The sequence below is a fragment of the Salmo salar genome, chromosome ssa15, assembly GCF_905237065.1.
Source record: "Salmo salar chromosome ssa15, Ssal_v3.1, whole genome shotgun sequence".
Taxonomy (NCBI): Eukaryota; Metazoa; Chordata; class Actinopteri; order Salmoniformes; family Salmonidae; genus Salmo; species Salmo salar.
The window spans coordinates 95,089,484-95,666,199 of record NC_059456.1 but is presented as its reverse complement, the minus strand read 5'-3'; the positions used below and the strand labels follow the sequence as shown (position 1 = coordinate 95,666,199).

Sequence of the window (576,716 nt, the reverse complement as noted above, 5' to 3'; positions counted from 1 at the left end):
GGAGGAGGCGCTAAAAGAGGTAGATGAGCAGGCGCTAAGGAGAGGTGGATGAGCAGGCGCTAAGGAGATGTGGGTGAGGAGGCGGTAAGGAGAGGGAGGAGGCGCTAAGGAGAGGTAGATGAGCAGCCTCTAAGAAGAGGTAGATGAGCAGGCGCTAAGGAGAGGTGAATGAGCAGGCGCTAAGAAGAGGTGAATGAGCAGGCGCTAAGGAGAGGTGAATGAGCAGGCGCTAAGTAGAGGTGAATGAGCAGGCACTAAGGAGAGATGGATGAGCAGGCGCGTAAGGAAAGGAGGAGGCGCAAGAAGAGCGAACGAGCAGGCGCTAAGGAGAGGTGAATGAGCAGGCGCTAAGAAGAGGTAGATGAGCAGGCGCTAAGGAGAGGTGGATGAGGAGGCGGTAAGGAAAGGGAGGAGGCGCTATGAAGAGGTGAATGAGCAGGCGCTAAGGAGAGGTGAATGAGCAGGTGCTAAGGAGAGGTGAATGAGCAGTCGATAAGGAGAGGGAGGAGGCGCTAAGGAGAGGTGGATGAGCAGGCGCTAAGGAGAGAGAGGAGGCGCCAAGGAGATGTGGATGAGCGGCGTTAAGGAGAGGTGACGATGAGCAGGCGCAAGGAGATGTGGGAGAGGAGGCGGATAGAGAGGAGGCGCCCAAGGAGAGGTGAAAGAGCAGGCGCTAAGAAGAGGTGAACGAGCAGGGCCAAGGAGAAGCGGATGAGCAGGCGCTAAGGAGAGGTGGATGAGGAGGCGGTAAGGAGAGGGAGGAGGCGCTAAGGAGAGGTGGATGAGCAGGCGCTAAGGAGAGGTGGATGAGCAGAAGGAGGAGGCGCTAAGGAGAGGTGGATGAGCAGGCGTTAAGGAGAGGTGCATGAGCAGGCGCTAAGGAGAGGTGGATGAGCAGGCGCTAAGGAGAGGTGGATGAGGAGCCGCTAAGGAGTGTTTGGATGAGCAGGCGCAAAGGAGATGTGGATGAGGAGGCGGTATGGAGAGGTCGATGAGCAGGCGCTAAGGAGAGGTGGATGAGGAGGCGCACACGAGAGTTTGACGATGAGCAGGCGCAAGGAGATGTGGATGAGGAGGCGGTATGGAGAGGTGGATGAGGAGGCGCTAAGGAGAGATGGAGGAGAAACGGAAGGAGAGTTGGATGAAGAGGCGCAAAGGAGAGGTGGATGAGCAGGCGCTAAGGAGAGGTGGATGAGGAGGTGCCAAGGAGAGGTGGATGAGGAGGCGCTAAAGAGAGGTGGATGAGCAGGCACTATGGAGGGGTGGGTGAGGAGGTGCAAAAGAGACGTGGATGAGGAGATGCTAAGGAGACGTGGATGAGCAGACACTAAGGAATGGTGGATGAGCAGGCGCTAAGGAGAGGTGGATGAGCAGGCGCTAAGGAGAGGTGAATGAGCAGGCGCTAAGAAGAGGTGAATGAGCAGGCGCTAAGAAGAGGTGAATGAGCAGGCGCTAAGGAGAGGTGAAGGAGCAGGCACTAAGGAGAGGTAGATGAGCAGGCGCTAAGGAGAGGTGGATGAGCAGGCGCTAAGGAGACGTGGGTGAGGAGGCAGTAAGGGGAGGGAGGAGGCGCTAAGGAGAGGTGAATGAGCAGGCGCTAAGGAGAGGGAGGAGGCGCTAAGGAGAGGTGAATGAACAGGCGCTAAGGAGAGGGAGGAGGCGCTAAAGAGAGGTAGATGAGCAGGCGCTAAGGAGAGGTGGATGAGCAGGCGCTAAGGAGATGTGGGTGAGGAGGCGGTAAGGAGAGGGAGGAGGCGCTAAGGAGAGGTAGATGAGCAGCCTCTAAGAAGAGGTAGATGAGCCAGGCGCTAAGGAGAGGTGAATGAGCAGGCGCTAAGAAGAGGTGAATGAGCAGGCGCTAAGGAGAGGTGAATGAGCAGGCGCTAAGTAGAGGTGAATGAGCAGGCACTAAGGAGAGATGGATGAGCAGGCGGTAAGGAAAGGGAGGAGGCGCTAAGAAGAGATGAATGAGCAGGCGCTAAGGAGAGGTGAATGAGCAGGCGCTAAGAAGAGGTAGATGAGCAGGCGCTAAGGAGAGGTGGATGAGGAGGCGGTAAGGAAAGGGAGGAGGCGCTAAGAAGAGGTGAATGAGCAGGCGCTAAGGAGAGGTGAATGAGCAGGTGCTAAGGAGAGGGAGGAGGCGCTAAGGAGAGGTGGATGAGCAGGCGCTAAGGAGAGAGAGGAGGCGCTAAGGAGATGTGGATGAGCAGGCGTTAAGGAGAGATGGGTGAGCAAGCGTTAAGGAGAGGTGGATGAGCAGGCGCTAAGGAGATGTGGGTGAGGAGGCGGTAAGGAGAGGGAGGAGGCGCTAAGGAGAGGTGAAAGAGCAGGCGCTAAGAAGAGGTGAATGAGCAGGCACTAAGGAGAAATGGATGAGCAGGCGCTAAGGAGAGGTGGATGAGGAGGCGGTAAGGAGAGGGAGGAGGCGCTAAGGAGAGGTGGATGAGCAGGCGTTAAGGAGAGGTGGATGAGCAGACGGTAAGGAGAGGGAGGAGGCGCTAAGGAGAGGTGGATGAGCAGGCGTTAAGGAGAGGTGCATGAGCAGGCGCTAAGGAGAGGTGGATGAGCAGGCGCTAAGGAGAGGTGGATGAGGAGGCGGTATGGAGAGGTGGATGAGCAGGCGCAAAGGAGATGTGGATGAGGAGGCGGTATGGAGAGGTGGATGAGCAGGCGCTAAGGAGAGGTGGATGAGGAGGCGCTAAGGAGTGTTTGGATGAGCAGGCAAAGGAGATGTGGATGAGGAGGCGGTATGGAGAGGTGGATGAGGAGGCGCTAAGGAGAGATGGGAGGAGATGGCGAAGGAGAGTTGGATGAAGAGGCGCAAAGGAGAGGTGGATGAGCAGGCGCTAAGGAGAGGTGGATGAGGAGGCGCCAAGGAGAGGTGGATGAGGAGGCGCTAAAGAGAGGTGGATGAGCAGGCACTATGGAGGGGTGGGTGAGGAGGCGCAAAAGAGACGTGGATGAGGAGATGCTAAGGAGACGTGGATGAGCAGACACTAAGGAATGGTGGATGAGCAGGCGCTAAGGAGAGGTGGATGAGCAGGCGCTAAGGAGAGGTGAATGAGCAGGCGCTAAGAAGAGGTGAATGAGCAGGCGCTAAGAAGAGGTGAATGAGCAGGCGCTAAGGAGAGGTGAAGGAGCAGGCACTAAGGAGAGGTAGATGAGCAGGCGCTAAGGAGAGGTGGATGAGCAGGCGCTAAGGAGACGTGGGTGAGGAGGCAGTAAGGAGGAGGAGGCGCTAAGGAGAGGTGAATGAGCAGGCGCTAAGGAGAGGGAGGAGGTGCTAAGGAGAGGTGAATGAACAGGCGCTAAGGAGAGGGAGGAGGCGCTAAAGAGAGGTAGATGAGCAGGCGCTAAGGAGAGGTGGATGAGCAGGCGCTAAGGAGATGTGGGTGAGGAGGCGGTAGGAGAGGAGGAGGCGCAAGGAGAGGTAGATGAGCAGGCCTAAGAAGAGGTGGATGAGCAGGCGCTAAGGAGAGGTGAATGAGCAGGCGCTAAGAAGAGGTGAATGAGCAGGCGCTAAGGAGAGGTGAATGAGCAGGCGCTAAGTAGAGGTGAATGAGCAGGCGCTAAGGAGAGGTGGATGAGCAGGCGGTAAGGAAAGGAGGAGGCGCTAAGAAGAGATAAATGAGCAGGCGCTAAGGAGAGGTGAATGAGCAGGCGCTAAGAAGAGGTAGATGAGCAGGCGCTAAGGAGAGGTGGATGAGGAGGCGGAAGAAAGGGAGGAGGCGCGATGAAGAGGTGAATGAGCAGGCGAAGGAGAGGTGAATGAGCAGGCGCTAAGGAGAGGTGAATGAGCAGGCGAGAAGGAAGGAGGAGGCGCTAAGGGAGGTGGATGAGCAGGCGCCTAAGGAGAGAGGAGGCGCTAAGGAGAGGTGGATGAGCAGGCGCTAAGGAGAGATGAGGGAGCGGCTAAAGAGGTGGATGAACAGGGCAAGGAGAGGTGGGTGAGGAGGCGGTAAGGAGAGGGAGGAGGCGTAAGAGAGGTGAAAGAGCAGGCGCTAAGAAGAGGTGAATGAGCAGGCGCTAAGGAGAAATGGATGAGTAGGCGCCAGGAGAGGTGGATGAGGAGGCGGTAAGAGAGAGGGAGGAGGCGCTAAAGAGAGGTGGATGAGTAGGCGCTAAGGAGAGGTGGATGAGCAGGCAAGGAGAGGGAGGAGGGCTAAGGAGAGTGGATGAGCAGGCGTAGGAGAGGGATGAGCAGGCGCTAAGGAGAGGTGGATGAGCAGGCGCTAAGGAGAGGTGGATGAGGAGCCGCGAGGAGGAGTGTTACGAGAGCGCAAAGGAGATGTGGATGAGGAGCGATGGAGAGTCGATGAGCAGGCGCTAAGGAGAGGTGGATGAGGAGGCGCTAAGGACTGTTTGATGAGCAGGCGCAAAGGAGATGTGGATGAGGAGGCGGTATGGGAGGTGGATGAGGAGGCGCTAAGGAGAGATGTAGGAGGAGATGCGAAGGAGAGTTGGATGAGGAAGCGCTAAAGAGAGGTGGAAGAGCAGGCACTATGGAGGGGTGGGTGAGGAGGGCAAAGAGAGGATGAGGAGATGCCAAGGAGAGGTGGATGAGCAGACGCTAAGGAAGGTGGATGAGCAGGCGCTAAGGAGAGGTGGATGAGGAGGCGCTAAGGAGAGGTGAATGAGCAGGCGCTAAGAAGAGGTGAATGAGCAGGCGCTAAGAAGAGGTGAATGAGCAGGCGCTAAGGAGAGGTGAAGGAGCAGGCACTAAGGAGAGGTAGATGAGCAGGCGCTAAGGAGAGGTGGATGAGCAGGCGCTAAGGAGACGGGGGAGAGGAGGACGGTAGAGGGAGGAGGCGCTAGAGAGGTGGAATGAGCAGGCGCTAAGGAGAGGGAGGAGGCGCTAAGGAGAGGTGAATGAACAGGCGCTAAGGAGAGGGAGGAGACGCTAAAGAGAGGTAGATGAGCAGGCGCTAAGGAGAGGTGGATGAGCAGGAGCTAAGGAGATGGGGTGAGGAGGCGCGAAGGAGAGGTGGATGAGGAGGCGCTAAGGAGAGGTGGATGAGCAGGCGCAAAGGAGAGTGGATGACGAGGCGGTATGGAGAGGTGGATGAGAGGCGGTAAGGAGAGATGAGGAGGAGAGCGAAGGAGAGTTGGATGAAGAGGCGCTAAGGAGAGGTGGATGAGCAGGCGCTAAGGAGAGGGAGGAGGCGCTAAGGAGAGGTGAATGAACAGGCGCTAAGGAGAGTGAGAGGGAAAGAGAGGGAGGAGAGGCGCTAAGGAGAGGTGGATGAGCAGGCGCTAAGGAGAGGGGATGAGGAGGCGAGGAGGAAGCAGGCGAAAGGAGATGGGATGAGGAGGCGGATGGAGAGGTGGATGAGAGGCGCAAGGAGAGATGTAGGATGAGATGGGAGAGGGAGAGAGGCGCAAGGAGAGGTGGATGAGCAGGCGCTAAGGAGAGGTGGATGAGGAGGGCCAAGGAGAGGTGGATGAGGAGGCGCTAAAGAGAGGTGGATGAGCAGGTACTATGGAGGGGAGAGGAGGCGCAAAAGAGACGTGGATGAGGAGACGCCAAGGAGACGTGAGAGCAGACACTAAGGAAGGTGGATGAGCAGGCGCTAAGGAGAGGTGGATGAGCAGGGTAGGAGAGGGAAGAAGGCGCTAAGAAGAGGTGAATGAGCAGGCGCTAAGGAGAGGTGAATGAGCAGGCGCTCAGGAGAGGTGAAGGAGCAGGCGCAAGGAGAGGTAGATGAGCAGGCGCCAAGGAGACGGGGTGAGCAGGCGGTAAGGGAGGTGGATGAGGACGCCAGAGGTTTGGATACGCAAGGAGAGCGGAGAGGAGGGAGAGAGGTGAGGAGACGCTAAGGAGAGTGAGGATGAGGAGAGGGACGAAGGCCAAGGAGAGGTGGACGAGCAGGCGCCACGAGAGATGGGATGAGAGGCGTTAAGGAGAAGTGGATGAGGAGGCGCCAAAGAGAGGTGGATGAGTAGGCGCTAAGGAGAGGGGAGAGTTAGGCGCATGGAGGGGTGGGTGAGGATGCAAAAGAGACGCGATGAGGAGACGCTAAGGAGAGGTGGATGAGCAGACACTAAGGAGAGGTGGATGAACAGGCGCTAAGGAGAGATGAATGAGCAGGCGCTAAGAAGAGGTGAATGAGCAGGCGCTAAGAAGAGGTGAATGAGCAGGCGCTAAGGAGAGGTGAAGTAGAGGCGCCAAGGAGAGGTAGATGAGCAGGCGTTAAGAGAGGTGGATGAGCAGAGAGAAGGGTAAGGAGGGAGGACGCTAGGAGAGGTGAATGAGCAGGACCAAGGAGAGGAGGAGGCGCTAAGGTGAGGTGAATGAACAGGCGCCAAGGAGAGGTGGATGAGCAGGCGCTAAGGAGAGTGGATGAGTAGACGCTAAGGAGAGGTGTAGGAGGAGACGCTGGAGAGGTGGATGAAGAGGCTAAGGAGAGGTGGATGAGCAGGCGCAGGAGGTGGATGAGGAGGCGCCAAGGAGAGGTGGATGAGGAGGCGCAAAGAGAGGTGGATGAGCAGGCACTATGGAGGGGTGGGTGAGGAGGCGCAAAAGAGACGTGGATGAGGAGACGCCAAGGAGACGTGGATGAGCAGACACTAAGGAATGGTGGATGAGAAGGCGAAGGAGAGGTGGATGAGGAGGCGCTAAGGAGAGGTGAATGAGCAGGCGCTAGAAGAGGTGAATGAGCAGGGAAGAAGAGGGAAATAGAGCAAGGAGAGGTGAAGGAAGCCAAGGAGAGGTGCGATGAGCAGGCGAGAGACGTGGAGAGGAGGAATGGAGAGGAGAGAGACGTAGAGGAGAGGCGAAGGAGAGGACGAAAAGAAAAGAGGTGGATAGAGAAGGAGAGGTGGATGAGAGGCGCCAAGAGAAGTGGATGAGGAGGGCGAAGAGAGGGAGATGAGCAGGCGCTAAGGAGAGGTGGATGACAGGCACCAGAGAGGAGAGGAGGAGGGCAAAAGAGACGTGGATGAGGAGACGCTAAGGAGACGTGGACGAGAAGACACCAAGGAGAGGTGGATGAACAGGCGCCAAGGAGAGATGAATGAGCAGGTAAGAAGAGGGAAGAGCAGGGCAAGAAGTGGTGAATGAGTAGACGCTATGAGAGGTAAAGAAGCAGGAACTAAGAGAGGAGATGAGCAGGCCTAAGAGAGGTGGATGAGCAGGGCTAAGGAGACGTGGTGAGGAGGAGTAGGAGGAGGACGCTAAGGAGGGAATGAGAGGAACCAGGAGAGGTAGGAGGCGCAAGGAGAGGTGGAATGAACAACGCAAGAGAGGTGGATGAGCAGGCGCTAAGAGAGGTGAATGAGCAGAGCTAAGAAGAGGTGAACGAGGAGGCGCTAAGGAAGGTAGATGAGAGGCGCTAAGGAGAGGTGAAGAGCAGGCACCAAGGAGAGTAGATGAGCAGGGCAAGGAGAGGTGGATGACATAAGCGAGGTGGATGGGATACGCTATGACGATGGCGCAACGGAGACGTGACGATGAAGCGGCATGAGAGGGAGAGGAGCAAGGAGAGATGGAGGAGACGAAGGAGAGTGGATGAAGAGGCTAAAGGAGAGGTGGATGAGCAGGCACTAAGGAGAGGTGGATGAGGAGGGCAAAAGAGACGGATGAGGAGATGTAAGGAGACGTGGATGAGACACCAAGGAAGGTGGATGAAGCGCAGGAGAGGTGGATGAGCAGCGAAACAAGAGACGTGGATGCAGGGCTAAGAGAGACGGAGAAGCGTTACGAGAGGTGGACGAGGAGGCTAGGAGATGTGGGTGAGGAGGCGGAAGGAGAGGAGGATGCGCCAAGGAGGTGAAAGAGCAGGCGCAAGAAGAGGGAACGACAGGCAACAAGGAGAAATGGGACGAGAAGCGAGGAGAGGTGGACGAGGAGGCGGAGAAGGAGAGGAGGGCAGAGAGGTGGAGAGCAGAAGGAGAGGTGGATGAGCAGCCAAGGAGAGGAGAGGCGCAGGAGAGGTGGATGAGCAGGGCTAAGAGAGGTGAATGAGCAGGGCTAGGAGAGGTGGATGAGCAGTAAGGAGAGGTGGATGAGGAGCGTTGAGAGTTGGACGAAAGCAAAGGAGATGTGGATGAGGAGGCGGAAGGAGAGTCGATGAGCAGGCACAGGAGAGGTGGATGAGGAGGGTAAGGAGTGTTTGGATGAGCAGGCGCAAAGGAGATGTGGATGAGGAGGCGGCATGGAGAGGTGGATGAGGAGGCGTAAGGGAGATGAGGAGAGATGCGAGGAGAGGGAGAGAAGCAAAGAGAGGTGGAAGAGAGGCACTATGGAGGGGGGGTGAGGAGGTGCAAAAGAGACGGATGAGGAGACGCTAAGGAGATGTGGATGAGCAGACACCAAGGAATGGTGGAAGTAGGCCAGAGAGGTGATGAGAGCGTATGAGGAGGTGAAGAGAGGGTAAGAAGAGGTGAAAGTAGGGGTAAGAAGAGGTGAATGAGAACGAAGGAGAGTGAAGCAGACCAAGGAGAGCAGATGAGAGCAGAGAGGTGGATGAGAGCCGAAGGAGACGGGAAGAGTGGCAAGGAGAGGAGGAGAGAAGGCAAAAGAGGGGAAGAGCAGACTGAGGGTGGGAGGAGGGCAAAAGAGAGGATGAGGAGATGCCAAGGAGACGTGGAGAGCAACACCATGAACGTGGGACAGAGAGATGAGAGTAAAAGGGGAAGAGCAGGCGCTAAGAAGAGGTGAATGAGCAGGGCTAAGAAGAGGTGAATGAGCAGGCGCTAAGGAGAGGTGAAGGAGCAGGCACTAAGGAGAGGTAGATGAGCAGGCACTAAGGAGAGGTGGATGAATAGGCGCAAAGATGGGTGAGGAGGAGTAGGAGGGAGGAGGCGCAAGGAGAGGTGAATGACAGGGAAGAGGGAGGAGGCGCCAAGGAGAGTGAAAACAGGCGCTAAGAGGAGGAGAGGCTAAAGAGAGGTAGATGAGGAGGCGCAAAGGAGAGGTGGATGAGCAGAGCAAGGAGATGTGGGTGAGGAGGCGAAGGAGAGGTGGATGAGGAGGGATGAGTGTTGACGATACAGAAAGGAGACGTGGACGACGAGGAAGAGAGGTGGATGAGAGGCTAAAGAGGGATGAGGAGGGCTAAAGAGAGGTGGATGAGGAGAGGGAGGAGCAAAAGAGACCGGATGAGAAAAGGAGAGGATGAGAAGAATGAGAGGGTAAGAAGAGGTGAATGAGCAGGCGCCAAGGAGAGGTGAATGAGCAGGACTAAGGAGAGGTAGATGAGCAGCGAGCTAAGGAGAGGTGGATGAGCAGACGCTAAGGAGACGGGTGAGGAGGCAGAAGGGAGTGGAGGAGGCGCAGGAGAGGTGAATGAGAGACCAAGGAGAGAGGAGGCGCCAAGGAGAGGGAATGAACAGGGCTAAGGAGAGGGAGGAGACGCCAAAGAGAGATAGATGAGCAGGCGCCAAGGAGAGGTGGATGAAGACGCTAAGGAGACGTGAGAGAGGAGGATGAGAGGAGGAGCGCCAAGAGGGAGATGAGCGTCCAAGAAGAGGAATGAGAGAAGGGAAGAGCAGGCGCAAGAAGAGGAGAACGAGACGCAAGGAGAGTGAATGAGCAAAAGGAAAGCACAAAGGATGAGCAGGGAAAAGGAGGAGGGCAAGAAGAGGAATGAGAGGCGAGGAGGGGAATGAGAGGTGCCAAGGAGAGGTGAATGAGCAGCGAAAGAGAGGAGGCAATGAGATGGATGAGCAAAGAGAAGCAAGGAGAGTGACGAGGAAGAGAGAGACGAGCAAGCGTAGAGAGGTGGACGACGAGAGGAGGAAGGAGAGGAGGCGACGAGAGGAAAAGAAGGCGCTAAAAGAAGAACGAGCAGGACCAAGGAGAAAGGGAGAGCAGGCGAAGGAGAGGTGGATGAGGAGGCATGAAAGAAAGAGAGGAGGATGAGTAGACGCAAGAGAGGTGGATGAAACCCAAAAAACGCAAGTGGAAAGCAGAGGAAAAGTGACGAAGACAAGAGGAGAACAAGACGAAAAAGATGAGAGCAGAGAGTAGAAGAGGGAGAAGGGACGAAGGACGTGGATGAGAACGACGATGAAACCTAAGAGGAAAGGGAGAAGAAGAGGTGGACGAGCAGACGTAAGGAGAGGTGGATGAGGAGGGGCAAGGAGAGGTGGATGAGAAGGCTAAAGAGAGGAGGAAGAGCAGGCACTATGGAGGGGGGTGAGGATGAAAAGAGACATGAGGAGATGTAAGGAGACGGATGAGCAGACACATGAAGAAATAAGAGAGGGGATGAAAGAAAGAGCAGGCCTAAGAAGAGAATGAGAGAAGAAGAGGTGAATGAGACCAGAAGTGAAGGAAGGCACAAGAAGGTAGATGAGAGGCACAAGGAGGGTGGATGAGCAGGCGCTAAGGAGACGTAGGTGAGGAGGAGAAGGGAGTGGAGGAGGCGCAAGGAGAGGTGAATGAGCAGGCGCCAAGGAGAGGGAGGAGGGAGGAAGTGAACGAATCAGGCAGGAGAGGAGGAGACGCCAAAGAAGGTGAGATGAGCACGAAGAGGTGAGAGCGCAAGGAGACGTGGGTGAGGAGGGAAGAGAGGTGGACGAGGAGGGCAAGGAGCGTTTGAGATGAGCAGCAAGGAGAGTGGATGACGAGCGGCAGGAGAGGTGGATGAAGGCAAAGAGAAAAGGAGAGAGACGAAGAAAAGAGAGGTGGATGAGAACGTAAGGAGAGGTGGAGGAGGAGGCGTAAGGAGAGGGGATGAGGAGGGCAAGAGAGGTGGATGAGCAGGCACAGAGGGTGGGGTGAGGAGGAAAAGAAAGAGGAAGAGAGAGAGAAACTAGGATGAGCAGGAGAAAAGAGCAGCAAGGAAGTGGATGAGAGAGGGATATAGGCGCAAGGAGAGATGAATGAGATGCGCTAAGAAGAGGGAATGAGCAGGCTAAGAAGAGGTGAATGAGAGGCAAGGAGAGGAAAGGAAGGAATGGAAATGAGCACAAGGAGAGATGCGGAAGAGTAAGGAGAGGAGGCGCCAGGAGAGAATAGCGCAGGAGGGAGGAGGGCAAGGAGAGGTGAATGAACAGGGCCTAAGGAGAGGAGGAGGCGCCAAAGAGATGATGAGCAGACGCAAGGAGAGGTGGATGAAGAAGAGACGTGGGGGAGAAGAGAGAGGAGAGAGAGAGATGAGCAAAAGAGGGACGAGGAAAGAGGAGGAGCACCAAGAAGAGGTGGACGAAAAGGCGCAGGAGATGAGAGAAAAAGGGAAGTAACGCCGAAGAAGAAGGCAAGAAGGTGGACGAGAAGGGAAGGAAAGGAGGAGACGCCTAAGAAGAAAAAAAAGGGAGAGGAAAAAGAAAAAAGAAGAACAAGGAGAGTGAATGAAGGTGCCAAGAAATGAGGTGAATGAGCAACGATAGGAGGAGGCAAGGAGAGGTGGATGAAGAGAGAAAGAAGAAACGAGGGAAAGAGTAAGCGAGGAAAAAGAGGAGGAACGCAAGGAGAGGTGGATGAGCATAGACGCCAAGAGAGGGGAAGAGATTGAAGAGAGGGAGAACAGAGACGATGAAACGCAGAGGGAAAAGAGGATGAAAAGAGGGAAGAGACAGGCAAGAGAAGTGGACGAGGATAGAAATGAGCAAGCGATGAGGGGACGAAACCGGAGAGAGGAGAGAGTGGATGAGAGCGCATGGAGAGGGGATGAGGAGGAGAATGAGGAAAGCGAAGGAGAGTGACGAAGCAAAGGAATGGAGAAGGAAGAGAGGTGGATGAGGAGGGGAAGAAGAGGGGATGAGAAGGTAAAGAGAGGTGGAAGAGCAGGCACTATGGAGGGTGGGTGAGGAGGGGAAAAGAGAGATGAGGAGATGTAAGGAGAGGATGAGAGAACAAGGAATGGTGGATGAGAGGGAAGAAGGGGGATGAGCAGGGCTAAGAAGAGGGAAGAGAGCAAGAAGAGGTGAAAAAGCTAAGAAATGAACGAGAGAGGTGAAGGAGAGGCAAGGAGAGAGATGAGCAAGTGGAGAGAGAGAGAGGTGAGGAGGTAAGGAGAGGAGCAAGGAGAGGTGAATGAGCAGCGCAAGAAGGGAGGAGCTAAGGAGAGAAGAAAAAGCAAGAGAAAAAGAGGAGAGCACCAAGGAGACGGGAAGGTAGGGGGGAGAGGAGAAGAGTGGACGAAAAAGGAGAGGTGGATGACGAGGGGTATGGAGAGGTGGATGAGGAGGCGCGAAGGAGAGGTGGATGAGGAGGCGCGAAAGAGAGGTGGATGAGAGACATGAGAGGGGTGGGTGAGGAGGAAAAGAGACGAGAACCTAAGAGAGGGATGAGAGACTAAGAAGAGGTGAATGAGCAGGCAAAAAAAGAGACAAGAGGTGAAGGAGAGGAAAGAAGGTAGATGAGCAGGAGCCAAGGAGAGGTGGATGAGCAGGAGCAAGGAGAGAGAGACAAAAAGAGAGGGAAGAGAGGAGCGCCAAGGAGAGGTGAATGAAGGATGAAGAAAAGAGGTAGAAACGCTAAGGAGAGGGGATGAGCAGGCGCAAGATGTGGGTAGAGGGTAAGGGAGGAAGAGGACGCCAAGAAGAGGTAGAGAGAGGAGGAAGAAGAGAGGCTAAGAAGAGAAGAACGCAAGAGGGGAACGAAGCGCAAAAGAGAGAATGAAGCAAGGAGAGAAAAAGAGAACGAAGGAAAGAAAGAAGCCTAAGAAGAGTAGAAGAGACTAAGGAGAGTGGATGAGGAGGGGTAAGGAAAAGGAGGAGGGAAGAAGAGGTGAATGAGCAGGGGAGAAGAGGTGAATGAGTAGAAAGAGATGAGCAGCCGAAGAAGAGAGGAGAGGTGAATAGAGCAGAAAAAAGAGTGGAGAGACTAAGAATGGGTGAGCAATGTAAAGTGGAAATCGCTAAGGAGAGGGAGGAGCAAGGAGAAGGGCACGGAAAGAGAAGAAAAGAGGAAATAGCAGGACCAAAGAAAGGATGAGAGGAAGAGAGGTGGATGAAAGGAGGATAGGGATGAGAGATGAGAGGTGGAAAGACCGGAGGAAGAGGAGGCGAAGAGGTGGAGAGAAGAAACGAGAGAGGTGGATGAGAGGAAAGAGGTGGACGAGGAAATGAAAACAAGGAGACGGGATGAGAGAGGAAGAACAGAAATGAAAAATGGGCAAAGAGAGGGAAAGGAGAGGAGAAAAGATGAAGAGACGCAGGAAAAGAAGAGAAGACGAGAGGTGGATGAGGAGGTTAAGGAGAGGTGGATGAGGAGGCGAAGGAGGTGGATGAGGAGGTAAAGAGAGGTGGAAGAGCAGGACTATGGAGGGGGGGTGAGGAAGTGCAAAAGAGACGGATGAGGAGATGCTAAGGAGACGTGGATGAGTAGAGACGAGGTGGATGGCAGGGGAAGGAGAGGTGGATGAGAAGGCTAGAGAGGGAATGAGAGCGCCAAGAAGAGGGAATGAGTTAGAGCTAAGAAGAGGGAAGAGGGGATAGAGAGGTGAAGGAAAGAGGTAGAGAAGACAAGGAGAGGTGGATGAGCAAGTGGAGATGAGGAGGCAGAAGGAGGAGGAGCAGAAGGAAGAAGAAGGGAAAAGAAAAAGATGAGAGGTCAAGAGAGGTGGATGAGCACCAAGGAGACGTGGGGGAGGAGCGGTAGGAGAAGGGGCCAAGGAGAGGTAGATGAAGAGGTGAGGAAAAACAGGTGGATGAGATTGAGCGATAGAGGGATATGAGTTGTACGCTAAGAAGAGGTGAATGAGTAGGCCGCATAAGAGGTGAATGAGCATAGAAAGGAGGTGGATGAGAGGTGGGACAAAGGAAAGCGAGGCCTTGTAAGAAGAGGAATGTTTAATGCATGAGGTGGATGAGGAGGCCGGTATGAGGCGAGTGATATTATGAAGAGGAAAATGGAGACGAAAGCAATGGAGAGGTGAATGAGCAGACGTACATGCGAGGATGAGGAGGCGCTACACGAGAGCGATGATGTAGCCGAGAGAGGAGGAAAGAGTGGAGAAGATGAGAGACAGAAAAGAGGTGGATGAGAATAAGAGAAGTGGGAATGAGAAGAGGAGAAGAGAAGAAAGAGAGGCAAAAGAGAATGATAGACTAGGAGAAATGGAGAGAAAGAAGAGGGGAAAAAAGAAAAAAAGAGAACAGTGAAAAAGAGAAGAGCATGAGAGCGATAAGTGGCGCTAGAGGTGGATGAGGAAGAAAGAAATAAAGAAAAGGGGATGAGGAGGATGAGAGATGGAGACGAGATGGGAAGGAGAGTGAGAGAGGGAGAGAGGTGGAAGACAAAGAGGGGAAAGGGAGAGAGTAAAGAGAGGAAGAAGAAGGGTGGGAGAGGCGGTAAGAAGAGGGATGAGGAGATGTAAGGAGAGGAGAAGAAAGAAGGTGGATGAGCAGGGAAAAGATGAAAAGAGAGGGAATGAGAGAAGAAGAGGTGAATGAAGGGTAAGAAGAGGTGAAGTGAGCAGGCGCTAGGAGAGGGAAGGAGAGGAAAGAAGGAGATGAGAACAAGGAGAGGTGGATGAGTAGAAGGAGAGAGATAGGAGGAAAGAGAAAGAGAGAGAGAGGGAGGAGGCGCTAAGGAGAGGTGAATGAACAGGGCTAAGGAGAGAGAGGAGAGCAAAGAGAAGATGAGAGGGCTAGGAGAGGTGGATGAGCAGGAGCAAGGAGATGTGGGTGAGGGGTAGGGTAGAGGTGGATGAGGAGGCGTAGAGGTTTGAGGAAGTTAAAGGAGACGTGGATGATCCCTAGGTGGATGGAGAGGTGGATGAGGAAAAAGAGAGGAGAGATAAGATGAAGAGGAGGTGGAGAGAGGACCAAGAGAGGGACGAGGAGGCGGTAAGGAGAGGGGATGAGGAGGCGCTAAAGAGAGGTGGATGAGCAGGCACTATGGAGGGGTGGGTGAGGAGGTGCAAAAAGAGACGGGGATGAGGAGATGCTAAGGAGACGGATGAGCAGACACTAAGAATGGTGGATGAGCAGGCGCTAAGGAGAGGTGGATGAAGGCGGAAGGAGAGGAAAGAGAAGAAGGAGAGAAAAGGAAAAGCAAGAAAGAGAGCAGACTAAGAGAGGGGGATGAGTGCATAAGGAGAGGGTGAGATGAGGAGAAGGAGAGGAGGAGGCTAAGGAGAGGTGAATGAGAGTAAGCAGGAGATGGATGGAGGTGCAAGGAGAGAAAAAACCATGAGGAAGAAAGAGGAGAAAAGAATGGGAAATGAGAAGATATAACATGAGAAGATATAGAGAGGTGGATGAGAGGATGGGAGAAAAGAAGAGAATAAGAGAAAGAGGGCTAGAGGATGAGGATAGTGAAGAAAGGAAGAAAAGGAAATAAGAAGAGTGAATGAGATAAAGAAGGATTGAAGGAGGAGAGAGGAAGAAGAGAACAGCAAGCTAAGGATGAGGTGAACGAATAGCAAGGAGAGGTGGATGAGGAGGTGTGAAAGAGGGGAGGAAGAAGAGAGGAGATGAGAAGAAAAGAGCAGCTAAGGTGATAGAGCAGGGCAAGAAGAGGTAGACGAGAGGAGAGGGAAGAGATAGAAGAAGAGGTGAACGATATACGCATACGAGGTGAATGATATACGCCAATAGAGGTGACCCGTATATAGTCACCATGAGGGTGATTTATTATGGCAGGCGAAATGATATACGCCAAGAAGATGTGAAGAAAAAGAGGAAAGATATGATAAAGAGAGGAGGTGGATGAGGATACGGAAGGGAAACGAGAGCGCAAGAAGAGGAGAATTGTAGCAGGGAAAGGGAGAGGTGAATGAGAGGCTGGTTAGTTAAGAGGTAGATTGAGAGTGTAAGAGAGAGGTGAAGTAAGCGCTAGAGAGGTGAGAGAGGAAGGTGAATGAGAGGAAAGACAGAGGTAAAAGGCTAAGGAGAGAGAGGATAGCAGGAGAGTGGAGAAGAAGGAGAGATGAGAGGTAGAGAGTGGATGAGAGGAAGGGTGAGGAGAAAGAGAGGAGGAAAGGCAGGGGAGGAATGAGACACAAGGAAGATAAAAGGAGTGAATAAAAGAAGGAGAGAGGAGGCGCTATAGAGAGGGGATGATAAGAAGGGGATGAGTAGGTAAAGAAGGGGATGAGAGTATGAGGAGGGGATGACAAGAGGATGAGAGAGATTGGGAGGAGGCGCAGGTGAGTGGAGGATACAATGAGAGTGAGATTGGAGGTTATATAGGCAAGGAGTGTGACGAGTTATACGCTTGAGATGAAGATATAGAGAGTAGAAACAGAAGGTAGATGATAGCTCTCAGGAGAGGTGCTGATGGTAGGGTAAAGTAGGAGATGATGTTAATAACTAAGAAGAGGTGGATGAGCTAGACGCCAGATTTAGAAAAGAAACGAACGATGTATTTATTTGGGAAGGATATACAAGAAGATGTGGAACGATATAATAGCATGATGTGAACGATTATAGACGAGAAAAGTAAAATGAGAATGAGAGGCAAGAGGGATGAGGAGGGTAAGGTGAGGGAGGAAGAAGACTAAGAAGAGGTGGATGAGCAGGCTACTAAGGAGAGGTGAATGAGCAGGCGCTAAGAAGAGGAGATGAGTTAAGAATGACATTATGTCTGAAGAAGAGGTGAAAAGTAGTAGCATGAGGTGAACGAAACGCCGAGGAAGAAATATGAGAGGGGATGAGGAGGCAAAAGAGAAAAAGGAAAAACAGGAAAGAGAGAGAAAGGAGGAGACGCTTAAGAGAGATGGTGAATGAGCAGGGAGAGGGAACGAAAGGCGCCAAGAAGAGGTAGATGAAGAAAGAAAGTGAAAGAGAGAGGAGAATGAGAAGGAGAGAGAAGGAAAAAAGGAAAGGAAGGCTTGGAGACGTGGATGAAAGCCAGGAGAGACGGTGAAAGAGAGAGGGGACGATAGGTAAGGAGAGGTGGGTGAGGAGCGGTAAGAGAGGGGGAGGGAAGGAAGGGAATGAGGAGGCGTAAGAAGAGGTGAATGAGGAGGACCATGAGAGGTGGATGAGGAGGTAAAGAGGTGGATGAGGAGGGGTAAGGAGGGGAGGAGGCGCTAAGGAGAGGTGGATGAAAAGAAAAGAAAGAGGTGGATGATAGAGGAGACAGGAAAGAGGAGAAAAGGAGGGAGAGAGGAGCCAAGAGAGGAATGAACAGGCGCAGAGGAGAGGAAAAAAGGAGTGAAAGAAAGCAAAATGATAATGCAGGAGAGAGAGATGGACGATACAGGCGCTAGGAGAGTGGTGAGGAGAGGAGAAAGGAGGAGATGACAGGCGCTAAGGAGAGGTGGATGAGGAGGGGAGAGGAGGGGATAAAAGAGGTGGACGAGAAAGGAGAGTGAACAGTATGTAAGAAGAGTTGAAGAAAAGAGAAGAAAAGATGATACGCCTAAGAAGAGCAGAAAAACAAGAGAAAGAAGACTAGAGAGGGAGAGGAGCAAGAAAGGAGGAGGCGGAGAGAGAGAGCACCAAGAGAGGTGGAGAGACGAGGTGAGGGAGGAGGACTAAGAAGAGGTGGATTGAGCAGGACCTAGGAGAGGGGAATGAGTAAGAAGTAGATGAGAGAAGAGAGAGCAGGCGAAAAGAGGAAAAAGAATAACGGAGAAAAAAAGAGAGAATAAAGAAGACTAAAAGGGGAATGAGAACGAAGGAGAGGTGAAGAGAGGGCTAAGGAGAGGTCGATGAGGAGGGTTAAAGAGCGCTAAGAAGAGGGAAGATAGATGGAGAGTAAATGAGCAGGAGCTAAGAAGAGGAATAAGAAAGAAAAGGAGGGTGAAAAAGGCGAGGTGAATGAGAGGAAGAGAGGGAGGAGACGCCAAGGAGAGGTGGATGAGAAGAGAGAGGAATAAAGAAGAAAGATGAGAGAGGGACGAAGGAAGGAGAGGGTGAGGAGGAAGGAGAAGGGAGGGAAAACAGAGGCCAAAAGAGGTGAAGAGAGAAAAAGAGGGAGAAGGCAGAAGGAAGAAAAGAGGAGATAGCTAGGAAGGTGGATGAGGAGCGAGGAAGACGAGGAAAAAAAAGGAGAGACGCTAAGAGGGAGAAGGCAAAGGAGGAGAAAACGAGGATGAGTGAGAGGGAACGACATAGCAGAGAGAGGAGGAGAAGAACAGAAAGGCGCAAAGAAGAGATGAGTAGAAGGGGGCAGGAGACGGGTGAGAAGCTAAGAGAGGAAGAGGAGATGAGCAGGCGCTAGGAGAGGTGGATGAAGCGTAAGGAGAGGAGAGATAAGAAAGGATGAGAGGCGCTAAGGAGAGTGAACGAACACAAAAAGAGAAGGAGGTGAATGAGCAGGGCTAAGAAGAGGGAATGAGCAGGCGCCAAGGAGAGGTGAAGAGCAGCGCTAAGGAGAGGTGAATAGCAGCGTAAGGAGAGGGGATGAGGAGGGGTAAGGAGGAGGGCAAGAAGAGGAAATAGCAGCGTAAGAGAGGGAAGAACAGAAGGGTGGATGAAGGAGAAAGAGGAGAAAAAGAAGAGAGAATGAGCAGACGCCAGAAGTGAAAGACAGAAGAAGAGTAGATGAGCAGGCGCAAGAAGAGGGAATGAGAGGGCTTAAGGAGAGGTGAAGGAGGAGGCGCTAAGAAGAGGTAGATGAGCAGGGTAAGGAGAGGTGAACGAGAGCGCTAAAAGAGGTGAATGAGAGGGCTAAGAGAGGTGAATGAAGCAAAGAGGTGAAACAAAAATGGATGAAGGCCAAGGTGAGGATGAGACGAAGAAGAGGGGAGAGAGAGAGAGAACGAGAGCAAAAGAGTAGATAACGAAAGGTAGAGAGAGACGACAAGAAGAGGTGAACGAGCAAGAGAGAGAAGAGAGGAAGAAAAGAAGGATGAAAAAAAGAGAAAAAAAAAAAAAAAGAGGGAAAAAGGGAGGAGAGATAGGAAACGAAGAAGAGGTGAACGAATAGGCGCTAGGAGAGGTGAAGAGAGGTCGAAGAAGAGGAGATGAGTAACGCTAAGAAGAGGTGAATGAGTCAGACTAAGGAGAGGTGAAGAGAACGCCATGGAGAGGGGAAGACAGGCGCTAAGGAGAGGGAGGAGCGCGAGAGGTGAGATGAGAGCGCCAAAGGAGAGAGGGACACAAGAGAGGAAGAGAAAGATGGGTGAAAGTCCAGGAGAGGTGGATGAGTAGGCGCTAAGAGATGTGGGTGAGGAGTAGAGAGGGAGGAGCGCAAGGAGAGTAATGAGCAGGGCTAAGAAGAGTGAATGAGCAGGACAAGGAGAGGAGATGAGAGGGCAAGGAGAGGTGGATGAGAGGGCTAAGAAGAGGGATGAGGAGGTGCTAAGGAGAGGAATGAAGGGCTAAAAGAGGAATGAGAGAGAGGTGAATGAGAGGCGTAAGAGAAGAAGGGGATGAGGAGGCGGTAAGGAGGAGAGACAAGAAGAGGGGAGAGCAGAAAGGAGAGGTGAATGAGCAGACGCTAAGAAGAGGTAGAGAGAGGCGCTTAAGGAGAGAGATAAGAAAAGTGAAAGAGCATAAAGAGTGAAGAAGGAGAGGGAAGAAACGCAAGGAAGGTGGACGAGCAGGGAAAGAGAGAAAAAAGGGAAAGGAGGGAAAAACAAAGGATGAGGAGGGGAGAAAGGAGGAGGGCCAAGAAGAGGTGAATGAGCACGAAGAAAGAAGAGAGGTCTAAGAAGAGCAGATGAGCAGGCGCCAAGAAGAGGTGAATGAGAAAAAAGAAAAAAGAAAAGGGAGAACACAAGAGAAGAGTAAGGAGAAGTGGATGAGCAGATAAAAAGGGCGAGATGTCATGATGGATGAAGAGAGAGTGGGGAGGAGGCGAGGAGAAAAAGGTGAATGAGCGCGCCAAGAAAGAAGAGAACAAGGAGAGGTGGATGAGAAGCCAAAGAGGTGGATGAGAGAGGAGAGGGAGAGGAAAAGTGGATGGTACTAAGGATTGAGCAGGGCAAGAAGAGAGGACAAGGGATGAAGAGAGGGGATAGGGGCTCAAGGAGAGGGTGAGGAGGAGAAGGAGGGAAGGGAAGGAGGTGAATGAAAAGCCAAGAGAAAACAGGGAGAGAGAAAAGAGGCAGATGAGAGGCAGGAAGGGAGAGAGGCAAAGAGTGGGGAGGAGCGAAGGAGGGAGAGAAAGGAAGGAGATGAGCAGGCGCAAGGAGAGGGGGATGAGGAGAAGAGAGGAGGAGGATAAGAAGAGGGGAAAGAGGAGAGGGAATGAGGCAAGAAGAGTAGAGTAAGGCGAGGGGAAAGTAAGCCAAGAAGAGGTGAAAGAGATAAGTAAGAGAGGAATAGAGGGCAAAGAGGTGGATAGGATGGAAGGAAAGAGAGAAGAAAGGAATGAGCAGGGTAAGGAGAGGTGAATGAGGAGGCGCTAAGAAGAGGTAGACGAGAGACGTAAGAAGAGGTGAAGAGCAGACGCCAAGGAAGAACAAAAAGAGGCAGAGAAATGAGAGGTGAATGAGCAACGCTAAAAGAGGTGAATGAGCAGGCGGTAAGGAGAGGGGAAGAGTTATGAGCTAACAGAGGTGAAGAGCAGAGCAAGAGAGGTGGATGAGCAGGGAAGAAGGAAAGAGAGGGAAGAGAGGAGAGGGATGAGGAGAGAAAAGAGGAAGAGAAAAGGAGAGGGAAAAAGGCGCCAAGAAGAGAGAGAGCAGACGAGGGAATGAGAGGCAAGGAGAGGTGAACGAATAAGAGGTGAGAGGGGAGAAAAAAGAGAGGACAAGGAGGGACGAACGAGGAGAGATGGGGAGCGAAAGGTGGATGAGCAGACGCCTAAGGAGACGTGGGTGAGGAGGCGGAAGGAGAGGAGGACGCCAGGAGAGGTGAAGAGAAAGAAAGGAAAGATAGGAGGGGAGAGGAGAGAAAGAGAGGAGAGGTGAATGAACAAGGAGAGGAAGGAGGAGAGAGGGAATAAGAGGAGGGCGCTAAAGAAGTAGAGAAGAGGTATGAACAAGAGAGTGGATGAGAGGCGGTAGAGAGAGGAGGCGCTAAGAAGAGGAGAATACAGAAGGAGAGAAGAACAAGAAGATGGAAGAATACGCCAGAGAGGTGAAACAGAAGAAGTAATGAGCAGGCGCAAGGAGAGGTGGATGAGCAGGGAAGGAAAGGGAGGAGGGCAAGAAGAGGTGAATGAGCAGGCGCTAAGGAGAGGTGGAATGATCGCAGGGTAGGAGAGGTCGATGAGGAGGTAGAAAGGAGGAGGGAGAGAGGTAGATGACAGCAAGGAGAGGTGGACGAGGAGGGTAGGAGGAACCAAGAAGAGGTGGATGAGTACGCAAAGGAGAAGAAGGAAGAAGCGAAGCAGGAGGCAGATGAAACGCCAAGAAGAGAAAGAAGGAGGAGGAAAGAATGAAACGAGCAGGCGCAGGAAGGTGAATGAGAGGCTAAGAGAGGTGGATGAGAGAGGCAGAGAGAACGCCAAAGAGGCGAAGATAAGAGAGAACGAGCAGCGCTAGAAAGTAGATGAGAAGAAGAAAGAATGAGAGACGCTAAGGAGAGGTGAATGAGTTAGACGTAAGGAGAGGTGAATGAGCAGGCGCTAAGAAGGGAGGAGGGCAAGGAGAGGGGATGAGAGGGAGCTAAGGAGATGTGGATGAGCAGTAGGAAGACGGGCCTAAGGAGAGGTGGACGATAGGCGAAGGAGACGGGGAGGAGGGTATGGAGGAGGCCAAGGAGTGAATGAGGAAGAAGAGGAATATAGCACAGAGAGAAGCGAGAGAGGAATGAGAAGGGACGCTAAGGAGAGGGGAATAGAGGGGAGAGCAGAAGAGAGGGAGGGAGAGGCCAAGAGAGGTGATGAGAAGAGGAGAGGAGGAGAGGTGAATGAAGGCGCCAAGAAGAGGTGAATGAGTAGGACCAAGGAGACGTGGGGTAGGAGGCGTAAAAAAGAGACTAGGAGGGAAGCAAAAGAGGAAAGAGACTAAGGAGAGGTGGATGAGCAGGCCTAAGGAGAGGTGGATTAAGTATGAGGAGGAGGCAGGAGGGGATGAGCAGGAAAAAGAAGAAAGAGGTGGATGAGTTACGCTGGGAGGGACGAGAGGGCCAGGGAGGGAGGAGGAAGGAGGAGCATGAGAGGTGAATGAATAGGCTAGGAGAGGAAGGAGGTGCAAGAGAGGGAATGAAACAAGAGAGGAGGAGCAAAGAGAGATGAAGCAAGAGAGAAAAAAGAGAGAGACGACGAAGGAGGAACAGCAAGGAGGGAGAAAAGAGAGGAGGAGACACTAAAAAGGGACGAGCAGAAGGAATGAAAAAAAAGAGAGGAGGTGGAAGAGGAAGAAAGGAGGATACAAGAAGAGGTGAATGAGAGGTAGGAGAGGTGAAGAGAGGCCAAGAGAGGGATGAGGAGGCGGTAAGGAAAGGAGAGGTAAGAAGGTAGATGAGAGGCCAAGGAGAGGTGGAGAGGAAAGGCGAGGAGGAGAACTAAGAAGAGGTGGATGAGAGGGAAGGAGAGGTGAATGAGCAGACGCTAAGAAGAGGTAGAAACAGTAAAGAGAGATGAACAGACGCTAAGAAGAGGTGAAGAGAAAGAGGTGAAGAGCTAAAGGAGAGAAGAAAGGAGACGTGGATGAGAGGTAGGAGATGGTAGAAGTAGAGAGGTGGACGATTAGGCAGAGACGTGGAGAGAGGAGAGGAGAGAACCGGAAAGAGCAGGGCAAGAAGAGGTGAATGATAAGCCCAAGGAGAGGTGGATGAGAGGCTAAGGAGAGGGGATGAGTAGGGGTAAGAAGAGGGAGGAGGCGCTAAGGAGAGGTGGATGACAGAAGCGAGAGGTGGACGAGCAGCGCTAAGAGACGGTGAGGAGGCAGAGACAAGAGAGGGGGGAGAGAGAGGCAAGAGGTGAACGAGTTAGACGCTAAGAAGAGGAATGAGTAGGCACCAAGGAGATGTGGGTGAGGAGAGGAGGAGGAGGCGAGAGAGGGAATGAGCAGGCGACTAAGAAGAGGGAATGAGCAGGCACCAAGGAGAGGTGGATGAAGGAAGAGAGGGGAAGGAGAGGAGGAGGAGCGAAAGAGGGAGAAGGCGCTAGGAGGGAGGAGGAAAACAGAGAGGGAAGAAGAAAACGATGAGAGGAAGGAGGAGAAGAAAGAAGAGAGGAAGAAAGACGCCCAAGGAGAGGGAGGACGCAAAAGGTAGATGAGTAGGCACATGAGAGGTGGATGAAGGAGAGGAAGGAGGCAAGGAAGAAAGGTGGATGAGAAAACAAAAAGTGGAGGAGGTAAGGAGAGGGAATGATAGCTAAGAAGAGTGGAATGAGCAGGCGCTTAAGAGAGGTGGATGAGAGGCGGGAAGGAAAGGATGAGGCGCAAGAAGAGTGAACGAGCAGGGCTAAGGAGAGGGGAATGAGTAGCGCTAAGGAGAGGTCGATGAAGGAAAGGAGGAGGGCAAGGAAGTAAGCTAGAGAGGTGGATGAGGAAAGAGAGGAGGAGACTAAGAAAGGTGGAGAGAGCAGAGAGGTGAAGAAGGCCTAAAAGAGGTAGAGAGTAGGAAGGATAGATAGATAAGAAGAGGTGAAGAGCAGGGCCAGGAGAGGTGAACGAGAAGGCTAAGAATGAAGGGAGGGCATAGAGAGTGGATGAGAGGACGGAGAAGAGAGACGAAGAAGAGGTGAACGAGAGACGCTAAGGAGAGGGGAATGAGAGGCAGGAGGCCGATGAGAGGAGGAAGGAGGAGGGCAAGAAAGGACGAGAGCAGGAGAGGTGAATGAGAGGCGCAAAAGACAGATAGCAGAGAAAGAAGAGGAACGAGCAGAAGGAGAGGTGAACGAGAGACGCCAGAGAGATGAACGAGCGGAAGGAGGAGAGGGCCAGAGAGGTGGACGAGGCAGGCAAAAAAGAATGGAGAGAGACGCTAAGGAGAGACGGGATTGGGCCGAGAGGGGAGAAGGGCTAAGGAGATGTGGGCGAGGAGACTAAGAGAGGAGAGGGAAGAGCAAGAAGAAGGAAATGAGAAAGCAATGAGAGGTGGATGAGTAAGCCAACGAGAGGTGGATTAGAGGAGGTAGGAGAGGAGAGGCGCAGAGAGGGATGAGGAAGAGGGAGAGTAGCAAAAAAACAAAGATCAGAGATAAGAGGTGGAGGAGGGAAGGAGACGGGAGGAGAAGGGAGGAGGGCAAGGAGAGGGAATGAGAGGAGAGGAGGAGGGCAGGAGAGGTGAAACAGCCTAAGAGAGGAACAAAAGAGAGATGAGAGAGTGGATGAGTAACGAGGGGGAGGAGGAGAGGAGAGCGCAAGAGGAGATGAGCAGGCGCAGGAGAGGTGGATGAGGAGAGTAAAGGAGAGGAGGAGACAAGAAGAGGGGAAGCAGACGCAAAGAGGAGGAGAGGCAAGAAGAGGTAGATGAGCAGGGCTAAGAGAGGTGAACGAGTAGGCGCGAAGAAGAGGAAGACAGGCGCAACGAGAGGTGAACGAGCACGGCTAGGAGAGGTGAACGAGCAACGCTAAGGGAGGTGGATGAGCAGGGAGAAAAGGACTAAGAAGAGGAAGAGCAGGCAAGGAGAGGTGAATGAGCAGGTAAAGAGAGGTGGATGAGGAGGCGGTAAGGAGGAGGAGGCACCAAGAAGAGATGAATGAGTAGCCTAAGGAGAGGTGAACGAGCAGGCCGCTAAGAAGAGGGAGATGAGTAGGCGCTAAGAAGAGGGGAACGAGCAGGCGCGGAGAGGGGAATGAGCAGGCGCTAAGGAGAGGTGAAGAGCAGGCGTAAGGAGAGGGAGGAGACGCAAGAGAGGTGGATGAGCAGGCGCAAGAGAGGAGGAGGCGCTAAGGAGATGTGGATGAGCAGACGAAGGAGAGATGGGAGAAGAGGTGGATGAGAGGGCCCGAGAGGGAGGAGGCGAGAGAGGGAGGAGGCAAGGAGAGGAACGAGCAGGCGCCAAGAAGAGGTAGATGAGTAGGCGCAAGGAGGAGACGAGCAGGCGCCAAGAAGAGGAACGAGCAGCAGCCAAGAGAGAACGAGCAGCAGAGCTGAACGATATAGCAGAGGATGAGCAGGCGGAGAAAGAGAGACGCCTAAGAAGAGGTGAACGAGCAGGCGCTAAGGAGAGGTGAACGAGCAGGCGCCAAGGAGAGGTCGATGAGGAGGGCAGAAAGGAGGAGACGCCAAGAAGAGTGAATGAGCAGGCGCAAGAGAGGTGAATGAGCAGGCGCCAAGAAGAGGTAGATGAGTAGACGAAGAAGAGGGGAAGACAGAGCAAGAGAGGAAGAATACGAGAGGGGAACGAAGCGCGGAGAGAGGAGCAAGAGGTGGATGAGTATGCAGAGAGAGAAGCGCCGAGGAGATGTGGAGAGCAGCGTAGGAGAGACGGGTGAGCAAGCACTGGAGAGGTGGATGATTAGGCGCTAAGGAGACGTGGGTGAGGAGGGTAGAGAGGAGGAGGGCAAGGAGAGGAAGAGTATACGCCAAGAAGAGGTGAATGAGCAGACACCAAGAGAGGTGGAGAGCAGGCGCAAGGAGAGGTGGATTAGGAGGGTAAGGAGAGGAGGAGACGCCAAGGAGAGGTGGATGAGCAGGCGCAAGGAGAGGTGGATGAGCAGGCGGCAAGAAGAGAGGAGGGGCGCAAGGAGAGGTGGACGAGCAGGCGCAAGAGGTGGATGAGCAGGCGCTAAGGAGACGGGTGAGGAGGCAAGAGGGAGGAGGCACAAGGAGAGGTGAACGAGCAGACGCCAAGGAGAGAGGAGAGGCCAAGAGAGGTGAATGAACAGGGCCAGGAGAGGGAGAGGCCAAAGAGAGGTAGATGAGTAGACCAAGAGGTGGAGAGCAGACGAAGGAGATGTGGGTGAGGAGGGGAGGAGAGGGAGGAGGCGCCAAGGAGAGGAGATAGCAGGCCCAGAGAGGTGGATGAGGAGGCGGCAAGGTGAGGGAGGAGGCACCAAGAAGAGGTGGACGAGCAGACGCAAGGAGAGGTGAAAATGATAGCGCCAAGAAGAGTAGACGAGCATACGCTAAGGAGAGGGAATGAGCAGACGCTAAGAAGAGGTGAACGAGCAGGCGCCAAGGAGAGACGAACGAGTAGGCGCTAAGTAGAGGTGAATGAGAAAGCCAAGGAGAGGTGGATGAGCAGGCGGAACGAAAGGAGGAGCGCCAAGAAGAGGTGAACGAGCAGGCGCTAAGGAGAGGTGAATGAGCAGGCGAGGAGAGGTGGATGAGGAGGCGGTAAGGAAAGGAGGAGACGCCAAGAAGAGGAATGAGCAGGCGCGAGAGGTGAATGAGCAGGCGCTAAGAAGAGGTAGACGAGCAGCGCTAAGAAAGGTGAAAACGAGCAGGCGCCAGGAGAGGTGAACGAGACGAAGGGTGAATGAGCAAGCCAAGGAGGAGGAGACGCCAAGGAGAGGTGGATGACAGGACCAAGAGAGAGGAGGACGTGGACGAGTTAACGAGAGATGGGTGAGCGTCGCAAGGAGAGGTGGACGAGCAGACGCAAGAGACGTGGGTGAGGAGGCGGGATGAGGAGGGACGCAGAGAGGTGAACGAGTAGACGCCTAAGAAGAGGTGAACGAGCAGGCACCAAGAGAGGACGATGAGCAGGCGCTAAGGAGAGGTGGATGAGGAGGCGGTAGGAGAGGAGGAGACGCCAAGGAGGTGGATGAGAGACGCACGGAGGTGGACGAGCAGCTGCAAGGCGAGGGAGGAGACGGAGGTGGATGATAGGCGCTAAGGGAGGTGGACGATATACGCAAGAGGTGGACGAGCAGGCGCCAAGAGAGGTGGACGAGGAGACGCAAAGAGGTTAGGACGAGCAGGTCCAAAGGAGATGTGGATGAGAGGATGAGAGGTGGACGAGCACAGGAGAGTCGACGAGCAGGCCTAAGGAGAGGTGGACGAGGAGGGCTAAGGAGTGTTTGACGAGCAGGCAAAGGAGATGTGGATGAGGAGGCGGTATGGAGAGGTGGATGTGGAGGCGCTAAAGAGAGATGAAGAGGAGACGAGGAGAGGTGGATGAGGAGGTGCCAAGGAGAGGTGGATGAGGAGCGCTAAAAAGAGGTGGATGAGCAGGACCATGGAGGGGTGGGTGAGGAGGCGCAAAAGAGAGGATGAGGAGATGCTAAGGAGAGGTGGATGAGCAGACACCAAAGAATGGTGGATGAGCAGACGCTAAGGAGAGGTGGATGAGCAGACGCCAAGGAGAGGTGAATGAGCAGGCGCTAAGAAGAGGTGAATGAGCAGGCGCTAAGAAGAGGTGAATGAGATGGCGCTAAGAGAGGTGAAGGAGCAGGCACTAAGGAGAGGTAGATGAGCAGGCGCCTAAGGAGAGGTGGATGAGCAGGCGCTAAGGATAGGAGGAAGAGAGGAACGAACAGGGCAAGAGAGGAGGAGGCGCCAAAGAGAGGTAGATGAGCAGGGCCAAGGAGATTTGGATGAGCAGGCACTAAGGAGATGTGGGTGATGAGGCGGTAAGGAGAGGGATTAGGCGCAAGAGAGGTGAACGAGCAGCGCAGGAGAGGGAGAGACGAAGGAGGGAATGAACAGGCGCTAAGAGAGGAAGGAGAGCCAAAGAGAGGGGACGAGAAGAGAGTGGTGAGGAGGCGAAGGTAACGAGAACGCAACGATAGGTGGACGAGGAGACGGCAGGAGAGGAGGATACGCCAAGAAGAGGAGGATGACACGCTAAGGGTAACGAGAAGGCGCAGAGAGGTGAACGAGAAGCGCTAAGAAGAGGTAGACGAGCAGACGCCAGGAGGGGAACGAGCGGCTAAGAAGGTGAAACGAGCAGGCGCTAAGGAGAGGTGAACGAGCAGGCGCTAAGCAGAGGTGAATGAGACAGGCACCAAGGAGAGGTGGATGAGTAGGCGGTAGGAAAGGAGGAGACGCAAGAAGAGATGAACGAGCAGGCGCTAAGGAGAGGTGAACGAGCAGACGCCTAAGAAGAGGTAGACGAAACGCAAGAAGAGGTGAGACGAAGGAGCGAAAAGAAACGATAGCAGGAGGAGCGCCAAGAAGAGGTAGACGAGCACGCCAAGAAGAGGTGAACGAGCAGGCGCCAAGGAGAGGGAACGAGGAGAGGGAGGATACGCCACAGAGGTGGACGAGTAGGCGCTAAGGGAGAGAGGCGCCAAGGAGACGTGGACGAGCGCCGGAAGGAGAGATGGGCGAGTAGTCGCTAAGGAGAGGTGGATGAGCAGGCGCAGGAGACGTGGGGTGAGGAGGCGGAAGGAGAGGGAGGAGGCACTAAGGAGAGGTGAACGAGCAGCGAAGAAGAGGTGAACGAGCAGGACCAAGGAGAGACGGACGAGCAGCGAGAGGTGGACGAGGATACCGTAGGAGAGGAGGATACGCAGAGTGGACGATAACCCACGAGGCGGACGAGTTACGCCATGACCGGACGAGGAGAGCCGACGAGAGTTGACGGCAAGCAAAGAGATGGACTGGATGAGCGAGGAGGGGACGAGGATACGCCAAAGAGAGTGGGATGAGCATACGCCAAGAAGAGGTGAACGAGTATGCGCCAAGAAGAGGGGAACGAGAGACGCGAGGAGAAGGACAAGAGAGGCAGACGAAGGCGCAGAGAGTGATGAGCGGCAGAGAGGTGGACGAGAGTCGCCAAGGAGAGACGGAGGAGGACAGCGAAGGAGAGCTGGACGAAGAGGCCAAAGGAGAGGTGGACGAGCATACGCCAAGGAGAGGTGGACGAGGAGGTGCCAAGGAGAAGTGGATGAGGAGCGCTAAGAGAGGTGGATGAGCAGGCGCTAAGGAGAGGTGGATGAGCAGGCACTATGGAGGGGTGGGTGAGGAGGTGCAAAAGGACGGATGAGGAGACGCCAGGAGACGGGATGAGCAGACACCAAGGAGAGGTGGACGAGCAGGCGCTAAGGAGAGGTGAATGAGCAGGCGCTAAGAAGAGGTGAATGAGCAGGCGCTAAGAAGAGCTGAATGAGCAGGCGCTAAGGAGAGGTGAAGGAGTAGGCACTAAGGAGAGGTAGATGAGCAGGCGCTAAGGAGAGGTGGATGAGCAGACGCTAAGGAGAGGGGTGAGGAAGCAGTAAGGAGGGAGGAGGCGCCCATGAGAGGTGAATGAGCAGGAACAAGGAGGGAGGAGGCGCCAAGGAGACGTGAAACGAACAGGCGCCAAGGAGAGGTGGATGAGCAGGCGCTAATGAGAGATGGATGAGCAGGCGCTAAGGAGAGGTGGATGAGCAGGCGGTATGGAGAGGTGGATGAGGAGGCGCTAAGGAGAGATGTAGGAGGAGATGCGAAGGAGAGTTGGACGAAGAGGCGCAAAGGAGAGGTGGACGAGCAGGCGCAAGGAGAGGTGGATGAGGAGGTGCCAAGGAGAGGGGGATGAGGAGGCGCTAAAGAGAGGTGGATGAGCAGGCACTATGGAGGGGTGGGTGAGGAGAGGCAAAAGAGACGTGGATGAGGAGATGCTAAGGAGACTTGGATGAGCAGACACTAAGGAATGGTGGATGAGCAGGCGCTAAGGAGAGGTGGATGAGCAGGCGCTAAGGAGAGGTGAATGAGCAGGCGCTAAGGAGAGGTAGATGAGCAGGCGCTAAGGAGAGGTGGATGAGCAGGCGCTAAGGAGACGGGGTGAGGAGGCATAAGGAGGGAGGAGGCGCCCAGGAGAGGTGAATGAGCAGGCGCCCAAGGAGAGGGAGGAGGCGCCAAGGAGAGGTGAATGAACAGGCGCCAAGGAGAGGGAGGAGGCGCCAAAGAGAGGTAGATGAGCAGGCGCTAAGGAGAGGTGGATGAGCAGGCGCTAAGGAGATGTGGGTGAGGAGGCGGTAAGGAGAGGGAGGAGGCACTAAGGAGAGGTAGATGAGCAGGCGCCAAGAAGAGGTAGATGAGCAGGCGCCAGGAGAGGTGAACGAGCAGGCGCCAAGAAGAGGTGAATGAGCAGGCGCCAATGAGAGGTGAATGAGCAGACGCTAAGTAGAGGTGAATGAGCAGGCACCAAGGAGAGACGGACGAGTAGGCGTAAGAGGAGGAGACGCCAAGAAGAGCTGAATGAGCAGGCGCCAAGGAGAGGTGAACGAGTAGACGCCTAAGAAGAGGTAGACGAGCAGGCGCCAACGAGAGGTGGATGAGGAGGCGGTAGGAAAGGAGGAGGCGCCTAAGAAGAGAAGAACGAGAGGCGCCAGGGAGGGGAATGAGCAGGCGCCAAGGAGAGGTGAATGAGCAGCCCGACATGAGAGGGAGGAGACGCCGGAGAGGTGGATGATAGCGCCAAGAGAGAGAGCGCCAGGAGACGTGGATGATACGCAGGAGAGATGGGTGAGCAGTCGCAACGAGAGGCGGACGAGATACGCCTAGGAGACGTGGGCGAGGATACGAAAGGAGAGGGAGGAGGCGCCTAAAGAGAGGCGAAAGAGCAGGCGCCAAGAAGAGGTGAACGAGTTAGGCACAAGAGAGGTGGACGAGGACCGGAGGAGCAGGAGGAGGCGCTAAGAGAGGTGGACGAGCAGGCACTAACGAGAGGTGGATGAGCAGAAGACAGGAGGGAGGAGACGCCAGAGAGGTGGATGAGCAGACGCTAGGAGGCGGACGAGCAGGCGCAAGGAGAGGTGGACGAGTTTACGCAACGAGAGGTGGACGATGAGGGCCACGAGCGCCTGACGAGAACGCAAAGGAGAGCGTGGATGAGGAGACGGCACGGAGGGTGACGAGCAGACGCCGGAAGAGGTGGATGAGGAGACGCCCACGAGAGTCTGACGAGTATGCAACAAAGAAGACGTGGACGAGGAGACGGCAGGAGAGGTGGATGAGGAGGCCACGGAGACGGAGGAGGAGAGCGAAGGAGAGCGGACGAAGAGGCGCAAAGGAGAGGTGGATGAGGAGGCGCTAAAGAGAGGTGGATGAGCAGGACCATGGAGGGGTGGGAGAGGAGGGCAAAAGAGACGTGGATGAGGAGACGCTAAGGAGACGTGGATGAGCAGACACTAAGGAACGGTGGATGAGCAGGCGCTAAGGAGAGGTGGATGAGCAGGCGCTAAGGAGAGGTGAACGAGCGGCGCTAAGAAGAGGTGAATGAGCAGGCGCTAAGAAGAGGTGAATGAGCAGGCGCTAAGGAGAGGTGAAGGAGCAGGCACCAAGGAGAGGTAGATGAGCAGGCGCCAAGGAGAGGTGGATGAGCAGACGCTAAGGAGACGGGGTGAGGAGGCAGTAAGGGAGGGGAGGAGGCGCAAGGAGAGGTGAACGAGCAGCGCCAAGGAGAGGGTGGATGAGGAGGCGCTAAGGAGAGGTGAATGAACAGGCGCCAAGGAGAGGAGGAGGCGCCCAAAGAGAGGTAGATGAGCAGGTGCTAAGGAGACGTGGATGAGCAGGTGGTAAGGAAAGGGAGAAGGCGCTAAGAAGAGGTGAATGAGCAGGCGCTAAGGAGAGGTGGATGAGCAGGCGCTAAGAAGAGGGAGAATGAGCAGGCGCTAAGGAGAGGTGAATGAGCAGGCGCTAAGGAGAGGTGAATGAGCAGGCGCTAAGGAGAGGGAGGATGCGCCAAGGAGAGGTGAGATGAGCAGGCGCTAAGAAGAGGTGAACGAGCAGGCGCCAGGAGAGGTGAAATGAGCAGGCGCAAGGAGAGGTGAACGAGCAGACGCCTAAGGAGAGGTGAATGAGCAGGCGCCAAGGAGAGGGAGGAGGCGCTAAGGAGAGGTGGATGAGCAGGCGCCAAGAGAGAGAGGAGGCGCTAAGGAGACGTGGATGAGCGGCGAAGGAGAGGTGGGAGAGGAGGCGGTAAGGAGAGGGAGGAGGCGCTATGAGAGGTGAATGAGCAGGCGCAAAGAAGAGGTGAATGAGCAGGAACCAAGAGAGGTGGATGAGCAGGCGCTAAGGAGAGGTGGATTAGGAGGCGGTAAGGAGAGGGAGCGCCAGGAGAGGTGACGATAGAAGCGACGAGAGGTGGATGAGAGCAGGGAGGAGACGCACGAGGCGGACGATATACGCACGAGGGGACGATATACGGCCAGAGGTGGATGATACGCCACGAGAGGTGGACGAGGAGACGCAGAGAGCCGACGAGCAGGAGGTGGACGATGAGTAGGCGGAAGAGACGGAGAGGCGCAAGAAGAGGTGAACGACACGCCAAGAAGAGGTGAACGAGACGCCAAGAAGAGTGGAACGAGCAGGCGCAGGAGAGGATGAGCGGAGAAGAGGGAGGAGGCGAAGAAGAGGTGAATGAGCAGACGCTAAGGAGAGGTGAATGAGCAGGGCTAAGGAGAGGTGGATGAGGAGAGGCAAGAGAGGAGGAGGAGGCGCTAAGGAGAGGGGATGAGCAGGCGCCAAGGAGAGGTGGATGAGGAGGCGGTAAGGAGAGGGAGGAGGCGCCAAGAAGAGGTGGATGAGCACAGAGGGAATGAGCAGGCGCAAGAAGAGGTAGACGAGCACGCGAAGAGAGGTAGACGAGCAGGCGCCGAAGGAGACGGGTGAGGAGGCGGTAAGGAGAGGGAGGAGGCAAGGAGGAAGAGGAGGCGGAGGGAGGAGGAGGCGCCAAGGAGAGGTGAATGAGCAGGCGCTAAGAAGAGGTGAATGAGCAGGCGCTAAGGAGACGTGGGTGAGGAGGCGGCAAGGAGAGGGAGGAGGCGCCATGAGAGGTGAATGAGCAGGCGCCAAGAAGAGGTGAATGAGCAGGCACTAAGGAGAGGTGGATGAGCAGGCGCTAAGGAGAGGTGGATGGAGGAGGAGAGAGGCGCAAGAGAGGTGGATGAGCAGGCGCTAAGGAGAGGTGGATGAGCAGGCGGAAGGAGAGGGAGGAGGCGCAAGAGAGGTGGATGAGCAGGCGCTATGAGAGGTGGATGAGCAGGCGCTAAGGAGACGGGGTGAGGAGGCGCTAAGGGAGGGAGGAGGCGCTAAGGAGAGGTGAATGAGCAGGCGCTAAGGAGAGGAAGGAGGCGCTAAGGAGAGGTGGAATGAACAGGGCCAAGAGGAGGAGGCGCCAGAGGGAGATGAGCAGGCGCTAAGGAGAGGTGGATGAGCAGGCGCCAGGAGAGGTGGATGAGGAGGCGGCTGAAGGAGAGAGGTGGATGAGGAGGGGAGGCCTAGGAGAGGTGGATGAGGAGGCAGGTGAGGGAGGAGGCGCTAAGAAGAGGTGGATGAGCAGGCGCAAGGAGAGGTGAATGAGCAGGCGCTAAGAAGAGGTGGAATGAGCAGGCGCCCAAGGAGAGGTGGATGAGCAGGCGTAAGGAGAGGAGGAGACGCTAAGAAGATGTGAATGAGCAAGGCGGTATGAGAGGTGAATGAGCAGGCGCTAAGGAGAGGTCGATGAGGAGGCGGTAAGGAGAGGAGGAGGCGCAAGGAGAGGTAGATGAGCAGGCGCTAAGGAGAGGTGGATGAGGAGGCGGTCAGGTGAGGGAGGAGGCGCTAAGAAGAGGTGGATGAGCAGGCGCTAAGGAGAGGTGAATGAGCAGGCGCTAAGAAGAGGTAGATGAGCAGGCGCTAAGGAGAGGTAGATGAGCAGGCGCTAAGAAGAGGTGAATGAGCAGGGGCTAAGGAAAGGGAACGAGCAGGCGCTAAGAAGAGGTGAATGAGCAGGCGCTAAGGAGAGGTGGATGAGCAGGCGGCAAGGAAAGGAGGAGACGCTAAGAAGAGGTGAATGAGCAGGCGCCAAGGAGAGGTGAATGAGGAGAGGAAGAGGCGCTAAGAAGAGGTGAATGAGCAGGCGCGGAGAAAGACAAGAAGGGCAGATGCGCTAAGAAGAGGTGAATGAGCAGGCGCTAAGGAGAGGTGAATGAGCAGGCGCTAAGGAGAGGTGAATGAGCAGGCGCTAAGGAGAGGGAGGAGGCGCTAAGGAGAGGTGGATGAGCAGGCGCTAAGGAGAGAGAGGAGGCGCTAAGGAGATGTGGATGAGCAGGCGTTAAGGAGAGATGGGTGAGCAAGCGTTAAGGAGAGGTGGATGAGCAGGCGCAAAGGAGATGTTGGTGAGGAGGCGGTAAGGAGAGGGAGGAGGCGCTAAGGAGAGGTGAATGAGCAGGCGCTAAGAAGAGGTGAATGAGCAGGCACTAAGGAGAGGTGGATGAGCAGGCGCTAAGGAGAGGTGGATGAGGAGGCGGTAAGGAGAGGGAGGAGGCGCTAAGGAGAGGTGGATGAGCAGGCGTTAAGGAGAGGTGGATGAGCAGGCGGTAAGAAGAGGGAGGAGGCGCTAAGGAGAGGTGGATGAGCAGGCGTTAAGGAGAGGTGGATGAGCAGGCGCTAAGGAGTGTTTGGATGAGCAGGTTCAAAGGAGATGTGGATGAGGAGGCGTATGGAGAGGTGGATGAGGAGGCGCTAAGGAGGGAGGAGGCGCCAAGGAGAGGTGGATGAAGGAGGCGCTAAGGAGTGGAGAAGAGGCACAAAGGAGATGTGGATGAGGAGGCGCTAAGGAGAGGTGGATGAGCAGGCGCAGGAGAGGTGGGTGAGGAGGCGTAAGGAGAGGGAGGAGGCGCCAAGGAGAGGTGGATGAGCAGGCGCCAAGGAGAGGTGGATGAGGAGGCGGTAAGGAGAGGGAGGAGGCGCTAAGAAGAGGTGGACGAGGAGGCGCTAAGGAGAGGTGAATGAGCAGGCGCTAAGAAGAGGTAGATGAGCAGGCGCAAGGGAGATGAACGAGGAGGCGCTAAGAAGAGGTGAATGAGCAGGCACTAAGAAGAGGTGAATGAGCAGGCGCTAAGGAGAGGTGAATGAGCAGGCGCTAAGGAGAGGTGGATGAGCAGGCGCTAAGGAAAGGAGGAGGCGCTAAGAAGAGGTGAATGAGCAGGCGCTAAGGAGAGGTGAATGAAGACGCTAAGAAGAGGTGGATGAGCAGGCGTTAAGAAGCGCTAAGAAGAGGTGAATGAGCAGGCGCTAAGGAGATGTGGAATGAGCAGGTGCTAAGAAGAGGTAGATGAGCAGGCGCCAAGAAGAGGTGAATGAGCAGGCGCTAAGGAGAGGTGAATGAGCAGGCGCTAAGGAGAGGTGAATGAGCAGGCGCTAAAGAGAGGGATGAGCAGGCGCGAAGGAGAGGAGGAGGCGCCGAAGGAGATGTGGATGAGCAGATATGACAAGGAGAGGTGGATGAGCAGGCGGTAAGGAGATGTGGAGGAGGCAGGAGAGGGAGGAGGCAAGAGAGGGATGAGCAGGCGCAAGAAGAGGTGAATGAGCAGGCACCAAGGAGAGGTGGATGAGCAGGCGCTAAGGAGAGGTGGATGAGCAGGCGCTAAGGAGAGGGATGAGGCACGCAAGAGGTGGGATGAGGAGCGAAAGGAGAGGAGGCAGAGGCGCCAGAGAGGTGGATGAGCAGGGCGCAAGGGAGGTGGACGAGGAAACGCAAAGAGTGTTTGGATGAGCAGGTCACAAAGGAGATGTGGATGAGGAGGCGGTATGGAGAGGTGGATGAGCAGGCGCTAAGGAGAGGGGATGAGGAGGCGCTAAGGAGGTGGATGAGGAGACGAGAAGGCGACGAAGGAGAGGTGGATGAGGAGGCGGTAAGGAGAGGTGGATGGCCAAAGAGAGGTGGATGAGGAGGCGCTAAGAGAGGTGGATGAGGCGCCAAGGAGAGGTGGATGAGGAGGCGCTAAGGAGAGGTGGATGAGCAGGCGCCATGGAGGGGTGGGTGAGGAGGCGCAAAAGAGAGTGGATGAGGAGATGCTAAGGAGAGGTGGATGAGCAGGCACTAAGAAGAGGTGGATGAGCAGGCGCTAAGGAGAGGTGGATGAGCAGGCGCTAAGAAGAGGTGGATGAGCAGGCGCTAAGGAGAGGGAATGAGCAGGCGCTAAGAAGAGGTGAATGAGCAGGCGCTAAGGAGAGGTGAAGGAGCAGGCGCTAAGGAGAGGTGGATGAGCAGGCGCTAAGGAGAGGTGGATGAGCAGGCGGTAAGGAGAGGAGGAGGCGCTAAGGAGAGGTGAATGAGCAGCGCTAAGGAGAGGTGAGAGCAGGCGCTAAGGAGAGGTGGATGAGCAGGCGCTAAGGAGAGGTGGATGAGCAGGCGTTAAGGAGAGGTGAGGAGGCGCTAAGGAGAGAAGGCGCTAAGGAGAGGTGAATGAGCAGGCGCTAAGGAGAGGTGGAGGAGGCGCTAAGAGGTGGATGAGCAGGCGCTAAGGAGAGGTGGACGAGGAGGCGCTAAAGGAGAGGTGGATGAGCAGGCGCAAAGGAGATGTGGGTGAGGAGGCGCTAAGGAGAGGTGGATGAGCAGGCGCTAATGAGAGGTGGAGGAGGGACGGTAAGGAGAGGAGGAGGCGCTAAGGAGAGGTGGATGAGCAGGCGCTAAGGAGAGGTGAATGAGAAGGCGCCTAAGGAGAGGTGAATGAGCAGGCGCTAAGAAGAGGTGGATGAGCAGGCGCTAAGGAGAGGTGAATGAGCAGGCGCTAAGGAGAGGTGAATGAGCAGGCGCTAAGGAGAGGTGGATGAGCAGGCGCTAAGTAGAGGTGAATGAGCAGGCGCTAAGGAGAGGTGGATGAGCAGGCGGTAAGAAAGGAGGAGAGGAGGCGCTAAGAAGAGGTGAATGAGCAGGCGCTAAGGAGAGGTGAATGAGCAGGCGCTAAGAAGAGGTGGATGAGCAGGCGCTAAGGAGAGGTGAATGAGCAGGCGCTAAGGAGAGAGGATGAGCGAAGGAGGAGGCGCTAAGAGAGGTGGATGAGCAGGCGCTAAGGAGAGGAGATGAGAGGCGCTAAGAAGAGGGAATGAGAGGCGCTAAGGAGAGGTGGATGAGCAGGCGCTAAGGAGAGGGGAGAGGAGGCGCTAAGGAGAGGTGGATGAGCAGGCGCTAAGGAGAGGTGAGTGAGCAGGCGCTAAGAAGAGGTGGATGAGCAGGCGCTAAGGAGATGTGGATGAGCGGAGAGGAGGAGGCGCTAAGGAGAGGTGAATGAGCAGGCGCTAAGAGAGAGGTGAATGAGCAGGCGCTAAGGAGAGGTGAATGAGCAGGCGCTAAGGAGAGGTGGATGAGCAGGTCGAAGGAGAGGGAGGAGGCGCTAAGGAGAGTGTGGATGAGCAGGCGCTAAGGAGAGGTGAATGAGCAGGCGCTAAGGAGAGGTGGATGAGGAGGCGCTAAGGAGAGGTGGATGAGCAGGCGCTAAAGGAGAGGTGGATGAGGAGGCGCTAAGGAGAGGTGGATGAGGAGGCGCTAAGGAGAGGTGGATGAGCAGGCGCTAAGAAGAGGTGAATGAGCAGGCGCTAAGAAGAGGTGAATGAGCAGGCGCTAAGGAGAGGTGAATGAGCAGGCGCTAAGGAGAGGTAGATGAGCAGGCGCTAAGGAGAGGTGAATGAGCAGGCGCTAAGGAGAGGTGGATGAGCAGGCGCTAAGGAGAGGTGAAGAGGCGCAAGGAGAGTGAGAAGGCGCTAAGGAGAGGTGGATGACAGGCGGGGGAAGGGATGATGAGGAGGCGCTAAGAAGAGGTGGATGAGCAGGCGCTAAGAGAGGTGGATGAGCAGGCGCTAAGGAGAGAGGTGCAGGATGAGGAGGCGCTAAGGAGAGGTAGATGAGCAGGCGCTAAGGAGAGGTGAATGAGCAGGCGCTAAGGAGAGGTGAATGAGCAGGCGCTAAGAAGAGGTGAATGAGCAGGCGCTAAGGAGAGGTGAATGAGCAGGCGCTAAGGAGAGGTGGATGAGCAGGCGCTAGAGAGGAGAGGAGCAGGCGCTAAGGAGAGGTGGATGAGCAGGCGCTAAGGAGAGGTGGATGAGGAGGCGCTAAGAGAGGGAGGAGGCGCTAAGGAGAGGTGAATGAGCAGGCGCTAAGGAGAGGTGAGAGCAGGCGCTAAGAAGAGGTGAATGAGCAGGCGCTAAGAGGTGGATGAGGAGGCGAATGAGGAGGGCGCTAAGGAGAGGTGGATGAGCAGGCGCTAAGGAGATGAAAGGAGGAGCGAAGCGCTAAGGAGAGGTGAATGAGCAGGCGCTAAGGAGAGGTGGATGAGCAGGCGCTAAGGAGAGGGGGATGAGGAGGCGCTAAAGAGAGGTGGATGAGCAGGCGCTAAGGAGGGGGAGGAGGCGCAAAGGAGATGTGGATGAGGAGGCGTTAAGGAGATGGATGAGCAGGCGCTAAGGAGAAGGTGGATGAGCAGGCGCTAAGGAGAGGTGGATGAGGAGGCGCTAAGGAGAGGTGAATGAGCAGGCGCTAAGAAGAGGTGGATGAGCAGGCGCTAAGGAGAGGTGGATGAGCAGGCGCTAAGGAGAGGTGGATGAGGAGGCTGTAAGGAGAGGAGGAGACGCGCTAAGGAGAGGTGGATGAGCAGGCGCTAAGGAGAGGTGGATGAGCAGGCGGTAAGGAGAGGTGGAGAGGAGGCGCAAAAGAGAGGTGGATGAGCAGGCGCTAAGGAGAGGTGGATGAGCAGGCGCTAAGGAGAGGATGAGGAGCGCTAAGGAGAGGTGGATGAGGAGGCGCTAAGGAGTGGTGGATGAGCAGGCGCTAAGGAGAGGTGGATGAGCAGGCGCTAAGGAGAGGTGAGATGAGCGAGGCGCTAAGAAGAGGTGAATGAGCAGGCGCTAAGGAGAGGTGGATGAGCAGGCGCTAAGGAGAGGTGAATGAGCAGGCACTAAGGAGAGGTGGATGAGGAGGCGGTATGAGAGGAGGAGGTGAATGAGGCGCTAAGGAGGAGCGCTAAGAAGAGGGAGAAGATAAGAGGCGCTAAGGAGAGGTGGATGAGCAGGCGCTAAGGAGAGGTTGGATGAGGAGGCGCTAAGGAGAGGTGGATGAGCAGGCGCTATGGAGGTGGGTGAGGAGCAAGGTGGATGAGAGAGCTAAGCGAGACGGGATGAGCAGACCTAAGGAGAGGTGGATGAGCAGGCGCTAAGGAGAGGTGGATGAGCAGGCGCTAAGGAGAGGTGAAGGAGGCGCTAAGAAGAGGGAGTGAGCAGGCGCTAAGGAGAGGTGAATGAGCAGGCGCTAAGGAGAGGTGAATGAGCAGGCGCTAAGGAGAGTGGATGAGACGAATGAGCAGGCGCTAAGGAGAGGTGGATGAGCAGGCGCTAAGGAGAGGTGGATGAGGAGGTGCCAAGGAGAGGTGAGGAGGCGCTAAGAAGAGGTGAATGAGCAGGCGCTAAAGAGATGTGAATGAGCAGGCGCTAAGAAGAGGTGAGATGAGCAGGCGCTAAGGAGAGGTGGATGAGGAGGCGCTAAGGAGTGTTTGATGAGCAGGCGCAAAGGAGAGGTGGATGAGCAGGCGGCTATGGAGAGGTGGATGAGGAGGCGCTAGGAGAGGTGGATGAGCAGCGCTAAGGAGAGGTGGATGAGGAGGCGCTAAGGAGAGGTGGATGAGGAGGCGCTAAAGAGAGGTGGATGAGCAGGCACTATGGAGAGGGGTGAGGAGGTGCAAAAGAGAGGTGATGAGCAGGCGCTAAGAAGAGGTGAATGAGCAGGTGCTAAGAAGAGGTGAATGAGCAGGCGCTAAGGAGAGGTGAAGGAGCAGGCGCTAAGGAGAGGTAGATGAGCAGGCGCTAAGGAGAGGTGGATGAGCAGGCGCTAAGGAGAGGTGAATGTGCAGGCGCTAAGGAGATGGGGAGGAGGGTAGGAGAGGGAGAAGGCGCTAAGGAGAGGTGGATGAGCAGGCGCTAAGGAGAGGTGAGAGGCGGTAAGGAGGAGGAGGCGCTAAGAAGAGGTGAATGAGCAGGCGCTAAGGAGAGGTGAATGAGCAGGCGCTAAGAAGAGGTAGATGAGCAGGCGCTAAGGAGAGGTGAATGAGCAGGCGCTAAGAAGAGGTGAATGAGCAGGCGCTAAGGAGAGGTGAATGAGCAGGCGCTAAGGAGAGGTGAATGAGCAGGCGCTAAGGAGAGGTGGATGAGCAGGCGCTAAGAAGAGGTGAATGAGCAGGCGCTAAGGAGAGGTGAATGAGCAGGTGCTAAGAAGAGGTAGATGAGCATGCGCTAAGAAGAGGTGAATGAGCACGCGCTAGGGAGAGGTGAATGAGCAGGCGCTAAGGAGAGGTGAATGAGCAGGCGCTAAGGAGAGGGAGGAGGCGCTAATGAGAGGTGGATGAGCAGGCGCTAAGGAGAGAGAGGAGGCGCTAAGGAGATGTGGATGAGCAGGCGTTAAGGAGAGATGGGTGAGCAAGCGTTAAGGAGAGGTGGATGAGCAGGCGCTAAGGAGATGTTGGTGAGGAGGCGGTAAGGAGAGGGAGGAGGCGCTAAGGAGAGGTGAATGAGCAGGCGCTAAGAAGAGGTGAATGAGCAGGCACTAAGGAGAGGTGGATGAGCAGGCGCTAAGGAGAGCTGGATGAGGAGGCTGTAAGGAGAGGGAGGAGGCGCTAAGGAGAGGTGGATGAGCAGGCGTTAAGGAGAAGTGGATGAGCAGGCGGTAAGGAGAGGGAGGAGGCGCTAAGGAGAGGTGGATGAGCAGGCGTTAAGGAGAGGTGGATGAGCAGGCGCTAAGGAGAGGGGGATGAGCAGGCGCTAAGGAGAGGTGGATGAGGAGGCGCTAAGGAGTGTTTGGATGAGCAGGTTCAAAGGAGATGTGGATGAGGAGGCGGTATGGAGAGGTGGATGAGGAGGCGCTAAGGAGAGGTGGATGAGCAGGCGCTAAGGAGAGGTGGATGAGGAGGCGCTAAGGAGTGTTTGGATGAGCAGGCACAAAGGAGATGTGGATGAGGAGGCGGTATGGAGAGGTGGATGAGGAGGCGCTAAGGAGAGATGTAGGAAGAGATGCGAAGAAGAGGTGGATGAAGAGGCGCAAAGGAGAGGTGGATGAGCAGGCGCTAAGGAGAGGTGGATGAGGAGGCGCTAAAGAGAGGTGGATGAGCAGGCACTATGGAGGGGTGGGTGAGGAGGTGCAAAAGAGACGTGGATGAGGAGATGCTAAGGAGACGTGGATGAGCAGACACTAAGGAATGGTGGATGAGCAGGCGCTAAGGAGAGGTGGATGAGCAGGCGCTAAGGAGAGGTGAATGAGCAGGCGCTAAGAAGAGGTGAATGAGCAGGTGCTAAGAAGAGGTGAATGAGCAGGCGCTAAGGAGAGGTGAAGGAGCAGGCACTAAGGAGAGGTAGATGAGCAGGCGCTAAGGAGAGGTGGATGAGCAGGCGCTAAGGAGAGGTGGATGAGCAGGCGCTAAGGAGATGTGGGTGAGGAGGCGGTAAGGAGAGGGAGGAGGCGCTAAGGAGAGGTAGATGAGCAGGCGCTAAGGAGAGATGGATGAGGAGGCGTTAAGGAGAGGGAGGAGGCGCTAAGAAGAGGACGGATGAGCAGGCTCTAAGTAGAGGTGAATGAACAGGCGCTAAGAAGAGGTAGATGAGCAGGCGCTAAGGAGAGATGAATGAGCAGGCGCTAAGAAGAGGTGAATGAGCAGGCGCTAAGGAGAGGTGAATGAGCAGGCGCTAAGTAGAGGTGAATGAGCAGGCGCTAAGGAGAGGTGGATGAGCAGGTGGTAAGGAAAGGGAGGAGGCGCTAAGAAGAGGTGAATGAGCAGGCGCTAAGGAGTTGTGAATGAGCAGGCGCTAAGAAGAGGTAGATGAGCAGGCGCTAAGGAGAGGTGGATGAGGAGGCGCTAAGGAGTGTTTGGATGAGCAGGCGCAAAGGAGATGTGGATGAGGAGGCGGTATGGAGAGGTGGATGAGGAGGCGCTAAGGAGAGATGTAGGAGGAGATGCGAAGGAGAGTTGGATGAAGAGGCGCAAAGGAGAGGTGGATGATCAGGCGCTAAGGAGAGGTGGATGAGGAGGTGCCAAGGAGAGGTGGATGAGGAGGCGCTAAAGAGAGGTGGATGAGCAGGCACTATGGAGAGGTGGGTGAGGAGGTGCAAAAGAGAGGTGAATGAGCAGGCGCTAAGAAGAGGTGAATGAGCAGGTGCTAAGAAGAGGTGAATGAGCAGGCGCTAAGGAGAGGTGAAGGAGCAGGCACTAAGGAGAGGTAGATGAGCAGGCGCTAAGGAGAGGTGGATGAGCAGGCGCTAAGGAGAGGTGGATGTACAGGCGCTAAGGAGATGTGGGTGAGGAGGCGGTAAGGAGAGGGAGGAGGCGCTAAGGAGAGGTAGATGAGCAGGCGCTAAGGAGAGATGGATGAGGAGGCGGTAAGGAGAGGGAGGAGGCGCTAAGAAGAGGTGGATGAGCAGGCGCTAAGTAGAGGTGAATGAACAGGCGCTAAGAAGAGGTAGATGAGCAGGCGCTAAGGAGAGATGAATGAGCAGGCGCTAAGAAGAGGTGAATGAGCAGGCGCTAAGGAGAGGTGAATGAGCAGGCGCTAAGTAGAGGTGAATGAGCAGGCGCTAAGGAGAGGTGGATGAGCAGGTGGTAAGGAAAGGGAGGAGGCGCTAAGAAGAGGTGAATGAGCAGGCGCTAAGGAGATGTGAATGAGCAGGTGCTAAGAAGAGGTAGATGAGCAGGCGCTAAGAAGAGGTGAATGAGCAGGCGCTAGGGAGAGGTGAATGAGCAGGCGCTAAGGAGAGGTGAATGAGCAGGCGCTAAGGAGAGGGAGGAGGCGCTAATGAGAGGTGGATGAGCAGGCGCTAAGGAGAGAGAGGAGGCGCTAAGGAGATGTGGATGAGCAGGCGTTAAGGAGAGATGGGTGAGCAAGCGTTAAGGAGAGTTGGATGAGCAGGCGCTAAGGAGATGTTGGTGAGGAGGCGGTAAGGAGAGGGAGGAGGCGCTAAGGAGAGGTGAATGAGCAGGCGCTAAGAAGAGGTGAATGAGCAGGCACTAAGGAGAGATGGATGAGCAGGCGCTAAGGAGAGGTGGATGAGGAGGCGGTAAGGAGAGGGAGGAGGCGCTAAGGAGAGGTGGATGAGCAGGCGTTAAGGAGAGGTGGATGAGCAGGCGCTAAGGAGAGATGGATGAGGAGGCGGTAAGGAGAGGGAGGAGGCGCTAAGAAGAGGTGGATGAGCAGGCGCTAAGTAGAGGTGAATGAACAGGCGCTAAGAAGAGGTAGATGAGCAGGCGCTAAGGAGAGATGAATGAGCAGGCGCTAAGAAGAGGTGAATGAGCAGGCGCTAGGGAGAGGTGAATGAGCAGGCGCTAAGGAGAGGTGGATGAGCAGGCGCTAAGGAGAGGTGGATGTACAGGCGCTAAGGAGATGTGAGTGAGGAGGCGGTAAGGAGAGGGAGGAGGCGCTAAGGAGAGGTAGATGAGCAGGCGCTAAGGAGAGATGGATGAGGAGGCGGTAAGGAGAGGGAGGAGGCGCTAAGAAGAGGTGGATGAGCAGGCGCTAAGTAGAGGTGAATGAACAGGCGCTAAGAAGAGGTAGATGAGCAGGCGCTAAGGAGAGATGAATGAGCAGGCGCTAAGAAGAGGTGAATGAGCAGGCGCTAAGGAGAGGTGAATGAGCAGGCGCTAAGTAGAGGTGAATGAGCAGGCGCTAAGGAGAGGTGGATGAGCAGGTGGTAAGGAAAGGAGGAGGCGCTAAGAAGAGGTGGATGAGCAGGCGCTAAGGAGAGATGAATGAGCAGGCGCTAAGAAGAGGTGAATGAGCATTCGCTAAGGAGAGGTGAATGAGCAGGCGCTAAGTAGAGGTGAATGAGCAGGCGCTAAGGAGAGGTGGATGAGCAGGTGGTAAGGAAAGGGAGGAGGCGCTAAGAAGAGGTGAATGAGCAGGCGCTAAGAAGAGGTAGATGAGCAGGCGCTAAGAAGAGGAGAGAGCGCTAGGAGAGGTGAATGAGCAGGCGCTAAGGAAGGTGAATGAGCAGGCGCTAAGGAGAGGGAGGAGGCGCTAATGAGAGGTGGATGAGCAGGCGCTAAGGAGAGAGAGGAGGCGCTAAGGAGATGTGGATGAGCAGGCGTTAAGGAGAGATGGGTGAGCAAGCGTTAAGGAGAGTTGGATGAGCAGGCGCTAAGGAGATGTTGGTGAGGAGGCGGTAAGGAGAGGGAGGAGGCGCTAAGGAGAGGTGAATGAGCAGGCGCTAAGAAGAGGTGAATGAGCAGGCACTAAGGAGAGATGGATGAGCAGGCGCTAAGGAGAGGTGGATGAGGAGGCGGTAAGGAGAGGGAGGAGGCGCTAAGGAGAGGGGGATGAGCAGGCGTTAAGGAGAGGTGGATGAGCAGGCGTTAAGGAGAGGGAGGAGGCGCTAAGGAGAGGTGGATGAGCAGGCGTTAAGGAGAGGTGGATGAGCAGGCGCTAAGGAGAGGTGGATGAGCAGGCGCTAAGGAGAGGTGGATGAGGAGGCGCTAAGGAGTGTTTGGATGAGCAGGTTCAAAGGAGATGTGGATGAGGAGGCGGTATGGAGAGGTGGATGAGGAGGCGCTAAGGAGAGATGGAGGAGGAGATGCGAAGGAGAGGTGGATGAAGAGGCGCAAAGGAGAGGTGGATGAGCAGGCGCTAAGGAGAGGTGGATGAGGAGGTGCCAAGGAGAGGTGGATGAGAAGGCGTTAAAGAGAGGTGGATGAACAGGCACTATGGAGGGGTGGGTGAGGAGTCGCAAAAGAGACGTGGATGAGGAGATGCTAAGGAGAGGTGGATGAGCAGACAATAAGGAATGGTGGATGAGCAGGCGCTAAGGAGAGGTGGATGAGCAGGCGCTAAGGAGAGGTGGATGAGCAGGCGCTAAGAAGAGGTGGATGAGGAGGCGCTAAGGAGTGTTTGGATGAGCAGGTTCAAAGGAGATGTGGATGAGGAGGCGGTATGGAGAGGTGGATGAGGAGGCGCTAAGGAGAGATGTAGGAGGAGATGCGAAGGAGAGGTGGATGAAGAGGCGCAAAGGAGAGGTGGATGAGCAGGCGCTAAGGAGAGGTGGATGAGGAGGTGCCAAGGAGAGGTGGATGAGGAGGCGCTAAAGAGAGGTGGATGAGCAGGCACTATGGAGGGGTGGGTGAGGAGGTGCAAAAGAGACGTGGATGAGGAGATGCTAAGGAGACGTGGATGAGCAGACACTAAGGAATGGTGGATGAGCAGGCGCTAAGGAGAGGTGGATGAGCAGGCGCTAAGGAGAGGTGAATGAGCAGGCGCTAAGAAGAGGTGAATGAGCAGGTGCTAAGAAGAGGTGAATGAGCAGGCGCTAAGGAGAGGTGAAGGAGCAGGCACTAAGGAGAGGTAGATGAGCATGCGCTAAGGAGAGGTGGATGAGCAGGCGCTAAGGAGAGGTGGATGAGCAGGCGCTAAGGAGATGTGGGTGAGGAGGCGGTAAGGAGAGGGAGGAGGCGCTAAGGAGAGGTAGATGAGCAGGCGCTAAGGAGAGATGGATGAGGAGGCGGTAAGGAGAGGGAGGAGGCGCTAAGAAGAGGTGGATGAGCAGGCGCTAAGTAGAGGTGAATGAACAGGCGCTAAGAAGAGGTAGATGAGCAGGCGCTAAGGAGAGATGAATGAGCAGGCGCTAAGAAGAGATGAATGAGCAGGCGCTAAGGAGAGGTGAATGAGCAGGCGCTAAGTAGAGGTGAATGAGCAGGCGCTAAGGAGAGGTGGATGAGCAGGTGGTAAGGAAAGGGAGGAGGCGCTAAGAAGAGGTGAATGAGCAGGCACTCAGGAGAGGTGAATGAGCAGGCGCTAAGAAGAGGTAGATGAGCAGGCGCTAAGGAGAGGTGAATGAGCAGGCGCTAAGGAGAGGGAGGAGGCGCTAATGAGAGGTGGATGAGCAGGCGCTAAGGAGAGAGAGGAGGCGCTAAGGAGATGTGGATGAGCAGGCGTTAAGGAGAGATGGGTGAGCAAGCGTTAAGGAGAGGTGGATGAGCATGCGCTAAGGAGATGTTGGTGAGGAGGCGGTAAGGAGAGGGAGGAGGCGCTAAGGAGAGGTGAATGAGCAGGCGCTAAGAAGAGGTGAATGAGCAGGCACTAAGGAGAGGTGAATGAGCAGGCGCTAAGGAGAGGTGGATGAGCAGGCGGTAAGGAAAGGGAGGAGGCGCTAAGAAGAGGTGAATGAGCAGGCGCTAAGGAGAGGTGAATGAGCAGGCGCTAAGAAGAGGTAGATGAGCAGGCGCTAAGGAGAGGTGGATGAGGAGGCGGTAAGGAAAGGAGGAGGCGCTAAGAAGAGGTGAATGAGCAGGCGCTAAGGAGATGTGAATGAGCAGGTGCTAAGAAGAGGTAGATGAGCAGGCGCTAAGAAGAGGTGAATGAGCAGGCGCTAAGGAGAGGTGAATGAGCAGGCGCTAAGGAGAGGGAGGAGGCGCTAAGGAGAGGTGGATGAGCAGGCGCTAAGGAGAGAGAGGAGGCGCTAAGGAGATGTGGATGAGCAGGCGTTAAGGAGAGATGGGTGAGCAAGCGTTAAGGAGAGGTGGATGAGCAGGCGCTAAGGAGATGTTGGTGAGGAGGCGGTAAGGAGAGGGAGGAGGCGCTAAGGAGAGGTGAATGAGCAGGCGCTAAGAAGAGGTGAATGAGCAGGCACTAAGGAGAGGTGGATGAGCAGGCGCTAAGGAGAGGTGGATGAGGAGGCGGTAAGGAGAGGGAGGAGGCGCTAAGGAGAGGTGGATGAGCAGGCGTTAAGGAGAGGTGGATGAGCAGGCGGTAAGGAGAGGGAGGAGGCGCTAAGGAGAGGTGGATGAGCAGGCGTTAAGGAGAGGTGGATGAGCAGGCGCTAAGGAGAGGTGGATGAGCAGGCGCTAAGGAGAGGTGGATGAGGAGGCGCTAAGGAGTGTTTGGATGAGCAGGTTCAAAGGAGATGTGGATGAGGAGGCGGTATGGAGAGGTGGATGAGGAGGTGCCAAGGAGAGGTGGATGAGGAGGCGTTAAAGAGAGGTGGATGAACAGGCACTATGGAGGGGTGGGTGAGGAGTCGCAAAAGAGACGTGGATGAGGAGATGCTAAGGAGAGGTGGATGAGCAGACACTAAGGAATGGTGGATGAGCAGGCGCAAAGGAGATGTGGATGAGGAGGCGCTAAGGAGTGATTGGATGAGCAGGCGCTAAGGAGAGGTGGATGAGCAGGCACTAAGGAGAGGTGGATGAGGAGGCGCTAAGGAGTGTTTGAATGAGCAGGCGAAAAGGAGATGTGGATGAGGAGGCGGTATGGAGAGGTGGATGAGGAGGCGCTAAGGAGAGGTGGATGAGCAGGCGCTAAGGAGAGGTGGATGAGGAGGTGCTAGGAGAGGTGGATGAGGAGGCGCTAAGGAGTGTTTGGATGAGCAGGCGAAAAGGAGATGTGGATGAGGAGGCGGTATGGAGAGGTGGATGAGGAGGCGCTAAGGAGAGGTGGATGAGCAGGCGCTAAGGAGAGGTGGATGAGGAGTTGCCAAGGAGAGATGGATGAGGAGGCGCTAAAGAGAGGTGGATGAGCAGGCGCTAAAGAGAGGTGGATGAGCAGGCACTATGGAGAGGTGGATGAGCAGGCGCTAAGGAGATGTGGGTGAGGAGGCGGTAAGGAGAGGGAGGAGGCGCTAAGGAGAGGTAGATGAGCAGGCGCTAAGGAGAGGTGAATGAACAGGCGCTAAGAAGAGGTAGATGAGCAGGTGCTAAGAAGAGGTGAATGAGCAGGCGCTAAGGAGAGGTGAATGAGCAGGCGCAAAGGAGATGTGGATGAGGAGGCGCAAAGGAGATGTGGATGAGGAGGCGCTAAGGAGTGATTGGATGAGCAGGCGCTAAGTGGAGGTGAATGAGCAGGCGCTAAGTGGAGGTGAATGAGCAGGCGCTAAGTAGAGGTGGATGAGCAGGCTGTAAGGAAAGGGAGGAGGCGCTAAGAAGTGAATGAGCAGGCGCTAAGGAGAGGTGAATGAGCAGGCGCTAAGAAGAGGTAGATGAGCAGGCGCTAAGGAGAGGTGGATGAGGAGGCAGTAAGGAAAGGGAGGAGGCGCTAAGAAGAGGTGAATGAGCAGGCGCTAAGGAGATGTGGATGAGCAGGCATTAAGGAGAGATGGGTGAGCAAGCGTTAAGGAGAGGTGGATGAGTAGGCGCTAAGGAGATGTGGGTGAGGAGGCGGTAAGGAGAGGGAGGAGGCGCTAAGGAGAGGTGAATGAGCAGGCGCTAAGAAGAGGTGAATGAGCAGGCACTAAGGAGAGGTGGATGAGCAGGCGCTAAGGAGAGGTGGATGAGCAGGCGCTAAGGAGAGGTGGATGAGCAGGCGCTAAGGAGAGGTGGATGAGCAGGCGCTACGGAGTGATTGGATGAGCAGGCGCAAAGGAGATGTAGATGAGGAGGCGCTAAGGAGTGATTGGATGAGCAGGCGCTAAGGAGAGGTGGATGAGCAGGCACTAAGGAGAGGTGGATGAGGAGGCGCTAAGGAGTGTTTGGATGAGCAGGCGAAAAGGAGATGTGGATGAGGAGGCGGTATGGAGAGGTGGATGAGGAGGCGCTAAGGAGAGGTGGATGAGCAGGCGCTAAGGAGAGGTGGATGAGGAGGTGCCAAGGAGAGGTGGATGAGGAGGCGCTAAAGAGAGGTGGATGAGGAGGCGATAAAGAGAGGTGGATGAGCAGGCACTATGGAGAGGTGGGTGAGGAGGCGCAAAAGAGACGTGGATGAGGAGATGCTAAGGAGAGGTGGATGAGCAGGCGCTAAGGAGAGGGAGGAGGAGGCACTAAGGAGAGGGAGGAGGAGGCACTAAGGAGATGTGAAGGAGGAGGCACTAAGGAGAGGTGGATGAGCAGACACTAAGGAATAGTGGATGAGCAGGAGCTAAGGAGAGGCGGATGAGGAGGCACTAAGGAGAGGGAGGAGGCGCTAAGGAGATGTGAAGGAGGAGGCGCTAAGAAGATGTGGATGAGCAGGCGCTAAGGAGAAGGAGGAGTAGGCGCTAAGGAGAGATAGATGAGGAGGCGCTAAGGAGAGGGAGGAGGAGGTGCTAAGGAGAGGTGGATGAGGAGGCGCTAAGGAGCGGGAAGAGGAGGCGCTAAGGAGATGTGAATGAGCAGGCGCTAAGTAGAGGTGGGTGAGGAGGCGCTAAGGAGACATGAAGGAGGAGGCGCTAAGGAGAGATGGATGAGGAGGCGCTAAGGAGAGGTTGATGAGGAGGCGTTAAGGAGAGGTGGATGAAGAGGCGCTAAGGAGAGTTGGATGAGCAGGCACTTATGAGAGGTAGATAAGGAGGCGCTAAGGAGAGATGGATGAGGAGGTGCCAAGGAGAGGTGGATGAGGAGGCGCAAAGGAGAGATGGATGAGGAGGTGCTACGGAGAAGTGGATGAGGAGACTCTAAGGAGACATGGATGAGGAGGTGCTAAGGAGAGGTGGAAGAGCAGGTGCCAGGTAGAGGTGGATGAGCAGACACTAAGGAGAGGTGGATGAGCAGGCGCTAAGGAGAGGGAAGAGGGAAGAGGGAAGAGGGAAGAGGAGGCGCTAAGGAGAGGAAGGAGGTGCTATGGAGAGGGAGGAGGAGGCGCTAAGGAGAGGTGGATGAGCAGGCGCTAAGGAGCAGGAGGAGGAGGCGCTAAGGAGAGGAAGGAGGAGGGCTTGTGCTATTGGAGAACTGTCACAGAGGCACCTTCCTCTTTGTTTTCCTTACCTGAAGGACCACAATGGTAAACACACTCACACTCTCTCTCAGCACTACATCTTTTCAGTTGAGCTTCAGTTAACTTTTTTTTATGTTGTATTTAAGTTTTACCACAATATTACCCAGTAGTTCCAGGAGTGGTTAATAAGTTGTTTATTTGTAAAATGTTTTGATTAAGACATTTACTAATCTTGGTGTTGGTCCAAATGTTTTGGCATGAGATGTATAGGACAATGTGTCATGGGGAGAAAGAGAGAAAGAAAGGCCTGTTTTTTCCCATGGCCCAGTGGCACGCTGCGCCCCTTCCTGACCTGGAAGAAGCAGGGAAACCCTGTAGCACAGCCAAGGAATGACATCACACACCTCAACATTAACCACTGGACTCCGTTATTAAAACAAGCGTTTGTCTTTTAGGTTACGTAATGTAAATTATCTGTAATTTTACCGTCAGCCAAAATAGTCCCTTTTCAGGCAGCTCTGGGATCCATAACAGTCAGTTTTCAGGTAGCCCTGGGATCCATAACAGTCCCTTTTCAGGTAGCTCTGGGATCCATAACAGTCCCTTTTCAGGTAGCTCTGGGATCCATAACAGTCCCTTTTCAGGCAGCCCTGGGATCCATAACAGTCCCTTTTCAGGTAGCCCTGGGATCCATAACAGTCCCTTTTCAGGTAGCCCTGGGATCCATAACAGTCCCTTTTTAGGTAGCCCTGGGATCCATAACAGTCCCTTTTCAGGTAGCCCTGGGATCCATAACAGTCCGTTTTCAGGTAGCCCTGGGATCCATAACAGTCCCTTTTCAGGTAGCTCTGGGATCCATAACAGTCAGTTTCAGGTAGCTCTGGGATCCATAACAGTCCCTTTTCAGGTAGCTCTGGGATCCATAACAGTCCCTTTTCAGGTAGCTCTGGGATCCATAACAGTCAGTTTTCAGGTAGCCCTGGGATCCATAACAGTCCCTTTTCAGGTAGCTCTGGGATCCATAACAGTCCCTTTTCAGGTAGCCCTGGGATCCATAACAGTCCGTTTTCAGGTAGCCCTGGGATCCATAACAGTCCGTTTTCAGGTAGCCCTGGGATCCATAACAGTCAGTTTTCAGGTAGCCCTGGGATCCATAACAGTCAGTTTTCAGGTAGCCCTGGGATCCATAACAGTCCCTTTTCAGGTAGCTCTGGGAGCCATAACAGTCCGTTTTCAGGTAGCCCTGGGATCCATAACAGTCAGTTTTCAGGTAGCTCTGGGATCCATAACAGTCCCTTTTCAGGTAGCCCTGGGATCCATAACAGTCAGTTTTCAGGTAGCCCTGGGATCCATAACAGTCCCTTTTCAGGTAGCCCTGGGATCCATAACAGTCAGTTTTCAGGTAGCCCTGGGATCCATAACAGTCAGTTTTCAGGTAGCCCTGGGATCCATAACAGTCAGTTTTCAGGTAGCCCTGGGATCCATAACAGTCCCTTTTCAGGTAGCCCTGGGAGCCATAACAGTCAGTTTTCAGGTAGCTCTGGGATCCATAACAGTCAGTTTTCAGGTAGCCCTGGGATCCATAATAGTCCCTTTTCAGGTAGCCCTGGGATCCATAACAGTCCCTTTTCAGGTAGCCCTGGGATCCATAACAGATGCCCCTATTTGTATATTTTATTATGGGATTGTTAAACCAACAGAGGAACAAAGACATATTCTGTCCTAATATGGAACCTTGACTGTTTTTTAAAAGTCCACTGGTGATATATCTATCCATATCTAATAGCACTATGAAGTAAATGATGTGTGGCTGAAACTGATATACTGTATCTGGTAGCCTATATCTGACCGATCCTAATTTCCTTCGTGTGAAAAGATTTCAAACCATGGCACAATGTGTTGCAATGGAAATAGTATATAATCCGAATATTTATTCAATTAAGTGCGAAACAGCAAAATATTTACAAAAATAGTATGACAAAGTAGTGATCGACACCAAAACTGAGAAATACCTGAAAGATACTTCAAATAAATAATTGTAATACTTCATCAGTAAAGCTGCCATTGACTGACAATGCACTGCACGAAGAAGACAGTAAAACAAAAAACAGTGCTGAGAAAATGCAAAAAGGAACAGACAATAGTTATAAAAAATAAATATTAAATACAGATATAAATTAAATTCATTTCTGTTCATACGGCTAATAGGATACTGGCTACAGTATTGGCCTAAGTGCAGAAGTTATAGTAAATGAGGGTAGAACAACATTGTGTCACTTCCTCCCCATCTTCAGGCACACTGAGGACTTCCTACCCAAGTACTCCTAGGTTTTCAGGGGTCTACACAGTCTTGCTCTCTACCTAGTTCTACGTATATTTATTTGGCAGAATTTTTGGAATGCGATGCAAACGGACCTCAGTAGGCTCTGTTTGCGTAGACTGTGTAGAGCCATTTAGTGGAGATCCCTGGTCATGGATATCTGAGACAGTGTGCAGCCAGTGCGTATACCTGGATATCTGATTTGGTAAACAATAACAAGTAATATAGCTACATAGCCTATAATAGGAACTGGGGGAGGACTTATCCAGACAGAAAGAAATGACAATACAAACAATAAACAATGAGAATAAATTAATAATACTATTAAGGGTGTATCTTTATCTTTTCAGTAGTTCTTTATGATCAGGTAGGTTGAGTTGAGTCTCTCTCTGAGCATTCTACAGTCTCCCAGAGTTAGATAGCGACAGTGTAAATGTCATATCATTGTCTCTCTACACAGTAATTCATAGAGTCACGGGCCTATACGTATGGGCAGCAGGATGGCAGGACCAGAGGCAGGGCTATGGATCTCTCCCCTGGCTACGCAGCTTCACTTTCCCCTTCACTCGCTGTAGATGGTGCCCATCTGTGAGGTGATCATGTGTGGTGGAGGGAAGGAGTCGAAGGCCTGGATGTCTAGGGGCAGTTCGTAGCGTGAGGCCTGGAAGAGGTAGCCTTGAGGCCCTGGCAGCCCGCCCAGGGAGGACGGGGGGTAATGGGGAAGGGACGAGAGGTAGTGGGAGGGGTAGTTCCTCTCAGCCTCATGGGGGGAGGGCTCTTGCTTCAGGGTGAAGTTGCTGCTGATGCTGAGGGGAGGAGTGAGGGGCCCGTCGTAAGGGGGGGTGCCGTTGCTACTACAATCTTTAGGGGAGGGGTGCTGCTCGTAGGGCACTCCCTTGAAGCTTTTCATGTGGAGTAGGTGAGAGGCCTCCAGTGAACCATAGGGAGGGCTAGGCAGGCCCGTAGAGGGGTAGTGACCACTCAGTGGTTGATGACCACAAAGCTGGCCCCCTACACCACCCCCAACTCCCAGAGCGCCACAGGGCTTCTCATCCAGCTTGTTGAGCATCAAGGGGGCTGAAGGCCCCAGCTGGAGACACCCAGCCACCAGGTTGCTAGTGGGTTGGGACAGGCCTTTACACAGCATCTCTATGAAGCCGTGGCTCTCTGGGGACTGACCGCTCTCCAGCACCTCAGACAGGGCCCAGATGTAGTTGTGGGCCAGCCGCAGGGTCTCGATCTTGGACAGTTTCTGGGTCTTGGAGTAGCAGGGCATGACCTTGCGTAACACTTCTAGCGCATCGTTTAGCCCGTGCATGCGGGAGCGTTCGCGGGCATTGGCTTTGCTGCGTCTCGCCTTGAACCTCTCCTGTCTGGCTCTGGTCATCTTCTTCTTCTTGGGGCCCCTCCGTTTTGGAGCCTCGTTCTCTCCGTCCATTCCAGCCTCCTCATCACCATCATTATAATTGTCTTCTTCCTCCTGATCCTCAATGCCTTCGCTGCCCTGCCCAATGCTTCCGAGGCCCTCAGGGCCCAGGCTATAGCGGCCCCCCATCTCTAGACCTCCCTCTTCATCCAGGCTATAGCGGCCCCCCATCTCTAGACCTCCCTCTTCATCCTGGGAGCTCATGTCCTCCTCTAGCCAGCCCAGGGAACTGACCAGGTCAGACACCTCTCCACGTTTAGACATTGTGATCTGAAGAAATAAAAACACATATTTGATCAAGCACATTGTTTCCTGTTTGCCATAGAAATCAGGACAGAGCTCAAATGAGCAGACATGCATTTTGAGATGGATAATTAGGGATGGCACCACCATCCCTAATGTAGTCGGCTAAGTATTATTGAAATTAGTCTATTTACTGTTCCCATTATATTGGTTGCCAAGACATGAGATAATCCTTTCAGAACTGCTGTGTGGACAGCGCATACTAGCCCAGGAAGCTCATTTTCCATCCCACTGAATGGATGAACATTTGAGCAGATACAGAACATCTCTCAACTCTGACAGAAAACTAACTGAGGAAAATGTGTTCAATTTACAGTAAGCAGTATCATTATGTCGTTGGTAGTCGGCCTAATGTGAGACACTTTGGGGCTAAACTCGGTGGTTCCCTGCTGTTGATGTCGTGATTTTGGAGACACTGTAAATCTGGGACACGAGGGGATTTGTCCAGCATATAAAACCCTCAGATTAAATTGAGTGTATATAGACGAGTGAACAAACACGGGAACAAATATATTCTGCATTAACAGCTAGATTTGATTCGCTGAGCGGAATCAATACCTTTTAAATCCAATTTTGTTAGAAATTGTTATAAAAAATGCCACTACACGAGATTGATTTCTGAGTCCAAATGATATAAAACGTTAATTGTGGACTCAGGTGAACTTTCTCTAACACACCAGAAACCAAATAGCCTAAATCTCTGCCTAAGAGCAGACATGATTGTTCTAAAACTACGTTTTCCTAGTTACTGATTGAGAAGCCGTGGGTAAAACTAGGACAGTTTCCTACAATTGGAGGCTAACTGTATTTGACACTGACAATAGTAGCCTATTGCATATGGTAAAATAGAAACCAGAACATGCTGTCTATATTCCGCCAATACAGTTAGTGGTCTCACTTTCTTGTTGATATGATCCGATAATGCATTATAGTTTCGTTTTTTGGTGGCATTGGTATAGGACGATTATGAAGAATGCCATCTTCATGAATTGCTTTTCCTGTTATAGAAAACAGTAAAAAATCGAATATAAATGCAGCTTACAGTTATTTGCATCTGTTAGCACCCATTGCAGAAATCCTCTGTGATCAATACTAAATTATTTGGAACAGGACCACATGAAAGTAATTTATTTAATAACATAAAAACTCACCTGTTTACAACTCGCACTTCCAAATTTTGTCAGACGTCTGGCTAACTTCCAAAGTCCCACTACCAACCAAAATGATTTAACTCAACCGTTTCTTTCTGTTGCGCACAGTCCTTTCCAAGTTCCCTTTCGTTCCCTCAATTATCCATCAGTGCGCCTGAGACTTTCATCTCAGACTGGCACGAATATGTCGGAGTTTAGCCTTTAGGAGATGGACTGGCCCCTCCCAATGTGTGTGTGTGTGTGTGTGTGTGTGTGTGAGAGAGAGAGAGAGAGAGAGTTTGAGAAAATGTCCACAATTCCATAATTATTTTACACAATACTATTTGTCCAAAATTGTCACATTATTATTTTTCCCCATTTCAAAATATTATCATAGATTGAAATAGGAAATCATGAGATTTATTATGCAATTCAATGCATTGTAAATGGAGGATTTGAGGCTCAATGTGAGAAGTCTATAGCTACGGTTGTGCTATCACCCAATTTGTAATTACGTTTCCTAAACAATTGGTGGAGTTCATTCTGCACAATACTTTAAATATTAATTAAATTAGAACGCTTGGATGACCGAATCGTGTGTTGGAATCATGTTACACAGCGTTTTGGATATTTTAATTACGCACAGTCGGAGGAAGGGACGCTCATCCATCGCGGTATGTGTAAGTGATTCTGACAGCTTGGTGTGGTAAGAGCAGGTGTGTGCGTTGTTCACCCGTCCATTCATTTGCTTCTTCCACTTATTAGCCCCATATACCCTACTCCCCCGTCTCTGTGCACAGGAACATTTGGATGAGTCAAGCAGCAAATAAGTTATCTGATTTCAACCGGTTGGTGCGCCAGATCGCTCTGGCAATATACTTTTTACAAATTATTATTATATATAGATATTTAAATAAAAGTTGTAAAACGAAAACAAAGTAGATTTGATATACAACTCAGGACTTAATCATATCTGACGGAAAATAATATACTTTTATTTACATATATACGTATACATACACACATATACATACACACACACACACTTTTATATATATATATATATATATATATATATATATATATATATATATATATATATATAACAAAAAAAGTATTCTGGCGCACCAAATGGTTGAAATCAGATAACTTATTTGCTGCTTGACTCATCCAACTGTTCCTGGGCACAGAGACCGGGAGTAGGGTATATGGGGCTAATAAGTGGAAGAAGCAAATTACTGTTTAAATTGCGCATGCTTTGAGATGGGGTAAAACGCTTTTTCAAAGTTCATTGCTTTAACTGGTAGTTTAAAGGGTATTTTAAAAGTTTAATGAAACGTTTTAAAAGTCCTTTAAACACTTAAACCTGTTTGCACACATAATTCCTGCCTGCCCCTAGCATCATTTAGTCTGAGATCCGTTTCTTTTTGCAATTTCACAACATCCGAGGCATAACAAACGCAGCATCATGTGATGTACCCGTGCGTGGCGAGCCGCGACGCAGTAGGGGCTCTATTGTGGTCGGATGGTATTGACAGACCAGGCTCGCGGGTCGCACGTGCCCCGCATTGATCCCATTGTGCTGCACGAGGATCACATCTGTGCTTGTGAGTCGACTGTCGGGTTTTCTTGCACTCTCTCTCTCTCTCAACGAAAAAACTAACTTTACATCTCAGTTACATCTCCGTTTCATCTTTAGCTTATGTTCTCCGTGCCATAGGTAACAGTAAGCTATGCATTTGCCACTTTTCATAGACAGACAAGTTATGCTTACCATGTCCTCATGCAGACAGTCCACACTGTAGGCCTAAAGATTTAAAACATTGCTTGATCTTTTAGATGTCGTAAAGATTACATATTGCAGCATGATTGAGTAAAATTAGAATTTTAAAATCCCATGACACTAAGTTGCCGGCTAGGCTATAGGACTCTAGATCATTGGATGGACAGATGGTCAGATATAGGAAGGGGGGGGTACGCCTGCCTCACTTGATATCTCTTGCTGAAACAGCACTAAGATAATGGAATAATGTCCATACCCACATGGCCTTTTCATTCCTCATCAGTGCATTGCGCATGGGCGCGAATGGATAGAGTGGGGATGGAACAGTTTGGTTTCTGGGTGTTCGCACGTGCTTGGGTGCACCGCATCGTCCTATCGAGAGCGTGGGGCTATAATGTTCCATCTGCAAAAAGATGATTCTGAGATAATTGGCTTTAAAGTTCAAAACCTTCATTGGTTTGAATGATGTGAGCAATTTTTCTTCTTGTAATATTTTGAACTTAACATGAATTGGGTTATTTAGAGTACCATATAGGTAGAGAACGTTGAACAGAGCAAAGCTATGTCAATGACTACATGTTGACAGAAATGCAGACAGAACCCTATAGTCCCAAGCTCTCCCCATGTGGAAACCAGAAGTTACATGTGTGTGTGTCAACCTATGTGTAACCAGACTCAGTGTCGGCCATGTGCACCTCTCTGCTCCCACTAAATATCACAGCCCACATGTAACCCCTGTCCAGGTAACCCCTGTCTCCCAGGTAACCACGTTCCCCCAGGTAACCCCTGTCCAGGTAACCCCTGTCTCCCAGGTAACCACGTTCCCCCAGGTAACCCCTACCTCCATGCCAGTCATCACACTTGCAGCCTGCTCCGGGATCAGTAGCTCTGGGAAAGATGAATAGTAGTGTTGCTTAACTTCCTACAGTCCTCACTGGGGGGGGGGCTTGGGGATTCTGTCCCTCCTGCCTGCTCCAATGCTGTGATTAAAATATCCAGTTGGACAAATATCATGAGAAGATAAAAATATTAGGTGAATCTGCCAATAACAAAATGGCATACTCAAGTGGGCAAGGAAAGGAGCTTTGATGGTTTGAGTTTATATTAGGTTTTTAAATGCTGCTTTTGTTGTTATGATTGTCGTCATCGGGCCCCCATCCTCACAACAACAAAAAACTACCACAAGTGAGTTGTTTCTCCTCTTCCCCCTTGGGATGGATTTAGGCGGGGGGGGGGGGCAGTTCCACGCCACTCTGACAGATGGGTCCTTGTTCCTGTCTCTCTCTCCCTCCCTCTCCATCGCTCGCTAAAACACAAACACACACTGGCACACAGACTGCACGAATACAATAGGAATGAAAGCCGTGCACACATGCTCGCTCCGCAGGGCTGAAAGCTGAGCCCCTTGTAGTAATCAGAAAAGGATAGAGGGAACGTGGATGTGTGTTATGGGAGTTTGTGTGATTATTTTGAACTGAAAAGTAAGCCTTATTTGCATGTTTTGAATGCATTTTCTTTGAAGACAACCATTACATTTTCCTTGAAAAAGTTTGTCAGACCGTTTTGTTGTCGGTCTATCCGTCTCTGTACAGGAACTGGGTGTTATGAAAACCAGGGCTCAGCTTTCTCTATTAGCTATTGACTGAGGCTGAATATAGTAGCATACAGGCTATCCCGGGGGAAAGACTAAGTCCCACGGAATCTGCCTTACACAGGGGGAGACACACTGTACTCCGTGGACTTTTGACCTCTGCACGCTCGTTATCATTGCAATCTCAGTGTCCCCTTAGTGGCGTCTAAAAAGGTAAAAATGGGAAGGGAGCTCCTGCCTCCTGCTCTCCATGTGTAAATCAAACCTTCATGATCAAATCCTCCCCGAACGACGCTGAGCCAATTGTGAGCCACCCTATGGGACTCCTGGTGACAGCCGGTTGTGACACAGCCTGGCATCGAACCTGGGTCTGTAGTGATGCAGTGCTTTAGACCGCTGCGATGCAGTGCTTTAGACCGCTGCGCCACTCAGGAGGCCTGTGTACAATGATTTTAAATGACTACCTCATCGCAGTACCCCACACATACAGATAATTGTAAAGGTCCCTCAGTCGAGCAGTGGATTTTAAACACAGATTCAACCACAAAGACCAGGGAGGTTTTCCAATGCCTCTCAAAGAAGGGCATCTATTGGTAGATGGGTAAAAAAAAACACAAAGAAAAACAGACATTGAATATCCCATAGAGCATGATGAAGTTACTAATTATACTTTGGATGGTGTATTAAAACACCCAGTCACTACAAAGATGCAGGCATCCTTCTTAACTCACTTGCCAGAGAGGAAGGAAACCGCACAGAGATTTCACCATGAGGCCAATGGTGACTTTAAAACAGTTACAGAGTTTAAAGGCTGTGATAGAAAAAACTGAGGATGGATCAACAACATTGTAGTTACTCCACAATACTAAACTAATTGACAGAGTGAAAAGAAGGAAGCCTGTACAGAATAAAAATATTCCAAAACATGCATCCTGTTTGCATCAAGGCACTAAAGTAATAATGGAAAAATATGTGGCAATGCAATTAACACTTTGTATTCAGGACAAAAAAGTTATGGTTGGGGCAAATCCAATACAACACATTACTATGAGTACCAGTCTCCATATTTTAAAGCATAGTGGTGGCTGCATCATGTTATGGTTATGCTTGTCATCGTTAAGGACTGGGGAGTTTTTCAGGCAAAAAAAGAAAGAAAACGGAATGGAGTTTAGCAAAGGCAAAATCCTAGAGGAAACCTGGTTCGGTCTGCTTTCCACTAGACACTGGGAGATGAATTCACCGTTCGGCAGGACAATAACCTAAAAACAAGGCCACATCTACACTGGAGTTACAGGAAAGCTATAGAAACGTACCCAGAAAGACCCACAGCTGTAATCGCTGCCAAAGGCGTTTCTAACATTTATTGACTCAAGGGGTTGAATACTTATCTAATCAAGATATATTAGCGTTTTATTTTTTATTTTTTTTACTTTATTTCACCTTTATTTAACCAGGTCAGCTAGTTGAGAACAAGTTCTCATTTACAACTGCGACTTGGCCAAGATAAAGCAAAGCAGTGTGACACAAACAACACAGTTACACATGGAATAAACAAATATACAGTCAATAATACAATAGAAAAGGTCTATATAGAGTGTGTGCAAATGAGGTAGGATAAGGGAGGTAAGGCAATAAATAGGCCATAGTGGCAAAATAATTGCAATATAGCAATTAAAACACTGGAGTGATAGATGTGCAGAAGATGAGGGTGCAAGTAGAGATATTGGGGTGCAAAGGAGCAAAATAAAATAAATAAATAACTGTATGTGGATGAGGTAGTTGGATGGGCTATTTACAGATGAGCTATGTACAGGTGCAGTGATCTGTGAGCTGCTCTGACAGCTGGTGCTTAAAGCTACTGAGGGAGATATGAGTCTCCAGCTTCAGAGATTTTTGCAGTTCGTTCCAGTCATTGGCAGCAGAGAACTGGAAGGAAAGGCGGCCGAAAGAGGAATTAGTTTTCGGGGTGACCAGTGAAATATACCTGCTGGAGCGCGTGCTGCGGGTGGGTGCTGCTATGGTAACCAATGAGCTGAGATAAGGCAGGGCTTTACCTAGCAAAGACTTGTAGATGACCTGGAGCCAGTGGGTTTGGCGACGAATATGAAGCGTGGGCCAGCCAACGAGAGCATACAGGTCGCAGTGATGGGTAGTATATGGGGCTTTGGTGACAAAACGGATGGCACTGTGATCGACTGCATCCAATTTGCTGAGTAGAGTGTTGGAGGCTATTTTGTAAATGACATCGCCGAAGTCAAGGATCGGCAGTATAGTCAGTTTTACGATGGTATGTTTGGCGGCATGAGTGAAGGAGGCTTTGTTGCGAAATAGGAAGCCGATTCTAGATTTAATTTTGGATTGGAGATGCTTAATGTGAGTCTGGAAGGAGAGTTTACAGTATAACCAGACACCTAGGTATTTGTAGTTGTCCACATATTCTAAGTCAGAACCGTGCAGAGTAGTGATGCTGGACGGGCGGGCAGGTGTGGGCAGCGATCGGTTGAAGAGCATGCATTTCGTTTTACTTGCATTTAAGAGCAGTTGGAGACCACGGAAGGAGAGTTGTATGGCATTGAAACTCGTCTGGAGGTTAGTTAACACAGTGTCCAAAGAAGGACCAGAAGTATGCAGAATGGTGTTGTCTGTGTAGAGGTGGATCAGAGATTCAACAGCAGCAAGAGCGACATCATTGATGAATACAGAGAAAAGAGTCGGCCCGAGGATTGAACCCTGTCCCACCCACATAGAGACTGCCAGAGGTCCGGACAACAGGCCATCATGAACATTTTACAAATGTTAAATTCCTTACATTTACATTTTAGTTTAGCAGACTCTCTTATCCAGAGTGACTTACAGGAGCAATTAGGGTTAAGTTCCTTGATCTACGACACATCAATAGATTTTTCACTTTATTGGCTCAGGGATTCCAACCAGTGACGTTTCGGTTACAGGCCCAGCGCCCTTGGATAAATGTGGAAAAAGTCCAGGTGCGTGAATACTTTCTGAAGGCACTGTATATGGAGATATACCGCATATTTGGAGGCGTAAAATTGTCAATTTCCACGCTATACCATCTGCAGCTCCTCCAAATACATACTGCAGCACCTTGGCAGAAGAGACTTGTGTGATAGACATCAAATTAACATGCATGTAGGCCTACTGTGCTGTAAAAAGAGACGTCTCAAACAAAGAGTTAGATTGACTGCTGGCCCGAAATCAAACTGTTAGACCACAGGTTTGCAAGGAGTTATTGGGAAAGTGCAGTCAAGATATTTTTCCATATGCATTTCCTTATAGAAAGTCGGCTGGATAAGATATTTTGGGCAAGTAGGGCACAGACTGAGACTTTATACACTGAATAAAAATATAAACACAATATGTAAAGTTGTTTCCCATGTTTCATGAGCTGAAATAAACGATCCCGGAAATGTTCCATACACGCAAAAATCTTAATTATATCATTTTGGGCACACATTTGTTTACATCCCTGTGAGCATTTTTCCTTTGCCAAGATAATCCATCCACATGACAGGTGTGGCATATCAAGAAGCTGATTAAACGGCATGATCATTACACAGGTGCACCTTGTACTGGGGACAATAAAAGGCCACTAAACTGTGCAGTTTTGTCACATAACACAACGCCATGGATGTCTCAAGTTTTGAAGGAGCATGCAATTGGCATGCTGACTGCAGGAATGTCCACCAGAGCCTCCAACATCTTTTTAGAGAATTTGGCAGTACGTCCAACCGGCTTCACAACCGCAGACCACGTGTATGGCGTCATGGGGGCGAGCAGTTTTCTGATGTCAACGTTGTGAACAGAGTGCCCCATGGTGGCGATGGGGTTATGGTGTGGGCAGGCCTAAGCTATGGACAACGAACACAATTGCATTTTATCAATGGTGTTAGTGTGGACACTATATAAATAATGTACATTGAATATGTATTGTACTTACCTGCAGTATAGTATGATTGCTATTAATGTGTGCATGGTTATTATTGGCATTGACCATGACCTTTCCCTTTGATGAGGTCATCACCCAGAGTCAGATCTGTACAACACTACTATCACATGTTGATTGGGCTGTATTGGTACTGTTTCTAGATGGCTGTATACCTTTAATTTCTTAGGTTGAAAATAAAGTAATATAGAAATGCTTGTGGGCATTCTTTGTCAAGTTACTACAAATGGCAATTTGAATGCACAGAGATACCGCGACGAGATCCTGAGGCCCATTGTCATCTACCACCATTACCTCATGTTTCAGCATGATGCCATGTCGCAAGGATCTGTACACAATTCCTGAAAGCTGAAAATGTCACTGATTGAGCATGTTTGGGATGCTCTAGACCAATGGGTACGACAGCGTGTTCCAGTAACTTCACACAGCCATTGAAGAGTTGGAAAACATTCCACAGGCCCAATCAACAGGCTGATCAACTATATGCGAAGGAGATGTGTCATGCTGCATGAGGCAAATATCTGTGACCAATATATGTATATCTGTATTCCCAGTCATGTGGAATCTGTAGATTAGGGCATAATAAATGTATTTCAATTGACTGAATTACTTAAATGAACTGTAACTTAGTAAAATATTTAAAATTGTTGCATGTTGCGTTTATATTTTTGTTCAGTATATTTACATACCTTTTGCAATTCCTCTGGGGCAGTTCATGGATTTATATCACAGTAAAGTGGCCAAAAGTATACAGAAGGGAGATTCAGCCTCGAGGCTTCTACATCTTACAGTAGAGGTAGAGCGCTTTCAAACAAAGGTGGCAGGAGTATTTTAGTATTCAGTTCTCTAAAGACACCACAACCTCTATCCCATCTCCCATCTGAGTGTCAGCACTGTTTCTGGGAGTCCTGAGAGAGGGAGGTGGGTGAGCGGTGGGAGGAGGTTCCATCTGCCATACTAGCAGTCCTAGGGGAGACGGGCATATCCCAAGGCGTTTTGGGAGAAAGGGAACAGGGAGTGAGAGAGAGAGAAGGGCCTGAATAGATTACACCCATCCACTAATCAAGGGCTGTAATCTGTGTGTTGCTCAAACAAAAACAGTGGTCTTTGGTGGAAAAAGTGCTCAATTGTCATACTTGAGTAAAAGTAAAGATGACTCAATTGAAAATGACTCAAGTAAAAGTCACCCAGTAAAATCTTGAGTAAAAGTCTAAAAGTATTTGGTTTTAATTATACTTAAGTATCAAAAGTAAATGTAATTGCTAAAATATACTTAATTATCAAAAGGATAAGTATAAAGCATTTCAAATTCCTTATATTAAGCAAACCAGAAAGCACAATTTTCTTGTTTAAAAAAAAAGTATTTATTGATAGCCAGGGCCACGTTCCAACAGTCCGCCAGATCAGAGGCAGTAGGGATGACCAGGGATGTTCTCTTGATAAGTGTGTGAATTAGACACTTTTCCTGTCCTGCTATGCATATTAAATGTAATGAGTACTTTTGGGTGTGCAGGAAAATATATGGAGAAAAAAGTACTTTTCTTTAGGAATGTAGTGAAGTAAAAGTTGTAAAATATATAAGTAGTCAAGTAAAGTACAGATACCCCCCAAAAACAACTTAAGTAGTACTTTAAAGTATTCACCCCCCTTGGCATTTTTCCTATTTTGTTGCATTATAACCAGTAATTTAAATTGATTTTTAATTTGGATTTCATGTAATGGACATACACAAAATAGTCCAAATTGGTGAAGTGAAAAAAATAACTTGTTTCAAAAAATGATATATATATAAAAAAAATATGGAAAGTGGTGCGTGTATATGTATTCACCCCCTATATGTATTCACCCCCTTTGCTATGAAGCCCCTAAATAAGATCTGGTGCTGCCAATTACCTTCAGAAGTCACATAATTTGTTAAATAAAGTCCACCTGTGTGCAATCTAAGTGTCACATTATCTGTCACATGATCTCAGTATATATATATATATATACACACACACACACACACACACACACACACACACACACACACACACACACACACACACACACACACACACACACACACACCTGTTCTGAAAGGCTCCAGAGTCTGCAACAACACCAAGCAAGGGGCGCCACCAAGTAAGCGGCACTATGAAGACCAAGGAGCTCTCCAAACAGGTCAGGGACATAGTTGTGGAAAAGTACAGATCAGGGTTGGGTTATAAAAAAATATCAGAAACTTTGAACATTCCACGGAGCACCATTAAATCCATTATTTAAAAAAAAGTAAAGAATATGGCACCACAACAAACCTGCTAAGAGAGGGCTGCCCACCAAAACTCACAGACCAGGCAAGGAGGGCATTAATCAGAGAGGCAACAAAGAGACCAAAGCTGCAAAGCTCCACAACAGAGATTGGAGTATCTGTCCATAGGACCACTTTAAGCCGTTCAATCCACAGAGCTGGGCTTTACGGAAGAGTGGCCAGAAAAAAAGCCATTGCTTTAAGAAAAAAAAGCCATTGCTTTAAGAAAAAAAATAAGCAAACATGTTTGCCAAAAGGCATGTGGGAGACTCCCCAATCATTTGGAAGAAGGTACTCTGGTCAGATGAGACTAAAATTGAGCTTTTTGGCCATCAAGGGAAACGCTATGTCTGGCGCAAACCCAACACCTTTCATCACCCCGGAAGACCAACCCTACAGTGAAGGATTTTTTATTTTTTAAATCTTTATTTAACTCAGTTAAGAACAAATTCTTATTTTCAATGACAGCCTAGGAACAGTGGGTTAACTGCCTTGTTCAAGGGCAGAACGACAGATTTGTACCTTGTCAGCTCGGGGATTTGAACTTGCAACCTTTCGGTTACTAGTCCAATGCTCTAACCACTAGGCTACGCTGCCGCCGCATGGTGGTGACAGCATCATGCTGTGGGGATGTTTTTCCATCGGCAAGGACTGGGAAACTGGTCAGAATTGATGGATGGCACTAAATACAGGGAAATTCTTGAGGGAAACCTGTTTCAGTCTTCCAGAGATTTGAGACTGGGACGGAGGTTTACCTTCCAGCAGGACAATGACCCTAAGCATACTGCTCAAGCAACACATGGGTGGTTTAAGGGGAAACAGTTAAATGTCTTGGAATGGCCTAGTCAAAGCCCAGACCTCAATCCAATTGAGAATCTGTGGTTTGACTTAAAGATTGCTGTACACCAGCGGAACCCATCCAACTTGAAAGAGCTGGAGCAGGTTTGCCTTGAGGAATGGGCAAAAATCCCAGTGGCTAAATGTGCCAATCTTATAGAGACATACCCCAAGAGACTTGCAGCTGTAACTGCTGGAAAAGGTGGCTCTGCAAACTATTGACTTTTTGGGGGGGGGGGCTGAATAGCTATGCACGCTCAAGTTCATTTTTTTTGTCTTGTTTGTTTCACCAAAAATATTTAGCATCTTCAAAGTGTTGTGTAAATCAAATGATATAAACCCCCCAAAAATCTATTTTTTTCCAGGTTGTAAGGCAACAAAATAGGAAAAATGCCAAGGGTGGGTGAATACTTTCGCAAGCCACTGTACTTTACACCACTGACAGTGGTTAGGATTTGATCATTTTGTTGTGTAAAAACAGATGAAATTGATACTTATGTATAACAAAATTGTGAATTTATCAATGTGAAAAGAGGACCTATAGCTAGGTTTCCTTCCAATTGGTGACAAATTTCCATGTGAACATTAAAAGAAAATCTGCATAAAGAAAACATATTTCAACTCTACCGATAGTTGTCACAACTGTTGCTTTAAATATGTGAATATGCGAATGTGCTTATTCCGCTTTCACATGCTAGTCGGAACTAGGACATTTCCTACTTGCTGATTCATTGAACGTGGCACGTATATAACTAGAACCAGTTAGCAAGTCGGAAATGTCTGAGTTTCCTAGTTCCTACTAGCACCTGAATGCGGCATTATTCTGGTCTTGGCACACGCGCTCAAACCAATAGCTCGCAGATACAGATCGGGTAGGCTCGTCCGGTGGTTCCCAACGTTTTTCGGTTACTGTACCACCAACTGAATTTTGCTCTGCTCAGAGTACCCCCACATGTGCATTTTATCATTAAGCCTCATGAGTCTTCTCAAGTGCCCCGTGTGGCTAGGCCAAGTACCCCCAGGGGTCCTAGTACCCCTGGTCGGGAACCACTGGGAGATTATTATATGTACAAGAGCCAGAATATTTGTATTAGTCAAAAGGCAGCCAAGCATCGATCATCTTGTCACCAGAATAAGACCCTCGATATTTATTGGAAAGGAGCATCAAGATCACTTTCACCACCCTGTGAAGTTCATAATTCATGTAATCTATAGCCTAAAACCAGTGGTGTTAAGTAGTACTTTAAAGAATTTTTACTTAAGTAGTTTGAGGTATCTGTACTTGACTATTTATGTTTTCGACTACTTTTACTTCACTATATTCCTAAAGAAAATATTGTACTTTTTACTTCATACATCTTCCCTGACAGCCAAAAGTACTTGCTACATTTTGAATGCTTAGCAGGACAGGAATATTGTAAAATTCATGCACTCATCAAGAGAACACGTGGTCATCCCTTTTGCCTCTGGCGGACTAAACACAAATGCATCTTTTGTAATGTCTGAGCATTGTGCCCCTTACCACCTCATGCCATTTGCACACACTGTATGTAGACAATCTTTTTTTTCTACAAGCTCTCAAAGTCTCACTGAAGAATTAGACGTTCATCTACAGTTGAAGTCGGAAGTTTACATACAACTTAACCAAAACATTTTTTGGATTTTATTTCACCTTTATTTAACCAGGTAAGCTAGTTGAGAACAAGTTCTCATTTACAACTGTGACCTGGCCAAGATAAAGCAAAGCAGTGCGACAAAAACAACAACAGAGAGTCCGGGGTTAGGGTAGCAAGGAGGAAAGCATGGCCAGCCGTAGAGAAATGCTTATTGAAATGTTTGATTATCATGGATTTATCGGTGGTGACCGTGTTGTCTAGCCTCAGTGCAGTGGGCAGCTGGGAGGAGGTGCTCTTGTTCTCCATGGACTTTAGTGTCCCAAAACTTGAGTTAGAGCTACAGGATGCAAATTTCTGTTTGAAAAAGCTAGCCTTTGCTTTCCTGAACAGTTGCATATCGCAGGGACTGTTTGATGCTATTTCAGTCCACCACAGGATATTGTTTTTGTGCTGGTCAAGGGCAGTCATGTCTGGAGTGAACCAAGGGCTATATCTGTTCTTAGTTCTACATTTTTTTGAACGGGGCATGCTTATTTAAGATGGTGAGGAAATTACTTTTAAAGAATGACCAGGCATCCTCGACTGACGGGATGAGGTCAATATCCTTCTAGGATACCCGGGCCAGGTCGATTAAAAAGGCCTGCTCGCAGAAGTGTTTTAGGGAGCGTTTGACAGTGATGAGGGGTGGTCGTTTGACCGCGGACCCATAGCGGATGCAGGCAATGAGGCAGTGATCGCTGAGATCCTGATGGAAAACAGCAGAGGTATTTGGAGGGCAAGTTGGTCAGGATAATATCTATCAGGGTGCCCATGTTTACGGATTTAGGGTTGTACATGGTGGTTTCCTTGATAATTTGTGTGAGATTGAGGGCATCTAGCTTAGATTGTAGGACTGCTGGTGTGTTAAGCATATCCCAGTTTAGGTCACCTAACAAATACATTTAAACTCAGTTTCACAATTCCTGACATTTAATCCAAGTAAAAATCTTAGGTCAGTTAGGATCACCACTTTGTTTTAAGAATGTGAAATGTCAGAATAATAGTAGAGAGAATTATTTATTTCAGCTTTTATTTCTTTCATCACATTCCCAGTGGGTCAGAAGTTTACATACACTCAATTAGTATTTGGTAGCATTGACTTTAAATGGTTTAACTTGGGTCAAATGTTTCAGGTAGCCTTCCACAAGCTTCCCACAATAAGTTGGGTGAATTCTGACCCATTCCTCCTGACAGAGCTGGTGTAACTGAGTCAGGTTTGTAGACCTCCTTGCTTGCACACGCTTTTCAGTTCTGCCCACAAATGTTCTATAGGATTGAGGTCAGGGCTTTGTGATAGCCACTCCAATACCTTGACTTTGTTGTTTTTAAGCCATTTAGCCAGAACTTTGGAAGTGTGCTTGTGGTCATTGTCCATTTGCAAGACCCATTTGCGACCAAGTTTTAACTTCCTGACTGATGTCTTGAGATGTTGCTTCAATATATCCACATAATTTTCCTCCCTCATGATACCATCTATTTTGTGAAGAACACCAGTCCCTCCTGCAGCAAAGCACCCCCACAACATGATGCTGCCACCCCCGTGCTTCACGGTTGGGATGGTGTTCTTCGGCTTGCAAGCCTCCCCCTTTTTCCTCCAAACATAACAATGGTCATTATGGCCAAACAGTTCCATTTTTGTTTCATCAGACCAGAGGATATTTCTCCAAAAAGTACGATCTTTGTCCCCATGTGCAGTTTATGGCGGTTTTGGAGCAGTGGCTTCTTCTTCCTGAGCGGCCTTTCAGGTTGTGTCGATACAGGACTCGTTTTACTGTGGATATAGATACTTTTGTACCCGTTTCCTCCAGCATCTTCACAAGGTCATTTGCTGGTCTGGGATTGATTTTCACACCAAAGTACGTTAATCTCTAGGAGACAGAACGCGTCTCCTTCCTGACGGGTATGACGGCTGTGTGGTCCCATGGTATTTATACTTGCATACTATAGTTTGTACAGATGAACGTGGTACCTGGAAATTGCTCCAAAGGATGAACCAGACTTGTGGTCTACAATCTTTTTCTGAGGTCTTGGCTGATTTATTTTGATTTTCCCATGATGTCAAGCAATGAGGCACTGAGTTTGAAGGTAGGCCTTGAAATACATACACAGGTACACCTCCAATAGACTGACTGACATCATTTGAGTCAATCAAAAGCTTCTAAAGCCATGACATAATTTTCTAGAATGTTCCAAGCTGTTTAAAGGCACAGTCAACTTAGTGCATGTAAACATCTGACTCACTGCAATTGTGATACAGTGAATTATAAGTGAAATTATATGCCTGTAAACAATTGTTGGAAAAATGACTTGTGTCATGCACAAAGTAGATGTCGTAACCGACTTGACAAAACTGTAGTTTGTTAACAAGAAATTTGTGGAGTGGTTTTAATGACTCCACTTACGTTGTATGTAAACTTCCAACTTCAACTGTATGTTCTCCAAACATCACATTTCGGAGTGTTTTTGTTGCTCTTGCTGTTCTGTATCATTCCAGTTACCCAAACATCAAGTTAAAGGTTAAGTGTAGGCACTTATTCCAAATGTTTAAGGTAAGGGTTAAGGTTTGGGATAGGGTTAAAAAAATTTGTTTTTAAGTGTCCAAGTCTAGGATCAAGCACAACTTTATGATCCAGTCAAAGGGTTTCCACCCCTCCACAACACCTACTTGATGGGAATCGCACTCACTGTTGGCCCTGATAGCTGGTTTTGAAGGCATTCCCAGTAGTCTTCAGGAAGTGAATAGACATCCAATTTGGATGTCAATCTTAAATGACCTGGCTGGGTTTTGATGTTGGGGAGCCTGACTAAAGTCTGGAGGGAAGCCTTGTGAGTTGGTAAAGATGTACAGGCCCAGGAATGAGGTGCTTAACCACTGGGCAAAAACTTGATGAATCAACATTTATTTTTTTACTTGGAAACAATGTGATTACATTGAATCAACATGGAACACGAATTAGATTTGCAAAAATTAATCAATGTGGTATTTCTTTCACCCAACTAACCTAATTCCAATGACATAAAATTCACATTGAATATATGTTAGTTGACACCTCAAATCAAAACTAGACATTGAACCGACTTCTGTGCCCAGTGGGTAATGGAGGACTAATCCTCCTGATAAGGAACTTCAGCATAGTGGATTAAACACCTCTAGTCTAACTATTGTTTGGGCCTGTGCTTCCAGAGCCCCTCATTTCATTGTTCAGTTCGCCTCATCACCTTCGCATACACAGTCAATATTAAACTTGGCTAATGTGCTCTAGAGGCAGCTGCATGGAGAGGTCTGGGGCAGCATCCCAAATTGTACCCTACTCCCTATGTAGGGCACTACTTTTGAACAGGGCTCTGGTAAAAACTAGTGCACTATATAGGGATTAGAGTGCCATTTGGGATACAGCCCTGATGATTAACATGATACAGCCGACAGAGGGTATAATAACATTACAAATAAATCAGGTGGTTGGGAGATTCAGTGCGACCTGGAGGGCAGAAAGGGATTTTGTAAGAGAGTTTGGGAAAAGGGGTATAATTTCATTATTTATAGGAGACCCCCAAAGGAACCATTGAAAGTGTCCATCAATTTAGAATGATTTATTCTCACAAAAGTTTGTTTTTACAATTGAATGATCTGAAATACAAATTTTAGGGTCTTCGAATAAGGATATAGCAGTAGGCCTACAGCCCTGGACACAGAAGGGTGCTGAGGAGAGGACAGCTTCTAAAATTGCCTGGAGTGTAGTGAATTAAAAGCATGTTAATCTTTTATTTGAGGAGTTCGATTGCATGCAATTATTCCCTTTCCAGCCATTACTATGAGCCCGTTCTGCCCAATTAACGTTCCATCAACGTCCTGTGCGACAGGTTTTACGTTTTGCTTCCCCAGTGCCAACTAATCCCTGTAAACGGTTTGAGACAAGTGTGTCGTCTGCTGGCCAGACTCGGCTTTATCTGCGCTATCATCTCGTCGACCGCAGTTGGCCCTGTGCAAGGCTCACACATAAAAAACGGAACACAGAAATTGATTTCAGAATTAAGTAAAATACGTTTTTAATGCTGAATTACAACTTTGTTAACGGTATAACACACCTACAGTTAAGCACGCCCCTAGGTGGTCGATTTTCTTAATTCTGCACATTCAGCTCGTGCATATTCAATCTGCTAAAAGCGCCAGAAGTGCCGTTGGTCTCGCAGCAAGGGTCGTATGTCGTCATTGTTCTTGCACTCGAAGCACATAAACGGTGATTTCAAGGCCTATTGAGCACGCGATGGATTGTTCCTAAAATCCATTGAGGTGGAGGGCATCGATTATTCGGAGAGGGTGCGGTGCAACAGTAGTACATCTCTGGATGAGTCGGCGGTTCTCTGTGGTGCAAAAAGTACTGTAGTAATACAGCCGAGAATTAATTAGAAAGGCTATATTTTGCCAACACAAACATACCTGTATTATTAGAGAATGTGGCTGCAGCAGTTAACTTTAGGGTACGCGTCATTTTATTAGGCTAGTAGTCTTACAGGTTATCGCATTGTAAAACACAAAATGCATAGAAGCTGCAGATAATACTAGGCCATTGCTGACGAAGTCTTGTTCTGTTAGGATTTAGGACTTCAAAAGTGTTTCAAGATGTAGGCTAATACAGAGACACGTTCCACTATATTGTGAGATCACATGGAGAGAAAAACAGTCTGTAGCAACTGGATAAAGTGATATTAAGGAGCTCAGTGGCTGTGTGTTGCATTAGACATTACTCCACTACAGAAAGGCAGTGGGACAGCATTAATACCCTCCTCCCCTTACACATACTACAGTCACACCTACAGCATCCCCTGCTGCCGTGACAACCAACTGCCAATTCAGCTACAACCGTTTCCTCTCCAGGAACACTTAAGCTCCCTGTGCACACTTCGTGTCCTGCATCTCAGCACACCCCTATCCAAGTGACATGGACACCCCTCACCCTGCTGAACACACCCCGATAAGTGACAGATGTTACTAGAGCAACAGTTGGTGTTGAGGGAGGGGCTTGGGCCATCTGTCCAGGGTCAAGGTTTGAAAATAAACTATGGTTGTCTCACATTCAGGAAAACTCAACAGCAAGTACTTTGGGGGAGGAAAGTAGGAAAAATAATCCACATTGTTATTCTGTTGGCTGCGCAATCTGTGCCTTTAAAATAAAAAAATAAATAAAAAAAAGATATTGCCCCTGGGGCGTTAGGGTCCAGAAAGTGTCTCAGTAGCTGTGTGGATCTAGGATCAGATCAAAGCTGTCTACAATCTTCCCATTATAATCAAAAAGGCAAAATGTCTAAATGCAACACACAGCAAACGAGATGCTTTTATGAATGTGGGCTAGAGAACAGTTTAGTCATTTAGCAGACGCTCTTATCCAGAGCGACTTACAGTAGTGAATGCATACATTTCATGCCTTTATTTATTTTTTGTACTGGCCCCCCGTGGGAATCGAACCCACAACCCTGGCGTTGCACACACACCATGCTGGCATTGCAAACACCATGCTCTACCAACTGAGCCTACATGTCTAACAATGTTGGAAAACAGCAATGGTGTAAAGTAAAAGTACTTTCATCATTTTCCATAAAAAAAAAAAAGGTATGTTTACTTTTACTCAAGTATGACAAATCGGGTACTTTTCCCCCGTCACTGGAAAACAGGGCTACATACAACCAGTGTGAAGGCACCACCTTGTGGTAAAATGCAATTCTGCATTCAAATAGTTCTAAAACACAGTAGAAAATAGAAGAGCTTTATTCACTAAAATATTTACAGATAAAACAAAGGCTAAAATATACAACTACATTACAGATTCCGAATCAAACAGCATCCTCATGTAATTAACTGTTTTCTCCACCTCATCTCGAAAATTGGCGATCTTCAAATGGATAGTCTTCCTCTACAATAGTAGAAATGACAATAGCTTAGGCCTACATTAGTAAACTGAAAACAACCCTACAGCAAGTATCAACTATAGCTCGTAAACCTAAAGAATATCAGAACATTCAGTAAAAGCCTGAGTCTACATAGAACTTCCAAGGGCAATGTACTCTACATCATGCATTTGCCTTGAATGAGATACAGGTAACTGCCAAAATAAAAAGGAAACACCAAAAAAGTGTTTTAAAATTGGGGGTTTGGCCAGCACGAGCAAGAACAGCTTCAACGCACCTTGGCATAGATCTTACAAGTGTCTGGAACTTTATTGGAGGGATGCGACACCATTCTTCCATGATAAATTACATAATTTGGTGTTTTGTTGGTGGAAAACGCGATCTCAGGGGCAGCTCCAGAATCTCCCATACGCATTCAATTAGAGTTGAGATCTGGTGACAGACAGCCATGGCATATGGTTTACATCGTTTTAATGCACATCAAACCGTTCAGTGACCACTCGTGCCTTGTATTGTCATCCTACGGGGGCTTAGCCATGGAAGCCAAGATAATGGCCTGCCCAGCATTTTTATGTGACCCTAAGCATGATGGGATGTTACTTGCCTAATTAAGTCAGGAACCACAACTGTATCCCTCATTTCCTGCAGTTTCTATTATTTTGGCAGTTACCTGTATATGATGTTTATTCTTAATACAGAAGTATGGTGTGTCCAAGACAAATGTTCTCATTGGAACAATAAAAAAGGTCACAAACTCAGCAAAAAAAGAAACGTCCATTTCAGTACCCTGTCTTTCAAAGATGATTTTTACGAACTCAAATAACTTCATTGTAAAGGGTTTAAACACGGTTTCCTATGCTTGTTCAATGAACCAAACAATGAATGAACATGCAGTCGTTAAGAGACTAACAGCTTATAGACAGGCAATTACGGTCACAGTTAAGAAAAACTAAAGAGGCCTTTCGACTGACTCTGAAAAACACCAAAAGACAGATGCCCAGGGTCCCTGCTCATCTGCGTGAATGTGCCTTAGGCATGCTGCAAGGAGGCATGAGGACTGCAGATGTGGCCAGCGCAATAAGTTGCAATGTCTGTACTGCAAGATGACTAAGATGGCGCGACAGGGAGACAGGATGGACATGTGATAGTCCTCACAGTAGCAGACCACGTGTAACACCTGCACAGGATCGGTACATCCGATCATCACACCTGCGGGACAGGTACAGGATGGCAACAAACTGTCCGAGTTACACCAGGAACACACAATCCCTCCATCAGTGCTCAGGCTGTCCGCAATTGGCTGAGGTGAGGCTGGACTGAGGCAGGTCCTCACCGGCAACAACGTCGCCTATGGGCACAAACCCACTGTCGCTGGACCAGACAGGACTGGCAAAAAGTGCACTTCACTGATGAGTCGCGGTTTTGTCTCACCAGGGGTGATGGTCGGATTCAAGTTTATCGTTGAAGGGATGAGCGTTACGCCGAGGCCTGTACTCTGGAGCAGGATCGATTTGGAGGTGGAGGGTCCGTCATGGTCTGGGGCGGTGTGTCACAGCATCATCGGACTAAGCTTGTTGTCATTGCAGGCAATCTCAACGCTGTGCGTTAGAGGGAAGACATCCTCCCTCATGTGGTACCCTTTCCGCAGGCTCATCCTGACATGACCCTTTAGCATGACAATGCCACCAGCCATAGTGCTTGTTCTGCCATGGCCAGCGAAGAGCCCGGATCTCAATCCCATTGAGCATGTCTGGGACCTGTTGGATCGGAGGGTGAGGGATAGGGCCATTCCCACCAAGAAATGTCTGGGACCTTGCAGGTGCCTTGGTGGAAGTGTAACATCCCATAGCAAGAACTGGCAAATCTGGTGCAGTCCATGAAGAGGAGATGCACTGCAGTACTTAATGCAGCTGGTGGCCACACCAGATACTGACTTTTGAAATATTTACACATGTGAAGTTTGCTGAAAATAAACGCAGTTGACAGTGAGAGGACGTTTCTTTTTTTGCTGAGTTTATATACATATATAGGGTTGGTGACATACAATGTAGATACGCAGTCTCTCCTGCTCCAGGTGATAAAACTCAGCCACAGTCAGCTCCCCAAAGTCTTTCTTCATGGCCAGGAAGCCACAGTTAGGAGACCGTTTGATATGCTCAGACCTACAGACAACAGAGGACAGACAAGACAGAGACATGTAGGTCATTAAGACTTATGACAACTGAAAGGCTTTGCTGATAATACAAAATGTCAAATGGTACAGCGTTTCTACTGAACGATAATGGTATTGAATCCAATGTGAATGGTGAGGAGGACTTGGTTTCTTAAACAATTCAGGCAGAGCTTTCTGACCAGTAATAACTAGTGTAAGGGCCAAATTCACCAGGGGTTGTCCTCAGGCTCCCAGCCCTCCAGCTCTCTGAGACAGAAGAAGCAGCAGGCCACATCAGGCTCGTTGACACTGGGGCAGTGGACAAACCCTGCCGTCGCCATCTGCAAATACAGCTAACATGTTCAGAAGGAGCATCAACCTTTAACACACTGTTAAGTCACAATGGGGCAGTGGACAAACCATGCCTTTTTCCATCTGTAAATAGACACTGTCAAGTCACAAATAAATGAATAAATAAATAACATAGGCCTATAGTCTGATGTCCATCAGGTGTGTATCAATGACGGGTAGGAGGCAAAAATTTGAGCCCGATTTGTCCTGGTCAGGGAAAATTCCTGGAGATAAGGACATAAGCATCAGGCTGCGTGATGGAGTTGTCTGGCTGTTTGAGGGTTCGCTGTAGGTACCTTAACTGGCAACATGGTGCAGCCAGTGAATGTGTACCAGATGAAATCAGCCAATGCACCATTCTACTAGTAGACATTGATGTGGTCAGGGTTAAGCGTAGGTGACGTCACATGGTAGGCCAATCTCAATACAGACAACTTTAGCATTTAAACTACTTCTTAGCTAAACCTACCCCTAGGCTAACTAACATTAGCCACCTAGCAGTGCTCAATTCACATTTTTCATTGATGCTCTCAATTTAAGTATAGGAGAATCCATTTTTTATATTAAAGATATGGAGACTTAGGCCCAGTAATAGGGTACTTCTGAAGCACATGCTGTGCCCTAGAAACTCCTATGGAAACATTTTAAATACATTCATTATGAGTGTTGATACAAATACCTGTCATTGAAATTAGTCATTTGTGAAATATTATGTTCCTACATTGTGTAAAAGCATTATTTTCCTATTGAGTGTAATGCATAAATGGTACACCGTCTATAAATACATCAGGTTTGTGATGACTTAAAAAAATCCAGATAGTTGTAATATAGTCACAGTGCTCACAAAACATTCCTGTATGCACAGCAGACACTGGGCCAGTTGTGCACCGCCCTACGGGACTCCCAATCACTGCCAGTTGTGATACAACCTGGAATCGAACCATGGTCTGTATTGACATCTCTAGCAATGAGAAGCAGTGCCTTAGACCACCTAGCTAACTTAAGCAACAAATTGGAATTCGTAACATATTATGAATTACAATTCGTAACACACGAAATGGATGACAGCGGCAACAAATGAATACATATCAAATTGAAACGCATCATACTAAATGAGGGAGACAGATTTAAGTTTACCATGTTACGTCTACCCGAGTCTAGGTTGGATGTGTGGCTGTTTGAGAGCTAAGCAACGTGGTAGCATTGTAGGGGCCTGACTATGTGGTGTGGCTGTGTCAGGGTGAAGTAACATGGCAGGGAGCTGTCACCACACAGTTTATCACCAGAAGCAGAGGGAGGGGTAAGGGTCAAGGGAGGACTGAAGAAAATGCACCAGACAAAACAAAATCTAGCACCTGCTTAACAGTAAATCTCCACGTCACATTGGACACATACATCCCCTGGACGGCCAGGAAGGGCTCAAATGCAATCACAGCAGTTTACGCAAAAGCCTTAATGTGTAACCGCTTTAATAAAAGTCCAACATATATCATCCAATGGAAAAGTCCAAAGTGTAACTAGGATCTGTCTTGGGCAATTCTGTGTGTGACAGAATTGCCCAAGACTGGTCCAGTTATGATTCAAAGCTAGGGGCATCATGAGTAGGTTGTTGGATCATAATCAACCTGCACAATCAGGGACTTATTGAAGAGGGTCAGGGTGTTATCTATGTAGCTGTCAGAAGGCCGATTCGTGTCTACGTAAAAAAAAAAATATACAGGATTATTTCTCTCCTGTAGAAAATAAGTGCTTGCCCTATATTATATGACCTCTCTCCCTGCCCGTCATTTCCCAGTTAGGTCTGGTCAGAATGACATTCATTGAAATGTAAGGTATCAGGTGACCCTACTCCAGTCAGACGCTAACGGCTTTAGCGCCTATTGGCGAGGGTGTTTTGGTAAGCGCCCTGACGCTTGCTCTAAAATTAACACTGCAGTACGGTTTTGGAAACAGTGAGAAATATATATTTAAAAAAATAGAAATACTACACACCTTTATAGGGTTAGTGTTCCCACAAGGCCACATCTCCATGTTATATTGCTTATTTACAGAAGACATAGGTGGCTACCTGTGCTAACGAGCCATCTAGCATGCTCCGAACACCTGTTTGTAATCTTAACTAGGGAGGAAGTTCAGTTTCGCAACTGGAGGCACACAGCTTGTGGAGTTGTGCAAAATTGCTGCAAGAAGTGGGTCTTTATTTGAAAGATATGAAATGGGCATATCAGCATATGTTTCAAAAACCAGTTTGAAATCAATGATTGACATTTCTAAACATTAAAACACGGCGTTGGAATTGTAGTTCACATGGAGGCAACAGCGAGGAAATGTAACTACTGAACACCCCACATACAGAGAAAGGTTTGAGAGCTACAGGTGACTCCAGCATCCTCACTGACAGGAAACATTGTGCGATACTGAATGGTGGTTTCTTCATCTTACCATTTCAGGTGTGCATTGACATTCCTCACGAAAAGGCCAATCGGCAAAGCTCTGGAGTCGCATATCATAACTGTACATCTTGTTGTAGGAGTAAAACCGCGCACTCAACTCGTTTAGACTGGTCATAGCCTCGAGGAAGGGAAGCAACCTTTTCGGCTTGAGAATGATGTTGGATATATACAGGTGTGGCCCACAAGACACTGATTGTGGGCAACAGGGGATTCCAAATGTTGAAGGTCAGGGTGTTTTGTAGGTTTTAGTTACGGACGCTACTTTTCACTCATTAGCTGAGACTATTCCTTGTACTCCTAGGTTAAAACTGCAAAAATATTGAGGCCAAAAAATACACAGGTGAAAGCCTAGAAGTAGTGAATTACTTCAATCATGTGACTTGGAACTGTGAGCTTATTGGTCCGTTTGAAATAATTGTTTGTGTACTCTGATTGATTTCAGGTAGGACACTGAATGCTGTGCACCTCCACCTGGGTCTTTACTAGTTAAAGAGAAAATCCACTCAAAATACTGTCTTTTGTTATGTTTTTCATTAGTCCACTGTTGATGCATGTCAGCAGTCAATTTTTTAAGATATTGTACTTCATAAAGCAAAGTGTCACCGGCCACATCATGATGATGATGCACAGCCACAAAGTCATAATAATGGCTAAACCCCACCCATTTCTACAATTTATCTTCCTAAAATTAGATTTAAACCTAACCAAACTATTAAACTTATGCCTAACCCAAACCATAAATTAAGACCAAAAAGCATTTTTTGGGGGCCATTATTGACTTTGTACTGTGGAATCTAACTTTGTGGCTGTGTTATCTAGTCGAAACACCCCCACCTGTTTCCTACAAAATTGTGGCGCATTCCCTGTTCTACACACTCATAAACTGAAAACATAACTTGTATACAATTAATTGGTTAGAGAGAGGTCTCAAATATCTCTTTCATTTTTTAGAATCGTGGCAAAGTTGGTTCCTGTGTCAGTCACATCTTTAGCCACCTTCCTGTGAGTCAAACAAAAACACCCTAATAAATGGTTAACAAATATTGCCTCCCACAATGCAGGTGATGGCTGAATGGTGCAGGTGATGGCTGAATGGTGCAGGTGATGGCTGAATGGTGCAGGTGATGGCTGAATGGTGCAGGTGATGGCTGAATGGTGCAGTTGGTGAGAAGCAACTGCAGTGACTTGAAGGCGACTTCATAAAAACCTGCATGTCCTTTGATCACATGATGTTTGTAAAGTTCATGCAGTCGACATGTTGGGCCATTTCTTTAACCATAATACAACAAACTTTGAAAGACGGTGACCAACGATGGACTTGACAAAAGTGATCCACTCGAACGTACTTATTGTGGCCAAATTAGGTCTATAGAGCTAGGGAGGAGTCTGGCTAACAGTCGTATATAATGAGGAGATGGTTTTGTATCCACCATAGCAAAGGGAGTTTTTGTCCCAAATGCGGGAAGGCAGGCAGTCTGCTTATCGGTCTGCTCATTAAAGAGCGACTGCCCCTAAAAAGCAACTTCTCGTTTTGAAAACGGCCTATGTAGCATCGATTCTAGTGTCAAAATTGACTACAAAGTTTAAATAGGATAATTTTGGTCATAAAGTCAGTCTCGCCCAAAACAGAGATTTGTGAGATGATAGGAAAAAATGGTATGTAACAGAATAAAGGTTACCCTAATGGTTTTAATGATAGGAAAAAATGGTAACAGTTTTCCTTGGGTTGGGTGTATTTCACACCTGCCCACAGCTCCAAAATAATCATCAATTCGGAGCGCAGCTACACACTACCCAATCATAATGCCATTGGTCAATTTGTTTTTAACATTCGATATCCATATGGGGCTAGTTAGAGACCATCAGTAAATTACACAATGTACGTGGGACAATATCATTTATTTTCAATAGTTTTAAATTTAAATGACATAATAAAAAAGTCAAACTATATTGAAATTGCAGAAATCCATATACATATTTTTTTTATAATTTATTGAGACAACTAAAAGATGTGCAACATGAAAGTATTGTCCCATAGATTTTTTATTTATCTAGGCAAGTCAGTTGAGAACAAATTATTATTTTACAATGATGGCCTACCCTGGCCACACCCTCCCCTAACCCGGACAACCCTATAGGACTCCTGATCACGGCCGGTTGTGATACAGCCCATGATCGAACCAGGGTCTGTAGTGACACCCCTAGCACAGAGATGCAGTGCCTTAGACTGCTGCGCCACTCAGGAGCCTTATTGACAGTCCCTAACTAGCCCCAGAGATAGACTATCCAATGTCAAACCAACCACAGTCACACACCAGCCTGCTGAAGCTAATTATTGAATGAAGTTGGCTAGCACCAGAGAGGAAGAGGAAGAGAGAGGCCAAACTCGGCAGAAAATCTGTCTCCCTCCAGCAGATGGTGTTTTTTCATTGTTTCACCCACCAAGCAAGGAGTTTTGTATGGAGGTCAAAGAAAGAATGTCAAATTTTGTCAATAAATTTGTGTTATGGCTTATTTGCTACGTGAGGTTTATTTGGTTGAATATACATTTCATATTGCTTAAGTTGTTAGGAGTGTACTGATATAAGTAGGACACGTGACATCCCGGCAACTTTGAGAAAAAAACCTTTATATCGGAGTTGTCTCAAGATGGCTCTGCATATTCATGGCATGAGGTTAGTAGCATAGCATCTCTCTCCATTGAATACAGGCGGTTGACGTCAACAACCCTCAACAAATATTTTAAAAAGGGTTACAATAATGAGATGTATCCACCAATTCAAAGAAAGGATAGGCGGGAGCTAGACAGCCCGCTGTGCTGCTTTGTGGACAACGACTCCCATTGTTAGGGTGGGGGAAAAAAGTACAGTGGGGGAAAAAAGTATTTGATCCCCTGCTGATTTTGTACGTTTGCCCACTTAAAGAAATGATCAGTCTATAATTTTAATAGTAGGTTTATTTGAACAGTGAGAGACAGAATAACAACAAAAAAATCCAGAAAAACGCATGTCAAAAATGTTATAAAATGATTTGCATTTTAATGGGGGAAATAAGCATTACCGCTGCATATATTAATGAACAAAACAAAAAACAAGGAAGTTCAGTCCCCCTTTAAGCAGACCGATAAGCAGAATCTGTGTATTCCTGAGTGGACAGATTTTGAGAGAATGAACGCTCTCGCTTCGCCTCTTCCTCTCTGCTGACATCGAACTCAAAGTCACGTGAGTCGAGTCAGCCAGGGGATAGCCTAACGCTTCGATCACACCGACAGCGTCATTTCATTTTGGTACACCAGAATTACATTAATTTCCAATGAAAGCCTGCGTTTGCCTTTCAGAATTGCATTGCAGAGGCAGTTGCAGTGCGTTCTGTTTGGTGTATATGTTGGATTTATCGAACGTATGGGTCAAACTGTATGCGTCGACGGCTTGACAGAAATGGTAGCGGAAGGTGAATGTTGAACTTTTGGTGCATACATATCCAGATGATGCTGCGGACCATTTAGCGCAAATCACTATTGGTGTGATCAAGGCTTAAATGTAGTCAAGCTCTGTAGCACCCTCGACCAGCAGAGCTAGCCTAAACGTTGAGGTGCAATGGAGGTATGTAGGCTAAAGGTTGTTTCATACACATTTTCATAATGATCATCACTGATAACGCCACATATGGACTATTCAATATTCTAATGCTAAATTGGCTAAAAACACATGATCCTCTCGTTCCATGCAGTAGGCCTAGGCTCTGAATGGGTAAATTCAGCTAATAAGGTACATGCTTATTTTTGGAACAATGGTCATATGGGGCTCCAAGCAATGCAATGGCTCTGAATAGGAAAATGAAAGATGCTGCTCCCTCTTTTGGACAGCACAGGTAAGTACTAGTGAGCCTGTACCAATACTGTAGCAGCCAACTGACTTGAATCTTGAATAAGGCATTTGTCCCCATTCATAAACACATGAAACCACATTTCCACATGTCCATAGGACATCCATTGCTAAGAAGGGATACATGATAGCCACCTTTTTGGAACAATGTATTTTCCTCACAGCCTGGTGCACTATTCAAAAAGGAATACGGACTGATGAAATAAAGGCAGGCGTTCTCCAATAGTAGCCTACATCATAGAAACTCAACCCCAGTTGAGTGATTTTATTATACTATATTTATCATAGTCTGCCCTATAAACACACACATAAACAGATGACATTGAGGGGTTGATGAAACAGATGAATCCTATTCCCGACTTTCACATGATCACAATAGTTATTGTGAAAACCTGCATTTTCAGAGATTCACAGAATTGTGTTATGGTATGTACTTCAGTCAGAATCAACATTTGAAACAAGAGCTCAGAAACGTCACGAGACAGGTTACCCGCCCACCGTCTTAAGATGTATCCTATCTTCCTAGTCAGTTTAACTGGGGGTGCACATAAAACGTAACGTTATAGGGATAGGGTTAAAGGTCAGAGAAATGGCACTCAGCTTTAACGGTTTGTGGTATGAACGGTTTATTACTGAGAGGTAAGGACAGTTGTAGCCCCTGTGTCTCTACTGTAACACTATCCCCCGACTCTCGGCTGGTGAAAAGTGCTTACTGCTTCAAATGGTCTGCCCCTCTGCCCCTCTGCTGGACGGAGACAACCTGGGCCCTTCCCCCTCTGAATCTCTGCTGGACAGAGACAACCTGGGCCCTTCCCCCTCATCCCCTCTGCTGGATGGAGACAACCTGGGCCCTTCCCCCTCATCCCCTCTGCTGGACGGAGACAACCTGGGCCCTTCCCCCTCTGAATCTCTGCTGGACAGAGACAACCTGGGCCCTTCCCCCTCATCCCCTCTGCTGGATGGAGACAACCTGGGCCCTTCCCCCTCATCCCCTCTGCTGGATGGAGACAACCTGGGCCCTTCCCCTCATCCCCTCTGCTGGATGGAGACAACCTGGGCCCTTCCCCCTCTGAATCTCTGCTGGACAGAGACAACCTGGGCCCTTCCCCCTCCTCCCCTCTGCTGGATGGAGACAACCTGGGCCCTCCTCCCCTCTGCTGGATGGAGACAACCTGGGCCCTTCCCCTCTGAATCTCTGCTGGACAGAGACAACCTGGGCCCTTCCCCCTCTGAATCTCTGCTGGATGGAGACAACCTGGGCCCTTCCCCCTCCTCCCCTCTGCTGGATGGAGACAACATGGGCCCTTCCCCCTCTGAATCTCTGCTGGACAGAGACAACTTGGGCCCTTCCCCCTCCTCCCCTCTGCTGGGGGGAGACAACCTGGGCCCTTCCCCCTCCTCCCCTCTGCTGGACAGAGACAACCTGGGCCCTCCCCCCTTTGCCCCTCTGCTGGACGGAGACAACCTGGGCCCCTCCCCCTTTGCTGGACGGAGACAACCTGGTCCCTTCCCCCTCTGCCCCACTGCTGGCCGGATGCAACCTGGGCCCCTTGGATAGAGCAGTGTTTTCCAATCCTGGTCCTGGGGACCCAAAGAGGTGGTCATTTTTGTTTTTGCCCTTGCACTCACACACCTGGGGTGTATCACTAGAGAACCAAACAGAACCAAACGGAAGCAACTGAAGCAAATGGAATGAAACGGGGAGGGACCTACCTGATTTTGTCCAACGGTTTCCGTTGCGAAAATGTTTTGTAACTGTTTGGTACAGTCTTCTTCTAATGAATACATTAGAGTTTTGATGATGAGTTGATTAGTTTAATCAAGTGTGTGAGTGCTAGAGAAAAAACTAAAAAGCGCACCCCTTTGGCTCCCCAGGAACAGGAAAACACTGGGGTAGAGGACTGGTGTGAGAATGCACCACTAAAAGCCTGATAAAATCCGCCCCAAAATAATTTGTGACATGCGCCCAATACAAAAGGTGTAGACTACTGTGAAATGCTTACTTCCGAGCCCTTTCCCAACAATGTAGAGTTAAAAAGTAAGAACATTTGCTGAATAAAAAAAGGAAATAATAACACAATAAAATAACATTAACAAAGCTACATACAAGAAGTACTGAGTCAATGTGCATGGGTACGAGATTGTTGAGGTAATTGAGGTAATATGTACATGTCTTTACGGGTAAAAGTGACTAGGCAATCAAGATAGATAATAAACAGAGTAGCAGTAGTGTGTGTGTGTGTGTGTGTGTGTATGTGTGTGGGTAAAGTCCAGTGAGTGTTCATTGAGCCAGTGCAAGAGAGTCAGTGCAACAAAAAATGGGGACAATCAAAATAGTCCGGGTAGCCATTTGATTAACTGTTCAGCAGACTTATGGTTTGGGGGTAGAAACTGTTCAGGAGTCTGTTGGTCCTATACTTGGCGCTCCGGTACCGCTTGCCATGCGGTAGCAGAGAGAACAGTCTATGACTTGGGTGGCTGGAGTCTTCGGCAATTTTTAGGGCCTTCCTCTGACACCACCTGGTATAAAGGTCCTGGATGGCAGGGAACTCGGCCATACGCACTACCCTCTGTAAAGCCTTAAGGTCGGATGCCAAGCAGTTGCTATACCAAGCGGTGATGCAGCCAGTCAAGATTCTCTCAATGGTGCAGCTGTAGAACGTTTTGAGGATCTGAGGGCCCATGCCAAATCTTTTCAGCTTCCCGAGGGGGAAGAGGCATTGTCGTGCCCTCTTCACGACTGTGTTGGTGTGTTTGGATGATGATAGATCCTTAGTGATGTGGACACCGAGGAACTTTAAGCTCTCGATCCCCTCTACTACAGCTCCGGTCAATGTGAATGGGGGCATGCTCGGCCCTCTGTTTCCTGTAGTTCACGATAAGCTCCTTTATCTTGCTGACGTTGAGGGAGAGGTTGTTGGCCTGGCACCACCCTGCCAGGTATCTGACGCGTCCTGGTAATCCGTCTGGCCCTGCGGCCTTGTAAATGTTAACCTGTTTATAGGTCTTACTCACATCGGCTATGGGAGCATGGTCACACAGTTGTCTGGAACAGCTGGTGCTCTCATGCTTGGTTCAGTGTTGCTTGCTTCAAAGCATAAAAGGCACTTAGCTCATCTGGTAGGCTCGCATCACTGAGCAGCTCGCGGCTGGGTTTCCCTTTGTAATCCGTGATAGTTTGCAAGCCCTGCCACATCCGACGAGTGTCTGAGCTGGTGTAATAAGATTCTATCTTAGTCCTGTATTGACGCTTGTCCTGTTTCATGGTTCGTTGGAGGGCGTAGCAGGATTTCTTGTAAGCGTCTGGATTACTGTCCCGCTCCTTGAAAGCGGCAGCTCTAGCTTTTAGCTCAATGTGGATGTTGCCTGTAATCCATGGCTTCTGGTTGATAATGTGTGATGCAACTGATGGTGATGTCTAAGGCTTCGTAAATCACAGAGTAAGCTGTTGTCATAGGAGGGTTATGGATTACTATTTGTGAGGAGTTAACAGTAAATCACTGTGACAAACATAGTAGTCGGCAAGACAGCACAAAACAATTCTGGAATCAGGCTATCCTAGTCTGCTCCTTCTGGCTGACTTGTCTGCAACTCTGTCGATAATCAGATTATTCATAGATTCCTTTAACATACCACAGACCTTCTGCTTTCGATAGATTGAAATTTCAATATTTCTCTCCGGTCCCATACGGTTCCTCTCTTTTCCACCTCATGCCTTCATTGACACTTGACTCTCCACCTTCCCTCCCACCCACCCCTTCTTGACAGTTGTCCTCACATATTAAGGTCCTGGTGTGATTAGCTCTGTGTGTGTGTGTGTGTGTGTGAATGAGTGAGTGAGTGAGTGAGTGAGTGAGTGAGTGAGTGAGTGAGAGAGAGAGAGAGAGAGGAAGGGAAAGAGAGGGAGAGGGTGAAAGAGAAGATGTGTTTGTGGTCTCTTTTTCACGTTCCACATTGCTTAATGTCTGTAATGTAAAGTACTGTAGTATTTCTTTGCATACGTCCCTCTTCTTTGACTCTCAGAATTTACTGTGGGGTTATTTTTTGTCCCTATCATCCTATTTTTGTCATCATGTCCATCCAGCGACCACCAGTGTCTTGAACATAAAACCCCTGAATAGTTTCTATGTCTGAAGGGATTTCACACAGGGAATAGTGCTGTTCTGGTGAAGTTGCGGTTCGACTGGGACTGATCGGAGGGAAAGAGGAGTGACTAAGCAAAAGAGGAGGGAAGAGAAAGAGAGAAAGAAAGCTGTCAATGTGGGGATCTGGTAAGGCTATTTTAACTGTTTGGCTCTGGTTTGTGGTGTGACAATAACTGGTGTGCCAGACAGTAACTGGTTTTGGTATGACAGTACTGATCTGTCTGTTTTGGTATGACAGTACTGAAAGTACTTAAGTAAAAATACTTTTAAAAAAAGACTTTAAAGTATTACTTGAGTCGTTTTTTGTGGTATTTGTACTTTACTTTACTATTTATATTTTTTACAACTTCTACTTTTTATTCTAAGTATGAATATAAATAGCAAAGTAACAGATACCACAAAAAATGACTTAAGTAGTACCTTAAAGTATTTTTACTTAAGTACTTTCCACCACTGCCAACAGTTGCAAACAAGAGTTTCTATTCGACAAATTCAGGTATGTCTATCCTCGGTTCATTCCGTTTGCTTCCGTTTAAGAAACGTTTTTCAACAGAATCGGCGGAGTGCATACACCCCTGATCACACACAAACACAGTTCACTTTCATAGCAACCACATACAAACAGCATGATCCCTTCTCGCATCTGCGCACTGTCCTCCTCTCACCTTTTTTCCTTCACTTTTGGACTTTGGTGCATAACACTAAAGTGTTAGTAAACCCGCTACAACCATGCAGCACAGTGTTCAGTCAGCAAGCAGTTTAGCAATTACACCGGCGGGCTCCGGAGACAATAAATTAATAACACCAAAAGCTTACCTTGACTTGGAAGAGTTCCAGTGTTGGATAGCCATAGCCAGCTAGCTAACATTGCATCCCTCTCTGTTTGAGCCGGGTGTTTGAGTAGGCTAAACTAACTAGATGCATTCGCTAGCTAAGCAAGTGAAAGTAAAAACAAAAAATGTAATATAATCTCTCTCTCTGTCTTGCTTCTCCTTATTTTTTGAAGAAATGAATTTGTCCAAAACTGTTCAACTTTTGTCTTTCTCTCTCGTTGAGTCAACAACTCACCACATTTTATGCACTGCAGTGGTAGATAGCTGTAGCTTATGCTTTCAGTACTAGATTCATTTTCTGATCCTTTGATTGGGTGGACAACATGTCAGTTCATACTGCAAGAGCTCTGACGGGTTGGAGGATGTTGGAGGAAGTTGTCATAATTACTGTGTAATTCTACGGAATGGGATGAGGACCACGAGCCTCCTAGGTTTGGTATTAAATTCAATGTACCCAGAGGAGGACAGAAACTAGCTGTCCTCCGGCTACACAATGGTGCTACCCTACAGAGAGCTGTTGAGGCTACTGTAGACTTTCATTACAAATCAGTGTGCTTTTATAAATTATTTGGTGATGTATTACAGAAAATGACTGTTATTCTAAAATGCAATATACTTAGAATAGTTTATATATGATTTTTTTTTGTTTGTTAATGTTTTACTATTTAAAAAAAATTTAAATTCACTGAGGAGGATGGTCCTCCACTTCCTCCTCTGAGGAGCCTCCACTAGTGAGTACATAGGGCTGGCACCATGTCACATCCTGTCCACATTGTGCTGTGTGTGTGTGCGGGTGTCCACAGTGTGCTGTGTGTGTCCACAGTGTGTGTGTCCACAGTGAGCTGTGTGTGTGTTTCCACAGTGTTCCCTGTTTGTGCGTGTGCATGCACGTTTGCACGCACGCTTGTCCATCATGTTCACAGTGTGCTCTGACATATGTGTCCCTCCTTGATCAATAATATATATTTAGTGGGATCAGTGTAAAGTGCAAACTGATATGCTTATCCTGTCATACTCCCAGGGTCTATGTTTCAAGGGGAACTCAGGGGGCACCAAAGGTCCTTTCCTTCCTGCAAACACCCACCAACCCAATATCAGTCAGTGATGTAATCACTGTTATGCAAACCTCACCACAAAACAGTATACAACAGTGGTGTGGGCAGAAATCTGTTGATGGCAGGGCCGGCAAAATGTAGGTGGGTCAAAATGTAGGCACTCAAATCATCATTCAATTATCAGAAAAGCATAGTCTACCCTATACCCTATTGTAATCGAGCGCACACAACAAACCATCGAACATTTGATTTTGCATTACAGACCAAATAGTCTTGTAGGCCTTCGTAAATCCATGACTCTGGCATAAACATGGGCCTCACATAGACCTACACATAATAAACCATAGGCCTATACCTTAATTAATAGACTATGAGATGTGATAATCAACGAGCGGTTATGTGTTCTATGGAAAATAATGAACAGCGTGGAAGGTATGTGTTGAGTGGAACTGTGTTGAGTGGAACACGGAGTTGCATTATTTTCCAGAGAACGCATGGAGCCCTGAGTTTATTATCCCTTTTATTCCAAGGCTATAATTGAACACATTTGCCGCTAGAAATGTGTTCATTTGTCACAAAAAATGTGTTCAACATCCACCGAAGTAGCTAGCAAGTTTACTAGATAGCTAGCTGTAGTTGCCTTGTTAACCAAACAAACAGGCTTGCTGGCTTAGCTAACCAAACCATCAGTCCTAGCTTGCTATTATGAAAATGTAATTCAACAATTCCAATAATGTTTTCAATTCAACTTTTGCTTTCAAAAGCAGCTCAAACATAGAGCATGCAAGAATGAACTTCATAGCCATTGAATTATACTGTGCATTACAGGTAAATAATGCATGCTCTAGAATACCCTTCAAGCTAATTAGAAACGAGTATTCAACAATGCCATGGTATAATTAAGCAATAAGGCCCAAGGGTGTGTGGTATATGGCCAATATACCACGGCTAAGGGATGTTCTTACGCACGATCCAATGCGGAGTGCCTGGATACAGACCTTAGCCGTGGTATATTGGCCATATACCACAAACCCCCAAGGTGCCTTACTGCTATTATAAACAGTTTACCAACGTAATTAGAACAGTAGACAAGTCATTTGTAGTCATACCTGTGGTATATTGTCTGATATAACACGGCTTTCAGCAAATCAGCACCCGGGGCTCGAACGTCCCGGTTTATAATAGAACTTATTAAACGTGTTGTTTGGATCCTGGATGCAGATTTTTGCGATCTCCACCGTGTCATGCATATAAACATGACGAGACTGACAGCTTCTCAGATCCAGGTGAATTCATTTATCAGGATCATTATAAATGGATATATCCAAAGAATTGCCAATAGAAACGAAGGTAAAACAAACGAAAAAATGCACATAGTTTGCTGTCATTTCAGCTGCTGTCAGCTGCTTATCTTTAGTTGGTGTAACGGTTGTCGTCTGGAATGGAGGACCAAGGCGCAGCGGGTTGAGTGCTCATAATTAACTTTAATGAGAAAAACACTAAACAAAACAAACCGATGGACGACGAATACAGACTTGAAGGCACAGACAGCAATTCAAGAAACAACCTCCCACAATTTACAAACACAAACACACCCTAATATATAGGACTCTCAATCAAAGGCCACTAGACAACACCTGCCTTCAATTGAGAGTCCACACCCCAATTAACTAAACATAGAAACAGACTAACTAGAAAGAACATAGAAATAGACTAACATAGAGCAGTGACCAAAAACCCCCGGAATACATAAATCAACTACCCTCTACATAATACACACACCCCGAACCACATAAACCAAATACCCTCTGCCACGTCCTGACCAGCCTACACTAACAAAATAACCCTCATACTGGTCAGAACGTGACATTACCCCCCCCCCCCCAAAGGTGCAGACCCCGGGTGCACCTCACACACAAAAAAAACAACAACAACAAATAACCCCCAAAACACTAACAAATTCCCAAAAGTACATGGGAGGGAAGGGAGGGTGGCCACCGTCACCGACGGTGCTCCTGCAACACCCCCCCTAAACTAAAGGGAGGGAAGGGTGGGTGGCTGCCGTCACCGACGGCACTTGTGCTACACCCCCCTCCCCAACCCACTTATACAGGAGGTGGTTCTGGCTCCGGCCTACTGTCCTCCAGAATGCAGACAGACTTGGTCAGTTTCGGGCCGTAGGCAGACTCCCCTCGTTCCGGATCGTAGGCAGACCTCTTCTGTTCCACTCTGCAGGCAGACTCATTTGAAACACAGTTACTAATAGACTTACTCAGTTCCGGGTCGCAGGCAGACTCCCTCGGTTCCGGGTCGCAGGCAGACTCCCTCGGTTCTGGATCGCAGGCAGTCTCCCTCGGTTCCGGATCGCAGGCAGTCTCCCTCGGTTCCGGACTGCACACTGTTGCCGGATACTCTGGACTGCACACTGTTGCCGGATACTCTGGACTGCACACTGTTGCCGGATACTCTGGACTGCACACTGTTGCCGGATACTCTGGACTGCACACTGTTGCCGGATACTCTGGACTGCACACCGTTGCCGGATACTCTGGACTGCACACCGTTGCCAGATACTCTGGACTGCACACCGTTGCCGGATACTCTGGACTGCACACCGTTGCCGGATACTCTGGACTGCACACCGTTGCCGGATACTCTGGACTGCACACCGTTGCCGGATACTCTGGACTGCACACCGTTGCCGGATACTCTGGACTGCACACTATTGCCGAACTCTCAAGGCTGGGTTGACGCACTGGAAGCCTGATGCGTGGTACTGGTACTGGATGTGCCAGTCTGGGGACACGCACCTCAGAGCTAGTGCGGGGAGCGGGAACAGGCCGAGTCGGACTGGGTTGACGCACTGGAAGCCTGATGCGTGGTGCTGGTACTGGAGGTATCAGCCTGGGAACACGCATCTCAGGGCTAGTGCGGGGAGCGGGAACAGGACGAGTCGGACTGGGCTGACGCACTGGAAGCCTGGTGCGTGGTGCTGGTACTGGATATGCCAGACTGGAAACACACACCTTAGGGCTAGTGCGTGGAGCGGGAACAGGACGGGTTGGACTGGGCTGACGCACTGGAAGCCTGGTGCGTGGTGCTGGATATGCTAGCCTGGAAACACACACCTCACGGCTAGTGCGAGGAGCGGGAACAGGATATATTGGACCGTGAAGGCGCACTGGCGGTCTCGAGCGCATTACTGGCTCCACTCTTCCTGGCTGGATGCCCGCTTTCCCATGATAAATGCGGGGCGCAGGTACTGCGCACACCGGCCTGTGAATACTAGGCCTTGACGCCGTGCACATCACTCCAACGCACGGGACCTGACTAATAATAGGCTGCCCCCAATAAGCACAGGGATTTGGCTTGCGGCTCAATCCTGGCCCTGCCAAACTACCCGTGTGCCCCCCCCAAAAAAATTATTGGGGCTGCCTCTCCGGCTTAAACGCCAGTCGTGTTCCCCTGTAGCATTCCCGGTCTTCGCTCCATTTTCTCCATGGGCCCTCTCCGGCCATAATCTGTTCCCATGTCCATTTCTCCCGTTGGTCCAACTCAAATTCCCTTTGCTCCTCAAAGTCCACCTGTTGCTCCTTCCTCCGCTGCTTGGTCCGGATTTGGTGGGAGGTTCTGTAACGGTTGTCATCTGGAATGGAGGACCAAGGCGCAGCGGGTTGAGTGCTCATAATTAACTTTAATGAGAAAACACTAAACAAAACAAACCGATGGACGACGAATACAGACTTGCAGGCACAGACAGCAATTCAAGAAACAACCTCCCACAATTTACAAACACACCCTAATATATAGGACTCTCAATCAAAGGCCACTAGACAACACCTGCCTTCAATTGAGAGTCCACACCCCAATTAACTAAACATAGAAACAGACTAACTAGAAAGAACATAGAAATAGACTAAAAAAGAGCAGTGACCAAAAAACCCTGGAATACATAAATCAACTACCCTCTACATAATACACACACCCCGAACCACATAAACCAAATACCCTTTGCCACGTCCTGACCAGCCTACACTAACAAAATAACCCTCATACTGGTCAGAACGTGACAGTTGGCTAGCTAGCTAGCAAAGGAGAAGTAACTTTAACCTAGCTATCCCATAACTATCTTATTGACTTGACAATCAGCTAGTTGTTGCCTATTTATGAATTATTTATTGAATAATTATTTATTGAAGTTCTTGTCTCTCGTCATCATTGAACCTCTGCTAGCTAGCTAGCTACATGCCAACAATTTGTTTCGCAGAGCAACGTGGAATGAATAGAATGAACGACTGGGTCAAAACATGAGAATGTAATTAACAACCAGGCTGTTTGGTAAGCACCTTCAGAACCTCAGAACTAACAATTGGCTTTTGCCCGGACTATAACTGTCTGGTGGAAGGATTAAATAAAATAAATGTACTCATTAAAACAATGTTTTTAATGAATAGTAATGGTGTGTCGGTAAAATCATTGGAGAAGCCAAACCAGGAAAAAAAGTTATATTACAACAACCTCTGTGTTGTGATAATTTCATTGTTTTCTCTATAATCGAGTTAGTTCATATGCCTTGCCACTGTGACATATAGAAGACAGTGTCAGAATGAATTCAACCACACCTTTGTTTCATCACAAAACCGGAGAGCAACATCTATCCGATGGAGTCCGAAAAGCATATTGCATGTAACAAATACTTGCATGACCTACAACATGGTCAATCAAGTTAATTTCTCGGACATTTTCGTCCTATCCAACAACTATTGATTTTAGATCACTGAAGAGTTACCGCAAGTCGCAAAGAAAACAGGAGCTGCCTCCACTATTCCAGCACTAATCCAGCACCATTTCAACTTCAACACTTCAACATCATTAAATCACATATGCTTAGTCTAATACAGTGACAGCTAAAAGATTTCAAAAACAATTTAGTCCAATCAACATAAGCTAAATATCATGTGGCTGTCTATGGTACTGATTTATGTGTGTGTGTGTGCGTGTATAAGTAAAAAAACATGTCTCTAATGTTGCTGAAATGGACTATGACTGTCATACAGTAGATACTTCTAGTTTTTGTTGTCCTAGGGTACATGGCTAAAATGCTTGCTCGATAGCCTAACTTCCTTTCATAGGCAACAATTAGCCAGCTAGTTAACATTAGCGTACCACATCTAGCTACAGTTGAAGTCGGAAGTTTACATAAACTTACAGTGTGGGAAAAAAGTATTTGATCCCCTGCTGATTTTGTACGTTTTCCCACTTACAAAGAAATGATCAGTCTATAATTTTAATAGTAGGTTTATTTGAACAATGAGAGACAGAATAACAACAACAAAAATCCAGAAAAACGCATGTCAAAAATGTTATAAAATGATTTGCATTTTAATGGGGGAAAAAAGTATTTGACCCCTCTGCAAAACATGACTTAGTACTTGGTGGCAAAACCCTTGTTGGCAATCACAGGGGTCAGACGTTTCTTGTAGTTGGCCACCAGGTTTGCACACATCTCAGGAGGGATTTTGTCCCACTCCTCTTTGCAGATCTTCTCCAAGTCATTAAGGTTTCGAGGCTGACATTTGGCAACTCGAACCTTCAGCTCCCTCCACATATTTTCTATGGGATTAAGGTCTGGAGACTGGCTAGGCCACTCCAGGACCTTAATGTGCTTCTGCTTGAGCCACTCCTTTGTTGCCTTGGCCGTGTGTTTTGGATCATTGTCATGCTGGAATACCCATCCACGACCCATTTTCAATGCCCTGGCTGAGGGAAGGAGGTTCTCACCCAAGATTTGACGGTACATGGCCCCGTCCATCGTCCCATCGTCCCTTTGATGCGGTGAAGTTGTCCTGTCCCCTTAGCAGAAAAACACCCCCAAAGCATAATGTTTCCACCTCCATGTTTGACGGTGGAGATGGTGTTCTTGGGGTCATAGGCAGCATTCCTCCTCCTCCAAACACAGTGAGTTGAGTTGATGTCAAAGAGCTCCATTTTGGTCTCATCTGACCACAACACTTTCACCAGTTGTCCTCTGAGTCATTCAGATGTTCATTGGCAAACTTCAGACGGGCGCTGCAGGATTTCAGTCCTTCACGGCGTAGTGTGTTACCAATTGTTTTCTTGGTGACTATGGTCCCAGCTGCCTTGAGATCATTGACAAGATCCTCCCGTGTAGTTCTGGGCTGATTCCTCACCTTTCTCATGATCATTGCAACTCCACGAGGTGAGATCTTGCATGGAGCCCCAGGCCGAGGGATATTGACAGTTCTTTTGTGTTTCTTCCATTTGCGAATAATCACACCAAATGTTGTCACCTTCTCACCAAGCTGCTTGGCCTTGTGTAGGTCTACAATCTTGTCCCTGACATCCTTGGAGAGCTCTTTGGTCTTGGCCATGGTGGAGAGTTTGGAATCTGATTGATTGATTGCTTCTGTGGACAGGTGTCTTTTTTACAGGTAACAAGCTGCGGTTAGGAGCACTCCCTTTAAGAGTGTGCTCCTAATCTCAGCTCGTTACCTGTATAAAAGACACCTGGGAGCCAGAAATCTTTCTGATTGAGAGGGGGTCAAATACTTAGAGAGAGAGAGAGAAAGAAAGAGAAAGAGAGAATTAGAGGAGCATATTTAAATTCACACAGGACACCGGAAAAGACAAGAGAAATACTCCAGATGTGACAGACTGACCCTAGCCCCCCGACACATAAACTACTGCAGCATAAATACTGGAGGCTGAGACAGGAGCGGTCAGGAGACACTGTGGCCCCATGCGATGAAACCCCCGGACAGGGCCAAACAGGTAGGATATAACCCCACCCACTTTGCCAAAGCACAGCCTCCACACCACTGGAGGGATATCTCCAACCACCAACATACCATCCCGGGACAAGGCCGAGTATAGCCCACAAAGATCTCCGCCACGGCACAGCCCAAGGGGGGGCGCCAACCCAGACAGGAAGACCACGTCAGTGACTCAACCCACTCAAGTGATGCACCCCTCCCAGGGACGGCATGGAAGAACACCAGAAGCCAGTGACTCAGCCCCCACAATAGGGGTAGAGGCAGAGAATCCCAGTGGAAAGAGGGGAAACCAGCCAGGCAGAGACAGCAAGGGCGGTTCGTTGCTCCAGCCTTTCCGTTCACCTTCACAACCCTGGGCCAGACTACACTTAATCAACCTACTGAAGAGATGTGTCTTCAGTAAAGACTTAAAGGTTGAGACTGAGTCTGCGTCTCTCACATGGGTAGGCAGACTATTCCATAAAAATGGAGCTCTATAGGAGAAAGCCCTGCCTCCAGCTGTTTGCTTAGAAATTCTAGGAACAATTAGGAGGCCTGCGTCTTGTGACCGTAGCGTACGTGTAGGTATGTACGGCAGGACCAAATTGGAAAGATAGGTAGGAGCAAGCCCATGTAATGCTTTGTAGGTTAGCAGTAAAACCTTAAAATCAGCCCTTGCCTTAACAGGAAGCCAGTGTAGGGAGGCTAGCACTGGAGTAATATGATCACATTTTTTGGTTCTAGTCAGGATTCTAGCAGCCGTATTTAGCACTAACTGAAGTTTATTTAGTGCTTTATCCGGGTAGCCGGAAAGTAGAGCATTGCAGTAGTCCAACCTAGAAGTAACAAAGGCATGGATTAATTGTTCTGCGTCCCACCTAGCCCATAGAGGTTAACTGACTTGCCTAGTCAAATAAAGATAAAATAAACATTGTGTCACATCTGCTCCTGCCATGCCCTCTAGTGCTCATCTGGTGCTCTCTCCCTGTGTGTGTGTGTGTGTGTGTGTGTGTGTGTGTGTGTGTGTGTGTGTGTGTGTGTGTGTGTGTGTGTGTGTGTGTGCTGGAGTAAGAGCAGATCCCCACCAGCTGCAACCTGTTCTTGTAACCAAGACCTCTACAAATACTCATTGATGAGCCCGATGGACTCGAGGAGCTCATCTCTCTCACCATCTGCATCGACAACTGTCTCTGTGAGTGTTGACTGGGCCAGTCTCTCTCCTGAGGAGAGGCAGCGGCGAGTCAGCATTAGGAGCTGCCTATACTGTGGCCAGGTTGGTCACTTTGTCTCCACTAGTTCACTGTGGCCAGCTAAAGGGGGTTGCTGGGCTGTTGTGGAGGATATACTGTTGAGTCAAGCTGCCGGTCCATCTTCCCCCGACCCTTGCTAGATGGCACTCTTGTATGGCAAAGCCAGACTTTTTCCCTACCTGCCCTCATCGACTCGGGTGCCGACGAGAGTTTCCTGGACCCGAGGGATTGTTACCCAGTTCGGTCTGAACACTGTTCCACTCGATTCACCCCTCTCAATGGACAGCTCCTCGCCCGTGTCAGTGAGAGAACTGTGCCGGTCATCCTGCGTCTCGCTGGGAATCACCAGGAAAGGATCAATCTACACATAATCGACTGCCCTCGCTCTCCCCTGGTTCTTGGCCATCTTTGGTTAAAGCTGCACAATCCACAGATCGACTGGACCGCTGGAAGGGTCACCACTTGGAGTACATTTTGTCACTCTAATTGTCTACATTCTGCCCTTCCCCCTGCCTTGTCTTTGCCCCAGTCCATTCCAGAACCCCCGGACCTGTCATCAGTTCCTCCAGAGTATCACCATCTAGCTCCTGTGTTCAGCAAGCACCACACCCTGTCTAGGCCACCTCATCGGCCGTACGACTGAGCTATTGGCCTCCAGCCTGGAGCTCCTCTCCCCTGTAGCCAGTTGTATAACCTCTCTCGCCTGAGCAAGAGGCTATGGAGGGGTACATCCAGAATTCCATGGCTGCAGGACATGTCAGGTCTTCCTCTCCGGTAGGGGCTGTTTTTTTTCTTCAAGAAAAACAATGGCTCACTGAGGCTGTGCATAGACTTTCGTGGGCTGAACAGTATCACTGTTAGGAACAAATATCCCTTGCCACTCATCAGTTCTGCTTTTGCCCCCCTCCATCGTGCCACGGTGTTCACTAAACTCGACCTCCAGAATGCCTACCACCTTGTCAGCATCAGAGGGGGATGAGTGGAAAACGACATTCAACACACCACTTGGACACTGAGTATTTGGTCATGCCATTTTTGTCTGTGTTTGACATTCAATTTTTTTTCTAAGGACCCTGAGGCTCACCAGCAACACGTTCGCCAAGTTCTCCAACGGCTGTTGGAGAATAAGCTTTTTGTTAAGGCTGAGAAGTGTGAATTTCATGCTTCCTCTGTGCCCTTCCTGGGTTACATAATTGCACAAGGACAGTTACGGATGGACCCTGCCAAGGTCAGGGCAGTCAGAGTGGCCTGTGCCCTCGACTCTGAAGCAGCTACAGCGTTTCCTGGGGTTTGCCAATTTTTACAGATGTTTCATCTGTGACTACAGTCTTTTGGCAGCCCCTCTCACCACCACCTCCACTTTGTCCCACTGGTCCCCTGAGGCAGAGGCAGCGTTCCGGGAACTCAAGCGTTGCTTCACTTCCACTCCGATCTTCATCCAGCCAGACCCAGAACTCCACTTTGTCGTTGAGGTGGACGCCTCCAACACCGGGGTAGGTGCTGTTCTGTTTCAACATTCTCCCTCTGATCAGAAGCTCTACCCATGTGCTTTCTTGTCCCGCAAGCTCTCACCTGCAGAAAGACGTTTTGACATAGGTAACCCGGGAACTTCTGGCTGTGAAGCTGGCTCTTGAGTGGCGTCACTGGTTGGAGGGCTCGGTTCTCCCCTTCATCGTGTGGACGGACCACAAAAACCTGTCCTACATCCAAACCGCCAAACATCTGAACTCCAGGCCAGGTGGGCATTGTTCTTTGGAAGATTCAACTTCACACTCACTTATTGCCCCGGATCTAAGAATACCAAGCCTGATGCCAGCTCCAACAACACAGGTTCCGAGCCAGAGACCATTATGCCATTATGCCTGCATCGTTGCCGCTGTCTCCTGGGAGATTGAGTCCCGTATGCGCCAGGCTCAGCAGAACCAGCCTGACCCAGGTAACAGTCCTAGAAAGGCTCTGTTTGTTCCAGATTCAGGTCACTCTGAATAATACCAAGAGACTGCAGCGGATTAGCTGGTTCACCCACCACCACATTACTTTCTCACTCTCAGGGCATCAGCCTCAGATTACTGAGCTGTCCATAACTGACAACCACACAATCAGACCTGGATTGAAATAGGATTGGTTTTCTTTCATATAATCTGTGAGCATTTGATTGTGCATGCCTTGGAGTGCATGAGTGGGTGGAGGTTTGCACTTTTGGGACTATTCTATTGGTTCCAGTATTTGAAAGAAAAATAACTTTTGGACCAAGGCCTGACACGCTAATAACACCCCCAAAATGAAAATAGTTTATGTAATCACAGTACAAAAATGTAATTTTGTAATGCTTGCTAATGATGCGTGTCTCATTAGCAATAAGGTCATTTTTTTGAATGGCAATTTTCAGTGGACCAAACATATTGCTTTTTGTAGTGGTACTGGTCCAAAACTCAGCCGAAGTTTAAAGTTAAAAGCCATTAGCTATGGTAGGGGCCAGTGGATAGCTTCTGCACTGAGGGCAGTATTAGCCAGTGGATAGCTTCCGCAATCAGGGCAGAATTAGCCAGTTGATAGATTCCGCGCTAAGGGCAGTACTAGCCTTTGGATAGCTTCCACACTAAGGGCAGTAACAGCCAGTGGATAGCTTCCGCACTGAGGACAGTACTAGTCAGTGGATAACTTCCGAACTGAGGGCATTATTATTCAGTGGAGAGCTGCAGAGGGCAGTATTAGTCAGTGGAGACTTGCTGAGGGCAGTATTATTCAGTGGAGAGCTGCTGGGGGCAGTGTTAGTCAGTGGATAGCTGCTGAGGGCAGTATTAGTCAGTGGAAAGTTGCTGAGGGCAGTATTATTCAGTGGAGAGCTGCAGGGGGCAGTATTAGTCAGTGGAGACTTGCTGAGGGAAGTATTATTCAGTGGAGAGCTGCTGAGGGCAGTATTAGTCATTGGATAGCTGCTGAGGGCAGTATTAGTCAGTGGATAGTTGCTGAGGGCAGTATTAGTCAGTGGAGAGTTGCTGAGGGCAGTATTAGTCAGTGGAGAGTTGCTGAGGGCAGTATTAGTCAGTGGATAGTTGCTGAGGGCGTTATTAGCCAGTGGATAGTTGCTGAGGGCCGTATTATTCAGTGGATAGATTCCGAGGGCAGGGTTAGCCAGCGGAAAGTTGCTGAGGGCATTATTAGTCAGTGGATAGTTGCTGAGGGTGTTATTAGCCAGTGGATAGTTGCTGAGGGCAGTATTAGTCAGTGGATAGTTGCTGAGGGCAGTATTAGCCAGTGGGTAGTTTCTGAGGGCATTATTAGTCAGTGGATAGTTGCTTAGGGCATTATTAGCCAGTGGATAGTTGCTGAGGGCAGTAGTAGTCAGTGGATAGTTGTTGAGGGTACTATTAGCCGGTGGATAGTTGCTGAGGGATGTATAAGTCAGTGGATAGTTTCCGAGGGCAGTGTTAGCCAGAGGAAAGTTGCTGAGGGCAGTATTAGCCAGTGGATAGTTGCTTAGGGTATTATTAGTCAGTGTATAGTTGCTGAGGGCCTTATTAGCCAGTGGATAGTTGCTGAGGGCATTATTAGTCAGTGGATAATTGCTGAGGGCAGATTTATTCAGTGTATAGGTGAAGAGGGCCTTATTAGCCAGTGGATAGAAGCTGAGGGCATTATTAGCCAGTGGATAGTTGCTGAGGGAATTATTAGCTAGTGGATTGTTTCTGAGGGTAGTATTAGCCAGTGGAGAGTTGCTGAGGGCAGTATTAGTCAGTGGATAGTTGCTGAGGGCGTTATTAGCCAGTGGATAGTTGCTGAGGGCCGTATTATTCAGTGGATAGATTCCGAGGGCAGGGTTAGCCAGCGGAAAGTTGCTGAGGGCATTATTAGTCAGTGGATAGTTGCTGAGGGTGTTATTAGCCAGTGGATAGTTGCTGAGGGCAGTATTAGTCAGTGGATAGTTGCTGAGGGCAGTATTAGCCAGTGGGTAGTTTCTGAGGGCATTATTAGTCAGTGGATAGTTGCTTAGGGCATTATTAGCCAGTGGATAGTTGCTGAGGGCAGTAGTAGTCAGTGGATAGTTGTTGAGGGTACTATTAGCCGGTGGATAGTTGCTGAGGGATGTATAAGTCAGTGGATAGTTTCCGAGGGCAGTGTTAGCCAGAGGAAAGTTGCTGAGGGCAGTATTAGCCAATGGATAGTTGCTTAGGGTATTATTAGTCAGTGTATAGTTGCTGAGGGCCTTATTAGCCAGTGGATAGTTGCTGAGGGCATTATTAGTCAGTGGATAATTGCTGAGGGCAGATTTATTCAGTGTATAGGTGCTGAGGGCCTTATTAGCCAGTGGATAGTAGCTGAGGGCATTATTAGCCAGTGGATAGTTGCTGAGGGAATTATTAGCTAGTGGATTGTTTCTGAGGGTAGTATTAGCCAGTGGATAGTTGCTGAGGGCATTATTAGCCTGTGGATAGTTGCTGAAGGCAGTATTAGTCAGTGGATAGTTGCTGAGGGCAGTATTAGTCAGTGGATAGTTTCTGAAGGCAGTATTAGTCAGTGGATAGTTGCTGAGGGCAGTATTAGTTAGTGTAGTTTCTGAAGGCAGTATTAGTTAGTGGATAGTTTCTGAAGGCAGTATTAGCCAGTGGATAGTTGCTGAGGGCAGTATTAGTCAATTGATAGTTGCTGAGGGCAGTAATAGTCAGTGGATAGTTGCTGAGGGCAGTATTAGTCAGTGGATAGTTGCTGAGGGCAGTGTTAGTTGCTAGCTGCTGAGATCAGTATTAGTCAGTGGATAGCTGCTGAGGGCATTTTTAGTCAGTGGATTGTTGCTGAGGGCGTTATTAGCCAGTGGATAGTTGCTGAGGGCCATATTTGTCAGTGGATAGATTCCGAGGGCAGTGTTAGCCAGAGGAAAGTTGCTGAGGGCATTATTAGCCAGTGGATAGTTGCTTAGGGCATTACTAGCCAGTGGATAGTTGCTGAGGGCATTATTAGTCAGTGTATAGTTGCTGAGGGCCTTATTAGCCAGTGGGTAGTTGTTTGAGGGCATTATTAGTCAGTGTATACTTGCTGAGGGCAGTATTAGTCAGTGGATAGTTGCTGAGGGCATTATTAGTCAGTGGATAGTTGCTGATGGCAGTAGTTGCCAGTGGATAGTTGCTGAGGGCATTATTAGCCAGTGGATATTTGCTGAGGGCAGTATTAGCCAGTGGATAGTTGCCGAGGGCAGTATTAGTCAGTGTATAGTTGCTGAGGTCCTTATTTGCCAGTGGATAGTTGCTGAGGGCATTATTAGTCAGTGGATAATTGCTGAGGGCAAATTTATTCAGTGAATAGTTGCTGAGGGTAGTATTAGTCTTTGGATAGTTGCTGAGGGCAGTATTAATCAGTGGATAGTTGCTGAGGGCAGTATTAGTCAATGGATAGTTGCTGAAGGCAATATTAGCCAGTGGATTGTTGCTGAGGGAATTATTAGCTAGTGGATTGTTTCTGAGGGTAGTATTAGCCAGTGGATAGTTGCTGAGGGCATTATTAGCCTGTGGATAGTTGCTGAAGGCAGTATTAGTCAGTGGAAAGTTGCTGAGGGCAGTATTAGTCAGTGGATAGTTTCTGAAGGCAGTATTCGTCAGTGGATAGTTGCTGAGGGCAGTATTAGTTAGGGTAGTTTCTGAAGGCAGTATTAGTTAGTGGATAGTTTCAGAAGGCAGTATTAGCCAGTGGATAGTTGCTGAGGGCAGTATTAGTCAATTGATAGTTGCTGAGGGCAGTAATAGTCAGTGGATAGTTGCTGAGGGCATTATTAGTCAGTGGATAGTTGCTGAGGGCAGTGTTAGTCAGTTGCTAGTTGCTGAGATCAGTATTAGTCAGTGGATAGCTGCTGAGGGCATTTTTAGTCAGTGGATTGTTGCTGAGGGCGTTATTAGCCAGTGGATAGTTGCTGAGGGCCGTATTTGTCAGTGGATAGATTCCGAGGGCAGTGTTAGCCAGAGGAAAGTTGCTGAGGGCATTATTAGCCAGTGGATAGTTGCTTAGGGCATTATTAGCCAGTGGATAGTTGCTGAGGGCATTATTAGTCAGTGTATAGTTGCTGAGTGCCTTATTAGCCAGTGGGTAGTTGTTTGAGGGCATTATTAGTCAGTGTATACTTGCTGAGGGCAGTATTCGTCAGCGGATAGTTGCTGAGGGCATTATTAGTCAGTGGATAGTTGCTGATGGCAGTAGTTGCCAGTGGATAGTTGCTGAGGGCATTATTAGCCAGTGGATATTTGCTGAGGGCAGTATTAGTCAGTGGATAGTTGCCGAGGGCAGTATTAGTCAGTGTATAGTTGCTGAGGTCCTTATTTGCCAGTGGATAGTTGCTGAGGGCATTATTAGTCAGTGGATAATTGCTGAGGTCAAATGTATTCAGTGAATAGTTGCTGAGGGTAGTATTAGTCTTTGGATAGTTGCTGAGGGCAGTATTAATCAGTGGATAGTTGCTGAGGGCAGTATTAGTCAATGGATAGTTGCTGAAGGCAATATTAGCCAGTGGATTGTTGCTGAGGGAATTATTAGCTAGTGGATTGTTTCTGAGGGTAGCATTAGCCAGTGGATAGTTGCTGAGGGCATTATTAGCCTGTGGATAGTTGCTGAAGGCAGTATTAGTCAGTGGAAAGTTGCTGAGGGCAGTATTGGTCAGTGGATAGTTTCTGAAGGCAGTATTCGTCAGTGGATAGTTGCTGAGGGCAGTATTAGTTAGGGTAGTTTCTGAAGGCAGTATTAGTTAGTGGATAGTTTCAGAAGGCAGTATTAGCCAGTGGATAGTTGCTGAGGGCAGTATTAGTCAATTGATAGTTGCTGAGGGCAGTAATAGTCAGTGGATAGTTGCTGAGGGCAGTATTAGTCAGTGGATAGTTGCTGAGGGCAGTGTTAGTCAGTTGCTAGTTGCTGAGATCAGTATTAGTCAGTGGATAGCTGCTGAGGGCATTTTTAGTCAGTGGATTGTTGCTGAGGGCGTTATTAGCCAGTGGATAGTTGCTGAGGGCCGTATTTGTCAGTGGATAGATTCCGAGGGCAGTGTTAGCCAGAGGAAAGTTGCTGAGGGCATTATTAGCCAGTGGATAGTTGCTTAGGGCATTATTAGCCAGTGGATAGTTGCTGAGGGCATTATTAGTCAGTGTATAGTTGCTGAGTGCCTTATTAGCCAGTGGGTAGTTGTTTGAGGGCATTATTAGTCAGTGTATACTTGCTGAGGGCAGTATTCATCAGTGGATAGTTGCTGAGGGCATTATTAGTCAGTGGATAGTTGCTGATGGCAGTAGTTGCCAGTGGATAGTTGCTGAGGGCATTATTAGCCAGTGGATAGTTGCCGAGGGCAGTATTAGTCAGTGTATAGTTGCTGAGGTCCTTATTTGCCAGTGGATAGTTGCTGAGGGCATTATTAGTCAGTGGATAATTGCTGAGGGCAAATGTATTCAGTGAATAGTTGCTGAGGGTAGTATTAGTCTTTGGATAGTTGCTGAGGGCAGTATTAATCAGTGGATAGTTGCTGAGGGCAGTATTAGTCAATGGATAGTTGCTGAAGGCAATATTAGCCAGTGGATTGTTGCTGAGGGCAGTTAGCGCAGTATTAGTCAGTGGATAGTTGCTGAGGTCATTACTAGTCAATGGACAGTTGCTGAGGGCATCATTTGTTATTGTATAGTTGTTGAGGGCAGTTGTAGCTAGTGGGTAGTTGTTGCGGGCAGAATTAGTAAGTAGAAAGTTGCTGATGGCAGTATTAGTCAGTGGATAGTTGCTGAGTGCATTATTAGTCAGTGGATATTTGCTGAGGGCAGTATTAGTCAGTGGAAAGTTGCAGAGGGCGTTATTAGCCAGTGAATAATTGCTTAGGGCATTATTAGTCAGTGGATAGTTGCTGAGTGCATTATTAGTCAGTGGATAGTTGCTGAGCGCAGTATTAGTCAGTGGATAGTTGCTGAGGGCAGTATTAGTCAGTGGGTAGTTGCTGAGGGCAGTTTTAATCAGTGGATAATTGTTTAGGGCAGTATTAGTCAGTGCATAGTTGCTTAGGGCATTATTAGCCAGTGGATAGTTGCTGAGGGCAGTATTAGTCAGTGGACAGTTGCTGAGGGCATTATTAGCTAGTGGATAATTGCTGAGGGCAGTATTAGTCAGTGGACAGTTGCTAAGGGCCTTATTAGTGAGTGTATAGTTGCTGAGGGCAGTATTAGCAAGTTGATAGTTGCTGAGGGCAGTATTAGCCAATGGATAGTTGCTGAGGGCAGTATTAGTCAGTGGATAGTTGCTGAGGGCCTTATTAGTGAGTGTATAGTTGCTGAGGGCAGTATTAGCAAGTTGATAGTTGCTGAGGGCAGTATTAGCCAATGGATAGTTGCTGAGGGCAGTATTAGTCAGTGGATAGTTGCTGAGGGCCTTATTAGTGAGTGTATAGTTGCTGAGGGCAGTATTAGCAAGTTGATAGTTGCTGAGGGCAGTATTAGCCAATGGATAGTTGCTGAGGGCAGTATTAGTCAGTGGATAGTTGCTGAGGGCCTTATTAGTGAGTGTATAGTTGCTGAGGGCAGTATTAGCAAGTTGATAGTTGCTGAGGGCAGTATTAGCCAATGGATAGTTGCTGAGGGCAGTATTAGTCAGTGGATAGTTGCTGAGGGCCTTATTAGTGAGTGTATAGTTGCTGAGGGCAGTATTAGCAAGTTGATAGTTGCTGAGGGCAGTATTAGCCAATGGATAGTTGCTGAGGGCAGTATTAGTCAGTGGGTAGTGGCTGAGGGCAGTATTAGTCAGTGGATAGTTGCTGAGGGCAGTATTAGTCAGTGGACAGTTGCTGAGGGCCTTATTAGTGAGTGTATAGTTGCTGAGGGCAGTATTAGCCAGTGGATAGTTGCTGAGGGCAGTATTAGTCAGTGTATAGTTGCTGAGGGCAGTATTAGTCAGTGGATAGTTGCTGAGGGAGTTATTAGCCAGTGGATAGTTGCTGAGGGCCGTATTTGTCAGTGGATAGATTCCGAGGGCAGTGTTAGCCAGAGGAAAGTTGCTGTGGGCATTATTAGCCAGTGTATAGTTGCTTAGGGCATTATTAGCCAGTGGATAGTTGCTGAGGGCCTTATTAGCCAGTGGGTAGTTGTTTGAGGGCATTATTAACCTGTGGATAGCTGCTGAGGGCAGTAGTAGTCAGTGGATATTTGCTGAGGGCATTATTAGTCAGTGTATAGCTGCTGAGGGCCTTATTAGCCAGTGGATAGCTGCTGAGGGCAGTATTAGCCAGTGGATAGTTGCTGAGGGCAGTATTAGTCAGTGGATAGTTGCTGAGGGCAGTATTAGTCAGTGGGTAGTTGCTGAGGGCAGTTTTAATCAGTGGATAATTGTTTAGGGCAGTATTAGTCAGTGCATAGTTGCTTAGGGCATTATTAGCCAGTGGATAGTTGCTGAGGGCAGTATTAGTCAGTGGACAGTTGCTGAGGGCATTATTAGCTAGTGGATAATTGCTGAGGGCAGTATTAGTCAGTGGACAGTTGCTGAGGGCAGTATTAGTCAGTGGATAGTTGCTGAGGGTATTATTAGTCAGTGGATATTTGCTGAGGGCATTATTAGTCAGTGGATATTTGCTGAGGGCAGTATTAGCCAGTGGATAGCTGCTGAGGGCATTATTAACCTGTGGATAGTTGCTGAGGGCAGTAGTAGTCAGTGTATATTTGCTGAGGGCATTATTAACCTGTGGATAGCTGCTGAGGGCATTATTAACCTGTGGATAGCTGCTGAGGGCAGTAGTAGTCAGTGAATATTTGCTGAGGGCATTATTAGTTAGTGTATATTTGCTGAGGGCATTATTAACATGTGGATAGCTGCTGAGGGCAGTAGTAGTCAGTGGATATTTGCTGAGGGCAGTATTAGTTAGTGTATATTTGCTGAGGGCATTATTAACCTGTGGATAGCTGCTGAGGGCAGTATTAGTCAGTGGATAGTTGCTGAGGGCAGTATTAGTCAGTGGATAGCTGCTGAGGGCAGTATAAGTCAGTGGATAGTTCCTGAGGGCATTATTAACCGGTGGATAGCTGTTGAGGGCAGTTTTAGTCAGTGGATAGTTGCTGAGGGCATTATTAGCCAGTAGATAGTTGCTGAGAGCAGTATTAGTCAGTGGATAGTTGTTGAGGGCAGTATAAGTCAGTGGATAGTTGCTGAGGGCAGTATTAGTCAGTGGATAGTTGCTGAGGGCAGTATTAGTCAGTGGATATTTGCTGAGGGCATTATTAACCGGTGGATAGCTGTTGAGGGCAGTTTTAGTCAGTGGATAGTTGCTGAGGGCATTATTAGCCAGTAGATAGTTGCTGAGAGCAGTATTAGTCAGTGGATAGTTGTTGAGGGCAGTATAAGTCAGTGGATAGTTGCTGAGGGCATTATTAGCCAGTGGATAGTTGCTGAGGGCAGTATTAGTCAGTGGATAGTTGTTGAGGGCATTATTAGCCGGTGGATAGTTGCTGAGGGCCTTATTCGTCAGTGGATAGTTGCTGAGGGCAGTATTAGTCAGTCGATAGTTGCTGAGGGTATTAATAGTCAGTGGATAGTTGCTGATTGCAGTAGTTGCCAGTGGATAGTTGCTGAGGGCATTATTATTCAGTGGATAGTTGCTGAGGGCATTATTAGTCAGTGGATATTTGCTGAGGGCAGTATTAGCCAGTGAATAGCTGCTGAGGGCATTATTAACCTGTGGATAGTTGCTGAGGGCAGTAGTAGTCAGTGTATATTTGCTGAGGGCATTATTAACCTGTGGATAGCTGCTGAGGGCATTATTAACCTGTGGATAGCTGCTGAGGGCAGTAGTAGTCAGTGAATATTTGCTGAGGGCATTATTAGTTAGTGTATATTTGCTGAGGGCATTATTAACATGTGGATAGCTGCTGAGGGCAGTAGTAGTCAGTGGATATTTGCTGAGGGCAGTATTAGTTAGTGTATATTTGCTGAGGGCATTATTAACCTGTGGATAGCTGCTGAGGGCAGTATTAGTCAGTGGATAGTTGCTGAGGGCATTATTAGCCAGTAGATAGTTGCTGAGAGCAGTATTAGTCAGTGGATAGTTGTTGAGGGCAGTATAAGTCAGTGGATAGTTGCTGAGTGCATTATTAGCCAGTGGATATTTGCTGAGGGCAGTATTAGTCAGTGGATAGTTGCTGAGGGCATTATTAGTCAGTGGATAGTTGCTGAGAGAAGTATTAGTCAGTGGATAGTTGCTGAGGGCATTATTAGCCAGTAGATAGTTGCTGAGAGCAGTATTAGTCAGTGGATAGTTGCTGAGGGCATTATTAGTCAGTTGATAGTTGCTGAGGGCAGTATTAGTCAGTGGATATTTGCTTAGGGCATTATTAACCTGTGGATAGCTGCTGAGGGCAGTAGTATTCAGTGGATTTTTGCTGAGGGCATTATTAGTTAGTGTATATTTGCTGACGGCATTGTTAACATGTGGATAGCTGCTGAGGGCAGTAGTAGTCAGTGGATATTTGCTTAGGGCATTATTAACCTGTGGATAGCTGCTGAGGGCAGTAGTATTCAGTGGATTTTTGCTGAGGGCATTATTAGTTAGTGTATATTTGCTGAGGGCATTGTTAACATGTGGATAGCTGCTGAGGGCAGTATAAGTCAGTGGATAGTTGCTGAGGGCATTATTAGCCAGTGGATAGTTGCTGAGGGCAGTATTAGTCAGTGGATAGTTGCTGAGGGCATTATTAGCCAGTGGATAGTTGCTGAGGGCAGTATTAGCCAGTGGATAGTTGCTGAGAGAAGTATTAGTCAGTGGATAGTTGCTGAGGGCATTATTAGTCAGTGGATAGTTGCTGAGGGCAGTATTAGTCAGTGGATAGTTGCTGAGGGCATTATTAGCTCGTGGATAGTTGCTGAGGGCATTATTTGTCAGTGGATAGTTGCTGAGGGCAGTATTAGTCAGTAGATAGTTGCTGAGGGCAGTATTAGTCAGTGGATAGTTGCTGAGGGCATTATTAACCGGTGGATAGCTACTGAGGGCAGTGGATAGTTGCTGAGGGCAGTAGTATTCAGTGGATTTTTGCTGAGGGCATTATTAGTTAGTGTATATTTGCTGAGGGCATTGTTAACATGTGGATAGCTGTTGAGGGCATTATTAGTCAGTGGATAGTTGCTGAGGGCATTATTAGCCAGTGGATGGTTGCTGAGGGCAGTATTAGTCAGTGGATAGTTGCTGAGGGCATTATTAGCTAGTGGATAGTTGCTGAGGGCATTATTTGTCAGTGGATAGTTGCTGAGCGCAGTATTAGTCAGTAGATAGTTGCTGAGGGCAGTATTAGTCAATGGATAGTTGCTGAGGGCAGTATTAGTCAGTGGATAGTTGCTAAGGGCATTATTAACCGGTGGATAGCTACTGAGGGCAGTGGATAGTTGCTGAGGGCATTATTAACCGGTGGATAGCTACTGAGGGCAGTGGATAGTTGCTGAGGGCAGTATTAGCCCGTAGATAGTTGCTAGGGCATTATTAGTCTGTAGATAGCTTCCGCACTGAGGGCAGTATGAGCCAGTAGATAGGTTCCTCACTGAGGGCAGTATTAGCCAGTAGATAGCTTCCACACTGAGGGCAGTATTAGCCATCCATTCAGACTGAGGACCTATCCATTCAGACTGAGGACCTCTCCATTCAGACTGAGGACCTCTCCATTCAGACTGAGGACCTATCCATTCAGACTGAGGACCTATCGATTCAGACTGAGGACCTATCCATTCAGACTGAGGACCTATCCATTCAGACTCAGGACCTATCCATTCAGACTCAGGACCGATCCATTCAGACTGAGGACCTATCCATTCAGACTCAGGACCTATCCATTCAGACTGAGGACCTATCCATTCAGTCTGAGGACCTATCTATTTCGACTGAGGACCTATCCATTCAGACTCAGGACCTATCCATTCAGACTCAGGACCTATCCATTCAGTCTGAGGACCTATCTATTCAGACTGAGGACCTATCCATTCAGACTGAGGACCTATCCATTCAGACTGATTGCTCTATGGGCATGACATAGTAGACAGACCATTTTCCGTCACATTCCTACTCCCCCCCTCCTCCCACCCATGGGTGATGTGACAGAGGATCCCCATGCTCCTATTTCACCCCCTCTTCATGACATCCATTAAAGCCGTGCAGGCTCACCACAGACAGACGGACGGGACAGACGGACAGGACAGGACGACACAGACACACACACACACACACAGAGACAGACGGACAGACGGACAGACGGACGGGACGGGACGGACAGGACAACACAGACAGACAGACAGACAGACAGACAGACAGACAGACAGACAGACAGACAGACAGACAGACAGACAGACAGACAGACAGACAGACAGACAGACAGACAGACAGACAGACAGACAGACAGAGGCCCCTGCACATTAGCATCCGGACCATTTAGCCCAACAAGACCTGCAGCTGAATTATTGATAGCAACAGTACTAATGAGGAAACTTTATCTGCCCTCTTCTGCTGATGGAGTCTTTGTCACAAATGGCACCACATTCCCTTCATAGTGGACCTATGGGTCTTGGTCAAAATAATGCACTATATAGGAAATGGGGCGGCATTTGGGACGCAGTTAGAGACACAATTACAGAGACAGGGACAGAGACAGAGACAGGGACAGGGACAGGGAATCGCCATTCTGAGAATTGCAGGGAGGGACAGATTGACTGCCCAGATCTTTGTGCCAGATTGACTGCCCAGATCTCACATACACTAAGACTGCACCCAGGGATTTCAATATGGACACCCATTGCATAGCTGGGATCAAGTTCCATTTCCAATCTCTGTGTCCCTATAGGCCAGAACTTAAACTTTTGCAGATAATGGATTTTCCCACACTGTACTTTCACACAGCAGCATGTCACAAATGGAGATACTTTCTGAAGTGTGTTTGAGTTGCATTCTGTTCATTAGTGTTTAACTTTATGTGAAGGTAACTGCTAAAATGAAGGAAACACGAGTAAATGAGGTATACAAAGTATATTGAAAGCAGGTGCTTCCCCACAGGTGTGGTTCCTGAGTTAATTAAGCAATTAACATCCCATCATGCTTAGAGTCATGTATAAAAATACCCAGTTGTCCGTTATTTGGCGCTACCATGGCCAGAAGAAGAGATGTCTGTGACTTTGAAAGAGGGGTCTCAAAGGAGCATAGAGGGTTTAAAACGTGTGTGTGTGTGTGTGTGTGTGTGTGTGTGTGTGTGTGTGTGTGTGTGTGTGTGTGTGTGTGTGTGTGTGTGTGTGTGTGTGTGTCTCAGTCACCAGATCTCATCCCAATTGAACACTTATGGGTGATTCTGGAGCGGCGCTTAAGACAACGTTTTCCACCACCATCAACAAAACACCAAATGATGAAACTTCTCTTGGAAGAATGGTGTCGCATCCCTCCAATAGAGTTCCAGACACTTGGAGAATCTACGCCAAGGCACATTGAAGCTGTTTTGGCGGCTGGTGGTGACCCAACGTCCTATTAACCTGTTGGGTCTAGGGGGCAGCATTTGCACGTCTGGATAAAAAAAATGTACCCGATTTAATCTGGTTACTAATCCTACCCAGTAACTAGAATATGCATATACTTATTATATATGGATAGAAAACACTCTAAAGTTTCTAAAACTGTTTGAATGGTGTCTGTGAGTATAACAGAACTCATTTGGCAGGCAAAACCCTGAGACATTTTCTGACAGGAAGTGGATACCTGATGTGTTGTATTGACTTTAAACCTATCCCATTGAAAAACACAGGGGCTTAGGAATATTTTGGCACTTCCTATTGCTTCCACTAGATGTCACCAGCCTTTACAAAGTGTTTTGAGTCTTCTGGAGGGAGATCTGACCGAACAAGAGCCATGGAACGATGATGTCCCATTAGACACCTGGCGCGCGAGTTCATGTTGGGTACCCTCGTTCCAATACGTTATAAAAGAGTATGCATTCGTCCACCTTGAATATTATTCATGTTCTGGTTAAAAAGGCCCTAATGATTTATGCTATACAATGTTTGACATGTTTGAACGAACGGAAATATATTTTTTCCCCTCGTTCATGACGAGAAGTCCGGCTGGCTTACATCATGTGCTAACGAGACGGAGATTTTTGGACATAAATGATGAGCTTTTTTGAACAAAACTACATTCGTTATGGACCTGTGATACCTGGAAGTGACATCTGATGAAGAGAATCAAAGGTAATGGATTATTTACATAGTATTTTCAATTTTAGATCTCCCCAACATGACGTCTAGTCTGTATCGCAACGCGTATTTTTCTGGGCGCAGTGCTCAGATTATTGCAAAGTGTGATTTCCCAGTAAGGTTATTTTTAAATCTGGCAAGTTGATTGAGTTCAAGAGATGTAAATCTATAATTCTTTAAATGACAATATAATATTTTACCAATGTTTTCTAATTTTAATTATTTAATTTGTGACGCTGACTTGACTGCCGGTTATTGGAGGGAAACGATTTCCTCAACATCAATGCCATAGTAAAACGCTGTTTTTGGATATAAATATGAACTTGATAGAACTAAAAATGCATGCATTGTCTAACATAATGTCCTAGGAGTGTCATCTGATGGAGATTGTAAAAGGTTAGTGCATCATTTTAGCTGGTTTTATGGTTTTGGTGACCCTGTCTTTGACTTGACAAAACATTACACACAACTCTTGTAAATGTACTCTCCTAACATACTCTAAATTTATGCTTTCGCCGTAAAACCTTTTTGAAATCGTAAAACGTGGTTAGATTAAGGAGATGTTTATCTTTGAAATGGTGTAAAATAGTTGTATTTTTGAAAAATTTGAATTTTGACATTTATTTGGATTCAAATTTGCCGCTCTTGAAATGCACCTGCTGTTGATGGAGTGCACCACGGGTGGCACGCTAGCGTCCCACCTAGCCCCAAGAGGTTAAGACACTTTATGTTGGGGTTTCCTTTATTTAGTCAGTTACCTGTATGTTGGTGTTTCGTTAGCAGGCTATACTTAGAGCTGACATGGTAAGGTTCAGTGTGGTAGTAGTGGTTCGTTGGGATATTTACATAAGCTTACATACTGTATGTTAGTCATATGTTAAAAGATGCTGGTGTGAGTGAAAGTCTTTGCCTTGAGGTGGAGTATGAGCTGTGTGTTTATGTATACAATGTGTGGCTCCTAATCTGTGTGTGTGTGTGTGTGTGTGTGTGTGTGTGTGTGTGTGTGTGTGTGTGTGTGTGTGTGTGTGTGTGTAGTGCAGCAGTAAGGTATTAGAGATGTCAGGCAGACTCTTTAGTATTCACTCCAACATCTCTCTGACTCATACACACTGCCCGAGCCTGAGACAAGGAGAGAAGGAGGGAGAGAGTGGGGGAGGGAGAGAGGGAAGGAGAGGAAGAGGTAGTGGGGGGATAGGACGTGAGAAGAGGGAGGGAGAGGACATGGGAAGAGGGAGAGTGGGACAGAGGGAAGGAAAGGAAGAGAGAGACTGAGACAAGGAGAAAGGGAGAGAGCCTGAGACAGGTAGGACTGGGAGAGGACGAGAGAAGACAAGGCACTATAAAGACAGACAGACATGCAGACAGACAGACAGACAGACAGGCAGGCAGCAGTGTTTCTCTAGCAAGCCCTAGGCCATGTGTTTCAGTGTGTGTCTGTGTGTTTGCCACTGTGTGCTCTGTCCCCAAGGGGAGATGTCCCCAAAGATACATTTTTTTACAGTTTTGTTAAGCCCTTCTTTCTGACTGATCTTTCCCTTTTTAACTGCCAGTCCGCTTCTCAATGGCATCATGGCTTTGTGCTTCTGAATAGGTCTCTCCTCTCTCTCTTGCTCTTTCTCCCTCTTCAAGCCCGTGACTCTCCTTCTTTCGGGGCAGTTGTTGAGTAAGGGGTGAGCTAAGGAAAACTGCATAGATTGAGACTGCAAAACAGGATAGAATATTTAGCTGACTTCTTGGTTTTGTTTCATCCACAAGCAGCATGTTTTAATCTCTGCCTCTCCTCTCTTGTCCCTCTGTCTCATTGCTCCCGGTCCTCTCCTCTCTTGTCTCTCTGTCTCGTTGCTCCCGGTCCTCTCCTCTCTTGTCTCTCTGTCTCATTGCTCCCGGTCCTCTCCTCTCTTGTTTCTCTGTCTCATTGCTCCCGGTCCTCTCCTCTCTTGTCTCTCTGTCTCATTGCTCCCGGTCCTCTCCTCTCTTGTCTCTCTGTCTCGTTGCTCCCGGTCCTCTCCTCTCTTGTCTCTCTGTCTCATTGCTCCCGGTCCTCTCCTCTCTTGTCTCTCTGTCCCATTGCTCCCGGTCCTCTCCTCTCTTGTCTCTCTGTCCCATTGCTCCCAATCCTTTCCTCTCGTCACTCCACGTCTCTTCATCCCTCTGTCAGTTTGCATTTTAGTTTAATCTCTGCCCCTCCTTTTCCTGCTTCCTCCGCTCTGTCACTTTCTATTCCATTTATTTTTTACCCATCCTCCCACTCTTTCTGTCCCTCCATCCAAATCCTGTCCATTGATGGCAATAGAACAGGGTGACAGAATGCGTAGCCTGATAGGTTGACGAGTGAGAGGAGGATGGGGAGAAGGAGAGAAAGAGAAGATAAAAAGGTTCATCCTACAACAAGTCCACGATCACATGGAGTCAAAGAACAGAGGGATGAGGGGCAGGGGCGATAAACGACGAGAGAAAGCGACGGATGCAAGCCGACAAAACATGCTGTCCATTCCACTGGGCGCAGGAGTGAGGAGAGAGGGGTGGGGGTGGAGATAGAGAGGGACACACGCATGCATTATCAGTCCAGTGCTGTCTCCTTCATGACTTACACTCTGCATGATGACAAGTGCCTGTCGCTGCTCCCATTGGTCGAGGCTGCCACCAATCAGAGCACACTTAGCACAGACATGTAAGGTTCCTTTAGGTTATACACAACCCCAAAAATAAGGAGAGAGAGAGAGAGAGAGAGAGAGAGAGAGAGAGAGAGAGAGAGAGAGAGAGAGAGAGAGAGAGAGAGAGAGAGAGAGAGAGAGAGAGAGAGAGAGAGAGAGAGAGAGAGAGAGAGAGAGAGAGAGAGAGAGAGAGAGAGAGAGAGAGAGAGAGAGAGAGAGAGAGAGAGAGAGGCCAGCTTGACACCAAGGCATTCCAATGTTCCCGCTGAACAGATATAGCTTATCAGCTGTTTTAGTTGGTGTTGGAGACCATTACATTTTCTGGCTTCTCTGGAGTAGAAGATCCAGATGAAGCCACATTAGCTGCTTCTCATTCTGTAATTGGGTAGTTAGACTTCATTCTGTCATTAGGTAGTAAAACTTTGGCCAGTAGCTCTCCCTCCCTCTTGTTTCTGACGCCCCCCCCCCAACCCCCAGGCTTATCTGAGACAGACAGGCAGCACAACTGCAGCAGCGTTACCCCCCCCCCCCCCTCCTCCTCCTCCTCCTCCTCACATACTGTTAGTCACCTGGTGAGGGCGGACGCAAGGCAAAGCGAGGGACAGACAGACAGCATGTGCAGTGGTAGCAGTGGTAGCAGGTGGTAGCAGCAGCAGTCTCCCCTCACATTTAGTTTTGCTTTTCTGACTTGCCTGCTGGAGAGAGAGAGAGAGAGAGAGAGAGAGCGCGAGAGAGAGAGAGAGAGGGAGAGGAGCGGTGAAAAAAAGAAAACAATTTGGAGCCATTGTCCCTTTGGAGAAAAGGGAGAGACGGGGGAAACGAGGGAGCACTGTTAAACGATAGGAGCAGAGAGAAGGAAAAGCCAGGATGATTTTGGGTGAGTTGTTGTCGTTTTCCTCTGCGTCTTAATCTTTTTGGGGAGGTCAAATGTTTCTGTTGTATCATTATGGATTCATCAAAACTTGATTTTTTTAAATCATAGTCTCATCCACTCAAAGTCTCAACAACGCTCAAGCTTTCTGTCGTAGTATTATTGAAGTGTTATTGAATACCAGCAAAAATGTAGCCTATGGATTATTATGATTATAGTAATAATCAAAACCATCTATTTGCCGTGTCAGACAGATAACAGGAGAGGTCAAAGTGTGTTGTGTTGGAAGCATATCATTAAGATGTGTTTGGTCACATGACATGACCATGCTTCAGCTCTCACCTCTCCTGTCATCTTCTCTCCTATCATGTCCTCTCCTCTTCTGTACTGTCCTCTCCTATCCTGTCCTCTCCTGTCCTGTCCTGTCCTCTCCTATCCTGTCCTCTCCTATCCTCTTCTCTCATATTCTCTCCTGTCCTCTCCTCTTCTCTCTTGTCCTCTCCTGTCCTCTCCTTTCATGTCCTCTCCTGTCCTCTTCTCTCCTATCATGTCCTCTCCTCTTCTCTCCTGTCCTATACTGTCCTCTCCTATCCTGTCCTCTCCTGTCCTCTCCTGTCCTGTCCTCTCCTATCCTGTCCTCTCCTATCCTCTTCTCTCATATTCTCTCCTGTCCTCTCCTCTTCTCTCTTGTCCTCTCCTGTCCTCTCCTTTCATGTCTTCTCCTGTCCTCTCCTCTTCTCTCTTGTCCTGTCCTGTCCTCTCCTATCATGTCCTCTCCTGTCCTCTTCTCTCCTGTCCTGTCCTCTCCTATCCTGTCCTCTACTGTCCTCTTCTATCCTCTTCTCTCCTATCCTGTCCTCTCCTGTCCTCTCCTGTCCTGTCCTGTCCTCTCCTGTCCTCTCCTCTTCTCGCATGTCCTCTCCTATCATGTCCTCTCCTGTCCTCTCTTCTCTCCTGTCCTGTCCTCTCCTGTCCTCGCCTATCCTGTCCTCTCCTTTCCTCTCCTATCCTGTCCTCTCAGGTCCTCTTCTCTCCTGTCCTCTCCTGTCCTCTACTGTCTTGTATGTCCTGCCGAGAGAGTTTGAGGTGAGAGAGAAGTTACACATAACAGACTGTGATAGAGAAATAGACTGTGATAGAGATACAGCTATGCATACTGCAACTATCCGGCACCAACAGTCAAGCACACAAAAACACGCGAGGGTTACATGTGAAGGTTGTTGGGTGTATACATTGTTCCATATGAATGTTAACATTCTCCTTTGGTGCTGTAGGGTTCTTCAAATGATTTAATTTGCTGTTCAACCAAGATACATTATGTGAGAAGAAATCCTATTGTGTATGCATAAGGCTGCGTCATACATACATTTCAGTGTGTGGCAAGATTCACCGACAAGCATTGCAATGCATTTGTAGCAAATGTGCTACACAGAATATACTGTCACTCAGCATGGTCTTGTTTAGTATTCCAGTCTCATAGTCCACATGTTGGTGAGGGGAGACAGAAGCCTTCCTTCCAGTCTCTCTGCTGCTAGTCCGTCTGTACTAACTCTACTGCTGCAGCAGTAGCTGTAGCTCTGCTACTGAAACACTGTAAGTCACCGTGTTTCATAGACTGGGTTTTATGTGTGTGTGTGTGTGTGTGTGGGTGTGTGTTGCAGGTTAACTGTTTGCTAGTGTGAGGAAGAAGCATGTGTCAAAAATATGTATTTTGTTTTGTGTGTTGTGTCGTGAGAGACGCTGTGTGTAAGGTTATGTACTGTATACGTGTCAGTCTTTGTGTGTGTGTGTGTGTGTGTGTGTGTGTGTGTGTGTGTGTGTGTGTGTGTGTGTGTGTGTGTGTATTGCTATGTGCTCTGACTCAGGAGAGGCCACATTATTTAAAACGCATGCCTGGGCTGATTCAAAGGCAGCTAGCTACAGTACTGCTCCCCTCCTCCACTCCTCTTCTCCGCTCCCCCTCCTCTTCTCCACTCCCATCCGCTCCTCTCCTCCGCTCCTCGGCTCCTCTCCTCCACTCCTCTCCTCTGCTCCTATCCCCTGCTCTTATTCTCTGCTCCTCGGCTCCTCTGCTCCTCTCCTCCGCTCCTCTCCTCTGCTCCTATCCCCTGCTCTTATTCTCCGCTCCTCTCCTCCGCTCCTCTCCACCACTCCTCTCCTCAACTCTCCCTCTTCTCCGCTCCCCCTACTCTTCTCCACTCCTCTCCTCCACTCCTCTCCTCTGCTCCTCTTCTCCGCTTCTCTTCTCCGCTCCTCCCCTCTGCTTCTCTCCTCTGCTCCTCCCCTCCGCTCCTCTCCTCTGCTCCTCTCCTCCACTCCTCTGCTCCTCTCCTCCACTCCTCTGCTCCTCTGCTCTCCTCCGCTCCTCTCCTCTGCTCCTCTCCTCCTCTCCTCTGCTCTTCTCCTCTGATCCTCTCCTTCGCTCCTCTCCTCCGCTTCACCGCTCCTCTCCTCCACTCCTCTCCTCAACTCTCCCTCTTCTCCTTTCCCCCTCCTCTTCTCCACTCCCCCTCTCCGCTCCTCTCCTCCGCTCCTCTCCTCTCCTCTGCTCCTCTCCTCCACTCCTCTGCTCTTCTCCTCTGATCCTCTCGTTCGCTCCTCTCCTCCACTCCTCTCCTCCACTCCTCTCCTCAACTCTCCCTCTTCTCCGCTCCCCCTACTCTTCTCCGCTCCTCTCCTTCACTCCTCTCCGCTCCTCTCCTCTGCTCCTCTTCTCCGCTCCGCTCCTCTCCTCTGCTCCTCTTCTCCGCTCCTCCGCTTCTCTTCTCCGCTCCTCCCCTCAGCTTCTCTCCTCTGCTCCTCTCCTCTGCTCCTCTCCTCTGCTCCGCCACTCCTCAGCTTCTCCGTTCCTCCCCTCCGCTTCTCCCCTCCGCTTCTCTCCTCTTCTCCACTCTTCTTCTCTGCTCCCCTTCTCCACTCCTCTTCTCCGCTCCTCCCCTCCGCTTCTCTCCTCTGCTCCTCTCCTCTGCTCCTTTCCTCCACTCCTCTGCTCCTCTTCTCCGCGGCGCTTCTCTCCTCCGCTCCTCTCCTCTGCTCCTCTCCTCTTCTCCTCTCCTCTCCTCAACTCTCCCTCTTCTCCGCTCCCCCTACACTTCTCCACTCCTCTGCTCCTCTCCTCTCCTTCGCTCCTCCGCTCCTCTCCTCTGCTCCTCTTCTCCGCTCCGCTCCTCTTCTCCGCTACTCCCCTCCGCTACTCCCCTCCGCTTCTCTCCTCCGCTTCTCTCTTCTCCTCCACTCCTCTGCTCTTCTCCTCCACTCCTCTGCTCCTCTCCTCTGCTCTTCTCCTCTCCTCCGCACCCTGCCAGGCATGTTTTTCAAGGAGACAGTAATGGTTATAGGGAGTTTTGACGTCTGAGGTGTGTGTGTGTCATCATAATGCGTACTTAGTGTCTGGTGAACATGTTATACCTGACTGGTATGTGTTCTGTCTCTAGCTGTAATGTACCATCTGAGTATTGGTTTATTCTCCTTTCTGAAAGAGGGAATCTTTGTGCGTTTGTGTGTGTGTTTGTAGGCATGCGTGCGTGTCAGATTGTGTGTGAGTGGATCACTAGAAGCCCATCTAAATGAGGTTGAGACATAACATGTGTTAAGAGCATCATTAACCCTCTAACTACAGCTGTCTCACTCCAGACTAATTGCTCTGATCTGTACGTGGAACTTTCTGCTTGATGATGTGACAATTAGTTTTGATTCTCATATAGAAGGATAGAATGGGCTGACTCTACTCATCACCAGTATGTTTCTATTCTATTATATTCAGTTATACTCCATTTTATATTGATCACCTGTATAGTAGTACATTCATTTCATTATTGCCATTAGATTATGAAACATATATCACACTAAAACAAGCTAAATATCTGACAGTGATTAATCATTAATATATAATAGCCTAGTGTGGTAGGTCTATAATAGCTTGCATGCTGTGTATGTGTGAGGTTCTGTGAGGAGATCGGTATGGTGTTGTGTGGTGCAAATGGACCAGATTGAAAGTTTGCGTCCCAAATGACACCCTTTTCTCTACATAGTGGGAGTACGCCGATAGGGCTCTGATCAAAAGTAGTACACTATATGGGGAATAGTGTGCTATTTAGGCTGGGAACAAAAGGCTCTTACAGGGTGATGATACACCTCTGAGATGCTGGGCCTGAAGGGTTTTCATCATGGCCTGTGAAATCTCCACTATCATCATGGATGAGGCTCAACTGGAAAAATAATCAGACTCCATCATTTTGCTGTCGATTGCATCTCAACTGTTTCATTCATTATAATTATTTTTTTTTTACCGTTATTTAACTAGGCAAGTCAGTTATGAACAAATTCTTATTTTCAATGACAGCCTAGGAACAATGGGTTAACTGCCTTGTTCAGGGGCAGAACGACAGATTAGGTCAGAGATTCGATCTTGCAACCTTTCGGGTCCTAGTCCAACGTTCTAACCACTAGGCTACCTGACGCCCAAATGATTGTTTGTCTTGTGTATCTTACAGTTTTGTGTCGAGACACTCAACATTTTCCTGGGTAAAATTCGGCTCTGTTTGATACGGTAGTTTGGCTGTGGAGCATTTTGACATTTCTGTCATTTTAGCGGTGAAAAGGCTAATGTTGTCATTATGACTTTTACCAGTACTACCTCTGCTGCACCGTCTGGTCTTGTGATTTCTCCCTGATATCATGATTCAGATATCACTCTATCTAGCTCTGATAACATATCTGTATGACAGGGTGACACATTTCAGAGGATGGGGGAGGAGAGGATGGGGGGGTGGAGGCGGTTGGGAGGAGGACATTACAACTGCAGTCTATAATAGGTAACATGATCACTGGGCAGCGATCATCCTATTCATTCTGGCTCTAGATCAATTGTGGTCAGATCAGATGCCTCCATCCCCCACTGACTGCACCTGGGGGCCCACTGACTGCACCTGGGGGCCTGAGCCTCCATCCCCCACTGACTGCACCTGGGGGCCTGAGCCTCCATCCCCCACTGACTGCACCTGGGGGCCTGAGACTACTAGTAAGGTTCCGACCTCATAAACAACAGTATTGTTTGATAGGCCTTGTTCAACACTCTTACCATTTAGAATGGTTTGAGGGTTCTCCGATGGGTGAAAAGGTTCTAACTAGGTTTCCTGGACTGTGATCCAGTCTGTGGTTCAGAAAGATGCAGGATACTGCATTATATTTGGGCAGATTTAGCTTCTAGTCGGTAGTACAGCATCTTCTCTGTCTGTGTGTCTGGTGGAGTCAGTGCCATGCTTCAGCTCAAGGATGTTCACTGTGCTGCATGGCTTTTGTTAGTGTATCTGTCTCTTTGTCTTTGTGTTAGTGAGTTCATTCCAGACCCATCTGTCTTCATAACACATCAGTCTCACAGACCGACCAGTCACTACCTAGTAATACTCTCTCTCTCTCTCTCTTCCTCCCTCTCGCTCTCTCTCCCTCTCGCTCTTCCTCACTCTCTCTCTCTCCCTCCTTTCTTTCTTTCTGTCTTTCTTGCGCTCACTCTCTCTCTACATCTTTCTCTCTCTCTCTCTCTCTCCCCCTCTCTCACCTGGCTGTCAGTCAGAGAAGTGTTTGTTTTCTCAGCTCATTTCTCTATGGCTGTCCTGTTGACACATACCCACACTGCTGTATATCTCTCTGGTGTCACGTCACAACAATAAGGGAAATCTGAATTCCGATATCCAGAGCAGAGTTTATTTCTTGAAGCTTTTGTCAAACTGTGTCATAACCTTCCATAATCCATGAACACCTTGAAGGGCTTGTCTGTTGCGCTGCTACCTCAGCTAAATCATTTAGTCAGGACCCAGTTGTAAGTCTCTCTACTAAAGTGGCTGTTCTTTTTTCTTCAACAAAGACTCAAAACACTGCTATAAGGATATGCTATTGGAAACTTGGTGGCCATGGGCCCTGTGTTATGTGATTACGATTGATCCTCTGAGGCCTCCGTAGTTCATGTCATGTTGAGAACGGCAAATAAAGCAGATTTGATAATACTTGATGGTCAGTCATCAGTCACTCATTTCAACTGCCTAACGGGGGCACCAGGCAGAACACTGGCTCTCTATGACTGACTGTTCTGGTTTATCGTATAACATTCTATTACAATGATATTGGCTAAATTAGTCTCTTCTTTTCAATGGGTTGAATCCTTAATAATTGTGAATCTGTTATGTTATTGCAAGTGTTATTGCAAGTGAACCTCCCTCCCCTCCTCTCTGTCAGCGGCTGTGCTCCCCTTGAGAATATGGGTTCACTTCATGATCATTAGAAAACATATCTCTAACCTATGGGTGCATCATCTCTGAATGATGATACTGTGCGATAGGTGTATCGCGCACGTGTGTGTGTGTGTGTGTGTGTGCGTCAACCCCTGCAGCCTGTCCCAGTGAATGCACTTATGTGAGCCACCATAAGAACAGACAGGTGCAGCTACGTTATGCTTCACAGAACACTATTACACTGATGGTACAGAAGAACAGACAGGTGCAGCTTCGCTATGCTTTCACAGAACACTATTACACTGATGATACAGAAGAACAGGCAGGTGCAGCTTCGCTATGCTTCACAGAACACTATTACACTGATGGTACAGAAGAACAGGCAGGTGCAGCTTCGCTATGCTTCACAGAACACTATTACACTGATGGTACAGAAGAACAGGCAGGTGCAGCTACGCTATGCTTCACAGAACACTATTACACTGATGGTACAGAAGAACAGACAGGTGCAGCTTCGCTATGCTTCACAGAACACTATTACACTGATGGTACAGAAGAACAGGCAGGTGCAGCTTCGCTATGCTTCACAGAACACTATTACACTGATGGTACAGAAGAACAGGCAGGTGCAGCTTCGCTATGCTTCACAGAACACTATTACACTGATGGTACAGAAGAACAGGCAGGTGCAGCTTCGCTATGCTTCACAGAACACTATTACACTGATGGTACAGAAGAACAGGCAGGTGCAGCTACGCTATGCTTCACAGAACACTATTACACTGATGGTACAGAAGAACAGGCAGGTGCAGCTTCGCTATGCTTCACAGAACACTATTACACTGATGATACAGAAGAACAGGCAGGTGCAGCTTCGCTATGCTTCACAGAACACTATTACACTGATGGTACAGAAGAACAGGCAGGTGCAGCTTCGCTATGCTTCACAGAACACTATTACACTGATGGTACAGAAGAACAGGCAGGTGCAGCTACGCTATGCTTCACAGAACACTATTACACTGATGGTACAGAAGAACAGGCAGGTGCAGCTTCGCTATGCTTCACAGAACACTATTACACTGATGGTACAGAAGAACAGGCAGGTGCAGCTTCGCTATGCTTCACAGAACACTATTACACTGATGGTACAGAAGAACAGGCAGGTGCAGCTACGTTATGCTTCACAGAACACTATTACACTGATGGTACAGAAGAACAGGCAGGTGCAGCTACGCTATGCTTCACAGAACACTATTACACTGATGGTACAGAAGAACAGGCAGGTGCAGCTACGCTATGCTTCACAGAACACTATTACACTGATGGTACAGAAGAACAGGCAGGTGCAGCTTCGCTATGCTTCACAGAACACTATTACACTGATGGTACAGAAGAACAGGCAGGTGCAGCTTCGCTATGCTTCACAGAACACTATTACACTGATGGTACAGAAGAACAGGCAGGTGCAGCTTCGCTATGCTTCACAGAACACTATTACACTGATGGTACAGAAGAACAGGCAGGTGCAGCTACGCTATGCTTCACAGAACACTATTACACTGATGGTACAGAAGAACAGGCAGGTGCAGCTTCGCTATGCGTCACAGAACACTATTACACTGATGGTACAGAAGAACAGGCAGGTGCAGCTTCGCTATGCTTCACAGAACACTATTACACTGATGGTACAGAAGAACAGGCAGGTGCAGCTACGCTATGCTTCACAGAACACTATTACACTGATGGTACAGAAGAACAGGCAGGTGCAGCTACGCTATGCTTCACAGAACACTATTACACTGATGGTACAGAAGAACAGGCAGGTGCAGCTTCGCTATGCTTCACAGAACACTATTACACTGATGGTACAGAAGAACAGGCAGGTGCAGCTACGCTATGCTTCACAGAACACTATTACACTGATGGTACAGAAGAACAGGCAGGTGCAGCTTCGCTATGCTTCACAGAACACTATTACACTGATGGTACAGAAGAACAGGCAGGTGCAGCTTCGCTATGCTTCACAGAACACTATTACACTGATGGTACAGAAGAACAGGCAGGTGCAGCTTCGCTATGCTTCACAGAACACTATTACACTGATGGTACAGAAGAACAGGCAGGTGCAGCTACGCTATGCTTCACAGAACACTATTACACTGATGGTACAGAAGAACAGGCAGGTGCAGCTTCGCTATGCTTCACAGAACACTATTACACTGATGGTACAGAAGAACAGGCAGGTGCAGCTTCGCTATGCTTCACAGAACACTATTACACTGATGGTACAGAAGAACAGGCAGGTGCAGCTACGTTATGCTTCACAGAACACTATTACACTGATGGTACAGAAGAACAGACAGGTGCAGCTTCGCTATGCTTCACAGAACACTATTACACTGATGGTACAGAAGAACAGGCAGGTGCAGCTTCGCTATGCTTCACAGAACACTATTACACTGATGGTACAGAAGAACAGGCAGGTGCAGCTTCGCTATGCTTCACAGAACACTATTACACTGATGGTACAGAAGAACAGACAGGTGCAGCTTCGCCATGCTTCACAGAACACTATTACACTGATGGTACAGAAGAACAGGCAGGTGCAGCTTCGCTATGCTTCACAGAACACTATTACACTGATGGTACAGAAGAACAGGCAGGTGCAGCTTCGCTATGCTTCACAGAACACTATTACACTGATGGTACAGAAGAACAGGCAGGTGCAGCTACGCTATGCTTCACAGAACACTATTACACTGATGGTACAGAAGAACAGGCAGGTGCAGCTACGTTATGCTTCACAGAACACTATTACACTGATGGTACAGAAGAACAGGCAGGTGGCAGCCATTACACAGGCTGTGTGTGTGGTTGTGTGTGCAGTCCTCATGTTGACTCTGAGCTGTATCAGACGGCATTGCTTCTGTTTGTGTTTGTACACATAGGCATCAATATTGATATCCCAATGCAATGATCAGGAGCCAGAATCCAAGAGACCAGAGAGGATACCATAATAAACATGTCTTTGTTGTTGAATATCCTGGCATCAGTGTTGATACAGATAGCATTCCAAATGGCCCACTATTGTAATATAAAGGGCCCATAGGGCTCTGGTTGGTAGTGCACTCCATAAGGAATACGCGTGCCATTTGGGACAGATCCCTAGATAATATTCTTCTGATGAAACACGACTTGTTTCATTCCATTAGCACTAGGTACTTCAGTCAACACTGGGAACTAAGATATAACACTGAGAAGGAGGATATAACACTAAGAACTAGGACAAAACACTGATAACACTGGTAACTAGGATATAACACTGAGAAATAGGTTATAACACTGGGAACTAGGATATAACACTGGGAACTAGGATATAACACTGGGAACTAGGATATAACACTGGGAACTAGGATACAACACTGGGAACTAGGATACAACACTGAGAACTAGGATACAACACTGAGAACTAGGATACAACACTGATAACTAGGATACAACACTGATAACACTGGGAACTATGATATAACACTGATAACACTGGGAACTAGGATATAACACTGGGAACTAGGATATAACGCTGATAACTAGGATATAACACTGGAAACTAGGATATAACACTGGAAACTAGGATATAACACCGATAACTAGGATATAACACCGATAACACTGGGAACTAGGATATAACACTGATAAAACTGAGAATTAGGATATAACACTAAGAACTAGGATGTAACACTGGGAAGTAGGATTTAACACTGAGAACTAGGATATAACACTGATAACACTGAGAACTAGGATTTAACACTGATAACTAGGATATAAGACTGGGAACCCGGATACAACACTGGGAACGAGGATATAACACTGATAACACTGGGAACTAGGATTTAACACTGATAACTAGGATATAACACTGATAAAACTGAGAATTAGGATAAAACACTAAGAACTAGGATATAACACTGGGAACTAGGATATAAGACTGAACACTGGGAACTAGGATATAACACTGGGAACTAGGATATAACACTGGGAACTAGGATAAAACACTGGGAACTAGGATATAACACTGAGAACTACGATATAACACTGAGAACACTGGGAATTGGGATATAACACTAATAACACTGGGAACTAGGATATAACACTGGGAACTAGGATATAACACTGATAACACTGAGAACTAGGATATAATACTGATAACGAGGATATAAGACTGGGAACCAGGATATAACACTGATAACACTGAGAACTAGGATATAACACTGATAACACTGAGAACTAGGAAATAACACTGGGAACTAGGATATGACACTGGGAACTAGAATATGACACTGGGAACTAGAATATGACACTGGGAACTAGAATATGACACTGGGAACTAGAATATAACACTGGGAACTAGAATATGACACTGGGAACTAGAATATAACACTGGGAACTAGAATATGACACTGGGAACTAGAATATGACACTGGTAACTAGAATATGACACTGGGAACTAGAATATGACACTGGGAACTAGAATATGACACTGGGAACTAGAATATGACACTGAGAACTAGAATATGACACTGATAAAACTGAGAATTAGGATAAAACACTAAGAACTAGGATATAACACTGGGAACTAGGATATAAGACTGAACACTGGGAACTAGGATATAAAACTGAGAACTAGGATATAACACTGGGAACTAGGATATAACACTGGGAACTAGGATAAAACACTGGGAACTAGGATATAACACTGAGAACTACGATATAACACTGAGAACACTGGGAATTGGGATATAACACTAATAACACTGGGAACTAGGATATAACACTGGGAACTAGGATATAACACTGATAACACTGAGAACTAGGATATAATACTGATAACGAGGATATAAGACTGGGAACCAGGATATAACACTGATAACACTGAGAACTAGGATATAACACTGATAACACTGAGAACTAGGAAATAACACTGGGAACTAGGATATGACACTGGGAACTAGAATATGACACTGTGAACTAGAATATGACACTGGGAACTAGAATATGACACTGGGAACTAGAATATAACACTGGGAACTAGAATATGACACTGGGAACTAGAATATAACACTGGGAACTAGAATATGACACTGGGAACTAGAATATGACACTGGGAACTAGAATATGACACTGGGAACTAGAATATGACACTGGGAACTAGAATATGACACTGGGAACTAGAATATGACACTGAGAACTAGAATATGACACTGAGAACTAGAATATGACACTGGGAACTAGAATATGACACTGGGAACTAGAATATGACACTGGGAACTAGAATATGACACTGGGAACTAGAATAGCATTGGGAACGAGAATTGGGAACTAGAATATGACACTGGGAACTAGAATATGACACTGGGAACTAGAATATGACACTGGGAACTAGAATATGACACTGGGAACTAGAATATGACACTGAGAACTAGAATATGACACTGAGAACTAGAATATGACACTGGGAACTAGAATATGACACTGAGAACTAGGATGGATCATGGTCATGGCCATGGATCATCACTAGAGGCTTAGTGCCATGGATCATCTCTACAGGCGTCGGACCATCGATTATCACTGGAGGCTTTGTACGAGGAGCAGGAACCGGTCTCACCGGACTGGGGAGACGCACTGAGGACCGAGTGCTCAAAGCAGGCACGGGCCGTACTGGGTTATGGATGCGCACTGGAGGGAGAGTGTGAAGAACAGGCACAGGACGTACTGGATTCTGGAGGCGCACTGGAGGGAGAGTGCGAGGAGCAGGCACAGGACGTACTGTGCTATGGAGGCGCACTGGAGAGAGAGTGCGAGAGGCGGCCACATGCTTACCACAAAAAGCACGGGGAATTGGCTCAGGTCCCAGTCCTGGCCCAGCCAAACATTTTTTGGGGGCTGCCTCTCATTCTTCCCTGGAAGGCTCCGATATCACTCAATTACCTGGCCCCAAGTCCAGTCTCTCCTCTCAATCCACTCCTGATGTGACCAGGTGTCCATTTCTGCCCGGGCACGTCGCTTGATCCAATCATGGTGGGTAGTTCTGTAACGCGTGTCGTATAAAGGGGACCAAGGCGCAGCGTGTGAAGTGCTCATATTTACTTTTAATGAATATACTTTAACAAAACAACAAAACGACCGAAAACAGTTCCGTCAGGTGAAATACACTAAACAGAAAACAACTACCCACTAAACCCAAGAAGAAAAACCCCTACTTAAATATGATCTCTAATCAGAGGCAACGAGGATCAGCTGCCTCCAATTAGAGATCAACCCAAACAACCCCAACATAGAAATAGAAAAACTAGAACTTAAACATAGAAATAGAAAACACAGAACAACCCAAAAACACCTCCTGTCACGCCCTGACCTACTCTACTATAGAAAATGACATCTTACTAGGGTCAGGACGTGACAGATATGACACTGGGAACTAGGATATCACACTGGGAACTAGGATATAACACTGAGAACTAGGACATAACACTGAGAACTAAGATATAACACTGAGAACTAGGATATAACACTGAGAACTAGGATATAACACTGAGAACTAGGATATAACACTGAGAACTAGGATATAACACCGATAACATTGGGAACTAGGATAAAAGACTGGTAACTAGGATATAACACTAAGAACTAGGATTAAACACTGGGAACTAGGATATAACACTGGGAACTAGGGTATAACACTGTGAACTAGAATATAAGACTGGGTACTAGGATATAACACTGCTAACAATGGGAACAAGGATATGAACACTGGGAACTAGGATACAACACTGATAACACTGGGAACTAAGATATAACACCGAAAACACTGGGAACTAGGACATAACACTGATAACACTGAGAACTAGGATATATTAATGGGAACTAGGATATAACACTGACAACACTGTGAACTAGGATATAACACTGGGAACTAGGATATAACACTGGGAACTAGGATATAACACTGGGAACTAGGATATAACACTGGGAACTAGGATATAACACTGGGAACTAGGATATAACACTGGGAACCAGGATATAACACTGGGAACCAGGATATAACACTGGGACCAGGATATAACACTGGGAACTAGGATATAACACTGGGAACTTGGATATATCACTGGGAACTAGGATATAACACTGATAACAATGAGAACTAAGATTTAACACTGATAACTAGTTAATAACACTGGGAACTAGGATATAATGCTGATAAAACTGAGAATTAGGATATAACACTGAGAACTAGGATATAACACTGGGATCTAGGATATAACACTGGGAACTAGGATATAACACTGGGAACTAGGATATAACACCGATAACACTGGGAACTAGGATATAACACTGATAACACTGAGTACTAGGATATAACACTGGGAACTAGGATATAACACTGGGAACCAGTATATAACACTGGGAACTAGGATATAACACTGGGAACTAGGATATAACACTGAGAACTAGGATATAACAATGAGAACTAGGATATAACAAGGAGAACTAGGATATAACACCGATAACACTGGGAACTAGGATATAAGACTGGGAACTAGGATATAACACAGAGAAATAGGATATAACACTGGGAACTAGGATATAACACTGGGAACTAGGATAAAGCACTGGGAACAAGGATATACAACTGTGAACTAGGATATAACACCGATAACACTGGGAACTAGGATATAAGACTGGGAACTAGGATATAACACAGAGAAATAGGATATAACACTGGGAACTAGGATATAACACTGGGAACTAGGATAAAGCACTGGGAACAAGGATATACAACTGTGAACTAGGATATAACACTGATAACACTGGGAACTAGGATATACCACTGGGAACTAGGATATAACACTGATAACAATGAGTACTAGGATTTAACACTGAGAACCACGATATAACACAGGGAAATAGGATATAACACTGGGAACCAGGATATTACACTGGGAACTAGGATATAACACTGGGAACTTGGATATATCACTGGGAACTAGGATATAACACTGATAACAATGAGAACTAAGATTTAACACTGATAACTAGTTAATAACACTGGGAACTAGGATATAATGCTGATAAAACTGAGAATTAGGATATAACACTGAGAACTAGGATATAACACTGGGATCTAGGATATAACACTGGGAACTAGGATATAACACTGGGAACTAGGATATAACACCGATAACACTGGGAACTAGGATATAACACTGATAACACTGAGTACTAGGATATAACACTGGGAACTAGGATATAACACTGGGAACCAGTATATAACACTGGGAACTAGGATATAACACTGGGAACTAGGATATAACACTGAGAACTAGGATATAACAATGAGAACTAGGATATAACAAGGAGAACTAGGATATAACACCGATAACACTGGGAACTAGGATATAAGACTGGGAACTAGGATATAACACAGAGAAATAGGATATAACACTGGGAACTAGGATATAACACTGGGAACTAGGATAAAGCACTGGGAACAAGGATATACAACTGTGAACTAGGATATAACACCGATAACACTGGGAACTAGGATATAAGACTGGGAACTAGGATATAACACAGAGAAATAGGATATAATACTGGGAACTAGGATATAACACTGGGAACTAGGATAAAGCACTGGGAACAAGGATATACAACTGTGAACTAGGATATAACACTGATAACACTGGGAACTAGGATATACCACTGGGAACTAGGATATAACACTGATAACAATGAGTACTAGGATTTAACACTGAGAACGACGATATAACACAGAGAAATAGGATATAACACTGGGAACTAGGATATTACACTGGGAACTAAGATATAACACTGGTTACTAGGATATAACACTGGGTACTAGGATATAACACTGACAATGGGAACTAGGATGTAACACTTGGAAATAGGATATTAGACTGGGAACTAGGATATAACACTGAGAACGACGATATTACACTGAGAAATAGGATATAACACTGGGAACTAGGATTTAACACCGGGAACAATTATAAAACACTGGGTACTAGGATATTACACTGATAACACTGGGAACTAGGATATACCACTGGGAACTAGGATATAACACTGATAACAATGAGAACTAGGAAATAACACTGTGTCGTGTCTTTGGCTATGCCGGATTAAGTGATATGACATGCTATTCTATAAAATCCTTTCTCTGTAATTAATATTACCTGATTGAGCTAATCTTTTAAATCTAATTAACTAGAATGTCGGGGCACCACGAAAGAATGTTTATAGAGCTGTTATCTTCCGAATAAACTCTTAAAGACCTAGTAATATTTTACATCAATAGCAGTCCACATTAATCGTCACCTTATTTTCAGTCTCATATGAAAGTTGTAAATTCTTGGTTATCTTCACGAACCCTGGCTAACAAGTTGAATCAGCAATACAAAATTGGGTTTAATTATTTATTTATTAACTACCTAACTAATCACACAGAATTACATATACACAGAATACAAATTATGTCATACAGAAAACGTCCCTGGTGGACGGAACCTGTATGAGGCTTGCTACACAAAGAAAGGGGGTTGGGCTTGAATGAAAGAGCGGGAAGACTGAGGAACAAAGACTGCAGCTATGCTATCGTAAATACAGTATCTTATGCATTCTAAATTACCGCCCATTTGGAAAAGGAAAATGCAATAAATATTTACTCTGAGCTGCGCTTCAGTAGGTTGGTCGTAGATGTTGGCCGTGTTGGCCAACAGAGATCTTCCTGTCCTCGGAAGAATGAATCTGTTGGTAAATTGGATGCGTTGTAGTATCTTGGTTGTATGTTAGACTGGATACGTCGTCCGTCCTTTCCTAGCCCACTTTTACAGCGGCCGCTGCTAACTCAACGGCTAGGTATCACTTCTGTAGTGAATAAGAGTTCAAAGTTCATACCATTCACAACCAAAGCTCACGCTGAGGTTGGCTTAGTTCTGTAGTTATAATCTGAATCCTTCTGACATAGGACCGTCGCCCTAATGTACCCGGAACAGGCTGGTTACATTTTCGTCACTGGCTTATATAGTGGAGAGGGGAGAAGGGTGTGTTTCATCGTTTATAACCCCTGTCTCTTCACAGGGGTGGGCCACTGATCAAGCAGGGCACTTTCCTTATGTGTTATCAGTATAACACTAAGAACTAGCATGAATATACTGGGAACTAGGATATAACACTGGGAACTAGGACATAACACTGGGAACTAGGATATAACACTGAGAATTAGGATATAACACTGAGAACTAGGATATAACACCGATAACAGTGGGACCTAGGATAAAAGACTGGGAACTAGGATATAACACTGAGAACGAGGATATAACACTGAGAACGATGATATAACACTGAGAACACAGGGAATAAGGATATAACACTGAAAACTAGTATACAACACTGAGAACTAGGATAAAACACTGATAACACTGGGAATTAGGATATAACACTGATAACAATGAGAACTAAGATTTAACACTGATAACTAGTTAATAACACTGGGAACTAGGATATAATGCTGATAAAACTGAGAATTAGGATATAACACTGAGAACTAGGATATAACACTGGGATCTAGGATATAACACTGGGAACTAGGATATAACACTGGGAACTAGGATATAACACCGATAACACTGGGAACTAGGATATAACACTGATAACACTGAGTACTAGGATATAACACTGGGAACTAGGATATAACACTGGGAACCAGTATATAACACTGGGAACTAGGATATAACACTGGGAACTAGGATATAACACTGAGAACTAGGATATAACAATGAGAACTAGGATATAACAAGGAGAACTAGGATATAACACCGATAACACTGGGAACTAGGATATAAGACTGGGAACTAGGATATAACACAGAGAAATAGGATATAACACTGGGAACTAGGATATAACACTGGGAACTAGGATAAAGCACTGGGAACAAGGATATACAACTGTGAACTAGGATATAACACCGATAACACTGGGAACTAGGATATAAGACTGGGAACTAGGATATAACACAGAGAAATAGGATATAACACTGGGAACTAGGATATAACACTGGGAACTAGGATAAAGCACTGGGAACAAGGATATACAACTGTGAACTAGGATATAACACTGATAACACTGGGAACTAGGATATACCACTGGGAACTAGGATATAACACTGATAACAATGAGTACTAGGATTTAACACTGAGAAACGACGATATAACACAGAGAAATAGGATATAACACTGGGAACTAGGATATTACACTGGGAACTAGGATATAACACTGGGAACTTGGATATATCACTGGGAACTAGGATATAACACTGATAACAATGAGAACTAAGATTTAACACTGATAACTAGTTAATAACACTGGGAACTAGGATATAATGCTGATAAAACTGAGAATTAGGATATAACACTGAGAACTAGGATATAACACTGGGATCTAGGATATAACACTGGGAACTAGGATATAACACTGGGAACTAGGATATAACACCGATAACACTGGGAACTAGGATATAACACTGATAACACTGAGTACTAGGATATAACACTGGGAACTAGGATATAACACTGGGAACCAGTATATAACACTGGGAACTAGGATATAACACTGGGAACTAGGATATAACACTGAGAACTAGGATATAACAATGAGAACTAGGATATAACAAGGAGAACTAGGATATAACACCGATAACACTGGGAACTAGGATATAAGACTGGGAACTAGGATATAACACAGAGAAATAGGATATAACACTGGGAACTAGGATATAACACTGGGAACTAGGATAAAGCACTGGGAACAAGGATATACAACTGTGAACTAGGATATAACACCGATAACACTGGGAACTAGGATATAAGACTGGGAACTAGGATATAACACAGAGAAATAGGATATAATACTGGGAACTAGGATATAACACTGGGAACTAGGATAAAGCACTGGGAACAAGGATATACAACTCTGAACTAGGATATAACACTGATAAAACTGGGAACTAGGATATACCACTGGGAACTAGGATATAACACTGATAACAATGAGTACTAGGATTTAACACTGAGAACGACGATATAACACAGAGAAATAGGATATAACACTGGGAACTAGGATATTACACTGGGAACTAAGATATAACACTGGTTACTAGGATATAACACAGGGTACTAGGATATAACACTGACAATGGGAACTAGGATGTAACACTTGGAAATAGGATATTAGACTGGGAACTAGGATATAACACTGAGAACGACGATATTACACTGAGAAATAGGATATAACACTGGGAACTAGGATTTAACACCGGGAACAATTATAAAACACTGGGTACTAGGATATTACACTGATAACACTGGGAACTAGGATATACCACTGGGAACTAGGATATAACACTGATAACAATGAGAACTAGGAAATAACACTGTGTCGTGTCTTTGGCTATGCCGGATTAAGTGATATGACATGCTATTCTATAAAATCCTTTCTCTGTAATTAATATTACCTGATTGAGCTAATCTTTTAAATCTAATTAACTAGAATGTCGGGGCACCACGAAAGAATGTTTATAGAGCTGTTATCTTCCGAATAAACTCTTAAAGACCTAGTAATATTTTACATCAATAGCAGTCCACATTAATCGTCACCTTATTTTCAGTCTCATATGAAAGTTGTAAATTCTTGGTTATCTTCACGAACCCTGGCTAACAAGTTGAATCAGCAATACAAAATTGGGTTTAATTATTTATTTATTAACTACCTAACTAATCACACAGAATTACATATACACAGAATACAAATTATGTCATACAGAAAACGTCCCTGGTGGACGGAACCTGTATGAGGCTTGCTACACAAAGAAAGGGGGTTGGGCTTGAATGAAAGAGCGGGAAGACTGAGGAACAAAGACTGCAGCTATGCTATCGTAAATACAGTATCTTATGCATTCTAAATTACCGCCCATTTGGAAAAGGAAAATGCAATAAATATTTACTCTGAGCTGCGCTTCAGTAGGTTGGTCGTAGATGTTGGCCGTGTTGGCCAACAGAGATCTTCCTGTCCTCGGAAGAATGAATCTGTTGGTAAATTGGATGCGTTGTAGTATCTTGGTTGTGTGTTAGACTGGATACGTCGTCCGTCCTTTCCTAGCCCACTTTTACAGCGGCCGCTGCTAACTCAACGGCTAGGTATCACTTCTGTAGTGAATAAGAGTTCAAAGTTCATACCATTCACAACCAAAGCTCACGCTGAGGTTGGCTTAGTTCTGTAGTTATAATCTGAATCCTTCTGACATAGGACCGTCGCCCTAATGTACCCGGAACAGGCTGGTTACATTTTCGTCACTGGCTTATATAGTGGAGAGGGGAGAAGGGTGTGTTTCATCGTTTATAACCCCTGTCTCTTCACAGGGGTGGGCCACTGATCAAGCAGGGCACTTTCCTTATGTGTTATCAGTATAACACTAAGAACTAGCATGAATATACTGGGAACTAGGATATAACACTGGGAACTAGGACATAACACTGGGAACTAGGATATAACACTGAGAATTAGGATATAACACTGAGAACTAGGATATAACACCGATAACAGTGGGACCTAGGATAAAAGACTGGGAACTAGGATATAACACTGAGAACGAGGATATAACACTGAGAACGATGATATAACACTGAGAACACAGGGAATAAGGATATAACACTGAAAACTAGTATACAACACTGAGAACTAGGATAAAACACTGATAACACTGGGAATTAGGATATAACACTGATAACAATGAGAACTAAGATTTAACACTGATAACTAGTTAATAACACTGGGAACTAGGATATAATGCTGATAAAACTGAGAATTAGGATATAACACTGAGAACTAGGATATAACACTGGGATCTAGGATATAACACTGGGAACTAGGATATAACACTGGGAACTAGGATATAACACCGATAACACTGGGAACTAGGATATAACACTGATAACACTGAGTACTAGGATATAACACTGGGAACTAGGATATAACACTGGGAACCAGTATATAACACTGGGAACTAGGATATAACACTGGGAACTAGGATATAACACTGAGAACTAGGATATAACAATGAGAACTAGGATATAACAAGGAGAACTAGGATATAACACCGATAACACTGGGAACTAGGATATAAGACTGGGAACTAGGATATAACACAGAGAAATAGGATATAACACTGGGAACTAGGATATAACACTGGGAACTAGGATAAAGCACTGGGAACAAGGATATACAACTGTGAACTAGGATATAACACCGATAACACTGGGAACTAGGATATAAGACTGGGAACTAGGATATAACACAGAGAAATAGGATATAACACTGGGAACTAGGATATAACACTGGGAACTAGGATAAAGCACTGGGAACAAGGATATACAACTGTGAACTAGGATATAACACTGATAACACTGGGAACTAGGATATACCACTGGGAACTAGGATATAACACTGATAACAATGAGTACTAGGATTTAACACTGAGAACGACGATATAACACAGAGAAATAGGATATAACACTGGGAACTAGGATATTACACTGGGAACTAGGATATAACACTGGGAACTTGGATATATCACTGGGAACTAGGATATAACACTGATAACAATGAGAACTAAGATTTAACACTGATAACTAGTTAATAACACTGGGAACTAGGATATAATGCTGATAAAACTGAGAATTAGGATATAACACTGAGAACTAGGATATAACACTGGGATCTAGGATATAACACTGGGAACTAGGATATAACACTGGGAACTAGGATATAACACCGATAACACTGGGAACTAGGATATAACACTGATAACACTGAGTACTAGGATATAACACTGGGAACTAGGATATAACACTGGGAACCAGTATATAACACTGGGAACTAGGATATAACACTGGGAACTAGGATATAACACTGAGAACTAGGATATAACAATGAGAACTAGGATATAACAAGGAGAACTAGGATATAACACCGATAACACTGGGAACTAGGATATAAGACTGGGAACTAGGATATAACACAGAGAAATAGGATATAACACTGGGAACTAGGATATAACACTGGGAACTAGGATAAAGCACTGGGAACAAGGATATACAACTGTGAACTAGGATATAACACCGATAACACTGGGAACTAGGATATAAGACTGGGAACTAGGATATAACACAGAGAAATAGGATATAATACTGGGAACTAGGATATAACACTGGGAACTAGGATAAAGCACTGGGAACAAGGATATACAACTGTGAACTAGGATATAACACTGATAACACTGGGAACTAGGATATACCACTGGGAACTAGGATATAACACTGATAACAATGAGTACTAGGATTTAACACTGAGAAACGACGATATAACACAGAGAAATAGGATATAACACTGGGAACTAGGATATTACACTGGGAACTAAGATATAACACTGGTTACTAGGATATAACACTGGGTACTAGGATATAACACTGACAATGGGAACTAGGATGTAACACTTGGAAATAGGATATTAGACTGGGAACTAGGATATAACACTGAGAACGCACGATATTACACTGAGAAATAGGATATAACACTGGGAACTAGGATTTAACACCGGGAACAATTATAAAACACTGGGTACTAGGATATTACACTGATAACACTGGGAACTAGGATATACCACTGGGAACTAGGATATAACACTGATAACAATGAGAACTAGGAAATAACACTGTGTCGTGTCTTTGGCTATGCCGGATTAAGTGATATGACATGCTATTCTATAAAATCCTTTCTCTGTAATTAATATTACCTGATTGAGCTAATCTTTTAAATCTAATTAACTAGAATGTCGGGGCACCACGAAAGAATGTTTATAGAGCTGTTATCTTCCGAATAAACTCTTAAAGACCTAGTAATATTTTACATCAATAGCAGTCCACATTAATCGTCACCTTATTTTCAGTCTCATATGAAAGTTGTAAATTCTTGGTTATCTTCACGAACCCTGGCTAACAAGTTGAATCAGCAATACAAAATTGGGTTTAATTATTTATTTATTAACTACCTAACTAATCACACAGAATTACATATACACAGAATACAAATTATGTCATACAGAAAACGTCCCTGGTGGACGGAACCTGTATGAGGCTTGCTACACAAAGAAAGGGGGTTGGGCTTGAATGAAAGAGCGGGAAGACTGAGGAACAAAGACTGCAGCTATGCTATCGTAAATACAGTATCTTATGCATTCTAAATTACCGCCCATTTGGAAAAGGAAAATGCAATAAATATTTACTCTGAGCTGCGCTTCAGTAGGTTGGTCGTAGATGTTGGCCGTGTTGGCCAACAGAGATCTTCCTGTCCTCGGAAGAATGAATCTGTTGGTAAATTGGATGCGTTGTAGTATCTTGGTTGTGTGTTAGACTGGATACGTCGTCCGTCCTTTCCTAGCCCACTTTTACAGCGGCCGCTGCTAACTCAACGGCTAGGTATCACTTCTGTAGTGAATAAGAGTTCAAAGTTCATACCATTCACAACCAAAGCTCACGCTGAGGTTGGCTTAGTTCTGTAGTTATAATCTGAATCCTTCTGACATAGGACCGTCGCCCTAATGTACCCGGAACAGGCTGGTTACATTTTCGTCACTGGCTTATATAGTGGAGAGGGGAGAAGGGTGTGTTTCATCGTTTATAACCCCTGTCTCTTCACAGGGGTGGGCCACTGATCAAGCAGGGCACTTTCCTTATGTGTTATCAGTATAACACTAAGAACTAGCATGAATATACTGGGAACTAGGATATAACACTGGGAACTAGGACATAACACTGGGAACTAGGATATAACACTGAGAATTAGGATATAACACTGAGAACTAGGATATAACACCGATAACAGTGGGACCTAGGATAAAAGACTGGGAACTAGGATATAACACTGAGAACGAGGATATAACACTGAGAACGATGATATAACACTGAGAACACAGGGAATAAGGATATAACACTGAAAACTAGTATACAACACTGAGAACTAGGATAAAACACTGATAACACTGGGAATTAGGATATAACACTGATAACACAGAGAACTAGTATATAACACTGAGAACTAGGATATAACACTGAGAACTAGGATATAACGCTGATAACACTGAGAAATAGGATATAACACTGATAACACTGAGAATTAGGATATAACACTAATAACTAGGATATAACACTGGGAACTAGGATATAACACTGAGAACTAGGATATAACACAGAACTAGGATATAACACTGAGAACTAAGATATAACACTGCTAACACTGGAAACTAGGATATAAAACTGATAACGCTGAGAACGAGGATATAACACTGATAACACTAAGAACTAGGATATAACACTGGGAACTAGGATATAACACTGACAACACTGGGAACTAGAATATAACACTGATAACACTGAGAATTAGGATATAACACTAAGAACTAGGATATAACACTAGGAACTAGGATTAAACACTGGGAACAAGGATATAACACTGAGAACTAGGATATAACACTGAGAACTAGGATATAACACTAAGAACTAGGATATAACACCGATAACACTGGGAACTAGGATAAAAGACTGGGAACTAGGAAAACACTGAGAACTAGGATACAACACTGAGAAATAGGATATAACACTGTGAACTGGGATATAACACTGTGAACTGGGATATAACACTGGGAACTAGGATATATCACCGGGAACTAGGATATAAGCCTTGGTACTAGGATATAACACTGCAAACATGGGGAACAAGGATATAACACTGGGAACTAGGATATAACACTGATAACACTGGGAACTACGATATAACACCGATAAAACTGGGAACTAGGATATACCACTGGGAACTAGGATATAACACTGATAACACTGGGAACTAGGAAACAACACTGATAACACTGAGAACTAGGATATAACAGTGATAACACTGAGAACTAGGATATAACAGTGATAACACTGAGAATTAGGATATAACACTGAGAACTAGGATATAACATTGGGAACTAGGATATAACACTGACAACACTGTGAACTAGGATATGACACTGAGATCTACGATATAACACTGTGAACTTGGATATAATACTGGGAACCAGGATTTAACACTGGGAACTAGGATATAACACTGATAACAATGGGAAGTAGGATATAACACCGATAAAACTGGGAACTAGGATATACCACTGGGAACTAGAATATAACACTGATAACAATGGGAACTAGGATATAACACTGATAACACTGGGAACAAGGATTTAACACTGAGAACTAGGATATTACACTGGGAACTAGAATATAAGACTGGGTACTAGGACATAACACTGCAAACACAGGGAAAAAGGATATACCACTGGGAACTAGGATATAACACTGATAACACTGGGAACTAGGATAAAAAACTGATAACACTGAGAATTAGGATATAACACTAAGAACTAGCATGAATATACTGGGAACTAGGATATAACACTGGGAACTAGGACATAACACTGGGAACTAGGATATAACACTGAGAATTAGGATATAACACTGAGAACTAGGATATAACACCGATAACAGTGGGACCTAGGATAAAAGACTGGGAACTAGGATATAACAATGAGAACGAGGATATAACACTGAGAACGATGATATAACACTGAGAACACAGGGAATAAGGATATAACACTGAAAACTAGTATACAACACTGAGAACTAGGATAAAACACTGATAACACTGGGAATTAGGATATAACACTGATAACACTGAGAACTAGTATATAACACTGAGAACTAGGATATAACACTGAGAACTAGGATATAACGCTGATAACACTGGGAACTAGGATTTAACACTGAGAACTAAGATATAACACTGATAACACTGAGAAATAGGATATAACACTGATAACACTGAGAATTAGGATATAACACTAATAACTAGGATATAACACTGGGAACTAGGATATAACACTGAGAACTAGGATATAACACTGAGAACTAGGATATAACACTGAGAACACTGGGAACTAGGATATAACACTAAGAACTAGGATATAACACTGGGAACTAGGATATAACACTGACAACACTGAGAACTAGGATATAACACTGATAACACTGAGAACTAGGATAGAACACTGAGACCTAGGATATAACGCTGATAACACTGGGAACTAGGATTTAACACTGAGAACTAAGATATAACACTGAGAACACTGAGAACTAGGATATAACACTGATAACACTGGGAAAAAGGATATAACACTGATAACAGAGAATTGGGATATAACACTAAGAACTAGGATATAACACTGGGAACTAGGATATAACACTGAGAACTAAGATATAACACTGATAACACTGAGAACTAGGATATAACACTGAGAATTAGGATATAACACTAAGAACTAGGATATAACACTGGGAACTAGGATATAACACTAAGAGCTAGGCTATAACACTGATAACACTGGGAACTAGGATTTAACACTGAGAACTAGTATAAAACACTGATGATACTGAGAACTAGGATATAACACTGAGAATTAGGATATAAGACTGATAACACTGGGATCTAGGATTTAACACTGAGAACTAAGATATAACACTGCTAACACTGGAAACTAGGATATAAAACTGATAACGCTGAGAACGAGGATATAACACTGATAACACTAAGAACTAGGATATAACACTGGGAACTAGGATATAACACTGACAACACTGGGAACTAGAATATAACACTGATAACACTGAGAATTAGGATATAACACTAAGAACTAGGATATAACACTAGGAACTAGGATTAAACACTGGGAACAAGGATATAACACTGAGAACTAGGATATAACACTGAGAACTAGGATATAACACTAAGAACTAGGATATAACACCGATAACACTGGGAACTAGGATAAAAGACTGGGAACTAGGAAAAACACTGAGAACTAGGATACAACACTGAGAAATAGGATATAACACTGTGAACTGGGATATAACACTGTGAACTGGGATATAACACTGGGAACTAGGATATATCACCGGGAACTAGGATATAAGCCTTGGTACTAGGATATAACACTGCAAACATGGGGAACAAGGATATAACACTGGGAACTAGGATATAACACTGATAACACTGGGAACTACGATATAACACCGATAAAACTGGGAACTAGGATATACCACTGGGAACTAGGATATAACACTGATAACACTGGGAACTAGGAAACAACACTGATAACACTGAGAACTAGGATATAACAGTGATAACACTGAGAATTAGGATATAACAGTGATAACACTGAGAATTAGGATATAACACTGAGAACAAGGATATAACATTGGGAACTAGGATATAACACTGACAACACTGTGAACTAGGATATAACACTGGGAACTAGGATATAACACTGACAACACTGGGAACTAGAATATAACACTGATAACACTGAGAATTAGGATATAACACTGAGAACTAGGATATAACATTGGGAACTAGGATATAACACTGACAACACTGTGAACTAGGATATAACACTGGGAACTAGGATATAACACTGTGAACTTGGATATAATACTGGGAACCAGGATATAACACTGGGAACTAGGATATAACACTGATAACAATGGGAAGTAGGATATAACACCGATAAAACTGGGAACTAGGATATACCACTGGGAACTAGGATATAACACTGATAACAATGGGAACTAGGATATAACACTGATAACACTGGGAACAAGGATTTAACACTGAGAACTAGGATATACCACTGGGAACTAGGATATTACACCGGGAACTAGGATGTAACACTGAGAACTAGGATATAACACTGGAGGCCTGATGCGTGGGGCTGGCACAGGTGGAGCCAGACTGGTTACACGCACCTTAGTGCAAGTGCGAGGAGCAGGCACAGGACGTACCAGGCTGGATAGACTCACTGGAGGCCGGGTACCTGGGACAGTCACAGGATATACTGGACCATGGCGGCGCACTGGAGGTCTCGAGCGTATAGCTGGCACAACCCGTCCTGGCTGGATGCTTACTTTCGCCCGGCAAACGCGGACCGCTTGCACAGGACGAACTGGGCTGTGAATACGCACTAGCGACACAGTGCGCAGCGCTGGCACAGGATATCCTGGACCGAGAAGGCGAACTGGAGACCAGAAGCACTGAGCTGGCATCACCCTTCCTGGCTGAATGTACAACCGAGCTCGGCAAATATGGGGCGCGGACACAGATCACACCGGGCTGTGAATGCACACTGGCGACACAGTGTGCATCACCGCATAACACGGTGCTTGCTTCTTCACTCGCTCCCCACGGTAAGCACGGGGAGTTGGCTCAGGTCTCCACCCTGACTTTGCCAATCTCCCCGTGTGCCCCCTCCAAAAATTTTTTGGGGGGTGCCTCTCGTGCTTCCGTCGTTGCCGTGCTAATTCCTCGTAACGTTGCAGTTCCTCCCTCGCTGTCTCCACCTGCTTCCATGGCAGGGTCTTGTCCCCTGCCATTACCTCCTCCCAGGTCCACAACGTCTCTTTCCTCTCCCGGGCCCAGGATTCCTACTCCTCCTGGGCACGCTGCTTGGTCCTTTTGTGGTGGGAGATTCTGTCACGGTTGTCGTAGGAGGGAGCGGACCAAAGTGCAGTATGTGTGTCGTTCCAAATTTTATTTTCACTGTGAAAAACAAACCGTGACGCAGAGTTAACATACACGTACTCAAAAACAATCTCCCTCAAACCCAGGTTGAAAAAAACCCTACTTAAGTATGATCTCCAATTAGAGACAACGAGGACCAGCTGCCTCTAATTGGAGATCATCCCAAACAAAACCCAACATAGAAATACAAAACTAGAACATGACAACATAGAAAAACTAAACTAGAAAAAAAACCTGTCACGCCCTGACCTACTCTACCATAGAAAATAACATCTTTCTATGGTCAGGACGTGACAAGGATATAACACTGAGAACTAGGTTATAACACTGTGTCGTGTCTTTGGCTATGCCGGATTAAGTGATATGACATGCTAACTTATAAAATGATTTCTCTGTAATTAATATTACCTGATTAAGCTAATCATGTAAATGTAATTAACTAGAAAGTCGGGGCACCACGGAAGAACGTTTATAGAGCCGTTATCTTCCGAATAAACTCTTAAAATACTTTGTAATATTTTACATCAATAGCAGTCAATATTAACCCTTGTCTTATTTTCAGTCTCATAATGAAAGTTGTAAATTCTTGGCTATCTTCATGAACCCTGGCTAACAAGTTGAATCAGCAATACAAAATTGGGTTTAATTATTTATTTACTAAATACCTAAACTACTCACACAGAATTACATATACACAGAATACAAATGATGTCATACAGAAAACGTCCTGGTGGACGGAACCTGTATCATGGCTGGTTACACAAAGGAAAGGGGGTTGGGCTTGAATGAAAGAGCGGGAAGATTTAGGAACAGAGAAACAGCAGCTAGGCTATCGTAAATACATTATCTTATGCATTCTAAATTACCGCCCATTTGGAAAAGGAAAATGCAATAAATATTTACTCTGAGCTGCGCTTCGGTAGATTGGTCGTAGATGCTGGCCGGGTTGGCCAACAGATCTTCCTGTTACTCGGAAGAATGTCTCTGGTGGTAAATTGGATACGTGGTGGTATCTTCGTCCGTCTGTTAGACTGGATCCGTCGTCCGTCCTTTCCTAGCCCACGTCTACAGCGGCTAGGAAGTAGCACTTCTGTAGTGAATAAGCTCAAAGTTCATACCAGTTCATACCATAGCTCACGCTGAGGTTGGCTTAGTTCTGTCCTTGACATGTGTGTCCTTCTAACGTAGAGGCTGCAGACCTCCCGTACTGGAACCACCTGGTTATCTTTTCGTCAAAGGCTTATATAGTGGAGAGGGGGGGAAGGATGTGTTTCATCGTTTATAACCCCTGTCTCTTCACAGGGGTGGGCCACTGATCAAGCAGGGCACTTTCCTTATGAAAACCCAATTCTCTCATTTGGAAGCTAAAATTACATTTAATCTCCTAACAAACAATTTCAATATCAAACATTTCAATTGCATAACAATTCCATGTGACTCTGATAACTAGAGGGTGTATACTTTCTCAGGTAAAGTTTATGTCGTCCTGTCATCAATCATAATGTCCCAGATAACGACGAACTGACATCCATACTCATTACGTTATCAAGCATATTTCCAACTGGTTTTATTACCAAAATATGGTTCCTTTCCCCATTTGTTTGATGTTCCCAGACTCTCTATATTTAACAGGACAGCAGTCCTTCAGTAGGGTCAGTAAGAGAGGGGAAGGGAGAAAGGTATTTATGGGGGGGGGGGGGTCATAAACCTTACCCACAGGCCAAGGTCATGACAACTGAGAACTAGGATATAACACTGATTACACTGGGACCTAGGATATAACACTGAGAACTAGGTTATAACACTGAGAACTAGGACATAACACTGATTACACTGGCAACTAGGATATAACACTGATAACTAGGATATAACACCAGGAACTAGGATATAACAATTAGAAATAGGATACAACACTTCGAACCAGGATATAACACTGATAACCCTGGGAACTAGGATATAATGCTGATAACACTGGGAACTGGGATTTAACACTGAGAACTAGGTTATTACACTGAGAACTAGGACATAACACTGATTACACTGGCAACTAGGATATAACACTGATAACACTGGGAACTAGGATATAACAATTAGAAATAGGATACAACACTGCGAACCAGGAGATAACACTGAGACCTAGGTTATTACACTGGGAACTAGGACATATCACTGATAACACTGGGAACTAGGATATAACAACATTCTTCTCATGCAGCATGCAAGCATGCTTGAATGAAACTGCATTAGTGTTCCTCTTTGTAATTCACTTTAAACAGTATGAGTCCAAACATGCACTCTTGCAGCCCAAGAATGTTGTTTTTGAATAGGGACCTACAGCAGCGGTGTGTGAGTGTGTGCATGTACAGTATGTGTGCGTATGTGTCTGTCGCTGTGTGCGTGTATGTGCATCTCTGTGTCTGTCTGTCTGTCTGTCTGTCTGTCTGTCTGTCTGTCTGTCTGTCTGTCTGTCTGTCTGTCTGTCTGTCTGTCTGTCTGTCTGTCTGTCTGTCTGTCTGTCTGTCTGTCTGTCTGTCTGTCTGTCTGTCTGTCTGTCTGTGGGTGTGTGGGTGTGTGTATGCGTGTCAGTCTGTCTGTGTGTCTGTCCATGTTCTCAATTTGTCTCATATCTCAACATTGCCATTTTAAATAGTACCATTTCTCCATCCATCATCTCATTATAGCCATGTAGAAATGTGCCGTTAGGTGAATGATGATGAATAACAGTTTTTAAACATCAGTGGTTTATTAAAAGTTTAAGTTGAGGTTGAGCTAAAGGCAAAGTCCTGCCTCCCTAACCCTGTAGCATTAATCATGGCTGCTCTATTTCTGTGTGTTCTGAGGAAGAGAGGTAGTCTGATGAAGAGAGGAAGAGAGGTAGTCTGATGAAGAGGTATTCTGATGAAGAGGTATTCTGATGAAGAGAGGAAGAGAGGGAGGTATTCTGATGAAGAGAGAAAGAGAGGTATTCTGATGAAGAGAGGAAGAGAGGTATTCTGATGAAGAGAGAAAGAGAGGTAGTCTGATGAAGAGAGAAAAAGAGGTAGTCTGATGAAGAGAGGTATTCTGAGGAAGAGAGGAAGAGAAGTATTCTGATGAAGAGAGAAAGAGAGGTAGTCTGATGAAGAGAGGTATTCTGAGGAAGAGAGGGAGGTATTCTGATGAAGGAAGAAAGGTAGTCTGATGAAGAGAGAAAGAGAGGTAGTCTGAGGAAGAGAGGTATTCTGATGAAGAGAGGTATTCTGATGAAGAGAGGGAGGTATTCTGATGAAGGAAGAGAGGTAGTCTGATGAAGATAGAGAGGTAGTCTGAAGAGAGAAAGAGAGGTAGTCTGATGAAGAGAGGAAGAGAGGTAGTCTGATGAAGAGAGGAAGAGAGGTAGTCTGATGAAGAGAGGAAGAGAGGTAGTCTGATGAAGAGAGGAAGAGAGGTAGTCTGATGAAGAGAGGTAGTCTGATGAAGAGGTAGTCTGATGAAGAGGTATTCTGATGAAGAGAGGAAGAGAGGGAGGTATTCTGATGAAGAGAGAAAGAGAGGTATTCTGATGAAGAGAGGTATTCTGATGAAGAGAGAAAGAGAGGTCTTGAGAGGAAGAGAGGGAGGTATTCTGATGATGAGAGGAAGAGAGGTATTCTGATGAAGAGAGAAAGAGAGTTAGTCTGATGAAGAGAGAAAAAGAGGTAGTCTGATGAAGAGAGGTATTCTGAGGAAGAGAGGGAGGTATTCTGATGAAGGAAGAGAGGTAGTCTGATGAAGAGAGAAAGAGATGTAGTCTGAGGAAGAGAGAAAGAGAGGTAGTCTGATGAAGAGAGGAAGAGAGGTATTCTGAGGAAGAGAGAAAGAGAGGTAGTCTGATGAAGAGAGAAACAGAGGTAGTCTGATGAAGAGAGGTATTCTGAGGAAGAGAGGAAGAGAGGTATTCTGATGAAGAGAGAAAGAGAGATAGTCTGATGAAGAGAGGTATTCTGAGGAAGAGAGGGAGGTATTCTGATGAAGGAAGAGAGGTAGTCTGATGAAGAGAGAAAGAGATGTAGTCTGAGGAAGAGAGAAAGAGAGGTAGTCTGATGAAGAGAGGAAGAGAGGTATTCTGAGGAAGAGAGAAAGAGAGGTAGTCTGATGAAGAGAGAAACAGAGGTAGTCTGATGAAGAGAGGTATTCTGAGGAAGAGAGGAAGAGAGGTATTCTGATGAAGAGAGAAAGAGAGATAGTCTGATGAAGAGAGGTATTCTGAGGAAGAGAGGGAGGTATTCTGATGAAGGAAGAGAGGTAGTCTGATGAAGGAAGAGCGGTAGTCTGATGAAGAGAGAAAGAGAGGTAGTCTGAGGAAGAGAGGTATTCTGATGAAGAGAAGTATTCTGATGAAGAGAGAAAGAGAGGTAGTCTGATGAAGAGAGAAAGAGAGGTAGTCTGAGGAAGAGAGAAAGAGAGGTATTCTGAGGAAGAGAGAAAGAGAGGTAGTCTGATGAAGAGAGAAACAGAGGTAGTCTGATAAAGAGAGGTATTCTGAGGAAGAGAGGAAGAGAGGTATTCTGATGAAGAAAGAGAGGTAGTCTGATGAAGAGAGTTATTCTGAGGAAGAGAGGGAGGTATTCTGATGAAGGAAGAGAGGTAGTCTGATGAAGAGAGAAAGAGAGGTAGTCTGAGGAAGAGAGGTATTCTGAGGAAGAGAGAAAGAGAGGTAGTCTGATGAAGAGAGAAACAGAGGTAGTCTGATGAAGAGAGGTATTCTGAGGAAGAGAGGTATTCTGATGAAGAGAGAAAGAGAGGTAGTCTGATGAAGAGAGGTATTCTGAGGAAGAGAGGGAGGTATTCTGATGAAGGAAGAGAGGTAGTCTGATGAAGAGAGAAAGAGAGGTAGTCTGAGGAAGAGAGAAAGAGAGGTAGTCTGATGAAGAGAGGAAGAGAGGTATTCTGAGGAAGAGAGAAAGAGAGGTAGTCTGATGAAGAGAGAAACAGAGGTAGTCTGATGAAGAGAGGTATTCTGAGGAAGAGAGGAAGAGAGGTATTCTGATGAAGAGAGAAAGAGAGATAGTCTGATGAAGAGAGGTATTCTGAGGAAGAGAGGGAGGTATTCTGATGAAGGAAGAGAGGTAGTCTGATGAAGGAAGAGCGGTAGTCTGATGAAGAGAGAAAGAGAGGTAGTCTGATGAAGAGAGGTATTCTGATGAAGAGAAGTATTCTGATGAAGAGAGAAAGAGAGGTAGTCTGATGAAGAGAGAAAGAGAGGTAGTCTGAGGAAGAGAGAAAGAGAGGTATTCTGAGGAAGAGAGAAAGAGAGGTAGTCTGATGAAGAGAGAAACAGAGGTAGTCTGATAAAGAGAGGTATTCTGAGGAAGAGAGGAAGAGAGGTATTCTGATGAAGAAAGAGAGGTAGTCTGATGAAGAGAGGTATTCTGAGGAAGAGAGGGAGGTATTCTGATGAAGGAAGAGAGGTAGTCTGATGAAGAGAGAAAGAGAGGTAGTCTGAGGAAGAGAGGTATTCTGAGGAAGAGGGAAAGAGAGGTAGTCTGATGAAGAGAGAAACAGAGGTAGTCTGATGAAGAGAGGTATTCTGAGGAAGAGAGGTATTCTGATGAAGAGAGAAAGAGAGGTAGTCTGATGAAGAGAGGTATTCTGAGGAAGAGAGGGAGGTATTCTGATGAAGGAAGAGAGGTAGTCTGATGAAGAGAGAAAGAGAGGTAGTCTGAGGAAGAGAGGTATTCTGATGAAGAGAAGTATTCTGATGAAGAGAGAAAGAGAGGAAAATAAATTCCTCTGTGTTTTGTTGATATATAGACAGGGTTTCACACAGACCAGGAGAAAATCCATTCACCTTGAGAAACGGCCAAGGTTCATGCTTGGGGATATAGAGGGAGAGGTGGTGTTGGAGGGAGTGATAGAGAGAGAGAGAGATTGAGGAGTGGAGGAGTGGAGTGATAGAGAGATTGAGGCAGAGGAGGGGAGGAGTGGAGGTTGACAGAGTGATAGAGATTGAGGGAGGAGAGGAGGGGAGGAGTGGAGCTTCAGGGAGTGATAGAGGGACAGAGAAGGGGGAGGAGGGAAACTGAGGGTAGGAACAATAGAGGGGGTAGAGAGATTGAGGGAGGAGAGGAGGTAGAGACATAGGGTGAATCTCCCCAGGGAGATATGGTTGTTGCAGGAAGCAGCAGAGCAGCTGCTTTCTCCCTACTCTAACCCTGACTCTCCATCGTAGCTTCATGTGTGCAACATAGAGGATGTGATGTGAACACTGTGAGCGCTACCACTGAAACACTCCTGTAATGAGAAGACTCTCTACAGAATCTGTTGCACACACAGGCACAGACACAGACACAGGCACAGACACAGGCACAGACACAGGCACATGCACAGACACAGGCATAGACACAGGCACAGACAGACACACAGACAGACACAGATACACACAGACACAGACACAGACACAGGCACAGGCACAGACACACAGACACAGATACTGTATACTCCCCCTCTTGGACCGGAGGGGAGTGTGGGTTTGGAATCGGGATACAGTCCGTATGTATCATTCAATTAAGCGAATGGGGACATTGCTCTGAGCATCGGATCATGTTGTGTCTGGAAGTACTGCACCAGCTGAGCCATTAATCCCAGAGCGCCAACTCAAAGCTTCATCCCTAATGCTTGGGGCTGAGGCTGAGGCAGGGGCTGGGATTGAGGCTGGAGCTGAGACTGGGGCTGAGGCAGGGGCTGGTGCTGAGGCAGGGGCTGGAGCTGAGGCTGGAGCTGTGGCTGGAGCTGAGGATGAGGCTGGCCCTGGAGCTGAGGCTGGGATTGAGGCTGGAGCTGAGGCTGGGGCTGAGGCAGGGGCTGGTGCTGAGGCAGGGGCTGGGATTGAGGCTGGAGCTGAGGCTGGGGCTGAGGCAGGGGCTGGTGCTGAGGCAGGGGCTGGAGGTGAGGCTGGAGCTGATGCTGGGGCTGAGGATGAGACTGGCCCTGGAGGTGAGGCTGGGACTGTGGCTGGGACTGGGGCTGAGGCTGGAGCTGGGACTAGAGCTGAGGCTGGAGCTGGGGCTAGGACTGGGACTGGGGATGAGACTGGGGCTGAGGCTGGAGCTATACACCGACCCAGTGTGGTAGAGGATCAGTCTGCCCTTCAATGGAGGCTGGCCTTGTGCCTATAGGAGTGTGATGTAATGGGGGTTTAATGGCTCTAGTTAGTAAAAGAGAGAGAGAGAAAGTGAAAGAAACATACAGAGAGAGAAAGAGAGAGAAATTATTATTTTATCACTGACCTCAACCTAGAGTCTCTCAGAGCGTTCACAGTCAGCCCAATAACACCCCTATCAGATCACAGCAAAATCATAGTCTACTTGAACAGAGCAAAACTCAATCATGAGGCATCAAAGCCAAAGGAACTGCATAATATTAAGAAATGCTATAGATGGAAGGAAAGTAGTGTAGAAAACTACCAAAGAACAATTAGGCAACAACAAATTCAATCCGTTCTAGACAACTTCCGGAAAAAACATTTCACTGTAATTGTTAAGGGGTAAATTCGGCAGTAGAAAACCTAAACAGTATATTTGGCCTCTCAGCTTCCCTATAATATAAAAATGTTTCAAGCAGACGACCTAAGAAAATGAACAGCAATGACAAATGATTGGATGAAAAATGCAAAAACCTAAGAAAGAAATTGAGAAACCTATACAACCAAAAACATAGAGACTCAGAAATCCTGAGTCTACGCCTTCACTATGGTGAATCACTAAAACAATACAGAAGAATACTACTGTAAAAGAAGGAACAGAACGTCAGATATCAGCTCAATGTAATTGAAGAATCCATAGAATCTAACCACTTCTTGGAAATTGAAACAGAAGGTGCAAACCCCAAAGGTGCTAACCCCGGAAGCACCTCAAAAATAACAAAAACCCCAAACAACAACAAAAATTCCCCCTAACTAAAGGGAGGGAAGGGAGGGTGGCTGCCGTCAACGACGGCACTGTGCTACACCCGCCCTCCCCAACCCACCTATATCTGGAGGTGGCTCTGGTTCTGGCAGTTCCGGGCAGACGACCCACCCCGGTAGCTCCGGGTAGACGGGCCACCCTGGCAGACCCGGAAGACAGTCGGGCCACTCTGGCAGACCCGGAAGACAGTCGGGCCACTCTGGCAGACCCGGAAGACAGTCGGGCCACTCTGGCAGACCCGGAAGACAGTCGGGCCACTCTGGCAGACCCGGAAGACAGTCGGGCCACTCTGGCAGACCCGGAAGACAGTCGGGCCACTCTGGCATCGCCGGAAGACAGTCGGCCAGTCTGGCATCGCCGGGCAGTCTGGCATCGCCGGGCAGTCTGGCATCGCCGGGCAGTCTGGTCACTCTGGCATCTCCGGGCAGTCTGGCCACTCTGGCATCTCCGGGCAGTCTGGCCACTCTGGCATCTCCGGGCAGTCTGGCCACTCTGGCAGCTCCGGGCAGTCTGGCCACTCTGGCATCTCCGGGCAGTCTGGCCACTCTGGCATCTCCGGGCAGTCTGGCCACTCTGGCAGCTCCTGACTAGTGGGTGGCTCTGGCGACTCTTCACTGACGGGCGGCTCTGGCGATTCCTCACTGACGGGCGGCTCTGGCGACTCTTGACTGACGGGCGGCTCTGGCGACTCTTGACTGATGGGCGGCTCTGGCGACTCTTGACTGACGGGCAGTTCTGGCGACTCTTGACTGACGGGCAGTTCTGGCGACTCTTGACTGACGGGCAGTTCTGGCGACTCTTGACTGACGGGCAGTTCTGGCGACTCTTGACTGACGGGCAGTTCTGGCGACTCTTGACTGACGGGCAGTTCTGGCGACTCTTGACTGACGGGCAGTTCTGGCGACTCTTGACTGACGGGCAGCTCTAGCGACATCGGACTGGGATGACGCACTTGAAGCCTGGGGCGTGGTGCTGGTCCTGGACGTACCAGACTGGGAACACGCACCTCCAGGCTAGTGCGGGGAGCGGGAACAGGACGAGTCGGACTGGGCTGACGCACTTCCGGGTCCGCAAGAGAGACAGGAGCTGGAAACCCAGGGCTATGGAGGAGCACAGGCGGTCTTGATCTTACCTCCTGCACAACCCGTCCTGGCTGGATGGAACTAGTAGCCCTGTACGAGCGGGGTGCTTGTACAGGGCGGACTGGGCTGTGCAGGGGCCTGATGGTAGCCGTGCGTAGAGCGGGAGTTGGGTAGCCTGGTCCTCGGAGGCATACCGGCGACCAGATGCGCTGCGCAGGCATCCTCCTTCCAGGCTGGATGCCCTCTCTAGCACGGCACCTGCGAGGGGCTGGAATAACGCGCACCGGACTGTGCGTGCGTATGGGTGAGATAGTGCGCTCTTCAGCGAAACATGGCGCCCTCCACCTCATACGCTCCTCCATATAACCACGGGTAGCTGGCTTCTTGCTCTTCCTTGGCCTAGCCAAACTACCCGTGTGCCCCCCCAAAAAAATTCTTGGGGGTGCCTCTCGTGCTTCAACGCCAGTCGTGTTCCTCGGTAACGTTCCCGGTCCTTACCAGCCTTTCGCCTTTCCTCCCTCTCTCTTACCACCTGTCCCCATGGAAGGTGATCCTTTCCTGCTTGGATCTCCTCCCAAGTGTAGGAGCCTTCTCCTCCCAAGATCTCCTCCCAAGTCCATCTCTCACCATAGTCCAACTCAAATTCCCTCTGCTCCTTCCTCTGCTGCTTGGTCCTGGTTTGGTGGGAGATTCTGTCAGGGATTTCTTCGTCGTCAGACGATATGGCGAAATCATCGTCGCAAAATGAGGACCAATATGCAGCAGAGTTGAGATAGTTCATTTTGAACATTTAATAACTCAAAAATGAACATACAAAATAACAAAACGAACTCACGATTTACAGACAGTCCTGTTAGGCTCACTCACGCTAAACAAGAAACAATCTCCCACAAATACACAGACAAACACACCCAACTAATATAGGACTTCCAATCAAAGGCAACACCACACAGCTGCCTTCAATTGGAAGTCCACCCCAATTAACCAAACATAGACATACAACCAGCTAGATCAACATAGAAATACGTAAACAATGAACAGTGCCCAAAAACCCCGGAATACTTAAATCAAATGCCCTTTTTAGAAAAAACACCACCCCGAACCACATGAACCAAATACCCTCTGCCACGTCCTGACCAAACTATAATAACAATTAACCCTTATACTGGCCAGGACGTGACACAAGGACTGATCACTCCAATCCACAAAAATGGAGACAAATTCGACCCCAATAATTAACGTGGGATATGCGTCAACAGCAACCTTGACAGCAGACTAGCACATTTCCTCAGTGAATACAATGTGCTGAGTAAATAGCAAATTGGCTTTTTACCCAATTACCATACGACAGACCACGTATTCACCCTCCACACCCTAATTGACAAACAGACAAACCAAAACAAAGGCAAAGTATTCTCATGCTTTGTTGATTTCAAAAAGAGCTTTTGACTCAATTTGGCATGAGGGTCAGCTTTACAAATTGATGGAAAGCAGTGTTGGGGGAAAAACATACAACATTATAAAATCAACAAGTGTGCAGTTAAAATTGGCAAAACACACATTTCCTTCCACAGGGCCGTGGGGTGAGACAGGGATGCAGCTTGAGCCCCATCCACTTCAACATATATATATATAAACGAATTGGTGAGGGCGCTAGAACGGTCTCCAGCACCCAGCCTCACCCTACTAGAATCTGACGTCAAATGTCTACTGTTTTCTGATGATCTGGTGCTTCTGTCCCCAACCAAGAAGGTCCAGTTGCCAGGACCACAAATACAAATTCCATCTAGACACCGTTGCCCTAGAGCACACAAAACACAATACGTACCTCGGCATAAACATAAGTGCCACAGGTAACTTCCACAAAGCTGTGAATGATCTGAGAGACAAGGCAAGAAGGACCTTCTACGCCTTCAAAAGGAACATAACATTCGACCTACCAATTAGGATCTGGCTAAAAATACTTGAATCAGTTATAGAACCCATTACCATTTATGGTGGTGAGCTCTGGGGTCCACTCACCAACCCAGAATTCACAAAATTGGACAAACAAACAGAATTATGTAAAAATATCCTCTGTGTACAACATAAAACAGCAAATAATGCACGCAGAGCAGAATTAGGCCGATACCTGCTAATGATAAAAATCCAGAAAAGAGTCTTTAAGTTCTACACCTACGTAAAAGGAAGCGATTCACAAACCTTCCATAACAAAGCGATCACCTGCAGAGAGATGAACCTGGAGAAGAGTCCCCTAAGCAAGCTGGTCCTGGGGCTCTGATCACAAACACAAACAGAGCCACAGAACAGCAGCACAATTAGACCCAACCAAATCATGAGAAAATAAAAAGATAATTACTTGACACATTGGAAATAATTACCACAAAAACAAAGCAAACTAGAATGCTACTGGCCCTAAACTGACAGTAAATAGTGGCAGAATACCTGCCCACTGTGACTGACCCAAACGTAAGGAAAGCTTTGACTGTACAGACTCAGTGATTATAGCCTTGCTATTGATAGAGCTGCCGTAGGCAGATAGATCTGGCTCTCAAGAGAAGACAGGCTATGTGCACACTGCCCACAAAATGAGGTGGCAATTGAGCTGCACTTCCCAACCTGCCAAATATATGACCATATTAGAGACACATACAGTGCCTAGCAAAAGTATTCACCCCCTTGCCGTTTTTCCTATTTTGTTGCATTACAACTGTCACGTCCTGTTTTCTAGTTGCCTCTGATTGAGAGTCCTATATATGGCTATGTGTTTGGTTAAGTGTTTGTGGGAGATTGTTTCTTGTTTTGCCTGTGTGAGCCTGACAAGACTGTTTTGTTGTTTGTGTATTTTTTCGGTTTGTTATTTTGGTGTTCTCTTTATTTAAAAATAAATAACAAGATGAGCATCCACATTCCTGCTGCGTTTTGGTCCTCTATTCCCGACGACAACCGTTCCAGAATCTCCCACCACAATAGGACCAAGCAGCGGAGAAGGGAGCGATGGGAATATGATGTAGACTGTCGGGTACAGGAGACATGGGCAGAGTTGAGGAGAGGCATTTCCAGGGCTGTGGAGGATTTAAGGGAGCCCGAGAGGCAGCCCCAAGATTTTTTTTTTGGGGGGGGGGGGGCACACGGGTAGTTTGGCTGGGCGAGGAGTGAGCCCCAGGCCAAATCCCCGTACCTTTTTTGGGCAACCAGTGACTGGACAGGTCCCGTGCTTCGGGGTGATGGGTACTGTGGCGAGGCCAAGTATTTTTAGGCTGGTACACGCAATACCAGCGCCCCGCATTTGCCAGGGGGAAGTGGGCATCCAGCCAGTAAGAGCGATGCCAGTTCTGCGCTCGAGACCGCCAGTAAGCCTCTACGGTCCAGTGCGTCAGCCCAGTCCGACTCGTCCTGTTCCCGCTCCCCGCACTAGCCCTGAGGTGCGTGTTCCCAGGCTGATACCTCCAGTACCAGCACCACGCATCAGGCTTCCAGTGCGTCAACCCAGTCCGACTCGGCCTGTTCCCGCTCCCCGCACTAGCCCTGAGGTGCGTGTTCCCAGGCTGATACCTCCAGTACCAGCACCACGCATCAGGCTTCCAGTGCGTCAGCCCAGCGTCGAGAGTTCGGCAATAGTGTGCAGTCCAGAGTATCCGGCAACAGTGTGCAGTCCAGAGTATCCGGCAACAGTGTGCAGTCCAGAGTATCCGGCAACAGTGTGCAGTCCAGAGTATCCGGCAACAGTGTGCAGTCCAGAGTATCCGGCATCAGTGTGCAGTCCAGAGTATCCGGCATCAGTGTGCAGTCCAGAGTATCCGGCATCAGTGTGCAGTCCAGAGTATCCAGCAACAGTGTGCAGTCCAGAGTATCCGGCAACAGTGTCTAGCCCGGAACCAAGGGAGTCTGCCTGTGACCCGGAACCAAGGGAGTCTGCCTGTGACCCGGAACCGAGGGAGTCTGCCTGCGACCCGGAACCGAAGGAGCTTGCCTGTGACCCCAAACCGAGGGGGTCTGCCTGCGACCAGGAACCGAGGGGGTCAGCCTGCGACCCGGGACCGAGGGGGTCGGCCTGCAACCCGGGACCAAGGGAATCTGCCTGCGACCCGGAACCGAAGGGGTCTGCCTGTGACCCAGAACCGGGTGAGTCTGCCTATGACCCGGAACCAAGGGAGTTGATCAGCAACCCGGAACTGAGTAAGTCTGTTGACAATCCGGAGCTAAAGATGATTAACTGTGTATCGAATGAGTCTGCCTACAGTGTGGAACGGAAGAGGTCTGCCTACGATCCGGAACGATGGGAGTCTGCCTACGGCCCGAAACTGAGCAAGTCTGTCTGCATTCTGGAGGACAGTAGGCCGGAGCCAGAACCACCTCCTGTAAAGGTGGGTTGGGGAGGGGGGGTGTAGCACAAGTGCCGTCCGTGACGGCAGCCATCCTCGCTTCCCTCCCTTTAGTTTAGGGGGATTCTTTTGTTGTTGTTGTTTTTTTAATTTTTTTATTTATGAGGTGCATCCGGGGTATGCACCTTTAGGGGGGGTACTGTCACGTCCTGACCAGTATAAGGGTTATTTGTTATTGTAGTTTGGTCAGGACGTGGCAGAGGGTATTTTGTTTATGTGGTTCGGGTGGTGATTTATTTAGTAGGGTGTTGGTTTAGTTAGTTCCGGGTTTTTGGGGTTATGTTCTAGGTTTGTATTTCTATGTGGTCTCTAGTCTTTTGTATTTCTATGTCTAGTTTATTGGGGTTGGACTCTCAATTGGAGGCAGGTGTTTTCTAGTTGCCTCTGATTGAGAGTCCTATATATGGGTATGTGTTTGGTTAAGTGTTTGTGGGAGATTGTTTCTTGTTTTGCCTGTGTGAGCCTGACAAGACTGTTTTGTTGTTCGTGCGTTTTTTCGGTTTGTTATTTTGGTGTTCTCTTTATTTAAAAATAAATAACAAGATGAGCATCCACATTCCTGCTGCGTTTTGGAAGAAGTTACTCTGGTCAGATGAGACAAAAATTCTGCTTTTTGGCCATCAAGGAATACGCTATGTCTGGCACAAACCCAACACCTCTCATCACCCCGAGAACAACATCCCCAAAGTGAAGCATGGTGGTGGCAGCATCATACTGTGGGGATGTTTTTCATCGGCAGGGACTGGGAACCTGGTCAGAATTATATATATAGCCTCGCTATTGTTATTTTACTAATGCTCTTTAATTATTTGTTACTTTTATCTCATACTTTTTTTTAGGTATTTTATGTGCTGGGACTTGCGCTACTGCCCTACCTCTGCCTGGGGGGAGGGGGAGGTTTGGGTGTCAGAGAAAGTTGTGGATCAGAAGACTGTAAGGGACACTGTGGTGGTGTGGTAGCTCAAGATGAACCTACTGTACAGTACAGCATTCAACTGAATTTATTTCATCATTCTCACCATTATCATATAAGGTTTTGTTTTACATTATGATCAAAGTACAATTACTCTGTTCATCTCTTCAGTGTGAAGAGTACGAGTGCTTGAATGAAGGGCCATTTGCTATTCACCTGAACTAATTTCACTGTTATCACCATCATCAGAATGGTTTTAGAATGTTGTGATGTTACATCATCATAGAAGATGAAGTACTACTGTTGATCTCTGCACTATGTAAGAGTGGTTATTATGAGTTCAGAGTGCTTTATTGATAGGAAAACAATGAGTACTTGATATTAATAGGCCAATTAATTGTTTTGTTGTGTTATTCAATGGTCGGTCTTTGCTATTTGCAGAGATCTTATAAAGATAGAGTAGTGAAACTGTGTCTTGGTCAAATTCTTATTCAATTAAATTCAAAGGGCTTTCTGTATTGGCATGGGAAACATTATTCTTTGTCTATCAGCCTCTTCTAATGAAATCTCTCTCGTCTGTAATGGGCTTTACGCTTGAACTGTTGCACACACACCCGTACCCCATTGAAATGCAGACAGTGGCTTTTAACGTGTTTCAAAGAGAGAGAGAGAGCCAGACAGAGAGAGAGAGAGAGAGCCAGAGCGACACAGAGAGAGAGCCAGAGCGACACAGAGAGAGAGCGACACAGAGAGAGAGCGACACAGAGAGAGAGCGACACAGAGAGAGCGACAGAGACAGACAGACACACAGAGAGAGCGACAGAGAGAGCGACACAGACAGACACACAGAGAGAGCGACAGAGAGAGCGACACAGAGAGAGCGACAGAGAGAGCGACACAGAGAGAGAGCGACACAGAGAGAGAGCGACACAGAGAGACAGACACACAGAGAGAGCGACAGACAGAGAGAGCGACAGACAGAGAGAGCGACACAGAGAGACAGACACACAGAGAGAGCGACAGAGAGAGCGACACACAGAGAGAGCGACAGACAGAGAGAGCGACACAGACAGACAGAGAGAGCGACACAGACAGACAGAGAGAGCGACACAGACAGACAGAGAGAGCGACACAGACAGACAGACAGACAGACAGACAGACAGACAGACAGACAGACAGACAGACAGACAGACAGACAGACAGACAGACAGACAGACAGACAGACAGACAGACAGACAGACGAGACAGACAGACAGACAGACAGACAGACAGACAGACAGACAGACAGACAGACAGACAGACAGACAGACAGACAGACAGACAGACAGACAGACAGACAGAGGGGGGGGGGCGTCTGCTCACCAACCAAGAATTCACAAAATGGGACAAATACCAAATTGAGTCTGCATGCAGAATTCTGCAAAAATATCCTCTGTGTACAATGTAATACACCAAATAATGCATGCAAAGCAGAATTAGGCCAAAACCCGCTAATTATCAAAATCCAGGAAAGAGCCGTTCAATTTTACAACCACCTAAAAGGAAATGATTCACAACCCTTCCATAACAAAGCCATCACCTACAGAGAGATGAACCTGGAGAAGAGTCCCCTAACCAAGCTAGTCCTGGGGCTCTGTTCACAAACACAAACAGACCCCATAGAGCCCCAGAACAGCAACACAATTAGAAGTTGAATTGAGAGAGAGAGAACCAGAAAAAGAGACAGAGAGAGAGAACCAGAAAGAGAGAGCAAAACAGAGAGAGAGAAACGGCTATTACAATAACATGAACATAGAGAGAGGAAGGATCAGCGAATTGGTCCAACAAACAGAAATAACCACATATAAACATCAGTGATTTGACTTGACATCACGTTGTCTTGACTGGGGAGGCAGGTAGTCTAGCGGTTAGGAGTGTAATGTAATGTAGGGAGGCAGGTAGTCTAGCGGTTAGGAGTGTAATGTAATGTAGGGACGCAGGTAGTCTAGCGGTTAGGAGTGTAATGTAATGTAGGGAGGCAGGTAGTCTAGCGGTTAGGAGTGTAATGTAATGTAGGGAGGCAGGTAGTCTAGTGGTTAGGAGCGTTGGGCCAGTAACCGAGAGGTCACTGGTTTGAGCCAACTAGGTTAAAAATCTGTCGATGTGCCCTTGAGCAAGGCACTTAACTCTAATTGCTCCTGTAAGTTGCTCTGGATAAGAGCGTCTAAATGTGATTTTGTGGGTTGTTGTGTTGTTAGAAGTAAGCAACGTGTCCTGTGATGGAGTTAGAAGCGTAGAATGACAAATAGAACACTAATTTAAAGGATCTCTGTGGGTAGAAATACAGAAGTGCGTCTCGACAATGCAGAGTTCTAAACCATTGTGATAACATCTGCTATCAGCAGCACGCAACATTCTCTCCTCTGGGCTCTATTTACACCTGTGACGACTTGTATAAATTTGAGAGATGGTATTTATTCATTGTGTTGGCAGAGCTTACTGTGTCTGAGGCAACCCTAGACAAATAATCACCACACAGCCACCGCCACAAATCTTCATTAGCCGATTAGCCACGAGACGAGGGAGACAGTTTGTGTGCTTTTTCCTATATTTGTGAGCCTGCGTGTCTCCCTCCCTCCCTCCCTCCCTCCCTCCCTCCCTCCCTCCCTCCCTCCCTCCCTCCCTCCCTCCCTCCCTCCCCTCCCCCTCCCTCCCTCCCTCCTGTCCCCTCCCTCCCTCCTTCCCCCTCCTGTCCCCTCCCTCCTCCTTCCCCCTCCTGTCCCCTCCCTCCCTCCCTCCGTCCCTCCCTCCTTCCCCCTCCTGTCCCCTCCCTCCCTCCCTCCTGTCTCCTCTACTTAAACTAAAACTGGTAAAGTGTAAACTTGACCCTTAAGGCGCCAGCTTCTTACCTGAGTCACACACACATACATACATATTTTGTTCCCTGAAATAACATCAGCAGCCCAGTGGGCATCAGGACTCAAGACGGATAAAGGTCACATTGGGAAAAGACAAGCAAATAGGGGTGTGTGTGTGTCTGCCCCTGTGTGTGCGTGTATGTGTCCACGCCCGTGTGTGTGTGTGAGTCCGTGCCTGTGTGTCCGTGCATGTGTGTTCATGCCTGTGTGTGTGTTTGTCCGTGCCTATGTGTGTTTGTCCTTGCCTGTGTGTGTGTGTCCGTGCTTGTGTGTGTGTGTCTGTCCGTGCCTTTGTGTTTCTCTGTGCCTGTGTGTCCGTGCGTGTGTGTTCGTGCCTGTGTGTGTGTGTGTCTGTGCCTGTGTGTGTGTCCATCCCTGTGCTGTTGAAAAGGCATGTCCTACCGACCTCTAGAGAGTCCTCGACTGTGTCCCAAATGGCGCCCTCTTCCCTATATAGTGCACCATGAAGGGAATAGGGTGCCATTTGGGACGCACATGCTGTCACACAGTACAGAACAGAACACTCCCCATCCATCCCAGTTAGAGGAAAGCCGAGCCTCACAGCACCGTTATGATAAAAGGACGTCACTGCCTTTGACTTTGTCAAATGAAGCGCCGACCTAATTCTCTTTTGTACCTTCTTTCTTTGTCAAGCTACAAGTCTTTGATATCAGCAGAGGTAGAAGTAGACACAGGTTTGGGATCAGGGATCAGATTCCCCCTCCAGTCCCAACAGGGAGAGCAGAGTGCAGTGAATCACTTGGAGTCTGTTGTGTTGGACCCATCACATGTTCTAATAATGGGAGCCATTGGGAGGATCTGCTTCAGATCACTTTGAGCTGTAATAGCTCAATCTCACGCATGTCACAGGGCACTGTCTTACACAAGCCCTCCTGTCTCAGTCACCTCGGGCCTAAGGATGCTAGACTCCGAAAAGGCAATAAAATAAGGCATCTCTGAGTCTGTAGAGAACACCTCTGAGACTGTAGATAACACCTCTGAGACTGTAGAGAACACCTCTGAGTCTGTAGAGAACACCTCTGAGTCTGTAGAGAACACCTCTGGGTCTGTAGAGAACACCTCTGAGTCTGTAGAGAACACCTCTGGGTCTGTAGAGAACACCTCTGGGTCTGTAGAGAACACCTCTGAGTCTGTAGAGAACACCTCTGGGTCTGTAGAGAACACCTCTGAGTCTGTAGAGAACACCTCTGAGACTGTAGAGAACACCTCTGGGTCTGTAGAGAACACCTCTGAGTCTGTAAAGAACACCTCTGAGTCTGTAAAGAACACCTCTGAGTCTGTAGAGAACACCTCTGGGTCTGTAGAGAACACCTCTGGGTCTGTAGAGAACACCTCTGAGTCTGTAGAGAACACCTCTGAGTGTGGAGAGAACACCTTTGAGTCTGTAAAGAACACCTCTGAGTCTGTAGAGAACACCTCTGAGTCTGTAGAGAACACCTCTGAGTCTGTAGAGAACACCTCTGAGTCTGTAGAGAACACCTCTGAGTCTGTAGAGAACACCTCTGAGTCTGTAGAGAACACCTCTGGGTCTGTAGAGAACACCTCTGGGTCTGTAGAGAACACCTCTGGGTCTCACCATTTTAGAATGGGGGGTTAGTCTCAAAGAGTTTTCTTCCATTCCCTCAGTCCTCTCTCATTTTGACATAACAGCAGCAGACCAAACACCAAACGAAGAGCCTTTAGCAACTACATCAGGTTGTATTGGTGTGGAGATGATGGCGCAGTCAGATAAGTCCATGGTTATTAGGACCAGTATTGCAATAGTTTTTCCATAGCAAAACTGAAAACAGACCAAGCAGACCAAACTCTTTGGTCCTTTAAGAACCTGCTGTATGTAAAATATTGTGTGCTACAGCTTGGAAAATAAATACATGTGACTCTGGATGACAACATAATGATGTTTGTTTCTAACATCAGGGCTGTATTCATAAAGAAGTTAAATCTGCTTCATGTTTTGTTTCCTTGCCACGATACTAACGAGTATCGCGATACTGGTATCATCACAGTACTGGTATCACGTACTGGTATCACTGTACTGGTATCATCACGGTACCGGTATCATCACGGTACCGGTATCATCACGGTGCCGGTATCATCACGGTACCAGTATCATCACGGTACCGGTATCATCCCGGTACCGGTATCATCACGGTACTGGTATCATCACGGTACCGGTATCATCACGGTACTGGTATCATCACGGTACCGGTATCATCACGGTACCGGTATCATCACGGTACTGGTATCATCACGGTACCGGTATCATCACGGTACCAGTATCATCATGGTACCGGTATCATCGCAGTACTGGTATCATCACAGTACTGGTATCATCACAGCCCTAATGGTTATCTTTGTGTCACTGTGGTGTGGTGTGATGTGAAGCTGTGCTCTGTGACAAACAGTGGGGGTGCTGTGAGTATGTTGCTGTGTGTGTGGTGCTGTGTGTGTGGTGCTGTGTGGGTGGTGCTGTGAGTGTGGTGCTGTGAGTATGGTGCTGTGTGTGTGGTGCTGTGAGTATGGTGCTGTGAGTATGGTGCTGTGTGTGTGGTGCTGTGAGTATAGTGCTGTGTGTGTGGTGCTGTGTGTGTGCTGCTGTGTGTGTGGTGCTGTGAAGGTGGTGCTGTGTGTGTGGTGCTGTGTGTGTATGGTGCTGTGTGTGGGGTGCTGTGTGTGGGGTGCTGTGTGTGCTGCTGTGTGTGGGGTGCTGTGTGTGGGGTGCTGTGTGTGTGGTGCTGTGTGTGTGCTGCTGTGTGTGTGTGGTGCTGTGTGTGTGGTGCTGTGTGTGTATGGTGCTGTGTGTGGGGTGCTGTGTGTGTGGGGTGCTGTGTGTGTGGGGTGCTGTGTGTGTGCTGCTGTGTGTGTGCTGCTGTGTGTGTGCTGCTGTGTGTGTGCTGCTGTGTGTGTGGTGCTGTGTGTGTGGTGCTGTGAGTATGGTGCTGTGTATGTGGTGCTGTGTGTGTGTGTGGTGCTGTGAGTGTGGTGCTGTGTGTGTGGTGCTGTGAGTGTGGTGCTGTGTGTGTGCTGCTGTGTGTGTGGTGCTGTGTGTGTGGTGCTGTGAAGGTGGTGCTGTGTGTGTGCTGCTGTGAGTGTGGTGCTGTGTGTGTGGTGCTGTGAAGGTGGTGCTGTGTTTGTGCTGCTGTGAGTGTGGTGCTGTGTGTGTATGATGCTGTGAAGGTGGTGCTGTGTGTGTGGTGCTATGTGTGCATGGTGCACAAGTAACTCTCACTGATGCTGTTTTGCCCCTCTGATGCCACCCTGTTGCCCCGCATTGCCCCCATAACCCCTCTGAACTCTCACAGTCACACACTGACCTCTAATCTCTCTCTCTCTCTCTCAGTCAGAAACAATCAGTGAATTTTCAGTTTCACTTCCACAGTCAGACATGGTACTGTGATGGTGAGCGGGAGAGGGAGAGGGAGAGGGAAAGAGGGAAGGAGAGAGAGGAAAAGGGAGAAAGAGCGGGAGAGAGGAAGTCCGTCACATCTGTCTGTCCTCGAATGGAAGAGACATACACACACACACACACAAACATACACATCCACCCACATTTTGGATAATGACTAAAATAAACCCTGGATTGTTGATGCTATGCTTTGGCCATATTGCCACTCCATAAGAATTAATGGAATTCAACAGTATTTCATTGACATTTTTCAAGGACGAAATTACATGTATTTAAGTATTGTTGTTGTTGTAGTGAGTTTTATGTTGAGCTCACATAATATATTAAAACAAATAAAAAACAAATGTAGATGTTTATAAATGCATTTCTATTGATTTCCCCTAAAAATGTACAATGGTAGGGAGAGCCAAGATGGATGCACGGCGGATTCAAAACAGCGCCCCCCCTGTCAGTCATCTAGTGTGTATATAAATGATTGATTCTGCATCAGTTGCACATTCCATCACTGTGCCACCAGGCACAAACCCACACATCACATATTGCTGTCTAGGATTCTGGCTCCATGCCTGTGGATATGAATTCAAGTCTGCCACTGAACTCATGAACACACACACACACACACACACACATACACATACACATACACATACACACACACACACACACACACACACACACACACACACACACACACACACACACACACACACACACACACACACACACACACACACACACACACACACACACACACACACACACACACACAGACACGTGTACATGACTGTGGTCCAGCCTTCTATCCTGCATGGGAGAACTCATTGCGCAACTCATTGATATGCGCATATAATTTTCTTCTAGCGTGTGTCGGCTGAAAATAGCAACACTGGCAACAGTAGAAAGACTAAGCCTCTCTCCCTATGTTCTCCGTAATCAATTGAACTGAAGGTTTTCCCCAACAGAAATACACAAATTGAATGACCTACTTCCTGCTTTATTTGGATATGGGTACACTCAATATGGTCGCCATTCCATCCATCATCAACCATTGAGAACCGTTACCCGTTCTAGTAATTTTATTTCTATGGTATAGACAGACACAGTCAGCAGCAGAATCCTCTTTCATCAGCTCCCATGTTGGACACATGTCACTTCTGGTGGCCAGAGAGGAAGGGGCCACAGCAGTATCCAGTGGATCAGAAACTGCCTTGTCTTATTTGTTTCCAGCAACCACACTGAGACTGCATCCCAAATGGCACTTCTTTTGACCAGACTATGTGCTTGAGCAGGCTGTTACTTACTTCCAGAATAATTGCTGGTAATATACCAGCTCTTCAGACAGTGTGATTGATTCCATCGGAGGATAAAAAAAAAGTGAATTAAGGAAACAGTGATGGATCTAGACACTTAGCACTAAGGTTGTGTCACAAATGGCACCCTTTTCCCTATATAGTGGGCCCTATTTGCTATGGGCCCTGGTCAAATGGCACCCCTTTCCCTATATAGTGGGCCCTATTTGCTATGAGCCTTAGACAAATGGCACCCTTTTCCCTATATAGTGGGCCCTATTTGCTATGAGCCCTGGACAAATGGCACCCTTTTCCCTATATAGTGGGCCCTACTTGCTATGGGCCCTGGTCAAATGGCAACCTATTCCGTATACAGTGGGCAATATTTAAAAAGTGAGCGTGAGAGGGGATGAACTGGGGAGCTCTGAGGAACTGAAAATCATTCCATGAATATCATCGCATTAATGTACTGGCCTCGAACAGAACAGTAGAGTAGAGGATAAAACAGTAGAGTAGAGGATAGAAAAATAGAGTAGAGGATAGAACAGTAGAGTAGAGGATAGAACAGTAGAGTAGAGGATAGAACAGTAGAGTAGATGATAGAGCAGTAGAGTAGAGGATAGAACAGTAGAGTAGAGGATAGAACAGTAGAGTAGAGGATAGAGCAGTAGAGTAGAGGATAGAACAATAGAGTAGAGGATAGAACAGTAGAGTAGAGGAGAGAGCAGAAGAGTAGAGGATAGAACAGTAGAGTAGAGGATAGAGCAGTAGAGTAGAGGACAGAACAGTAGAGGATAGAGCAGTAGAGTAGAGGAAAGAACAATAGAGTAGAGGATAGAGCAGTAGAGGATAGAGCAGCAGAGTAGAGGACAGAACAGTAGAGTAGAGGATAGAACAGTAGAGTAGAGGATAGAACAGTAGAGTAGAGGACAGAGCAGTAGAGTAGAGGATAGAACAGTAGAGTAGAGGATAGAACAGTAGAGTAGAGGAAAGAACAATAGAGTAGAGGATAGAGCAGTAGAGGATAGAGCAGCAGAGTAGAGGACAGAACAGTAGAGTAGAGGATAGAGCAGTAGAGTAGAGGATAGAACAGTAGAGTAGAGGATAGAGCAGTAGAGTAAAGGATAGAACAGTAGAGTAGAGGATAGAACAGTAGAGGATAGAGCAGTAGAGTAGAGGATAGAACAGTAGAGTAGAGGATAGAGCAGTAGAGTAGAGGATAGAACAGTAGAGTAGAGGATATAGCAGTAGAGGATAGAACAGTAGAGTAGAGGATAGAGCAGTAGAGAAGAAGATAGAGTAGTAGAGGATAGAACAGCAGAGTAGAGGATAGAACAGTAGAGTAGAGGATAGAGCAGTAGAGTAGAGGATAGAACAGTAGAGTAGAGGATATAGCAGTAGAGGATAGAACAGTAGAGTAGAGGATATAGCAGTAGAGAAGAAGATAGAGTAGTAGAGGATAGAACAGCAGAGTAGAAGATAGAGCAGTAGAGGATAGAGCAGTAGAGTAGAGGATAGAACAGTAGAGTAGAGGATAGAACAGTAGAGTAGAGGATAGAACAGTAGAGTAGAGGATAGAGCAGTAGAGTAGAGGATAGAACAGTAGAGTAGAGGATAGAACAGTAGAGTAGAGGATAGGATAGAGCAGTAGAGTAGAGGATAGAACAGTAGAGTAGAGGATATAGCAGTAGAGGATAGAACAGTAGAGTAGAGGATAGAGCAGTAGAGAAGAAGATAGAGTAGTAGAGGATAGAACAGCAGAGTAGAAGATAGAGCAGTAGAGGATAGAGCAGTAGAGTAGAGGATAGAGCAGTAGAGTAGAGGATAGAGCAGTAGAGTAGAGGATAGAGCAGTAGAGTAGAGGATGGACCAGTAGAGGATAGAACAGTAGAGTAGAGGATAGAGCAGTAGAGTAGAGGATAGAGCAGTAGAGGATAGAACAGCAGAGTAGAGGATAGAACAGTAGAGTAGAGGATAGAACAGTAGAGTAGAGAATAGAACAGTAGAGTAGAGGATAGAGCAGTAGAGGATAGAACAGCAGAGTAGAGGATAGAACAGTAGAGTAGAGGATAGAACAGTAGAGTATAGGATAAAACAGTAGAGTAGAGGATAGAGCAGTATAGGATAGAGCAGTAGAGTAGAGGATAGAACAGTAGAGTAGAGGATAGAGCAGTAGAGTAGAGGATAGAGCAGTAGAGGATAGAGCAGTAGAGTAGAGGATAGAACAGTAGAGTAGAGGATAGAGCAGTAGAGTAGAGGATAGAGCAGTAGAGGATAGATCACTAGAGTAGAGGATAGAACAGTAGAGTAGAGGATAGAACAGTAGAGTAGAGGATAGAGCAGAAGAGGATAGAGCAGTAGAGTAGAGGATAGAAAAGTAGAGTAGAGGATAGAGCAGTAGAGTAGAGGATAGAGCAGTAGAGGATAGAGCAGTAGAGTAGAGGATAGAGCAGTAGAGTAGAGGATAGAACAGTAGCGTAGAGGATAGAGCAGTAGAGTAGAGGATAGAGCAGTAGAGGATAGACCAGTAGAGTAGAGGATAGAACAGTAGAGTAGAGGATAGAACAGTAGAGTAGAGGATAGAACAGTAGAGTAGAGGATAGAGCAGAAGAGGATAGAGCAGTAGAGTAGAGGATAGAACAGTAGAGTAGAGGATAGAGCAGTAGAGTAGAGGATAGAGCAGTAGAGGATAGAGCAGTAGAGTAGAGGATAGTACAGTAGAGTAGAGGATAGAACAGTAGAGTAGAGGATAGAGCAGTAGAGGATAGAATAGTAGAGGAGAGGATAGAGCAGTAGAGGATAGAACAGTAGAGTAGAGGATAGAGTAGTAGAGGATAGAACAGTAGAGTAGAGGATAGAACAGTAGAGTAGAGGATAGAGCAGTAGAGTAGAGGATAGAGCAGTAGAGGACAGAACAGTAGAGTAGAGGATAGAGCAGTAGAGGATAGAACAGTAGAGTAGAGGATAGAACAGTATAGTAGAGGATAGAGCAGTAGAGTAGAGGATAGAGCAGTAGAGTAGAGGATAGAGCAGTAGAGGAAAGAACAGTAGAGTAGAGGATAGAGTAGTAGAGGATAGAACAGTAGAGTAGAGGATAGAACAGTAGAGTAGAGGATAGAGTAGAGGATAGAGCAGTAGAGTAAAGGATAGAACAGTAGAGTAGAGGATAGAACAGTAGAGGATAGAGCAGTAGAGTAGAGGATAGAACAGTAGAGTAGAGGATAGAGCAGTAGAGTAGAGGATAGAACAGTAGAGTAGAGGATATAGCAGTAGAGGATAGAACAGTAGAGTAGAGGATAGAGCAGTAGAGAAGAAGATAGAGTAGTAGAGGATAGAACAACAGAGTAGAGGATAGAACAGTAGAGTAGAGGATAGAGCAGTAGAGTAGAGGATAGAACAGTAGAGTAGAGGCTATAGCAGTAGAGGATAGAACAGTAGAGTAGAGGATATAGCAGTAGAGAAGAAGATAGAGTAGTAGAGGATAGAACAGCAGAGTAGAAGATAGAGCAGTAGAGGATAGAGCAGTAGAGTAGAGGATAGAACAGTAGAGTAGAGGATAGAACAGTAGAGTAGAGGATAGAACAGTAGAGTAGAGGATAGAACAGTAGAGTAGAGGATAGAGCAGTAGAGTAGAGGATAGAACAGTAGAGTAGAGGATAGAACAGTAGAGTAGAGGATAGAGCAGTAGAGTAGAGGATAGAACAGTAGAGTAGAGGATATAGCAGTAGAGGATAGAACAGTAGAGTAGAGGATAGAGCAGTAGAGAAGAAGATAGAGTAGTAGAGGATAGAACAGCAGAGTAGAAGATAGAGCAGTAGAGGATAGAGCAGTAGAGTAGAGGCTGGAACAGTAGAGTAGAGGATAGAACAGTAGAGTAGAGGATAGAGCAGTAGAGGATAGAACAGCAGAGTAGAGGATAGAACAGTAGTATAGAGGATAGAGCAGTAGAGTAGAGGATAGAGCAGTAGAGTAGAGGATAGAGCAGTAGAGTAGAGGATAGAAAATTAGAGTAGAGGATAGAGCAGTAGAGTAGAGGATAGAGCAGTAGAGGATAGAGCAGTAGAGTAGAGGATAGAGCAGTAGAGTAGAGGATAGAACAGTAGCGTAGAGGATAGAGCAGTAGAGTAGAGGATAGAGCAGTAGAGGATAGACCAGTAGAGTAGAGGATAGAACAGTAGAGTAGAGAATAGAACAGTAGAGTAGAGGATAGAACAGTAGAGTAGAGGATAGAGCAGAAGAGGATAGAGCAGTAGAGTAGAGGATAGAACAGTAGAGTAGAGGATAGAGCAGTAGAGTAGAGGATAGAGCTGTAGAGGATAGAGCAGTAGAGTAGAGGATAGTAAAGTAGAGTAGAGGATAGAACAGTAGAGTAGATGATAGAGCAGTAGAGGATAGAATAGTAGAGGAGAGGATAGAGCAGTAGAGGATAGAACAGTAGAGTAGAGGATAGAGTAGTAGAGGATAGAACAGTAGAGTAGAGGATAGAACAGTAGAGTAGAGGATAGAGCAGTAGAGTAGAGGATAGAGCAGTAGAGGATAGAACAGTAGAGTAGAGGATAGAGTAGTAGAGGATAGAACAGTAGAGTAGAGGATAGAACAGTAGAGTAGAGGATAGAGCAGAGGATAGAGCAGTAGAGGATAGAACAGTAGAGTAGAGGATAGAACAGTATAGTAGAGGATAGAGCAGTAGAGTAGAGGATAGAGCAGTAGAGTAGAGGATAGAGCAGTAGAGGATAGAACAGTAGAGTAGAGGATAGAGTAGTAGAGGATAGAACAGTAGAGTAGAGGATAGAACAGTAGAGTAGAGGATAGAGCAGAGGATAGAGCAGTAGAGGATAGAACAGTAGAGTAGAGGATAGAACAGTATAGTAGAGGATAGAGCAGTAGAGTAGAGGATAGAGCAGTAGAGTAGAGGATAGAGCAGTAGAGGATAGAACAGTAGAGTAGAGGATAGAGCAGTAGAGGATAGAACAGTAGAGTAGAGGATAGAACAGTAGAGTAGAGGATAGAACAGTAGAGCAGAGGATAGAGCAGTAGAGGATAGAACAGTAGAGTAGAGGATAGAGCAGTAGAGTAGAGGATAGAGCAGTAGAGGATAGAACAGTAGAGAAGAGGATAGAGCAGTAGAGGATAGAACAGTAGAGTAGAGGTTAGAGCAGCAGAGAATAGAACAGTAGAGTAGAGGATAGAGTAGTAGAGGATAGAACAGTAGAGTAGAGGATAGAGCAGTAGAGTAGAGGATAGAAAAGTAGAGTAGAGGATAGAGCAGTAGAGTAGAGGATAGAGCAGTAGAGGATAGAGCAGTAGAGTAGAGGATAGAGCAGTAGAGTAGAGGATAGAACAGTAGCGTAGAGGATAGAGCAGTAGAGTAGAGGATAGAGCAGTAGAGGATAGACCAGTAGAGTAGAGGATAGAACAGTAGAGTAGAGAATAGAACAGTAGAGTAGAGGATAGAACAGTAGAGTAGAGGATAGAGCAGAAGAGGATAGAGCAGTAGAGTAGAGGATAGAACAGTAGAGTAGAGGATAGAGCAGTAGAGTAGAGGATAGAGCTGTAGAGGATAGAGCAGTAGAGTAGAGGATAGTAAAGTAGAGTAGAGGATAGAACAGTAGAGTAGAGGATAGAGCAGTAGAGGATAGAATAGTAGAGGAGAGGATAGAGCAGTAGAGGATAGAACAGTAGAGTAGAGGATAGAGTAGTAGAGGATAGAACAGTAGAGTAGAGGATAGAACAGTAGAGTAGAGGATAGAGCAGTAGAGTAGAGGATAGAGCAGTAGAGGATAGAACAGTAGAGTAGAGGATAGAGTAGTAGAGGATAGAACAGTAGAGTAGAGGATAGAACAGTAGAGTAGAGGATAGAGCAGTAGAGGATAGAACAGTAGAGTAGAGGATAGAACAGTATAGTAGAGGATAGAGCAGTAGAGTAGAGGATAGAGCAGTAGAGTAGAGGATAGAACAGTAGAGTAGAGGATAGAACAGTAGAGCAGAGGATAGAGCAGTAGAGGATAGAACAGTAGAGTAGAGGATAGAGCAGTAGAGTAGAGGATAGAGCAGTAGAGGATAGAACAGTAGAGAAGAGGATAGAGCAGTAGAGAGGATAGAACAGTAGAGTAGAGGTTAGAGCAGCAGAGTAGAGAATAGAACAGTAGAGTAGAGGATAGAGTAGTAGAGGATAGAACAGTAGAGTAGAGGATAGAACAGTAGAGTAGAGGATAGAGCAGTAGAGTAGATGATAGAGCAGTAGAGTAGAGGATAGAGCAGTAGAGTAGAGGATAGAGCAGTAGAGGACAGAACAGTAGAGTAGAGGATAGAGCAGTAGAGGATAGAACAGTAGAGTAGAGGATAGAACAGTAGAGTAGAAGATAGAGCAGTAGAGGATAGAGCGGTAGAGTAGAGGATAGAACAGTAGAGTAGAGGATAGAGCAGTAGAGGATAGAGCAGTAGAGTAGAGGATAGAACAGTAGAGTAGAGGATAGAGCAGTAGAGTAGAGGATAGAGCAGTAGAGGATAGACCAGTAGAGTAGAGGATAGAACAGTAGAGTAGAGGATAGAAACAGTAGAGTAGAGGATAGAGCAGTAGAGGATAGAACAGTAGAGTAGAGGATAGAAACAGTAGAGTAGAGGATAGAACAGTAGAGTAGAGGATAGAGCAGTAGAGGATAGAGCAGTAGAGTAGAGGATAGAACAGTAGAGTAGAGGATAGAACAGTAGAGTAGAGGATAGAGCAGTAGAGTAGAGGATAGAGCAGTAGAGGATAGACCAGTAGAGTAGAGGATAGAACAGTAGAGTAGAGGATAGAACAGTAGAGCAGAGGATAGAGCAGTAGAGGATAGAACAGTAGAGTAGAGGATAGAGCAGTAGAGTAGAGGATAGAGACAGTAGAGTAGAGGATAGAACAGTAGAGTAGAGGATAGAGCAGTAGAGTAGAGGATAGAGCAGTAGAGGATAGACCAGTAGAGTAGAGGATAGAACAGTAGAGTAGAGGATAGAACAGTAGAGTAGAGGATAGAGCAGAAGAGGATAGAGCAGTAGAGTAGAGGATAGAAAAGTAGAGTAGAGGATAGAGCAGTAGAGTAGAGGATAGAGCAGTAGAGGATAGAGCAGTAGAGTAGAGGATAGAGCAGTAGAGTAGAGGATAGAACAGTAGCGTAGAGGATAGAGCAGTAGAGTAGAGGATAGAGCAGTAGAGGATAGACCAGTAGAGTAGAGGATAGAACAGTATAGTAGAGGATAGAACAGTAGAGTAGAGGATAGAACAGTAGAGTAGAGGATATAGCAGTAGAGGATAGAGCAGTAGAGTAGAGGATAGAGCAGTAGAGGATAGAACAGTAGAGTAGAGGATAGAACAGTAGAGTAGAGGATAGAACAGTAGAGTAGAGGATAGAGCAGTAGAGTAGAGGATAGAGCAGTAGAGGATAGAACAGTAGAGTAGAGGATAGAGCAGTAGAGGATAGACCAGTAGAGTAGAGGATAGAACAGTAGAGTAGAGGATAGAACAGTAGAGCAGAGGATAGAGCAGTAGAGGATAGAACAGTAGAGTAGAGGATAGAGCAGTAGAGTAGAGGATAGAGCAGTAGAGTAGAGGATAGAACAGTAGAGTAGAGGATAGAGCAGTAGAGTAGAGGATAGAGCAGTAGAGGATAGACCAGTAGAGTAGAGGATAGAACAGTAGAGTAGAGGATAGAACAGTAGAGTAGAGGATAGAGCAGAAGAGGATAGAGCAGTAGAGTAGAGGATAGAGCAGTAGAGGATAGAGCAGTAGAGTAGAGGATAGAGCAGTAGAGTAGAGGATAGAACAGTAGCGTAGAGGATAGAGCAGTAGAGTAGAGGATAGAGCAGTAGAGGATAGACCAGTAGAGTAGAGGATAGAACAGTAGAGTAGAGGATAGAACAGTAGAGCAGAGGATAGAGCAGTAGAGGATAGAACAGTAGAGTAGAGGATAGAGCAGTAGAGTAGAGGATAGAGCAGTAGAGGATAGACCAGTAGAGTAGAGGATAGAACAGTAGAGTAGAGGATAGAACAGTAGAGTAGAGGATAGAGCAGAAGAGGATAGAGCAGTAGAGTAGAGGATAGAGCAGTAGAGGATAGAGCAGTAGAGTAGAGGATAGAGCAGTAGAGTAGAGGATAGAACAGTAGCGTAGAGGATAGAGCAGTAGAGTAGAGGATAGAGCAGTAGAGGATAGACCAGTAGAGTAGAGGATAGAACAGTAGAGTAGAGGATAGAACAGTAGAGCAGAGGATAGAGCAGTAGAGGATAGAACAGTAGAGTAGAGGATAGAGCAGTAGAGTAGAGGATAGAGCAGTAGAGTAGAGGATAGAACAGTAGAGTAGAGGATAGAGCAGTAGAGTAGAGGATAGAGCAGTAGAGGATAGACCAGTAGAGTAGAGGATAGAACAGTAGAGTAGAGGATAGAACAGTAGAGTAGAGGATAGAGCAGAAGAGGATAGAGCAGTAGAGTAGAGGATAGAAAAGTAGAGTAGAGGATAGAGCAGTAGAGTAGAGGATAGAGCAGTAGAGGATAGAGCAGTAGAGTAGAGGATAGAGCAGTAGAGTAGAGGATAGAACAGTAGCGTAGAGGATAGAGCAGTAGAGTAGAGGATAGAGCAGTAGAGGATAGACCAGTAGAGTAGAGGATAGAACAGTAGAGTAGAGGATAGAACAGTAGAGTAGAGGATAGAACAGTAGAGTAGAGGATATAGCAGTAGAGGATAGAGCAGTAGAGTAGAGGATAGAGCAGTAGAGGATAGACCAGTAGAGTAGAGGATAGAACAGTAGAGTAGAGGATAGAACAGTAGAGTAGAGGATAGAGCAGTAGAGTAGAGGATAGAGCAGTAGAGGATAGAACAGTAGAGTAGAGGATAGAGCAGTAGAGGATAGACCAGTAGAGTAGAGGATAGAACAGTAGAGTAGAGGATAGAATAGTAGAGCAGAGGATAGAGCAGTAGAGGATAGAACAGTAGAGTAGAGGATAGAGCAGTAGAGTAGAGGATAGAGCAGTAGAGTAGAGGATAGAACAGTAGAGTAGAGGATAGAGCAGTAGAGTAGAGGATAGAGCAGTAGAGGATAGACCAGTAGAGTAGAGGATAGAACAGTAGAGTAGAGGATAGAACAGTAGAGTAGAGGATAGAGCAGAAGAGGATAGAGCAGTAGAGTAGAGGATAGAAAAGTAGAGTAGAGGATAGAGCAGTAGAGTAGAGGATAGAGCAGTAGAGGATAGAGCAGTAGAGTAGAGGATAGAGCAGTAGAGTAGAGGATAGAACAGTAGCGTAGAGGATAGAGCAGTAGAGTAGAGGATAGAGCAGTAGAGGATAGACCAGTAGAGTAGAGGATAGAACAGTAGAGTAGAGGATAGAACAGTAGAGTAGAGGATAGAACAGTAGAGTAGAGGATAGAGCAGAAGAGGATAGAGCAGTAGAGTAGAGGATAGAACAGTAGAGTAGAGGATAGAGCAGTAGAGTAGAGGATAGAGCAGTAAGAGGATAGAGCAGTAGAGTAGAGGATAGTACAGTAGAGTAGAGGAGAGAACAGTAGAGTAGAGGATAGAGCAGTAGAGGATAGAATAGTAGAGGAGAGGATAGAGCAGTAGAGGATAGAACAGTAGAGTAGAGGATAGAGTAGTAGAGGATAGAACAGTAGAGTAGAGGATAGAACAGTAGAGTAGAGGATAGAGCAGTAGAGTAGAGGATAGAGCAGTAGAGGACAGAACAGTAGAGTAGAGGATAGAGCAGTAGAGGATAGAACAGTAGAGTAGAGGATAGAACAGTATAGTAGAGGATAGAGCAGTAGAGTAGAGGATAGAGCAGTAGAGTAGAGGATAGAGCAGTAGAGGATAGAACAGTAGAGTAGAGGATAGAGTAGTAGAGGATAGAACAGTAGAGTAGAGGATAGAACAGTAGAGTAGAGGATAGAGCAGAGGATAGAGCAGTAGAGGACAGAACAGTAGAGTAGAGGATAGAGCAGTAGAGGATAGAACAGTAGAGTAGAGGATAGAACAGTATAGTAGAGGATAGAGCAGTAGAGTAGAGGATAGAGCAGTAGAGTAGAGGATAGAGCAGTAGAGGATAGAACAGTAGAGTAGAGGATAGAGCAGTAGAGGATAGAACAGTAGAGTAGAGGATAGAACAGTAGAGTAGAGGATAGAACAGTAGAGCAGAGGATAGAGCAGTAGAGGATAGAACAGTAGAGTAGAGGATAGAGCAGTAGAGTAGAGGATAGAGCAGTAGAGGATAGAACAGTAGAGAAGAGGATAGAGCAGTAGAGGATAGAACAGTAGAGTAGAGGTTAGAGCAGCAGAGAATAGAACAGTAGAGTAGAGGATAGAGTAGTAGAGGATAGAACAGTAGAGTAGAGGATAGAACAGTAGAGTAGAGGATAGAGCAGTAGAGTAGATGATAGAGCAGTAGAGTAGAGGATAGAGCAGTAGAGTAGAGGATAGAGCAGTAGAGGACAGAACAGTAGAGTAGAGGATAGAGCAGTAGAGGATAGAACAGTAGAGTAGAGGATAGAACAGTAGAGTAGAGGATAGAGCAGTAGAGTAGAGGATAGAGCAGTAGAGGATAGAACAGTAGAGTAGAGGATAGAACAGTAGAGTAGAGGATAGAACAGTAGAGCAGAAGATAGAGCAGTAGAGGATAGAACAGTACAGTAGAGGATAGAGCAGTAGAGAAAAGGATAGAGTAGTAGAGGATAGAACAGCAGAGTAGAAGATAGAGCAGTAGAGGATAGAATAGTAGAGGATAGAGCAGTAGAGTAGAGGATAGAACAGTAGAGTAGAGGATAGACCAGCAGAGAGAGGATAGAGCAGTAGAGTAGAGGATAGAACAGTAGAATAGTGGATAGAGCAGTAGAGGATAGAACAGCAGAGTAGAGGATAGAGCAGTAGAGGATAGAACAGCAGAGTATAGGATAGAACAGTAGAGTAGAGGATAGAGCAGTAGAGTAGAGGATAGAACAGTAGAGTAGAGGATAGAACAGTAGAGTAGAGGATAGAACAGTAGAGTAGAGGAGATAGCAGTAGAGTACAGGATAGAGCAGTACAGTAGAGGATAGAGCAGTAGAGTAGAGGAAAGAACAATAGAGTAGACGATAGAACAGTAGAGTAGAGGATAGAGCAGTAGAGTAGAGGATAGAACAGTAGAGTAGAGGATAGAACAGTAGAGGATAGAAACGTAGAGTAGAGGATAGAGCAGTAGAGTAGAGGATAGAACAGTAGAGTAGAGGATAGAGCAGTAGAGTAGAGGATAGAGCAGCAGAGGATAGAACAGCAGAGTAGATGATAGAGCAGTAGAGTAGAGGATAGAACAGTAGAGTAGACGAAAGAACCGTACAGTAGAGGATAGAACAGTAGAGTAAAGGATAGAACAGTAGAGAATAGAGGATAGAACAATAGAGTAGAGGATAGAGCAGTAGAGTAGAGGATAGAGCAGTAGAGGATAGAGCAGTAGAGGATAGAACAGAAGAGTAGAGGATAGAACAGTAGAGTAGAAGATAGAACAGTAGAGTAGAGGTTAGAACAGTAGAGGATAGAGCAGTGGAGGATAGAGCAGTAGAGGATAGAACAGCAGAGTAGAGGATAGAACAGTAGAGTAGAGGATAGAACAGTAGAGTAGAGGAGAGCAGTAGAAGACAGAGCAGTAGAGGTTAGAGCAGTAGAGTAGAGGATAGAACAGTAGAGTAGAGGATAGAGCAGTAGAGGATAGAGCAGTAGAGGATAGAACAGTAGAGGATAGAGCAGTAGAGGATAGAACAGAACAGTAGAGGATAGAACAGTAGAGTAGAGGATAGAACAGTAGAGGATAGAGCAGTAGAGGATAGAGCAGTAGAGGATAGAACAGTAGAGTAGAGGATAGAACAGTAGAGGATAGAGCAGTGGAGGATAGAGCAGTAGAGGATAGAACAGCAGAGTAGAGGATAGAACAGTAGAGTAGAGGATAGAACAGTAGAGTAGAGGATAGAACAGTAGAGTAGAGGATAGAGCAGTAGAGTAAAGGATAGAACAGTAAAGTAGAGAATAGAACAGTAGAGTAGAGGATAGAACAGTAGAGTAGAGGATAGAGCAGCAGAGTAGAGGATAGAACAGTAGAGTAGAGGATAGAACAGTAGAGTAGAGGAGAGCAGTAGAAGACAGAGCAGTAGAGGATAGAGCAGTAGAGTAGAGGATAGAACAGTAGAGGATAGAGCAGTAGAGGATAGAACAGAAGAGTAGAGGATAGAACAGTAGAGTAGAGGATAGTGCAGTAGAGGATAGAGCAGTAGAGTAGAGGATAGAACAGCAGAGGTTTGAACAGTAGAGAAGTTGATAGAACAGTAGTGTAGAGGATAGAGCAGTAGAGTAAAGGATAGAACAGTAGAGAAGAGAAAAGAATAGCAGAGTAGAGGATAGAACAGTAGAGTAGAGGATAGAACAGTAGAGTAGAGGATACAACAGTAGAGAAGAGGATAGAGCAGTAGAGTAAAGGATAGAACAGTACAGTAGAGAATAGAACAGTAGAGTAGAGGACAGAACAGTAGAGTAGAGGATAGAGCAGCAGAGTAGAGGATAGAACAGTAGAGTAGAGGATAGAACAGTAGAGTAGAGGAAAGCAGTAGAAGACAGAGCAGTAGAGGATAGAACAGCAGAGTAGAGGATAGAACAGTAGACTAGAGGATAGAACAGTAGAGTAGAGGATAGAGCAGCAGAGGACAGAACAGCAGAGTAGAGGATAGAGCAGTAGAGTAGAGGACAGAACAGTAGAGTAGAGGATAATACAGTAGAGTAGAGGATAGAACAGTAGAGTAGAGGATAGAACAGCAGAGTAGAGGATAGAACAGTAGAGTAGAGGATAGAGCAGTAGAGGATAGAGCAGTAGAGGATACAACAGCAGAGTAGAGGATAGAACAGTAGATTAGAGGATAGAGCAGTAGAGTAAAGGATAGAACAGTAGAGTAGAGGACAGAGCAGTAGAGTAGAGGATAGAGCAGTAGAGAAGAAGATAGAGTAGTAGAGGATAGAACAGCAGAGTAGAGGATAGAACAGTAGAGTAGAGGATAGAGCAGTAGAGTAGAGGATAGAACAGTAGAGTAGAGGATATAGCAGTAGAGGATAGAACAGTAGAGTAGAGGATAGAACAGCAGAGTAGAAGATAGAGCAGTAGAGGATAGAGCAGTAGAGTAGAGGATAGAACAGTAGAGTAGAGGATAGAGCAGTAGAGGATAGAACAGTAGAGTAGAGGATAGAACAGTAGAGTAAAGGATAGAACAGTAGAGTAGAGGATAGAACAGTAGAGTAGAGGATAGAACAGTAGAGTAGAGGATAGAGCAGTAGAGTAGAGGATAGAACAGTAGAGTAGAGGATAGAACAGTAGAGTAGAGGATAGAACAGTAGAGTAGAGGATAGAGCAGTAGAGTAGAGGATAGAGCAGTAGAGGATAGAACAGTAGAGTAGAGGATAGAACAGTAGAGTAGAGGATAGAACAGTAGAGCAGAGGATAGAGCAGTAGAGGATAGAACACTACAGTAGAGGATAGAGCAGTAGAGAAAAGGATAGAGTAGTAGAGGATAGAACAGCAGAGTAGAAGATAGAGCAGTAGAGGATAGAATAGTAGAGGATAGAGCAGTAGAGTAGAGGATAGAACAGTAGAGTAGAGGATAGACCAGCAGAGAGTGGATAGAGCAGTAGAGTAGAGGATAGAACAGTAGAATAGTGGATAGAGCAGTAGAGGATAGAACAGCAGAGTAGAGGATAGAGCAGTAGAGGATAGAACAGCAGAGTATAGGATAGAACAGTAGAGTAGAGGATAGGCAGCAGAGTAGAGGATGAACAGTAGAGTAGAGGATAGAACAGTAGAGTAGAGGATAGAACAGTAGAGTAGAGGAGATAGCAGTAGAGTACAGGATAGAGCAGTACAGTAGAGGATAGAACAGTAGAGTAGAGGATAGAACAGTAGAGTAGAGGAGATAGCAGTAGAGTACAGGATAGAGCAGTACAGTAGAGGATAGAGCAGTAGAGTAGAGGAAAGAACAATAGAGTAGACGATAGAACAGTAGACTAGAGGATAGAGCAGTAGAGTAGAGGATAGAACAGTAGAGTAGAGGATAGAACAGTAGAGGATAGAAACTTAGAGTAGAGGATAGAGCAGTAGAGTAGAGGATAGAACAGTAGAGTAGAGGATAGAGCAGTAGAGTAGAGGATAGAGCAGCAGAGGATAGAACAGCAGAGTAGATGATAGAGCAGTAGAGTAGAGGATAGAACAGTAGAGTAGACGAAAGAACCGTACAGTAGAGGATAGAACAGTAGAGTAAAGGATAGAACAGTAGAGAATAGAGGATAGAACAATAGAGTAGAGGATAGAGCAGTAGAGTAGAGGATAGAGCAGTAGAGGATAGAGCAGTAGAGGATAGAACAGAAGAGTAGAGGATAGAACAGTAGAGTAGAAGATAGAACAGTAGAGTAGAGGTTAGAACAGTAGAGGATAGAGCAGTGGAGGATAGAGCAGTAGAGGATAGAAACAGCAGAGTAGAGGATAGAACAGTAGAGTAGAGGATAGAACAGTAGAGTAGAGGAGAGCAGTAGAAGACAGAGCAGTAGAGGTTAGAGCAGTAGAGTAGAGGATAGAACAGTAGAGTAGAGGATAGAGCAGTAGAGGATAGAGCAGTAGAGGATAGAACAGTAGAGGATAGAGCAGTAGAGGATAGAACAGAACAGTAGAGGATAGAACAGTAGAGTAGAGGATAGAACAGTAGAGGATAGAGCAGCAGAGGATAGAGCAGTAGAGGATAGAAACAGTAGAGTAGAGGATAGAACAGTAGAGGATAGAGCAGTGGAGGATAGAGCAGCAGAGGATAGAAACAGCAGAGTAGAGGATAGAACAGTAGAGTAGAGAGATAGAAACAGTAGAGCAGAGGATAGAACAGTAGAGTAGAGGATAGAGCAGTAGAGTAAAGGATAGAACAGTAAAGTAGAGAATAGAACAGTAGAGCAGAGGATAGAAACAGCAGAGCAGATGAGGATAGAAACAGCAGAGTAGAGATAGAACAGTAGAGTAGAGGATAGAACAGTAGAGTAGAGGAGAGCAGTAGAAGACAGAGCAGTAGAGGATAGAGCAGTAGAGGATAGAGCAGTAGAGGATAGAACAGAAGAGTAGAGGATAGAACAGTAGAGTAGAGGATAGTGCAGTAGAGGATAGAGCAGTAGAGTAGAGGATAGAACAGCAGAGGTTTGAACAGTAGAGAAGTTGATAGAACAGTAGTGTAGAGGATAGAGCAGTAGAGTAAAGGATAGAACAGTAGAGAAGAGAAAAGAATAGCAGAGTAGAGGATAGAACAGTAGAGTAGAGGATAGAACAGTAGAGTAGAGGATACAACAGTAGAGAAGAGGATAGAGCAGTAGAGTAAAGGATAGAACAGTACAGTAGAGAATAGAACAGTAGAGTAGAGGACAGAAACAGTAGAGTAGAGGATAGAGCAGCAGAGTAGAGGATAAGAACAGTAGAGTAGAGGATAGAACAGTAGAGTAGAGGAAAGCAGTAGAAGACAGAGCAGTAGATGATAGAACAGCAGAGTAGAGGATAGAACAGTAGACTAGAGGATAGAATAGTAGAGTAGAGGATAGAGCAGCAGAGGACAGAACAGCAGAGTAGAGGATAGAGCAGTAGAGTAGAGGACAGAACAGTAGAGTAGAGGATAATACAGTAGAGTAGAGGATAGAACAGTAGAGTAGAGGATAGAACAGCAGAGTAGAGGATAGAACAGTAGAGTAGAGGATAGAGCAGTAGAGGATAGAGCAGTAGAGGATAGAACAGCAGAGTAGAGGATAGAACAGTAGACTAGAGGATAGAACAGTAGAGTAGAGGATAGAGCAGCAGAGGACAGAACAGCAGAGTAGAGGATAGAGCAGCAGAGAGACAGAACAGTAGAGTGAGGATAAGACAGTAGAGAAGAGGATAGAACAGTAGAGTAGAGGATAGAACAGCAGAGTAGAGGATAGAAACAGTAGAGTAGAGGATAGAGCAGTAGAGGACAGAGCAGTAGAGGATAGAACAGCAGAGTAGAGGATAGAACAGTAGAGTAGAGGATAGAGCAGCAGAGTAAAGGATAGAACAGTAGAGTAGAGGACAGAACAGTAGAGTAGAGGATAGAGCAGTAGAGAAGAAGATAGAGTAGTAGAGGATAGAACAGCAGAGTAGAGGATAGAAACAGTAGAGTAGAGGATAGAGCAGTAGAGTAGAGGATAGAACAGCAGAGTAGAGGATATAGCAGTTAAGAGGATAGAACAGTAGAGTAGAGGATAGAAACAGCAGAGTAGAAGATAGAAGCAGTAGAGGATAGAGCAGCAGAGTAGAGGATAGAACAGTAGAGTAGAGGATAGAGCAGTAGAGGATAGAACAGTAGAGTAGAGGATAGAACAGGATAGAGCAGTAGAGGATAGAACAGTAGAGTAGAGGATAGAACAGTAGAGTAGAGGATAGAGCAGTAGAGTAGAGGATAGAACAGTAGAGTAGAGGATAGAACAGTAGAGTAGAGGATAGAACAGTAGAGTAGAGGATAGAGCAGTAGAGTAGAGGATAGAGCAGTAGAGTAGATAAAACAGTAGAGTAGAGGATAGAACAGTAGAGTAGAGGATAGAACAGTAGAGTAGAGGATAGAACAGTAGAGCAGAGGATAGAGAACAGTAGAGTAGAGGATAGAACAGCAGAGTAGAAGATAGAGCAGTAGAGGATAGAATAGTAGAGGATAGAGCAGTAGAGTAGAGGATAGAACAGTAGAGTGAGGATAGACCAGCAGAGAGTGGATAGAGACAGTAGAGTGAGAGATAGAACAGTAGAGAGAGTGGATAAAACAGTAGAGGATAGAGCAGCAGAGAGACAGAGATAGAACAGAGGGGATAGAACAGCGAGCAGAGTAGAGAGAACAGCAGAGTAGAGGATAGAAACAGTAGAGTAGAGAGAAGCAGAGATAGAGCAGTAGAGTGAAGAGGATAGAACAGTAGAGTAGAGGATAGAACAGTAGAGTAGAGGAGAGAGCAGTAGAGTACAGGATAGAGCAGCACAGTAGAGGATAGAGCAGTAGAGTAGAGGAAAGAACAACAGAGTAGACGATAGAACAGTAGAGTAGAGGATAGAGCAGTAGAGTAGAGGATAGAACAGTAGAGTAGAGGATAGAACAGTAGAGGATAGAAACTTAGAGTAGAGGATAGAGCAGTAGAGTAGAGGATAGAACAGTAGAGTAGAGGATAGAGCAGTAGAGTAGAGGATAGAGCAGCAGAGGATAGAACAGCAGAGTAGATGATAGAGCAGTAGAGTAGAGGATAGAACAGTAGAGTAGACGAAAGAACCGTACAGTAGAGGATAGAACAGTAGAGTAAAGGATAGAACAGTAGAGAATAGAGGATAGAACAATAGAGTAGAGGATAGAGCAGTAGAGTAGAGGATAGAGCAGTAGAGGATAGAGCAGTAGAGGATAGAAACAGAAGAGTAGAGGATAGAACAGTAGAGTAGAAGATACAGAACAGTAGAGTAGAGGTTAGAACAGTAGAGAGATAGAGCAGTGGAGGATAGAGCAGTAGAGGATAGAACAGCAGAGTAGAGGATAGAACAGTAGAGTAGAGTGATAGAACAGTAGAGTAGAGGAAGAGAGAGCAGTAGAGTGCAGGAGAGGATATAGAAAGCAGTAGAGGATAGAAGCAGAGAGAGATAGAGAACAGAGAAAGAGGATAGAAACAGCAGTAGAGGATAGAACAGTAGAGAGAGGATAGAAACAGTAGAGGACAGAGCAGAGAGGATAGAAGCAGTAGAGATAGAACAGCAGAGCAGAGGATAGAACAGCAGAGTAGAGAGATAGAGCAGCAGAGTGAGAGAACAGTAGAGTAGAGGATAGAACAGTAGAGTAGAGGATAGAACAGTAGAGTAGAGGATAGAACAGTAGAGTAGAGGATAGAGCAGTAGAGTAGAGGATAGAAACAGTAGAGTAGAGAATAGAACAGTAGAGCAGAGGATAGAACAGTAGAGTAGAGGATAGAGCAGCAGAGCAGAGGATAGAACAGTAGAGATGAGATGAACAGTAGAGTAGAGGAGGCAGAGGACAGACAGTAGAGATAGAGCAGTAGAGGACAGAGCAGTAGAGGAATGAGACAGCAGAGCAGAGGATAGGAACAGCAGAGTAGAGGATAGAGCAGTAGAGGATAGAAGCAGAAGAGCAGAGGATAGAACAGTAGAGTGATGAACAGCAGTAGAGGATAGAAACAGTAGAAGAGGAAGAAATAGCAGAGTAGAGGACAGAACAGTAGAGGAGAGGATAGCAGCAGAGAGAGGATAGAAACAGTAGAGAGATGACAGAACAGTACAGTAGAGAGATAGAACAGTAGAGTAGAGGATAGAACAGTAGAGTAGAGGATAGAGCAGCAGAGTAGAGGATAGAACAGCAGAGTAGAGGATAGAACAGTAGAGTAGAGGATAGAGCAGTAGAAGATGACAGAACAGCAGAGTAGAGGATAGAACAGTAGAGTAGAGGATAGAACAGTAGAGTAGAGGATAGAGCAGTAGAGGACAGAACAGCAGAGTAGAGGATAGAACAGCAGAGTAGAGGACAGAACAGTAGAGTAGAGGATGAAACAGTAGAGTAGAGGATAGAACAGTAGAGTAGAGGATAGAACAGCAGAGTAGAGGATAGAACAGTAGAGTAGAGGATAGAACAGTAGAGCAGATGACAGACAGCAGAGCAGAGTGATAGAACAGCAGAGTAGAGGATAGAACAGTAGAGTAAAGGATAGAACAGCAGAGTAGAGGATAGAACAGCAGAGTAGAGGATAGAGCAGTAGAGATAGAGCAGTAGAGGATAGAACAGCAGAGTAGAGGATAGAACAGTAGAGCAGAGGATAGAGCAGAGAGTGACAGAGAACAGCAGAGTAGACAGAGAGATAGAACAGTAGAGTAGAGTACAAACAGGATAAGTAGTAGAGGATAGAACAGCAGAGCAGATAAGAGATAGAACAGTAGAGTAGAGGATAGAACAGTAGAGTAGAGGATAGAACAGTAGAGTAAAGGATAGAACAGTAGAGTAGAGGATAGAACAGTAGAGTAGAGGATAGAACAGTAGAGCAGATGACAAACAGCAGAGTAGAGGATAGAACAGTAGAGGATAGAAACAGTAGAAAAGAGGATAGAAGCAGTAGAGGATAGAACAGTAGAGAGATGAGGATAGAGGATAGAACAGTAGAGTAAGATAAGCAGAGTGAGGATAGAGCAGTAGAGTAGAGGATGAGAGACAGTAGAGTAGAGGATAGAACAGCAGAGTAGAGGATAGAAGTAGAGCAGAGATAGAGTAGAGGATAGAGCGAGTAGAAGACGATAGAACAGTAGAGGAGATGAACGAGTAGAGGATAGAACAGAGAGTAGAGGATAGAACATAGAGGATAGACGAGTGAGGATAGAGCAGCAGAGGAGGATAGAACAGTAGAGTGAGGATAGAGCAGTAGAGTGAAGATAGAGCAGCAGAGTAGAAGCAGAGGATAGAACAGTAGAGTAGAGGATAGAACAGTAGAGTAGATGAAAGAAAAGCAGTAGAGAGAGGATAGAGCAGAGTAGAGGATAGAACAGTAGAGAGAGGATAGAACAGTAGAGTAGAGTGATAGAGCAGTAGAGAAGAGGATAGAGCAGCAGAGGATAGAACAGTGAAAAGCAGAGAGTAGAGGATAGAACAGTAGAGTAGAGGATAGAACAGCAGAGTAGAGGATAGAACAGTAGAGGATAGAGCAGTAGAGGATAGAACAGTAGAGTAGAGGATAGAGACAGTAGAGTAGAGAGATAGAACAGTAGAGCAGAGGATAGAGCAGTAGAGGATAGAACAGTAGATGAAGTAGAGGATAGAACAGTAGAGTAGAGGATAGAGCAGTAGAGGATAGAGATAGCAGAGCAGAGAGATAGAGCAGTAGAGTAGGATAGAACAGCAGAGTAGAGGATAGAACAGTAGAGTAGAGGATAGAACAGTAGAGTAGAGGATAGAACAGCAGAAGAGAGTGATAGAACAGTAGAGTAGAGGATAGAACAGTAGAGTAGAGGATAGAGCAGTAGAGGACAGAACAGCAGAGTAGAGGATAGAGCAGTAGAGGATAGAACAGCGGAGTAGAAGATAGAACAGCAGAGTAGAGGATAGAGCAGTAGAGTAAGGAGATAGAACAGTAAGAGAGGATAGAGCAGTAGAGTAGAGGATAGAAAAGAGATAGAGCAGAGGATAGAAACAGTAGAGAGAGGATAGAACAGTAGAGGATAGAGCAGTAGAGAAGATAGAGCTAGAGGAGAAGAACAGTAGTAGTAGAGGATAGAACAGTAGAGTAGAGGATAGAACAGTAGAGTAGAGGATAGAAACAGTAGAGTAGAGGATAGAGCATAGAGATAGACAGCAGAGAGGATAGAACAGTAGAGATAGAGGATGAACAGAAAGTAGAGAGATGAGCAGAGTAGAGATAGAGCAGCAGAGGATAGAAAAGCAGATAGACAGTAGAGGAGACAGAGGATAGAGTGAAACAGCAGAGGAAGTGAAGATGAGACAGTAGATTAGAGGATAGAACAGTGAAGAGAAGATAGAGCAGTAGAGTAGAGGATAGAACAGAGAATGAAGAGGATAGAACAGTAGAGGATAGAGCAGCAGGAAGGATAGAAACAGTAGAGAAGAAAGATAGAGCAGATGATGTCAGTAGAAGAGGATAGAACAGTAGAGTAGAGGATAGAACAGTAGAGTAGAGGATAGAGCAGTAGAGAGGATAGAAAGCAGTAGAGGATAGAACAGCAGAGTGGGATAGAACAGTAGAGTAGAGGATAGAACAGTGAGTAGAGGATAGAACAGCAGAGTAGAGATAGAACAGTAGAGTAGAGGATAGAGTAAAGAGTAAGAGAGATAGAGCAGTAGAGCAGATGATAGAACAGTAGAGTGGAAGAGGATAAAGAGCAGTAGAGGATAGAACAGTAGAGCAGAGGATAGAGCAGCAGAGTAGAGGATAGAACAGCAGAGTAGAAATGTGAGGATAGAACAGTAGAGTAGAGGATAGAACAGTAGAGTAGAGGATAGAGCAGTAGAGGATAGAACAGCAGAGTAGAGGATAGAAGCAGTAGAGGATAGAAACAGCAGAGTAGATGATGATAGAAAAGCAGAGTGAGGATAGAGCAGTAGAGGGATAGAACAGCAGAGTAGAGGATAGACGAGAGAATGATACAGCAGAGTAGAGGATAGAACAGCAGAGTAGAGGATAGAGCAGAGCAGTAGAGATGAGGAGATGATAGAACAGTAGAGTAGAGGATAGAACAGTAGAGTAGAGGGATAGAACAGTAGAGTAGAGGATAGAACTACAGTAGAGGATAGAGCAGTAGAGTAGAGGATAGAACAAGAGTAGAGAGGATAGAACAGTAGAGTAGAGGGATAGAGCAGTAGAGTAGAGGATAAAACAGAGAGTAGAGGATAGAACAGTAGAGGATAGGAAACAGTAGAGTAGAGGATAGAGCAGTAGAGTAGAGGATAGAAGAGTAGAGTAGAGTGATAGAGCAGTAGAGTAGAGGATAGAGCAGAAGAGGATAGAAACAGTAGATAAGATGGATAGAGCAGTAGAGTAGAGGATAGAACAGTAGAGTGAGAATGTGCAGTAGAGGATAGAACAGTAGAGTGAAAGGATAGAACAGTAGAGTAGAGGATAGAACAATGGAGTCAGAGGATAGAGCAGTAGAGTAGAGGATAGAAGCAGTAGAGGATAGAGCAGTAGATGATAGAACAGAAGAGAGAGGATAGAACAGTAGAGTAGAAGATAGAACAGTAGAGTAGAGGATAGAACAGCAGAGTATAGACAGTACAGAGTAGAGGATAGAAACAGTAGAGAGAGGACAGAACAGTAGAGTAGAGGATAGAAACAGTAGACGTAGAGGATAGAAACAGTAGAGTAGAGGATAGAGCAGCAGAGTAGAGGATAGAACAGTAGAGTAGAGGATAGAGCAGTAAGAGGATAGAGCAGTAGAGGATAGAAACAGCAGAGTAGATGACAGGAACAGAGCAGTAGAGGATAGAAGAAAGTTGAAGAGGATAGAACAGTAGAGTAGAGGATAGAACAGCAGAGATGAGAGTAGAGAGATAGAGCAGTAGAGAGGATAGAACAGCAGAGTAGAGGATAGAACAGTAGAGATAAGAGAGTGAACAGTAAGTGAGATAGACCAGTAAGTATCAGAGAGAGAACATGAAGTAGAGGATAGACGAGAAGATAAGATAGAGTATAGAACAGCAGAAGTAAGGATAAGAACAGTAGAGCAGATAGAGCAGCAGAGTGAAGACAGTAGAGTGGGATAGAGAGAAGAAGCGTAGAGGGATAGAACAAGTAGAGTGAGGATAGAAGCAGTGAGTAGAGATAACAGTAGAGTAGATGAGATAGAAACAGTAGAGTGACGATAGAACAGCAGAGTGAAGATGAAAAATGACAGAGATGAAAGACAGAACAGCAGAGAGAGATAGAACATAGAGTAGATAGACAGAAAAGCAGTAGAGGATAGAAACAGTAGAGGAGAGAAACAGCAGAGAGAGGATAAGAGCAGTAGAGTAGAGGATAGAAACAGTAGAGCAGAGGATAGAACAGCAGAGATGAACAGCAGAGAAGAGGATAGAACAGTAGAGAGAGTGAGAGAGCAGCAAAGAGGATAGAACAGTAGAGCAGATGATCACAGAACTGAGCAATAGAAAGTAGAGGATAGAACAGTAGAGTAGAGGATAGGAACAGATAAGAGATAGAACAGTAGAGATAAAGTAGAGGATAGAACAGTAGAGTAGAGGATAGAACAGTAGAGTAGAGGATAGAGAACAGCAGAGTAGAGGATAGAACAGTAGAGTAGAGGATAGAACAGTAGAGTAGAGGATAGAACAGAGAGTAGAGGATAGAACAGTAGAGTAGAGGATAGAGCAGTAGAGGATAGAGCAGTAGAGGATAGAACAGCAGAGTAGAGGATAGAACAGTAGAGTAGAGGATAGAAAGTAGAGTAGAGGATAGAGCAGTAGAGGATAGAACAGCCGGGGAGCAGAGTGATAGAGCAGTAGAGTAGAGTGACAGAACAGTAGAGTAGAGGATAAAACAGTAGAGTAGAGTGATAGAAACAGTAGAGCAGAGGATAGAACAGCAGAGTAGAGGATAGAACAGTAGAGTAGAGGATAGAGCAGTAGAGAGAGCAGTAGAGGATACAACAGCAAGTAGAGGATAGAACCAGTAGAGCAGAGGATAGAGCAGTAGAGTAGAAGTGATAGAACAGTAGAGCAGAGGACAGAGCAGCAGAGAGAGATGAGAAGAAGAAGAAGCAGAGGAGAGGATGAGAACAGTAAGTAGAGATAGAACAGAGAGCAGAGGATAGAAGCAGAGTAGAGGATAGAACAGTAGAGTAGAGGATAGACAGTAGAGGATAGAACAGTAGAGTAGAGGACAGAACAGCAGCAGAGGACAGAAACAGCAGCAGTAGAGGAGATAGAGCAGTAGAGTAGAGGATAAACAGTAGAGCAGAGGATAGTAACAGTAGAGGATAGAAACAGTAGAGTAGAGAAGAACAGCAGAGTAAAGGATAGAACAGTAGAGTAGAGGATAGAAAGCAGTAGAGATGACAGAGAGATAGACAACAGAGTAGAGATAGAGACAGCAGAGTAGAGGATAAGAACAGTAGAGTAGAGGATAGAACAGTAAGAGTAGAGGATAGAGCAGTAGAGTAAGAGGATAGAGCAGTGAGGAAAGATAGAGTAGAGGATAGAACAGCAGAGTAGAGGATAGAACAGTAGAGCAGGATAAGAGCGGTGAAAAAAGTAGAGTGATGAGCAGTAGAGAGAGATAGAGCAGTAGAGATAAAACAGAGAGAAGACAGTAGAAGACAGAGAGTAGAGGATAGAACAGCAGAGTAGAAGATAGAGCAGAAGTGATAGACAGTAGGAGGATAGAGCAGTAGAGAGAGGATAGAAACAGTAGAGTAGAGGATAGAAACAGCAGAGAGGGATAGAGCAGTAGAGTAGAGGATAGAACAAGTAGAGTAGTGATAGACAGTAGAGGATATGACAGACAGAGAGAGGATGAAAAGCAAAGAGAAAGGATAGAAAAGCAGAGAGAGGATAGAAAGCACGCAGAGTAGAGGATAGAACAGTAAGTAGAGAACAGAAACAGTAGAGTGGAAGGAGAGAGTGAGAGAGGATAGAACAGTAGAGTAGAGGATAGAACAGTAGAGGAGATAGAACGTAGAAGGAAGTGGGAAGAGAGGAAAGAGGATAAAATAGAAGGTAGAACAGAGAGAGAGGAAAAGGAATAAAAAGAGAAGAAATAAGTAAGAGAGGATAGAGAGAACAGAGAGAACAAAAGAATAAGAAGAAGGAGTAGAAACAGTAAAGAGGATAGAACAAACATAAGGATAGAAAGGAGTAGAGATAGAGCAGTAGAGTAGAAGATAGAGCAGTAGAGTGATAAGGTAGAGGATAGAACAGTAGAGAAGAGGATAGAACAACAGAGTAGAGATAGAATGAAGGTGAGAACAGTAGAGGATGAGATGAGGATAGAGAGGAAGAAAGACAGAGGGATAGAAACATAGAGGAAAATAGACAGAGGTAGAGCTAGAGAAAAAGAAGTAGAGTAGAGACAGTAGAGTAGAGGATAAAACAGTAGAGGGATAGAGCAGCAGAGGATAGAGAGTGAAAGGATAGAAGAGGAGGATAGAACAGTAGAGGAAACAGAAGGATAGAACAAGAGGAGAAGAGAGAGGATAGAACAGTAGAGGATAGAAACAGAGAGTAGGAAAATGAAAGAGATAGAGGAGGATAGACAAAAGAATAGGAGATGAAAGCAGAGAAAAAAAGTAGAACAGACATAGAGTGGATAGAAACAGTAGAGTAGATAGAACAGAGTAGAGGATAGAACAGAAGAGTAGAGGATAGAACAGTAGAGTAGAGATACAGAAAGAAGAGTAGAGGATAGAGCAGTAGAATGATAGAGCATAATGAAAAGAGTAGAGGATAGAACAGAGTGATAGAGTAGGAGTGATAGTGACAGTAGAGGATAGAGCAGCAGAGTAGAGGATAGAACAGCAGAGGTTTGGAACAGTAGAGTAGTTGATAGATACAGTAGTGTAGAGGAGACAGATACAGAGTAAGGGATAGAAACAGTGCAGAGAAGAGAAAAAAGAAATAGAGTAGAGGAGATAGAAACAGCAGATAGAGACAGAAACAGTAGAGCAGAGGATAAAAACAGAGAAGGATAGAGCAGTAGAGTGAAATGAAAGAAATGTTACAGCGAGGGAGAAGATAGAACAGTAGAGGGAGGGTAGAGATAGTGAGTAGAGGATAGAACAGTAGAGTAGAGGATATGATGAGGAACAGCAGAAGATAGAGCAGCAGTGGATAGACAGTAGAGATGAGAGAAACATAGAGTAATAGAAGAGATAGAATAGCAGAGTAGAGGATAGAGGAGTAGAGGATAGAAACGGAGAGTAGAGGATAGAAAAAGTAAAGAGAGATACAAGAACAGTAGAGAAGAGGATAATTACAGAAGAGTAGGAGGATAGAACAGAAGAGTAGAGGATGAAATAGCAAGTAGAGGATAGAACAGCAGAGTAGAGGATAGAGCAGTAGAGGATAGAGCAGTAGAGGATAAAACAGCAGAGTCTCGAGGAGAGGATGGAAACAGTAGATAGAGGATAGAGCAGAAGGAAAGATAGAACAGTAGAGAAGATACAACAGTAGAGTAGAGGTTAGAGCAGTAGAGAAGGCATAAGAGGATAACAGTAGAGCAGATGAAACAGTAGAGAGTGAGGATAGAGCAGAAGAAAGTAGATAGAGACAGAAACTAGAGTAGAGGAAGAGGCAGATGTAGAGGAGAACAGTAGAGTAGAGGATAGAGACAAAGAGCATGAAGATAATGAGGATAGAAAAGTAGAGGATAGAGCAGTAGAGGATAGAAGCAGAGTAGAGATAGAAACAGTAAGTAAAGCATGTCAGGAGTAGAGGATAAGAACAGAGTAGAGGATAGAAATGGAGTGAGAGAACAGAGATAGAACAGAGATAGAACAGAGGAAGAGATAGAGGAGGATAGAACAGCAGAGTAGAAGATAGAACAGTGAAGATAGAAAGAGTAGAGGATAGAACAGTAGAGCAGAGGATAGAGCAGCAGAGGAGGATGACCAGCAGAGCAGAGGATAGACAGCAGAGCAGGAGGACAGAAACAGCAGATAGAGACAGAAACAGCATATTATAATGATGTGAATGTTAGAGCAGACAGATATTGTTATATGATTTATTACATATTAAGAACAGCAGAGCAGATGATTAAGAACAGCAGAGCAGTTGACAGATAAAAACAGAATAGAGAAATCACAAGATATAAGATTATTCAAGTTATAATAAGGTTACATGCACAGAGAGCAGAGCAGATAATGCCAGAACAGCAGATAGATATAACTACAGACAGGATTATGAAAACAGCAGAGCAGAGTGATAGAGCAGCAGAGCAGAGGATAGAACAAAGAGCAGAGACAGAAACAGAGTATATAAACATGTATCATAGAGCAGAGGCCAGAACAGCAGAGAGGACAGAGCAAGGAGGATAGACAGTGGAGATGTCCACAGGAGATAAAGAACTATGGTTAGAGTGATAACTACAGATAAGGAGGAGACAGCAGAACATCAGAGCTGTTAGATAGTTGATATAGAGCAGATAGATTAGAAACAGCAGAGCAGATAGACAGACAGGAGTGATAGAGCAGTAGAGCATAAATAGCAGAGGATGGGGAAAGTGCAGAGGATAGAACAGAACAGTAGAGGAGCAGAACAGTAGAGTAGAGGATAGAAACAGTAGAGGATAGGAGCAGTAGAGTGATAGAGCAGCAGAGGATAAGCAGAAATATAGTGACAGAGGAGGTAAATATAGGAGGACAGAGCAAGTGAGGAGCAGAGTGAGTGATAGAACAGCAGAGTAGAGGATAGAACAGTGAGTAAGAGTGGATATGAACAGTAGAGCAGAGGATAGAAACAGCAGAGCAGGAGGATAGAGCAGAGCAGCTGGATAGAACAGCAAAGCGCAGAGAACAACAGTAGAGTAGAGGATAGAACAGTAGAGTAGAGGATGTTACAGAGTAGAGGATAGAAACAGTAGAGAGTAGAGGATAGGAACAGAGGAGGAGAGCAGCAGAAAGACAGAGTGCAGAGCAGCAGATATGGTGATAGAGCAGCAGAGGATAGAACAGAAGAGTAAGAGGACAGAAACAGCAGAGTGGAGTGATAGTGCAGCAGAGTGACAGATATAGAGTAGAGGATAGATAAACAGCAGAGGCCTGAACAGCAGAGAAGCTGATAATAAACAGCAGTGTATAGATAGAGTTGTTATAAGTGCCGACAGAACAGCAGATAATTATTAACAGCAGAGAGATGATAACAGCAGAGCAGAGCACAGAACAGCAGAGCAGAGGACACAAAACAGCAGAGAAGAGGACAGAGCAGTAGAGCAAAATATGAAACAGCACAGAGAATAGAACAGTAGAGTAGAGGACAGAACAGTAGAGCAGAGTGATAGAGCAGCAGAGTAGAGATAGAACAGTAGAGGAGGATAGAAACAGCAGAGCAGAGGAAAGCAGAGAAGACAGAGCAGTAGATGATAGAACAGCATAGATGATAGAAAACAGTAGACTAGAGGATAGAATAGAGAAATAGAGTGACAGAGCAGCAGAGGAGACAGAACAGCAGAGTAGAGGATAGAGCAGTAGAGTAGAGACAGAAACAGCAGAGTAGAGGAGGCTACAGTAGAGTAGAGGATAGAATACAGAGTAGAGGATAGAACAGCAGAGTAGAGGATAGAACAGTAGAGTAGAGGATAGAACAGTAGAGGATAGAGCAGTAGAGACAAGGTAAGTGGAGTAGAGTGATAGAACAGCAGATTAGGAGGATAGAGCAGCAGAGTAAAGGATAGAAACAGCAGAGTAGATAGAACAGTAGAGTATAGAGGAGAAACAGTAGAGAAAAGGATATAGTAGAGGATAGAACAGCAGAGTAGAAGATAGAGCAGTAGAGGATGCAGAAAGTAGAGGATAGAGAGCAGTGAGGTAGAGGACAGAACAGTAGGAGATTGAAAGCAGAGTAAGGATAGAACAGTAGAGAGAGGATAGAGCAATGAGTAGAGGATAGAAACAGAGAGTAGAGTGATAGAACTATAGAGTAGAAGATAGAAACCGAGTAGAGCAGATAGAAGAGCAGTAGAGTAGAGTGAAACGGTATTAGGCAATAGAACAGCAAGAGAATAAGATAAGAACAGCAGGAGAAGTACGAAAGATAGTAGTGATAACAGATAGAAATGAAGCGAGAGAAGATAAGATAGTAGATCGAACAGTGAATAAATGAACGATAGGAGGATAAGAACAGCAGAGATGAAATGTGAGATGGGACAGTGATGATAAGATAGAAGACAGTAGAGTGAAGGGATAGAACAAATAAGAGTAGATTGCAGTAGAAGGAGTACAGAAATGAAAGTTAGAACAGTAGAGAGATGGCCAGACAGATGAAAGAGTTAGAAACAGAGAAGCAGATGGAGGTAAGTCTGCAGAGCAGAGTAGATACAAGAAAAGAGGAGATAGAACAGTATGAGTAGAGGAGAGCAGTGAAACAGAGCAGTAAGAGGTTAGGAGCAGAGAGTAGAGGATGAGATCAGTAGAGTAGAGGATAGAGCAGTGAGAGTGATAGAGCAGTAGAGGATAGAAACAATGAAGAAGCAGTAGAGGTGAATATGGGAACAGAACAGTAGAGGATGAGAACCAGAAGAAATGAGGATAGAACAGCATAGAAAGAAAGCAGAAGGATAGAAAGTTGGTAAGAGGACAGAACGTTAAGGATAGAAGAGTGAAGAGGTCGATGACAGTGAGCAAGTGATGAGCGAGAGTTGCTAGATGACAAGAAACAGCAGAGCAGAGGATAGAGAGAACGTATTGCGATGAACCAGAACCATGCAAGATGAAGATGACGACAGTAGTATTTTAAAGCAGATAAGAAAAGCAGTTAATTAAAATGAAACATAAGTAGAGCAGATGAGCGATGTTAAGCAGAGAGATGAAAGTATTGCAGTAAAGTGAAGATGAGAAACAGAGAGTGAAGATTGAACAGCAGAGAGATGACATGTTAAACACGTTATTAGCAGTATGACAGACAGCAGATGATACACAGACAGCAGAGTGATGAACAGAAGAGCAGATGACAGAACAAGAGCAGAGGACAGTGAAAAGTAGAGTGATAGAGCAGTAGAGATAGAGTGAAAGTGAAACAGAAATGAAAGTTGAACAGCAGAGAAGTAGGGATAGTGAAATGAGCAGAGCAGATAGACAGACGGTGAGCGAGTAGAAGGATAGAAACAGCAGAGTAAAGTGAGTGATAGAGCAGTAGAGTGATAGAAACAGTAGAGTAGAGGATAGAAACAATGGAGAGTCAGATGGATACAAGAATAGCAGAGAAGAGAGGATAGAGCAGTAGAGTAGAAGATAGAAACAGCAGTAGCAGAGAACAGACAGCAGAGAGATGAAAACAGAAGAGGAAGTAGAGTAGAGGATGAAACATGCAGAGTGTAGACAGTAGTAGGAGAAACAGAGGATAGAAACAGCAGAGTAGAGTAGGTTAGCAGAGGAAAGTGCAGTTGAAGATACACAACGGTAAAGAGTAGAGATAGAAACGTAGAGACCGTATGATAGAAACAGCAAGAGATAAAGATGACAGTGACTGGATAATACATGAATGAAGTTAGTATAAGAACAGCAAGGGGACAAACACAGCAAAGTATAGTATGACGCAGGCATATTAGATGATGAGAAACGACCGCATAGAGTGAAAACACGTTACCAGAGTAGATGACAGAAAAGAAGAATGAGAAGAGCAGATAGAAGAAAGAGATGACAAGCAGAGTAAAGGTACAGTAAGTAAGAAGATAGCAGAACTAATGTAAAGATTGATAAAGAGAGAGAGAGGACAGAAACAAGAGAAGAGTAGAGCAGTAGAAAAGAAAAAAGAGTAGGATAAAAGATGAGAGCAGAGGATAGAACAGTAGAGTGGGAAGAGTAGAGTGATAGAACAGTAGAGTAGAGGATAGACAGTAGAGTAGAAGATAGAGCAGTAGAGGATAGAACAGTAGAGTAGAGGATAGAGCAGTAGAGGATAGAACAGTAGAGTAGAGGATGAGAACAGTAGAGTAGAGGATAGAACAGTAGAGTAGAGGATGAAGTCATAGAGGATACAGAGAGTAGAGGGAATAGAGCAGTAGAGGATAGAACAGTGAGAGTAGAGGATAGAACAGTGAGAGAAAAGGATGAGTAGTAGAGAGTAGAGCGAAGATAGAGCAGTAGAGGAAGAAGTAGAGGGATAGACAGCAGAGAGAGGATAGAGTGAAGAACAGCAGAGTATAGGATGACAGTAGAGTAGAGGATAGACAGTAGAGTGAGATAGAACAGTGAGAGTAGAGATAGAACAGTAGAGTAGAGATAGAACAGAGCAGAGGAGAACAGCAGAGCACAGGATAGAGCAGACAGTAGATGATAGAGCAGGAGAGAGAAAGAACAATAGAGTAGACGATAGAACAGTAGAGTAGAGGATAGAGCAGTAGAGTGAGATAGAACAGTAGAGTAGAGGATAGAACAGTAGAGGATAGAAACAGGAGTAGAGGATAGAGCAGTAGAGTAGAGGATAGAACAGTAGAGTAGAGGATGAGAGCACTAGAGTAGAGGATAGAGCAGCAGAGGATAGAACAGCAGAGTAGATGAAGAGAGCAGAGTAGAGGATAGAACAGTAGAGTAGACGAAAGAACCGTACAGTAGAGGATAGAACAGTAGAGTAAAGGGATAGGAACAGTAGAGAATAGAGGATAGAACAATAGAGTAGAGGATAGAGCAGTAGAGTAGAGGATAGAGCAGTAGAGGATAGAGCAGTGAGGATAGAACAGAAGAGTAGAGGATAGAACAGTAGAGTAGAGGATAGAAACAGTAGAGTGAGAGGGATAGAGCAGTGAGGGATAGAGCAGTGAGGATGAAGACAGTAGGGGATAGAGCAGTAGAGGATAGAACAGAGACAGTGAGAGGATAGAACAGTAGAGTAGAGGATAGAACAGTAGAGGGATAGAGCAGTAGAGGATAGAGCGGTAGAGATAGAACAGTAGAGTAGAGGATAGAACAGTAGAGGATAGAGCAGTGGAGGATAGAGCAGTAGAGGAGAGACAGCAGAGTAGAGGATAGAACAGTAGAGTAGAGAGGATAGAAAGCAGAGTAGAGTGAGGATAGAACAGTAGAGTAGAGGATAGAGCAGTAGAGTAAAGGATAGAACAGTAGAGTAGAGAATAGAACAGTAGAGTAGAGGATAGAACAGTAGAGTAGAGGATAGAGCAGCAGAGTAGAGGATAGAACAGTAGAGTAGAGGATAGAACAGTAGAGTAGAGGGAGAGCAGTAAGACAGAGCAGTAGAGGAGCAGAGCAGTGAGTAGAGGATAGAACAGTGAGGAGGATAGAGCAGTAGGGATAGAACAGAAGAGTAGAGGATAGAACAGTAGAGTGAGAGATGGTGCAGAGAGGATAGAGCAGAGTAGAGGATATAGAAACAGTAGAGGATAGAACAGAGAGAGAGGATAGAACAGAGAGGATAGAGCAGTGGAGGATGAAAGCAGTAGAGGATAGAACAGCAGAGTAGATGATAGAACAGTAGAGTAGAGGATAGAACAGGTGAGTAGAGGATAGACAGTAGAGTAGAGGATGAGAGCATGGGAGTAAAGGATAGAAACAGTAAAGCAGAGAATAGAACGGAGTAGAGGATAGAACAGTAGAGTAGAGGATGAAGCAGCAGAGTAGAGGATAGAACAGTAGAGTAGAGGATAGAACAGTAGAGTGAGGAGAGCAGAGAAGACAGAGCAGTAGAGGATAGAGCAGTAGAGTAGAGGATAGAACAGTGAGAGGATAGAGCAGTAGAGGATAGAACAGAAGAGTAGAGGATAGAACAGAGTAGAGGATAGTGCAGTAGAGGATAGAGCAGTGAGTAGAGGGATAGAACACAGAGGTTTGAACAGTAGAGAAGTTGATAGAACAGTAGTGTAGAGGATAGAGCAGTAGAGTAAAGGATAGAACAGTAGAGAAGAGAAAGAATAGCAGAGTAGATGATAGAACAGTAGAGTAGAGGATAGAACAGTAGAGTGAGAGGATACAACAGTAGGAGAAGAGGATAGACAGTAGAGTAAAAGGATAGAAAAACGGTACGGTAGAGAATAGAACAGAGAGTAGAGGACAGAACAGTGAGAGTAGAGGATGAACAGCAGAGTAGAGTGATAGAACAGTTAGAGAGGATAGAACAGTAGAGTAGAGGATAGAAACAGTAGAGTAGAGTGATAGAGCAGTAGAGTAGAGGATAGAGCAGTAGAGCAGATGAGAGCAGAGGATAGAACAGCAGAGAGGGATAGAACAGTAGAGGATAGAAACGGGATGAGGAGAGCAGCAGAACAGTGAGACAGTGGGTAGAGTGATAGAGCAGCAGGAGAGATAGAACGGTAGGGTAGAGGTGAAATAGTAGATAGAGACAGTGAAGAGTAGAGGATGAGACAGTAGAGTAGAGGATAGAGCAGTAGAGTAGATAGAAGCAGTGGAGTGAGATAGAACAGTAGAGTAGAGGATAGAGCAGTAGAGGACAGAACAGTAGAGTGAAGGATAGAACAGAGAGGATAGAACAGTAGAGTAGAGGATAGAGACAGTAGAGAAGGATAGAACAGTAGAGTAGAGGTTAGAGCAGCAGAGGATAGAACAGTAGAGTGGAGGATGAAGAGTAGAGATGAGATGAAGTGAGAGATGAACAGTAGAGTAGATGATAGAGGATAGAGCAGGAGATAGATGATAGAGAAGTAGAGGACAGAACAGTAGAGAGATGAAGGCAGAGAGGATAGAACAGTAGAGTAGAGGATAGAACAGTAGAGTAGAGGATAGAAACAGTAGAGTAGAGGATAGAGCAGTAGAGGATAGAACAGTAGAGTAGAGGATAGAACAGTAGAAGTAGAGGATAGAACAGTAGAGCGAGAGGATAGAAGCAGTAGAGGATAGAGAACAGTAGAGTAGGGATAGAGCAGTAGAGACAGGGATAAGTGAGGATAGAACAGCAGAGTAGAAGATAGAGCAGCAGAGTGATGAAGAGTAGAGGATAGAGCAGTAGAGTAGAGGATAGAACAGTAGAGTAGAGGATGAGACAGCAGAGAGGATGAGACAGTAGAGTAGAGGATAGAACAGTAGAGATAGTGGATAGAGCAGTAGAGGATGAAACAGCAGAGTAGAGGATAGAACGTAGAAGAGGATAGAACAGTGAGCATGGATAGAACGGTAGGTATGGAAGTAGAGAGGATGAAACAGTAGAGTGAGGATAGAACAGTAGGGTAGAGGATAGAACAGCAGAGTAGAGGAGACAGCAGTAGAGTACAGGATGAAGAACAGTACAGTAGAGGATGAAGCAGTAGCAGTGGGGGAAAGAACAGCAGAGTAGACGTAGAGAACAGTAGAGTAGAGGATAGAAGCAGTAGGTAGAGGATAGAACAGTAGAGTAGAGGATAGAACAGTAGAGGATAGAAACGTGAGTAGAGGATAGAGCAGTAGAGTGAGAGGATAGAACAGTAGAGTAGAGGATAGGAGAGCAGTAGAGTGAGAGGATAGAGCAGCAGAGGATGAACAGCAGAGTAGATGATAGAGCAGTAGAGTAGATGGATAGAAACAGTAGAGTGGACGAAAGAACCGTACAGTAGAGGATAGAACAGTAGGTAAAGGGATAGAACAGTAGAGATAGAGGATAGAACAATAGAGTAGAGGATAGAAGCAGTAGAGTAGAGGATAGAGCAGTAGAGGATAGAGCAGTAGGATAGAACAGAAGAGTAGAGGATAGAACAGTAGAGTAGAGGATAGAACAGCAGAGTAGAGGTTAGAACAGTAGAGGATAGAGCAGGAGGAGAAGAGGTGATAGAGGATGAACAGCAGAGTGAGATAGAACAGTAGAGTAGAGGATAGAACAGTAGAGTAGGAGGCAGAAGACAGAGCAGTAGAGGTTAGAGCAGTAGAGTAGAGGATAGAACAGCAGAGTAGAGGATAGAGCAGTAGAGGATAGAAGGCAGTAGAGGATAGAACAGTAGAGGATAGAGCAGTAGAGGATAGAACAGAACAGTAGAGATGATAGAACAGTAGAGCAGAGGATAGAACAGTGAGGCTGGAGCAGTAGAGGATGAGAGCAGTAGAGAGAGAACAGTAGAGTAGAGGATAGAACAGAAGAGGATAGAGCAGTGGAGGAAGAGAGCAGTAGAGGATAGAAACAGCAGTAGAGGATAGAACAGTGAGAGAGAGGATAGAAACAGACAGAGTAGAGGATAGAACAGTAAGTAGAGGAGATAGAGTACAGGAGTAGAGAGAAGAGCAGTAGAGCAGAGGATGAGAAACGGTAGAGGATAGAACGAGCGAGAGTAGAGGATAGAACAGAAGAGTAGAAGGATAGAACAGTAGAGTAGAGGATAGTGCAGAGAGGATAGAAGCAGTAGAGTAGAGGATAGAACAGCAGAGGTTTGAACAGTGAGAAGTTGATAGAACAGTAGTGTAGAGGATAGAGCAGTGAGTAAAGGATAGAACAGTAGAGAAGAAAGAATAGCAGAGTAGAGGATAGAACAGTAGAGTAGAGGATAGAACAGTAGAGTAGGAGGGATACAACAGTAGAGAAGAGGATAGAGCAGTAGAGTGGATAGAAGACAGTACAGTAGAGAATAGAACAGTAGAGTAGAGGACAGAACAGTAGAGTAGAGGATGAGCAGCAGAGTAGGGATAGAACAGTAGAGTAGAGGATAGAACAGTGAGAGAGGAAGGAAGACAGAGCAGTGGAGATGATAGAACAGCAGAGTAGAGGATAGAACAGTAGAGCTAGAGGATAGAACAGTAGAGAGGATAGAGAGAGCAGAGGACAGAACAGCAGAGTAGAGAGATAGAGAGCAGAGTAGAGGACAGAACAGTAGAGTAGAGGATAATCACAGTAGAGTAGAGGATAGAACAGTAGAGTAGGGGATAGAACAGCAGAGTAGAGGATAGGAACAGTAGAGTAGAGGATAGAGCAGTAGAGGATAGAGCAGTAGAGGATACAGCAGCAGAGTAGAGGATAGAACAGTAGAGTAGAGGATAGAGCAGCAGAGTAAAGGATAGAACAGTAGAGTAGAGGACAGAACAGTAGAGTAGAGGATAGAGCAGTAGAGAAGAAGATGATAGTAGAGGATAGAACAGCAGAGTAGAGGATAGAACAGTAGAGTGAGAGCAGTAGGAGTAGGAGGATAGAACAGTAGAGAGAGGATATAGCAGTGAGGATAGAACAGAGAGTAGAGGATAGAACAGCAGAGTAGAAGATAGAGCAGTAGAGGATAGAGCAGTAGAAGAGGGATAGAACAGTAGAGTGAGGATAGAGCGAGTAGAGGATAGAACAGTAGAGTAGAGGATAGAACAGTAGAGTAAAGGATAGAACAGTAGAGTAGAGGATGAGAAACAGCAGAGTAGAGGATGAGACAGTAGTAGAGTAGAGGATAGAGCAGTAGAGCAGAGCGATAGAACAGTAGAGTAGAGGATAGGAACAGTAGAGAGATAGAGCAGTAGAGTAAGATGATAGAACAGTAGAGTAGAGGATAGACAGTAGAGTAGAGGATAGAGCAGTAGAGGATAGAACAGTAGAGTAGAGGATAGAACAGTAGAGTAGAGGATGAGAACAGTAGAGCAGAGGATAGACAGTGAGGATAGAACAGTACAGTAGAGGATAGAGCAGTAGAGAAGAGGATAGAGTAGTAGAGGGATAGAACAGCAGAGTAGAAGATAGAGCAGAGGGATAGAATAGTAGAGGATAGAGCAGTAGAGTAGAGGATGAACAGTAGAGTAGAGGATAGACCAGCAGAGAGAGGATAGAGCAGTAGAGTAGAGGATAGAACAGTAGAGTAGTGGATAGAGCAGTAGAGGATAGAACAGCAGAGTAGAGGATAGAGCAGTAGAGGATAGAACAGCTGAGATAGGATAGACAGTAGAGGATAGAGCAGTAGAGTAGAGGATAGAACAGTAGAGTAGAGGATAGAACAGTAGAGTAGAGGATAGAACAGTAGAGTAGAGGAGAGCAGAGAGTAGAGGATAGAGCAGCAGTGAGAGAGACAGACAGTAGTAGATAGAGGAAAAACAGAGTAGAGCAGATAGAACAGTAGGCGATGAATAGGAGAGCAGAGGAGAGAGCAGTAGAGAGATGAAGAACAGTAGAGGATGAAGAACAGTAGAGGATACAGCAGAGTAGATGAGAGCAGTAGAGTAGAGGATAGAGCAGTAGAGTAGAGGATAGAGCAGTAGAGGATAGAACAGAAGAGTAGATGATAGAGCAGTAGAGTAGAGGATAGAACAGTAGAGTAGACGAATGAACCGTACAGTAGAGGATAGAACAGTAGAGTAAAGGATAGAACAGTAGAGAATAGAGGATAGAGCAATAGAGTAGAGGATAGAGACAGTAGAGTAGAGGGATAGAGCAGTAGAGGATAGAGCAGTAGAGGATAGAACAGAGAGTAGAGGATAGAAACAGTAGAGTAGAGGATAGAACAGTAGAGAGAGGTTAGAACAGTAGAGGATAGAGCAGTGCAGGATAGAGCAGTAGAGGATAGAAACAGCAGAGTAGAGGATAGAACAGTGAGAGTAGAGGATAGAACAGTAGAGAGAGGAGAGCAGTAGAAGACAGAGCGTAGAGGTTAGAGCAGTAGAGTAGGGGGATAGAACAGTAGAGTAGAGGATAGAGCAGTAGCAGTAGAGGATAGAACAGTAGAGGATAGAGCAGCAGAGGATAGAACAGAACAGTGGAGAGGATAGAAACAGTAGAGTAGAGGATAGAACAGTAGAGATAGAGCAGTAGAGGATAGCAGTAGAGATGAGAACAGTGAGTAGAGGATAGAGAACAGTTAGAGGATAGAACAGTAAGCAGATATAGAACAGCAGGTAGATGATAGAAACAGTAGAGTAGAGGATAGAACAGTAGAGTAGAGGATAGAACAGTAGAGTAGAGGACGATAGAGAAAGGATAGAAACAGTAGAGTAGAGAAAAGAGCAGAGTAGAGGATAGAACAGTAGTAGAGGATAGAGCAGCAGAGTAGAGGATAGAACAGTAGAGTAGAGATAGAACAGTAGAGGCAGAGGCAGTAGTAGAAGGACAGAGCAGGGTAGAGGATAGAACAGCAGAGAGAGAAGGAGGATAGAACAGAAGAGTAGAGGATAGAACGAAGTAGAGAGAGGATAGTCAGTAGAGGATAGAGCAGTAGAGAAGAGATAGACAGCAGAGAGGTTTGAACAGTAGAGACATTGATAGAACAGTAGTGTAGAGGATAGAGCAGTAGAGTAAAGGATAGAACAGTAGAGAAGAGAAAAGAATAGCAGAGTAGAGGATAGAACAGTAGAGTAGAGGATAGAACAGTAGAGTAGAGGATACAACAGTAGAGAAGAGGATAGAGCAGTAGAGTAGAGGATAGAAACAGAGAGAGAATAGAACAGTAGAGTAGAGGACAGAAACAGTAGAGTAGAGGATAGAGCAGCAGAGTAGAGGATAGAAAACAGTAGAGTAGAGGATAGAACAGTAGAGTAGAGGAAAGCAGTAGAAGACAGAGCAGTAGATGATAGAACAGCAGAGTAGAGGATAGAACAGTAGACTAGAGGATAGAACAGTAGTGTAGAGGATAGAGCAGCAGAGGACAGAACAGCAGAGTAGAGGATAGAGCAGAGAGTAGAGGACAGAACAGTAGAGTAGAGGATAACAGCAGAGAGAGGATAGAACAGTAGAGTAGAGAGGATAGAAACAGCAGAGTAGAGGATAGAACAGTAGAGTAGAGGATAGAGCAGTAGAGTGATAGAGCAGTAGAGGATACAACAGCAGAGTAGAGGATAGAACAGTAGATTAGAGGATAGAGCAGTAGAGTAAAGAGGATAGAAACAGTAGAGTAGAGGACAGAGCAGTAGAGTAGAGGATAGAGCAGAGAGAAGAAGATAGAGTAGTAGAGGATAGAACAGCAGAGTAGGATAGAACAGTAGAGTAGAGGATAGAACAGTAGAGTAGAGGATGAAGAACAGTAGAGTAGAGGATATAGCAGTAGAGGATAGAACAGCAGAGTAGAGGATAGAACAGCAGAGTAGAAGATAGAGCAGTAGATAGATAGAGCAGTAGAGTAGAGGATAGAACAGTAGAGTAGAGAGATATGGGATAGAACAGTAGATGAGTGATAGACAGTAGAGTAGAGGATAGAACAGTAGAGTGAGAGGATAGAACAGTAGAGTAGAGGATAAGAACAGTAGAGTAGAGGATAGAGCAGTAGAGTGAAAGAGGTAGAACAGTAGAGTAGAGGATAGAACAGTAGAGTAGAGGATGAGAGCAGTAGAGTAAGGATAGAACAGTAGAGTAGAGGATAGAACAGTAGAGTAGAGGATAGAGCAGTAGAGGATAGAACAGGAGAGTAGAGGATAGAGCAGTAGAAGAAGATAGAGTAGTGAGAGGATAGAACAGCAAAGTAGAGTATAGAACAGTAGAGTAGAGGATGAGCAGCAGAGTAGAGGATAGAACAGTAGAGAGAGGGATATAGCAGTAGAGGATAGAACAGTAGAGTAGAGGATAGAGCAGCAGAGAAGAAGATGGGAGTAGTAGAGGATAGAACAGCAGAGTAGAGAGATAGAGCAGTAGAGGATAGAGCAGTAGAGGATAGAACAGCAGAGTAGAGGATAGAACAGTAGAGTAGAGGATAGAGCAGTAGAGTAGAGGATAGAGCAGTAGTGTAGAGGATAGAGCAGTAGAGTAGAGGATAGAGCAGTAGAGGATAGAACAGTAGAGTAGAGGATAGAGCAGTAGAGTAGAGGATAGAGCAGCAGAGGATAGAACAGCAGAGTAGAGGATAGAACAGTAGAGTAGAGGATAGAACAGTAGAGTAGAGGATAGAACAGTAGAGTAGAGGATAGAGCAGTAGAGGATAGAACAGCAGAGTAGAGGATAGAACAGTAGAGTAGAGGATAGAACAGTAGAGTCGAGGATAGAACAGTAGAGTAGAGGATAGAGCAGTAGATGATGGAGCAGTAGAGTAGAGGATAGAACAGTAGAGTAGAAGATAGAGCAGTAGAGTAGAGGATAGAGCAGTAGAGGATAGAACAGTAGAGTAGAGGATAGAGCAGTAGAGTAGAGGATAGAGCAGTAGAGGATAGAGCAGTAGAGTAGAGGATAGAGCAGGTAGAGTAGAGGATAGAACAGTAGAGTAGAGGATAGAGCAGTAGAGTAGAGGATAGAGCAGTAGAGGATAGACCAGTAGAGTAGAGGATAGAACAGTAGAGTAGAGGATAGAACAGTAGAGTAGAGCATAGAGCAGAAGAGGATAGAGCAGTAGAGTGGAGGATAGAACAGTAGAGTAGAGGATAGAGCAATAGAGTAGAGGATAGAGCAGAAGATGGAGAGACAGATTAGAGTAGAGGATAGAACAGTGAGATAGAGAGGATGGAGAGCAGTAGAGTAGAGATGAGAAACAGTAGAGGATAGAACAGAGAGTAGAGGATAGAAGCAGAGCAGAGGATGACAGAACAGCAGAGTAGAGATAGAGCGGTAGAGGTAGATGAGGAGCAGTAGAGTGATAGACCAGCAGAGTAGAGTGATGAGAACAGTAGAGTAGAGGATAGGAACAGTAGAGTGAGAGGATAGAGCAGAGAAGAGGATAGAAGCAGTAGAGTAGAGGATAGAACAGTAGAGTAGAGGATGAGAGCAGTAGAGTAGAGGATAGAGCAGTAGAGGATAGAGCAGTAGAGTAGAGGATAGAACAGTAGAGTAGAGGATAGAAACAGTAGAGTAGAGGATAGAGCAGTAGAGGATAGAACAGTAGAGAAGAGGATAGAGCAGTAGAGGATAGAACAGTAGAGTAGAGTTTAGAGCAGTGAGAGAGGATAGAACAGTGGAGAAGGATAGAGTAGTAGAGGATAGAACAGTAGAGTAGAGGATGGAGACAGTAGAGTAGAGGATAGAGCAGTAGAGTAGAGGATGGAGCAGTAGAGGACAGAACAGTAGAGTAGAGGATAGAGCGGTAGAGGATAGAACAGTGAGAGTAGAGGATAGAACAGTATAGTGAGGATAGAGCAGTAGAGTAGAGGATGAGAGCAGTAGAGTAGAAAATGAGGCAGTAGAGGATAGAACAGTAGAGTAGAGGATAGAGAGTAGCAGAGCATAGAACAGTAGAGTAGAGGATAGAACAGCAGAGAGAGTGATAGAACAGCAGAGCAGAGTGATAGAGCAGAGAGGACAGAACAGTAGAGTAGAGGATAGAGCAGTAGAGCAGAGTGGATAGAAACAGTAGAGTGAGAGCATGACGAAGAGGATAGACAGCAGAGCAGTAGAGGATAGAACAGCAGAGTAGAGAGATGAGAAAGAGTGACAGAAGAGCAGATGATGACAGAGCAGCAGAGTAGAGGGTAGAACAGCAGAGTAGATGATAGACAGCAGAGTAGAGAGATAGAGGAGCAGAGCAGAGGATAGAGCAGGCAGATGATAGAGCAGCAAGAGGACAGAACAGCAGAGCAGAGAGATAGACAGTAGAGGATAGAACAGTAGAGCAGAGGATAGAGCAGTAGAGGATAGAGCAGATGAAGAGAAGAGCAGAGTAGAGGATAGACAGAGGATAGGAACAGCAGAGTAGAGGATAGAGCAGTAGAGGATAGAACAGTAGAGTAGAGGATAGAACAGTAGAGCAGAGGATAGAGCAGAGGATAGAGCAGTAGAGGACAGAACAGTGAGTAGGTGACAGAAGCAGCAGAGGATAGAAACAGAGAGTAGAGGATAGAACAGTATAGTAGAGGATAGAAGCAGACAGAAAGAGGAGAGATAGAGCAGAGCAGATGGATAGAACAGCAGAGTAGAGGATAGAACAGCAGAGGATAGAAACAGCAGAGTAGATGATAGAACAGCAGAGCAGAGGATAGAACAGAGAGCAGAGGATAGAGCAGTAGAGAGCAGAGATAGAGACAGTAGAGTAGAGGATAGAGCAGTAGAGTGATAGAACAGTAGAGAAGAGGATAGAGCAGTAGAGAGATAGAACAGTAGAGTAGAGGTATGTCCGGCAGAGAGGATAGAACAGTAGAGTAGAGGATAGAGTAGTAGAGGATAGAACAGCAGAGTAGAGGATAGAACAGTAGAGTAGAGGATAGAGCAGTAGAGTAGATGATAGAGCAGTAGAGTAGAGGATAGAGCAGTACGTAGGAGATAGAGCAGTAGAGTGAGGACAGAACAGTAGAGTAGAGGATAGAGCAGTAGAGAGAGGATAGAACAGTAGAGTAGAGGATAGAACAGTAGAGTAGAGGATAGAGCAGTAGAGTAGAGGATAGAGCAGTAGAGTGGATAGAACAGAGCAGAGAGATAGAACAGTAGAGTAGAGGATAGAAACAGGAGAGCAGAGGATAGAGCAGAGAGGATAGAACAGTACAGTAGAGGATAGACAGCAGAGAAAAGGATAGAGAGTAGAGGATAGAGCAGCAGAGTAGAAGATAGAGCAGTAGAGGAAGCAGAGAGATAGAGCAGCAGAGTAGAGGATAGAAACAGTAGAGTAGAGGATAGACCAGCAGAGAGATGATAGAGCAGTAGAGTAGAGGAGAGAACAGTGGAGATAGTGGATAAGAGCAGAGAGGACAGAACAGCAGAGTAGAGGATGGAAGACAGCAGATGAAGACAGCAGAGTAGAGGATAGAACAGTAGAGTAGAGGATAGAGCAGTAGAGCAGAGGATAGAACAGTAGAGTAGAGGATAGACCAGCAGAGAGAGGATAGAGCAGTAGAGTAGAGGATAGAACAGTAGAATAGTGGATAGAGCAGTAGAGGATAGAACAGCAGAGTAGAGGATAGAGCAGTAGAGGATAGAACAGCAGAGTATAGGATAGAACAGTAGAGTAGAGGATAGAGCAGTAGAGTAGAGGATAGAACAGTAGAGTAGAGGATAGAACAGTAGAGTAGAGGATAGAAAGCAGAGTAGAGGAGATAGAGTGAGGACAGGATAGAGCAGTACAGTAGAGGATAGAGCAGAGTAGAGGAAAGAACAACAGAGTAGACGAATAGAACAGTAGAGTAGAGGATAGAGCAGCAGAGTAGAGGATAGAACAGTAGAGTAGAGGATAGAACAGTAGAGGATGAGAAACGTAGTAGAGGATAGACAGTAGAGTAGAGGATAGAACAGTAGAGTAGAGGATAGAGCAGTAGAGTAGAGGATAGAGCAGCAGAGGATAGAACAGCAGAGCAGATGATAGAGCAGTAGAGTAGAGGATAGAACAGTAGAGTAGACGAAGAACCGCACAGTAGAGGATAGAACAGTAGAGTAAAGGATAGAAACAGTAGAGAATAGAGGATAGAACAATAGAGTAGAGGATAGAGCAGTAGAGTAGAGGATAGAGCAGTAGAGGATAGAGCAGTAGAGGATAGAACAGAAGAGTAGAGGATAGAACAGTAGAGTAGAGGATAGAACAGTAGAGTAGAGGTTAGAACAGTAGAGGATAGAGCAGTGGAGGATAGAGCAGTAGAGGATAGAACAGCAGAGTAGAGGATAGAACAGTAGAGTAGAGGATAGAGCAGTAGAGTAGAGGAGAGCGGTAGAAGACAGAGCAGTAGAGGTTAGAGCAGTAGAGTAGAGGATAGAAACAGCAGAGTAGAGGATAGAGCAGTGAGAGGATAGAGCAGTAGAGGATAGAAACAGTAGAGGATAGAGCAGTAGAGGATAGAACAGAAACGAGTAGAGGATAGAAACAGCAGAGTAGAGGATAGAAACAGTAGAGGATGAGAGCAGTAGAGGATAGAGCAGCAGAGGATAGAACAGTAGAGTAGAGGATAGAACAGTGAGAGATAGAGTGAAGATGACAGAGCAGTAGAGGATAGAACAGCAGAGTAGAGGATAGAACAGTAGAGTAGAGGATAGAAACAGGAGAGTAGAGGATAGAACAGTAGAGTAGAGAGCAGTAGAAGACAGAGCAGTAGAGGATAGAACAGTAGAGTAGAGGATAGAACAGTAGAGGATAGAGCAGTAGAGGATAGAGCAGTAGAGTAGGGTTAGAACAGCAGAGGTTTGAACAGTAGAGAAGTTGATAGAACAGTGTAGAAGGATAGAGCAGCAGAGTAAAGAGATAGAACAGTAGAAAGAAAGAATAGCAGAGTAGAGGATAGAAACAGTAGAGTAGAGGATAGAACAGCAGAGTAGAGGATACAACAGTAGAGAAGAGGATAGAGCAGTAGAGTAGAGGATGGGAACAGTACAGTAGAGAATAGAACAGTAGAGTAGAGGATAGAACAGTAGAGTAGAGGATAGACAGCAGAGTAGAGGATAGAACAGTAGAGTAGAGGATAGAAACAGTAGAGGCAGAGGATAGAGCAGTAGAGGATAAAACAGTAGGTCAGGATAGAGCAGCAGAGTAGAGGATAGAGCGAGTTAGAGGATGAGAACAGTATAGTAGAGGTTAGAGCAGATGAGGATAGAACAGTAGAGTGGGATAGAGTAGAGGGATAGAACAGTAGAGTAGAGGATAGAACAGTAGAGTAGAGGATAGAGCAGTAGAGTAGATGATAGAGCAGTAGAGTAGAGGATAGAACAGTAGAGTAGAGGATAGAGCAGTAGAGGACAGAACAGTATAGTAGAGGATAGAACAGTAGAGTAGAGGATAGAACAGTAGAGTAGAGGATAGAGCAGTAGAGGATAGAACAGTAGAGTAGAGGATAGAACAGTAGAGTAGAGGGTAGAGGATAGAGCAGTAGAGTAGAGGATAGAGCAGTAGAGTAGAGAATAGAACAGTAGAGTAGAGGATAGAGCAGTAGAGGATAGAACACCAGAGTACAGGATAGAACAGTAGAGTAGAGGATACAAAAGTAGAGTAGAGGATAGAGCAGTAGAGGATAGAGCAGTAGAGGATAGAGCAGTAGAGGATAGAGCAGTAGAGTAGAGGATAGAACAGTAGAGTAGAGGATAGAGCAGTAGAGTAAAGGATAGAACAGTAGAGTAGAGGATAGAGCAGTAGAGGATAGAGCAGTAGAGGATTGAACAGCAGAGTAGAGGATAGAACAGTAGACTAGAGGATAGAACAGTAGAGTAGAGGATAGAGCAGCAGAGGACAGAACAGCAGAGTAGAGGATAGAGCAGTAGAGTAGAGGATAGAGCCGTAGAGTCGAGGATGGAACAGTAGAGTAGAGGATAGAACAGTAGTTTAGAGGATAGAACAGTAGAGTAGAGGATAGAACAGTAGAGTAGAGGATAGAACAGTAGAGTAGAGGATAGAGCAGTAGAGTAGAGGATAGAGCAGTAGAGAAGAAGATACAGTAGTAGAGGATAGAACAGCAGAGTAGAAGATAGAGGATAGAGCAGTAGAGTAGAGGATAGAGCAGTAGAGTAGAGGATAGAGCAGTAGAGAAGAAGATACAGTAGTAGAGGATAGAACAGCAGAGTAGATGATACAGTAGAGGATAGAACAGTAGAGTAGAGGATAGAACAGTAGAGTAGAGGATAGAACAGTAGAGTAGAGGATAGAACAGTAGAGTAGAGGATAGAGCAGTAGAGGATAGAACAGCAGAGTAGAGGATAGAACAGTAGAGTAGAGGATAGAGCAGTAGAGTAGAGGATAGAGCAGCAGATGGATAGAACAGTAGAGTAGAGGATAGAGCAGTAGAGGTTCAGAACAGCAGAGTAGAGGATAGAACAGTAGAGCAGAGGATACAACAGTAGAGCAGAGGATAGCAGCAGAGGATAGACAGCAGAGGATAGAGCAGTAGAGGATAGAGCAGCAGAGTAGAGTGATAGAACAGCAGAGTAGAGGATAGAAGCAGTAGAGTAGAGGATAGAGCAGTAGAGGATAGAGCGAGAGTAGAGGATAGAACAGTAGAGTAGAGGATAGAACAGTTGAGTAGAGATGAAGACAGTAGAGTATAGAGCAGTAGAGTGGGGACAGAGCAGTAGAGGATAGAACAGTAGAGTAGAGGATAGAGCAGTAGAGTAGAGGATAGAGCAGTAGAGAAGATAGATGCAGTAGAGGATAGAACAGCAGTAGAAGATAGAGAGCAGAGGATAGAGCAGTATAGAGGATGGAAACGAGAGTAGAGGATAGACAGCAGAAGAAGATACAGTAGTAGAGGATAGAACAGCAGAGTAGAAGATAGAGCAGTAGAGGATAGAGCAGTAGAGTAGAGGATAGAACAGTAGAGTAGAGGATAGAGCAGTAGAGGATAGAACAGCAGAGTAGAGGATTGAACAGTAGAGTAGAGGATAGAGCAGTAGAGTAGAGGATAGAGCAGTAGAGTAGAGGATAGAACAGTAGAGTAGAGGATAGAGCAGTAGAGGATAGAACAGCAGAGTAGAGGATAGAACAGTAGAGTAGAGGATACAACAGTAGAGTAGAGGATAGAGCAGCAGATAGAGAGCAGTAGAGGATAGAGCAGCAGAGTAGAGGATAGAACAGTAGAGTAGAGGATAGAACAGCAGTAGCAGAGGATAGAGCAGCAGAGTAGAGGATAGAACAGAAGAGGATAGAGCAGTAGAGTAGAGGATAGAACAGAGAGTAGAGGATAGAACAGTAGAGCGAGGATAGAGCAGTAGAACAGTAGAGGATAGAGCAGTAGAGTAGAGGACAGAACAGTAGAGGATAGAGAGTGATAGAGCAGTAGAGTAGAGGATAGAGCAGTAGAGTGATAGAACAGCAGAGTAGAGGATAGAAAAGTAGAGTAGAGGATAGAAACAGTAGAGTAGAGGATAGAACAGTAGAGTAGAGGATAGAGCAGTAGAGGATAGAACAGCAGAGTAGAGGATAGAAACAGTAGAGTAGAGGATACATCAGTAGAGTAGAGGATAGAACAGTAGAGTAGAGGATAGAGCAGTAGAGGATAGAGCAGTAGAGTAGAGGATAGAACAGTAGAGTAGAGGATAGAGCAGTAGAGTAGAGGATAGACAGTAGAGTAGAGGATAGAGCAGCAGAGGATAGAGCAGTAGAGTAGAGGATAGAACAGTAGAGTAGAGGATAGAGCAGTAGAGTAGAGGATAGAGCAGTAGAGGATAGAGCAGTAGAGGATGAGAACAGAGTAGAGGATAGAGCAGTAGATGATGAGAACAGTAGAGTAGAGGATAGACAGCAGATGGGATACAACAGTAGAGAAGAGGATAGAACAGTAGAGTAGAGAGATAGAACAGTAGAGCAGAGGATAGAGCAGTAGAGTGATAGAACAGTAGAGTAGAGGATAGAGCAGTAGAGAAAAGGATAGAGTAGTGAGAGGATAGAACAGCAGAGTAGAAGATAGAGCAGTAGAGAATAGAATAGTAGAGTAGAGGATAGAGCAGTAGAGTAGAGGATAGAAACAGTAGAGTAGAGGATAGACCAGCAGAGAGAGGATAGAGCAGTAGAGTAGAGGATAGAACAGTAGAATAGTGGATAGAGCAGTAGAGGATAGAACAGCAGAGTAGAGGATAGAGCAGTAGAGGATAGAACAGCAGAGTAGAGGATAGAACAGTAGAGTAGAGGATAGAACAGTAGAGTAGAGGATAGAGCAGTAGAGTAGAGGATAGAACAGTAGAGTAGAGGATAGAGCAGTAGAGTAGAGAGATAGCAGTAGCAGAGGATAGAGCAGTACAGTAGAGGATAGAGACAGTAGAGTAGAGGAAAGAACAGTAGAGTAGAGGATAGAAACAGTAGAGTAGAGGATGAGAGCAGTAGAGTAGAGGATAGAACAGAGAGTAGAGGATAGAGCAGTAGAGAGGGATAGAACAGTAGAGTAGAGGATAGAGCAGTAGAGCAGAGGATAGAGCAGTAGAGTAGAGGATAGAACAGTACAGTAGAGGATAGAAACGGCAGAGGAGATAGAGAGCAGAGTAGAGGATAGAACAGTGAGGATAGAACAGTAGAGTAGAGGATAGAGCAGTAGAGAGAGGATAGAACAGTAGAGTAGAGGATAGAGCAGTAGAGTAGAGGATAGAACAGTAGAGGATAGAACAGTAGAGTAGATGATAGAGCAGTAGAGTAGAGGATAGAGCAGTAGAGTAGAGGAAAGAACAGTACAGTAGAGGATAGAACAGTAGAGTAAAGGATAGAACAGTAGAGAATAGAGGATATAACAATAGAGTAGAGGATAGAGCAGTAGAGTAGAGGATACAACAGTAGAGTAGAGGATAGAGCAGTAGAGGATAGAGCAGTAGAGGATAGAGCAGTAGAGGATAGAGCAGTAGAGTAGAGGATAGAACAGTAGAGTAGAGGATAGAGCAGTAGAGTAGAGGATAGAGCAGTAGATGAGATAGAGCAGATAGAGAGTAGAGGATAGAACAGTAGAGTAGAGGATAGAACAGTTGAGTAGAGGATAGAACAGTAGAGTATAGAGCAGTAAGTAGAGGACAGAGCAGTAGAGAATAGAACAGTAGAGAGATAGAGTAGGATAGAGCAGAGCAGAGTAGAGAGATAGCAGTAGTAGAGGATAGAACAGCAGAGTAGAAGATAGAGCAGTAGAGGATAGAGCAGTAGAGTAGAGGATAGAGCAGTAGAGTAGAGGATAGAGCAGTAGAGAAGAAGATACAGTAGTAGAGGATAGAACAGCAGAGTAGAAGATAGAGCAGTAGAGGATAGAGCAGTAGAGTAGAGGATAGAACAGTAGAGTAGAGGATAGAGCAGTAGAGGATAGAACAGCAGAGTAGAGGATAGAACAGTAGAGTAGAGGATAGAGCAGTAGAGTAGAGGATAGAGCAGTAGAGTAGAGGATAGAACAGTAGAGTAGAGGATAGAGCAGTAGAGGATAGAACAGCAGAGTAGAGGATAGAACAGTAGAGTAGAGGATACAACAGTAGAGTAGAGGATAGAGCAGTAGAGGATAGAGCAGTAGAGGATAGAGCAGTAGAGTAGAGGATAGAACAGTAGAGTAGAGGATAGAACAGTAGAGTAGAGGATAGAGCAGTAGAGTAGAGGATAGAGCAGTAGAGGATAGAGCAGTAGAGTAGAGGATAGAACAGTAGAGTAGAGGATAGAACAGTAGAGTAGAGGATAGAACAGTAGAGGATAGAGCAGTAGAGTAGAGGACAGAGCAGTAGAGGATAGAACAGTAGAGTAGAGGATAGAGCAGTAGAGTAGAGGATAGAGCAGTAGAGGATAGAACAGCAGAGTAGAGGATAGAAAAGTAGAGTAGAGGATAGAACAGTAGAGTAGAGGATAGAACAGTAGAGTAGAGGATAGAGCAGTAGAGGATAGAACAGCAGAGTAGAGGATAGAACAGTAGAGTAGAGGATACAACAGTAGAGTAGAGGATAGAACAGTAGAGTAGAGGATAGAGCAGTAGAGGATAGAGCAGTAGAGTAGAGGATAGAACAGTAGAGTAGAGGATAGAGCAGTAGAGTAGAGGATAGAGCAGTAGAGTAGAGGATAGAGCAGTAGAGGATAGAGCAGTAGAGTAGAGGATAGAACAGTAGAGTAGAGGATAGAGCAGTAGAGTAGAGGATAGAGCAGTAGAGGATAGAGCAGTAGAGGATAGAACAGTAGAGTAGAGGATAGAGCAGTAGAGGATAGAACAGTAGAGTAGAGGATAGAGCAGTAGAGGATATAACAGTAGAGAAGAGGATAGAACAGTAGAGTAGAGGATAGAACAGTAGAGCAGAGGATAGAGCAGTAGAGGATAGAACAGTAGAGTAGAGGATAGAGCAGTAGAGAAAAGGATAGAGTAGTAGAGGATAGAACAGCAGAGTAGAAGATAGAGCAGTAGAGAATAGAATAGTAGAGTAGAGGATAGAGCAGTAGAGTAGAGGATAGAACAGTAGAGTAGAGGATAGACCAGCAGAGAGAGGATAGAGCAGTAGAGTAGAGGATAGAACAGTAGAATAGTGGATAGAGCAGTAGAGGATAGAACAGCAGAGTAGAGGATAGAGCAGTAGAGGATAGAACAGCAGAGTAGAGGATAGAACAGTAGAGTAGAGGATAGAACAGTAGAGTAGAGGATAGAGCAGTAGAGTAGAGGATAGAACAGTAGAGTAGAGGATAGAGCAGTAGAGTAGAGGAGATAGCAGTAGAGTACAGGATAGAGCAGTACAGTAGAGGATAGAGCAGTAGAGTAGAGGAAAGAACAGTAGAGTACAGGATAGAACAGTAGAGTAGAGGATAGAGCAGTAGAGTAGAGGATAGAACAGTAGAGTAGAGGATAGAACAGTAGAGTAGAGGAGATAGACAGTAGAGAAGGATAGAAGCAGTACAGTAGAGGATAGAGCAGGAGTAGAGTAGAGGAAAGAACAGTACAGTGGAGAGGTAGAGTAGAGAGAGGATAGAGCAGTAGAGTAGAGGATAGAACAGTAGAGGATAGAACAGTAGAGTAGAGGATAGAGCAGTAGAGTAGAGGATAGAACAGTAGAGTAGAGGGATAGAGCAGTAGAGGTAGAGGATAGAACAGTAGAGGATAGAACAGTAGAGTAGATGATAGGACAGTAGAGTAGAGGATAGAGCAGTAGAGAGAGGAAAGAACAGTATAGCAGAGGATAGAACAGTAGAGTAAAGGATAGAAACAGTAGAGAATAGAGGATATAACAATAGAGTAGAGGATAGAGCAGTAGAGTAGAGGATAGAGCTGCAGAGGATAGAGCAGTAGAGGATAGAGCAGTAGAGGATAGAACAGAAGAGTAGAGGATAGAACAGTAGAGTAGAGGATAGAACAGTAGAGTAGAGGATAGAACAGTAGAGGATAGAGCAGTGAGAGTAGAGGATAGAGCAGTAGAGGTAGAGGATAGAACAGCAGAGTAGAGGATAGAGCAGTAGAGTGATAGAGCAGTAGAGTAGAGGATAGAACATTAGAGTAGAGGATAGAACAGTAGAGGATAGAACAGTAGAGTAGAGGATAGAGCAGTAGAGTAGAGGATAGAACAGTAGAGTAGAGGAAAGAACAGTATAGTAGAGGATAGAACAGTAGAGTAAAGGATAGAAACAGTAGAGAATAGAGGATATAACAATAGAGTGAGAGGATAGAGCAGTAGAGTACAGGATAGAGCAGTAGAGGATAGAGCAGTAGAGGATAGAGCAGTAGAGGATGGAACAGAAGAGTAGAGGATAGAACAGTAGAGTAGAGGATAGAACAGTAGAGTAGAGGATAGAACAGTAGAGTAGAGGATAGAACAGTAGAGGATAGAGCAGTAGAGGATAGAGCAGTAGAGGATAGAACAGCAGAGTAGAGGATAGAACAGTAGAGTAGAGGATAGAGCAGTAGAGGATAGAGCAGTAGAGGATAGAGCAGTAGAGTAGAGGATAGAACAGTAGAGGATAAAACAGTAGAGAAGAGGATAGAACAGTAGTGTAGAGGATAGAGCAGTAGAGTAAAGGATAGAACAGTAGAGTAGAGAAAAGAATAGCAGAGTAGAGGATAGAACAGTAGAGTACAGGATAGAACAGTAGAGTAGAGGATAGAGCAGTAGAGTAGAGGATAGAACAGTAGAGTAGAGGATAGAACAGTAGAGGATAGAACAGTAGAGTAGAGGATGAGAGCAGTAGAGTAGAGGATAGAACAGTAGAGTAGAGGATAGAACAGTAGAGTAGAGGATAGAGCAGTAGAGTAGAGGAGATAGCAGTAGAGTACAGGATAGAGCAGTACAGTAGAGGATAGAGCAGTAGAGTAGAGGAAAGAACAGTTACAGTGGAGGATAGAACAGTAGAGTAGAGGATAGAGCAGTAGAGTAGAGGATAGAACAGTAGAGGATAGAACAGTAGAGTAGAGGATAGAGCAGTAGAGTAGAGGATAGAACAGTAGAGTAGAGGATAGAGCAGTAGAGTAGAGGATAGAACAGTAGAGGATAGAACAGTAGAGTAGATGATAGAGCAGTAGAGTAGAGGATAGAGCAGTAGAGTAGAGGAAAGAACAGTACAGTAGAGGATAGAACAGTAGAGTAAAGGATAGAACAGTAGAGAATAGAGGATATAACAATAGAGTAGAGGATAGAGCAGTAGAGTAGAGGATAGAGCTGTAGAGGATAGAGCAGTAGAGGATAGAGCAGTAGAGGATAGAACAGAAGAGTAGAGGATAGAACAGTAGAGTAGAGGATAGAACAGTAGAGTAGAGGATAGAACAGTAGAGGATAGAGCAGTAGAGGATAGAGCAGTAGAGGATAGAGCAGCAGAGTAGAGGATAGAACAGTAGAGTAGAGGATAGAGCAGTAGCGGATAGAGCAGTAGAGTAGAGGATAGAACATTAGAGTAGAGGATAGAACAGTAGAGGATAGAACAGTAGAGTAGAGGATAGAGCAGTAGAGTAGAGGATAGAACAGTAGAGTAGAGGAAAGAACAGTATAGTAGAGGATAGAAACAGTAGAGTAAAGGATAGAACAGTAGAGAATAGAGGATATAACAATAGAGTAGAGGATAGAGCAGTAGAGTACAGAGATAGAGCAGTAGAGGATAGAGCAGTAGAGGATAGAGCAGTAGAGGATGGAACAGAAGAGTAGAGGATAGAACAGTAGAGTAGAGGATAGAACAGTAGAGTAGAGGATAGAAACAGTAGAGTAGAGGATAGAACAGTAGAGGATAGAGCAGTAGAGGATAGAGCAGTAGAGGATAGAACAGCAGAGTAGAGGATAGAACAGTAGAGTAGAGGATAGAGCAGTAGAGGATAGAGCAGTAGAGGATAGAGCAGTAGAGTAGAGGATAGAACAGTAGAGGATAAAACAGTAGAGAAGAGGATAGAACAGTAGTGTAGAGGATAGAGCAGTAGAGTAAAGGATAGAACAGTAGAGTGAGAGAAAAGAATAGCAGAGTAGAGGATAGAACAGTAGAGTACAGGATAGAACAGTAGAGTAGAGGATAGAGCAGTAGAGTAGAGGATAGAACAGTAGAGTAGAGGATAGAGCAGTAGAGTAGAGGAGATAGCAGTAGAGTACAGGATAGAGCAGTACAGTAGAGGATAGAGACAGTAGAGTAGAGGGAAAGAACAGTACAGTGGAGGATAGAACAGTAGAGTAGAGGATAGAGCAGCAGAGTAGAGGATAGAACAGTAGAGGATAGAACAGTAGAGTAGAGGATAGAGCAGTAGAGTAGAGGATAGAACAGTAGAGTAGAGGATAGAGCAGTAGAGTAGAGGATAGAACAGTAGAGGATAGAACAGTAGAGTAGATGATAGAGCAGTAGAGTAGAGGATAGAGCAGTAGTAGAGGAAAGAACAGTACAGTAGAGGATAGAACAGTAGAGTAAAGGATAGAACAGTAGAGAATAGAGGATATAACAATAGAGTAGAGGATAGAGCAGTAGAGTAGAGGATAGAGCTGTAGAGGATAGAGCAGTAGAGGATAGAGCAGTAGAGGATAGAACAGAAGAGTAGAGGATAGAACAGTAGAGTAGAGGATAGAACAGTAGAGTAGAGGATAGAACAGTAGAGGATAGAGCAGTAGAGGATAGAGCAGTAGAGGATAGAGCAGCAGAGTAGAGGATAGAACAGTAGAGTAGAGGATAGAGCAGTAGAGGATAGAGCAGTAGAGTAGAGGATAGAACATTAGAGTAGAGGATAGAACAGTAGAGTAGAGGATAGAGCAGTAGAGTAGAGGATAGAACAGTAGAGTAGAGGAAAGAACAGTATAGTAGAGGATAGAACAGTAGAGTAAAGGATAGAACAGTAGAGAATAGAGGATATAACAATAGAGTAGAGGATAGAGCAGTAGAGTACAGGATAGAGCAGTAGAGGATAGAGCAGTAGAGGATAGAGCAGTAGAGGATGGAACAGAAGAGTAGAGGATAGAACAGTAGAGTAGAGGATAGAACAGTAGAGTAGAGGATAGAACAGTAGAGTAGAGGATAGAAACAGTAGAGGATAGAGCAGTAGAGGATAGAGCAGTAGAGGATAGAACAGCAGAGTAGAGGATAGAACAGTAGAGTAGAGGATAGAGCAGTAGAGAGGATAGAGCAGTAGAGGATAGAGCAGTAGAGTAGAGGATAGAACAGTAGAGGATAAAAACAGTAGAGAAGAGGATAGAACAGTAGTGTAGAGGATAGAGCAGTAGAGTAAAGGATAGAACAGTAGAGTAGAGAAAAGAATAGCAGAGTAGAGGATAGAACAGTAGAGTACAGGATAGAACAGTAGAGTAGAGGATAGAGCAGTAGAGTAGAGGATAGAACAGTAGAGTAGAGGATAGAGCAGTAGAGTAGAGGAGATAGCAGTAGAGTACAGGATAGAGCAGTACAGTAGAGGATAGAGCAGTAGAGTAGAGGAAAGAACAGTACAGTGGAGGATAGAACAGTAGAGTAGAGGATAGAGCAGTAGAGTAGAGGATAGAACAGTAGAGGATAGAACAGTAGAGTAGAGGATAGAGCAGTAGAGTAGAGGATAGAACAGTAGAGTAGAGGATAGAGCAGTAGAGTAGAGGATAGAACAGTAGAGGATAGAACAGTAGAGTAGATGATAGAGCAGTAGAGTAGAGGATAGAGCAGTAGAGTAGAGGAAAGAACAGTACAGTAGAGGATAGAACAGTAGAGTAAAGGATAGAACAGTAGAGAATAGAGGATATAACAATAGAGTAGAGGATAGAGCAGTAGAGTAGAGGATAGAGCTGTAGAGGATAGAGCAGTAGAGGATAGAGCAGTAGAGGATAGAACAGAAGAGTAGAGGATAGAACAGTAGAGTAGAGGATAGAACAGTAGAGTAGAGGATAGAACAGTAGAGGATAGAGCAGTAGAGGATAGAGCAGTAGAGGATAGAGCAGCAGAGTAGAGGATAGAACAGTAGAGTAGAGGATAGAGCAGTAGAGGATAGAGCAGTAGAGTAGAGGATAGAACATTAGAGTAGAGGATAGAACAGTAGAGGATAGAACAGTAGAGTAGAGGATAGAGCAGTAGAGTAGAGGATAGAACAGTAGAGTAGAGGAAAGAACAGTATAGTAGAGGATAGAACAGTAGAGTAAAGGATAGAACAGTAGAGAATAGAGGATATAACAATAGAGTAGAGGATAGAGCAGTAGAGTACAGGATAGAGCAGTAGAGGATAGAGCAGTAGAGGATAGAGCAGTAGAGGATGGAACAGAAGAGTAGAGGATAGAACAGTAGAGTAGAGGATAGAACAGTAGAGTAGAGGATAGAACAGTAGAGTAGAGGATAGAACAGTAGAGGATAGAGCAGTAGAGGATAGAGCAGTAGAGGATAGAACAGCAGAGTAGAGGATAGAACAGTAGAGTAGAGGATAGAGCAGTAGAGGATAGAGCAGTAGAGGATAGAGCAGTAGAGTAGAGGATAGAACAGTAGAGGATAAAACAGTAGAGAAGAGGATAGAACAGTAGTGTAGAGGATAGAGCAGTAGAGTAAAGGATAGAACAGTAGAGTAGAGAAAAGAATAGCAGAGTAGAGGATAGAACAGTAGAGTACAGGATAGAACAGTAGAGTAGAGGATAGAGCAGTAGAGTAGAGGATAGAACAGTAGAGTAGAGGATAGAACAGTAGAGGATAGAACAGTAGAGTAGAGGATAGAGCAGTAGAGTAGAGGATAGAACAGTAGAGTAGAGGATAGAACAGTAGAGTAGAGGATAGAGCAGTAGAGTAGAGGAGATAGCAGTAGAGTACAGGATAGAGCAGTACAGTAGAGGATAGAGCAGTAGAGTAGAGGAAAGAACAGTACAGTGGAGGATAGAACAGTAGAGTAGAGGATAGAGCAGTAGAGTAGAGGATAGAACAGTAGAGGATAGAACAGTAGAGTAGAGGATAGAGCAGTAGAGTAGAGGATAGAACAGTAGAGTAGAGGATAGAGCAGTAGAGTAGAGGATAGAACAGTAGAGGATAGAACAGTAGAGTAGATGATAGAGCAGTAGAGTAGAGGATAGAGCAGTAGAGTAGAGGAAAGAACAGTACAGTAGAGGATAGAACAGTAGAGTAAAGGATAGAACAGTAGAGAATAGAGGATATAACAATAGAGTAGAGGATAGAGCAGTAGAGTAGAGGATAGAGCTGTAGAGGATAGAGCAGTAGAGGATAGAGCAGTAGAGGATAGAACAGAAGAGTAGAGGATAGAACAGTAGAGTAGAGGATAGAACAGTAGAGTAGAGGATAGAACAGTAGAGGATAGAGCAGTAGAGGATAGAGCAGTAGAGGATAGAGCAGCAGAGTAGAGGATAGAACAGTAGAGTAGAGGATAGAGCAGTAGAGGATAGAGCAGTAGAGTAGAGGATAGAACATTAGAGTAGAGGATAGAACAGTAGAGGATAGAACAGTAGAGTAGAGGATAGAGCAGTAGAGTAGAGGATAGAACAGTAGAGTGAGGAAAGAACAGTATAGTAGAGGATAGAACAGTAGAGTAAAGGATAGAACAGTAGAGAATAGAGGATAGAACAATAGAGTAGAGGATAGAGCAGTAGAGTACAGGATAGAGCAGTAGAGGATAGAGCAGTAGAGGATAGAGCAGTAGAGGATGGAACAGAAGAGTAGAGGATAGAACAGTAGAGTAGAGGATAGAACAGTAGAGTAGAGGATAGAACAGTAGAGTAGAGGATAGAACAGTAGAGGATAGAGCAGTAGAGGATAGAGCAGTAGAGGATAGAACAGCAGAGTAGAGGATAGAACAGTAGAGTAGAGGATAGAGCAGTAGAGGATAGAGCAGTAGAGGATAGAGCAGTAGAGTAGAGGATAGAACAGTAGAGGATAAAACAGTAGAGAAGAGGATAGAACAGTAGTGTAGAGGATAGAGCAGTAGAGTAAAGGATAGAACAGTAGAGTAGAGAAAAGAATAGCAGAGTAGAGGATAGAACAGTAGAGTACAGGATAGAACAGTAGAGTAGAGGATAGAGCAGTAGAGTAGAGGATAGAACAGTAGAGTAGAGGATAGAACAGTAGAGGATAGAACAGTAGAGTAGAGGATAGAGCAGTAGAGTAGAGGATAGAACAGTAGAGTAGAGGATAGAACAGTAGAGTAGAGGATAGAGCAGTAGAGTAGAGGAGATAGCAGTAGAGTACAGGATAGAGCAGTACAGTAGAGGATAGAGCAGTAGAGTAGAGGAAAGAACAGTAGAGTGGAGGATAGAACAGTAGAGTAGAGGATAGAGCAGTAGAGTAGAGGATAGAACAGTAGAGTAGAGGATAGAACAGTAGAGTAGAGGATAGAGCAGTAGAGTAGAGGATAGAGCAGTAGAGTAGAGGAAAGAACAGTACAGTAGAGGATAGAACAGTAGAGTAAAGGATAGAACAGTAGAGAATAGAGGATAGAGCAGTAGAGTAGAGGATAGAGCAGTAGAGGATAGAGCAGTAGAGGATAGAGCAGTAGAGGATAGAACAGACGAGTAGAGGATAGAACAGTAGAGTAGAGGATAGAACAGTAGAGTAGAGGATAGAACAGTAGAGGATAGAGCAGTAGAGGATAGAGCAGTAGAGGATAGAACAGCAGAGTAGAGGATAGAACAGTAGAGTAGAGGATAGAGCAGTAGAGGATAGAGCAGTAGAGTAGAGGATAGAACAGTAGAGGATAAAACAGTAGAGAAGAGGATAGAACAGTAGTGTAGAGGATAGAGCAGTGGAGTAAAGGATAGAACAGTAGAGTAGAGAAAAGAATAGCAGAGTAGAGGATAGAACAGTAGAGTAGAGGATAGAACAGTAGAGTAGAGGATAGAACAGTAGAGTAGAGGATACAGCAGTAGAGTAAAGGATAGAACAGTAGAGTAGAGAATAGAACAGTAGAGTAGAGGATAGAACAGTAGAGTAGAGGATAGAGCAGCAGAGTAGAGGATAGAGCAGTAGAGTAGAGGATAGAACAGTAGAGTAGAGGATAGAGCAGTAGAAGACAGAGCAGTAGAGGATAGAACAGCAGAGAGGATAGAGCAGTAGAGTAAAGGATAGAACAGTAGAGTAGAGGATAGAGCAGTAGAGGATAGAACAGCAGAGTAGAGGATAGAACAGTAGACTAGAGGATAGAACAGTAGAGTAGAGGATAGAGCAGCAGAGGACAGAACAGCAGAGTAGAGGATATAGCAGTAGAGTAGAGGACAGAACAGTAGAGTAGAGGATAATACAGTAGAGTAGAGGATAGAACAGTAGAGTAGAGGATAGAACAGCAGAGTAGAGGATAGAACAGCAGAGTAGAGGATAGAACAGCAGAGTAGAGGATAGAACAGTAGAGTAGAGGATAGAGCAGTAGAGGATAGAACAGCAGAGTAGAGGATAGAACAGCAGAGTAGAGGATAGAGCAGTAGAGTAGAGGATAGAACAGTAGAGTAGAGGATAGAGCAGTAGAGTAAAGGATAGAACAGTAGAGTAGAGGATAGAGCAGTAGAGTAGAGGATAGAGCAGTAGAGTAGAGGATAGAGCAGTAGAGTAGAGGATAGAGAATTAGAGTTGAGGATGGAACAGTAGAGTAGAGGATAGAACAATAGAGTAGAGGATAGAACAGTAGAGTAGAGGATAGAGCAGTAGAGTAGAGGATAGAGCAGTAGAGTAGAGGATAGAGCAGTAGAGTCGAGTTTGGAACAGTAGAGTAGAGGATAGAACAGCAGAGTAGAGGATAGAGCAGTAGAGTTGAGGATAGAGCAGTAGAGTAGAGGATAGAGCAGTAGAGTTGAGGGTAGAGTAGTAGAGGATAGAGCAGTAGCGTAGAGGATAGTAGAGTAGAGGATAGAGCAGTAGAGGATAGAGCAGTAGAGTAGAGAATAGAGCAGTAGAGGATAGAGCAGTAGAGTAGAGGATAGAGCAGTAGAGGATAGAGCAGTAGAGTAGATGGTCGAGTAGTAGAGGGTAGAGCAGTAGAGGATAGAGCAGTAGAGTAGAGGATAGAACAGTAGAGGATAGAACAGTAGAGTAGAGGATAGAGCAGTAGAGGATAGAGCAGTAGAGGATAGAGCAGTAGAGTAGAGGATAGAGCAGTAGAGTAGAGGATAGAGCAGTAGAGGATGGAGCAGTATAGTAGTGGCATTTGCATATTTGTTGTTAGCCAAGGGTCTGGTAAAAATTTGAGTTTTTATAAATGCATTTCATGCAACTTTATTTCATGAGACATTAGCAGAATCCTTTTTAATAGCCTACCGCACAAATTATTGAAATGTCAGGCTACTTTGACACTGACAAACTGAGAATGTGAGGTCATTAAAAAAACGACCTGGACTTGAATCCATCAATAACCTAGGCCTAGGTGTGTGGAGGAGACACACATATTGTACAGTATGAGGAGGAAATTATAATCCTAAAAAGCTATCCAGTTTAATTGACTCACCCAATGATGCGCAGCTCACCCCCACTAAAAAGCCATATTAAAACCTATGTGTTGTGATAATTGTGTTGTTTGCTCTATAATCTAGTTAGTTCATATGCCTTGACACCGTGATATATAGGACTAAGACCGAGACAATAAGAAGACACAGTGGCAGAATTAATTCAACCACATATTTGTTTCATCACAAAACCAGAAAGCAACATCTGTCTGGTGAAGTCCACAAAGCATATTGCATGTACAGTAACAGACAGTTACATGACCTACAGCATGGTCAAGCAAGTTAATGTTTCTGACATTTTCGTACCAATTAACAACTATTGATTTAAGCCTTGATCACACTTACAGCTTTTTGCGCTAAATGGTCCGCAGCATCATCTGGATATGTATGCACCAAAAGTTCAACATTCACCTTCCGCTACCATTTCTGTCAAGCCGTCTACGCATACAGTTTGACCCATACGTTCGATAAATCCAACATATACACCAAACAGAACGCACTGCAACTGCCTCTGCAATGCAATTCTGAAAGGCAAACGCAGCGTTCCATTGGAAATGAATGTACTTCTGGTGTACCAAAATGAAATGATGCTGTCGATGTGATCGAGTCGTTAGAACCACAGAGCGTTACGGCAAGTCGTAAAGAAAACAAATACATTCAAATGTTATTTGTCACATGCGCTGAATGCAACAGGTGTAGGTAGATCTTACAGGAGCTGCCTCCACTATTCCAGCATCGTTTCAACTTCAACATTTCAATATCATCAAATCTAGTTCAGTGACAACTACAGTAAAAGATACCAACTACAATATAGTCCACGTAAGCTAAATTTGATGAGTCTTTCCATCCTTCTGATTTCTGTGTGTGCGTTCATGCAAGTAGAAAATCATGTTGACTCACCCTACTTGTAGAGCAACACCAACGCCATCCTCCTCTCTTTCATGTTGATGATACGGTCTATCACTCTGTGATACAGTACAGGCTTTTAGTTTTTGTTGTCCTAGGCTACCTGGCTAAAATGCTTGCTCACTAGCCTAACTTCCTTTCATGGGCAACGATTAGCCAGCTAGTTAACATTAGTCTACTACATCTAGCTCCATGTTGAACTTCCATCCTCTCAGGCCAGGGGCACAATGTATGAATATATGGTTGGATCAGAATCACTGTTATAATCATTGGCCAGTACGGAGAAATAAGTAAAACCACAAGTCCAAATCCCTATCTCCATCCATGGCTAATTTAGGAAAGGGACAATTTTAGCTAGCCGTCTAGCTAGTCACAGGAGGACAACACAACGTTTAGCTAGTCACAGGACAACGCACAATGAGATTAAACACTCCAAGCTGGCTTCCCTTGACACTTTATTTTGGTGCGCCAGGAACATTCACAGTTGAGCTCGCTCAGTTTAGCTCAATGCTGATTGGCTAATGTTTTATACTTTTTTGTCAAGGGAAGCCAGATGCTCGCTGGCTTCCCTTGCCTTCAGTGCTACGGGAGGCAACAATATCATACTTGTTTGGTCCAGACAGCATCAGATACATGGCGTACACGTAGAGAGATAAGTATTTTTGTTTCAGCAGGAGCCATTTGCTTTCCAACCTGTCCTATCACACAATTGTATTTGAAATATTGCGAAAGGCCTGTTTTGGCTGCATGCTGTTCACTGACAGATTTGCCACGCGTTCCCGACTGTAAGTAATGCCTTGTGATTGGGCTACACACAGTCCACAGCTAGGCTATTTAAAAAAACAATAAGCTATTGATCCTGTGGCTAAATTATAGACCTACTCCTGGTGTAGTATCCTGAATTATTTGATTTATTTCTGAACAGACGGCAGTAATTCTACAACTATAACTCGAATCAATTCTTACAATATAAGGTTCGGGCTGAAAATGCACATTTTCACATTGGGCTACATCTTTTTAGGGGGCGGGAGAATTACAGAGGAGGCAACTCGAATGAACTCTGTTCGATTTTATTAAAATGTATACATTGCAAACAGTGAAAATTATGTTTTATGCCATGAGAGGTACCAGATCCTGGCAAATAGGTTCCGGAACAAACGGTCCAAAACTGATATGTGCCGGATCCTGTTCTGGCAGGACCGGCTCAAATTAAGCACTGATTACAGACATTTTTTTTACATTTTACATTTTAGTCATTTAGCAGACGCTCTTATCCAGAGCGACTTACAGTAGTGAATGCATACATTTGATACATTTTTATATTTTTTTTGTAAAAAAAAAGTATATATTTTTTATACTCTCGCCAGACGTGGAGAGGAAGAATTCAGAGGGAGGTTGTCTGTCTAGGAGAAGGCGGGAGTGAGGGGGAGGTTGCCTGGCGAGGGGAAGGAGAGGAGGGAGTGAGGTGGAAGTTGTCTGGCGAGGGGAAAGAGAGGAGGGAGTGAGGGGGAGGTTGCTTGGCTAGGGGTAGGAGACGAGGGAGTGAGGGGAATGTTGCCTGGCGAGGGGAAGGAGAGGAGGGAGTGAGGGGAATGTTGCCTGGCGAGGGGAAGGAGAGGAGGGAGTGAGGGGAATGTTGCCTGGAGAGGGGAAGGAGAGGAGGGAGTGAGGGGGAGGTTGTCTGGCGAGGGGAAGGAGAGGAGGGAGTGAGGGGGAGGTTGTCTGGCGAGGGGAAGGAGAGGCAGGAGTGAGGGGGAGGTTGCCTGGCGAGGGGAAGGAGAGGAGGGAGTGAGGGGAATGTTGCCTGGCGAGGGAAGGAGAGGAGGGAGTGAGGGGAATGTTGCCTGGCGAGGGGAAGGAGAGGAGGCAGTGAGGGGGAGGTTGTCTGGCGAGGGGAAGGAGAGGAGGGAGTGAGGGGAATGTTGCCTGGCGAGGGGAAGGAGAGGAGGGAGTGAGGGGGATGTTGCCTGGCGAGGGGAAGGAGAGGAGGGAGTGAGGGGAATGTTGCCTGGCGAGGGGAAGGAGAGGAGGGAGTGAGGGGGAGGTTGCCTGGCGAGGGGAAGGAGAGGAGGGAGTGAGGGGAATGTTGCCTGGTGAGGGGAAGGAGAGGAGGGAGTGAGGGGGAGGTTGTCTGGCGAGGGGAAGGAGAGGAGGGAGTGAGGGGGAGGTTGTCTGGCGAGGGGAAGGAGAGGCAGGAGTGAGGGGGAGGTTGCCTGGCGAGGGGAAGGAGAGGAGGGAGTGAGGGGAATGTTGCCTGGCGAGGGGAAGGAGAGGAGGGAGTGAGGGGAATGTTGCCTGGCGAGGGGAAAGAGAGGAGGAAGTGAGGGGAGGTTGTCTGGCGAGGGGAAGGAGAGGAGGGAGTGAGGGGGAGGTTGTCTGGCGAGGGGAAGGAGAGGAGGGAGTGAGGGGAATGTTGCCTGGCGAGGGGAAGGAGAGGAGGGAGTGAGGGGGAGGTTGCCTGGTGAGGGGAAGGAGAGGAGGGAGTGAGGGGAATGTTGCCTGGTGAGGGGAAGGAGAGGAGGGAGTGAGGGGGAGGTTGCCTGGCGAGGGGAAGGAGAGGAGGGAGTGAGGGGAATGTTGCCTGGTGAGGGGAAGGAGAGGAGGGAGTGAGGGGGAGGTTGTCTGGCGAGGGGAAGGAGAGGCAGGAGTGAGGGGAGGTTGCCTGGCGAGGGGAAGGAGAGGAGGGAGTGAGGGGAATGTTGCCTGGCGAGGGGAAAGAGAGGAGGAAGTGAGGGGGAGGTTGTCTGGCGAGGGGAAGGAGAGGAGGGACTGAGGGGAATGTTGCCTGGCGAGGGGAAGAAGAGGAGGGAGTGAGGGGAATGTTGCCTGGCGAGGGGAAGGAGAGGAGGGAGTGAGGGGGAGGTTGCCTGGCGAGGGGAAGGAGAGGAGGGCGTGAGGGGAATGTTGCCTGGTGAGGGGAAGGAGAGGAGGGAGTGAGGGGGAGGTTGTCTGGCGAGGGGAAGGAGAGGCAGGAGTGAGGGGGAGGTTGCCTGGCGAGGGGAAGGAGAGGAGGGAGTGAGGGGAATGTTGCCTGGCGAGGGGAAGGAGAGGAGGGAGTGAGGGGAATGTTGCCTGGCAAGGGGAAGGAGAGGCAGGAGTGGGAAAGAAATTGCTGTTGGAGAGGAGGGGCAGGAGTGAGAAAGTGGGAGGAGAGGGAGAAAATAGGAGAGGAGGTTAGGGAGAAAGTGAACTAAATGAAAGCTAAGGTAACTGAACTAAATTACTATGGTCCCGTAGCACTCACTTCTGTCATCATGAAGTGCTTTGAGAGACTAGTCAAGGATCATATCACCTCCACCCTTCCCGTCACCCAAGACCTACTCCAATTTGCTTTCCGCCCCAATAGGTCCACAGACGATGCAATCGCCATCACACTGCACACTGCCCTATCCCATCTGGACAAGAGGAATACATATGTAAGAATGCTGTTCATTGACTACAGCTCAGCATTCAACACCATAGTACCCTCCAAACTCGTCATTAAGCTTGAGACCCTGGATCTCGACCCCGCCCTGTGCAACTGAGTCCTGGACTTTCTGACGGAAAGCTAAGGAAACAACATCTCCACCCTGCTGATCCTCAACACTGGGGATATAGGAGAAGCATGGCCACTCTATAGGAGAAGCATGGCCACTCTGTAGGAGAAGCATGGCCACTCTGTAGGAGAAGCATGGCCACTCTATAGGAGAAGCATGGGCACTCTGTAGGACAAGCATGGCCACTCTATAGGACAAGCATGGCCACTCTATAGGACAAGCATGGCCACTCTATAGGACAAGCATGGCCACTCTGTAGGAGAAGCATGGCCACTCTGTAGGAGAAGCATGGCCACTCTGTAGGAGAAGCATGGCCACTCTATAGGAGAAGCATGGCCACTCTGTAGGAGAAGCATGGCCACTCTGTAGGAGAAGCATGGCCACTCTATAGGAGAAGCATGGCCACTCTATAGGAGAAGCATGGCCACTCTGTAGGAGAAGCATGGCCACTCTGTAGGAGAAGCATGGCCACTCTATAGGAGAAGCATGGCACATAGCCACTCTATAGGAGAAGCATGGCCACTCTATAGGACAAGCATTGCCACTAGGACAAGCATGGCCACTCTATAGGACAAGCATGGCCACTCTATAGGACACGCATGGCCACTCTATAGGACAAGCATGGCCACTCTATAGGACAAGCATGGCCACTCTGTAGGAGAAGCATGGCCACTCTATAGGAGAAGCATTACGTGCAGGAGAAGGAGGTTGTCTGCTACTCTGGTGATAATGGACAGACCTCACTAGTGTGTTACTGCATCATGTCACACTTGAAGAAGGGAGAGTAAGGAGGAGAGAGGAGAAAGGAAGGAATGAGAGAGAGAGGAGAGAGAAGAGTGGAAGGGGATGGGGAGAGGAAGGTGAGAGAATGTAGAATGGAGAGGGGAGAGGAGAGGAGTGGAAGAGGAGTAGAGGAGAGGAAGGTGACAAGATAGGAGAGAAGAGAGGAAGGGTTGAGATCAAAGCCAGGTAAGGAAATAGGAGAGAGTAGAGGATAGAGGGAGGGTTGATTTGGGATGCGTGGCACGTGGACTCAGGATAACCATATTTTCTGCATCCTTCCTTCTCTGCCATCACTGGCACACTGTTTGATCAATCACCATTTACTGCAGAGGGGGGAGAGAGTGAGAGAGATGAAGAGAAAGAGAGAGAGGGGAGAGAAAATATGAGGAGAGAGCGAGGGAGAGAGAGAGAGGAGAGAGAAAGAGAGACAGAAGGAGAAAAGAGAGAAAGAGGAGAGGAGAGCAAGGAAGAGGGAGCCAGACCAAGCGATGACAATGGAGGGAGAATGAGGGTGATGAAGGGAGGGTGAAAGAACAGGAGAGAGGAGGGGTTTTTAGTGAGGCATGGAATGAGGAAGAGGAAGTTAGAGAGTAGAAGAGAATGGAGAGAGGTAGAGAGTAATCTCTAGATACAAAGGCAGGAAAGCTTAGCATAGGAATAGTGAGTGTGAGGTGGTACAAAGCTGATGCAGAGAAACACCTAAGCTACAGTATGTGCTGTATCCATGCTTATGCTTTGTACACAGCACACACTTCTATCATGACTTAACCCTGCATTCAGTCTCATCTGCTATAGTCTACTAGCTGTGTGATTCACATGAAACCATTATCCTTGCCTTTCTCAGTCTGAGGTAAATATCATCAAATAGTCAGTCATTGTTTCCCTTATAATGCTGCCTTAAAGGCCCAATGCAGCAATCTTTTCTCAATATCAAATCATTTCTAGGTAACAATGAAGTACCTTACTGTGATTGTTTTCAATTAAAATGGTCAAAAGGAAACAAAAATAGCTTCTTAGCAAAGAGCAATTTCTAAAGCAAGAATTTTGCTTGGCTTAAATTTCAGGAGTTCTTTTAAAACAGCTCTTACACTAAAATTGCATTATCAGAATTTTCACAATTTCACAGTATTATTCCAACCTCATAGTGTGGAAATATATATAAAACATCACTCAGACTGAGTGTCGGACTGGGAGAAAGTTTGCAGACACACACTATCACACAGCCTTTCTCTCTGTGATTGCATATTGGTATTTCACTAAATAGATATGGGAGTTTATCAAAATCTGGTTTGTTTTCAAATTCTTTGTGTATCTGTGTAATCTGAGGGGAATATGTGTCTCTAATATGGTCATACATTGGGCAGGAGTTTAGGAAGTGCAGCTTAGTTTCCACCTCATTTTGTGGGCAGTGTGCACATAGCCTGTCTTCTCTTGAGAGCCAGGTCTGCCTACGGCGACCTCTATCAACAGCAAGGCTATGCTCACTGAGTCTGTACATAGTCAAAGCTTTCCTTAAATTTGGGTCAGTCACAGTGGTCAGGTATTCTGCCACAGTGTACTCTCTGTTTAGGGCCAAATAGCATTCTAGTTTGCGCTGGGTTTTTTTGTAAATTCTTTCCAATGTGTCAAGAAATTATCTTTTTGTTTTCTCATGATTTGGTTGGGTCTAATTGTGTTGCTGTTCTGGGGCTCTGTGGAGTCTGTTTGTGTTTGTGAACAGAGCCCCAGGACCAGCTTGCTTAGGGGACTCTTCTCCAGGTTCATCTCTCTGTAGGTGATGGCTTTGTTATGGAAGGTTTGGAAATTACTTCCTTTTAGGTGGTTGTAGAATTTAAGGACTCTTTTCTGGATTTTTATCATTAGTGGATATCAGCCTAATTCTGCTCTGCATGCCTTATTTGGTGTTTTACGTTGTACACGGATGTGGTTGTTTGTCCCATTTTGTGAATTCTTTGTTTGTGAGCGGACCCCAGACCTCACAATCATAAAGGGCAATGGGTTCTATAACCGATTTAAGTGTTTTTAGCCAGATTCTGGTATGTCAAATTCTATGTTCCTTTTGAAGGGGTAGAAGGCCCTTCTTGCCTTGTCTCTCAGCTCGTTCACAGCTTTGTGGAAGTTACCTGTGGCACTGATGTTTAGGCCAAGGTATGTATCGTTTTTTTGTGTGCTCTAGGGCAACGGTGTCTAGATGGAATTTGTATTTGTGGTCCAGGCGACTGGACCTTTTTTGGAACACCATTATTTTTGTCTTACTGAGATTTACTGTCAGGGCCCAGGTCTGGCAGAATCTGTGCAGAAGATCTAGGTGCTGCTGTAGGCAGCACCTTGGTTGATGACAGGAGCACCAGATCGTCAGCAAACAGTAGACATTTGACTTCAGATTCTAGTAAGGTGAGGCCAGGTGCTGCAGACTGTTCTAGTGCCCTCGCCAATTCGTTGATATACATGTTGAAGAGGGTGGGGCTCAAGCTGCATCCATGTCTCACCCCACGGCCCTGTTGGAAGAAATGTGTGTGTTTTTTGCCAATTTTAACCGCACACTTGTTGTTTGTGTACATGTGTTTAATAACGTTGTATGTTTTCCCCGAAAATCACTTTCCATGAATTTGTATAACAGACCCTCATGCCAAAATGAATCAAAATCTTTTTTGAAATCAACAAAGCATGAGAATATGTTGCCTTTGTTTTGGATTGTTTGTTTGTCAATTAGCGTGTGCAGGGTGAATACGTGGTCTGTCGTACGGTAATTTGGTAAAAAGACAATTTGACATTTGCTCAGTATGTTGTTTTCACTGAGGAAAGGAACTAGTCTGATGTTAATGATAATGTAGAGGATATTCCCAAGGTTGCTGTTGACGCATATCTCACGGTAGTTATTGGGGTCAAATTTGCTCTTTCTCTCTGTCTCTGTCTCTGTCTCTCTCTCTCTCTCTCTCTCTCTCTCTCTCTCTCTCTCTCTCTCTCTCTCTCTCTCAATTCAATTTCACTTTAATGGGCTTTATTGGCATGGGAAACACATGTTTACATTGCCAAAGCAAGTGAAATAGATCATAAACAAAAGTGAAATAAACAATAAAAAATGAACAGTAAACATTACACTGTACTCTGTACATCTCCCTCTCTCTCCCTCTTCTATCTCTCTCTCTCTACACATACCCCCTATTTGCCCCTTAACCCCCTCACTCCTCCAAACAATCTCCCTCCCTCCTTCTCTCCTTGCCCCTCTCCCTGGCTGGCTCCAGCTTGCAGTATGGAGTAATTACAGAGATGATATTGGTTGTCAGTCAGCGGTTCAGAGATGAAGCCTGGGCTGTATAACATGCAAATGCAACGCCACATTCAAAGAGGTCTTTGTACGGAGGAGGGCTGGGCTAGCCCACTCAAAGACTACAGACACATAACAATGAGGATAGGGCCAAAGCACAGTCACAGAACCTCAGAATGAGTGTCTGACTGGGAGGGAGCTTGCAGACACAAACCATCTCTCTCTCTATATATATATATATTTCTCTCTCTCTGTCTCTCTCTTTCTCTCTTTCTCTTTCTCTCTCTTTCATCAAACAAATAAAGAGAGGGAATGATGCCAAGTCAGCTCTCTCTCTTCATTCACCCCCCTCTCCATTAACCCCCCTCTCTCCCTCCCTCTCTCTCTACATTCACCCCTCCTCTCTCCCTCCCTCTCTCTCCATTCACCCTCTCACTCTCTCCCTCCCCCTCTCCATTCACCCCCCTCACTCTCTCCATTCACCCTCCTCTCTCTCTCCCTCCCTCTCTCTCCTCATTCACCCCCTCTCTCTCTCCATTCACCTCTCCTCTCTCCCTTCCTCTCACTCTCTCCATTCACCATTCTCTCTCTCCATTCACCCCTCCTCTCTCCCTCCCTCTCTCTCTCCATTCATCCTCTCTGTCTTTACATTCACCCCTCCTCTCTCCCTCCCTCTCTCTCTCCATTCACCCCTCTTCTCTCTCTCTCTCCCTCTCTCCATTCACCCCTCCCTCTCTCTCTCTCTCTCTCTCCCTCTCTCTCTCCCTCTCTCTCCCTCACCCTCTCTGTCTTTACATTCATCCCTCCTCTCTCCATTCACCCCTCCTCTCTCCCTCCATTTCTCTCTCCATTCACCCCCTCTCTCTCCATTTACCCCTCCTCTCTCTCCATTCACCCCTCCCCTCTCCCTCTCTCTCCCTCTCTCTCTCCCTCTCTCCCCCTCACCCTCTCTGTCTTTACATTCATCCCTCCTCTCTCCATTCACCCCCCTCTCTCCCTCCATTTCTCTCTCCATTCACCCCCTCTCTCTCCTTATACCCCTCCTCTCTCTCCATTCACCCCCTCACTCTCTCCATTCAACCCTCCTCTCTCCCTCCCTCTCTCTCTCTCCATTCACCTCTCCTCTCTCCCTCCCTCTCTCTCTCCATTCACCCCTCCTCTCTCTCTCTCTCTCTCTCCCCCTCTCTCTCTCCATTCACCCCCCCACCCGTCATGTTGTTTTCTTTCTCTTTCCCAATTGGAGTGCCAGGTCATGTTGAGATCTTATGTAAGGGCTGTGATGCCAGGGTGCAAGTTTTATAATGACGTGTATCATGTGTGTACTGCACATTCCTGTGACGATGCCTGTGTGCTTGTAAGGTTAAATGATGAGGATACTGTGGAACCATGGGCCAGCATGGTGGTTGAACAAATATCTTTTCTTTTACATAAAACAGTTGAACGCTGAAGCTACATTTATTCCCCCTGCCACACTGTACCGCAGTATTTCAGACTGCCGTGTGAAATGTATTCATTATTCATGACTTCCTGTCTGTAGTACAAGTTTAAAAGTCTCCTCTACCCTCATCCCTTGTAGTGTATTTCAACTTTGTGGTAGAGAGATTCAGGGACAGGATTTGTTGCAGTAGCTCACTGAACCAGAACAGAGACAACCAGGTTGTTCTCTGGGTGTAAACAGTTTCTGAATGCAGGGTTGAGCGTTGTTCCCATAGATCAGAGATTTACCAAGGCTACATCCCAAAAGACACACTATTCCCTACATACTGCACTGCTTTGACATGAGCTCTATAGACCCTGGTCAAAAGCAGTCACCCCCCCCCCTAAAAAATAAAAATAATAATGAACCAGTACTTGCACTTGACCCCCCCAGCTCTGACTCTACTGATAGCTACGTTATTGAGGGACTTTTTTATTTTATGCCTGTGATATAGCTATCTTAAGATGAATGCACTAACTGTAAGTCACTCTGAATAAGAGCGTCTGCTAAATGATTAAAATGTAAATGAATAGGGTGCAATTTGGGACACAGACCATGATCAAGCAGAACCATTGAATAGTGCATCAGCTAGCTGCTAGCGTGGAGGGAGAGTGAAATATGCTGAGGCTGCTTCTCGTGCTCCTAGTGCTCCTATTGCTCCTAGTGTCCCTAGTGCTCTTTGTGCTCCTTGTGCTCCTAGTGTCCCTAGTGCTCTTTGTGATCTTTGTGCTCCTGGTGCTCCTAGTGCTCTGAGTGCTCCTATTGCTTTTTGTGCTCTTAGTGCTCCCTAGAGCTCCTAGTGCTCTCCTAGTGCTCCTGGTGCTAGTTCTCCACTAGTGCTCCTATCAGCCTAGTGCTCCCTTTGTGCTCCTAGTGCTCCTAGTGCTAGTGCTTCTAGTGCTCCTAGTCAGCCTAGTGCTCCCCTTGTGCTCCTAGTGCTAGTGCTTCTAGTGCTCCTAGTCAGCCTAGTGCCCCCCTTGTGCTCCTAGTGCTAGTGCTCCTAGTGCTCCTAGTCAGCCTAGTGCTCCCCTTGTGCTCCTAGTGCTCCAAGTGCTCCAGCCTTTGAAACAAGGGGAGAGTGGAATCATACAGTCTTGTCCTTTGCTGTGTCTATGTGTGTGTCCCAAATCTCTCTCTTGTCTCTCACTGCTTCTGAGGCACCCTTGGCAAAAGTAGTGCACTACATAGGGAATAGGGTGTGCACTAAAAGTAAAGCACTAGATAGGGAATAGGGTGCCATGTGGGACACAAACTATGTGAATATGAGAGAGAGAGAGAGAGAGAGAGAGAGAGAGAGAGGGAGATAAAACATCTGTATATCTTTAACAAATGAGTATCTGTGATTCAGGGAGGTTCACTCTATAAGAGATAATGAGGAAGATGAGGGGAATTCATGCTTGTCTGGGGAAGTTTCACTGAGCTTCTTTGTGTCCACTTTGCATAATACTGTAGAACAGGGTTCACCAACTGGCAGCTGAATTTGTCCCGTGGATAATATTATTTGGTCCCCCCTTAATATTCTTAAAAAAAAAAAATACACATGAAAGACTGTAAAAACACCAGCATATTAACTTTTAATTTTGGAAATTCTGCATTCACCTACACTGATTGACGTGGATTTAACAAGTGACATCAATAAGGATTCATAGCTTTCACCAGGATTCATCCGGTGAGTCTACGTTAGTGGTTCCCAACCTTTTTCAGTTACTGTACCACCAACTGAATTTAGCTCTGCCCGGAGTACCCCTGAACTTAACTCTCATCTGCATTTAATTAGTAGTTCTATGGTCTCATGAGTCTTCTGAAGTGCCTCGTGTGGATAGGTCAGGTTCCAGCATGGGTCGTAGTAGCCCTGGCTGGGAACTACTGGTCTATGTCATGGAAAGAGCAGTCGTTCATAATGTTTTGTACACCCAGTTTATGTGATCATATACAAATGTTATGCAAGATTTGAAATGATTATGTTTTAGTCAAATATTATATCTCTTTGGGCTTCTTGCGGTCAATTCGCCGTCTACAAATGAGTCAAATAGAATCCATCCTCTACTCATGAGCTACGTGGGTCACTAGCGTGGCTGCCAAGCCAGCATGCAGCCAGCATTCCTACTGTTAATACTTTTAATAATAATTCATTACAGTCTGATTCTGCTAGAACCAGCATTCTACTCTTGTGCCAAGTGGTTCACATGTTGGCCGTTGTTAAATAGCAACATTTGACTTATTGCCTCTAAAAGGCTAGGAACAGCTCTGACTGCCTGGGTGGTTACACAGACCCAAGCCACTGTGGCCCCTCATAATGGCTCCCACCCGCATCAAAGTTGCCCATTCCTGGTCTAGAGGTTGTAATGCATGTGTTGACTTCATGCAGGCCATGCTGATACACCCACAGACAGGCAGAGAGGGAGAGAGAGAGGCCAAACACAGGTAAGGTAGAAAGGGAGAGAGAGAGGCCACACACAGGTAAGGTAGTGAGGGAGAAAGAGAGGCCACAAACAGGTAAGGTAGTGAGGGAGAGAGAGAGACCACAAACAGGCAAGGTAGTGAGGGAGAGAGAGAGACCACAAACAGGTAAGGTAATGAGGGAGAGAGAGAGACCACAAACAGGTAAGGTAGTGAGGTAGAGAGAGGACATAAACAGGTAAGGTAGTGAGGTAGAGAGAGAGGACATAAACAGGTAAGGTAGTGAGGGAGAGAGAGAGACCACAAACAGGTAAGGTAGTGAGATAGAGAGAGGACATAAACAGGTAAGGTAGTGAGGTAGAGAGAGAGGACATAAACAGGTAAGGTAGTGAGGTAGAGAGAGAGGACATAAACATGGTAAGGTAGTGAGGGAAAGAGAGGCCGCAAACAGGTAAGGTAGTGAGGGAGAGAGAAAGGCCACAAACAGGTAAGGTAGTGAGGGAGAGAGAGGACATAAACAGGTAAGGTAGTGAGGGAGAGAGAGACCACAAACAGGTAAGGTAGTGAGGGAGAGAGAGAGACCACAAACAGGTAAGGTAGTGAGGGAGAGAGAGGACATAAACAGGTAAGGTAGTGAGGTAGAGAGAGGACATAAACAGGTAAGGTAGTGAGGTAGAGAGAGGACATAAACAGGTAAGGTAGTGAGGTAGAGAGAGAGGACATAAACAGGTAAGGTAGTGAGGGAGGGAGAGGACATAAACAGGTAAGGTAGTGAGGGAGAGAGAAAGGCCACAAACAGGTAAGGTAGTGAGGGAGAGAGAAAGGCCACAAACAGGTAAGGTAGTGAGGGAGAGAGAAAGGCCACAAACAGGTAAGGTAGTGAGGGAGAGAGAGGACATAAACAGGTAAGGTAGTGAGGGAGAGAAAGAGGCCACAAACAGGTAAGGTAGTGAGGGAGGGAGAGGACATAAACAGGTAAGGTAGTGAGGGAGAGAAAGAGGCCACAAACAGGTAAGGTAGTGAGGGAGAGAGAGGACATAAACAGGTAAGGTAGTGAGGGAGAGAAAAAGGCCACAAACAGGTAAGGTAGTGAGGGAGAGAGAGGCCACAAACAGGTAAGATAGTGAGGTAGAGAGAGAGGCCACAAACAGGTAAGGTAGTGAGGGAGAGAGAGGACATAAACAGGTAAGGTAGAGAGGAAGAGAGAGAGGCCAAAAACAGGTAAGGTAGTGAGGGAGAGAGAGGACATAAACAGGTAAGGTAGTGAGGGAGAGAGAGAGGACATAAACAGGTAAGGTAGTGAGGGAGAGAAAGAGGCCACAAACAGGTAAGGTAGTGAGGGAGAGAGAGAGACCACAAAAAGGTAAGATAGTGAGGGAGAAAGAGGACATAAACAGGTAAGGTAGTGAGGGAGAGAGAGAGAGAGGACATAAACAGGTAAGGTAGTGAGGGAGAGAGAGAGACCACAAACAGGTAAGGTAGTGAGGGAGAGAGAGAGAGAGAGAGGACATAAACAGGTAAGGTAGTGAGGGAGAGAGAGAGGCCACAAACAGGTAAGGTAGTGAGGGAGAGAGGGAGGACATAAACAGGTAAGGTAGTGAGGTAGAGAGAGAGGACATAAACAGGTAAGGTTGAGAGGGAGAGAGAGAGGACATAAACAGGTAAGGTAGTGAGGGAGAGAGGGAGGACATAAACAGGTAAGGTAGTGAGGGAGAGAGAGAGGACACAAACAGGTAAGGTTGAGCGGGAGAGAGGGGACATAAACAGGTAAGGTAGTGAGGGAAAGAGAGAGGACATAAACAGGTAAGGTAGTGAGGGAGGGAGAGGACATAAACAGGTAAGGTAGTGAGATAGAGAGAGGACATAAACAGGTAAGGTAGTGAGGGAGAGAGAGAGGACATAAACAGGTAAGGTAGAGAGGGAGAGAGAGAGGACATAAACAGGTAAGGTAGAGAGGGAGAGAGAGAGAGGACATAAACAGGTAAGGTAATGAGGGAGAGAGAGAGACCACAAACAGGTAAGGTAGTGAGGTAGAGAGAGGACATAAACAGGTAAGGTAGTGAGGTAGAGAGAGAGGACATAAACAGGTAAGGTAATGAGGGAGAGAGAGAGACCACAAACAGGTAAGGTAGTGAGATAGAGAGAGGACATAAACAGGTAAGGTAGTGAGGGAGCGAGAGGCCACAAACAGGTAAGGTAGTGAGGGAGAGAAAGAGACCACAAACAGGTAAGGTAGTGAGGGAGAGAGAGAGAGACCACAAACAGGTAAGGTAGTGAGGGAGAGAGAGGACATAAACAGGTAAGGTAGTGAGGGAGAGAGAGAGGACATAAACAGGTAAGGTAGTGAGGGAGAGAGAGGACCATAAACAGGTAAGGTCGTGAGGGAGAGAGAGAGAGGCCACAAACAGGTAAGGTAGTGAGGGAGAGGGAGACCATAAACAGGTGAAGGAGAGAGAGAGGACATAAACAGGTAAGGTTGAGAGGGAGAGAGAGAGGACATAAACAGGTAAGGTAGTGAGGTAGAGAGAGAGGACATAAACAGGTAAGGTTGAGAGGAAGAGAGAGAGGACATAAACAGGTAAGGTAGTGAGGGAGAGAGATAGGACACAAACAGGTAAGGTAGTGAGGGAGAGAGAAAGGCCACAAACAGGTAAGGTAGTGAGGGAGAGAGAGGACATAAACAGGTAAGGTAGTGAGGGAGAGAGAGGACACAAACAGGTAAGGTAGTGAGGGAGAGAGAGGACATAAACAGGTAAGGTAGTGAGGTAGAGAGAGAGGACATAAACAGGTAAGGTAATGAGGGAGAGAGAGAGACCACAAACAGGTAAGGTACTGAGATAGAGAGAGGACATAAACAGGTAAGGTAGTGAGGGAGCGAGAGGCCACAAACAGGTAAGGTAGTGAGGGAGAGAAAGAGACCACAAACAGGTAAGGTAGTGAGGGAGAGAGAGAGAGACCACAAACAGGTAAGGTAGTGAGGGAGAGAGAGGACATAAACAGGAAAGGTAGTGAGGGAGAGAGAGAGGACATAAACAGGTAAGGTAGTGAGGGAGAGAGAGAGACCATAAACAGGTAAGGTAGTGAGGGAGAGAAAGAGGCCACAAACAGGTAAGGTAATGAGGGAGAGGGAGAGACCACAAACAGGTAAGGTAGTGAGGTAGAGAGAGGACATAAACAGGTAAGGTAGTGAGGGAGAGAGAGAGGACATAAACAGGTAAGGTAGTGAGGGAGAGAGAGGACATAAACAGTTAAGGTCGTGAGGGAGAGAGAGATAGCGAGGCCATAAACAGGTAAGGTAGTGACGGAGAGTGGACATAAACAGGTGAAGGAGAGAGAGAGGACATAAACAGGTAAGGTTGAGAGGGAGAGAGAGAGGACATAAACAGGTAAGGTTGAGAGGGAGAGAGAGAGGACATAAACAGGTAAGGTTGAGAGGGAGAGAGAGAGGACATAAACAGGTAAGGTAGTGAGGGAGAGAGAGAGGACACAAACAGGTAAGGTAGTGAGGGAGAGAGAAAGGCCACAAACAGGTAAGGTAGTGAGGGAGAGAGAGGACAAACAGGTAAGGTAGTGAGGGAGCGAGAGGCCACAAACAGGTAAGTTAGTGAGGGAGAGAGAGGACATAAACAGGTAAGGTAGTGAGGGAGAGAAAGAGGACACAAACAGGTAAGGTAGTGAGGGAGAGAGAGGACATAAACAGGTAAGGTAGTGAGGGAGAGAAAGAGGCCACAAACAGGTAAGGTAGTGAGGGAGAGAGAGAGACCACAAACAGGTAAGATAGTGAGGGAGAGAGAGAGGCCACAAACAGGTAAGGTAGTGAGGGAGAGAGAGGACATAAACAGGTAAGGTAGAGAGGAAGAGAGAGAGGCCAAAAACAGGTAAGGTAGTGAGGGAGAGAGAGGACATAAACAGGTAAGGTAGTGAGGGAGAGAAAGAGGCCACAAACAGGTAAGGTAGTGAGGGAGAGAGAGAGACCACAAAAAGGTAAGATAGTGAGGGAGAAAGAGGACATAAACAGGTAAGGTAGTGAGGGAGAGAGAGAGAGAGGACATAAACAGGTAAGGTAGTGAGGGAGAGAGAGAGACCACAACCAGGTAAGGTAGTGAGGGAGAGAGAGAGAGAGAGAGAGAGAGGACATAAACAGGTAAGGTAGTGAGGGAGAGAGAGAGGCCACAAACAGGTAAGGTAGTGAGGGAGAGAGGGAGGACATAAACAGGTAAGGTAGTGAGGTAGAGAGAGAGGACATAAACAGGTAAGGTTGAGAGGGAGAGAGAGAGGACATAAACAGGTAAGGTAGTGAGGGAGAGAGGGAGGACATAAACAGGTAAGGTAGTGAGGTAGAGAGAGAGGACATAAACAGTAAGTTTGAGAGGGAGAGAGAGAGGACATAAACAGGTAAGGTTGAGAGGTAGAGAGAGAGGACATAAACAGGTAAGGTAGAGAGGGAGAGAGGACATAAACAGGTAAGGTAGAGAGGGAGAGAGAGAGGACATAAACAGGTAAGGTAATGAGGGAGAGAGAGAGACCACAAACAGGTAAGGTAGTGAGGTAGAGAGAGGACATAAACAGGTAAGGTAGTGAGGTAGAGAGAGAGGACATAAACAGGTAAGGTAATGAGGGAGAGAGAGAGACCACAAACAGGTAAGGTAGTGAGATAGAGAGAGGACATAAACAGGTAAGGTAGTGAGGGAGAGAGAGAGGACATAAACAGGTAAGGTAGTGAGGGAGAGAGAGAGAGACCACAAACAGGTAAGGTAGTGAGGGAGAGAGAGGACATAAACAGGTAAGGTAGTGAGGGAGAGAGAGAGGACATAAACAGGTAAGGTAGTGAGGGAGAGAGAGGACATAAACAGTTAAGGTCGTGAGGGAGAGAGAGATAGCGAGGCCATAAACAGGTAAGGTAGTGACGGAGAGTGGACATAAACAGGTGAAGGAGAGAGAGAGGACATAAACAGGTAAGGTTGAGAGGGAGAGAGAGAGGACATAAACAGGTAAGGTAGTGAGGTAGAGAGAGGACATAAACAGGTAAGGTAGTGAGGTAGAGAGAGGACATAAACAGGTAAGGTTGAGAGGGAGAGAGAGAGGACATAAACAGGTAAGGTAGTGAGGGAGAGAGAGAGGACACAAACATGTAAGGTAGTGAGGTAGAGAGAGAGGACACAAACAGGTAAGGTAGTGAGGGAGGGAGAGGACATAAACAGGTGAAGGAGAGAGAGAGGACATAAACAGGTAAGGTTGAGAGGGAGAGAGAGAGGACATAAACAGGTAAGGTAGTGAGGTAGAGAGAGAGGACATAAACAGGTAAGGTTGAGAGGGAGAGAGAGAGGACATAAACAGGTAAGATAGTGAGGGAGGGAGAGGACATAAACAGGTAAGGTAGTGAGGGAGAGAGAGAGGACACAAACAGGTAAGGTAGTGAGGGAGAGAGAGAGGACACAAACAGGGAAGGTAGTGAGGTAGAGAGAGAGGACACAAACAGGTAAGGTAGTGAGGGAGAGAGAGAGGACATAAACAGGTAAGGTAGTGAGGTAGAGAGAGAGGACATAAACAGGTAAGGTTGAGAGGGAAAGAGAGAGGACATAAACAGGTAAGGTAGTGAGGGAGGGAGAGGACATAAACAGGTAAGGTAGTGAGGGAGGGAGAGGACATAAACAGGAACGGTAGTGAGGGAAGGAGAGGACATAAACAGGTAAGTTAGTGAGGGAGAGACAGAGGACATAAACAGGTAAGGTTGAGCGGGAGAGAGGGGACATAAACAGGTAAGGTAGTGAGGGAGAGAGAGGACATAAACAGGTAAGGTAGTGAGGGAGGGAGAGGACATAAACAGGTAAGGTAGTGAGGGAGAGAGAGGACATAAACAGGTAAGGTAGTGAGATAGAGAGAGGACATAAACAGGTAAGGTAGTGAGGGAGAGAGAGAGGGCATAAACAGGTAAGGTAGAGAGGGAGAGAGAGAGGACATAAACAGGTAAGGTAGAGAGGGAGAGAGAGAGGACATAAACAGGTAAGGTAGAGAGGGAGAGAGAGAGGACATTAACAGGTAAGGTAGTGAGGGAGAGAGAGAGGACATAAACAGGTAAGGTAGTGAGGGAGAAAGAGCGGACATAAACAGGTAAGATAGTGAGGTAGAGAGAAGTGCCTCTCCAAGCTCATAGAGGTCATAGACTGATCATCTTCTATTCTCTTAGAAGTGTAGAAGATGATGTCCCCATAGCAGAACCTTTTTTGGTTCTAGGTACAACCGTTCTCTAATCCTGGTAGAACTCTATTGGGTTCCATGCAGAACCTTCTGTGGAAAGGAATCTATGTAGAACTCAACATGGTTCTACCTGGAACCAGAAGGTTTCTACTTGGAACCAAAAAGGGTTCTCCTATGGGGACAGCCAAAGAACCATTTCAGGTTTTAGAACTTTTTTTCTAAGAGTGTATCAATCTGAATGGTTATACACTATATGGCCAAAAGTATGTGGACATGTCCTCATCGAACATCTCATTCCAAAATCATGGGCATTAATATGGAGTTGGTCCCCCCTTGCTGCTATAACAGCCTCCACTCTTCTGGAAACCTTTTCCACTAGATATTGGAACATTGCTGCAGGGATTTGCTTCAATTCAGCCACAAGAGCATTAGTGAGGTCAGGGACTGATGTTGGGCAATTAGGCCTGGCTTGCAGTCAGCGTTTCAATTCATCCCAATCTTGGTAATTCCAATTGGCACTATGCATTCGGGCAGGTAGCTGTCTCCTGGCATCCGCCAAACCCAGATTCATCCATTGGACTGCCAGATGGTAAAGAGTGATTCATCACGCCAGAGAACGTTTCCACTGCTCCAGAGTCCAATGGCTGTGAGCGTTACACTACTGCAGTTGACGCTTGGCATTGCGCCTGGTGATCTTAGTCCTGTGTGCGGCTGCTCGGTCATGGAAACACATTTCATGAAGCTCCAGACGAGCAGTTATTGTGCTGAAGTTGCTTCCAGAGGCAGTTTGGAACTCTGTGTGAGTGTTGCAACCGAGGACAGACTATTTATACACGCTACATGCTTTAGCACTTGGAGGTCCCATTCACAATAACAGCACTTACAGTTGACCGGGGCAGCTCTATCAGGGCAGAAATCTGACAAACTGACTTGTTGGAAAGGTGGCATCCTATGACGGTGCCACGTTGAAAGTCACTGAGCTCTTCAGTACGGGCCATTCTACTGCCAATGTTTGTCCATGGAGATTGCATGGCTGTGTGCTCGATTTTATACACCTGTCAGCAACGGGTGTGACTGAAGTATCTGAATCCATTCATTTGGCCATGTAGTGTATAATGATTTCTGATGAAATGATAGCAGCTAGAGTGTGTGTTAACTGTGTATGTAGCTGGTTATTATGCCCACGTGGCAAAATGTGTCCCCACCCAACGTCTCTCTTCTCTCTCTGCTCTCTCTGCTCTCTCTTCTCTCTCTTCTCTCTCTTTCTCTCATTCACACATACAAACACATTTGTCTCGCTCAGGCGGCAGATTCAGGAATTTCCAATGAAGCTGTCTGATCATAAGAGCCATGTGCAGACTTGTTGATTTTTACCTGCTGCAGTCCCCACCTGCACCTCCTCTCTCTCTCTAAGTTATGATCATTAAATATTTTAAAGTAAATCTAACATTTATTAAGTACATTGTTCTGACTTGATTCTATTATGTTTCGCATCTTTAGTAGATATTTGAGTAAAAAACACTTGATTTATCTGTGTTGTTCTGATATAGAATTATTACATTTTTTTGTAAGTTATGAATACCTAAGAGTGCCAAGTGCCTCTGTTTTCATACTTTTACACAATGTTGTATGCATGTTTGAAGAAAGAAAAGTATATTTCTAAAACAGTATTAAGTAGTTTGTTGTGCTATGAGGTGTAATTGAGGAACGGATATCAAATCCGTCTGGTAAATTGACGTTCAATAATGAGACAAGTCATTCCCACCATCAACAAGGTGTGTACCACTCTTAATGATAGAGGCTAATGCAGCTTCCTGTAATGATTACCGTCCTATCTCCAGTTACTGCTAGAGGAATGAGCACCGTGCTCAACAATGCGTGAAATACATAAAACAATGTTAAACATTAAGACACGACCACTGAAAATTACTAATCAGAACTACTTTCACTTGAATTTTTTTTTTAAATGAAGGTTAATAATTGAAGTAGAAGAGACGTTTATGTTCACTACAACAAATATTCATGTTCAAGTATCTTCAGTCGTTATAGTTCAGAATACATGATGCAACTTTGTGTCAAAAGGTTCATAAAACACAAAACAATTAACTATTTAATCTTAAAAAAGATAACCATATGGGGCCTTTAAGTATTGAACACTGAAACACTTGGAGTTGGGTTACTCGGATGGTTCTAGGCAACGGGTTTCCACAAAAAAAACATTAGTTAGCAGAACAAATTACTTTTTACAGTGTATTCAGCCAATCGCTGGCCTTCCATGCCTTCTAGAACAATCTATGTAGCCAACCGCTGGCCTGCCATGCCTTCTAGAACAGTCTATCCGTCTAGGAGTCATAAGACATCCCCTACAGCCAGTATTTGTATTTATTTAGGATCCCCATTAGTTCCTGCCATGGCAGCAGCTACTCATCCTGGGTCTAGCAACATTAAGGCAGTTACAGTGTATTCATACCCCTTTTACTTTTTTTCACATTTTGTTATGTAACAGCCTCATTGTAAAATGGATTAAAGAAAAAAAACATCTTAGCAATCTACACACAATACCCTATAATGACAAAGTGAATTTTTGCTAATTTATTAAAAATAAAATGTCACGTCCTGACCAGCAGAGGGAGTAATTGTATTCGTTTTGGTCAGGACGTGGCAGAGGGTTTGTGTTTTTGTATGTATTTCTACGTTCTGTCTAGTTTAGTTTTTTTCTATGTTTAGGTTTGGGTGTTGGACTCTCAATTGGAGGCAGGTGTTTCTAGTTGCCTCTGATTGAGAGTCCTATAATTAGGTGTGTGTTTGGTTTGGGTTTTGTGGGTAGTTGTATTTGCACTGCTAGTTGTAGCCTGTAAAACTGTCATCTGCCGTTCTTTGTTTCGTTGTTTTTTCGTGGTCTCTTTATTTAATAAATATAAAGATGAGCATCGACATTCCCGCTGCGTATTGGTCCTCCCTTCAACACAACGACAACTGTGACAGAACTACCCACCATACCAGGACCAAGCAGCGGAGGAATTCTGGCGAGGACTGGGGAACACGGCGGGTAAGGGAGCCCGAGAGGCAGCCCCAATAAAAACATTTGGGGGGCACAAGGGCTGTTTGGCGGGGCGAGGTTGGAGACCCAGGCCAGCTCCCCGTACCCTTTTTGGACAGAAACAGACTGGACAGGTCCCGTTCTTTGGGGTAGGTGCTGTGGTGAGGCCTGGTATTTTTAGGCCGGTACGCACAGTACCAGCGCCCCGCATGTGCCAGGGGGGAGTGGGCATCCAGCCTGAAGGGGTGATGCCAACCCTGCGCTCGAGACCGCCAGTGCGCCTCTACGGTCCAGTGTTTCCCGCTACACACACTAGCCTTGAGGTGCATGTCTCCAGGCTGGTACGTCCAGTACCAGCCCCACGCATCAGGCATCTAGTGCGTCAGCCCAGCCTGCCAGTCAGGAGTCGCCAGAGCTGCCCGCCAGTCAGGAGTCGCCAGAGCTGCCCGCCAGTCAGGAGTCGCCAGAGCTGCCCGCCAGTCAGGAGTCGCCAGAGCTGCCCGCCAGTCAGGAGTCGCCAGAGCTGCCCGCCAGTCAGGAGTCGCCAGAGCTGCCCGCCAGTCAGGAGTCGCCAGAGCCGCCCGCCAGTCAGGAGTCTCCAGACCCGCCTGCCAGTCAGGAGTCGCCAGAGCCGCCCGCCAGTCAGGAGTCGCCAGAGCCGCCCGCCAGTCAGGAGTCGCCAGAGCCGCCCGCCAGTCAGGAGTCGCCAGAGCCGCCCGCTAGTCAGGAGCTGCCAGAGTGGCCCGTCTGCCCGGATCAGCCAGAGTGGCCCGTCTGCCCGGATCAGCCAGAGTGGCCCGTCTGCCCGGATCAGCCAGAGTGGCCCGTCTGCCCGGATCAGCCAGAGTGGCCCGTCTGCCCGGATCAGCCAGAGTGACCCGTCTGCCCGGATCAGCCAGAGTGGCCCGCCTGTCCTCCGGCCCAGCCAGAGTGGCCCGCCTGTCCTCCGGCCCAGTCAGAGTGGCCCGCCTGTCCTCCAGCCCAGCCAGAGTGGCCCGCCTGTCCTCCGGCCCAGCCATCGCCGCCCGCCAGCCGGGCGCAGCCAGAGCGCCACCTAAGTGGGCGACGCCGAAGGTGGGGCGAGGTCCACGTCCCGCACCTGAGCCGCCACCTATATAGGTGGGTTCGGGAGGGGGGGTGTAGCACAGTGCCGTCGTTGACGGCAGCCACCCTCCCTTCCCTCCCTTTAGTTTAGGGGGATATTTTTTGTTGTTTGGGGGGTTTTTGTCTTTTCTTTTAGGTGCAGTCGGGGTCTGCACCTTTGGGGGGGGGGGTACTGTCACGTCCTGACCAGCAGAGGGAGTAATTGTATTAGTTTTGGTCAGGACGTGGCAGAGGGTTTGTGTTTTTGTATGTATTTCTACGTTCTGTCTAGTTTAGTTTTTCTATGTTTATGTTTGGGTGTTGGACTCTCAATTGGAGGCAGGTGTTTCTGGTTGCCTCTGATTGAGAGTCCTATAATTAGGTGTGTGTTTGGTTTGGGTTTTGTGGGTAGTTGTATTTGCACTGCTAGTTGTAGCCTGTAAAACTGTCATCTGCCGTTCTTTGTTTCGTTGTTTTTTCGTGGTCACTTTATTTAATAAATATAAAGATGAGCATCGACATTCCCGCTGCGTATTGGTCCTCCCTTCAACATAACGACAACTGTGACATAAAAACAGAAATACTTTATTTACATAAGTATTCAGACCCATTGCTATGAGTCTCAAAATTGAGCTCAGGTGCATCCTGTTTCCATTGACCATCCTTGAGATGTTTCTACAACTTGATTGGAGTCCACCTGTGGTAAATTAAATTGATTGGACATGATCTGGAAAGGCACACACCTGTCTATATAAGGTCCCACAGCTGACAGTACATGTCAGGTTAAATATCAAGCCATGAGGTCGAAGGAATTGTCCATAGACCTCCGTGACAGGATTGTGTCGAGGCACAGATCTGGGGAAAGGTACCAAAAAATATCTGCATCATTGAAGGTCCCCAAGAACACAGTGGCCTCCATCATTCTTAAATGGAAGAACTTTGGAACCACTAAGACTCTTCCTAGAGCTTGCCGCCCGGCCAAACTGAGCAATCAGGGGAGACGAGTCTTGGTCAGGGAGGTGAGCCACTCTTCAATAAAAGGCACATGACAGCCCGCTTGGAGTTTGCCAAAAAGCACCTAAAGACTCCCAGACCATGAGAAACAAGATTCTCTGATCTGATGAAACCAATATTGAACTCTTTGGCCTGAATGCCATGCGTCACATCTGGAGAAAACCTGGCACCATCCCTACGGTGAAGCATGGTGGTGGCAGCATCATGCTGTGGGGATGTTTTTCAGCGGCAGAGACTCGGAGACTAGTCAGGATCGAGGCAAAGATGAATGGAGCAAAGTACAGCGAGATCCTCCTGCTCCAGAGCACTCAGGACCTCAGACTGGGGCGACGGTTCAACAGGACAACAACCCTAAGCACACAGCCAAGACAATGCAGGAGGGGCCCAGCCAGAGCCTGGACTTGAACCCGATTGAACATCTCTGGAGAGACCTGAAAATAGCTGTGCATCAACGCTCCTCATCCAACCTGACAGAGCTTGAGAGGATCTGCAGAGAAGAATTGGAGAAACTCCACAAATACAGATGTGCCAAGCTTGTAGCGTCATACCCAAGAAGACTCGAGGCTGTAATCGCTGCCAAAGGTGCTTCAACAAAGTACTGAGTAAAGGGTCTGAATACTTATGTAAATGTGATATTTCAGTTTTGTTTTTAATAAATTAGCAAAAATGTCTAAACCTGTTTTTGCTTTGTCATTATGTAGTATTGTGTGTATTATGTTGAAGTGAAAAAAACAATTGAATCAATTTTAGAATAAGGCTGTAAGGTAATAAAATGTGGAAAAGTCAAGGGGTCTGAATTCTATCCGAAGGCATACAATTACAAATATTACATGACATTACATTTCATAACACTTTTCGTAACACATTGAGTGTGTTTCCTCAGGCCACTACTCTACTACCACATATCTACAATACAAAATCCATGTGTACGTGTGTGTAGAGTGTGTGTGTTATGATGTGTATGTGTGAGCGTGTGTCTGGTTTGTGTGTGTCTCTTCACAGTCCCCGCTGTTCCATAAGGTGCATTTTTTTATCTGTTTTTTTAAATCTGATTCTACTGCTTGCATCAGTTACCTGATATGGAATAGAGGGAGGAATCTGCTGTTGTCGTCCAATACCACTTTTTGTCTAGTCATATAAGGGCAATAACATGTTTAACTATTCTTGTGGGGACCAGAAGTAAACAAACAAAAAAAATTACCAACTGGGGACATTTTAGCTTTAGGCTTAGGGTTAGGAGCTAGGGTTAGATTTAGGCTTAGGGTTCGGGTTAGGAGCTAGGGTTAGGTTTAGGCTTAGGGTTAGGAGCTAGGGTTAGATTTAGGCTTAGGGTTCGGGTTAGGAGCTAGGGTTAGGTTTAGGCTTAGGGTTAGGAGCTAGGGATAGGTTTAGGCTTAGGGTTAGGTTTAGGCTTAGGGTTAGGAGCTAGGGTTAGGTTTAGGCTTAGGGTTAGGAGCTAGGGTTAGGTTTAGGCTTAGGGTTAGGAGCTATGGTTAGGTTTAGGGTTAGGGTTAAGTTTAGGTTTTTGGGTTAAGGTTAAGGTTATAGATAAGGCTAGGGTTTGGGTGAGAGTATGGGTTAGGGTTAGGTGTAGGGTTAGTGGTTAGGGAAAATATGATTTTGAATGGGACTGAATTATGTGTCCCCACGAGGTTGGCTGTACAATACTGTGTGTGTGTGTGTGTGTGTGTGTGTGTGTGTGTGTGTGTGTGTGTGTGTGTGTGTGTGTGTGTGTGTGTGTGTGTGTGTGTGTGTCCCTTTTGATAAGAGGTGACAGCTTTATGTTTGTCATTTTGACCTCAAAACAGCACAAACACTCATCGTCTACACACACACATAAACACACACACATACACACTGTAGGCTACTACTGTAGGCTACAGTATTTATAACCTTGATATACTATATGTACTTTTAATGTGGAAATGAGTACTCAACACTGACACTGGAATGTTTGACTACTGATGCTATTTGAAACAGATGTGGTTATGAATGATTTCCTAAATGAGGGTTGATGCTACAACATATGTCTCCTTTTCTCCTCTAGTACCATAATAATTCCTACAGACGTTTTCAACTAACGTGAAATCAATGAGAAATCAACCCAAAAATTCCCCATTGGATTTAGGTAAAGGGTTGGGTGAAGAAAAATAGGAAATGCCCTTATGCTGATGACTTTTTGCAAATCCAATCAGTTTTTCACATTGATTTAACGTCATCACATAGATTTTTGGGGGTTGAAATGACGGAAACAACATTAATTCAACACGTTTTTGCCCAGTGGGTACAGACTTCACTGCTTTGCTTGGAACAGATCGGAAGCAACCAGAACATCAGCTATCAATATGAATGATCCTGTATCATTAGCAGGAATAACACAGACAGAACACCAGGGGAAAGTGCTGGAACTAAGTGGTTTTATACCATACAAGATCCATAGGGGAAACAGCAAGGAAAGGGCCTCGAACTCAGACGTTTTATGCTCAACAGAAACTTTATCAAATAATCCTTTGGTGTAACCACCAGCTTCAATGAGAGCCTACCTGAGCTATCAGTGTGTGTGTGTGTGTGTGTGTGTGTGTGTGTGTGTGTGTGTGTGTGTGTGTGTGTGTGTGTGTGTGTGTGTGTGTGTGTGTGTGTGTGTGTGTGTGTGTGTGTGTGTGTGCGTGTGTGTCCCTGAGGCCATTCTCTCTCTCTGTGCTGAAAAGCCCTGCCCAAGCTGGCGTGCTCCACGTTGTACTCCCAACCTCAGAGTAGCAAAAGTAAACAGACCTCCACGTTTTGTTGTTGCTGTGTGTGTGTGTGTGTGTGTGTGTGTGTGTGTGTGTGTGTGTGTGTGTGTGTGTGTGTGTGTGGGAGCAAAGAGGAGATTTATCTAAGGATTACGTTGTGCATCTGCTTCTGTGCCATTAAAACGTGAACCCTACACAGACCTGGGGCGAGCTGGTAGAGGGAGGGGGTGAGGAGGGGGTTACTGGGGCCCACTGAACCTACAAACACCTTTTAGCCCCCTTCATTCATCTTTACTGTATGTCTCCTTCTCCCCCTCTCTCTCTTGTTGTACGCTTCACTAGGAGACTCAGCAACCCCCCATTTCTCTCTTTCTTTCTCTCTCTTTACTTCTCCCTACTTTATAGAAAACCCAGCCAGCCCACCCCTCCCTTTCTGTACTCCTCCCTACCTTAGGATAGGAGACTCAGTCAGTCAGGACTACATCTGTCCCAGAGATACAGGCTGGTAATGAAGTCTCCCAGAGATACAGGCTGGTAATTAAGTCTCCCAGAAATACAGGCTGATAATTCAGTCTCCCAGCTTTGATTCATCTACACACAGACACAAACAAACACACTCTCTCTTTCATTACGCAAACATGCTCACACACTCACATTTAGCCGCTCTGAAGGTCTCCTGGCTGAAATAGGCTCTGTGTAAGGTGTGTGTCTATATTGGTGTACCAGTGAGTATGTGATGATGTCCTAAGGGTTTAGAGAATTTAATTTTGTAACTGTGATGTTTAAGAACTTTGTAATTGTCGTACTGTAAATGTTTAGAAAAGCCGCTCGCTTAGAGTTAGCTACAAACTAGCTTCGGTTAGCTTTTGGCTGGCTCCGGTCAGTTGGTTGCTAACTTCGGTTAGCGCTATGCCAGCTTGTTCAGTAATTTTCAAATAATTAGCATTAATGTCATTTGAAATAGTCTTGTCTTTCTATTAACCCTTCTTACACTGGGTGTATGTATTTAGAGGATGGGTATAAAATAACTTCTAATGAGTTATACCAGTCTTTGAAGGTGTTCATGTTTTAGGATCTCCTATTGGGCTATAGTGAGCAACAGTCAACGATATAATTCTAACCTAAACAGGTGAATTGAAGTTAAGAGTAACTGTGTTCGGATTATAAATGTAAAGATATTTAGGATGTGAATTGGATTGGAATTTAATATTTTTATGTGTAAATGTATGTATTTTTTGACATGTTTATGAAATAATATGTCAGGGATTTATGAGACAAATTATTAAATACACTTTAAAGAAAAAAAAAGAAAAAACATTGAAATACAATGAAAAGACAGAAAAAGACGATTTGCACTTCAGAGAATGTTGAATAAAATAATTGATAGAACCTTTCAAAGAGAAGCCACGATCTCCTGTTTCATTATTTATCCTGTGTTATAGAAACTATTATCTGCTGCACCCGTTCCAAACTGGGACGTGTAACACATGCTCACTGGGAAGTTAACTTAGCATCAAGGGGTATTAAAATGGGGCGAGGCAGCTATCTAGAGAGAGCTAACACACCGTAACTAACATACTCAGTCAAAGAGTCAGTCATAATGCTCCTAGTGCCCATAGTGCTACCAGTGCTCCTAGTGCTGCTAGTACTGCTAGTGCTCCTAGTGCTGCTAGTTCTCTTAGTGCCCATAGTGCTACTAGTGCTGTTAGTGCTCCTAGTGCTGCTAGTTTTCCTAGTACTCCTAGTGCTGCTAGTGCTCCTACTGCTCCTAGTGCTGCTAGTGATCCTACTGCTCCTAGTGATGCTAGTGCTCCTAGTGCTGCTAGTGCTCCTAGTGCTGCAAGTGCTCCTAGTGCTGCTAGTGCTCCTAGTGATCCTAGTGCTGCTAGTGCTCCTAGTTCTCCTAGTGCTCCTAGTGCTGCTGATGCTGCTAGTGCTCCTAGTGCTCCTTGTACTCCTAGTGCTCGAACGTCTGAAACAAGGGGAGAGTAGAATCATACAGGATTGTCCTTTGCTGTGTATGTGTGTCCCAAATAGCTCTCTTCCCTATATAGTGCAGTGCTTTTGAGGCGCCCTTGTCAAAAGTAGTGCACCACATAGGCAATAGGGTAACATGTTGGACACAGACTATGTGAACATAAGGGAGAGAGAGAGAGAGAGAGAGAGAGAGAGAGAGAGAGAGAGAGAGAGAGAGAGAGAGAGAGAGAGAGAGATTGCATGCATCTGTATATCTTTAACAAATGAGTATCTGTGATTCAGGGAGGTTTTCTCTATAAGAGATAATGAGGGGAATTCATGCTTGCCTGGGGAAGTTTCACTGAGCTTCTTTTTGTCCACTTTGCATAATACTGTAGAACAGGGTTCACCAGCTGGCAGCTGAATTTGGCCCACGGATGTATTTATTTGGACTTCCAAGTTTTCTGAGCCCCTCAAAAATAATGCTTTTAAATAAGAATTGTTGGACATGAAAGACTGTAAAAACACCAGGCTATCAGCTCCAAGTGATTTTCATTTTGAAAATCCATTCCAAAGTATTCCCACGCATAACACCTTCCTAATATTGAGTTGCACCCCCTTTTGCCATCAGAACAGCCCCAATTCGTCTGGGCATAGACTCTACAAGGTGTCAAAAGCATTCCACAGGGATGTTGGCCCATGTTGATTCCAATGCTTCCCACAGTTGTGTCCTTGTGGTGGTGGACCATTCTTGATACACACCGGAAACTGTTGAGCGTGAAAAACCCAACAGCATTGCAGTTCTTGACTCAAAGAAAACATTGGCTGTATTAGATCAGATGAATTAGTTTGTATTGACTGTGTGGTGTTTGTTGGTACTGTGTGGTGAATATTGAATGAAGTTATGGGAATTGTCTGGGATGTTGAAAGAGTATTCTTTTGATATTCACATTTTGTAGGATACACAGAACATTCCCACAATGTTCCACAATTTCCCAACAAGTCAGTTGTTATGCCTTTCAGAGTGTATTTGTTTTAGGTTTAACATAATATTATGTTGATATTCATGCAATATACATTTGACCTTGTCTTGGAGGCCCTCAGAACACTTGAGGAATATTAAGAACATTTTATATTTAAGCAATAAGTCCCAAGGAGGTGTGGTATTAAATGCTTCTTTAAATGTGTTATAGTAAAGTTACTGCACCCTAAAAGAAACATTGTAGATCAGTGGGCTCCAACCGACTGGTCAATCTTCAAGGCATCCCTAGTCGATCACCAAACATTTCAAACTCCACCTACCCGGCAGACCAGGAGATGTATGACTAAAATGAGTGTGCCTTTATTCAGCACTGTCAACACTGTTTTAATTCAACACTATTACGAAAAATGAAATGGCTTCTCTCTACTTCCACTCGCGCTGCAGCTGCAATGAATGAGGAGCCAAGTGTATCGATAGCCCTGCATTTTTATTATTATTAGCAACTCATCATGTCCATTTTAATATTGAGGAATATTTAACTAGTCATAGGAACAACATGAATTTGTGCATAAGGCAGATGTGGATGCGGTGTGACTCGAGTTTCGCCATCAGGTGGTAGACTGTGTCCCCTCCCCTATCTGAAATGAAGCAGAGAGGCGGACCCTCTGCTGCTTTCTCCCTCCCTCTGCTCAGACTAATGCCGTGTTCAAAACAACTGGGAACTCGGAAATCTCAGACTACTGACTTCAGTGCGTTCAAGACTACAAGGAACTCTGTGTAAAATGAGATGCAACTGGGAAAAATCATTTTGAATTGTCATCCAACTCATTCAAAGTCGGGAAATTTTCCGACCTGAAGATTGACGTCATGATTTGACCTTTTTTGCGAGTTCACAGTTGCCTTGAAAGGACCATGATCATCAGATGCAGGTGCCATTTCTGACTGCAGCCTTGGTTACAGCTGTGTACAGAGCCTGGTCCCTGAATGATAGGCTAAAGTAGTGAGAGAGAGGTGGTGAGAGAGAGAGAGAGAGAGGTGGTGAGAGAGAGAGAGAGAGAGAGAGGTGGTGAGAGAGAGAGAGAGAGAGAGAGGTGGTGAGAGAGAGAGAGAGAGAGAGAGGTGGTGAGAGAGAGAGAGAGAGAGAGAGGTGGTGGAGAGAGAGAGAGAGAGAGAGAGGTGGTGAGAGAGAGAGAGAGAGAGAGGTGGTGAGAGAGAGAGAGAGAGAGGTGGTGAGAGAGAGAGAGAGAGAGAGAGGTGGTGAGAGAGAGAGAGAGAGAGAGAGGTGGTGAGAGAGAGAGAGAGAGAGGTGGTGAGAGAGAGAGAGAGAGGTGGTGAGAGAGAGAGAGAGAGGTGGTGAGAGAGAGAGAGAGAGGTGGTGAGAGAGAGAGAGAGAGGTGGTGAGAGAGAGAGAGAGGTGGTGAGAGAGAGAGAGAGAGAGGTGGTGAGAGAGAGAGAGAGGTGGTGAGAGAGAGAGAGAGGTGGTGAGAGAGAGAGAGAGGTGGTGAGAGAGAGAGAGAGGTGGTGAGAGAGAGAGAGAGGTGGTGAGAGAGAGAGAGAGGTGGTGAGAGAGAGAGAGAGGTGGTGAGAGAGAGAGAGAGGTGGTGAGAGAGAGAGGTGGTGAGAGAGAGGTGGTGAGAGAGAGAGGTGGTGAGAGAGAGAGGTGGTGAGAGAGAGAGGTGGTGAGAGAGAGAGGTGGTGAGAGAGAGAGGTGGTGAGAGAGAGAGAGAGAGAGAGAGAGAGAGAACTACTGTAACGGCTGTCTATGGAAGAAGTGGACCAAAATGCGGCGGAGTTAGGGTTCGTCATATTTAATGTCACGAACACTATGCATTTACAAAAACAACAAAAACTGACAGCCAACACAGTCCTGTCAGGTGCAACCACATTGACAAGCACAATTACCCACGAAACACAAAGGAAACGTGGGCAACTTATGTGTGACTCCCAATCAACCACAACCCTCTACAGCTGTGCTTGATTGGAAGTCATACGGCCAAAATCAATGAAACAATAAAAAACACACTCCCTTCTGCCACGTCCTGACCCAACTACACCCTCTACTGGTCAGGACGTGACAGTACCCCCCCTCAAGGTGCAGACCCCGGGATGCACCTAAAAAAAGAACACACAAGAAAATCCCCAACAAAAAGGAACACCTAAACAATAAGGGAGGGAAGGGAGGGTGGCTGCCGTCACCGACGGCACTGTGCTACACCCTCCCTCCCCAACCCACCTATCCTGGAGGTGGCTCAGGTGCAGGACGTGGACCTCGCTCCACCTTCGGCGTCGCCCACTTTGGTGGCGCCGATAGCTGCGCCGGGCAGACGGGCCACTCGGGCTGGGCCGGAGGACAGGAGGACCACTCGGGCTGGGCCGGAGGGCAGGAGGGCCCCTCGGGCTGGGCCGGAGGGCAGGAGGGCCCCTCGGGCTGGACCGGAGAGCAGGAGGGCCCCTCGGGCTGGGCCGGAGAGCAGGAGGGCCCCTCGGGCTGGGCCGGAGAGCAGGAGGGCCCCTCGGGCTGGGCCGGAGAGCAGGAGGGCCCCTCGGGCTGGGCCGGAGAGCAGGAGGGCCCCTCGGGCTGGGCCGGAGAGCAGGAGGGCCACTCGGGCTGGGCCGGAGAGCAGGAGGGCCACTCGGGCTGGGCCGGAGAGCAGGACGGGCACCCTGGCAGCTCCGGGCAGTCTGGCCACTCCGGCAGCTCAGGGCAGTCTGGCCACTCCGGCAGCTCAGGGCAGTCTGGCCACTCCGGCAGCTCAGGGCAGTCTGGCCACTCGGGCAGTTCAGGGCAGCTCTGACGACTGTTGACTGGCGGGCAGCTCTGACGACTGTTGACTGGCGGGCAGCTCTGACGACTGTTGACTGGCGGGCAGCTCTGACGACTGTTGACTGGCGGGCAGCTCTGACGACTGTTGACTGGCGGGCAGCTCTGACGACTGTTGACTGGCGGGCAGCTCTGACGACTGTTGACTGGCGGGCAGCTCTGACGACTGTTGACTGGCGGGCAGCTCTGACGACTGTTGACTGGCGGGCAGCCCTGACGACTGTTGACTGGCGGGCAGCCCTGACGACTGTTGACTGGCGGGCAGCCCTGACGACTGTTGACTGGCGGGCAGCCCTGACGACTGTTGACTGGCGGGCAGCTCTGGAGGCCTGGTTTGAGGAGGTGGCACAGGAGAGACCAGGGTGGAGAGACCCACTGGAGGACTGGTCTGCGGAGGAGACACGGGCTTGACCAGGATAGGGAGACCCACTGGAGGACTGGTCCGTGGAGGAGGCACGGGCTTGACCAAGATAGGGAGACCCACTGGAGGACTGGTCTGTGGAGGAGACACGGGCTTGACCAGGATAGGGAGACCCATTGGAGTACTGGTCCGTGGAGGAGACACGGGCTTGACCAGGATAGGAAGACATGCAGGAGGCTTGGTTCTGGGCGTAGGCACAGGACGTGCAGGGCTGGGAAGACATACAGGAGGCCTGTTTCTGGGCGCAGGCACAGTCTTTACCAGACAACCAGCACGCACCTCAGGACGAGTATGGAGAGCTGCCTCAGGTGACATCATTCCCACGACACGCTCATTAGGGGCGAATGCCGTACTTAATGCACCATACTAGCAGCTCTCTCATCTCTCTCTCTCCTAATTTCCCCATTAATCCCGTCACAGTCTCTGTCTCATATCCCTCGCTCACCTCCAATGTCATCCCGACTGGCTCTGGTTCCGACCTCAGCTCCACCGACTGTCCCGTGTGCCCCCCCCAAAAAAATATTGGGGCTGCCTCTCGCGCTCGTTGCGCTCTCTCTCCTCGTAATAGCGCCTCTCCGCTCTCGCCGCTTCAATCTCCCACTGCGGGAGGCGATAATCCCCAGCCTGAGTCCATGGTCCCTCTCCGTCCAGGATCTGTTCCCAAGTCCATTGGTCCATAACGCTGTACTCCTGCTGCTCCTTCCTCTTACGCCGCTTGGTCCGGGTTTGGTGGGTCATTCTGTAACGGCTATCTATGGAAGAAGTGGACCAAAATGCGGCGGAGTTAGGGTTCGTCATATTTAATGTCACGAACACTATGCATTTACAAAAACAACAAAAACTGACAGTCAACACAGTCCTGTCAGGTGCAACCACATTGACAAGCACAATTACCCACGAAACACAAAGGAAACGTAGGCAACTTATGTGTGACTCACAATCAACCACAACCCTCTACAGCGTGCTTGATTGGAAGTCACACGGCCAAAATCAATGAAACAATAAAAAACACACACTCCCTTCTGCCACATCCTGAACCAACTACACCCTCTACTGGTCAAGACGTGACAACTACATCATCATTTCTGTTATCAAAAGGCGTCATCTGCTCATTTTAGTTGTCTTGCTTGGCTAGAAAGTCATAATAACTATCAGATACCATATTTACCTCTAAAACGTCTTGCTAGAGTCACTGTCACGCCCTGACCTTAGAGATCCCTTTTATTCTCTATTTGGTTAGGTCAGGGTGTGACTAGAGTGGGCAATCTATGTTTTCTATTTCTTTGTTGGCCGGGTATGGTTCCCAATCAGAGGCAGCTGTCTATCGTTGTCTCTGATTGGGGATCATACTTAGGCAGCCTTTTTTCCACCTTTAGTTTGTGGGATCTTGTTTTTGGTACTGTGCTGTGTAGCCCTACTGAACGTTACGTTTTGTTTGTATTTGTTTTGTTTTCGGTGTTCATCTAATAAAGTATGATGTATGCCTACCACGCTGCACCTTGGTCCAATCCTTCCATCGACGACCGTAACAGCCACATCACTCTCTGTGATGCTGATTTATCTTATCGATGTACTGTATGCATTGAGTAGACTTGGTCCCATCAGCTAAATACCCAGTGAAAACATTGTCCTCTGTTAAACACCATTATTGCTCAACTTATGTGACTTGTTAATCAATTTGAATAATGGCGCCGGAGGGAATGGCTGCCGAACCAACTGTGCTATACTGCATTGTTGGTTAGGTGCTTGTAAGTAAACATTTCATGTCTACACCTGCTGTATTCGGCACATGTGACAAATAACAATACAATTTGATATATGTACAGTGCCTTCAGAAAGTATTCATACCGCTTGACAGTATTCCACATTTTGTGTTACAGCCTGAATTCAAATTTGCTGACATTTATTTTTTTCTCACACATCTACACAAAATACCCCATATTGACAAAGTGAAAACATGTTTTTAGAAATGTTTGCAAATGTATTGAAAATGAAATATAGAAATATCTCATTTACATAAGCATTCACACCCCTGAGTCATTACTTTGCAGAAGCACCTTTGGCAGCGATTGCAGCGTTGAATCTTTCTAGGTAAGTCTAAGAGCTTTCCACACCTGGATTGTGGAACATCTGTCCATTATTCTTTTCAAAATTCTTCAAGTTCTGTCAAATTAATTGTTGATCCTTGCAAGACAACCATTTTCAGGTCGTGCAATAGATTTTCAAGTAGATTTACGTCAAAACTGTCTTCTTGGTAAGCAACTCCAGCATATATTTGTCCTTGTGTTGTAGGTTATTGTCCTACTGAAAGGTGAATTAATTTCCCAGTGTATGGTGGAAAACAGACTGAACCAGGTTTTCCTCTAGGACTTTGCCTATGCTTATCTCCATTCCGTTTATTTTTTATCCGGAAAAACTCACCCGTCCTTAACGATTACAAGCATACCTATAACATGATGCAGCCACCACTATGCTTGAAAATATGGATGGTGGTACTCAGTAATGAGTTGTGTTGGATTTGACCCAAACACACACTTTGTGTTCAGGACAAACACATTTTTTGCAGTATTACCTTAGTGCCTTCTTGCAAACAGGATGTACGTTTCAGAATATTATTCTGTACAGACTTTTTTTTCGCTCTGTCAGTTAGGTTAGTATTGTGGAGTAACTACAATGTTGTTGATAAAGCCTGTAACAAGTGTCATCGAATGGAGACCAAGACGCAGCGTGTATAGTGCTCATTCTTAGTTTTAATGAATACACTTCAGCAACAAAAACGACCAACAACAGTCCCGTCAGGTACACTAGACTAAACGGAAACAACCACCCACAAAACCCCATGAAAAACAGGCTGCCTAAGTATGGCTTCCAATCAGAGACAACGATAGACAGCTGCCTCTGATTGGAAACCATACCTGGCCACAACATAGAAAATGACAACAAAGAATGAAACTCTAGACAACCCACATAGAAAACAGAAAACCCAAAACACATAGACAAAACACCCCCCTGTCACACCCTGACCAATCTACTAGGGAAAAATAACCTCATACCAGGGTCAGGACGTGACAAAGCCTCAGTTTTCTCCTATCACAGCCATTCAACTGTGGTTGATTCTATGTTTGAAATTCACTGCTCAACTGAGGGAAGGTCCCTCAGTCGAGCAGTGAATTTCAAACACAGAATCAATTGTATATGTGGGGTACAGAGATCAGTTGTCATTCAAGAATCATGTTAAACACCATTATTGCACACTACTTATTATGTGACTTGTTATGCAATTTTTTACTCTAACTTATCTAGCCTTGCCATAACAAAGGGGTTGAATACTTATTGACTCAAGACATTTCAGCAATTAATTTTTTATCAATTTGTAAACATGTCTAAAATCTTAATTCCTATTTGACATTATTGGATATTGTGTGTAGGCCAGTGACCAAAAAAATCTAAATTGTATCCATTTTAAATTCAGGCTGTAACACAACAAAATCTGAAAAAAGTCAAGGGGTGTGAACACTTTCTGAAGGCACTGTATCATCATCATCATAACCACACACACAAAAACACAATTAGAAAGCTTAGCTTCAATCAACACTGTGCTTGTCAGCTTTTTCACAGATAATATTTCTTCCAGCAGATTTCACGCTATCTGGCTTATCTGCAGGGCGGGTGCCCGCTTAGGGGCTTAATGGAGGGGGGTGCTGGCCCTAGTGGTGGGGGGTGCTGGCCCTAGTGGAGTGGGGAGCTGGCCCCGAGTGGAGAGGGGAGCTTGGCCCCTAGTGGTGGGGGGTGCTGGCCCTAGTGGAGTGGGGAGCTGGCCCCGAGTGGAGAGGGGAGCTTGGCCCCTAGTGGAGGGGGGTGCTGGCCCTAGTAGAGGGGGGAGCTGGCCCCGAGTGGAGAGGGGAGCTTGGCCCCTAGTGGAGGGGGGTGCTGGCCCTAGTGGTGGGGGGTGCTGGCCCTAGTGGAGGGGGGAGCTGGCCCCGAGTGGAGAGGGGAGCTTGGCCCCTAGTGGAGGGGGGAGCTGGCCCTGAGTGGAGAGGGGAGCTTGGCCCCTAGTGGAGAGGGGAGCTGGCCCCGAGTGGAGGGGGGAGCTGGGCCTCCTTCTCTTTGTTATTAACCAGTCCCCCTCTCTCCCCCTCTTCACTGTCAAATTGACATGGTCAATACACCACCACCAACAACAACACCACCTCTTCTTCTGAGCTTTCCTCAATTTTCTCACCCAAATCCATCTCTTTCCCCTGCTAGTAAATCACACTGGCCCATAGTGGAGGGGGGAGTGGTACTGCCATTCTGTCTACTGCATCCTCTATGTGACCCTCTTATCGCTGTGTGTCTGTGTGTGTACTTCATCCTCTCTGTGACCCTCTTATCGCTGTGTGTCTGTGTGTGTGTTGCGACCTGTGCGTTGTGACTAGTTTAAGATGGCTGATGTGTGTGCCACCCCAGGCCGTGTAGTGTAGTGTTACTAGCTGTAAAGGCAGGCCCGTTGGTGGCGTGGCAGTGTTTCAGAGGCCTAATTACTACCTCAGAGCGTGGTATGGATTCCTGGCGTGACGCAGGATTTAACGACATCCAAATGGCTGTTCCCGCCCTCTCATCTCTTGCTCTCTCTCTCTCTCTGTCCCACACACACACCCGTTTCTGTGACACACACACACACCCTGACAGTGTGATTTACTATGTGCATTAGCCTCCAAAGGTAGCTTTAATTTAATGGCGTAATTATACAATGGGGGCAGGAAGCAGACACACTATGATTTACAAACACTAGCTGTGGTGTTGTGTGTGTGTGTATCCACGTCTGTCTGTCTGTCTGTCTGTCTGTCTGTCTGTCTGCCTGTCTGCCTGTGTGTCTGTCTGTCTGTGAATAGGAAGTCTCTTTAATCCAACTGTTCTCTGTCCCCCCGGAACACTGTACTTCCTATTGTGACTAGGGCTGTGGCTGTCAAGCAAATAACTGTCGGTCTCACGGTAATTGACCGTTAATTAATATAAACACATTTAGCATCTCCTGGCTTCCACAAGCCATTGATGCTGACCTTTGGAACATCTACATTTTAAAAAGTCTAATAAATCCATGTTATATAGCCTACACTATCACAATAATCCATGATTTATTTTAGATAGGTCTAAAGAAACATGATATGAAGAAAATGTAGTTTATTTCAGAATAGCTTACTCTGAGTTGTCCTTATGTTAGGTCCTGATCTGGCTACGCCAAATGGCTGTGGGCTACACTAGTTCATTTAGCAGACAAGATTTGCTTAGAATTCCGTGGCATTATTTTATAGTATGAAGAATACAATTGAACAAAGCTGAATAAAATATAAATATTTTCTCTAGACGATTTGAGGGAGTGCGCACATGCAGCTATTCTGTGTTGAGAGGTTAACAAAGTAATAGGTACTCCTATATGCTTAATTTAGAGTTATTAATGTAACTTTAGTTGTTCTACAAACATTGTCCTATATGTTTTGATTTGTAACATTGTAAGGCTGCATGATGAGACTAATGATGATTTGAAAAAAGTCGCTTGAAAGGCATGATCTCTGCTTTGTTTTCTGCGCAGGCTGTACACACTCCATCAGTTACTCATTCACAATTTGACAAGCACCTGATAATGCCTAGAATTTCACGGCGGCATTCCCTTTGTGTGGCCGTAATGCACTCTAAAAAAATCAATGCCTTTTGCAGCCAGTGGCCATTGTGTCCTTCTCCCTGAGTGCTGTGCTTTCCGAATCACCTCTCACTCACATGGCTCTCCATCACCTGACCGGGTCTTTCTCACAGGTTACAAGTGGAGACAGACACATCAGGGATGCAACTGCGCGCGTCCTTATACAAATTGTCCACATTTACTTTTCGTCAGCCAACAAAATGAGTAGGTGTAACGGCTGTCTGAAGAAGTAGACCAAGGCGCAGCGTGTTGAGTGCTCATATTTAATAGTAATCAAGACACTTTGAACAAAACAAGAAAATGACAGGCAAACAGTTCTGTCATGTATAACTAAACACTAAACATAAATTAACTACCCACAAACCCCAAAGGAAAACAGGCTGCCTAAGTATGACTCCCAATCAGCGACAACGATGTACAGCTGTCCCTGATTGAGAGCCATACCAGGCCAAAACAAAGAAATACAAAGCATAGAAAAAAGGACATAGAATGCCCACCCAAATCACACCCTGACCAACCCTAAATAGAGACATAAAAGGTCAAGTCAGGGCGTGACAGTAGGCCTAACAAACAGCAAAAGCACTGGCCTATGTCAATCTACTATCCCCCATAGTACACAAGTCAACCTAATCTGTGTGAGAAATAAATATTACAAACATAGTCTGGGACACTAGCATCTAAAAACCTTTTTAACGCAATGTGGCTGACGTAACAGACCAGAACATTTACCTTGATAAACTATTAGGCTATTTCTTCACATTATAAGCGCTGCAATGCACACATGGTAGTAGGCTATAAGTGTGACCGCAAATGCAATGATATATGTAATGCTTTTATTTTTTATTTTTATTTTTTTGGGTCGATAAGCTTAATATTGCAGAAAGAATGTTTCTTCCATCAATGTAATTGTCTGCATCATTTCCAATCCCCCATATATTTTTGGGGTAAATATATACACTGCTCAAAAAAATAAAGGGAACACTTAAACAACACTTCCTAGATCTGAATGAAAGAAATAATCTTATTAAATACTTTTTTCTTTACATAGTTGAATGTGCTGACAACAAAATCACACAAAAATAATCAATGGAAATCCAATTTATCAACCCATGGAGGTCTGGATTTGGAGACACACTCAAAATTAAAGGTGAAAACCACACTACAGGCTGATCCAACTTTGATGTAATGTCCTTAAAACAAGTCAAAATGAGGCTCAGTAGTGTGTGTGGCCTCCACGTGCCTGTATGACCTCCCTACAACGCCTGGGCATGCTCCTGATGAGGTGGCGGATGGTCGCCTGAGGGATCTCCTCCCAGACCAGGACTAAAGCATCCGCCAACTCCTGGACAGTCTGTGGTGCAACGTGGCGTTGGTGGATGGAGCGAGACATGATGTCCCAGATGTGCTCAATTGGATTCAGTTCTGGGGAACGGGCGGGCCAGTCCATAGCATCAATGCCTTCCTCTTGCAGGAACTGCTGACACACTCCAGCCACATGAGGTCTGGCATTGTCTTGCATTAGGAGGAACCCAGGGCCAACCGCACCAGCATATGGTCTCACAAAGGGTCTGAGGATGTCATCTCGGTACCTAATGGCAGTCAGGCTACCTCTGGCGAGCACATGGAGGGCTGTGCGGCCCCCCAAAGAAATGCCACCCCACACCATGACTGACCCACCGCCAAACCGGTCATGCTGGAGGATGTTGCAGGCAGCAGAACGTTCTCCACAGCGTCTCCAGACTGTCACGTCTGTCACGTGCTCAGTGTGAACCTGCTTTCATCTGTGAAGAGCACATGGCGCCAGTGGCGAATTTGCCAATCTTGGTGTTCTCTGGCAAATGCCAAACGTCCTGCACGATGTTGGGCTGTAAGCACAACCCCCACCTGTGGACGTCGGGCCCTCATACCACCCTCATGGAGTCTGTTTCTGACCATTTGAGCAGACACATGCACATTTGTGGCCTGCTGGAGGTCATTTTGCAGGGCTCTGGCAGTGCTCCTCCTTGCAGAAAGGCGGAGGTAGCGGTCCTGCTGCTGGGTTGTTGCCCTCCTACGGCCTCCTCCACGTCTCCTGATGTACTGGCCTGTCTCCTGGTAGCACCTCCATGCTCTGGACACTATGCTGACAGACACAGCAAACCTTCTTGCCACAGCTCGCATTGATGTGCCATCCTGGATGAGCTGCACTACCTGAGCCACTTGTGTGGGTTGTAGACTCCGTCTCATGCTACCACTAGAGTGAAAGCACCGCCAGCATTCAAAAGTGACCAAAACATCAGCCAGGAAGCATAGGAACTGAGAAGTGGTCTGTGGTCTCCACCTGCAGAACCACTCCTTTATTGGGGGTGTCTTGCTTATTGCCTATAATTTCCACCTGTTGTCTATTCCATTTGCACAACAGCATGTGAAATTTATTGTCAATCAGTGTTGCTTCCTAAGTGGACAGTTTGATTTCACAGAAGTGTGATTGACTTGGAGTTACATTGTGTTGTTTAAGTGTTCCCTTTATTTTTTTGAGCAGTATATATCCATATACATACACATATGCATACATATATAGATATATACATACATCGACATACATACTTTTTTTAGAATATACCTTTATTATTCCCCGCAAACCTTACCACCCTTCCCCCAATTGGAGTAAACTAACAAACAATAACACTTAGGCTTCTACCTTCAGTTTATATATCTTATACACATTTTACAGACACAATCTATTTTACAATAGTTATATTTAGTTTGTTTTTAGTCCTTCCTCTATTTCTGATGTCCATCCAGTTTGATTTCTATTTGTAACTGTGCTATTTCACAAAAGTTCTGAACCTATATACATTTTACAGACCCCGTATGGTTTACATTGGTTATCTTGTTATTGGTCCAACCCTTCAGCTCCATTCAACCCCTCCCATCTATCTCTCAACATCATCCATTTTGGATTTCTTTTTGCCATATATTTTTCAACTGTGCAGTGATGCTTCACAAAAGTATTTAACCTTTCTATTCTCATAGCTTTTATAGATTGTAAATTAAAAAAAAATTTTTTTGCTAAAATAATTATTATATTATTGATTGATTGACTATGGCTTTTCAAATCACCCAGTATCGCTATCTGTAGCATTAGTTCTAGGTAAATGTGGCAATTCTTCAGACATTCCTGGACCTGTGACCAAAAACGAGCTACATATGGACAGTACCAAAATAAATGATCTAATGACTCTGCCTCCTCACAGCAAAATCTGCAGAGCTGGGAAGATTGTATCCCCCATATATATAACATTCTATTGGTTGCAAGAATTTTGTATAGTAATTTAAATTGAAAAATTGTGTAATGGTTTTATTATAAAGGTGCATTTTTATGGTGGAAATTATCTTCTCCTAACAACAAACTCATATATGCCAGTTAGGCTTTACACCCCTTGTCAAGCGGATTAATGTGCTTCATTTAAAAAAGTTATTTTGCCACTTTATCTGTGATACAAACCTTAAAACATATAGGCCTATGGGCTAGGCTACATGAGGTGTGATACTAACCTTATTAAAACATATAGGGCTATGGGCTAGGCTACACGAGGTGTGATACTAACCTTATTAAACATATAGGACTATGGGCTAGGCTACATGAGGTGTGATACTAACCTTATTAAACATATAGGACTATGGGCTAGGCTACATGAGGTGTGCTACTAACCTTATTAAAACATATAGGACTATGGGCTAGGCTACATGAGGTGTGATACTAACCTTATTAAACATATAGGACTATGGGGTAGGCTACATGAGGTGTGATACTAACCTTATTAAACATATAGGACTATGGGCTAGGCTACATGAGGTGTGATACTAACCTTATTACACATATAGGACTATGGGCTAGGCTACATGAGGTGTGCTACTAACCTTATTAAACATATAGGACTATGGGCTAGGCTACATGAGGTGTGATACTAACCTTATTACACATATAGGACTATGGGCTAGGCTACATGAGGTGTGATACTAACCTTATTAAACATATAGGACTATGGGCTAGGCTACATGAGGTGTGATACTAACCTTATTAAAACATATAGGACTATGGGCTAAGCTACATGAGGTGTGCGACTATGATTCCAACAAGTCCCCAAAAAAGGCATTGTTTCTTATGCTGGGCATCATTCACAAGTGATAATATATAATTCCCAAGTGATAGGCTAATATTGTCACCCATCAGACTATTCTTGATTTAATCTTGTCTTTACATATACTATAACATATATGTGTGACATTTGTTTTGATTTAGACTGGACCATTATCAAATCAAAATCAAATCAAATGGTATTTGTCACATACACATGGTTAGCAGATGTTAATGCAGGTGTAGCGAAATGCTTGTGCCTGTATCAAAACAGGGGCAGCGGGAAAAAATACATGTCATCTATGCACTTAAATAGCGAATGGAGGATGTTTTTCCCCGTGGTTTATTGTCATGCCAGACAGGTAGGCTATACCCCTGTTGTAAAGAGAAGCAATGTGCTTAATATTAGGATAGAGAAATAAATATAGTAGGCCTAGCCTATAGAAAGCTAATGAAATCCTCTTCTTTTTAGTAGAGGACATCACTCTGTTTTCTCACGCAATTCCATAGCCTATAGAAATGTTGCACAACATGAGGCAGTTAGTAGGTTTGGTAGGCTACTAATGACCAGCTTAAGAGCTTGGAGAAGCCTAATTGCTGTGGAATTTGACTGCCTTCATGACTGGTGACGGTTGGTGTGGCGGTAATTTGGTCACCACAACAGCCCTAGCATAGACACTATTCCCTCAACAAGCTCTCAGAGTCTCACTTCAGAATTTGATGTTTGTCCATAAACTTAACATTTCTAAGGTTAAGTTTAGGCATTCATTCTGGCATTCATTACAAACAACTCTGTTGTTGTGCTCACTGAGAGACTCAGTGAAGAGGATGATTATGGGAGCACCAGCAGTGTCTACCACCAGAGAGAGACTGATTGTGTCTCTAACACCAGTAACTCATCGAGAAACTGTCTGAATGTGAGTGCTTGAGTGATTTTAAGTGTGTGTGCGTATGCACGCAGGTGTGTGTTTGTTGTGTTCCGTGTGTGTGTTAGAGAACAGCCACGCATGCCTAATGGGAGGCAATGAGGCAGGCCTCAGCAACTCAGCCCTGGGGTTTACAGATGCACCGAGCGCCCAGGTGGACACGGAGCACAGAGCAGAGGCAAGCAGGAGCTGGGCTTTGGCTGAGACAGCACATTCCCAAAGTCTCACAGTACTTTTCAAATGAGCCCCAACTGTCTCTCACTTTTACACTAATCTCTCGCTCTCTCTTTCTTTCTCTTTGGCACTTTCTCTCACTTAATTAAATAAAATTTAAAGGCTTTACTGGCATGGGAAACATATGTTTACATTGCCAAAGCATGTAAAATAGATAATAAACAAAAGTGAAATGAACAATGAAAAACTTAACAGTAAACATTACATTACACTCAGTGTTCACATAGCCTGTCTTCTCTTGAGAGCCAGGTCTGCCTCTATCAATAGCAAAGCTATGCTCACTGAGTCTGTACAGAGTCAAATCTTTCCTTAAGTTTGGGTCAGTCACAGTGGTCAGGTATTCTGCCACTGTGTACTCTCTGTTTCGGGCAAAATAGCATTCTAGTTTGATCTGTTTTTTGGTTAATTCTTTCCAATGTGTCAAGTAATCATCATTTTGTTTTCTCATGGTTTGGTTGGGTCAAATTGTGTTACTGTCCTGGGGCTCTGTGGGGTGTGTTTGTGTTTGTGAACAGAGCCCCACGACCAGCTTGCTTAGGGGACTCTTCTCCAGGTTCATCTCTCTGTAGGTGATGGCTTTGTTATGGAAGGTTTGGAAATCGCTTCCTTTTAGTTGGTTGTAGCGGCTCTTTTCTGTATTTTGATGACTAGCTTGTATCGGCCTATTACTGCTCTGCATGCATTATTTGGTGTTTTACACTAAGGATATTTTTACAGAATTCTGCATGTAGAGTCTCAATTTGGTCTTTTTCACATTTTGTGAATTCTTGGTTGGTGAGCGGACCCCAGACCTCACAACCATGAAGGGCAATGGGTTATTTAAATAACTGATTCAAGTATTTTTAGCCAGAACCCAATTGGTAGGTCGAATTTGATGTTCCTTTAGATGGCACAGAAAGCCCTTCTTGCCTTGTCACTCAGATCATTCACAGCTTTGTGGAAGTTACCTGTGGCTCTGAGGTATATATCGTTTTTTTGTGTGCTCTAGGGCAACAGTTTCTAGATGGAATTTGTATTTGTGGTTCTGGCAACTGGACCTTTTTTGGAACACAATTATTTTTGTCTTACAAAGATGTTCCACTTCCGTTCAAAAGTTTGAGGTCACTTAGAAATGTCCTTGTTTTGTCCATTAAAATAACACCAAATAGATCGGAAATACAGTGTAGACGTTAATGTTGTAAATGACTATTGTAACTGGAAACCGCAGATTTTTTAATGGAATATCTACATAGGCGTACAGAGGCCCATTATCAGCAACCATCACTCCTGTGTTCCAATGGCACGTTGTGTTAGCTAATCCAAGTTTATCATTTTAAAAGGCTAATTGATCATTAGAAAACCCTTTTGCAATTATGTTAGCACAGCTGAAAACGGTTGTTCTGATTAAATAAGCAATAAAATTGCCTTTTTTAGACTAGTTGAGTATCTGGAGCATCAGCATTTGTGGGTTCGATTACAGGCTCAAAATTGCCAGAAACAAAAAACGTTCTTCTGAAACTCATCAGTCTATTCTTGTTCTGAGAAATTAAGGCTATTCCATGCGAGAAATTGCCAAGAAACTGAATATCTCGTACAACGCTGTGTCCTATGCCCTTCACAGAACAGCGCAAACTGGTAGCTAACTAACCAGCGCAAACTAACCAGAATAGAAAGAGGAGTGGTAGGCCCCAGGGCACAACTGAGCACGAGGACAAGTACATTAGAGTGTCTAGTTTGCGAAACGGATGCCTCACAAGTCCTCAACTGGCAGCTTCATTAAATATTACCCACAAAACACTAGCCTCAATGTCAACAGTGAAGAGGCGACTCCGGGATGCTGGTTATCAGAAAAAAAGAAAACACAATTGTGCCATCTGGTTTGCTTAAAATAAGTGATTTTAAATGATTTATACTCTTAGTTTTCTTTTTGATACTTAAGTATATTTAAAACCAAAAACTTTTAAACTTTTACTCAAGTACTATTTTACTGAATGACTTTCACTTTTACTTGAGGAATTTTCTATTAAAGTATCTTTACATTTACTCAAGTATTACAATTGGGTACTTTTTCCACCACTGGTAATCGCTGCCTAAGGTGCTTCAACAAAGAACTGAGTAAAAGGTCTGAATACTTATGTAAATGTGATATTTTTATTAGGAAAATGTTTCTTAAAAACCTGTTCTTGCTTTGTCATTATGGGGTATTGTGTGTAGATTGATGAGGAGAAAAAACGATTTAGAAGAAAGCTGTAATGTAACAAAATGGGGAAAAAGTCAAGGGGTCTGAATGCTTTTCGAAGGCACTGTAAGGATAATGTTAAAAAGTTAAAGTATAGCCAATTGAAATTCGTGGTCTGTATATTTTATCATTTCATTTAGGATAGCATCAACACCGCAGTCCTTTTTGGGTTGCAAGGTTTGTATTTTGTCCTGTTGTTTATTCAAGGTAATTGGAGAATCCAGTGGGATCTGGAAGTCTTTAATAGTTGATTCTAATATTTGTATTTGATCATGTATATGTCTTTGTTGTTTGTTCTTTGTTATAGAGCCCCAACAATTGGAGAAGTGGTTGATCACCGTTTTGGATAGATACCTTTGTGTTTTTGTTTGTTTAGTGTTTTCCAATTTTCCGGAAGTGGTTAGATTCTATGGATTCGTCAACTACATTGAGATGATTTCTGACGTGCTGGTCCTTCTTTTTCCGTAGTGTATATGTTTATTGTTTTAATGATTCACTATAGTGAAGGTGTAGGCTCAGGTTTTCTGGGTCTCTATATTTTTGGTAGGACAGGTTTCTCAATTTCTTCCTTAGCTTTTTGCATTCTTCATCAAACCATTTGTCATTGTTGTTAATTTTCTTAGGTTGTCTGCTTGAAATGTTTTGATTTGATAGGGAAGGGAAAATCCTCTGCATTATCATTAACAGCAGACTCTGTACATTTCCTCAGTGAAAACAACGTACTGAGCAAATGTCAAATTGGCATTTTACCATATACACGGTCCGACAGACCATGTATTCACCCTGCACACCCTAATTGACAAACAAACAAACCAAAAAAAAGGCAAAGACTTCTCATGCTTTGTTGTTTTCAAAAAAGCCTGCTAGAGTCTGCTATACAAATTGATGGAAAGTGGTGTTGGGGGGAAATAATACGACATTATAAAATCCATGTACACAAACAACAAGCGTGCGGTTAAAATAGCCAAAAAATACACACATTTTTCCCATAGGGCCATGGGGTGAGACAGGGATGCAGCTTAAGCCACACCCTCTTCAACATGTATATCAATGAATTGGCGAGGGCACTAGAACAGTCTGCAGCACCCGACCTCACCCTACTAGAATCTGAAGTCAAATGTCTACTGTTTGCTGATGATCTGGTGCTTCTGTCCACGACCAAGGAGGGCCTACAGCAGCACCTAGATCTTCTGCACAGATTCTGCCAGACCTGGGACCTGACAGTAAATCTCAGTAAGACCAAAGTAATGGTGTTCCAAAAAAGGTCAAGTCGCCAGGACCACAAATACAAATTTAATCTAGACACCATTGCCATAGAGCCCACAAAAAACGATATATACCTTTGCCTAAACATCTGAGCCACAGCTAACATCCACAAAGCTGTGAACGATCTGAGAGACAAGGCAAGAAGGGCATTCTATGCCATCAAAAGGAACATCAAATTTGACATACCAAATAGGAACTGGCTAAAATTACTTGAAACATTTATAGAACTCATTACCATTTATGATTGTGAGGTCGGGGACTGCTCACCAACCAAGAACTCACAAAATGGGACAAACACCAAATTGAGACTCTGCATGCAGAATTCTGCAAAACGTCCTCCGTGTACAATGCAGAACACCAAATAATGCATGCAGAGCAGAATTAGGCCGATACCCGCTAATTATCAAAATCCAGAAAAGAGTCGTTAAATTCTACAACCACCTAAAAGGAAGCGATTCCCAAACCTTCCATAACAAAGCCATCACCTATAGAGAGATGAACCTGGAGAAGAGTCCGCTAAGCAAGCTGGTCCTGGGGCTCTGTGGGGTCTGTTTGTGTTTGTGAACAGAGCCCCAGAACAGCAAAACAATTAGACCCAACCAAATCATGAGAAAACAAAAAAGATAATTTCTTGACACATCGGAAATAATGAACAAAAAACTGAGCAAACTAGAATGCCGTTTGGCCCTAAACAGAGAGCACACAGTGGCAGAATACCTGACCAGTGTGACTGACCCAAACTTAAGAAAAGCTTTGACTATGTACAGACTCAGTGAGCATAGCCTTGTCATTGAGAAAGGCCGCCGTAGGCAGACCGGGCTCTCAAGAGAAGACAGGCTATGTGCACACTGCCCACAAAATGAGGTGGAAACTGAGCTGCACTTCTTAACCTCCTGCCCAATGTATGACCATATTAGAGACACATATTTCCCTCAGATTACACAGCTTCACAAAGAATTCAAAAAACAAACCAGATTTTCATAAACTCCCATATCTATTGGGTGAAATACCACTGTGTGCCATCACAGCAGCAAGATTTCTGACCTATTGCCACAAGAAAAGGTCAACCAGTGAAGAACAAACACCATTGTAAATACAACCCATATTTATGCTTATTTATTTTCCCTTTTGTACTTTAACCATTTGTACATCATTACAACACTGTATATATACATAATATGACATTTGTAATGTCTTTTTTCCTTTGGAAATTCTGTGAGTGTAATGTTTACTGTTAATTATTTTTTTTGTTTATTTCACTTTTGTATATTATCTACTTCACTTCCTTTGGCAATCTTAACATATGTTTCCCATGCCAATGAAGCCCATTGATTTGAATTGAGAGGCAGAGAATGAGCGAGAGATAGGGGGTCGACAGATTAAGAGAGGTGCAGAGAGAGAGATAGAAACAATGATGTTTCAGAACCACTGCCTGACACTGGCAGCCCCTTCAAATGAAACACTGACTTGTCCTTTCAAGATATGCTGGCTTCATTTCTCTCCCCACTTTTTCCACTGGAAAGGTTTTAGAGGACAATCCCTAATGTGACATGTGACTGTTATTCACAAATGTGTGCCTGTGTGTTTCCCCTTATTCTATGATAGTGAGTGAGTTATTATAGCCCACTATTTTCTTTGCTGCAGTTGATGGAGATTCCTGCCATGTTTGGGAGAATGGATCTGTACTATTCCGTGTGTGTATTTTGACCATGTCCCTCCCTCTGTAGGAGGTTTAAACCGTGCAGGGGCAGTGCCTGCATTCCTGCGGACCCCCACTATGATCCAGCCACACCTGGATATGAAGCCCTTCCTCCAGTTCCCCATGGACACAGCTCCACCACAACACAGCATGGGCCTGTTTCACAACTTCAACACTGTGAGTACTGTATACAACATCATGAGTACACACACACACACACACACACACACACACACACACACACACACACACACACACACACACACACACACACACACACACACACACACACACAGCATACACATACCCACAGATACTAACGCAGATACACATGCACAAACACACACACCACACACACTCCACACACACAGACCACACACACTCCACACCAACACTCAAAAGACAACATGTACACATGGATGTAAACTCAGCAAACAATGAAACGTCCCTTTTTCAGGACCCTGTCTTTAAAAGATAATTTGTAAAAATCCAAATAACTTCACAGATCTTCACTGTAAAGGGTTTAAACACTGTTTCCCATGCTTGTTCAATGAACCATAAACAACTAATGAACATGCACCTGTGGAACGGTCGTTAAGACACTAACAGCTTACAGACGGTAGGCAATTAAGGTCACAGTTATGAAAACTTAGAACACTAAAGAGGCCTTTCTACGGACTCTGAAAAACACCAAAAGAAAGCTGCCCAGGGTCCCTGCTCATCTGAGTGAACGTGCTTTAGACATGCTGCAAGGAGGCATGAGGACTGCAAATGTGGCCAGGGCAATAAATTGCAATGTCCGTACTGTGAGATGCCTAAGACAGCGCTACAGGGAGACAAGACGGACAGCTGATCGTCCTAACAGTGGCAGACCACGTGTAACAACACCTGCACAGGATCGGTACATCCGAACATCACACCTGCGGGACAGGTACAGGATGGCAACAACAACTGTACGAGTTACACCAGGAACGCACAATCCCTCCATCAGTGCTCAGACTGTCCGCAATAGGCTGAGAGAGGCTGGACTGAGGGCTTGTAAGCCTGTTGTAAGGCAGGTCCTCACCAGACATCACCGGCAACAACGTCACCTATGGGCACAAACCCACCGTCGCTGGACCAGACAGGACTGGCAAAAATTGCTCTTCACTGACGAGTCGCGGTTTTGTCTCGCCAGGGGTGATGGTCGTATTCACGTTTATCGTCGAAGGAATGAGCGTTACACCAAGGCCTGTACTCTGGAGCAGGATCGATTTGGAGGTGGAGGGTCCGTCATGGTCTGGGGCGGTGTGTCACAGCATCATCGGACTGAGCTTGTTGTCATTACTGGCAATCTCAACGCTGTGCGTTATAGGGAAGACATCCTCCTCCCTCATATGGTACCCTTCCTGCAGGCTCATCCTGAAATGACCCTCCAGCGTGACAATGCCACCAGCCATACTGCTTGTTCTGTGTGTGATTTCCTGCAAGGCAGGAATGTCAGTGTTCTGCCATGGCCAGCGAAGAGCCCGGATCTCAATCCCATTGAGCACGTCTGGGACTTGTTGGATCGGAGGGTGAGGGCTAGGGCCATTCCCTCCAAAAATGTACGGGAACTTGCAGGTGCCTTGGTGGAAAAGTGGGGTAACATCTCACAGCAAGAACTGGAAAATCTGGTGAAGTCCATGAGGAGGAGATGCACTGCAGTACTTAATGCAGCTGGTGGCCACACCAGATACTGACTGTTACTTTTGATTTTGACTCCCTTTTTGTTAAGGGACACATCATTCAATTTATGTTAGTCACATGTCTGTGGAACTTGTTCAGTTTATGTCTCAGTTGTTGCATCTTGTTATGTTCATACAAATATTTACACATGTTAAGTTTTCTGAAAATAAACGCAGTTGACAGTGAGAGGACATTTGTTTTTTTGCTGAGTTTACTATGCTGTAGTTACTGGCTCACACTGAACTACCAGATCCCTTAAGATCAGGAAACTACCCTGTTAACTATCTTTCAAACTAACTGGACTGAAGAGCATCTTCCTTTATAGTGCTGTACTTATACTTCAACACACACACACACACACACACACACACACACACACACACACACACACACACACACACACACACACACACACACACACACACACACACACACACACACACACACACACACAACATGACCAAAAGTATGTGGACACCTGCTTGCTGAACATCTCATTCCAAAATCATGGGCATTATTATGGAGTTGGTCCCCCCCTTTGCTGCTATAACAGCCTTCACTCTTCTGGGAAGGCTTTCCACTAGATGTTGGAACATTGCTGCAGGGACTTGCTTCAATTCAGCCACAAGATAAGGCGATTAGGCCTGGCTCGCAGTCGGCGTTCCAATTCATCCCAAAGGTGTTCAATGGGGTTAAGGTCAGGGCTCTGTACAGGCCAGTCAAGTTCTTCCACAGCGATCTCAACAAACATTTTCTGTGTGGACCTCGCTTTGTGCACGGGGGCATTGTCATGCCCAAACTTTTGCCACAAAGTTGGAATTACAGAATAGTCTAGAATGTCATTGTATGCTGTAGCGTTGAGATATCCCTTCACTGGAACTAAGGGGCCTAGCCCGAACCATGAAAAGCCTCAGACCATTATTCCACCTCCACCAAACTTTACAGTTGGCACTATGCATTGGGGCAGGGAGCATTCTCCTGGCATCCGTCTAACACAGATTCGTCCGCCGGACTACCAGACGGTGAAGCGTGATTCATCAAGCCAGAGAATGCGTTTTCAATGCTCCAGAATCAAATGGCAGTGAACTTTACACCACTCCGGGCCAAGGCTTGGTATTGCGCATGGTGATCTAAGGCTTATTTGCGACTGTTCGGCCATGGAAACCCATTTCATGAAGCTCCCAACGAACAGTTATTGTGCTGACGTTGCTTCCAGAGGCAGTTTGGAACTCGGTAGTGAGTGTTGTAACCGAGGACAGACGATTTTTACGCACTTCAGCATTTGACGGTCCCGTTCTGTGAGCTTGTGTGGCCTACCACTTCGCGGCTGAGCTGTTGTTGCTCCTAGACTTTTCCACTTCACAATAACAGAACTTGCAGTTGACTGGAGCAGTTCTAGCAGGGCAGAAATTTGACGAACTGACTTGTTGGAAAGGTGACATTCTATCCTAGGTGGCATCTACAGAGGCAGCCCAATTCTGATATTTTTTTCCACTATTTGGTCTTTTGACCAATCACACGCTCTTTTTCAAAGCTGATCTGATTGGTCAAAAGAATTGGGCTGCCTGTGCCTCTGTGTCCTCAGGCCAGACCTGTGTTCAAATACTACTTGAAATCTTTAAATTACTATCAGCGTTACCTTTTGCCTGCGTGGAGTGCCAGGTGGGCAGGGTATACACTTCTGGGACTATTCTATTGGTTCCAGTTCCCCAGACAAACTCAATCAAGCTCAGCTAAAGCATTTCAAAGAGAAGGTATACTTCTCCAACTCCGGGCTGCAAGTTATGGGCTATCATTTTGATTAGGAGGATATTTAGCATTTCATCACACTCAGCATATTATTCAACATCGCTGTGCATTGCATTCTCATGATGGCCGATTAGGAAATGCATTATAAACATTACAGTGTGTTCTGTTGTTCAGCAGAATGAATAGAACTGGATTGTTCTAGACTGGTCTGGGAACATACTAAAAAAGCATCTCAAACTGAGTACGAGTGCAGACCTCTGATTTTTATAAATACATCATATTAATAATGATCTAAAAGACTAAACACATCCCATATCGTGGCCCTTTTTCATAGAGCTTTTCAGAGTAGGAGTGATCTAGGATCAGCTCCCCCCTGTCAATATAATCATATTCATTATGATCTAAAAGGCTAAATTGATCCTGTATCAGTACTCTGAGACTCTTTGTGAATAGACCCTGGGCCCTGGACTTTATGTGGGGTAATAAGGGCCCTCTCACACCAGCTGTTTGTTTGTCAACTCTACCTGTATACTTGGCTCTCCAGCTGGCTCGGGACATACTGTAGCATAGCAACATAGTATAGTGTTGGGACATAGCACAGCAACATAGTATAGTGTTGGGACATAGAATAGCACCATAGTATAGTGTTGGGACATAGCATAGCAACATAGTATAGTGTTGGGACATAGCATAGCAACATAGTATAGTGTTAGCAGATAACAAAGCAACATAGTACAGCGTTGGGACATAGCATAGCAACATAGTATAGTGTTGGGACATAGCATAGCAACATAGTATAGTGTGGGGACATAGCAACATAGTATAGTGTTGGCACATAGGATCTCAGGACCCATGCCAAATCTTTTTAGTTTCCTGAGGGGGAATAGGCTTTGTCGTGCCCTGTTCACGACTGTCTTGGTGTGTTTGGACCATTCTAGTTTGTTGGTGATGTGGACACCAAGGAACGTGAAGCTCTCAACCCGCTAAACTACAGCCCCGTCGATGAGAATGGGGGCGTGCTCGGTCCTCCTTTTCCTGTTGTCCACAATTATCTCCTTAATCTTGGTTACGTTGAGGGATAGGTTGTTATTCTGGCACCACCCGGCCAGGTCTCTGACCTCCTCCCTATAGGCTGTCTCGTCGTTGTCGGTGATCAGGCCTACCACTGTTGTGTCGTCTGCAAACTTAATGATGGTGTTGGAGTCGTGCCTGGCCATGCAGTCGTGGGTGAGCAGGGAGTACAGGAGGGGACTGAGCACGCACCCCTGGGGTGCTCCAGTGTTGAGGGTCAGCGTGGCTGATGTGTTGCTACCTACCCTCACCACCTGGGGGAAGCCCGTCAGGATGTCCAGGATCCAGTTGCAGAGGGAGGTGTTTAGTCCCAGGATCCTAAGCTTAGTGATGACCTTTGAGGGTACTATGGTGTTGAACGCTGAGCTGTAGTCAATGAATAGCATTCTCACATAGGTGTTCCTTTTGTCCAGGTGGGAAAGGGCAGTGGGGAGTGCAATAGAGATTGCATCATCTGTGGATCTGTTTGGGCGGTATGCAAATTGGAGTGGGTCTAGGGTTTCTGGGATAATGGTGTTGATGTGAGTTATTACCAGCCTTTCAAAGCACTTCATGGCTTCGGACGTGAGTGCTACGGGTCTGTAGTCATTTAGGCAGGTTGCCTTTGTGTTCTTGGACACAGGGACTATGGTGGTCTGCTTGCAACATGTTGGTATTACAGACTCAATCAGCGACATTATGAAAATGTCAATGAAGACACCTGCCAGTTGGTCAGCACATGCCCGGAGCACACGTCCTGGTAATCCTTCTGGCCCCGCAGCCTTGTGAATGTTGACCTGTTTAAAGGTCTTACTCATGTCGGCTACGGAGAGCGTGATCACACAGTCGTCCGGAACAGCTGATGCTCTCATGCATGCCTCAGTGTTGCTTGCCTCGAAGCGAGCATAGAAGTGATTTAGCTCATCTGGTAGGCTCGTGTCGCTAAGCAGCTCGCGGCTGTGCTTCCCTTTGTAGTCTGTAATAATTTGCAAGCACTGCCACATAAGACGAGTGTCGGAGCCGGTGTAGTATGATTCAATCTTAGCCCTGTATTGACGCTTTGCCTGTTTGATGGTTCGTCCTAGGGCATAGCAGGATTTCTTATAAGCTCCGGGTTAGAGTCCTGCACTTTGAAAGCGGCAGCTCTACCCTTTAGCTCAGTGCGAATGAAGCCTGTAATCCATGGCTTCTGGTAGGGGTATGTACGTACAGTCACTGGGGGACAACGTCCTCGATGCACTTATTGATAAAGCCAGTGACTGATGTGGTGTACTCCTCAATGCCATCGGAAGAATACCGGAACATGTTCCAGTCTGTGATTGCAAAACAGCAACATCATATAGTGTTGGCACATAGAATAGCAACATAGTACAGTGTTGGGACGTAGCAACATAGTATAGTGTTGGTATATAGCATAGCAACATAGTATAGTGAGGGTACATAGAAAAGCAACATAGTATAGTGTTGGTACATAGAAAAGCAACATAGTATAGTGTTGGGACGTAGCAACATAGTATAGTGTTGGTATATAGCATAGCAACATAGTATAGTGTTGGTACATAGAAAAGCAACATAGTATAGTGTTGGTACATAGCATAGCAACATAGTATAGTGTTGGGACATAGCAACGTAGTATAGTGTTGGCACATAGCATAGCAACATAGTATAGTGTTGGCACATAGCATAGCAACATAGTATAGTGTTGGCACATAGCATAGCAACATAGTATAGTGTTGGGACATAGCATAGCAATATAGCATAGTGTTGTGACAAAGCATAGCAACATAGTATAGTGTTGGCACATAGCATAGCAACATAGTATAGTGTTGGGGCATAGAATAGCAACATAATATAGAGGTGGGACAAAGCATAGCAATATAGCATAGTGTTGTGACAAAGCATAGCAACATAGTATAGTGTTGGGACATAGCATAGCAACATAGTATAGTGTTGGCACATAGCATAGCAACATAGTATAGTGTTGGGACATAGCATAGCAATATAGCATAGTGTTGTGACAAAGCATAGCAACATAGTATAGTGTTGGGACATAGCATAGCAACATAGTATAGTGTTGGGACATAGAATAGCAACATAATATAGTGGTGGGACATAGCATAGCAACATAGTATAGTGTTGTGACAAAGCATAGCAACATAGTAGAGTGTTGGGACATAGCATAGCAACAAAGCATAGTGTTGTGACAAAGCATAGCAACATAGTAGAGTGTTGGGACATAGCATAGCAACATAGCATAGTGTTGTGACAAAGCATAGCAACATAGTATAGTGTTGGCACATAGCATAGCAACATAGTATAGTGTTGGCACATAGCATAGCAACATAGTATAGTGTTGGGACATAGCAACATAGTATAGTGTTGGCACATAGCATAGCAACATAGTATAGTGTTGGCACATAGCATAGCAACATAGTATAGTGTTGGCACATAGCATAGCAACATAGTATAGTGTTGGGACATAGCATAGCAACATAGTATAGTGTTGGCACATAGCATAGCAACATAGTATAGTGTTGGCACATAGCATAGCAACATAGTATAGTGTTGGGACATAGCATAGCAATATAGCATAGTGTTGTGACAAAGCATAGCAACATAGTATAGGGTTGGCACATAGCATAGCAACATAGTATAGTGTTGGGGCATAGAATAGCAACATAATATAGAGGTGGGACAAAGCATAGCAATATAGCATAGTGTTGTGACAAAGCATAGCAACATAGTATAGTGTTGGGACATAGCATAGCAACATAGTATAGTGTTGGCACATAGCATAGCAACATAGTATAGTGTTGGGACATAGCATAGCAATATAGCATAGTGTTGTGACAAAGCATAGCAACATAGTATAGTGTTGGGACATAGCATAGCAACATAGTATAGTGTTGGGACATAGAATAGCAACATAATATAGTGGTGGGACATAGCATAGCAACATAGTATAGTGTTGTGACAAAGCATAGCAACATAGTAGAGTGTTGGGACATAGCATAGCAACAAAGCATAGTGTTGTGACAAAGCATAGCAACATAGTAGAGTGTTGGGACATAGCATAGCAACATAGCATAGTGTTGTGACAAAGCATAGCAACATAGTATAGTGTTGGCACATAGCATAGCAACATAGTGGAGTGTTGGCACATAGCATAGCAACATAGATATTTACATCTCACAGGCCTGCTCATTTCAGTTTGGCTCCGTGCGGCTCAGGACTGTGAAACACCCTGCTGACTCTCAGTTCAGTTTGGCTCCGTGCGGTTCAGGACTGTGAAACACCCTGCTAACTCTCAGTTCAGTTTGGCTCCATGTGGTTCAGGACTGTGAAACACCCTGCTGACTCTCAGTTCAGTTTGGCTCCGTGCGGTTCAGGACTGTGAAACACCCTGCTGACTCTCAGTTCAGTTTGGCTCCGTGCGGTTCAGGACTGTGAAACACCCTGCTGACTCTCAGTTAAGTTTGGCTCCGTGCGGTTCAGGACTGTGAAACACCCTGCTGACTCTCAGTTCAGTTTGGCTCCGTGCGGTTCAGGACTGTGAAACACCCTGTTGACTCTCAGTTCAGTTTGGCTCCGTGCGGTTCAGGACTGTGAAACACCCTGCTGACTCTCAGTTCAGTTTGGCTCCATGCGGCTCAGGACTGTGAAACACCCTGCTGACTCTCAGTTCAGTTTGGCTCCGTGTGGTTCAGGACTGTGAAACACCCTGCTGACTCTCAGTTCAGTTTGGCTCCGTGTGGTTCAGGACTGTGAAACACCCTGCTGACTCTCAGTTCCCAGTGCTCCTATTTAGCACGGTGGATATCAATATTTTTCCAGTGGGATCTATTGACGCCTCCATACTTCAGAGTCGAGTAGTTTTAACTGCTGCTGACCAGTAGATGGTGATGTTGCAGAGGCTTGGAGAGGACAACTTGACCTTACCAACTACATATTAGGGACCATTACGAAACGGATTACTCTATTGTGTGCACTAAAAGACAATGGAGTGCTGAGTGACAGACAGTGACATTGACGAGGATTCGCTCGGACAGGTAATAAACAGGTATTTTATTTGGAACCGTTGGGAAGGGAGTCTGTGGGGTCTAGAATGTTGTCTAGAAGTTGTTGAACTGTTTTGGTTTTACATTGTGTCTATGGCAGTGCAATACATGTGTTGTTGCTACTGCCATAGAGGCTTCTAGTTGCATATGAAAGGGTCCGTCTTGGCCTGTACATACATATAGGCCATTATAGCACAACAGTACATATAGCCCATTATAGCACAACAGTACATACAGCCCATTATAGCACAACAGTACATATAGCCCTTATAGCACAACAGTACATATAGCCCATTATAGCACAACAGTACATATAGGCAATTATAGCACAACAGTACATATAGCCATTATAGCACAACAGTACATACAGCCCATTATAGCACAACAGTACATATAGCCCATTATAGCACAACAGTACATATAGCCCATTATAGCACAACAGTACATATAGCCCATTATAGCACAACAGTACATATAGCCCATTATAGCACAACAGTACATATAGCCCATTATAGCACAACAGTACATATAGGCCATTATAGCACAACAGTACATATAGCCATTATAGCACAACAGTACATACAGCCCATTATAGCACAACAGTACATATACCCATTATAGCACAACAGTACATATAGCCCATTATAGCACAACAGTACATATAGCCCATTATAGCACAACAGTACATATAGCCCATTATAGCACAACAGTACATACAGCCCATTATAGCACAACAGTACATATACCCATTATAGCACAACAGTACATATAGCCCATTATAGCACAACAGTACATATAGCCCATTATAGCACAACAGTACATATACCCATTATAGCACAACAGTACATATAGCCCATTATAGCACAACAGTACGTATAGGATCAATGAGAGAGAGAGAGACATGTTTTCTTGCTCAGTGAAAGGAGATCAGTAGAAAATAGTTTGTTGTGGTCATTATATATATTTTTCTCATTGACAGTTCAACCATATTAATTAAACAATCATGTGGGTGACTTTTAAAAACGATCCTTGGTGACTGTCCGATTGTCGTTATAGCTGGCTAACGTTTAGGCCTATTTTATTTATTTAACCAGGTAAGTTGACTGAGAACACATCATTTACAACAACGACCTGGGGAATAGTTTCAGGGGAGAGCAGGGGGATGAAGGAGCCAATTGGAAGCCGGGGATGATTAGGTGGCCGTGATGGTATGAGGGCCATATTGGGAATTTAGTCAGGACACCGGGGTTAACACCCCTACTCTTATGATAAGTGCAATGGGATCTTTAATGACCTCAGAAAGTCAGGACACCTGTTTAAATTCTCAGCTGAAAGACGGCACCCTGCACAGGGCAATGTCCCCAATCACTGCATTACTAAAAGCAGCAAAAATAAAAGCATGGCATCAGTTAGTAGTAAATTCGTTTTAGTGGTTACTTTGAGAGTTGAGAGATAGTGTCACATTTAGGGAGAGAGAGATACCAAATCTTAAGCCTTCCAGTGATGGTACAGTAGCCTGTAGGTGGTTTACTACCTTGGTTTACTACATAAGCATGTATATAATCAAATGGCCACCCAGACTATTTGCATTGATCAACCCCCCCCCCCCCCCGTCTATATCTTAATTAATGTTATTTTATTGGGTTACTTTTATTTTATTTTAAACTTTTTACTTTATTTAGTAAATATTTTCATAACTCTATTTTCTTAAAACTACATTGTTGGTTAAGGGCTTGTCAATAAGCATTTCACGGTAAGGTGTTGTGTTCAGTGCATGTGACAAAGACAATTTGATTTGATGTATTTTTATTGCTCTTTGTGCTGGTAACTTAAATTAAGCAGGATCTCAATACGTCTGAGGAGATAGCTGAAGGCTAAATGAAAAAATACTTCTTCATAGTCTCTGTTGTTATATAGTCTGCCTGGCTGTCTTCTCCCAAAGCCCTGTAACTTGAATGCCTCTCTACAATGTGATTTGTTCTACACCTGGCTGGGTGCCTGTCTGGGTGCCTGTCTGGGTGCCTGTCTGGCCCAGTGTGCCCTGAGACACTGACAAGCTACACTGCATCATTTATCAGCAGCAGCTGCTACTGGTGGTACTAGGTTAAAGGCTGGGGTAGTCTGAGGTGGGTAGGTGTCCCATGCACGCACGCACACACACACACACACGCACGCACGCACACACACAGACACACACACACACACACACACACACACACACACACACACACACACACACACACACACACACACACACACACACACACACACATACAAACACACTTGTCTCGCTCAGGTGGCAGATTCAGGAATTTCCAATGAAGCTGTCTGATCATGAGAGCCATGTGTAGACTTGTTGATTCTTACCTGCTGCAGTCCCCACCTGCACCTCCCCCTCTCTCTCGCTGACACTCTCTCTCTCTCTCTCTCTCTCGCTGACACACTCTCTCTCTCTCTCTCTCTCTCTCTCTCTCTCTCTCTCTCTCTCCCTCGCCCTCTCCCTCTCTCTCTCCCTCTCCCTCTCCCTCTCCCTCTCCCTCTCTCTCCTCTCTCTCTCCCCTCTCTCTCCTCTCTCTCCCCTCTCTCCCCTCTCTCTCTCCCCCCCTCTCACTCTCTCCCCTCTCTCTCTCTCTCTGCCCCCCCTCTCTCTCTGCCCCCCTCTCTCTCTCTCTCTCTCTCTCTCTGTCCCACCCTCTCTCCCTTCAAACTACTTTCTCTAATACTATAGCCTCAGGTGCTCTCTATATCTGTCTAAACTGTGGAAGGTCTAATCTCACATGGTTCATATAATCCTGCCCCTCTTCCGAGACCTCCTGATGAATATTCCCCCAAATGACCATGAAACAGACTATGATTTAGCACTTATGTAAATTAAGTGGAATGCAATCCAATGGACTCTAGTGGAGTCATTCCATTTGGGGTTAGGACCCTATGTTCAAAAGTAGTGCACTATAAAGGGAATAGGCTGCCATTTGGGGGACACACTAGATGCGTTCTGATGTGTGTAATGAGGTTTCTCTGAGAGTGCTTGTGCATCACATGGCGATGTGTTTACAACAGTTGGTGGTTAGTAGCACAGGATAGGCTGCATCTGGACAGATTGGAGGAGTTTGCATGGGATGGAGAGAGAGAGAGAGAGTGTGTGTGTGTGTGTGTGTGTGAGAGAGAGAGAGTGCTTGAGTGAGACAGACTGAGAGAGAGGGGGGGGTGAGAGAGAGTGCGTGAGTGAGTGAGTGAAACAGAGTGAGTGAGTGAGACAGAGTGAGTGAGACAGCGTGAGTGAGTGAGACAGCGTGAGTGAGTGAGACAGAGTGAGTGAGTGAGACAGAGTGAGTGAGTGAGACTGAGTGAGTGAGACAGAGTGAGTGAGACAGAGTGAGTGAGTGAGACAGAGTGAGTGAGTGAGACAGAGTGAGTGAGTGAAACAGAGTGAGTGAGTGAAACAGAATGAGTGAGTGAGACAGAGTGAGTGAGTGAGTGAAACAGAGAGAGAGAGACAGAGTGAGTGAGTAAGACAGAGTGACTGAGTGAAACAGAGTGAGAGAGAGAGGCTGAGGAGTAGATGAGACAGACACTTGCTAGCTAGGTGATGTGTCAGTAGAGAAAGAACAGAGACGTTCCTTATGGCAAAAACGACTACTTCAAACACTGGAGCTACATAGAGACACAAGACAGACGGATAAAAGACAGAAAGGAAGAAAAGAGAGAGAGATGGATGGAAAGCACCACTAGATACATTAGCTACTGAGCTTATACCAGAGTGAAGAGACAGACTCCCTCAGTGTGTCTCTGGAACCACGCAGCTTAAAGATCCAGCCGACTCAGAACAGGAGACGAGGGTGAGTATAGAACCAGAAGCAGCAGTAGTGTTGAATACAGAGAGATATGGGACAGAGGGGAGTGATTTCATGTTGAGATACTCTAAGCCTGGGCAGGACTCAAAAGCAGAAACTTCAGCACACACACACACACACACACACACACACACACACACACACACACACACACACACACACACACACACACACACACACACACACACACACACACACACACACACACACACACACACACACACACACACACACACACACACACACACACACACACACACACACACGTTGAGCTTCAAAGGATGTTTCATCTGGCATGGTGGAGTTGTTGCTCCTCTTGTCACAGCATGAAACAGAGCACTGTATAGTTGGATTTTTTGTTTAGCGCCACAGCTGAAACATTTCATCTTTCACTGCAATGATAGATGCACACTTCAGAGAGAGAGAGGGGAGAGAGACAGATAGAGTGAAGGAGGATGAGAAATAGAAAGAAAGAGAGACAGAAAGAAAAGAAGTGGAGAGAGAGAAAGAAACACAGCGAGAGAGAAAAGTGAGAAAAATGGTTGGCTCTTATTGTGGTGCATGCAAATGTTTAGTGCTGTGTGTTTGAGAGATGTGTGGTATGCCGCTGTCTGGGCTGTGTGTTTGAGAGATGTGTGGTATGCTGCTGTCTGGGCTGTGTGTTTGAGAGATGTGTGGTATGCCGCTGTCTGGGCTGTGTGTTTGAGAGATGTGTGGTATGCTGCTGTCTGGGCTGTGTGTTTGAGAGATGTGTGGTATGCCGCTGTCTGGGCTGTGTGTTTGAGAGATGTGTGGTATGCTGCTGTCTGGGCTGTGTGTTTGAGAGATGTGTGGTATGCTGCTGTCTGGGCTGTTTGTTTGAGAGATGTGTGGTATGCTGCTGTGTGTTTGAGAGATGTGTGGTATGCTGCTGTCTGGGCTGTGTGTTTGAAAGATGTGTGGTATGCCGCTGTCTGGGCTGTGTGTTTGAGAGATGTGTGGTATGCTGCTGTCTGGGCTGTTTGTTTGAGAGATGTGTGGTATGCTGCTGTGTGGTTGAGAGATGTGTGGTATGCTGCTGTCTGGGCTGTGTGTTTGAGAGATGTGTGGTATGTTGCTGTCTGGGCTGTTTGTTTGAGAGATGTGTGGTATGCCGCTGTCTGGGCTGTTTGTTTGAGAGATGTGTGGTAAGCTGCTGTGTGTTTGAGAGATGTGTGGTATGCCGCTGTCTGGGCTGTGTGTTTGAGAGATCTGTGGTATGCCGCTGTCTGGGCTGTGTGTTTGAGAGATGTGTGGTATGCTGCTGTCTGGGCTGTGTGTTTGAGAGATGTCTGGTATGCTGCTGTCTGGGGTGTTTGTTTGAGAGATGTGTGGTATGCCGCTGTCTGGAGTGTGTTTGAGAGATGTGTGGTATGCTGCTGTCTGGGCTGTTTGTTTGAGAGATGTGTGGTATGCTGCTGTCTGGGCTGTGTGTTTGAGAGATGTGTGGTATGCCGCTGTCTGGGCAGTGTGTTTGAGAGATGTGTGGTATGCCGCTGTCTGGGCTGTGTGTTTGAGAGATGTGTGGTATGCTGCTGTCTGGGCAGTGTGTTTGAGAGATGTGTGGTATGCTGCTGTCTGGGCTGTGTGTTTGAGAGATGTGTGGTATGCTGCTGTCTGGGCTGTGTGTTTGAGAGATGTGTGGTATGCCGCTGTCTGGGCTGTGTGTTTGAGAGATGTGTGGTATGCCGCTGTCTGGGCAGTGTGTTTGAGAGATATGTGGTATGCTGCTGTCTGGGCTGTGTGTTTGAGAGATGTGTGGTATGCCGCTGTCTGGGCTGTGTGTTTGAGAGATGTGTGGTATGCTGCTGTCTGGGCTGTGTGTTTGAGAGATGTGTGGTATGCTTCTGTCTGGGCTGTTTGTTTGAGAGATGTGTGGTATGCCATTGTCTGGGCGGTGTGTTTGAGAGATGTGTGGTATGCTGCTGTGTGTTTGAGAGATGTGTGGTATGCTGCTGTCTGGGCTGTGTGTTTGAGAGATGTGTGGTATGCAGCTGTCTGCGCTGTGTGTTTGAGATATGTGTGGTATGCCACAGTCTGAGCTGTGTGTTTGAGAGATGTGTGGTATGCCATTGTCTGGGCGGTGTGTTTGAGAGATGTGTGGTATGCTGCTGTCTGTGCAGTGTGTTTGAGAGATGTTTGGTATGCTGCTGAGTGTTGTAGAGATGTGTGGTATGCTGCTGTCTGGGCTGTGTGTTTGAGAGATGTGTGGTATGCCGCTGTCTGGGCAGTGTGTTTGAGAGATGTGTGGTATGCCGCTGTCTGGGCTGTGTGTTTGAGAGATGTGTGATATGCTGCTGTCTGGGCTGTGTGTTTGAGAGATGTGTGGTATGCTGCAGTCTGGGCTGTGTGCTTAAGAGATGTGTGGTATGCTGCTGTCTGGGCTGTGTGTTTGAGAGATGTGTGGTATGCTGCTGTCTGGGCTGTTTGTTTGAGAGATGTGTGGTATGCTGCTGTGTTTTTGAGAGATGTGTTGTATGCTGCTGTCTGGGCTGTGTGTTTGAGAGATGTATGGTATGCTGCTGTCTGGGCTGTGTGTTTGAGAGATGTGTGGTATGCCACTGTCTGGGCTGTGTGTTTGAGAGATGTGTGGTATGCTATTGTCTGGGCTGTGTGTTTGAGAGATGTGTGGTATGCTGCTGTCTGTGCAGTGTGTTTGAGAGATGTGTGGTATGCTGCTGTGTGTTTGAGAGATGTGTGGTATGCTGCTGTCTGGGCTGTTTGTTTGAGAGATGTGTGGTATGCCGCTGTCTGGGCTGTGTGTTTGAGAGATGTGTGGTATGCCGCTGTCTGGGCAGTGTGTTTGAGAGATATGTGGTATGCCGCTGTCTGGGCAGTGTGTTTGAGAGATGTGTGGTATGCTGCTGTCTGGGCTGTGTGTTTGAGAGATGTGTGGTATGCTGCTGTCTGGGCTGTGTGTTTGAGAGATGTGTGGTATGCTGATGTTTGGGCTGTGTGTTTGAGAGATGTGTGGTATGCTGCTGTCTGTGCAGTGTGTTTGAGAGATGTGTGGTATGCTGCTGTCTGGGCTGTTTGTTTGAGAGATGTGTGGTATGCTGCTGTGTGTTTTAGAGATGTGTGGTATGCCGCTGTCTGGGCTGTGTGTTTGAGAGATGTGTGGTATGCCGCTGTCTGGGCAGTGTGTTTGAGAGATATGTGGTATGCCGCTGTCTGGGCAGTGTGTTTGAGAGATGTGTGGTATGCTGCTGTCTGGGCTGTGTGTTTGAGAGATGTGTGGTATTCTTCTGTCTGGGCTGTTTGTTTGAGAGATGTGTGGTATGCTGCTGTGTGTTTGAGAGATGTGTGGTATGCTGCTGTCTGGGCTGTGTGTTTGAGAGATGTGTGGTATGCTGCTGTCTTTTCTGTGTGTTTGAGAGATGTGTGTTATGCCGCTGTCTGGGCTGTGTGTTTGAGAGATGTGTGGTATGCTGTTCTTTGGGCTGGGTGTTTGAGAGATGTGTGGAATGCTGCTGTCTGTGCTGTTTGTTTGAGGGATGTGTGGTATGCCGCTGTCTGGGCTGTTTGTTTGAGAAATGTGTGGTATGCTGCTGTGTGTTTGAGAGATGTGTGGTATGCTGCTGTTTGGGCTGTGTGTTTGAGAGATGTGTGGTATGCTGCTGTCTGTGCAGTGTGTTTGAGAGATGTGTGGTATGCTGCTGTGTGTTTGAGAGATTTGTGGTATGCTGCTGTTTGGGCTGTGTGTTTGAGAGATGTGTGGTATGCCGCTGTCTGGGCAATGTGTTTGAGAGATGTGTGGTATGCTGCTGTGTTTTTGAGAGATGTGTGGTATGCTGCTGTATGTTTGAGAGATGTGTGGTATGCTGCTGTTTGGGCTGTGTGTTTGAGAGATGTGTGGTATGCTGCTGTCTGTGCAGTGTGTTTGAGAGATGTGTGGTATGCTGCTGTGTGTTTGAGAGATGTGTGGTATGCTGCTGTTTGGGCTGTGTGTTTGAGAGATTTGTGGTATGCCGCTGTCTGGGCTGTGTGTTTGAGAGATGTGTGGTATGCTGCTGTTTGGGCTGTGTGTTTGAGAGATGTGTGGTATGCTGCTGTCTGGGCTGTGTGTTTGAGAGATGTGTGGTATGCCGCTGTCTGGGCAGTGTGTTTGAGAGATGTGTGGTATGCTGCTGTCTGGCCTGTGTGTTTGAGAGATGTGTGGTATGCTGCTGTCTGGGCTGTGTGTTTGAGAGATGTGTGGTATGCAGCTGTCTGGGCTGTGTGTTTGAGAGATGTGTGGTATGCCGCTGTCTGGGCAGTGTGTTTGAGAGATGTGTGGTATGCTGCTGTCTGGGCTGTGTGTTTGAGAGATGTGTGGTATGCTGCTGTCTGGGCTGTGTGTTTGAGAGATGTGTGGTATGCCGCTGTCTGGGCTGTGTGTTTGAGAGATGTGTGGTATGCCGCTGTCTGGGCTGTGTGTTTGAGAGATATGTGGTATGCTGCTGTCTGTGCAGTGTGTTTGAGAGATGTGTGGTATGCAGCTGTGTGTTTGAGAGATGTGTGGTATGCTGCTGTTTGGGCTGTGTGTTTGAGAGATGTGTGGTATGCTGCTGTCTGTGCAGTGTGTTTGAGAGATGTTTGGTATGCTGCTGAGTGTTGTAGAGATTTGTGGTATGCTGCTGTCTGGGCTGTGTGTTTGAGAGATGTGTGGTATGCCGCTGTTGGGCAGTGTGTTTGAGAGATGTGTGGTATGCCGCTGTCTGGGCTGTGTGTTTGAGAGATGTGTGATATGCTGCTGTCTGGGCTGTATGTTTGAGAGATGTGTGGTATGCTGCAGTCTGGGCTGTGTGCTTAAGAGATGTGTGGTATGCTGCTGTCTGGGCTGTGTGTTTGAGAGATGTGTGGTATGCTGCTGTCTGGGCTGTTTGTTTGAGAGATGTGTGGTATGCTGCTGTTGGGCTGTTTGTTTGAGAGATGTGTGGTATGCTGCTGTCTGGGCTGTGTGTTTGAGAGATGTGTGGTATGCCGCTGTCTGGGCAGTGTGTTTGAGAGATGTGTGGTATGCCGCTGTCTGGGCTGTGTGTTTGAGAGATGTGTGGTATGCTGCTGTCTGGGCAGTGTGTTTGAGAGATGTGTGGTATGCTGCTGTCTGGGCTGTGTGTTTGAGAGATGTGTGGTATGCTGCTGTCTGGGCTGTGTGTTTGAGAGATGTGTGGTATGCCGCTGTCTGGGCTGTGTGTTTGAGAGATGTGTGGTATGCCGCTGTCTGGGCAGTGTGTTTGAGAGATATGTGGTATGCTGCTGTCTGGGCTGTGTGTTTGAGAGATGTGTGGTATGCCGCTGTCTGGGCTGTGTGTTTGAGAGATGTGTGGTATGCTGCTGTCTGGGCTGTGTGTTTGAGAGATGTGTGGTATGCTTCTGTCTGGGCTGTTTGTTTGAGAGATGTGTGGTATGCCATTGTCTGGGCGGTGTGTTTGAGAGATGTGTGGTATGCTGGCTGTGTGTTTGAGAGATGTGTGGTATGCTGCTGTCTGGGCTGTGTGTTTGAGAGATGTGTGGTATGCAGCTGTCTGCGCTGTGTGTTTGAGAGATGTGTGGTATGCCGCAGTCTGAGCTGTGTGTTTGAGAGATGTGTGGTATGCCATTGTCTGGGCGGTGTGTTTGAGAGATGTGTGGTATGCTGCTGTCTGTGCAGTGTGTTTGAGAGATGTTTGGTATGCTGCTGAGTGTTGTAGAGATGTGTGGTATGCTGCTGTCTGGGCTGTGTGTTTGAGAGATGTGTGGTATGCCGCTGTCTGGGCAGTGTGTTTGAGAGATGTGTGGTATGCCGCTGTCTGGGCTGTGTGTTTGAGAGATGTGTGGTATGCTGCTGTCTGGGCTGTGTGTTTGAGAGATGTGTGGTATGCTGCAGTCTGGGCTGTGTGCTTGAGAGATGTGTGGTATGCTGCTGTCTGGGCTGTGTGTTTGAGAGATGTGTGGTATGCTGCTGTCTGGGCTGTGTGTTTGAGAGATGTGTGGTATGCTGCTGTGTGTTTGAGAGATGTGTTGTATGCTGCTGTCTGGGCTGTGTGTTTGAGAGATGTATGGTATGCTGCTGTCTGGGCTGTGTGTTTGAGAGATGTGTGGTATGCCACTGTCTGGGCTGTGTGTTTGAGAGATGTGTGGTATGCTGCTGTCTGGGCTGTGTGTTTGAGAGATGTGTGGTATGCTGCTGTCTGTGCAGTGTGTTTGAGAGATGTGTGGTATGCTGCTGTGTGTTTGAGAGATGTGTGGTATGCTGCTGTCTGGGCTGTGTGTTTGAGAGATGTGTGGTATGCCGCTGTCTGGGCTGTGTGTTTGAGAGATGTGTGGTATGCCGCTGTCTGGGCTGTGTGTTTGAGAGATGTGTGGTATGCCGCTGTCTGGGCAGTGTGTTTGAGAGATGTGTGGTATGCTGCTGTCTGGGCTGTGTGTTTGAGAGATGTGTGGTATGCTGCTGTCTGGGCAGTGTGTTTGAGAGATGTGTGGTATGCTGATGTTTGGGCTGTGTGTTTGAGAGATGTGTGGTATGCTGCTGTCTGTGCAGTGTGTTTGAGAGATGTGTGGTATGCTGCTGTCTGGGCTGTTTGTTTGAGAGATGTGTGGTATGCTGGCTGTGTGTTTTAGAGATGTGTGGTATGCCGCTGTCTGGGCTGTGTGTTTGAGAGATGTGTGGTATGCCGCTGTCTGGGCAGTGTGTTTGAGAGATATGTGGTATGCCGCTGTCTGGGCAGTGTGTTTGAGAGATGTGTGGTATGCTGCTGTCTGGGCTGTGTGTTTGAGAGATGTGTGGTATGCTTCTGTCTGGGCTGTTTGTTTGAGAGATGTGTGGTATGCTGCTGTGTGTTTGAGAGATGTGTGGTATGCTGCTGTCTGGGCTGTGTGTTTGAGAGATGTGTGGTATGCTGCTGTCTTTTCTGTGTGTTTGAGAGATGTGTGTTATGCCGCTGTCTGGGCTGTGTGTTTGAGAGATGTGTGGTATGCTGTTCTTTGGGCTGGGTGTTTGAGAGATGTGTGGAATGCTGCTGTCTGTGCTGTTTGTTTGAGGGATGTGTGGTATGCCGCTGTCTGGGCTGTTTGTTTGAGAAATGTGTGGTATGCTGGCTGTGTGTTTGAGAGATGTGTGGTATGCTGCTGTTTGGGCTGTGTGTTTGAGAGATGTGTGGTATGCTGCTGTCTGTGCAGTGTGTTTGAGAGATGTGTGGTATGCTGCTGTGTGTTTGAGAGATGTGTGGTATGCTGCTGTTTGGGCTGTGTGTTTGAGAGATGTGTGGTATGCCGCTGTCTGGGCAGTGTGTTTGAGAGATGTGTGGTATGCTGCTGTGAGAATGTGTGGTAGCTGCTGTATGTTTGAGAGATGTGTGGTATGCTGCTGTTTGGGCTGTGTGTTTGAGAGATGTGTGGTATGCCGCTGTCTGTGCAGTGTGTTTGAGAGATGTGTGGTATGCTGCGCTGTGTGTTTGAGAGATGTGTGGTATGCTGCTGTTTGGGCTGTGTGTTTGAGAGATGTGTGGTATGCCGCTGTCTGGGCTGTGTGTTTGAGAGATGTGTGGTATGCTGCTGTTTGGGCTGTGTGTTTGAGAGATGTGTGGTATGCTGCTGTCTGGGCTGTGTGTTTGAGAGATGTGTGGTATGCCGCTGTCTGGGCTGTGTGTTTGAGAGATGTGTGGTATGCTGCTGTCTGGCCTGTGTGTTTGAGAGATGTGTGGTATGCTGCTGTCTGGGCTGTGTGTTTGAGAGATGTGTGGTATGCAGCTGTCTGGGCTGTGTGTTTGAGAGATGTGTGGTATGCCGCTGTCTGGGCAGTGTGTTTGAGAGATGTGTGGTATGCTGCTGTCTGGGCTGTGTGTTTGAGAGATGTGTGGTATGCTGCTGTCTGGGCTGTGTGTTTGAGAGATGTGTGGTATGCTGCTGTCTGGGCTGTGTGTTTGAGAGATGTGTGGTATGCCGCTGTCTGGGCTGTGTGTTTGAGAGATGTGTGGTATGCTGCTGTCTGTGCAGTGTGTTTGAGAGATGTGTGGTATGCAGCTGTGTGTTTGAGAGATGTGTGGTATGCTGCTGTTTGGGCTGTGTGTTTGAGAGATGTGTGGTATGCTGCTGTCTGTGCAGTGTGTTTGAGAGATGTTTGGTATGCTGCTGAGTGTTGTAGAGATGTGTGGTATGCTGCTGTCTGGGCTGTGTGTTTGAGAGATGTGTGGTATGCCGCTGTTGGGCAGTGTGTTTGAGAGATGTGTGGTATGCCGCTGTCTGGGCTGTGTGTTTGAGAGATGTGTGGTATGCTGCTGTCTGGGCTGTGTGTTTGAGAGATGTGTGGTATGCTGCTGTCTGGGCTGTGTGCTTGAGAGATGTGTGGTATGCTGCTGTCTGGGCTGTGTGTTTGAGAGATGTGTGGTATGCTGCTGTCTGGGCTGTGTGTTTGAGAGATGTGTGGTATGCTGCTGTGTGTTTGAGAGATGTGTTGTATGCTGCTGTCTGGGCTGTGTGTTTGAGAGATGTGTGGTATGCTGCTGTCTGGGCTGTGTGTTTGAGAGATGTGTGGTATGCCGCTGTCTGGGCTGTGTGTTTGAGAGATGTGTGGTATGCTATTGTCTGGGCTGTGTGTTTGAGAGATGTGTGGTATGCTGCTGTCTGTGCAGTGTGTTTGAGAGATGTGTGGTATGCTGGGCTGTGTGTTTGAGAGATGTGTGGTATGCTGCTGTCTGGGCTGTGTGTTTGAGAGATGTGTGGTATGCCGCTGTCTGGGCTGTGTGTTTGAGAGATGTGTGGTATGCCGCTGTCTGGGCAGTGTGTTTGAGAGATATGTGGTATGCCGCTGTCTGGGCAGTGTGTTTGAGAGATGTGTGGTATGCTGCTGTCTGGGCTGTGTGTTTGAGAGATGTGTGGTATGCTGCTGTCTGGGCTGTTTGTTTGAGAGATGTGTGGTATGCTGGCTGTGTGTTTGAGAGATGTGTGGTATGCTGCTGTCTGGGCTGTGTGTTTGAGAGATGTGTGGTATGCTGATGTTTGGGCTGTGTGTTTGAGAGATGTGTGGTATGCTGCTGTCTGTGCTGTGTGTTTGAGAGATGTGTGGTATGCTGCTGTCTGGGCTGTGTGTTTGAGAGATGTGTGGTATGCTGCTGTGTGTTTTAGAGATGTGTGGAATGCCGCTGTCTGGGCTGTGTGTTTGAGAGATGTGTGGTATGCCGCTGTCTGGGCAGTGTGTTGTAGAGATATGTGGTATGCCGCTGTCTGGGCAGTGTGTTTGAGAGATGTGTGGTATGCTGCTGTCTGGGCTGTGTGTTTGAGAGATGTGTGGTATGCTGCTGGTGTGTTTGAGAGATGTGTGGTATGCTGCTGTCTGGGCTGTGTGTTTGAGAGATGTGTGGTATGCTGCTGTCTTTTCTGTGTGTTTGAGAGATGTGTGTTATGCCGCTGTCTGGGCTGTGTGTTTGAGAGATATTTGGTATGCCGCTGTCTGGGCTGTGTGTTTGAGAGATGTGTGGTATGCTGCTGTCTGTGCAGTGTGTTTGAGAGATGTGTGGTATGCAGCTGTGTGTTTGAGAGATGTGTGGTATGCTGCTGTTTGGGCTGTGTGTTTGAGAGATGTGTGGTATGCTGCTGTCTGTGCAGTGTGTTTGAGAGATGTTTGGTATGCTGCTGAGTGTTGTAGAGATTTGTGGTATGCTGCTGTCTGGGCTGTGTGTTTGAGAGATGTGTGGTATGCCGCTGTTGGGCAGTGTGTTTGAGAGATGTGTGGTATGCCGCTGTCTGGGCTGTGTGTTTGAGAGATGTGTGATATGCTGCTGTCTGGGCTGTATGTTTGAGAGATGTGTGGTATGCTGCAGTCTGGGCTGTGTGCTTAAGAGATGTGTGGTATGCTGCTGTCTGGGCTGTGTGTTTGAGAGATGTGTGGTATGCTGCTGTCTGGGCTGTTTGTTTGAGAGATGTGTGGTATGCTGCTGTGTTTTTGAGAGATGTGTTGTATGCTGCTGTCTGGGCTGTGTGTTTGAGAGATGTATGGTATGCTGCTGTCTGGGCTGTGTGTTTGAGAGATGTGTGGTATGCCACTGTCTGGGCTGTGTGTTTGAGAGATGTGTGGTATGCTATTGTCTGGGCTGTGTGTTTGAGAGATGTGTGGTATGCTGCTGTCTGTGCAGTGTGTTTGAGAGATGTGTGGTATGCTGCTGTGTGTTTGAGAGATGTGTGGTATGCTGCTGTCTGGGCTGTTTGTTTGAGAGATGTGTGGTATGCCGCTGTCTGGGCTGTGTGTTTGAGAGATGTGTGGTATGCCGCTGTCTGGGCAGTGTGTTTGAGAGATATGTGGTATGCCGCTGTCTGGGCAGTGTGTTTGAGAGATGTGTGGTATGCTGCTGTCTGGGCTGTGTGTTTGAGAGATGTGTGGTATGCTTCTGTCTGGGCTGTTTGTTTGAAAGATGTGTGGTATGCTGCTGTGTGTTTGAGAGATGTGTGGTATGCTGCTGTCTGGGCTGTGTGTTTGAGAGATGTGTGGTATGCTGATGTTTGGGCTGTGTGTTTGAGAGATGTGTGGTATGCTGCTGTCTGTGCAGTGTGTTTGAGAGATGTGTGGTATGCTGCTGTCTGGGCTGTTTGTTTGAGAGATGTGTGGTATGCTGCTGTGTGTTTTAGAGATGTGTGGAATGCCGCTGTCTGGGCTGTGTGTTTGAGAGATGTGTGGTATGCCGCTGTCTGGGCAGTGTGTTGTAGAGATATGTGGTATGCCGCTGTCTGGGCAGTGTGTTTGAGAGATGTGTGGTATGCTGCTGTCTGGGCTGTTTGTTTGAAAGATGTGTGGTATGCTGCTGTGTGTTTGAGAGATGTGTGGTATGCTGCTGTCTGGGCTGTGTGTTTGAGAGATGTGTGGTATGCTGCTGTCTTTTCTGTGTGTTTGAGAGATGTGTGTTATGCCGCTGTCTGGGCTGTGTGTTTGAGAGATATTTGGTATGCCGCTGTCTGGGCTGTGTGTTTGAGAGATGTGTGGTATGCTGCTGTCTGTGCAGTGTGTTTTAGAGATGTGTGGTATGCTGCTGTGTGTTTGAGAGATGTGTGGTATGCTGTTCTTTGGGCTGGGTGTTTGAGAGATGTGTGGAATGCTGCTGTCTGTGCTGTTTGTTTGAGGGATGTGTGGTATGCCGCTGTCTGGGCTGTTTGTTTGAGAAATGTGTGGTATGCTGCTGTGTGTTTGAGAGATGTGTGGTATGCTGCTGTTTGGGCTGTGTGTTTGAGAGATGTGTGGTATGCTGCTGTCTGTGCAGTGTGTTTGAGAGATGTGTGGTATGCTGCTGTGTGTTTGAGAGATGTGTGGTATGCTGCTGTATGTTTGAGAGATGTGTGGTATGCTGCTGTTTGGGCTGTGTGTTTGAGAGATGTGTGGTATGCCGCTGTCTGGGCTGTTTGTTTGAGAGAAGTCTCGTATGCTGCTGTTTGGGCTGTGTGTTTGAGAGATGTGTGGTATGCTGCTGTCTGTGCAGTGTGTTTGAGAGATGTGTGGTATGCTGCTGTGTGTTTGAGAGATGTGTGGTATGCTGCTGTTTGGGCTGTGTGTTTGAGAGATTTGTGGTATGCCGCTGTCTGGGCTGTGTGTTTGAGAGATGTGTGGTATGCTGCTGTTTGGGCTGTGTGTTTGAGAGATGTGTGGTATGCTGCTGTCTGGGCTGTGTGTTTGAGAGATGTGTGGTATGCCGTTGTCTGGGCAGTGTGTTTGAGAGATGTGTGGTATGCTGCTGTCTGGCCTGTGTGTTTGAGAGATGTGTGGTATGCTGCTGTCTGGGCTGTGTGTTTGAGAGATGTGTGGTATGCTGCTGTCTGGGCTGTGTGTTTGAGAGATGTGTGGTATGCCGCTGTCTGGGCAGTGTGTTTGAGAGATGTGTGGTATGCTGCTGTCTGGGCTGTGTGTTTGAGAGATGTGTGGTATGCTGCTGTCTGGGCTGTGTGTTTGAGAGATGTGTGGTATGCCGCTGTCTGGGCTGTGTGTTTGAGAGATGTGTGGTATGCCGCTGTCTGGGCTGTGTGTTTGAGAGAGATGTGGTATGCTGCTGTCTGTGCAGTGTGTTTGAGAGATGTGTGGTATGCAGCTGTGTGTATGAGAGATGTGTGGTATGCTGCTGTTTGGGCTGTGTGTTTGAGAGATGTGTGGTATGCTGCTGTCTGGGCTGTTTGTTTGAGAGATGTGTGGTATGCTGCTGTCTGGGCTGTGTGTTTGAGAGATGTGTGGTATGCTGCTGTCTGGGCTGTGTGTTTGAGAGATGTGTGGTATGCCGCTGTCTGGGCAGTGTGTTTGAGAGATATGTGGTATGCCGCTGTCTGGGCAGTGTGTTTGAGAGATGTGTGGTATGCTGCTGTCTGGGCTGTGTGTTTGAGAGATGTGTGGTATGCTTCTGTCTGGGCTGTTTGTTTGAGAGATGTGTGGTATGCTGCTGTGTGTTTGAGAGATGTGTGGTATGCTGCTGTCTGGGCTGTGTGTTTGAGAGATGTGTGGTATGCTGCTGTCTTTTCTGTGTGTTTGAGAGATGTATGGTATGCCGCTGTCTGGGCTGTGTGTTTGAGAGATGTGTGGTATGCCGCTGTCTGGGCTGTGTGTTTGAGAGATGTGTGGTATGCTGCTGTCTGTGCAGTGTGTTTGAGAGATGTTTGGTATGCTGCTGTGTGTTTCAGAGATCTGTGGTATGCTGCTGTTTGGGCTGTGTGTTTGAGAGATGTGTGGTATGCTGCAGTCTGGGCTGTTTGTTTGAGAGATGTGTGGTATGCCGCTGTCTGGGCTGTTTGTTTGAGAAATGTGTGGTATGCTGCTGTGTGTTTGAGAGATGTGTGGTATGCTGCTGTTAAGGCTGTGTGTTTGAGAGATGTGTGGTATGCTGTTGTCTGGTCTGTGTGTTACAGAGATGTGTGGTATGCTGCTGTCTGGGCTGTGTGTTTGAGAGATGTGTGGAATGCCGCTGTCTGGGCTGTGTGTTTGAGAGATGTTTGGTATGCTGCTCTCTGGGTTGTGTGTTTGAGAGATGTGTGGTATGCTGCTGTCTGGGCTGTGTGTTTGAGAGATGTGTGGTATGCTGCAGTCTGGGCTGTGTGTTTAAGAGATGTGTGGTATGCTGCTGTCTGGGCTGTGTGTTTGAGAGATGTGTGGTATGCTGCTGTCTGGGCTGTGTGTTTGAGAGATGTATGGTATGCTGCTGTCTGGGCTGTGTGTTTGAGAGATGTGTGGTATGCCACTGTCTGGGCTGTGTGTTTGAGAGATGTGTGGTATGCTATTGTCTGGGCTGTGTGTTTGAGAGATGTGTGGTATGCTGCTGTCTGTGCAGTGTGTTTGAGAGATGTGTGGTATGCTGCTGTGTGTTTGAGAGATGTGTGGTATGCTGCTGTCTGGGCTGTTTGTTTGAGAGATGTGTGGTATGCCGCTGTCTGGGCAGTGTGTTTGAGAGATGTGTGGTATGCCACTGTCTGGGCTGTGTGTTTGAGAGATGTGTGGTATGCTATTGTCTGGGCTGTGTGTTTGAGAGATGTGTGGTATGCTGCTGTCTGTGCAGTGTGTTTGAGAGATGTGTGGTATGCTGCTGTGTGTTTGAGAGATGTGTGGTATGCTGCTGTCTGGGCTGTGTGTTTGAGAGATGTGTGGTATGCTGCTCTCTTTTCTGTGTGTTTGAGAGATGTGTGTTATGCCGCTGTCTGGGCTGTGTGTTTGAGAGATATTTGGTATGCCGCTGTCTGGGCTGTGTGTTTGAGAGATGTGTGGTATGCTGCTGTCTGTGCAGTGTGTTTTAGAGATGTGTGGTATGCTGCTGTGTGTTTGAGAGATGTGTGGTATGCTGTTCTTTGGGCTGGGTGTTGAGAGATGTGTGGAATGCTGCTGTCTGTGCTGTTTGTTTGAGGGATGTGTGGTATGCCGCTGTCTGGGCTGTTTGTTTGAGAAATGTGTGGTATGCTGCTGTGTGTTTGAGAGATGTGTGGTATGCTGCTGTTTGGGCTGTGTGTTTGAGAGATGTGTGGTATGCTGCTGTCTGTGCAGTGTGTTTGAGAGATGTGTGGTATGCTGCTGTGTGTTTGAGAGATTTGTGGTATGCTGCTGTTTGGGCTGTGTGTTTGAGAGATGTGTGGTATGCTGCTGTCTTGGCTGTTTGTTTGAGAGATGTGTGGTATGCTGCTGTCTGGGCTGTGTGTTTGAGAGATGTGTGGTATGCTGCTGTCTGGGCTGTGTGTTTGAGAGATGTGTGGTATGCCGCTGTCTGGGCAGTGTGTTTGAGAGATATGTGGTATGCCGCTGTCTGGGCAGTGTGTTTGAGAGATGTGTGGTATGCTACTGTCTGGGCTGTGTGTTTGAGAGATGTGTGGTATGCTTCTGTCTGCTGTGGTGCGCTGTTGCTGTTTGAGAGATGTGTGGTAGTGCTCTGCTGTGTGTTTGAGAGATGTGTGGTATGCTGCTGTCTGGGCTGTGTGTTTGAGAGATGTGTGGTATGCCGCTGTCTGCTGTGTGTTTGAGAGATGTGTGGTATGCCGCTGTCTGGGCTGTGTGTTTGAGAGATGTGTGGTATGCTGCTGTCTGTGCTGTGTGTTTGAGAGATGTGTGGTATGCTGCTGTGTGTTTGAGAGATGTGTGGTATGCTGTTGTTTGGGCTGTGTGTTTGAGAGATGTGTGGAATGCTGCTGTCTGTGCTGTTTGTTTGAGAGATGTGTGGTATGCCGCTGTCTGGGCTGTTTGTTTGAGAAATGTGTGGTATGCTGGCTGTGTGTTTGAGAGATGTGTGGTATGCTGCTGTCTGGGCAGTGTGTTTGAGAGATGTGTGGTATGCTGCTGTATGTGCAGTGTGTTTGAGAGATGTGTGGTATGCTGCTGTCGGCTGTGTGTTTGAGAGATGTGTGGTATGCTGCTGTTTGGGCTGTGTGTTTGAGAGATGTGTGGTATGCTGGCTGTGTGTTTGAGAGATGTGTGGTATGCTGCTGTCTGGGCTGTGTGTTTGAGAGATGTGTGGTATGCTGCTGTCTGGGCTGTGTGTTTGAGAGATGTGTGGTATGCTGCTGTCTGGGCTGTGTGTTTGAGAGATGTGTGGTATGCTGCTGTGTGTTTGAGAGATGTGTGGTATGCTGCTGTTTGGGCTGTGTGTTTGAGAGATGTGTGGTATGCTGCTGTCTGGGCTGTGTGTTTGAGAGATGTGTGGTATGCTGCTGTCTGGGCTGTGTGTTTGAGAGATGTGTGGTATGCTGCTGTCTGGGCTGTTTGTTTGAGAGATGTGTGGTATGCTGGCTGTGTGTTTGAGAGATGTGTGGTATGCGCTGCGCTGTCTGGGCTGTGTGTTTGAGAGATGTGTGGTATGCTGCTGTCTGGGCTGTGTGTTTGAGAGATGTGTGGTATGCTGCTGTCTGGGCTGTGTGTTTGAGAGATGTGTGGTATGCTGCTGTCTGGGCTGTGTGTTTGAGAGATGTGTGGTATGCTGCTGTGTGTTTGAGAGATGTGTGGTATGCTGCTGTCTGGGCTGTGTGAGATGTGTGGTATGCTCGCTGTGTGTTTGAGAGATGTGTGGTATGCTGCTGTCTGGGCTGTGTGTTTGAGAGATGTGTGGTATGCCGCTGTCTGGGCTGTGTGTTTGAGAGATGTGTGGTATGCTGCTTCGGTGTGTTTTGAGAGATGTGTGGTATGCTGCTGTTTGGGCTGTGTGTTTGAGAGATGTGTGGTATGCTGCTGTCTGGGCTGTGTGTTTGAGAGATGTGTGGTATGCTGCTGTCTGGGCTGTGTGTTTGAGAGATGTGTGGTATGCTGCTGTCTGGGCTGTGTGTTTGAGAGATGTGTGGTATGCTGCTGCTGTTTGAGAGGTGTGGAGCTGCTGTGTGTTTGAGAGATGTGTGGTATGCTGCTGTCTGGGCTGTGTGTTTGAGAGATGTGTGGTATGCTGCTGTCTGGGCTGTGTGTTTGAGAGATGTGTGGTATGCTGCTGTCTGGGCTGTGTGTTTGAGAGATGTGTGGTATGCTGGCTGTGTGTTTGAGAGATGTGTGGTATGCTGCTGTCTGGGCTGTGTGTTTGAGAGATGTGTGGTATGCTGCTGTCTGGGCTGTGTGTTTGAGAGATGTGTGGTATGCTGCTGTCTGGGCTGTGTGTTTGAGAGATGTGTGGTATGCTGCTGTTGGTTTTGTGTTTGAGAGATGTGTGGTATGCTGCTGTTTGGGCTGTGTGTTTGAGAGATGTGTGGTATGCTGCTGTCTGGGCTGTGTGTTTGAGAGATGTGTGGTATGCCGCTGTCTGGGCTGTGTGTTTGAGAGATGTGTGGTATGCTGCTGTTTGGGCTGTGTGTTTGAGAGATGTGTGGTATGCTGCTGTCTGTGCAGTGTGTTTGAGAGATGTGTGGTATGCTGCTGTGTGTTTGAGAGATGTGTGGTATGCTGCTGTTTGGGCTGTGTGTTTGAGAGATGTGTGGTATGCTGCTGTCTGGGCTGTGTGTTTGAGAGATGTGTGGTATGCTGCTGTCTGGGCTGTGTGTTTGAGAGATGTGTGGTATGCTGTGCTGTGTGTTTGAGAGATGTGTGGTATGCTGCTGTTTGGGCTGTGTGTTTGAGAGATGTGTGGTATGCTGCTGTCTGGGCTGTGTGTTTGAGAGATGTGTGGTATGCTGCTGTCTGGGCTGTGTGTTTGAGAGATGTGTGGTATGCTGCTGTCTGGGCTGTGTGTTTGAGAGATGTGTGGTATGCCGCTGTCTGGGCTGTGTGTTTGAGAGATGTGTGGTATGCTGCTGTCTGGGCTGTGTGTTTGAGAGATGTGTGGAATGCTGCTGTCTGGGCTGTGTGTTTGAGGGATGTGTGGTATGCCGCTGTCTGGGCTGTGTGTTTGAGAAATGTGTGGTATGGCTGTGTGTTTGAGAGATGTGTGGTATGCTGCTGTTTGGGCTGTGTGTTTGAGAGATGTGTGGTATGCTGCTGTCTGTGCAGTGTGTTTGAGAGATGTGTGGTATGCTGCTGTGTGTTTGAGAGATTTGTGGTGTGCTGCGCTGTTTGGGCTGTGTGTTTGAGAGATGTGTGGTATGCTGCTGTCTGGGCTGTTTGTTTGAGAGATGTGTGGTATGCTGCTGTCTGGGCTGTGTGTTTGAGAGATGTGTGGTATGCTGCTGTCTGGGCTGTGTGTTTGAGAGATGTGTGGTATGCCGCTGTCTGGGCAGTGTGTTTGAGAGATATGTGGTATGCCGCTGTCTGGGCAGTGTGTTTGAGAGATGTGTGGTATGCTACTGTCTGGGCTGTGTGTTTGAGAGATGTGTGGTATGCTTCTGTCTGGGCTGTTTGTTTGAGAGATGTGTGGTATGCTGCTGTGTGTTTGAGAGATGTGTGGTATGCTGCTGTCTGGGCTGTGTGTTTGAGAGATGTGTGGTATGCTGCTGTCTTTTCTGTGTGTTTGAGAGATGTGTGGTATGCCGCTGTCTGGGCTGTGTGTTTGAGAGATGTGTGGTATGCCGCTGTCTGGGCTGTGTGTTTGAGAGATGTGTGGTATGCTGCTGTCTGTGCAGTGTGTTTGAGAGATGTTTGGTATGCTGCTGTGTGTTTGAGAGATCTGTGGTATGCTGCTGTTTGGGCTGTGTGTTTGAGAGATGTGTGGTATGCTGCAGTCTGGGCTGTTTGTTTGAGAAATGTGTGGTATGCTGCTGTGTGTTTGAGAGATGTGTGGTATGCTGCTGTTAAGGCTGTGTGTTTGAGAGATGTGTGGTATGCTGTTGTCTGGTCTGTGTGTTACAGAGATGTGTGGTATGCTGCTGTCTGGGCTGTGTGTTTGAGAGATGTGTGGAATGCCGCTGTCTGGGCTGTGTGTTTGAGAGATGTTTGGTATGCTGCTCTCTGGGTTGTGTGTTTGAGAGATGTTTGGTATGCTGCTCTCTGGGTTGTGTGTTTGAGAGATGTGTGGTATGCTGCTGTCTGGGCTGTGTGTTTGAGAGATGTGTGGTATGCTGCAGTCTGGGCTGTGTGTTTAAGAGATGTGTGGTATGCTTCTGTCTGGGCTGTTTGTTTGAGAGATGTGTGGTATGCTGCTGTGTTTTTGAGAGATGTGTTGTATGCTGCTGTCTGGGCTGTGTGTTTGAGAGATGTATGGTATGCTGCTGTCTGGGCTGTGTGTTTGAGAGATGTGTGGTATGCTGCACTGTCTGGGCTGTGTGTTTGAGAGATGTGTGGTATGCCGCTGTCTGGGCTGTTTGTTTGAGAAATGTGTGGTATGCTGCTGTGTGTTTGAGAGATGTGTGGTATGCCGCTGTCTGGGCAATGTGTTTGAGAGATGTGTGGTATGCTGCTGTGTTTTTGAGAGATGTGTGGTATGCTGCTGTATGTTTGAGAGATGTGTGGTATGCTGCTGTTTGGGCTGTGTGTTTGAGAGATGTGTGGTATGCTGCTGTCTGTGCAGTGTGTTTGAGAGATGTGTGGTATGCTGCTGTGTGTTTGAGAGATGTGTGGTATGCTGCTGTCTGGCCTGTGTGTTTGAGAGATGTGTGGTATGCTGCTGTCTGGGCTGTGTGTTTGAGAGATGTGTGGTATGCAGCTGTCTGGGCTGTGTGTTTGAGAGATGTGTGGTATGCCGCTGTCTGGGCAGTGTGTTTGAGAGATGTGTGGTATGCTGCTGTCTGGGCTGTGTGTTTGAGAGATGTGTGGTATGCTGCTGTCTGGGCTGTGTGTTTGAGAGATGTTTGGTATGCTGCTGAGTGTTGTAGAGATTTGTGGTATGCTGCTGTCTGGGCTGTGTGTTTGAGAGATGTGTGGTATGCCGCTGTTGGGCAGTGTGTTTGAGAGATGTGTGGTATGCCGCTGTCTGGGCTGTGTGTTTGAGAGATGTGTGATATGCTGCTGTCTGGGCTGTATGTTTGAGAGATGTGTGGTATGCTGCAGTCTGGGCTGTGTGCTTAAGAGATGTGTGGTATGCTGCTGTCTGGGCTGTGTGTTTGAGAGATGTGTGGTATGCTGCTGTCTGGGCTGTTTGTTTGAGAGATGTGTGGTATGCTGCTGTGTTTTTGAGAGATGTGTTGTATGCTGCTGTCTGGGCTGTGTGTTTGAGAGATGTATGGTATGCTGCTGTCTGGGCTGTGTGTTTGAGAGATGTGTGGTATGCCACTGTCTGGGCTGTGTGTTTGAGAGATGTGTGGTATGCTATTGTCTGGGCTGTGTGTTTGAGAGATGTGTGGTATGCTGCTGTCTGTGCAGTGTGTTTGAGAGATGTGTGGTATGCTGCTGTGTGTTTGAGAGATGTGTGGTATGCTGCTGTCTGGGCTGTTTGTTTGAGAGATGTGTGGTATGCCGCTGTCTGGGCTGTGTGTTTGAGAGATGTGTGGTATGCCGCTGTCTGGGCAGTGTGTTTGAGAGATATGTGGTATGCCGCTGTCCGGGCAGTGTGTTTGAGAGATGTGTGGTATGCTGCTGTCTGGGCTGTGTGTTTGAGAGATGTGTGGTATGCTTCTGTCTGGGCTGTTTGTTTGAAAGATGTGTGGTATGCTGCTGTGTGTTTGAGAGATGTGTGGTATGCTGATGTTTGGGCTGTGTGTTTGAGAGATGTGTGGTATGCTGCTGTCTGTGCAGTGTGTTTGAGAGATGTGTGGTATGCTGCTGTCTGGGCTGTTTGTTTGAGAGATGTGTGGTATGCTGCTGTGTGTTTTAGAGATGTGTGGTATGCCGCTGTCTGGGCTGTGTGTTTGAGAGATGTGTGGTATGCCGCTGTCTGGGCAGTGTGTTGTAGAGATATGTGGTATGCCGCTGTCTGGGCAGTGTGTTTGAGAGATGTGTGGTATGCTGCTGTCTGGGCTGTTTGTTTGAAAGATGTGTGGTATGCTGCTGTGTGTTTGAGAGATGTGTGGTATGCTGCTGTCTGGGCTGTGTGTTTGAGAGATGTGTGGTATGCTGCTGTCTTTTCTGTGTGTTTGAGAGATGTGTGTTATGCCGCTGTCTGGGCTGTGTGTTTGAGAGATATTTGGTATGCCGCTGTCTGGGCTGTGTGTTTGAGAGATGTGTGGTATGCTGCTGTCTGTGCAGTGTGTTTTAGAGATGTGTGGTATGCTGCTGTGTGTTTGAGAGATGTGTGGTATGCTGTTCTTTGGGCTGGGTGTTTGAGAGATGTGTGGAATGCTGCTGTCTTTGCTGTTTGTTTGAGGGATGTGTGGTATGCCGCTGTCTGGGCTGTTTGTTTGAGAAATGTGTGGTATGCTGCTGTGTGTTTGAGAGATGTGTGGTATGCTGCTGTTTGGGCTGTGTGTTTGAGAGATGTGTGGTATGCTGCTGTCTGTGCAGTGTGTTTGAGAGATGTGTGGTATGCTGCTGTGTGTTTGAGAGATGTGGTTGCTGCTGTTTGGGCTGTGTGTTTGAGAGATGTGTGGTATGCCGCTGTCTGGGCAATGTGTTTGAGAGATGTGTGGTATGCTGCTGTGTTTTTGAGAGATGTGTGGTATGCTGCTGTATGTTTGAGAGATGTGTGGTATGCTGCTGTTTGGGCTGTGTGTTTGAGAGATGTGTGGTATGCCGCTGTCTGGGCTGTTTGTTTGAGAGAAGTCTCGTATGCTGCTGTTTGGGCTGTGTGTTTGAGAGATGTGTGGTATGCTGCTGTCTGTGCAGTGTGTTTGAGAGATGTGTGGTATGCTGCTGTGTGTTTGAGAGATGTGTGGTATGCTGCTGTTTGGGCTGTGTGTTTGAGAGATTTGTGGTATGCCGCTGTCTGGGCTGTGTGTTTGAGAGATGTGTGGTATGCTGCTGTTTGGGCTGTGTGTTTGAGAGATGTGTGGTATGCTGCTGTCTGGGCTGTGTGTTTGAGAGATGTGTGGTATGCCGCTGTCTGGGCAGTGTGTTTGAGAGATGTGTGGTATGCTGCTGTCTGGCCTGTGTGTTTGAGAGATGTGTGGTATGCTGCTGTCTGGGCTGTGTGTTTGAGAGATGTGTGGTATGCTGCTGTCTGGGCTGTGTGTTTGAGAGATGTGTGGTATGCCGCTGTCTGGGCAGTGTGTTTGAGAGATGTGTGGTATGCTGCTGTCTGGGCTGTGTGTTTGAGAGATGTGTGGTATGCTGCTGTCTGGGCTGTGTGTTTGAGAGATGTGTGGTATGCCGCTGTCTGGGCTGTGTGTTTGAGAGATGTGTGGTATGCCGCTGTCTGGGCTGTGTGTTTGAGAGAGATGTGGTATGCTGCTGTCTGTGCAGTGTGTTTGAGAGATGTGTGGTATGCAGCTGTGTGTTTGAGAGATGTGTGGTATGCTGCTGTTTGGGCTGTGTGTTTGAGAGATGTGTGGTATGCTGCTGTCTGGGCTGTTTGTTTGAGAGATGTGTGGTATGCTGCTGTCTGGGCTGTGTGTTTGAGAGATGTGTGGTATGCTGCTCTCTGGGCTGTGTGTTTGAGAGATGTGTGGTATGCCGCTGTCTGGGCAGTGTGTTTGAGAGATATGTGGTATGCCGCTGTCTGGGCAGTGTGTTTGAGAGATGTGTGGTATGCTGCTGTCTGGGCTGTGTGTTTGAGAGATGTGTGGTATGCTTCTGTCTGGGCTGTTTGTTTGAGAGATGTGTGGTATGCTGCTGTGTGTTTGAGAGATGTGTTGTATGCTGCTGTCTGGGCTGTGTGTTTGAGAGATGTGTGGTATGCTGCTGTCTTTTCTGTGTGTTTGAGAGATGTATGGTATGCCGCTGTCTGGGCTGTGTGTTTGAGAGATGTGTGGTATGCCGCTGTCTGGGCTGTGTGTTTGAGAGATGTGTGGTATGCTGCTGTCTGTGCAGTGTGTTTGAGAGATGTTTGGTATGCTGCTGTGTGTTTCAGAGATCTGTGGTATGCTGCTGTTTGGGCTGTGTGTTTGAGAGATGTGTGGTATGCCGCTGTCTGGGCTGTTTGTTTGAGAAATGTGTGGTATGCTGCTGTGTGTTTGAGAGATGTGTGGTATGCTGCTGTTAAGGCTGTGTGTTTGAGAGATGTGTGGTATGCTGTTGTCTGGTCTGTGTGTTACAGAGATGTGTGGTATGCTGCTGTCTGGGCTGTGTGTTTGAGAGATGTGTGGAATGCCGCTGTCTGGGCTGTGTGTTTGAGAGATGTTTGGTATGCTGCTCTCTGGGTTGTGTGTTTGAGAGATGTGTGGTATGCTGCTGTCTGGGCTGTGTGTTTGAGAGATGTGTGGTATGCTGCAGTCTGGGCTGTGTGTTTAAGAGATGTGTGGTATGCTGCTGTCTGGGCTGTGTGTTTGAGAGATGTGTGGTATGCTTCTGTCTGGGCTGTGTGTTTGAGAGATGTGTGGTATGCTGCTGTGTTTTTGAGAGATGTGTTGTATGCTGCTGTCTGGGCTGTGTGTTTGAGAGATGTATGGTATGCTGCTGTCTGGGCTGTGTGTTTGAGAGATGTGTGGTATGCCACTGTCTGGGCTGTGTGTTTGAGAGATGTGTGGTATGCTATTGTCTGGGCTGTGTGTTTGAGAGATGTGTGGTATGCCGCTGTCTGGGCAGTGTGTTTGAGAGATGTGTGGTATGCTGCTGTCTGGGCTGTGTGTTTGAGAGATGTGTGGTATGCTTCTGTCTGGGCTGTTTGTTTGAGAGATGTGTGGTATGCTGCTGTGTGTTTGAGAGATGTGTGGTATGCTGCTGTCTGGGCTGTGTGTTTGAGAGATGTGTGGTATGCTGCTCTCTTTTCTGTGTGTTTGAGAGATGTGTGTTATGCCGCTGTCTGGGCTGTGTGTTTGAGAGATATTTGGTATGCCGCTGTCTGGGCTGTGTGTTTGAGAGATGTGTGGTATGCTGCTGTCTGTGCAGTGTGTTTTAGAGATGTGTGGTATGCTGCTGTGTGTTTGAGAGATGTGTGGTATGCTGTTCTTTGGGCTGGGTGTTGAGAGATGTGTGGAATGCTGCTGTCTGTGCTGTTTGTTTGAGGGATGTGTGGTATGCAGCTGTCTGGGCTGTTTGTTTGAGAAATGTGTGGTATGCTGCTGTGTGTTTGAGAGATGTGTGGTATGCTGCTGTTTGGGCTGTGTGTTTGAGAGATGTGTGGTATGCTGCTGTCTGTGCAGTGTGTTTGAGAGATGTGTGGTATGCTGCTGTGTGTTTGAGAGATTTGTGGTATGCTGCTGTTTGGGCTGTGTGTTTGAGAGATGTGTGGTATGCTGCTGTCTTGGCTGTTTGTTTGAGAGATGTGTGGTATGCTGCTGTCTGGGCTGTGTGTTTGAGAGATGTGTGGTATGCTGCTGTCTGGGCTGTGTGTTTGAGAGATGTGTGGTATGCCGCTGTCTGGGCAGTGTGTTTGAGAGTATGTGGTATGCCGCTAACTGGGCATTGTGTTTGAGAGATGTGTGGTATGATTCTGTCTGGGCTGTTTGTTTGAGAGATGTGTGGTATGCTGCTGTCTGGGCTGTGTGTTTGAGAGATGTGTGGTATGCTGCTGTCTTTTCTGTGTGTTTGAGAGATGTGTGGTATGCCGCTGTCTGGGCTGTGTGTTTGAGAGATGTGTGGTATGCCGCTGTCTGGGCTGTGTGTTTGAGAGATGTGTGGTATGCTGCTGTCTGTGCAGTGTGTTTGAGAGATGTTTGGTATGCTGCTGTGTGTTTGAGAGATCTGTGGTATGCTGCTGTTTGGGCTGTGTGTTTGAGAGATGTGTGGTATGCTGCAGTCTGGGCTGTTTGTTTGAGAGATGATTTGTATGCTGCTGTCTGGGCTGTGTGTTTGAGAGATGTGTGGTATGCTGCTGTCTGGGCTGTGTGTTTGAGAGATGTGTGGTATGCTGCTGTCTGTGCAGTGTGTTTGAGAGATGTGTGGTATGCTGCTGTGTGTTTGAGAGATTTGTGGTATGCTGCTGTTTGGGCTGTGTGTTTGAGAGATGTGTGGTATGCCGCTGTCTGGGCAATGTGTTTGAGAGATGTGTGGTATGCTGCTGTGTTTTTGAGAGATGTGTGGTATGCTGCTGTATGTTTGAGAGATGTGTGGTATGCTGCTGTTTGGGCTGTGTGTTTGAGAGATGTGTGGTATGCCGCTGTCTGGGCTGTTTGTTTGAGAGAAGTCTCGTATGCTGCTGTTTGGGCTGTGTGTTTGAGAGATGTGTGGTATGCTGCTGTCTGTGCAGTGTGTTTGAGAGATGTGTGGTATGCTGCTGTGTGTTTGAGAGATGTGTGGTATGCTGCTGTTTGGGCTGTGTGTTTGAGAGATTTGTGGTATGCCGCTGTCTGGGCTGTGTGTTTGAGAGATGTGTGGTATGCTGCTGTTTGGGCTGTGTGTTTGAGAGATGTGTGGTATGCTGCTGTCTGGGCTGTGTGTTTGAGAGATGTGTGGTATGCCGCTGTCTGGGCAGTGTGTTTGAGAGATGTGTGGTATGCTGCTGTCTGGCCTGTGTGTTTGAGAGATGTGTGGTATGCTGCTGTCTGGGCTGTGTGTTTGAGAGATGTGTGGTATGCTGCTGTCTGGGCTGTGTGTTTGAGAGATGTGTGGTATGCCGCTGTCTGGGCAGTGTGTTTGAGAGATGTGTGGTATGCTGCTGTCTGGGCTGTGTTTTGAGAGATGTGTGGTATGCTGCTGTCTGGGCTGTGTGTTTGAGAGATGTGTGGTATGCCGCTGTCTGGGCTGTGTGTTTGAGAGATGTGTGGTATGCCGCTGTCTGGGCTGTGTGTTTGAGAGAGATGTGGTATGCTGCTGTCTGTGCAGTGTGTTTGAGAGATGTGTGGTATGCAGCTGTGTGTTTGAGAGATGTGTGGTATGCTGCTGTTTGGGCTGTGTGTTTGAGAGATGTGTGGTATGCTGCTGTCTGGGCTGTTTGTTTGAGAGATGTGTGGTATGCTGCTGTCTGGGCTGTGTGTTTGAGAGATGTGTGGTATGCTGCTCTCTGGGCTGTGTGTTTGAGAGATGTGTGGTATGCCGCTGTCTGGGCAGTGTGTTTGAGAGATATGTGGTATGCCGCTGTCTGGGCAGTGTGTTTGAGAGATGTGTGGTATGCCGTCTGGGCTGTGTGTTTGAGAGATGTGTGGTATGCTTCTGTCTGGGCTGTTTGTTTGAGAGATGTGTGGTATGCTGCTGTGTGTTTGAGAGATGTGTTGTATGCTGCTGTCTGGGCTGTGTGTTTGAGAGATGTGTGGTATGCTGCTGTCTTTTCTGTGTGTTTGAGAGATGTATGGTATGCCGCTGTCTGGGCTGTGTGTTTGAGAGATGTGTGGTATGCCGCTGTCTGGGCTGTGTGTTTGAGAGATGTGTGGTATGCTGCTGTCTGTGCAGTGTGTTTGAGAGATGTTTGGTATGCTGCTGTGTGTTTCAGAGATCTGTGGTATGCTGCTGTTTGGGCTGTGTGTTTGAGAGATGTGTGGTATGCCGCTGTCTGGGCTGTTTGTTTGAGAAATGTGTGGTATGCTGCTGTGTGTTTGAGAGATGTGTGGTATGCTGCTGTTAAGGCTGTGTGTTTGAGAGATGTGTGGTATGCTGTTGTCTGGTCTGTGTGTTACAGAGATGTGTGGTATGCTGCTGTCTGGGCTGTGTGTTTGAGAGATGTGTGGAATGCCGCTGTCTGGGCTGTGTGTTTGAGAGATGTTTGGTATGCTGCTCTCTGGGTTGTGTGTTTGAGAGATGTGTGGTATGCTGCTGTCTGGGCTGTGTGTTTGAGAGATGTGTGGTATGCTGCAGTCTGGGCTGTGTGTTTAAGAGATGTGTGGTATGCTGCTGTCTGGGCTGTGTGTTTGAGAGATGTGTGGTATGCTTCTGTCTGGGCTGTTTGTTTGAGAGATGTGTGGTATGCTGCTGTGTTTTTGAGAGATGTGTTGTATGCTGCTGTCTGGGCTGTGTGTTTGAGAGATGTATGGTATGCTGCTGTCTGGGCTGTGTGTTTGAGAGATGTGTGGTATGCCACTGTCTGGGCTGTGTGTTTGAGAGATGTGTGGTATGCTATTGTCTGGGCTGTGTGTTTGAGAGATATGTGGTATGCCGCTGTCTGGGCAGTGTGTTTGAGAGATGTGTGGTATGCTACTGTCTGGGCTGTGTGTTTAAGAGATGTGTGGTATGCTGCTGTCTGGGCTGTGTGTTTGAGAGATGTGTGGTATGCTTCTGTCTGGGCTGTTTGTTTGAAAGATATGTGGTATGCTGCTGTGTGTTTGAGAGATGTGTGGTATGCTGCTGTCTGGGCTGTGTGTTTGAGAGATGTGTGGTATGCTGCTCTCTTTTCTGTGTGTTTGAGAGATGTGTGTTATGCCGCTGTCTGGGCTGTGTGTTTGAGAGATATTTGGTATGCCGCTGTCTGGGCTGTGTGTTTGAGAGATGTGTGGTATGCTGCTGTCTGTGCAGTGTGTTTTAGAGATGTGTGGTATGCTGCTGTGTGTTTGAGAGATGTGTGGTATGCTGTTCTTTGGGCTGGGTGTTGAGAGATGTGTGGAATGCTGCTGTCTGTGCTGTTTGTTTGAGGGATGTGTGGTATGCAGCTGTCTGGGCTGTTTGTTTGAGAAATGTGTGGTATGCTGCTGTGTGTTTGAGAGATGTGTGGTATGCTGCTGTTTGGGCTGTGTGTTTGAGAGATGTGTGGTATGCTGCTGTCTGTGCAGTGTGTTTGAGAGATGTGTGGTATGCTGCTGTGTGTTTGAGAGATTTGTGGTATGCTGCTGTTTGGGCTGTGTGTTTGAGAGATGTGTGGTATGCTGCTGTCTTGGCTGTTTGTTTGAGAGATGTGTGGTATGCTGCTGTCTGGGCTGTGTGTTTGAGAGATGTGTGGTATGCTGCTGTCTGGGCTGTGTGTTTGAGAGATGTGTGGTATGCCGCTGTCTGGGCAGTGTGTTTGAGAGTATGTGGTATGCCGCTGTCTGGGCATTGTGTTTGAGAGATGTGTGGTATGATTCTGTCTGGGCTGTTTGTTTGAGAGATGTGTGGTATGCTGCTGTCTGGGCTGTGTGTTTGAGAGATGTGCTTTTGGTGTGGTATGCTGCTGTCTGGGCTGTGTGTTTGAGAGATGTGTGGTATGCCGCTGTCTGGGCTGTGTGTTTGAGAGATGTGTGGTATGCTGCTGTCTGGGCAGTGTGTTTGAGAGATGTTTGGTATGCTGCTGTGTGTTTGAGAGATCTGTGGTATGCTGCTGTTTGGGCTGTGTGTTTGAGAGATGTGTGGTATGCTGCAGTCTGGGCTGTTTGTTTGAGAGATGATTTGTATGCTGCTGTCTGGGCTGTGTGTTTGAGAGATGTGTGGTATGCTGCTGTCTGGGCTGTGTGTTTGAGAGATGTGTGGTATGCCGCTGTCTGGGCAGTGTGTTTGAGAGATGTGTGGTATGCTGCTGTCTGGGCTGTGTGTTTGAGAGATGTGTGGTATGCTGCTGTCTGGGCTGTGTGTTTGAGAGATGTGTGGTATGCCGCTGTCTGGGCAGTGTGTTTGAGAGATATGTGGTATGCCGCTGTCTGGGCAGTGTGTTTGAGAGATGTGTGGTATGCTGCTGTCTGGGCTGTTTGTTTGAGAGATGTGTGGTATGCTGCTGTGTGTTTGAGAGATGTGTGGTATTCTGCTGTCTGGGCTGTGTGTTTGAGAGATGTGTGGTATGCTGCTGTCTTTTCTGTGTGTTTGAGAGATGTGTGGTATGCCTCTGTCTGGGCTGTGTGTTTGAGAGATGTGTGGTATGCCGCTGTCTGGGCTGTGTGTTTGAGAGATGTGTGGTATGCTGCTGTCTGTGCAGTGTGTTTGAGAGATGTTTGGTATGCTGATGTGTGTTTGAGAGATGTGTGGTATGCTGCTGTTTGGGCTGTGTGTTTGAGAGATGTGTGGTATGCTGCAGTCTGGGCTTTTTGTTTTAGAGATGTGTGGTATGCCGCTGTCTGGGCTGTTTGTTTGAGAAATGTGTGGTATGCTGCTGTGTGTTTGAGAGATGTGTGGTATGCTGCTGTTAAGGCTGTGTGTTTGAGAGAAGTGCGGTATGCGGCTGTCTGGGCTGTTTGTTTGAGAGATGTGTGGTATGCTGCTGTCTGGGCAGTGTGTTTGAGAGATGTGTGGTATGCTGCTGTCTTTTCTGTGTGTTTGAGAGATGTGTGGTATGCCTCTGTCTGGGCTGTGTGTTTGAGAGATGTGTGGTATGCCGCTGTCTGGGCTGTGTGTTTGAGAGATGTGTGGTATGCTGCTGTCTGTGCAGTGTGTTTGAGAGATGTTTGGTATGCTGATGTGTGTTTGAGAGATGTGTGGTATGCTGCTGTTTGGGCTGTGTGTTTGAGAGATGTGTGGTATGCTGCAGTCTGGGCTTTTTGTTTTAGAGATGTGTGGTATGCCGCTGTCTGGGCTGTTTGTTTGAGAAATGTGTGGTATGCTGCTGTGTGTTTGAGAGATGTGTGGTATGCTGCTGTTAAGGCTGTGTGTTTGAGAGAAGTGCGGTATGCGGCTGTCTGGGCTGTTTGTTTGAGAGATGTGTGGTATGCTACTGTCTGGGCTGTGTGTTTGAGAGATGTGTGGTATGCTTCTGTCTGGGCTGTTTGTTTGAGAGATGTGTGGTATGCTGCTGTGTGTTTGAGAGATGTGTGGTATGCTGCTGTCTTTTCTGTGTGTTTGAGAGATGTTTGGTATGCCGCTGTCTGGGCTGTGTGTTAGAGAAATGTGTGGTATGCTGCTGTTTGGGCTGTGTGTTTGAGAGATGTGTGGTATGCTGCTGTCTGGGCTGTTTGTTTGAGAGATGTGTGGTATGCCGCTGTCTGGGCTGTTTGTTTGAGAAATGTGTGGTATGCTGCTGTGTGTTTGAGAGATGTGTGGTATGCTGCTGTTTGGGCTGTGTGTTTGAGAGATGTGTGGTATGCTGCTGTCTGTGCAGTGTGTTTGAGAGATGTGTGGTATGCTGCTGTGTGTTTGAGAGATGTGTGGTATGCTGCTGTTTGGGCTGTGTGTTTAAGAGATGTGTGGTATGCCGCTGTCTGGGCTGTTTGTTTGAGAGAAGTGTGGTATGCTGCTGTCTGGGCTGTTTGTTTGAGAGATGTGTGGTATGCTGCTGTGTGTTTGAGAGATGTGTGGTATGCTGCTGTTTGGGCTGTGTGTTTAAGAGATGTGTGGTATGCCGCTGTCTGGGCTGTTTGTTTGAGAGAAGTGTGGTATGCCGCTGTCTGGGCTGTTTGTTTGAGAGAAGTGTGGTATGTTGCTGTCTGGGCTGTTTGTTTGAGAGATGTGTGGTATGCCGCTGTCTGGGCTGTTTGTTTGAGAGATGTGTGGTATGCCGCTGTCTGGGCTGTGTGTTTGAGAGATGTGTGGTATGCCGCTGTCTGGGCTGTTTGTTTGAGAGATGTGTGATATGCCGCTGTCTGGGCTGTTTGTTTGAGAGATGTGTGGTATGCCGCTGTCTGGGCTGTGTGTTTGAGAGATGTGTGGTATGCTGCTGTCTGGGCTGTTTGTTTGAGAGATGTGTGGTATGCCGCTGTCTGGGCTGTTTGTTTGAGAGATGTGTGGTATGCCGCTGTCTGGGCTGTTTGTTTGAGAGATGTGTGGTATGCCGCTGTCTGGGTTGTGTGTTTGAGAGATGTGTGGTATGCAGCTGTCTGGGCTGTTTGTTTGAGAGATGTGTGGTATGCCGCTGTCTGGGCTGTTTGTTTGAGAGATGTGTGGTATGCCGCTGTCTGGGCTGTTTGTTTGAGAGATGTGTGGTATGCCGCTGTCTGGGCTGTGTGTTTGAGAGATGTGTGGTATGCTGCTGTCTGGGCTGTTTGTTTGAGAGATGTGTGGTATGCTGCTGTCTGGGCTGTGTGTTTGAGAGATGTGTGGTATGCTGCTGTCTGGGCTGTGTGTTTGAGAGATGTGTGGTATGCCGCTGTCTGGGCTGTTTGTTTGAGAGATGTGTGGTATGCCGCTGTCTGGGCTGTTTGTTTGAGAGATGTGTGGTATGCCGCTGTCTGGGCTGTTTGTTTGAGAGATGTGTGGTATGCCGCTGTCTGGGCTGTTTTACAGACATTGTTGTGATTCTGTTGAATGACTAATCAGCAGTTGAAACAATAACAAAGCTCACTCAATGCCACCGTTTCAGTAAAAACATGAGGGATGAAGCTGGAGAAATGTAGTCACTCTCAAATTCATAGACAGAGCTATGGATGCATGGACTGACCATTCATGATATCAACATTATAGTTTTAACCATGTTTTGAGGCTGTACAGTGTTTGTTTACATTTACTTTGTTTACAAACATTGGCGTTAAACAAGTTTATATATTGGGTTCTGATGGGGTACAACAATTAAACTAAGCCCATGAGGCATTTATAAGTTAAGAATTAAATGGTACATATCATTAATTCATACTACTTATTGTCCCTTTAAAACACACTATTAGGAGAAGAGAGGTGTGTTGGTCTGTTGACTTGTGCTGTGTCTGAGTGAGTGAATGAGTGTGTGTGTGTGCTCGTCAGTGGAGGCTGCTGAGGGGAGGACGGCTCATAATAATGGCCGGAACTGAGCAAATCGAACGGCATCAAACAACTCTCTTTCTGGACAAACGTTTTACTGGAGATCAGAGGGCAGTGGAGCAGTGACTGAGACGTACCTGTTGACTTGAGCACTGTTTGACAGTACCTCCACCCAGACGTAGTGAAGAGAAGTGGAGCACCACCCAAAATACTGGCCTGAACTCAGTGACTCAACCCCCCCCCAGTACTGTTCTGTTAAGCTCTCATTAACTGGACACACACACACACACACACACACACACACACACACACACACACACACACACACACACACACACACACACACACACACACACACACACACACACACACACACACTGAGGACAGCTTTGTTCATGTGTGAGGGTTACATATGCATTTGATCAACATTTGGTGGCAGTGGTGTTTGTTTGTATTTGCAGGATATATGGCTATGAAACAGGATTAGTTTAGAGCTGAGGTTTCTGTTCGTTTAATACACCTTATAGAGCATTTACCAATGAGCAATGACCAAGCTGGCTGCAGGGGGTCGTATACTCCTGGAGGTCCAGGAACACTGTGTCATCATAGTCCAGCGTTACCGGCCATGATCTATCCTCTCTTCCTGTGTGTTTCCATGTGGACAGCAGCCCCAGAAAAGGCTTGGAGAGATGAGAGATGAGTTCTGGGAAATTGGAAGAGTGGGGTAGAGGGGGCGGGAGAAAGAGGGGGAGGGAGAATGGGGGAAGAGGACCAGAAGAGATAAGAATGTGAGATGTCAGGATGTCCGGTGCTGAGCCTCCTCCTCTCCTCTCCTCTCCTCTCCTCTCCTCTCCTCTCCTCTCCTCTCCTCTCCTCTCCTCTCCTCTCCTCTCCTCTCCTCTCCTCTCCTCTCCTCTCCTCTCCTCTCCTCTCCTCTCTCTACAGATGGCATCTGTCTGTGCTGTCAGCCTGCTCCCTGTCTCAGCCTTGGCTTTCTCTGTTCCTCTTATCTGTTTAGTTTTTCTCTTTTTGGGTTGCCTGGTTACAATCCCAGTGCAGATTTACAAATTGTTTTTGTTTGACTTAAGAGCGTATTCATTTCAGCCTCTCCCCTCAGCCGTCTCTCCAGCCAACTTAAGCAGTTTTTTGACGTGGCTCGCTCTGGCCGTAAGACAATGAGAAGAAACGTATGGTTATCATCTAAATGTACAATCTAAAATGAGTTTGTTTTTTACAGTCGAGTTGAGAGAGATTTATGTCTCAGTAACTGTCTGAGTAACTCAAGGTTTAAAAATGATTTTTACAAAGACATGTCAAGGAATTGAAATGTAATTCAAAATGGTCTATTAAAGTTTTATTTTGTCCTGTGAAGCTGCATGCCAATGCTACAGCGTAGGCTGCACAAAATGAAGTGCTAGACCATTGGCTCTGCCTAGTCGAAATCCACACCAGCAGTGTATCATCTGCTAATGCTGCCAATTAAATATGAGTCCAAGAATAAATGATGGTTCAGATAAGGGTTGTGGACTCTGTTCAGTTCAGAGACCGCAGGACAGGCTGACTGGATTTCCTGTCTCTTTGTGTCTGGGACTGTGGTTTAACTAGGGACTTATTCTCCTGCACAGCGTTGTCCTGGAGCTAAAGCTAGTCACTTCCATTCATGCTGAGGGGCCTTATAGGCCTAACATCCTCATGATGGACACCCCAGCTGAAACAATTTGCGTGCGGTCATTCCCTCACAAAGCAGCTGCACCAGCCCACATGGCTTTCAAACCATTGAAGTGTATATTAGTCCCCAAACGGAAGATAACGAACTGAAACAGAAAAGCACTACCTCATTTTCAATTTTTCTTGCGCTGTACCCAATGAAAACTTGCTTGATGGGTCGATGTCCTCATTGTGGTTTTACAAATGTGTTTAATACGTTTTATGTACACACTTATATTTCTGAAATGCACATTGTTATATTTGGTAACACTTATTTATTTCCCTCGACTCCAACCCCATCCGATGGGCCAATATGCAAAGCTTATTAAAGTGCAGTGACACTGTCGAGAGCAGTGTGCAGTTTTCTTCTTTGTTCTCATCTTATTCAACTGTTACCATGCACCTGCAACAAAGATAGCTGAGTTGTGCGAGTGCCTTTTGAATTTTGGAAGAAAAAGGACTGAAACAGGGAGGTACTACCTAATTTTCCATTGCAAAACGTTTTAACACGTTTTCGATTGTGTGACCTAAAATGATCCTGGCGATTCTTCTTCTCTGCTATTTTGTTGTATTTCTTATTCCCGATCCCCGTTAGCCAAGGCAGCAGCTGCTCCTCCTGGGTTCCAATCAAAATTACATACAATAAAACAATGCATAACACAACACATTATTACACACTACTCTACCGTAAAATATCTACAATATAACACATTATTACACACTACTCTAACATAACATATCTACAATATAACACATTATTACACACTACTCTACCACTACATATCTACAATACAACACATTATAACACACTACTCTACCATAACATATCTATAATATAACACATTATTACACACTACTCTACCATAACATATCTACAATATAACACATTATTACACACTACTCTACCATAACATATCTACAATATAACACATTATTGCACACTACTCTACCACTACATATCTACAACACATTATTACACACAACTCTACCACAACACATCTACAATATAACACATTATTACACACTACTCTACCATAACATATCTACAATATAACACATTATTATACACTACTCTACCATAACATATCTACAATACAATACATTATTACACACTACTCTACCACTACATATCTACAACACATTATTACACACTACTCTACCACAACATATCTACAATATAACACATTATTACACACTACTCTACCATAACATATCTACAATATAACACATTATTACACACTACTCTACCACAACATATCTACAACACATTATTACACACTACTGTACCACAACATATCTACAATATAACACATTAATACAATATCTACAATATAACACATTATTACAAACTACTCTACCATAACATATCTACAATATAAAACATTATTACACACTACTCTACCACAACATATCTACAATATAACACATTATTACACACTACTCTACCATATCTACAATACAACACATTATTACACACTACTCTACCACAACATATCTACAATACAACACATTATTACTCACTACTCTACCATAACATATCTACAATATAACACATTATTACACACTACTGTACCACAACATATCTACAATACAACACATTATTACACACTACTCTACCACAACATATCTACAATATAACACATTATTACACACTACTCTACCACAACATATCTACAATATAACACATTATTACACACTACTCTACCACAACATATCTACAATATAACACATTATTACTCAATACTCTACTACTACATATCTACAATATAACACATTATTACACACTACTCTACCATAACATATCTACAATATAACACATTATTACACACTACTCTACCACAACATATCTACAATACAACACATTATTACACATCACTCTACTACTACATATCTACAATATAACACATTATTACACACTACTCTACCACAACATATCTACAATACAACACATTATTACACACTACTCTACTACTACATATCTACAATATAACACATTATTACACACTACTCTACCATAACATATCTACAATATAACACATTATTACACACTACTCTACCACAACATATCTACAATACAACACATTATTACACACTACTCTACCACAACATATCTACAATACAACACATTATTACACACTACTCTACCACTACATATCTACACACATTATTACACACAACTCTACCACTACATATCTACAACACATTATTACACACTACTCTACCACTACATATCTACAATATAACACATTATTACACACTACTCTACCACAACATATCTACAATATAACACATTATTACTCACTACTCTACCATAACATATCTACAATATAACACATTATTACACACTACTCTACCACAACATATCTACAATACAACACATTATTACACACTACTCTACCACAACACATCTACAATACAACACATTATTACACACTACTCTACCACTACATATCTACAACACATTATTACACACAACTCTACCACTACATATCTACAACACATTATTACACACTACTCTACCACTACATATCTACAATACAACACATTATTACACACTACTCTACCACTACATATCTACAACACATTATTACACACAACTCTACCACTACATATCTAAGATACAATACATTATTACACACTACTCTACCACTACATATCTACAACACATTATTACACACTACTCTACCATAACATATCTACAATATAACACATTATTACACACTACTCTACCATAACATATCTACAATATAACACATTATTACACACTACTCTACCATAACATATCTACAATACAATACATTATTACACACTACTCTACCACAACATATCTACAATATAACACATTATTACACACTACTCTACCATAACATATCTACAATATAACACATTATTACAATATCTACAATATAACACATTATTACACACTACTCTACCATAACATATCTACAATATAACACATTATTACACACTACTCTACCATAACATATCTACAATATAACACATTATTACTCACTACTCTACCACAACATATCTACAATACAATACATTACTACACACTACTCTACCATAACATATCTACAATATAACACATTATTACACACTACTCTACCACTACATATCTACAATACAATACATTATTACAAACTACTCTACCACAACATATCAACAATATAACACATTATTACACACTTCTCTACCACTACATATCTACAATACAACACATTATTACACACTACTCTACCATATCTACAATACAACACATTATTACACACTACTCTACCACAACATATCTACAATACAATACATTACTACACACTCCTCTACCATAACATATCTACAATGTAACACATTATTACTCACTACTCTACCACTACATATCTACAATACAATACATTATTACACACTACACTACCATAACATATCTACAATATAACACATTATTACACACTACTCTACCATAACATATCTACAATATAACACATTATTATACACTACTCTACCATATCTACAATACAACACATTATTACACACTACTCTACCACAACATATCTACAATATAACACATTATTACACACTACTCTACCATATCTACAATACAACGCATTATTACACACTACTGTACCACAACATATATACAATATAACACATTATTACACACTACTCTACCATAACATATCTACAATATAACACATTAATACAATATCTACAATATAACACATTATTACACACTACTCTACCATAACATATCTACAATATAACACATTATTACACACTACTCTACCGCAACATATCTACAATATAACACGTTATTACACACTACTCTACCATATCTACAATACAACACATTATTACACACTACTCTACCATAACATATCTACAATATAACACATTATTACACACTACTCTACCATAACATATCTACAATATAACACATTATTACACACTACTCTACCATAACATATCTACAATACAATACATTATTACACACTACTCTACCACAACATATCTACAATATAACACATTATTACACACTACTCTACCATAACATATCTACAATATAACACATTATTACAATATCTACAATATAACACATTATTACACACTACTCTACCATAACATATCTACAATATAACACATTATTACACACTACTCTACCATAACATATCTACAATATAACACATTATTACTCACTACTCTACCACAACATATCTACAATACAATACATTACTACACACTACTCTACCATAACATATCTACAATATAACACATTATTACACACTACTCTACCACTACATATCTACAATACAATACATTATTACACACTACTCTACCACAACATATCTACAATATAACACATTATTACACACTACTCTACCACTACATATCTACAATAGAACACATTATTAAACTCTCTACCCATTACAACACATTATTACACACTACTCTACCATATCTACAATACAACACATTATTACACACTACTCTACCACAACATATCTACAATACAATACATTACTACACACTCCTCTACCATAACATATCTACAATGTAACACATTATTACACACTACTCTACCACTACATATCTACAATACAATACATTATTACACACTACACTACCATAACATATCTACAATATAACACATTATTACACACTACTCTACCATAACATATCTACAATATAACACATTATTATACACTACTCTACCATATCTACAATACAACACATTATTACACACTACTCTACCACAACATATCTACAATATAACACATTATTACACACTACTCTACCATATCTACAATACAACGCATTATTACACACTACTGTACCACAACATATATACAATATAACACATTATTACACACTACTCTACCACAACATATCTACAACACATTATTACACACTACTGTACCACAACATATCTACAATATAACACATTATTACACACTACTCTACCATAACATATCTACAATATAACACATTAATACAATATCTACAATATAACACATTATTACACACTACTCTACCATAACATATCTACAATATAACACATTATTACACACTACTCTACCACAACATATCTACAATATAACACGTTATTACACACTACTCTACCATATCTACAATACAACACATTATTACACACTACTCTACCACAACATATCTACAATACAACACATTATTACTCACTACTCTACCATAACATATCTACAATATAACACATTATTACACACTACTGTACCACAACATATCTACAATACAAAACATTATTACACACTACTCTACCACAACATATCTACAATATAACACATTATTACACACTACTCTACTACTACATATCTACAATATAACACATTATTACACACTACTCTACCACAACATATCTACAATACAACACATTATTACACACTACTCTACTACTACATATCTACAATATAACACATTATTACACACTACTCTACAATAACATATCTACAATATAACACATTATTACACACTACTCTACCACAACATATCTACAATACAACACATTATTACACACTACTCTACCACAACATATCTACAATACAACACATTATTACACACTACTCTACCACTACATATCTACAACACATTATTACACACAACTCTACCACTACATATCTACAACACATTATTACACACTACTCTACCACTACATATCTACAATATAACACATTATTACACACTACTCTACCACAACATATCTACAATACAATACATTATTACACACTACTCTACCATAACATATCTACAATATAACACATTATTACACACTACTCTACCATAACATATCTACAATATAACACATTATTACACAATACTCTACCACTACATATCTACAACACATTATTACACACTACTCTACCATAACATATCTACAATATAACACATTATTACACACTACTCTACCACAACATATCTACAATACAATACATTATTACACACTACTCTACCACAACATATCTACAATATAACACATTATTACACACTACTCTACCACTACATATCTACAATATAACACATTATTACACACTACTCTACCACAACATATCTACAATATAACACATTATTACACACTACTCTACCATACCTACAATATCTACAATATAACACATTATTACACACTACTCTACCATAACATATCTACAATATAACACATTATTACACACTACTCTACCGCAACATATCTACAATATAACACATTATTACACACTACTCTACCATAACATATCTACAATACAACACATTATTACACACTACTCTACCACAACATATCTACAATACAACACATTATTACTCACTACTCTACCATAACATATCTACAATATAACACATTATTACACACTACTGTACCACAACATATCTACAATACAAAACATTATTACACACTACTCTACCACAACATATCTACAATATAGCACATTATTACACACTACTCTACTACTACATATCTACAATATAACACATTATTACACACTACTCTACCACAACATATCTACAATACAACACATTATTACACACTACTCTACTACTACATATCTACAATATAACACATTATTACACACTACTCTACAATAACATATCTACAATATAACACATTATTACACACTACTCTACCACAACATATCTACAATACAACACATTATTACACACTACTCTACCACAACATATCTACAATATAACACATTATTACACACTACTCTACCGCAACATATCTACAATATAACACGTTATTACACACTACTCTACCATATCTACAATACAACACATTATTACACACTACTCTACCACAACATATCTACAATACAACACATTATTACTCACTGCTCTACCATAACATATCTACAATATAACACATTATTACACACTACTGTACCACAACATATCTACAATACAAAACATTATTACACACTACTCTACCACAACATATCTACAATATAACACATTATTACACACTACTCTACTACTACATATCTACAATATAACACATTATTACACACTACTCTACCACAACATATCTACAATACAACACATTATTACACACTACTCTACTACTACATATCTACAATATAACACATTATTACACACTACTCTACAATAACATATCTACAATATAACACATTATTACACACTACTCTACCACAACATATCTACAATACAACACATTATTACACACTACTCTACCACAACATATCTACAATACAACACATTATTACACACTACTCTACCACTACATATCTACAACACATTATTACACACTACTCTACCACTACATATCTACAACACATTATTACACACTACTCTACCACTACATATCTACAATATAACACATTATTACACACTACTCTACCACAACATATCTACAATACAATACATTATTACACACTACTCTACCATAACATATCTACAATATAACACATTATTACACACTACTCTACCATAACATATCTACAATATAACACATTATTACACAATACTCTACCACTACATATCTACAACACATTATTACACACTACTCTACCATAACATATCTACAATATAACACATTATTACACACTACTCTACCACAACATATCTACAATACAATACATTATTACACACTACTCTACCACAACATATCTACAATATAACACATTATTACACACTACTCTACTACTACATATCTACAATATAACACATTATTACACACTACTCTACCACAACATATCTACAATACAACACATTATTACACACTACTCTACTACTACATATCTACAATATAACACATTATTACACACTACTCTACCATAACATATCTACAATATAACACATTAATACAATATCTACAATATAACACATTATTACACACTACTCTACCATAACATATCTACAATATAACACATTATTACACACTACTCTACCGCAACATATCTACAATATAACACGTTATTACACACTACTCTACCATATCTACAATACAACACATTATTACACACTACTCTACCACAACATATCTACAATACAACACATTATTACTCACTACTCTACCATAACATATCTACAATATAACACATTATTACACACTACTGTACCACAACATATCTACAATACAAAACATTATTACACACTACTCTACCACAACATATCTACAATATAACACATTATTACACACTACTCTACTACTACATATCTACAATATAACACATTATTACACACTACTCTACCACAACATATCTACAATACAACACATTATTACACACTACTCTACTACTACATATCTACAATATAACACATTATTACACACTACTCTACAATAACATATCTACAATATAACACATTATTACACACTACTCTACCACAACATATCTACAATACAACACATTATTACACACTACTCTACCGCAACATATCTACAATATAACACGTTATTACACACTACTCTACCATATCTACAATACAACACATTATTACACACTACTCTACCACAACATATCTACAATACAACACATTATTACACACTACTCTACCATAACATATCTACAATATAACACATTATTACACACTACTCTACCACAACATATCTACAACAAACATTATTACACACTACTCTACCACAACATATCTACAATATAACACATTATTACACACTACTCTACCACTACATATCTACAATATAACACATTATTACACACTACTCTACCACAACATATCTACAATACAACACATTATTACACACTACTCTACCACAACATATCTACAATATAACACATTATTACACACTACTCTACCATAACATATCTACAATACAACACATTATTACACACTACTCTACCACAACATATCTACAATACAACACATTATTACACACTACTCTACCACTACATATCTACAATATAATACATTATTACACACTACTCTACCACTACATATCTACAACACATTATTACACACTACTCTACCACTACATATCTACAATATAACACATTATTACACACTACTCTACCACAACATATCTACAATACAATACATTATTACACACTACTCTACCATAACATATCTACAATATAACACATTATTACACACTACTCTACCATAACATATCTACAATATAACACATTATTACACAATACTCTACCACTACATATCTACAAACAACATTATTACACACTACTCTACCATAACATATCTACAATATAACACATTATTACACACTACTCTACCACAACATATCTACAATACAATACATTATTACACACTACTCTACCACAACATATCTACAATATAACACATTATTACACACTACTCTACCACAACATATCTACAATATAACACATTATTACACACTACTCTACCACAACATATCTACAATACAACACATTATTACACACTACTCTACTACTACATATCTACAATATAACACATTATTACACACTACTCTACCATAACATATCTACAATATAACACATTAATACAATATCTACAATATAACACATTATTACACACTACTCTACCATAACATATCTACAATATAACACATTATTACACACTACTCTACCGCAACATATCTACAATATAACACGTTATTACACACTACTCTACCATATCTACAATACAACACATTATTACACACTACTCTACCACAACATATCTACAATACAACACATTATTACTCACTACTCTACCATAACATATCTACAATATAACACATTATTACACACTACTGTACCACAACATATCTACAATACAACACATTATTACACACTACTCTACCACAACATATCTACAATACAACACATTATTACACACTACTCTACCACAACATATCTACAATATAACACATTATTACACACTACTCTACCACAACATATCTACAATACAACACATTATTACACACTACTCTACCACTACATATCTACAATATAACACATTATTACACACTACTCTACCATAACATATCTACAATATAACACATTATTACACACTACTCTACCACAACATATCTACAATACAACACATTATTACACACTACTCTACCACAACATATCTACAATATAACACATTATTACACACTACTCTACCACAACATATCTACAATACAACACATTATTACACACTACTCTACCATATCTACAATACAACACATTATTACACACTACTCTACCATAACATATCTACAATATAACACATTATTACACACTACTCTACCACAACATATCTACAATACAAAACATTATTACACACTACTCTACCACAACATATCTACAATATAACACATTATTACACACTACTCTACCACTACATATCTACAATATAACACATTATTACACACTACTCTACCACAACATATCTACAATACAACACATTATTACACACTACTCTACCACTACATATCTACAATATAACACATTATTACACACTACTCTACCATAACATATCTACAATATAACACATTATTACACACTACTCTACCACAACATATCTACAATACAACACATTATTACACACTACTCTACCACAACATATCTACAATACAACACATTATTACACACTACTCTACCACTACATATCTACTTAACACATTATTACACACTACTCTACCACTACATATCTACAACACATTATTACACACTACTCTACCACTACATATCTACAATATAACACATTATTACACACTACTCTACCACAACATATCTACAATACAATACATTATTACACACTACTCTACCATAACATATCTACAATATAACACATTATTACACACTACTCTACCATAACATATCTACAATATAACACATTATTACACACTACTCTACCACTACATATCTACAACACATTATTACACACTACTCTACCATAACATATCTACAATATAACACATTATTACACACTACTCTACCACAACATATCTACAATACAACACATTATTACACACTACTCTACCACAACATATCTACAATATAACACATTATTACACACTACTCTACCACAACATATCTACAATATAACACATTATTACACACTACTCTACCACAACATATCTACAACACATTATTACACACTACTCTACCACTACATATCTACAATATAACACATTATTACACACTACTCTACCATAACATATCTACAATATAACACATTAATACAATATCTACAATATAACACATTATTACACACTACTCTACCATAACATATCTACAATATAACACATTATTACACACTACTCTACCGCAACATATCTACAATATAACACGTTATTACACACTACTCTACACATATCTACAATACAACACATTATTACACACTACTCTACCACAACATATCTACAATACAACACATTATTACTCACTACTCTACCATAACATATCTACAATATAACACATTATTACACACTACTCTACCACAACATATCTACAATACAACACATTATTACACACTACTCTACCACAACATATCTACAATATAACACATTATTACACACTACTCTACCACTACATATCTACAATATAACACATTATTACACACTACTCTACCACAACATATCTACAATACAACACATTATTACACACTACTCTACCACTACATATCTACAATATAACACATTATTACACACTACTCTACCATAACATATCTACAATATAACACATTATTACACACTACTCTACCACAACATATCTACAATACAACACATTATTACACACTACTCTACCACAACATATCTACAATACAACACATTATTACACACTACTCTACCACTACATATCTACAACACATTATTACACACAACTCTACCACTACATATCTACAACACATTATTACACACTACTCTACCACTACATATCTACAATATAACACATTATTACACACTACTCTACCACAACATATCTACAATACAATACATTATTACACACTACTCTACCATAACATATCTACAATATAACACATTATTACACACTACTCTACCATAACATATCTACAATATAACACATTATTACACACTACTCTACCACTACATATCTACAACACATTATTACACACTACTCTACCACTACATATCTACAATATAACACATTATTACACACTACTCTACCACAACATATCTACAATATAACACATTATTACACACTACTCTACCATAACATATCTACAATATAACACATTATTACACACTACTCTACCACAACATATCTACAATATAACACATTATTACACACTACTCTACCACAACATATCTACAATACAACACATTATTACACACTACTCTACCACTACATATCTACAATATAACACATTATTACACACTACTCTACCATAACATATCTACAAACATATCTACAATATAACACATTATTACACACTACTCTACCATAACATATCTACAATATAACACATTATTACACACTACTCTACCACAACATATCTACAATATAACACATTATTACACACTACTCTACCACACATATCTACAATACAACACATTATTACACACTACTCTACCACAACATATCTACAATACAACACATTATTACACACTACTCTACCACTACATATCTACATTAACACATTATTACACACTACTCTACCACTACATATCTACAACACATTATTACACACTACTCTACCACTACATATCTACAATATAACACATTATTACACACTACTCTACCACAACATATCTACAATACAATACATTATTACACACTACTCTACCATAACATATCTACAATATAACACATTATTACACACTACTCTACCATAACATATCTACAATATAACACATTATTACACACTACTCTACCACTACATATCTACAATACATTATTTACACACTACTCTACCATAACATATCTACAATATAACACTTAATACAATATCTACAATATAACACATTATTACACACTACTCTACCATAACATATCTACAATATAACACATTATTACACACTACTCTACCACAACATATCTACAATATAACACATTATTACACACTACTCTACCATATCTACAATACAACACATTATTACACACTACTCTACCACAACATATCTACAATACAACACATTATTACACACTACTCTACCATAACATATCTACAATATAACACATTATTACACACTACTCTACCACAACATATCTACAATACAACACATTATTACACACTACTCTACCACAACATATCTACAATATAACACATTATTACACACTACTCTACCACTACATATCTACAATATAACACATTATTACACACTACTCTACCACAACATATCTACAATACAACACATTATTACACACTACTCTACCACTACATATCTACAATATAACACATTATTACACACTACTCTACCATAACATATCTACAATATAACACATTATTACACACTACTCTACCACAACATATCTACAATACAACACATTATTACACACTACTCTACCACAACATATCTACAATACAACACATTATTACACACTACTCTACCACTACATATCTACAACACATTATTACACACAACTCTACCACTACATATCTACAACACATTATTACACACTACTCTACCACTACATATCTACAATATAACACATTATTACACACTACTCTACCACAACATATCTACAATACAATACATTATTACACACTACTCTACCATAACATATCTACAATATAACACATTATTACACACTACTCTACCATAACATATCTACAATATAACACATTATTACACACTACTCTACCACTACATATCTACAACACATTATTACACACTACTCTACCACTACATATCTACAATATAACACATTATTACACACTACTCTACCACAACATATCTACAATATAACACATTATTACACACTACTCTACCATAACATATCTACAATATAACACATTATTACACACTACTCTACCACAACATATCTACAATATAACACATTATTACACACTACTCTACCACAACATATCTACAATACAACACATTATTACACACTACTCTACCACTACATATCTACAATACAACACATTATTACACACTACTCTACCATAACATATCTACAAAAACAATACAATATCTACAATATAACACATTATTACACACTACTCTACCATAACATATCTACAATATAACACATTATTACACACTACTCTACCACAACATATCTACAATATAACACGTTATTACACACTACTCTACCATATCTACAATACAACACATTATTACACACTACTCTACCACAACATATCTACAATACAACACATTATTACTCACTACTCTACCATAACATATCTACAATATAACACATTATTACACACTACTCTACCACAACATATCTACAATACAAAACATTATTACACACTACTCTACCACAACATATCTACAATACAATACATTATTACACACTACTCTACCACAACATATCTACAATATAACACATTATTACACACTACTCTACCACAACATATCTACAATATAACACATTATTACACACTACTCTACCACAACATATCTACAACACATTATTACACACTACTCTACTACTACATATCTACAATATAACACATTATTACACACTACTCTACCACAACATATCTACAATATAACACATTATTACACACTACTCTACCATAACATATCTACAATATAACACATTATTACACACTACTCTACCACAACATATCTACAATACAACACATTATTACACACTACTCTACCACAACATATCTACAATACAACACATTATTACACACTACTCTACCACTACATATCTACAACACATTATTACACACAACTCTACCACTACATATCTACAACACATTATTACACACTACTCTACCACTACATATCTACAATACAACACATTATTACACACTACTCTACCACTACATATCTACAACACATTATTACACACAACTCTACCACTACATATCTACAATACAATACATTATTACACACTACTCTACCACTACATATCTACAACACATTATTACACACTACTCTACCACAACATATCTACAATATAACACATTATTACACACTACTCTACCATAACATATCTACAATATAACACATTATTACACACTACTCTACCATAACATATCTACAATATAACACATTATTACACACTACTCTACCACAACATATCTACAATACAATACATTATTACACACTACTCTACCATAACATATCTACAATATAACACATTATTACACACTACTCTACCACAACATATCTACAATACAATACATTATTACACACTACTCTACCATAACATATCTACAATATAACACATTATTACACACTACTCTACCACAACATATCTACAATATAACACATTATTACACACTACTCTAACATATCTACAATACAACACATTATTACACACTACTCTACCACAACATATCTACAATACAATACATTACTACACACTACTCTACCATAACATATCTACAATGTAACACATTATTACACACTACTCTACCACTACATATCTACAATACAATACATTATTACACACTACTCTACCATAACATATCTACAATATAACACATTATTACACACTACTCTACCATAACATATCTACAATATAACACATTATTACACACTACTCTACCATATCTACAATACAACACATTATTACACACTACTCTACCACAACATATCTACAATATAACACATTATTACATCACTACTCTACCATATCTACAATATAACACATTATTACACACTACACTACCATAACATATGTACAACATAACACATTATTACACACTACTCTACCACAACATATCTACATTAACACATTATTACACACTACTGTACCACAACATATCTACAATATAACACATTATTACACACTACTCTACCATAACATATCTACAATAAACACTTAATACAATATCTACAATATAACACATTATTACACACTACTCTACCATAACATATCTACAATATAACACATTATTACACACTACTCTACCGCAACATATCTACAATATAACACGTTATTACACACTACTCTACCACAACATATCTACAATACAACACATTATTACACACTACTCTACCACAACATATCTACAATACAACACATTATTACACACTACTCTACCATAACATATCTACAATATAACACATTATTACACACTACTGTACCACAACATATCTACAATATAACACATTATTACACACTACTCTACTACTACATATCTACAATATAACACATTATTACACACTACTCTACCACTACATATCTACAATATAACACATTATTACACACTACTCTACCACAACATATCTACAACACATTATTACACACTACTCTACTACTACATATCTACAATATAACACATTATTACACACTACTCTACAATAACATATCTACAATATAACACATTATTACACACTACTCTACCACAACATATCTACAATACAACACATTATTACACACTACTCTACCACAACATATCTACAATACAACACATTATTACACACTACTCTACCACTACATATCTACTAACACATTATTACACACAACTCTACCACTACATATCTACAACACATTATTACACACTACTCTACCACTACATATCTACAATATAACACATTATTACACACTACTCTACCACAACATATCTACAATACAATACATTATTACACACTACTCTACCATAACATATCTACAATATAACACATTATTACACACTACTCTACCATAACATATCTACAATATAACACATTATTACACAATACTCTACCACTACATATCTACAACACATTATTACACACTACTCTACCATAACATATCTACAATATAACACATTATTACACACTACTCTACCACAACATATCTACAATACAATACATTATTACACACTACTCTACCACAACATATCTACAATATAACACATTATTATACACTACTCTACTACTACATATCTACAATATAACACATTATTACACACTACTCTACCACAACATATCTACAATACAACACATTATTACACACTACTCTACCACTACATATCTACAATATAACACATTATTACACACTACTCTACCATAACATATCTACAATATAACACATTATACATATCTACAATATAACACATTATTACACACTACTCTACCATAACATATCTACAATATAACACATTATTACACACTACTCTACCACAACATATCTACAATACAACACATTATTACACACTACTCTACCACAACATATCTACAATACAACACATTATTACACACTACTCTACCATAACATATCTACAATATAACACATTATTACACACTACTCTACCACTACATATCTACAATACAATACATTATTACACACTACTCTACCACAACATATCTACAATATAACACATTATTACACACTACTCTACTACTACATATCTACAATATAACACATTATTACACACTACTCTACCACAACATATCTACAATACAACACATTATTACACACTACTCTACTACTACATATCTACAATATAACACATTATTACACACTACTCTACCATAACATATCTACAATATAACACATTATTACACACTACTCTACCACAACATATCTACAATACAACACATTATTACACACTACTCTACCATAACATATCTACAATATAACACATTATTACACACTACTCTACCACAACATATCTACAATATAACACATTATTACACACTACTCTACCATATCTACAATACAACACATTATTACACACTACTCTACCACAACATATCTACAATACAACACATTATTACACACTACTCTACCATAACATATCTACAATATAACACATTATTACACACTACTCTACCACAACATATCTACAATACAACACATTATTACACACTACTCTACCACAACATATCTACAATATAACACATTATTACACACTACTCTACCACAACATATCTACAATATAACACATTATTACACACTACTCTACCACAACATATCTACAATACAACACATTATTACACACTACTCTACTACTACATATCTACAATATAACACATTATTACACACTACTCTACCATAACATATCTACAATATAACACATTATTACACACTACTCTACCACAACATATCTACAATACAACACATTATTACACACTACTCTACCACAACATATCTACAATATAACACATTATTACACACTACTCTACCACTACATATCTACAACACATTATTACACACAACTCTACCACTACATATCTACAAAACACATTATTACACACTACTCTACCACTACATATCTACAATATAACACATTATTACACACTACTCTACCACAACATATCTACAATACAATACATTATTACACACTACTCTACCATAACATATCTACAATATAACACATTATTACACACTACTCTACCATAACATATCTACAATATAACACATTATTACACACTACTCTACCACTACATATCTACAACACATTATTACACACTACTCTACCATAACATATCTACAATATAACACATTATTACACACTACTCTACCACAACATATCTACAATACAATACATTATTACACACTACTCTACCACAACATATCTACAATACAACACATTATTATACACTACTCTACTACTACATATCTACAATATAACACATTATTACACACTACTCTACCACAACATATCTACAATACAACACATTATTACACACTACTCTACTACTACATATCTACAATATAACACATTATTACACACTACTCTACCATAACATATCTACAATATAACACTTATACAATATCTACAATATAACACATTATTACACACTACTCTACCATAACATATCTACAATATAACACATTATTACACACTACTCTACCGCAACATATCTACAATATAACACGTTATTACACACTACTCTACCACATATCTACAATACAACACATTATTACACACTACTCTACCACAACATATCTACAATACAACACATTATTACTCACTACTCTACCATAACATATCTACAATATAACACATTATTACACACTACTGTACCACAACATATCTACAATACAAAACATTATTACACACTACTCTACCACAACATATCTACAATATAACACATTATTACACACTACTCTACCACTACATATCTACAATATAACACATTATTACACACTACTCTACCACAACATATCTACAATACAACACATTATTACACACTACTCTACTACTACATATCTACAATATAACACATTATTACACACTACTCTACAATAACATATCTACAATATAACACATTATTACACACTACTCTACCACAACATATCTACAATACAACACATTATTACACACTACTCTACCGCAACATATCTACAATATAACACGTTATTACACACTACTCTACCACACATATCTACAATACAACACATTATTACACACTACTCTACCACAACATATCTACAATACAACACATTATTACTCACTACTCTACCATAACATATCTACAATATAACACATTATTACACACTACTTTACCACAACATATCTACAATACAATACTACACACTCCTCTACCATAACATATCTACAATGTAACACATCATTACACACTACTCTACCACTACATATCTACAATATAACACATTATTACACACTACTCTACCACAACATATCTACAATACAACACATTATTACACACTACTCTACCACTACATATCTACAATATAACACATTATTACACACTACTCTACCATAACATATCTACAATATAACACATTATTACACACTACTCTACCACAACATATCTACAATACAACACATTATTACACACTACTCTACCACAACATATCTACAATACAACACATTATTACACACTACTCTACCACTACATATCTACAACACATTATTACACACAACTCTACCACTACATATCTACAACACATTATTACACACTACTCTACCACTACATATCTACAATATAACACATTATTACACACTACTCTACCACAACATATCTACAATACAATACATTATTACACACTACTCTACCATAACATATCTACAATATAACACATTATTACACACTACTCTACCATAACATATCTACAATATAACACATTATTACACACTACTCTACCACTACATATCTACAACACATTATTACACACTACTCTACCACTACATATCTACAATATAACACATTATTACACACTACTCTACCACAACATATCTACAATATAACACATTATTACACACTACTCTACCATAACATATCTACAATATAACACATTATTACACACTACTCTACCACAACATATCTACAATATAACACATTATTACACACTACTCTACCACAACATATCTACAATACAACACATTATTACACACTACTCTACTACTACATATCTACAATATAACACATTATTACACACTACTCTACCATAACATATCTACAATTATTACATATCTACAATATAACACATTATTACACACTACTCTACCATAACATATCTACAATATAACACATTATTACACACTACTCTACCACAACATATCTACAATATAACACGTTATTACACACTACTCTACCATATCTACAATACAACACATTATTACACACTACTCTACCACAACATATCTACAATACAACACATTATTACTCACTACTCTACCATAACATATCTACAATATAACACATTATTACACACTACTCTACCACAACATATCTACAATACAAAACATTATTACACACTACTCTACCACAACATATCTACAATACAATACATTATTACACACTACTCTACCATAACATATCTACAATATAACACATTATTACACACTACTCTACCATAACATATCTACAATATAACACATTATTACACACTACTCTACCACTACATATCTACAACACATTATTACACACTACTCTACCACTACATATCTACAATATAACACATTATTACACACTACTCTACCACAACATATCTACAATATAACACATTATTACTCACTACTCTACCATAACATATCTACAATATAACACATTATTACACACTACTCTACCACAACATATCTACAATACAACACATTATTACACACTACTCTACCACAACATATCTACAATACAACACATTATTACACACTACTCTACCACTACATATCTACAACACATTATTACACACTACTCTACCACTACATATCTACAACACATTATTACACACTACTCTACCACTACATATCTACAATACAACACATTATTACACACTACTCTACCACTACATATCTACAACACATTATTACACACAACTCTACCACTACATATCTACAATACAATACATTATTACACACTACTCTACCACTACATATCTACAACACATTATTACACACTACTCTACCACAACATATCTACAATATAACACATTATTACACACTACTCTACCATAACATATCTACAATATAACACATTATTACACACTACTCTACCATAACATATCTACAATACAATACATTATTACACACTACTCTACCACAACATATCTACAATATAACACATTATTACACACTACTCTACCATAACATATCTACAATATAACACATTATTACAATATCTACAATATAACACATTATTACACACTACTCTACCATAACATATCTACAATATAACACATTATTACACACTACTCTACCACAACATATCTACAATATAACACATTATTACACACTACTCTACCACTACATATCTACAATACAACACATTATTACACACTACTCTACTACTACATATCTACAATACAACACATTATTACACACTACTCTACCATATCTACAATACAACACATTATTACACACTACTGTACCACAACATATCTACAATATAACACATTATTACACACTACTCTACTACTACATATCTACAATATAACACATTATTACACACTACTCTACCATAACATATCTACAATATAACACATTATTACACACTACTCTACCACTACATATCTACAATACAACACATTATTACACACTACTCTACCACAACATATCTACAATATAATACATTATTACACACTACCACTACATATCTACAACACATTATTACACACTACTCTACCACTACATATCTACAATATAACACATTATTACACACTACTCTACCATATCTACAATACAACGCATTATTACACACTACTGTACCACAACATATATACAATATAACACATTATTACACACTACTCTACCACAACATATCTACAACACATTATTACACACTACTGTACCACAACATATCTACAATATAACACATTATTACACACTACTCTACCATAACATATCTACAATATAACACATTAATACAATATCTACAATATAACACATTATAACACACTACTCTACCATAACATATCTACAATATAACACATTATTACACACTACTCTACCACAACATATCTACAATATAACACGTTATTACACACTACTCTACCATATCTACAATACAACACATTATTACACACTACTCTACCACAACATATCTACAATACAACACATTATTACTCACTACTCTACCATAAGATATCTACAATATAACACATTATTACACACTACTCTACCACAACATATCTACAATACAACACATTATTACACACTACTCTACCATAACATATCTACAATATAACACATTATTACACACTACTCTACCACTACATATCTACAATACAACACATTATTACACACTACTCTACTACTACATATCTACAATACAACACATTATTACACACTACTCTACCATATCTACAATACAACACATTATTACACACTACTGTACCACAACATATCTACAATATAACACATTATTACACACTACTCTACTACTACATATCTACAATATAACACATTATTACACACTACTCTACCATAACATATCTACAATATAACACATTATTACACACTACTCTACCACTACATATCTACAATACAACACATTATTACACACTACTCTACCACAACATATCTACAATATAATACATTATTACACACTACCACTACATATCTACAACACATTATTACACACTACTCTACCACTACATATCTACAATATAACACATTATTACACACTACTCTACCATATCTACAATACAACGCATTATTACACACTACTGTACCACAACATATATACAATATAACACATTATTACACACTACTCTACCACAACATATCTACAACACATTATTACACACTACTGTACCACAACATATCTACAATATAACACATTATTACACACTAATCTACCATAACATATCTACAATATACACTTAATACATATCTACAATATAACACATTATTACACACTACTCTACCATAACATATCTACAATATAACACATTATTACACACTACTCTACCACAACATATCTACAATATAACACGTTATTACACACTACTCTACCATATCTACAATACAACACATTATTACACACTACTCTACCACAACATATCTACAATACAACACATTATTACTCACTACTCTACCATAAGATATCTACAATATAACAGATTATTACACACTACTGTACCACAACATATCTACAATACAACACATTATTACACACTACTCTACCACAACATATCTACAATATAACACATTATTACACACTACTCTAACACAACATATCGACAATATAACACATTATTACACACTACTCTACCACAACATATCTACAATACAACACATTATTACACACTACTCTACTACTACATATCTACAATATAACACATTATTACACACTACTCTACCACAACATATCTACAATATAACACATTATTACACACTACTCTACCACAACATATCTACAATACAACACATTATTACACACTACTCTACCACAACATATCTACAATACAACACATTATTACACACTACTCTACCACTACATATCTACAACACATTATTACACACAACTCTACCACTACATATCTACAACACATTATTACACACTACTCTACCACTACATATCTACAATATAACACATTATTACACACTACTCTACCACAACATATCTACAATACAATACATTATTACACACTACTCTACCATAACATATCTACAATATAACACATTATTACACACTACTCTACCATAACATATCTACAATATAACACATTATTACACACTACTCTACCACTACATATATACAACACATTATTACACACTACTCTACCACTACATATCTACAATATAACACATTATTACACACTACTCTACCACAACATATCTACAATATAACACATTATTACACACTACTCTACCATAACATATCTACAATACAACACATTATTACACACTACTCTACCACAACATATCTACAATACAACACATTATTACACACTACTCTACCACAACATATCTACAATACAACACATTATTACACACTACTCTACCACTACATATCTACAACGCATTATTACACACAACTCTACCACTACATATCTACAACACATTATTACACACTACTCTACCACTACATATCTACAATACAACACATTATTACACACTACGCTACCACTACATATCTACAACACATTATTACACACAACTCTACCACTACATATCTACAATACAATACATTATTACACACTACTCTACCACTACATATCTACAACACATTATTACACACTACTCTACCACAACATATCTACAATATAACACATTATTACACACTACTCTACACACACATATCTACAAAAACACATTATTACACACTACTCTACCACTACATATCTACAACACATTATTACACACTACTCTACCACTACATATCTACAATACAACACATTATTACACACTACTCTACCACTACATATCTAATACAACACATTATTACACACTACTCTACCACTACATATCTACAATACAATACATTATTACACACTACTCTACCACTACATATCTACAATAACACATTATTACACACTACTCTACCACAACATATCTACAATATAACACATTATTACACACTACTCTACCATAACATATCTACAATATAACACATTATTACACACTACTCTACCATAACATATCTACAATACAATACATTATTACACACTACTCTACCACAACATATCTACAATATAACACATTATTACACACTACTCTACCATAACATCACATATCTACAATATAACACATTATTACACACTACTCTACCATAACATATCTACAATATAACACATTATTACACACTACTCTACCACAACATATCTACAATATAACACATTATTACACACTACTCTACCATATCTACAATACAACACATTATTACACACTACTCTACCACAACATATCTACAATACAACACATTATTACACACTACTTCTACCATAACATATCTACAATATAACACATTATTACACACTACTCTACCACTACATATCTACAATACAACACATTATTACACACTACTCTACCACTACATATCTACAATACAACACATTATTACACACTACTCTACCACTACATATCTACAATACAACACATTATTACACACTACTGTACCACAACATATCTACAATATAACACATTATTACACACTACTCTACTACTACATATCTACAATATAACACATTATTACACACTACTCTACCATAACATATCTACAATATAACACATTATTACACACTACTCTACCACAACATATCTACAATACAACACATTATTACACACTACTCTACCACAACATATCTACAATATAACACATTATTACACACTACTCTACCACAACATATCTACAATACAACACATTATTACACACTACTCTACCACAACATATCTACAATACAACACATTATTACACACTACTCTACCATAACATATCTACAATATAACACATTATTACACACTACTCTACCACTACATATCTACAATACAACACATTATTACACACTACTCTACCACTACATATCTACAATACAACACATTATTACACACTACTCTACCACAACATATCTACAATATAACACATTATTACACACTACTCTACCACTAACATATCTACAATATAACACATTATTACACACTACTCTACCACTAACATATCTACAATATAACACATTATTACACACTACTCTACCACTACATATCTACAATACAACACATTATTACACACTACTCTACCACAACATATCTACAATATAATACATTATTACACACCACTACATATCTACAACACATTATTACACACTACTTCTACCACTACATATCTACAATATAACACATTATTACACACTACATATCTACAATACAACACATTATTACACACTACTCTACCACAACATATCTACAATATAACACATTATTACACACTACTCTACCACAACATATCTACAACACATTATTACACACTACTCTACCACAACATATCTACAATATAACACATTATTACACACTACTCTACCATAACATATCTACAATATAACACATTATTACACACTACTCTACCATAACATATCTACAATACAATACATTATTACACACTACTCTACCACAACATATCTACAATATAACACATTATTACACACTACTCTACCATAACATATCTACAATATAACACATTATTACAATATCTACAATATAACACATTATTACACACTACTCTACCATAACATATCTACAATATAACACATTATTACACACTACTCTACCACAACATATCTACAATATAACACATTATTACACACTACTCTACCATATCTACAATACAACACATTATTACACACTACTCTACCACAACATATCTACAATACAACACATTATTACTCACTACTCTACCATAACATATCTACAATATAACACATTATTACACACTACTCTACCACTACATATCTACAATACAACACATTATTATACACTACTCTACTACTACATATCTACAATACAACACATTATTACACACTACTCTACCATAACATATCTACAATACAACACATTATTACACACTACTCTACCACAACATATCTACAATATAACACATTATTACACACTACTCTACTACTACATATCTACAATATAACACATTATTACACACTACTCTACCACAACATATCTACAATATAACACATTATTACACACTACTCTACCACAACATATCTACAATACAACACATTATTACACACTACTCTACCACAACATATCTACAATACAATACATTATTACACAATACTCTACCACTACATATCTACAATACAACACATTATTACACACTACTCTACCACAACATATCTACAATACAACACATTATTACACACTACTCTACCATAACATATCTACAATATAACACATTATTACACACTACTCTACCACAACATATCTACAATACAACACATTATTACACACTACTCTACCACTACATATCTACAATACAACACATTATTACACACTACTCTACCATATCTTCAATACAACACATTATTACACACTACTCTACCACAACATATCTACAATATAACACATTATTACACACTACTCTACTACTACATATCTACAATATAACACATTATTACACACTACTCTACCATAACATATCTACAATATAACACATTATTACACACTACTCTACCACTACATATCTACAATACAACACATTATTACACACTACTCTACCACAACATATCTACAATATAATACATTATTACACACACCTACCACTACATATCTACAACACATTATTACACACTACTCTACCACTACATATCTACAATATAACACATTATTACACACTACTCTACCACAACATATCTACAATACAACACATTATTACACACTACTCTACCACAACATATCTACAATATAACACATTATTACACACTACTTCTACCACAACATATCTACAATATAACACATTATTACACACTACTGTACCACAACATATCTACAATATAACACATTATTACACACTACTCTACCACAACATATCTACAATATAACACATTATTACACACTACTCTACCATAACATATCTACAATATAACACATTATTACACACTACTCTACCACAACATATCTACAATATAACACATTATTACACACTACTCTACCACAACATATCTACAATACAACACATTATTACACACTACTCTACCACAACATATCTACAATATAACACATTATTACACACTACTCTACCATAACATATCTACAATATAACACATTATTACACACTACTCTACCACAACATATCTACAATACAACACATTATTACACACTACTCTACCAAAACATATCTACAATATAACACATTATTACACACTACTCTACCACTACATATCTACAATACAACACATTATTACACACTACTCTACTACTACATATCTACAATACAACACATTATTACACACTACTCTACCATACCTACAATACAACAAATTATTACACACTACTCTACCACAACATATCTACAATACAACACATTATTACACACTACTCTACCACTACATATCTACAATATAACACATTATTACACACTACTCTACCATAACATATCTACAATATAACACATTATTACACACTACTCTACCACTACATATCTACAATACAACACATTATTACACACTACTCTACCACAACATATCTACAATATAATACATTATTACACACTACTCTACCACTACATATCTACAACACATTATTACACACTACTCTACCACTACATATCTACAATATAACACATTATTACACACTACTCTACCACAACATATCTACAATACAACACATTATTACACACTACTCTACCACAACATATCTACAATATAACACATTATTACACACTACTCTACCACAACATATCTACAATACAATACATTATTACACACTACTCTACCACAACATATCTACAATACAATATTACACACTACTCTACCATAACATATCTACAATATAACACTTAATACAATATCTACAATATAACACATTATTACACACTACTCTACCATAACATATCTACAATATAACACATTATTACACACTACTCTACCACAACATATCTACAATATAACACATTATTACACACTACTCTACCACAACATATCTACAATACAACACATTATTACACACTACTCTACCACAACATATCTACAATATAACACATTATTACACACTACTCTACCACAACATATCTACAATATAACACATTATTACACACTACTCTACCACAACATATCTACAATACAACACATTATTACACACTACTCTACCACAACATATCTACAATATAACACATTATTACACACTACTCTACCATAACATATCTACAATATAACACATTATTACACACTACTCTACCACAACATATCTACAATACAACACATTATTACACACTACTCTACCACAACATATCTACAATACAACACATTATTACACACTACTCTACCACTACATATCTACAACACATTATTACACACAACTCTACCACTACATATCTACAACACATTATTACACACTACTCTACCACTACATATCTACAATATAACACATTATTACACACTACTCTACCACAACATATCTACAATACAATACATTATTACACACTACTCTACCATAACATATCTACAATATAACACATTATTACACACTACTCTACCATAACATATCTACAATATAACACATTATTACACACTACTCTACCACTACATATCTACAACACATTATTACACACTACTCTACCACTACATATCTACAATATAACACATTATTACACACTACTCTACCACAACATATCTACAATATAACACATTATTACTCACTACTCTACCATAACATATCTACAATACAACACATTATTACACACTACTCTACCACAACATATCTACAATACAAACACATTATTACACACTACTCTACCACAACATATCTACAATACAACACATTATTACACACTACTCTACCACTACATATCTACAACGCATTATTACACACAACTCTACCACTACATATCTACAACACATTATTACACACTACTCTACCACAACATATCTACAACACATTATTACACACTACGCTACCACTACATATCTACAACACATTATTACACACAACTCTACCACTACATATCTACAATACAATACATTATTACACACTACTCTACCACTACATATCTACAACACATTATTACACACTACTCTACCACAACATATCTACAATATAACACATTATTACACACTACTCTACCATAACATATCTACAATATAACACATTATTACACACTACTCTACCATAACATATCTACAATACAATACATTATTACACACTACTCTACCACTACATATCTACAATACAATACATTATTACACACTACACTACCATAACATATCTACAATATAACACATTATTACACACTACTCTACCACAACATATCTACAATATAACACATTATTACACACTACTCTACCATAACATATCTACAATGCATTATTACACACTACACTACCATAACATATCTACAATATAACACATTATTACACACTACTCTACCACAACATATCTACAATATAACACATTATTACTCACTACTCTACCATAACATATCTACAATATAACACATTATTACACACTACTCTACCACAACATATCTACAATACAACACATTATTACACACTACTCTACCACAACATATCTACAATACAACACATTATTACACACTACTCTACCACTACATATCTACAACGCATTATTACACACAACTCTACCACTACATATCTACAACACATTATTACACACTACTCTACCACTACATATCTACAATACAACACATTATTACACACTACTCTACCACTACATATCTACAACACATTATTACACACAACTCTACCACTACATATCTACAATACAATACATTATTACACACTACTCTACCACTACATATCTACAATATAACACATTATTACACACTACTCTACCACAACATATCTACAATATAACACATTATTACACACTACTCTACCATAACATATCTACAATATAACACATTATTACACACTACTCTACCATAACATATCTACAATACAATACATTATTACACACTACTCTACCACTACATATCTACAATACAATACATTATTACACACTACACTACCATAACATATCTACAATATAACACATTATTACACACTACTCTACCACAACATATCTACAATATAACACATTATTACACACTACTCTACCATAACATATCTACAATACATTATTACACACTACACTACCATAACATATCTACAATATAACACATTATTACACACTACTCTACCATAACATATCTACAATATAACACATTATTACACACTACTCTACCATAACATATCTACAATATAACACATTATTACACACTACTCTACCACAACATATCTACAATATAACACATTATTACACACTACTCTACCACAACATATCTACAATACAACACATTATTACACACTACTCTACTACTACATATCTACAATATAACACATTATTACACACTACTCTACCATAACATATCTACAATATAACACATTATTACACACTACTCTACCACAACATATCTACAATACAACACATTATTACACACTACTCTACCACAACATATCTACAATACAACACATTATTACACACTACTCTACCACAACATATCTACTAACACATTATTACACACAACTCTACCACTACATATCTACAAACACATTATTACACACTACTCTACCACTACATATCTACAATATAACACATTATTACACACTACTCTACCACAACATATCTACAATACAATACATTATTACACACTACTCTACCATAACATATCTACAATATAACACATTATTACACACTACTCTACCATAACATATCTACAATATAACACATTATTACACACTACTCTACCACTACATATCTACAATAAACACATTATTACACACTACTCTACCACTACATATCTACAATATAACACATTATTACACACTACTCTACCACAACATATCTACAATATAACACATTATTACACACTACTCTACCATAACATATCTACAATATAACACATTATTACACACTACTCTACCACAACATATCTACAATACAACACATTATTACACACTACTCTACCACAACATATCTACAATACAACACATTATTACACACTACTCTACCACTACATATCTACAAACATATTACACCTCCATATCTACAACACATTATTACACACTACTCTACCACAACATATCTACAATACAACACATTATTACACACTACTCTACCACTACATATCTACAATATACATTATTACACACAACTCTACCACAACATATCTACAATACAATACATTATTACACACTACTCTACCACTACATATCTACAATAACACATTATTACACACTACTCTACCACAACATATCTACAATATAACACATTATTACACACTACTCTACCATAACATATCTACAATATAACACATTATTACACACTACTCTACCATAACATATCTACAATACAACACATTATTACACACTACTCTACCACTACATATCTACAATACAATACATTATTACACACTACTCTACCATAACATATCTACAATATAACACATTATTACACACTACTCTACCACAACATATCTACAATATAACACATTATTACACACTACTCTACCACAACATATCTACAATAAACATTATTACACACTACTCTACCATAACATATCTACAATATAACACATTATTACACACTACTCTACCACAACATATCTACAATATAACACATTATTACACACTACTCTACCATAACATATCTACAATATAACACATTATTACACACTACTCTACCACAACATATCTACAATACAACACATTATTACACACTACTCTACCACTACATATCTACAACACATTATTACACACTACTCTACCACTACATATCTACAACACATTATTACACACTACTCTACCACTACATATCTACAATACAACACATTATTACACACTACTCTACCACTACATATCTACAACACATTATTACACACAACTCTACCACTACATATCTACAATACAATACATTATTACACACTACTCTACCACTACATATCTACAACACATTATTACACACTACTCTACCACAACATATCTACAATATAACACATTATTACACACTACTCTACCATAACATATCTACAATATAACACATTATTACACACTACTCTACCATAACATATCTACAATACAATACATTATTACACACTACTCTACCACTACATATCTACAATACAATACATTATTACACACTACACTACCATAACATATCTACAATATAACACATTATTACACACTACTCTACCACAACATATCTACAATATAACACATTATTACACACTACTCTACCATAACATATCTACAATACATTATTACACACTACTCTACCACAACATATCTACAATATAACACATTATTACACACTACTCTACCATAACATATCTACAATATAACACATTATTACACACTACTCTACCATAACATATCTACAATATAACACATTATTACACACTACTCTACCACAACATATCTAAAATACAATACATTATTACACAATCCTCTACCATAACATATCTACAATGTAACACATTATTACACACTACTCTACCACTACATATCTACAATACAATACATTATTACACACTACACTACCATAACATATCTACAATATAACACATTATTACACACTACTCTACCACTACATATCTACAATATAACACATTATTACACACTACTCTACCATATCTACAATACAACACATTATTACACACTACTCTACCACAACATATCTACAATATAACACATTATTACACACTACTCTACCATATCTACAATACAACACATTATTACACACTACTGTACCACAACATATATACAATATAACACATTATTACACACTACTCTACCACAACATATCTACAATACAACACATTATTACACACTACTCTACTACTACATATCTACAATATAACACATTATTACACACTACTCTACCACAACATATCTACAATACAACACATTATTACACACTACTCTACCACAACATATCTACAATATAACACATTATTACACACTACTCTACCATAACATATCTACAATATAACACATTATTACACACTACTCTACCACAACATATCTACAATACAACACATTATTACACACTACTCTACCACAACATATCTACAATACAACACATTATTACACACTACTCTACCACTACATATCTACAACACATTATTACACACTACTCTACCACTACATATCTACAATATAACACATTATTACACACTACTCTACCATAACATATCTACAATATAACACATTATTACACACTACTCTACCACAACATATCTACAATACAACACATTATTACACACTACTCTACCACAACATATCTACAATACAACACATTATTACACACTACTCTACCACTACATATCTACAACACATTATTACACACAACTCTACCACTACATATCTACAATACAACACATTATTACACACTACTCTACCACTACATATCTACAACACATTATTACACACAACTCTACCACTACATATCTACAATACAATACATTATTACACACTACTCTACCACTACATATCTACAACACATTATTACACACTACTCTACCACAACATATCTACAATATAACACATTATTACACACTACTCTACCATAACATATCTACAATATAACACATTATTACACACTACTCTACCATAACATATCTACAACACAATACATTATTACACACTACTCTACCACTACATATCTACAATACAATACATTATTACACACTACACTACCATAACATATCTACAATATAACACATTATTACACACTACTCTACCATAACATATCTACAATATAACACATTATTACACACTACTCTACCATAACATATCTACAATATAACACATTATTACACACTACTCTACCACAACATATCTACAATACAACACATTATTACACACTACTCTACCACAACATATCTACAATATAACACATTATTACACACTACTCTACCACAACATATCTACAATATAACACATTATTACACACTACTCTACCACAACATATCTACAATACAACACATTATTACACACTACTCTACCACAACATATCTACAATACAACACATTATTACACACTACTCTACCACAACATATCTACAATACAACACATTATTACACACTACTCTACCACAACATATCTACAATATAACACATTATTACACACTACTCTACCATAACATATCTACAATATAACACATTATTACACACTACTCTACCACAACATATCTACAATACAACACATTATTACACACTACTCTACCACAACATATCTACAATAAAACACATTATTACACACTACTCTACCACAACATATCTACAATATAACACATTATTACACACTACTCTACCACAACATATCTACAATATAACACATTATTACACACTACTCTACCACTACATATCTACAATATAACACATTATTACACACTACTCTACCACAACATATCTACAATACAACACATTATTACACACTACTCTACCACAACATATCTACAATACAACACATTATTACACACTACTCTACCACAACATATCTACAATAAAACACATTATTACACACTACTCTACCACAACATATCTACAATACAATACATTATTACACAATACTCTACCACTACATATCTACAATACAACACATTATTACACACTACTCTACCACAACATATCTACAATATAATACATTATTACACACTACTCTACCACTACATATCTACAACACATTATTACACACTACTCTACCACAACATATCTACAATATAACACATTATTACACACTACTCTACCATAACATATCTACAATATAACACATTATTACACACTACTCTACCACTAACATATCTACAATACAATACATTATTACACACTACTCTACCACTACATATCTACAATACAATACATTATTACACACTACACTACCATAACATATCTACAATATAACACATTATTACACACTACTCTACCACAACATATCTACAATATAACACATTATTACACACTACTCTACCATAACATATCTACAATATAACACATTATTACACACTACTCTACCACAACATATCTACAATACAATACATTATTACACACTACTCTACCACAACATATCTACAATATAACACATTATTACACACTACTCTACCACAACATATCTACAATATAACACATTATTACACACTACTCTACCACAACATATCTACAATATAACACATTATTACACACTACTCTACCATAACATATCTACAATATAACACATTATTACACACTACTCTACCACTACATATCTACAATACAATACATTATTACACACTACTCTACCACAACATATCAACAATATAACACATTATTACACACTACTCTACCACAACATATCTACAATATAACACATTATTACACACTACTCTACCACAACATATCTACAATACAACACATTATTACACACTACTCTACCACAACATATCTACAATACAATACATTATTACACACTACTCTACCATATCTACAATACAACACATTATTACACACTACTCTACCACAACATATCTACAATATAACACATTATTACATCACTACTCTACCATATCTACAATATAACACATTATTACACACTACACTACCATAACATATCTACAATATAACACATTATTACACACTACTCTACCATAACATATCTACAATATAACACATTATTACACACTACTCTACCATAACATATCTACAATATAACACATTATTACACACTACTCTACCACAACATATCTACAATACAACACATTATTACACACTACTCTACCACAACATATCTACAATATAACACATTATTACACACTACTCTACCACTACATATCTACAACAACATTATTACACACTACTCTACCACTACATATCTACAATATAACACATTATTACACACTACTCTACCACTACATATCTACAATATAACACATTATTACACACTACTCTACCACAACATATCTACAAAAACACATTATTACACACTACTCTACCACAACATATCTACAATACAATACATTATTACACACTACTCTACCACAACATATCTACAAAAACACATTATTACACACTACTCTACCACAACATATCTACAATACAACACATTATTACACACTACTCTACCATAACATATCTACAATATAACACATTATTACACACTACTCTACCACAACATATCTACAATACAATACATTATTACACAATACTCTACCACTACATATCTACAATACAACACATTATTACACACTACTCTACCACAACATATCTACAATATAACACATTATTACACACTACTCTACCACAACATATCTACAATATAACACATTATTACACACTACTCTACCACAACATATCTACAATACAATACATTATTACACACTACTCTACCATAACATATCTACAATATAACACATTATTACACACTACTCTACCATAACATATCTACAATATAACACATTATTACACACTACTCTACCATAACATATCTACAATATAACACATTATTACACACTACTCTACCACAACATATCTACAATATAACACATTATTACACACTACTCTACCACAACATATCTACAATACAACACATTATTACACACTACTCTACTACTACATATCTACAATATAACACATTATTACACACTACTCTACCATAACATATCTACAATATAACACATTATTACACACTACTCTACCACAACATATCTACAATATAACACATTATTACACACTACTCTACCACAACATATCTACAATATAACACATTATTACACACTACTCTACCACAACATATCTACAATATAACACATTATTACACACTACTCTACCACTACATATCTACAATAAACACATTATTACACACTACTCTACCACAACATATCTACAATATAACACATTATTACACACTACTCTACCACAACATATCTACAATACAATACATTATTACACACTACTCTACCATAACATATCTACAATATAACACATTATTACACACTACTCTACCATAACATATCTACAATATAACACATTATTACACACTACTCTACCACTACATATCTACAACACATTATTACACACTACTCTACCACAACATATCTACAATATAACACATTATTACACACTACTCTACCACAACATATCTACAATATAACACATTATTACACACTACTCTACCACAACATATCTACAATATAACACATTATTACACACTACTCTACCACAACATATCTACAATACAACACATTATTACACACTACTCTACCACAACATATCTACAATACAACACATTATTACACACTACTCTACCATAACATATCTACAATATAACACATTATTACACACTACTCTACCACTACATATCTACAACACATTATTACACACTACTCTACCACTACATATCTACAATATAATACATTACTACACACTCCTCTACCATAACATATCTACAATGTAACACATTATTACACACTACTCTACCACTACATATCTACAATACAATACATTATTACACACTACTCTACCACAACATATCTACAATATAACACATTATTACACACTACTCTACCACTACATATCTACAATATAACACATTATTACACACTACTCTACCATAACATATCTACAATATAACACATTATTACACACTACTCTACCATAACATATCTACAATATAACACATTATTACACACTACTCTACCACAACATATCTACAATACAATACATTATTACACACTACTCTACCATAACATATCTACAATATAACACATTATTACACACTACTCTACCACAACATATCTACAATATAACACATTATTACACACTACTCTACCATAACATATCTACAATACATTATTACACACTACACTACCATAACATATCTACAATATAACACATTATTACACACTACTCTACCACAACATATCTACAATATAACACATTATTACACACTACTCTACCATAACATATCTACAATATAACACATTATTACACACTACTCTACCACAACATATCTACAATACAACACATTATTACACACTACTCTACCACAACATATCTACAATATAACACATTATTACACACTACTCTACCACAACATATCTACAATATAACACATTATTACACACTACTCTACCACAACATATCTACAAATACATTATTACACACTACTCTACCACTACATATCTACAATACAACACATTATTACACACTACTCTACCACTACATATCTACAACACATTATTACACACAACTCTACCATAACATATCTACAATATAATACATTATTACACACTACTCTACCACTACATATCTACAACACATTATTACACACTACTCTACCACAACATATCTACAATATAACACATTATTACACACTACTCTACCATAACATATCTACAATATAACACATTATTACACACTACTCTACCATAACATATCTACAATATAATACATTATTACACACTACTCTACCACTACATATCTACAATACAATACATTATTACACACTACACTACCATAACATATCTACAATATAACACATTATTACACACTACTCTACCACAACATATCTACAATATAACACATTATTACACACTACTCTACCATAACATATCTACAATACATTATTACACACTACACTACCATAACATATCTACAATATAACACATTATTACACACTACTCTACCATAACATATCTACAATATAACACATTATTACACACTACTCTACCATAACATATCTACAATATAACACATTATTACACACTACTCTACCACAACATATCTAAAATACAATACATTACTACACAATCCTCTACCATAACATATCTACAATGTAACACATTATTACACACTACTCTACCACTACATATCTACAATACAATACATTATTACACACTACACTACCATAACATATCTACAATATAACACATTATTACACACTACTCTACCATAAAATATCTACAATATAACACATTATTACACACTACTCTACCATATCTACAATACAACACATTATTACACACTACTCTACCACAACATATCTACAATATAACACATTATTACACACTACTCTACCATATCTACAATACAACACATTATTACACACTACTGTACCACAACATATATACAATATAACACATTATTACACACTACTCTACCACAACATATCTACAACACATTATTACACACTACTCTACTACTACATATCTACAATATAACACATTATTACACACTACTCTACCACAACATATCTACAATATAACACATTATTACACACTACTCTACCACAACATATCTACAATATAACACATTATTACACACTACTCTACCACAACATATCTACAATATAACACATTATTACACACTACTCTACCACAACATATCTACAATACAACACATTATTACACACTACTCTACCACAACATATCTACAATACAACACATTATTACACACTACTCTACCACAACATATCTACAATATAACACATTATTACACACTACTCTACTACTACATATCTACAATATAACACATTATTACACACTACTCTACCATAACATATCTACAATATAACACATTATTACACACTACTCTACCACAACATATCTACAATACAACACATTATTACACACTACTCTACCACAACATATCTACAATACAACACATTATTACACACTACTCTACCACTACATATCTACAACACATTATTACACACTACTCTACCACTACATATCTACAATACAATACATTATTACACACTACTCTACCACAACATATCTACAATAAACACATTATTACACACTACTCTACCACTACATATCTACAATACAAATACATTATTACACACTACTCTACCACTACATATCTACAACACATTATTACACACTACTCTACCACAACATATCTACAATATAACACATTATTACACACTACTCTACCATAACATATCTACAATATAACACATTATTACACACTACTCTACCACAACATATCTACAACATAATACATTATTACACACTACTCTACCACAACATATCTACAATATAACACATTATTACACACTACTCTACCACAACATATCTACAATATAACACATTATTACACACTACTCTACCACAACATATCTACAATACAATACATTATTACACACTACTCTACCATAACATATCTACAATATAACACATTATTACAAACTACTCTACCATAACATATCTACAATACAATACATTATTACACACTACTCTACCATAACATATCTACAATATAACACATTATTACACACTACTCTACCACAACATATCTACAATATAACACATTATTACACACTACTCTACCATAACATATCTACAATATAACACATTATTACACACTACTCTACCACAACATATCTACAATACAATACATTATTACACACTACTCTACCATAACATATCTACAATATAACACATTATTACACACTACTCTACCACAACATATCTACAATATAACACATTATTACACACTACTCTACCATAACATATCTACAATATAACACATTATTACACACTACTCTACCATAACATATCTACAATACAATACATTATTACACACTACTCTACCACTACATATCTACAATACAATACATTATTACACACTACTCTACCATAACATATCTACAATATAACACATTATTACACACTACTCTACCACAACATATCTACAATACAACACATTATTACACACTACTCTACCACAACATATCTACAATACAATACATTATTACACACTACTCTACCATAACATATCTACAATATAACACATTATTACACACTACTCTACCACAACATATCTACAATATAACACATTATTACACACTACTCTACCACAACATATCTACAATACATTATTACACACTACTCTACATACAACATATCTACAATATAACACATTATTACACACTACTCTACCATAACATATCTACAATATAACACATTATTACACACTACTCTACCATAACATATCTACAATATAACACATTATTACACACTACTCTACCACAACATATCTACAATACAATACATTACTACACAATACTCTACCATAACATATCTACAATGTAACACATTATTACACACTACTCTACCACTACATATCTACAATACAATACATTATTACACACTACACTACCATAACATATCTACAATATAACACATTATTACACACTACTCTACCACAACATATCTACAATATAACACATTATTACACACTACCAACACATATCTACAATACAACACATTATTACACACTACTCTACCACAACATATCTACAATATAACACATTATTACACACTACTCTACCATAACATATCTACAATACAACACATTATTACACACTACTGTACCACAACATATCTACAATATAACACATTATTACACACTACTCTACCACAACATATCTACAATACAACACATTATTACACACTACTCTACTACTACATATCTACAATATAACACATTATTACACACTACTTCTACCACAACATATCTACAATACAACACATTATTACACACTACTCTACCACAACATATCTACAATATAACACATTATTACACACTACTCTACCACTAACATATCTACAATATAACACATTATTACACACTACTCTACCACAACATATCTACAATATAACACATTATTACACACTACTCTACCACAACATATCTACAATACAACACATTATTACACACTACTCTACCACAACATATCTACAACACATTATTACACACTACTCTACGACTACATATCTACAATATAACACATTATTACACACTACTCTACCATAACATATCTACAATATAACACATTATTACACACTACTCTACCACAACATATCTACAATACAACACATTATTACACACTACTCTACCACAACATATCTACAATACAACACATTATTACACACTACTCTACCACTACATATCTACAATATAACACATTATTACACACTACTCTACCACTACATATCTACAATACAACACATTATTACACACTACTCTACCACTACATATCTACAATATAACACATTATTACACACTACTCTACTACAACATATCTACAATATAACACATTATTACACACTACTCTACCATAACATATCTACAATATAACACATTATTACACACTACTCTACCATAACATATCTACAATATAACACATTATTACACACTACTCTACCACAACATATCTACAATATAACACATTATTACACACTACTCTACTACTACATATCTACAATATAACACATTATTACACACTACTCTACCACAACATATCTACAATATAACACATTATTACACACTACTCTACCATAACATATCTACAATATAACACATTATTACACACTACTCTACCACAACATATCTACAATACAATACATTATTACACACTACTCTACCATAACATATCTACAATATAACACATTATTACACACTACTCTACCACAACATATCTACAATATAACACATTATTACACACTACTCTACCATAACATATCTACAATATAACACATTATTACACACTACTCTACCACTAACATATCTACAATATAACACATTATTACACACTACTTACTACATACATATCTACAATATAACACATTATTACACACTACTCTACCATAACATATCTACAATATAACACATTATTACACACTACTCTACCACAACATATCTACAATATAACACATTATTACACACTACTCTACCATAACATATCTACAATATAACACATTATTACACACTACTCTACTACTACATATCTACAATATAACACATTATTACACACTACTCTACCATAACATATCTACAATATAACACATTATTACACACTACTCTACCACAACATATCTACAATATAACACATTATTACACACTACTCTACCACAACATATCTACAATATAACACATTATTACACACTACTCTACTACTACATATCTACAATATAACACATTATTACAAACTACTCTACCACAACATATCTACAATACAATACATTACTACACACTACTCTACCATAACATATCTACAATATAACACATTATTACACACTACTCTACCACAACATATCTACAATATAACACATTATTACACACTACTCTACCACTACATATCTACAATACAACACATTATTACACACTACTCTACCACTACATATCTACATATATACATTATTACACACTACTCTACCACTAACATATCTACAATATAACACATTATTACACACTACTCTACTACTACATATCTACAATATAACACATTATTACACACTACTCTACCATAACATATCTACAATATAACACATTATTACACACTACTGTACCACAACATATCTACAATATAACACATTATTACACACTACTCTACCACTACATATCTACAACACATTATTACACACTACTCTACCACTACATATCTACAATATAACACATTATTACACACTACTCTACCACAACATATCTACAATATAACACATTATTACACACTACTCTACCACAACATATCTACAATATAACACATTATTACACACTACTCTACCACAACATATCTACAATATAACACATTATTACACACTACTCTACCACAACATATCTACAATATAACACATTATTACACACTACTCTACCACAACATATCTACAACACATTATTACACACTACTCTACTACTACATATCTACAATATAACACATTATTACACACTACTCTACTACTACATATCTACAATATAACACATTATTACACACTACTCTACCACAACATATCTACAATACAACACATTATTACACACTACTCTACCACTACATATCTACAATACAACACATTATTACACACTACTCTACCACAACATATCTACAATATAACACATTATTACACACTACTCTACCATAACATATCTACAATATAACACATTATTACACACTACTCTACCACAACATATCTACAATACAATACATTATTACACACTACTCTACCACTACATATCTACAATACAATACATTATTACACACTACTCTACCACAACATATCTACAATATAACACATTATTACACACTACTCTACCACAACATATCTACAATATAACACATTATTACACACTACTCTACCACAACATATCTACAATATAACACATTATTACACACTACTCTACCACAACATATCTACAATATAACACATTATTACACACTACTCTACCACAACATATCTACAATATAACACATTATTACACACTACTCTACCACAACATATCTACAATATAACACATTATTACACACTACTCTACCACAACATATCTACAATACAATACATTATTACACACTACTCTACCACTAACATATCTACAATATAATACATTATTACACACTACTCTACCACTACATATCTACAACACATTATTACACACTACTCTACCACTACATATCTACAATATAACACATTATTACACACTACTCTACCACTACATATCTACAATACAACACATTATTACACACTACTCTACCACTACATATCTACAAATACATTATTACACACTACTCTACCACAACATATCTACAATACAATACATTATTACACACTACTCTACCACAACATATCTACAATTAACACATTATTACACACTACTCTACCACAACATATCTACAATATAACACATTATTACACACTACTCTACCACAACATATCTACAATATAACACATTATTACACACTACTCTACCATAACATATCTACAATATAATACATTATTACACACTACTCTACCACTACATATCTACAATACAATACATTATTACACACTACTCTACCATAACATATCTACAATATAACACATTATTACACACTACTCTACCACAACATATCTACAATATAACACATTATTACACACTACTCTACCACAACATATCTACAACACATTATTACACACTACTCTACCACAACATATCTACAATATAACACATTATTACACACTACTCTACCATAACATATCTACAATATAACACATTATTACACACTACTCTACCATAACATATCTACAATATAACACATTATTACACACTACTCTACCACAACATATCTACAATACAATACATTATTACACACTCCTCTACCATAACATATCTACAATGTAACACATTATTACACACTACTCTACCACTACATATCTACAATACAATACATTATTACACACTACACTACCATAACATATCTACAATATAACACATTATTACACACTACTCTACCACAACATATCTACAATATAACACATTATTACACACTACTCTACCACAACATATCTACAATACAACACATTATTACACACTACTCTACCACAACATATCTACAATATAACACATTATTACACACTACTCTACCACTACATATCTACAATACAACACATTATTACACACTACTCTACCACAACATATCTACAATATAACACATTATTACACACTACTCTACCACAACATATCTACAATACAACACATTATTACACACTACTCTACCACTACATATCTACAATATAACACATTATTACACACTACTCTACCACAACATATCTACAATACAACACATTATTACACACTACTCTACTACTACATATCTACAATATAACACATTATTACACACTACTCTACCATAACATATCTACAATATAACACATTATTACACACTACTCTACCACAACATATCTACAATACAACACATTATTACACACTACTCTACCATAACATATCTACAATACAACACATTATTACACACTACTCTACCACTACATATCTACAACACATTATTACACACTACTCTACCACTACATATCTACAATATAACACATTATTACACACTACTCTACCATAACATATCTACAATATAACACATTATTACACACTACTCTACCACAACATATCTACAATACAACACATTATTACACACTACTCTACCACAACATATCTACAATATAACACATTATTACACACTACTCTACCACAACATATCTACAAAACACATTATTACACACTACTCTACCACAACATATCTACAATACAACACATTATTACACACTACTCTACCACAACATATCTACAATATAACACATTATTACACACTACTCTACCACAACATATCTACAATACAATACATTATTACACACTACTCTACCATAACATATCTACAATATAACACATTATTACACACTACTCTACCACAACATATCTACAATATAACACATTATTACACACTACTCTACCATAACATATCTACAATATAACACATTATTACACACTACTCTACCATAACATATCTACAATGCAATACATTATTACACACTACTCTACCACTACATATCTACAATACAATACATTATTACACACTACACTACCATAACATATCTACAATATAACACATTATTACACACTACTCTACCACAACATATCTACAATATAACACATTATTACACACTACTCTACCATAACATATCTACAATACATTATTACACACTACACTACCATAACATATCTACAATATAACACATTATTACACACTACTCTACCATAACATATCTACAATATAACACATTATTACACACTACTCTACCATAACATATCTACAATATAACACATTATTACACACTACTCTACCACAACATATCTACAATACAATACATTATTACACACTACTCTACCATAACATATCTACAATATAACACATTATTACACACTACTCTACCACAACATATCTACAATACAACACATTATTACACACTACTCTACCATAACATATCTACAATATAACACATTATTACACACTACTCTACCACTACATATCTACAACACATTATTACACACTACTCTACCACTACATATCTACAATATAATACATTACTACACACTCCTCTACCATAACATATCTACAATGTAACACATTATTACACACTACTCTACCACAACATATCTACAATATAACACATTATTACACACTACTCTACCACAACATATCTACAATATAACACATTATTACACACTACTCTACTACTACATATCTACAATATAACACATTATTACACACTACTCTACCACTACATATCTACAATATAACACATTATTACACACTACTCTACCATAACATATCTACAATATAACACATTATTACACACTACTCTACCACAACATATCTACAATAAAACACATTATTACACACTACTCTACCACAACATATCTACAATATAACACATTATTACACACTACTCTACCACTACATATCTACAACACATTATTACACACTACTCTACCACTACATATCTACAATATAACACATTATTACACACTACTCTACCACTACATATCTACAATATAACACATTATTACACACTACTCTACCACAACATATCTACAATATAACACATTATTACACACTACTCTACCATAACATATCTACAATATAACACATTATTACACACTACTCTACCACAACATATCTACAATACAACACATTATTACACACTACTCTACCACAACATATCTACAATATAACACATTATTACACACTACTCTACCACAACATATCTACAATATAACACATTATTACACACTACTCTACCATAACATATCTACAATATAACACATTATTACACACTACTCTACCACAACATATCTACAATACAACACATTATTACACACTACTCTACCACAACATATCTACAATATAACACATTATTACACACTACTCTACCACAACATATCTACAATATAACACATTATTACACACTACTCTACCATATCTACAATATAACACATTATTACACACTACACTACCATAACATATCTACAATATAACACATTATTACACACTACTCTACCATAACATATCTACAATATAAAACATTATTACACACTACTCTACCATAACATATCTACAATACAACACATTATTACACACTACTCTACCACAACATATCAACAATATAACACATTATTACACACTACTCTACCACAACATATCTACAATATAAGACATTATTACACACTACTCTACCACTACATATCTACAATACAATACATTATTACACATTACTCTACCACAACATATCTACAACACATTATTACACACTACTCTACCACTACATATCTATAATATAACACATTATTACACACTACTCTACCACTACATATCTACAACACATTATTACCCACTACTCTACCACAACATATCTACAATATAACACATTATTACAATATCTACAATATAACACATTATTACACACTACTCTACCATAACATATGTACAATATAACACATTATTACAATATCTACAATATAACACATTATTACACACTACCATAACATATCTACAATATAACACATTATTACACACTACCACAACATATCTACAATTCAACACATTATTACACACTATTCTACCATAACATATCTACAATATAAAATCAATAATACAGAAAAATAACAATATTAAAATGTATGTTTGTGTACAGTGTGTGTTAGCATGTGTTTTCGAATGCAGGTGTAAGTGCCTGTGTGTGTGTGTGTGTGTGTGTGTGTGTGTGTGTGTGTGTGTGTGTGTGTGTGTGTGTGTGTGTGTGTGTGTGTGTGTGTGTGTGTGTGTGTGTGTGTGTGTGTGTGTGTGTGTGTGTGTGTGTGCGTGTCTCTTCACACTCCACACTGTTACTTAAGGTGTAGTTTTATCTGTTTTTTAAAATCAGATTTTACCGTTTGCTGATTAACCTGATGTGGAATATAGTTCCATGTAGTCATGGCTCTATGTAGTACTGTGTGTTTTCCGTAGTCTGTTCTGGACTTGGGGACTGTGAAGAGACCTCTGTTGGCATGTCTTGTGGGGTATGTATGGGTGTCTGAGCTGTGCGCTAGTCGCTTAAACAGACAGCTCTGTGATTTCAACATGTCAAGCAGTGATGCAGTCAATCTCTCCTCCACCATTATCCAGGAGAGATTGACATGCATATTATCAATGCTGGCTCTCTGTGTATATCTAAGGTCCAGCAGTGCTGCTCTGTTCTGTGCCAATTGTAATTTGCATATGTCCCTCTCTGTGACACCCGACCATATGACTTGACAGTAGCCCAGGTGTGACAAAACTAGGGCCTGTAGTACTTGCCTTGTTGATAGTGTTGTCAAGAAAGCAGGGTAACGCTTTATTATGGACAGACTTCTCCCCATCTTAGCTACAGTTGTAACAATATGTTTTGACCATTGACAGTCTACAATCCAGGGTTACACCAAGCAGTTTAGTCACCACAAATTATTAATTTCAAGATTTAGTTGAGGTTTAGGGTTTAGTGAAATGATTTGTCCCAAATACAATGCTTTAAGATTTTGTAATATTTAGGACCATCTTATTTCTTGCCACCCATTCTGAAACTGACTTGCAGCTCTTTGTTAAGTGCTGCAGTGATTTCACTTGCTGTAATAGCTGATGTGTATAGTGTTGAGTCATCAGCATACATAGACACACAGGCTTTATTCAGTGCCAGTGGTAGGTCATTAGTAAAGATTTTAAGAAGTAAGGGGCCTACCTAGCTACCCTGGGGAATGCCTGACTTTACCTGGATTATTATGTTGGTGAGGCTTCCATTAAAGAACACCCTCTGTGTTCTGTTAGACAGGTAACTCTCAATCCACAATATAACATGGGATGTAAAGACACAGATTATGATTGATAATGTTAAAAGCTTCAGAAACAGCTCCTACAATCGTATTATTATAAATAATACTGTACTAGTCAGGACAGCTCCTACCACAACCCACCATACAGGACAGTTCCTACCACACCTGTATCTCAGCAAATCATCAGTCATTTCTGTAAGTTCCGTAAATGTTGAATGCCCTTCCCTATAAGTGTGCTGAAAGTCTGTTGTTAAATAGTTTACTGTGAAATACCATTGTATCTGGTCAAACTTTTTTTTCAAAAGTTTACTAAGGGTTGGTAACAGGGTGACTGGTTGTCAAGACCCAGATAGCTTGTTATTGTTGATAGACAATAACAGAAAAATGTACCTTTTCCACACTCACTTTACGTAATTCAAATTTACAATGCTTGCCTTTCATAATTCGGTCAGTTATATATGGATGTACAGGTTCATAATTTGTTGCTGTCATGGTTGTCATGTCATGCCTAAGTTTAAAAAATATATATCATTAATTAATGATGAATGAGCCATTTGATTCAATGATTGATGGAGCCGAGTTTGCCTTTTTGCCCAAAATGTAATTTATGATGTTTTAGCCGGGTTTGTAAAGATGTGATCAATACATTTGTAGATACCCTGGTAGGTTGCCTGCACTGGTTACAGTTTGAAGCTTTTTCTTGAGTGGGCAGCTTGATGAAAGCCAGTCAATATTTAGATCACCCACAAAATATACCTCTCTGTTGATATCACATAAATGATCAAGCATTTCACACATACAGTATTATCCAGATACTGACTGTTAGCACTTGGTGGTCTATAGCAACTTCCCACAAGAATGGACTTTAGGTGAGGAAGGTGAACCTGTTAGTCAGTATATGAATATTATCTCTTACTGGCAAGTTATCGATTTCATGAACCTTGTTTCTTATCAGTTATCGATTTCATGAACCTTATTTCTTATCAGGCTTATCAGAGGTAGACATGACAGTGATTTTTATGTTTGAGCTGATATTTATGTTTGAGCTGCAGGGTAAACTTCACACAGTGGGCTTCATACTAGGGCTAACAGTATAACTCAGGTTCAGAGGCACACGATTACTGCTGGCAATAGCTGACAGAGGCATTCAGTGGAGCTAGAGGGACATACAATAGGTTACTTACATTATGACTGCCAACACCCCTGGGACAATGTACATTTGCAGCAACACTATTACTCAGCAACACAGTGGTAGGGATTATCTGAGCAGGGTTTGGGTCACTATTAAGTCATTGTCTCAACGCAGCCTTGAAATGTGTGGACAGGGTCCAGGAACCAAGATGATTTGTATGGAATCCGTCATTCTTGGAGCGCATTTTCTGTTTACATAATGTGTCACACAGTTATCTATAAAAGTTATGGCAACAGAGCTACAGTAGTGTTTCAGCTAGGTTTGTAATGCCAGTAGCCTGCTGAATCAACTGCTTTTTTGAGGCTTTCAGAGCTTTTTGAGTCTTTTAGGGCTTTTTGGAGTCTTTCAGGGCAGTATGGAGACTTTCAGGGCTTTTGGAGTCTTTTAGGGCTTTTTGGAGTCTTTCAGGGCAGTATGGAGACTTTCAGGGCTTTTGGAGTCTTTTAGGGCTTTTGGAGTCTTTTAGGGCTTTTGGAGTCTTTTATGACTTTCTGGAGTCTTTCAGAGCTTTTTGGTGTCTCAGAGCTGTATGGAGTCTTTCAGGCTTGACATAGAGTGTAATGACAGCTATGGTACTTTAACAGTTGTTAAATAATGCTTAGGTCTGCTTGGCTGCTGCACACACACAAACACACACAGACACACACATACACACACACACACAGAGAGACACACAGACCTATACAACTGTTGAACTTGAGGTTAATGGTGTTACAGGTTAGGTTAACAGGATTAGTTAGGATAGGGTTAGGTTAACAGGGTTAGGGTCAGGTTAACAGAGTTAAGTTAATAAGGTCAGGGTAGGGTTAGGTTAACAGGGTCAGGTTAACAGGGTTAGGCTATACAGGGTTAGGTTAACAGGGTCAAGTTAACAGGGTCAAGTTAACAGGGTCATGGTAGGGTTAGGTTAACAGGGTCAGGTGAACAGGGTCAGGTGAACAGGGTTAGGGTAACAGGGTCAAGTTAACAGGGTTAGGTTAACAGGGTCATGGTAGGGTTAGGTTAACAGGGTCAGGTTAACAGAGTCAGGTGAACAGGGTTAGGTTAACAGGGTCATGGTAGGGTCAGGTTAACAGGGTCAGGTTAACAGGGTCAGGTTAACAGGGTCAGGTTAACCGAGTCAGGTGAACAGGGTTAGGTTAACAGGGTCAAGTTAACAGGGTTAGGTTAAAAGGGTCAAGTTAACAGGGTTAGGTTAACAGGGTCAGGTGAACAGGGTCAGGTGAACAGGGTTAGGTTAACAGGGTCAAGTTAACAGGGTTAGGTTAACAAGGTCATGGTAGGGTTAGGTTAACAGGGTCATGGTAGGGTCAGGTGAACAGGGCCAGGCGAACAGTGTTAGGTTAGGGTCAGGTGAACACTGCTCTAACACTGGCCTGGAGTACTACTCAGGACTAGAAACTGGGCTAGACACTGGAATAGATACTGTACTAGTCACTGGGCTAGATACTGGACTAGACACAGGACTAGACACTGGGCTAGATACTGGACTAGACACTGGGCTAGATACTGGACTAGATACTGTACTAGTCACTGGGCTAGATACTGGACTAGACAGGGATGTACAGTAGCCTATACATAATCTCTCTCTCCCTCTCCCTCTCCCTCTCCCTCTCTCTCTCCCTCTCCCTCTCCCTCTCCCTCTCCCTCTTCCTCTTCCTCCGTCCCTCTTAATTTCTCTCAGATGGACCCAGTGCAGAAGGCGGTGATCAACCATACCTTTGGCGTTCCACTGGTGAAAACCAAGAGGCCCATCATCTCTTGTAACGTCTGCCAGATACGCTTCAACTCTGAGGTACAGAACAGCTTCCTACCACCACCCACAATACTCACTCTAACTCTAACCCTGTAATGTCTGCCAGATACCTTCAACTCTGAGGTATAGCACACTATAGCAATTCTGACATACTCACTCTAACACTGTAACCTTCAACTCCTTCCATAACCCACCGTATAGGACAGCTTCTACCACAACCCACCATACAGAACAGCTCCTACCACAACCCACCATACAGGACAGCTACTACTACAACCCACCATACAGGACAGCTACTACCACAACTCACCATACACAACAGCTCCTACCACAACCCACAATACAGGACAGCTACTACCACAACCCACAATACAGGACAGCTAGTACCACAACCCACCATACAGGACAGCTAGTACCACAACCCACCATACAGGACAGCTACTACCACAACCCACCATGCAGGACAGCTAGTACCACAACCCACCATACAGGACAGCTAGTACCACAACTCACCATACAGGACAGCTACTACCACAACTCACCATACACAACAGCTCCTACCACAACCCACCATACAGGACAGCTACGACCACAACCCACCATACAGGACAGCTAGTACCACAACCCACCATACAGGACAGCTAGTACCACAACCCACCATACAGGACAGCTACTACCACAACCCACCATGCAGGACAGCTAGTACCACAACGCACCATACAGGACAGCTAGTACCACAACTCACCATACAGGACAGCTACTACCACAACTCACCATACACAACAGCTCCTACCACAACCCACCATACAGGACAGCTAGTACCACAACCCACCATACAGGACAGCTAGTACCACAACCCACCATACAGGACAGCTAGTACCACAACTCACCATAAAGGACAGCTACTACCACAACCCACTATACAGGACAGCTCCTACCACAACCCACCATACACGACAGCTCCTACCACAACCCACCATACAAGACAGCTCCTACCACAACCCACCATACAGGACAGATACTACTACAACCCACCATACAAGACAGCTACTACCACAACCCACCATACAGGACAGCTACTACCACAACCCACCATACAGGACAGCTACTACCACAACCCACCATACAGGACAGCTACTACCACAACCCACCATACAGGACAGCTACTACCAAAACCCACCATACAGGACAGCTACTACCACAACCCACCATACAGGACAGCTACTACCACAACCCACCATACAGGAGAGCTACTACCACAACCCACCATACAGAACAGCTCCTACCAAAACCCACCATACAGGACAGCTAGTACTACAACCCACCATGCAGGACAGCTAGTACCACAACCCACCATACAGGACAGCTACTACCACAACCCACCATACAGGACAGCTAGTACCACAACCCACCATACAGGACAGCTACTACCACAACCCACCATACAGGACAGCTACTACCACAACCCACCATACAGGACAGCTCCTACCACAACCCACCATACAAGACAGCTGCTACCACAACCCAACATACAGGACAGATACTACTACAACCCACCAGACAGGACAGCTACTACCACAACCCACCATACAGGACAGCTAGTACCACAACCCACCATACAGGACAGCTAGTACCACAACCCACCATACAGGACAGCTAGTACCACAACTCAACATACAGGACAGCTACTACCACAACCCACCATACAGGACAGCTCCTACCACAACCCACCATACACGACAGCTCCTACCACAACCCACCATACAAGACAGCTCCTACCACAACCCACCATACAGGACAGATACTACTACAACCCACCATACAGGACAGCTACTACCACAACCCACCATACAGGACAGCTAGTACCACAACCCACCATACAGGACAGCTACTACCACAACCCACCATACAGGACAGCTACTACCACAACCCACCATACAGGACAGCTACTACCACAACCCACCATACAGGACAGCTACTACCACAACCCACCATACAGGAGAGCTACTACCACAACCCACCATACAGAACAGCTCCTACCACAACCCACCATACAGGACAGCTAGTACTACAAACCACCAAGCAGGACAGCTAGTACCACAACCCAATATACAGGACAGCTACTACCACAACCAACCATACAGGACAGAAAGTACCACAACCCACCATACAGGACAGCTACTACCACAACCCACCATACAGGACAGCTCCTACCACAACCCACCATACACGACACCTCCTACCACAACCCACCATACAAGACAGCTCCTAGCACAACCCAACATACAGGACAGATACTACTACAACCCAACATACAGGACAGCTACTACCACAACCCACCATACAGGACAGCTCCTACCACAACCCACCATACACGACAGCTCCTACGACAACCCACCATACAAGACAGCTCCTACCACAACCCACCATACAAGACTGCTCCTACCACAACCCACCATACAGGACAGCTAGTAATACAACCCACCATACGAACAGCTACTACTACAACTCACCATACAGGACAGCTAGTACCACAACCCACCATAGAGGACAGCTCCTACCACAACCCACCATACAGGACAGCTAGTACTACAACCCACCATACAGGACAGATACTACTACAACCCACCATACAGGACAGCTACTACCACAACCCACCATACGGGACAGCTACTACCACAACCCACCATACAGGACGGCTACTACCACAACCCACCATACAGGACAGCTACTACCACAACCCACCATACAGGAGAGCTACTACCACAACCCACCATACAGAACAGCTCCTACCACAACCCACCATACAGGACAGCTAGTACTACAACCCACCATGCAAGACAGCTAGTACCACAACCCACCATACAGGACAGCTAGTACCACAACTCACCATACAGGACAGCTACTACCACAACCCACCATACAGGACAGCTCCTACCACAACCCACCATACACGACAGCTCCTACCACAACCCACCATACAAGACAGCTGCTACCACAACCCAACATACAGGACAGATACTACTACAACCCACCATACAGGACAGCTACTACCACAACCCACCATACAGGACAGCTAGTACCACAACCCACCATACAGGACAGCTAGTACCACAACCCACCATACAGGACAGATACTACGACAACCCACCATACAGGACAGCTACTACCACAACCCACCATACAGGACAGCTACTACCACAACCCACCATACAGGACAGCTACTACCACAACCCACCATACAGGACAGCTACTACCACAACCCACCATACAGGACAGCTACTACCACAACCCACCATACAGGACAGCTACTACCACAACCCACCATACAGGACAGATACTACCACAACCCACCATACAAGACAGCTACTACCACAACCCACCATACAGGACAGCTACTACCACAACCCACCATACAGGACAGCTAGTACCACAACCCACCATACAGGACAGCTAGTACCACAACCCACCATACAGGACAGCTACTACCACAACCCACCATACAGGACAGCTAGTACCACAACCCACCATACAGGACAGCTACTACCACAACCCACCATACAGGAGAGCTACTACCACAACCCACCATACAGGACAGCTCCTACCACAACCCACCATACAGGACAGCTAGTACCACAACCCACCATGCAGGACAGCTAGTACCACAACCCACCATACAGGACAGCTACTACCACAACCCACCATACAGGACAGCTAGTACCACAACCCACCATACAGGACAGCTACTACCACAACCCACCATACAGGACAGCTCCTACCACAACCCACCATACACGACAGCTCCTACCACAACCCACCATACAGGACAGCTCCTACCACAACCCACCATACAGGACAGATACTACTACAACCCACCATACAGGACAGCTACTACCACAACCCACCATACAGGACAGCTAGTACCACAACCCACCATACAGGACAGCTAGTACCACAACCCACCATACAGGACAGCTAGTACCACAACTCAACATACAGGACAGCTACTACCACAACCCACCATAGAGGACAGCTCCTACCACAACCCACCATACAGGACAGCTAGTACCACAACCCACCATACAGGACAGCTCCTACCACAACCCACCATACAGGACAGATACTACTACAACCCACCATACAGGACAGCTACTACCACAACCCACCATACAGGACAGCTACTACCATAACCCACCATACAGGACAGCTACTACCACAACCCACCATACAGGACAGCTACTACCACAACCCACCATACAGGACAGCTACTACCACAACCCACCATACAGGACAGCTACTACCACAACCCACCATACAGGAGAGCTACTACCACAACCCACCATACAGAACAGCTCCTACCACAACCCACCATACAGGACAGCTAGTACTACAACCCACCAAGCAGGACAGCTAGTACCACAACCCAACATACAGGACAGCTACTACCACAACCCACCAAACAGGACAGCAAGTACCACAACCCACCATACAGGACAGCTACTACCACAACCCACCATACAGGACAGCTCCTACCACAACCCACCATACACGACAGCTCCTACCACAACCCACCATACAGGACAGCTCCTACCACAACCCAAAATACAGGACAGATACTACTACAACCCACCATACAGGACAGCTACTACCACAACCCACCATACAGGACAGCTCCTACCACAACCCACCATACACGACAGCACCGACAGCTCCTACCACAACCCACCATACAAGACAGCTCCTACCACAACCCACCATACAGGACAGCTAGTACTACAACCCACCATACGAACAGCTACTACTACAACTCACCATACAGGACAGCTAGTACCACAACCCACCATAGAGGACAGCTCCTACCACAACCCACCATACAGGACAGCTAGTACTACAACCCACCATACAGGACAGATACTACCACAACCCACCATACAGGACAGCTACTACCACAACCCACCATACAGGACAGCTACTACCACAACCCACCATACAGGACAGCTAGTACCACAACCCACCATACAGGACAGCTACTACCACAACCCACCATACAGGAGAGCTACTACCACAACCCACCATACAGTACAGCTACTACCACAACCCACCATACAGGACAGCTAGTACTACAACCCACCATGCAGGACAGCTAGTACCACAACCCACCATACAGGACAGCTAGTACCACAACCCACCATACAGGACAGCTACTACCACAACCCACCATACAGGACAGCTCCTACCACAACCCACCATACAGGACAGCTCCTACCACAACCCACCATACAGGACAGCTGCTACCACAACCCAACATACAGGACAGATACTACTACAACCCACCATACAGGACAGCTACTACCACAACCCACCATACAGGACAGCTAGTACCACAACCCACCATACAGGACAGCTAGTACCACAACCCACCATACAGGACAGATACTACGACAACCCACCATACAGGACAGCTACTACCACAACCCACCATACAGGACAGCTACTACCACAACCCACCATACAGGACAGCTACTACCACAACCCACCATACAGGACAGCTACTACCACAACCCACCATACAGGACAGCTACTACCACAACCCACCATACAGGACAGCTACTACCACAACCCACCATACAGGACAGCTACTACCACAACCCACCATACAGGAGAGCTACTACCACAACCCACCATACAGGACAGCTACTACCACAACCCACCATACAGGACAGCTAGTACCACAACCCACCATGCAGGACAGCTAGTACCACAACCCACCATACAGGACAGCTACTACCACAACCCACCATACAGGACAGCTAGTACCACAACCCACCATACAGGACAGCTACTACCACAACCCACCATACAGGACAGCTACTACCACAACCCACCATACAGGACAGCTACTACCACAACCCACCATACAGAGACAGCTACTACCACAACCCAAAATACAGGACAGCTACTACCACAACCCACCATACAGGACAGCTAGTACCACAACCCACCATACAGGACAGCTACTACCACAACCCACCATACAGGACAGCTCCAACGACAACCCACCATACACGACAGCTCCTACCACAACCCACCATACAAGACAGCTCCTACCACAACCCACCATACAGGACAGCTAGTACCACAACCCACCATACAGAACAGCTACTACTACAACTCACCATACAGGACAGCTAGTACCACAACCCACCATAGAGGACAGCTCCTACCACAACCCAACATACAGGACAGCTAGTACTACAACCCACCATACAGGACAGCTACTACCACAACCCACCATACAGGACAGCTACTACCACAACCCACCATACAGGACAGCTACTACCACAACCCACCATACAGGACAGCAATTACCACAACCCACCATACAGGACAGCTACTACCACAACCCACCATACAGGACAGCTACTACCACAACCCACCATACAGGACAGCTACTACCACAACCCACCATACAGGACAGCTACTACCACAACCCACCATACAGGACAGCTACTACCACAACCCACCATACAGGACAGCTAGTACCACAACCCACCATGCAGGACAGCTAGTACCACAACCCACCATACAGGACAGCTAGTACCACAACCCACCATACAGGACAGCTAGTACCACAACCCACCATACAGGACAGCTACTACCACAACCCACCATACAGGACAGCTCCTACCACAACCCACCATAAACGACAGCTCCTACCACAACCCACCATACAAGACAGCTCCTACCACAACCCAAAATACAGGACAGATACTACTACAATCCACCATACAGGACAGCTACTACCACAACCCACCATACAGGACAGCTCCTACCACAACCCACCATACACGACAGCTCCAATGACAACCCACCATACAAGACAGCTCCTACCACAACCCACCATACAAGACAGCTCCTACCACAACCCACCATACAGGACAGCTAGTACCACAACCCACCATACGAACAGCTACTACTACAACTCACCTTACAGGACAGCTAGTACCACAACCGACCATAGAGGACAGCTCCTACCACAACCCACTATACAGGACAGCTAGTACTACAACCCACCATACAGGACAGATACTCCTACCACAACCCACCATACAGGACAGTTCCTACCACAACCCACCATACAGGACAGCTACTACCACAACCCACCATACAGGACAGCTAGTACCACAACCCACCATACAGGACAGCTAGTAACACAATCCACCATACAGGACAGCTGCTACCACAACCCACCATACAGGACAGCTACTACCACAACCCACCATACAGAACAGCTACTACTACAACCCACCGTACAGGACAGCTAGTACCACAACCCACCATACAGGACAGCTCCTACCACAACACACCATACACGGCAGCTCCTACTACAACCCACCATACAGGACAGCTCCTACCACAACCCACCATACAGAACAGCTCCTACCACAACCCACCATACAGGACAGCTACTACCACAACCCACCATAAAGGACAGCTACTACCACAACCCACCATGCAGGACAGCTACTACCACAACCCACCATACAGGACAGCTACTACCACAACCCACCATAAAGGACAGCTACTACCACAACCCACCATACAGGACAGCTACTACCACAACCCACCATTCAGGACAGCTAGTACCACAACCCACCATACAGGACAGCTCCTACCACAACCCACCATACAGGAGAGCTACTACCACAACCCACCATACAGGACAGCTACTACCACAACCCACCATACAGGACAGCTACTACCACAACCCACCATACAGGAGAGCTACTACCACAACCCACCATACAGAACAGCTCCTACCACAACCCACCATACAGGACAGCTAGCACTACAACCCACCATGCAGGACAGCTAGTACCACAACCCACCATACAGGACAGCTAGTACCACAACTCACCATACAGGACAGCTACTACCACAACCCACCATACAGGACAGCTCCTACCACAACCCACCATACACGACAGCTCCTACCACAACCCACCATACAAGACAGCTGCTACCACAACCCAACATACCGGACAGATACTAGTACAACTCCCCATACAGGACAGCTACTACCACAACCCACCATACAGGACAGCTAGTACCACAACCCACCATACAGGACAGCTAGTACCACAACCCACCATACAGGACAGCTAGTACCACAACTCACCATACAGGACAGCTACTACCACAACCCACCATACAGGACAGCTACTACCACAACCCACCATACAGGACAGCTCCTACCACAACCCACCATACAAGACAGCTCCTACCACAACCCACCATACAAGACAGCTCCTACCACAACCCACCATACAGGACATCTAGTACTACAACCCACCATACGAAGAGCTACTACTACAACTCACCATACAGGACAGCTAGTACCACAACCCACCATAGAGGACAGCTCCTACCACAACCCACCATACAGGACAGCTAGTACTACAACCCACCATACAGGACAGATACTACGACAACCCACCATACAGGACAGCTACTACCACAAGCCACCATACAGGACAGCTACTACCACCACCCACCATACAGGACAGCTACTACCACAACCCACCATACAGGACAGCTACTACCACAACCCACCATACAGGACAGCTCCTACCACAACCCACCATACAGGACAGCTAGTACCACAACCCACCATACGAACAGCTACTACTACAACTCACCTTACAGGACAGCTAGTACCACAACCGACCATAGAGGACAGCTCCTACCACAACCCACTATACAGGACAGCTAGTACTACAACCCACCATACAGGACAGATACTCCTACCACAACCCACCATACAGGACAGTTCCTACCACAACCCACCATACAGGACAGCTACTACCACAACCCACCATACAGGACAGCTAGTACCACAACCCACCATACAGGACAGCTAGTAACACAATCCACCATACAGGACAGCTGCTACCACAACCCACCATACAGGACAGCTACTACCACAACCCACCATACAGAACAGCTACTACTACAACCCACCGTACAGGACAGCTAGTACCACAACCCACCATACAGGACAGCTCCTACCACAACACACCATACACGGCAGCTCCTACTACAACCCACCATACAGGACAGCTCCTACCACAACCCACCATACAGAACAGCTCCTACCACAACCCACCATACAGGACAGCTACTACCACAACCCACCATAAAGGACAGCTACTACCACAACCCACCATGCAGGACAGCTACTACCACAACCCACCATACAGGACAGCTACTACCACAACCCACCATAAAGGACAGCTACTACCACAACCCACCATACAGGACAGCTACTACCACAACCCACCATTCAGGACAGCTAGTACCACAACCCACCATACAGGACAGCTCCTACCACAACCCACCATACAGGAGAGCTACTACCACAACCCACCATACAGGACAGCTACTACCACAACCCACCATACAGGACAGCTACTACCACAACCCACCATACAGGAGAGCTACTACCACAACCCACCATACAGGACAGCTCCTACCACAACCCACCATACAGGACAGCTAGGACTACAACCCACCATGCAGGACAGCTAGTACCACAACCCACCATACAGGACAGCTAGTACCACAACTCACCATACAGGACAGCTACTACCACAACCCACCATACAGGACAGCTCCTACCACAACCCACCATACACGACAGCTCCTACCACAACCCACCATACAAGACAGCTGCTACCACAACCCAACATACCGGACAGATACTAGTACAACTCACCATACAGGACAGCTACTACCACAACCCACCATACAGGACAGCTAGTACCACAACCCACCATACAGGACAGCTAGTACCACAACCCACCATACAGGACAGCTAGTACCACAACTCACCATACAGGACAGCTACTACCACAACCCACCATACAGGACAGCTCCTACCACAACCCACCATACACGACAGCTCCTACCACAACCCACCATACAAGACAGCTCCTACCACAACCCACCATACAAGACAGCTCCTACCACAACCCACCATACAGGACAGCTAGTACTACAACCCACCATACGAAGAGCTACTACTACAACTCACCATACAGGACAGCTAGTACCACAACCCACCATAGAGGACAGCTCCTACCACAACCCACCATACAGGACAGCTAGTACTACAACCCACCATACAGGACAGATACTACGACAACCCACCATACAGGACAGCTACTACCACAAGCCACCATACAGGACAGCTACTACCACAACCCACCATACAGGACAGCTACTACCACAACCCACCATACAGGACAGCTACTACCACAACCCACCATACAGGACAGCTACTACCACAACCCACCATACAGGACAGCTACTACCACAACCCACCATACAGGACAGCTAGTACCACAACCCACCATACAGGACAGCTAGTACCACAATCCACCATACAGGACAGCTGCTACCACAACCCACCATACAGGACAGCTACTACCACAACCCACCATACAGGACAGCTACTACTACAACCCACCATACAGGACAGCTAGTACCACAACCCACCATACAGGACAGCTCCTACCACAACACACCATACACGGCAGCTCCTACTACAACCCACCATACAGGACAGCTACTACCACAACCCACCATACAGAACAGCTACTACCACAACCCACCATACAGGACAGCTACTATCACAACCCACCATAAAGGACAGCTACTACCACAACCCACCATACAGGACAGCTAGTACTACAACCCACCATACAGGACAGATACTCCTACCACAACCCACCATACAGGACAGTTCCTACCACAACCCACCATACAGGACAGCTACTACCACAACCCACCATACAGGACAGCTAGTACCACAACCCACCATACAGGACAGCTAGTAACACAATCCACCATACAGGACAGCTGCTACCACAACCCACCATACAGGACAGCTACTACCACAACCCACCATACAGAACAGCTACTACTACAACCCACCGTACAGGACAGCTAGTACCACAACCCACCATACAGGACAGCTCCTACCACAACACACCATACACGGCAGCTCCTACTACAACCCACCATACAGGACAGCTCCTACCACAACCCACCATACAGAACAGCTCCTACCACAACCCACCATACAGGACAGCTACTACCACAACCCACCATAAAGGACAGCTACTACCACAACCCACCATGCAGGACAGCTACTACCACAACCCACCATACAGGACAGCTACTACCACAACCCACCATAAAGGACAGCTACTACCACAACCCACCATACAGGACAGCTACTACCACAACCCACCATTCAGGACAGCTAGTACCACAACCCACCATACAGGACAGCTCCTACCACAACCCACCATACAGGAGAGCTACTACCACAACCCACCATACAGGACAGCTACTACCACAACCCACCATACAGGACAGCTACTACCACAACCCACCATACAGGAGAGCTACTACCACAACCCACCATACAGAACAGCTCCTACCACAACCCACCATACAGGACAGCTAGCACTACAACCCACCATGCAGGACAGCTAGTACCACAACCCACCATACAGGACAGCTAGTACCACAACTCACCATACAGGACAGCTACTACCACAACCCACCATACAGGACAGCTCCTACCACAACCCACCATACACGACAGCTCCTACCACAACCCACCATACAAGACAGCTGCTACCACAACCCAACATACCGGACAGATACTAGTACAACTCCCCATACAGGACAGCTACTACCACAACCCACCATACAGGACAGCTAGTACCACAACCCACCATACAGGACAGCTAGTACCACAACCCACCATACAGGACAGCTAGTACCACAACTCACCATACAGGACAGCTACTACCACAACCCACCATACAGGACAGCTCCTACCACAACCCACCATACACGACAGCTCCTACCACAACCCACCATACAAGACAGCTCCTACCACAACCCACCATACAAGACAGCTCCTACCACAACCCACCATACAGGACATCTAGTACTACAACCCACCATACGAAGAGCTACTACTACAACTCACCATACAGGACAGCTAGTACCACAACCCACCATAGAGGACAGCTCCTACCACAACCCACCATACAGGACAGCTAGTACTACAACCCACCATACAGGACAGATACTACGACAACCCACCATACAGGACAGCTACTACCACAAGCCACCATACAGGACAGCTACTACCACCACCCACCATACAGGACAGCTACTACCACAACCCACCATACAGGACAGCTACTACCACAACCCACCATACAGGACAGCTACTACCACAACCCACCATACAGGACAGCTACTACCACAACCCACCATACAGGACAGCTAGTACCACAACCCACCATACAGGACAGCTAGTACCACAATCCACCATACAGGACAGCTGCTACCACAACCCACCATACAGGACAGCTACTACCACAACCCACCATACAGAACAGCTACTACTACAACCCACCATACAGGACAGCTAGTACCACAACCCACCATACAGGACAGCTCCTACCACAACACACCATACACGGCAGCTCCTACTACAACCCACCATACAGGACAGCTCCTACCACAACCCACCATACAGAACAGCTCCTACCACAACCCACCATACAGGACAGCTACTATCACAACCCACCATAAAGGACAGCTACTACCACAACCCACCATGCAGGACAGCTACTACCACAACCCACCATACAGCACAGCTACTACCACAACCCACCATTCAGGACAGATAGTACCACAACCCACCATACAGGACAGCTCCTACCACAACCCACCATACAGGAGAGCTACTACCACAACCCACCATACAGGACAGCTACTACCACAACCCACCATACAGGACAGCTACTACCACAACCCACCATACAGGAGAGCTACTACCACAACCCACCATACAGAACAGCTCCTACCACAACCCACCAATTAGGACAGCTAGCACTACAACCCACCATGCAGGACAGCTAGTACCACAACCCACCATACAGGACAGCTAGTACCACAACTCACCATACAGGACAGCTACTACCACAACCCACCATACAGGACAGCTCCTACCACAACCCACCATACACGACAGCTCCTACCACAACCCACCATACAAGACAGCTCCTACCACAACCCACCATACAGGACAGCTAGTACTACAACCCACCATACGAACAGCTACTACTACAACTCACCATACAGGACAGCTAGTACCACAACCCACCATAGAGGACAGCTCCTACCACAACCCACCATACAGGACAGCTAGTACTACAACCCACCATACAGGACAGATACTACGACAACCCACCATACAGGACAGCTACTACCACAACCCACCATACAGGACAGCTACTACCACCACCCACCATACAGGACAGCTACTACCACAACCCACCATACAGGACAGCTACAACCACAACCCACCATACAGGACAGCTACTACCACAACCCACCATACAGGACAGCTACTACCACAACCCACCATACAGGACAGCTAGTACCACAACCCACCATACAGGACAGCTAGTACCACAATCCACCATACAGGACAGCTGCTACCACAACCCACCATACAGGACAGCTACTACCACAACCCACCATACAGAACAGCTACTACTACAACCCACCATACAGGACAGCTAGTACCACAACCCACCATACAGGACAGCTCCTACCACAACACACCATACACGGCAGCTCCTACTACAACCAACAATACAGGACAGCTCCTACCACAACCCACCATACAGAACAGCTCCTACCACAACCCACCATACAGGACAGCTACTATCACAACCCACCATAAAGGACAGCTACTACCACAACCCACCATGCAGGACAGCTACTACCACAACCCACCATACAGGACAGCTACTACCACAACCCACCATAAAGGACAGCTACTACCACAACCCACCATACAGGACAGCTACTACCACAACCCACCATTCAGGACAGCTAGTACCACAACCCACCATACAGGACAGCTCCTACCACAACCCACCATACAGGAGAGCTACAACCACAACCCACCATACAGGACAGCTACTACCACAACCCACCATACAGGACAGCTAGTACCACAACCCACCATACAGGACAGCTAGTACCACAACCCACCATACAGGACAGATACTACGACAACCCACCATACAGGACAGCTACTACCACAACCCACCATACAGGACAGCTACTACCACAACCCACCATACAGGACAGCTACTACCACAACCCACCATACAGGAGAGCTACTACCACAACCCACCATACAGAACAGCTCCTACCACAACCCACCAATTAGGACAGCTAGCACTACAACCCACCATGCAGGACAGCTAGTACCACAACCCACCATACAGGACAGCTAGTACCACAACTCACCATACAGGACAGCTACTACCACAACCCACCATACAGGACAGCTCCTACCACAACCCACCATACACGACAGCTCCTACCACAACCCACCATACAAGACAGCTGCTACCACAACCCAACACACCGGACAGATACTACTACAACCCCCCATACAGGACAGCTACTACCACAACCCACCATACAGGACAGCTAGTACCACAACCCACCATACAGGACAGCTAGTACCACAACCCACCATACAGGACAGCTAGTACCACAACCCACCATACAGGACAGCTACTACCACAACCCACCATACAGGACAGCTAGTACTACAACCCACCATACGAACAGCTACTACTACAACTCACCATACAGGACAGCTAGTACCACAACCCACCATAGAGGACAGCTCCTACCACAACCCACCATACAGGACAGCTAGTACTACAACCCACCATACAGGACAGATACTACGACAACCCACCATACAGGACAGCTACTACCACAACCCACCATACAGGACAGCTACTACCACAACCCACCATACAGGACAGCTACTACCACAACCCACCATACAGGACAGCTACAACCACAACCCACCATACAGGACAGCTACTACCACAACCCACCATACAGGACAGCTACTACCACAACCCACCATACAGGACAGCTAGTACCACAATCCACCATACAGGACAGCTGCTACCACAACCCACCATACAGGACAGCTACTACCACAACCCACCATACAGAACAGCTACTACTACAACCCACCATACAGGACAGCTAGTACCACAACCCACCATACAGGACAGCTCCTACCACAACACACCATACACGGCAGCTCCTACTACAACCAACAATACAGGACAGCTCCTACCACAACCCACCATACAGAACAGCTCCTACCACAACCCACCATACAGGACAGCTACTATCACAACCCACCATACAGGACAGCTACAACCACAACCCACCATACAGGACAGCTACTACCACAACCCACCATACAGGACAGCTAGTACCACAACCCACCATACAGGACAGCTAGTACCACAACCCACCATACAGGACAGATACTACGACAACCCACCATACAGGACAGCTACTACCACAACCCACCATACAGGACAGCTACTACCACAACCCACCATACAGGACAGCTACTACCACATCCCACCATACAGGACAGCTACTACCACAACCCACCATACAGGACAGCTACTACCACAACCCACCATACAGGACAGCTACTACCACAACCCACCATACAGGACAGCTACTACCACAACCCACCATACAGGAGAGCTACTACCACAACCCACCATACAGGACAGCTCCTACCACAACCCACCATACAGGACAGCTAGTACTACAACCCACCATGCAGGACAGCTAGTACCACAACCCACCATACAGGACAGCTACTACCACAACCCACCATACAGGACAGCTAGTACCACAACCCACCATACAGGACAGCTACTACCACAACCCACCATACAGGACAGCTCCTACCACAACCCACCATACACGACAGCTCCTACCACAACCCACCATACAAGACAGCTCCTACCACAACCCAAAATACAGGACAGATACTACTACAATCCACCATGCAGGACAGCTACTACCACAACCCACCATACAGGACAGCTCCTACCACAACCCACCATACACGACAGCTCCAATGACAACCCACCATACAAGACAGCTCCTACCACAACCCACCATACAAGACAGCTCCTACCACAACCCACCATACAGGACAGCTAGTACTACAACCCACCATACGAACAGCTACTACTACAACTCACCTTACAGGACAGCTAGTACCACAACCGACCATAGAGGACAGCTCCTACCACAACCCAAATATACAGGACAGCTAGTACTACAACCCACCATACAGGACAGATACTCCTACCACAACCCACCATACAGGACAGTTCCTACCACAACCCACCATACAGGACAGCTACTACCACAACCCACCATACAGGACAGCTACTACCACATCCCACCATACAGGACAGCTACTACCACAACCCACCATACAGGACAGCTACTACCACAACCCACCATACAGGACAGCTACTACCACAACCCACCATACAGGACAGCTACTACCACAACCCACCATACAGGAGAGCTACTACCACAACCCACCATACAGAACAGCTCCTACCACAACCCACCATACAGGACAGCTAGTACTACAACCCACCATGCAGGACAGCTTGTACCACAACCCACCATACAGGACAGCTACTACCACAACCCACCAAACAGGACAGCTAGTACCACAACCCACCATACAGGACAGCTACTACCACAACCCACCATACAGGACAGCTCCTACCACAACCCACCATACACGACAGCTCCTACCACAACCCACCATACAAGACAGCTCCTACCACAACCCAAAAAACAGGACAGATACTACTACAATCCACCATACAGGACAGCTACTACCACAACCCACCATACAGGACAGCTCCTACCACAACCCACCATACACGACAGCTCCAATGACAACCCACCATACAAGACAGCTCCTACCACAACCCACCATACAAGACAGCTCCTACCACAACCCACCATACAGGACAGCTAGTACTACAACCCACCATACGAACAGCTACTACTACAACTCACCTTACAGGACAGCTAGTACCACAACCGACCATAGAGGACAGCTCCTACCACAACCCACTATACAGGACAGCTAGTACTACAACCCACCATACAGGACAGATACTCCTACCACAACCCACCATACAGGACAGTTCCTACCACAACCCACCATACAGGACAGCTACTACCACAACCCACCATACAGGACAGCTAGTACCACAACCCACCATACAGGACAGCTAGTACCACAATCCACCATACAGGACAGCTGCTACCACAACCCACCATACAGGACAGCTACTACCACAACCCACCATACAGAACAGCTACTACTACAACCCACCGTACAGGACAGCTAGTACCACAACCCACCATACAGGACAGCTCCTACCACAACACACCATACACGGCAGCTCCTACTACAACCCACCATACAGGACAGCTCCTACCACAACCCACCATACAGAACAGCTCCTACCACAACCCACCATACAGGACAGCTACTATCACAACCCACCATAAAGGACAGCTACTACCACAACCCACCATGCAGGACAGCTACTACCACAACCCACCATACAGGACAGCTACTACCACAACCCACCATAAAGGACAGCTACTACCACAACCCACCATACAGGACAGCTACTACCACAACCCACCATTCAGGACAGCTAGTACCACAACCCACCATACAGGACAGCTCCTACCACAACCCACCATACAGGAGAGCTACTACCACAACCCACCATACAGGACAGCTACTACCACAACCCACCATACAGGACAGCTACTACCACAACCCACCATACAGGAGAGCTACTACCACAACCCACCATACAGAACAGCTCCTACCACAACCCACCATACAGGACAGCTAGCACTACAACCCACCATGCAGGACAGCTAGTACCACAACCCACCATACAGGACAGCTAGTACCACAACTCACCATACAGGACAGCTACTACCACAACCCACCATACAGGACAGCTCCTACCACAACCCACCATACACGACAGCTCCTACCACAACCCACCATACAAGACAGCTGCTACCACAACCCAACATACCGGACAGATACTACTACAACCCCCCATACAGGACAGCTACTACCACAACCCACCATACAGGACAGCTAGTACCACAACCCACCATACAGGACAGCTAGTACCACAACCCACCATACAGGACAGCTAGTACAGCAACTCAACATACAGGACAGCTACTACCACAACCCACCATACAGGACAGCTCCTACCACAACCCACCATACACGACAGCTCCTACCACAACCCACCATACAAGACAGCTCCTACCACAACCCACCATACAGGACAGCTAGTACTACAACCCACCATACGAACAGCTACTACTACAACTCACCATACAGGACAGCTAGTACCACAACCCACCATAGAGGACAGCTCCTACCACAACCCACCATACAGGACAGCTAGTACTACAACCCACCATACAGGACAGATACTACGACAACCCACCATACAGGACAGCTACTACCACAACCCACCATACAGGACAGCTACTACCACAACCCACCATACAGGACAGCTACTACCACAACCCACCATACAGGACAGCTACTACCACAACCCACCATACAGGACAGCTACTACCACAACCCACCATACAGGACAGCTACTACCACAACCCACCATACAGGAGAGCTACTACCACAACCCACCATACAGAACAGCTCCTACCACAACCCACCATACAGGACAGCTAGTACTACAACCCACCATGCAGGACAGCTAGTACCACAACCCACCATACAGGACAGCTACTACCACAACCCACCATACAGGACAGCTAGTACCACAACCCACCATACAGGACAGCTACTACCACAACCCACCATACAGGACAGCTCCTACCACAACCCACCATACACGACAGCTCCTACCACAACCCACCATACAAGACAGCTCCTACCACAACCCAAAATACAGGACAGATACTACTACAACCCACCATACAGGACAGCTACTACCACAACCCACCATACAGGACAGCTCCTACCACAACCCACCATACACGACAGCTCCAATGACAACCCACCATACAAGACAGCTCCTACCACAACCCACCATACAAGACAGCTCCTACCACAACCCACCATACAGGACAGCTAGTACCACAACCCACCATACGAACAGCTACTACTACAACTCACCTTACAGGACAGCTAGTACCACAACCCACCATAGAGGACAGCTCCTACCACAACCCACCATACAGGACAGCTAGTACTACAACCCACCATACAGGACAGATACTCCTACCACAACCCACCATACAGGACAGTTCCTACCACAACCCACCATACAGGACAGCTACTACCACAACCCACCATACAGGACAGCTAGTACCACAACCCACCATACAGGACAGCTAGTAACACAATCCACCATACAGGACAGCTGCTACCACAACCCACCATACAGGACAGCTACTACCACAACCCACCATACAGAACAGCTACTACTACAACCCACCGTACAGGACAGCTAGTACCACAACCCACCATACAGGACAGCTCCTACCACAACACACCATACACGGCAGCTCCTACTACAACCCACCATACAGGACAGCTCCTACCACAACCCACCATACAGAACAGCTCCTACCACAACCCACCATACAGGACAGCTACTACCACAACCCACCATAAAGGACAGCTACTACCACAACCCACCATGCAGGACAGCTACTACCACAACCCACCATACAGGACAGCTACTACCACAACCCACCATACAGGACAGCTACTACCACAACCCACCATACAGGACAGCTACTACCACAACCCACCATACAGGACAGCTAGTACCACAACCCACCATACAGGACAGCTCCTACCACAACCCACCATACAGGAGAGCTACTACCACAACCCACCATACAGGACAGCTACTACCACAACCCACCATACAGGACAGCTACTACCACAACCCACCATACAGGAGAGCTACTACCACAACCCACCATACAGGACAGCTCCTACCACAACCCACCATACAGGACAGCTAGCACTACAACCCACCATGCAGGACAGCTAGTACCACAACCCACCATACAGGACAGCTACTACCACAACTCACCATACAGGACAGCTACTACCACAACCCACCATACAGGACAGCTCCTACCACAACCCACCATACACGACAGCTCCTACCACAACCCACCATACAGGACAGCTGCTACCACAACCCAACATACAGGACAGATACTAGTACAACTCACCATACAGGACAGCTACTACCACAACCCACCATACAGGACAGCTACTACCACAACCCACCATACAGGACAGCTAGTACCACAACCCACCATACAGGACAGCTAGTACCACAACTCACCATACAGGACAGCTACTACCACAACCCACCATACAGGACAGCTCCTACCACAACCCACCATACAGGACAGCTCCTACCACAACCCACCATACAGGACAGCTCCTACCACAACCCACCATACAGGACAGCTCCTACCACAACCCACCATACAGGACAGCTAGTACTACAACCCACCATACGAAGAGCTACTACTACAACTCACCATACAGGACAGCTAGTACCACAACCCACCATAGAGGACAGCTCCTACCACAACCCACCATACAGGACAGCTAGTACTACAACCCACCATACAGGACAGATACTACGACAACCCACCATACAGGACAGCTACTACCACAAGCCACCATACAGGACAGCTACTACCACAACCCACCATACAGGACAGCTACTACCACAACCCACCATACAGGACAGCTACTACCACAACCCACCATACAGGACAGCTACTACCACAACACACCATACAGGACAGCTACTACCACAACCCACCATACAGGACAGCTAGTACCACAACCCACCATACAGGACAGCTAGTACCACAACCCACCATACAGGACAGCTGCTACCACAACCCACCATACAGGACAGCTACTACCACAACCCACCATACAGAACAGCTACTACTACAACCCACCATACAGGACAGCTAGTACCACAACCCACCATACAGGACAGCTCCTACCACAACACACCATACACGGCAGCTCCTACTACAACCCACCATACAGGACAGCTCCTACCACAACCCACCATACAGAACAGCTCCTACCACAACCCACCATACAGGACAGCTACTATCACAACCCACCATAAAGGACAGCTACTACCACAACCCATCATACAGCACAGCTACTACCACAACCCACCATTCAGGACAGATAGTACCACAACCCACCATACAGGACAGCTCCTACCACAACCCACCATACAGGAGAGCTACTACCACAACCCACCATACAGGACAGCTACTACCACAACCCACCATACAGGACAGCTACTACCACAACCCACCATACAGGAGAGCTACTACCACAACCCACCATACAGAACAGCTCCTACCACAACCCACCAATTAGGACAGCTAGCACTACAACCCACCATGCAGGACAGCTAGTACCACAACCCACCATACAGGACAGCTAGTACCACAACTCACCATACAGGACAGCTACTACCACAACCCACCATACAGGACAGCTCCTACCACAACCCACCATACACGACAGCTCCTACCACAACCCACCATACAAGACAGCTCCTACCACAACCCACCATACAGGACAGCTAGTACTACAACCCACCATACGAACAGCTACTACTACAACTCACCATACAGGACAGCTAGTACCACAACCCACCATAGAGGACAGCTCCTACCACAACCCACCATACAGGACAGCTAGTACTACAACCCACCATACAGGACAGATACTACGACAACCCACCATACAGGACAGCTACTACCACAACCCACCATACAGGACAGCTACTACCACAACCCACCATACAGGACAGCTACTACCACAACCCACCATACAGGACAGCTACTACCACAACCCACCATACAGGACAGCTACTACCACAACCCACCATACAGGACAGCTACTACCACAACCCACCATACAGGACAGCTAGTACCACAACCCACCATACAGGACAGCTAGTACCACAATCCACCATACAGGACAGCTGCTACCACAACCCACCATACAGGACAGCTACTACCACAACCCACCATACAGAACAGCTACTACTACAACCCACCATACAGGACAGCTAGTACCACAACCCACCATACAGGACAGCTCCTACCACAACACACCATACACGGCAGCTCCTACTACAACCAACAATACAGGACAGCTCCTACCACAACCCACCATACAGAACAGCTCCTACCACAACCCACCATACAGGACAGCTACTACCACAACCCACCATAAAGGACAGCTACTACCACAACCCACCATGCAGGACAGCTACTACCACAACCCACCATACAGGACAGCTACTACCACAACCCACCATAAAGGACAGCTACTACCACAACCCACCATACAGGACAGCTACTACCACAACCCACCATTCAGGACAGCTAGTACCACAACCCACCATACAGGACAGCTCCTACCACAACCCACCATACAGGAGAGCTACTACCACAACCCACCATACAGGACAGCTACTACCACAACCCACCATACAGGACAGCTACTACCACAACCCACCATACAGGAGAGCTACTACCACAACCCACCATACAGGACAGCTCCTACCACAACCCACCAATTAGGACAGCTAGCACTACAACCCACCATGCAGGACAGCTAGTACCACAACCCACCATACAGGACAGCTAGTACCACAACTCACCATACAGGACAGCTACTACCACAACCCACCATACAGGACAGCTCCTACCACAACCCACCATACACGACAGCTCCTACCACAACCCACCATACAGGACAGCTGCTACCACAACCCAACATACCGGACAGATACTACTACAACCCACCATACAGGACAGCTACTACCACAACCCACCATACAGGACAGCTAGTACCACAACCCACCATACAGGACAGCTAGTACCACAACCCACCATACAGGACAGCTACTACCACAACCCACCATACAGGACAGCTACTACCACAACCCACCATACAGGACAGCTACTACCACAACCCACCATACAGGACAGCTACTACCACAACCCACCATACAGGACAGCTACTACCACAACCCACCATACAGGACAGCTACTACCACAACCCACCATACAGGACAGCTACTACCACAACCCACCATACAGGACAGCTACTACCACAACCCACCATACAGGACAGCTACTACCACAACCCACCATACAGGACAGCTACTACCACAACCCACCATACAGGACAGCTACTACCACAACCCACCATACAGGACAGCTACTACCACAACCCACCATACAGGACAGCTACTACCACAACCCACCATACAGGACAGCTACTACCACAACCCACCATACAGGACAGCTACTACCACAACCCACCATACAGGACAGCTACTACCACAACCCACCATACAGGACAGCTCCTACCACAACCCACCATACAGGACAGCTAGCTACCACAACCCACCATACAGGACAGCTACTACCACAACCCACCATACAGGACAGCTAGTACCACAACTCACCATACAGGACAGCTACTACCACAACCCACCATACAGGACAGCTACTACCACAACCCACCATACAGGACAGCTCCTACCACAACCCACCATACAGGACAGCTCCTACCACAACCCACCATACAGGACAGCTACTACCACAACCCACCATACAGGACAGCTACTACCACAACACACCATACAGGACAGCTACTACCACAACCCACCATACAGGACAGCTACTACCACAACCCACCATACAGGACAGCTACTACCACAACCCACCATACAGGACAGCTACTACCACAACCCACCATACAGGACAGCTACTACCACAACCCACCATACAGGACAGCTCCTACCACAACCCACCATACAGGACAGCTACTACCACAACCCACCATACAGGACAGCTAGTACCACAACCCACCATACAGGACAGCTACTACTACAACTCACCATACAGGACAGCTACTACCACAACCCACCATAGAGGACAGCTCCTACCACAACCCACCATACAGGACAGCTAGTACTACAACCCACCATACAGGACAGATACTACGACAACCCACCATACAGGACAGCTACTACCACAACCCACCATACAGGACAGCTACTACCACAACTCACCATACAGGACAGCTACTACCACAACCCACCATACAGGACAGCTACTACCACAACCCACCATACAGGACAGCTACTACCACAACCCACCATACAGGACAGCTACTACCACAACCCACCATACAGGACAGCTACTACCACAACCCACCATACAGGAGAGCTACTACCACAACCCAACATACAGAACAGCTCCTACCACAACCCACCATACAGGACAGCTAGTACTACAACCCACCATGCAGGACAGCTAGTACCACAACCCACCATACAGGACAGCTACTACCACAACCCACCATACAGGACAGCTAGTACCACAACCCACCATACAGGACAGCTACTACCACAACCCACGATACAGGACAGCTCCTACCACAACCCACCATACACGACAGCTCCTACCACAACCCACCATACAAGACAGCTCCTACCACAACCCAAAATACAGGACAGATACTACTACAATCCACCATACAGGACAGCTACTACCACAACCCACCATACAGGACAGCTCCTACCACAACCCACCATACACGACAGCTCCAATGACAACCCACCATACAAGACAGCTCCTACCACAACCCACCATACAAGACAGCTCCTACCACAACCCACCATACAGGACAGCTAGTACTACAACCCACCATACGAACAGCTACTACTACAACTCACCTTACAGGACAGCTAGTACCACAACCGACCATAGAGGACAGCTCCTACCACAACCCACTATACAGGACAGCTAGTACTACAACCCACCATACAGGACAGATACTCCTACCACAACCCACCATACAGGACAGTTCCTACCACAACCCACCATACAGGACAGCTACTACCACAACCCACCATACAGGACAGCTAGTACCACAACCCACCATACAGGACAGCTACTACCACAATCCACCATACAGGACAGCTGCTACCACAACACACCATACAGGACAGCTACTACCACAACCCACCATACAGAACAGCTACTACTACAACCCACCGTACAGGACAGCTAGTACCACAACCCACCATACAGGACAGCTCCTACCACAACACACCATACACGGCAGCTCCTACTACAACCCACCATACAGGACAGCTCCTACCACAACCCACCATACAGAACAGCTCCTACCACAACCCACCATACAGGACAGCTACTACCACAACCCACCATAAAGGACAGCTACTACCACAACCCACCATGCAGGACAGCTAGTACCACAACCCACCATACAGGACAGCTAGTACCACAACTCACCATACAGGACAGCTACTACCACAACCCACCATACAGGACAGCTCCTACCACAACCCACCATACACGACAGCTCCTACCACAACCCACCATACAAGACAGCTCCTACCACAACCCACCATACAGGACAGCTAGTACTACAACCCACCATACGAAGAGCTACTACTACAACTCACCATACAGGACAGCTAGTACCACAACCCACCATAGAGGACAGCTCCTACCACAACCCACCATACAGGACAGCTAGTACTACAACCCACCATACAGGACAGATACTACGACAACCCACCATACAGGACAGCTACTACCACAACCCACCATACAGGACAGCTACTACCACCACCCACCATACAGGACAGCTACTACCACAACCCACCATACAGGACAGCTACTACCACAACCCACCATACAGGACAGCTACTACCACAACCCACCATACAGGACAGCTACTACCACAACCCACCATACAGGAGAGCTACTACCACAACCCACCATATAGAACAGCTCCTACCACAACCCACCATACAGGACAGCTAGTACTACAACCCACCATGCAGGACAGCTAGTACCACAACCCACCATACAGGACAGCTACTACCACAACCCACCATACAGGACAGCTACTACCACAACCCACCATACAGGACAGCTACTACCACAACCCACCATACAGGACAGCTCCTACCACAACCCACCATACACGACAGCTCCTACCACAACCCACCATACAAGACAGCTCCTACCACAACCCAACATACAGGACAGATACTACTACAACGCACCATACAGGACAGCTACTACCACAACCCACCCTACAGGACAGCTCCTACTACAACCCACCATACACGACAGCTCCTACGACAACCCACCATACAAGACAGCTCCTACCACAACCCACCATACAAGACAGCTCCTACCACAACCCACCATACAGGACAGCTAGTACTACAACCCACCATACGAACAGCTACTACTACAACTCACCTTACAGGACAGCTAGTACCACAACCCACCATAGAGGACAGCTCCTACCACAACCCACCATACAGGACAGCTAGTACTACAACCCACCATACAGGACAGATACTCCTACCACAACCCACCATACAGGACAGTTCCTACCACAACCCACCATACAGGACAGCTACTACCACAACCCACCATACAGGACAGCTAGTACCACAACCCACCATACAGGACAGCTAGTACCACAACCCACCATACAGGACAGCTGCTACCACAACCCACCATACAGGACAGCTACTACCACAACCCACCATACAGAACAGCTACTACTACAACCCACCATACAGGACAGCTAGTACCACAACCCACCATACAGGACAGCTCCTACCACAACACACCATACACGGCAGCTCCTACCACAACCCACCATACAGGACAGGTCCTACCACAACCCACCATACAGAACAGCTCCTACCACAACCCACCATACAGGACAGCTACTACCACAACCCACCATAAAGGACAGCTACTACCACAACCCACCATGCAGGACAGCTACTACCACAACCCACCATACAGGACAGCTACTACCACAACCCACCATAAAGGACAGCTACTACCACAACCCACCATACAGGACAGATACTACCACAACCCACCATTCAGGACAGCTAGTACCACAACCCACCATACAGGACAGCTCCTACCACAACCCACCATACAGGAGAGCTACTACCACAACCCACCATACAGAACACCTCCTACCACAACCCACCATACAGGACAGCTAGTACTACAACCCACCATGCAGGACAGCTAGTACCACAACACACCATACAGGACAGCTACTACCACAACCCACCATACAGGACAGCTACTACCACAACCCACCATACAGGACAGCTACTACCACAACCCACCATACAGGACAGCTACTACCACAACCCACCATACACGACAGCTCCTACCACAACCCACCATACAGGACAGCTCCTACCACAACCCACCATACAGGACAGCTCCTACCACAACCCACCATACAGGACAGCTAGTACTACAACCCACCATACGAACAGCTACTACTACAACTCACCATACAGGACAGCTAGTACCACAACCCACCATACAGGACAGCTCCTACCACAACCCACCATACAGGACAGCTAGTACTACAACCTACCATACAGGACGGCTCCTACCACAACACACCATACAGGACAGTTACTACCACAACCCACCATATAGGACAGCTACTACCACAACCCACCATACAGGACAGCTACTACCACAACCCACCATACAGGACAGCTACTACCACAACCCACCATACAGGACAGCTACTACCACAACCCACCATACACGACAGCTCCTACCACAACCCACCATACACGACAGCTCCTACCACAACCCACCATACAGGACAGCTAGTACCACAACCCACCATACAGGACAGCTGCTACCACAACCCACCATACACGACAGCTCCTACCACAACCCACCATACACGACAGCTCCTACCACAACCCACCATACAGGACAGCTAGTACCACAACCCACCATACAGGACAGCTCCTACCACAACCCACCATACACGACAGCTCCTACCACAACCCACCATACAAGACAGCTCCTACCACAACCCACCATACAAGACAGCTAGTACCACAACCCACCATACAGGACAGCTACTACCACAACCCACCATACAGGACAGCTACTACCACAACACACCATACAGAACAGCTACTACTACAACCCACCATACAGGACAGCTAGTACCACAACCCGACATACAGGACAGCTCCTACCACAACCCACCATACAGGACAGCCTCCCGTGGCTCAGTTGGTAGAGCATGTGTGCAACGCCAAGGTGCGATCCCACGGGGGCCAGAACAAACAAAAAGATTACTACGTAAGTCCTCTGATAAGGCTCGTACGAAATGTAAATGACAGCTACTACCACAACCCACCATACAGGACACTCCTACCACAACCCACCATATAGGACAGCTACTACCACAACTCACCATACAGGACAGCTACTACCACAACCCACCATACAGGACAGTTCCTACCACAACCCACCATACAGGACAGCTGCTACCACAACCCACCATACAGGACAGCTACTACCACAACCCACCATACAGAACAGCTACTACTACAACCCACCATACAGGACAGCTAGTACCACAACCCACCATACAGGACAGCTCCTACCACAACACACCATACACGGCAGCTCCTACCACAACCCACCATACAGGACAGGTCCTACCACAACCCACCATACAGAACAGCTCCTACCACAACCCACCATACAGGACAGCTACTACCACAACCCACCATAAAGGACAGCTACTACCACAACCCACCATGCAGGACAGCTACTACCACAACCCACCATACAGGACAGCTACTACCACAACCCACCATAAAGGACAGCTACTACCACAACCCACCATACAGGACAGATACTACCACAACCCACCATTCAGGACAGCTAGTACCACAACCCACCATACAGGACAGCTCCTACCACAACCCACCATACAGGAGAGCTACTACCACAACCCACCATACAGAACACCTCCTACCACAACCCACCATACAGGACAGCTAGTACTACAACCCACCATGCAGGACAGCTAGTACCACAACACACCATACAGGACAGCTACTACCACAACCCACCATACAGGACAGCTAGTACCACAACCCACCATACAGGACAGCTACTACCACAACCCACCATACAGGACAGCTCCTACCACAACCCACCATACACGACATCTCCTACCACAACCCACCATACAAGACAGCTCCTACCACAACCCACCATACAAGACAGCTCCTACCACAACCCACCATACAGGACAGCTAGTACTACAACCCACCATACGAACAGCTACTACTACAACTCACCATACAGGACAGCTAGTACCACAACCCACCATACAGGACAGCTCCTACCACAACCCACCATACAGGACAGCTAGTACTACAACCTACCATACAGGACGGCTCCTACCACAACACACCATACAGGACAGTTCCTACCACAACCCACCATATAGGACAGCTCCTACCACAACCCACCATACAGGACAGTTCCTACCACAACCCACCATACAGGACAGCTACTACCACAACCCACCATACAGGACAGCTAGTACCACAACCCACCATACACGACAGCTCCTACCACAACCCACCATACACGACAGCTCCTACCACAACCCACCATACAGGACAGCTAGTACCACAACCCACCATACAGGACAGCTGCTACCACAACCCACCATACACGACAGCTCCTACCACAACCCACCATACACGACAGCTCCTACCACAACCCACCATACAGGACAGCTAGTACCACAACCCACCATACAGGACAGCTCCTACCACAACCCACCATACACGACAGCTCCTACCACAACCCACCATACAAGACAGCTCCAAACACAACCCACCATACAAGACAGCTAGTACCACAACCCACCATACAGGACAGCTACTACCACAACCCACCATACAGGACAGCTACTACCACAACACACCATACAGAACAGCTACTTCTACAACCCACCATACAGGACAGCTAGTACCACAACCCGACATACAGGACAGCTCCTACCACAACCCACCATACATGACAGCCTTCCCTGTGGCTCAGTTGGTAGAGCATGGTGTGTGCAACGCCAAGGTTGTGGGTTCGATTCCCACGGGGGGCCAGAACAAAACAACAACAAAAAATGTATGAACTGTATTCACTACTGTAAGTCGCTCTGGATAAGAGCGTCTGCGAAATGACTGAAATGTAAATGACAGCTACTACCACAACCCACCATACAGGCCACTCCTACCACAACCCACCATATAGGACAGCTCCTACCACAACTCACCATACAGGACAGCTACTACCACAACCCACCATACAGGACAGTTCCTACCACAACCCACCATATAGGACAGCTCCTACCACAACCCACCATACGGGACAGCTACTACCACAACCTACCATACAGGACAGCTACTACTACAACTCACCATACAGGACAGCTAGTTCCACAACCCACCATACACGACAGCTCCTACCACAACCCACCATACAGGACAGCTGCTACCACAACCCACCATAAACGACAGCTCCTACCACAACCCACCATACAGGACAGCTCCGACCACAACCCACCATACAGGACAGCTCCGACCACAACCCACCATACAGGACAGCTCCTACCACAACCCACCATACAGGACAGCTACTACCACAACCCACCATACAGGACAGCTCCTACCACAACCCACCATACAGGACAGCTACTACTACAACCCACCATACAGGACAGTTCCGACCACAACCCACCATACAGGACAGCTACTACCACAACCTACCATACAGGAGAGCTACTACTACAACTCACCATACAGGACAGCTACTACCACAACCCACCATACAGGACAGCTAGTACCACAACCCACCATACACGACAGCTCCTACCACAACCCACCATACAGGACAGCTGCTACCACAACCTAACCATACACGACAGCTCCTACCACAACCCACCATACAGGACAGCTGCTACCACAACCTAACCATACACGACAGCTCCTACCAGAACCCACCATACAGGACAGCTCCGACCACAACCCACCATACAGGACAGTTCCTATCACAACCCACCATACACGACAGCTCCTACCACAACCCACCATACAAGACAGCTACTACCACAACCCACCATACAGGACAGCTAGTACCACAACCCACCATACAGGACAGCTCCTACCACAACCCGACATACAGGACAGCTCCTACCACAACCCACCATACATGACAGCTACTACCACAACCCACCATACAGGCCACTCCTACCACAACCCACCATATAGGACAGCTCCTACCACAACTCACCATACAGGACAGCTACTACCACAACCCACCATACAGGACAGTTCCTACCACAACCCACCATATAGGACAGCTCCTACCACAACCCACCATACGGGACAGCTACTACCACAACCAACCATACAGGACAGCTCCTACCACAACCCATCATACAGGACAGCTACTACTACAACCCACCATACAGGACAGTTCCGACCACAACCCACCATACAGGACAGCTACTACCACAACCTACCATACAGGACAGCTACTACTACAACTCACCATACAGGACAGCTACTACCACAACCCACCATACAGGACAGCTAGTACCACAACCCACCATACACGACAGCTCCTACCACAACCCACCATACAGGACAGCTGCTACCACAACCTAACCATACACGACAGCTCCTACCACAACCCACCATACAGGACAGCTGCTACCACAACCTAACCATACACGACAGCTCCTACCAGAACCCACCATACAGGACAGCTCCGACCACAACCCACCATACAGGACAGTTCCTATCACAACCCACCATACACGACAGCTCCTACCACAACCCACCATACAAGACAGCTCCTACCACAACCCACCATACAGGACAGATAGTACCACAACCCACCATGCAGGACAGCTCCTACCACAACCCACCATACACGACAGCTCCTACCACAACCCACCATACAAGACAGCTCCTACCACAACCCACCATACAGGACAGATACTACTACAACCCACCATACAGGTCAGCTACTACCACAACCCACCATACAGGACAGCTCCTACCACAACCCACCATACACGACATCTCCTACCACAACCCACCATACAAGACAGCTCCTTCCACAACCCACCATACAAGACAGCTCCTACCACAACCCACCATACAGGACAGCTAGTACTACAACCCACCATACGAACAGCTACTACTACAACTCACCATACAGGACAGCTAGTACCACAACCCACCATACAGGACAGCTCCTACCACAACCCACCATACAGGACAGCTAGTACTACAACCTACCATACCGGACGGCTCCTACCACAACCCACCATACAGGACAGTTCCTACCACAACCCACCATATAGGACAGCTCCTACCACAACCCACCATACAGGACAGTTCCTACCACAACCCACCATACAGGACAGCTACTACCACAACCCACTATACAGGACAGCTAGTACCACAACCCACCATACAGGACAGCTCCTACCACAACCCACCATACACGACAGCTCCTACCACAACCCACCATACAAGACAGCTATTACCACAACCCACCATACAGGACAGCTAGTACCACAACACACCATACAGGACAGCTACTACCACAACCCACCATACAGGACAGCTACTACCACAACCCACCATACAGAACAGCTACTACTACAACCCACCATACAGGACAGCTAGTACCACAACCCACCATACAGGACAGCTCCTACCACAACACACCATACACGACAGCTACTACCACAACCCACCATACAGGCCACTCCTACCACAACCCACCATATAGGACAGCTCCTACCACAACTCACCATACAGGACAGCTACTACCACAACCCACCATACAGGACAGTTCCTACCACAACACACCATATAGGACAGCTCCTACCACAACCCACCATACAGGACAGTTCCTACCACAACCCACCATACAGGACAGCTCCGACCACAACTCACCATACAGGACAGCTACTACCACAACCTACCATACAGGACAGCTACTACCACAACCCACCATACAGGACAGCTAGTACCACAACCCACCATACACGACAGCTCCTACCACAACCCAGCATACACGACAGCTCCTACCACAACCCACCATACAGGACAGCTAGTACCACAACCCACCATACAGGACAGCTGCTACCACAACCCACCATACACGAAAGCTCCTACCACAACCCACCATACACGAATTCTCCTACCACAACCCACCATACAGGACAGCTAGTACCACAACCCACCATACAGGACAGCTCCTACCACAACCCACCATACACGACAGCTCCTACCACAACCCACCATACAAGACAGCTCCAAACACAACCCACCATACAAGACAGCTAGTACCACAACCCACCATACAGGACAGCTACTACCACAACCCACCATACAGGACAGCTACTACCACAACACACCATACAGAACAGCTACTTCTACAACCCACCATACAGGACAGCTAGTACCACAACCCACCATACAGGACAGCTCCTACCACAACCCACCATACATGACAGCTACTACCACAACCCACCATACAGGCCACTCCTACCACAACCCACCATATAGGACAGCTCCTACCACAACTCACCATACAGGACAGCTACTACCACAACCCACCATACAGGACAGTTCCTACCACAACCCACCATATAGGACAGCTCCTACCACAACCCACCATACGGGACAGTTCCGACCACAACCCACCATACGGGACAGCTACTACCACAACCTACCATACAGGACAGCTACTACTACAACTCACCATACAGGACAGCTAGTTCCACAACCCACCATACACGACAGCTCCTACCACAACCCACCATACAGGACAGCTGCTACCACAACCCACCATAAACGACAGCTCCTACCACAACCCACCATACAGGACAGCTCCGACCACAACCCACCATACAGGACAGCTCCGACCACAACCCACCATACAGGACAGCTCCTACCACAACCCACCATACAGGACAGCTACTACCACAACCAACCATACAGGACAGCTCCTACCACAACCCACCATACAGGACAGCTACTACTACAACCCACCATACAGGACAGTTCCGACCACAACCCACCATACAGGACAGCTACTACCACAACCTACCATACAGGACAGCTACTACTACAACTCACCATACAGGACAGCTACTACCACAACCCACCATACAGGACAGCTAGTACCACAACCCACCATACACGACAGCTCCTACCACAACCCACCATACAGGACAGCTGCTACCACAACCTAACCATACACGACAGCTCCTACCACAACCCACCATACAGGACAGCTGCTACCACAACCTAACCATACACGACAGCTCCTACCAGAACCCACCATACAGGACAGCTCCGACCACAACCCACCATACAGGAGAGTTCCTATCACAACCCACCATACACGACAGCTCCTACCACAACCCACCATACAAGACAGCTACTACCACAACCCACCATACAGGACAGCTAGTACCACAACCCACCATACAGGACAGCTCCTACGACAACCCACCATACACGACAGCTCCTACCACAACCCACCATACACGACAGCTCCTACCACAACCCACCATACAGGACAGATAGTACCACAACCCACCATGCAGGACAGCTCCTACCACAACCCACCATACACGACAGCTCCTACCACAACCCACCATACAAGACAGCTCCTACCACAACCCACCATACAGGACAGCTAGTACCACAACCCACCATACAGGACAGCTACTACCACAACCCACCATACAGGACAGCTACTACCACAACCCACCATACAGGACAGCTACTACCACAACCCACCATACAGAACAGCTACTACTACAACCCACCATACAGGACAGCTAGTACCACAACCCACCATACAGGACAGCTCCTACCACAACCCACCATACATGACAGCTACTACCACAACCCACCATACAGGCCACTCCTACCACAACCCACCATATAGGACAGCTCCTACCACAACTCACCATACAGGACAGCTACTACCACAACCCACCATACAGGACAGTTCCTACCACAACCCACCATATAGGACAGCTCCTACTACAACCCACCATACAGGACAGTTCCGACCACAACCCACCATACAGGACAGCTACTACCACAACCTACCATACAGGACAGCTACTACTACAACTCACCATACAGGACAGCTAGTTCCACAACCCACCATACACGACAGCTCCTACCACAACCCACCATACAGGACAGCTTCTACCACAACCCACCATACACGACAGCTCCTACCACAACCCACCATACAGGACAGCTCCGACCACAACCCACCATACAGGACAGCTACTACCACAACCCACCATACAGGACAGCTAGTACCACAACCCACCATACACGACAGCTCCTACCACAACCCACCATACAGGACAGCTGCTACCACAACCTAACCATACACGGCAGCTCCTACCAGAACCCACCATACAGGACAGCTCCGACCACAACCCACCATACAGGACAGTTCCTACCACAACCTACCATACAGGACAGCTCCTTCCACAACCCACCATACAGGACAGCTACTACTACAACCCACCATACAGGACAGCTCCTACCACAACCCACCATATAGGACAGTTGCTACCACAACTCACCATACAGGACAGCTCCTACCACAACCCACCATACAGGACAGCTACTACCACAACCAACCATACAGGACAGCTCCTACCACAACCCACCATACAGGACAGCTACTACTACAACTCACCATATAGGACAGCTCCTACCACAACCCACCATACAGGACAGCTACTACCCCAACCAACCATACAGGACAGCTCCTACCACAACCCACCATACAGGACAGCTCCTACCACTATATACACTGTTTAGAAGGCTATTTCCTCTTTGCTATTCTTTGTCTCTTTGTTTATTTCTCTGGGAAAAAAAGTGGTGACACCATGGATGTGATGCGTACATCTATTTGTGTTTCTGTTGTGTTTGCTTCTGTTTGTGTCTTCTGCTTGTGTTCTTCTGTTTGTGTCTTCTGCTTGTGTGCTTCTGTTTGTGTCTGTTTGTGTTATGTTGTGGCTTGGCAGTGGGGGCCTCGTTGGAATCTGGTTTTTGGAGCCCAAGTGAGAGTTGTGAGTGTGAGATGTTGTACAGCAGAAATGGGTTCAAATACTATAATATAATATTTGAATGTGTTTGCTGTAGCCTGCCTGGCGTGCAAGATGGACAGGATTTTGTATTTTGGGGACTTTTCTATTGATTCCAATGCAACAGGTAAGCTCAATCAAACACAGATAAACTATTTTAAATGATTTCAAATAGTATTTGAACCCAGGTCTGTAGTACAGTACTGAAGTTATGGCCCTATAGTGTTGCTAGGCAATTGTTTTATTTAAACTTTATTTATCCAGGCGAGTCAATTAAGAAGAACAAATTCTTATTTACAATGACGGCCTGGCAAAGAGACAGCAAGCTGAGAGCATGAAATAGGATTTTCCTCCACATTTCAAAGGGATTTTCTCTCCCCCAGATCAACATGGGAAAGTTGATTTAGGATGTTCTTGGGGGTATGGAAACTGATTTCACATAAGCATACCCAATGACATTGAAGTCTAGGGAGGCAGGTAGCCTAGTGGTTAGCACGTTAGGCCTGAGAACTGAAAGGTTGCTGGTTTGACTCCCAGAGCCAACAATGTGTGTGCCCTTGAGCAAGTCGTTCTGGATAAGAGCATCTGCTAAAATGTAAAAAAAATCTGTGTTGCAAATGGCCCCTTATGAAGTGCACTATTTTGGACCAGGGCCCATAGGAGATTTGTGACACACATGAAATCTCTCCAGAAATATGTGCAGCAGCATCAGGTTTTTTAGACCTCCTTCTCTTCTATAGTCTGATTAATGTGAATCATCCACTCTGTTAAAAACAGCATTTTCATCTGTCAACCCTTATGGTATAGTTTATCTCCAGGTGTTTTTCATGTGCAAAAGCAAAACATAGGGTATAGGTTTATCTAGATGTGTAATGTTGTAATGCAGTGTGCATGAATGCAACATATGGTTTTTTAAAAGTAAAAAAAAGTAGGTTTAATGTCTCGTATCACCAACATTCTCTGAATGCTTTAGAAGGCCTCTCTTTATCTTACTGTAGCAAATCACACTATCAGTGTATCCATCAGTAGAAAGTCCCTTTAGTCTGTTGGCCTACAGCTGAGTATTGGACCTTGGCTGTTATAGGTATAGTATCCTGTGGCATATATAAGTCAGATGCATATTTTCCTGCTGCACACAAACCCACACACAGGCTAGGGAGTGTCCAATAACACACCTAGAGGGAGTGTCCAGTAACCCACATCTAGTATTACTGAACAGCCTACAATCATGGCCTCTGTGTGGTTTTTGTGGTGCAGAGCTGGTTTCTTCTAGGCAGCAGTAGAGCTGTGCAGGCCACAGAGGTAGAGCCCTCCATAAGACACTCTAGATCCTGTGTGGCTCTGCTGGTGAAAGTGTGACACTTTTTAAAATATATTGTGGAAATATACTCCGCCCTGACCGAGTGGAATGGTTTTCTGGAAAGAAATATACATACATGTTTGACATCACATTTGGCCTCTACCTTATCTAAACAGACTAGATCGAAGTATGTAGCCTACACAAGTAACACATTTGGCCTCTACCTTATCTAAACAGACTAGATCGAAGTATGTAGCCTACACAAGTAACACATTTGGCCTCTTCCTTATCTAAACAGACTAGATCGAAGAATGTAGCCTACACAAGTAACACATTCGGCCTCTACCTTATCTAAGCAGACTAGATCGAAGAATGTAGCCTACACAAGTAACACATTCGGCCTCTACCTTATCTAAACAGACTAGATCGAAGTATGTAGCCTACACAAGTAACACATTCGGCCTCTACCTTATCTAAACAGACTAGATCGAAGAATGTAGCCTACACAAGTAACACATTTGGCCTCTACCTTATCTAAACAGACAAGATCGAAGAATGTAGCCTGTGGTGGTTCATTTCTTTACTATCAAATGAGGAGAGACGAACTTATCACACAAGTCAGAGTTATACTTAAACTAAATCTTTAATAGTAATAGCTTTGCAATAGCGATGGCTGGTCGACGAATAACCATCTCTGATGATCCGTTGAGAGCGCCAACACAAAGTCTACTGAGATCTTTTATAGCAAAGATCCACCCCCTAGTCTACATAACAAACCACAGATGTTTGGAACGGGTCACAAGGTGAGACTTTTTAAATGAGAAAGCAGTAACCCGTAGCCAGATAGCATTCGCTATATATTATCGTTCAGTTTGGCCCTAAGACGAGGTTCCGATCTAATTCCTGGTACTCATAAAACAAAAATACCAACTTGACCAATGGCATAAATCAATTGTCAACTCCAGATACTCCCATCTCAAGTAAACCCCCTCTTGACTCCACTCCTGGACAAGCTCACTGAGGGGAGTGAGCCTCTAGGTTATACACTATCCCAGGATAAGTGCAACATCAGAGAGGACATACAATGGTTCCAGACACTACCACACACATCCCCCAATGCCAAAGGAGGGAGTGACTGGCTCACAGACATTGTGGAGACAAGTAATTGGTTCCCCATTAATCACGCCATCCCTTCACATGGTTTAAGAATAGGTAAAGACACATTAGCATATAAAGACAATGTTCTCTCCTGTCCTCTTCCCTTTCTGATATTCTGCATAGCACCAGGGACATGTGAAAGACTAGCCTGACCTCTCCCCTCTCTGGGCCCCAGGTGACTGAGCCCCAGCTGAGGGAAGAAGTACAACTGCCAACACCAGAGTCCGAAGGGATACATTCTAATAACAAGTATATCACATAAGCATATTATGCAGATAAGACATCTTAATTATCTATGTTACACAACTCATTCTGATTCTTCCGCCACAAGCCTCCCCAGGTTTCATGTCTCCCAGAGCCATATATAATATGTCTGTCATTTGCTGATGCCTTCCACGTAATGTAAATATTTTCCTGCTCCTGCAAGGGCCCAGTTTCCATGCTGGGTATAAGCTCACTGTTTATAGCCCAGAACGGGACCTCTCAGCCATACAAGTATGACACATAAACATGCTGGTAAATATTGACACCGACCAATAAAGAGCTACGTAATCTACCTCTGGGTGGCCATCTATGACCCTCGACCCACAGCTAGCTCGGAAAGGTACCTGAGAAGGATTTCAGCACCCCGCTCACCCTCAGCGCCAGCCTCTGCAAAGCCCCCCCCCCCCACCCTACACTACACTGCACTACACTACCTTACCACACCCTACTCTACACTACCATACCATACATTACCATACCCGACCCTACACTACTCTACACTACCATACCATACCCCACCCTACCCTACCCTACTCTACACTACTCTACACCACACTACCCTACTCAACACTACCATACCAACCCTACCCTACCCTACCCTACTCTACACTACCCTACTCTACACCACACTACCCTACTCTACACTACCATACCATACCATACCCTACCCTACCCTACCCTACTCTACACTACCCTACTCTACACCACACTACCCTACTCTACACTACCATACCACACCCTACCCTACACTACCCTACTCTACCCCACACTACCCTCTCCTACCGTACAATACACTATCCTACATTACACTACCCTACACTACACTGCACTTCACTACCTTACCACTCCCTACCCTACTCTACACTACCATACCAAACATTACCATACCATACCCTACCCTACTCTACACTACCATACCATACATTACCATACCAGACCCTACCCTACTCTACACTACCATACCATACATTACCATACCAGACCCTACACTACTCTACACTACCATACCATACATTACCATACCAGACCCTACACTACTCTACACTACCATACCATACATTACCATACCAGACCCTACACTACTCTACACTACCATACCCTACCCTACACTCCCTACTCTACACCACACTACCCTACTCTACACTACCATACCACACCCTACTCTACACTACCATACCCTACCCTACCCTACTCTACACTACCCTACTCTACACCACCCTACCCTACTCTACACTACCATACCATACATTACCATACCAGACCCTACACTACTCTACACTACCATACCATACATTACCATAGCAGACCCTACCCTACTCTACACTACCATACCATACATTACCATACCAGACCCTACACTACTCTACACTACCATACCATACCCTACCCTACTCTACACTACCCTATTCTACACCACACTACCCTACTCTACACTACCATACCATTACCCTACCCTACTTTACACTACCCTACTCTACACCACACTACCCTACTCTACACTACCATACCATACCCTACCCTACTCTACACTACCCTACTCTACACCACACTACCCTACTCTACACTACCATACCACACCTTACCCTACACTACCCTACTCTACCCCACACTACCCTCTCCTACCCTACACGACACTACCCTACATTACACTACCCTACACCACCATACTCTACAATACAAGACACTCCCCTAAAATACAAGACACTACCCAACACTACCCTAAACCACCCCACCCAACACTACACTACCCAACACTACCCTAAACCACCCTACCCAGCACTACACTACCCAACACTACCCTACACTACACTACCCTACACCACCCTACACCACCCTACACTACTCAACACTACACTACCCAACACTACCCTAAACCACCCTACCCAACACTACACTACCCTACACCACCCTACACCACCCTACACTACTCAACACTACACTACCCAACACTACCCTAAACCACCCTACCCAACACTACACTACCCTACACTACCCTACACTACACTACCCAACACTACCCTAAACCACCTTACCCAACACTACACTACCCAACACGACCCTACACTACATTACCCTACACTACCCAACACTACACTACACTATTCTACCCAACACTACACTACACTACACTACACTAAACTACCAGGATGGATCTGACAACACAGACAGGTCGTGGTTTACATACTGTAACACACTATGAATCTGTCATGGATGACAGCCTTGTCTGAGCCAGAAGGGCCCATAGGGCAGGAGCCCATCCTCTGTTTCTGCATCATAGAACGCTAGTGCTGTATGACACACAACACAGTATATTACGCTATGGAAAATAGGTTAGCACTGTGCTTTAACCAAGGACTACAGCTTTTTCCAGCATGATAGTACAGTAGGTCAATTGGAAGCTATGACACTAACAGTTATGTCTTTATTTCTTAGATAAAGCCTCACTTTTAATCTGACGAATGGCCTCTGATAATAGTACCATATCACCATCTGTAGATGTTTCCTCATCCCCCCATCCAATCCATGCTCAGGTCAGCCAGGTAATTTCATGCTTCAATGCTACATTCATATATTCATATTCCTCTCTTTCTCTCTCTCTCTCTCTCTCTCTCTCTCTCTCTCTCTCTCTCGCTGTTTCCATGTCTATCACTCCATCTTTCTCTCTTTCTTTCTTTCTCTTTAACTCTCTCTCTCCCCATCTTACTCTCTCTCTCTCTCTTTCTGTCTCTCTTTATCTCGATCTCATTCTCTATCTCTCTTCCTCTCTCTCTTTCTCTTCACACAGCATTATTTAGAGTGTGGAAAGCCTCAAATTGGCTGCCACAACTTATCATAAAATTCATTTGTCAAGGGTCAGGATTATGGCCCTGCTCTCTGACAGCTTTATTGCACTCTGGGTAAAGGAAGAGAGGAGGATAGAGGGGGGTGAGGATAAAGGGGTCTAGAGGGGTGCAAAGAGAAAGGGGGGTGGTGTGTGTGTGTGTGTGTGTGTGTGTGTGTGTGTGTGTGTGTGTGTGTGTGTGTGTGTGTGTGTGTGTGTGTGTGTGTGTGTGTGTGTGTGTGTGTGTGTGTGTGTGTGTGTGTGTGTGTGTGTGTGTGTGTGTGTGTGTGTGTGTGTGTGTGTGTGTGTGTGTGTGTGTGTGTGTATAACCTTGCTGTATGTTGCTGCAGGACAGGAGGGATTTCACAGGCTGGTGTTATGCTGCATTGTTCAACGCCACTCAGTGCTGCAGCATGACCAAGTGGGTCCAGCTCCTCCCTCTCTCCCTCACTCCGTCCCTCTGTCCCTCTCTCTCTCCCTCACTCCATCCCGCACTCCCTCCCTCCATCTCTCCCTCTCTCCCTCACTCCCTCCATCTCTCCGTCCCTCCATCTCTCCCTCACTCCCTCCCTCACTCCTTCCCTCCATCTCTCCCTCTCTCCCTCACTCCCTCCGTCCCTCCGTCTCTCCCACTCTCCCACACTCCGTCCCTCCCTCCCTCCTCTCTCTATGTTCATCTGGAGTTGCAGCTGTACTGTAATGCGTGTGCTTGTGCCACAGCTCTCCTCTCAGTACGCTTTAAGACACTTAGCGATCACAATCACTTCTCTCTATCACAGGTTGTTTCTATCTTACCTCTTGATAAGATATGCAGTTCTCTCTTTTTTTCCTTTCTCTCTGCATGGTTCTTCACAGCTGTCTCCGTACCTCTTTTAGCAGCCTTCTTTCTATCCCATAACCCCCATCCCCCTATTTCTCTCTCCCTTCTTTCCATCCAGAAACACATGAGCTCCTGTTGAGATTAAGAAAGCCTCCATCTCCGTGTGTGTGTGTGTGTGTGTGTGTGTGTGTGTGTGTGTGTGTGTGTGTGTGTGTGTGTGTGTGTGTGTGTGTGTGTGTGTGTGTGTGTGTGTGTGTGTGTGTGCACGTGCCTCCATCAGTGTTCTGCTCCACCATAGATCCATAAATCTCCCTTCATTCCTACATGTACCTCATCTCAGGGCTCAAGCCTGTTTTCTGTAGCCTGGCAGCTCCTTAAGACCCTGCGAGGGTTAGGGATGCAGGGGGAGATGCTATATACACTCTCAGGGTAGGAGAGTCTGTCATCGCCAATTACAGCCTTAGAGAGATAACTACCATGCTGGCTGGTGCCCGGGCACACCGGGTACAGAACATACCTGATACCCTGACCACAGGGGATAGTGCTATAACCATCCGGCCCAGCCTGACTCCCTCATCTGTTTATGCTGTCTTACCAACTCCCATGTCATTGTCACGTCAATGGACCCAGCAGGGACTGGACATACCTGATGCCCTGACCTAAAGGCTAGTGCCAGCGCCATCCATACCACATGGGCACTAGCCTGAGTCCCTCTTCTCCCCTCTCACCTCTCCCTGTCTGTCCCCAGCCATCCCAACAACTGAGCCACCCCCTGTGGTCCAGCTATCCAGCCAAAGCTGTCTCTCCCCTCTCCTCCCCTCTCAGCCATCCCAACCACATAGCCATCCCTTGTGCTGTCCATCCAGCCACGTCCAAGCCACCATTCCTCCACCTCTCCAGCAAGGACCCCCTCTCACCTCCCTCCCCTCTCCTCTCTCCTCTTCTCACTCCTCCTCTCCTCTCCTAAGCCTGTCAGTAATTATCTTTTTGTTTTCTCATGATTTGGTTGGGTCTAATTGTGTTGCTGTCCTGGGGCTCTGTGTGATGTGTTTGTGTTTGTGAACAGAGCCCCAGGACCAGCTTGCTTAGGGGACTCTTCTCCAGGTTCAAAATGGTTGTCCCATTTTGTGAATTCTTGGATGGTGAGCAGACCCCAGACCTCACAACCATAAAGGGCAATGGGTTCTATAACTGATTCAAGTATTTTTAGCCAGATCCTAATTGGTATGTCAAATTCTATGTTCCTTTTGATGGCATAGAATGCCCTTCTTGCCTTGTCTCTCAGATCGTTCACAGCTTTGTGGAAGTTACCTGTGGCGCTGATGTTTAGGCCAAGGTATGTATCGTTTTTTTGTGTGCTCTAGGGCAACGGTGTCTAGATGGAATTTGTATTTTTTTGAACACCATTATTTTGGTCTTAGTGAGATTTACTTTCAGGGCCCAGGTTTGGCAGAATCTGTGCAGAATATCTAGTTGCTGCTGTAGGCCCTCTTTGGTTGGGGACAGTAGCACCAGATCATCAGCAAACAGTAGACATTTGACTTCAGATTCTAGTAGGGTGAGGCCAGGTGCTGCAGACTTTTCTAGTGCCCTCGCCAATTCGTTGATATATATGTTGAAGAGGGTGGGGCTTATGCTGCATCCCTGTCTCACCCCACGGCCCTGTGGGAAGAAATGTGTGTATTCTTTGCCTATTTTAACCGCACACTTGTTGTTTGTGTACATGGATTTTATAATGTCACTCACTCACTCACTCACTCACTCACTCACTCACTCACTCACTCACTCACTCACTCACTCACTCACTCACTCACTCACTCACTCACTCACTCACTCACTCACTCACTCACTCTCTCTTTCTCTCCTCTCTCTCTCCAGAGCCAGGCAGAAGCCCACTACAAAGGCAACCGCCATGCACGAAGAGTCAAAGGCATCGAGACCTCCAAGAGTCGCCCCCAGGAGGGTGACAAGTTGGGCCGACCTGTCCTCCTCACCTCCTCTCCATCCCTCCCTGGTGAACCCCCTACCTCTGCCCCTGACATCAGCAACCCCTGTAACCCAGGTAATCATGGAGGAGAGAGACCTGCAATGCCTCCTAGCACTTACATGTAGGTGGCAGCTTTCTCCTTCTGGAACTTACTGGAGAAATACTAAAATAGGTAGGAAGGAAGGACTGGGTTCTGAACAGATAGTTCAAGGCTTCTGCTCTTTTCTATAACCTGTAGGGAACACAACATGGTCTATACTTGGCATGTAGGTTTCTCACTTATGGGTGGCACAAATTATGATATGGGGGAGGGGAATGGGCAGAGTATATGCAAATTAAATACGGAGTATTTACTCTTTAAAAAAGTGTAGTGTTTTTACGGTCTGTAGTGTTTTGCAGACATTACTGTAGTGTTTTTTTTACCATAATACTGTAGTATTCACTGTAGTATTTTCTACATGAACTGACCACTATATGCTGAGGGATATATGAATAGCTCTTCACAAATATGAAGGAATAACAATCCCATAGGTTTTCAAGTATTTTGTTCTGGTCCTCTATGGCTCCTGTCTCTGTGTTTTATCTGACCTTGGCTAAAGGCCGTAGTCTGCTCCTCTCACATTCCCACCAGAACAGCAGTGTCAGCACCACCGACTCAGGCCCAGATCTCTTCTGTCATTGCTGTCCCACTGACCCTGAAATGACAAATATGCCGGAGAGAAGCTGAGACTCACTAAGGACTTCGAAACAGGAGCTATATTTGGCTCTACATTCTTGCAGAACCTAGTTTCAAGTTTAAATACTTTACAAATACATTCCTTCCTTTCTCCCTTGAAGTAACCACTGATCTGACATGACACTAAATTGGTGAAAGCTGTGTTATGGAAACCCCTTGATTTCACCAATCATTTCAGATTAGGGATTATTTTTAGGAAGGGAACAAGGAAGGAAGTAAGGACTCATTTTGAGTAGTACAGTTCTGGAACAGGACCTTTGAACAGAGACGGCAGAGTAGCACCATCACCACGGAGACTCTAGAGTAGCACATCGCATCACGGAAAAGATTCCCTGCCAACAAGCAGGTTAATCTGGGGACAACAGCATGTGCTGTTGGACCTGAAATGATGCTCTTGAGTTCTCTGACTTCTTTGAAGGAATCTTCTGGTCCCAGATCTGTTTGTGCTTTCTTGCCAACTCCTATGTCATTCCGATCGTCATTGTCACGTGGAGTTGGCAAGACAGCACAAACAGATCTGGGACAAGGCTACCTATTTAGAGGTTGACCTCAGAGAAACAGGTGACTTATAAAAATAATGGCACCATGACTCAGCAGCTTTTCTTGGCCACTTCATTTCGGACCCCCTGGTGGTATGTTTATAATTATGAGTTGTGTTTGACTGTGCATTAGAATGTGATTTGTTATACAGTCAAAATCAACTGTGGGGTCTGGGAGGACAGAAAGGGGAAAGGGTGCTAAATGACTGGTGAGACAGAGGGAGAGAGGGAGTAGATGGAGGGAGAGAGAGAGGAATATGATGTGAGTGGAGGAGAATAAGACAGGTTAGTGTAGCTGTAGGATGACATTTATTGGTATGGAAAGATCACAGCTGATCTCAGTTTAATAGTTTCATCTAACTATCAGGTTTGAAGGTAAGACCCAAGTGCAGACGGTGTTGAAGTAACAATGTTGATTACAGCAACAGGGGCAGGCAAACGACAGGTCAAGGCAGACGGGTCGATAATCCAGAGTAGTGGGGCAAAGGTACAGGACGGCAGGCAGGCCCAGGGTCAGGTCAGGCAGAGGTCGTTAAACCAGAGTAGGGGCAAAGGTACAGGACGGCAGGCAGGCCCAGGGTCAGGTCAGGCAGAGTGGTGAGGTAGGCGGGCTCAGAGACAGGACAGGTAAGGGTCAAAACCAGGAGGGTGAGAAAAGACAGACTGGGAAAAGCAGGAGCTGAGACAAAAACACTGGTTGACTTGACAAACAAGACGAACCGGCAACAGACAAACAGAGGGGGGTGGGGACAATGTGGAGATGGGTGACACCTGGAGGGGGGTGGAGACAAGCACAAGGACAGGTGAAACAGATCAGGGCACTAATGTAATTCGGTGCTGTTGGTGTGACAGATTGGTTGTTAGAGACAGAGGGCACTGTGGAGGGTGTGGCTGTTTCTCTCCTCTCTCTTCTGCTTCAGTCTCTGCCCATCTCCTCTCCTCACCAACCAGAACTTTCCATTCCCTCACTGTCACCAGTCTCACTCCGTCTGTCTCTCCATCCCTCTGTGGATAAAAAACACTTAGGAATGAAAGAACAAGGGAAAATGTTCAATCTGGTGACGGTGGCATTTGGAAAGGTTATACTGAGTACCGAACACTGTTTACCAGACAATTTCACCATGGGAACACAGAGCAGGTGTCATCAAACAAAGCTGAAAGAATAACAGCCATTGGTAAAGACAGAGACCAGAATACATTATTCAGTGTTATAACTCCTAACCTCAAGATTGTGTCTGGCTGCCTTTCTTCTCCCCACATGTTTTTATATCTTTCTTGTGGCTTTGTCCCACCTACACCCGAGCACTAATACCATTTCCACACTACTGGGCCAAATGGAGCCGAGCCAAACTGAGCTGTACTGGGCTGGCCTGCCTATGCATTCCACCATAGCTGCTGGAACCATATTTGAAATGACAATGTGAAAATAACATATCCGAGCCAGCACAGTACAGTGTCGGGGCACCACAATAATGTAAAATGTTTATGGGGGCAGTCTGGCCGCCTCTCTGCTTCACAGGGTGATATGTAGCCTGCAGTCCTTAAGTCACACAGCGTCCTGCCTTCAACCCAGTCCAGCCCTCAGCCCAGTCCAGCCCGCAGCCCAGTCCAGCCCACAGCCCAGTCCAGCCCTCAGCCCAGTCCAGCCCTCAGCCCAGTCCAGCCCACAGCCCAGTCCAGCCCACAGCCCAGTCCAGCCCTCAGTCCTGCCCTCAGTCCAGTCCAGCCCTCAGTCCAGTCCAGCCCTCAGTCCAGTCCAGCCCTCAGCCCAATCCAACCCTCAGCCCAGTCCAGCCCTCAGCCCAGTCCAGCCCTCAGCCCAGTCATACAGTATCAGAACTACTAACTGATGGTGAGGGACTTAACATGTTTTCACATCCTAACTATGTTTTCATATGTATTTTGTGTCTTTGACCCACCGCTGGAACCATAGGGTTATGTTGTCATGACAGAAGTACTGGACATTCTGAAGGGGTCTGATGGGTGTTTATTTCTCTTTCTTGTGACTTGCTCTCCACTGACCCCAGAGCTCTAAAGGGAGTAGAGAACTGACCAAAGAGCTCTAATAGGAGTAGAGAGCTGAACCCAGAGCTCTAAAAGGAGTAGATAGCTGAACCCAGAGCTCTAAAAGGAGTAGAGCTGAACCCAGACCTCTAAAAGGAGTAGAGAGCTGAACCCAGAGCTCTAAAAGGAGTAGAGCTGAACCCAGAGCTCTAAAAGGAGTAGAGAGCTGAACCCAGATCTCTAAAAGGAGTAGAGAGCTGAACCCAGATCTCTAAAAGGAGTAGAGAGCTGAACCCAGAGCTCTAAAGGGAGTAGAGAGCTGAACCCAGAGCTCTAAAGGGAGTAGAGAGCTGAACCCAGAGCTCTAAAAGGAATAGAGAGCTGAACCCAGAGCTCTAAAGGGGACTGGAGAGCTGATCCCAGAGCTCTAAAAGGGACTAGAGAGATGAACCCACAGTTCTAAAGGGGACTGGAGAGTTGAACCCAGAGCTCTAAAAGGGACTGGAGAGCTGAACCCAGAGCTCTAAATGGAGTAGAAAACTGAACCCAAAGCTCTAAAGAGGACTGGAGAGCTGAACCCAGAGCTCTGAAAGGGACTGGTTATGAACCCAGCCAAGCTGTACTGATCTGGCCTGGTTATGCATTCACCATAGTTTCTAGAACTATGGGCTCGGCACAATAGTGTTTAAGAGGCCAGTCTGACAATCTCTGTAGCCTACAGCCCTGCAGTCACTCAATGAGCGAGGCTCTGAGAGACTTCCAGAGGGAAGGAGAGACAAAACAAGCCTGCCATGATCTAAATGTGAAAGAATGATTTTTTCCATCCAAGACTTTCTTGTGACACTGGACCCTCAGCCATTTCCCTGGTCGTTAGTGTGTGTGTGTGTGTTGTTTGTCTGAGTCAGAGGTGGGACAGAGGCCAGGCGGAGAGAGGAGAGAGGGCACCCTGCAGCATAATGAATAATGTTGAGTGTTCATTAGAACAGAGATGGTTTTCTAAACTCATGAATCATTTAGGATGGCCAGGGAGAAGAGGGCTGGAGGATTAGGGTACGCAGGGGATAAATACCACTCCTGCCTCCTCCTGTAACCACAATATCTGACCACACACAGCAGCCAGAGGAGAGGGCTGGAGGGACACAGGCTCTGTCCCTGGTTTCAGGCCTGCTTCCTCCAATCCCCATATATAATTGCTATAGTAACACTTCACAATGATAAGGTCATACTGAATACTAAAATACTTTCCCATAATGCCAGGCCAGTGTTTTGCTTTTGGAGTCCTTTACTTTAGTGCGTGATCTCAGAACCAGCCAGTGTATTGTACTTGAAGGGGCCTCTGGCTTGGCTTGGGTAAGGATGTGGTTGGTTACATGTTAAAATGAAACATTTTGACTTTGCTTCACCGCATACATACTTGCAAGACATCATCGAAAGTCTATTGTAAACACTTCATTGTTTTAGTTACACGCTTTAACTCAGAAAAACAAGTCTGTTTAGATTTTCTGCCAACACTGCATTTCATTTGACATTATATTTTTACTCTTTCCCTTTCTAGATGAACCACGCCTCTCTCTGCCACCACTGTTAAACGGGGGGCCTCTCATGGCCCCGCCTGGCCCCCTACCCCCCCTGCCTCCCCTCTCCACCCCTCCTACCCCCGACTCCCCCCTTGCCCCCTCCGTGTATCCCATGCTGACCACCCTCACCCCTTCTCCCCTTCTCCCCTCATCCTCTGACTCCCCCATGGGTTTCGACACCATCAACCCTGAGCAGAGTGGTGTTCCAGTGGCCCCTGTGACTCCCGGGGCCCCAGCTGGCCCAGAGACAGAGGAGGACAAGGCCAAGAAGCTCCTCTACTGCTCACTGTGTAAAGTGTCCGTCAACTCCCTCTCACAGCTGGAGGCTCACAACAAAGGTACATAGCTTAGTGTATGGGTGTATGGTATAGTGGCCTTCCCAGGTCATGAATCTAGGAGAGGACACTTAGTAGTCCTCGGAATAGTCAGTACTTAAAGGGCTGGTTCACTATTTTTGAAACAATTCTCAATTTCTTTATGTAAATGTCATGTTATAGAAAGGTCCAAATACTTTTTTTGTAATTTCACTTGGTTTTGAGAAACATACCCCATCCGCCATAGACTTCCTCATTGCTCGTTCTGCAGTATTGTGGCCATGGAAAACATGAACAAAGGATCCAATAACACCTAAATAAGTCATTTTAGAAACTACAAATCTCTCAGTATGGTGATGCAGGTCTTTAGATGTTGTACACCTTGATACAAATTATATACACTACATTTCAAAAGTTTGGGGTCACTTAGAAATGTCCTTGTTTTTGAAAGAAAAGGACATTTTGTTGTCCATTAAAATAACATCAATTTGATCAGAAATACAGTGTAGACATTGTTAATGTTGTAAATGACTATTGTAGATGGAAACCGCAGATTTTTTATGGAATATCTACATAGGCGTACAGAGGCCCATTATCAGCAATCTGGGTTCCGCTGGTGTACAGCAATCTTTAAGTCATACCACAGATTCTCAATTGGACTGAGGTCTGGGCTTTGACTAGGCCATTCCAAGACATTTAAATGTTTCCCCTAAACCACTCGGGTGTTGCTTTAGCAGTATGCTTAGGGTCATTGTCCTGCTGGAAGGTGAACTTCCATCCCAGTCTCAAATCTCTGGAAGACTGAAACAGGTTTCCCTCAAGAAGTTCATTGTATTTAGCGCCATCCATCATTCCTTCAATACTGACCAGTTTCTCAGTCCCTGCCGCTGAAAAACATCCCCACAGCAAGATGCTGCCACCACCATGCTTCTCTGTGGGGATGTGGTTCTCGGGGTGATGAGAGGTGTTGGGTTTGCGCCAGACATAGCATTTTCCTTGATGGCCAAAAAGCTAAATTTTAGTCTCATCTGACCAGAGTACTTTCTTCAATATGTTTGGGTAGTCTCCCCCATGCCGTTTAGCGAACACCAAACATGTTTGCTTATTTTCTTCTGGCCACTCTTCCATAAAGCCCAGCTTTGTGGGGTGTATGGCGTATAGTGGTCCTATGGACAGATACTCCAATCTCTGCTGTGGAGCTTTGCAGCTCCTTCTGGGTTATCTTTGGTCTTTTTGTTGCCTCTCTGATTAATGAATTAATGGATGTTCAAAGTCTGGGATATATTTTTTAACCCAACCCTGATCCGTACTTCTCCACAACGTTGTCCCTGACCTGTTTGGAGTGCTCCTTGGTCTTCATAGTGCAGCTTGCTTGGTGGTGCCCCTTGCTTAGTGGTGTTGCAGACTCTGGGGCCTTTCAGAACAGGTGTATATATACTGAGATCAGGTGACAGATCATGTGACACTTAGATTGCACACAGGTGGACTTCATTTATCTAACTATGTGACTTTTGAAAGTAATTGGTTGCACCAGATCTTATTTGGGGGCTTCATAGCAAAGGGGGTGAATACATATGCACGCACCACTTTTCCGTTTTTATTTTTTTGGAATGTTTTGAAATAAGTAATTTTTTAATTTCACTTCACCAATTTGGACTATTTTGTGCATTACCATTACATGAAATCCAAATAACAATCCATTTAAATTACCGTATGTAATGCAACAAAATAGGAAAAACACCAAGGGGGGGTGAATACTATTGCAAGGCACTGTAGCAGCAGAGAAATTCCTGTTAATGCTGGTTTTGTATGCTGGTCCTCTTAATGCTGGTCCTATTAATACTGCACCATTGGAGGAGTGTGTCTTTAAAAACCTGTAGAATCAGAAGGCTGTTATGAGGCCACACTTGGGTTCTAATCATATTTGTTTTCTTCCAGATACTTTGGCTGTGCTTCATTGGGCTTGTTCTTTGGCTATGCTTCACTGAGCGTGTCTGGTTCAATGGAATCAATAAAATAGTCTCAAAAGTGCCAGTCTGGCGCTCCAGGCTCAATCAAACCTTCAAAGCATTTGAAAGAAAACAAGCCCTATTTGAACCCTACATTCTCCTTAAAACTTACTCTGACACTCATCTGCTAGCCGCGGCCCGCTAGCTGTCTAGAGCACACCGAACTGTTAGCTGAAGAAGTCCATCAGCCAATGTTTTTGGGGCTACTATACCTATTTTGTCAATTGGCCTGGACCCTTTTCCTACACGGAGTCCTGCTGATCCATCACAACTGATCTGCCGACGAAACCGCACGAAGGGGCGACAACTAACTTCTACCATCGCAACGTCCCTCTAAGGCCGTTGCGAAAATATACTGCCCCCTACCCCAGAAAGGTTAAATGTGCTTTCCTCAGCAATCTTAAATAAGCATGCCCCATTCAAAAAATGTAGAACCAGGAACAAATATAGCCCTTGGTTCACTCCAGACCTGACTGCCCTTGACCAGCACAAAAAATATCCTGTGGCGTACTGCATTAGCATCGAATAGCCCCCGCAATTTGCAACTTTTCAAGGAAGTTAGGAATCAATATACACAGGCAGTTAGGAAAGCAAAGGCTGGCTTTATCAAACAGAAATTTGCATCCTGTAGCACAAACTCCAAAAAGTTCTGGGACACTGTAAAGTCCAAGGAGAATAAGAGCACCTCCTCCCAGCTGCCCACTGCACTGAGGCTAGGAAACACTGTCACCACCAATAAATCCATGATAATTGAGAAGTATTTTTCTAAGGCTGGCCATGCGTTCCACCTGGCTACCCCTACCCAGGTCAACAGCCCTGCACCCCACACAGCAACTTGCCCAAGGCACCCCCATTACTCTTTCACCCAAATCCAGATAGCTGATGTTATGGAAGAGCTGCAAAATCTGGACCCCTACAAATCAGCCGGGCTAGACAATCTGGACCCTCTATTTCTAAAATTATCCGCTGAAATTGTTGCAACCCCTATTACTAGGCTGTTCAAAATCTCTTTCGTATCGTCTGAGATCCCCAAAGATTGGAAAGCTGCTGCGGTCATCCCCCTCTTCAAAGGGGGAGACACACTACACCCAAACTGCTACAGACCTATATCTATCCTACCCTGCCTTTCTAAGCTCTTCAAAGTTAACAAACAGATCACCGACCATTTCGAATCCCACCGTAGAGATCTCCGCTATGCAATCTGGTTTCCGAGCTGGTTATGGGTGCACCTCAGCCACGCTCAAGGTCCTAAATGATATCATAACTGCCATCAAGAAGAGACAATACTGTGCAGCTGTATTCATCGACCTGACCAAGGCTTTCGACTCTGTCAATCACCACATTCTTATCGGCAGAATCAACAGCCTTGGTTTCTCAAATGACTGCCTCGCCTGGTTCACCAACTACTTCGCAGACAGAGTTCAGTGTGTCAAATCGGAGGAGCTGATGTCCGGACCTCTGGCAGTCTTTATGGGGGTGCCACAGGGTTCAATTCTCGGGCCGACTCTTTTTTCTGTATACATCAATGATGTCGCTCCTGCTGCTGGTTATTCTCTGATCCACCTATACGCAGACGACACAATTTTGTATACTTCTGGCCCGTTGGACACTGTGTTACTTCTATGGGCTACGTGGGACGCTAGCATCCCACCTGCGGGACACAGCCAGTGAAATATCAGGGCGGCAAATTCAAAAACAACAAAATGTCATAATTCAACTTTCTCAAACAATCAACTATTTTACACCATTTTAAAGATACACTTCTCCTTGATGTAACCACATTGTCCGATTTCAAAAAGGCTTTACAGCGAAAGCAAAACATTAGATTATGTTAGGAGAGTACATAGACAAAAATAATCACACAGCCATTTTCCAAGCAAGGACATGTGTCAATAAAACCCAAAACACAGCTAAATGAAGCACTAACCTTTGACGATCTTCATCAGATGACACTCCTAGGACATTATGTTACACAATACATGTATGTTTTGTTTGATAAAGCTCATATATATATCCAAAAACAGCATTTTACATTGGCGCGTGATGTTCAGAAAATGTATTCCCACCCAAACACGCCGGTGAATGTGCACACCAATTTACAAAAATACTCATCATAAACGTTGACAAAATATATAACAATTATTTAAAGAATTATAGATAGACTACTCCTGGATGCAACCGCTGTGTCAGATTTTAAAATAGCTTTACGGAGAAAGCACATTTTTCAATATTCTGAGTACATAGCTCAGCCATCACAGCAAGCTATACAGACACCCGCCAAGTTCGGGGCCACCTAAACTCAGAATTAGTATTAGAAATATTCTCTTACCTTTGCTGATCTTCGTCAGAATGCACTCCCAGGACTGCTACTTCCACAAGAAATGTTGTTTTTGTTCGAAATAATCCATATTTATGTCCAAATACCTCCATTTTGTTCGTGCGTTCAGAGCACTATCCAAAGGCATAACGTGCGAGCGCGGTACCAGAGACGAAAAGTCAAAATGTTCCATTACCATACTTAGAAGCATGTCAAACGCTGTTTAAAATCAATCTTTATGGTATTTTTTACGTAAAATTGCGATAATATTCCAACCGGACAATAACGTATTCATTCAAGGAGAAAAAGAAGGAACGGCGCGCCCGCGGGATCAAGCATATACAATCCCTTTGTTGCCAGGCAGTCCACTCAGTAACTGAGCTCCTATTATCTGCCCAGTGACAGGAGAATGCTGAAACAACTTTCTGAAGGCTTTTGACAGCCAATGGAAGGCTTAGGAAGTGCAACGTAACCCCACAGATAATGTAGTTTCGAAAGGGACTAGAAAGAAGAACTACAATTCTCAGATCCTCCACTTCCTGGTTGACTTTTTCTCAGGTTTTTGCCTGCCATATGAGTTCTATTATACTCACAGACACCATTCAAACAGTTTTAGAAACTTCAGAGTGTTTTCTATCCAAATCTACTAATAATATGCATATTCTAGTTTCTGGGCCAGAGTAGTAACCTGTTTAAATTGGGTATGTTTTTCATCCAGCCGTGAAAATACTGCCCCCTAGCCCAAACAGGTTAAATGCAAGTGAAACGAAATGCATCACTACTCTGGACGGCTCTGACTTAGAATATGTGGACAACTACAAATACCTAGGTGTCTGGTTAGACTGTAAACTCTCCTTCCAGACTCACATTAAGCATCTCCAATCCAAAATTTAGAATTGGCTTCTTATTTCGCAACAAAGCCTCCTTCACTCATGCTGCCAAACATACCCTCATAAAACTGACTATACTACTGATCCTTCACTTCGGCGATGTCATTTACAAAATAGCCTCCAACACTCTACTCAGCAAATTGGATGCAGTCTATCACAGTGCCATCCGTTTTGTCACCAAAGCCCCAAATACTACCCACCACTGCGACCTGTATGCTCTCGTTGGCTGGCCCTCACTTCATATTCGTCGCCAAACCCACTGGATCCAGGTCATCGAAAAGTCTTTGCTAGGTAAAGCCCCGCCTTATCTCAGCTCACTGGTCAACATAGCAGCACCCACCCGTAGCACACGCTCCAGCAGGTATATCTCACTGGTCACCCCCAAAGCCAATTCCTACTTTGGCCGCCTTTCCTTTCAGTTCTCTGCTGCCAATGACTGGAATGAACTGCAAAAATCACTGAAGCTGGAGACTCATATCTCCCTCACTAACTTTAAGCACCAGCTGTCAGAGCAGCTCACAGATCACTGCACCTGTACATACCCCATCTGTAAACAGCCCATCCAACTACCTCATCCCCCATACTGTTATTTATTTTATTTATTTTGCTCCTTTGCACCCCAGTATCTCTACTTGCACACTCATTTTCTGCACATCTATCACTCCAGTGTTTAATTGCTATATTGTAATTACTTCGCCACTATGGCCTATTTATTGCCTTACCTCCCTTATCCTACCTCATTTGCACACACTGTATATAGACCTTTTCTATTGTATTATTAACTGCATGTTTGTTTATTCCATGTGTAACTCTGTGTTGTTGTTTGTGTCGCACTGCTTTGCTTTATCTTGGCCAGGTCGCAGTTGTAAATGAGAACTTGTTCTCAACTAGACTACCTGGTTAAACAGAGGTGAAATAACATTAAAAAAAAATTTATTTTGGGTGTGCTTCCACATGGCTGGTTTTAGAGCTCCTAAATGTCCCAACGATGCCAGTCAACTCCATTAGGCCAAAACCACCTAACCTTTAACTCAGACTCTGTGGCTTGGGGAAGCTGTTCATTTCCCCTTAACTCGCTCTGTGTTCTGGTTCATGTCAGACACATGTCACACTCAGACGCACACACACACACGAACACATGCATTCATGCACACACACCAGTCCCTGTATTACACATCACCCTTACCACGCCACAGCAGTAAGGCAGTGCTGTTAGGGGAATGGGAATGGCCTTGGACTGCCAGCCAGCCAGACATGATGATAGATCAACATGAAAAGCCTCTTAATGTATAACTAAGTATCGATCAATGGAAACATAATCAGTGACATCATTACAGTAACCTTTGGAAGGCTTTTTGTGATGGCTGTTTGATTGAGCCCTAGGAACAGGACACACAGAGATTAGTCAGGACACACAGAGATTAGGGACAGGACACACAGCAATTAGATGTTTGGTTGAGCCCTAGGGAGAGGACACACAGCAATTAGATGTTTGGTTGAGCCCTAGGGAGAGGCAACACAGAGGTTAGATGTTTTATTGAGCCCTAGGGACAGGACACACAGCAATTAGATGTATGGTTGAGCCCTAGGGACAGGACACACAGCAATTAGATGTTTGGTTGAGCCCTAGGGAGAGGACACACAGAGATTAGATGTTTTATTGAGCCCTAGGGACAGGACACACAGCAATTAGATGTTCGGTTGAGCCCTAGGGACAGGACACACAGCAATTAGATGTTTGATTGAGCCCTAGGGACAGGACACACAGCAATTAGATGTTTTATTGAGCCCTAGGGAGAGGACACACAGAGGTTAGATGTTTTATTGAGCCCTAGGGACAGGACACACAGCAATTAGATGTATGGTTGAGCCCTAGGGACAGGACACACAGCAATTAGATGTTTGGTTGAGCCCTAGGGAGAGGACACACAGAGATTAGATGTTTTATTGAGCCCTAGGGACAGGACACACAGCAATTAGATGTTCGGTTGAGCCCTAGGGACAGGACACACAGCAATTAGATGTTTGATTGAGCCCTAGGGACAGGACACACAGCAATTAGTTGTTTTATTGAGCCCTAGGGAGAGGACACACAGCAATTAGATGTTTGGTTGAGCCCTAGGGACAGGACACACAGCAATTAGATGTTTTATTGAGCCCTAGGGACAGGACACACAGCAATTAGCTGTTTGGTTGAGCCCTAGGGACAGGACACACAGCAATTAGATGTTTTATTGAGCCCTAGGGACAGGACACACAGCAATTAGATGTTTGGTTGAGCCCTAGGGACAGGACACACAGCAATTAGATGTTCGGTTGAGCCCTAGGGACAGGACACACAGCAATTAGATGTTTGGTTGAGCCCTAGGGACAGGACACACAGCAATTAGATGTTTTATTGAGCCCTAGGGACAGGACACACAGCAATTAGATGTTTGGTTGAGCCCTAGGGAGAGGACACACATAGATTAGATGTTTTATTGAGCCCTAGGGACAGGACACACAGCAATTAGATGTTTGGTTGAGCCCTAGGGACAGGACACACAGAGATTAGATGTTTTATTGAGCCCTAGGGACAGGACACAGAGAGATTAGATGTTTTATTGAGCCCTAGGGACATGACACAGAGATTAAAGGAATACAATCAGATTCCTTGTTGATTGCACTCTCTTCTGTTCTTACAGTACAAACACTAATTAATTCTGTACATCCATGAAAAAACACAAAAATCATATATGCTACACAGACAGACTGTGACAGCTACTGCATCTGTGACAGCTACTGTGCCTGAAAATTAACAGTCCAAATCAACAGACAGACAGACAGACAGACAGACAGACAGACAGACAGACAGACAGACAGACAGACAGACAGACAGACAGACAGACAGACAGACAGACAGACAGACAGACAGACAGACAGACAGACAGACAGACAGACAGACAGACAGACAGACAGACGAAGTAAGGTTATGGATGGGTGTGTATTGAACCGTAATCATACGTTTACAAAACAGTTCCTCGCCGTGTCTCTTTTCATGTTTGGAGACATCTCCTGTCTGTTTGTGTTGTGTTTCATTGTAACTGTGAGTCAAGCAGTTCGGCACACAGGATGAGAAAACTCAGACAGGGTTCATCTATTGTCTGCCCAGAATAGAACAAAGACTGCAAAAAACTCCAAATGCACATTATTGGCCACAAGTGAAATCAGTAATTCCAGACCTCCCTCCTCCTCCTCCTTTATCCCCCTCCTCCCCCACCTCCCCGACCTCCCCCATGTTCTCCTGCTGTAACCTATTACTCACTGCTCAAAGATCAGGGATTTGGGAGAACAAGTCAAAGTAAAATGGCAACCTATGGCACCCTATTCCCTATCGAATGCACTACTTTTGACCAGAGCTCTGTTCAAAAGTAGCGCACCATACAGGAAATAGGGTGCCATTTGGGACGTATTCAAACTCTCGGTCAGACCAAGTGCAAAATGGCCTGATTGAGGTTCTGGGATCGGGGGAGGAGTGGGGACTCGGAGGGCAGGACATGACTAGAATTTTCATCCAAAAACAAAACATGAAATTAGTTAAAAAGGAACAATTTTGGCAGCAGGACATCTGTGTGTAATGCAGGAAATAAGAATCATATATTTAGACTGAGCACACTGCCCTTTCTCTAACACACTAGTTAGAAAGGAACTATTTTGGCACAACAACGTGTATGCTGTCAGTCTAATGCACACATCTTGAACAAGGAATGACACTCATATTTCAGCACATGAGAGCACAGAAAACAGACCGCTCTTTCAATCTTTGAAGACTAGAAGTCATTGAGTTTGAATGAACCTTTGTATTGTGATGTCATGAACTAATAACCTCTTGATTTGACACATTAATACTACCTTCTGAACGTCATTCAGAGGACCAGCATTAACAGGACTAGCATTAAGAGGACCAGAACTAACATTGTCAGGGCTGTCTGTGTGTGCAATGCAAACCATTTGAACAAGAGAGTAACACTTATATTCCACCATGAGGCAGCTCACAGAACATACTGCACTATGCTCTTCCATTCTTTGAAGACCAAAAGCAGTTGACCTATGCACAGAGTTGACTTCAATTTTACAGATGTCATCTAGATGTTGACTCCTTTAAGACATTATTACTACCATCCACATGACCTCTCAGAAAAGCTAACCCTAACCCAGAGCACTCATTTGGCTACCCTAAAAGAACAGAGAGAGATAGACGTCTTTCAGTTCTATGCCAATGTCAACTCTAACAGTGGAGACATGCATGTATGGTTACAGCCATAACTCCACTACTATAGACTACAGCGTTACCACATCACCGTGGCCCTCTAGTGGTTAATATACCACACTACACCTCCCCTCCTAGTCCCATTCCACTCTAGGGTGAAGTTTCCCCTAAGAATAGATCTAGGATCAGCTTCCCCTTCCCCAATCCTTACCTTAACCATTAGTGGGGGAAATGACTAACTGACTCAATATCAGCATCTTTTTTATTTATTTTTATTTTATTTTTATTTTATTTCACCTTTATTTAACCAGGTAGGCAAGTTGAGAACAAGTTCTCATTTACAATTGCGACCTGGCCAAGATAAAGCAAAGCAGTTCGACAACATACAACAACGCAGAGTTACACATGGAGTAAAACAACATACAATCAATGATACAGTAGAAAAAAATAAGACTATATACAATGTGAGCAAATGATGTGAGATAAGGGAGGTAAAGGCAAAAAAGGCCATGGTGGCAAAGTAAATAAAGTATAGCAAGTAAAACACTGGAATGGTAGATTTGTTATTTGAAGAAAGTTCAAAGTTAAAATATAAATAATATGGTGCAAAGGAGCAAAATAAATAAAATAAATAAATAAAGTAGGGGAAGAGGTAGTAGTTTGGGCTAAATTATAGATGGGCTATGTGCAGGTGCAGTGGGTTACCCCTATCTAGGAGTAACTTCACCCTACACCATCCAACTTCACTAACTGTACATGTGCTTTGTGTGCTCTACTCTGCTGCCTACCAGTGCTGACTTAGAGGAAAGTTCAGATCACAGGAGGCTGCTGAGGGGCGGACGACTCATAGTAATGGCCAGAACAGAGCTAATGGAAGGGAATCAAACCCATGGAAACCATGTTTGATGTATTTGATACCATTCGGCTCCAGCCATTACCACGAGCCCGTCCTCTCCAATTAAGGTACCACCAATCTCCTGTGGTTCAGATGGTGGTACAGTACAGAGACTTCTCTAGCAGCTAGTTAATACTCTAACAGCTAGTTAACACATCCTGATATTTGTCATTGTCATATTCCCCACCATTATGAGGAGGTAGAGCCCAGATACTCATGGTGATGAGCTGTGGCTGAACATATCAATGAGGCTGATAGATGGGGTTATTGAACAGTTCAATGAGCTGTGGCTGATAGATGGGGTTATAGAACAGTTCAATAAGCTGTGGCTGATAGATGGGGTTATAGAACAGTTCAATGATCTCCGGCTGATAGGTGTGGTTATAGAACAGTTCAATGAGCTGTGGCTGATAGATGGGGTTATAGAACAGTTCAATGAGCTGTGGCTGATAGGTGGGGTTATAGAACAGTTCAATAAGCTGTGGCTGATAGATGGGGTTATAGAACAGTTCAATGAGCTCTGGCTGATAGGTGGGGTTATAGAACAGTTCAATAAGCTGTGGCTGATAGATGGGGTTATAGAACAGTTCAATAAGCTGTGGCTGATAGATGGGGTTATAGAACAGTTCAATAAGCTGTGGCTGATAGATGGGGTTATAGAACAGTTCAATAAGCTGTGGCTGATAGATGAGGTTATATAACAGTTCAATAAGCTGTGGCTGATAGGTGGGTTATAGAACGGTTCAGCATGGTGTATACGGTTATGTTAGTTTTGTGGTGATGTCATCCTGGTCTAAAGACTGATGCTTTGTGTGTGTGTGTGTGTGTGTGTGTGTGTGTGTGAATGAAGGACTGAATGCATTTTTATTTTGTGTCTTGACCCATCCCTCACGGGATAGTTAGACACCATTTTCTTTAAGTCAATTAAAGAAAACTTGTGTGTGTAGGTAGCAAACACAAAACTATCCTGGAGGCTCGCAGTGGGCTGGGTCCTATCAAGACGTACCCTCGGCTGGGCCCCAAACCCCCGGGGGAGATGGACCCCAACACTGAGGAACGCACCTTCCACTGTGAGATCTGCAACGTGAGGGTCAACTCTGAACTGCAACTCAAACAGGTGAGGAAGATGGTGTGTGTGTGTGTGTGTGTGTGGTGGGGATTTGCAACATGCGGGTCAACCCTGAACTGCAACTCAAACAGGTGAGAGAGGCGGGGGCCACTTACAGTAGACCCCTTTATCCAGATGACTTATCATTTTCACACAAGGCCCCTAAAGACCCCTAGAGGTGACTTCTCATTTTTACACTAGGCCCCTAAAGACCCCTAGAGGTGACTTCTCATTTTTACACTAGGCCCCTAAAGACCCCTAGAGGTGACTTCTCATTTTTACACTAGGCCCCTAAAGACCCCTAGAGGTGACTTCTCATTTTTACACTAGGCCCCTAAAGACCCCTAGAGGTGACTTCTCATTTTTACACTAGGCCCCTAAAGACCCCTAGAGGTGACCTCTCATTTTTACACTAGGCCCCTAAAGACCCCTAGAGGTGACTTCTCATTTTTACACTAGGCCCCTAAAGACCCCTAGAGGTGACTACTATTCCAAATCGACCGCCAGCACATACTCCTTATGCACTAATTGAGAAGATTGGATAGGTGAAAGAAATATGGTGCAGCCGCAGTCGCCATATGACTGTGTCAGTCCTGGATCGTCTGGCTGCTGTCTAACCCTATATATCGCTCTCCCTCCCTGCAGCACATATCTAGTCGAAGGCACCGGGACGGAGTGGCAGGGAAACCTAACCCTCTTCTCAGCCGACACAAGAAGCACAGGGTGGCTGACCTCACGGTAACCTTTCACTTCTGATCACTTACCTGACCTCTACTGTGCCAAGGCTAGTTTAACCAATGATTATCCCTTGCCAGGGCTAGCTCAAATGAACTAGTTTATCCACTGATAGTGAGGAGGCTGTTTTCTGAGTAATCAGTAGGTAGATGCATTACTAATGCCCTGAAGTTCCACTTTGGAATGTGCTGGACATAGTCTAATCAGAAGCCTCTGTGTTATGACAGATTAAAGAGGTACAAACTGAAATGGTATTTCTATATTTGTTTTGCTCTACATGTGTTCACCGTCTGCCACTATACTCTCTCTCTCCCTCACTCTCTCTCTCCCTCCCTCCCCTCAGTCCTCTCTGAACTTCTCTAAGGATCTCTCCAAATGTTTGGGGGCGGGGCTCTTGCCCAGTCCCCTGGCTGTTGCTGCAGCGATGGCCGCAGCCGCTTCCTCGAACCACCAATTGGCTCAGCTTCGTGCCGCAGCAGCATCTTCGACCCAGCACCACCCGCATCACCACCACCACCACCTATTACAGGGCCCACCTCTCAGACATGCCATCTTAAGACCCGCCCCCGGGCCCATGCGCACCTCCCATGTGCCAATCCTCTTTTCTCCTTACTGACTCCACCTCCTCCACCTCGGCCAGTCAGGAGCAGCCACTACAAAAGCACACTGTGAAGAAATAATCTACATAAACAACAAACAAAAATGTATAGGGTAAACAAACAAACCATCGTTAAACAAAGAAAAAGTTCAAACATGTAGATGAAATGAAAGGGAAGAGAGCACCTGAAAGAAGGAGATGATGTAGTCCCTCATTTTCCTTTTTCCCTGACCTAAAACTCTCCTTCCATCTCAGAGGCTTGTGACTGTGAGTGATAGACTGATGGAGAGAGAGAGAGAGAGAGAGAGAGGGCAATAGAAGGAGAGATACTCAGTATGCATTGGATGGACTGCAGTATGCTTGTTCATCTCTCACCTCTCTTTCCCCACACACTATGAGATCCATCACACTGATGGCTCTTATCAAACACACACACACACACACACACACACACACACACACACACACACACACACACACACACACACACACACACACACACACACACACACACACACACACACACACACACACACACACACACACACACACACACACACCCCTCCACTGCAGCTAACTGTTTCAGTACAGTATGTGCTGGTATACATACTCTTTCCTCATCATTCTGGTCTCAAGTGTTCTTACTGTACTATGCACCTCCAAACCAAGAGAATAATGTCACTGCAGTATGTCAGTTCAGAGAGAATAATGTCACTGCAGTATGTCAGTTCAGAGAGAATAATGTCACTGCAGTATGTCAGTTCAGAGAGAATAATGTCACTGCAGTATGTCAGTTCAGAGAGAATAATGTCACTGCAGTATGTCAGTAACGAGAGAATAATGTCACTGCAGTATGTCAGTTCAGAGAGAATAATGTCACTGCAGTATGTCAGTACAGAGAGAATAATGTCACTGCAGTATGTCAGTTCCGAGAGAATAATGTCACTGCAGTATGTCAGTACAGAGAGAATAATGTCACTGCAGTATGTCAGTTCAGAGAGAATAATGTCACTGCAGTATGTCAGTACAGAGAGAATAATGTCACTGCAGTATGTCAGTACAGAGAGAATAATGTCACTGCAGTATGTCAGTACAGAGAGAATAATGTCACTGCAGTATGTCAGAGGTATTTGCTATAATAATAAACGTGTCTAGTCATGTATAACTGTGGCAATATTCCACGATACTGTGAATTCCTCTTCCTGCTCTTGGGGGTATAATCAAAGCGAACATTGTTCCTCATTGGTGGTGACCCCTAGGTTCTCTTCCAATTGGCCCTGGCCCTGGGTGCTTCTCCAATTGGTTAGAGATGACCCTAGGTCCTTCTCCCATTGGTTAGAGGTGACCCTAGGTCCTCCCATTGGTGGCCCTATATGTCCTTGTTAGATTATTACTGTGGGTGACAACAGGTAGTCTCTTCCCGATGTGTGAAGCGTGGAGGTCTTGGAGAAGAGAAAATGACTGCAGGGTACTGTGCCCTCCTGTCGTTCCTGTGGCAGCGCTAGGTGAGAGGAGGGCCAGCGCAGGTCAGTAGAGATATTAACCCTAGTTCACTGTGGAGGAGGCCGAGACACGCTGCTGTTTGAAAATAGACTAACAACAAAGATGTCTGCAGGGGAAATGTGTCTATAGGGATCACAGCTAACCTCTATAGGGATTGCAGCTAATCTCTATAGGGATCACAGCTAACCTCTATAGGGATCACAGCTAACCTCTAAAGGGATCACAGCTAACCTCTAAAGGGATCACAGCTAACCTCTAAAGGGATCACAGCTAACCTCTAAAGGGATCACATCTAACCTCTATAGGGATCACAGCTAACCTCTATAGGGATCACAGCTAACCTCTATAGGGATTACAGCTAACCTCTATAGGGATCACAGCTAACCTCTAAAGGGATCACAGCTAACCTCTAAAGGGATCACATCTAACCTCTATAGGGATCACATCTAACCTCTATAGGGATCACAGCTAACCTCTATAGGGATTACAGCTAACCTCTATAGGGATCACAGCTAACCTCTATAGGGATCACAGCTAACCTCTATAGGGATCACAGCTAACCTCTATAGGGATCACAGCTAACCTCTAAAGGGATCACATCTAACCTCTATAGGGATCACAGCTAACCTCTATAGGGATCACAGCTAACCTCTATAGGGATCACAGCTAACCTCTATAGGGATCACAGCTAACCTCTATAGGGATCACAGCTAACCTCTATAGGGATCACAGCTAACCTCTATAGGGATTACAGCTAACCTCTATAGGGATTACAGCTAACCTCTATAGGGATCACAGCTAACCTCTATAGGGATTACAGCTAACCTCTATAGGGATTACAGCTAACCTCTATAGGGATCACATCTAACCTCTATAGGGATCACAGCTAACCTCTATAGGGATCACAGCTAACCTCTATAGGGATCACAGCTAACCTCTATAGGGATCACAGCTAACCTCTATAGGGATTACAGCTAACCTCTATAGGGATCACAGCTAACCTCTATAGGGATCACATCTAACCTCTATAGGGATTACAGCTAACCTCTATAGGGATCACAGCTAACACTCACCACAGGGTAGAGGAGGATGAGTCACCTCAATAGGGATTACAGCTAACCCTCACCACAGGGTAGGAGAGAGAACAAACAGAGGAGGAGATGCAGCGGTAGTTCCAGCATAGCAAGGTCACACATACTGTATTTAGGGCAGAAAAACCTTGCCCAGCACCTCATTTATTTTGGATCCCCCCTTCCTGTTTTAAAACAGAAAGCCATGCAATGCATATTATTTTCCCATGACTGATCAATAGTGTTGTTTGTTTGGTTTCCTGGTTGGTTCATTTTCATAGTTACCCAATTATACAAGAAGAAACTAGTGATCTGCAAATTATGGAGAAAACAAACAATTTATATGTTTCTATCTAGGAGGGAATGGCTGCTAACTGCACTCAGGGAGAAGGGTGGAGGAGAGAAGGGTGGAGGAGAGAAGGCTGGAGGAGAGAAGGCTGGAGGAGAGAAGGGTGGAGGAGAGGAGAGAAGGCTGGAGGAGAGAAGGCTGGAGGAGAGAAGGCTGGAGGAGAGAAGGGTGGAGGAGAGAAGGCTGAGGAGAGAAGGCTGGAGGAGAGAAGGGTGGAGGAGAGAAGGCTGAGGAGAGAAGGCTGGAAGAGAGAAGGGTGGGAGAGAGAAGGGTGGATTATTTAGGAGGGGATAAGGTACTGAGTGCAGAGACTGGAACTGCGCTGCCCACCTAGGCTAACTGAACTGATGAGGAGTTGAGTGGAGAACCAGAGGAAGAGAAGCCTGCCCTGCTGAACACTGCTATAACACTATAGTACTGAGCCGTGTTCGAAAAGGCACAAAACAGAGGAAAACTCTCGGAAACAGATGAACAGGGAGGAGGTACCACCTGAATTTGCATTTGTTTTCTGTTGCAAAACGTTTTGAAACATTCTGCCCTAATGAACACAACCCTAACGAAGATGTACACTACCCTTCCATTGAGAAGCAATGTGCTCTAATGTCTTACCTTTGTTCGGATATTGCGATGCAATGAGCAATTTGAGCGGAGCGAGTTAACGTGTTATTGTTAAGCGTAAAAAATGTGTTGTACACTACAGGGATATGTACAGTTAAAATTGATTGGGTTAGGAGTTCTTCCTAATCACAGATGACCTCACCAGGTAAAACTCTGGGTCTTATAGTGCTTTCAAGACAACTGGGAACTCTGGGGAAAAATCGTGACGTCAGTGATCTTCAGGTCGGAAAGTCAGAGCTCTAGAAAGAGGCCCGAGTTCCTGACTTGGAATTCCGAGTTGGATGACAATTATTTTCCTAATTCCCAGTTATCTTGAGTGCACTGAAGTCGGAAGTCTAAGAGTTCCCAGTTTCCATTTGTTTTGAACGTGTAGCATAATGCATTTAGTCCTGGTCAGGTCACATGGTCAGGATTCACTTCCTGGCCCTATACAGTAAATGGGAAATGTGCCTGAAAATATTCCTTTTATGTTCTTCCAGAGAGGAGGATGCCTTCAGAGGGTATTATAGTAGAGAGCCCCAATACTAAATGGACCCCTAGACCCTACATCCTTTGTATGCATTTGCAGAGATCTCAGCGAATTGGACACATGTAAGTATATGGTAAAAATGCCATCTAGTCAATCAGTCGGCCAGATGGTGCTACTACCATATTGCGTATCTAGTTATCTAAGATTTCCACAAGCGCCTATGTTGAAGGGTGTAGGCGTCCACTTGGGATAGGACCAGGGAGAAGGACAATAAAGAAGCGGGGCTTAGGGACCGTCCCTTCATATTAAAGAGCCCTAATCTAATGGTAATAATGGCTGTTGTCCTATTCGCTACCCTTCTCCTAAAGTGTGCAATTGTACACTCCCTAACATGGATCTAAAAGGAATTGACTGGTGTAAGGAGCATGGTGGAAACTCGCTTGCACCAATCCAATCCTTATAAGTGCATAAGGGGGAGTGTACACTAGGTAAAGGGTACAGAATCGGAATGAAACCAATCTCTGCTTGGGGAACAGGGTACGTACATGCCAGGTAGCGAGCTGGGATTAAAGTAGTTTAGTCGTAGTTTAGTTTGGACTTTTTGTGTTTTTGTTGCATTGTTTCATTTTAGTGTGTGAGAAATATGTTTGAGTATTGAGTAATATATCCTGATATGACAGAATATATGATTATATCAATGCCATTACTTAAGAGCTGACTGAGTCAGTTTATCCAACACTTCTCTTTTGAATAAATTGATCTTAATCCTGATCTTGATCTTAAACTTGATCTTGATTTGGTGGGGATGATTTGTGGCGTACTAGGATCAGTGCTCTTGTTCCTGTTGTTGTGTATCCTATTTCCTACATGTATATAGTGCACTAAGCCCATAGGCCTCTGGTTAAAAGTAGTGCACTATATAGGGAATAGGGTGCCATTTCAGATGCAGGCTATGTAATATTGTGCGTGTTGAGACCTCTTCTCCCAATTCCCTACAAATCATATGACCAGAAAAGCCCTGGCTGGAACAGAAGTGGCCTATCACGATGCAAGAGAGAAACCTTAACACAGGCAGGGTGGCCTACCACAATAGAGGAGACAAACCTTAACCCATCCATGCAGGCTCTAACGTTAGAGATTTAAGCTTTTTCAACCTAATATCAACAAACAAACGATCCAACCGATTTGATTTAAAGTGTTTGATTTTGCCACTGTTAGATCCATAACGTAAAAATACACGTGCTCATATCATAGTCACCCCAAATGGTACATACATCCTCATTCATTATTCAACGTTAGATCTATTCATGAGACCTATTTTCTGGGCAGGTGTCCTGGTAGCTGTGTGTATGCAGTTAGCCTTATTCCATCCTTCTTATCTCCAGAGGCAGAGTGTGCATCCCAAATGGCACCCTATTCCTTATGTACTGCCCTGGGCAAAAGTAGTGCACTACATAGGGAACAGGGTGCCATTTGGAATGTATAAAAGTAGTGCACCATATAGGGAATAGGGTGCCATGTGGGATGCACAGGAAGTAGTGCACTACATAGGGAATAGGATTCCATTAGGAATGCATTAAATTAACGCACTGAGTGCCATTTGGGATGCAGTCAGAGAAAGCTATAGATATAGACACTGGTGAAACCTTTTTATGTGGAATTGCAGCAATACCCAACTCATACTGGCTACTCTTGATCATTGCAATAATACAAATCAACAAATAAAATATGTATGTGAGTTCAATATTAGAAATGTAATTTAAAATAAAAATTAACTTTATGAAAATGCTATTGTGTCTGTCGAGAGAAAGTAATGGTACCAAAAAGAATCTATGTCAATAAATCATTAAAATGACAAATGAAACCTCTGCAGCGTCCTTGTGTGACTCAGAGCAGCTACAGATTTCAAAAAACCCCTGCGCCTTTAACTTGAACTGTTTGAAAGATATCTGTATTATGGCCAATACTCCTCGGTGTATACATACTTATTGGTTGAGGTCAAAAGTAGTGCACTATACAGGGCCGGACACAGACACAGTATAGTACAATGTATTCAGACCCCTTGTCTTTTTAAAAATGTTGTTACGTTACAGCCTTATTCTACACATATTACCCCGCAATGAAAAAAGCTAAATATGTTTTTTAGAAATGTCTTCAAATGTATTAAAATCAAAAAACATAAATACCTTATTTACATAAGTATTCAGACTCCTTGCTATGTGACTCAAAATAGAGCTCAGGTGCATCCTGTCTTCATAGATTTTCCTTGAAATGTTTCTACAACTTGATTGGAGTCCACCTGTGGTGAATTCAATTGATTGGACATGATTTGGAAAGGTACACATCTGTCTATATAAGATCCCACAGTTGACAGTGCATGTCAGAGCAAATACCAAGCCATGAGGTTGAAGGAATTGTCCGTAGAGCTCCGAGACAGGATTGTGTCGAGGAACAGATCTGGGGAAGGGTACCAAAACATTTCTGCAGCATTGAAGTTCCCGAAGAACACAGTGGCCTCCATCATTCTGAAATGGAAGAAGTTTGGAAACACCAAGACTCTTCCTAGAGCTGGCCGTCCTGCCAAACTGAGCAATCGGGGGAGAAGGGCCTTGGTCAGGGAGGTGACCAAGAACCCGATGGTCACTCTGACAGAGCTCCAGAGTTTCTCTGTGGGGATGGGAGAATCTTCCAGAAGGACAACTATCTCTGCAGCACTCCACCAATCAGGCCTTTATGGTTGAGTGGCCAGACGGAAGCCACTCCTCAGTAAAAGGCACATGACAGCCCGCTTGGAGTTTGCCAAAAGGCACCTAATGGTCTCTCAGACCATGAGAAACAAGAATCTCTGGTCTGATGAAACCAAGATTGAACTCTTTGGCCTGTATGCCAAGCGTCACGTCTGGAGGAAACCTGGCACCATCCCAACGGTGAAGCATGGTGGTGGCAGCCTCATGCTGTGAGGATGGTTTTCAGTGGCAGGGACTGTGAGACTAGTCAGGATTGAGGGAAAGATAAAGGGAGCAAAGTACGGAGAGATCCTTGATGAAAACCTGCTCAAGAGCGCTCAGGACCTCAGAGGGGGGTGAAGGTTCACCTTCCAACAGGACAACGAACCTAAGCACACAGCCAAGACAATGCAGGAGTGGCTTCAGAACAAGTCTTTGAATGTCCTTGAGTGGTCCAGCCAGAGCCCGGACTTGAACCCGATCAAACATCTCTGAAGAGACCTGAAAATAGCTGTGCAGAAATGCTCCCCATCCAACCTGACGGAGGTTGAGAGGATCTGCAGAAAAGTATGGGACAAACTCCCCAAATACATGGATGCCAGGCTTGTAGCGTCATATCCACGAAGACTCTAGACTGTAATCGCTGCCAAAGGTGATTCAATAAAGTACTTAGTAAAGGGTCTGAATACTTATGTAAATGTGATATTTCATTTTTTGTAGAGTCACCATCCCACCACTAGGTGGAGCCATTACTATAGTTTATTCCAGAGACATAATGTCAGCAACAGTACATTTGCTTTCTACAGTCTCAGATAGTGATCTCTGTAAGGCTCTGGGTTCTTCCTTTTTTTTTTATTGTATTTATTTTTTATTTACCCTTTATTTAACTGGTCAAGTTAGTTAAGAACAGACTCTTATTTACAATGACGGCCCACCGGGGAATTCAATCCAGCAACCTTTTGGTTACTGGCCCAACGCTCTAACCACTAAACTACCTGCTGCCCCTTTTTGTTGCAATACAAAATGTAGACACTGGATGGCCCTAGTTTCATACAATACAGTCAAAGCATAGTAGTCCTGGTAGCAGTTAAGCACTGGTCACAAAAAGACAAGTCTCAGAGTAAGAGTGCTGAATTCTGCCTTTTACATCCTAATGACTAAGATTATGTGGACAGAGTGGACCTGATCCTAGATCAGCATTCCTACTCTGAGACACTTTATGAACACAGACCCAGATGAAGACATATGTCTTGCTGGTCATTAATGTGACTATTTTGTTACAGAAAAGGCCAGACAGAAAGGAGATTGTCACTAGCCAGTCTGTCAGTATAACCCTGGTATTCAAAGACACTGTAAAACTAAATGACGGGTATTATTACATTATGTACAATACAGGTCTAAAACACATCTCTATTGTAAATTTGTACAATGCATCTAGTTCTATAAGGTGTACTGTACTGTACTAACAACAACAACCACACACACACACAATGGTGCCAGGTTCCCTCCAGATGTGACGCTTGGCATTATATATATATATATATATATATATATATATATATATATATATATATGTGTGTGTGTGTTAATACGTTATCCAGGCCGTAGGCCGTCATTGTAAATAAGAATTTGTTCTTAACTGACTTGCCTAGTTAAATCCATTAAACAAGTACAAGTACTTTAATAAGATAAGAGCAGCAACTCAGGGAACAGTGTATGAACAGGTGACGAGCGCGGACCCAAAAATAAACAGAATATTAGAGTGTCAACAACATCACGTGTATTTGGAGTGAAGTATACAAGGACGGACAGATGAAGGATCTCTAAATGGAATCTGAAGAGGTAGAGAGGTAGCCTAGTGGTTCTTGAGTATAGACTCTGTACAGCGGGTACTTTCTCTCTCCCTCTGTCTCTCTTTCTGTTGTTCTCTCTCTCTCCCCTCTTTCTTTTTACATCTCTCTCTCTCTCACTCTCTCTCTCTCTCTCTCTCTCTCTCCCCCTGTGTGTGTTAGGGATGAGGGTGAGATGACAGGAAGAGGAAGTCTCAGGGATGTGACTGAGTGAATGAGTGGGTTGTGAGAGGGTGGGAGGTGGTAGTAGACAGGTTTGCTGTATCCTGTATGCTGGTGACATGGAGCTTGCATGAAGAACAATGAGGCAGACCATGAGAATGTAGTTGAATGTGGTGAGGGCTAGTAGAGGGAGTAACCACTTAGACCAACTTTACCGTAGAAAAGTTGAAGCAACGATACCCTTTCGGAACAAAAGCCTCTGTGATTTGATTGAGGGGTTGGGTTAAATGCAGAAGACACATTTCAATCGAATGCATTCAGTTGACTAGGTGTCCCCCTTTCCCTTTCCTTTAATGGTCACCACTCAGTGAATGAATGAATTCATTAATGAATAAATCAATGACAAGTTACAAGGTGGCCTTAGAATACACAGTGAAATCCAGACAATATTCTACTCCCATGTTATGCCACTCTCATTTCTAAAGTTGATTTAAATTGATTTAGTGCAATTTAAACTAAAACAATGAATTCATTACAAAGCTCATCAACTATCAAAAAGCAAGTATGACAAATTCATGCATAACAGAATCCTCAAAAATTTGACCACTGAGGAAAATTTTGTTAGAGGGTACTGAAGAACAACTTGGAATAAGAATACATTAGCTGCACTCACAAACTAATCACTATATTATATTAAAAGCCAGGGATTGTAAAATTAAACATAATTTACAGTTGACATAACATATACTGTAAGATTTTAATTGTATTTTCTACTCAAGGCAAACGTTTCATAATTGTATGCAATACAGGTTTTGCCCATCTTATTACAATGTATAAAGCAGGGATGGCCACTTTGATAGGGTTGGGGCTTCATAAAAACAGAACTCATCATGAGGGGCCGAAATGGCTCATATGTGACTCCTCAATAAATAACTTCATCATGCTCAAAGGGATATTCAATGTCTGCTTTTTTTATTTTTTCCCATCTACCAATAGGTGCTCTGGAAAATCTCCCTTATCCCTGTGGTTGAATTGGAAAATCTCCCTGGTCTTTGTGGTTGAATCTGTGTATGAAATTTGCTGCTCGACAGAGGGACCTTACAAATAATTGTGTGTGTAGGGTACAGGGATGAGCTAGCCATTCAAAAATCATGTTAAACACAATTATTGAACAGTGAGTCAATGCAACTTATACATCTTTTTTTACTCCTGAACCTATTTAGACCTTCTCCTGAGTGGCGCAGCGGTCTAAGACACTGTATCTCACTGCAAGTGGTGTCACTGCAGTACCTGGTTCAAATCCAGGCTGCATCACATCTGGCTGGGATTGGGAGTCCCATAGGGCAGTGCACAATTGGCCCAGCATTAGCTGGGGTAGGCTGTCATTGTCAATAAGAATTTGTTCTTCACTGATGTGCCTAGTTAAAGAAAAGGATTAAAAAAACACATAACAGAGGTTGAATACTTATTGACTCAAGGCTTTTCATTTTTAATTAATTTGTAAACATTTCAGAAACATAATTCAACTTTGACATTATGGGGTGTTGTGTGTAGGCCAGTGACAAAAACATCTCAATATAATGAATTTTAAATTCAGGCTGTAACACAAAATTAGGAAAAAGTCAAAGGGTGTGAATACTATCTAAATCCACTGTATTCTATTATTCTAAATCAAGTAATTTTTGGGGGGTATGGGGAAACTGATCTTCTCAGATCCCGAAATTGAGATCCGAAACAAATTGGATCTGTGAAATTCCCATAGTTTTTTGTGTGCTCTTGGGCAACAGTGCCTTAGAGGGAATTTGTATTTGTGGTCCTGGAAACTGGACTTTTTTTTAGACACCATTACTTTTGTCTTACTGAGATATACTGTCAGGGCACAGGTCTGACAGAAGCTGTGTAGAAGCTGTAGGCCCTCCTTGGTTGGGGACAGAAGAACCAGATCATCAGCAAACAGTAGACATTTGACCTCAAATTCTAGTAGGGTGAGGCCGGGTGCTGCAGGCTGTTCCAGTGCCCTCGCCAATTTGTTGATATATACTGTATGTTGAAGAGGGTGGGAATGCATCCCTGTCTCACCCGACGACCATGTGGAAATATTTTGTTTTGTTGTTCCCAATTTTAACAGCACACTTGCTGTTTGTGTATATGGGATTTTATAATGTTGTATGTTTTTCCCCCAACACTGCTTTCCATCAATTTGTATAGCAGATCCTTATGCTAAATTGAGTCAAAAGCCTTTCTGAAATCAACAAAGCATGAGAAGACTTTTCCTGTGTTTTGGTTTGTTTGCTGTAGCAAGAGATCAAACCAGACAGAGAGAGAGGCAGACAGAGAGAGAGGCAGACAGAGGAAGGAGAGATAGTAATGCTTTTGACTGGACCAACTGCCATGTGTAGCAAATGTGACTTATAGATAATATTATTTTCTTCAGGATATTTTCTTGTTCAAATATAATTTTGAATCTGGTTGGTATTTCACATATTTGTAGACAGATCCGAGGTCCGTGGTCACCGAGCGTGATCCGACCCAGGATCCAATGGTCAACCACAGAATTTTGGCTCTGATCTGTTATCAGGTTAGGGTATAACTGATCAGGTAGATGTTGCTATTGAAGACCAAGCTTCCAATGAAAATCCAGCACAATCATAGCTTTTTGAGAAAAACTTTTTGCCAGTTTCTATGTAGCTAGATAAGTATCTAAATAGCTTTAATCAGACCAAAAAAATGTGTCCGTTCTTACTCTTATCTAGGGCCAATCCCTCTGGTCCTTCAATTTATCTGCCTTCGCCTATGAATCCACCCCCTCTCTCTCTCCCTCCCCTCCTTGAACTCCTCTTCATTCTCCTCCCCCTCCTCTTTCTCCTCTCCCTCATCCTATTTATCCTCCTCTTTCTCATCTCACTCATCCTCTTTCTCCTCTCTCCCTCCATCTATCTCCTCTTCTCCCCCCTCCTCCTCATTCTCCTCTCCCTCTTCATTCTCCTCCTCCTCCTCCTTCTCTCTCTCCTCCTCTTTCTCCTCCTCCTCCTCGTTCTGCTCCTCCACCTCCTCCTCTCTTTTTCTCATCAGTCAGTTCTTTTACTATGCCCATTGTTGTCATCAACGGCCATACTGTATACCAGCTTCCCATTCATTAGACTTTCTGTCTGCTGTGCCCACTACTTGGCATTGTCCTGTATCACCCCCATTGTTTGACTACCCACAATTTGTACAAGACGACTAACCCAGAAACAGTCATTAAAAGATGTAACCGTTGCCATCGGACCCATTAGACACCTCTCTTGGCGTGTGTATGTTAGCTCCTCAGCTCAATGTGATAATCCAGCCCTAATAGAGGTATGTGAGTTGCAGCACCTTGTGATGTAGGAAGTGAAAGACAGGTGATTTTGGATCAAATGCACAGAGAAAAAATAAGTTACACTGAACAAAAATATGATCGCAACATGTAAAGTGTTGGTCCAATGTTTTATCAGTTGAAATAAATGATCCCAGAAATGTTCCATACGCTTTCTGTCACGGCCGTCGTATGAATTGGACCAAGGCGCAGCGGGTTGAGTGCTCATATTTACTTTATTGAACACGAAAACAAGAAAACGTATGAACGAACAGGATGCAGGCTAAACACAAAGCTATGCAACTACAACTACCCACAATACCCCATACAAAACAACCCCTATACATAGGACCATCAATCAGAGGCAACGAGCAACAGCTGCCTCCAATTGAAGGTCAAACAATAAACATAGACATAAACAACCTAGAACTAACATAGAATACACTAACCTAGAACCTAAACCTAAAACCCCGGTACACTCTAAACCAACACCCTCTACAAAACACATAGCCCAAAAAAACCCGAAACACTCTAAACAAATACTCCTTCTACATAAACACATAATATAACAAACCCCTAAACACTCTAAACAAATACCCCCTGCCACGTCCTAACCAAACTACAATAACAAATAACCCCTTTACTGGTCAGGACGTGACAGTACCCCTCCCCCCCCCCAAAGGTGCAGACCCTGGATGCACCTCACAAAAAAAACATATCTACAAAAAATAAACCCCCCCCAAAATAAAGGGAGGGACACCCCCCCCCCTCCCCAAACCTCCTACAGTGGAGGTGGCTTAGGCTTAGGCCTTAGTCCCCTACCTGTTCAGTCCACCCCCACTGAATACCTCGGCCTGAAGCCTGTCACTGTAGACCCTGGACTGGACTCTGGGAGCTCCGGACTGTGGGCCGACTCTGGGAGCTCCGGACTGTGGGCCGACTCTGGGAGCTCCGGACTGTGGGCCGACTCTCTTGGTTCCGGACAGTGGGCCGTCTCTCTTGGTTCCGGACAGTGGGCCGTCTCTCTTGGTTCCGGACAGTGGGCCGTCTCTCTTGGTTCCGGACAGTGGGCCGTCTCTCTTGGTTCCGGACAGTGGGCCGTCTCTCTTGGTTCCGGACAGTGGGCCGTCTCTCTTGGTTCCGGACAGTGGGCCGTCTCTCTTGGTTCCGGACAGTGGGCCGTCTCTCTTGGTTCCAGACAGTGGGCCGTCTCTCTTGGTTCCAGACAGTGGGCCGTCTCTCTAGGTTCCAGACAGTGGGCCGTCTCTCTAGGTTCCAGACAGTGGGCCGTCTCTCTAGGTTCCAGACAGTGGGCCGTCTCTCTACGGGGCACTGTCGCCGGAGGCTCTGGACGAGGCACTGTTGCCGGACACTCTGGACGAGGCACTGTTGCCGGAAGTTCTGGACGAGGCACTGTTGCCGGAATCTCGGGACTGGGCTGACGCACTGGGGCCCTGGTGCGTGGGGCTGGGTTAGGGCGTGCCAGACTAAGCACACGCACCACAGGGCTAGTGCGAGGAGCAGGAACAGGACGTACTGGACTGGGCTGATGCACTGGAAGCCTACTGCGTGGGGCTGGTACTCGAGGTACCAGACTGGAGACACGCACCACAAGGCTAGTGCGAGGAGCGGGAACAGGTCGTACTGGACTAGGCTGACGCACTGGAAGCCTAGTGCGTGGTGCTGGCTTAGGAGACGCCAGACTAGGGACACGCACCTCAGGGCTAGCACGAGAAGCAAGAACTGGATACACCGGACCATGGGTAAGCACTGTAGGTCTGGAGTGCACCTCTTGCACAACCCGTCCTGGCTGGATGGTAATAGCAGCCCTGCACGAGCAGAGTGCTGGTACAGGGCGAACTGGGCTGTGCAGAGGCCTGATGGTTGCCGTGCGTAGAGCAGGCATAGGGTAGCCTGGGCCTAGGAGAGGGGCTGGGATCGCTCGCACCGGACTGTGCGTGCGCATGGGAGAGATCGTGCGCACTACCGCATACTCCAGCGCTCTCCACTCCAAATGCTTCCCACAATAAGCACGGGGAGTTGGCTTAGGGCTCACCCTTGGCCCAGCCAAACTACCCGTGTGCCCCCCCCCACAAAAATTATTGGGGGTGCCTCTCGCGCTTCCCCATCGGCGCGTACAAAGCCTCATACCGGCGCCGCTCCGCCTTCACTGCCTCTATCTCCTCCGGTGGGCGACGGTATTCCCCAGCCTGGTGCCATGGTCCAGCCCCGTCCAGAATTTCCTCCCATGTCCATGATTCCACAAAGCTCTGCTGCTGCTCCTTCCTCCACTGCTTGGTCCGTTTGTGGTGGGTAGTTCTGTCACGGCTGTCGTATGAATTGGACCAAGGCGCAGCGGGTTGAGTGCTCATATTTACTTTATTGAACACGAAAACAAGAAAACGTACGAACGAACAGGATGCAGGCTAAACACAAAGCTATGCAACTACAACTACCCACTATACCCCATACAAAACAACCCCTATACATAGGACCTTCAATCAGAGGCAACGAGCAACAGCTACCTCCAATTGAAGGTCAAATCAATAAACTGAACATAGACGTAAACAACCTAGCACTAACATAGAATACACTAACCTAGAACCTAAACCTAAAACCCCGGTACACTCTAAACCAAAACACATAGCCCAAAAAACCCCGAAACACTCTAAACAAATACCCCTTCTACATAAACAAATAATATAACAAACCCCTAAACACTCTAAACAAATACCCCCTGCCACGTCCTGACCAAACTACAATAACAAATAACCCCTTTACTGGTCAGGACGTGACACTTTCCAAAGCTTACTTCTCTCAAATGTTGTGCACAAATTTGTTTACATTCTGATAGGGAGCATTTCTCCTTGTCAAGATAGTCCATCCACCTGGCAGGTGTGGCATATCAAAAAGCTGAATAAACAGCATGGTCATTACACAGGTGCATCTTGTGCTGGGGAAAATAAAGGGCTACTCTAAAATGTGCAGTTTTGCATGCTGAAATGTGCAACAATTGGCATGCTGACTGCATGAATGTCCACCAGAGCTGTTGCCAGATAATTTAATGTTAATTTATCCTCCATAAGCTGTCTCCAACATCCTTTTAGTGATTTTGGCAGTATGTCCAACCGGCCTCACAACCACAGACCACCTGAAACCACGCCAACCCAGGACCTAGCAGGAACATAGGCTGTGTGTGTGACAGCTCATTGACAGGAGTGAGTGACAACTCATTTGAAAGATACAGATGGCTACTCAAACTAATGTCTAGACTTTAGCTCAGCGGGCTACAATAGTCTTGAAGGCAAACAGCTGCATGAGCCATGGGTTTGAACACTGTTCGGTCAACACTTTCCCAGACAGACTTAGAAAAACACTATCCCAGACAGACTTAGAAAAACACTATCCCAGACATACACTCTTAGAAAAACACTTTCCCAGACATGCACTTAGAAAAACACTTTCCCAGACATGCACTTAGAAAAACACTTTCCCGGACATACACTCTTAGAAAAACACTGTCCCAGACATACACTCTTAGAAAAACACTGTCCCAGACACACACTCTTAGAAAAACACTGTCCCAGACATACACTCTTAGAAAAACACTGTCCCAGACATACACTCTTAGAAAAACACTGTCCCAGACATACACTCTTAGAAAAACACTGTCCCAGACATACACTCTTAGAAAAACACTGTCCCAGACATACACTCTTAGAAAAACACTGTCCCAGACATACACTCTTAGATAAACACTGTCCCAGACATACACTCTTAGAAAAACACTGTCCCAGACATACACTCTTAGAAAAACACTGTCCCAGACATACACTCTTAGAAAAACACTTTCCCAGACATGCACTTAGAAAAACACTGTCCCAGACATACACTCTTAGAAAAACACTTTCCCAGACATACACTCTTAGAAAAACACTGTCCCAGACATACACTCTTAGAAAAACACTGTCCCAGACATACACTCTTAGAAAAACACTGTCCCAGACATACACTCTTAGAAAAACACTGTCCCAGACATACACTCTTAGAAAAACACTAAAAGGGTTCTTCGGCTGTTTCCATAGGATAACTAGTTTTGGTTCAAGGTAAACATTATTTTGGTTCCAGGTAGAACCCTTTTAGATTCTATGTAGAACCCTTTCCACAGAGGGTTCTACATGGAACCCAAAATGGTTCTACCTGAAACCAAAAAGGGTTCTCTTATGGGGACAGCTGAAGAACCCTTTCGGAATCCTCATGGAAACATGAGAGGCGTGTGAGTGACAGCTCATTTGAATGATGCAGACGGCTTATGCACTGACATCAAAGGAAGACAAACACCATTCAGATTATTGGAGAGGGTGTAATTTCTCCAGTAATATAAATAATAGGACAACATCACACATTTTATATGCCTATTATATGGGGATCTATTCAAACGAATAGACGTCACCGACTCAAACTTGCGATTTGATAGCTCAAGTGGCTATTGTGTATCTGATGGAAACATAAAGAAGAAAATTAAGCTGCGATGAGACAGACAGAGGCTTGTGATCACGATGCCACATCCTGAGACCCCAGATGATGATGTGTTGTTTGTGATGACAATGAAATGACACGAGGTGAAAACACTCTTGGTGCCGTCTGGAAGGTTCCTTGTGACTAATATACATACTCGCGTGCAAGGGCACAGACACACAGGCACACACACACACTGACAAACACACATGTCTCTTTCCAGATAATGGATCTATGGCAGGTTCAGGTGTGTTCTCACTGAGAGGATGATTAGACCAATCTCTGTAGCCACTCACAGAACAGACACGAGTAGCCATGAAGACACTCAAGTCATTTTTGTTTCACAGTCCTCTATAATGAAATGAAACTTCAGGATACTTGTCATCTATTACGAATATAGACCAAACACAGGAAGAACACACAGAAAACACCTTTGTAGGTCGATTCTCAATTTGTGTTTGTCTCTTTACACAACGGATTTCAGTTTGTGTCACCACAGGAACAGTTTCTGTTTGTCTGTGCTTGTAATGAGTGGGATTTTACCTGTTTGTGGCCCGGGCAGCACAGATTGTGTGTCTCGTAGGATTTTCTACAAGCTGTTTAACAAAATGGCACCTCATCTTATTCTCATTTCCAAAAAAAGAATACAGTGAGTTGGTTTGTTACTGCCTGTTCAGTTCTCTCACAAGGGTTAAAGCACAAATGTCTAATTTCTTCCCCCCTCCCTTTCTTCCCCCGCTTTATCTTGGCCAGGTCGCAGTTGTAAATGAGAACTTGTTCTGAATTGGCCTACCTGGTTAAATAAACAATAAAAAAAGATATATATCATGCTTTTTCTTACTTTCTCTTTCTTCTTTCTCTCTATCTTTCGCTCTCTTTTCCACACAACTTTGATATTATTCCCAATATGTACCCAGCTGTGAATCTAACGTTCATTGATGTTTACAATTTCCTGCAGCTTGTGGTTGTACCTCTACAGTATATGGACATTTATTTCTGTATTATGTCATGTTTCATGTTTTGTTTGGACCCCAGGAAAAGTAGCTGCTGCTTTCGCAACAGCTAATGGGGATCCTAATAAAATACCAATACCAGTCTACTCAACAGGACATGTCTAGAAGGGTAGGATCAATCATTATACTGATACCTTATCTGCTTCAAGGAAAACTGAGGGGTCTGTACAGCAACCATCTGTCTCCTACTCTAATGGTCAGAGTCAGAGTAAGACATTCACAACACACAAAGTTGTATTTCTTCAAGGTAGTCATGAAAGAATGAATCCAGGACTGATTCATACAATATTTATACAGGTTCTTCATATTACTATGTCTGTCGGCAGGTACTACTACGCTCATCCGTTGAGACGCTAAACGACATGCAGTCAGTCGCCAATATGTGTAATACACGGCTGATGTCTTTGTAATCTCTTTAGTGGCTTCCAGATGAGGACAAACTGCCTACAGCTGTAAAGGCATAGAGATACAATATGTGTTCTATGTGTGTGTACGTCCGGTGCGCAGCAGTTGAGGATGGTGGGAGGAGCTATAGGAGGATGGGCTCATTGTAATGGCTGGGATGGATTCACTGGAACGGTATCAAACATATGGAAACCACATTCCATTCCAGTCATTACAATGAGTCATTACAATGAGCCCTTCCTCCTATAGCTCCACTCACCAGCCTGCACTGCATAAGACTCCACTTGGTGTGTGTGTGTGTGTGTGTGTGTGTGTGTGTGTGTGTGTGTGTGGCATAGCAGCAGAGACAGAGGAAAAAGGTCCTAGCTTTAGGATATGATGTAGAAGAGTGGTCAGCCCAGGCCTCCTACTGGAGGAAGGAGTGGGAGAAACGCAGCATACAGACCAATTAACACATGTCTCAATGCAGGTCAGAGCATCACTAGATCCAATTAAATACCTACTGATCAGCAGCCCACTGACTTAGACAGTTTAAAATACTTCAATATAAAAGGTCAATGTGGACATGTAGCATTCATTGAATCATCTAGTTATGGCAGCATAACCTTGAGATTGAATAGCTGTTATGTGATGGGAAGACCAGTACTGTATGGTGGCATGCAGCATGTAAAGATTTTACAATGTTTTTCATCTGGTGGAAATGTAAAGATTGTATGGTGTTTTTCATTGGGTGGAAATGTGAAGATTGTATGGTATTTTTCATCTAGTGGAAATGTGAAGATTGTATGGTGTTTTTCATGTAGTGGAAATGTGAAGATTGTATGGTATTTTTCATCTAGTGGAAATGTGAAGATTGTATGGTAATTTTCATCTAGTGGAAATCTGAAGATTGTATGGTATTTTTCATCTAGTGGAAATCTGAAGATTGTATGGTGTCTTTAGATCCACAGATGTGTATCATTAACCAGTGTAGATGTAGGGTCATATACATTAATATGGGAGAATTGTGTCTCAAGGACATGGTGTGTAATGGGCTGGTATTTATTTAACAGCTATATGTACAGTACCAGTAAAAGGTTTGGACACACCTACTCACTACTCACTCATTTCTATATTTTTTATATTTTCAACATTGTAGAATAATAGTTTAGACATCAAAACTATGAAATAACACATGGCATCATGTAGTAAGCAAAAAAGTGTTAAACAAATCAAAATGTATTTATATTTTAGATTCTTCAAAGAAGCAACCCTTTGCCTTGACAGCTTTGCACATGCTTGACATTCTGTCAACCAGCTTCATGAGGTAGTCACCTGGAATGCATTTCAATTAACAGGTGTGCCTTGTTAAAAGTTGATTTGTAGAATTTATTTCCTCCTTAATGCGTTTGAGCCAATCAGTTGTGTTGTGACAAGCAAGGGGTAGTATTCAGAAGATAGCCCTATTTGGTAAAAGACCAAGTCCATATTATGTCAAGAACAGCTCAAATAAGCAAAGAGAAATGACAGTCCATCATTACTTTAAGACATGAAGGTCAGTCAATCCGGAAAATGTCAAGAACTTTTTTCAAGTGCAGTTGCAAAAACCATCAAGCGCTATGATGAAACTGGCTCTCATGAGGACCGCCACAGGAAAGGAAGACCCAGAGTTACCTCTGCTGCAGAGGATAAGTTCGTTAAGTTAACTGCACCTCAGACTGCAGCTCAAATAAACGCTTCACAGAGTTAAGGTAACAGACACATCTCAACATCAATTGTTCAGAGGTGACTGTGTGAATCAGGCCTTCATGGTCAAATTGCTGCAAACAAACCACTACGAAAGGACACCAATAAGAAGAAGATACTTGCTTGGTCCAAGAAACACGAGCAAATCAAATCAAACTTTATTTGTCAAAAGCGTGGAATACAACAAGTGTAGACCTTACCGTGAAATGCTTACTTACAAACCCTTAACTCTTCTTGAACTGCACTGTTGGTTAAGAAAATATTTACCAAATAAACGAAAGTAAAAAAATTATAAAAAGTAACACAAAATAACAATAATGACGTTATTTACAGGGGATACCGGGTCAATGTGCAGGGGTACTGGTTAGTCGAGGTCATTTGTACATGTACAGTGGCAAGAAAAATAATATGAACCCTTTCGAATTACCTGGATCTCTGAATAAATTGCCAACAAAATTTGATCTTCATCTAAGTCACAACAATAGACAAACACAGTCTGCTTAAACTAATAACACACAAACAATTATACATCTTCCTGCCTTTATTGAACACACCGTGTAAACATTCACAACGCAGGGTGGAAAAAGTATGTGAACCCTTGGATTTAATAACTGGTTGACCCTCCTTTGGTAGCTATAACCTCAAAAAACGTTTTCTGTAGTTGCAGATCAGACCTGAATACCGGTCAGTAAGAATTTTGGACAAATCCTCTTTACAAAACTGTTTCAGTTCAGCAATATTCTTGTGTGGTGTGAACCACTCCCTTGAGGACATGCCTCAAGAGAGGGGTGGCAGGTAGCTTAGTGGTTAGAGCGTTGGAAAGAATTTGTTCTTAACTAACTTGCCTAGTTAAATGCCACAGCATCTCAATAGGGTTGAGGTCAGGACTCTGACTGGCCCACCCCAAAATGTGTATTTTCTTCTGTTGAAGCCATTCATTTGTTGATTTACTTCTGTGTTTTGGGAAGTTGTCCTGTTGCGTCACCCAAGCAGCAATGCTTTTTTTGGACAGCAGTGACTTCTTCTGTGGTGTCCTCTCATGAACACCATTCTTGTTTAGTGTTTTACGTATCATAGACTCGTCAACAGAGATGTTAACCTGTTTTAGAGTGTTACGTTCCCCAGTTTCTGTGTTGTGGTTTTGTTTGTATGTGTGTTTCAGGATGGCTTCCTGAAATTCCCCCAAGCAGCTGATTGGTCGGCCCCATTGCTAATTGGAGCTGACCCCGCCCTCTCGTCAGAGGATACAGCTGTATCCCATTACAGACTCCTTCTCCAGCTGTATCCCATTACAGACTCCTTCTCCAGCTGTATCCCATTACAGACTCCTTCTCCAGCTGTATCCCATTACAGACTCCTTTTCCAGCTGTATCCCATTACAGACTCCTTCTCCAGCTGTATCCCATTACAGACTCCTTCTCCAGCTGTATCCCATTACAGACTCCTTCTCCAGCTGTATCCCATTACAGACTCCTTCTCCAGCTGTATCCCATTACAGACTCCTTCTCCAGCTGTATCCCATTACAGACTCCTTCTCCAGCTGTATCCCATTACAGACTCCTTCTCCAGCTGTATCCCATTACAGACTCCTTCTCCAGCTGTATCCCATTACAGACTCCTTCTCCAGCTGTATCCCATTACAGACTCCTTCTCCAGCTGTATCCCATTACAGACTCCTTCTCCAGCTGTATCCCATTACAGACTCCTTCTCCAGCTGTATCCCATTACAGACTCCTTCTCCAGCTGTATCCCATTACAGACTCCTTCTCCAGCTGTATCCCATTACAGACTCATTCTCCAGCTGTATCCCATTACAGACTCCTTCTCCAGCTGTATCCCATTACAGACTCCTTCTCCAGCTGTATCCCATTACAGACTCCTTCTCCAGCTGTATCCCATTACAGACTCCTTCTCCAGCTGTATCCCATTACAGACTCCTTCTCCAGCTGTATCCCATTACAGACTCCTTCTCCAGCTGTATCCCATTACAGATTCCTTCTCCAGCTGTATCCCATTACAGACTCCTTCTGAAGCTGTATCCCATTACAGACTCCTTCTGAAGCTAGAAAAGCCAGTGTTCCTTTGTTAGGAGAGAGCTGATTGGTATGTCCTATGTTGGTTGTTGCTGAGAGAGAGAGCTGATTGTTATGTCCTATGTTGGTTGTTGCTGAGAGAGAGAGCTGATTGGTACGTCCTATGTTGGTTGTTGCTGAGAGAGAGCTGATTGGTACGTCCTATGTTGGTTGTTGCTGAGAGAGAGAGCTGATTGTTATGTGTTAGTTTGTTGCTCAGACAGAGAGCTTCTTTGATGTCCTGTGTTATTTGTTTCTCAGAGTTTTTTTGGTGAAGTAGTTTGTAGCCGGTCCTGCGGAGGTATGTTTATATCCAAAGGACTGTTTTGATTATAGAAATTGTTTTGTATTCTGTTTCATTTGTTCCCGGGGGGGGGGAGGGGAAGGCACCTAGGGACTACTTAGGCAAGAGGCCTGCGGGCATACATAACCCGTATTATTTCCTGTCTATGCACACTAGGTAAGACCTGGGCGGACCACCCCCTGTATTTTGGTTAGCGCACCAGGTGGTGCTAAGATAGGTAGGCCGGTAAGGTAGGAGAGGGGGCTTTGACATTTACTTTCTTTGCTTTGGTTCCGTTCAGCCCCTTTTCCCCAAATGTAATATTTTGAAGGAAGCAATAAATTAAAAGGGTTCAAATACTTTTTCTTGCCACTGTAGGTAGGGGTAAGTGACTATGCATAGATAATAAACAGTGAGTAGCAGCAGTGTACAAAACAAATGGGCGGGGGGGGTCAACGTAAATAGTCTGGTGGCCATTTGATTAATTGTTCAGCAGTCTTATGGCTTGGGGGTAGAAGCTGTTAAGGAGCCTTTTGGTCCTAGACTTGGCGATCCGGAACCACTTGCCGTGAGGTAGCAGAGAAAACAGTGTGACTGGGGAGTCTGACAATTTGTTGGGGCTTTCCTCTGACACCGCCTATTATATACTGTAGGTCCTGGATGGCAGGAAGCTTGGCCCCAGGGATGTATTGGGCCATACGCACTACCCTTTGTAGTGCCTTATGGTCAGATGCCAAGCAGTTGCCATACCAGGCAGTGATGCCATCGGTCAGGATGCTCTCGACACTGCAGCTGTAAAATGTTTTGAGGATCTGGGGACCCATTCCAAATATTTTCGGTCTCCTGAGAGGGAAAAGATGTTGTCATACCCTCTATACGACTGTCTTGATGTGTTTGGATCATGATAGTTCACTCCACTACAGCCCCGTCGATGTTATTGGGGGCCTGTTTCGGCCCACCTTTTCCTGTAGTCCACGATCAGCTCCTTTGTCTTGCTCACATTGAGGGAGAGGTTGTTGTCCTGGCACCACACTGACAGGTCTCTGATCTCCTCCCTATAGGCTTTCTAATCGTTGTCATTCAGGCCTACCACTGTGTCGATGGCAAACTTAATGATGGTGTTGGAGTCGTGTTTGGACACGCAGTTGTGAGTGGTGAACAGGGAGTGCATGAGGGGACTAAGTACACACCCCTGAAGGGTCCCAGTGTTGAGGATCAGTGTGGCAGAAGTGTTGTTGCCTACCCTGGGGGCGGCCCGTCAAGAAATCCAGGATCCAGTTGCAGAGGGAGGTGTTTAGTCCCAAGGTCCTTAGCTTAGTGATGAGCTTCGTGGGCACTATGGTGTTGAACGCTGAGCTGTAGTCAATGAACAGCATTCTCACATAGGTGTTCCTTTTGTCCATGTGGGAAAGGGCAGTGTGGAGTGCTATTGAGGTTGCATCATCTGTGGATCTGTTGGGGTGGTATGCGATTTGGAGTGGATCTAGGGTATTCGGGAGGATGCCATTGATGTGAGCCATGACCAGCCTTTCAAAGCACTTCATGGCTACCAACGTGAGTGCTACAGGGAGGTAATCATTTACGCAGGTTACCTTCACTTCCTTGGGCACAGGGACTATGGTTGTTAAATTGAAACATGTAGGTATTACAGACTCGGTCAGGGAGAGTTTGAAAATGTCAGTGCTCACATCGGCTACCGAGAGCGTTATCACAGTTGTCCAGAACAGCTGGTGTTCTCGTGCATGCTTCAGTGTTGCTTGCCTCGAATTGAGCATAAAAGGCATTTAGCTCATGTCTCGCGTCACTGGGCAGGTCGCATTTGGGTTTCCCTTTGTAGTCCGTAATAGTTTTCAATCTTAGTCCTGTATTGATGCTTTGCATGTTTGATGGTTTGTTTGAGGGCATCGCGGGATTTGTCATAAGCATCTGGATCAGTGTCCCGCGCCTTGAAAGCGACAGCTCTAGCCTTTAGCTCGATGCGGATGTTTCCTGTAATCCATAGATTCTGGTTGGGATATGTACGTACGGCCACTGTTGGGATGACGTCGTCGATGCACTTATTGATGAAGCCGATGACTGAGGTGGTATACTCATCAATGCCATTGGATGAATCCCGGAACATATTCCAGTCTGTGCTCGCAAAACAGCCCTGTAGCGCAGCATCTGCGTCATCTGACCACTTCCATATTAAGCGAGTCACTGGTACTTCATGCTTTAGTTTTTGCTTCTATGCAGGAATCAGGAGGATAGAATTATGGTCAGATTTGCCAAATGGAGGGTGGGGGAGTTTTGTATGCCTGTTTGTGGAGTAAAGGTAGTCTACAGTCTGTTTTCCTCTGGTTGTACATGTGACATGCAGGTAGAAATTAGGTAAAACAGATATGTTTGCCTGCATCAAAGTCCCCAGCCACTAGGAGCGCCGCTTCCGGATTAGCATTTTCTTATTTGCTTATGGCCTTATAAAGTTGGTTGAGTGTGGTGTTAGTGCCAGCATCGGTCTGTGGTGGTAAATTGAAGGCTACGAATAATATAGATGAGAACTCTTTTGGTAGATAGGGTGGTCTAAAGCTTATCATATGATACTCTACCTCAGGCGAGCAATACGTCGAGACCTCTTTAATTTTAGACACTGCGCACCAGCTGTTATTGACAAATAGACACACACCCCCACCCCTCATCTTACCAGACGTAGCTTCTCTGTTCTGCCGATGCATGGAAAATCCCACCAGCTCTATCTGTCATCGTTCAGCCACGACTTGAAACATAAGATATCACCGTTTTTAATGTCCCGTTTGTAGGATAATGATCGTAGGTCATCAATTTTATTCTCCAATGATTGAACGTTGGCCAATAGAATGGATGGCAGTGGGAGTTTAGCCCGACCTCCGTCTTTTTTTCACGCAAATGATGGGGATTTGGGCCTGTTCCTGGAAAGCAGTATATCCTTCTTGTCGGACTTGTTAAAGGAGTTATTTTCGGTCATAAGAGACGGTAGCAGCAACATTATGTACAAAATAAGTTAAAAACAACGCTAAAAAACTAACAAAATACCACAGTTGATTAGGAGCATGTAAAACGTCAGCCATCCTCTCCAGCGCCATTTTCATGGACATTAGACCAGAAGAAATTTGCCCTTTGGTCTGATGAGTCCATATTTGAGATTTTTGGTTCCAACCGCCGTGTCTTTGTGAGATGCAGAGTAGGTCAACAGATCTCCGCATGTGTGGTTCCCACCGTGAAGCATGAAGGTGTGGGGGTCCTTTGCTGGTGACACTGTCAGTGATCTATTTAGAATTCAAGGCACCAGCATGGTTACCCCTGCATTCTGCAGCGATACGCCTGTCACACCCTGATCTGTTTTCGTGCTTGTCTCCACCCACCTCCTGGTGTCTCCCATCTTCCCCATTATTCCCAGTGTATTTATACCTGTTGTCTGTTGCCAGTTCATTTTCTTTCGTCAAGCCTACCAGCGTTTTTTCACATGCTCCTGTCTCTCTAGTTCCTGTTTTCTAGTTTTGACCATTCTGCCTGCCCTGAGCCTGCCTGCCGTTCTGTACCTTGTCACATCACCCTGGATTACTGACCTTTGCCTGTCCTGACCCTGAGCCTGCCGTTCTTTTCGGACTCTGCTCTGGATTATTGACCTCTGCCTGCCCTTGACCTGTCATTTGCCTGCCCCCTGTTTTTCTAAGAAACTTTTACTTCGAAACTGTCTGCATCTGGGTCTTCTCCTGAGCCTTGATAACTTCATCCCATCTGTTTGCTCTTAGTGGGACTATCATTTGTTTTTTAACAGGACAATGACCCAAAACACACCTCCACGTTGTGTAAGGGCTATTTGACCAAGAAGGAGAGTGAAGTGCTGCATCTGATTGCCTCACCTGGTTTACCAACTACTTCTCTGATAGAGTTCAGTGTGTCAAATCGGAGGGCCTGTTGTCCGGACCTCTGGCAGTCTCTATGGGTGTGCCACAGGGTTCAATTCTCGGTCCGACTCTCTTCTCTGTATACATCAATGATGTTGCTCTTGCTGCTGGTGATTCTTTGATCCACCTCTACGCAGACGACACCATTCTGTATACTTCTGGCCCATTTTTGGACACTGTGTTAACTAACCTCCAGACGAGCTTCAATGCCATTACAACTCTCCTTCTGTGGCCTCCAACTGCTCTTAAACGCAAGTAAAACTAAATGCCTGCTATTCAATCGATCACTGCCCGCACCTGCTCGCCCGTCCAGCATCACTACTCTGGACGGCTCTGACTTAGAATACGTGGACAACTACAAATACCTGGGTGTCTGGTTAGACTGTAAACTCTCCTTCCAGACTCACATTAAGCATCTCCAATCCAAAATGAAATCTAGAATCTGCTTCCTATATCGCAACAAAGCATCCTTCACTCATGCTGCCAAATATACCCTCGTAAAACTGACCATCCTACCGATCCTCGACTTCGGTGATGTCATCTATAAAATAGCCTCCAACACTCTACTCAACAAACTGGATGCAGTCTATAACAGTGCCATCCGTTTTGTCACCAAAGCCCCATACACTACCCACCATTGCGACCTGTACGCTCTCGTTGGTTGGCCCTCGCTTCATACTCATCGCCAAACCCACTGGCTACAGGTTATCTACAAGTCTCTGCTAGGTAAAGCCCCGCCTTATCTCAGCTCACTGGTCACCATAGCAGCACCCACTCGTAGCACGCGCTCCAGCAGGTATATCTCACTGGTCACCCCCAAAGCCAATTCCTCCTTTGGTCGTCTTTCCTTCCAGTTCTCTGCTGCCAATGACTGGAACGAACTGCAAAAATCTCTGAAGCTGGAGACTCATATCTCCCTCACTAGCTTTAAGCACCAGCTGTCAGAGCAGCTCACAGATCACTGCACCTGTACATAGCCCATCTGTAAACAGCCCATCTATCTACCTACCTCACCCCCATACTGTATTTATTTATCTTGCTCCTTTGCACCCCAGTATCTCTACTTGCATATTCATCTTCTGCACATCTACCATTCCAGTGTTTAATTGCTATATTGTAATTACTTCGCCACCATGGCCTATTTATTGCCTTAACTTACCTCATTTGCACTCACTGTATATAGACTTTTTGTTTTCTATTGTTCTACTGTATTATTGACTGTATGTTTTGTTTATTCCATGTGTAACTCTGTGTTGTTGTATGTGTCGAATTGTTATTCTTTATCTTGGCCAGGTCGCAGTTGCAAATGAGAACTTGTTCTCAACTAGCCTACCTGGTTAAATAAAGGTGAAATAAAAAATACATCTGATGACCTGGCCTCTACAATCACCTGACCTCAACCCAATTGAGATGGTTTGGGATGAGTTGGACCGCAGAGTGAAGGAAAAGCAGCCAACAAGTGCTCAGTATATGTGGGAACTCCTTCAAGACTGTTGGCAAAGCATTGCTCATGAAGCTGGTTAAGAGAATGCTAAGAGTGTGCAAAGCTGTCATCAAGGCAAAGGGTGGCTACTTTGAATAATCTAAACTTTGAAATATGTTTTGATTTGTTTAACACTTTTTTGGTTACTACATGATTCCATATGTGTTATTTCATAGTTTTGATGTCTTCATTGTTATTCTACAATAGTATAAAATAGTAAAAATAAAGAAAAACCCTTGAATGAGTAGCTGTGCCCAAACTTTTGACTGGTACTGTACATAAAGCTGTTAAATAAATACCAGCCCATTACACACCATGTCCTTGAGACACAATTCTCCCATATTAACTACTGCTGCTGCTGCCTGACTTTAGTATAATGCTGAGACCAATGTGTTGAGTGGTGAAGGACCCCAGTATATTACATCAGAATCTCATGTCTTCATCTACATGACCTTCTCATTAAGATTTCAATCTTAATGAATCTCATATCCGTCAACGTCTGATCATCTGTTTATCATAGTGACCCTCCCTTTTGGGTTTCTAAACTCAGTTAGCCGTACACAGTATCATGCAGAAGTGGAGCTATGGCCATGAGACCATTGTGTTGAGTAAACTACATCTTAATGAATATCATATCCCTCATTCTACAACCATCTCTTTATCAATTTGACCCTCCCTCTGGGTTTCTAAACTCAGTTAGCCCACTACAGATCATGAGGTCTAGATATGCAGATAAGCAGTGCAACCTAATCACCCTCAGACCAAGAGACCAGTGGGTTGAGTGGAGAAGGACCAGAGAAGATGATATCTTATTGACTCGCATATGCCTTCTATGATGATCTCCTCCCTCCATTAGCTCAGTCTACAGTATCATTAGATGTTCAGATATGCATTTAATCGGTGGACCCTCATCTGCCCTGTGGACATGATTATCCCTAACGACAGTGACTCACAGTAGGTGTCCTCCCTTCCTTCCTTGTTGACGTTTGGTGTTGAAGGAAACCCATGCATTGGTTTCTATTTAAATCTATCAATACATCAATAGGTGCCACAAAGCCCTGGGGATAACAGGAAGCAAGTCAAGTGACAAAGGCTGCTGGTCTGGTCAGTCAGACGTTAGTTAGATAGATAGGACGCCACTTTTAATTATCTTGTGATGTTGATGATCTGACATTTTCAGGACGCACACAGAGACAAATGATGCTGTCATTCAACAGCGCTGGTGTCGTGACAACCTCTCTCATTATCTCTCTCTCTCATACAGACTGTCTCCCTGTAAAATAGCATGTATCTCTTCCAACATCTTGTTTCCCCCTCGACCCGTCTCAGCCAGCCCTTGTTGACTTTGATGTAAAATGAAATGACCTATAAGGCTCATGTATTTTGAAGATCATCATTTCTCCATACAGAACTGTAGAGCCAAAGGATTCAGGTGCTTAAGGTTTTATTCTGTTAGAGGTAACCGTAGCAACATGGGCACTGACATTCAGAGATAAAAGGTGAACACTCATTTGTGGTGATTAAGAAACCATCAGGATCTTATCAGCTCATATCTATCTACCCACTCTGACTCTACCTAGACCTCTGGCACCTTATGCACCTACTGCAGGTCTGTGCAGCTGCTGGCCCAGACAGCAACAGACCTGGATTTCATTCAAATACATTAGCTAGGCGTTTGACTGAGCCTCCCTGGTGTGCCAGATGGTCCAACAACAACGGCCACTTATACCCTGATCTGCACAGCAACTGTACTTTCATAATGTAGGGGAGACATCTTTGCATCCATAGTTCTGTCTATATATTCGAGTGGTTGCATTTCTCTAGCGGCAATCCTCAGCTTTTACTGAAACATTAGTGGGGAGAACGTGTTCTTATTGTTTCAACTTCTGGTTGCCGCTTTAAAGATGAAACCATATGGAGAATGAGTAGGTGTATTACATTCATCCTACATATTTGAAAACCTCCCACACCTAAAACATGAAACCACATTTGTTGCACAACGAGTGAGTAAATTGCGGTGATATATCTTATGAAAGACTGTTTGCCATATGTTCTTATCATGGCAGTATGACATCTGTGTGTTACGAACAGTAATCCAATCAACAGAAGAAGGAAGAAGCTGTCTGTTATAGATGTCAGCTGTCACTTACAGAGGAAAGGCTTTGAGAAAAAGTTATCAATCTGATGCGTTGTAGTGTGTGTGTGGGCATCTTTATGTGTTTGTGTGTGCCGGGAGGGGCTCTTAGGAAAACCTTGGGTCATCATTCAGTGTGCTGTATTGTGTGTGGGCGTTGTTATGTGTCCTGTCCCCTCTCTCTGTCTTCTCTACACATATACACTATATATACAAAAGTATGTGGACACTGCTTCAAATTAGTGGATTTGGTTATTTCAGCCACACCCTTTGGTGACAGCACACTGCCATGCAATCTCCATAGACAAACATTGGCAGTAGAATGGCCTAACTGAAGAGCTCAGTGACTTTCAACGTGGCACCGTCATAGGATGCCACCTTTCCAAAAAGTCAGTTGGTCAAATCGCATACACACACAGGGTTGAATGTCATTAAGAAAATATTTTTGTAATCCAAGAAGTAATCATCTAGTTTTTCAAAAGTATCTGATTAAAATATTTTTGCTGGTAACTTAACTGATTACGGTTACAGTTTCTTTTATCAGTTACGCCCCAACCCTGCACACGCGCACACACACACACACACAATTGATTTCCTGGGTGTACTGAACTAGATAGTATTAGTAGCTGGTTATCTTACCCATGATTTTGCACAACGATTTAAGTCAATAATTCCTTGTTTTAGTCAAAGTACAGTATGATATATTTGGGCTTGTGAAAAATCCGAACTGCCCACTTTGTGCAAATCCCTGTGTCCTTTCCTATGATATTCAAATTATTTTCAGCCTACATTTCATTTCAGGGCTGGGTTTAATTTTAATCTTACCACCCACCATCATGACATTGTTTATTAATCAGAAACAGCTGCAAAGTTAGTCCTCTTCGCAACTGAGATGAGCTAAACAGTCTTGTGTCCACTTGGCCGTCTATGCCATGGAGCAAGTTAAAATAGCAAATTTATGTTTTTTGCACTTCCACTTTTTACATGATCCATTGGATTATTTGTCAATTTTCACTTTTTTTGTAGCTAGTGTGTATGAAAAAATATATGTATGACCATTTTATAAACAGTATAATTGCATATGATAGCATTTTGATAGACCTGCTAAGCTTTGATATTTGTTACTGACTATCAATGTGCAATTATGAGATAGTTATTGAGAGATCTCTTAATAACTAAAAAGATTCATGGTTGCTATCAAAGTCATTCAAAAGGGTAGGTTTATTAACAGAACCAATCAAAAGTTAGACTAAGTCAGTGGCACAAAATATCTCCTTCTAAAGTGGATATTCGGTTGCGTTGACAACCAAACAAAATTCAACATCACTTTTGCAATACAGTAAATAGCCTATTAACTTGTCGACAAGTTAACACATATGTTGGATTCACGTCTCCAACTAAATCAAAAATAATATCTAACAAGAAATCTAACAATTCCCCAACAGCTACCTAGTCCACACAAATCTAAAAGGGTGAATAAGAATATGTACATATAAATATATGGATGAGCGATGGCCGAGTGTGAGATATATATATATATATATATATAACACACTGTACATTATACCATCTATTGCACCTTGCCTATGCCGCTCGGCCATCACTCATATGAGATGAGTAATGTAAAATATGATCACTTGCACTCTGCAATTGAAATGTGATCTCAACTACAATCCAGTTAATTTGGTTGTGCTATTAATATAAAGTACTGTGATAACACATTAAGTTGTCTAAATACAAAATATCTGACATTGTATTCCCATTTGAACTTTGTTCTGCTTTTAAATGGTTGAAAGTGCAGTGATAACACATTTTGATGACAACTATACCAGAAATCAGACATGGTTTTTCCATTGGAATTTGGTTGTGCGTTTAGATGGTTGAAGCATAACACACTGGGAATTCAACAAACTTCTGTCTGTCTTTTTGAGTGGGTGAATAAAGGTTGGAATCTGATTGATCAACGTTTCAACCAAAAATTACCCACATTTCCACGTTAAGATGACATGATGGGCCCAGTGGATATGATGTTGTCAAATGTACTTTTAACAATGGCAATGTTGCCATTAGCTAGAAAAGTTTGTCAAAGTTAGTCTCCCTCTAGTCTTCTACTCATCTAACTGCAAGCAGCTCCTCTCCTCCTTTCCTTTCCTTTCCCCTCCTCTCCTCCTTTCCTCTCATCTCCTCTGTAGGTGTCCCTTCTCCCTCTAGTCTTCTACCCATCTACCTGCAGGCCCAGCTCCCCTCCTCTCCTCCTTTCCTCTCATCTCCTCTGTAGGTGTCCCTTCTCCCTCTAGTCTTCTACCCATCTACCTGCAGGCCCAGCTCCCCTCCTCTCCTCCTTTCCTCTCATCTCCTCTGTAGGTGTCCCTTCTCCCTCTAGTCTTCTACCCATCTACCTGCAGGCCATCCTATCTCTTCATTTTGTTTATCTTAGTGCTAGCTGGTCCATCAGGTGTTGTGAAACGTTAAATTAACCAACCAATGTGTCCAAGCCCCCTGAGCCCCGGGCATAATGCCGTAACGACTCAGGAAAGCACGCACCTGAAGTCGGTATCCACTTGAAATGCAGGAAATGGTGGCTGCTCTCGTTAATTGATGCTCCACAGCTAATGGGACTGTGACAGGTTTTGAGACGTTGGCTGTTGTTTCGGGCTCTGGGTCTGTGACTTTGCTAGCTGTATTCTTTACTGCTCATTACCGCGGTAAGAGTTAAGAGCTGGTGATATAATATTACTCAGCTCAGCTCCCATGCATCAAGCAACCCTCTGTGTGTGTCTTGTGGACTGGTGCCCCACCCCAACCAGACCCCTCTTCCAAATGCTCATCAGGAAGATGGATTTTCAGTGGAAATTGATGGGCATGACAGGGATCATGGTGGTTCAGGAAATAACAGAGACAGAGATTGTAAAACACTAAACCCTTCCAGATTGAATTATGCACCTACTGATTGCATAGGAGCGGTCTGGAAGAAAATGAACAAATTCATTTTTTGTGTAATTCCCCTTTAATTGTGCATCTGGCCCTTTAATTGCGAGTCCAGCGAGTGAGGAAAGTACCTTCTAATGTGCCGGTCTAGCGATGGTTCTCTACTGCTGCTGCTCATTTCATGGCAAAGTTTGCAAATAACAAATAATAGATACAAATTCTATACTTACTCATGATATACTTCTGCCAGGTAAGCCTACTTTGCAGTTAACATTTAACTGAGAAGGTTTTGGGGAAAGTACTTCTGTCAACCCACAAGATGGTTATCACATCAACTGGCTACACACGGAGTGATAGACAAACACGCTCACCACACAGACAGAAAGGGGAAATATTGGGGTGGGATAATGTCAATGTTGCGTTGGTTGGATAGTAGCTGGGAGCTTGTGGTGTCTGACACTTGTGAGATTTGTTTATGACAGTTTGCGATGGAACACATGAAAAATGACATGTACTTTCGGAATTGTTTGGCGAGCTAGTCATAAGTGGGCTGCAAGCTACTGGTAGCTCCGATCAACTTGTTAGAGACCCCTGCTGTAGATTGTAGGCAGAGCAACACAGAGCTCAGTGGGCTCCTCTACCAACTGTAGGCAGGGTACCTGGCAGAGCAACACAGAGCTCAGTGGGCTCCTCTACCAACTGTAGGCAGGGTACCTGGCAGAGCAACACAGAGCTCAGTGGGCTCCTCTACCAACTGTAGGCAGGGTACCTGGCAGAGCAACACAGAGCTCAGTGGGCTCCTCTACCAACTGTAGGCAGGGTACCTGGCAGAGCAACACAGAGCTCAGTGGGCTCCTCTACCAACTGTAGGCAGGGTACCTGGCAGAGCAACACAGAGCTCAGTGGGCTCCTCTACCAACTGTAGGCAGGGTACCTGGCAGAGCAACACAGAGCTCAGTGGGCTCCTCTACCAACTGTAGGCAGGGTACCTGGCAGAGCAACACAGAGCTCAGTGGGCTCCTCTACCAACTGTAGGCAGGGTACCTGGCAGAGCAACACAGAGCTCAGTGGGCTCCTCTACCAACTGTAGGCAGGGTACCTGGCAGAGCAACACAGAGCTCAGTGTGCTCCTCTACCAACTGTAGGCAGGGTCCCTGGCAGAGCAACACAGAGCTCAGTGGGCTCCTCTACCAACTGTAGGCAGGGTACCTGGCAGAGCAACACAGAGCTCAGTGTGCTCCTCTACCAACTGTAGGCAGGGTACCTGGCAGAGCAACACAGAGCTCAGTGGGCTCCTCTACCAACTGTAGGCAGGGTACCTGGCAGAGCAACACAGAGCTCAGTGGGCTCCTCTACCAACTGTAGGCAGGGTACCTGGCAGAGCAACACAGAGCTCAGTGGGCTCCTCTACCAACTGTAGGCAGGGTACCTGGCAGAGCAACACAGAGCTCAGTGTGCTCCTCTACCAGCTGGCTCCTCTACCAGCTGGCTCCTCTAACAGCAGGCTCCTCTAACAGCTGGCTCCTCTAACAGCTGGCTCCTCTAACAGGTGGCTCCTCTAACAGCTGGCTTCTCTACCAGCTAGCTCCTCCTCCAGCTGGCTCCTCTACCAGCTGGCTCCTCTACCAGCTGGCTCCTCTAACAGCTAGCTCCTCTAACAGGTGGCTCCTCTAACAGCTGGCTCCTCTAACAGCTGGCTCCTCTACCAGCTGGCTCCTCTTCCAGCTGGCTCCCCTAACAGCTGGCTCCTCTACCAGCTGGCTCCTCTAACATCTGGCTCCTCTTCCAGCTGGCTCCTCTTCCAGCTGGCTCCTCTTCCAGCTGGCTCCCCTAACAGGTGGCTCCTCTAACAGGTGGCTCCTCTAACAGCTGGCTCCTCTAACAGGTGGCTCCTCTAACAGCTGGCTCCTCTAACAGGTGGCTCCTCTAACAGCTGGCTTCTCTACCAGCTAGCTCCTCCTCCAGCTGGCTCCTCTAACAGCTGGCTTATCTACCAGCTAGCTCCTCCTCCAGCTAGCTCCTCTAACAGGTGGCTCCTCTAACAGCTGGCTTCTCTACCAGCTAGCTCCTCCTCCAGCTGGCTCCTCTAACAGCTGGCTTATCTACCAGCTAGCTCCTCCTCCAGCTAGCTCCTCTAACAGGTGGCTCCTCTAACAGCTAGCAACTACCAGCTGGCTCCTCTAACAGGTGGCTCCTCTAACAGCTTGCTCCTCTAACAGGTAGCTCCTCTACCAGCTGGCTCCTCTAACAGCTGGCTCCTCCAACAGGTGGCTCCTCTACCAGCTGGCTCCTCTAACAGCTTGCTCCTCTACCAGCTGGCTCCTCTAACAGCTGACTCCTCTACCAGCTGGCTCCTCTAACAGGTGGCTCCTCTACCAGCTGGCTCCTCTAACAGCTGGCTCTTCTAACAGGTGGCTCCTCTAACAGCTGGCTCGTCTAACAGCTTGCTCCTCTACCAGCTGGCTCCTCTAACAGCTGACTCCTCTAACAGGTGGCTCCTCTAACAGGTGGCTCCTCTACCAGCTGGCTCCTCTAACAGCTGACTCCTCTACCACCTGGCTCCTCTACCAGCTAGCTCCTCTAACAGCTGGCTCCTCTAACAGCTGGCTCCTCTAACAGCTGGCTCCTCTAACAGCTAGCACCTCTACCAGCTGGCTCCTCTAACAGCTGACTCCTCTACCAGCTGGCTCCTCTTACAGGTGGCTCCTCTACCAGCTGGCTCCTCTAACAGCTGGCTCTTCTAACAGGTGGCTCTTCTAACAGCTGGCTCCTCTAACAGGTGGCTCCTCTAACAGCTGACTCCTCTATCAGCTGGCTCCTCTAACAGCTGGCTCCTCTACCAGCTGGCTCCTCTAACAGGTTGCTCCTCTAACATGTGGCTCCTCTAACATGTGGCTCCTCTAACAGGTGGCTCCTCTAACAGCTGACTCCTCTTCTAGCTGGCTCCTCTACCAGCTGGCTCCTCTAACAGGTGGCTCCTCTAACAGGTGGCTCCTCTAACAGGTGCCTCCTCTACCAGCTGGCTCCTCTACCAGCTAGCTCCTCTAACAGGTGGCTCCTCTTCCAGCTGGCTCCTCTTCCAGCTGGCTCCTCTACTAGCTAGCTCCTCTACCAGCTGGCTCCTCTAACAGCTGGCTCCTCTAACAGCAGGCTCCTCTACCAGCTAGATCCTCTAACAGGTGGCTCTTCTAACAGCTGGCTCCTCTAACAGGTGGCTCCTCTAACAGCTAGCTCCTCTACCAGCTGGCTCCTCTAACAGCTAGCTCCTCTACCAGCTGGCTCCTCTAACTGCTGGCTCCTCTAACAGCAGGCTCCCCTACCAACTAGCTCCTCTAACAGGTGGCTCTTCTAACAGCTGGCTCCTCTAACAGGTGGCTCCTCTACCAGCTGGCTCCTCTACCAGCTAGTTCCTCTAACAGGTGGCTCCTCTACCAGCTGGCTCCTCTACCAGCTAGCTCCTCTAACAGGTGGCTCCTCTTCCAGCTGGCTCCTCTTCCAGCTGGCTCCTCTACCAGCTGGCTCCTCTACCAGCTGGCTCCTCTAACAGCTGGTTCCTCTAACAGCAGGCTCCTCTAACAGGTGGCTCCTCTTCCAGCTGGCTCCTCTAACAGCTGGCTCCTCTAACAGGTGGCTCCTCTAACAGCTGGCTCCTCTAACAGGTGGCTCCTCTAACAGCTAGCTCCTCTACCAGCTGGCTCCTCTAACAGCTAGCTCCTCTAACAGGTGGCTCCTCTTCCAGCTGGCTCCTCTTCCAGCTGGCTCCTCTTCCAGCTGGCTCCTCTAACAGCTAGCTCCTCTTCCAGCTAGCTCCTCTAACAGGTGGCTCCTCTAACAGGTGGCTCCTCAACCAGCTAGCTCCTCTAACAGGTGGTTCTTCTAACAGCTGTGTCTTCTAACAGCTGGCTCCTCTTCCAGCTGGCTCCTCTAACACCTTGCTCCTCTACCAGCTGGCTCCTCTAACAGCTGACTCCTCTACCAGCTGGCTCCTCTAACAGGTGGCTCCTCTACCAGCTGGCTCCTCTAACAGCTAGCTCCTCTACCAGCTGGCTCCTCTAACAGCTAGCTCCTCTACCAGCTAGCTCCTCTAACAGGTGGCTCCTCTTCCAGCTGGCTCCTCTTCCAGCTGGCTCCTCTTCCTGCTGGCTCCTCTACCAGCTAGCTCCTCTAACAGGTGACTCCTCTAACAGGTGGCTCCTCTACCAGCTCGCTCCTCTAACAGCTGACTCCTCTACCAGCTGGCTCCTCTAACAGGTGGCTCCTCTACCAGCTGGCTCCTCTAACAGGTGGCTCCTCTAACAGCTGTCTCCTCTAACAGGTGGCTCCTCTAACAGGTGGCTCCTCTACCAGCTGGCTCCTCTAACAGGTGGCTCCTCTAACAGCTGGCTCCTCTAACAGGTGGCTCCTCTACCAGCTGGCTACTCTAACAGGTGGCTCCTCTAACAGCTGACTCCTCTATCAGCTGGCTCCTCTATCAGCTGGCTCCTCTACCAGCTGGCTCCTCTAACAGGTGGCTCCTCTAACAGGTGGCTCCTCTAACAGCTGACTCCTCTTCCAGCTGGCTCCTCTACCAGCTGGCTACTCTAACAGGTGGCTCCTCTAACAGGTGGCTCCTCTACCAGCTGGCTCCTCTAACAGCTGGCTCCTCTAACAGCTGGCTCCTCTAACAGGTGGCTCCTCTACCAGCTGGCTCCTCTACCAGCTGGCTCCTCTAACAGCTAGCTCCTCTAACAGGTGGCTCCTCTAACAGCTGGCTCCTCTAACAGGTGGCTCCTCTAACAGGTGGCTCTTCTACCAGCTAGCTCCTCTACCAGATGGCTCCTCTAACAGGTGGCTCCTCTAACAGCTGGCTCCTCTACCAGCGTGTCTTTCTCATGGAGTGTAGGCCTAAAAAACTTCACTGGGGAGAGATGAGCAACACATGGAGAAGTATCTGATCACACTCGTGCACTCATCATGTACGCCATGTCGACCATCCGCTACTCACTGAAAGGTTGCCTGAAATGTGCCTTGACCCGGCGTCTTGCAAGTGGTTTGGGAACTATCTGTCAAACAGGACATGTGTGCTCTCTGATGGTGTTAAGTCAAGTTACCTCGCTATTACTAAAGGTGTCCTGCAAGGGTCGATTTTGGGACCTGTCCTCTGTACTATTTCTATAAATAATATTGGTCTATCTGCATAAACCTGGAACATTCATCTGTATGCAGATGACACTGTTGTGTAGGATCTGTTGGATCTGCAATCTGATTTTGTTGCCTTGCATAAAGTCCTTGTTGATTTAAAATTGGTACTGATTGGTAGATAGACTAAATCTATGCTATTTTCTAATTCTCATAGAAATATTTCAGATGGCTTATACATTTATGCATTGGATTGTTCTTTCATCAAGCAGGTTCTCGCTTATAAATATCTGGCTTTTGGATTGACAATAATTTGACGTTTAAAAACATGCAGATGAGCTAGTCAAGAAGCTGAGATTTAAATAAGGCTTATTTTATAGAAATAGATTGTGCCTCTCCCTAAACAGCAGGAAGGAGATTGTACAGTCAACTTTCCTGCCAGTTCTTGACTATGGTGACACATTTTGAATTTGTTGTATTGTTGTCCTCAGGCCACCATTGTTTTTTTGTTTTTTTTTATTATAATTTTTTTTAACCTTTATTTAGCTAGGAAAGTCACCGGCCAAACCCGGGCGACGCTGGACCAATTGGGCGCGATCCTATGGGACTCCCAACCACGGCCGGTTGATATACAGCCTGGATTGTAAATAAGACCCTGGTCTTAATGGGTTCCCCTGAATAAATAACATTTTCATAAATCAAAATTAAGACTGTCTACAACATTCCACTATCCCTCCCTGACTGACATTATCTTTTAATTTTAATTTTATTGTGCTTATAAGTGCTGCACTTTAGCTGTCAACATCCCTCCTTGTCCTTCTTCCTGGGAGAGAGCTCATTCTCACCCACCAAACTGAATCCGTCTAGGTGGTGTGTCAGTCAGACAGCGGCACATGGTAGGCAGTCACACAACAAAGCCATCCCCTGTGGTACTCATTCAGTGGGAAGACACCTGAAACAGAAAAGCATGACAGGGAAGAGAGTGGCCACCAAAGGCACCAACAAGGGTAACCGTATTGGCCAAAGACAGCAACAAGGGTAACAGTATTGGCCAAAGACAGCAACAAGGGTAACAGTATTGGCCAAAGACAGCAACAAGGGTAACAGTATTGGCCAAAGACACCAACAAGGGTAACAGTATTGGCCAAAGACACCAACAAGGGTAACCGTATTGGCCAAAGACAGCAACAAGGGTAACAGTATTGGCCAAAGACACCAACAAGGGTAACAGTATTGGCCAAAGACAGCAACAAGGGTAACAGTATTGGCCAAAGACACCAACAAGGGTAACAGTATTGGCCAAAGACACCAACAAGGGTAACAGTATTGGCCAAAGGCAGCAATGGGCTTCACATGGTTCTGCTTCCACATTCTCAAGTAATTACATCCTGTATTAGTCTGCAGAACTGACCTGATTTAGAACACACAGGTTGTCACGAGACAGAAAAGTCCGGACAGATGTCCACCAGCTTGCACACACACACACACACACACTCATACCTGCACGCACGCCCGCACACACACACACGCACACCAGCAGACCACTACGTAAATATATCAAGACCATTACCTAAATATATCAACCACTACCTAAATATATTAAGACCATTACCTAAATATATCAAGATCATTACCTAAATATATCAAGATCATTACCTAAATATATCAAGATCACTACATTCATATATTAAGACCATTACCTAAATATATCAAGACTATTACCTAAATATATCAAGATCACTACATTCATATATTAAGAACATTACCTAAATATATCAAGATCATTACCTAAATATATCAAGATCACTACATTCATATATTAAGACCATTACCTAAATTTATCAAGACCACTACTTAAATAGCAATTCATAGAATAGCATGTCTAAAGTATGCTTTGAAGTCCATTCACATCTGCAATTAATCAAAATAAAGTTTAATCTGATTCATGATTCATGATTAATTTGTGAAAATGTAGTACTTTGAAAAGTTTGACGCATCACGCTCCTATTGTTCTCTTCTGGTTAGAATGTAATTGAGATTTTTTGGTACCAATTTCTATGGTTGAAAACCGATCTCAAGACTGTCAAGAGGGCAGATTGCTACAGATGTAGAGACAAGAATACAAACAAATAGAGCCAGTGGGAAGAAACACTGATTACCCCCAGTGACAAATACTGTCTTCATCTTCGCTATCACTAAACTACTTTTCTTTCTTCTCCAACTGGATGGCGAGCAGTAAACGGGCATCAACACTAACAGAAGCACCAGAGTTGTCCACTGATAAGATGTTTGAGGCTAAACAACATTGAAGTGTCTTATTTTTCTCCAGTTTGTATCGTATTCACCTATCGTCATAAAAGATAAAGTGCAGAAACAGATTTTTGAGCGGAATACAAAAACACTTTCAGGACCTAACTAAAGAACTTTGAAACCAGACACGCACACGTGTACACACACACACACACCACAATGGAAGTGTGTTTCAATGCAAATGGTATTTAAAATGAAATCCCATTAACATCAGATGACACGGATGCTGCGCTACAGGACTGTTTTGCTAGCACAGACTGGAATATGTTCCGTGATTCATCCAATGGCATTGAGGAGTACACCACCTCAGTCACCGGCTTCATCAATAAGTGCATCGACGATGTTGTCCCCACAGTGACAGTACGTACATATCGCAACCAGAACCCATGGATTACAGGCAACATCCGCACTGAGCTAATGGCTAGAGTTGCCAATTTCAAGGTAGCAGGACACTGATCTGGACGCTTATAAGAAATCCTGTTATAGCCTCAAATGAACCATCAAACAGGCAAAGCGTCAATACAGGACTAAGATTTAATCCTACTACACCGGCTCTAATGCTCGTCGGATGTGGCAGGGCTTGCAAACTATTACGGACTACAAAGGGAAACCCAGCTGCGAGCTGCCCAGTGATGTGAGCCTACCAGAAGAGCTAAATGTATTTTATGCTCGCATCGAGGCAAGCAACAGTGAAGCATGTATGAGAGGACCAGCTGTTCCAGAAAACACTTTCAGGACCAAACTGGAGATTACTGAAACCAGACACACACACGCATCACAGGAGGTTGGTGGCACCTTAATTGGGGAGGTCATGCTTGTGGTCATGTCTGAAGCGGAATAGGTGGAATGATAACAAATATATCAAACATATGGTTTCCAGGTGTTTAATGCCATTCCATCTGTTCCATTCCAGTTATTATTATGAGCTGTCCTCCCTTCAGCAGCCTCCCATGGCGCACACGACAATGGAAGTGTATTTCAGTGCAAATGGTATTTCACATCAAATCCCATTAACATCCCTGCCCGACAGTCTTATAGCCTTAGAGGAATATACCACCAGCCTAGCAATCAAATGATCATTTAGATGAAAGTGACATCTTGAGAACTTGAGGTGTCAGAGTTCAGGCAGAAACAATCCTGTACCCTACAGAGTCCAGAGTCCACAGGAGACTAGACACACAGGAAATATCCTCAGTTTCATTACAGACCAATAATTCAATTACTGACAGGTGCCTCTCAGCTCTTATCTTGTGGGGAGGAGTTGGGTGTCTGTGGAAGCGCATTGGAGTGGAAGATCTCCACCATTACGCTCCTTGATTTCCTCTGACGTTTTGAGAAGGAAGCCAGAAGAGAGGGAGATCCACCTCAGACATCCATTGGTTGTATTTATTTCTGGCTTCCATGTGTCGCTGTTGGCTGAAGAGAACAGCGGGGGTACAGAGAGTGGGGGACTGTGTTTCCCTAAGTTTGGGTGGTGTGAGCTCACACGTAGTCTGACACCTCCTTCAGACACACACAGGCATACAAAAAAATCTAATCAATTGTTTTTTGTCACATGCTTCATAAACAACAGGTGTAGACTACCAGTGGAATGCTTAGTTACGATCCCTTCCCAACAATGTAGAGAGAGAAAAAGAGAAATAATAGAAAAATAATAACACAAGGAATAAATCCACATTGAGTAATGATGGTTACTTGGCTATATACACAGAGTACCAAAACTGAGTTGATGTGCAGTGGTACGAGGTAGTTGAGGTAGATACTGTATGTACATATAACTATGAAACGTGACTAGGCAACAGGATAGATAACAAACAGTATCAGCAGCATATGTGGTGTGTGTGTGTGTGAACACGTTATGTGTGCGTTGGGGTGTCAGTGTAAGTGTGTGAGTATGTGTGTGCCCAGTGTGTGTCACAGGCCGGCTCATAGCCTGTGGCAAAAATGAGAGGACATCAACAACCGGTATAGGCCAATTCAAAAAGTTCTTTATTATAAAACAAAACTATTAATTCTAAACAAAGAAAAAGGAATGAGGTGTGGAAATGTCATAATGTAGGGTGTATGTAGGGTGCACGGATGCGTGAATATGTGTGTGTAAACATGACTGAGTGGAAACTAAATAAACCAACAAAGGAACAAACAAACAAAACAGGATCATACCTGGAGGAGCAGGGAGAGAGAGAGAGCAAGCGAAGCCAGACAGAGAGAGATTAGTGGAGCAGTTTGTTAAATACCCTGAGCCCAGGTGGCTCCAATCAACACCAGCTCCAATCACTAACGACCCTCCTCTGCCTGCAGGAGGAACCGCCCCTGCACTGCAGAAGAGGAGCCGTGACAGCATAGAGTTAATGGCCAATGCCATTTGGTTAGCTATTTAGCAGTCTTGTTTAGCAGTCTTATGGCTTGTGGGTGAAAGACTTGGTGCACTGGTACTGCTTGCCATGCGGTAGTAGAGAGAACAGTCTATGGCTTGGGTGTTTGGCAATTTTTTGGGCCTTACTCTGACACCGCCTGGTAAAGAGATCCTGGATGGCAGGGAGCTCGGCCCCAGTGTTGTACTTACGGTCTGCTGCCATGCAGTTGCCGTACCAAGCAGTGATGAAGCCAGTCATTGTAAATAAGAATGTGTTCTTAACTGACTAGTTAAATAAAGGCAAAATAAAAAAATGTATAAAAAAGTGAAGATCTTGACCCAGTCCACTACAGCCCCATCGATGTGGATGGGGGTACGCTCACCCCTCCGTTTCCTGTAGTCCAAGATCAGCTCCTTTGTCTTGCATATGCAGATATACTCACAACATCTGCCCCTGGGACTCATTGACAATGGGTTATCAGCTGTCTCCCGTCCTAGCCTGTGTACAGATATATTTGTTTTTACACCCACAAGCTCTACTCAGCAACTTCATCCTCTCTCTCTCTCTCTCTCTCTCTCTCTCTCTCTATTTCTCTCTCTATTTCTCTCTCCCTTCTCTTGTCCTTCCATACCTGCAAAATCAATGACGTCAACCCTCTCTTCAATTCCTCTCAACTCTTTTGACGAGATGAAACTTAAAAGCCTGTCCAAATGGAAGATGAGAAAGGCAGACTACCAGGGTATTATATCCTGTCTATGTCTGTGGTTTCTTCACCATTCAGGTAGTCTTAGAGCAAATAATCTGGATGGAAATATGTTCCTGTATAGACATCCAAATCTAAAGTCATTGTATTATAAAATAATTATAAATGATAAGTAAATGTATTATAAAATAATAATACATTATTAATTGTATTACAAAACATTTTACATGGCCTTCCTGCTAAATGAGAGTCCAAGATGTGAACGACTCCAAATCATACACTCGAAAATGCACACAGAGTCATACACGCGTGCACACACACAATCACTCACTCACTCACTGATCACTCACTGACTGAGCCCCAAGGGTCATATCAATATGTTGCGGCTCCTCTGCTGTCTTTCATTGGTGTTCTACAGTACATCTACTCAACTTATTTCACCCACCGGGAGATGGACGTAATAGATTTCATTTCCTGAGTCACAGCGCACACTCTTCATGAGCTAGCCTACTTGAGACAGATTCTTCTCCTACTGTATAACAAGAGTATAAACTGCCAACTCCACGGTGAAATAGATATATTTTGACAAATGGGTAGGGCATCATCGGCCAGTAGAGTATGCGGTCATCCCAATAAACAAACAAAAATACATCTGTTACGCAGGGTGGAGCAGGTGAACAAAAGTGCTGACTCAGATGAAAAAACAGGGATAAGGTAACCATGGTATTTATTGAAAAGCGGGGGGGAGATGGGGTGCAGGCCAGGGGGAGTTCGGGCAAGTAGCAGGGAACCAGGAACTGAGGCTGGGGCAAGGGGAGTAGGGGCAGGGTAAGCAGGTTCGGAGCAGAATCCAAGGAAGCTGTAGAGCGGAGGTCCAGGGCAAACGGCTTGGAATGCAGACTGACTGAGCAGAGGTTACGATCTGGCAGTGTGGAAGTGGCAGGGCTGAGTACTTGTAGAGGTCTTGATTATGTAACAGGTTGCAGCTGGTGGGAATCTGCTCTGACTCCAGCACACCTGTCTCCACTCACACAATCAGATACACCCACACAGAGAGAGGGAGAGAGCACTGGGGGAGTGGCGGCACATTAGGGAGACACAGGATGAGAAGTAGAGGGTATGGCAGGGGCAGATGTAACACCCAGTTTAAACCACCCATTTTATACCTCCAGGTTTTGTGGTTTATGGCCAATATACCAAAGCTAAGGGCTATATCCAGGCACTCTGTGTTGCATCGTGCATAAGAACAGCCCTTAGCCATGGTATACTGGCCATATATATCACACCCCCTCGGGCCTTATTGCTTAATTATAAACTGGGTGGTTCGAGCCCTGACTGCTGCATGGCTGAAAGCCGTGGTATATCAGACCGGGTATGACAAAACATTTATTTTTACTGTTCTAATTACAGTTTATAATAGCAAAAAGGCACCTTGGGGGTTTGTGGCTGTGTCCAGAGACTCTGCGTTGCGTCGTGCCTAAGAACAGCCCTTAGCAGTGGTATATTGACCATATACCACACCCCCTCGGGCCTTATTGCTTAAATATACCATGCCTAAGGGCGGTTCCTGTGCACGACACAAAGCGGAGCGCCTGGATACAGCCCTTGGAAGTGGTATGTTGGCCATATACTGTACCAAACTCCTTAGTGCCTTACTGATATTTAAAACGGTTACCAACATAAATACAGTGTCTTCGTAAAGTATTCAGACCCCTTGACTTTTTCCACATTTTGTTACGTTACAGCCTTATTCTAAAATGTATTCAATAGTTTTTTCCCCTCATTAATCTACCCACAATACCCCATAATGATGAAAACAGGTTTTTAGAAATATCACATTTACGTAAGTATTCAGACCCTTAGTACTTTGTTAAAGCAGCTTTGGCAGCGATTACAGCATCAAGTCTTCTTGTGTATGATGCTACAAGCTTGGCACATCTGAGTTTCTCCCATTCTTCTCTGCAGATCCTCTCAAGCTCTGGCAGGTTGTATGGGGAATGTTGCTGCACAGCTATTTTCAGGTCTCGCCAGAGATGTTCAATTGAGTTCTGGCTGGGCCACTCAAGGACATTCAGAGACTTGTCCCGAAGCCACTCCTGCATTGTCTTGGCTGTGTGCTTAGTGTCATTGTCCTGTTGGAGGTGAACCTTCATCCCAGTCTGAGGTCCTGAGCGCTCTGGAGCAGGATTTCATCAAGGATCTCTCTGTACTTTGTTCCGTTCATCTTTCCCTCGATCCTGACTAGTCTCCCAGTCCAAGCCGCTGAAAAACATCCCCACTGCATGATGCTGCTACCACCGTGCTTCACCGTAGGGATGGTGCCAGGTTTCCTCCAGACGTGACACTTGGCATTTAAGCCAAAGAGTTCAAGCTTGGATTCATCAGAGAGTCTTTAGGTGCATTTGGGCAAACTCCAAGCGGGCTGTCATGTGCCTTTTACTGAGGAGTGGCTTCTGTCTGGCCACTCTACCATAAAGACCTGATTGATGGAGTGCTGCAGAGATAGCTGTCCATCTGGAAGGTTCTCCCATCTCCGCAGAGGAACTAGAGACCTGTCAGAGTGACCATCGGGTCCTTGGTCTGCTCCCTGACCAAGGCCAATCTCCCCCGATTGCTCAGTTTTGCTGGGCGACCAGCTCTAGGAAGAGTTTTGATGGTTCCAAACTTCTTCCATTTAAGAATGATGGAGGCCACTGTGTTCTTGGGGACCTTCAATGCTGCAGACATGTTTTGGTACCCTTCCCCAGATCTGTGCCTCGACACAATCCTGTCTCGGAGGTCTACGGACAATTCCTTCGACCTCATCGCTTGGTTTTTGCTCTGACATGCACCGTCAACTGTGGGACCTTATATTGACAGGTGTGTGCCTTTCCAAATCATATCCAATCAATTCAATTTACCAGAGGTGGACTCCAATCAAGTTGTAGAAACATCTCAAGGATGATCAATGGAAACAGGATGCACTTGAGCTCAATTTCGAGTCTCATAGGAAAGGGTCTGAAGGGTCTGGGGGGGTTTTTCAGCAAAAAACTCTAGAAACATGTTTTCGCTTTGTCATTAGGGAGTAATCTGTGTAGATTGCTGAGGATTTTTAAAAAAATGACATCTATTTTAGAATAAGGCTGTAACGTAACAAAATGTGGAACAAGTCAAGGGGTCTGATTACTTTCTGAAAGCGCTGCATAACAGCAAACAATTCATTTTGCATCATATCCCTGGTATATTGTCTGATATACACACGGCTGGAATCCTGTTTCAGCCAATCAGCATTAAGGACCTAAACTATCCGGTTTCTAAATAACATTAATTGTCAAGAGACCGGATGTGTTTGAGGATTGAACAAACTGAGTCAGAGATTCTGATCCCCAGTGACACCTCATGACCAGACTCAAGGAACTCCAACTTACTTTGATCTCAACTTCACAAATAGACAGATGCCAATACAACGCCCACACAGATGCCAATACAACAAAAATGTGTCAATTTCAATCTCTGAATTGGCACGTTTTCACCAAATCAATTTAAATGTATTGCCAAGAAGCACTTGAGTTGCTTCCATCCTCAATTCAACTTTGAAAATAATAAACTGTGAAACATTGTTCACTATTCAGTATAACTGGACTATAATGACAAACACAGGCTCAAGCACTATAAGATGTGATAACTGGCTGCAGCAGATACAAACACGCTCCAGCAATACAGCTTCGGTGCAGTATTATTTCAAGGAGAACAGGCTGGTTAAAAACCATAGAATGAGAATGTTGCTTCATTACAATTCCATGTTCCTAACCCAGGGTAGCAGAACATCCGCAAATCAAATCAATATCTGCCAAGAAAATGCCACACCTGCCGTTAACTGTCATGCTTTTACAGAAAAAACGTCATGCTTCTATAGAAACACCCACAGCCAGGTCACAGAGAGCAAACATGCCCAACGCCTGTACATGTTCAAGTGGTCATCATGGTTGTCACAACATTCAACATGGTTCAACATAAACATTTGTCAACACTGAAATTGGGACAAGTTGATCTGTACAAATTCCTTTTAAGTTTATGTCAATGTCATAAACATCAGTGTCATAAATGTCAATGTCATGAATCACCTCGTTTTACAGTTGACTCAACATCATTGAATCACTTGAAAAATGATCACGTATTATTGTAAAGATCCAAGAGTGATCTGTTGGTAACAGGGAAAGGAGATGATTGTGTACTACAGGAAAAGGAGGACCCAATTTCCCCCAATTTCATTGACGGAGATGTAGTGGTGCAGGTTGAGAGCTCAAGTTCCTTGTTGTCCACATCACCAACAAACTATCATGGTCCAAACACACAAAGACAGTCGTGAAGAGGACACGACAAAGCCTATTCCCCTCATGAAACTGAAAAGATTTGGCATGGTTAACAGTGTCATGTCCTCAGATCCTCAAAAGGTTTTACAGCTGCACCATCGAGAGCATCCTGACTGGTTGCATCACTGCCTGGTATGGCAACTGCTCAGCCTCTGACCGCAAGGCACTACAGAGGGTAGTGCATACAGCCCAGTACATCACTGGGGCCAAGCTTCCTGCCATCCAGGACCTCTATACCAGGCGGTGTCAGAGGAAAGTCCTAAAAATTGTCAAAGACTCCAGCCACCCAAGTCATAGACTGTTCTCTCTGCTACAGCACGGCAAGCGGTACCGGAGCGCCAACTCTAGGTCCAAAAGGCTTCTTAACAGCTTCTACCCCCAAGCCATAACAGCTAATCAAACGGCTTCCCAGACTATTTGCATTATCCCCCCCCCCTTTTATACTGCTGCTAGTCTCTGTTCATTATCTATGCATAGTCACTTTAACTCTACCTACATGTACATATTACCTCAATTACCTCAACTAACCTGTGCCCCTGCACATTGACTCTGTACCGGTACCCCCTGTATATAGCCTCACTATTGTTATTTTACTGCTGCTCTTTAATTATTTGTTAGTTTTATTTTTTACTTACCTATTTTTTACTTAACACTTATTCTTCTTAAAATTGCATTGTTGGTTAAGGGCTTGTAAAGTAAGCATTTCACTGTAAGGTCTACCTATTGTATTCGGAGCATGTGACAAATACAATTTGATTTGATTTGACTGGGCCTGTCTAAATTGTTTTCTGCAAAATCATCACTATTTGACTAACAATGGGGGCTTCAAGGGGAAAAAATGTTCCGGTGTAGGGGCCTCGAGGAAATAAATGCGCTGGTATGATAGCAACAGGGACGATTTCTGGTCCCTGTCCTCAAGGGAATAAATTGGCTTGTATGATAGCAATAGGGCGCAATTTCTGGTCCCAGTCCATCCCTGGCTGGTAATGAGTTAAAATGACCTGCAGTGTGACACTTTGACAACCTTTTTTAGGAATTTCCACAGAGCATTGCACCATCACCACTCCTCCGCCCTACCTCACCCCACACCCCCACTTCCCCACCCTACCCTACCTCACCCCCCGTCCCTGAGGAAGAGGGGAATGGGGAGAGGAAGATGGGAGAGGAACGAGGGGAGTGACGTGTGGAAGAGGGAGATGGGAGTGGGTTCATGGCCATATACCAGCAGGTAAACATCCCCTCTGGGACCATGCAGCACCATGCAGCACCATGCAACCCACTGCAGCCCAATGCAGAACCATGCAGCACCATGCAGCTCTATGTAGAACCATGCAGCACCATGCAGCTCTATGTAGAACCATGCAGCACCATGCAGCCCGCTGCAGTCCCTACTTCTGTCAGATCTCTCCACCCCCAACCTGACCCTCCCGCACACCAGCCTGGTCAACACATACACCAATAACCACACACCCTCCATCCCCAACCTCGACCCCTGCCCTCAAAACCCCCACTCTCTGCCTTATTTGTGGATCTACAAAATACAAGAACTAAGAAATATGTCCTGGAGTTCATTATTAAAACCGGACACTTTTGTAATATGCAACATTTGAACATTTGGATCCCTACTGGTCCTTTGTTGTTCCATGCATGTATTCCATTGTTTATCTAATCACAGTCCCTCGGGACTGAAGTCGTTGCATCTCTTATATCCCCCACGGCCATAGTCCCTAGGCTGCTATGATCTGAAAGTTTATATCAATGAAAAATGCATGGCTTGTACAGATGCGTTATGGTATGATTCATAAAACGTCCATTGAAGTTTAATCTGATTGCCAGAGTAGGCTTTAATTGTGACGCAAAAATAATTGTTGATTTATTTGCTAACTGCTGATAAACACTGTTTTGACTTGCTTTCAAGTTTTGGTCAATTAAATTGTATTTTCATTGTTTGATAATAATGTTTTATTTCTTAATAATAATACAGTTGCTTAAGAAGTGAACAATAAACCAAAACTCAATGTATTGTATTACCAATGCTTCAACACAGTAGCAGATTTAGGTACAGGCAACATGGGCAGCCGCCCAGGGCTGCATCTTGCTGGGGGCGGCACGGGGTGCCCGCACAAAAAAATGGAATGGTGACATTTGGTTTTCTATCGCTCATTTGCATGTCACGTCAATGATATCATGTCACCGTGTGGAACATTTACATTTTTACATTTACCTGATTTAGCAGATGCTCTTATCCAGAGCGACTTACAAATTGGGACTGTGGGTCAATTAACCTTGTCGGAGTTGGCGCCCTGATTCTAATTTGTGAGCTAGGCAGGCTACTGCCTGGGAAGGTCTCCCACTCAAAAGTACGAGATGGAGAGGGGGGCGGGAGTAGGTTGACCTCAGGTCTCCCCACTGGAAGCCCGAGGTAGGGGGAGTGGGGGAATCTATCAACTAGCACACCTCTAACTTTGTACAGTACTAATGCAATTAGTAAAATCAGTCACACAACAAAATGCTACCAAATTAACCAGAATTCATTCATAAGACTGTGAATATATAGTTTCACAGACATATGTTGCAATTTTTTCTGGTTTGTGCGAAAACCAGTCTGCAAACCACCAAGGTGAATTGGTTAAGTCTTGACTCTTGGTTGACAGTGTTGGGGGATGGGTACTGTATTGATGCTTGAGTGCCAAATCAACACAAATGGATAAGAAAAGATCGAAGCCATCAGGTGCCCAGTTTAGGAAAAAGAGGAAAGAAGAAGAGGAGAAACGCACAAAAGATGAAGGTATGCAGCTATGTCATCTCTTTATGAGTATAATATTATGCATGTAATGAAATAGGTTAGTATAACACTTACAGTGCCTTGCAAAAGTATTCACCCACTTGACATTTCTCCTATTTTGTTGCATTACAACCTGTAATTGAAATTGATTTTTATTTGGATTTCATGTAATGGACATACACAAAACAGTCCCAATTGGTGAAGTGAAATGAAAAAAATGACTGGTTTGCAAAAGATCCTAAAAAAATTCACAACGGAAAAGTGGTGCGTGCATATGTATTCACCCCCTTTGCTATGAAGCCCCTAAATAAGATCTGGTGCAACCAATTACTTTCAGAAGTCACATAATTAATTAAATAAAGTCCACCTGTGTGCAATCTAAGTGTCACATGATCTCAGTATATATACACAGCTGTTCTGAAAGGCCCCAGAGTCTGCAACACCACTAAGCAAGGAGCACCACCAAGCAAGCGGCACAATGAAGACCAAGGAGCTCTCCAAACAGGTCAGGGACAACGTTGTGGAGAAGTACAGATCAGGGTTGGGTTATAAAAAAATATCAGAAACTTTGAGCATCCCACGGAGCACCATTAAATCCATTATTAAAAAATGAAAAGAATATGGCACCACAACAAACCTGCCAAGAGAGGGCCGCCCACCAAAACTCACAGACCAGGCGAGGAGGGCATTAATCAGAGAGTCAACAAAGCGACCAAAGAGAACCCTGAAGGAGCTGCAAAGCTCCACAGCGGAGATTGGAGTATCTGTCCATAGGACCACTTTAAGCCGTAGACTCCACAGAGCTGGGTTTTTCGGGAGAGTGGCCATAAAAAAGCCATTGCTTAAAGAACAAAATAAGCAAACACGTTTGGTGTTCACCAAAATGCATGTGGGAGACCCCCCAAACATATGGAAGAAGGTACTCTGGTCAGATGAGACTAAAATGTAGCTTTTTGGCCATCAAGGAAAACGCTATGTCTGGCACAAACCCAACACCTCTCATCACCCCGAGAATACATCCCTACAATGAAGCATGGTGGTGGCAGCATCATGCTGTGGGGATGTTTTTCATCGGCAGGGACTGGGAAACTGGTCAGAATTGAAGGAATGATGGATGGTGCTAAATACAGGGAAATTATTTCTTCTTTCTTTCAATCTTCCAGAGATTTGAGACTGGGACGGAGGTTCACCTTCCAGCAGGACAATGACCCTAAGCATACTGCTAAAGCAACACTCGAGTGGTTTAAGGGGAAACATTTAAATGTCTTGGAATGGCCTAGTCAAGCCCAGACCTCAATCCAATTGAGAATCTGTGGTATGACTTAAAGATTGTTGTACACCAGCAGAACCCATCCAACTTGAAGGAGCTGGAGAAGTTTTGCCTTGGAGAATGGCCAAAAATCCCAGTGGCTAGATGTGCCAAGCTTATAGAGACATATCCCAAGAGAATTGCAGCTGTAATTGCTGCATAAAGTGGCTCTACAAAGTATTGACTTTGGGAGGTGAATAGTTATACACTCTCAAGTTTTTCATTTCTTTTGTCTTATTTCTTGTTTGTTTCACAATAAAACATATTTTGCATCTTCAAAGTGCTAGGCATGTTGTGTAAATCAAATGATACAAACCCCCCAAAAATCTACTTTAATTCCAGGTAGTAAGGCAACAAAATAGGAAAAATGCCAAGGGGGTGAATACTTTCGCAAGGCACTGTATCTTTGTTTGCCTATGTTGCTTGCGATGCTATTACACCTAGGGCGACAATATTCCGTTTTCTGTCCAACTAGCTTACTTAACATTGGATATAAGTTCACACAGTTTCATCATGATAATGTGTGTAGCCTGCAGCAAAGCGATTACAACCTAACTAGCGCATTATTGATTTTGTTAACTTTCATTGAGGTGACATCATAAAGGTTTTCTGTGATTGTATTGACTAGGTCCTGAGCTCAGTAAGGGGAATTTCCAATGCTGTAGGCTAACTTAAAAGACGTCTATATTATGCTGATATTTTGTATCTTTTGAGATATATTGAGTCTTTTGAGGTGTCTTATGCCTAGAATTAGCCAAGGCGGTTGTATGGTTTATTTGGTTCCTATTCTGAAAGTTTGATAAATTGTGCATAATGACATGTATATTTAATTGTGCAACAAATGTATTTAGGGTGTCAGACTCATATATTGTATTTCAATGCAAATTCAGGGGCACCTCTGAAATATTTTGGAGCACCCTCTGGCACTGGCCAGGATGAGGAGCCATCCACCTCCTCAGCCACACAGACCTCTTCAGAAACCATCTCGTAGCCTCAGGATGAGGAGCCATCCACCTCCTCAGCCGCACAGGCCTCTTCAGAAATGATCTCAGAGCCTCAGAATGAGGAGCCATCCACCTCCTCAGCCGCACAGGCCTCTTCAGAAATGATCTTGGCGCCTCAGGATGAGGAGCCATCCACCTCCTCAGCCACACAGACCTCTTCAGAAATGATCTCGGAGCCTCAGGATGAGGAGCCATCCACCTCCTCAGCCACACAGGTGTTTTCACAAATGTTGTCTGAGCCTGAGGATGAGGATGAAGACGCATTTGCTTCCACTTCTCCACAGCAGGATTCTTCAGGTGTGTTTGTGTAGCACGCGGACATGTGTGTGTGTGGGTACACACACATGTGTTTATGTGTGCATCACTGCATAACATAAACAAAATAAATAATTTCCCTTTTGCAAAGTTTTAAGTTTCCATATTGTAGGTAACAATGATGATTTTATTATTACTGGGTATGTATGTGGGATGTTCCACCACTATAAATGCTGTGAATAACGGGTGGAAACTAATGCCCACGTGCTCTCCATCTCTTCTATATGAGTGTGTTATTCGATTTGTGTACTTGTGTGATAGATGATTTGTGCAATTTAGTTTTATTTGTGTGTTTCTTGTTAGCAATAGGATAATAGTGTAATAATTTGATTCTCTTATTTATTTGTATTTATATACTACAATTTGTTTCTGTTTGTCTTTGTTACTTCTTTTTTATATTTATAGTATCTTATTTCTGTATATATTTGTATATTTATATAGTTTTAAATGTTATGATTATTTATTTGTGTTTTTCAACATGTCTGATAAAAAATTACAGTTTGTGCAATATTGTGGGTTTTTTTGTTGAGGGGGCGCTGAAAGGGGGGTTCGCCCAGGGAGCCATACAAGCTAGAACCGCCACTGCTTCAACGAATGACTGATACTATGCTTCACATGCTTTAATAAATCCTCTTAAAGATTGGCCCCTTTTTTTCAATTTTCACCTAAAATGACATACCCAAATCTATCTGCCTGTAGCTCAGGCCCTGAAGCAAGGATATGCATATTATTTGTAACATTTGAAAGGAAACACTTCGAAGTTTGTGGAAATGTTAAAGGAATGTAGAAGAATATAACACATTAGATCTGGTAAAAGATAATACAAAGAAAAAACAACCTTTTTTGTATTTTTTTTGTACCATCATCTTTGAAATGCAAGAGAAAGGCCATAATGTATTATCCCAGCCCAGGTGGAATTTAGATTTTATCCACTAGACGGCAGAAGTGTAGGTGCAAAGTTTTAGACTGATTCAAAGAACCATTGCATTTCTGTTCAAAATGTTGTATCAAGACTGCCAAAATGTGCCTAATTTGTTTATGAATAACTTTTCATGTTCAAAACTGTGTACTCTCCCGAAACAATAGCATGGTATTATTTCACTGTAATAGCTCCTGTAAATTGGACAGTGCAGTTAGATTAACAAGAATGTACGCTTTCTGCCAATATCAGATATGTCTAAATCCTGAGAAATGTTCTTGTTACTTACAACCTCATGCTAATCGCATTAGCCTACATTAGCTCAACCGTCCCGCAGAAGACCCACCAATCCTGAAGAAGCTTTTAATCAATATTCTTCTTCTTCCTTGAACAAAGGAATCGTATTCTTTGGGTCTAATGTCAAGCTTGGGGTAAGTTGCAGAATCGATGTTTGTTCGCAACGGCTGTCAAACGCGTTTAAGTAGTAATTTAGCAGCAGAGGAAGCAATTTAAAAAGACCTTTGGAAACACACACACACACACACACACACACTGACTGACCGACTGCCAATCACTTTGACATCTTTAGCCATCTTTACAGGATCTCTTTCTGCTAATCAACCCGGCAAGCGGGCAGCAGCTCAATTAGCTGTCTCCAAGACGTCCATCCATGTAGTCTCACGGTGCTGTGGCAGCTCCTATCTCTATAGTCTATAATGACTTCCTAGACGGATTGGGCTCTTGTCAATGACCACTACAATTAAGCGATCAAGAGCACAGGCCACCACGATGAGAGCAGCTATTTAGCAGTTAACTAGGGCAGAGCAAAAACCAACTGAAACCATAATCCACTTATCTTCAGTACCAATTAGATTTGTGTCATGTATCAAAGAATAGGACTATGGAACGTTTGGGGCCACTGAATGGATCATGGTGTTCGTTTTTCCGATGACAGCTAGGCGCCACGGGCTCCATTTGAACAGCATGGTCATCATCACGAGTAGTATGAATATGAGTGTACACGAGAATGTGATATGACGTCGAGAACCCACCTACGTTTCTGCAGCTGATTGGACTCGCGCAGATACCCAGCTATCATTTAATAAACAGAGGTGGACTGGACATGTCACTTTCCTCGCGGATCTCGTCGCTACACTGCAGGAGCTATTCACGCCTTTCCTCACTCCAGAACGCACCTGGGCACACGCGCGGTGTAACAGAATATTACCACTTCGATCAGAAAGCAGGTAAATAAGTATTTGTTTTAGATAAATATGCCTGTAATTGATGTACTATATATCTAGATGTTTTTAAATGATTGCTATGCTTGTCAAATGGTGTGCATATTTCAGGGACATTTGGAGACGCTGATAACCCAACCTTGAACACAGCGGGGAAAAAATAAATGTTGGACTGTTGTTGTTGAAACATGATTGATGTCCTTGAAAACATCCGAACGAAGCAAAATAACTGCCATTGTTTATTAATATAGACTTTAAATTCAAAATGCATGGCAACATTTCCGTGCGCATTATGCGTAATTTCAAACAAGAAGCCATTTCCTTTTGGGTCTTTTTATTTTCAAACATTTTTTAAAGATTGCACTGTAGAGTCATATCTGTCAGCTATATTATATTTATTGAGGGACAATGTTAATTTGCGTAAAATCAGGCTCAAATGTGAGGCGAGTTTAGTTTCCGCGGAGCTCTTATCCAAACTTTTCAAGTTGTTTGGCTATATTGTTGCTAACCCATCGTCACTCACCTTACAGGTGGTGGTAAAAATATGAGAAGCGGCTTATTGCTGGTGGCTCTGTTCGTCGCCATGAAACTCCACTCAAGCCAGTCCAGCTGCGAGGAACCTGCGGCTGGGGCATACAGGTCAACCGACTCAGAGGTATGGAAGTTTCTCAGCCAAACGTTTCAATTTAAATCTCAGGTTAGCGCGTAAATGTTCTGTTTTTCCTTCATACAATAAATACGATTTGTGAATTCAAATTACTGATAAAATACACTATAGCCAATGAATGGGTTGAATCAAAGCCGGACTGTGGAGATACCATTGTTTCATATGCCATGAAAACATTAAATCAGTTGGAATGAATTAATTCCTTCATATTTCACCAGACCTTGCCCACTGGGAACAAACGTTATTTCAACGTCTAGTTTTGATTTACATTTGGTTGAGTTGTCAACTAACGTGAATTCAACGTGAAATCAACAAAACTATTTACTGTAATTGGATGTAGGTTAAAAGTTGGGTGAAAAAGAGACGTAATGCCATTCATTGATTACTATTTGAAAATCCAAATCGTTTTCCAAGCTGATTCAACGTCATTACATTGATCTTTGGGGGGTGGAATGACCATGGGTACTTACAGTTTTTTCAATCACTTTGGTGCAATTTTCACAAGTACAGTATGTGTTACATTTTCACAACTCTAAGCACACAAATCTAAACAGATCATCAATGGCTGGTGTTTCAAAACTCCCAAGTACATTTTATATTGACTGAGTACAACAAGCTAATTCACAAAGTCTCTTGTCCACAGCACCAAATCACTCTTCCAATTTGGATACATATTCAATCTAAGTATCTTCTTTTCAAAATGCAATATCCTCTTTACTTTTTTTATGTCATTTGTTAACAATACAATTAACTATCACTTAATCAAACTGCTCAACACTGATAACTACTGAAACAAATGTATGTAGTGCCTAGTTAACATTATAGTTTGATTACTGCTGAACACTGTACATTTCTATATATTTACCTCATAAATGTGTCAATTTGACATAAATTTATGTTGGAGGGTAAAACTGAATCCTATATGGATGTGGCTGTAAATACTACATCGTCATTCTCCATCAGCAAGTGTTCTTCAACAGGACAAAGTAGAAAGAGTCACTATGTGCTACCATTTGGAATTATAGTGTAGTGTACAATGCACTGCTGAAATACCTAAATATACCTATATATATAATATATCTATATAATATATCTATCTATCTATCTATCTATCTATCTATATATATATATATATATTATATTATATTCCACTCGTTATCTGAATTGCATTGATAAACTGTAAGCAGAGAGACAGGCAATACTGTATCAGTTGACAAGTCAGGTAAAAAAAAGAAGATGACATACAACACTGTGCTACATTTTTACAGTAGCCAACTGCTTTACAATACCCCTATTTTTGATGATTTGTTCTATGTATGTAATTTATAAGGATAATTAAACTATAAGATTTACATATTTCTCAACATGCTCACAAATATACTGTATGGGAAATTATACTTACCATCTACTATTCTTTCTATTCAGCACTATAAAAACGAACGTTATTTTTTTGCTATTGGATTAAATGGTAGTTAAAATGACTAAATGGTTAGCCTATCGTTATCTGATGTATTGGTGACCAAACAAAATGTTCTCATGGTATTTCACAGAAAAGGTTTTGGCATGGATGACTCAGGGGTGAAAGATGTATGAAACCCAAATGTATGCACCATCAAAGGTTTTGAACGTAAAATAGGGGGCATTACAAGTGTTATCAGTTTAGAGTTTTGTACCCGGGAGTATACCACTTACATCTAAAAATGTGTACAAGTGATTGAAAAAAAAAAAAACACTGAATACAATCATGTGTCATCATTACAGGAGGGTCCGGGTTTGGGAAACCTCCAGCGGACCATTCTGAAAAGATATAACGACCTGGATTATGACAGCTTCGTCGGGCTGATGGGGAGAAGGAGCGCTGGTAAGTGTCTGCTCTGTCTACTCCACATCCTAGATCAATCAAACAAAGTTATTTATAAATACCTTTTTACATCAGCAGATAACAGTGGTCACAAAGTGCTTGCCATGGTCTAAAGAGATGGTGTTGTGTTGACTCAAGCAATAGTCTTTCATGATGGATAGAAGTGTTTATACCAATTGGGTTGTACTGATAATGGTATTGTCACTGAGACTTCTCTGTTTTGACAAGATTGACAATTTGTCCTACAGTAGTCTTTATTTATTACATAACATGTTCAATGCTGATGCTGGTGTTCACTGCTGGTAAATGACATTCTTCATAGGACTAATCCACTTTTTATTGGGATTTATGATTTTTTGACAATTTACTTGTTTTTCCCCAGATATAAATGGTCTACCACCATCTCCCAATAAAAGTTAGTAATAACCATTAATTTACTGTTTCTTTTACATATCAATAGAAATGTTATTATCTTTAATAGAAAATTATGAGACATTTCGTGTCATATAATAATAATTAATAAAGTGCTTTTTTCATACCCAAGGTACAACATTTTTTAAATATACTGTGAACACCTGCATTTGATAATGACCTAATGACCATTCAGTATTCAATCTTTTGTAACAGGGGACATGGACGACGTCTTTGTTGGGCTTATGGGCAGAAGAAACTCGGAACTTGGTGAGTGTAGGTGGATGGGTATATGTTACTACCTTCAGAGAGCAGTAAGATAGTAATATGAAATCAGGTGGAAAAAATGAAGCACATGAGAATGTTTCAATTGTATCAAGTGACTCCGTTTTAATAATCAATCAAAAGTTAAATAAATGAATATTCATATCAAATAAGTTTACATAAATAGGAAATTATTCTCAGATTGAATTTCAAGAAATAACAAAAATATTATTGACATTACCCAATGAAACAAAACACCATTCAGTATTCAATCTCCTCCATGAACACACTAATATTCAGTCTCCCAGTCTTGTATAGCAAACGGCTCCATTTTATGATGACCACATCAGCAAGAGACAAACAGTTCAAAAGGCTGATGATAGAACCACGACAGAGTATTACTGTAATAACAGCCCAACTACGTTCTGCATCTCCCTTGAACCATAAGATGACATTACTCTCCTGTTGTACAAATAAACCATCCAATACATTCACTGTAATATACACTGCTCAAAAAAATAAAGGGAACACTTAAACAACACAATGTAACTCCAAGTCAATCACACTTCTGTGAAATCAAACTGTCCACTTAGGAAGCAACACTGATTGACAATAAATTTCACATGCTGTTGTGCAAATGGAATAGACAACAGGTGGAAATTATAGGCAATTAGCAAGACACCCCCAATAAAGGAGTGGTTCTGTAGGTGGGGACCACAGACCACTTCTCAGTTCCTATGCTTCCTGGCTGATGTTTTGGTTACTTTTGAATGCTGGCAGTGCTTTCACTCTTGTGGTAGCATGAGACGGAGTCTACAACTCACACAAGTGGCTCAGGTAGTGCAGCTCATCCAGGATGGCACATCAATGCGAGCTGTGGCAAGAAGGTTTGCTGTGTCTGTCAGCATAGTGTCTAGAGCATGGAGGCGCTACCAGGAGACAGGCCAGTACATCAGGAGACGTGGAGGAGGTCGTAGGAGGGCAACAACCCAGCAGCAGGACCGCTATTTCCGCCTTTGTGCAAGGAGGAGCACTGCCAGAGCCCTGCAAAATGACCTCCAGCAGGCCACAAATGTGCATGTGTCTGCTCAAACGGTCAGAAACAGACTCCATGAGGGTGGTATGAGGGCCCGACATCCACAGGTGGGGGTTGTGCTTACAGCCCAACACCGTGCAGGACGTTTGGCATTTGCCAGAGAACACCAAGATTGGCAAATTTGCCACTGGCGCCCCGTGCTCTTCACAGATGAAAGCAGGTTCACACTGAGCACGTGACAGACATGACAGAGTCTGGAGACGCCGTGGAGAACGTTCTGCTGCCTGCAACATCCTTCAGCATGACCGGTTTGGCAGTGGGTCAGTCATGGTGTGGGGTGGCATTTAATTGGGGGGCCGCACAGCCCTCCATGTGCTCGCCAGAGGTAGCCTGACTGCCATTAGGTACCGGGATGAGATCCTCAGACCCCTTGTGAGACCATATGCTGGTGCAGTTGGCCCTGGGTTCCTCCTAATGCAAGACAATGCTAGACCTCATGTGGCTGGAGTGTGTCAGCAGTTCCTGCAAGAGGAAGGCATTGATGCTATGGACTGGCCCGCCCATTCCCCAGACCTGAATCCAATTGAGCACATCTGGGACATCATGTCTCGCTCCATCCACCAACGCCACGTTGCACCACAGACTGTCCAGGAGTTGGCGGATGCTTTAGTCCAGGTCGGTGAGGAGATCCCTCAGGAGACCATCCGCCACCTCATCAGGAGCATGCCCAGGCATTGTAGGGAGGTCATACAGGCACGTGGAGGCCATACACACTACTGAGCCTCATTTTGACTTGTTTTAAGGACATTACATCAAAGTTGGATCAGCCTGTAGTGTGGTTTTCCACACAATTTTGAGTGTGACTCCAAATCCAGACCTCCATGGGTTGATAAATTGGATTTCCATTGATTATTTTTGTGTGATTTTGTTGTCAGCACATTCAACTATGTAAAGGAAAAAGTATTTAATAAGATTATTTCTTTCATTCAGGTCTAGGATGTGTTGTTTAAGTGTTCCCTTTATTTTTTTGAGCAGTATACATTAGAAAATAGTTACTTGGATATGGACACGCATTCCCTGGTGCACAGGCAGGACCCTTTGAAGCTAGCTAGTAGCCCCTCTCGATAGCTAGCTAGCCTAGCTCACTTGCTTGTTAGCTACATTGGATTTTCAACAAAAATATAACCCCATGACCTATAAACATTACAAAGAATGTCAGACCATGTTCCTAAACACCCTGTAACACATCAACAACAAATAAAGGACAAATAATATTTACCGGCAATGAGGTGGAAAAAAGGAAGCACATGAGAATGTTTCAACTTTATCAAGTAACTCTGTTGGGGCTAGGGGGCAGTATTGAGAATTTTGAAAAAAATATGTGCCCATTTTTAACTGCCTCCTACACCAACTCAGAAGCTAGGATATGCATATTATTAACAGATTTGGATAGAAAACACTCTGAATTTTCTAAAACTGTTTGAATGGTGTCTGTAAGTATAACAAAACTCATATGGCAGGCAAAAACCTGAGAAAAATACAAGCAGGAAATGAGAATTTTGTGGCTGTACTATTTTCGAGTCATTGCTAATAGATCACACAGTGACAAAGGATTCATTTTGCACTTCCTACAGCTTCCACTAGATGTCAACGATCTTTATAAAGTTGTTTGAAGCGTCTATGATGAACAGAGACCGGATGACAAGGAAGGGAAGTTGACGTCCCTGGGATGTCGTCACTTCATTATTGCGCGCACATGCGCGTTCATGTGAGGCGAGACATTTTTCAAAACGTTTTTCAAGACACAGGAGAGGTCGGGTTGAAATATTACTGATGTTTCACGTTAAAAATGGCCCTAAAGATTGATGCTAAACAACGTTTGACATGTTTGAACGAACGTAAATAGATTTTTTTTTTTTACTTTTCGTGGTGACTTTTCCCTCCCCCCGCCCTACATTTTGAGGAGCCTACTGAACGCGCTAACAACATGGAACAACTTGGAGTTATTTGGACATAAATTATGAACTTTGTCGAAAGAAACCACATTTGTTGTGGACCTGGGATGCCTGGAAGTGCCTTCTGATGAAGATAATCAAAGGTAAGGGATTATTTACAATAGTATTATTGATATTAGATGGTTCCAAGATGGTGCTGACCTGTATATCCTAGCCTATTGTTCTTAGCATAGCACCCCGTTTATTGCAAAGTGTGATTTCCCAGTAAAGTTATTTTGAAATCTGGCAATGCGGTAGCATTTACGAGATGTTAATCTATAATTCTTTGAATGACAATATTATAATTTAGCAATGTTTTCGAATAGTAATTTTGTAAATTGTAACGCTGATTCACCGGAAGCATTTGATGGAGAAAAAAATTCTGAATTTCACCGCCACTGTAAAATGTTGTTTTTGGATATAAATATGAACTTGATGGAACAAAAAATGCATGTATTGTATAACGTAATGTCCTAGGAGTGTCATCTGATGAAGATTGTCAAAGGTTAGTGCATCATTTTAGCTGGTTTTCTGCTTTTGGTGACGCCTGTCTTTGAATTGACAAAACATTACACACAGCTATTTTCAATGTACTCTCCTAACATAACCTAATTTTATGCTTTTGCCGTAAAGCCTCTTTGAAATCGGACAATGTTGTTGGATTTAGGAGATGTTTATCTTTCAAATGATGAAAAATAGTTGATTGTTTGAGAAATTGAAATTATTAGATTCTTGCAGTTTTGAATTTCCCGCCATGGTATCTTGTCAATAAATCCCTTTAGCGGGATCAGAGTGGGAAGGGGTCCCCAACAGGTGAAGCCAGCCAAGGTTGCCAGGTCGAGCTACAATTTATAGGCAAATGACCTCTGAAAACCCGCCCACAAGGCCTGACAACTAGCCCCTAAAATATGTTTGTTGCAAGAGTTGACACATTTATCCAATAACCCTTTTTCCATAAAGTTATCAACTGAATTAAGAAGGAATATCAATGTAATTTTGAATGACTTAAACAAAATGCATTTTTTCATCAAAATAACAATTCTTGAGAGTTTAAGAATATGTCGCAAGAGAAAAGATAAAACACCCTTATTAAACTCTCCAGATCATTGTCCATCAATGGATGTCAATTTAACTTGTTTTGACTGCTTTGATTATGCAGTAAGGCTGGAGGAGGTGTGGTAAGAACAGCCCTTAGCCGTGGTATAATGGCCATTTACCACAAATCCCAAAATTACCTTATTGCTCTTATAAACTGGTTACCAACTAATTAGCATGGTAAAAATTATGTTTTTGTCATTCCCTTGGTACATGTCTAATATACCATGGCTTTCAACCAATCAGCATTCAACACTCAATTATAATTATAAACTGGGTGGTTCGAGCCCTGAATGCTGATTGGCTGACATAAGAGGCATATCAGACAGTATACCACAACACAACATTTATTTTTACTGCTCTAATTATGTTGGTAAGCATTTTATAATAACAATAAGGCACCTCTGGGGTTTCTGGTATATGGCCAATATACCACGCCTAAGGGCTGTGTCCAGGCACTCCGCGATGCGTCATGCAAAAGAACAGCCCATAGCCGTGGTATATTGGCCATGTACCACACCCCCTCGTGCTTTATTGCTTAAATAAACCCTGTTTGTGCACGTGCATAACTATAGATACATCCGACCGGAGAGTTTGAGTGATGAAAGTTGGACAGAGGGTCTCGAAATCTCTGCAAGAAACACTTGGGCAAACTTTAAAAAAAACGAATGTTAGTCTATTTTCTCGCAATTGTACCGTCATTATCTGCCAAATGTTAAGACTACAAACATAAATCGCCTATTTGCGAGAATATCTTGTTATTTCAATAGGCAATATAATTCAATATAATTGCAATTCAACTGTGCCATGATTTGCTGAGCTAGATGCAGGTAGCCTATAGCCCGATAGGCCAACATGCCAACATCTAATTTCAGGGGAAAATCCACAATGTGGAGAATGATACATTTGTGATAGAGCTGTGACCATGATCACAATTGATAACTTCCAATTTAATTTAACTAAACATGGCCATTAATAATTGCATAATAACACAAGGATACAACAACAAACTGAATTATATGCTATTAAATCAGTTTACCAGCTCCAGGTAGGCTACACAAGTGGCACAAATTGATTTGCATCGACTCCAGTGATATAATAATTTCAACATACTGTATTTATTGTATCAAATGGTACAGTAGCCGACAATGGCATATAAAGTAATAGCTTACTTGATGGCCATCAGATGCAAATGTCGCCTATCAGTCTCCACATGTAATGTGATTTTCATTGCGGACATTTCCCCATAACACAAGCACGCGAGGGAGTTCCATAACTTCCATTTCAAATGTCCCTAAAACTGAGCATGAGTAAAACCCTTCGCCTGATACGGTTATCCATAAGAAAAGTCACCTTCAAAAATGCAGTTTACTTTAAACCACCTCTGAGCGAATTTATCTAAAGTGCCCTAGTGCGCCTAAAGTCCTTTTCAAATGCATTATCGCCGTTGTCACTTCTAGCTTGTTAATATGTTTTATGGAAAAAGGGAGTCTCCATAATGACCCATCTAAACAGCCTACCTACAACCGGTAAAAAGTTATCACGATGTGCGCGCGTGCAGCTCTGTGCTGCTCTGTCTCCCTGACTCAGTGAAATATATATATATATATATTTTAAAGAGAAATACGTGCAATTGAAAGTAGCCCAAACCCCCCCCCCCGACCAATACATTTTCACCCGCGACATCGTTTTCAAAGTAGCCCAATTTCGCTGGAAAACTGCGAACATGTCAACACTGAAGCCAGCTCAGTACTCCATTGATTCCTAGTCCAACACCAAAGTTAGAGCGCCCTCTTGTGTCCTGACTGTAATTGCATCTACTGCTGCATAATAAATACCTGACTGCATAGGAATGGATAAACTTAGTCCAGCAAAATAGAAAAGGTATCCCCTGAATCCCGTGTACTTTTAGTTCTAACTCAATTATTTGCAACCCGCTACACTCTCGCCCTCTTTAAATAGTCCCTCCTGTTATTACTCAGTAAGTCTGTAACTGAGCAGTATGTCTGGTGTTCTGTATAGGTTTCGGCACTGGTATTGATATTGGTCACACTGCTGACATTGGTAAGTAGACATGCATACTGGTGGAGTGGATGGTAGAGTTTGCTATAAAGCATGAATGTTAGGTCTCCACACCTGGTATGTTGGGTGTCCAAGTGTGTCATAAGTTAGCTTGCCCCTTGGTTTTTGGCAGTGGTGTAAAGTAAGTAAAAATACTTTAAAGAACCTCTTAAGTTGTTTTTTGGGCTATCTGTACTTTACTATTTCTATTTTTGACAACTTCTACTTTTACTTCACTACATTCCTGAAGAAAATAATGTACTTTTTACTCCATACATTTTCCCTGACACCCAAAAGTACTCGTTACATTTTGAATGCTTAGCAGGACAGGAAAATGGTCCAATTCACACACTTATCAAGAGAACATCCCTGTTCATCCCTACTGCCTCTGATCTGGCGGACACACTAAACACAAATGTTTTGTTTGTAAATTAATGTCAGTGTTGTAGTGTGCCTCTGGCTATCCGTAAATGTAAAAAAAGAAAATAAATTGTGCTGTCTGGTTTGCATGACATAAGGAATTTGAAATGATTAATACTTTTACTTTTGATACTTAAGTACATTTTAGCAATTCCATTTACTTTTGATACTTAGGTATATTTAAAACCAAATACTTTTAGACTTTTACTCAAGTAATATTTTACTGGGTGACTTTCACTTTTACTTGAGTCATATTTTATTAAGGTATCTTTACTTTTACTCAAATATGACTTTTGAGTACTTTTTCCACCACTGGTTTTTGGATACATTGGGATCTTCTGACATCCATCCCTGCCTCTACGCACTGCTGATCTGAATCCATGACGTCATTCATACATGAAGAACCATTGTCTGGATTGGGCCCAACTACAGTTTCGGGAGTGTCATCTCTCCTTTCAACATGGTCCTCTCTCCCTTCGGCATTATCCCAATCCTCATTGTTTGGTTCTTCTAGGACCTCTGATTCCTGCTTCATGTTCTCATACTAACTACTTTCTGTATCCTGAATACAGGGATGAAACACATAGGCCTCTTCTGTCAGTGATTTTATCTGAGGTCTTGGGTGTTCTGCACTTGCAACTGGGTTAACTCCTTGAGAACAGAAGTCTTCCTCTTCATTAGATTCTTCTGAAGTTTCATCCCCATCTCCTCCATGTTCCATGTTTGATGTTCTTTTTCTAGCATGCGGTTTCCTCTCTTCCAAGGTTTCATGTTTCACACAGGTATGTTATTCACTAGCAACAGCATGTTGCTATGGAGCACTCTGATGCCCTTAGCACCATTCTCCCTTTCCACCTTGTAGACTGGTCCTTCCCCAATCTTCATTACCACCTTGTGTATGGCAGCGTCCCAGTAGGCCTGCAACTTGCCTGGTCCTCCTCTCTCTAACATATTCTTCACCAATACTCTATCTCCAGTTTGGAGGGCCACTGCACCATGGTCGTAGTGTCTTTTGCCTTTAGCAGAGGACTTTTCACTGTTTTCAGATGCAACTTGGTAAGCTTCCTGCATTTTGGTGGCCTAGTTCTTAGCGTAGACTGGTTGTGACACCTGTTCATCACACTGATTGAGGCCAAGCAACTGGTCAATGGTCAGGCGGGGTAGTTGGTCAAAGAGAAGGGACTGTGGTGAGGAAGTGTTGCTCCGTGATGAGTGTAGTTGTATGAATGTACAATATGAGCAAGCGTTTGGCTCTCACACACAGTTGCCTTTTCTCGGTGTCTGTTGGTTGTCACCCCTTTAACCTCTTGGGCAGCTTGGATGTCCTCAATGGTTAACGGTATCACATCTTCCCAGACATTAGTGTTGTCAGGAACTAGAAGACTGATCGACAGAGCAGCTGCCCACATAGCCTCCTTTTCTTTGACAGCTTTACTTTCCTTCCAGATGGCAGTAATGACATCTTGAGTCATGTTGTTGGTGAACTCGCATTCACCATTATTGGAGGTCAAGTGGGTTTCTGAATAGCGTGTCTGCATCAATATTGACTTTCCCTGGGCGGTACTTAATGTCAAAATTTAAGTTTGCTAGTTCACGCACCCATCTGTGCCCTACAGCGTTAAACCTGACAGTACTCATCACATATAAATGGCATTGTTATCTGTGTATATTGTAAAGGATGAGGCATAGTAGAGATAATCACGGAACTTGTCACAGCCCATTTTAGAGCCAGGAATTCGAGCTTTCCTGAGTGTAGGTGATAGTTATTTTCTGCTGGAGACAAGGCCTTCGACCCATAACCTATCATTCATATATTTTCCTGCTGCCTTTGGTAGTTTACTGGTAGTTAACCTGTTTAGGATAGGGGGCAGTATTTTCACGGCCAGACAAGAAACGTACCAGATTTAATCTGGTTATTACTCCTGCTGAGAAACTAGAATATGCATATAATTATTTGATTTGGATAGAAAACACCCTAAAGTTTCTAAAACTGTTTGAATGGTGTCTGTGAGTATAACAGAACTCATATGGCAGGCCAAAACCTGAGAAGATTCTATATGGGAAGTGCCCTGTCTGAACATTTCTTGGCCTTCTGTAGCCTCTTTATCGAAAATACAGGATCTCTGCTGTAACGTGACATTTTCTAAGGCTCCCATAGGCTCTCAGAAGGCGCCAGAACGTGGAATGATAACTCTGCAGTCCCTGGGCGAAAAACAATAGGGGTTTTGGAAAGTGGTCGTTCTGAGAACAATGACACTGGCGCTCGCGTGCATGTGACGACTCCATTTTCTACGTTCAGTGTTTGAACGGATACAACGTCTCCCGGTTGGAATATTATCGCTATTTTATGAGAAAAATCGCATAAAAATTTATTTTAAACAGCGTTTGACATGCTTCGAAGTACGGTAATGGAATATTTAGAAATGTTTTGTCACGATACACGCCGGCGCGTCACCCTTCGGATAGTGTCTTGAACGCAAGAACAAAACGTAGCTATTTGGATATTACTATGGATTATTTGGAACCAAAACAACATTGGGTGTTGAAGTAGAAGTCCTGGGAGTGCATTCTGATGAAGAACAGCAAAGGTAATCCAATTTTTCTTATAGTAAATCTGAGTTTGGTGAGTGCCAAACTTGGTGGGTGTCAAAATAGCTAGCCATGATGGCCGGGCTATCTACTCAGAATATTGCAAAATGTGCTTTCACCGAAAAGCTATTTTAAAATCGGACACCGCGATTGCATAAAGGAGTTCTGTATCTATAATTCTTAAAATAATTGTTATGTTTTTTGTGAACGTTTATCGTGAGTAATTTAGTAAATTCACCGGAAGTTTTCGGTGAGTATGCTAGTTCTGAACAAAACATGCTAAGGTAAAAAGCAGCTTTTTGATATAAATATGAACTTGATTGAATAAAACATGCATGTATTGTATAACATAATGTCCTAGGAGTGTCATCTGATGAAGATCATCAAAGGTTAGTGCTGCATTTAGCTGTGGTTTTGGTTTTTGTGACATTATATGCTAGCTTGAAAAATGGGTGTGTGATTATTTCTGGCTGGGTACTCTCCTGACATAATCTAATGTTTTGCTTTCGTTGTAAAGCTTTTTTGAAATCGGACAATGTGGTTAGATAAAGGAGAGTCTTGTCTTTAAAATGGTGTAAAATAGTCATATGTTTGAAAAATTGAAGTTTTTGCTAGCGGAACGTCTAGATGTAAGAGGTTAACTGTTCACAAATCTATCTACAATGGCCTGGTGGGCTGCTGTCCATTCTACTGGCATCTTTGATGGCAATTGACCTGAACAGTTTGTTTTCGGCTTTCCTTTCGATGTTCTTTTGGACATTTTGCTCTCCACTGTATTTTCTCAGTCGGGCTGGAGCAGTTCATTCAACGGTTTTGCGAGTCTCAAGAAATCTTCTATAGAGGACCTATAGGAACCTAGAAACCAGAGAAGAGACCTCACCTCTCCCACTGTTCTCACACAACAGGTAATGAGTAGGACCACTTTGACTTTCTTATCCACCCTCTTTCAAGCAGTGCGTGCACATACTCCTTCACTTCCTTGTACAATGGTTTTGGAATGGAGTTGTACGATTTCTGTACAGGTGTGTCATCACGTTGATTCATTTTCAAGTTTAACTCTGGCACACAACCTATATCTCCCGGAATTCACAGCAAACACATCTGATTCGTCGAACTACATTTGTCTTACTACTTCTTCCTGCCTTGAATCTAGATCAGTGGTTCCCAAACTTTTTAAAGTCCCATACCCCTTCAAACATTCAACCTCCAGCTGTGTACCCCCTCTAGCACCAGGGTCAGCGCACTCTCAAATGTTGTTTTTTGCCATCATTGTAAGCATGCCACACACACACACTATACGATACATTTAGAATACATAACAATGAGTGTGAGTTAGTCACAACCCGGCTCATGGGAAGTGACAAAGAGCTCTCATAGGACCAGGGCACAAATAATAATAATCAATAATTTTGCTCTTTATTTAGCCATCTTACATATAAAACGTGATTTGTTCATCGAAAATTGTGAATAACTCACCACAGGTTAATGAGAAGGGTGTGCTTGAAAGGATGCACATAACTCTGCAATGTAGGGTTGTATTGGAGAAAGTCTCAGTCTTAAATCATTTTCCACACACAGTCTGTGCCTGTATTTCGTTTTCATGCTAGTGAGGGCGAGAATCTACTCTCACATAGGTAAGTCGTTGCAAAGGGCATCAGTGTCTTAACAACGCGATTTGTCAAGTCAGGATACTCTGAGCGCAGCCAAATCCAGAAATGTGGCAGTGGCTTCTGATTCAATTCTATAAGGGCACAGGGCGAGACCCAGATGCAGACATGGGAGGCAGATGTTTTGAGTCTCTGATATTTATTATATTCCAAGGGGCAGGCAAGAGAATGGTTGTGGACAGGCAAAAGATCAGAGGCCAGATTCCAGGAGGTACAGGGTGGCAGACAGGCTCGGGCTCAGGACAGGCAAGGGTCAAAACCGGGAGGACTAGAAAAAAACAGGCGACATTGTCAGGTTGTGCGCTACTGGTTGATGGGGTGTGGGGAGAAGGAGATGCGGCGTTGGACCACTTCGAGGAGTTCACCCGCCACTTCCGGGCAGTCTTCGACCATCCGCCCGAGGGTAGAGTGGCGGGTGAACTCCTCGAAGTGGTCCAACGCCGCATCTCCTTCTCCCCACACGGCGTTTGCCACTCCAAAGCTCTCTCCGAGAGGCACGAGACGAGGGCGGACACCCTCTCTCTTCCCGAGGGAGCCGGGTGAACGGTGGCCAGGTATAGGTCCAGCTGTAATAGGAAACCCTGGCACCGTGCTGCCGTCCCATCATACTCCCTGGGAAGAGAGTATGAGACGCATCCCACTGGGACCGGATACAGGGGGGATGGGTAGTGGTAACCCCGGTTGTGCTGGTCGAGGTGCTGGAGAGACTCCCTGTCTCTCCCAGCGGTCCATGGTCTGGACAACGCGATCCATCGTGGATGGTGCAGCATCGCCGAGTGTTCTCGGACGCACTTCTCGACCCCTCGGACCGGGGTACCTGCTCCTGCTGACTCCAAGGGTGGTGTGGAATTCTGTCAGGTTGTGCGCTACTGGTAGAGAAGTCAGGTGCAAGAGAGCAGAGAGTTGATCAGGCGCACACTTTATTTGGCAGAAGCAACAACAGATGGACGCAACTGTGTCAAAACCTCCAGCCAAATAGCAAATGTGAAAAGCGCGACAACATTCACAATTATGCAAATGTTTAACAATAAACATACTTCGGGTTAAACACGGTGGCCCGGGGGAAAAACCAGCTTGGCGCATCACACAAAAACACGTAACAAAACAATTAGAGAAGAAAGCACAGGGGCGGAGCTTCGGTGGCGTGCCTGAGCGCTGAGAGAGCACGGCTCCTATCCCAGCCTCGGACGCGTCTACCTCCACTATGAACGCCAAAGAGGGATCCGGATGGGCCAGCACGGGAGCTGAGGTAAACAGAGCCCTTAGTTGCCCAAAAACCCTGTCCGCCTCAGCCGACCATTGCAAACGTACAGGACCCCCCTTCAGCAGTGAGGTAATGGGAGCCGCCACCTGGCCAAAACCCCTGATAAATCTCCGGTAGTAATTGGCAATCCCTAAAAACCACTGCACCTCCTTTACCGTGGTGGGAGTCGGCCAATTACGCATGGCTGAAATGCGGTCACTCTCCATCTCCACACCTGAGGTGGAAATGCTATACCCTGGGAAGGAGACGGCCTGCTGAAAGAACAGGCATTTCTCAACCTTGACGTACAGGTCATACACCACTACACCCTGCCCGTGCAGGTCCCTGAAAATCTCGTCTACAAAGGATTGGAAGACTGATGGAGCATTCATCAACCCGTACGGCATGACGAGGTACTCATAACGCCCTGAGGTGGTACTGAATGCCGTCTTCCACTCGTCTCCCTCCCGGATACGCACCAGGTTGTAAGCGCTCCAGAGATCCAGTTTAGTTAAAAAGTGCGCCCCGTGCATTGACTCAATCGCCGTGGCGATGAGAGGTAGCGGGTAACTGTACCTCACCGTGATTTGATTTAGACCTCGATACTCAATACACAGGCGCAGACCTCCCTCCTTCTTCTTCACAAAAAAACTTGAGGAGGTGGGTGAAGTGGAGGACCGAATGTACCCCTGACGCAGGGATTCAGAGACATATGTCTCCATAGCTGCCGTCTCCGCTTGTGACAGGGGATACACGTGACTCCTGGGAAGTGTGAGATTTATCGCACAATCCGCCCGTTGATGGGGTGGTAATTGAGTCGCCTTCTTTTTGGAGAAGGCGAGATCCAAATCGGCATATTCAGGGGGGATGCACACAGTGAAGACATGGTCTGGACTTTCCACCGTGGTAGCACCAACGGAAACCCCTATACACCTCCCCGAGCACTCTCGCGACCACCCCGTGAGAGCCCTCTGTTGCCATGAAATAGTGGGGTCATGACGAGCTAACCAGGGAAGGCCTAGTACCACGGGAAATGCAAGAGAGTCAATGAGGAAGAGACTGATTCTCTCCTCGTGACCCCCCTGCGTCACCATGCCCAGGGAGATGGTGGCTTCCCTAATTAACCCGGACCCTAATGGTCAACTATCCAGAGCGTGTACCGGGAAGGGTCTAACCACAGGAACAATCGGGATCCCTAACCTAAGGGCGAATGCTCTGTCGATAAAATTCCCAGCCGCGCCTGAATCGACGACTGCCTTATGCTGGGAATGCGGGGAAAACTCAGGGAAAAACACATGCACAAACAGGTGGACAACTGAGGGCTCTGGATGAGAGTGGTGCAGACTCACTTGGGGTGACACCAGAGAGCCCTACCTGCTGCCTCGACTCCCAGAGGTACCAACCCGGCACCGACCGGCAGTGTGCCCTCTGCGGCCACAGATGGTGCACCTGAAGGCCCCTCCTCCGGCCTCCCTGAGTGCAGCCCCTCCCAGCTCCATTGGCACCGGAGCGGGGGTGCTGGAAGCTGGAACCGCCAGAGCCCTCTCTGGACGTCCGCGGGTGACCAACAGGTTATCCAACCGAATGGACAGATCCACCAGCTGGTCAAAGGTGATGGTGGCATCCCACCAGGCCAACTCCCGACGGACATCCTGGCGCAGGCTGCATCGGTAGTGGTCGATGAGGGCCCTGTCGTTCCATCCTGCTCCGGCGGCCAAGGTCCGAATTTCCAGGGCAAACTCCTGGGCGCTCCTCGTCCCCTGCCTCAGGTGGAAGACACGTTCACCCGCCACTCTACCCTCGGGCGGATGGTCGAAGACTGCCCGGAAGTGGCGGGTGAACTCCTCGAAGTGGTCCAACGCCGCATCTCCTTCTCCCCACACGGCGTTTGCCACTCCAAAGCTCTCCCCGAGAGGCACGAGACGAGGGCGGACACCCTCTCTCTTCCCGAGGGAGCCGGGTGAACGGTGGCCAGGTATAGGTCCAGCTGTAATAGGAAACCCTGGCACCGTGCTGCCGTCCCATCATACTCCCTGGGAAGAGAGTATGAGACGCATCCCACTGGGACCGGATACAGGGGGGATGGGTAGTGGTAACCCCGGTTGTGCTGGTCGAGGTGCTGGAGAGACTCCCTGTCTCTCCCAGCGGTCCATGGTCTGGACAACGCGATCCATCGTGGATGGTGCAGCATCGCCGAGTGTTCTCGGACGCACTTCTCGACCCCTCGGACCGGGGTACCTGCTCCTGCTGACTCCAAGGGTGGTGTGGAATTCTGTCAGGTTGTGCGCTACTGGTAGAGAAGTCAGGTGCAAGAGAGCAGAGAGTTGATCAGGCGCACACTTTATTTGGCAGAAGCAACAACAGATGGACGCAACTGTGTCAAAACCTCCAGCCAAATAGCAAAAGTGAAAAGCGCGACAACATTCACAATAATGCAAATGTTTAACAATAAACATACTTCGGGTTAAACACGGTACCCGGGGGAAAAACCAGCCTGGCGCGTCACACAAAAACACGTAACAAAACAATTCTACACAAAGACATGGGGGGGAACAGAGGGAATATATATGTAGTGTGATTAGGGAATGTAAACCAGGTGTGAGGGAAACAAGACAAAACAAATGGAACAATGAAAAGTGGAGCGGCGATGGCTAGAAGACCGGTGACGTCGACCGCCGAACGCCTCCCGAACAAGGAGAGGAGCCGACTTCGGCGGAAGTCGTGACAGACACCTGGAGGTGGGTGGAGACAATCACAAAGATAGGTGAAACAGATCAGGGTGTGACAAAATGTAATTTTCACAGAACCACTTGTTGCAATTTCGATGAGGCACTCTTGTTCAGATATCAGTAAGTGAACTGGAGGCAGGGCTTGAAAGGGATAAACGAATACAGTTGTTTGTGTCATCCGTTTCAGGAAAGTACCTGCATAATTGCGCACCCAACTCACTCAGGTGCTTCACTATATCACATTTGACATTGTCCGTAAGCTTGAGTTAATTTGCACACAAAAAAATCATACAATGATGGAAAGACCTGTGTGTTGTCCTTGTTAATGACAGAGAAGAGCTCCAACTTCTTAATCATTGCCTCAATTTTGTCCCGCACATTGAATATAGTTGCAGAGAGTCCCTGTAATACTAGATTCAGATCATTCAGGTGACAAAAAACATCACCCAGATAGGCTAGTCATGTGAGAAACTCGTCATCATGCAAGCGGTCAGACAAGTGAAATTTATGTTCAGTAAAGAACTTTAAGCTCGTCTATCAATTAAAAAAAAACGTGTCAATACTTTGCACCTTGATAACCAGCGCACTTCTGTATGTTGTAAAAGCGTTACATGGTCGCTGGCCGTATCATTGCATAGTGCAGAAAATACACAAGAGTTCAGGGGCCTTGCTTTAACAAAGTTAACCATTTTCACTGTGGTGTCCAAAACGTCTTTCAAGCTGTCAAGCATTCCTTAGGAAGCAAGATCCTCTCGGTGGATGCTGCAGTGTTCCCAAGTGGCGTCGGGAGCAACTGCTTGCACCCGCGTTACCACTCCACTATGTCTCCCTGTCATTGCTTTTGCACCATCAGTACAGATACCAACACATCTTGACCACCAAAGTCCATTTGATGTCACAAAGCTGTCCAGTACCTTAAAAATATCCTCTCCTGTTGTCCTGGTTTCCAGGGGTATGCAGAAGAGGATGTCTTCCTTAATTGACCCCCATAAACGTAACGGACATATACCAGGAGCTGTGCCAGGCCTGCCACGTCTGTTGACTCATCCAGCTGTAATGCATAGAATTCACTGGCATGTATGCAAAGCAGTACTTGTTTCAAAACATCTCCTGCCATGTTACGGATGCGTCTTGAAACACTGTTGTTTGATTAAGCCATTGTATGTATAGCTTTTTTGGCCTTTTCCTCCAGCATTGTCCCAGCCATATCCGCTGCAGCAGGAAGAATTAAGTCTTCCACAATAGTATGGGGCTTGCCTGTCCTAGCCACTCGGTAGCTCACCATATAAGACGCTTCTAGCCCCTTCTTATTAATGGTATCTGTTGTTTTTATACATGTCTTATTAGTCGAAAGTTGTCTTAATTCTCGCTCAAAAAACTCCCCTGGCCTATTTTTCAAATTGTCATGTTTTGTTTCTAAATGTCTGCGCAAGAGTGAAGGTTTCATCAAGTTGTGAGATAGTACTTTTGCACATGCAATGTCCTCTCACTGTCAACTGCCTTTATTTTCAGCAAACTTAACATGTGTAATATTTGTATGAACATAACAAGATTCAACAACTGAGACATAAACTGAACAAGTTCCACAGACATGAGACTAACAGAAATTGAATAATGTGTCCCTGAATGAAGGGGGGGTCAGAATCAAAAGTAACAGTCAGTATCTGGTGTGGACACCAGCTGCATTAAGTACTGCAGTGCATCTCCTCCTCATGGACTGCACCAGATTTACCAGTTCTTGTTGTGAGATGTTAGCCCACTCTTCCACCAAGGCACCTGCAAGTTCCCGGACATTTCTGGGGGGAATGGCCCTAGCCCTCACCCTCCGATCCAACAGGTCCCAGATGTGCTCAATGGGATTGAGATCCAGGCTCTTTGCTGGCCATGGCAGAACACTGACATTCCTGTCTTGCAGGAAATCATGCACAGAACGGCAGTATGGCTGGTGGCATTGTCACACTGGAGGGTAATGTCAGGATGAGCCTGCAGGAAGGGTATCACATGAGGGATGAGGATGTCTTCCTTGTAACACACAGTGTTGAGATTGCCTGTAATGACAACAAGCTCAGTCCTATGATGCTGTGACACACCTGCCGAAACCATGACGGACCCTCCCCCTCCAAATCGATCCCGCTCCAGAGTATAGGCCTCGGTACTCCCCAGCCTGGCTCCATGGACCCTTTCCATTGAGGATCTCCTCCCATGTCCATGACTCGAGATACCTCCTCTCCAGCTCCTTACCCCGCTGCTTGGTCTTCTTTTGGTGGGTGGTTCTGTCATAGACGTCGATGAAAGGGGACCAAAACGCAGCAGGTATAGTGCTCATCTTCTTTTATTATTAATAAAGTGAACACTTAAATGAAAACAACAAACCGACAATCAACAGTTCTGCAAGGTACACAGACTATACAGAATGCAACCACCCACAAAAACACAGGAAAAACAGGCTGCCTAAGTATGGCTTCCAATCAGAGACAGCGAAAGACACCTGCCTCTGATTGGAAGCCATACCTGGCCACACATAGAAAAAGAAACATAGAAATAGAAAACTAGAACCAAAATCCTCAAGAACCAAAAACACACAAAACACACAAAACAAACACCCCCTGCCACGCCCTGACCATACTACAATTACAAATGACCCCTTTACTGGTCAGGACGTGACACTACCATTCAAAAGTTTGGGGTCACTTAGAAATGTCCTTGTTTTTGAAAGAAAAGCACATTTTATGTCCATTAAAATAACATCAAACTGATCAGATATACAGTTTAGACATTGTTAATGTTGTAAATTACTATTGTAGCTGGAAACTACATATTTTTTAATGGAATATCTACATAGGCGTACAGAGGCCCGTTATCAGCAACCATCACTCCTGTGTTCTAATGGCACGTTGTGTTAGCTAATCCCAGTTTATCATTTTGAAAGGCCAATTGATTATTAGAAACCCCTTTTGCAATTAAGTTAGCACAACTGAAAACTGTTGTTCTGATTAAAGAAGCAATAAAACTGGCCTTCTTTAGACTAGTTGAGTATTTGGAGCATCAGCATTTGTGGTTCGATTACAGGCTGAAAATGTCCAGAAACAAAGACCTTTCTTATGAAACTCATCAGTCTATTCTTGTTCTGAGAATTGAAGGCTATTCCATGTGAGAACTTGCCAAGAAACTGAAGATCTCGTACAACGCTGGGTACTACTCCCTTCACAGAACAGCGAAAACTGGCTCTAACCAGAATAGAAAGAGGAGTGGGAGGCCCCGGTGCACAACTGAGCAAGAGGACAAGTACATTAGAGTGTCTAGTTTGAGAAACAAAGTCCTCAACTGGCAGCTTCATTAAATAGTACCAGCAAAACACCAGTCTCAACATCAACAGTGTAGAGGTGACTCCGGGATGCTGGCCTTGTAGCTGTTTCCAGGTACAAAAGTAATTTACAACATTAACAATGTTTACACTGTATTTCTGATCAACTTTGTTATTTTAATGGCCACAAAATGTGCTTTTCTTTCCAAAACAAGGACATTTCTAGTGACCCCAAACCTTTGAACGGTAGTGTAAGTAAACCCAAAATCAATGTAGTTCTCATCATGTTTGCGCCTCTTCGATGGTCCAACGTCCCTGACTGTTGTTTGGTGCTTTCCCGGGTAAGGGGGCAGTAGCTCTTCGGCTGCATCAGATTCACAACTGTCAGTGTCCATGCCTGCTTGGCTAACAACAAATTTAGAATTACTGATGCTAGCATTGGATGTGCTCGTGGAAGCAGAACAACTTGTGTCGTCAACAGGTGCAGGTGTAGTACTGCTGGTAGTAGCAGTACTACCAGTAGAGCTGGTACACAAGCTGATACGCCTTACTTTTTTGAACCATTTATCAATTTTCGAGCAAATGGAATGAGCAGCAGCTACGTTTGGCAACATACGGACCGTTAGTGGAATTCCCGTGAGAGAGTGACGGTTAATGTGACTGGATGTTAATTATTTCACTAGGCTAGCTGTATTTGACATTGTGTTGTTATTTCGCTGAACACTAGATGGTTTAATTACATTTTTGGCAGTGAAACGAGGCTACTCAGGCGAGAAAAACCCTTCACCCAAATGTATAGCCCGTTGGAAAATATAAATGGACTGTTTGAAAATGTGGAGAAAAAAACAAGAAAACAATAATAATATATATATTATTAAATAAAATTGTGAATCACATTTTTATTTGGCGTACCTCGACGGCATTGTGCGTCCACCCCAGTTTGGGAATACCTGATCTAGATTACTTAAGTTTACTGGGGGATACCATTTCTCACGTTGCATTTGGGGTTTGTTGGATTTGTCATTGGTGACATCACCTACTGCTGGGTCTGTCTGCATGGTAAAGAGTGCAGCCTTCTTGTCTCCCTGAGGGGTAAGGTAAACGGGCACAGGGAAAATAGCAACTACTGACTCAATACTGCTTAGACATATTCTTGGTGCAAGCCATATATCGTGTGATTAATTTTGCTCTTAGATTTTCATACATTTTGACTTCCCTGCTGTGTAGAGATAAAGTCCTTCTGGTTCATGAGACATAACACATGGTTCAAACAGCATTACACCCCCCTTTTGCCAGCTTCTGACTCTATATTTCACATCCCTAGCTTGCCCACCTGGTATTGTGAATCCTGATTTCCCTGACTTAACTGTGTAGCTAGTCTGTCTCGTTTGTGCAGTTGGTGGCCATAGAGTTCACGGTGTTAACCACTGTGTCAGCGGTGTTCTTTCTCACATTCATTGCTTCTCCAAGAAGAGCACTCAAAAAAGATGGCGCCGGAGCACAATCTGCCCCCAACAGATTGTGTTTTTTTGTTTGTTTATCTGCGTTGTTTGTAACTTATTTTTTTTACTATTTTTGTACATAATGTTGCCTCTACCGTATCTCATGACCGAAAATAACTTCTAGACATCAGGACTACGATTACTTACCACGGACTAGGATAATCCTTTTTCTTCTGTCACGACTCTGGCGAGCCCGAGGCGGGGCATATACGGCTCCCTCAGGAACAGGACCCGACCCCAGTGATCTGCGTGAAGAGGAGGCGGAGAAAGAGAGACCAGAGGGCGGGCTGCCTTCTGAGGAGTCGGAGGCAATCGAATAAACCCCCACTCCCCTCAATTCTATTAGCAAACATGCAGTCTTTGGACAATAAAATGGACGAATTATTGGGAAGATTATACTACCAATGAGACATTAAAAACTGTAACATCTTATGTTTCACGGAGTCGTGGCTGAACGACGACAACATCAACATACAGCTGGCTGGTTGTACGATGTACCGGCAGGATAGAACAGTGGCATCTGGTAAGACGAGGGGCGGCGGTCTATGTATTTTTGTAAACAACAGCTGGTGCATGATATCTAAGGAAGTCTCGAGCTATTGCTCGCCTGAGGTAGAGTATCTCATGATAAGCTGCAGACCACATTACCTACCGAGAGAGTTTTCATCTATATTCTTTGTAGCTGTTTACATAACACCACAGTCAGAGGCTGGCACTAAGATAGCATTGAAATAGCTGTATTCCGTCATAAGCAAACAAGAAAACGCTCATCCAGAGGCGGCGCTCCTAGTAGCCGGGGACTTTAATACAGGGAAACTTAAATCAGTTTTACCAAATTTCTATCAGCATGTTAAATGTGCAACCAGAGGGAAAATAACTCTGGACCCCCTATACTCAACACACAGAGATGCATACAAAGCTCTCCCTCACCCTCCATTTGGCAAATCAGACCATAATTCCATCCTCCTGATTCCTGCTTACAAGCAAAAATTAAAGCAGGAAGCACCAGTGACTAAATCAACAACAAAAAATTGGTTAGATGATGCTAAGCTACAGGACTGTTTTGCTAGCACAGATTGGAATATGTTCCGGGATTCCTCCATTGGCATTGAGGAGTACACCACATCTGTCATTGGCTTCATCAATAAGTGCATCGATGACGTCATCCCCACAGTGACCGTACGTACATATCCCAACCAGAAGCCATGGATAACAGAGAGTATCTGCACTGAGCTAAAGGCTAGAGCTGCCGCTTTCAAGGAGCGGGACACTAACCGGGAAGCATATAAGAAATCCCGCTATGCCCTCCGACGAACCATCAAACAGGCAAAGCGTCAATACAGGACTAAGATCGAGTCATACTACACTGGCTCTGACGCTCGTCGGATGTGGCAGGGCCTGCAAACCATTACAGAGTACAAAGGGAAGCACAGCCGAGAGCTGTCCAGTAACACGAGCCTACCTGACGAGCTAAACTACTTCTATGCTCGCTTCGAGGCAAATAACACTGAAACATGCATGAGAGCACCAGCTGTACCGGAAGACTGTGTTATCACGCTCTCTGCCGCCGATGTGAGGTAGACCTTTAGACAGGTCAACATTCACAAGGCTGGATTAACAGGACATATACTGCGAGCATGCGCTGACGAACTAGCAAGTGTCTTCACTGACATTTTCAACCTCTTCCTGTCTGAGTCTGTAATACCAACACGTTTTAAGCAGACCACCATAGTGCCTGTGCCCAAGAACACTAAGGTAACCTGCCTAAATGACAACCGACCCGTAGCACTCACTTCTGTAGCAATGAAGTGCTTTGAAAGGCTGGTGATGGCTCACATCAACACCATCATCCCAGAAACCATAGACCCACTCCAATTTGCATACCGCTCCAACAGATCCATAGATGATGCAGTCTATTGCACTCCCCACTGCCCTTTCCCACCTGGACAAAAGAAACACCTATGTTAGAATGCTATTCATTGACTACAGCTCAGCGTTCAACACCATAGTGCCCTCAAAGCTCATCAATAAGCTAAGGACCCTGGGACTAAACACCTCCCTCTGCAACTGGAACCTGGACTTCCTGACGGGCCGCCCGCAGGTAGGTAACAACACATCAGCCACGCTGATCCTCAACACAGGGGCCCCTCAGGAGTGCGTGCTCAGCCCCCTCCTGTTCTCCCTGTTAACTCATGACTGCACGGCCAGGCATGACTCAAACCCCAATATTAAATTTGCCGATGACACAACAGTGGTAGGCCTGATCACCGACAACAACAAGACAGCCTATAGGGAGGAGGTCAGAGATCTGGCCGTGTGGTGCCACGACAACAACCTCTCAAATCAAATCAATGTTTATTTGTCATGTGTGCACCTTACAGTGAAATGATTACTTACAAGCTCTAACCAATAGTGCAAAAAAGACTACCTCTCCCTCAACGTGATCAAGACAAAGGAGATGATTGTGAACTACAGGAAAAAGAGGACCGAGCACCCCCCCACCATGACAGTCGTGAAGCGGGCTCGACAAAACCTAATCCCCCCAGGCGACTGAAAAGATTTGGCATGGGTCCTCAGATCCTCAAAAGGTTCTACAGCTGCACCATCGAGAGCATCCTGACAGGATGCATCACTGCCTGGTTCGGCAACTGCTCGGCCTCCGACCACAAGGCACTACAGAGGGTAGTGCGAACGGCCCAGTACATCACTGGGGCCAAGCTTCCTCCCATCCAGGACCTCCATGCCAGGCGGTGTCAGAGGAAGGTCCTAAAATTGTCAAAGACTCCAGCCACCCTAGTCATAGACTGTTCTCTCTGCTACCACAAGGCAAGCGGTACCGGAGCACCAAGTCTAGGTCCAAGAGGCTTCTAAACAGCTTCTACCCCCAAGCCATAAGACTCCTGAACATCTTGTCAAATGGCTACCCAGACTATTCACATTGCCCCCCCCTCCCCTCTCCACACCACTGCCACTCTCTGTTGTCATCTATGCATAGTCACTTTAATTAACTCTACCTACATGTACATACTACCTCAACTAACTGGTGCCCCCGCACATTGACTCTGTCCCGGCACCCTGTATATATTATTTTTTACTGCTGCTCTTTAATTACTTTTTACTTTTATCTCTTATTCTTATTCGTATTTTTTGAAAATATACTGTCGGTTAGGTGCTCATAAGTAAGCATTTCACTGTAAGGGCCTGTTGTATTCGGCGCATGTGACTTATAACATTTCATTTGATTTCAAGTCAAACCCATTTTGTTGTGGCTTACCACCTCCTTCCTTTATGAGCTCCTCAATAACATTAAAGCCGACAAGTGGGAAGTCAACAGAGTTCTGGCTCACTAGCATGGGAACCTTTATAGCCATATTTGGTGCTTTGGATGTCCACCAGCACCTCAATCCACCCCTCAAAGGGTACTCTGGTACCATTTGCTGCTTTCACATTGCTGTGCTCTTTATCTCCAAGTAATGTGTCAATGGGTTGAATGTCAATGGTGGGCAGTGTCTTCTCAAGACATTTCTTTCCCACTAGGCTAACCTGTGCACCTGTGTCTAATAGCGCCTCACATGACACTCCATTCATGAGACATGAGAGCAGACACTTGCCCCCAATTAACTGTGCTATGTATTTTGTATTTTGCCCATTACTGTATTGTCCGTCTTCTGAATAAAGTGAGAATAATTCTCTGTCACTAGACCTTGCTGTGGTGTCGGTTTGGTTAGTAAATACCTCAGGAAGGGACTTTCCCATGTTTGAGGTCACTGGTCGTCCCCGCCCTGTGCCCTCCTCCAGTTTCCCAGTCTCTGTCCTTTCGGCAGACAACCCACTGCTCGGTGGCCAGCCTGTCCACAGTAGAAGCAATAGATACATTTATCTTTAGCTTGTTTCACACTGGTGTTCCATTTTCCCTTATCCCCCTTCTTCAAACACTGCTGTGTTTGCTACCATAGAGTCAGCACACCGCCCACGCTCACTTTTTGGTCTGATCGTTTTTTCCGGGTTCTTTACGAGGACTGTGACTTGAGTAGTTATCTTGGATGGCTACTCTGTTTGCCTGTACATCACCTTGTATGTGACATTGGTTTTATTCCGTCACACTATCACCCCCCTCACTTTGCTGTAATACATTATCAACTACTGAGCACTGTCTGTAAGACCCCCATGGGATTTTAGATTTCTGCGTCATCCCTTGCTGACTCAGTGATTAGATCTACAAGGAAATCATCTTTAATCTTAAAATCAGATACATATGCTTTTAAATCACTTCTTATATTTGCATGTTTGACACTGAATCCTTGATGTAAAGTGCAAAGGAAAACACGCTGGACCAATGGTTTGTCATACGTTAGTGTGTCTGCACCCTCGTGGCCAGCACTATGCGCTGTTTCAACCCAATAAGGCTATATGCAAGTTGCTGTGGGGTCTCTTTATCTAGTCGCTTTAAACTGCCTAGTTTCTGAAACAGCTCACTACTGGCTTTACCTTTCATGAGTGATTTGAGAAATTACTTTAATTCATCAACTGTAAGTCCTTCATAGTTAACTAGCATCTCTAAGAATGTGCCCGATTCTGATAACCTTGAGGACAGCTCTAACTACCTCTGATTCAGAAATGTTTGCTATGGTTTCCTCAATTTGCTTAAAAATGCTACTATAACTAATATCAGCACCTGAATCGGTGATTTGACCACCAAAGACCTTCAATTCACGTTGTGGCAGAAGGGCTGCCACGTCTGACTCTTACCAGAACACTAGGTCTCTGGATTTCTGGTGTCAGGAATGGCGACTTCCTCAGGAACCACCACATGGCCGCTGTACGTTGGTGTGTCTGAGAGTTTGTTGTCTGTTGACTCTCGTTGTCCTTGTTTGTTGTCCTTTGATGGAGTCCAGTTCTTCTCTCTGGCTGTTGTGTAGTCGTCGGTGTCCCCCAGCAGTTGGGTGACAAGATCCTGCAGAAATAACAGCTGACCGACGCCCTCATCTTCCAGCTCACTCAGCTGTTTACTGTTCATGTAACACAATGTATTCATGCATTTCTGCATCATTAGCCCCTGTGACAGTGGGAGCCTCTACAAGCGTTTCCCCACTCAGGACAGCTGCCAGTTTGTATAACTGCGTTTCGTTGAGCTGGATCAATCATTTTTGAATGTCCCACACTAGCTTTTTACGTGTTAACTCGTGCCATTCTGCTACCATCTATTGACTTCTCTGTGTCTATGTCGAACACTTCTGGAAAGGGTGATGCCTAGCCAGCTTGCTCTGGTCTCCACACGTTTGTCGCCGTGGTTCTTTCACGATCCGCAACTCTGGTCAGTGTTGTAGATTCCAGACGAGCCCCCAAAATGTTACTACCCTCAGAATGGAGTTCTGAGAGCAGTAAGATAGTAATATGAAATGCGGTGTAAAAAAAGGAAGCACATGAGAACTTTATCAAGTGACTCCTTTTTAATAATCAATCAAAAGTTGAATAAATTAATATTCATATATCAAGTTTACATAAATAGGAAATTCATCTCAGATTGAATTTCACGAAATAACAAAAATATTATTGACATTACCCAATGAAACAAAACACCATTCAGTATTCAATCTCCTCCATGAACACACTAATATTCAGTCTCCCAGTCTTGTATAGCAAACGGCTCCATTTTATGATGACCACATCAGCAAGAGACAAACAGTTCAAAAGGCTGATGATAGAACCACGACAGAGTATTACTGTAATAACAGCCCAACTACGTTCTGCATCTCCCTTGAACCATGAGATGACATTACTCTCCTGTTGTACAAATAAACCATCCAATACATTCACCGTAATATACATTAGAAAATAGTTACTTGGATATGGACACGCATTCCCTGGTGCACAGGCAGGACCCTTTGAAGCTAGCTAGTAGCCCCTCTCGATAGCTAGCTAGCCTAGCTCACTAGCTGGTTTGCAACATTGAATTTTCTTTAAAAATATAACCCTGTGACCGATAAACAGACTTTAAATAGACATAGTCCATCAAATCCGCAACACATACATGAGAATATAGTCTATATAATGATCAACTCAGCTTGTGTGGCTCAGTTGATAAGAGTGAGGTGTTAGTAACACCAAGGCCATGGATTCAATTCCTATAGGGATCATACTGTATTTTAAGTCACTTTGGATAAAAGCTTTGGCTATGTGGCATATATGATCATATTAATTAGTCTACTGTATCTATACCTCCATAGTAATCCAATGTACGATGGAGAAAATGTACAGTATCTTTTCAGCTAAGTCACTCAGTGTGGGCTCTGTCTTACAGGTAACATGCGTCCTTTGAGGAAGGAGGTGTACCCGGAAACAAGAAAAGGAGGTCTTTTCATTAACAAGTGCAGACTGAGGTGAGTGTGTGTGTGTGTGTGTGTGTGTGTGTGTGTGTGTGTGTGTGTGTGTGTGTGTGTGTGTAAGGCATCTTCTCTCCCATGTCACTCAGGAGACTGCATGCATTTTATTATATTATATACTGGTTTCCATGCATGTGTTAATTACAAATGCATGATCTTAATTTGAGCCAGTTTGCCTGGCTTAAAAACAATCGTTAAGAAGCCAAGTCATTCCAACCATTTTACAATCATGATGACATCAAAAGCATTTACAGATGTAGGATCTTAATTTGAGCCAGATTGCTACAGCAAGAAAATAATCCTACAGCAACAGCAAATGTGAATTATTATGTGGATTAAAAATAATGGACATTTTTGTAGGGGTTGATACATTTTTAGTTAGCAAATCAAATCTGAAATTTCTAAAGTGTAAATTACAAACTTTTGAAGCCTTTTTAAAACTCAAATATACTTCACGTTTCCATTTCCTGCTGTGCAGGACAATTCTCTGTAGGCCTCCACTCAAATGAACAGCTGTAGTTCAGCTCTCTACGTACCAGAATACATTGAATAAGAAATCAAGTGCTCCATATTTCATGTTGAATTAAATAAAACTATAATACTATTTGAAAAACACATTTATGAACCTTTATTGATTATAAATGTATCATACTGTACATCCACTGTTACTGTTTTGATCCAGGTTTCGTCGTGGGTTATAGACAAGACATTCATCTGGACCCATCTCTACCATCCAGCCAAGGAAACACCCCTTTTCAGAAGATTGGAGATATTATTATACAATACAGAAGAGCAACGATATATTTTACAAAACAAAATATTACGAAAACGTCAATGAAATTTAAACTGACCAAACCTACATATTACTGTAACGTTCCAGATGGGTTGTCATAGTAACTAATAACTATACAGTTTGTATATAACATGTATTGTCACAAAAAAATCTGTCACATCTGATAAGATCTATTTCCTTAACATAGTGGGTTCTTTTTCTCCAAAAGTTCAAGATAAATCACATTTTTTTGTTGTTGTAAATTAAAATATGAATTTAACCCATCTTTGTACTTCTTGTCATATCACAACTGTGATATCTTATCAAATGGAAAAAGAGACTATAGAAATACAGGATCCCACAGCTGCCACCAATTATACTGGTAGAGTATACAGTACAAAAGGTAATATGATGTATACTAAGGCTGGGATTCAATACAATCACGGGTTATAGGCATTGCGGCTTTCAAAAGCAATGTTCCCGCTTTCACAGAGATCCCATTCACGGTAAACAAAATTGCCTTTAAATGCCGCAATGCCAATAACCGGCAATCGGATTGAATCCCACCCGAAATAGCTTGTTTCATTCCACTGAAAAACATACAGGTCAATGTTTTGTGTAGAAAATTAAGGTAGATATGAAATCTTCTCTTCGACTTCCCAAAAAGACAACGAAACCAGAGAACAAGGTAAATGGCTTAAAAACCACCGTTAAGAAAGAAGCCAAGTCATTCCAACCATATCAACCATTTTACAATCATCATGACATTCAAAGCATTTACAGATGTAGGATTTTAATGAGCCAGTTTGCTACAGCAAGAAAATAATCCTGTAGCAACAATAAATGTGAATTATTATGTGGATTATAATTAATGGACTTTTTTGTAGGGGTTGATCAATTTTTTCGTTAGGGAAAATCAAGTCTGAACTTTCAAAGTGGAAATTAAAAACTTCAAAAGCCTTTTTAAACCTCAAATACCTTGCAAGTTTTAAACTATGTGCTGAAAAGTAACAGGTGCATTACACATTCCAAAGGGCATCACAGTCCAAGTTATCAAGCGTAACGAAAGAGATGTGCATAACACCTAATAAGCTGTCAAGTACTGGAAATCGATAATGTAATAAGCTGTCTAGTACTGGATATAGATGAATGGTAAGTAACTGGATACTATTTAAATTCAAACAGAATATCATATTAAATAGCAACAGATATCAAATAAAAACAGTTAAGACTTTCAAGTTAAATGATTTACAGTATATAGACTCACTTAAAAGATATATATATATATATATATATATATATATATATATATATATATATATATATATATATATATATATATATATATATATATATATATATATATATATATATATATATATATATATATATATATATAAAATCCCCATAATCAATTAAACCTGCACTGTGGTGGAACTTGCCATAAGTGCACTATGTGGGTAATTTCATTTTCATTATTTCATTATTCATGTGTCAATTCCACTTCAATTCAGTCAATTCAGGAAGTAAATTTTAATTGACTGAATTTAAGTGGAATTGCCCCATCCTGGTCCATACACTACACATTCCCATTCCAAAAACACATGTAAACCCATACAGAGAGAATCACCCTTGTCTCTTCTGTGTGACTACAGTCCTGTTGTTGTCAATGGGGATTTTACCCAATGTCTCCTTCCCACCTTTGTCTGACAAAGGCTTTTCCCCGGACTCGGCTTTGGACTGGTCTCCATCACCACCAACAGTAATACCAGCTGGGGTTCTCCCTCCCCCAGCTGTACCCACTGTAGGCCTTTCTGTCTGGGCCAGTCGCTCCACCAGGCCCTGGGGTAGTGGAGGTCTGTAGCGGTATCTGTAGCCGTAGGCACGGAGGTGGTAGGTCCAGTACTCCAGTGTGTACATCAGCACTGGATCCACATAGTGAAAGGATACTGCCAGGTCTGAGCAGCACCGGGGACCCTGGTGAAGGAAAGCACACACACACACACACACACACACACACACACACACACACACACACACACACACACACACACACACACACACACACACACACAAACACAGTATTCTAAAACGTACTACATGGCCTTTCACTGTATCTGTTGACAGGAACCAAGGCTCCGAATCGCACCCTTAAAAATATCAGGGATTTTTGTATATTCAATTCAACAGCTTGAATTTATCCCTGACTATTGTGGTGTTCAATGTCTATTTCACATGGCTTTCAGTATCTTGGGTACTATGAAAATATCATTGCCCCTTTTTGACTGTCAGTCTGATAACCATTTGGAAATAGGCTACCTTGGTATCGAACAGCATAGACACTGGCTGTGTTTCCACCACAAATACGCTTGTTTACCCCTAATTGTATTGCCGTGTGTCTCGATGGTCCCTGTCTGACAGACTCATAATAGACTTCTCATTTGCATTGCAAAGCTCAAAGAACTAGCGTTATTATCGCTAACAAATTGGCAAATGTTCCTATTGTTGACAGAGTTTTGTCTCAACTGCAATCATCCACTTCAGCATCAATGTAATTGATGTATTTTAAAACTGTACTAACCAGGGCCAAAGACCCAGTGGGACAGACAATCGGAAGTTACGAATGTAGCTATGGTTCTATGAATACTTGGAGACCGTCAGTACGGTCGCCGCGAGCATGCCCATCAGTTGTTGAACGTTCGTACCTTCACCAACGCATTTAGCAGGAATTGTTGCAGAAGAAGATGAATGCTGTCCACACACTGAGGTGTTATACATGCCCTCATCGTGTGAAAGTTCAGAACCATGCCAATAAAGGTGACCTTTTGGCTTGGTGTGAAGTTGCTATTTTCGTTGTTCACAGTAAGACCCAGTACGATGACGTGGGTCAGTGTCAGCGCTGTGCTCTCGGCTGCACACTCACAAGAGTTTTTATTTATTTTATTCTACCCTTATTTTACCAGCTAAGTTGACTGAGAACACATTCTCATTTACAGCAACAACCTGGGGAATAGTTACAGGGGACAGGCGGGGGGATGAATGAGCCAATTGTAAGCTGGGGATGATTAGGTGACTGTGATAGTATGAGGGCCAGAAAGGGAATTTAGCCAGGACACCAGGGTTAACACCCCTACTCTTATTATAAGTGCCATGGGATCTTTAGTGACCACAGAGAGTCAGGACACCCGTTTAATGTCCCATCCAAAAGACGACACCCTACACAGGGCAATGTCCCCAATCACTGCCCTGGAGCATTGGGAGAGGGGGCACAGATGAGCCAGTCATCGAGATAAGGAAAGATCTTGATCCTCTGTAGGTGGAGGGAGCTCAGGGCTGCACTCACACATCTTGTGTAGACGTGAGGAGCCAGGGAGAGGCTGAATACAGTGAATGGTATGCATGGTCTTGGAAGGCGAACCACAGAAAACGCCTGTGTTCCGGTAACACAGGAACGTGAAAGTAAACGTCCTCGGACGTGAACCATGTGGCTACAGCCCGGAGAACATTGACCATCCGCAACAAGTGAAAGGGGAGCACTTTTAGGAAAACATTGAACTGCTTTAAATACAGAACTGGATGGAAGCCAGGAAATAGGTTGAGTAAAAGCCATCTTGCTATTTTGATGCTTTTACTTTGTGATCGCGCCCTTCTCCAGGAGAGATGTAATCTCCTGGTTGAGGATGCAAGCTTTCAGAGGGAATGTGACTGAAATCATTCTGACCCCTGAGAATGGTGGGGTTCAGTGATGGAACTACAGCCTGTACCCTTGTGAGAGGGTCTTCAACACCCATGGGTCTGAGGATTGGGATGCCCAGTAGGTCAGGGTCTGCTGGGTAAATCGCCATTCAGTTTCTGCCCCCTAGCCTTTTTTTGGGGTTGTCGGGCTTTCCACAGCCACGGCAGCTCTTGGGCCCTGGGGCGGGCTGCATGGCCGTCTGGGGCTGGTGAGCACCTGTGTTAGGCTGGTGGTATGGTCAAGGGCGTGTGAGAGCAGCAAGGTTCACACGCCTCAGGCCTCCCTCTGCCATGACTCTGTGATGCCTGGTGTCTGGGCTGTGAGTTCCACAGCGGTGTAGCCTGACTCAGCTGTTTTCTACCTTCAATGAACCCCTCAGCCACAGAACAGTACGTGGACCACTGAGAGATTTCTCAGCATCCGTCTGGAGTCATTGGACATTGGGGCTTGGGCGAGCCAGACCTGGCGATGAGTCACCACTAGGGCGGACATCAGTCTGCCTAGCTCTTTGGTCATGAACGCAAACACTTGAAGAGATGCGTCATTCAGTTTGCAGAGGTCCAGGTCTGCGTGCTCCGAATGGAGCATCCTGTTCTGTGCTAGCGTAAGCACCGAGAGAGAGTTCTCAATGTGGGCCATGCGGGCCGCTGTGTCGTAGGCTCATGACAGTAGCTCCTTTGTGGCCCTGCACTGACGTCTGGGGCAGCAGGTGTCATCCTTCAGGGCTTCATCTGGGGAGACCATCAGCTCTGCTATGCATTCATCCACTTTAGGCATATGGTCCAGCCCATGTTGTTTTGAGTCGCACATGGCAGATAGCGTCCTACTATCCTTGCCATGGTGGGCGAGAGCCCCAGGTCGGCCCAGCATCTCTGAAGCCCCATAAAAAAAGCCAGTGAAGGTAGCACAATGAATGGTGTAGCTGCTGGGGCCTTCTTAAAGAACAGGTTAGCTGCAGGATCTGTGGCTTGAGGGTCCTCAAGCTCTAGGCTAGCTAAGGCAGTACACTGGACAGGACGGCGCGTAGTGAGGCAGAGCTTTCTTCTGACTCAGTGTGATCAGAGCCTCGGAATGACTCCTCTGACCCATCTTTAGCGTTGAGACTGAATGGGTCCACAACACTGGTTGGCACCCCCTTCGCCATGTTGGGCTTTTCATCATCCTGGTCAGTAAAGTGCCGGTTGGATGCCCGAGTGGAAAGCAGGTCATCATCAAGGCTATCTGAGTCCTCTGGAGGGAGTGCTATAGGGCCCCGACTCAGGGGGCTCGAAGGAAGGCAAAATCGTTTTTAGCTGCTCTATCTCAGAGGATAGGGAATTGACATTCCGAGTGAGGCTCTTATTTTTTTACTTTTTCACCAAGGGGGCACCATCGGTTTTGTGGGATTTCCCTCTTTAGGTGGCTTGGGTGGGTCCTGGCGAACAACGCCGGACACTGGTAAATTATCTGTGAAAACCAGGCCCTCAACTCTGGCTAGCCACACCTCCCTCACCTTCACAGGAAGGATGGTGCAGTTAATGCAGGAGTCAGTAAGGGCCTCACACAGGTGGCCAATGCCTAGGCAGGCGGGGCACAGATCATGACCATCTTCTACTTGTAGTTCAGCTCCACAAGAGAAACAGCCATGCATGCCCAGCATCATGGTGATGCTGTCACGTCCTGACCAGTAAAAGGGGTTATTTGTCATTGTAGTTTGGTCAGGGCGTGGCAGGGGGTGTTTGTTTTGTGTGGTTCGGTGTTTTTGGTTTATGTTCTATATTTCTATGTGTTTATCTAGTTTTCTATTTCTATGTTGGGTTTTTGGCAATGACCTTCAAATAGAGGCAGCTGGTTGTCGCTGTCTCTAATTGGAGGCCATATTTAGTTGGGTTTGTTTTCTCTTGTGTTTTGTGGGTGGTTGTTTCTAGTATAGTCTGTGCACCTTACTGGACTGTTTTTGTCGTCAGTTTATTTTGTTTAAGTGTTTTCTTTAATAAAGAAAGAAGATGAGCACTTTACCTGCTGCACCTTGGTCCAATCCTTACGACGCCTATGACAGAACCACCCACCACCAAAAAAGGACCAAGCAGCGCAAGAAGGAGCAGCAGGAGAGATATTTGGAGTCATGGACGTGGGAGGAGATCCTTGATGGCAAGGGTCCATGGAGCCAGGCTGGGGAGTACCGGCGACCGAAGGAGGAACTGGAGGCAGCAAAGGCAGAACAACGTTTCTGGGAGAGGAAAGTAAGGGAGCAACATGAGGCCGAGAGGCATCCCCCCCAAACAATTTGGGGGGCACACGGGGAGTTGGGCAGAGTCAGAGTGGAGACCTGAGCCAACTCCCGTGCTTATTATGGAGAGCGACGGATCAAGCAAGCAGAAATGCGCACGGTGTCGCCCATACGCACGCACAGTCCGGTATGGCCAATAAGGGCTCCACAGCGTTGCCGGGCGAGAGTTGGCCGGCAGCCAGGGATAAGTGCGCCGGCGCAGCGCATCTGACCACCAGTGCATCTCCTTGGTCCAGTTTACCCTGTTCATGCTCCCCGCACTAGCCCTGAGGTGTGTGTTACTAGTCTGGCGCCTCCAAAGCCAGCCCCACGCATCAGGCCTCAAGTGCGCCTGCCCAGTCCAGTACGTCCTGTTCCTGCTCCTCGCACTAGCCCTGAGATGCGTGTCACTAGTCTGGTGCCTCCAAAGCCAGCCCCACGCATCAGGCCTCTAGTGCGCCTGCCCAGTCCAATACGTCCTGTTCCTGCTCCCCGCACTAGCCCTGGGGTGCGTGTTACTAGTCTGGCACCTCCTAAGCCAGCCCCACGCATCAGGCCTCTGGTGCGCCTGCCAAGTCCAGTACGTCCTATTCCTGCTCCGCGCACTCACCCTCCAGTGCGCCTCCATAACCCGGTACAGCCAGTGCCTGCTGTGAGCACTCTGCCATTAGTACGTCCTGTTCCTGTTCCCTGCACTCATCCTCCAGTGCACCTCCATAACCCAGTACAGCCCGTGCCTGCTGTGAGCACTCTGCCATTAGTACGTCCTGTTCCTGTTCCCCGCACTCATCCTCCAGTGCACCTCCATAACCCGGTACAGCCCGTGCCTGCTGTGAGCACTCTGCCATTAGTACGTCCTGTTCCTGTTCCCCGCACTCATCCTCCAGTGCACCTCCATAACCCGGTACAGCCAGTGCCTGCTGTAAGCACTCGGCCTCCAGCGACGCTCTCCAGTCTGCAGCCTTCAGCGACACTCTCCAGTCTGCAGCCTCCAGCGACGCTCTCCAGTCTGCAGCATCCAGCGACGCTCTCCAGTCTGCAGCCTCCAGCGACGCTCTCCAGTCTGCAGCCTCCAGCGACGCTCTCCAGTCTGGAGTCTCCAGCGACGCTCCCCAGCCCGGAGTCTCCAGCGACGCTCCCCAGCCCGGAGTCTCCAGTGACGCTCCCCAGCCCGGAGTCTCCAGCGACGCTCCCCAGCCCGGAGTCTCCAGCGACGCTCCTCAGCCCGGAGTCTCCAGCGACGCTCCTCAGCCGGAGTCTCCAGCGACGCTCTTCAGCCCGGAGTCTCCAGCGAAGCTCCTCAGCCAGGAGGCTCCAGCGACGCTCCCCAGCCCGGAGTCTCCAGCGACGCTCCCCAGCCCGGAGTCTCCAGTGACGCTCCCCAGCCCGGAGTCTCCAGCGACGCTCCCCAGCCCGGAGTCTCCAGCGACGCTCCTCAGCCCGGAGTCTCCAGCGACGCTCCTCAGCCGGAGTCTCCAGCGACGCTCTTCAGCCCGGAGTCTCCAGCGACGCTCCTCAGCCAGGAGGCTCCAGCGACGCTCCTCAGCCCGGAGGCTCCAGCGACGCTCCTCAGCCAGGAGGCTCCAGCGACGCTCCTCAGCCAGGAGGCTCCAGCGACGCTCCCCAGCCTAGAGTCTACGGAACGGACATCCAGGTTGGCAGAGTGTGCTAAAGCAGTGAATAAAACAAACTTAGGGAGGAGGCTTCTAATGTTAACATGCATGAAACCAAGGCTTTTACGGTTACAGAAGTCAACAAATGAGAGCACCTGGGGAATGGGAGTGGAGCTAGGCACTGCAGGGCCTGGATTAACCTCTACATCACCAGAGGAGCAGAGGAGGAGTAGGATAAGGGTGCGGCTAAAGGCTATAAGAACTGGTCGTCTAGTATGTTCGGAACAGAGAGTAAAAGGAGCAGGTTTCTGGGCGCGGTAGAATAGATTTAAGGCATAATGTACAGACAAAGGTATGGTAGGATGTGAATACAGTGGAGGTAAACCTAGGCATTGAGTGACGATGAGAGGGGTATTGTCTCTAGAGACATCAATAAAACCAGGTGAGGTTACCGCATTGTGGGAGGTGGGACAAGAGGGTTAGCTGAGGCATATTGAGCAGGGCTGGAGGCTCTACAGTGAAATAAGACAATAATCAATAACCAAAACAGCAATGGACAAGGCATATTGACATTAGGGAGAGGCATGCGTAGCCGAGTGATCATAGGGTCCAATGAGTAGCTGGACCATCTGGCAGTCCGAAGGGCAAATACGGGTTTGGCGGATGCCAGGAAAACGCTACCTGCCCCAATGCATGGTGCCAACTGTACATTTTGGTGGAGGAGGAATAATGGTCTGGGGCTGTTTTTCATGGTTTGGGCTAGGCCCCTTAGTTCCAGTGAAGGGAAATCCTAACGCTACAGCATACAATGACATTCTAGACGATTCTGTGCTTCCAACTTTCTGCTAGCACATGATAGCAATAGAAGGAAGAAGGATTGGGAAACTAACTGCAAATAACAATAAACTGAACTCCACCTAGCATAGACATCTTTGTATTAGCAACTATTAATTATGAGCTGATATGGTATTAAAGTTAAGGGACATCACCCTGGTCGGGGTGATCCTCAGTAGGGGATAAAAAGGGAAAACACCATATTTTGTGCTGAGTGTGTTACTTGCAAATTACTGTAAGTGAATACTCCGGGTTGCAATCCGGAGTATACACTAACCTCTGATCAAAGAAGTTTCCTGTGGTCACTTGTGTGCACATAAGGCAGAATTTCCTTACATCAACCAACATCAGTGCCCGACCTGACTAATGGTCTTGAGGCTGGATGGAAGCAAGTCCCCGCAGCAATGTTCCAACATCTAGTGGAAAGACTTCCCAGAAGAGTGGAGGCTGTTATAGCAGCAAAGGAGGGGACGAACTCCATATTAATGCCCATGATTTTGGAATGAGATGTTTGATGACCAGGTGTTCACATACTTTTGGTAATATAGTGTACCAGGGGAGAGGGATGCCTAGGGGAGGCAATCCGAATCTCACGTCTTATAGCTGACTAGGCTAACAACCTTTCTGGACGCGGTTATCTCGGGAAGTGACCAGTTTGAGTTATAAATAGTCGTGGCCTCGATAATGAGCACAGCAGTGGAGGATATCTTGACAAGGTTAGCATCGGAGTGCGGTGACCAACACACACACACCCTAGCAGGTGGGCTAAATCCGCATAAGACAAGGAAGCCAAATATCCTCAGATAAAAGGGATAGGTATGGGAGACCTGTCACACAGCCTTGGAGGGCGAATTTCGCACTCTGACCCACAGGTCACACAGGCTGTTGGTGACAGACCGACAGTACACACAACTCACATAGAGTTTAGCTTATCGTACCGCTTCCTGGGAAGATGCAATCTGAAAAAAATGGGAGCAGTGGAGCAGTCAACTTGCGTGATATGGCTAAGCTAACTTTGCAAGAAGAAATAAGACACAGTGTGTGGTCTGACGTACGGTTTTATATGAACCGTGGGGGCACGTCTTCCCACGCTGTCACGTCACCGGCGTGACTTTGTTGTTATTATTACTGGACCTGCACGTAGCACAAGGGATATAATCCATACTTCCAACGATACTGACGGTCTGAAAGGTATGAAGTAGAACCAACATTCATTAATGTTGTCATTCACTGTGAGATATCCTTTACATAATATGTAGTTTATATTCAGGCTGTTTGTTCATTGAAAATAAATGTAAATATACCATATATTGCACCAAGAGGGTTTGTGTAAGACTGTGACGCCCTGGTCAAACGATGTCCTACCTGCATCCTTTAATAGACCAAAAACAATCGGTGTCACAGGAGGTTGGTGGAACCTTAATTGGGGAGGACGGGCTCATGGTAATGGCTGGGGCGGAATAGGGGGAATAGTATCAAATACATCAAACATAGTTTCCATGTGTTTGATGCCATTCCATTAGCTGAAATCTTTAAAAAATAATAATAATGTATCGGACAAGCGATCATTTTCACATTTTCATACATTTTTGGAATGTTTGGGAGTTACGTATACTAAGGCATTTGTGAAAATTCTATAGCATTATAGAGTGAGAAAGCGGCAGTACATCTGGACAATTAATAAACACTGCAGTAAATAAAACATCTGTCTCATCCAGTCTATGTAGACCAGTGCACCATTGCCAATCAGAGCTACAGTAGGCCTTTATGCAAACAAGCCATTGCCACACCGGCCTGTCATCATTCACATTCTTCATTGCAACTGCACAACTTTAGATCATTAGAACACATTCGCTAAAAGCCACAAAATACACCTGAATGGATTTCTGCAAATATGTCAATATCACATGGGAGTCCTCTAACTTTTGGGAACTTTACAGTCCTATTGATCAAACAACCACAACAAGCTCAACAACTAATGCTAGCCAGGTCAAGTTGAGCTAAAATTTAACGAAGGAACATTTGATAAACCCTCTCAAACTTTTTCAAGTAGTTGGCCATCAAAATTGCACTGATAAACGATGGGGCCTACTCGTTCTTCTGCACCTTGTTTACATGTTATCTAGAGCGTTCGTGACTATCTATTGTTTTGCCTATGTTTACTAACACCGGTCAAATTCAGCGGGTGTTGCTAAATTCATCTGTTATTCTGCACCCTGGCACACTCAGACGAGAGTGCTCTGAAATTGGGGTAAATAGCCAGAGTGAATTTGCGAACGCAAAAGATATGCTAACTGGATAACAGTCGTTCAAGTTCTTGCTAGCTAACCAAATGACACCTGCATCACTAGCTGTGTATAGCAACCGAAAAATGATATGTGGGGAATAAGCCAGTCACTCACCCACTCCTCCAATGACATGACATCCTCCTAACAGCTAGCTAGCTAGCTAGCTATCTAACTAATATTAGGCGCCGTGTTTTTAGCTTGGAATGTTGAATGTTGAGTCAAATAGACCCTATTCTTAAAACCTCTTATAAAGTTGGTTTTGTAGCATAAACTGGGAATTTGATATTATGATTGTCTATTTGTTTCATATCTGCAAAGTAGTTAAAACTTTGTCAGTTCCACTTCAATAATCTGTGAAACTGAAAGCCAACAAGTAAGAACAACAAGACAGACCTCTACGATGGGGTAGTAGCAGTAACTCCAGTACCAGAAGCTCTTGGAGAACTTCCCTGTCAGATGATGCTCGGGAACAAACGGATGAAACGTCTCCCGTTGCAGCGTATCCCTCGAGTCCATAGCCCGAACACCCATCTTCTCCAGACACTGTCCCAGAGCCAAGTCCTCCACAGAGGTGGTATGGGTACACACCTTGGTCTTGAACCCCTCCACGAACCTCCTGAGAGCTTCTTTGCTCAACACATATCCCGCTCCGCCACTCATGTACCCCTGCTTTGCATAGGGCTTGAAGCGCTTGCCATAGTAGAGGGGCTCCTCGGGCGTGTGATTGGACAGGACCCAGCGGAGGTTGTCCACCACTACGAAGGTGTCGTCGTCCGCCTTGAGGAACCAGTCGGCATCATTCCCATGATGCTCCAGGGCGTAGTGGAAGGCCCGGATGGTCTTCCAGTAAAGCTGGTCGCGGCCCTCCCCCGTGCCGAGCCCCACTGTGGGGAAGTCTGGAGAAGAAGAATGCTTTATTGCCCATTTTCCTACATTTCACCAACACTGGATTGAGAGCAGTTAGGGTTAAGTGCCTTGCTCAAGGGCACAACAGCAGGAGACAGCATCTAGGATACTTTCAACCAGATTTTTACCATTGGTCATGGGATTCGAACCGGCCACCCTTGAACCAGCCCACCTCTCTGCCCTCTAGGCTACCTGGCTGGGTACCTACCTGGGTCGTCAATAGAGCTTATGAAGACCACCACGTTGCAGTGGCGGCTCCAGGTGGCCTTTACGTGGCGGGCCTTGGTCTGCAGGTTACTGGGACCAGTCATCACCCAGCACAGGATGCGCACCTTCCGGTACAGCTCATCTGCCACGCGACTGTCCTCACCTGAAAACCATAGCCAAATTAGAAACAACTTTAATTGATGGAAGAGAGACACTGTATAGTATTCATATTTCCATGGGGAGATGTATGGATGTTTAGGAAAGAGCCTATTTCAATAATGAAGTGTCTTTGTGGCAGCCAAGAGGTCTATTTTCTATATTAAAATACACAACACACACCTTTCATACTTCCACACAGATTTATGAGAAACTTCGGAGGAAATTCATTTCCTTTAACCTGAAGAGGTCCTGTGTCTTATTGGGCCTGTGTACCTGTGTGGTGTGGGTGGTTGAGGTTGATGAGGGTTGCTCCTTCCATCCTCCAGTTATTACTGTCACTAGCCTGTCTCTCCTTCGCCAACGCTGCTACTGAGCTGTCCTGGCCCTCTCCCAGCACAGCGGGCTCCATGCCCATCTCGAACCACACCTGTTTTTACAAATAAAGATGACGTGATTCAAGTTCAATTAAGTTTACTGACTGATAACATCATAATACCATAGCAGGCATACAAAATACAGTAGGTACAGTCAACAGTAACAACAATGCAAGGAGAGAGTACCGTAATTACAGGTGTATAGGTATGGCTACCTGAATGGCAATTACAGGTGTATAGGTAAGGCTACCTGAATGGCAATTACAGGTGTATAGGTATGGCTACCTGAATGGCAATTACAGGTGTATAGGTAAGGCTACCTGAATGGCAATTACAGGTGTATAGGTAAGGCTACCTGAATGGCAATTACAGGTGTATAGGTAGGGCTACCTGACTAGTAATTACAGGTGTATAGGTAGGGTTACCTGACTAGTAATTACAGGTGTATAGGTATGGCTACCTGACTAGTCATTACAGGTGTATAGGTAGGGCTACCTGACTAGTAATTACAGGTGTATAGATAAGGCTACCTGACTAGTAATTACAGGTGTATAGGTATGGCTACCTGACTAGTAATTACAGGTGTATAGGTAGGGCTACCTGACTAGTAATTACAGGTGTATAGGTATGGCTACCTGACTAGTAATTACAGGTGTATAGGTATGGCTACCTGACTAGTAATTACAGGTGTATAGGTATGGCTACCTGACTTGCAATTACAGGTGTATAGGTATGGCCACCTGAGTAGTAATTACAGGTGTATAGGTAGGGCTACCTGACTAGTAATTACAGGTGTATAGGTAGGGCTACCTGACTAGTAATTACAGGTGTATAGGTAGGGCTACCTGACTAGTAATTACAGGTGTATAGGTATGGCTACCTGACTAGTCATTACAGGTGTATAGGTATGGCTACCTGACTAGTAATTACAGGTGTATAGGTAGGGCTACCTGACTAGTTACAGGTGTATAGGTATGGCTCCCTGAATGTTAATTACATGTGTATATGGCTCCCTGAATATTAATTGCAGGTGTATTGGGCTACCTGAATAGTAATTAGGCCTACCTGAATAGTAATTACAGGTGTATAGGGCTACCTGAATAGTAATTACAGGTGTATGGGGCTACCTTAACAGTAATTACAGGTGTATAGGGCTACCTTAACAGTAATTACAGGTCTTTAGAGTTACCTGAAGAGTAATTACAAGTGTATACAGTTGAAGTCGGAAGTTTACATACATTTAGGTTGGAGTCATTAAAACTCGTTTTTCAACCACTCCCACAAATTTCTTGTTAACAAACTATAGTTTTGGCAAGTCGGTTAAGACATCTACTTTGTGCATGACACAAGTCATTTTTCCAACAATTGCTTAGACAGATTATTTCACTTATAATTCATTGTATCACAATTCCAGTGGTTCAGAAGATTACATACATTAAGTTGGCTGTGCCTTTAAACAGCTTGGAAAATTCCAGAAAATGATGTCATGGCTTTAGAAGCTTCTGCTAATTAACATAATTTGAGTCAATTGGAGGTGTACCTGTGGATGTATTTCAAGTACTACCTTCAAACTCAGTGCCTCTTTGCTTGACATCATGGGAAAATCAAAAGAAATCAGCCAAGACCTCAGAAAAAAAATTGTAGACCTCCACAAGTCTGGTTCATCCTTAGGAGCAATTTCCAAAAGGCCTGAAGGTACTACGTTCATCTGCACAAACAATAGTACGCAAGTATTAACACCATGGGCCCACACAGCCGTCATACCGCTCAGGAAGGAGACGCGTTCTGTCTCCTAGAGATGAACGTACTTTGGTGCGAAAAGTGCAAAGCAATCCCAAAACAACAGCAAAGGACCTTGTGAAGATGCTGGAGGAAACAGGTACAAAAGTATCTATATCCACAGTAAAACAAGTCCTATATCGACATAATCTGAAAGGCCACTAAGCAAGGAAAAAGCCACTGCTCCAAAACCGGCATAAAAAAGCCAGACTACGGTTTGCAACCGCACATGGGGACAAAGATTGTACTTTTTGGAGAAATATCCTCTGGTCTGATGAAACAAAAATAGAACTGTTTGGCCATAATGACCATTGTTATTTTTGGAGGAAAAAGGGGGAGGCTTGTAAGCCGAAGAACACCATCCAAACCGTGAAGCACGGGGTGGCAGCATCATGTTGTGGGGGTGCTTTGCTGCAGGAGGGACTGGTGCACTTTCAAAATAGATGGCATCATGAGGAGGAAAATTATATGGATATATTGAGGCAACATCTCAAGACATCAGTCAGGAAGTTAAAGCTTGGTCGCAAATGGGTCTTCCAAATGGACAATGACCCTAAGCATACGTCCAAAGTTGTGGCAAAATGGCTTAAGGACAACAAAGTCAAGGTATTGGAATGGCCATCACAAAGCCCTGACCTCAATCCTAGAGAAAATTTGTGGGCAAAACTGAAAAAGCGTGTGCGAGCAAGGAGGCCTACAAACCTGACTCAGTTACACCAGCTCTGTCAGGAGGAATGGGCCAAAATTCACCCACCTTATTGTGGGAAGCTTGTGGAAGGCTACCTGAAACATTTGACCCAAGTTATTAAACAATTTAAAGGCAACGTTACCAAATACTAATTGAGTGTATGTGAACTTCTGACCCACTGGGAATGTGACGAAGCTGAAATAAATAATTCTCTCTGCTATTATTCTGATGTTTCACATTCTTAAAATAAAGTGGTGATCCTAACTGACCTAAGACAGGGAATTTTTACTCGGATTAAATGTCAGGAATTGTGAAAAACTGAGTTTAAATATATTTGGCTAAGGTGTATGTAAACCTCCGACTTCAACTGTAGGTAGGGCTACTTGAATAGTAATTACAGGTGTATAGGGCTACATCAATACTAATTACAGGGCTATAGGGCCACTAGAATATTGGAAACACTTCAGGAAGTAAAGCTAAACAAAGAGATGTATTCAATCCACTAACACTAAACATGGGCTTGTAACATATAAACATCTTTATTTTTGTATTCTGATCTTGAACAATGCTTCTTAGAGGTATGGGTAGTGCTATCTTGAAGTGCCTTAGTAAACATTGATAGTAGTGAGAAAAGTGTGAGTTTTGGCACAGAGACTGAAAGTGAATCCTGCCACCAGGAGGCGCCTTGCTTCTAGTGGACCTGAAAGGTTTAGATCAGGACAACTAAGGTTAAGAAACTGTATACAATTCGTTTTTATGTTGGAAATTATAATATTTACATTTCCAATTTAAGTCTGTGAAATGAAATGTTGATAACAAGCCGAGTAGACAATCAGATAAAACCAGGCAAGGTAGCTAGCTAGCCTAATTGATTTAGCTTTTCTCTTGTCTTGTCTTTTTGATGTAAATGTTTTCATTGATAACTGTACAAAATAAAATACTCATACTTGACATTTTGAAGAGCATTTTTCATTGGGTATGAGCTAGACCTAGATAAAATGAACTGGCTAGTAATTCAGTTAAGATATGAAGCTAGCTTGCTAACTAGCCAGTCATACAGAAGAGAGGGCTGCTGCAGGATTGCTATTTTACCAGTAAAATGTATCATCCCTATATAGCTAGCTAGCTAACTACATAGCTACATATCTCGATATCGTGGAATTATGTTTTTAGAATGTTTTACTAATTAAAAATGAACACCTGAAATGTCTTGAGTCAATTATTTATTCAACCCCTTTGTTATGGCAAGCCTAAATAAGTTCAGGAGTTAAAATGTGCTTAACATGTCACATAATAAGTTGCATGGACAGTGTAATAATAGTGTAAGAAGTCAGTGAAACGGCTGTAACTAAAGAAAAAAGCATATTGATAATTTGAAATCATAACAGTGATAGCTTTCACAGTAAAAGCTATCACTATTATGATTTCAAATTATCAATATGCTTTTTTCTTTATATTCATTAGGAAGTTGTGTAAATGGCAGTTGTTTGGGGGAAAAAGCATATAAGTTACGCATTTTCACAGGTGTTTTTTCTTGACTGATTACCATTTGATTGATGTGGTGCTCCATATATAGGATCTTAGTTTGATCACTTTTGTTAATGAGAATTTTCCTGCAAACTTGTAGTGTATTCAAAGTTTAAAAGGGCTTCTAAAGTTTGTAATTTCCACTTAAAATGTTCAGACTTGATTTGCCCTAACGTAAAATGTGTCAACCTCTACAAAAATGTTTAATTAATTATAATCCACATAATAATTCAAATTTCCTGTTGCTGCAGGATTACTTTCCTGCTGTAGCAAACTAGCTCAAATTAAGATCCTACATCTGTATTGCATGTTATATCGTTTGAAAGGGCTGTTTCTCAGCTTTCAAAATATGTATTATGTTGTCATTTATGGTTTGACACCAGCAAATAATGCTCATTAATGTACGCAGAGGTCATGGTCTCAATAAATTCAGAAAATCCAAAACTCTCCTACAGATGATGCAACAATGCCAATATGGCGATTTACAGTTACAGTTAGCTGGTGTTCTGAAGCCTAGTGTTTCCATTTCCCTTTAACCCACCTGGCGCAGGAAGTACAGGCTGAGGGTTCCCACTAAGAAACCCATGAAGAAGCAGCATCTGGAGCCACTCAGGCCTTTCATGGTGACCTCCTCCCTCCCTCTCCTTCTCCTCCTCTCTAGTAGTTCCTCCTTGTCACTATGATCACAGCATCTCTGTCTGAGATTAAAAGAGAACAGTAGGGATGAATAGGCAGACAAGATAGCCACCTAGAAGCAACAATAATTTCAAAAATAGTTTCCTTCACGTAGCCAGAAACCAACTGATCGTTAATCATAAATGTCTGAATGGTTTAAAGGACAACTCCACCACTTTTAAACCTCATTTTCCAACTCTCCAGCACAATGCCAGTGTGCACATACATGTGTATGTGAAAACGGTGCATTTCTACATTTTGTAGAAAAAATTCAAATTAAAAAGTTTTACCCGATGACATCATCAAAAGTTTAAACATTTCAATAACAGTGATTTTCTTACTTTTAACCCTGCCCTATTGTGCTGAAGATAATGAATATGAGGTTGAAAAGTGGCGGAACGATCCTTTAATCCTTTAAGTAGTAAATAGTTTGTCTTGCATGAACCATGACAGCTCAGCCCAGCTACCTGTGAAAGTACACACTGGAGGCCAAGTCAGGAACCTTGATCTGTAGTCTTTGTCTAGAGAAACCAGTTGGCCGATAACAATGGAGTAAACCCAGTACGGGAAACTTGAGTCCATGCAATCTTATCACCCAGGTATGTGCTCTACAAGAGTGAAAGCGCAAACAGGAGTGGCCAGTTTACTAGAATCCGGTCCATTGACTAGAAGTGAAATTTCTAAAGACATTTCAGACGTGCAGTACGGGAAACTTGAGTCCATGCAATCTTATCACCCAGGTATACGCTCTTGTTCGATTAATTTATTTTAGATGAGAGTGAAACTACAAGAGTGAAAGCGCAAACAGGAGTGGCCAGTTTACTAGAATCCGGTCCATTGACTAGAAGTGAAATTTCAAAAGACATTTCAGACGTGCAATGGAACTACAGAGACCCTTGCCACCATAGTTTTCAGATAAACAAGCTCACTTTAGCACATATGGAGGTTAGAGACCTCTAATCATGGACCAGGAAGTTAATTATTTACACTAAATAGGCCAAGCTTATATAACCCCTTAACAGACAGAGTAGGTTACACTGTCTGTACCCACTCTGTCTGTACCCCCTCTGCTGCCTGCTGTACTGCACTGCAAAACATGTCTAAACACAATGACACAATGGTAACATTGTATACTACAGTTTGCAAGCTACCCCGTGTCTTCCCTAGCCTAATCTCCTGGTGGGTGAGAATTTGGACTCGTCCTAATGACTGGAGAAGATAAATTGATACAATGTTACAGAGACCATCACGACAACATAACAGTTACGCGTGTTACCGCTATCCTCTTTCCACGTCAATACATTTTATATGTTTATCATCAGTTATTGTGTCCCAAAATATAATAATTACCTGTGTTTGTTGACCAGAGACCAGAGTTTGTTGACGAGAAGATGGAAAGCAACCTCCACATTGAGAGTGCATCCTAGCCTACAATAAATTGATGAAATTCGAGACTAAAGGACGGCATATAACATTACACCATCACACAGTGGGTCAGTCCAGTATTGAAGTTTGTAAAGGTCTCTTTGTACACAACCGCTCAGAAAATAAACGACACCATGACTAACGTCACTGTAGAATCCACATTTTTAAGCATTACAGTGTAATCTCCGAAACCGCGGCATTTGATAGATGGAAATATCGCGTTTGACCTAAGAGCCCGCCTCCTCCCCGAAACCACGCTCCTAGATGAGAGGATCAAAATGTGCGAGACGCTGCGCAGAATTACAGATTTTTGCAGCCTCGGTAAAGATCCCTTTTAAAAAAACGAGTTGCGGGTTAGTTATTTCGCAGTGGACAACCATTTGCAGATCAGTGAACAGTGAACAGTGATCAGTGAATCTGCGCATCACCTTGTTCGCAATGCATGATAATTTGAAGATCAGTAATTCTGCGCTTCACATTATTCAAGCCAAAAACAATACAAAAAGAAATACTCTTGAGTATATTGGGTGCGTTCCAGATGTGATAAAATAATAGAGATACAAGGATACGCCTAGGGATGCAGGAAGCAACTGAAAAATAAAATCCAATAAAATGTTATTACATTTTACATTTTAGTCATTTAGCAGACACTCTTATCCAGAGCGACTTACAGTGAATGCATACATTTCATACATTTTTTCTCCGTACTGGTCCCCCGTGGGAATCAAACCCACAACCCTGGCGTTGCAAACACCATGCTCTACCAATTGGTCACATACACATATTTTAGCTGATGTAATTGCGGGTGTAGCAAAATGCTTGTGTTCCTAGCTCCAACAGTGCAGTAGTACCTAACAATTCAAAACAATAAAACGCTTCACACAAGTTTTCCAGTCATTTTAATCAATGAAATACCTACATTTATTTAGAAGAATATGACTTTTAAATACTTTAACGAGATTAGTAGCCTACACTGCGTATCTTTATAGGCCTATGTGTCTGCAGTTATAACTAGGCCTTTAAAGCCCACTCAGAATTTATGGGTAAATAACTGCAGCCTGGTAGTATTTGCACAATTCTAACTACTTTGGTATAATTTACAGAAAAGTTAGGACACACCGACTCATTAAAGGGATTATCTTTATTTTTGCTATTTTCTACATGAAAACTATGAAATAACACATATGGAATCATGTAGTAACCAAAAACGTGTAAACAAATCAAAATCTATATTATATTTGAGATTCTTCGAAGTAGCCACTCTTTGCCTTGATGACAGCTTTGCACACTCTTGGCATTCTCTCAACCAGCATCATGAGGTAGTCACCTGGAATGCATTTCAATTAACAGGAGAGTGATAGTGTGCTTCATCAGATGACCTGGCCTCCACAATCACCCGACCTCAACCCAATTGAGATGGTTTGGGATGAGTTGGACTGCAGAGTGAAAGAAAAGCAGCCAACAAGTGCTCAGCATATGTGAGAAATCCTTCAAGACTGTTGGGAAAGCATTCCAGGTGAAGTTAGTTGAGAGCATGCCAAGAGTGTGCAAAGTTGTCATGACGGCAAAGGGTGGTTACTTTGAAGAATCTCAAATGTAAAATATATTTTGATTGGTTAAGCTTTCTGCCCATATAAGACATGTCTATGTCCTGGGAAATGTTCTTGTTACTTACAACATTATGCTAATCACATTAGTGCACGTTAGCTCAACTGTCCCGGTATAGGGTATTGGGTGGCAGCGTAGTCCAGTGGTTAGAGCATTGGACTAGTAACCGAAAGGTTGCAAGATTGAATCCCCGAGCTGACAAGGTACAAATCTGTCGTTCTACCGCTGAACAAGGCAGTTAACCCACTGTTCCTAGGCCGTCATTGAAAATAAGAATTTGTTCTTGACTGACTTGCCTAGTTAAATAAAGGTAAAAAATAAATAGGGACACCGATCCCGTAGATGCACTTTTTTTGTTACTACATGATTCCATATGTGTTATTTCATAGTCATTATGTCTTCATTATTCTTCTACAATGTAGAAAATAGTCAAAATAAAGAAAAATCCTTGAATGAGTAGTTTTTTTTATAACTTTTGACTGGTTCTGTAAATGATACCAAATTCAGACAGTTAGAATTGTGCAAATACTACCAGGCTGCAGTTATTTACCCAGAAGTTCTTAGTAGGTGTCATGACGTTGGCCTGTGGGTAAGGTTTATGACCCCCCCCCCCATAAATACCTTTCTCCCTTCCCCTCTCTGACCCTACTGAAGGACTTGAATAGCCTGTGTTAAATATAGAGAGTCTGGGAACATCAAACAAATGGGGAAAAGGAACCATATTTTGGTAATAAAACCAGTTGGAAATATGCTTGATAACGTAATGAGTATGGATGTCAGTTCGTTGTTATCTGGGACATTATGATTGATGACAGGACGACATAAACTGTACCTGAGAAAGTATACACCCTCTAGTTATCAGAGTCACATGGAATTGTTATGCAATTGAAATGTTTGATGTTGAAATTGTTTGTTAGGAGATTAAATGTAATTTTAGCTTCCAAATGAGAGAATTGGGTTTTCATAAGGAAAGTGCCCTGCTTGATCAGTGGCCCACCCCTGTGAAGAGGAGGGGTTATAAACGATGAAACACATCCTTCCCCCCTCTCCACTATATAAGCCTTTGACGAAAAGATGACCAGGTTGTTCCAGTATGGGAGGTCTGCAGCCTCTACGTTAGAAGGACACACATGTCAAGTACAGAACTAAGCCAACCTCGGCGTGAGCTTTGGTGGCGAATGGTATGAACTTTGAGCTTATTCACTACAGAAGTGATACTTCCTAGTCGTTGAGTTAGCAGCGGCCGCTGTAGACGGGGGCTAGGAAAGGACGGACGACGGATCCAGTCTAACAGATGGACGAAGATACCACCACGTATCCAATTTACCACCAGAGACATTCTTCCGAGTTTACAGGAAGATCTGTTGGCCAACCCGGCCAGCATCTACGACCAATCTACCGAAGCGCAGCTCAGAGTAAATATTTATTGCAATTTCCTTTTCCAAATGGGCGGTAATTTAGAATGCATAAGATAATGTATTTACGATAGCATAGCTGCTGTTTCTTTGTTCCTAAATCTTCCCGCTCTTTCATTCAAGCCCAACCCCCTTTCCTTTGTGTAACCAGCTTTCATACAGGTTCCGTTCACCAGGGGTGAATTCTGTATGACATCATTGTATTCTGTGTATTTGTAATTCTGTGTGATTAGTTAGGTATTTAGTAAATAAATAATTAAACCCAATTTTGTATTGCTGATTCAACTTGTTAGCCAGGGTTCGTGAAGATAGCCAAGAATTTAAAACTTTCATTATGAGACTGAAAATAAGATAAGGGTTAATATTGACTGCTATCGATGTAAAATATTACTAAGTATTTTAAGAGTTTATTCGGAAGATAACGGCTCTATAAACGTTCTTCCGTGGTGCCCCGACTTTCTAGTTAATTACATTTACATGATTAGCTTAATCAGGTAATATTAATTACAGAGAAATCATTTTATAAGTTAGCATGTCATATCACTTAATCCGGCATAGCCAAAGACACGACATAGGCTATAAAGGCCTAGTTATAACTGCAGACACATAGGCCTATAAAGATACGCAGTGTAGGCTACTAATCTCGTTAAATTATTAAAAGTCATATTCTTCTAAATAAATGTAGGTATTTCATTGATTAAAATTATTGGAAAACTTTGACTGTGCGTGCCTTTATCAATTTTTTTTTTTTTTTCAGCATGTCCTCTTCAGTTCAAAAGCCTCCACTTTGCATATATGATGTTTTTTTTTAAGGTAATAGGCTTCTAGACTAAACTTGTATGAAGGGACAGCAAACAGGCAGTGCCTGGCTAGCCTATGTGGACCGAGATTAGGAAATCTTGTTCTATCAGACACGCACGCACGTGTGCACGCACTCACACAATTGAGGCACAATCTCAGGTAAATATTTACCAATACATGCCATGTGAGGAGGTCAAGGTACAAAACCCTTTAATAATATGACAAAATAAATGACATATATGGTAGTAACATTTATTGAACCCTTTTACAGTAAATGTGGGTGTATGAATGTACCCTTCACATCAGCAGGTGTACCTATATGTTTGAATGTGTTTTTTTGAAATGCAGAACATGCTCGTTGAGTCCATATCAATTTTGGCCAATAGATGCCCCCTAGCAAAGTAAGAAGGTTTCTTATTATTGTCTATAAGTAGATAACCTTAATGGCCCCAAATCCTTGATATCTGGAGTCTTGATAAGGCCACATTATAGAACCTATAAAGTTTCAAATCTTTTACTAATTGAAAGTCAAGTATTGTCTGATAAGAGGAAAAGGGAACAATACAAACGTGACCTACAAATGTGAATTAGCAGGTAATGAATTCGAGACCGGATAAAAAAACGTTATGTATTCAATCAATTAATATTATCATTATTCATATTCTTATCATTGAGGTAAATGCTCTCTCTCAAATTAAATATTTCAAGGCATGCCATTCTGAGTTTCCAGTTTTCAGATTATAATTTTTTTTAGCAAATCCTTGCATAAGGTAATGTACAATAATGCATTCTGGGTACTAATCTGTTTAGCTACAGTGTCTTGCCACATCTTTGGCGCATGGAGTACAAGGAGTGGAATGTTAGTTAAACATACTTGTACCCCCATGCTACATAATATACTATCATACAGTTAGTTAATGTAGGCGTAGTAAGAGTGCAAATACCACACCTGAGTAAATAATTAACAATATGTGCTATTCCGCTAGAATGGCGCTCTGTCTGCTAGTCTGCTCAGATGCTGAAGTCCAGGTACAGTTGACGTCGGAAGTTTACATACACCTTAGCCAAAAACATTTAAACTCAGTTTTTCACAATTCCTGACTGTAACGGCTGTCTATGGAAGAAGTGGACCAAAATGCGGCGGAGTTAGGGTTCGTCATATTTAATGTCACGAACACTATGCATTTACAAAAACAACAAAAACTGACAGCCAACACAGTCCTGTCAGGTGCAACCACATTGACAAGCACAATTACCCACGAAACACAAAGGAAACGTAGGCAACTTATGTGTGACTCCCAATCAACCACAACCCTCTACAGCTGTGCTTGATTGGAAGTCACACGGCCAAAATCAATGAAACAATAAAAAACACACACTCCCTTCTGCCACGTCCTGACCCAACTACACCCTCTACTGGTCAGGACGTGACAGTACCCCCCCCTCAAGGTGCAGACCCCGGGATGCACCTAAAAAAAGAACACACAAGAAAATCCCCAACAAAAACGAACACCTAAACAATAAGGGAGGGAAGGGAGGGTGGCTGCCGTCACCGACGGCACTGTGCTACACCCTCCCTCCCCAACCCACCTATCCTGGAGGTGGCTCAGGTGCAGGACGTGGACCTCGCTCCACCTTCGGCATCGCCCACTTTGGTGGCGCCGATAGCTGCGCCGGGCAGACGGGCCACTCGGGCTGACCCTGGCAGACAGACCACTCGGGCTGGGCCGGAGGACTGGAGGGCCACTCGGGCTGGGCCGGAGGACAGGAGGGCCCTTCGGGCTGGGCCGGAGGGCAGGAGGGCTCCTCGGGCTGGGCCGGAGAGCAGGAGGGCCCCTCGGGCTGGGCCGGAGAGCAGGAGGGCCCCTCGGGCTGGGCCGGAGAGCAGGAGGGCCCCTCGGGCTGGGCCGGAGAGCAGGAGGGCCCCTCGGGCTGGGCCGGAGAGCAGGAGGGCCCCTCGGGCTGGGCCGGAGGGCAGGCAGGGCACCCTGGCAGATCCTGGCAGGCGGGCACCTCTGGCAGCTCTGGGCAGTCTGGCCACTCCGGGCAGTCTGGCCACTCCGGCAGCTCCGGGCAGTCTGGCCACTCCGGCAGTTCAGGGCAGTCTGGCCACTCCGGCAGTTCAGGGCAGTCTGGCCACTCCGGCAGTTCAGGGCAGTCTGGCCACTCCGGCAGTTCAGGGCAGTCTGGCCACTCCGGCAGTTCAGGGCAGTCTGGCCACTCCAGCAGTTCAGGGCAGTCTGGCCACTCCGGCAGTTCAGGGCAGTCTGGCCACTCCGGCAGTTCAGGGCAGTCTGGCCACTCCGGCAGTTCAGGGCAGTCTGACGACTGTTGACTGGCGGGCAGCTCTGACGACTGTTGACTGGCGGGCAGCTCTGACGACTGTTGACTGGCGGGCAGCTCTGACGACTGTTGACTGGCGGGCAGCTCTGACGACTGTTGACTGGCGGGCAGCTCTGGTGACTGTGGCAGTTCCGGGCAGTCTGGCCACTCTGGCAGTTCCGGCTCAGGATTCACCAGGCTGGGGAGACATAACGGAGACCTGGCTCTGGGCGCAGGCCCTGGACTCACCAGTCTGGGAAGACCCGCTGGAGGCCTGGTTTGAGGAGGTGGCACAGGAGAGACCAGGGTGGAGAGACCCACTGGAGGACTGGTCTGTGGAGGAGACACGGGCTTGACCAGGATAGGGAGACCCATTGGAGTAGTGGTCCGTGGAGGAGGCACGGGCTTGACCAAGATAGGGAGACCCACTGGAGGACTGGTCTGTGGAGGAGACACGGGCTTGACCAGGATAGGGAGACCCATTGGAGTACTGGTCCGTGGAGGAGACACGGGCTTGACCAGGATAGGAAGACATGCAGGAGGCTTGGTTCTGGGCGTAGGCACAGGACGTGCAGGGCTGGGAAGACATACAGGAGGCCTGTTTCTGGGCGCAGGCACAGTCTTTACCAGACAACCAGCACGCACCTCAGGACGAGTATGGAGAGCTGCCTCAAGTGACATCATTCCCACGACACGCTCATTAGGGCGAATGCCGTACTTAATGCACCATACTAGCAGCTCTCTCATCTCTCTCTCTCTCCTAATTTCCCCATTAATCCCGTCACAGTCTCTGTCTCATATCCCTCGCTCACCTCCAATGTTATCCCGACTGGCTCTGGTTCCGACCTCAGCTCCACCGACTGTCCCGTGTGCCCCCCCCCAAAAAAAATTATTGGGGCTGCCTCTCGCGCTCGTTGCGCTCTCTCTCCTCGTAATAGCGCCTCTCCGCTCTCGCCGGTTCAATCTCCCACTGCGGGAGGCGATACTCCCCAGCCTGAGTCCATGGTCCCTCTCCGTCCAGGATCTGTTCCCAAGTCCATTGGTCCATAACGCTATACTCCTGCTGCTCCTTCCTCTTCCGCCGCTTGGTCCGGGTTTGGTGGGTAATTCTGTAACGGCTGTCTATGGAAGAAGTGGACAGAACAGCCATAAATGATAGATGACCAGCATGGTAAAAAAACAGTGGCGAGGAAGGTAGCCTCAGGAGTAAATGGTATTAGGGTTCGTCATATTTAATGTCACGAACACTACGCATTTACAAAAACAACAAAAACTGACAGCCAACACAGTCCTGTCAGGTGCAACCACATTGACAAGCACAATTACCCACGAAACACAAAGGAAACGTAGGCAACTTATGTGTGACTCCCAATCAACCACAACCCTCTACAGCTGTGCTTGATTGGAAGTCACACGGCCAAAATCAATGAAACAATAAAAAACACACACTCCCTTCTGCCACGTCCTGACCCAACTACACCCTCTACTGGTCAGGATGTGACACTGACATTTAATCCTAGTAAAAATTCCATGTCTTAGGTCAGTTAAGATCACCACTTTATTTTAAGAATGTGAAATGTCAGAATAATAGTAGAGACAATGATTTATTTCAGTTTTTATTTTGTTCATCACATTCCCAGTGGGTCAGAAGTTTACATACACTCAATTAGTATTTGGTAGCATTGGGTCAAACGTTTCAGGTAGCCTTACACAAGCTTCCAACAATAAGTTTGGTGCATTTTGGCCCATTCCTCCTGACAGAGCTGGTGTAACTGAGTCAATACAAATCAAAATCAAAATCAAATGTATTTTAAAGCACTTCTTACATCAGCTGATATCTCAAAGTGCTGTACAGAAATCCAGCCTAAAACCCCAAACAGCAAGCAATGCAGGTGTAGAAGCACAGTGGCTAGGAAAAACTCCCTAGAAAGGCCAGAACCTAGGAAGAAACCTAGAGAGGAACCAGGCTATGAGGGGTGGCCAGTCCTCTTCTGGCTGTGCCGGGTGGAGATTATAACAGAACATGGCCAAGATGCTCAAATGTTCATAGATGACCAGCATGGTCAAATAATAATAATCACAGTGGTTGTCGAGGGTACAACAGGTCAGCACCTCAGGAGTAAATGTCAGTTGACTTTTCATAGCCAATCATTCAGAGTATCTCTACCGCTCCTCCTGTCTCTAGAGAGTTGAAAACAGCAGGTCTGGGACAGGTAGCACGTCCGGTGAACAGATCAGTGTTCCATAGCCGCAGGCAGAACAGTTGAAACTGGAGCAGCAGCACGGCCAGGTGGACTGGGGACAGCAAGGAGTCATCAGGTCAGGTAGTCCTGAGGTATGGTCCTAGGGCTCAGGTCCTCCAAGAAAGAGAGAGAAAGAAAGAAAGAAAGAAAGAAAGAAAGAAAGAAAGAAAGAAAGAAAGAAAAAGAGAAATAGAGAAAGAATTAGAGAGAGCATACTTAAATTCACATAGGACACCGGATAAGACAGCAGAAATACTCCAGATATACCAGACTGACCCTAGCCCCCCGACACATAAACTACTGCAGCATAAATACTGGAGGCTGAGACAGGAGGGGTTGGGAGACACTGTGGCCCGATCCGACGATACCCCCGGACAGGGCCAAACAGGCAGGATATAACCCCACCCACTTTGCCAAAACACAGCCCCCACACCACTAGTGGGAAATCTTCAACCACCAACTTACCATCCTGAGACAAGACCGAGCATAGCCCACAAAGATCTCCGCCACGGCACAACCCAAGGGGGGAGCCAACCCGGACAGGAAGATCACGTCAGTGACTCAACCCACTCAAGTGACGCACCCCTCCTAGGGACGACATGAAAGAGCACCAGTAAGCCAGTGACTCATCCCCTGTAATAGGGTTAGAGGCAGAGAATCCCAGTGGAGAGAGGGGAACCGGCCAGGCAGAGACAGCAAGGGTGGTTCGTTGCTCCAGTGCCTTTCCGTTTACCTTCACACTCCTGGGCCAGACTACACTCAATCATAGGACCCACTGAAGAGATGAGTCTTAAATAAAGACCTAAAGGTTGAGACCAAGTCTGCGTCTCTCACATGGGTAGGCAGAACATTCCATTGAGCTCTCTAGGAGAAAGCCCTGCCTCCAGCTGTTTACTTAGAAATTCTAGGGACAATTAGGAGGCCTGCGTGTTGTGACAGTAGCATACATGTAGGTATGTAAGGCAGGACCAAATCGGAAAGATAGGTAGGAGCAAGCCCATGTAATGCTTTGTAGGTTAGCAGTAAAACCTTGAAATCAGCCCTTGCCTTAACAGGAAGCCAGTGTAGAGAGGCTAGCACTGGAGTAATATGATAAATGTTGTGGGTTCTAGCCAAGATTCTAGCAGCCGTGTTTAGCACTAACTGAAGTTTAGACTTTGAGCAGATTGCCTTCTACAACTATACTTGAAAGGGCACGCACCTCAAACTGTGACAGCAGCGCGCTAAATGAAACAATTTTGACAGGTACGTTTCTACTGCATCTGAATTATCGAAGTGTGCCTATTCGATGGTAACACTTTAGCCTATTAGACTATGCTACTTTAAATATGTCCATTCCTTTTTGCGACGTTCAATGTGTTTGCATCACATTTTCAACTCTACGGATAGTTTTTTTTAAAAAATGTTGCCCTAAATAAGAAATGTTTATGTGCGCTCTAGGCAACAGCCGGTAGATACAGTGCGTGTAGGCTGATCTACAAGAATAAATTATTATAGATAAGGGCGATTTTTATTTGTCAAAGCTGTCAAGAGTCGATTATCATGTCACCAGAATCAGACCCTAGATGTTTAGGCTATTGGAAAAGAGCATCAAGATCACCGTGCACTTTCAACACCCTGTGAAATTCATTATAAATGATTTCATTAATAAACTGCATGGTTTCCCAAGTCGTAGAGGAAGGACCACACAATATATCATAGCGTGACTTCAATTTTACAACGATATTATGGTTATTATATCAACATTTGCTCATAAAGGCGTTTCCACCGCTGTTTGTTGCATAATTCATTTTACCAATAGCAAAAGATCTCAGCATATCGAATGAACAAACATAGTCGCAGCCGTCATGTTTTTTTTATATATGGGATGGATACGTGGTTATAAAAACTGGATGGATACGTGGTTATTGAGCAGATATTGAACAAAGATCTTTCTCTCCTGTCGCACTATAAGATATTACTTATTTTTTTTTACATTTTATCTTGATTAAATATTGATCAACTAAATTTGACTAGTTGTTTAAACATTGACAACGACTATTAGTACAATAAGATTAAATTGCATGTTTTGTTCCATTATGCCTTCTTGAGTCTTAGGTGTACTACACTATACGCGTGTGTTTGAGTGTAAATAGACCTACATTCAAGTGTTATATTTGGGTGCGTACTGACTCTCTTCTAGTCCACTATACAAACTATATTTGTTATCTGTAATAGCCTACGGCACAGCTGTCGTTTGAATCTTAATGTCACGTTGACACTGCCAATGTCATACCATATATGTAATTTCATATATGGCCCTGTAAAATATGATGACCCTTTCCCATTAGAAGTGACAACACCAGTGACAGTTTATTTCTGATACAAATATTAGTGACTGTTAATGTCAGGTGTCATTATTTCGGAGAAAAAAAATGGCTGTGAAATCCACAGATCTTTATTCAGTCAAGCTCTAAGACAGAATATAATAAAATAGCAAATTAACTAAACAGAGTGGGCACATACAGGTGAAACAGTATTTAGGCTAAGCTCTAATTAAGCATTTAAGTAAGTAGCCTTGAGCCGGAACGGCTCATAGGTATGGGTACCAGTCTGTTTAGCTATCATGCCACTCCTTGTCACCCCTGTCACGCTAAATATCTTTGGCATACGACAAAGAGTACAAGGGGTGGAATGTTAGCTATATCCTGTTTCTGTATGGTCAATTTTGCTAATACGCGCACTTTTGGATGTTCAATGTTTTGGAAAATGAAACCTGTTGAAAGTGCTTTTTATCTATCTGAATATTTTCTTCACTCTGTCTGGAAACAAGATCTAATAGTGGCTGAGTAGTAGAAAATAAAGGAAAGCCGCACACTCTAAGAGCTCAGATGCAAAAATTTAATGATCGTATGCTATCCATTTGTTTGTCTTTTTGTATGTTCTTTGTATGCCATTTTTTTATATATTTGAGTTAACCAATGATATTAGGCCATACTTGGCCATGATTACAAACACCTGTGTGTCTCTTGACACTATATAAATGACTCATCTCGCAGTGTTTGTGATGATACCCTGATGAAGACAGCTTCGCTGTCGAAACGTTGGTTATTACATTTTTGCATCTGAGCTCTTAGAGTGTGCGGCTTTCCTTTATTTTCTAGTGTTCTACTCCGCTAGCCAGCACCTCGCCTTTATAGGTGTGCGTTTCTTTTTTCTAATAGTGGCTGAGAACATAAATGCCTTGATGATACTCAGAAACATGTATTTACCACATCAAAATCGTAATATGTTACATTACTTTAGAAATTATCTTAAGAACTAGCATATAAGGTTCACAAATGGGAAAAATCATCAATATCAAATGTAATTTAATACACATTGGCCTCAAAAATATGTACTATTGTGGTAATGGCAGAGTGTAGTGGAAATTACATTTTATATAAAACAAATGATGAAAAATACCATTAAACATTTTAATGTCATTGTTGTACATGCTTAATTTTATTGAAGATATAGAACAGACCATTCCTTCCAATTCATCCCAAAGCTGTTCAATGGGGTTGAGGTCAGGGCTCTGTGCAGGCCAGTGAAGTTCTTCCACACCGATCTCAACAAACCATTTCTGTATGGATCTGGCTTTGTGCATGGGGGCATTGCTGAAACAGTAAAGGGCCTTCCCCAAAACTGTTGCTACAAAGTTGGAAGCACAGAATCATCTAGAATGTCATTGTATGCTGTAGCGTTAAGATTTCCTTTCACAAGAACTAATGGGCCTAGCACAAACCATGAAAAACAGCCCCAGACCATTATTCCTCCTCTACGAAACGTAGGACAGATGATTTTTATGCACTACACGCTTCAGCACTCAGCAGTTCCGTTCTGTGAGCTTGTGTGGCCTACCACTTTGTGGATGAGCCGTTGTTGCTCCCAGACGTTTCCACTTCACTATAACAACACTTACAGTTGACCGGGGCAGCTTTAGCAGGGCAGAAATTTGACTAACTGACTTTTTGGAAAGTTGGCATCCTATGACTGTGCCACGTTGAAAGTCACTGAGCTCTTCAGTGTGGACCATTCTCCTGCCAATGTTTGTCTATGGAGATTGCATAGCTGTGTGCTCGATTTTATACACCTTTCAGCAACGGGTGTGGCTGAAATAGCCGAATCCGCTAATTTGATCCACTAATTTGAAGGGGTGTCCACATACACTACATATACAAAAGTATGTCCTTGTCCTCTCCTTGGTTGATTTATGGGGCATCTTATAGAAACATTTAAAATAAGTAATTAAAGTCAGTAATAATAATTTTAAGTCACATAAATAGACATAAAAATCACTCAATCACCCGAACATAATACAACATTTCTTATTTAGCAAATAAGTGTTCATTTTGTAATGTGTTTGTCTTTTCAGGTCATAAGGTAAGTAAAAATGTATAAACTAACATATTTTGTCATTACCACCAAATTCTGTCCTTACCATCACAGTTCATTATGTGCTGGTAATGATGTGTGGTGGGAATGACATTTTAACAGTATTTTTTTAAATGTATTTATTTCTTTTATTTCACCTTTATTTAACCAGGTAGGCAAGTTGAGAACAAGTTCTCATTTACAATTGTGACCTGGCCAAGATAAAGCAAAGCAGTTCGACAACATACAACAACACAGAGTTACACATGGAGTAAAAACAAACATACAGTCAATAATACAGTAGAAAAATAAGTCTATACACAATGTGAGCAAATGAGGTGAGATAAGGGAGGTAAAGGCAAAAAGGCCACGGTGGCAAAAGTAAATACAATATAGCAAGTAAAACACTGGAATGGTAGATTTGTAGTAGAAGAAAGTGCAAAGTAGAAATAATGGGGTGCAAAGGAGCTAAATAAATAAATAAATAAATACAGTAGGGGAAGAGGTAGTTGTTTGGGCTAAATTATAGATGGGCTATGTACAGGTGCAGTGATCTGTGAGCTGCTCTGACAGCTGGTGCAGCTAGTGAGGGAGATGTGTTTCCAGTTTCAGAGATTTTTGTTGTTCGTTCCAGTCATTGGCAGCAGAGAACTGGAAGGAGAGATGGCCAAAGGAGGAATTGGCTTTGGGGGTGACCAGAGAGATATACCTGCTGGAGCACGTGCTACAGGTGGGTGCTGCTATGGTGACCAGTGAGCGGAGATAAGGGGGGACTTTACCTAGCAGGGACTTGTAGATGACCTGGAGCCAGTGGGTTTGGCGACGAGTATGAAGCGAGGGCCAGCCAACGAGAGCATACAGGTCGCAGTGGTGGGTAGTATATGGGGATTTGGTGACAAAACGGATGGCACTGTGATAGACTGCATCCAGTTTGTTGAGTAGGGTATTGGAGGCTATTTTGTAAATGACATCGCCGAAGTCGAGGATCGGTAGGATGGTCAGTTTTACGAGGGTATGTTTGGCAGCATGAGTGAAGGATGCTTTGTTGCGAATAGGAAGCCAATTCTAGATTTAACTTTGGATTGGAGATGTTTGATGTGAGTCTGGAAGGAGAGTTTACAGTCTAACCAGACACCTAGGTATTTGTAGTTGTCCACATATTCTAAGTCAGAACCGTCCAGAGTAGTGATGCTTGACAGGCGTGCAGGTGCAGGGAGCGATCGGTTGAAGAGCATGCATTTAGTTTTACTTATATTTAAGAGCAGTTGGAGGCCACGGAAGGAGAGTTGTATGGCATTGAAGCTCATCTGGGTTGTTAACACAGTGTCCAAAGAAGGGCCAGGAGTATACAGAATGGTGTCGTCTGCGTAGAGGTGGATCAGAGACTCACCAGCAGCAAGAGTGACATCATTGATGTATACAGAGAAAAGAGTTGGCCCAAGAATTGAACCCTGTGGCACCCCCATAGAGACTGCCAGAGGTCCGGACAACAGGCCCTCCGATTTGACAAACTGAACTCTATCAGAGAAGTAGTTGGTGAACCAGGCGAGGCAATGATTTGAGAAACCAAGGCTATTGAGTCTGCCGATGAGGATGTGGTGATTGACAGAGTCGAAAGCTTTGGCCAGGTCAATGAATACGGCAGCACAGTATTGTTTCTTATCGATGGCGGTTACGATATCATTTAGGACCTTGAGCGTGGCTGAGGTGCACCCATAACCAGCTCTGAAACCAGATTGTATAGCGGAGAAGGTGTGGTGGGATTCGAAATGGTCGGTAATCTGTTTGTTGACTGGGCTTTCGAAGACCTTAGAAAGGCAGGGTAGGATAGATATAGGTCTGTAGTAGAGGTCGACCGATTATGATTTTTCAGCACCGATACCGATGCCGATTATTGGGGGGCCAAAACCGCCGATACCGATTAATCGGCCGATTTTTTTTGTTTTTATTTATTTATTTGTAATAATGACAATTACAACAATACTGAATGAACACTTATTTTAACTTAATATAATACATCAATAAAATCAATTTAGCCTCAAATAAATAATGAAACATGTTCAATTTGGTTTAAATAATGCAAAAACAAAGTGTTGGAGAAGAAAGTAAAAGTGCAATATGTGCCATGTAAAAAAGCTAACGTTTAAGTTCCTTGCTCAGAACATGAGAACATATGAAAGCTGGTGGTTCCTTTTAACATGAGTCTTCAATATTCCCAGGTAAGATGTTTTAGGTTGTAGTTATTATAGGAATTATATGACTATTTCTCTCTATATGATTTGTATTTCATATACCTTTGACTATTGGATGTTCTTATAGGCACTTTAGTATTGCCAGTGTAACAGTATAGCTTCCGTCCCTCTCCTCGCTCCTACCTGGGCTTGAACCAGGAACACATCGACAACAGCCACCCTCGAAGCAGCGTTACCCATGTAGAGGAAGGGGAAACAACTACTCCAAGTCTCAGAGCGAGTGACGTTTGAAACGCTATTAGCGCGCACCCGGCTAACTAGCTAGCCATTTCACATGGGTTACACAAGCCTCGTCTTGGGAGTTGACAGGCTTGAAGTCATAAACAGCGCAATGCATTGCGAAGGGCTGCTGGCAAAATGCACGAAAGTGCTATTTTGAATGAATGCTTACGAGCCTGCTGCTGCCTACCACTGCTCAGTCAGACTGCTCTATCAAATCATAGACTTATTATAACATAATAACACACAGAAACATGAGCCTTAGGTCATTAATATGCTCGAATCCGGAACCTATCATCTCGAAAACAAAACCTTATTCCTGTTACATTGCACAACCCTCAATGTTATGTCATAATTACGTAAAATTCGGGCAAATTAGTTCGCAACGAGCCAGGCGGCCCAAACTGTTGCATATACCCCTGACTGCGTGCAATGAACACAAAATGACACAATTTCACCTAGTTAATATTGCCTGGATTTCTTTTAGCTAAATATGCAGGTTTAAAAATATATACTTCTGTGTATTGATTTTAAGAAAGGCATTGATGTTTATTGTTAGGTACAGTCGTGCAACGATTGTGCTTTTTTCGCAAATGCGCTTTTGTTAAATCATCCCCGTTTGGCGAAGTAGGCTGTCTTTGTTAGGAAGAAATAGTCTTCACAGTTCGCAACGAGCCAGGCGGCCCAAACTGCTGCATATACCCTGACTCTGTTTGCAAGAGAAGTGACACATTTTCCCTAGTTAAAAGAAATTCATATTAGCAGGCAATATTAACTAAATATGCAGGTTTAAAAATATACACTTGTGTATTGATTTTAACAAAGGCATTGATGATTATTGTTGGAGCAACGTGTACCTAAGCGATTATATGCAACGCAGGACAGGCTAGATAAACTAGTAATATCATCAACCATGTGTAGTTAACTAGTGATTATGATTGACTGATTGTTTTTTATAAGATAAGTTTAATGCTAGCTAGCAACTTACCTTGGCTTCTTATGCATTCGCGTAACCTCGTGGAGTGCAATGTAAAGCAGGTGGTTAGAGCGTTGGACTAGTTAACCGTAAGGTTGCAAGATTGAATCCCTGAGCTGACAAGGTAAAAATCTGTCATTCTGCCCCTGAACAAGGCAGTTAACCCACCGTTCCTAGGCCGTCATTGAAAATAAGAATGTGTTCTTAACTGACTTGCCTAGTTAAATAAAGGTGTAAAAAAAAGAAAAAGAAAAAAAAACGGCTAAATCAGCAGCCAAAAATACAGATTTTTGATTGTTATGAAAACTTGAAATCGGCCCTAATTAATCGGCCATTCCGATTAATCGGTCGACCTCTAGTCTGTAGCAGTTTGGGTCAAGAGTGTCCCCTCCTTTGAAGAGGGGGATGACAGCAGCTGCTTTCCAATCTTTGGGAATCTCAGACGACATGAAAGAGAGGTTGAACAGGCTAGTAATAAGGGTTGCAACGATTTTGGCAGATCATTTTAGAAAGAAAGGGTCCAGATTGTCTAGCCCGGCTGATTTGTAGGGGTCCAGATTTTGCAGCTCTTTCAGAACATCAGCTGAATGGATTTGGGAGAAGGAGAAATGGGGAAGGCTTAGGCGAGTAGCTGTGGGGGGTGCAGTGCTGTTGACTGCGGTAGGGGTAGCCAGGTGGAAAGCATGGCCAGTCGTAGAAAAATGCTTATTGAAATTCTCAATTATAGTGGGTTTATCGGTGGTGATAGAGTTTCCTATCCTCAGTGCAGTGGGCAGCTGGGAGGAGGTATTCTTATTCTCCATGGACTTTACAGTGTCCCAGAACTTTTTAGAGTTTGTGTTGCAGGAAGCAAATTTCTGTTTGAAAAAGCTAGCCTTGGCTTTTCTAACTGCCTGTGTATATTGGTTTCTAACTTCCCTGAAAAGTTGCATATCACGGGGGCTGTTTGATGCTAATGCAGAACGCCACAGGATGTTTTTGTGTTGGTTAAGGGCAGTCAGGTCTGGAGAGAACCAAGGGCTATATCTGTTCCTGGTTCTAAATTTCTTGAATGGGGCATGCTTATTTAAGATGGAGAGGAAGGCATTTTAAAAAATAACAAGGCATCCTCTACTGATGGGATGAGGTCAATATCCTTCCAGGATACCCGGGCCAGGTCGATTAGAAAGGCTTGCTCGCTAAAATGTTTCAGGGAGCATTTGACAGTGATGAGTGGAGGTCGTTTGACCGCTGACCCATTACGGATGCAGGCAATGAGGCGGTGATCGCTGAGATCTTGGTTGAAAACAGCAGAGGTGTATTTAGAGGGCAAGTTGGTTAGGATGATATCTATGAGGGTGCCCGTGTTTACGGCTTTGGGGTTGTACCTGGTGGGTTCATTAATCATTTGTGTGAGATTGATGGCATCAAGCTTGGATTGTAGGATGGCCGGGGTGTTAAGCATGTCCCAGTTTAGGTCACCTAGCAGCACGAGCACTGAAGATAGATGGGGGGCAATCAGTTCACATATGGTGTCCAGAGCACAGCTGGGGGCCGAGGGTGGTCTATAGCAGGCGGCAACGGTGAGAGACTTGTTTTTAGAGAGATAGATTTTTAAAAGTAGAAGTTCAAATTGTTTGGGTACAGACCTGGATAGTAGGACAGAACTCTGCAGGCTGTCTCTGCAGTAGATTGCAACACCACCCCCTTTGGCCGTTCTATCTTGTCTGAAAATGTTGTAGTTAGGGATGAAGATTTCAGAGTTTTTGGTGGACTTCCTAAGCCAGGATTTAGACACGGCTAGGACATCCGGGTTGGCAGAGTGTGCTAAAGCAGTGAAAAAAACAAACTTAGGGAGGAGGCTTCTAATGTTAACATACATGAAACCAAGGCTATTACGGTTACAGAAGTCATCAAAAGAGAGCGCCTGGGGAATAGGAGTGGAGCTAGACACTGCAGGGCCTGGATTCACCTCTACATCACCAGAGGAACAGAGGAGGAGGAGGATAAGGTTATGGCTAAAAGCTATGAGGATTGGTCGTCTGTGACGTCCGGAATAGAGAGTAAAAGGAGCAGGTTTCTGGGGGCGATAAAATAGCTTCAAGGTATAATGTACAGACAAAGGTATGGTAGGATGTGTATACAGTGGAGGTAAACCTAGGCATTGAGTGATGAGAGAGATATTGTCTTTAGAAACATAATTGAAACCAGAAGATGTCATAGCATGTGTGGGTGGAGGAACTGAAAGGTTGGATAAGGTATAATGAGCTGGGCTAGAGGCTCTACAGTGAAATAAGACAATAAACACTAACCAGAACAGCAATGGACAAGGCAAATTGACATTAAGGAGAGGCATGCGTAGCCGAGTGATCAAAGGGTCCAGTGAGAATTAGACAGCTAGCCGAGCCATAGGTAGCAAGCTGGTAGAAGATGGAGGGAGGTCTGTTTTTAGCCACCTCGTGCGTTTCCGTCTGTAGATTAGTGGGGTTCCGTGTGGTAGGGGGGACCAGTTCAATTGGCAAAATAGTTATAAAATAGTTATAGTCCGATAGACCTATTCAGATAGCAGCCGATAAGACAGCTAAGACAGCTAACGATTAGCGGGCCGCAGATGGGCGTTCGGGTTACGTCACGACAGAGGGGCCAGTTGGATAACTCCCTCGGGCAGATAACGCCGGTCGTCCAGTCGTGAAGGCCCGATGGGGCTCCGCATCGGCAGTAAAAAGAATAGGTCCGGTAGGCTCTGGTCTGAGTCGCGCGTAACAAAACTGGCAATAGCTTTTCGAGCTAATGGATAGCTGATGACCGCTAACCGTGGCAAGCTGAACTCCAACGTTAGCCAGTGACCTGGCTAGCTTTTGTTGTGGATTTCAGATTTGAGGTAAATAATACTATTTTTTTTTTAATTGGTGAGGCGGGTTGCTGGAGAGTGTTTTGAGCTTGAGTTTTTAGAAAAAAAAATATGTAAAAAGATATGCGAAGAAAATATGTAAATATATATATACACGGGACACGACAAGAGGAGGTCAAAGGACGTCTGACTGCTATGCCATCTTGGGGAATTTGGTCATAAATAGCAGGGATAGCATGCTAACTCCAGTTGAACAGCTAGAATACAATGTATCCTAAATACACATATTTAAAAAATAATTTAAAAAATCTAACATCATTTGATGAAATTATAGCCTATTTGGTAATGAAGTACAATATTATTTTTTTTATATATTTCTATCATTTCCTGACAACAAAATTGGAATTCCCCTCCATGTGCTCCACTGTCACTATTCATAGCCATGGTGACCAAGTACACAAACTTTTGAAAATGTTATTATTATGTAATTTGCTTGTCGTGGTGGTAATGACACAATACTTTGAGATGACTGTATTTTGTGTACAAAAAGTATCAAATAGAAAATAGCTTATGCACATCTAATATGTATGTAGTTTCCATTTATTTGACTCTTTTTTTAAACAGGTGCATTACATATTTTCTAATTATCAAGACTTTTGTAAGTGTAATACATAGAAGAATGTCAAAAGTCCAGATGTGAGACAGGACAAAAACAGTGCAAACAGTGAAATCCAGACATGAAATGCTTTAGAAAATAAAAATGTGTAACATTTTGAAAGCTGAAAAAACAGTTTATTAAGGTTATTTTAGTCTCTACTTAATGTATGTGAAATAAAACATCTAAATTAAAATGTTATCTTAAAAATCTAACCCTGAGACACAAAATGGCCCGTGTTCGCGAAATCACCCATATACTGTTTGAAGAAAAATAATCTGAATGTCAAACCAATATCAAATAATGTGAAACCATTGTAAAATAGTAGCCTAAGGAAATAAATATTATTATTATTATTATAGATTTTTAATCACAAGTAGTTGAATATTGGAATGTAGGCTTATTTGGAAATACACTTAAAGTATTAGCATATATTTGAAAATACATATTGCCTGTTTTGGTATTTGAAATAATCTATTTGAACATATTTTCAAATAGAAGGCCATCATAGGAAGTTATTTGAAAATACTTTCAAATACTTCCAATAGAAGCAGTGGTTTTGTGCCACATTATTTGAAATGACTCAAATACATAGAAAATAAGTATTTCAATAGCAAATAATAATAAAATACCCATGTATTTGAACCCAGGTCTGAAACACATGACTGACTAGTGTCTTATTTGTCCGATCTGTACTCTAGTGACATCGATCTGTGTCTGACTGTGTCCATGATGCGCTGCCTCGTTCAGAAGAAAACATACCTCGTCATTTTATCTCCACTGCTACTGTTCGCCCTCCTCCTCTACTGGACTCGAAGGGCCCCCACCACTGTTGACGTGGGACAAGGTCAGAGCTACAAGGCACAGAAGGTTCTGAAGGAGAGGCTGCAAAATGTCCAGAATAGTTATGACAATATCCCATATGTCCTGAAGGAAAGTGTGGCAGGGTGAGTTCATATGGGCAAATGGTATAACACATGTATAACACATTCATAAATGGCATTTCATTTGAATTCGGTCAAACTGAAATTCCAGGTCCAATTACAATTTTCCTCATTGCGTTTCAAATTTCGAACTACTTCCTGATTCGACTCCATCAAATCAACCTGCATGGTTTCCATTGCACTAATAGTGACTTATTTTGTCCCATACTCTTACCAACCGTCCACAACGCTCTTCATTAATCTCATTCAGGCGTCTGGCACTGAACGGGTGTGTGTGTGAGGCAGATAAGAAGCCTGCCATCGACCTGCCTTTTGCCCAAGTGCTGTTCCCCCGTGTCTGGGCCCAGGATGACTTCCACACAGCCTTCCAGGAGGCAGAGCTGGCTCAGGTGAAAAGTCGCAGGCAGCAGGAGTACAACAGCTTCCAGCAGAGGTAACTGTACAGTACACTGAAGTGTTGTGCTGTGCTTTGCAGTGCATTGGAATTTAGTGATTTGCTTTGCTGTGCACCTTGCGACTATATACTGCAACTCCCCACTGTTTTCAAGTTATGGGCCCACCCTTCTTTGCCTTCTCTCCATCGATTGAGGCCAACATCCAACATAAAATATGTGACGTACATGACGTGTTTACAATGCTGTTTTTCGTTTTAATGCACCATATTGCTGGAAAAAATTCAAAATACATTTCAACTTGATGCTGTGTGTGTGTGTGTGTGTGTGTGTGTGTGTGTGTGTGTGTGTGCGTGCGTGCGTGCGTGCGTGCGTGTGTGTATTTATGTTGTGTATACAGGGTACATTTGTAAAAGAGACCTAGGTCTCAATATGTCTTCCTGTTAAAATAAAGGTACAAAATAAAAAGTACATGTCACGACTTCCGCCGAAGTCGGTCCCTCTCCTTGTTCGGGCGGTGTTCGGCGGTCGACGTCACCGGCCTTCTAGCCACTACCGATCCACTTTTCATTTTCCATTTGTTTTGTCTTTGTTTTACACACGTGATTTCAATCCCACAATTACTGGTTCATTATTTAACCCTCTATTCCCCCATGTTTTTTTGTGAGTGATTGTTTGTTGTATTTTCGGTCTGTCATGGTGTGCGTGTATTTCTTACTTTGTGTATTTGACATTTTGAGTAAAAGTACTTTGATTACTCATATCTGCAGTCCTGCACCTGACTCTCTACACCAGCTACACCTAGGACCCATTACAGTACATTACACCATCATACTTTAGCTTGAGTTTATTTCTAGTCTGGCTAACTTCTCCATGTTGGCTGCAGGTACCAGACTCCCGCAGACCTCCTTGTTATAGCAGAAGCCAACAGTCCCCTGCAGTACCCTACCCAGGGGGTGGAGGTTCGCCCTCTCAAGACTATCGTTATCCCTGGTAAGACTAAATAAAGTAGTTATTCCACTGAAAAGATTTACACTCGGGGCAGAAGGGATTTTTGCAGCATTGTTGTAAATATCGCCTTTGTCCCAACCATAACTGTAGAACAGTTAAAACAAAACTAACCTGACCTTATGACTGAAGTTGGAATTCTCTTTTTTAAGGGTTGGGTCTGAAAGAAAAGCATAGACAACTTCATACAGTAAGTTTATCTCCATTTATAATACTACATTGGAACAAAAACATAAACGCAACATGCAACAAAGATCTTACTGAGTTACAGTTCATATAAGGAAATCAGTCAATTTGAATAAATAAATGAGACCCTAATCTATGGATCTCACATGACTGGGAATACAGATATGCATCAGTTAGTCACAGATACATTGAAGAAAAGGTAGGGTGCGTGGAACAGAAAACCAGTCAGTATCTGATCTGACCACAATTGTGACTCACCACCTGGATGTGGTCCTATGTAGCAACATTTGAAATTGGGATTTTATCTAGTGAAGAGCTCTTCTATGTTCATACCCTATTAAGCTCTAGCCCCACCCATTACGTTTCGCTCTCGGAACGATCAGATCGCACACTCTGGCCGATTGTTTGTTTACCTCTGGATAACATGAAAACAGCCTAACCAGCTCTGCTGCCAACAATTTCATTATGCTTTTTTGCCAACGTTTACTGACACTGGCCATATTGAACAGGTGTTGGTTGTACACTTTATCTTAAGACATGTTGCTGAAACATGAGGTGACGAATGGCACGACAATGTGCCTCAGGATATCGTCACGCTATCTCTGTGCATTCAAATTTACATCAATAAAATGAAACTTTGTGCATATGGAACATTTCTGGGATCTTTTATTTCAGCTCATGCAACATGGGACCAACACTTTACATGTTGCGTTTATATTTTTGTTCAGTATATGTTGTAGTGGCAGGTAATCTAGCGGTTAGAGCGTTTAGCCAGTAACCGAAAGGTTGTTTGTTCACCTTGTCGGCTCAGGGAGTCGAACCATCTGTCTATGTGCCCTTGAGCACGACACTTAATAACCTGTAAGTCGCTCTGGACAAGAGTGTCTGCTAAAATATAAAATGTTGATTCATGTTTAACAAAGTGATCTACAGTCATTTTGTGACCATTGTAATTGCCCCAAGCAGACTACCGTAGTTATTTGAATTAAACTGAATCCTCCCTATCATGTCCTATAGGTGAATCTGACTGCTACCCTGGGGACATTTGATGTGTTAGCCACCGTAGACGGGGTCTCCATTAGAGGACAGGGAATGATGCACATGACTTTGTCCAGTAGACTCCTCTCCACTCTGAACAGACAGCTACAGTTTGTCACCTACACCAACACCTTGTTCCACCCTAGGACGGCTGACACAGGTTGGTCAGCCCCTCTGTGTGTGTCTAGTCCTGAGTTCTGATACTGCAATACAGGGTTTTGAAAACAAACTTTTTAGTGCCTGCAGCTGTACAGGAGCTGTATGCCATACTATACAATACAACTTTATTGCCCATTTAGTAACAGCAAACAACAGAAATGTGTCTTTTGAGCAGTTCTCAACCCCCGCCACCCAATTCCCCATTATCATGCCACTCCCTGTCATGCCACTCCTTGTCACTTTTTACCTCAGTGCATCAACACAGTCTCAAATTCTTTATAAACCTGTCTATTATTCCCTGGGAGGGGCACACAACTAACCTACACTATAATTACATAGTCCGTGTTTAGGTAAGAGAGCATGCCGCAACTGGAGAAAAAGCAGTGGTAAAGCAGTGCTGGTATTTGACATTCCATGTTGCAATGTAGGTGTGGTAGACTATAGATTACAGCTTGTTTGCTGAACGAGACTGAGTCTAGAGTGCGATTCAAAGTGAGTTTAGCTGTTTGGGGAACGAGATGTTAGCACAGAGGCAGACTAGGGGGAAGCGGTGTTTTGTGTACAACAATAACCATGTTGTCACTATCCATTTCCATATGTTAATTAACCTTTTAGGGACAGATGTTCCGCTCACCAATATCCAATGGTAGAGCGTGGCGCGAAATACAAATACCTCAAATGCTATAACTTCAATTTCTCAAACATATGACTATTTTACACCATTTTAAAGACAAGACTCTCGTTAATCTAACCACATTGTCCAATTTCAAAAAGGCTTTACAACGAAAGCAAAACATTAGATTATGTCAGGAGAGTACCCTGCCAAAAATAATCACACAGCCATTTTCAAAGCAAGCATATATGTCACAAAAACCAAAACCACAGCTAAATGCAGCACTAACCTTTGATCTTCATCAGATGACACTCCTAGAACATTATGTTATACAATACATGCATGTTTTGTTCAATAAAGTTCATATTTATATCAAAAACAAGCTTTTTACATTAGCATGTGATGTTCAGAACTAGCATACCCACCGCAAACTTCCGGTGAATTTACTAAATTACTCATGATAAACGTTCACAAAAAACATAATTTATTTTAAGAATTATAGATACAGAACTCCTTTATGCAATCGCGGTGTCAGATTTTAAAATAGCTTTTCGGCGAAAGCACATTTTGCAATATTCTGAGTAGATAGCTCGGCCATCACAGGCTAGCTAATTTGACACCCACCAAGTTTGGTGCTCACTAAACTCAGAATTACTTTAACGTGGATGTTATAAAAATAACAAGTATCTGTAGACCTACTGTTAAACAAGTTTGATCTCTTATGGCCCATTAGGCATTGAATGTAAAGTGAAGTATACTGCTCAAAAAAATAAAGGGAACACTTAAACAACACAATGTAACTCCAAGTCAATCGCACTTCTGTGAAATCAAACTGTCCACTTAGGAAGCAACACTGATTGACAATAAATTTCACATGCTGTTGTGCAAATGGAATAGACAACAGATGGAAATTATAGGCAATTAGCAAGACACCCCCAATAAAGGAGTGGTTCTGCAGGTGGTAACCACAGACCACTTCTCAGTTCCTATGCTTCCTGGCTGATGTTTTGGTCACTTTGAATGCTGGCGGTGCTTTCACTCTAGTGGTAGCATGAGACGGAGTCTACAACCCACACAAGTGGCTCAGGTAGTGCAGCTCATCCAGGATGGCACATCAATGCGAGCTGTGGCAAGAAGGTTTGCTGTGTCTGTCAGCGTAGTGTCCAGAGCATGGAGGCGCTACCAGGAGACAGGCCAGTACATCAGGAGACGTGGAGGAGGCCGTAGGAGGGCAACAACCCAGCAGCAGGACCGCTACCTCCGCCTTTGTGCAAGGAGGAGCAGGAGGAGCACTGCCAGAGCCCTGCAAAATGACCTCGAGCAGGGCACAAATGTGCATGTGTCTGCTCAAACGGTCAGAAACAGACTCCATGAGGGTGGTATGAGGGCCCGACGTCCACAGGTGGGGGTTGTGCTTACAACCCAACACCGTGCAGGACGTTTGGCATTTGCCAGAGAACACCAAGATTGGCAAATTCGCCACTGGCGCCCTGTGCTCTTCACAGATGAAAGCAGGTTCACACTGAGCACATGTGACAGACATGACAGTCTGGAGACGCCGTGGAGAACGTTCTGCTGCCTGCAACATCCTCGAGCATGACGGTTTGGCGGTGGGTCAGTCATGGTGTGGGGTGGCATTTCTTTGGGGGGCCGCACAGCCCTCCATGTGCTCGCCAGAGGTAGCCTGACTGCCATTAGGTACCGAGATGAGATCCTCAGACCCCTTGTGAGACCATATGCTGGTGCGGTTGGCCCTGGGTTCCTCCTAATGCAAGACAATGGTAGACCTCATGTGGCTGGAGTGTGTCAGCAGTTCCTGCAAGAGGAAGGCATTGATGCTATGGACTGGCCCGCCTGTTCCCCAGTCCTGAATCCAATTGAGCACATCTGGGACATCATGTCTCGCTCCATCCACCAACGCCACGTTGCAACACAGACTGTCCAGGAGTTGGCGGATGCTTTAGTCCAGGTCTGGGAGGAGATCCCTCAGGAGACCATCCGCCACCTCATCAGGAGCATGCCCAGGCGTTGTAGGGAGGTCATACAGGCACGTGGAGGCCACAGACACTACTGAGCCTCATTTTGACTTGTTTTAAGGACATTACATCAAAGTTGGATCAGCCTGTAGTGTGGTTTTCCACTTTAATTTTGAGTGTGACTCCAAATCCAGACCTCCATGGGTTGATAAATTGGATTTCCATTGATTATTTTTGTGTGATTTTGTTGTCAGCACATTCAACTATGTAAAGAAAAAAGTATTTAATAAGATTATTTCATTCATTCAGATCTAGGATGTGTAATTTTAGTGTTCCCTTTATTTTTTTGAGCAGTGTACATTTTTGTTTTGTTCATTTGATTATATTTAATCAAATGAACTATACTGTATTGTGATATACTTGAGATAGAGTGATGAAATGTGTTTATCTGCTCTATTGCAGTGCAGTTTGAGACTGATGGACACCAGTCAGTTTTTACCATGAAGGTTGGACATGCTGTTATTCCCAAGCTCTATCACTCAGTTTACACTGGAGGTATGTACTGTATGGGTTGTTAATTTGTCATTTGACCACTGTACAGTTATTTGTATCTGTACAGTTATCGTAGGGATCCAAGGTCCTAAATGTTGCAATGTTGTTTAAGGACCAGTGAAGTCAAAATTCAGTTTTTCCTGTGTTTTGTATCAAATTGTATAACAGCTGATGAAAGCGTGAACACATTTGATCAGTCTTATTTCCTGATAGTTGCTGGTTGAAAATTCAATCTACACAGGACCTTCTAGGAGTTTCAGGCTTTCCATGGTGACATCACCATGCTGTAAATTGGTTAAAAGAGTTCCAAATCTCTCTACCAATGACAGCTAGTGTTCAGTTTTGCTCTCCCCACTCAGACCACTCACAGACAGTCCTAGCAAAATTCTTGCTTGAGAAATATTATTTTTTGCTAAAAAAGCTATTTTGGCCCATTTGATTGGAAATCTATTACATTAAAGTACTTATAGGACAATTCCACCCCAAAACTATATTTTGGTATTTGTTTTATTAGTCCATTGTTGACATAGTCCCAAAATGTTTTGCTTGTAAGCAATCAAGTTTTCTAGATATATAACTTTCAAAATATAGAAGTCATCACGTAGGGCTCCCGAGTGGCACAGCGGTCTAAGGCACTGCATCTGAGTGCTAGAGGCGTTACTACAAACCTTGGTTCAATTCGAGGCTGTATCATAACCGGCCGTGATTGGGAATTCCATAGGGCGGCGCACAATTGGCCCAGCATCGTTAGGGTTTGGCCAGGGTAGGCCGTCATTGTAAATAAGATTTTGTTCTTAACCGACTTGCCAAGTTAATTAAAAAAATTATGCATTTTGCATCATATGGGGGATGATTTCTGTATTATGAAAGTAACTGAAGTTAAATATAAGTATGAATATTCATAATTGGGTAGGAACACACCTTTCCTTTTTCCTCAGAATACAGCATAAGCTCACTTGTCACCATAGCTACCAAGACATTTCTGCGTTATGACAAACTGCAGGATCTGATTGACAGCATACGTGAGTTCTACCCCACTGTCGCCATAGTAATAGCAGATGACAACGAGCACCCCCAGCCAGTGAAGGGTCCACACATTGAACATTACATTATGCCATTTGGGAAGGTAAGCAAACTTTATTTTGGGAAGTGTAGCTCCTGTTTCTTAACAGCAATCTTCTTCAGTTCTGGTCTTGGGGGACCCACAAGTTGTCCTTTTGTTCCAGCCCAGTATTTCATTAACTTGATTGATTCCTTCCTGATACTCTGAGGATCTCCATGTCCAGGATTTAAGAACAACTTGGCTATCAAACGTTCGGCTATTGCCAGATTGGTAATTAAGTCTTTGTCCTGTCTGTCTACCTCCGTGCAGGGTTGGTTTGCAGGGAGGAATCTGGCTGTCTCTCAGGTGACCACCAAGTATGTGCTGTGGGTGGACGATGACTTCCTCTTCACCTCCAACACCAGGCTGGAGAATATGGTGGAGATCCTGGAGAAGACCACCCTGGACATGGTGTGTGTTTGTTTGTGTGTGTGTTTGCGTGTGTGTGCGTGCGCATAGATCTGGACCTGGTGAGTGATGAGGGTGAGGCCTCTCTGAGAGGAATGACTAAAACCAGGGTAGAATCAGGTTAGAACCATAGTAGAACCTGGGGTGGAATTACACAGTGTAATAAATAACGTCATCATGCTCAAAGGGACATTCAATGTCTGCTTTTTGTATTTGTACCCATCTACCAATAGGTGCCCTTTGCGAGGCGTTGGAAAACCTCCCTGCTCAACTGAGGGACCTTACAGATAATTGTTTGCGTGGGGTACAGAGATGATGTAATCATTCAAAAATCATGTTAAACAGTCCATGCAACTTATTATGTGAATATTATGATTATGATGTTAAGCACATTTTTACTCCTGAACTATTTAGGCTGGCCATAACAAAGGGCTTGAATACTTATTGACTCAATCTTTTCATTGTTTATTCATTTGTTAAAATGTTGCATATAAACAAAATTCCACTTTGACATTATGGGGTATTGTGTGTAGGCCAGTGACCCCAAAAAATCTCAATTTAATCCATTTTAAATTCAGGCTGTAATACAACAAAATGAGAAAAAAATCTAAGGGTGTGAATACTTTCTGAAGTAGGTAGGAGTTAGGTAGCAGTTATGGTGGGAGAATCAGTTAGTCAGGAAATACTGGTTTTGCGCCGGAAGTGTTATTGAACTTGATGATTTTACATTGTGGCAACTCATTTGTGGTGAATCATATTATCTTCCCATTCATTTTGTTCTTTTTGTGTCTGTTACCCCAGGTGGGTGGTGCTGTGAGAGAAACTACAGGCTACACTGCTACTTACCGCCACACCATCTCAGTGGAGGAAGGGGGTGAGGAGGGGGACTGTATACACATCAGAAATGGATACCATCATGTCATTGATGGCTTTCCTAACTGTGTCCTAGCCGACGCTGTTATCAACTTCTTCATGGGGAGGACAGACAAGATGCAGCAAGTGGGATTCGATCCTCGTCTGAACCGTGTGGCTCATCTAGGTGAGTGTCTTTGTCTCATCACTAGAGTCCAGAGGTTTTCCTTATTACTGATCACAATATTGCTTTTATTTTAATTGTGGTAACACAAATCAAAGGAACAGCAAAAGACCAACATACTTTAGGTGTAATACCCCCAAGGGTGTGTGCTTAGTCCCCTCCTGTGCTCCCTGTTCACCCACAACTTCGTGGCCACGCACAACTCCAACACCATCATTATGTTTGCTGACAACAAAACGGCATTAGGCCTGATCACAGACGATGATGAAACCACCTATAGAGAGGAGGTCAGAGACCTGTCAGTGTGGTGCCAGGACAACAACCTCTCCCTCAATGTCAGCAAGACAAAGGAGCTGATCGTGGACTACAGGAAAAGGAGGGCCGAGCACGCCCCAATCCACATCGACAGGTCTGTAGTGGAACGAGTCGAGAGCTTCATGGTCCTCAGTTTCCACATCACTAAAGAATTAACATGGTCCACACACACACACACACCAACACTGTCATGAAGAAGGCACGACAACACCTCTGCCCCCACAGAAATCTGAAAAGATTTGGCATGGGCCCTCAGATCATCAAAAAGTTCTACAGCTGCACCATTGAGAACACCTTGACTGGCTGCATCACCACTAGGTATATATCAATGATGTCGCTCTTGCTGCTGGTGATTCTCTGATCCACCTCTAAGCAGACGACACCATTCTGTTACATCTGGCCCTTCTTTGGACACTGTGCTAACAAACCTCCAAACAAGATTCAATGCCATACAACACTCCTTCCGTGGCCTCCAACTGCTCTTAAATGCTAGTAAAACGAAATGCATGCTCTTCAACCGATCGCTGCCCATACCCGCCCGCCTGACTAGCATCACTACTCTGGATGGTTCGGACTTAGAATATGTGGACAACTACAAATACCTAGGTGTCTGGTTGTAAACTCTCCTTGTAAACTCTCCTTCCAGACTCACATTAAGCATCTCCAATCCAAAATGAAATCTAGAATCGGCTTCCTATTTTGCAACAAAGCCTCCTTCACTCATGCTGCCAAACATACCCTCATAAAACTGACCATCCTACCGATCCTTGACTTCGGTGATGTCATTTACAAAATAGCCTCCAACACTCTACTCAGCAAATTGGATGTAGTCTATCACAGTGCCATCCGTTTTGTCACTAAAGCCCCATATACAAAATGTCAGAATAATAGTAGAGAGAATAATTTATTTCATCTTTTATTTCTTTCTTCACATTCCCAGTGGGTCAAAAGTTTACATACACTCAATTAGTATTTGTTAGCATTGCCTTTAAATTGTTTAACTTGGGTCAAATGTTTCGGGTAGCCTTCCACAAGCTTCCCACAATAGGTTGGGTGCATTTTGGCCCATTCCTCCTGACAGAGCTGGTGTAACTGAGTCTGATTTGTAGGACTCCTTGCTAGCACACGCTTTTTCAGTTCTGCCCGCAAATTTTCTATAGGGTTTGAGGTCAGAGCTTTGTGCTGGCCACTCCATTACCTTGACTTTGTTTTCCTTAAAGCCATTTTGACACAACTGTGGAAGTATGCTTGTGGTCATTGTCCATTTGGAAGACCCATTTGTTACAAAGCTTTAACTCCCTGACTGATGTCTTGAGATGTTGCTTCAATATATTCACATCAATTTTCTTCCTCATGATGCCATCTATTTTGTGAAGTGCACCAGTCCCGCCTGCAGCAATGCACCCCCACAACATGATGCTGCCACCCCCGTGCTTCACGGTTGGGATGGTGTTCTTCGGCATGCAAGCCTTCCCCTTTTTCCTCCAAACATAACGATGGTCGTTATGGCCAAACAGTTCTATTTTTGTTTCATCAGACCAGAGGACAGTTCTCCAAAATCTACAATCTTTGTCCCCATGTGCAGTTGCAAAGCGTAGTCTGGCTTTTTTTATGGCGGTTTTGGAGCAGTGACTTCTTCCTTGCTGAGCGGCCTTTCAGGTTATGTCGATATAGGACTCGTTTTACTGTGGATATAGATACTTTTGTACCTGTTTCCTCCAGCATCTTCACAAGGTTCTTTGCTGTTGTTCTGGGATTGCTTTGCACTTTTCGCACCAAAGTACGTTAATCTCTAGGAGACAGAACGCGTCTCCTTCCTATCAAGTATAAGCACCATGGGCTGCATCGTCCCATGGTGCTTATACTTGCGTACTATTGTTTGTACAGATGAACGTGGTACCTTCAGGCGTTTGGAAATTGCTCCCAAGGATGAACCAGACTTATGGAGGTCTACAATTTTTTTCCTGAGGTCTTGGCTGATTTCCTTTGATTTTCCCATTATGTCAAGCAAAGAGGCACTGAGTTTGAAGGTAGGCCTTGAAACACATCCACAGGTACACCTCCAATTGACTCAAATGATGTAAATTAGCCTATCAGAAGCTTCTAAAGCCATGACATCATTTTCTGGAATTTTCCAAGCTGTTTAAAGGCACAGTCAACTTAGTGTATGTAAACTTCTGACCCACTGGAATTGTGATACAGTGAATTATAAGTGAAATAATCTGTCTAAACAATTGTTGGAAAAATGACTTGTGTCATGCACAAATTAGATGTCCTAACCGACTTGCCAAACCTATAGTTTGTTAACAAGACATTTGTGGAGTGGTTGAAAAACGAGTTATAATGACTCCAACCTAAGGGTATGTAAACTTCGGACTTCAACTGAACTACCCACCACTGCTCCAGGTCACCTATAAGTCTTTGCTAGGTAAAGCCCCGCCTTATCTCTGCTTACTGGTCAAAATCAAATCAAATGAAATGTATTTATATAGCCCTTCCTACATCAGCTGATATCCCAAAGTGCTGTACAGAAACCCAGCCCAAAACCCCAAACAGCAAGTAATGCAGGTGTAGAAACACGATGGCTAGGAAAAACTCCCTAGAAAGGCCAAAACCTAGGAAGAAACCTAGAGAGGAACCAGGCTATGAGGGGTGGCCAGTCCTCTTCTGGCTGTGCCGGGTGGAGATTATAACAGAACATGGCCAAGATGTTCAAATGTTCATAAATGACCAGCATGGTCAAATAATAATAATCACAGTAGTTGTCGAGGGTGCAACAAGTCAGCACCTCAGGAGTAAATGTCAGTTGGCTTTTCATAGCCGATCATTGAGTGTATCTCTACCGCTCCTGCTGTCTCTAGAGAGTTGAAAACAGCAGGTCTGGGACAGGTAGCACGTCCGGTGAACAGATCAGGGTTCCATAGCCGCAGGCAGAACAGTTGAAACTGGAGCAGCAGCACGGCCAGGTGGACTGGGGACAGCAAGGAGTCATCAGGCCACGTAGTCCTGAGGCATGGTCCTAGAGAGAGAGAAAGAGAGAATTAGAGAGAGCATACTTAAATTCACACAGGACACTGATGAAATACTCCAGATATAACAGATTGACCCAAGCCCCCCGACACATAAACTACCGCAGCATAAATTCTGGAGTCTGAGACAGGAGGGGTTAGCCTGTTGGGGACACCCCTTCCCGTTCTTATCCCGGTAACGGGATTGCTTGACAAGATACATGCTGCGAAATTCAAAACAGCAAAAATCTAATAATTTCAATTTCTCAAACGATCAACTATTTTACACCATGTGAAAGATAAACATCTCCTTAATCCAACCACATTGTCCGATTTCAAAGAGGCGTTACGGCGAAAGCATAAAGTTAGATTATGTTAGGAGAGTACATAGACAAAACATTACACACAGCCATTTTCAATGCAAGGACAGGCATCACCAAAAGCAGAAAACCAGCTAAAATGATGCACTAACCTTTGACAATCTTCATCAGATGACACTCCTAGGACATTATGTTAGACAATACATGCATTTTTTTGTTCTATCGAGTTCATATTTATATCCAAAAACAGCATTTTACATCGGTGCGTGACGTTCAGAAAATGTATCTCCCCAAAAACTGCTGGTGAATTTACAAAAATACTCATTATAAGCGTTGATAAAATATTAAACTGTTATTCAAAGAATTATAGATTAACATCTCCTGAATGCAACCGCATTGACAGATTTCAAAATAACTTTACTGGGAAAGCACACTTTGCAATAATCTGAGTAGGCAATACAGATAGCTGCCATTTTGGAGTCATCTAAATGCATAAATAACATTAGAAATATTCACTTACCTTTAACCTCTTACATCTAGACGTTCCGCTAGCGGAACACCTGCTCCAATATCCAATGATAGGCGTGGCGCGAATTACAAATTCCTCAAAAATACAAAAACTTCCATTTTTCAAACATATGACTATTTCACAGCATTTTAAAGACAAGACTCTCGTTTATCTAACCACACTGTCCGATTTCAAAAAGGCTTTACAGCGAAAGCAAAACATTACATTATGTCAGCAGAGTACCAAGCCAGAAATAATCAGACACCCATTTTTCAAGCTAGCATATAATGTCACAAAAACCCAGAAGACAGCTAAATGCAGCACTAACCTTTGATGATCTTCATCAGATGACACACCTAGGACATTATGTTATACAATACATGCATGTTTTGTTCAATCAAGTTCATATTTATATCAAAAAACAGCTTTTTACATTAGCATGTGACGTTCAGAACTAGCATACCCCCCGCAAACTTCCGGGAAATTTGCTAACAATTTACTAAATTACTCACGATAAACGTTCACAAAAAGCATAACAATTATTTTAAGAATTATAGATACAGAACTCCTCTATGCACTCGATATGTCCGATTTTAAAATAGCTTTTTGGTGAAAGCATATTTTGCAATATTCTAAGTACATAGCCCAGCCATCACGGGCTAGCTATTTAGACACCCGGCAAGTTTAGCCTTCACCAATATCAGATTTACTATTATAAAAGTTTGATTACCTTTTGTTGTCTTCGTCAGAATGCACTCCCAGGACTGCTACTTCAAAAACAAATGTTGGTTTGGTCCAAAATAATCCATCGTTATATCCGAATAGCGGCGTTTTGTTCGTGCGTCCCAGACACTATCCAAAATGGTAAATCAGGGTCGCGCGCATGGCGCAATTCGTGACAAAAAAAATTATAAATATTCCATTACCGTACTTCGAAGCATGTCAACCGCTGTTTAAAATCAATTTTTATGCAATTTATCTCGTAAAAAAGCGATAATATTCCGACCGGGAATCTCCTTTTCGGCAAACAGAGGAAAAATCACAAAGACGGGGGCGGCCAGGGCACGCGCCTAATGCCCACAGTCCCTTGATCGGCCACTTGAGAAAGGCGATAATGTGTTTCAGCCTGGGGCTGGGATGACGACATTCTGTTTTTTCCCGGGCTCTGAGCGCCCATGGAAGACGTAGGAAGTGTCACGTTAGAGCAGAGATCCTTTGTAAAAGATAGAGTAGGGATGACCACGTGTTCTGTTGATAAGTGGGTGAATTTGACAATTTCCCTTTCCTGCTAAGCATTCAAATGTAACGTGTACTTTGTATGGAGTAAAAAATACAATATTTTATTTAGGAATGTAGAGAAGTAAAATATGTCAAAAATATAAATAGTTAAGTAAATTACAGATACCCCAAAAAACGACTTAAGTAGTACTTTAATGTATTTTTACTTAAGTAATTTACACCACTGCTAAAATGTATTGAGTCAATAAGTGATGAACCCCTTTGTTATGGCAAGCCTAAATAAGTTCAGGAGTGTGCTTAACAAATCGTATTAGTTGTATGGACTCATTCTGTGTTTAATAATAGTGTTAAATGTGATTTTTCAATGACTACCTCATCTCTGTACCCCACTCATACTAGTATCTGTAAGGTCCCTCCATCTAGTAGTGAATTTCAAGCACAGGTTCAACCACAAAGACTAAGGAGGTTTCGCAAAGAAGTGCACCGTTTGGTAGATGTGTTAAAAAATTGTGAAGTTATTCATTAGGCTTTGGATAGTATATCAATACACCCCATCACTACAAAGATATAAGTATCCTTCCTAACTCAGTTGCCGAAGAGGAAGGAAACTTCTCGGGGATTTCACCATGAGGTCAATGGTGATTTTAAAATGTTGTGATATGAGAACTGAGGATGGATAAAAAATAATAATTGTAGTTACTCCACAATACTAACTAAAAAGAAGGAAGCCTGTACATAATACAAATATTCCAAAACATGTTTGCAACATGGCACTAAAGTAATACTGCAAAATAAATGTGGCAAAGCAATTGAGTTTTTGTCCTGAATACAAAGTATTATGTTTGGGAAAATCCAATACAACACATTACTGAGTACCACTCTCCATATTTTCAAGCATAGTGGTGGCTGCATCATGTTATGGGTATGCTTGTAATCATTAAGGACTGGGGAGTTTTATTATAAAAATGAAATTGGATGGAGCTAAGCACAATCCTATTGGAAAACTAGGTTCAGTCTGCCTTCCAACAGACACTGGGAGATGAATTCACCTTTCAGCAGGACAATGACCTAAAACACAAGGCCAAATCTAAGCATTTCACTTTTAGTCTACACCTGTTGTTTACGAACCATGTGATAAATACAGTTTGATTTAATAAGTCAATCCTTCTAGACTGAGAACATAAACTGTGACATGTCACTGAAAGTCTGCAACAAGAAAACAAGACATTCCTTTTGTGATCAAATTATAAAAAGCTTTTATTGCGTCCTCAGAGTTCTTCATCGACGGGCTCGGGATCCTCCACATAGCTTCCTGTGATGACATCATCATAAACCATGCATCTAAGATCAAGTTGCCATGGGGCAAGTCAGACAGTGAGAAGGCCTACGCCAAGTTCCGCTACTCCTCATCGGATGCTGTCCAAATCAAAAATGCCCTTTTTTACTTCAAGAACAGACTCAAATGCATGTCTAGTAACTGAAACAGGCTCTTCAAGCTATCACTTGAGGTTTTAAAACTGAGGTTTTTATTTTTGTTACACTGAGCAGCCATTTTTTGTCATCACCAACAGTGGTGTCATGCCCATAGGGGGCATAGGGGCACATTCCCCCCCTCAGATTGTATTTTTTGTATGTCATTTTTGTTGTTGTTGCTCTGTAATACTACTAGCCACCAATGATTTTATGAAGTTAGGTTTCCAATCTGGATTAGCTAAAGCCATCTCCCAACCTCATAACTAGCTAACAACAAGATGCCATTTCAGGCTATCAATCAAGCTAGAGTAGCTAGCTTGTCCATCTTAGCTGGCATGCCTGCTGACAAGGTTCGTATACTTTAGAAAAGAACCTAATAACTAAATGCACTGAATAAGACTCACATTCCTTTCAATCTTTTACCCAGGTTTTAGCAGAGAAGCATATTTATCACTAGTCAGGAGGATACAGACCGCTCAAGAGGGTATGCTAAGTAACCAGTAAAATATACATATTTTTTTAGATATATTAAGCGTAGTGATTACGGTTATAGATGGCAGGAAAAAGCTGTTTTGGGTTTTTGGAACAAATGTAAAATCTCCAACTTCCGGACGAGGGACATAAAACCCCCCCCAGCCATCCTCATGTACTTTGTGCCCCCTCTGATTTTTGGGGTGCATGATGCCCCTGGTCACCACCACAGCATTTGTTGTGGACACAGTGAATGTGTGGAAACAAACATTGAAAGTGAAGAACCAAGCCAATGAGCATCTCCTTTGTCTGTGCTGATCATGCTTTGGTCAAGGTGTGTTTCCACCGTAGAGAATGATAGAGACGTCATCTTTCTACATGTCCCATTATGACATCTGTGAGCGCACGGGCAGCGCCATTGAGGCAAAAACATTTATTTATATTGTTTTGGTCCTTATGAAACTGGTATGCTTTTTTACTTATTTTCTTTAACCAATTTTGGTCTTCCACTTGCCTCTTCCATTTTTGCAGTAATGCTGCAATTAGTTCGTTGTAATTTTGGGTTGAGCAGACATATTTTTTTTAGCTGCATGTGTGACAACTCCACCAGACCATAAGCAAATAGGCAAACTGGGATATGTTTTTAAGATTTACATTTTCTTATTTTACTACTTCTGTTGGCAAACAAACTAACAGTGGTGTAAAGTACTTAAGTAGTAATTTAAAGTATTTTAACTTATGTTGTTTTTTGGGGTATCTGTACTTTACTATTTATATTTTTGACTACATTCCTTAAGAAAATAATATACTTTTTAGTCCATACATTTTCCTTGACACCCAAAAGTAGTCGTTACATTTTGAATGCTTAGCAGGACAGGAAAATGGTCTAATTCACTGCCTCTGATCTGGCAGAATCACTAAACACACATGCTTTGTTTGTAAATTATGTTTAAGTGTTGGAACGTGCCCCTGGCTATCCGTAAATAAAATAAAAACTAGAAAATGGGTCCGTCTGCTTTGCTTAATAAGGAATTTGAAATGATTTATACTTTTTCTTTTGCTTTATTTTAGCAATTACATTTACTTTTGATAACTAAGTATATTTTAAACCAAATACTTTGACTTTTACTCAAGTAGAATTTTACTGGGTGACTTTTACTTGAGTAATTTTCTATTAAGGTATCATTACTTTTAGTAACATATTGGGTACTTTTTCCACCACTGCAAACAGAAAGGGTGCATACTGCAAACGAATGTTTGCTCACGAGTATAATTCATTGGCTGAGCCCTCCTGGTGACCTGGATGTAATTATGTGAGCCTTCCTTAACCCATTAGAAGTCCCACCTAGTTGACTGCTTTTAAAAATGGTGGAAGCCCTCAAGGGCAGCGTCCATGCCAAAACAGGTTTTATCAACCTAGAGTCCTCTAGCTAACTATGGTATTAACAGACAGTGCCAAAGTGTGAGTCATGCCATAGTACTGAAGTGCAAGGTCTTCTCCTTCCTGATTACTTTAATTACCTGACTTACGCCCTGAGTGGGAGCATATGATATCCTCCCACTCATATTCTGGACAAAGTTATTACTGTTCAATGTTCACGTGGCAAACCTGTCATCATGCGGTTTGCCACATAAATAGGGCGGCAGGTATCCTAGTGGTTAGAGCGTCGGACCAGTAACTGAAAGGTTGCTAGATTGAATCCCAAGGTGACAAGGCAAAAAATAACTGTTGTTCTGCCCCCGAACAAGGCAATTAACCCACTGTTCCTAGGCCATCATTGTAAATAAGAATTTGTTCTTAATTAACTGACTTGCCTAGTTAAATAAATCATGGTCTGTTTATGGCTCCCTATATAGTGCACTACTTTTGTATAGGGAATACGGTGCCATTTGGGACACATCCATGGTCTGAGATCACAATATGAACTTTACTTTATGGAGACTGACATTCTGAATATTGTCCTGAATTCACGCTATCCAAACATCTTTCATCTAGCTGCAGCTCTTCCAACCAATCAAACACTTACTTCCTTTGAAATGAAATGTAGGTTTACCTATAATATGCGTTTCTATTTTTGCACTCTTCATGAAAAGCATTTTGATTGATGAATTTCATTATCTTGCTGTCACTTTTTTATACAAAAGAACTGTAATGATCTGTTTGTATTGCATAATCATGGGCACCTACCAGAGCATGATGTCCTGCCAATGTAATAATGATATAGCCAGGCAGGTCACCCATGATACAAGTCAGTATTCAATGTGATATAGATTAATGTATTCTCTTCATGATGAATTCAAGCAGTCATACTTTTGTATTATTTTGTATGAATGTTAGTGAGACTGTAATATCTCGTTACATGCTGCCATTATGCTATTTGACCACAAGGTGGAACCAGAGACCTGACAAATGATTGTCTATAGAAATCTAATACTCTTTTCTCCCTAATGTCAAGTTCAGTTTTCTACATTTTAATGATGAAAATGTTTTTTTTTTTATTATTAAAATGTAATGGTTAAGTTTATGGATCTGATTTTGAGGAATTGCATTTTCCGTTGCTCCTGTTATACTGTAGGCTGCAAACTGTATGAATTGGTTCTCGACTAAATAGAGTAATGACCAAGAGGTGCATGGTTTCTATTCACTGTTAGAAAACCAAAAACATCCATCTGGTAGTCCATTGATCATACTCAATATTCTAGCTAAGAACTGGAACTATCTACTGCTGTGCGGAGTACAAAACCATTAATTGTTCTGCTTTAATTACGTTGGTAACCAGTTCATAATAGCAATAAGGCACCTTGGGTTTGTGGTATATGACCAATATACCATGGCTAAGGGCTTTATCCAGGCACTCCGCTTTGCGTCGTGCAGAAGAACAGCCCTTATCTGTGGTATATTGGCCATATACCACACCCCACTCTGGCCTTATTGCTTAATTGTATATCATGTCACAAGTCTATACGCTGTACCATTGGCAAAACCTAGCAACATCACCTGTGGTTAGTTGGTAAATGGTTGCTCCTTGTACTATTGAATATGCTACTGGGTACAATAGGCCTTCTGTTCTTTTATTTGAGGTCCTTATTTCCATTGTACGATGAATGGTTTGGTATTTGTAATGTACTGTGTGTGTGTGTGTGTGTGTGTGTGTGTGTGTGTGTGTGTGTGTGTGTGTGTGTGTGTGTGTGTGTGTGTGTGTGTGTGTGTGTGTGTGTGTGTGTGTGTGTGTGTCTAAGTTTTAGATTAGTGTGTTGTGTATGTGTGTTGGCGTGAGTGGAGTGGAATTTAGGTCTGCTAGAGAGATATTGTCGCTTTCATAAACACCTGGCCAGAGTGTACCACCAGTCACTTGAATTGAAGTGGGCTACTTCCTTCCTGCCTGCCTGCCAATTAGTAAAACACTCCTTGAGCTCTTTAAAGGAAGAAAACCCGAAGGGTGCTACTGTGTAGGGGGGTCTTTGAAATATGCCATGGTTAACATGAATAACTTCCATCCATGGGCATCCAACATCAAGTAAGCAAATACCTAGTTTGTTTGGATTGCCCTGTGTTGAACTCCACATAGGGTTTTGCCACAGGGTTTTATCAGGTCAAGGTAATAGGATTATGTTGTACAGGGATGGGGAAACTCCAGTCCTCTGGGGCCGGAGTGGTGTCACACTTTTCCCCCCATCCCTAGCTAACACGGCTGATGAAACTAATGGCATTTTAAACTGAAGATCATGATTAGTTGATTTATTGGAGTCAGGCGTGTTAGCTGGGGCAAAGTGTGGCATCAATCAGGCCCCCGAGGACTGGAGTTGCTGATACCTGGTGTAGCACTATGCAGCCTCTAGTCCAGGGCTCGAGGATGTGGGGGAAACGCTGCTCTAGACTATGCTTGTAGCACTAGAAAGGCTCTGTGACAGCTCAACATCCAGTATGCTAGTGCAGAACGCTCACAGTATGTGTCACGCCCTGATCTGTTTCACCTGTCTTTGTGATTGTCTCCACCCACCTCCAGGTGTCACCCGTTTTCCCCATTAGTCCCTGGGTATTTATTTCTGTGTTCCCTGTTTGTCTGTTGCAAGTTCGTCTTGTTAAGTCAACCAGTGTGGTTTTCTGTGTGCCTTCTTTTTCTTATCGCTCTTTTGCTAGTCCTCTGGGTTTTTCAACCTTGCCTGACTTGACTCTGAACCCGCCTGCTGACCTTACTGCCTGCCCTGACCTTGAGCCTGCCCACCACTCTGTACCTCCTGGACTCTGACCTTGTTATGATATTTTGCCTGTCCACGACCATTCTCTTGCCTGCCCCTTGGATTATAATAAATATCTGAGACTCGAACCATCTGCCTCCCGTGTCTGCATCTGGGTCTCGTCCTGTGTCCTTAATGTACGAACTGGCCATGACAGACCCAGCAAACTTGGACCAGCTCTGCCATTCTGTCTCCCTGCAGGGAGCCACCATTGGGAGGCATGAGGAGCTATTGCTGGACCTTTTGGGAGGGCTTCATTCCCTTACGGAACGCCACGACCAAAGGCTATTATGGAACAAATCAGTGAGTTAGCTCATAAGCAGCCTGCCACCTCAGACCTCCCAACCACCCAGTAATCTGTCTACTATTAGTGGTGGGTTTGTACAGCCTACCCCATCTCTTCGAGATCCCCGACTTACCACCTCCGGAGCGATATTCTGGGGATCCTGGAACCTGCCAGGGTTTTCTTTCTCAGTGCTCCCTTATTTTTGAGCTGCAGCCATCTTCTTCCCTTCGGATCGGTGGACGACAACATATATTATTCCGCTAATGTCGGTGTTTTGTTTTGTACACTTTGTACAAAATAATAAAACGCAGAACTACAGGATGTTTCTTAACATAACTCTTTATTAACTAGCTACAACTACATGTTAGCCTATCTCCAACCACGATCAACTGCCCATGACCTAACCGTCTGGGTGGTCTTAACCAATCACCGCACAGTATGATACGGCGGTAAAATGCATCCAATTATAATTCAGTATGTATTCACATATGAATATTACATCCCCCTTCTTTTAAACAAAATACAAATGTTTTACATATTCTAAGCTTTTCTTTTGGATACATGCTCTGTAGTTTGAACTCAAGGTAAGTAACCATTTATATTGCATAATACACCAACTGAATCAACATAGACTCTGAAACAATGATCCAACTTTTCAAACAAGGGATTCTCAGCAACTCAGCTTTCACTGTAGAAATGACATCTTAACATTTCAAACAAATACAATACCAAAGCATGTCAAGTGAACTTTCAATAACAAGTTTACAGTCTGGAACGCTTTTAGGGCAGCGATCCGCCTACACCCTTTGACATTTCACAGGTCGAGGACAGCTCTGGGCTTGACCTCTCTTCCTGACCTTGTGCGATATGATGTTGAGCATGCTTCTGTGTCAGTCAACAGCTCTTGTGGTGTTGCAGGTAAGTGTGGTGTATGTTGTGCTGTGTGTGTGTTTAGTCCATCACGTTCTCTTTCAGGGGAACAGTTCATCTCATCAGTGTGTTGTTCTTTTGTGTTCAGTAAGTGACGACGATTGCGGCGGTACACTGCTCCTTCTGCTGTGCGGACGTGATATGAACGTTCAGTGTCAGCTGGCTGGATGACGACT

General features: G+C 44.5%; 6 protein-coding genes across 12 annotated transcripts; 3 read left to right on the top strand and 3 right to left on the bottom strand.

Annotated features, from left to right (window-relative positions):
• Positions 1 to 50,803: 50,803 nt before the first annotated feature.
• LOC106572691 (neurogenic differentiation factor 4) lies at positions 50,804 to 54,269 on the bottom strand. The gene is made up of 2 exons (XM_014147075.2): positions 54,107 to 54,269; positions 50,804 to 52,922 (listed from the first exon to the last, which is right to left on the bottom strand). The coding sequence occupies exon 2, from the start codon at positions 52,914 to 52,916 to the stop codon at positions 51,789 to 51,791; it is 1,128 nt and encodes a 375-aa protein (XP_014002550.1). The 5' UTR covers positions 52,917 to 52,922; positions 54,107 to 54,269; the 3' UTR covers positions 50,804 to 51,788.
• Positions 54,270 to 70,918: 16,649 nt separating this feature from the next.
• On the bottom strand, positions 70,919 to 77,407 carry birc5b (baculoviral IAP repeat containing 5b). 2 transcript variants are annotated; one of them, XM_014147076.2, is made up of 4 exons: positions 77,055 to 77,407; positions 74,493 to 74,602; positions 74,154 to 74,271; positions 70,919 to 72,114 (listed from the first exon to the last, which is right to left on the bottom strand). In XM_014147076.2, the coding sequence occupies exons 1-4, from the start codon at positions 77,178 to 77,180 to the stop codon at positions 72,016 to 72,018; spliced, it is 453 nt and encodes a 150-aa protein (XP_014002551.1). In that variant the 5' UTR covers positions 77,181 to 77,407; the 3' UTR covers positions 70,919 to 72,015. The 2 variants fall into 2 exon arrangements, with proteins under 2 accessions (XP_014002551.1, XP_014002552.1); XM_014147077.2 differs by having other exon boundaries at positions 71,954 to 72,541.
• A 36,051-nt stretch (positions 77,408 to 113,458) lies between these two features.
• LOC106592553 (zinc finger protein 385A) lies at positions 113,459 to 435,960 on the top strand. 2 transcript variants are annotated; one of them, XM_045696335.1, is made up of 8 exons: positions 113,459 to 113,740; positions 270,626 to 270,774; positions 368,568 to 368,678; positions 413,101 to 413,284; positions 418,044 to 418,403; positions 429,687 to 429,856; positions 430,493 to 430,585; positions 430,926 to 435,960. In XM_045696335.1, exons 1-8 carry the CDS (start codon positions 113,731 to 113,733, stop codon positions 431,196 to 431,198), a joined length of 1,350 nt encoding a protein of 449 aa, XP_045552291.1. In that variant the 5' UTR covers positions 113,459 to 113,730; the 3' UTR covers positions 431,199 to 435,960. The 2 variants fall into 2 exon arrangements, with proteins under 2 accessions (XP_045552291.1, XP_045552292.1); XM_045696336.1 differs by lacking the exons at positions 113,459 to 113,740; positions 270,626 to 270,774 and adding an exon at positions 282,611 to 283,000.
• A 49,994-nt stretch (positions 435,961 to 485,954) lies between these two features.
• LOC106572690 (tachykinin-3) lies at positions 485,955 to 516,442 on the top strand. 2 transcript variants are annotated; one of them, XM_045696330.1, is made up of 7 exons: positions 485,955 to 486,170; positions 486,695 to 486,819; positions 488,593 to 488,692; positions 489,075 to 489,107; positions 489,320 to 489,373; positions 515,309 to 515,387; positions 516,073 to 516,442. In XM_045696330.1, exons 1-7 carry the CDS (start codon positions 486,047 to 486,049, stop codon positions 516,089 to 516,091), a joined length of 534 nt encoding a protein of 177 aa, XP_045552286.1. In that variant the 5' UTR covers positions 485,955 to 486,046; the 3' UTR covers positions 516,092 to 516,442. The 2 variants fall into 2 exon arrangements, with proteins under 2 accessions (XP_045552286.1, XP_045552287.1); XM_045696331.1 differs by lacking the exon at positions 489,075 to 489,107.
• On the bottom strand, positions 515,995 to 534,877 carry LOC106572688 (glycoprotein-N-acetylgalactosamine 3-beta-galactosyltransferase 1-B). Of its 2 annotated transcripts, XM_045696326.1 has the most exons (7): positions 534,547 to 534,877; positions 533,664 to 533,804; positions 533,063 to 533,219; positions 528,427 to 528,580; positions 527,996 to 528,157; positions 527,275 to 527,777; positions 515,995 to 518,139 (listed from the first exon to the last, which is right to left on the bottom strand). In XM_045696326.1, exons 3-7 carry the CDS (start codon positions 533,141 to 533,143, stop codon positions 517,789 to 517,791), a joined length of 1,251 nt encoding a protein of 416 aa, XP_045552282.1. In that variant the 5' UTR covers positions 533,144 to 533,219; positions 533,664 to 533,804; positions 534,547 to 534,877; the 3' UTR covers positions 515,995 to 517,788. The 2 variants fall into 2 exon arrangements, with proteins under 2 accessions (XP_045552282.1, XP_045552281.1); XM_045696325.1 differs by lacking the exon at positions 533,664 to 533,804 and having other exon boundaries at positions 534,547 to 534,865.
• Positions 534,878 to 543,972: 9,095 nt separating this feature from the next.
• Positions 543,973 to 570,793, top strand: LOC106572659 (beta-1,4 N-acetylgalactosaminyltransferase 1). Of its 3 annotated transcripts, XM_045696321.1 has the most exons (12): positions 543,979 to 544,255; positions 548,040 to 548,135; positions 555,039 to 555,284; positions 555,532 to 555,714; positions 556,560 to 556,666; positions 556,834 to 556,871; positions 557,885 to 558,065; positions 561,116 to 561,208; positions 562,144 to 562,331; positions 562,578 to 562,718; positions 563,517 to 563,754; positions 570,414 to 570,793. In XM_045696321.1, exons 3-12 carry the CDS (start codon positions 555,067 to 555,069, stop codon positions 570,620 to 570,622), a joined length of 1,596 nt encoding a protein of 531 aa, XP_045552277.1. In that variant the 5' UTR covers positions 543,979 to 544,255; positions 548,040 to 548,135; positions 555,039 to 555,066; the 3' UTR covers positions 570,623 to 570,793. The 3 variants fall into 3 exon arrangements, with proteins under 3 accessions (XP_045552276.1, XP_045552278.1, XP_045552277.1); XM_045696320.1 differs by lacking the exon at positions 548,040 to 548,135 and having other exon boundaries at positions 543,973 to 544,255; XM_045696322.1 differs by lacking the exons at positions 548,040 to 548,135; positions 556,834 to 556,871; positions 557,885 to 558,065 and having other exon boundaries at positions 543,973 to 544,255.
• The last annotated feature ends 5,923 nt before the right edge of the window (positions 570,794 to 576,716 follow it).

Excerpts from the sequence above, each read along its gene's own strand:
- LOC106572691 (XM_014147075.2), bottom strand. The coding sequence starts at position 52,916 with ATGTCTAAACGTGGAGAGGTGTCTGACCTGGTCAGTTCCCTGGGCTGG.
- birc5b (XM_014147076.2), bottom strand. The coding sequence starts at position 77,180 with ATGACCAGTCTAAACGAGTTGAGTGCGCGGTTTTACTCCTACAACAAG. Across the intron at positions 74,272-74,492 it reads GAGCCTGAGGACAACCCCTG|GTCTGAGCATATCAAACGGT; the intron begins GTGAATTTGGCC and ends TGTTGTCTGTAG. Across the intron at positions 72,115-74,153 it reads AGAGACTGCGTATCTACATT|AGGAAGACTATCCATTTGAA; the intron begins GTATGTCACCAA and ends CTACTATTGTAG.
- LOC106592553 (XM_045696335.1), top strand. Across the intron at positions 418,404-429,686 it reads GCTGGAGGCTCACAACAAAG|GTAGCAAACACAAAACTATC; the intron begins GTACATAGCTTA and ends TTGTGTGTGTAG. Across the intron at positions 429,857-430,492 it reads CTGAACTGCAACTCAAACAG|CACATATCTAGTCGAAGGCA; the intron begins GTGAGGAAGATG and ends CCCTCCCTGCAG.
- LOC106572690 (XM_045696330.1), top strand. The coding sequence starts at position 486,047 with ATGTCACTTTCCTCGCGGATCTCGTCGCTACACTGCAGGAGCTATTCA. Across the intron at positions 488,693-489,074 it reads GATGGGGAGAAGGAGCGCTG|ATATAAATGGTCTACCACCA; the intron begins GTAAGTGTCTGC and ends GTTTTTCCCCAG. Across the intron at positions 489,374-515,308 it reads CAGAAGAAACTCGGAACTTG|GTAACATGCGTCCTTTGAGG; the intron begins GTGAGTGTAGGT and ends TCTGTCTTACAG.
- LOC106572688 (XM_045696326.1), bottom strand. The coding sequence starts at position 533,143 with ATGAAAGGCCTGAGTGGCTCCAGATGCTGCTTCTTCATGGGTTTCTTA. Across the intron at positions 528,581-533,062 it reads GCCTGTACTTCCTGCGCCAG|GTGTGGTTCGAGATGGGCAT; the intron begins GTGGGTTAAAGG and ends TTGTAAAAACAG. Across the intron at positions 528,158-528,426 it reads CAACCACCCACACCACACAG|GTGAGGACAGTCGCGTGGCA; the intron begins GTACACAGGCCC and ends TATGGTTTTCAG.
- LOC106572659 (XM_045696320.1), top strand. The coding sequence starts at position 555,067 with ATGATGCGCTGCCTCGTTCAGAAGAAAACATACCTCGTCATTTTATCT. Across the intron at positions 556,872-557,884 it reads AGCATAGACAACTTCATACA|GTGAATCTGACTGCTACCCT; the intron begins GTAAGTTTATCT and ends CATGTCCTATAG. Across the intron at positions 558,066-561,115 it reads CCCTAGGACGGCTGACACAG|TGCAGTTTGAGACTGATGGA; the intron begins GTTGGTCAGCCC and ends GCTCTATTGCAG.